The following is a 576,716-nucleotide window of genomic DNA, read 5'->3' as shown; positions in this document are numbered from 1 at the left end:
CTACTCGGGCTTCACAAGCTGCAGTCGGGGCCACTCAGGAGTAATAGACGTCAGGCCCATCAGCAACAGTAGATGGATATTTAAATCCCTGCTCTGTGTCTTAGCCCTGCTTGTCATTAGAGTTCATTCCTGTGTCTCTAACTTTAGCTTGTTGTGTCTCATACGTTAATCTGACTTCTGCCTGTTTATCTGAACATTCTTAGGCCCGTCATTCTGTACTTTGTTGTCTGTTTTGACCCTGTCTTGCATTTGACTTACCCTTTGCTTAGTGTTTTTTTTTGCTTTATTGTACTCTCTAATTTTTGCTTTAGTTACTCACTGTGTAACTGACCTCTCTACTGTTTTTATCTATTTGTTTTGAACACTTCTGATGACCCCTGCACTTAGTCCAGTGCAGGGACCATTACCCAGTTGAGAGTCCGCTTCTTAGAGTGGATTGTCAAGTAGACAGGGACAGAGCACTCTCTCCCGCCCAACACGACATTACCATATTGTTTTCTAGCCATGGTCAATAACATGGTCTTATAAGATATTTACAGAAAAATAACCTTATGACTTGGACCTTTCACATTTGCTTTATGGCATGAAGTGTGTTCTGTGAAAAGATTGTTCTGAAGGATCTGACCTTTTCAAGACTGCTTTATTCAGCTGGAATAAATAAAAGCGTTACAGGGACACATATGGGTACAATCATCAATAAAATAACCTTTGATGTGTAACGTCAGCCTGTGAGTAATATAGACACAACATCTGAAAATTCTCCTTGAAGAGACACAGACCTGCCATATGTATGCAGCGATATGAAAAGTATTTGTCCTTTTGATGTTTATTGTACGTGCCACAATTAAGGGGGTATTCCTGTGAAAAACTATTTTTTTCATATCAACTGGCTCCAGAAAGTCAAACAGATTTGTAAATTACTTGTATTAAAAAAATCTTAATCCTACCAGTACTTATCAGCTGCTGAAGTGGAGTTGTTGTTTTCTGTTTGACAACAGTGCTCTCTGCTGACACCTCTGTCCATGTCAGGAACTGTCCAAAGCAGGAGAGGTTTGCTATGGGGAACTGTCCAGAGCAGCAGCAAATCCCCATAGCAAACCTCTCCTGGTCTGGACAGTTACTGAGACAGACAGAGGTGTCAGCATAGAGCACTGTTGTCAGACAGAAAAGGACAATTTAACTTCAGCAGTTGATAAGTACTGGCAGGATTAAGATTTTTTAATAGAACTAATTTACAAATCTGTTTCACTTTCTGGAGTCAGTTGATATGAAAATTTTAGCTTTTTTTCACCGGAATACCACTTTAATGTTGTAAATCAAATGGCATATTTAAAGAATGGAACTTGTCTTTACTTAAAAATCACTATGATATGCCATACTATAATACATTGTGGTTGCATAACATAGTCAATGGAAATCTAATCTTTGCGACCTCAACGATGAAGTGAAGGATAGGTATCACTGTCCCAAGGTACACTGGCCTATTATATCTAATGTCAATTGCTAGCATTAGAATTGGAGCCTTACCGCTAGAGATTATGGTGCAGCTCAGACCACTGGTTCTTCAGGACTCTCGACATTGTAAATTTTTGCATATCTTTGTAATTTTTGCCACTTGTGTGTTTATTTATGTTTGAATTAGTTGTTTTATCTTATGATGACAAAATTTCAACAAAATATGTTTTTTTTTTAAATTGGAGAATTAGTAGCCTTGAAATAATGTTGTTATCTGATGGTGGTTGAGCATTCAAATTAGTTACAGGTCCTTTTACCTATTATTTAAAGGGATACTCCCGTGGCACCACTCAACTGGTGGCAGAAAGTTAAACAGATTTGTAAATTACTTCTATAAAAAAAATCGTAATCCTTCCAGTACTTAATAGCTGCTGAATACTACAGAGAAAATGGTTTTCTTTTTGGAACAAAGAGCTCTCTGCTGACATCATGACCGCAGTGCTCTCTGCTGACATCTCTGTCCATTTTAAGAACTGTCCAGAGTAGGAGAAAATCCGAAAGCAAATATATGCTGCTCTGGACAGTTCCTAAAATGGACAGAGATGTCAGCAGAGAGCACTGTGGTCATGATGTCAGCAGAGAGCTCTTTGTTCAAAAAGAAAACCATTTCCTCTGTAGTATACAGACCCGAAAAAGTACTGGAAAGATTAAGATTTTTTAATAGAAGTAATTTACAAATCTAAGTCAAATTTATAGTTTTTACCTCAAGCACCTCACCATCTAGGGTGCATTATGATATGTGTGGATTAATAAATAAAAAACAGCATCACTAGTACAAAAATGTTATTGTATATAATTCAATGAAATAAAATATACTACACATGTACAGGCACTAGTACATGTTACGCCTAGCGCTCCGGGTCCCCGCTCCTCCCCGGAGCGCGTACGGCGTCTCTCTCTCCGCAGCGCCCCGGTCGGTCCCGCTGACCGGGAGCGCTGCACTGTCATGGCCGTCGGGGATGCGATTCGCACAGCGGGACGCGCCCGCTCGCGAATCGCATCCCAGGTCACTTACCCGTTCCCGTCCCCTGCTGTCATGTGCTGGCGCGCGCGGCTCCGCTCTCTAGGGCGCGCGCGCGCCAGCTCCCTGAGACTTAAAGGGCCAGTGCACCAATGATTGGTGCCTGGCCCAATTAGCTTAATTGGCTTCCATCTGCTCCCTGCCTTTATCTGACCTCCTCCCATGAACTCCCTTGCCGGATCTTGTTGCCTTGTGCCAGTGAAAGCGTTTTGTGTGTCCAAAGCCTGTGTACCAGTACTTCTGCTATCCACCCTGACTACGAACCTTGCCGCCTGCCCCCGACCTTCTGCTACGTCCGACCTTGCTTCTGTCTACTCCCTTGTACCGCGCCGATCTTCAGCAGCCAGAGAGGTTGAGCCGTTGCTAGTGGATACGACCTGGTCACTACCGCCGCAGCAAGTCCATCCCGCTTTGCGGCGGGCTCTGGTGAAAACCAGTAGTGACTTAGAACCGGTCCACTAGCACGGTCCACGCCAATCCCTCTCTGGCACAGAGGATCCACCTCCTGCCAGCCGGCATCGTGACAGTACATACCCCACTGGGCCCTAGTGGGGTAATAATACTGGATGGATGACTAAAATATAATAAGCGTGTACAGTCCGATAATCCGGCACCTGGTTTGTTAGTCCCGTTACAGAGCAGATGGTTAAAATGCACTTGATAAATATTGCAGAATCAGACTCCAGATAGTCAATAGATTAGATGGTGAAGATAATGGAGGAACATTAATAGTTGTATTTCTTACCGCCTGTAGCCGCCTGGTTCTCACTGGCATGGACCTGTGGAATGCGGCTGTGGAAAGCTCTCCCGTGTAGCCGCAAGATGGTAAATGGCAATTTCACGCTAGATTAGCAACCCCAATGGCAGTGGGGTGCGACGCGATGGTCAAAACCGTTCTTTGCAGCCGCTCTTCCGTGGATAGTTAGAAGGTGACAACGCCGACACTCTGGCAGGAGTGTCAGCACACACGGGAGCGGCGTCCGACGTGGGGAACTGGAGGTGAGATGCCGACAAACAAAGCGGGAGGCTGGAGCTTGGATCCACTACTCAGGGGAAGCGGGAGGCTGGAGACTAGGTTAACTCCTCTGGTGCCGGGGTTAAGTGCGGACACTGGTAATTGGATGCGTACCAGTAGATGGTGTGAATAGTACCAAGTCCTATACGTCTAAGTCCTAGTCCTATAAGTCTTAGGACTTGGCACTATTCACACCATCAACTGGTACGCATCCAATTACCAGTGTCCGCACTTAACCTCGGCACCAGAGGAGTTAACCTAGTCTCCAGCCTCCCGTTTCACCTGAGGAGTCGATCCAAGCTCCAGCCTCCCGCTTTGTTTGTCGGCATCTCACCTCCAGTTCCCCACGTGGGACGCCACTCCCGTGTGTGCTGACACTCCTGCCAGAGTGTTGGCGTTGTCACCTTCTAACTATCCACGGAAGAGCGGCTGCAAGGAGCGGTTTTGACCATCGCGTCGCACCCCACTGCCATCGGGGCTGCTAATCTAACGTAAGGGGACCGGTCATAGCTTTAATTACCTCGCACCTTGTGTTGTGAGCTGCACCTTATTTGAAATTAATTTACAAATCTGTTTAACTTTCTGGCACCAGTTGATTTAAAAAAAAAAAAAGTTTTCATTTAAAGACTATGGAACAAAGTGTACCAAGTAAAATAAATTATATTAAAATGTACATAAAAAGACTCTTTGATGAGAAAGTTTTTCATTTTTAATATTCTTTTAATTTGTTATGAACAACTAAATCTTATATTTGATAATTTTATATCTACCGTATATACTCGAGTATAAGCCGACCCGAGTATAAGCCGAGACCCCTAATTTCAACCCAAAATCCCAGGAAAAGTTATTGACTCGAGTATAAGCCTAGGGTGGGAAATACCTCATCCCCCCCCTGTTATCATCCAGACCAGTCATTAACATCCTCATCATCATCCCCTTGTCATCATCCCACACATCCCCCCTTCATCATCCCCTTATCATCCCACACATCCCCCCTTCATCATCCCCTTATTATCCCACACATCCCCCCTTCATCATCCCCTTATCATCCCACACATCCCCCCTTCATCATCCCCTTATCATCCCGCACATCCCCCCTTCATCATCCCCTTATCATCCCACACCCCCCCCCCCCTTCATCATCCCCACACCCCCCCCTTCATCATCCTCTTCTCATCATTCGCCCTCAGTGGTCTTCAACCTGCGGACCTCCAGAGGTTTCAAAACTACAACTCCCAGCAAGCCCGGGCAGCCATCGGCTGTCCGGGCTTGCTGGGAGTTGTAGTTTTGAAACCTCCGGAGGTCCGCAGGTTGAAGACCACTGCGGCCTTCAACATCATCCAGCCCCCCTCTCACCCCCTTTAGTTCTGAGTACTCACCTCCGCTCGGCGCTGGTCCGGTCCTGCAGGGCTGTCCGGAGAGGAGGTCGTCCGGTGGGGAGGTGGTCCGGGCTGCTATCTTCACCGGGGGCGCCTCTTCTCCGCGCTTCCGGCCCGGAATAGAGCCGTTGCCTTGACAATGACGCAGAATTACGTTGGCAATGAACACACCTCTGCGTCGTTGTCACGGCAACGTGACTATTCTGAGGCCGGGCCCGAAGCGCTTAGAAGAGGCCTCCCCGGTGAAGATAGCAGCCCGGAACCAGTATCCCACCGGACCACCTCCTCACCGGACAGCCCTGCAGGACCGGACCAGCGCCGAGCGGAGGTGAGTACTCAGAACTAAAGGGGGTGAGAGGGGGCTGGATGATGTTGAAGGCCGCAGTGGTCTTCAACCTGCGGACCTCCGGAGGTTTCAAAACTACAACTCCCAGCAAGCCCGGACAGCCGATGGCTGCCCGGGCTTGCTGGGAGTTGTAGTTTTGAAACCTCTGGAGGTCCGCAGGTTGAAGACCACTGCGGGTGGGGGAGTTCACTCGAGTATAAGCCGAGGGGGGTGTTTTCAGCACGAAAAATCGTGCTGAAAACTCGGCCTATACTCGAGTATATACGGTATTTTCTCATGGAATTGTTGAAAAACCTAAAGAAAAGCAAAATGTTCAAAAAGCCACATGTGCCGACTAGATTAATTTCTTCTTACATAATACAAAGCACCTTTTCAGGAATTGTCAGTCTATGCACACAAACTGGTTGATTAGATATCATCTTTCAATTTCTGCCACCTCTTTGCAATGATCCATCATGGCTATGATTGAAAAATTCCAAGACATTTACTCCATCTACATTCTATTACATGCTGCACCCAATCCACCGTGATATTGTTTAGGCTTGAAAATAATTCACCCCCTGTATGGAGTCGGAATGCAACTTTTTTGCGGTAAAACTTTAAATGCCGCATTTAAAAAGAATCTGACTAATTTGCCTTAACTAAACCCCGTATACTGGGTTATAGTACGGGTGAAGAGCTTTAAAAAGAGGGGTCACTTTCTATAATTAGTTAAAGGGGTATTCCAGACAAAAACTTTTTTTATTTATATCAACTGGCTCCAGAAAGTTAAACAGATTTTTAAATTACTTCCATTAAAAAATCTTAATCCTTTCAGTACTTATGAGCTTCTGAAGTTAAGGTTGTTTTTTTCTGTCTAAGTGCTCTCTGATGACACCTGTCTTGGGAAACGCCCAGTTTAGAAGAGGTTTGCTATGGGGATTTGCTTCTAAACTGGGCGTTTCCCGAGACAGGTGTCATCAGAGAGGACTTAGACAGAAAAGAACAACCTTAACTTCAGAAGCTCATAAGTACTGAAAGGATTAAGATTTTTTAATAGAAGTAATTTACAAATCTGTTTAACTTTCTGGAGCCAGTTGTTATATAAAGAAAAGTTTTTTCCCTGGATAACCCCTTTAAGTATGTCTTGTGTTCTGGTCCTTTATCTATGCATGTCTATTGCATTCCTGTGCGCAACGGAGACAGGGAGTCGGCTCCCCCCGCTCTCCTGCCTCATCAATATTTTAGCCCTGGGCCACCCCCTTGATGAATATGCTAACAAACATCTTCACTCTTACATCCTTGATGTGAAAGCTGCCTCACTGAACCCAGAAGTCAGGTGTAGCAAGGAGCAGAGCATGCTCATCCCCACCCCCCCCCCCCCCCTTTCACCACAGATGTGTGAAGAGTGAAGATGTTTGTTAGCATATTCAGCAAGGGAACGCGCATAGATAAATGGCCAGAATACAGAACATACTTAACTAACAAGTGAAAGTCAGCATGAGTCACGTTCATTTCTAAAAAATGGAAAAATATTATGCAAAACGTTGAAGTCACATCCACTGTGATTAGACACTTATTACCTATTGATAAGTTTTATGGGCTAGAATACCCCTTTACCTAAAGAGCTATGGCTGCAGTACAAGGCTATACATTGAGTTTAGTAAGTATTTAGATCAGTATTTTAGCCAAAACTAGGAATGGAACTGACATACAAAACTTTGATGGACAAATTTACAATTAAAAATGTACTTTTTCTGTGTTTTCGACCCACTGCTGATTTTGCCTAAAATACTGACCAAAGTACTAAGTATGCACATAGCCTGATTAAGTATTAATTAGTGGTCCAGGCCAAAACGACAACTATTACCAAGTCACCCATGTCAACAGAATGTCTCCCTTTACAGTTAATATACTGTCAGCACTGCTTGGACAGCCCTTTGACAAGAGAAATTGTAACACTTAGTTCTCTATTTATTCATACATTTCCAGGAAGAATAAAATAGTAATGACACAAGGAAGAGGAAATCATATTCCAGAATTATTATTTTATAGATGATATGTAAGTATTTTCTAAAACAGACAAACCTCTATGTTATTTATTCTACTGTATAGTCCGAAAGGTAATTTAATCTACTATTAGGCCTAACTAACTACTTTATGGGGCAGTGTAATACAGATGGGAAGGGTGGTGCTAGAGAAAGGAGCCTAAATTGTGTGTCTGGCAGTGCCCCAGTCCTGATGGAGAAGAAAAAGGAAAGTGAACAACTCGCATCAGAGAAGATGTCACTTGTAAATTACTACATGTAACTGTAAGTGATCGCCTGTATTGTCTGCAGGGGGTATCTGCCTCTATAGTAAGTGATCACCTGTATTGTCTGCAGGGGGTATCTGCCTCTATAGTAAGTGATCACATGTATTGTCTGCAGATGGTTTCTGCCTCTATATGGTCACTGTATGGGGAAATATAAGTCTTTATGTAATGGATTTTTTCCATAACAGTATAGCAGTGGAACTTGGCCAGGTAGTGCCAGTGTGAAGGTCCCTGTTACTTTTTGGTGTAGTGGCACTAATATGTGAAGTGCAGTTGTGCTGTTACATAAGACTTAAGTATAGTAGGGTTGTTGTGCTGATACTGCTCAGGGCTGACTAGACAAATATCGCCCATCTCCCCCCTAACTTACCCTGTAGAATCAATTTAAATCTACCTTAATAAAAAAGACCTCCAAAATGTATTCAGATGAAAACACTAGACCTCATATTATACCAGACTCCAGTCCAGATACAAAACTTAATTCTGACCACAGAAGAGAGCCAAACATTAATTCAGACAACAGACTAACCTGCAAAAATAATACAGTCCTAGATTGGACCCCTTAAAATTAATCCAGACCCCAGTCCAGACACAAAACTTTAACATCACAGGCCAGACCCAAAAATGTATTTAGACCACAGACCAAACAGCTATACTAATACAGACTGTAGATCAGACATCAAATTAATTCAGACCAAATACCCTGACTCCTACAGTTGATACAGACCCCAGACTCCCAATGTCACATATGGGCAGGGAAAAGCGAAGCCCTGACTCACCCAAAGCCACTGTCCCTATCTATTGCCTAGCCGCCCTAAGTGACAGAGCGACCACCATGAAGACAACCCCTCCCCGCTAAGTGCTGGGGCAGCGTTGTTAAAATAATAAAATACAAAAACTGTAGTAGTCAGGGAACAGCTGGAGACACACAAACTAACAGAGATACACTAAGACACACACACGGTCAAATCAATGTCAGTCTAGCCGAGGTTGGTACCAGGAGATATCAGAGCACTGGAATGCAGAGCAAGAGAAGAGTCAAGGGAAAAGCCAAAGATCAATAAACAAGCAGGTATCCAGTAAACAGGAGGTGTCAGCTAAGGTATAAGCTTTCACAGACAGTCAACTGATCACTGCTCCTAGCTAATATAGGAAGCTGAACACAAATACAAGAGAATCACACCCAGACGACACAGGTGAGCTCCGAGCAGCTCCAGCCCAACTAGAGTCATTTTACTCTTTGTATATGGCAAGAGCCAGACATTACACCTAAATTAATTTGGTCTAAAACAAGAGCAAAATCTCCTTGTAGTCACTGTAACCTTCTGCTCCAGCTTACTCTTGTTATCCAGCCTGATCTTGGATATCACACATGATGATCACTCGTGGACGATCCTCTGTGTTAGCCTAGGGACTATTTTATTACCATTTCTTAACAGATTATCAAAGATTAATATCTATCTATCTATTGAGAGGAAAGCAGCACTCCCAATTTAGTGCATAGGGGATCACCAGCCCAGGTCCCAGTCCAGGATCCAAAAGTACACAATCAAAGAAGAAGGTAGTGGCACTCAAATAGTGAAAAAAGAGGGTCTTTATTCACCCCAACGTGCAGCCCTTTGGGCTGCACGTTGGGGTGAATGAATACCCTCTTTTTTCACTATTTGAGTGCCACTGCCTTCTTCTTTGATTATCTATCTATCTATCTATCTACTTCCTTTATTTCTAAGTCAAGTAATTACAGTTGAGTTCTTATCCTCAGCACTGTGGTTTTGTTCTAGCTTCATGACTGCAGACACAAAATTACCAGAGCACAATTATCTAATTTTCTAAGAGTAAGTGAAAGGATGGAGGGTATAATCACTGAGCTGTAATCATAGACTCTGTGCAAACCATGGCAGCGAAACACTCATTAGGTGAAGGGTCTAAGGCTGCAGTTCACCATTAAACAGCACATCCACAGTATAAGGGTCATTGTGATACAAAAGAGAGAACAAAAACAGTTCTGGATAAACATATATTCTTACACCATCAAGCTTCAAAAAGATTCAACCCAAAATATGGGCTGTAAATAAAGACAATCTCACACACTCATATTAGCCCTACTACACATTTATCGGCTGGCAAGAACTAGTGAAGTCTGTGCCAAGTAATTTACTACCAGTGAAATAAATAGAAAGGAAACACATCAGTGGGGTGTTTTACCATACCAGTCCGGTGTTTTCCCCAACACTTTGTTTGCATGATCTCAATGAAATAATAAAAGTGAAGTTTCACGGATCCTGTACCGCTTTCTCCTAGTTTTTGCACTTTATTGGGATTGACGAACACAGAGGAAAATTAGCCACACAGTTTTTTGTTTGTATGTCATAGGGGTCATTTGAGACATTTGAGTACACATCAGATCATGCAGATGTAGCTGCCACCAACTAGATTAGCAACAACTTTCAAAGAAAGTACCTCTACTTTGTTTTTATGGGTCCTGAGTGGCAATACGTTCTCTGTATGCCTTGCTGCTCACTTACTTACTAATATATTGAATAAGCAGCCATGCTAAGAAAATCACTACTTAAGCAAAGTGGATGTTGATGGGTGAATTCTCTGTTGTTGTTATTTTCTTTGTTGTCAATGAACATGTTCATGAAACCAGTTTAGATGGTGTACGTTTTATGGCATGGTGCATTATACTGGTGGAAGTGGCCATTTGAAAATTGTACACTGTGGTCATAAAGGGAAAGACATGGTCAGCAACAATACTCAGGTAGGCTGTTGCATTTAAAGAGTAGCTCCCACCATCCTTTTTTTTTTTTTCTGTCCCTGCCTATTGCCCATCTATCCCTAACCCCCTCCCTGTCTTAAAAAATTTTTTTTTGAATCTAAGAAATGCCTTTTTGTCAACCTGGTTGTGTGCTCACTTACCAGGTAGACAGGCAGACTTCCCCAGCAGGCGCAACGTCACTGATACCTGCTGGGGAAGCTGACTTCCGCCCTTAGCTCATCTATACAGGGTGCCTCCAGCTGTTTCACCACTACAACTTCCAGCTTGCCCTGACAGCTATTGGCTGTCAGGGCATGCTGGGAGTTGAAGTGGGGAAACAACTGGAGGCAGCCTTTATGGCCATGGCACTACTCCGAACCCCGCTCTCAGTCCCCCCTAAACCCTGCTCTCAGTGTTCCCCCACGAACCCCGCTCTCAGTCTCCCCCCCCCCTAACCCCACTCTCAGTCTCTCCCCCGAACCCTGCTCTCAGTCTCCCCCCCTGAACCCCGCTCCCCGCTTTCAGTCCCCTGAACACCGCTGTCATACCTTAGTGCAGGACAGCAGCAGCGGCGTATATGCCGGGAGGCGGGGCCGGCGTGTGAGGCCAGGGAGCCAATGTGCTCTCAGCGATTGCTCCTGCCTGTCTGATTGACAGGCAGGGAGCGAGTGCAGGCTGAATGAATTAGGACCGAGTGCCCGGCCGGCATCAGTCCGAATTCAAGCGTGACGTCACGCCAGCCTGCAGCCGGCCACTAGGAGGTAGACCCCTAGTGGCCAGTTTAAAAAATTTAAATAAACTATTTTAATGATAAAAAAAAATGAAAGTATATTAGAGATATGTTGTAGGACATAAGTACGTACTACAACATATCAAAAAAAAAGTTTGGTGACAGTGGCCATTTAAACAATATTCAGTACTAAGGGGCCCAAATTTGAAAAAAAAAATTGCTGTTGATACAAGGCAGAATTTTACTTGAAGTAATTTTGTCATAATATGTTACCTATATTGAAGGTGTCACATCATGTTGAATAAAAAAAAAAGGGTTGCCTAGACGTTAGCATTCATATAACAGAGGACACAAAACAGGGCACCTAAATCATGCTAGCTTACCTGTATACCTGAATGAGTCTATGAGGCTGGGTTTAGACAAGCAAAATATAAATGTGCATCTGTATTATGACCAGAACTTCTACCCTGACAGCTGACAGACCTGTAGTCATAAAATGGAAACACAAATGTGTCTATATTACACTAGTGTGAACCTATAGCGTAACTATACTTAATAAGGGTAACTACGGCATATTGATATATCACCTTAAATGTATTTTGTGTTCTAGTTGTTATATTTGTTGAACACTTAAGGTTCACAATTCAGATCTGGCTGATTGATTAGGAAAAGTTAAACAGAATAGCTTTTTATGTACGTGGATTAGGTCAGGTCCTTGAATGGGACTGTGTAAATTCTGTTTCTATTAACTGCAGTTCAAACATGAGCCTGACAGCGGCCATTATCTTTTTGTTCAGATACTGAGTAATAGGCAGAGAAAACAGTGAAATGGTTATGCTGCAAGGGATTTTTTCCCCCTTTATTATATTTATTTTTGACCTAATTTAGAAAGATTTGTTGAAAGTTATAAAATAATTTGTTTTATCTAAACCCATATTTTTTATTTAAATTGATCGTTGTAAAGGCTGATCTTTAATTTTTAACAGACGGCCCAAATAATCAGAAGTTTATTGGCTGAAATAAATATACTTGCTATATAGGGATTATTTTGATTATATTGAGATAAACAGTGGATCCCAAAGTGGATGAGGCAGTTTGAGTAATTTCAAAAGATAGAAACCTTGCTTTAATGATTTGAGAAATGAAGCTAGACAAATAGCCATGAAATCTAGGATAATTCTCTATAAGGGTCTGAATTGTGAGTACATAAACCTTATCATAATCTAAATCCTGTACTCATCCTATATATTTTTGGGTCATCTACTGAAAATAGTAAGATCCTGAAGGCACCTGTTCCTCTTGAAAGGGGTATTTCAGGAAATACATTTTTTATATTCTGCTGGGGACAGGGTTAAATCATTTAAAAAAAAAAAAAAAAGTAATACTTACCTACCCCGGCTCCCATGTCTCCCATTCCAGCAACTGGTTTCCCACTGCTCACCTCTTGTTCCTGCTTCTGAGACAAGACACAAGAGCAAGACCTTCCTGCTCACATAATCATAGGGTACAGTGGAATAGGACAGCATCTGCATCTTGTCTTGGAAGCAAAGAGTATAATCCAGTGAACTTCGTAAGTGACAGGGAGTTATCAGGCTTTGACCAGAACAAAGAGGCTTCAGGTAGGTAGATTCAGTTAAAAAAGCTTTATTCAGCCAAGATGCAACGCGTTTCACTGCGCAGGCGCAGCTTCAGAAATTTTCAAGACTTTTATTTAATAACTTGATTTAAATCTTCTTACAAAGTGGAGCAAAGCTGATAATGGACAAATAGAAGCTATGCTCTTCCATCTGTTCGACACCTTGGACACAAACTTCTGAAACGGGCTTCTAACTGTGAGTTACTACCCTGCTGGGTTTTTTTAAATCATGGACATTGCTTAATACATTGTCTCAGTCCACTGTGTGTTATCCAAATAAGTATTTGGTCAGCCACCAATTGTTCAAGCTCTCCCACTAAAAAAGATGAGAGGCCTGTAATTTTGATCATAGGTATACCTCAACTATGAGAGACATAATGAGAAAAAAAAATCCATAAAATCACATTGTCTGATTTTAAAGAATTTATTTGCAAATTATGGTGGAAAATAAGTATTTGGTCAATAACAAAAGTTCATCTCAATACTTTGTTATAACGCCTTCTGTAAGTCTTCACAAGGTTTTCACACACTGTTACTGGTATTTTGGTCCATTCCTCCATGCAGATCTCCTCTAGAGCAGTGATCTTTTGGGGCTATTCTTGGGAAACACAGACTTTCAACTCCTTCCAAAGGTTTTCCATGGGGTTTAGATCTAGAGACTGGCTAGTCCACTCCAGGACCTTGAAATACTCCTTACAAAGCCACTCCTTTGTTGCCCAGGCGGTGTGTTTGGGATCATTTTCATGCTGAAAGACCCAGCCACGTTTCATCTGCATTGCCCTCCTGATGGAAGGAGGTTTTAACTCAAAATCTCACAATACATTGCCCCATTCATTCTTTCCTTTACATGGATCAGTCGTCCTGGTCCCTTAGCATAAAAGCAGCCCAAAAGCATGATGTTTCCACCCCCATGCTTCACAGTAGGTATGGTGTTCTTTAGATGCAACTCAGCATTCTTTTTCCTCCAAACACGATGAGTTGAGTTTTTACCAAAAAGTTCTACTTTGGTTTCATCTGACCATATGACATTCTCCCAATCCTTTTCTGGGTCAACCAAATGCTCTCTAGTACACTTCAGACGGGCCCGGACATGTACTGGCTTAAGCAGAGGGACATGTCTGGCACTGCATTATTTGAGTCCATGGCTGTGTAGTGTGTTACTGATGGTAGCCTTTGTTACTTAGGTCCCAGCTCTCTGCAGGTTATTCACTAAGTCCCCCCCATGTGGTTCTGGGATTTTTGCTCATTGTTCTTGAGATCATTTTGACACCACGGGGTGAGATCTTGCATGGAACCCCCGATCGAGGAATATTATCAGTGGTCTTGTATGTCTTCCTTTTTCTAATAATTGCTCCCACAGTTGATTTCTTCACACCAAGCTGCTTGCCTATTGCAGATTCAGTCTTCCCAGCCTTGTGAAGATCTATAATTTTGTTTCTGGTGTCCTTCAACAGCTCTTTGGTTTTGGCCATAGTGGAGTTTGGAGTGTGACTGTTTGAGGTTGTGGACAGGTGTCTTTTATACTGATAACAAGTTCAAACAGGTGCCATTAACCCCTTAAGGATGCAGGGCGTATCCATACACCCCCGTTTCCGAGTCCTTAAGGACTCAGGGCATATGGGTATGCCCTGCGTTCTTCTGGCCCCTGCCACTCGGCGGGTAGGGACCGGACCGGGATGCCTGCTGATATTGTTCAGCAGGCATCCCCGCATTTCGCCCAGGGGGGGTCCTGAGGTTCCCCCATATCGGCGATCTGAATTGACCGGTGATTTGCGGCGATTCCGGGTCAATCAGGTCTCACCCTTACACAACAGGAGTGAGGTGGCACAGGTGCCACCTCACGATCATGTGATTGATCGGTCGGAACGACCAACCAATCACGACCCTGCTGGGCGGTGATCAGGACAGCGATCATGGTGACGATTGGGGCCAGCGGGGATCTCCTACCTTTCCCTGGTCCGGCGGGGGTCCCTTCAGGAGCGATGGCATGCTGGGAGTTGTAGTTTTGCAACAGTTGGAGTTCCAACTACAACTCCCAGGATGCCATTTGGTAGTCTGTGCATGCTGGGGGTTGTAGTCATGCAAAAGCTGGAGGCACATTTTTTTCTACGAAAAAGTGTGAATCCAGCTGTTGCATAACTACAACTCCCAACATGCACAGACTACCAAAGGGCATGCAGGAAGTTGTAGCAGTGTGCCTCCAGTTGTTGCAAAACTACAACTCTCAGCATGCCCTTCGGCTGTCAATGCATGCTGATTGTTGCAGTTTTGCAACAGTTGGTGACACATTGGTTGCGAAACAGAGTTTGTTACCTAACTCAGTGTTTTGTAACCAGTGTGCCTCCAGCTGTTGCAAAAATACAACTCCCAGCATGCACTGAGAGACTGTACATGCTGGGAGTTCTAGTTTTGCAACAGCTGGAGGCACACTGGTTGTGAAACACTGATTTAACTAACAAACTCTCAATGTTTTGCAACCAATGTGCCTCCAGCTGTTGCATAACTACAACTCCCAGCATGTATGGTCTGTCAGTGCATGCTGGGAGTTGTAGTTTTGCAACAGCTGAAGGTCCCCCCCCCCCCCCATGTGAATGTACAGGGTACATTCACACGGGTAGGTTTACAGCTAGTTTTCTGCTTCAGATGTTTGAGATACGACAAATATTCCACCGCAGCTCCACTGCATTTAGGTGCACTACTGTGGTAGATGTATACAATGACATTGGCTAATCCCTCAACACTGATGTTAAAATTGAGACATTCGCCAGTGTATCCTTATATTAAGGACACACCAGAGCCCGCACACCAACGCCAAGGTTTCTCAGATGGCACGGGACCTAACGCTAACCTACCTGTGCGTGAAAAGCAAAAACCAGGGGCCAGTGGGCAATTACAGCAGCACTAGGCCGACATGCAGCCTACTCCCAGTTCCCTCCAGCGTGACTGGGCACACATACAATGGGAGGAGGGAGAGAGGCTACTAGCCCCACCCAAGTTGGCTGATATAGGTGCATGGCCTCACAGGTGCAACCCTAATGCTGCCTGGAAAATGTTCAAGACGCATTAACATATGGAGTTTACACACCTCCAAGTATAAATTTTGCCCCATACTTTTAACTTTCACAAGCGGTAAAAGGAAAAAAAAAAGACCCCTAAAATTTGTAACGCAATTTCTCCTGAGTACAGAACTACCCCATATGTGGGTGTAAAGTGTTCTGCGGGCGCACAACATGGCTCAGGAGTGAGAGTGTGCCACGAATATTTGAGGTCTAAATTGATAATTTGCACAGGGGTTGCTGATTTTACAGCGGTTCTGACATAAACACAAAACAATAAATACCCAGATGTGACCCCATTTTGGAAACTACACCCCTCACGGAACATAATAAGGAGTATAGTGAGCCTTAACACCCCACAGGTGTGTGACAAATTTTCGTTAAAGTTGGATGTGAAAATGAAAAAAAAAAGTTTTTCACTAAAATGCTGGTGTTACCCTACATTTTTCATTTTCACAAGCGAGAATGGGAAAAAGCCCCCCAAAATTTGTAACCCCATTTCTTCTGAGTAAGAACATACCCCATATGTGGATGTAAAGTGCTCTGCGGGCAAACTACATTGCTCAGAAGAGAAGGAGCACCATTGGGCTTTTGGAGAGAGAAATTGAAGGCCATGTGTGTTTACAAAGCCCCCATAGTGCCAGAACAATGGACCCCCGCACATGTGACCCCCATTTTGGAAACTACACCCCTCACGTGATGAAATAAGGGGTACAGTGAGCATTTACACCCCACAGGTGTCTGACAGATTTTTTGGAACAGTGGTCCGTGAAAATGAAAAATTAAATTTTTCATTTGCACAGCTCTCTGTTCTAAAGATCTGTCAAATGACAGTGGGATGTAAATGTTCACTGCATCCTTATTCAATTCTGTGAGGGGTGTAGTTTCCAAAATGGTGTCACATGTGGGGGGTCCACTGTTCTGGCACCACGGGGGGGGGGGGGGGGGGGGCTTTGTAAACGCACATGGCCTCCCACTTCTATTCCAACCAAATTCTCTCACCAAAAGCTCAATGGTGCTCCTCCTCTTCCGGGCATTGTAGTTCACCCGCAGAGCACTTTACATCCACATATGGGGTATTTCTCATTTTCACGTCCAACTTTAGCGGAAATTTGTAAAGCACCTATGGGGCGTTAAGGCTCACTGTACACCTTGTTACATTCCTTGAGGGGTGTAGTTTCCAAAATAGTATGCCATGTGTTGTTTTTTTTTTTTGCTGTTATGGCACCATAGGGGCTTCTTAAATGTGACATGCCCCCCAAAAAACCATTTCAGCAAAATTTGCTTTCCAAAAGCCAAATATGACTTCTTCTCTTCTGAGCATTGTAGTGAGCCAGCAGAGCACTTGACGTCCACACATGGGGTATTTCCATACTCAAAAGATATGGGGTTCCAAATTTTGGGTGGCATTTTCTCCTATAACCCCATGTAAAAATTTTAAATTTGGGGGAAAACCGGCATTATAGTGAAAAAAAAATGTATTTACACATCCGACTTTAACGAAAAGTCGTCAACCACCTGTGGGGTGTTAAGGCTCACTGGATCCCTTGTTATGTTCCTTGAGGGGTGTAGTTTCCAAAATAGTATGCCATGTTTTTTTTTTGCTGTTCTGGCACCATAGGGGCCTCCTAAATGGGACAAGCTCCCCAAAAACCATTTCAGAAAAACTCACTCTCCAAAACCCCATTGTCGCTCCTTCCCTTCTGAGCCTTGTAGTGCATCCACAGAGCACTTGATATCCACACTCAAGAGGAATTGGGTTACAAATTTTGGGGGGCTTTTTCTTCTTTTACCCCTTTTAAAATTTCAAAAACTGGGTCTACAAGAACATGCGAGTGTAATAAATAAATATTTTGAATTTTCTCCTTCACCTTGCTGCTATTCCTGTGAAACACCTAAAGGGTTAACACACTTTCTGAATGCCATTTTGTATACTTTGGCGGGTGCAGTTTTTATAATGGGTTCATTTATGGGGTATTTCTAATATGAAGACCACTCAAATCCATTTCAAAACTGAACTGGTCCCTGAAAAATTCAAATTTTGAAAATTTTGTGAAAAATTTGAAAATTTCTGCTGAACTTTGGAGCCCTCTGATGTCTTTCAATAGTAAAAACATGTAAACTTTATGATGCAAATATAAAGTAGACATATTGTATATGTGAATCAATATATAATTTATTTGGAATATCCATTTTCCTTACAAGCAGAGAGCTTCAAAGTTAGAAAAATGCTAAATTTTCATGAAATGTTGGGATTTTTCACCAAGAAAAGATGCAATTATCAACAAAAATTTACCACTATGTTAAAGTAGAATATGTCACAAAAAAGCTATCTCGGAATCAGACTAATCGGTAAAAGCATCCCAGAGTTAATAATGCATAAAGTGACAGTGATCAGAATTGCAAAAAAGGGCTCAGTCCTTAAGGTGAAAAAGGGCTCAGTCCTTAAGGGGTTAAAGGGGTACTCCGGTGGAAAACTATTTCTTTCAAATCAGAAGTCATACATATTTGTAAATTACTTCTATTAAAACAATATCAATCCTTCCAGTACTTATCAGCTGCTGTATTCTCCAGAGAAAGTTTAGTAGTTCTTTTCTGTCTGACCACAGTGCTCTCTATTGACACCTCTGACCATGTCAGGAACTGTCCAGAGTACGAGCAAATCCCCATAGCAAACCTCTCCTGCTCCGGACAGTTCCTGACATGGACAAAGGTGTCAGCATAGAGAACTGTGGTCAGACAGAAAAGAACAACTCAACTTTATCTGTAGCATACAGTATAAGTGGTGAAAGGATTAAGATTTTTATATAGAAGTCATTTACAAATCTGTTTATCTTTCTGGAGCCAGTTGATTTGGATTTTTTTTTGCCACCGGAGTGTGTATTGAGCCTGTGGCACCTCAATACACACTCATTGAATCAGGAATATACAGCAACCATCTCAGCACAGTAGTAGCAACAACACATTTGTTTGACAGGCTCCTGCCTGTACTTTCTGTGGCGCTCTACACTGATAGCGTAGGGTACCATAGAAGGTACAGTCTTGAGTGAGTAGTGGTGTGTATGTAATGCTGCCCATTGCCATATCACACCCACAGGGTGCTGGAAAGCTGCAATACCGAGATGTAGCACCGCCACCTAGTATTTGTGTGTGACTATATCTGTACTCCAGATGTATACCTGTGATAAAGCACTAAGCCACTCTGATATCAGAAAACCACAAGCTACAGGTATGAATACACAATACACAAATTTGTACTTTTGTCTTTGTGATTAGGCTTGGTGCAAGGATTTTTGCCACCCTAGGTGAAAGCAAATTTTGTGCCCATCGGCCCAGCCCTTTGACACGCCCCACCTTTTCATGTAATTTCCTTACTACTGGGGTGACACACTGTAATATACCTACTCTTCATATTATCGCCTTACTACTGGGGTGAAAGGGTCTTGCTGGATGGGCAGGTGCTTTAGATGTTGGCCAACTTTATAGCTGAGGGCAAAGCGACACCCCCATCAAGAGTGCTCTCTAGGTGGCTGCCTATTTTTCCTATAGGCAGAGCTGGCCCTATTTGTGATATCTTAGCAGAAGTTGTTATAAAGATGCTATGTTCTCAATTTTGAAGCAGAAATTTTATTTTGTCTTGAATTACAACAAATACAATACAGTGTGTATTTTGGATGAGTAGTTATGTTATCTGAGCTTTAAAGGTTTGCTTGCTTAATGCATTATGGAACAGTTTCTTATGAAGAAGTATCTGGATGTAAGGTGACTAAACCAACATAGGGGATCTTGTAGTGACCACCCTACAAGAGGAAATGGTGCAGCAAAAACAATACAGTTCACACTGAAGTTTGTTCAAATCCAAGATTCATTTACTACTCAGAGGAAACTGTCCTGACAGATTCAATATTCACACGGTACACAAGCATAGTGATTCTCATAGTGGTAGAGGCTGAACACTTGGTTGTAATGCTGAACACTTAATTAGGCAGCGGGTTGGCTGGTGTTTGTGACTGAGGCATAGCCCTTATGTTGCACTATGGTTTCCCTTATAGTGGCAGCTTTTCATCTTTCGAGGTAAAGGAAGCCCTCCTTCACCTATACCAACTGTTGTTTGTTCTTCCACAGTTCCTTTTCATAGCTACAGCTCGAGCAATTTCCACCAGCTGACAGCCCTGTCTTCACAAAGAGACAGTCCTTGCTCAACAATGACTCCTGCTTTAGAATTTGCGGTGCCATTCTTGCAGCTGTGGCCAAGCATCTCAGCAACCCTCCTGTTTTGTAGGCTCATAGAAAAGGACAGCAGTAACACATGTTTTGCTATATACATGTTTATTCTCTTTGTGTGTATTGGAACTAAACCAAAAAAGGGAGAAAAAAAGCAAATTAGACATAATGTCACACCAAACTCCAAAAATGGGCTGGACAAAATTATTGGCACCCTTTACTTAATATTTGGTTGTACACCTTTGGAAAAAATAACTGAAATCAGTTGCTTCCTATAACCATCAATAAGCTTCTTACACCTCTCAGCCGGAATGTTGGACCACTCTTCCTTTACAAACTGCTCCAGGTCTCTCTTATTGGAAGGGGGTCTTTTCCCAACAACAATTTTAAGATCACTCCCTAGTTGTTCAATGGGATTTAGATCTGGACTCATTGCTGGCCATTTCAGAACTCTCCAATGCTTTGTTCCCATCCATTTCTGGGTGCTTTTCGACGTATGTTTGGGGTCATTGTCCTGCTGGAAGACCCAAGATCTCAGATGCAAACCCAGCTTTCTGACACTGTGCTGTACAGTGCAACCCAAAATCTGTGGGTAATCCTCCGATTTCATGATGCCTTGCTCACATTCAAAGCACCCAGTGCCTTAGGCAGCAAAACAACCCCAAAACATAATTTCACCTCCACCATATTTCACTGTAGGTACTGTGTTCTTTTCTTTGTAAGCCTCATTCCGTTTTTGGTAAACAGTTGAATGATGTGCTTTACCAAAAAGCTCTATCTGTCCATAAGATGTTTTCCCAGAAGGATTTTGGCTTACTCAAGTTCATTTTGGCAAAATGTAGTCTTGCTTTTTTATGTCTCTGTGTCAGCAGTGGGGTCCTCCTGGGTCTCCTGCCATAGCGTTTAATTTAATTCAAATGTCGACGGATAGTTCGCGCTGACACTGATGCTCTCTGAGCCTGCAGGACAGCTTGAGTATCTTTGGAACTTGTTTGGGGCTGCTTATCCACCATCTGAACTATCCTGCGTTGAAACCTTTCATCAATTTTTCTCTTCCGTCCATGCCCAGGGAGATTAGCTACAGTGCCATGGGTTGCAAACTTCTTGATAATGTTGTGCACTGTGGACAAAGGCAAATATAGATCTCTGGTGCAGAAGGACAAAAGTTGATATTTTTCACAAAAGTTGATATTTTTCAAAAATTTGGGTTCTCAAGTCCTCAGACAGTTCTTTTCTCCTCTTTCTGTTGTCCATGCTTAGTGGCACACACAGAAAGACAATGCAAAGACTAAGTGAACTTCTCTCATTTTTATCTGCTTTCAGGTATGATTTTTATTTTGCCCACGCCTGTTACTTGCCCCAGAGTTTAAAGGAGCATCACAATTTTGAAAGGGTGCATTACATGCTTGAAACAATCTTCTTTTTCCACAATTTTGAAAGGGTGCCAATAATTTTGTCCAGCCCATTTTTGGAGTTTGGGGTGACATTATGTCCAATTTGCTTTTTCTTCCTCCCTTTTTTGGTTTAGTTCCAATATACACAAAGGGAATAAACGTGTATAGCAAAACATGTGTTACTGCAATCCTTTTCTGTGAAAAATACTTCATTTTCTAGAAAATTTTTAGGGAAGCTAACATTTATATCCATGACTGTATCTTCACTATTTTGTCTTTTCTTTGTTGTTGGCCATTATTATCAATGCATTTCTCAGGCATACAGAACATTTATATTGTATCAGGTATCTCACCCCACTAACATTTTTTCACAATAGTTTTGGAGCAGGTCACAGCATCAGAAGCGACCGCAAATTTAAGTTCATATCCTGCCGCCAGGACAACAATAAGAGGTAAGCTTTAACTACTAAAAGGGTTCTTTACAGTAAGCACTAATATCACATTTTAGTAGAAGCCTGCTTGAAACCAAATTATATTTTATATTATACTGATTTATAGTAACGTAAAGGGTTACATTTGTTAATATATAATTGTACCACATACACAGATAGATAGATATATGTGATGAGTGCAAATGTACTATACGTAGGTATATCTAGTATATAAAACCTTAAAAACTAAATAGCTTTGGATAACTTACACCCACATACAGTAGATTTGCAGATGTCTGTTATCAAAGGTAGAAGACATCAATTTGCTACATGGCTTTCCTGTGACTCGACATCCACACTGTGTTATACACATGTATTTTCCATTTACGAGTGAACTTACAGGAAGATTAGTTAAAACAAATATTTGGTATGTTCTAATAACAAGACTTTGTAACACATTCTATGTATCACAGGTCTGCAAACACTGTCTCCTATTGAGTGGATATTCCATACCTGGAACTTTAGACCAGTTACAGGCTCACAAGTACACATTTACAAGCACATTTATTGCATCATTAAAATATATTTAAAACAGAGAAGCAATAGGTCTTAATTAAAATGTCTATAGGTCTTAATTAAAAATTTGGTATTGTTTTATTTCTACAGCTCCTCTGCAGACTAGACGACAACATGGTACCAGACAACAATTTATGTGTTGTGTAATCCTGCAGTCATGTAGTCTCATACTTTATCTCTTTTTCCCCTTCTTGTGTTAACGTACTTTTGGTAAAGTACAGACAGAAGCGAATGTGACTCCAGGATCAGGCCCAACTGCACACCACATGACCTGACAATATGGAGAGGCCCTAAACCAGTTGTCTATCCATCACAATGTTGCACAGTGAGATCCTATACTGTTCATTTTTCTTGCTTTCAACACATCAGCTTTAAGAACTTGCCTTGTCACATAATTAATATTATTGATTAGTCAGTGGTTTTAATGTTACAGATGGTGCCGGTATATGCACATTCTCTGTTAATTCTCTAGTTTATCCCAAAGTTGTTCAATGGGGTTAAAGCTAGGGTTCTGTGTCAGCAAGTAAAGATTTTCTACACCAAACTCACACAACCATTCCTTTATGAACCTTGCTTTCTGCACTAGGGGACAGCCATGTTGGAACAGAAAAAGACCTTTACCAGACTGTTCCCACAAAGTTGCATACATACTGTACAATTGTCCAAAATATTTTGGTATCCTCAGGCCTGGCCCTACCATGAGTCCCAGGGGTCAAAATGACACCTTAAAAAGGCAGCACTTTGCCATCTGAGAATTTTTTTTTTTTATGTGCCGCTGAGAAATGAAATGTTAACAGAATAAAGGGCACTACTAACCTAGGCCACTAAACAATACTCTCACAAAAATGGAGGCCACATAGGTAACATTACAAAAAATATAATCTTTATTGAGCAATATATTTAAAAGTTGCTACATAAAATCACAGAAAACATGAAATGGTGATCAGAGAAACACACACTGAAAAGCGTGGTGAGCTTGTTCCAAATGATAAACTAAAGATGTAACACTTTCAGAATATTACAATAATTAGTTCTGTTCCATAGTTGGATCCTCCTATAGAAATAAATGAATAGCTATGCAGCACCAGAATATGTACACTGGAGGTAACAGTGGAACAGGTAGTATATGCAGTACCAGTTATTTAAAGGGGGAAGACTGAAAGTAAAGAACAACATAGATAACAACAAAGGAACCAGTCATTCACCCTATGCAGGAACATCTCACCTACCCCGGTATTTTTGTGTGAGAAATGAAGTGCTTGCGCATGCGGTGTGTCTGGGCACACCCTAATCACTGTGAGTGCAACACACTATGGGGGACTATGTTTTTATATGTCTTTTGATGAACCATAACGAGGAAACGTGTTAAGATGAGTGAAAGATGAGGAGGAGAGCAGCTGGAACCCCTGTATTATATAGTGGGGGAGATATATAGATGACATATTCATTGTATAGTCTCTAACTGGGGATAACTTTAAATCTTTTCATGGTAGCCTTAACTATAATGATTTTGGTTAACATTTTACCAACGGATTTCATCACAATGAGATTCCTTTTCTAGATGTGATGATTAGGCGAGAAGCAGGGGTGGACTGACCGGCCGGTCTGTTAGGACATGCCGGCACCGCTGCTACTGGGGATTTGAGACCCAGGCTGGCTAACACTACCTTTTCAGCTGTATACGCGGCTCACACGCAAACAGCTGAAAATCTCCTCTCAGTATGAGCTGAGAAGAGATGTGGCCTCCACCTCTACACAGCACGTAATGCAGGCACAGATGGAGTCACTCATCAGTGCCTGCACTGCGGAGGCTGAAGAATGCGCAGGTGGAAGAGCTGAGGAGATCGCTGTGTGGGAAAGGTGAGTATCTCTTTTTGTTTTGTCACCATTTTTTATTTCAACTTGGAGGGGAGGGGGCACCCCATTAAACCTGGCTGCCCCCATGTACATGGCTGCCTAACCTGGCCCCACCATATACCTGGCTACCTAACCTGGTCCGCCATATACCTGGCTACCTAACCTGGCCCTCCATATACCGGACTGTCTTACCTGCCTCCCCCCCCACATACCCGGCTGCCTAACCTGGCCCCCCATATACCTACCTGCCTAACCTGTCCCACTAATATCTGGCTGCCTAACCTGGCCCCCCAATATACCTGGCTGCCTAACCTGGCCCCCCTATATACCTGGCTGCCTAACCTGGTCCCCATATACCTGACTACCTAACCACCTAACTACATACCTTGCTGCCTAACTACCTAACTACATACCTGGCTACCTAACTACCTACCTAATCACAAAATAATGACTATATAAAGGGAACCTAAAACATAACTTTTAATGTGCACATTGGATAAAAAATTTACAAAAAGGTATCAAAAATGTGTAAAAAATGAAAAAGATATTTATGAAAAATTAGTAGTCAATGGCGGCCATCAGTGTAGCTGTCATTGCTCTTATAGCAGTGACCATTCTCTGCACAAATGTATTCCTTTAAAGTAGGATAAACACAGTCCATAAGTCCATTGGGTTTACAAATAGTAGTTGTCCAATAGGTAAATGTTCAGTATTTTTGCACTGTACATACATATAAGTTCCTGCGTTATTGCACCTCCGGATTCCTTAGAGTATAGTTAGTAGTAGTATTCATAGTTCTCTGATATAGGAATTATGAATAAGATATCAACTTCCACTATATTTGGTACGCCTGATTCCTCATATAAGATAAACTCAAATGATAATGTATAGCTGATTCGGTTGCTGTTCAGGTATTCAGCTACAGTTCACACTACATCTCCTGATTCACATTCCGTATTCCAAAGGACCGTTCAGTAGCAGTAGGTTTAAACTGTTATAGTCCTAATTCACACATATCAATATGAACTTATGCACACCGTTATTCAGTCTATGATTGAAGATGAATATGTATAGAGTTACCTTACACAAAAACTGCACTGAACTGAGTAAACCTGAATCCATACAGATATTGATTAGAACAGTTCAGGATATGCCTTAATGATAGGGCTATTTGACATATGCACACAATGATCGTGAAGAACCGTATTGATGTATACATAAGTAGCACCTTATATTTAAGCATGCATAGGAATCGCATAATTTGAACAGCGACTAGTAGATATCCATATCAGTCACTGCGGTAATTAGTCCTTCTCTCCATAGACATGCATGTAATATTGCATCATATGCACTGAATCTCAGTGTTTATATAGGATACACTCGATAGATGTATGTAAGTGATTCCAACTTCTAAGATGTCCAGTGATATTTGCATACTTTAGCAATAAGTCATGGTACATTAATTCCTCCAATCATCCTCACAGTGAGGGTTCCTGAAAATGTAGCAGTCTATGCAGCAATATTCTGTAAAGTGCAGAGCAGTGTGGTATGTCTGAAAGAGACCACGCTCAACCATAGGTCCCTGAGGAGATTTCGCAATTGAAACGCGTTGGTCCTTCCATCTATATAGACTTTGAAAATTTGATTATGGAGCCATCAGGGGAGACAGACGTCCACGTCAAATCCATCTATTAAAGACAGCTATGAGATAAGTGCTCCATCTACTTTATCAGTAACTGCTGTACTCTCCACTATGGAATATCTAATCTAAATGTACAGGCACTCCGGAGTAGCCATTATATTAAAAAAACGCCATATAGCGACTTAGCCCATCTTCACACTCAAATCAGACATACCACACTGCTCTGCACTTTACAGAATATTGCTGCATAGACTGCTACATTTTCAGGAACACTCACTGTGAGGATGATTGGAGGAATTAATGTACCATGACTTATTGCTAAAGTAAAATATCACTGGACATCTTAGAAGTTGGAATCACTTACATACATCTATAGAGTGTATCCTATATAAACACTGAGATTCAGTGCATATGATGCAATATTACATGCATGTCTATGGAGAGAAGGACTAATTACCGCAGTGACTGATATGGATATCTACTAGTCGCTGTTCAAATGATGCGATTCCTATGCATGCTTAAATATAAGGAGCTACTTATGTATACATCAATACGGTTCTTCACGATCATTGTGTGCATATGTCAAATAGCCCTATCATTAAGGCATATCCTGAACTGTTCTAATCAATATCTGTATGGATTCAGGTTTACTCAGTTCAGTGCGGTTTTTGTGTAAGGCAACTCTACACATATTCATCTTCAATCATAGACTGAATAACGGTGTGCATAAGTTCATATTGATATGTGTGAATTAGGACTATAACAGTTTAAACCTACTGCTACTGAACGGTCCTCTGGAATACGGAATGTGAATCAGGAGATGTAGTGTGAACTGTAGCTGAATAACTGAACAGCAACTGAATCAGCTATACATTATCATTTGAGTTTATCTTATATGAGGAATCAGGCGTACCAAATATAGTGGAAGTTGATGTCTTATTCATAATTCCTATATCAGAGAACTATGAATACTACTACTAACTATACTCTAAGGAATCTGGAGGTGCAATAACGCAGGAACTTATATGTATGTACAGTGCAAAAATACTGAACATTTACCTATTGGACAACTACTATTTGTAAACCCAATGGACTTATGGACTGTGTTTATCCTACTTTAAAGGAATACATTTGTGAAGAGAATGCTCACTGCTATAAGAGCAATGACAGCTGCACTGATGGTCGCCATTGACTACTAATTTTTCATAAATATCTTTTTCATTTTTTACACATTTTTTATACCTTTTTGTACATTTTTTAGCCAATGTGCACATTAAAAGTTACGTTTTAGGTTCCTTTTATATAGTCATTATTTTGTGATTTATTTACTTTTGAGACCAACACACTATATACTTTTTCAGTAATTATAACTACCTACCTACCTACATGTCTGGCTACCTACTTAACTGGCCAATTACCTACCTACACACCTTCTGAGTGGAGGGAATTTGACAAGACTTCTCTCTGTTTATAAGAAACTCATGATCCTGTAGTGTACAGAAGAGAAGAGAAAGGAGACAATGTATTCTCCCCTCAGTGTTAGAGCTGCTGATAGTACAACCAATAAGGGAACGAGAAAAAATCCTGCACTACACATCACTGCCTCTAAAAGAAACCTGTACTTGTTTCAGGACATTTTCGAGACAAAATCTGGAATACTGAACAACTGACTATGTTGCCATGGTGATTTATTGACTAGCACTGCCGCCTCACAGCCCTGGGACCCCAGGCCCAAACATAACTAAGGACAACATTCACATAAAGTATGTATGCTGTATGGGTCTTTTCTGAGTACTCTAGCCTTCTACCGCACTTCAAGACACACTGATATGTTAAACTGGAATATAGATTCTAGAGATAAGCTAATTTTTTTTAACATTCGATTCGGCCGATTCGCCGAATAAAAAAAAATGTATTCAGTCGGAATTTATTTGCGGCAAATTGCTATTAAAAACAGCTATTTCTGGCCTACAGAATGCCTCAATAGGGGTATAAAACCCTTTGCCTTGCTGTATCACGCATAGGGTGTGTGCTGGGTTAATGAAATAATACTGTTATTCAGTATGACAAGCTCGCTATTAGAATCACTGTCACAGAGCGGCACAATGAAAGAGCCTGGAGGTGGCATTAGTATGAGGAGACCATATATTGGCTGAATGACACAGTGTGGAGGTGGCTTCAGCATAAGGAGACCATACAGTGGCTAAATGACACAGCATGGAGGTGGGGGCAGCATGAGGAGTGTTACGCCTAGCGCTCCGGGTCCCCGCTCCTCCCCGGAGCGCTCACGGCGTCTCTCTCCCTGCAGCGCCCCGGTCAGTCCCGCTGTCCGGGAGCGCTGCACTGTCATGGCCGTCGGGGATGCGATTCGCACAGCGGGACGCGCCCGCTCGCGAATCGCATCCCAGGTCACTTACCCGTCCCGGTCCCCTGCTGTCATGCGCTGGCGCGCGCGGCTCCGCTCTCTAGGGCGCGCGCGCGCCAGCTCTCTGAGACTTAAAGGGCCAGTGCACCAATGATTGGTGCCTGGCCCAATTAGCTTAATTGGCTTCCACCTGCTCCCTGGCTATATCTGCTCTCCTCCCCTGCACTCCCTTGCCGGATCTTGTTGCCTTGTGCCAGTGTAAGCGTTTAGTGTGTCCAAAACCTGTGTACCTGAACTTCTGCTATCCATCTTGACTACGAACCTTGCCGCCTGCCCCGACCTTCTGCTACGTCTGACCTTGCCTCTGCCCAGTCCTTCTGTCCCACGCCTTCTCAGCAGTCAGCGAGGTTGAGCCGTTGCTAGTGGATACGACCTGGTTGCTACTGCCGCAGCAAGACCATCCCGCTTTGCGGCGGGCTCTGGTGAACACCAGTAGCCTCTTAGAACCGGTCCACCAGCACGGTCCACGCCAATCCCTCGCTGACACAGAGGATCCACTACCAGCAAGCCGAATCGTGACAGTAGATCCGGCCATGGATCCCGCTGAGGTGCCGCTGCCAAGTCTCGCTGACCTTACCACGGTGGTTGCTCAGCAATCGCAGCAAATTGCCCAACAAGGACAGCAGCTGTCGCAGTTGACCGCCACGTTACAGCAACTTCTGCCTCTGCTACAGCAGCAACCATCTCCTCCGCCAGCTCCTGCACCACTTCCGCAGCGAGTGGCCGCTCCTAGCCTCCGCTTGTCCCTGCAGGACAAATTTGATGGGGACTCTAGACTCTGCCGTGGATTTTTGTCTCAGTGTTCCCTGCATATGGAGATGTTGTCGGACTTGTTTCCTACAGAACGGTCTAAGGTGGCGTTCGTAGTGAGCCTTCTTTCAGGAAAGGCCTTGTCTTGGGCCACACCGCTCTGGGACCGCAATGATCCTGCCACAGCCACAGTCCAGTCCTTCTTCGCTGAGGTCCGTAGTGTCTTCGAGGAGCCAGCCCGAGCTTCTTCTGCCGAGACTGCCCTGCTGAACCTGGTCCAGGGTAATTCTTCAGTGGGCGAGTACGCCATCCAATTTCGTACTCTTGCTTCCGAATTATCATGGAATAACGAGGCTCTCTGCGCGACCTTTAAAAAAGGCCTATCCAGTCGCATCAAGGATGTGCTGGCCGCACGAGAGATTCCTGCCAACCTGCAAGAACTTATCCATTTGGCCACCCGCATTGACATGCGTTTTTCTGAGAGACATCAGGAGCTCCGCCAGGAAAAAGACTTAGATCTCTGGGCACCTCTCCCACAGCATCCTTTGCAGTCTACGCCTGGGCCTCCCGCCGAGGAGGCCATGCAAGTGGATCGGTCTCGCCTGACCCAGGAAGAGAGGAATCGCCGTAGGGAAGAAAATCTTTGTCTGTACTGTGCCAGTACCGAGCATTTCTTGGTGGATTGCCCTATCCGTCCTCCACGTCTGGGAAACACACGCACGCACCCAGCTCACGTGGGTGTGGCGTCTCTTGGTTCTAAGTCTGCTTCTCCACGTCTCACGGTGCCCGTGCGGATTTCTCCTTCAGCCAACTCCTCCCTCTCAGCCGTGGCCTGCTTGGACTCTGGTGCCTCTGGGAATTTTATTTTGGATTCTTTTGTGAATAAATTCCGCATCCCGGTGACCCGTCTCGTCAAGCCGCTCTACATTTCCGCGGTCAACACTGCCCCGTGTCAGGCTTTGCCCTCTGCCCTCCCTCCCCATTCCCACTCCTGCTGTACTGCCTGCCGTTGAGGAAACCCTCCATTCTTTCCCGGTGTCCTCATCCCAGGGGAGGCAGTTACCGGACAAAGAAAAGGGGAGACCTAAGGGGGGGGTACTGTTACGCCTAGCGCTCTGGGTCCCCGCTCCTCCCCGGAGCGCTCACGGCGTCTCTCTCCCTGCAGCGCCCCGGTCAGTCCCGCTGTCCGGGAGCGCTGCACTGTCATGGCCGTCGGGGATGCGATTCGCACAGCGGGACGCGCCCGCTCGCGAATCGCATCCCAGGTCACTTACCCGTCCCGGTCCCCTGCTGTCATGCGCTGGCGCGCGCGGCTCCGCTCTCTAGGGCGCGCGCGCGCCAGCTCTCTGAGACTTAAAGGGCCAGTGCACCAATGATTGGTGCCTGGCCCAATTAGCTTAATTGGCTTCCACCTGCTCCCTGGCTATATCTGCTCTCCTCCCCTGCACTCCCTTGCCGGATCTTGTTGCCTTGTGCCAGTGTAAGCGTTTAGTGTGTCCAAAGCCTGTGTACCTGAACTTCTGCTATCCATCTTGACTACGAACCTTGCCGCCTGCCCCGACCTTCTGCTACGTCTGACCTTGCCTCTGCCCAGTCCTTCTGTCCCACGCCTTCTCAGCAGTCAGCGAGGTTGAGCCGTTGCTAGTGGATACGACCTGGTTGCTACTGCCGCAGCAAGACCATCCCGCTTTGCGGCGGGCTCTGGTGAACACCAGTAGCCTCTTAGAACCGGTCCACCAGCACGGTCCACGCCAATCCCTCGCTGACACAGAGGATCCACTACCAGCAAGCCGAATCGTGACAGTAGATCCGGCCATGGATCCCGCTGAGGTGCCGCTGCCAAGTCTCGCTGACCTTACCACGGTGGTTGCTCAGCAATCGCAGCAAATTGCCCAACAAGGACAGCAGCTGTCGCAGTTGACCGCCACGTTACAGCAACTTCTGCCTCTGCTACAGCAGCAACCATCTCCTCCGCCAGCTCCTGCACCACCTCCGCAGCGAGTGGCCGCTCCTAGCCTCCGCTTGTCCCTGCAGGACAAATTTGATGGGGACTCTAGACTCTGCCGTGGATTTTTGTCTCAGTGTTCCCTGCATATGGAGATGTTGTCGGACTTGTTTCCTACAGAACGGTCTAAGGTGGCGTTCGTAGTGAGCCTTCTTTCAGGAAAGGCCTTGTCTTGGGCCACACCGCTCTGGGACCGCAATGATCCTGCCACAGCCACAGTCCAGTCCTTCTTCGCTGAGGTCCGTAGTGTCTTCGAGGAGCCAGCCCGAGCTTCTTCTGCCGAGACTGCCCTGCTGAACCTGGTCCAGGGTAATTCTTCAGTGGGCGAGTACGCCATCCAATTTCGTACTCTTGCTTCCGAATTATCATGGAATAACGAGGCTCTCTGCACGACCTTTAAAAAAGGCCTATCCAGTCGCATCAAGGATGTGCTGGCCGCACGAGAGATTCCTGCCAACCTGCAAGAACTTATCCATTTGGCCACCCGCATTGACATGCGTTTTTCTGAGAGACATCAGGAGCTCCGCCAGGAAAAAGACTTAGATCTCTGGGCACCTCTCCCACAGCATCCTTTGCAGTCTACGCCTGGGCCTCCCGCCGAGGAGGCCATGCAAGTGGATCGGTCTCGCCTGACCCAGGAAGAGAGGAATCGCCGTAGGGAAGAAAATCTTTGTCTGTACTGTGCCAGTACCGAGCATTTCTTGGTGGATTGCCCTATCCGTCCTCCACGTCTGGGAAACACACGCACGCACCCAGCTCACGTGGGTGTGGCGTCTCTTGGTTCTAAGTCTGCTTCTCCACGTCTCACGGTGCCCGTGCGGATTTCTCCTTCAGCCAACTCCTCCCTCTCAGCCGTGGCCTGCTTGGACTCTGGTGCCTCTGGGAATTTTATTTTGGAGTCTTTTGTGAATAAATTCCGCATCCCGGTGACCCGTCTCGTCAAGCCGCTCTACATTTCCGCGGTCAACACTGCCCCGTGTCAGGCTTTGCCCTCTACCCTCCCTCCCCATTCCCACTCCTGCTGTACTGCCTGCCGTTGAGGAAACCCTCCATTCTTTCCCGGTGTCCTCATCCCAGGGGAGGCAGTTACCGGACAAAGAAAAGGGGAGACCTAAGGGGGGGGGTACTGTTACGCCTAGCGCTCTGGGTCCCCGCTCCTCCCCGGAGCGCTCACGGCGTCTCTCTCCCTGCAGCGCCTCGGTCAGTCCCGCTGTCCGGGAGCGCTGCACTGTCATGGCCGTCGGGGATGCGATTCGCACAGCGGGACGCGCCCGCTCGCGAATCGCATCCCAGGTCACTTACCCGTCCCGGTCCCCTGCTGTCATGCGCTGGCGCGCGCGGCTCCGCTCTCTAGGGCGCGCGCGCGCCAGCTCTCTGAGGCTTAAAGGGCCAGTGCACCAATGATTGGTGCCTGGCCCAATTAGCTTAATTGGCTTCCACCTGCTCCCTGGCTATATCTGCTCTCCTCCCCTGCACTCCCTTGCCGGATCTTGTTGCCTTGTGCCAGTGTAAGCGTTTAGTGTGTCCAAAGCCTGTGTACCTGAACTTCTGCTATCCATCTTGACTACGAACCTTGCCGCCTGCCCCGACCTTCTGCTACGTCTGACCTTGCCTCTGCCTAGTCCTTCTGTCCCACGCCTTCTCAGCAGTCAGCGAGGTTGAGCCGTTGCTAGTGGATACGACCTGGTTGCTACTGCCGCAGCAAGACCATCCCGCTTTGCGGCGGGCTCTGGTGAACACCAGTAGCCTCTTAGAACCGGTCCACCAGCACGGTCCGCGCCAATCCCTCGCTGACACAGAGGATCCACTACCAGCAAGCCGAATCGTGACAAGGAGACCATATAGTGACTGAATGACACGGCGTGGAGGTGGCGGCAGCATGAGGAGACCATATAGTGCCTAAATGACACAGCGTGGAGGTGGCGGCAGCATGAGGAGACCATATAGTGGCTGAATGACACAGCTTTGAGTTGGTAGCAGTATGAGGAGAACATATAGTGGCAGAATGACACAGCGTGGAGGTGGCGGCAGCATGAGGAGACCATATAGTGGCTAAATGATACAGCCTGGAGTTGGGGCCAGCATGAGGAGACCATATAGTTGCTGAATGACACAGCATGGAGGTGGCGGCAGCATGAGGAGATCATATAATGGCTGAATGACACAGCGTGGAGGTGGTGGCAGCATGAGGAGACCATATAGTGGGTGAATGACACAGCGTAGAGTTGGCAGCAGCATGAGGAAAACAAATAGGGGTTGAACAACACAGCCTGGAGTTGGTGGCAGCATGAGGAGACCATATAGTGGCTGAATGACACAGCCTGGAGTTGGCAGCAGCATATAGTAGCTGAATGACACAGCCTGGAGTTTGCGGCAGTATTAGGAGAACATATAGTGGCTGAATGACACAGCCTGGAGGTGGCGAAAACATGAGGAGACCATATAGTGCCTGAATGACACAGTGTGGAGGTGGCAGCAGCATGAGGAGACCATATAGTGGCTGAATGACACAGCCTGGAGTTGGCGACAGCATGAGGAGGCCATATAGTGGCTGAATGACAAGGCGTGGAGGTGGTGGCAGCATGAGGAGACCATATAGTAGCTGAATGACACAGCCTAGAGTTTGCGGCAGCATGAGGAGAACATATAGTGGCTGAATGACACAGCCTGGAGGTGGCTTGGCATCAGGTGGAGAACTTGGCATCAGATGTGTGGATTCAGGCTGGTGACAGTATCAGGATAGTAGCTGAGGCAGGAAGGCAGAAGAAAATGATCTCTTTTGTAAAAGTGTTAGTGTGCACAAGTAAGTATTGAGGATATGCATTACGTAAAACTAAACTTTTAACTCTGTAACGACGTAGGACGGCTCCCACGATATAACATAGGGTCACGCTGTGACCCAGCATCATATCGGGTCTGTCCCGAGGGCCAACAACGGCTGGGACCTGTGGCTAATAGCAGACATCACCGATCGTGGTGATGCCCGATATTAACGATCAACGTTGAGTGAAACCGAAAGCCTCCCGGCAGCTGTTTGGGCTGTTTGGGACCGCTGCGGTAAAATCGTGGTGTCCCGAACAGCTTGCAGGACATGAGGAGGATCCCTACCCGATCCCTACCTGACTGCTCCATGCCTGAGATCCAGGCAGGAGCAGTCGAACAGCAATAACACTGATCAATGCCATATTAATGCATGGCAGTGATCAGTGTAGGAAATCAGTGTGTGCAATGTTATAGCCCCTCATGGGGGCTGTAACATTGCAAAAAATAAGTGAAAATAAACCACTTAAATGTACGTATGTGGTGCCCGCATGGGAATCCCAGCCCATCACGCACCGCCCTGGTCTTTCTGTTCCCGCAGCACCGACGCGTGTGCCCCCGCCTCCTAGGGCGTGAGCGCCGGAGCTCTTACATATAAAGGGCCAGTACTCATTTGACTAAGTGTTTTCACCTGCACCCTGTCTTTAAGTATTAGCTCCTCCCTTTGCTCCCCGCCGGATCTTTGTTGCCTTGTGCCCTAGAGAAAGCATACTGTGTTCCTGTGTTCCTTATATCTGTGTACCTTATCCTTGTTCCGTTACCTGACCCAGCACCTGTGCCACTTGCCCTGACCTACTGCTTCCTTGACCTCGTCTTGCAAGTTTCCTTTTGTGCTTCGCCACATCCCAGCAATCTGCACTGAACCCCTCATCATGCAAGTAGGGGATTTGCATAAGGAAAAAATTTTGTTTTATGTGCTACCACATTGTACTTCTGAGCTTCTTCTTGGTCATCCTTGGCTTCAACGTCATTCTCCCCAACTTGACTAGAAATCTGGTGAAATCACATGCTGGGGACAATATTGCCAACATCACTGTCTTTTGCCTCCTTTTAGGCCTGCTAATAAAAGCTTCAGAGCCGACGCTCTTTCCAGATCCTCTGATGTCGTAGGATTGGACTCCACGCCAAGGCATAATGTTCCTCCTGTGATATCTTCTGTGCCTGTTAAATTCAGACGTGACCCTAACAGTATGCACTTATGAGGGGAGGACAATGCGCTCCAGTAGGCTTAAAACAGTATTTGTCTACAACACCGGCAGGTGTGTACTTTTGGCTGGCCTTTCACAGTATTTAGGCCCTTAAGACTTTAACATGAACACAATGGTACACCACTTAAATGTACGTATGTGGTATGCACTTATGAGGGGAGGACCATGCACTCCAGTACGCTTAAAACAGTATTTGTCTACAACACCAGCAGGTGTGTACTTTTGCCTGGCCTTTCACAGTATCTGGGCCCTTAAGACTTTAACAGGAAAAAAATGGTGCACCACTTAGATGTATGCACAGGTTTCACCTAATAGAGGACAATATGCTTTTAATGCTCTGCTCAGCCTAACTGGCTGGCTACTATTAGCTTTTCAGTTGTTGTACTACACCCAAAATTGCACACTCTCTCTGCCTCCATTCCCAAGCAGTGCTTCTAGGCTGCATTTGGGCTTGAGGTGAATCGCTGCTATAAAAAAGCTTTTCTGTGCAACATACTGCTCTCTGTCCCTCTCTGCAATAGAACGCTGATGTGACTGGGAGGTGAATCACTGCTGTAAAAATGCTTTTCTGTGCAACACACTGCTCTCTGTCCCTCTCTCTCTCTCTCTCTCTCTCTCTCTTTGTAATAGAACGCTGATGTGACTGTGAGGTGAATTGCTGCTGTAAAAACGCTTTTCTGTGCAACACACACTGCTGTCTGTCCCTCTCTCTCTTTCTCTGCAATAAAAGGCTGAAGTGACTGGCCAATTATGTAGGGCTGTGACATCACAGGGGTAGCTGGCTGCTGATAGGCTGCATGCTGCATGTGATTCAGGGTCATCCTGCCGACCCTTGTTCCCACCTTCCCAGGATTCCTTGCCCCATGTCCTCACATGTGGATCCACCATTTTAAATGCCATGGAGCCTGGACCGCACTAAAAGCAATTTGCGCAATCGAATTGTGTCGATATCAGGAAAAAGCTAATATATTAAACAAATTCTTCTCCACTGTATTCACCGAGGAAAATGAAATGCCAGGTGAAATACAGTGAGATAAGGTAAACTCCCCAATACAGGTCACTTGTCTAACCCAGGAAGGACAGTGCCGCCTACAAAAAATCAAAATAGACAAATCACCAGGTCCAGATGGCATTCACCCCCGTGTTCTAAGGGAATTAAGTAATGTAATAGACAGACCCCTATTTTTAATATTCAGGGACTATATAGTCACAGGGACTGTTCCCCAGGACTGGTGCATGGTAAATGTGGTGACAATTTATTTAAAAAGGGGTCAAAAGGTGACCCCGGGAATTACAGACCTGTTAGTTTAACCTCTGTTGTATGTAAATAGTTTGAGGGTTTTCTAAGGGATGCTATTTTGGATTATCTTGATAAAAATAAATGTATGACTCCATATCAGCATGGCTTTATGAGGGATCGGTCCTGTCAAACTAACCTAATCAGCTTTTATGAGGAGGTGAGCTCCAGATTGGACCAGGGGCAATCGCTGGATGTCGTATACCTGGATTTTTCCAAAGCATTTGATACGGTTCCACATAAAAGGTTGGTGCATAAAATGAGAAGGATCGGGCTGGGGAGAATGTGTGTAAGTGGGTGAGTATAGGAAACAGAGGGTGGTTATTAATGGTACTTATTCTGATTGGGTGTCTGTTACTAGTGGGGTACCACAGGGGTCTTGGGTCCTGTCCTATTTATTATATTCATTAATGACCTTGAAGAGGGGTTGAATAGTAAAGTAGCAATCTTTGCAGATGATACTAAACTCTGTAAAGCAGTAAACACTATAGAGGACAGTGCACTGTTACAAATGGATCTGGATAGGTTGGAGGTTTGGGCTGAGAAGTGACAGATGAGGTTCAACACTGATAAATCTTAGGTAATGCGCATGGGGAAGAAAAATCCCAGCTGGTATTATGTATTAAATGGGAGAACACTTGGGATGCCTGATGTGGAAAAGGACTTGGGAGTTTTAGTTAACAGTAAATTTAGCTGTAGTGAGCAGTGTCGGGCAGCTGCTGCCAAGGCAAATAAAATCATGGGGTGCATCAACAGGGGCATAGATGCCCACGACAAGGAAATAATTCTACCGCTGTACAAATCACTAGTCAGACCACACATAGAATACTGTGTACAGTACTGGGCTCCAGTGTACAAGAAAGATATAGTGGAGCTGGAGAGGGTTCAAAGACGGGCAACCAGGGTAATACGGGGAATGGGAGGACTACAGTACCCAGAAAGATTATCAGAATTAGGGTTATTTAGTTTAGAAAAAAGAAGGCTTAGGGGAGACCTAATAACTATGTATAAATATATCAGGGGAGCGTACAGAGATCTCTCCCATGATCTATTTATACCCAGGACTGTATCCATAACAAGGGGGCATCCTCTATGTCTAGAGGACAGAAGGTTTCTACACCAGCACAGACGGGGGTTCTTTACTGTAAGAGCAGTGAGACTGTGGAATTCTCTGCCTGAGGAGGTGGTCATGGTGAACTCTGTAAAATAATTCAAAAAGGGGCTGGATGCATTTTTGGAGAAGAATAACATTGCTGGTTATGTATACTAGATTTATATGGACAGAACGTAGATCCAGGGATTTATTCTGACTGCCATATTTGGAGGCAGAAAGAAATTGTTCCCTCTAGTATGAGGGTTTTTTGCCTTCCTCTGGATCAACTCAGTAGGGACTCATTAGGGTTATAGGTTGAACTAGATGGACTCTGGTCTTTTTTCCACCTTATGAACGATGTTACTATGTTACTATGATATTCGAATTTGTTGCAAATCACATTTTTCCTGAAATTCGTAATTAATTCAGATTGGTCAAATTCGATTCGCTCATCCCTAATAGATTCCATAAAAATGAAATATACAGTTGCTATATACGGTAAATAAGAAATTATTATATCTAGTAAGAACCTGTTTTGGGAAACAGACTTAGGCCATGGTCCCTCTGAACTACTGAACTCACCCAGTGTCTAAAGGATGTTAGAGACCACACTTAGGCCTGTTGCATAGAAGATTCTCAATGTGAACTCTGTTTAGCATTGGGACCTAATTGTAGGACAGAATCTTTTGTTGCCATGGAAACCCAGTAGAATAACATTTCAGGTTTACATCTGCCATATAAGTGAACTGGGGATGCAAATAGGATATTATCATGGTTATCCCAGTATTCCTCAGTTTACACATCACTGCCAAAAGCAGGGCCGGTTTTAGACTAAGTGTGGCCCTGGGCAAATATGAAAAATGGGGGCCCCCAGATTGTATGACCAAAGATCACTATGTTGCGCCCCCTGAATTGTGCTGCATCTCGGCTAATGCGAGTAAATGAGACTGCGCTGCAAACCACAAATGGCTGTGACTACAACATGAGAAGCATAATAATTCCATTCAGGATGAATTTGTGGCTGTGGTAATGTGACCCCATTTAGTGCAGATCAGCTCAGGTCCCCCCTTTGCAAGAGCGAAGTGCACGGCCACCTGTAGAGCAACAGCAACTTGCAAGAAAACACTTAGAAAAATCCAGCACAAAACGGCATCATAAAATGTATGGTCACAGGAAAACACAGGGTCACAGAAAGTCATACATTAATATGATGCTGTTTTAAGGGTTTAATAAACCACCTAAAGAGCAAGAACTGATTTGTGCTGGATTTCTCTATGTGTGACCACATTTACTTACATTAGTTGAGATTCAGTATAGTTCCCCCCAACATTAGGTTGGCAGTATAGTTCCCCCACATTAGCTTGGCAGTATATTCCCCCACATTAAGTTGGCAGTATAGTTCCCCCACCTTAGGTTGGCAGTATAGTTCCCCCACCTTAGGTTGGCAGTATAGTTCCCCCACCTTAGGTTGGCAGTATAGTGCCCTTTCATTAGGTTGGCAGTTTATGCCCCCCACATTAGGTTGGCAGTTTTGTTCCCCCACATTAGGTTGGCAGAATAGTTCCCCCACAGACATACAGCCTACAACCATATACAGTGTATGGCTGGAGGCTGTATGTCTATGTATTCCCCTGCTTCAGTGCTCCGACCACTGCTCCTCCTGGCTTATAGGCCATAGCAGTAGGTCCCGGGACCGGAGGAGCAGTGGTCGGAGCACTGAAGATGACGTCCCGCTGGCAACTTACCATGCTGGCCAGCAGGCATCCTCCTGCTCGATGCTCCATGCCTCCATTCCTATGGGTGCACGCACGGGATGTCAGTGACGTCCCGGCGTGCGCTATCTCCCGGCGGCCCCTGCGTTTTTAAAGTTAATGCAGGGCTGCCATACTGGGGTGACACACTGTAACATACCTCCTCCTCATGTAATCTCCTTACTACTGGGGTGACACACTGTAACAAACCTACTCCTCATGTAATCTCCTTACTACTGGGGTGACACACTGTAACAAACCTCCTCCTCATGTAATCTCCTTACTACTGGGGTGACACACTGTAACAAACCTCATACACACATCATACATACATCATAGATACACATCTAACACACATACACAGATCATACATACACATAAATCTATCATGCACACATAATATATATACCCACATCATACAAAATCATACATATATACAATACACATCCCCAACCCAAAGCCTCTCCTTACCCCCAGGAGAAGATTGCTGGAGATCGAGCTGGCTGAGGCTGCCTTGCTTCTGTGCCAGGGTCACGTCAGTAGGAGCTCCCAGCAGCCCCTGGCCTCCTCAGCCCTGCAGGGCCGCACATAGTAGAAGTAAAAAAAAAAAAAAGTGCTGGCAGCGATCGCCCAGGCCCCCGAGCAGTGGAGCGCAAGCAGGATGTGAGGGGGATTTACTAGTGGAGCGCTGCCTGCTGCGTTCCTTCGAACATGGTGACGTCTAATAAGTGGAGCGCAAGCAGCGCTCCTCCAGAATTCTCAGGACAGGGGGAGGAGTGTTAGTGCCTTAGGCACTGAATACTGCATTTTGAACAAATCTGCGGTAAAATCGCGGCAAAAAACGTGATTTTGCGCAAAATGGAGTATTGTTAGTAATGCCCTAAAGCTTTTCAGGGGCCCTCTTTTGGATGGGGGCCCTAGGCAATTGCCTAGGATGCCCCGCCCTAAGACGGGCCTGGCCAAAAGAATAATCCATTTTCCTTTATCCGTTGCAATTTAATGTATTTAGTTCTATGAACAAGTTATGCCACAAAATAATTATTTCTTCAAATAATGTTGTCCAATACTCAAGCTGATTTTTGGGGCATTAAGACAGGAGTTCCTGTAAAGCTTGTCTGGACCTAACCCAGTACCTCCATGGACAGAAATACTGGCTTTGTGCATTAAAGCTATACAGGCAGAGCAAGAAGCCAAAATATATTCTCTGTGATGCATGCATTGTAAAAAGGGTCCATAGGATATAAGATGGTTTTGTTGGTATTGGTAGGATGATGGCAACCCCTGTCCATATGCTACATTGAGACATAGGAACATAAAAGAGAAGAGTCTCACTCAAAACTCCTTCTGTAAAGTAGAATATTAAATGGATCGCCATGTATTTGAGTTCAGCCATCGATGCGTTATTTGGATAACCATTCCTTAATAGGTTTTGGCATAAAAAAGGTTTTACACTGTAGTGGGAGTGATTTCAAATATAAAACAAAAAAACTTACCTACCTGCCCCTATCATCTGCAGCTGCCATTCTGATGGCTGCCGTTCCCTGCTGCTCTCCACGTATTCCTGCGTTCAATGAAGTCTTGTCCCTGCAGGAACTGGTCAGCCAATCACTGGTGGAGGTGGGTCACCACAGCAGCCTGTGATTGGCTGAGTGGGCAGTAGCTGCAAGAATAAAACTTCATCAGAAAAGGGAAGAATTGGGAGCAGGACTTGTCAAAATAACAGCTGTGGGAAATAGAGGCAGGTGAGTATGATTTCTATTTTATTTTAAAAATTCACCCCTACACAATTGTAAAATCTTATATATGTCTAGAAAACCACTTTAACACATCAAAATGAGCTATTTGCTGGGGGTGACCAAAGCAGCTCTTATCTGAAAGGGGTTGCACTCAAAGGGACAAATGTCTGTTATGTTGTTGCATTGTCAAGGGACAGTGTTGCTGACATTATCTTGATGTCAGCTTGGTAGGGACTGTAATGGAAGCTTTGTTCAAAGCACTATGGTTGTCTATAAGTGTGTGTTTAGATGCGTGAATCAATTTTCAGTCTTTAGTGAGCATCACTGTCTGTATTCCTAAACCTCCATCTTGATAAAATAACCCCCTGATAATAATGTACAATGTTTTCATGCTTTGCTTGGTTCTGCATAAAGTAACAGAAGCAACATGTCTGGCGCCACATTCAATAGTCCCTCGAGTGATGCCAAATGGGAATATTTGTTCAGGCATAATAAAGCGTTTTATGCTCATTTTGAAACGCCAAACTTTATCTAACATTTATAACTACTTTCTGATAAAAGATAATCCTGCTTTAATGAGTGTAAACAGCTGAAAAACACATAAGAAGTGAAGGAGATCCGAGACTTTATCATTAATGAACAACCTCTATTTGAAACAATTGCTTCTGGCCTGTAGCCATGCAACCCTTATTTATATGTCCTAAGAGACTGGAGCCTACTTCATCCTTGTGTCATGTGTTAGGCAGCACCTGTATCTCCACCATTATCATATCTTATTAAAAGTTAATCTTATGAGGCAGACATAGCCAAAATATGATTACCATCATGTCTCATTTTTATGATGCTGGGATTACCATTCAGACACGTTCATACAGGTTGTAAAATGGTTATGCATTGTATTCTATGTTCCTGCTCATATGCAGGATTATTTGTCTTTCCAATGATACAGCTGAGAGTCATGGGGAAATTCAACCTGAGCAAGCAGGATATTCTTAACAATATAGATCATGTATACTGTAGTGTCCCAGCTGCAATCCGTGTAAAGTTCTCGTGTGACTGCAAAAACCCTTTTCTTTCTACATAAATCTGTGCATGGGTACTGTTATAGATGAGCGAATTTTAGAAAAACTTTGATTCGGCTGATTCGCCAAATTTTCCCCCAAAATGTATTTGGTCCGAATTTATTTGTGGCAAATCGCTATTAAAAACAGCTATTTATGGCCTACAGAGAGCCTCAATAGGGGTGTAGAACATTTTGCCTTGCTGTAACACGCATAGGGTGTGTGCTGGGTTAGTGAAATAATACTATTATTCAGTATGACATGCAGATCAGAGGCGTCGCTATTAGAATCACTGTCGCAGAGCGGCACAATGACAGAGCCTGGAGGTATCATCCGTATGAGGAGACCATATAGGGACTGAATGACCCAGCGTGGAGGTCGCGGCAGCATGAGGAGACCATATAGTGGCTGAATGACACAGAGTGGAGGTGGAAGCTGCATGAGTGTCACGATTCGGCTGGCTGGAGGTGGATCTTCTGTGCCAGAGAGGGATTGGCGTAGACCGTGTCGGTGGACAGGTTCTAAGTTGCTACTGGTTTTCACCAGAGCCCGCCGCAAAGCGGGATGGTGTTGCAGCGGCGGTAGCAACCAGGTCATATCCACCGGCAACGGCTCAACCTCTGTGACTGCTGAGATAAGCGCGGTACAAGGGAGTAGACAAGAGCAAGGTCGGACGTAGCAGAAGGTCAGGGCAGGCAGCAAGGATCATAGTCAGGGGCAACGGCAGGAAGTCTGGAACACAGGCTAGGAACACACAAGGAAACGCTTTCACTGGAACAATGGCAACAAGATCCGGCAAGGGAGTGCAGGGGAAGTGAGGTATAAATAGGGAAGTGCACAGGTGAAGGTACTGATGAAAACCCATGCGCCAATCAGTGGCGCACCGGCCCTTTAAATCGCAAAGACCCGGCGCGCGCGCGCCCTAGGGAGCGGGGACGCGTGCGCCGGGACAGCACAGACGGGGAACGAGTCTGGTAAGCGGGTCAGGATGCGCATCGCGAGCGGGCGCGTCCCGCATCGCGAATCGCATCCCGGCTGGGAACATTATCGCAGCGCACCCGGTCAGCAGGTCTGACCGGGGCACTGCAAATGGGAGAACGCTGTGAGCGCTCCGGGGAGGAGCGGGGATACGGAGCGCTCGGCGTAACAGTACCCCCCCCTTGGGTCTCCCCCTCTTTTTGGAACCTGAGAATTTGAGGATAAGGTTCTTGTCAAGGATGTTGTTCTCAGGTTCCCATGACCTCTCCTCTGGGCCGCAATTCTCCCAATCAACAAGAATTTTTTTTTTACCTCTGACCGTCTTGGATGCCAGAATTTCTTTCACCGAAAAGATGTCAGAGGACCCGGAAACAGGAGTGGGAGCAACAACCTTGGGAGAGAAGCGGTTAAGGATGAGTGGTTTAAGGAGAGAGACATGGAAAGCATTGGGAATACGGAGAGAAGGAGGAAGAAGGAGTTTGTAAGAGACAGGGTTGATTTGGCACTTGATTTTGAAAGGACCAAGATAACGTGGTCCCAGTTTATAACTGGGGACACGAAAGCGGACATACTTGGCGGAGGGCCATACTTTGCCTCCGGGAGAAAAAATGGGGGGAATTCTTCTCTTTCTATCGGCATGTTTCTTCATCTGGGATGAGGCCTGTAGGAGAGAATTTTGAGTCTCTTTCCAGATGGTGGAGAAGTCCCGAGTCACCTCATCAACAGCGGGCAAACCAGAAGGCATTGGAGTGGGAAGGGGGGGAAGAGGGTAACGGCCGTACACCACAAAAAATGGGGATTTAGCGGAAGACTCAGAGACTCTGAAATTGTACGAGAATTCGGCCCATGGTAAAAGATCGGCCCAGTCATCCTGGCGGGAGGAAATAAAATGTCGCAAATAGTCATCCAGAACCTGATTAATTCATTGGATTGGGGATGATAAGAAGACGAGAAGTTTAATTTGATTTTAAGTTGATTACAGAGGGCCCTCCAGAATTTTGACACAAATTGAACGCCTCTATCCGAGACAATATGCATAGGAAGCCCGTGAAGGCGAAAAATGTGTATAAAAAATTGTTTCGCCAACTGAGGCGCAGAAGGAAGACCTGGAAGAGGGATAAAATGTGCCATCTTGGAGAATCGATCAACGACCACCCAAATAACTGTGTTGCCATGGGATAAAGGTAAGTCAGTAATAAAGTCCATACCAATCTGAGACCATGGCCGCTCAGGAACAGGCAGAGGATGGAGGAGACCAGCAGGCTTCTGGCGAGGGGTCTTGTCCCGGGCACAGACTGTACAAGCCCGCACAAAATCAACAACATAAGCTTCCAGGGTAGGCCACCAATAAAATCGAGAGATGAGCTGGATGGATTTTTTGATGCCAGCATGGCCTGCGAGGTGTGAGGAGTGTCCCCACTTGAGAATCCTGAGGCGCTGGCGTGGAGAGACAAAGGTCTTCCCTGGAGGAGTTTGTCTGATGGAAGCTGGAGAAGTGGAGATCAGACAGTCCGGAGGAATAATGTGTTGCGGGGAAGCTTCCACTTCAGAGGCATCCGATGAACGAGAGAGGGCGTCAGCCCTAATGTTCTTGTCAGCAGGGCGAAAATTTATTTCAAAGTTAAAACGGGCAAAGAACAATGACCACCTAGCCTGGCGAGGGTTCAGCCATTGGGCAGACTGAAGATAAGAGAGATTCTTGTGATCAGTGTATATAATAACTGGATATTTGGATCCCTCCAGCAGGTGCCTCCATTCTTCAAGCGCCAATTTTATGGCCAGTAGTTCTCGCTCACCAATGGAGTAGTTTTTCTCCGCCGGAGAGAAGGTCCTAGAAAAGAAACCACAAGTAACAGCATGTCCGGAAGAATTTTTCTGTAGGAGTACTGCTCCAGCTCCCACCGAGGAGGCGTCTACCTCCAGCGAGAAGGGCCTAGATGGATCAGGTCTGGAGAGTACGGGAGCAGAAGAAAAGGCAGTTTTGAGATGATTGAATGCATCTCCGCTTGAGGAGGCCAGGACTTAGGGTTGGCGTTTTTCTTGGTTAGGGCCACGATAGGGGCCACAATAGTGGAAAAATGCGGAATAAATTGTCTGTAATAATTGGCAAACCCCAAAAAACGTTGGATAGCATGGAGTCCGGAGGGGCGTGGCCAATCCAATACGGCTGATAGTTTGTCTGGGTCCATTTGGAGTCCCTGGCCAGAGACTAAGTATCCTAGGAAGGGAAGAGATTGACATTCAAAGAGACATTTTTCCATTTTGGCATATAATTGATTGTCCCCAAAGTCTCTGAAGAACCATGCGGACATGCCGGCGGTGTTCTTCTAGGTTAGCAGAAAAAAATCTAAATATCGTCTAGGTAGACCACAACACAGGTATATAGAAGATCACGAAAAATTTCATTTACAAAGTCTTGGAAGACGGCAGGGGCGTTGCAAAGACCAAAGGGCATAACCAGATATTCAAAGTGTCCATCTCTGGTGTTAAACGTGGTCTTCCACTCGTCCCCCTCCCTGATGCGGATGAGATTATATGCACCTCTTAAGTTCAGCTTGGTAAAGATGTAGGCGCCTCGTAGGCGGTCAAAGAGTTCCGAGATAAGAGGTAGGGGATAGCGTTTTTTTACAGTGATTTTATTAAGTCCGCGGTAATCAATGCAGGAACGTAAGGAGCTGTCTTTTTTGGAAACGAAGAAAAATCCCGCTCCGGCAGGGGAGGAAGACTTGCGGATAAACCCCTTTTTTAAATTCTCTTGGATGTACTCCCACATGGCTTGTGTTTCCGGAGCAGACAGAGGATAGATTCTGCCCCGGGGTGGAGTAGTACCAGGGAGGAGGTCAATAGGACAGTCATAAGGCCTGTGAGGAGGCAAAGTCTCTGCTTGTTTTTTGCAAAAAACATCAGCATAGTCCAGATAGGCCTTGGGGAGACCAGGTATCGGAGGAGCCACAGGGTCTTGACTGACAGTACTGGGAGCAGGCTTAAGACAGTTCTTGTGGCAAGTAGTACCCCAGTTCTTGATCTCCCCGGTGGTCCAATCAAGGGTAGGGGAATGGCGTTGAAGCCACGGTAGTCCAAGAAGAATTTCCGAAGTGCAGTTAGAGAGGACCAGAAATTCAATCTTTTTGTGATGGGGTCCAATGCACATTAAGAGGGGTCCCGTGCGGTAACGCACAGTACAGTCCAATCTTTCATTATTAACAGAGGCGATGTAGAGGGGTCTGGCGAGACTGGTCAACGGGATGTTGAACCTGTTGATGAAAGAGGCCAAAATAAAATTTCCTGCAGATCCGGAATCCAAGAAGGCCACAGCTGAGAAGGAGAAGGTAGAAGAAGAAATCCGCACAGGCACAGTAAGACGTGGAGAAGCAGTGTTCACATCTAGAGCTGTCTCACCTTTGTGCGGAGTTGGAGTGCGTCTTTCCTGACGTGGAGGTCGAATAGGACAATCCTTCAAGAAATGTTCGGTACTGGCACAGTACAGGCAAAGGTTCTCCATGCGGCGTCGTGTCCTCTCTTGAGGTGTCAAGCGAGACCGGTCAACTTGCATAGCCTCCACGGCGTAAGGCACAGGAACGGATTGCAGTGGACCAGAGGAGAGAGGAGCCGGGGAGAGAAACCGCCTCGTGCGAACAAAGTCCATATCCTGACGGAGCTCCTGACGCCTTTCGGAAAAACGCATGTCAATGCGGGTGGCAAGATGAATAAGTTCATGCAGGTTAGCAGGGATTTCTCGTGCGGCCAGCACATCTTTGATGTTACTGGATAGGCCTTTTTTAAAGGTCGCGCAGAGGGCCTCGTTATTCCAGGACAATTCGGAGGCGAGAGTACGGAATTGGATGGCGTACTCGCCAACAGAAGAATTACCCTGAACCAGGTTCAGCAGGGCAGTCTCGGCAGAAGAGGCTCGGGCTGGTTCCTCGAAGACACTTCGAATCTCTGTGAAAAAAGAGTGTACAGAGGCAGTGACATGATCATTGCGGTCCCAGAGCGGTGTGGCCCATGACAGGGCTTTCCCAGACAGAAGGCTAACTACGAAAGCCACCTTTGACCTTTCAGTTGGAAATTGGTCCGACATCATCTCCAAATGCAGGGAACATTGTGAAAGAAAACCACGGCAAAATTTAGAGTCCCCATCAAATTTGTCCGGCAATGATAAACGGAGGCTGGATGCGGCCACTCGCTGCGGAGGAGGTGCAGGAGCTGGCGGAGGAGATGGTTGCTGAAGGTGTGGTAGAAGCTGCTGTAGCATCACGGTCAGTTGAGACAGCTGGTGGCCTTGTTGCGCTATCTGTTGTGACTGCTGGGCGACCACCGTGGTGAGGTCAGCGACAACTGGCAGCGGGACCTCAGCGGGATCCATGGCCGGATCTACTGTCACGATTCGGCTGGCTGGAGGTGGATCCTCTGTGCCAGAGAGGGATTGGCATGGACCGTGTCGGTGGACCGGTCATAAGTTGCTACTGGTTTTCACCAGAGCCCGCCGCAAAGCGGGATGGTCTTGCAGCGGCGGTAGCAACCAGGTCGTATCCACCGGCAACGGCTCAACCTCTCTGACTGCTGAGATAAGCGCGGTATATGGGAGTAGACAAGAGCAAGGTCGGACATAGCAGAAGGTCAGGGCAGGCAGCAAGGATCGTAGTCAGGGGCAACGGCAGGAGGTCTGGAACACAGGCTAGGAACACACAAGGAAACGCTTTCACTGGCACAATGGCAACAAGATCCGGCAAGGGAGTGCAGGGGAAGTGAGGTATAAATAGGGAAGTGCACAGGTGAAGGTACTGATTAAAACCCATGCACCAATCAGTGGCGCAACGGCCCTTTAAACCGCAAAGACCCGGCGCGCGCGCGCCCTAGGGAGCGGGGACGCGCGCGCCGGGACAGCACAGACGGGGAACGAGTCTGGTAAGCGGGTCGGGATGCGCATCGCGAATCACATCCCGGCTGGGAAAATTATCGCAGCGCACCCGGTCAGCAGGTCTAACCGGGGCGCTGCAAATGGGAGAACGCTGTGAGCGCTCTGGGGAGGAGCGGGGACCCGGAGCGCTCGGCTTAACAATGAGGAGACCATATAGTGGCTGAATGATGCAGCCTGGAGTTGGTGGCAGCATGAGGAGACCATATAGTGGCTGAATGACACAGCTTGGAGGTGGCGGCAGCATAAGGAGACCATATAGTGGCTGAATGACACAGCATGGAGTTGGTGGCAGCATGAGGAGACCATATAGTGGCTGATGGATCCAGCGTGGAGGTGGCGGCAGCATGAGGAGACCATATAGTCGCTGAATGACCCAGTGTGGAGATGACAGTAGCATGAGGAGACCATATAGTGAGTGAATGACTCAGTGTGGAGGTGGCAGCATCATGAGGAAAACATATAGTTTCTGAATGACACAGCATGGAGGTGGCAGCAGCATGAGGAGACCATATTGTGGCTAAATGGCACAGCGCGGGGGTGGTGGCAGCATGAGGAGACCATATAGTGGCCGAATGACAGAGCCTAGATTTTGCGGCAGCATGAGGAGACCATATAGTGCCAGAATGACACAGTGTGGAGGTGGCGGCAGCATGAGGAGATCATATAGTTGCTGAATGACCCAGTGTGGAGGTGGCTGCAGCATGAGGAGACCATATAGTGCCTTAATGACACAGCATGGAGGCGGCGGCAGCTTGAGGAGACCATATAGTGGCTGAATGACCCAGCATGAAGGTGGCGGCAGCATGAGGAGACCATATAGTGGCTGAATGACACAGCATGAAGGTGGCAGCAGCATGAGGAGAACATATAGTAGCTGAATGACACAGCCTGGAGTTGGCGGCAGCATGAGGAGACCATATAGTGCCTGAGTGACACAGCATGAAGATGGCGGCAGCATGAGGTGACCATATAGTGGCTGAGTGACACAACATGAAGGTGGCGGCAGCATGAGGTGACCATATAGTGGCTGAATGACACAGCCTGGAGCTGGCAGCAGCATGAGGAGAACATATAGTGGTTGAATGACACAGCGTGAAGGTGGCGGCAGCATGAGGAGAACATATAGTGGCTGAATGACACAGCGTGAAGGTGGCGGCAGCATGAGGAGAACATATAGTGGCTGAATGAAATAGACTGGAGTTGGCAGCAGCATGAGGAGAACATATAGTGGCTGAATGACCCAGCGTGTAGGTGACGGCAGCATGAGGAGACCATATAGTGGCTGAATGATACAGCGTGGAGGTGGTGGCAGCTTGAGGAGACCATATAGTGAGTGAATGACACAGCCTGGAGGTGACAGCAGCATGAGGAGAACATATGGTGGCAGTATGAGACAGCTTAGAGCTGGCATCAGCTTGAGGAGAACATATTGTGGCAGAATGAGCCAGACAGCCTGGAGCTGGCATCAGCACGAGAACATATGGTGGCAGAATGAGACAGCCTGGAGGTGGCAGCAGCTGCATCAGGAGTCCTGAAAGTAAACCAGAGACAGAGTGGTGCAGTGGGTGGCAATACCAGTACCCGGTGACGAAGGTGGGTGAAAAAAGGAGAACTTGCCATTAGATGTGTGGCATCAGGCGAGTGGCAGGATCAGAATAGTAGCTGAGGCAGGTAGGCAGAAGTAAACGGTCTCTTTTCTAAAAGTGTTAGTGTGCACAAGTAAGTATTGAGGATATGCTTTACATAAAATATAACTTTTAATAATATGCTTAGTATAAAATATATGGAGCCCAAAATGTTATTTTTTTTATATAAAAGAAAAAGAAATAAGGAGACATATAGTGGCTGAATGACCCAGTGTGGAGGTGGCAGCAGCATGAGGAGACCATATAGTGCCTGAATGACACAGCGGGGAGGTGGCGGCAGCATGAGACCATATAATGGCTAAATGACACAGCGTGGGGGTGGCGGCAGCTTGAGGAGACCATATAGTGGCTGAATGACACAGGCTAGAGTTGGTGGCAGCATAGTGGCTGAATGACACAGCCTGGAGTTGGCAGCAGCATGAGGAGAACATATAGTGAGTCTATGACACAGCATGGAGGTGGCGGCAGCATGAGGAGACCATATTGTGGCTGATAGACCCAGCGTGGAGGTGGCAGCAACATGAGGAGACAATATGGTGGCTGAATGACACAGCCTGGAGGTGGCGGCAGCATTATGAGAACATATAGTGGCTGAATGACGCAGCCTGGAGTTGGCGGCAGCATGAGGAGACCATATAGTGGCTGAATGACACAGTGTGGAGGTGGCGGCAGCATGAGGAGACCATATAGTGGCTGAATGACACAGCCTTGAGGTGGCGGCAGCATGAGGAGGCCATATAGTTCCTGAATGACAAAGCGTGGAGGCGGCAGCAGTATGAGAAGACCATATAGTGGCTGAATGACACAGTATGGAGGTGGTGGCAGCATGAGGAGACCATATAGTGTCTGAATGACACAGCCCGGTGTTGGTGGCAGCATGAGGAGACCATATAGTGGCCGAATGACACAGCCTAGAGTTTGTGGCAGCATGAGGAGACCATATAGTGGCTGAATGACCCAGCATGGAGGTGGCGGAAGCATGAGGAGACCATATAGTGTCTTCACGGCACAGCGTGGAGGCGGCGGCAGCATGAGGAGACCATATAGTGGCTGAATGACACAGCCTGGAGTTGGTGGCAGCATAGTGGCTGAATGACACAGCCTGGAGTTGGCAGCAGCATGAGGAGAACATATAGTGAGTGTATGACACAGCGTGGAGGTGGCGGCAGCATGAGGAGACCATATTGTGGCTGATAGACCCAGCGTGGAGGTGGCAGCAGCATGAAGAGACAATATGGTGGCTGAATGACGCAACCTGGAGATGGTGGCAGCATGAGGAGAACATATAGTGGCTGAGTGACACAGCGTGTAGGTGGCGGCAGCATGAGGAGAACATATAGTGGCTGAATGACACAGCCTGGAGTTGGCGACAGCATGAGGAGACTATACAGTGGCTAAATGACCCAGCGTGGAGGTGGCTGCAGCATGAGGAGACCATATAGTGGCTGAATGACACAGAGTGGAGGTGGCAGCAGCATGAGGAGAACATATGGTGGCAGTATGAGACAGCTTGGAGCTGGCATCAGCTTGAGGAGAGCATATGGTGGCAGAATGAGACAGCCTGGAGGTGGCAGCAGCAGCATCAGGAGTCCTGAAAGTAAACCGGTGACAGAGTGGTGCAGTGGGTGGCAATACCAGTACCCGGTGATGAAGGTGGGTGAAAAAAGGAGAACTTGCCATCAAATGTGTGGCATCAGGCGAGTGGCAGGATCGTAATGGTAGCTGAGGTAGGTAGCCAGAAGTAAACGGTCTTTTTTGTAAAAGTGTTAGTGCGCACAAGTAAGCATTGAGGAAATGCTTTACATAAAATGTAACTTTTAATAAGAGGGAAATAGGGAGAGGTGCCCTTTTTAGGGCGAGTAACACTTGCCAAGAAGGGAATTAATAATAAAGTTTTTACCCCCACCGGTTACAATGGACCATATATTGTTGCCTTCCACCTTTTAGAGGTCTTTGCATCACATCAATACTTGGTGGTGTAGGTGGCACATGGTGTTTTTTTATTTCAAAAAAATTTGGGGTACATATATTTTATCCTAAGTATATTAATAAAAGTTACGTTTTACGTAATGCATATCCTCAATACTTGTGGTCTGATGCGGAGGAATGTCTTTAAATGGGGAGCAGCGCCTTAAATCTGTTTAGCACTATCCATATTTGTGAAGTGTTGGTGTGGCGCCATGGTCAATCTACTCTGATGTATCAGGCATTGGAGGGTGGAAATCTTGGCTGATCCATGCCTGATTCATCTTCACAAAGGTCAGTCCAGCTTTGATGGCACACTACTAGCCGGCAGGACAGCTTTTCCAGGGCAAACTCTGCTAGTTGGCGGCCACAAAACAAAAGAAGTTCAGCGGATCTTCAAGGTGTGTTGGCATGGTCATGTCAAGGTATTTTAACACCAAGCAAAATATATTGAAAAAATGCATTGCTGAAAATCAACACAATATATAACCGAAAAAACACTGCAGCAACAACACAAATAATGAAAATGTACAAAAAACTTTATTGAAAATCCATAATATAAGACATTAAAAACAATAAGGATTGAGCACAGTGCACATAACAGGATGGATAGCAAGCAGTACAGGCATAAATATTGGTGTATATATAAAAATCCAAGAGCAGACATAAGATAAAGGTATATATAACCTGCAGGGAGTAGCTCCAAGAGTTGAAAAAAGATGAGGATAGGAAACAAATTGGTTACCAATGCAAAGCCATGCACAACTTGCACTTACCCCAACGTAATTTTTGCGCTAGTGCGCTTCGTCAGGGGGCGGGGCTATTCCTAAAAAAAGGTGCTCTATATATATATTTGGGCTAACCAATCATAGAGAGCTGCCATGAGATGGACACCCACACTGGCCAACAAGCGTTGTCCACTCTGATTAAGCCAGATGGCCTAATCACACGTACCTATGTATAATGCAGAACCTCCTCCATAAACGCTGGCATATTGGCGTGTAAAAGCAGAAGTGCCCCATGTCATGTGACCGCAAAGCGTCACATGACCGGAGGTACAGAGAGGGCACATACTCACAGTAAGCGCCTGGGAATTGGCGTGTGAGGGTGGAAGTGACTGCGGCCATGTGACCGCATTACGGAGCGCAGTAGCGAAGCGCAAAACGTACGTTGGGGTAAGTGCAAGTAGTTCATGGCTCTGCATTGATAACCAATTTGCTTCCTATCCTCGTTTTTTTTATTTAATTTTTAAATCTTGGAGCTACTCCCTGCAGGTTGTATATACCTCTATCTTATGTCTGCTCTTGTTGATGTGGTTTATGTATGGATTTTTATATATGCACCAATATTTATGCCTGTACTGCTTGCTATCCATCCAGTTATGGGCACTGAGCTGATTCCTTATTGTTTTTAATGTCTTATATTATGGATTTTCAATAAGGTTTTTTGTACATTTTCATTATTTGTTCTGTTGCTGTAGTGTGTTTTCGGTGATATATCATGTCAAGGTATGCCACCACCTGCTGGTTCAGGTCCTGCTCCAGGTCTACCTGCTGCTGATGAGTTGCTTCACTATGCGGGTGAAGAAAGCTACTCATCAGCGACTGTAGACTTAGGCTGCTCCTGATGGAACTAGTACTGCTCCTGCCACTCCACCCCTCCCCAGCAGCCATGAATTTGAGTGCAGAGGGCCCCCCGAGTCAGACCTGCGAGAGGATGGACGATTGTGCAGATAGACATTGGGCAACTGACTACGTAGGATGTCTCTGTAGTAGGTCAGTTTGTCCTCCCATTTTGTAAAAAAGACCCCCATTTTGTGCCGGTAGCGAGGGTCCAATAAGGTGGAGAGCCAGAAGTCATCACGGTGCCAAATGGTGACAATTCAGCGGTCACTACGCAAGCAAGTGAGCATGCATCATGCCATTTGTGCAATTGAATCGGAGGTACTCCGTGCCTCCATCTCCATTGCATACTGCCACGGTGTGTCTGGGTCCTCTGTCTCACCTTCCTCATAACCCTCTTGCTCGTCTAGCTGCTCCTGATCCTCCTCTCCTGTCAGATGACTAGAAAAACCGCCCATCTCAAAAAACCTAAACTGTGCTCCACTCTGCCCCTCCCCCCTTCTCCAGTTCAGCCCCCATAGGGCTCATGTGGCCGTGAGATGTAGGCGCCACAGTCTCCAGTGCCCTGACCAGCCATTGATTTCAACACGTGTTGTAGTAAATGAAGCAGTGGAATGACGTTGTTCATCCTGTAATCCTGGTGACTGACTAATAATGTGGCTTCCTCAAAGGAGCTGAGCAAACGGCAGGTGTCACATATAAGCTGCCACTGGTTGACTTTGAAGTAACACAGGGGAGTCCCCATATCCGCTTGGATCATCAAGAAATCGGTGATGGCTTTTCTCTGTTCGTATAGTCGGTCCAACATATGGAAGGTGGAATTCAAACATGTTTAAACATTGCAAATCAGACTATGTTGGGGGATACCGTTCTGATGCTGCAGCTCAAGGTGGGTGTGCTTTGCGGTATATGAGTGGCTGAAGTGCATGCAAAGTTTCCTTCTCATTGTTAGGATGTCTTGCAGATGGGGGAACACTTCAGGAACTGCTAGACAACCAGATTGAACACGTGTGCCATGCAGGGTGCATGTCTCAGGCTTCCATGTCGCAGCGCAGACAAGATGTTCTTCCTGTTGTCTGTCACCATGGTTCCCATTTCCAGTGTTCGTGGAGTAAGCCACGATTCTATTTCTTTATGAATGACTTAGCAGTTAGCCTCTCCTGAGTGACTCTGTTCGCCAAGGCAAACCATGTGAACAACAGCATGACACCGCTGTGTCCTGCACACATGGTATGCTGGAGGGGCACTGAGACTTGTCCGTGCAGTGGAGGCTGAGGACATGGTGGAGGATGAGGAGGCGGAGTCACACACTGTCACAGGACCAACGGCCTGAGAGCGTGGAGGCGGAAGTGGTATGACCTGTCCAAGGTGTTGTTGTGGCTGTGCAGGAACCACATCCACCCAGTGGGCTGTAAAGGACGTGTATTATCCTTGACCTTAGTTAAAGTTCCACACGTCGGCGCTGCCGTGCACTTTGGTACACACCTACAGGCTCAAGGACTGGCCCAACTTCTGTTCCACAAAATTGTGCAGGGCTGGTACTGCCTTTTTCGCAAAGAAATGACAGCTTGAGACTCTCCACCTCAGCTCAGCACAAGCCATCAGTTCTCTGAAAGGTGCAGAGTCCACCACATGAGAAGGGAGGGACTGCAGCACCAGCAACTTGGACAGGAGCACTTTCAGTTTCTGCACCGTTGGATGAGTGGGCGCATACTGTTGTCTCTTGGACATGGCTTCACCGATGGATTGCTGGCGGAATGACTGACTCGAAGTAGGAGGAGCAGGAGCATCTGGAGCAACAGAATATGGGTATGACACACAGCTCCCTTCGGCTGAGGTGGTGGAGCCTTGGCTGGCTGAAACAGGGAGCGGCGAGCCAGTGGGTGATGCAGCAGGCTGGACCACCACATCAGAGCCACAGTTCTCCCAGGCAGCTTTATGGTGACGCTGCATGTGTTGACACAAGGCCGTGGTGCCAACATTGGGACCCTGGCCACGTTCACCTTTTTCCGACACATCTTTCATGTGGCCTGGATAACATCCTCCAGATGCTTGATGAAAAACTGCCACACCGCCAAGTTGCTGATTTTCCCACCAACAGTCCGCACTGATTGACTGCTACTGCCGCCAACTCAAGAACCCCTGTTCCACTGCCTCTCAGGAAGGTAGGATGCTGTGAAGAAGGTAGTCTACCCCGGGCACATTTGGCTCCAGACTTTCCACTTCTGCCACCATGCTGACTGCCAACCATGCTACCACCTTGCTGGCTCAGCTGCTGCCTCACCGGCAACCTGCAACTATCTTCTCCTGATGATTATAAAGCCCCTTCTGCACCTGGCTCCCAAGTGAGACCGGCTTCATCACCATCGAGTTGTGTCTGCATGTCACTGATGTCCTCCTCAGGTTCCTCAACAGTGTCTGCTTCAGGAGCCTGAAGGCTCGCAGCACCACCTCCCATGCCACTCTCCTCATCCCTACTTTCCGCCTAGCGGAGGAAGCGATGGATGTCTTCTCCACTTCTTAGCTGGTCAGTAGCTGCTGACTGTCCACTAGATTATCGTCCTCACTAAATAGTGGAGCTGAACTCACAGCATAAGATACTTCTGTGGGGGAGGGAACAGCATAGGACAGAGGCAATGGGAGGAAAGGGACTGCTCCTGGGCCATGCCAACTGAGGGTTGTGTCTAGGGAACCCACCGACTGTTGACTGGGTGTGTCAGATGTCACTTGTGATGAAGTGGATGACCGTGTTAACCAACCGTGGGTTGCTGGTCGAGACATGACTGCTAGATGATACCGGGAGCTCAGGCCTCTCGCTGCGACTCCTGCTGCCACTCACCCCTAGTCTGCTGCGACCTCTGCCAGAAGAATTTAGGCCTCTACCACTCCTCTGTGCACATCCTGGCCTAGTCTGCTGCGACCTCTGCCACTCCTCTGTGCACATCCTGGCACTTCTCTGCCTGACATACTTATACGCTCCAGTACGCTTAAAACAGTATTTGTCTATAACACCAGCAGCTGTGTACCTTTGCCTGGCCATTCACAGTATCTAGGCCATTAAGACTTTAACAGGAACAAAATGGTACACCATTTCGATGTACGCACAGGTTACACTTAATAGAGGACAATATGCTTTTAGTACTCTGCTCACCCTAACTGGCTGGCTACTATTAGCTTTTCAGTTGTTGTTCACACCAGTCACTGTGTACTACACCCAAAATTGCACTCTCTCTCAATCTCACTCCCTTCCCGATCAGTGTATTAAAAGGCTGGATTTGGGCTTGAGGTGAATAGCTGCTGTAAAAAGGCTTTTCTGTGTAACACACACTGCTCTCTGTCCCTCTTGCTCTGCAACAGAACGCTGATGTGACTGGGAGGTGAATCGCTGCTGTAAAAATGCTTTTCTGTGCAACATACACTGCTGTCTCATGCAAAAAGAGACAAGGACCGGCACTACAGGGCTAAGCGGCAGACGCAGCGTGGACAAATGGACACAAAGCTGACACAGACGAGCCTACAACGGAGGTGCTCCGTACAAAACTTGAAGCCACATGGAACAAAAGAAACGAGACAGGAGACGGCACTCACCGCGTTCAGTAGGTTTATTCCATAACGGAGAGGATATTACAGATGGCAGGCGGGGGTGGTGGGTGGAGGGTGGGGAAGCCGGGACGAGCTGGTTTCGTGCGATATACGCACTTCCTCTAGCCGGAATGACGACTGTGTGCGTCACTTCCCTATTCATAGGGGCGGCGCGCACAGTTGCCATGCAACCTGGTGCAAACAAAACAGTCATGTGGTGTAAAAAGGATCACGTGACCAAACAACATGTGACTTAAAATAGCATGAGCAGAAGGTGCGTTACAAACAACATAGGAACTGTGAATCAATGCAAAAGGACTATATTCCTTTCTGTCATTGAGGCCTGGTTTGCTGGTGGCTCCTAATTTGGCTATCCAGCGTGCCTCTTTCTGTAGGAGTATATTACTCCGATCACCGCCATACTTAGGGGGCATCACTCTTTCAAGTTCTGAAAAACTTAATTCAGTGCAGTCTCGATTGTGTGCCGGTCCGGACGGAGCGGACATGCTCCCGGTACCTGGTCTGGAGCTGTCTGGTCGTCTTGCTCACATAAAAAATGCCACAAGGGCAGGTCAGCACGTAAACTACAAATGTAGATCTGCACGTAATTAGCTGGTTGACGCATATGTCAATGCCCTTTATCCTAAGATTTCTACCTGTAGACATGCGGGAGCAGTGAGGACAGGATCTGCAGGCAAAATTTCCTTTTAAATCATTCTTAGTTAGCCAGGAAGACCCAGATGTACTAGGGCCTGTAGTGTTCTTCTTTAATTTATCACCCAATGTCTGATTTTTCCTAAAAGTGATCAAGGGTGGATATTGGGTGATCTCATGCAATTCAGGGTCAGCGTCCACTGTGAACCAATGGCGGCGAATGGCGTTCACCACCTGTTGGTTCATATTGGAATTGGCCATGGAGAAAGTAAATCTCCTGGGAGAAAAATTGTGTTCCCTATTATTATATAATAGAGTAGATCTCTCTAGTGTTTTTACACGATTGAGGGCTTCGTGTATGAGGGTCTGAGGGTATTGGCTTGCTAGGAGCCTTAATTTGAGTTCCTGGGCTTGTGCTTCAAAGGTATCAGGGGTACTATTGATTCTTTTTAATCGCAGAAATTGAGAGTACTGAATACTGTTTTTCACGTGGTGTGGATGGGAGCTGCGAAAACGGAGTAGTGAATTGCGTGCGGTGGGTTTACAGTACCCCTCCGTCCGGAGGGAGTCACCCTCTGCTTTTAACCTAACATCCAAAAAATCCAATTCGCAGCCCCCATACACAGCGGTGAAAAGCATATTTTCTCTATTACTGCTGTTTAGATAGGACACGAATTCAGAGAAGACAGCCTCGGTGGAGTCCCACACGACCAATACATCATTGATGTATCGTACAAAGAGTTTGATGAAGGGAAGAAACTGATTTTTTTCTCAGTCCAATCCGTTTCTTCCCTTCATCAAACTCTTATGGCAGGAAGGTTTTTTGTCTGAGGGATGACAGAGTTTTGGATGAAAGACTTTAGGATGACAGAGTTTTGGATGAGAGACTTTAGGAAGACAAAGGAGGGAGGAGGGACGCTGTTTTGCCTGACGAAGGATGGAGGTACGGTTGACGACTGATGACAATACAAAGTACAATGTGCACACACAGACAGGAGAGAACAAAATAAAACCTAGAACAAGGTAAAAACAGGAGCCAGGCTAAAGGCCTGAGTAGGCTTGAAATAACCCCTCCCTTCTTATTGGCTAGCAACATTAACACCAAGCTGGCCAGAGCAGATATTACATAAATAATATCTCATACTTCAACTGATATCTGTAGCACAACCATGCTGTTGAAACTTTTATCAAGCCATATAACATCTATTACAACAATCTTCGATGCCACATTAGAGCGTGTGATACTGGATATCTACTTTAGTCAGTGAAAAAGACTTTACACATGGATTCTTTTCCCTATCCAGTCATCTATTTCATTTACCAACTTTGAATCGAGCGATGAGACATTATCTTCTTTTCTAAGGATACCGCTACAAGTTCAATACATTGAATCTTTATGAATAGCTTCTAGCTAGGCATCCCTAGTACTTCAGAATGTGTTGCATTTTATGTCTAAAACTGCAAACCCATGGCATGTCTTTATCCTTCACTAGGAAAGGTTATGCGCCAGTGGTCTGCATTCTCTACTGATTCATTTTGTGATGTCATTGCTGCATCACAGTTATTCCCTTGGCAACAATATATCCTCGGGGCTGTGACATTAATAGATGATTCACAGTAGAGATTAGCTCCATCTTTACAGCTATACTATATGGACTGTAAACAATTAATATAGAAAAAGGTGATAAATAATACATTAGGCTGTTATGTCAACAATATAAACATTTCCATATAGGAAATAATGTCTTGTGTGTCATGAGTAATCCTATTAGTTATGTAAAGGATTACTTACTGGCATCAATACAAAAGAACATACTGTAAGATATCCTTTATATATTAATGTAGTCTCTGAGCCAGATAAGCTTGTACCAGAGAACAAATTTCATTGACAGCCCATACAGTGCTTTCCATATGCCTGTTAGGAAAGAGTGGGTTGCCAAGAGGAAATCCTCATAGACATGCTGCAAACACATGCTGGCAGTGTTCAAGTCATACCTGCTACTAAAAATAAATCTAAAATATTGACTTACCTTCAAGTTGTTCAGCAATTTCCTCACTTACATTGAATAATAGAATAATAGAATATCTTAGAAAAATAGAATATCTTGAATAATTATAGAATAGAATTTACATTGAATAATTGAATATAGTTGCCCATAGCGACCAAAAAGCTTGCTTCTTTCATTTTTAAAATGTCCTTTGAAAAATTAAGAAACTGTCTGATTGGTCGCTATGTGCAACTGGTAAAGATTCTGTTCTGCACAGGTTTTGATGAATCTCCCCCTTTATGACTGTAATTTAGACATATGCTATACCTGTGTATGACTGGTCACATTACTTTGTGGTGGGCTGAAATGTGACACATACCTACTGGAGAAAAAAAACTTCTAAACATCCTCATGAGAGATTACGATGTTGATCACCCAGCGCCCCAATGATCAGCTGTTTTCCAGAGCTGCGGTGCCTGCATATACAAAAAACTGAGTCAACAGCAGACAGCTCCGTACAGTACAGTATAGGGGGCTGCTACTACAACCAACTAAAGGGGGCTTTTGCTTTTACTACCTAAAGGGATCTGCTACTACTAGCTAAAAGGGGCTGCTATAACTACTACCTAAAATGGGCTGATTATATATATATATATATATATATATATATATATATACACACATATAATACACAAATATATATATATATATATATATATATAATATATATATATAATATATATATATATATATATATATATACACATTAACTTTTTGCCTTGTTTTTCTTTTTACCCATTATATACCCTATTATACCCAACTATGATTGACATTTGGCCCCTCCCTTTTGCAGCTCTGCCTTTACATAGCCACATCAATGACCAAAAGAGGCTGCTCAGTCTAAAATACCCAGGCCTATTTTTGGTCCCATCTCGGCCGTGATGTATACATTTGGTACTTGTAAATCTAATATAATAAAAACCTGTTAAGCCAGATTCACACTTCATAAAAATGTTTTTGCATATTTTATCTTATGCCGGCTTGTCAGAAATCGGCGGAAAAGGGGCTACTTTCCTGCCGACTACGGACAAAAAAAGTGTGTACAAAGTGTTAACCTGGCCTTATGCAACTTAACAGCACAAACCACATACTGTACATGAAGGTGGTTTATTTTCCCCACAAATGCTTTTATTCTACCCACATGACTCTATAGTATCTTGACTGGATGTAAAGTCTGAGGCAGCTCCTCACTACTGTACTTCAATAAAAAGCGATGATAAAAGCAGTCACGTGAACACAATTTTCTGTACTGTACAATAGAAATCATTTCAGGCTACAGCGTATCTAGTGTGACATTCCAAGCATGTTATCTGAATAGAGAGAGTCCGTACATGCAATTATTTCTACAAGTTGAACACCATTAAGAGAATTGGTCCAGAAAGAAATGCAATTGACAAGACATGAGTCAGAGGGATCCTTTATTCTTACAAGATAAACTCATACATCCTTCACTTGGAAAGTTACAGTTTGTCTTCCTCTGGATCAATAAGTTATTAACCCCTTAAGGACCAGGCCAATTTTCACTGTAAGACCAGAGTGTTTTTTGCACATCTGACCACTTTCACTTTAAGCATTAATAACTCTGGGATGCTTTTACCTATCATTCTGATTCTGAGATTGTTTTTTCGTGACATATTCTTCTTTATGTTATTGGTAAAATTTTGTCGATACTTGCATCGTTTCTTAGTGAAAAATTCCAAAATTTTACGACAAAATTGAACATTTAGCATTTTTCTAACTTTGAAGCTCTCTGCTTGTAAGGAAAATAGACATTCTAAGTAAATTATATTTTGATTCACAAATACAATATATCTACTTTATGTTTGCATCATAAAGTTGACATGTTTTTACTTTTGGAAGACATCAGAGGGCTTCAAAGTTCAGCAGCAATTTTCCAATTTTTCACAACATTTTCAAAATCTGAATTTTTCATAGACCAGTTCAGGTTTGAAGTGGATTTGAAGGGCTTTCTTATTAGAAATACCCCACAAATGACCCCATTATAAAAACTGCACCCCTCAAAGTATTCAAAATGACATTCAGTAAGTGTGTTAACCCTTTAGGTGTTTCACAGGAATAGCAGCAAACTGAAGGAGGAAATTCAAAATCTTCATTTTTTACACTCGCATGTTCTTGTAGACCCAGTTTTTGAATTTTTACAAGGGTTAAAAGGAGAAAAATCTTCTCAAAATGTGTAACCCAATTTCTCTCGAGTAAGGAAATACCTCATATGTGTATGTCAAGTGTTCGGCGGGCGCAGTAGAGGGCTCAGAAGGGAAGGAGCGACAGTGGGATTTTGGAGAGTGAGTTTTTTTTAAATGGTTTTTGGGGGGCATGTCACATTTAGGAAGCCCCTATGGTGCCAGAACCGCAGAAAAAGCCCCACATGGCATACCATTTTGGAAACAACACCCCTCAAGCCACATAACAAGGGGTCCAGTGAGCCTTTAAACCCCACAGATGTTTGACGACTTTTCGTTAAAATCGGATGTGTAAATGAAAAAAAAATTTCAATAAAGTGCAGTTTTCCCCCCCAAATTTACCATTTTTATAAAGGGTAATGGGAGAAAATGCCCCCCCAAATTTGTGACCCCCATCTCTTCTGAGTATGTAAATACCCCATGTTAGGACGTAAAATGCTCTGCGGGCGAACTACAATGCTCAGAAGAGAAGGAGTCACATTTGGCTTTCGGAAAGCAAATTTTGCTGAAATGGTTTTGGGGGGGCATGTCGCATTTAGGAAGCCCCTATGGTGCCAGAACAGCAAAAATACCCACATGACATACTATTTTGGAACCCCTCAAGGAACGTAACAAGGGGTACAGTGAACCTTAACACCTCACAGGTATTTCACAACTTTTTGTTAAAGTTGGATGTGTAAATGAAAAAAAAATTTTCACTAAAATGCTGGTTTTTCCTCAAATTTTACATTTTTACAAGGGGTAATAGGAGAAAATGACCCCCAAAATTTGTAACCCAATTTCTTCCGAGTATGGAAATACCCCATTTGTGGACGTCAAGTGCTCTGCTGGTGCACTACAATGCTCAGAAGAGGAGGCGCGCCATTGAGCTTTTGGAGAGAGAATTTGTTTGGAATGGAAGTCAGGGGCCATGTGCATTTACAAAGCCCCCCATGGTGCCAGAACAGTGGACCCCCCCCCCCCCCCCGCAAATGTGACCCCATTTTGGAAACTACACCCCTCACAGCATTTAATAAGGGGTGCAGTGAGCATTTACACCCCACTGGCATTTGACAGATCTTTTCAACAGTGGGCTGAGCAAATGAAAAATTAAATTTTTCATTTTCACAGACCACTGTTCCAAAAATCTGTCAGACCCCTGTGGGGCGTAAATGCTCACTGTACCCCTTATTACATTACATGAGGGGTGTAGTTTCCAAAATGGGGTCACATGTTTGGGGGTCCACTGTTCTGGTACCAAGGGGGCTTTGTAAACACATGTGGCCTTCAATTCCAGACAAATTTTCTCTTCAAAATCCCAATGGCGCTCCTTCTCTTCTGAGCATTGTAGTGCGCCAGCAGAGGACTTTACATCCACATATGGGGTATGTTCTTACTCAGAAGAAATTTGGCTACAATTTTTGGGGGGCTTTTTTCCTATTTTCCCTTGTGAAAAAGAAACATTTAGGGTAACACCAGCATTTTAGTGAAAAAAAATCATTTTCCCATCCAACTTTAATGAAAATTCTTCAAACACCTGTGGGGTGTTAAGGCTCACTATACCCCTTGTTACATTCTGTGAGGGGTGTAGTTTCCAAAATGGGGTCACATGTCGGTATTAATTTTTTTGCGTTTATGTCAGAACCGCTGTAAAATCAGCCACCCCTGTGCAAATCACCAATTTAGGCCTCAAATATGCATGGTGCGCTTTCACTCCTGAGCCTTGTTGTGCGCCCGCAGAGCATTTTACGCCCACATATGGGGTATTTCCTTACTCAGGAGAAATTGTGTTACACATTTTGGGGATCTTTTGTTCCTTTTACCTCTTGGGAAAATAAAAAGTAAAGGACAACACCAGCATGTTAGTGTAATTTTTTTTTTTTTTTTTACACTAACAGGCTGGTGTAGCCCCCAACTTTTCCTTTTCATAAGGGGTAAAAGGAGAAAAAGCCCCCAAAATATGTAGTGCAATTTCTCCAGAGTACAGAAATACCCCATATGTGGCACTTAACTGTTTCCTTGAAATACGACAGGGCTCCGAAGTGAGAGAGCACCATGCGCATTTGAGGACTAAATTAGGGATTGCATAGGGGTGGACATAGGGGTATTCTACACCAGTGAGTCCCAAACAGGGTGTCTCCAGCTGTTGCTAAACTCCCAGCATGCCTGGACAGTCAGTGGCTGTCCGGAAATGCTGGGAGTTGTTGTTTTGCAACAGCTGGAGGCTGCATTTTGGAAACACTGCTGTACGATAAGTTTTTCCTTTTTATTGGGGGGGGGGGGCAGTGTAAGGGGGTGTATATGTAGTGTTTTACCCTTTATTATGTGTTAGTGTAGTGTTTTTAGGGTACATTCACACTGGCGGCAGTTTACAGTGAGCTTACCACTAGGAGCATGCGTTGCAGCGAAAAATTTACCGCAGCTCATAGTTGAAGCAGGAAACTTACTGCAAACCTGCCCATGTGAATGTACCCTGTACGTTCACATGGGGGGGGGGCAAACCTCCAGCTGTTTCAAAACTACAACTCCCAGCATGCACTGACAGACCGTGCATGCTGGGAGTTGTACTTTTGCAACAGCTGGGGGCACACTGGTTGGAAAACCTTCAGTTAGGTTCTGTTACCTAACTCAGTATTTTCCAACCAGTGTGCCGCCTGCTGTTGCAAAACTACAAATCCCAGCATGTACTGATCGCGGAAGGGCATGCTGGGAGATGTAGTTATGCAACAGCTGGAGGTAAGCAACAACAACTCCCAGCATGCAGAGACAGCTGTTTGCTGTTTGGGCATGCTGAGATTTGCAGTTTTGCAACATTTGTAGGGCTACAATTTAGAGATCTCCAAACTGTGGACCTCCAGCTGTTGCAAAACTACAAATCCCAGCATGCCCAGACAGCAAACTGCTGTTTGGGCATGCTACGAGTTGCAGTTTTGCAACATCTGGAGGGCCACAGTTAGAGATCACTGCCAGTGATATCCAAACTGTGGCCCTCCAGCTGTTGCAAAACTACAAATCCCTGCATGCCCAAACAGCTGTCTGGGCATGCTGGGAGTTGCAGTTTTGCAACATCTGGAGGGTTACAGTTTAGAGACCACTGTATAGTGGTCTCAAACTGTGCCCTCCAGATGTTGCTAGGCAACTTACCGGCTTCCGTCGGATCCAGGGAGCCAGCCGCACGACATCGCCGGACTCCGATCTCCTCCACAGATCGTTGCCCGCAGCCTCACCCTCGGGGTAAGTGGACGTCGGCACCGGTCCTCTGTCGGTTCCCCGTTCTGCCCCGCCTATTGTGGGTGGGCAGAACGGGGAAACCAAAAGTAAAGCCCCCCGCCCCCGATCTGCTATTGGTGGTCGCGTCTAGACCCCCAATAGCAGGGATAGGATGGGTGGCACCCCTGCCACTTCACTCCTATCCCTTCAGGGGGATCATGGGTGTCTTGGACAACCACGATCCCCCTTATTTTCCGGGTCACCGGGTCACCATAGACCCGTATGACCCGGAATAGCCGCAAATCGCAATTGTGAATTCACTTGCGATTTGCGGCGATCGCCGGCATGGCGGGGTCTGATGACCCACCTGGGCATTTGTGCGGGGTGCCTACTGATAGATATCAGCAGTCACCCCGGTCCGGTCCCCGCCCGACACGCGGCAGGGACCAAAATTCACACAGGCATACAGGTACGCCCTTGGTCCTTAAGTACCAGGGAGCAAAGGCGTACCTGTATACCCTTGGTCCTTAAGGGGTTAAAGGGGTATTCAAGGATTTTTTCTATTTGACTATACTACAGGGACTGTAAAGTTAGTGTAGTTCATAATATAGTGTCTGTACCTGTGTGTGACGGTTTTCTCACAATTCTTAAGTGATTTTCACATCAATATTTATTTTTAACAGCATATAAAATGATTGTTGTCTCAGATTTTTCCCAGGTTACAATGCGGCCGAGACCTGACTCACTAGTCAGCTGATGACAGGGAGCCTGTCTGCTTCAATGGGTGGAGGGATCCCCTGGTGGGAGAGAGATCAATCTGCAACTAATGCAACCGCTGGAGGCACCCCGATTAAAAACCACAGGTCTTTTGAATGGATGCAGCTAATTTATGTTTCAATGGGTGTGGTGGCTGATGTGTGGGAGGGAGGAAAATGGAATTATGGGATTTGTAGGCAAAAAAGTAAAACTCAAACAGGAAATACCAGTTCACAAAAAGCTAGCCACAGTGTTATGGTAATCTCATGACATAGCCATTTAGCCCCAAGACAAGTGCAGATCCTTCCTAAGCCAGGTACGTACTAAAATCACCTTATGGTGGATAACCCCTTTAAGAAAAATAAATCTATTTATAGACTATTTAAATAGACATGACTTAATCAGAGATCTGTAGCATGGTGTAAATATTACTATAGACATTTAACCCAATTTTAAAGCCAATTTTGACCTTAAAGGGATACTTCGGTGGAAAACTTTTTTTTTTAAATGAACTGGTGCCAGAAAATTTAACAGATTTCTAAATGACTTCTATTTAAAAATGTTAATCCTTTCAGTACTTATTAGCAGCTGTATGCTACAGAGGAAATTCTTTTCTTTTTGAATTTTTTTGTCTTGTCCACAGTGCTCTCTGTTGACACCTCTGTCCATGTCAGGAACTGTCCAGAGCAGCATAGGTTTGCAATGGGGATTTTCTCCTGCTCTGGATAGTTCCTGATACGGGCATCATGTGTCAGCAGAGAGCACTGTAGACAAGAAAGAGATTCAAAAAGAAGAGAATTGCCTCTGTAGCTTACAGCTGCTAATAAGTGCTGCTAATAAGTAAGTATACTGGATGGGTAAAGATTTTTTAATAGAAGTAATTTACAAATATGTTTAACTTTCTGGTACCAGTTGATTTAAAAACATTAATTTCCACCAGAGTACCCCTTTAAGGACCAGGCCAATTGTAATTTTTTGAGTAGTTTTTTCCTCTTCTCCTTTTAAAATCCCTTACTCTTTTATGCAAGACCAATTTTACTTTTTAGTCACCTCTTTCATTTTACCATAAGATGTACCATGAAGCCAAAAAATGTATATTTGCGGGCAGAAATTTATAAGAAAACTGCAATTTTGCAACTTTTGGGGGAGGGGGTTGTTTTCATTCAGTGCATTTTATGGTAAAAAGGATACATTATCTTTATTCTGTAGGTCAATGCGATTAAAATGATAACCAATTTATATAGTTTTTCTATTATTGTACTACTTAAAAAAAATGCGAACATTGTTTTAACAAAATTCATATGCATAAAATTGTCCTTTTGTGACTGCTGTAACGGATACTGGAAGCCTGTGCTAGCATTTCTCCTGCGGTGTTGCTATCAGTGTGTGAAGAGTGGGAGAAGAGGGTTGCATTGACAATCCAACACAATGGGCAGCACATTGAACACATTTTATAAGTGGTCAGAAACTTGTAAATAACTCATGAAAGAATAAAGTTACGTTAAAACCAAGCACATCATTGTTTTTCTTGTGAAATTCCCAATAAGTTTGATGTGTCACATGACCCTCTTCCTATTGAAAAAACAAAAGTTGGATTCAAAATGGCCGCCATGGTCACCACCCATCTTGAAAAGTTTCCCCCCTCACATATACTAATGTGTCACAAACAGGAAGTTAATATCGCCAACCATTCCCATTTTATTAAGGTGTATCCATATAAATGGCCCACCCTGTATTGTCCAAGCTGAAGGAATCTTCTAAAGAAACACATCGACCTGTTTTGTAGGGTTGTGCACCAAAATGCAGTGCAGTTTGCCAGAATTTAGCGCATTGCGCTACAAATTGTGTCTGCGGCAGAATTTATGATTAAAAAAAACAAAAAAAAAACAACCAACTCTCCATTTTACTGAAAACCTGAAAAAGGGGTGTGACAGTAAGTGGAAAGGGGGTGTGGTCACAGAAAAGGGGCGTGACCCAATATTTTTGAAAAATCGCAACATATATACTACGGTTTCCACAGAAAAAGTGGAAAAAGTGCAAAACGTAGTTAAAAATGAATAGATACCATGGAAAAATATTTGTCGGGAATCAAAGCCAACAAAGAAAACTCCACTCCATTCCACTCAGTAAATCAGGGCCAATAAGATGTGTAGGACTGGAGCCTGGAAATACAGTCACCAGGTACCGGGTGCAGCTGTGGAGAGCTAAACCACAGTAAACAGTCATCATATAGGAAAATTGGAAGAGGTGCAGAACAACTATCACCAATTCACACACTATAGGAAAATAGTAATTCTTTACAGGAGTAATGCTACCAAAAAGCCATACAAATAAAAATACGATATTTTTGGAGGTTTAAATTTTTTTTTTTAACCTCAAATAAATGTCACTAGGACTTTAAAGGGGTACTCCGGTCCTAAGACATCTTATGTCTGAACACGGTGGTCCCGCCACTGGGGATTCTCGATATCTTGCATTCAGCACCCGCCTCGGGGAGCTGCACACCGCGCTGCCAGCTCAAAATCTGCCGTGTGACGACCACAGGGCTGGAGTATTGTGACATCACGACTCCGCCCCCATATGATGTCACGCCCCGCTATGCAAGCCTATAGGAGGGGGCGGGACAGCTACACTTGCATAGCGGGGGTGGGGCGTGACATCACACGGGGGCGGAGTACATTTCCTGGGAGATATGAGGTGAGACAGATATGAAGACAGTATATGAGGTTGCGATATGTGGACAGCATATAAGTATGGGATATGAGGTCAAACGCATATGAGGACGAGATACGAGTTCGGACGGATATGAGGAAAGGATATGCCGTTGGGATATTTGGATTAGTGTTGCTTGTGAATATTCGCAATACGAATTTTATTCGCGAATATCGCATATTCGCGAATTCACGAATATTCACGAATATAGCACTATATATTCGTAATTACGAATATTGTGGTTTTTTTAGTTTTTTTTCAGTACACATCACAGTGATCATCCCTCTCTGCTTCCAGCTTGTGTGGTGTAGAGAAGGCTCTAATACTACTGTGTGAGACTGGCGTGCGCATTTTTGCATATGCGAAAATTTGCATATGCTAATTTTCGGCTATGCGAATTTCCGCATATGCTAATTTGTGTATGCTAATTTTCGCATATGCGAATTTGTGCATATGCGAAAATAAAACGCGAATATTACAAATATGCGAATTTAGCGAATATATCACGAATATTCGTCAATATATTCGCGAATATTCGCAAATTCGAATATGGCCTATGCCGCTCAACACTAATTTGGATGGGATATTGGGTTGGGATGTGAGGATGAGAGTGTCATTGTTTAGGTATTTATAATAAACATGCTCTCTGTCTCCATTTCTGCAGTCCCTACAAGAGCTTGGTTTTGAAATACTTTGAAACAAAAGATGGCTAATGATACTTTCATACTTAAAAGTTTTTGTTATTCCACTTTATTTTACCTAGAGATATATAATTTTTCTTCTAGAAGGCATGCTGTCTATTTGTATTACAGTGATTCTGAATTGTATTAAACATGGGCATCGGACATCTATTACAAGCAGAACAAATATTTAAAAACCAACCATATTCACTTAAACACTGGGAAAAAACCCACGTCTTCCTTCATTTCTTCCTGTGACACTGCTGCCATAGATACAAGATGAGTCATCTACGAAAACGGAGACCAAGGACAAATCTATTAGTAAGTACACCATTTAGGCATTACAAATATTCCAGCTACACAGTGAGATGGATCGGACTGACAAAAATAAATAAAATGATCTTCCCCCAGGGTTATGTGACCTTTCATAGATGATTGGGAAATAATCAATAATAATTTAGAATCATATTATGTTTGAAAGGTTTGTGCATTATGTACATTATGTTATGTATGTTATGTACATACAGTAGGTTTTATTTTTCATGAATGCACCTCGAATATAGAGGTGACCAAACAACTTCTTACACCAAAACTGAATCTAAGACTTAGTGTGTTGATGATCAGGCAACAATTGCTCATGGCCAGAACTATGTTGGCCTATCTGGCGGTTAGCTTTAAAAGGTTTATCCGTGATAAAAAAAAGAGAGCAGATTTCTTCCAAAAACAGCACCACACCCAGGTTGTGTGTTGTATTGAAGCTCAGTTCTATGAAGTGAATAGAGTCAAGTTGTAATACCACACACAACCTGAGGATGGGTCAGCGTTGTTTTTGGAAGAAATTAGCTCTTTTTCAATTCCTGGATATCCCCTTTAATGCATCAGATTTACCCATGATGGGACTGGGACATACTCTGGTGGACTAGTCATTTTAATAAATAAAACTTAACTTCCCCTCTCTGCTCTTATAGAGAAGGCATCAGGGATAGAGAACCCTATTACCAGTGAATGGCCTTCTGTAAAGCCTAAAGGCTTTATTAAAATCAACCAACTTCATTTTTCATTACTGCCAGGCAAGTCCCCCTTACGGACCTTACCTCCCCTCCCTCTCCTGCAGATAATTACAACAACTATTGTAACATGACACTGACATAGAACAGAATTTGGAATGAACAATAGATGAAAGGAAAGAGAATTTTCAGGTTAAAGGGGTACTCCGGTGGGGGGGGATTTAAAATCAACTAGTGGCAGAAAGTTATAAAGATTTGTAAATTACTTCTATTAATAATTCTTACTCCTTCTAGTACTTATCAGTTGCTGTATACTTCAGAGGAAGTTAAGTTGTTCTTTTCTGTCTGACCACAGTGCTCTCTGCTGACACCTCTGTTCATGTTAGGAAATGTGCGGACGAGGACAGGTTTGTTATGGGGAATTGCTCCTACTCTGGACAATTCCTGACTTGGACAGAGGTGTCAGCAGAGAGAACTGTGGATACTATCAGACAGAAAAGAACAACTCAACTTCCTCTGTAGTATACAGCAACTGATAAATACCTATATCCTTGTGCTGGCAGTGTGCTGCTGCATTCTTCTGTTGCTGTATATTTAGCCTTGTATCGTGCACCTGTAGGCCAGGTGCATATAATAGTTTGGTATCAACTAAAGTGCTGGCTGACTTATTCTTTGTCTAGGTTGCTGCTAGGTGATGTATTCAGGTTCCAGTTTACTTCTAAAGCACTAGTGTAACATCTGCTTTAAGGACAGCACCCAAAAAAGCCCTCTTTAGGGCTGAAAGATATTGTGTGTCTTGCAACAGCTGGAGGCACCCTGGTTGGGAGGGAACCGCTGGTTAAAAGGGGTACTCCAGTATAAAACTTAAGTTCCTTCAAGCAACTAACTACTACAGTATTCAAAGGGCTGAAATATATCAGTCCGTGTGTTTTGCAACAACTGGAGGCACCCTGGTTGGGGACCACTGCTTAAAAGGGGAACTCCGTTGGCAAGCTTTTTTGCTCATTGTCACACTAGTGCAAATCACATTTGGTGTGACAGTTGTGCAAATTAAAAAAAAATACCTTTTTTGGCTGTTAAATAAAATCAGTTGTCACTGTCAGTTCACGTCACAGTTGCCATTTTTTTTGCCTGCAGGGCAAATTGTGTCACTCTAGTGCAAATCACATTAGGTGTGACAGTTGTGCAAATAAAAAAAAATACCTTTTTTGGCTGTTACATAAAATCAGTCGTCACTGTCAGTTCACGTCACAGTTACCTTTTTTTGAATGCAGGGCAAATTGTGTCACCCTAGTGCAAATCACATTAGGTGTGACAGTTGTGCAAATTAAAAAAAAAATACCTTTTATGGCTGTTAAATAAAATCAGTCGTCACTGTCCGTTCACATCACAGTTGCCAGTTTTTTGCCTGCAGGGCAAATTGTGTCACCCTAGTGCAAATCACATAAGATGTGACAGTTGTGCAAATTAAGAAAAAAAAACATTTTTTTTTGTCTGTTAAATAAAATCAGTCGTCACTGTCAGTTCACGTCACAATTGCCATTTTTTTCCCTGCAGGGCAAATTGTGTCACCCTAGTGCAAATCACATTAGGTGTGACAGTTGTGCAAATAAAAAATAAAAAAACCTTTTATGGCTGTTAAATAAAATCAGTCGTCACTGTCAGTTCACGTCACAGTTGCCATTTTTTTCCCTGCAGGGCAAATTGCGTCTCCCTAGTGCAAATCACATTAGGTGTAACAGTTGTGCAAATAAAAAAAAATACCCTTTATGGCTGTTAAATAAAATCAGTCGTCACTGTCAGTTCACGTCACAGTTGCCATTTTTTTTTGCCTGCAGGGCAAATTGTGTACCCCTAATGCAAATCACATTTGGTGTGACACTTGTGCAAATTTAAATAAAAAAATGATAGGCAGAGGAAGGCCACCCTGCAGGGGCCATCGTGGTGCTGGGATTCCCTTTGGCCCTAGAATGGCCAGTGTTCAGAGGCCACGTACCCTGAACCCCCAAAGTTCTGAGGACTTAGTTGACTGGCTATCACAAGACACCCAACCTACTACAGCTTCTGCTCGGAACCTTGACGTACCGTCCTTCTCCTCCTCTAGCTTAGCTTCGGGCACCTCTCATGCTATCACTTGTCTGCCTGCCGCCACCACCAACACTAGCACCACAGCAGCTTTACTTGATCCGTCAGAGGAGTTATTTACACATCAGTTCAAAGACATGAGTGATGCGTAACCATTATTGCCACAGGATGTAGTTAACAGGGATATATCTCAGTCAGGCAGCATTATACACATGGACGTACGGTGTGACGATGATGTTGTACCCGCTGCTGCTTCCTTTCTTGAGGTGTCAGATAGCGGTGAAGGTGTTGATGATGACGATGTGTCCGTGGATGCCCCGTGGGTGCCTGCTAGAAGAGAAGAAGAGGGGGAAAGTTCAGATAGTGAGACAGAGAGGAGGAGGAGACAAGTTGGAAGCAGCTGGAGGTCCTTGCAAGGAGCTAGTGGCACAGTCAGACAGCATCAGCACCCGGGGTCAGCCAAACGGGACGCCAATCAACGCATGCTGTTGCCACCACCAGAATGCCGTCATCGCAGAGCTCAGCAGTGTGGCATTTTTTTGTGTGTCTGCCTCTGACAACAGCAAGGCAATTTGCAACCTGTGCCAGAAGAAATTGAGTCGTGGAAAGTCCAACACCCACCTAGGCACAACTGCTTTGCGAAGGCACATGATGTCACATCATAAACGCCTATGGGATCAACACATCAGTACAAGTGGCACACAAAGTCAAAGCCGCCATCCTCCTCCTGGTCCAGCATCTTCAGCCAGGTCAACCACTGCTGCCCTCCTTGCCCCCTCTCAACCATCCGCCTCTCCGTCTCTCGCCTTGAGCAGTTCCTGCTCATCTGCCCACAGTCAGGTGTCTGTCAAGGAGATGTTTGAGAGCAAGAAGACAATGTCTCAAAGTCACCCCCTAGCCCGTAGCTTGACAGCTGGCTTGTTGGAACTGCTAGCCCAAAAGGCAATCCCCAACCTTTACTCCATTGTAGGAGTTGGTGACACCGCCACGACTTGCAGGCAGGCCTGCTGCCACCTCCTCTACTCCTCCTACTCCATCCTCTTCATCACACCGCACCACCGTCCGGCATTATAGATTCTTCTGGACTTTATGAAAATTTAAACTTGAATTTTCGAGAGTACTAACCATTACACAAAGGAACGCTTGTTGCGTGTGATTTTTTTACTTAAATTTTCAAAAGTATAATACAGAGAGGGAAGAACTCTGTTTCTTTATTTGATGAAAAATTTTATTTAGAAAAGAATTTCTTTGTCTGTTTCTCCATCCTGCATTATAGTCTTCTGGACTCTTGGATATGTGCTTGTTCTTATATTTCAGCCGTGTGTACATGCCTAATTTTTCTGGCCTCTGGTGGAGAACTTTTTCTGCTGCTGCAATTTTTCTGGCCGCTGCTTTCATCTTGATTTGATGAAAAAATTTTTTTTGAAAAGGATTTCTCTGTGATTTTCACCGTCCTGCATCATAGAGTCTTTTGGACTTTCTGATTATTTAAACTTGAATTTTTCAGAGTACTAACCATTACACCAAGGAACGCTTGTTGCGTGTGATTTTTAAACTTAAATTTAAAAAAATAAAATACAGAGAGGAATGAACTCTGTTACTTTATTTGATGAAAAATTTTATTTAGAAAATAATTTCTTTGTCTGTTTCTCCGTCCTGCATTATAGAGTCTTCTGGACTCTTGGATATGCGCTTGTTCTTATTTTTCAGCCATGTGTAAATGCCTAATTTTTCTGGCCTCTGGTGCTGCACTTTTTATGCTGCCGCAATTTTTCTGGGCGCTGCTACAGCTGCGGCTGCAACAATACCAAATTTTTTAGCCATGTGTACATGCCTGATTTTTCTGGTACTCTCTGCTGACATTTCTGTCCATTTTAGCAACCGTGCATATGAGATGTATGGTAAGGGTAGCATGGTGGCTCAGAGGTTAGCACTGCTGACTTGCAGCACTGGGGCCTTGGGTTCAAATCTCACTATGTGCTGCCTAATATGGGGGAATCTATGTGCTGCCTAATATGGGGGAATCTATGTGCTGTCTAAAGGGGGGATCTAACTATGTAATGCCTAAAGGGGGCTAAAGCATGTTGTTCCAAACCATAATCCTTTATGGATTAAAACCAGACTCTGCATCAACTATGTAATTTTCTATGGGAGTTTTTCCATGGATCCCACTCCGACACGCCACAGTCCAGGTGTTAGTCCCATTGAAACAACTTTTAAATCACTATTGTGGCCAGAAAGAGTCCCTGTGGGTTTTAACCCCTTAAGGACTCAGCCCATTTTGGCCTTAAGGACTCAGACAATAAAATTTTTACGTTTTCATTTTTTCCTCCTCGCCTTCTAAAAATCATAACTCTTTTATATTTTCATCCACAGACTAGTATGAGGGCTTGTTTTTTGCGCGACCAGTTGTCCTTTGTAATGACATCACTCATTATATCATAAAATGTATGGCGCAACCAAAAAACACTATTTCTGTGGGGAAATTAAAACGAAAAACGCAATTTTGCTAATTTTGGAAGGTTTCGTTTTCACGCCGTACAATTTATGGTACAATTGACATGTGTTCTTTATTCTGAGGGTCAATACGATTAAAATGATAGCCATTATTATATACTTTTATATTATTGTTGCGCTTAAAAAAAATCACAAACTTTCTAACCAAATTAGTACGTTTAAAATCCCTTTATTTTGATGACCTCTAACTTTTTTATTTTTCCGTATAAGCGGCAGTATGGTGGCTCATTTTTTGCGCCATGATCTTTACTTTTTTTTTTATACAACATTTGCATATAAAAAATTTTTAAAACATTTTTTATAATTTTTTTTAATAAAATGTATTAAAAAAGTAGGAATTTTGGACTTTTTTTTTTTTTCCTTCACGCCGCTCACCGTACGGGATCATTAACATTTTATTTTAATAGTTCGGACATTTACACACGCGGCGATACCAAATATGTCTATAAAAATGTTTTTTACGCTTTTTGGAGGTAAAATAGGAAAAAACGGACGTTTTAATTTTTTATTGGGGGAGGGGATTTTTCACTTTTTTTTACTTTTACTTTTACTTTTTTTAAATTTTTTTACACACTTGAATAGTCCCCATAGGTGACTATTCATAGCAATACCATGATTGCTAATACTGATCTGTTCTATGTATAGGACATAGAACAGATCAGTATTATCGGTCATCTTCTGCTCTGGTCTGCTCGATCACAGACCAGAGCAGGAGACGCCGGGAGCCGCACGGAGGAAGGAGAGGGGACCTCCGTGCGGCGTTATGAATGATCGGATCCCCGCAGCAGCGCTGCGGGCGATCCGATCGTTCATTTAAATCGCGCACTGCCGCAGATGCCGGGATCTGTATTGATCACGGCACCTGAGGGGTTAATGGCGGACGCCCGCGAGATCGCGGACGTCGGCCATTGCCGGCGGGTCCCTGGCTTCGATCAGCAGCCGGGATCAGCCGCGCATGACATGGGCATCGCTCTGATGCCCGCGGTTATGCACAGGACGTAAATGTACGTCCTGGTGCGTTAAGTACCACCTCACCAGGAAGTACATTTACGTCCTGTGTCCTTAAGGGGTTAAAATTCGCCTGCTCATTGAAGTCAATGGCGGTTCGCCGGTTCGTGAACTTTTGCGGAAGTTCTCGTTCGCAAACCGAAAATGTTATGTTCGCGACATCACTATTTTCCACCAGAGTACCCCTTTAAGGCAGTGAGTTATCCTGTTCTACATAGTTATACTGTACGTGACAAACTTTATCTGTCTGCAGAAAAGGTATGAGTAAATATACTGCTCTGCAATAGAAAACACTGAACATTAAGCCCCTCCCCATTTGTTATATAGGCACTGTCATTTGAACAAACTTTACATCAAACAATAGTACAAGTGACAGAAATCTGCTGAAAATGTGATATGTAGGGGAAATAATTCTGCTTCTGATGTACACATACAGGGGAACTTATCCCAAAAATTCCTCTAAAGTCACACTTTAAAGGGGTACTTCGGTGGTCAACGTGTTTTTCCGTTTTTGACTTACCCTATTTGTTTAGTTTCATTTCTATTCTTGTTGTTTAGCCTACTCTATTTCCGTTCTTTGTTGTCTTTTTATCACCCACTTTGTTTTCCTATCTTTGCTTCTATTTCCTGTTTCTTGCTGTGCTGAAAACTACAAATCCCAGCATGCTACATGCCTTGCTGGTTTGTGGCGGCTCCTTTTTTGTTTATTTGTTTGTTCTGCCCTTTACCCACCCTACTATTTTCACGGGTCGGCCCCCTTATACAAAGCACACTAATATAATCAGCCTTGGTTGGGATGCACTGTCATACACACACAAAAGAGACTACAACTCCCAGCATGTGTCATTCAGGAGTCTTCAGTCTGTGGTATAACACCAGCATGCTGCCTCTGTAGTCTCCTGGGGGTTGTAGTTCACCACACCTCTGTAGGGCATACACCAGTGTTTCTCAACCAGGGTGCCTCCAGGTGTTGCAAAACTACAACTCCCAGCATGCCCTGACAGCCTTTGGGCATGCTAGGAGTTGTAGTTTTGCAACAGCTGGAGGCACACTGATTGGGAAACACTGGTGTAACATGATGTGTATGCTGAATAGGCTAGAACAGTGTTTCCCAACCAGTGTGCCTCCAGCTGTTGCAAATCTACAACTCCCAGCATGCCCAAAGTCTGTCAGGGCATGCTGGCAGTTGTAGTTTTGCAACAGCTGGAGGCACACTGGTTTGTAAACACTAGCATACACACACACAACAGGGACTACAACTCCCAGCATGTGTCATTCAGGACTCCCCCCTCCCCCTTCCCATAGAGGGGGAGATTTATCAAACCCTGTGCAGAGGAAAACTTGCCCAGTTGCCCATAGCAACCTATCAGCTTGCTGCTTTCATTTTTATGAAGGCCTGTGAAAAATGAAAGAAGTGATCTGATTGGTTGCTATGGGCAACTGGGCAAGTTTTCTTCTGCACAGGTTTTGATAAATCTCCACCACAGAGATCATTCCCAGTATGAGATTTATTCCCCTGCAGTCCATACAACCCCAGCCCATGCACCTTATCATCCTCCCCTCAGATAACACTTATCTTCTCTGTGAGGTCCTTCTCCTGTGCAGACCTGCATCCTTAGAATACAGAGCAGGGGGGAGGGGAGGTGAGGAGCTGTGTACTCAGCTGGATGAGATGAGGGGGTGTGGCTTATTCCTCTCATGCAGACAGAGAAAGAAAAAGCTGTGACATCTTGTCCACAACAGACTCAGAACTGTGGACAACAGTAAAAGAAAACCCTCTGAACTACAGTACTTCCTGCCCAACAAACAGGTAAGAAAAACACATACATACTGCCAAAACATATAACACATGTATATTGCAAAAAAACAAAACTTGCCATTTTTTTCCCTGCAGGGCAAATTGTGTCACCCTAGTGCAAATCAGTGAAATCACATTAGGTGTGACAGTTGTGCAAATAAAAAAAAATAAAACTTTTTTGGCTGTTGAATAAAATCAGTCGTCACTGTTAGTTCACGTCACAGTTGCATTTTTCTTGCCTGCAGGGCAAATTGTGTCACCCTCATGCAAATCACATTACATGTGACAGTTGTGCAAATTTAAAAAAAATACTTTTTTGGGCTGTTAACCCCTGAAGGACCAAGGACGTACCGGTACGTCCTTGGTCCTGCTCTTCTGATATAACGCGGGGTTACACAGTAACCCCGCGTCATATCATGGCGGGCCCGGCGTCATAGTGAAGCCGGGACCCGCCTCTAATAGCGCGCAGCGCCGATCGCGGCGCCGCGCGCTATTAACCCTTTAGCCGCGCGCTCAAAGCTGAGCCGCGCGGCTAAAAGTGAAAGTGAAAGTTCCCGGCTAGCTCAGTCGGGCTGTTCGGGATAGCCGCGGCTAATCGCGGCATCCCGAACAGCTGACAGGACAGCCGGAGGGCCCCTTCCTGCCTCCTCGCTGTCCGATCGCCGAATGACTGCTCAGTGCCTGAGATCCAGGCATGAGCAGTCATGCGGCAGAATCGTTGATCACTGGTTTCTTATGAGAAACCAGTGATCAACATAGAAGATCAGTGTGTGCAGTGTTATAGGTCCCTATGGGACCTATAACACTGCAAAAAAAAAGTGAAAAAAAAAAGTGAATAAAGATCATTTAACTCCTCCCCTATTAAAAGTTTGAATCACCCCCCTTTTCCAATAAAAAAAAAACACAGTGTAAATAAAAATAAAAATAAACATATGTGGTATCACCGCGTGCGGAAATGTCCGAATTATAAAAATATATCATTAATTAAACCGCTCGGTCAATGGCGTGCGCGCAAAAAAATTCCAAAGTCCAAAATAGTGCATTTTTGGTCACTTTTTATATCATTTAAAAATGAATAAAAAGTGATCAATAAGTCCTATCAATGCAAAAATGGTACCTTTAAAAACTTCAGATCACGACGCAAAAAATGAGCCCTCATACCGCCCCATACATGGAAAAATAAAAAAGTTATAGGGGTCAGAAGATGACAATTTTAAACGTATTAATTTTCCTGCATGTAGTTATGATTTTTTCCAGAAGTCCGACAAAATCAAACCTATATAAGCAGGGTATCATTTTAATCGTATGGACCTACAGAATACATATGAGGTGTAATTTTTACCGAAAAATGTACTACGTAGAAACGGAAGCCCCCAAAAGTTACAAAACAGCGGGTTTTTTTCAATTTTGTCGCACAATGATTTTTTTTCCCGCTTCACCATAGATTTTTGGGCAAAATGACTGACGTCATTACAAAGTAGAATTGGTGGCGCAAAAAATAAGCCATCATATGGATTTTTAGGTGTAAATTTGAAAGAGTTATGATTTTTTAAAGGCAAGGAGCAAAAAACGAAAATGCAAAAACGGAAAAACCTCCGGTCCTTAAGGGGTTAAATAAAATCAGTCATCACTGTCATTTCACTTCACATTTGCCATTTTTTTTGCCTGCAGGGCAAATTGTGTCACCCTCGTGCAAATCACATTAGGTGTGACAGTTGTGCAAATTTAAACAAAAAAATGACAGGCAGAGGAAGGCCACCCCGTAGGGGCCGTCGTGGTGCTGGGATTCCCTTTGGCCCTAGAATGGCCAGTGTTCAGAGGCCACGTACCCTGAACCCCCAAAGTTCTGAGGACTTACTTGACTGGCTATCACAAGACACCCAATCTACTACTAAAGATTCCGCTAGGAACCTTGACGCACCGTCCTTCTCCTCCTCTAGCTTAGCTTCGGGCACCTCTCATGCTACCACTTGCCTGCCTGCGGCCACCACCAACACTAGCACAGCAGCAGCTTTACTTGATCCGTCAGAGGAGTTATTTACACATCAGTTTGAAGACATGAGTGATGCGCAACCATTATTGCCAGCTCAGCAGTGTGGCATTTATTTTGTGTGTCTGCCTCTGACAACAGCGAGGCCATTTGCAACCTGTGCCAGAAGAAACTGAGTCGTGGGAAGTCCAACACCCACCTAGGCACAACTGCTTTGCGAAGGCACATGATGTCACATCATGAGCGCCTCTTGAGAAAGGAATCATCCGAAACACGTGTCGAGGTTGTAGGATCATCACTGGGAAGCCGTCAGCATGTCACAATTAGGTATTGTGTTGATTTAAGTTATTGTGTTTTTATGTGCTGACCAAACTAAAACTGCTAGACTGTGTATGGCATTACCGATTACTGTATATATCCCAGTGATATCCTGCTTAGCTTTATGTTGGGGGTTTTTTAAGGGTGGGTCATTTTATGGGTGTTTTTTCTACCTGTTTTTGTATATATAATAAAGAGGAATTTTTTGACTATATCTTTGGGCTAATTTTGTAGGTTATTGATTAAATTATTAGCCGCGTTGGGCTTGTAGGTAATATTTGATAAATCTCCACCACAGAGATCATTCCCAGTATGAGATTTATTCCCCTGCAGTCCATACAACCCCAGCCCATGCACCTTATCATCCTCCCCTCAGATAACACTTATCTTCTCTGTGAGGTCCTTCACCTGTGCAGACCTGCGTCCTTAGAATACAGAGCAGGGGGGAGGGGAGGTGAGGAGCTGTGTACTCAGCTGGATGAGATGAGGGGGTGTGGCTTATTCCTCTCATGCAGACAGAGAAAAAAAAAGCTGTGACATCTTGTCCACAACAGACTCAGAACTGTGGACAACAGTAAAAGAAAACCCTCTGAACTACAGTACTTCCTGCCCAACAAACAGGTAAGAAAAACACATACATACTGCCAAAACATATAACACATGTATATTGCAAAAAAACAAAACTTGCCATTTTTTTCCCTGCAGGGCAAATTGTGTCACCCTAGTGCAAATCAGTGAAATCACATTAGGTGTGACAGTTGTGCAAATAAAAATAAAAAAAACTTTTTTGGCTGTTGAATAAAATCAGTCGTCACTGTTAGTTCACGTCACAGTTGCATTTTTCTTGCCTGCAGGACAAATTGTGTCACCCTCGTGCAAATCACATTACATGTGACAGTTGTGCAAATTTAAAAAAAATACTTTTTTGGGCTGTTAAATAAAATCAGTCATCACTGTCATTTCACTTCACATTTGCCATTTTTTTTGCCTGCAGGGCAAATTGTGTCACCCTCGTGCAAATCACATTAGGTGTGACAGTTGTGCAAATTTAAACAAAAAAATGACAGGCAGAGGAAGGCCACCCCGTAGGGGCCGTCGTGGTGCTGGGATTCCCTTTGGCCCTAGAATGGCCAGTGTTCAGAGGCCACGTACCCTGAACCCCCAAAGTTCTGAGGACTTACTTGACTGACTATCACAAGACACCCAATCTACTACTAAAGATTCCGCTAGGAACCTTGACGCACCGTCCTTCTCCTCCTCTAGCTTAGCTTCAGGCACCTCTCATGCTACCACTTGCCTGCCTGCGGCCACCACCAACACTAGCACAGCAGCAGCTTTACTTGATCCGTCAGAGGAGTTATTTACACATCAGTTTGAAGACATGAGTGATGCGCAACCATTATTGCCAGCTCAGCAGTGTGGCATTTATTTTGTGTGTCTGCCTCTGACAACAGCGAGGCCATTTGCAACCTGTGCCAGAAGAAACTGAGTCGTGGGAAGTCCAACACCCACCTAGGCACAACTGCTTTGCGAAGGCACATGATGTCACATCACAAACGCCTATGGGATCAACACGTCAGTACAAGCAGCACACAAAGTCAAAGCCGCCATCCTCCTCCTGGTCCAGCATCTTCAGCCAGGTCAACCACTGCTGCCCTCCTTGCCCCCTCTCAACCATCCGCCTCTCCGTCTCTCGCCTTGAGCAGTTCCTGCTCATCTGCCCACAGTTAGGTGTCTGTCAAGGAGATGTTTGAGCGCAAGATTCCCCCTAGCCCGGCGTCCGACAGCTGGCTTGTCGGAACTGCTAGCCCGCCAGCTTTTACCATACAAGCTGGTGGAGTCTAAGGCCATTAAAAAAAAATTTTGCCAATGGGACACCGCAGTGGAAGGTACCCGGCAGAATTTTTTTTGCACAAAAGGCAATCCCCAACCTTCACTCCATTGTGCAAAAGGAAATTATGGCATGTCTGGCATGGTCCATCTGACCAGGGGGGCAAGGGTCCATCTGACCACTGATACCTGGTCTGCAAAGCATGATCAGGGCAGGTATATCACCTACTCTGCACATTGGGTAAACCTGGTGACGGCTGCCAAGCATGGAATGCGTGGCTCTGCAGAGGAGTTGGTGACACTGCCACGACTTGCAGGCAGGCCTGCTGCTACCTCCTCTACTCCTCCTACTCCAATCTCTTCCATAACCTCCTTGGCCGAGTCCTCTTCCACTGTTGCATTTTGCTCCACATCACGGCACCTCCCCCCCAGCTCCACAGGTGCTATTCCACATCCCGGATACGGCAGTGTCACGCCATCTTGGGGTTGACTTGCCTCAAAGCGGAGAGTCACACCGCACCACTGTCCTGCATTATAGAGTCTTCTGGACTTTATGATAATTTAAACTTGAATTTTCAAGAATACTAACCATTACACAAAGGAACGCTTGTTGCGTGTGATTTTTTTAACTTAAATTTTCAAAAGTAAAATACAGAGAGGGAAGAACTCTGTTTTTTATTTGATGAAAAATTTTATTTAGAAAATAATTTCTTTGTCTGTTTCTCCATCCTGCATTATAGAGTCTTCTGGACTCTTGGATATGCGCTTGTTCTTATATTTCAGCCATGTGTACATGCCTAATTTTTCTGGCCTCTGGTGCAGCACTTTTTCTGCTGCTGCGATTTTTCTGGCCGCTGCTTTCATCTTGATTTGATGAAAAATTTTATTATGAAAAGGATTTTTCTGTGATTTTTACCGTCCTGCATCATAGAGTCTTCTGCACTTTTGGATATGCACTTGTTCTTATATTTCAGCCATGTGTAAATGTCTAATTTTTCTGGCCTCTGGTGCTGCACTTTTTCTGATGCTGCAATTTTTCTGGCCGCTGCTTTCATCTTGATTTGATGAAAAATTTTATTTTGAAAAGGATTTCTCTGTGATTTTCACCGTCCTGCATTATAGAGTCTTCTGGACTTTCTGATAATTTAAAGTTGAATTTTCCAGAGTACTAACCATTACACCAAGGAACGCTTGTTGCGTGTGATTTTTCAACTAAAATTTTCAAAAATAAAATACTGAGGGGGATGAACTCTGTTTCTTTATTTGATGAAAAATTTTATTTAGAAAATAATTTCTTTGTCTGTTTCTCAGTCCTGCATTATAGAGTCTTCTGGACTCTTGGATATGCGCTTGTTCTTATTTTTCAGCCCTGTGTAGATGCCTAATTTTTCTGGCCTGTGGTGCTGCACTTTTTATGCTGCCGCAATTTTTCTGGGCGCTGCTACAGCTGCGGATGAAGCAATACCAAATTTTTGAGCCATGTGTACATGCCTAATTTTTCTGGTACTCTCTGCAGACATCTCTGTCCATTTTATCAACCGTGCATATTAGATGTATGGTAAGGGTAGCATGGTGGCTCAGAGGTTAGCACTGCTGACTTGCAGCGCTGGGGCCTTGGGTTCAAAGGAGTTCAGTAGGCAGGCGGCAGAGGAGCAAGGTCAAGTCACAAGAGCAGGAGATCTGGTACACGGCAAGGGAATACAATGGAACGCTTTCTCTAGGGCACAAGGCAACAAAGATCCGGCAAAGAACTGAGGAGGGTGGAGGAATTTATAAATAAGCAACAGGTGGTTACACTAATGAGCGTACTGGCCCTTTGAATCTTAAAGCTCCGGCGCGTGCACGCCCTAAGGGACTGGGACACGCGCCGGAGCAGAGAGGCGGAGGCAGGAGAAACACCCGGAGAGTGACGGACTGGGGCTCGCATGTGGGTGCGTCCCGCGATGCGAGTCTCAGCCCCTCGTCGGCAGCAGAAGGTAAGAGGACCATGCGCTCACGGCCAGCTTGTGAGGCCGGAGCGCATAGCGTAACAGAATACGTTTGGTCAGAGATGTCAAAGACTAATGAGCATACTGGCCCTTTAAAATGGTCTGTGATGCATTTAATCTACATTGATTTTATGTATTGTTTTGCCATTTTAGAATGTAGCTGTAAAATAATTACTTTTTGTGGTGCATGAATATAACTGCAGCCAATAAACTATGAATAAAACAATCTATATATCAAACCTTACACAAATCATTTCCATTCATATAAAACTCATTTTAGCTATGCATGCCTACACATATAGATCGCACATGGTTCACATCACATCATAACATTCGATTAAGGCTGCATTCACTAACCGCTATACGGTTCCCGTATGTCTCAAAACCGGACTGAACCGTATACAACTGTGTACAACCGTATATACCTCTGTACGGTTTTAAACTGTTTACAGTTTTAAAACAGTCGTCCGGTTGCATACAGTTTAATAAGTTTTTTTGAAAAAAAAAAGAACGGATACGGTTTTATGTTTGTCCTTAATTAAATGAAGTTATTCTTGTTCTATTACTGGGAAGAACTTTCGGCGTGCACTGCGCATGTGCAAACTGCCAAACCATATTGTGCAATTTGTGCAAACTGGATGGAACCGTACACATAGGCATAGACACATTTTTTTTTTAAAACGTATACGGTTGTATCCGGTTTTGTGTATGGGAAAAAACTAATAAAACCGTAAATGAAGCAAAACTTACACATCCGAATGCTACGCTTGGCATACGGTTTACTATGAAATTTCTATACATACGGTTTGCAATACGGTTCCATAGTTTTTTTTTCACTGAAACCAGATACGGGAACCGTATTACAAAAACGAGATGTGAATGCAGCCTAACAGACAGTAAAATCGAACAAAAACTGATTCCCTGAAATCGCATACAATTGTATTCTAAATAATTGTTTGGCATCTGATTTAAAATTGTATTTAAAAATCGTATGGTAGAAAAGTTGACGTTTTTTCATCCGATTTTTACACTACTTGTACGTAGCAGCAGGAAGAATCTTAAAGTTTCTAGCACTTTTCAGAGTATTTAGAGGCTACTGCACATGTGTAAAAAAAATTGTGTGCGATAAATCTGATGAAATCGCACAGTCACACCATTCAATACGATTACATAGTCCATAATAATCTAAAAATCATACACAATTTCAATCCGATTTTGAATGTGGGCAAAAAAATTGTGGTCGTGCAAAATCGGGTGCGGGTCAAAACTGATAGAGCAGTATTTTAACTAGCAACTCCACTGTACTCTAATGCAGAACTATAGCCAATAAATAAAGACTAGGTTTTAATAGTCCACTCCTGCGGTGCACAGCAGGCGGTAGGAGCTTAGTATTGGGAAAATAAAAACACTCCCTGAGGTGTCAAGCATCGGCAAAGTGCCACATATATAAGTGGCCCAATAAGGGAGATTATAGTTATCCTCATTGGGGTACATCTCCATGTAACATCAGAACCTCCAGGCTCACTATTGTACATATAAATCCGAGCCTTGAGACCAAATTGTATAGTCCCATCCATGACCTTGAGGCACATTTACAAATACCTATGACTACAGTGGAGCTGTGTTTTTAAATATTTTTTGTTCCTCACTTTATACTATATTGTTCACATTAAAAGTTACGTTTTATTAAGTGTGCGACACTTGAAATATAGAGGTCTCTTTTAACCCTTCGTGGTTATTCTGTTGTACAAGTTATTACCTCTGCATGTGTTATTGGGCCGAAAGGTAGTAGTTCTCTGGTCAAAACTGATGCATGTGTTGAATATGATTACTCAAGGGAAGTCAATGGATAAGACTTGGCATAAACTTTTGTACAATTTGAAGGTAAAAAATCATGAGAAAAAGTAGGATGGTAAAATTGTGATGTGAACCCTCCCTTAGAAATTTAAGGTCGGCCCTTAGATACTCCCCAACTGTAATGGTCCATTAATGAGGTGGATCCCTGAGTTTCTCCTGCGTGATCCTCTCTGCTCTGTTGCGCCCAAGTACAAAGTCCTGATTTGAGCATTCAATGTAGATATAATAGCAATAGCATGCACGTCTTGTATATAAATCCAAACTTCTTTATTGTAAAGGCTTTAGACAAACAGGAATACAGCGAGACAGCGACGAAATCTGGACAACGACCGTTTCTCAGCTCTAAGCTGCTTCAACAGGTCCATCAGAAAGGCTTCAGACAAACTGAAATACAGCAAGGGAGCAAAGTTATCTGGACAACGACTGTTTATCAACTCTCCGCTGTTTCGACAGGTCCATCAGAAAGGCTTCAGACAAACAGAACAACCAATTCTCAGCTCTTCGCTGCTTTAACAGGTCCGATGGACCTGCCGAAGCAGTGGAGAGCTGAGAAACGGTCATTGTCCAGATTGCTCCACTCCCTCACTACATATATATATATATTTCTTGTTTGTCTGAAGCCTTTCCGATAAAGAAGTTTGGATTGATATACAAGATGTGAGTGCTATTGCTATTCTATCCACATAAATAGACACTAAAACTTTTTTTGCTCAACTCCTAATAAATATGGACAATTTATAAAGAGTAGATTTCTAATTGGTTCTAAAAATCTTGTTAATATAATTTAATATACATATTCTATAGCCTGTTTACTTTCGAGCTGACATGATGCACTTGTTTTTCTGGTACAGTATGCTGATAGGTTATTTAGCCATACACAATTAAATAAATTAAACTTTAATTTAATAAAGCAAGAAAAAAAATTACTAAAAAAGTAAACACATGGGGACATAAAGCATATTTAAGGCAGATAACAGCAGGTATGCTAGTTACGTTTTCATCCTCTCATGTCTGGAAATGCATCTGCCATTAATTATTTCCATGTTTACTATGTGTGCAGTGCGATTGCTATAGAAAATTCCAGGAAGCATAGCGCTGAAGTCATATTGACCAAATCTAATTAAGTCCTTTTATTTTGCAGGCCAGGGCTGCGAACACGTAATTTGTGCACTATGAATCTTTCCTGTCAACATGTTTTTGTCCGCTGAACATCTTTCAATAGCCCTAATCTAACATGAAAATCATTAGCCGTTTTATGGTGTCATTTACGGGGGATTGAGAAAAAAAAAAAAAAAACATTGGACTGATATTATAGTTTTTAACTTGAATGGCAATGATCCTTAACAATGTCGGTGGCTCATCTAACTCGAAATCAATAGAAGGAGAATGAATGTCCTCTGCTTGCCAGATATGGAACGAACAGGAGATACTGTATGTGTACCCAGAAATTGTCAAAAAAATTTCTTACTACCGTATTTATCGGGGTATACCACGCACCGGCCTATAACACGCACCCTCATTTTACCAAGGATATTTGGGTAAAAAAAGTTTTTTACCCAAATATCCATGATAAAATGAGGGTGCGTGTGTGCGCGTGTATACTACCCCGATATACCCCCAGGAAAGGCAGGGGGAGAGAGGCCGTCGCTGCCCGCTTCTCTACCCCTGCCTTTCCTGGGGTCTAGAGCACTGCTGTCGGCCCTTTTCACCCCCTGGTTATCGGCGCCGCTGCCCGTTCTGTCCCCCTGACTATCGGTCCCGGCGCCGATAACCAGGGGGAGAGAAGCGGCGCCGACAGCCAGGGGGAGAGAAGGAGCAGGTGCACCCATTGCCGGCGCCGCTGCCCCGTTGCCTCCCCCCATCCCCGGTGGCATAATTACCTGAGTCGGGTCCGCGCTGCTGCAGGCCTCCGTCGTGCGTCCCCAGCGTCGTTGCTATGCACGGCGCGGCGCTCTAACGTCATAGCAATGACGCCGGGGACGCACGACGGAGGCCTGGAGCAGCGTGGACCCGACTCAGGTAATTATGCCACCGGGGATGGGGGGAGGCAACGGGGCAGCGGCGCAGGCAATGGGTGCCGCTGCCCCTTCTCTCCCCCTGGCTGTCGGCGCCGATAACCAGGGGGTGAAAAGGGCCGACAGCAGTGCTCTAGACCCCAGGAAAGGCAGGGGGAGAGAAGCGGGCAGCGACGGCCTCTCTCCCCCTGCCTTTCCTGGGGGTGTATCGGCGTATAACACGCACACAGACTTTAGGCTAAAAATTTTAGCCTAAAAAGTGTGTGTTATACGCCGATAAATACGGTATTTAAGCTAACATTTTGGCCCTCATTTACTATTTGTACATCTTTTTTTTTCTCTCTTTTATTTTCCTTTTCCTAGTGAATTTCTTTTGGATTTCAACTCATATTTGTAAATGTGTATTATTTTGGGAAACTTTGCCGGTTTAAATTTATTTAACCTCAGCGTTAAAAGAAAAAAAACACAGCTTGAAAACAATCCAAAAGCAGGTTGAACAATTTCATAAAAAAATCGAATTGTGAAAAAAAAAAAAACGAAAGTAATGGGCACTTTAAAAAATTTTTTTTATAGAAGCAACGGCTATAGTGGAAACTCCAATAGTACATGAGGGCCTTTTTGTTATTTTTTTCATGTTACTGAGGCTTGTTTCAAGCAGGCATATTACAAATGCATTTTTGTATCTATATGGCTGTCGCAGGTCCCAACCTACCTGTGGGTCTAATATATCCTAACTAACAGGTCTATATGTACAATATGGTCAGCACCCTGGTTATACAGTGGGTGCTCAGTGGTCAAGTTGGCTACTCCAAGAATCCAATAAATGGATACACCACTGCAAGGATCCAAGCTTTATAGTTGTACCTTGCTTATAGCTGCATAGGTGCCTGCTAATTTGGTACTGAGGTTATTGCTTTTGTCCAGCAGCTTTTTCTTTGAAGTCATCTATTTATTTGCCAGAGATGCGTGCCCACAGCCTGAAGACTTGTTCTTTGTATTTTCCCCTATGGTTAGCGTGTACGCCAGTAAAGCTCCCAATGTACAGGTTAAATGTGTTCATAGGGGTCTATAGTCAGACAGAGGCTCAAAGGGGCCATTTCATATTCTTTTTAATGTGTATATGTCACATGATGAAAAAAATGCTTCAGGCCTCCTCATTAACTGGTGCTGAGTCTGTGCCTGAGCTTAAAGGGGTTATCCATGAAAAAACTTTTTTTTTATATATCAACTGGCTCCAGAAAGTTAAACAGATTTGTAAATTATTTCTATTAAACAATCTTAATCCTTTCAGTACTTATGAGTTGCTGAAGTTGAGTTGTTCTTTTCTTTCTAAGTGCTCTCTGATGACACCTGTCTAGGGAACTGTCCAGAGTAGAAGCAAATCCCCATAGCAAACTTCTTCTACTCTGTGCAGTTCCCGAGACAAGCAGAGATGTCAGCAGAGAGCACTGTTGCCAGACAGAAAAGAACAACTCAACTTCTGCAGCTGATAATTATTGGAAGGATTAAGATTTTTTAATAGAAGTAATTTACAAATCTGTTTAACTTTCTGGAGCCAGTTGATATTAAAATATATTTTTTTACTGGAATACCCCTTTAAGTCCTATTATTCATCCTATTATGGCTCCTAATTACCTTGTTTATTTGCTCACACTGCATGTACTTCACTGAGGGGGGGGGGGGGGGGTTGTTCACTTAGGCAAGGATGTCACTTGCCCTCACATCTCATGTGGGAACTTCCTCCCACACTCCTCAAAGCTGACAACTGGCTGCTCTGGGCTCTGTGACATGCCCCCGGCTTACAGATCAGGCTGATTGAGAAGCCAGAAGCCTGCCCAGAACCCTACAGCGGCAGGGTCACACTGCCGCTCAGCCTATCACCGGCTGAGGAGGGACTTCGCTGTGGCCGGAGATTGGCTGAGTGCAGTATGACTCACCGACCACCAGCAAGTAGGAAAAGGATCACGGCGGAGGCCGAAGGGGGTTACCGAAGGTACCGGGGGAGCGACAGAAAGGCATGTACCTCTTTATTTTTTTTTACTGCCGGCAGTATGAATAACAATTTTAAAATCCCAGAGTACTGTAAAGTGAATGTCATACATTCAGTATTTGTTGTGACCATCCTTTCCCTTCAAAAAGGCATACATTTTTCTAGGTACACTTGCACAAGGTCCAACCAAGATACAGTAAATGTGTGAACAAACATTTTGTAGGTTTCCAGCAGAAGTTGAAAAATTAGCACACTACCTGAATAGTTCTACCACCAAATGTCAAACACCCTAGCAGTGGGAACAATGTGGAACATGGAGAACTAGGTAGATACATGGCTTCATATATGAACTCCTGAATTAGATACACACTAAAGAAACAATGGAGTCATTTCATTTGGAAGGTAAACAAATATATTTCATTAAATGTAAGGTAAAAAATATACAGTGAGAGAAGAAACACACACGGGGGGGGATGGACAAACAAAGGGCATCACCGTTGCCACACTTGTAAACATAATAAGGTGCAAATTACATAGGTAAGTATGTTGAAATAATAACACAGACCAGTCTTAACAAAGATGAAAGAATAAATACTACACGAATTGGCAGATATCGTGTTTTTGCTGCTATAGAATATGCACTATGCACTTTCACATTTCCTGTGTTCATTCCCTACTTATCATAATCTCACCAAAACAGATTATTTGGCTTTTATATATATTTATTTACCATCTATACTGTTCTTTGTGGTTATATGCTGTGAATTTGTTGTAGATATCATGAAATTCAAGAAATAGCTGGTGCTGTTACTGAGCGCATGTGCCGATCCCCGACGCTGCGGGCTTCTAGGGTCGCTTCTCGCGCTGCCCGTCATGTGACAGGTCATGTGACGGAATCAGCTGAGGCGAGTCCCGGAAGTGGTGAGGCGTTTGGCGGCTCGTGCGTCATGCGCCACAATGGAGACAGACAACTTTATCAGCCACTCAGGTACATGATATTTACTACAAATCATTCATCCTGGTCCCTGATTGGACAGTACTTACATAAATAGTATCTGCACTGAGAGGACGTCACCCCCAGGACGAAGGATATCGCCGAAACGTACGTTGGGGTGGCGTCACTCCTGCTGCACTGGTCATTTTATATCTTATTCAGGTTGTTATTATTTATGCACTTTGTATCTATTCTTTCATCTTTGTTAAGACTGGTCTGTGTTATTATTTCAACATATTTACCTATGTAATTTGCACCTTATTATGTTTACAAGTGTGGCAGCAGTGACGCCCTTTGTTTGTCGTCCCCCCCCCCCCCCAATATATTTTTTAACCTCCCTAATTAAATGACTCCATTGTTTCTTTAGTGTGTAGGTTTCCAGTAGATAATGTACTTTAATAAAGTCTCATCAATACGTTTTTGTTGTTATTTTGCTCCACAATAAAGGTCAGATCTACACAGAAAAAAATAACGGTTCAAATGAATCCTGAGGAACACTAGTCTGGAGAGAAAAAAGCTGAAATCAATACATACATCTTGTATGGAAAAAGGAATTGACACATCAATTTGCAAGTGATAATAAATAGAGACATTGTGCTAAATGTGCAGAAACAAGGATTAGTAACAAGGATATGGTTTATGCACAGGCACAGTCAAGGTTAGCTCATACAGTTCTACATGACAAGTAAGGAATTAGTGGATCCCGGTGTGACGTCATTCATTATCATAATTATCATAATTAGAGATGAGCGGAGTTACAGTAATTCAAATCGTCATGAACCTCGCGGCTCGGCAGTTGCTGACTTAAGCCTGCATAAACTAGTTCATCTTTTAGGTGCTCCGGTGGGCTGGAAAATTTGGATACAGTCCTAGGAGAAAGTCTCCAGCCCAACGAAGCACCTGAAAGCTGAACTATATTATGCAGGCTATAGTCAGCAACCACCGAGCAGCGAGGTTCGTGACGAATCGAATAACTTCGCTCATCTTTAATCGCAATGTAGAACAATCATGGACAATATTTATACCAAAATCACTTAACCTCTTAACAACCGGACCAATTTTATCTTTTCCTTTCTTCCTCCTCGCCTTCTAAGAGCCATAACTCTTATTTTACCATTCACAGAGCCGTATTAGAGCTTGTTTTGTGCAGGACCAATTTAACCATGCTACCTTCCATTTTATCATAAAATTAACGTTAACCCCTTAAGGACCCAGCCAATTTTCACTGTAGGACCCAGCCATTTTTTGAACATCTGACCACTTTCACTTTAAGCATTAATAACTCTGGGATGCTTTTACCTTTCATTCAGGTTCCGAGAGAGTTTTTTCGTGACATATTCTACTTTATGTTAGTGGTAACATTTTGACGATTCTTGCATCGTTTCTTGGTGAAAAATTCCAAAATTTGATGACAAAATTGAAAATGTTGCATTTTTTTAACTTTGAAGCTCTCTGCTTATAAGGAAAATTAATATTCCAAATAAATTATATAATGATTCACATATACAACATGTCTACTTTATGACTGCATCATAAAGTTGAAATGTTTTTACTTTTGGAAGACATCAGAGGGCTTCAAATTATAGCAGCGATTTTCCAATTTTTCACAAAATTTTCAAAATCAAAATTTTTCAGGGACCAATTCTGTTTTGAAGTGGATTTGAAGGGCCTTCTTATTAGAAATACCCCACAAATGACCCCATTATAAAAACTGCACCCCTCAAAGTATTCAAAATGACAATGAAAAGGTTTATTAACCCTTTGGGTGTTTCACAGGAATAGCAGCAAATTGAAGGAGAAAATTAAAAATCTTCATTTTTTACACTCGCATGTTCTTGTAGACCCTGTTTTTGAATTTTTACAAGGGGCAAAAGGAGAGAAATCTGCCTAAAATGTGTAACCCAATTTCTCTCGAGTAAGGAAATACCTCATATGTGTATGTCAAGTGTTTGGTGGGTGCACTAGAGGGCTCAGAAGGGAAGGAGCAACAGTGGGATTTTGGAGAGTGAGTTTTTCTGAAATGGTTTTTGGGGGGCATGTCGCATCTAGGAAGCCCCTATAGTGCCAGGACAGCAAAAAAAAACAAAAAAACGCATGGCATACTATTTTGGAAACTACACCCCTCAAGGAACGTAACAAGGGGTACAGTGAGCCTTAGCAACCCATAGGTGTTTGACGACTTTTCGTTAAAGTTGGATGTGTAAATTATTATTTATTTTTTTTCACTAAAATGCTAGTTTTCCCCAAAATTTACAATTTTTGCAAGGGGTAAAAAGAGAAAATGCCCCCCAAAATTTGTAACCCCATCTCTTCTGAGTATGGAAACACCCCATATGTGGATGTCAAGTGCACTGCGGGCGCACTACAATGCTCAGAAGAGAAGGAGTCACATCTGGCTTTTGCAAAGCAATTTTTCCTGAAATGGTTTTTGGGGGGCATGTCCCATTTAGGAAGCCCCTATGGTGCCAGGACAGCAAAAAAAAAACACATGGCATACTATTTTGGAAACTACACCCCTCAAGGAACGTAACAAGGGGTACAGTGAGCCTTAACACCCCACAGGTGTTTGACGACTTTTCGTTAAAAGTTGGATGTGTAAATTATTTTTTCTTTTTTTTCACTAAAATGCTAGTTTTCCCCCAAATTTTCAATTTTTGCAAGGGGTAATAGGAGAAAATGCCCCCCAAAATTTGTAACCCCATCTCTTCTGAGTATGGAAACACCCCATATGTGGACGTCAAGTGCACTGCGGGCGCACTACAATGCTCAGAAGAGAAGGAGTCACATCTGGCTTTTGCAAAGCAATTTTTCCTGAAATGTTTTTTGGGGGGCATGTCCCATTTAGGAAGCCCCTATGGTGCCAGGACAGCAAAAAAAAACACATGGCATACTATTTTGGAAACTACACTCCTCAAGGAACGTAACAAGGGGTACAGTGAGCCTTAACACCCCACAGGTGTTTGACGACTTTTCATTAAAAGTTGGATGTGTAAATAATTTTTTCTTTTTTTTTCACTAAAATGCTAGTTTTCCCCTAAATTTTCAATTTTTGCAAGGGGTAATAGGAGAAAATGCACTGCGGGCGCACTATAATGCTCAGAAGAGAAGGAGTCATAGTGGGACATAAAATTATAAAACAGGTTATGTTCCCAGAATGATGATCCAAATCATAGCCAAAACTAAAAAATATGCCCACCCCAAACCCTATGCTATCAGAAAGATCAACTCTCCCCATATACCGATTGTAGCCCAGAATACAATCGGGCTTGAGGACAGTTGTTGTGGTACCTCGCACAGGGACAGGTGAGCTGCCGTTACCATGAATAGTGGTCAGCATAAGGACATCCCTCTTATCCTTATACTTGACCAGCAACAGGTTTTCATGGGTAAGGGCACGGGACTCACCCTTGGGAATAGGTGTCTTAACAAAATTTAGAGGGAGGCCTCTCTGGTTTTTCCGCACGGTCCCACAAGCGGACGTCGATCTGGCGGCAAGGGATGTGAACAGAGGGATGCTGGTATAAAAGTTGTCCACGTACACAAGTTAACCCTTATCCAGCAATGGGTGCAAAAGCTCCCAAACTATTTTAACCCTTTGGGTGTTTCACAGGAATAGCAGCAAATTGAAGGAGAAAATTAAAAATCTTCATTTTTTACACTCGCATGTTCTTGTAGACCCTGTTTTTGAATTTTTACAAGGGGTAAAAGGAGAGAAATCTTCCTAAAATGTGTAACCCAATTTTTCTCGAGTAAGGAAATACCTCATATGTGTATGTCAAGTGTTTGGTGGGTGCACTAGAGGGCTCAGAAGGGAAGGAGCGACAGTGGGATTTTGGAGAGTGAGTTTTTCTGAAATGGTTTTGGGGGGGCATGTCGCATCTAGGAAGCCTCTATAGTGCCAGGACAGCAAAAAAAAAAAACGCATGGCATACTATTTTGGAAACTACACCCCTCAAGGAACGTAACAAGGGGTACAGTGAGCCTTAACACCCCACAGGTGTTTGACGACTTTTCGTTAAAAGTTGGATGTGTAAATTATTTTTTCTTTTTTTTCACTAAAATGCTAGTTTTCCCCCAAATTTTCAATTTTTGCAAGGGGTAATAGGAGAAAATGCCCCCCAAAATTTGTAACCCCATCTCTTCTGAGTATGGAAACACCCCATATGTGGACGTCAAGTGCACTGCGGGCGCACTACAATGCTCAGAAGAGAAGGAGTCACATCTGGCTTTTGCAAAGCAATTTTTCCTGAAATGTTTTTTGGGGGGCATGTCCCATTAAGGAAGCCCCTATGGTGCCAGGACAGCAAAAAAAAAACACATGGCATAGTTTTTTGGAAACTAGACTCCGCGAGGAACGTAACAAGGGGTACAGTGAGCCTTAACACCCCACAGGTGTTTGACGACTTTTCATTAAAAGTTGGATGTGTAAAAAAAAAAATTCTTTTTTTCACTAAAATGCTAGTTTTCCCACAAATTTTCAACTTTTGCAAGGGGTAATAGGAGAAAATGCCCCCCAAAATTTGTAACCCCATCTCTTCTGAGTATGGAAACACCCCATATGTGGACGTCAAGTGCACTGCAGGCGCACTACAATGTTTAGAAGAGAAGGAGTCACATTTGCAAATTTTGCTGAAATGGGGGGGGGGGCATGTCCCATTTAGGAAGCCCCTATGGTGCCAGGACCGCAAAAAAAAAAACACATGGCATACTATTTTGGAAACTACACCCCGCAAGGAACGTAACAAGGTGTACAGTGAGCCTTAACCCCCCACAGGTGTTTGATAAATTTTCATTAAGTGGGATGTGAAAAGGAAAAATTTGATTTTTTTTACACTAAAATGCTGGGGTTACCCCAAATTTTTAATTTTCACAAGTGGTAAAAGGAGAAAATGTCATTATAAATTTGTAAGTACATTTTTTTGGAGTAAGGACATAGCTCATGTCTGGGCGTAAACAGCATGCATACCGGTCTCAGAGGTGCCGGAGATCAGTCAGGGTCCTTGAGCTGTGTATTTCTCCTATGGAGCCAGAACAGTGGGACCCCCCCTCAAGGGGCATTACATGGGGTAAATAACTGGGGTACACTAAATAACTAAAATGGGGTACATTGGGATATAAAATTATAAAACAGGCTATGTTCCCATAATGATGATCCAAATCATAGCCAAAACTAAAAAATATGCCCACCCCAAAGCCTATGCTATCAGAAAGATCAACTCCCCCCATATACCGATTGTAGTCCAGAATACAATTGGGCTTGAGGACCGTTGTTGTGGTACCTCGCACAGGGACAGGTGAGCTGCCGTTACCATGAATAGTGGTCAGCATAAGGACATCCCTCTTATCCTTATACTTGACCAGCAACAGGTTTTCATGGGTAAGGGCACGGGACTCACCCTTGGGAATAGGTGTCTTAACAAAATTTAGAGGGAGGCCTCTCTGGTTTTTCCGCACGGTCCCACAAGTGGACGTCGATCTGGCGGCAAGGGATGTGAACAGAGGGATGCTGGTATAAAAGTTGTCCACGTACACAAGTTAACCCTTATCCAGCAATGGGTGCAAAAGCTCCCAAATGATTTTCCCGCTAACACCCAGAGTGGGGGAACAATCTGGGGGTTCAATACGGGAATCTCGTCCCTTATACACTCTAAACTTGAGAGTGTACCCGGAGGTACTCTCACAAAGTTTATAGAGCTTCACGCCATATCGCGCCCGCTTCGAGGGAATATACTGGCGGAAGATGAGTCTCCCCTTAAAACCGATAAGAGACTCATCAACCGAGAGCTCCCTAAGCGGTACGTAGGCCTCCAAAAATTTGGCCCCAAAGTGATCGATGATCGGCCTCACTTTGTAAAGCCGGTCATAGGCGGGATCACTTCGGGGTGGACATGCCGCATTATCTGCATAATGCAGGCATTTCCAAATGGCCTTGAACCGCTTCTGTGTCATGACCTTACTGTAAAGCGGGGTCTGGTATAGGACGCCCCAGCTCCAGTACTGTCTGACACTTGGCTTTTTGACCAGGCCCATATGCAGCAAGAGGCCCCAAAATGTCCTCAAAAAAGAATCCGGGTGGTGGGCGATGAACTGCCTGGCGTACAGATTCGTCTGCTCCACCATCAGATTGACAAAACTGTCACTGAAAAAATAACTGAAATAGTCAATTTCAGTGAATCCAGAATTGTCAATCCGGATTCCGAAGTCGCCAACAAACTCCGCAATCCGTGGCTGATAAGCCTCTGGGGGTCTCCAGACAGGTTCATCGGAAGGGGGCTCCGGTAAACTTGTCTGGGGGGTCGGACTCCTAGTACGAGTGGCATCACCACTCGCACTAGTGCCGGCCACTGAGCCACTATCATGGGGGGTGCTTGGCCTCGCCTGGCGGCATCTCCGCCGCCGTGCAGGGGACCCATAATCAGTACTAGATGATGAGGAGGACGATGAAGAACACAGGAATGTTGGATCTTCATCGTCCTCACTTGCAGATTCGAAGTCGGAGGCAAGAAAAGCATATGCCTCCACTCCCGAAAATGCCCGGCGAGCCATCGCCTTTTTTCTACAGTGGTGATGGGGGGGGGGCGGGCGGTGATGGGGGAGGGGAGGTATGTAAATCACACACCGTTATATGGGGGGGGGGGGGGAAATGCTGCAGCCAAAAATAAAATGGGGGGCCTATGCAGCGCCCTGAACCCCTATTAGGGCCCGGGTCACACTGAAAAACTGCAGAAGACCCTTGGGGACCTATCAGGGGGTCAGGGGGGGGGGGGAAATTTTTTACTTTTTTTTTACTTTTTACCCTACCTTTCCCAGGATTGTATTCTTTCCCTGATCTATGGGGGGCTTCTTTTCTTCTGTGGGGGCTCCGATCTCGGCAGAGGGGGTGTCCCGGTCTTCCTCCAGCAACTCTGACCGCTGACTGAACTCAGCCAGTGGCGGGAGCTGCGGGAAGATGCTTTTAACCCCTCCCCTGCCGGCTGCTATTGGCTGGACGATCGTCCAGCCAATAGCAGCGATCCTGGGGGGGTGACGAAATTGCCACCTCCCCATAGATACAGTGGGTGATAGGGGGTGTATCATACACCCCCGATCACCTTGTATCTCCCGGTCAGCGGGTCACAAGTGACCCGCATCGCCGGAGTAGCCGCAAATCGCATGTGTGAATTCACATGCGATTTGCGGGGATCGCCGACATGGGGGGGTCTGATGACCCCCCTGGGCATTTGCACGGGATGCCTGCTGAACGATTTCAGCAGGCATGCCGATCCGATCTCCGCCGGGCGCACGGCGGGGACCGGAACTGCCCATGACGTAACTGTACATCATGGGTCCTTAAGACCCAGGGTATCGGGACGTAACGTTACGTCATGGGTCCTGAACGGGTTAAAAAAATAAATAAATTGGGCTCTTTCATTTTTAAACAGTGCACTTTATTATAAAACTTATATGTTATCTTTAATCTATGTTTTATACATATTATAAATATTGTGCAATAGCTATTGATGGCAGCATTTAAGGTTTTAGACTGGATAGGATTTCATGGAAAGTTTACTATCTATCTATCTAGTCATACATTCTAACCACTAGACGACGCAGGGTGTAAATGTTCACCCTTACCGACCTAGGACTTATTGCACACTCACTTTATAGGAGGTTAAGGTTGGCTACTAACAGTAGCCAGGACCTCATGGTTAATGATAGGTAGTGGAGGGACAGAGAAGCTGCTCCTGCTGTAATAGGGAAAGCGATAGCTAGGTTGCTGCTAGGTGGTGTATTCAGGGTCCACTTTACTGCTCAAGCACTAGTCTAACATCTGCTTTAAGGACAGCACCCAAAAAAGCCCTTTTTAGGGCTCAAATATCAGTCCGTGTGTCTTGCAACAGCTGGAGGCACCCTGGTTGAGAGGGAACCGCTGGTTAAAAGGGGTACTCTGGTGTAAAACTTAATTTCCTTCAAGCAACTAACTACAGTATTAAAAGGGCTATAAGTTAAGTCCGTGTGTCTTGCAACTGCTGGAGGCACCCTGGTTTGGGACCCCTGCTTAAAAGGGGAACGCCGCTGGCAACCTTTTTTGCTCATTGTCACACTAGTGCAAATCACATTTGGTGTAACAGTTGTTCAAATAAAAAATAAAAAAAACTTTTTTGGCTGTGAAATAAAACCAGTGCTGCCTAAATGGGGGGCTCTAAATATGTGCTGCCTAAAGGGGGCTCTATGTGCTGCCTAAAGGGAGGCTCTAACTATGTGCTGCCTAATATGGGGGAATCTATGTGCTGCCTAAAGGGGGGCTCTTTGTGCTGCCTAAAGGGGGGCTCTAACTATGTGCTGCCTAACATGGGGAATCTATGTGCTGCCTAAAGGGAGGCTCTAACTTTGTGCTGCCTAATATGGGGGAATCTATGTGCTGCCTAAAGGGGGGCTCTAACTATGTGCTGCCTAACATGGGGGAATCTATGTGCTGCCTAAAGGAGGGATCTAACTATGTGATGCCTAAAGGGGGGATCTAACTATGTGCTGCCTAAAGGGGGCCCTATGTGCTGCCTAAAGGGAGGCTCTACCTATGTGCTGCCTAAAGGGGGGCTCTATGTGATACCTAAAGGGGGCTAAAGCACCTTATTCCAAAGAATGTAGGAATAATAGGTGATTTATGCCCTTTATGGATTAAAACCAGACTCTGCATCAACTATGTAATTTTCCATGGGAGTTTTGCCATGGATCCCCCTCCAGCATGCCACAGTCCAGGTATTAGTCCCCTTGAAACAACTTTTAAATCACTATTGTGGCCAGAAAGAGTCCCTCTAGGTTTTAAAATTCGCCTGCCTATTGAAGTCAATGGCGGTTCGCCGGTTCGTGAACATTTGCGGAGGTTCGCGTTCGCCGCTCGCGAACCGAAAATGTTATGTTCGCGACATCACTACTGTCGGATTGACACTGCCTTAATGCCGCCTGGGAGTGCCAGGCTCCATCAGTGGAGCACTGATCTCACTGTTCAATGTTCTGCAATAGCAGTGAATGTAATCTATTGATTGCATGTAAAAGTTCCCTATGGGGACTTAAAAAATTTAGTCTGAAAAAATAAAACATTTTTGTAAAATTATATAAATAACACTTCCCCTAATAAAAAAAATAAAATCACCCTTATTTTCCTTTTTTAGAACTAAATAAATAACTAAACATAATAAACATATTTGGTATCGCTTCAAGTGTAATTGTCAAAACTATTAAAATATGTATGAACGGAGGCAACGTAAAAAATACCAAATACCAAAAATGCTGATTTGGTTGCATCATACATTATATACCAGGAAAATAAGCAATAAAAGAAAAATTGAAATTAAAACTACGATTAAAACTAATCACAGTGCAAAGGAGTACTGCAGTCATAGACACTCATCCCCTAAGTGTTTGATCACAGGAGGTCAGACTGCTGGGACCCGGCATTACTGCGGTTCTGCGTGGCTAATACACGCGTCATCGACCTCACTGAGGTCGACGACACCCCCCACCCCCCTCATACAGCTCTATGGGAGAGGCAGGGATGCACAAGCGCTGCCTCTCTGCCTCTTTCATAGAGATACATAGAGGGGGCAGAGCTGGGGCCCCATACAGAAGACCGCGAGGGGGGGTCCCATAACTTAGACCCCCCGCGATCAGACACTTATCCCCTATAAGTATAAGTGTCTATGGCTGCAGATCTCCTCTAAGCCTACTGATTTTGTTAAGTGTAGAAGTTAAACTTTTTAGTAAAGTAGTACAATAATAGAAAAACTATATATATATTGGGGATATACATTTGTTTTGATCTACAGAAAAAAGACAAAATGTCATTTTTTGCCATAAAGTGCCCTGCGTAAAAAAATGAATCCCCCCTCCCCTCCCAAAAAAAGCTGCAAAAATGCAGTTTTCTTTTCAATTTACCCAAAAATTATATAGATTTTTTTAATTCACTTTACCATTTATGGTATAATAAAAAGTGTCATTACAATTAGAGATGAGCGAATTTTAGAAAAATTTGTCCGATTTGCCGAATTTTCCCCAAAAATTTATTTAGCTCGAATCGCTATTAAAAAACAGCTATTTCTGGGCTACAGAGTGTCTCAATAGGGGTGTAGAACACTATGCCTTGTCGTAACACGCATAGGGAGTGTGTTGTGTTCGTGAAATAATACTGTTCAGTATGACATGCAGATTACAGTCATTGATATTAGATCATATGGTGTCAAAATTGAATAGATTAAAGAGATTTTTTTATGTAATTTATGTTTTATTTAATTTGAATTTATAAAAAAAATTGGAGAACCCATACTGATGAGCATCGAGCTGGCGGTCCGCTGCGAGGCGAGTTACCAGCTGTTCCAACCCCTGCCTCTCAGCGCCCTGTCTTACTCTATGTGGAACTGCAAATGTTTCATTTAATCAGTTATGCTTCATTGTTATCGCTCCAACCTGCTTCATTGGATTCTTGTGGTAATTCCAGAGTTAATATATGACGATGACTAGAGAGGAGTGAATTCTCTAAAATTTATATTCTTCCGATTTGATTCGCTCATCTCTATTGAGGACCCATTGGAGGGCAAGTCTGGTGCCAGCAGCCACAGTAATAGTGTAAAATTTGCTGCAGTCTACAAGTTGCTGCAGTGAAAAAGCTCGAACTTGAATTTTAAAATCGAGCTGGCGGTCCGACGTGAGGCCAGCTACTGCCTGTCCCAGCCCCTGCCTCTCAGCGCACCCCCATGCTCAAGACTGAGTGTCCACTTCAAAAGGGAGGGACTGCAGCCCCAGCAACTTGGACAGGAGCACATTCAGCTTCTGTGCCTTTGCATAAGTGGGCGCATAAGGCTAGTAGTGGCTGCAGTGAAAAAGCTTGTACTTGTATCTTAAAATCGAGCTGGCAGTCCTCAGCCAGGCAAGCTACCACCTGTTCCAGCCCCTTCCTAATCAGTTATGGTTCATTGTTATCGCTCCAATCTGTTTGTTTGGTTTCTTGTCTTTCCACAGGCAATATATTACATCGATGACCATAGTCCCTCAGTCTTGAAAATATGACATATATTTTTTAAAATTTTAATTTAAGATTTTGAATAGATTCACAAGTTTAAAGGGGTATTCCAGGCAAAACATTTTTTTATATATATCAACTGGCTCCGAAAAGTTAAACAGATTTGTAAATTACTTCTATTAAAAAATCTTAATCCTTCCAATAGTTATTAGCTTCTGAAGTTTCTGTCTAACTGCTCAATGATGATGTCACGTCCCGGGAGCTGTGCATGATGGGAGAATGTCCCCATAGGAACTGCACAGCTCCCGGGACGTGAGTCATCAGAGAGCAGTTAGACAGAAAACAACTCAACTTCAGAAGCTAACTACTATTGGAAGGATTAAGATTTTTTTAATAGAAGTAATTTACAAATCTGTTTAACTTTCCGAAGCCAGTTGAAATATAAAAAAAGGTTTTGGCCTGGAATACCCCTTTAACCCCTTAAGGACCAGGCCATTTTACACCTTAGGATCAGAGCGTTTTTTGAACATCTGACCACCGTCACTTTAAACATTAATAACTCTGGAATGCTTTTAGTTATCATTCTGATTCCGAGATTGTTTTTTCGTGACATATTCTACTTTAACATGGTGGAAATTTTTTGTGGTAATTTCCATCCTTTCTTTTTTTTTAAATTTGTTTTATTAAACAGGAAATAAAGATAACAAAACAGTAAAACCAAAACATATGGCTCCGCACAAGCCATGCTTACACACGACAAAATTCCCACGCAGGGGAGGCAATGATATATATCGGGATAAAAGCATAGTACAGCGGTCAGGTGCTGTATAAATAAAACGTAGGAGTGCTCCGTGACATAGTAAAACCAATATATCGTATATATCAGATGGGAATCACTATGGGCACTATCCGCAAGCCACTGCCACTGTCAAAACAAAAAAAGATGGGGGGGGGTGGACGGGGGAGTAAGGAAAACGAAAGAATCAGTTAGCGCAGGATTAAACAAAACAAAAAAAATATAAAGGGGAAGGGGGAAACAGGGAGGGCCAAAGGGGGGAAGGGGAAAGCACTAAAAAGGAAAAATAGAACGAAGAGGGGAAGGAATAGCGGGGGGGATCAAAGGGAGGGTCCCCAGGTAGACAACAATCAACAATTGTCTCAGGGTGGAGTGCGAGGCAGCAATGCGTCCCTAGATGTATAGTAGTCGTGGGCTGTAAACAGAGTATCAGTAGAAGCGCACCACACACCCCACACCTTATCAAACTTTGCTTCGCATTTCCTATGTTTATATACCAAGCGTTCAAATGGTAATACATTGTTTATCAATCTCTTCCACATAGACACATTAGGAGGTCTAGGATCCATCCACCTCAAAGCTATGGCCTTACGGGCCATGAACAGTGATTCTCTTAGCAAAACTCTAGTGAAATAAGGCCAACTGTCTTCATCAATAATACCGAACAGACAAAACAGGGGCATACGAGGGACAGTTCTACCTAATAATAAGGAGAGAAAGGATGTGACCTCCTTCCAAAAATAACACACATAGGGGCAAGACCAAATAAGATGCCAAAAATCTGCCCTGGCAGAGCTACATCTGTGGCACTGGTCACTCTGTGTCCTACCCATTCGATGCAGTCTAATCGGTGTGAGATAGCAACTATGAATAATGTAGAGTTGGGTAATCTTATTATTCGCAGCGGGGGACACCAGTGTGTGAGACGATTGGACCTCCTTCCACTGTTCCTCAGTCAAACCAGGGATATGGGATCTCCAGTATGCTTCCGCAGGGAGAGGTGCCCGAGCATGCTTAATTTCAATAATATGAGCGTAAAGAACAGAAACCAACCCCCCAGGACCTTGAGACCTGATAACTCCTATCAGTGGGTAATCAGAGATTTTAGTGGTGGACGGGGGGAATTGAGTCAATAAGGCATGGCGCAACTGCAGGTATTTATAAAAAGCTGTTCTAGGTAGGTCGAATTTTCCTTGTAACTGGGTGAAGGAAGAAAGAATATTATCCGAGTACAGGTGAGACAATTCTCTAATGCCATGGGATTTCCAAAAGGTCGGGTCTAAGTCAGCTGTCAAGTGCGTCAGATATGGGGCATCCCAAAGCGGAAGGTCAGTCGCTACGTCCGTAAAGTCATGAAGCTTCTTGACCGTCGTCCACACCTGGGAGGCCAGGCGATGTAAAGGTAAGAGTCTACCGCTCCCAGAGGAAGGCCTGTCCAACCAGGCCCTTAAATGGGTCTGATGAGCATAATGGGCAAGGTGGTGTTCCGAGTTGGGTAGTGGCTCCGCCCTGACCCATGAGCGAAGTAGCCTCAATTGTCCAGCCAAGTAGTACGCCTGGAAGTCCGGGAGGGCATAACCCGCCCGGGCCTTCATGCGCTGCAAGGTTACCAACTTCAATTTAGACCGGGAATTGCCAAAGATAAAAGAAGGTAAAAGCGAGTGGAGGGACTTAAAGAAGGACATGGGTACCGGAGTAGCAGCATGCTCCAGAATGTAGAGACATTTAGGCAAAATGATCATTTTGATCAAGTTTATTCGACCTGGGACGGACAGAGGCAAAGTACCCCAGATCTTAAATTTGTCTTTAATCAAGGAGAGGAGTGGGAGGGCGTTTAATGCAAAGTCATTAGACATATCTCTATGGACCAGAATACCCAGATACTTAAACTGTTCGACCACCTGGAGGCCCGCAAAAACAGCGGGCCACCCAGTAGGCCGAAGAGGAAGTAAAAAGGACTTGGACCAGTTAATAACAAGACCAGAGTACACACCAAATCTATCTATCGTAGATATGACTAGAGGGAGTGAGGACCGCGGGTTACTCAAGAACAAGACCATGTCATCAGCATATAAACCAATTCGGTCCTCCCTACCACCATACACTATACCGGAAACATCCCGGTCCTGTCTAATTTGGATAGCCAAGGGCTCCGCCGCAATAGCATACAACAGAGGCGAGAGCGGGCACCCTTGTCTGGTACCCCTCCCAAGACTAAAAAGGGTAGAGCAAATCCCATTAACACATACTTGCGCCCTGGGATTCGTGTAGAGAATACGTATCCAGCGAATGAATTTAGCTCCAAAGCCAAACTTCTGTAGTACTGCCAGGAGATAAGGCCATTCAACTGAATCAAAGGCCTTGGCCGCGTCAAGCGAGGCCAAAGCCCAGTCCTGTTCCAATGCGGACCCCAGTTGCACCGCCGTTTGGACCCTCCTTATATTATCAGTAGTGGATCTGCCCGGTATAAAGCCGGACTGGTCTTCATGAATAATGGTCCGTATACATTTATTCAGGCGCAATGCTAATATCTTTGTGAGTATTTTGTAGTCGATATTCAGCAACGATATTGGTCTGTACGACCCACAATCCAAGGGGTCCTTATCGGGCTTAAGGAGAACCACTATGGTAGCCTCACATAGAGAAGCCGGCAAGGACCCAGACACAAATGCGTTGCTATACATAGACTGCAAACTGCTGGCCACCTGAGGAAGATACTTAATATAGACCTCCAAAGGAAGCCCATCAGGACCCGCGGCTTTGCCCCCAGTCATCCCAGTCACAGCCTCCTCGATGTCGTCAGTCGTAATGTCCCTGTCCAAGTCCTCCCTATCCACGACCGAAAGTCTGGGAAATGTAATCCTCGCCAGGTAGTCCAACAGGTCAGAAGTCGAGTACGTCACTCTAGATCTGTATAGGTCAATGTAAAAGTCAGCAAATCTATCAGCAATACTGGTAGAGTCCAGTAGAACCGTCCCAGCAGAGGATGAAATGCGGAGAATAGGGGGAGCGGCCTTATCCTGTCTCACCAGTTGGGCTAAGAGCTTGCTGGACTGGTTGCCATGCTCGAAGAAGAATTATTTAGAGAAAAACAACTTACGGTTCATTTTCTCATTTAGGTGTTGTAAATATGTCCTACCCATGGCAAGCCAAGCTTCCCTATGAGCGTCTGTAGGATCCTCCGTGTACCTGGCCTCCAATCCAGCACACCGCTCCGCCAGTTCCTCCTCTCTGACTGAGGTTTCCCTCTTCAGATAAGAGATGGATGATCTAAGACAACCTCTCAAGTATGCTTTCAGAGTTTCCCACAGTATACCAGGGTCCGTCTCACAGTCCTGTGTCCCTAGAAATACCTGCAGTTGGTCAGGGATCCTGTCCACCGGATCTAAAAGCTGCAGCCAAAAGGGATGCACCTTCCATCTTCTATGAACAGAAACAGAAGGGACATTAATTGAAAGTAACAGAGGTGAATGGTCATAAATAGCTCTGGTATAGTAATAAATCTCGGACACCACCCCCGCCAAAGCGGAGGACCCATAAGCGTGATCTATACGGGATAGAGAGTTATGCCCTAAGTTATAACAGGAATATACTCTTGCACTTGGGTGTCTAACCCTAAATAAATAAACCCAACCCACCTCGCGCATGAGAGCCGCGAAGGGACTAGGGCCCCCGGAAGGGTTACCCAGTCTCCCCACTTGTCGGTCTATAGACATATTTGGAATCATATTGAAGTCCCCCATACAAAGACATTTAACACCCGGGTACGCTGCTGCAAAGGATATTGCTATGTGGAACACCTCTAGCGTAGCTGGCGGGGGATTATAAATACCAATCAGGATTAAGGGGTCATTATTCACATAGGCGTGAACCAATATAAAACGACCAAAGGGGTCGATCTTGACAGTAACGGGCTCCCATCTAAGGGATCTATGTATCAACAAGGAGACACCCCGTGAGAAGGACGTGTGGCAGGAGTGAGTTCGCCACTGCACCCACGGCCTCCCCAGGAGGTGACACCTGGATGGGACGAGATGCGTCTCTTGTAGACACACTATCTGTGGTTGAAATTTCCGTATATGAGAAAAGACTAGTACCCTCTTTTTAGGGGACCCCAATCCCCTAACATTCCAGGACATCACTCTATAAGCAGCCATCATTAAAACAAACAAAAAAGAGCATTAAACAGAAAGTCAAAAAACCCCCCACCTCCCCTCCCTCCCCGAGGCCACCCCCCACCCCCCCCAGAAGCAACACATACCATACAGTCCCCAGCAAAGAATCATAAGTGCGGCCCAAAACCATTAACCAATTGAAAACCCAAAAATTTAGATACCGTAGCATCCCACAAAAACACATAGTCAAAAATCCAAGTCCAGTACTCAACCAGCTATAACAAGCTCACCATAGTCTGTAGATGTAATATAGGTGACTTCTATATACGGGGGTGAACCCGGGATGTTATTAATAAAGCGGAGACCCCCTCCCACCACCGGGAATGGCTTTAACTACCACCCATTAGGGCCAGGGTACTGTGCGACGGGGAGCAAACATGAAAAAAGGGAATCAGGACTAGCAGGATCACTCATGCCACCATGCGGGGGGAAGCTCCTCTCCTTCTGCGCAGCCATTCCAACACCTCCGCTGGATCAGTGAAGAAAACCACTCGATCTCCATCTTGTACCCGCAGGCGGGCAGGATATGCCATTGAGTACGAAATTTGCAATTCTCGAAGACGCGCTTTCACAGTAGCAAAGGTCGCCCTCTTTTTCTGTAAATCAGCAGAAAAGTCTGGGAAAAAGGATACTTTCACATTATCATAGGTGATGTCCCCTAATTGTCGAGCCTGACGCAGTAATAAATCACGGTCGTTACAGTTCAGGATACGGGCCAAGAACGGCCTAGGAGGGGCCCCAGGTGGTGGAGCCCGGGCCGGGACCCTATGGGCCCTCTCAACTGTAAACGCCACGGAGAATGGGGCATTGGGGAACAACTCACGGAACCACCGCTCAGCAAACATGGCCGGCGCCTGACCTTCAGCCCGCTCAGGTAGTCCAATGATGCGAACATTATTCCTTCGCAGTCTGTTCTCCAGATCATCCTGTTTCTGTTTACACATGGACAGCTGCGATTCCAACGTGGAGATAGTATTCGGCATCGGAGATACCGTATCCTCCAGAGTAGAGACACGGTCCTCGACCTGCACCAACCGTCCTCGTACATTCTGCAGGTCCTGACGCAGCACGCCCACGTCCACCATCACCTCCTCCAGCTTTCCTGTGAGCGTCGTCTGGCAGGACGAGATCGCTTGGAGTAGCTGTTCGGTCACCTGCTTCAAGGTGAGATCCGAGCCGGAGTCTCCGGGGCTTCCGGACTCAGGAGAATCGTCCTCCACATCCTCCGGCTCCTGGGCCGTGCAGGCCGCGCTGCCGGCGCCATCTTGGACAGGGCCCCGTGCAAACTCCTGCAGCTTTTCCACTGCAGATTTATCTTTGTTCCAGTTCTGGTCAGCCTTATTAGTGCGCCCCATGGTTCCGGTGCGTCCAGGTGGTGTCTCGGGAGTCAGGATACTAAACAGGAGAAAGATATCCCAGGTTCGGTGCGGGAGCTACCGCTACATGCGACCGCTCAGACCGCTGCACAAGCCACGCCCCCCAATTTCCATCCTTTCTTGGTGAAAAATCCCAAAAGTTGATGAAAAAATTGAAAATTTAGAATTTTTCTAACTTTGAAGCTCTCTGCTTGTAAGGAAAATGCATATTACAAATACATTTTTTTTATTCACATATACAATATGCCTACCTTATGTTTGCATCATAAAATTGACAAGTTTTTACTTTTGGAAGACATCAGAGGGCTTCAAAGTTCAGCAGCAATTTCCAATTTTTCACAAAATTTTCAAACTCATTATTTTTCAGAGACCAGTTCAGGTTTGAAGTGGATTTGAAGAGTCTTCATATTAGAAATACCCCATAAAATACCCCATTATAAAAACTGCACCCCCAAAGTATTCAAAATGACATTCAGTCAGCGTTTTAACCCTTTAGGTGTTTCACAGGAATAGCAGCAAAGTGAAGGAGAAAATTCACAATCTTCATTTTTTACACTTGCAAGTTCTTGCAGACCCAATTTTTGAATTTTTACAAGGTATAAAAGGAGAAAATTTATACTTGTATATGTAGCCCAATTTCTCTCGAATAAGCACATACCTCATATGTCTATGTAAAGTGTTCGGCGGGCGCAGTAGATGGCTCAGAAGCGAAGGAGCGACAAAGGGATTTTGGAGAGTACGTTTTTCTGAAATAGTTTTTGGGGGGAATGTTGCATTTAGGAAGCCCCTATGGTGCCAAAACAGCAAAAAAAAAAACACATGGCATACCATTTTGGAAACTAGACCCCTTGAGGAATGTAACAAGGAATTAAGTGAGCCTTAATACCCCACAGGTGTTTCACGACTTTTGCATATGTAAAAAAAAAAAAAATGTTTCACTAAAATGTGCGTTTCCCCCCTAAATTTCACATTTTTGCAAGGGTTAATAGCAGAAAATACCCCCCAAAATGTGTAACCCCATTTCTTCTGAGTATGGAAATATACCATGTGTGGAAGTCAAGTGCCCTGCGGTCGAACTACAATGATCAGAAGAGGAGGAGCACCATTGAGCTTTTGAAGAGGGAATTTGTTTGGAATGGTAGTCAGGGGCCATGTGCATTTACAAAGCCCCCCCGTGGTGCCAGAACCGTGGACCCACCCACATGTGACCCCATTTTGGAAACTACACCCCTCACAGAATTTAATAAGGGATGCAGTGAGTATTTACACCCCACTGGCATTTGACAGATCTTTGGAACAGTGGGCTGAGCAAATGAAAAATTAAATTTTTCATTTTCACAGACCACTGTTCCAAAAATCTGTCAGACACCTGTGGGACATAAATGCTCACTGCACCCCTTATTACATTACGTGAGGGGTGTAGTTTCCAAAATGGGGTCACATGTTGGGGGGTTCATTGTTCTGGCACTATGGGGGCTTTGTAAACACACGTGGCCTTCAATTCCGGACACATTTTCTCTTCAAAATCCCAATGGCGCTCCTTCTGTTCTGAGCATTGTAGTTCGCCCGCCGAACACTCTTTACATCCACATTTGGGGTATTTTCTTACTCAGAAGAAATGGGGTTACAAATTTTGGGGGTCTTTTTTCCTATTTTCCCTTGTGAAAATGAAAAATTTAGGGTAACACCAGCATTTTAGTGAAAAAAAAATTTTTTTTTCATTTTCCCATCCAACTTTAACGAAAATTTGTCAAACACCTGTGGGGTGTTAATGCTCACTATACCCCTTGTTACATTCCGTGAGGGGTGTAGTCTCCAAAATGGGGTCACATGTTGGTATTTATTTTTTTGCGTTTATGTCAGAACCGCTGTAAAATCAGCCGCCCCTGTGCAAATCACCAATTTAGGCTTCAAATGTACATAGTGCGCTCTCACTCCTGAGCCTTGTTGTGCGTCCGCAGAGCATTTTACGTCCACATATGGGGTATTTCCGTATTCAGGAGAAATTGCGTTACAAATTTTGGGGGTCTTTTTTTCCTTTTACCTCTTGTGAAAATAAAAAGTAAAGGGCAACACCAGCATGTTAGTGTAAAAAAATTTTTTTTTTATACTAACAGGCTGGTGTAGACCCCAACTTTTCCTTTTCATAAGGGGTAAAAGGAGAAAAAGCCCCCCAAAATTTGTAGTGTCATTTCTCCCGAGTACGGAGATACCCCATATGTGGCCCTAAACTGTTTCCTAGAAATACGACAGGGCCCCGAAGTGAGAGAGCGCCATGCGCATTTGAGGACTAAATTAGGGATTGCATAGGGGTGAACATAGGGGTATTCTACGCCAGTGATTCCCAAACAGGGTGCCTCCAGCTGTTGCTAAACTCCCAGCATGCCTGGACAGTCAGTGGCTGTCCAGAAATGCTGGGAGTTGTTGTTTTGCAACAGCTGGAGGCTCCGTTTTGGAAACACTGCTGTAAAATACTTTTTTAATTTCTATTGGGGGGGGACAGTGTAAGGGGGTGAAAGTTAACCCCCCCGCCCCCGATCTGCTATTGGTGGTCACGTCTAGATTACTAATAGCAGGGATAGGAGGGGTGGCACCTCTGCCACCTCACTCCTATCTCTTCAGGGGGATTGTGGGTGTCTTAGACACCCACGATCCCCCTTATATTCCGGGTCACCGGGTCACCATAGACCCGTAATGACCCGGAATCGCGCAAATCGCAAGTGTGAATTCAAGTGTGAATTCACTTGCGATTTGCGGCGATCGTCGACATGTGGGGGTCCCGGGACCCCCCTCGGCGTTTGCCTGGGACGCCTGCTGAATTATTTCAGCAGGCGTTCAGTTTCGCAACCCGCCCAGCGCGCGGCGGGATGCGAAATTCGCTGGTACGTATGAGTACGTCCCTGGTCCTTAAGACCCAGGGCGCAGGGACGTACTCAGACGTCCGTGGTCCTTAAGGGGTTAATGTCCCGGGTGCTCGAAGCGTTTACTTTGAACTAATACTGTATAACCACAAAAACCCAATATAACAAGCAGTCACATGGCGGCACAATGACAGAGCTAGAGGTGGCAGCAGCCCGATGAGACCATAGGGCCTCACAATAGAAAAGATTAAAGATATTTTTGAAAATTTAAATTGAAGATTTTAGATAGATTAAAATTGTAAAAGTTTAATTTAAGGTGCCAACAGCATAAGGAGACCATATGGTGGCACAATGACACAGCCTGGAGGTGGCAGCAGCATGAAGAGACCGTAATCTGGCACAATGACACCGCCTGGATTTGGCGGCAGCAACAGGAGACCATATAGTGTCAGAACGACCCAGCCTGGAGGTGGCAACAGCCTGACGAGACCATAGGACCTCATAATTGAAAGGATTAAAGAAATATTTTCAAATTTAAATTGAAGATTTTAAATAGATTACCATAAAAAAATGTTGGTAATGTGCCAGCAGCATGAGGAGACCACACAGCAGTACAATGACACAGCCTGGAGGTGGCACCAGCATGAGGAGACCAAAATGTGGCAAAATGACACAGCCTGGAGGTGACAGCCTGACCAGACCAAAGGGCCTCACCATTGAAAAGATTAAAGATATTTTAAAAATTGCATGTGGCCATGTTAACATCCTCCAGATACTTGATGAAAAACTGCCACACCGCAGAGTAGCTGATTTTCCCCCAACAGTCCGCACTGACTGCCGCTGCTGCCGCCGACTGCAGGGACCCCTGTTCCACTACCTCCCAGGCAGGTAGGCTGCCGCGAAGCAGGTGGTCTACCCAAGGCACGTTTGGCTCCAAACTTCCCACTGCTGCCACCATGCTGACTCCCAACCATGCTACCAACTTGCTGGCTCAACTGCTGCCTCACGGGTAACCTGCCACCCTCTTTTCCTTCTGCACCCAGTTCCCAAGTGTGATCGGCTTCATCATCGAGTTGTGTCAGCACATCCCTGATGTCCTCCTCAGGAACCTCAACAATGTGTGCTTCAGGAGCCTGAACACTCCCTACACCACCTACCACGCCACTCTCCTCATCACTACTTGCCCTCCTAGTGAAGGAAGCAGGGGATGTCTCCTCCACTTCTTGGCTGGGAAGTAGCTGCTGACTGTCCTCTAGTAGATCGTCTTGACTAAAAAGTGGAGCTGAACCCACAGCATAGGATACTTCTATGGGGGAGGGAACAGCATAGGACAGTGGCAATTGGAGGACATGGACTGCTCCCGGGCCATGCCAACTGATGGTTGTGTCTGAGGAACCCACCGACTGCTGACTTGGGGTGTCAGATGTCACTTGTGATGAAGTGGATGACAGCAGATGGGTTGCTGGTCGAGACATGACCGCTAGTTGATACCAAGAGCTCAGGCCTCTTGCTGCGACTCCTGCTGCCACTTGCCCCTAGTCTGCTGCGACCTATGCCTGAGCCTGATGAATTTAAGCCTCTGCCACTCCTCTGTGCACATCCTGGCACTCTGCCTGATATACTTAGTGCCTATATAAGGGAGTACAATGCGCTCTACTATGCTTAAAACTGTATTAGTCTAGAACAGAAGCAGGTGTGTACTTTTGGCTTGGCATTCACAGTAACTAGGCCTTTAAGACTTTAACCCCTTAACCACCACGGGCGTAAATGTACATCCTGGTTTGGCAGTACTTCGCGCACCAGGACATACATTTACGTCCTGTGTATGACCGCAAGCATCAGAGCGGTGCTCGCGTCATACACGGCAGTGTATGTAGCAGCCGGGGACCTGCCGGTAATGGCAGAAATCCGCTATCGCCATTAACTCCTCAGATGCCGTGATCAGTAGTGTTGAGCAGCATAGGCCATTTTCGAATTCGCGATATTTTGCGAATATATGAACGAATATTCGTCATATATTCGCTAAATTCGCATATTCGTAATATTCGCGTTATATTTTCGCATGTGCAAAAATTTGCATATACTAAAATTAGCATAAACGAAAATTTGCATGTGCAAAAATTTGCATATGCGGAAATTTCCATAAACAATGAGTACTGTGAGAAAAAAAATATTCGTAATTACGAATATATAGTGCTATATTCGCGAATATTCGCGAATTTGCGAATATGCGATATTCGCGAATAAAATTTGCATTGCGAGTATTCGCGAGCAACACTAGTGATCAGTACAGATCACAGCATCTGCAGCAATGCGCATGTTAAAATAGATGATTGGATCGCCCACAGCGTGCCGCGGGGATCCAAACATCCATAATTGCGGACGGAGGTCCACTCACCTGCCTCCATCCGTCTCCCGGCGTCTCCTGCTCTGTTCTGAGATTGAGCAGACCAGAGCAGAAGATCACCGATAATACTGATCGGTGCTATGTCCTATGCATAGCACTGAACAGTATTAGCAATCAAATGATTGCTATAGATAGTGCCCTTTAGAGACATAAAAAGTGTAAAAAAAAAAAAAGTAGAAAAATTCAAAAATTAAAATTAAAAAGTGAAAAATCCCCTCCCCCAATAAAAATGAAAATTGTTAGTTTTTCCCATTTTACCGCCAAAAAGTGTAATTTTTTAAAATAAAAATATTTGGTATTGCTGCATGCGTAAATGTCAAAACTATCAAAATATAATGTTAATGATCCCATATGATGAACAGCATAAATGTAAAAAATTAAAAATAAAAGTCAAAAAATGCTGCTTTTTTTGTCACATTTTATTCCCAAAAAAATTAATGAAAAAAAATCTAAAAGTTTTGGTATCAATAAAAAGTACAGATGATGGCGCAAAAAATGAGCCTTCATACTGCCCTATATATGGAAAAATGAAAAAGTTATAGGTGGTCAAAATAGGGAGATTTTAGATTATTGATTTTGTACCAAAAGTTTTAGATTTTTTTTAAAGCTGTACAAAAATATAAAAGTATCTAGCCATGGGTATCATTTTAATTGTATTGACCCACAGAATAAAGAACACATGTCATTTTTAACGTAACGTGTACAATGTGAAAACAAAACCCTCCAAAATGTGCAAAATTGTGGTTTTCATTTAAATTTCCTCACTAAAAAAAAAATTCTGGGTTCGCCATACATTTTATGGTAAAATGAGAGGTTTCATTACAAAGTACAATTGGTGACAAGCCCTTTTATTGATCTGTAGATGGAAATATAAAAGAGTTATGGATTTTAGAAGGCGAGGAGAAAAAAACGAAAACACAAAAATAAAATTGGCCTGGTCCTTAAGGTTAAAATGGGCTTGGTCCTTAAGGGGTTAACAGGAACAAAATGGTACATCACGTAGATGTACGTATGTGGTATGCACTTATGAGGGGAGTGCAATGCGCTCCAGTATGCTTAAAACAGTATTTGTCTACAACACCATAAGGTGTGTACTTTTGGCTGGCCTTTCAGAGTATCTAGGCCTTTAAGACTTTAACAGGAACAAAATGGTACACCACTTAGATATACATATGTGGTATGCACTTATGAGGGGATTACAATGCGCTCCACTACGTTTAAAACAGTATCTGTCTACAACACCAGCAGGTGTGTAATTTTGGCTGGCCTTTCACAATATCTAAGTCCTTGAGACTTTAACAGGAACAAAATGGTACACCACTTAGATGTACGCACAGGTTACACTTAATAGAGGAGAACATGCTTTTAGTGCTCTGTTCACCCTAACTGGCTGGCTACTATTAACTTTTCAGTTATTGTACACACCAGTGCTGCAGCACACAGTCGCTGTGTACTACACCCAAAATTGCACTCTCTCTCTCTCTCAATCTCACTACCTTTCCTGTCAGCGGTTCTAGGCTGGGTTTGGGCTTGAGGTGAATCACTGCTGTAATACACCTGCAATTGCACTTTCTCTCTCAATCTCTCTCCCTTCCTTGTCAGTGCTTCTAGGCTGGATTTGGGCTTGAGGTGAATCGCTGCTGTAAAAAAGCTTTTCTGTGCAACACACTGCTCTCTGTCCCTCTCTCTCTCTCTGTAATAGGACGCTGATGTGAGTGGCCGCAAGATGGCTGCCGATTATATAGGGCTATGACATACATGTGATTCAGGATCATCCCGCCGACCCTTGTTCCCGCCTTCCCAGGATTCCTTGCCCCATGTCCTCACATGTGGATCCTCCATTTTAGATGCCCGACCCCTGGAGCCTGGACCGCACTAAATGAAGTTTAATGAAGCGATTTGCGCATTAAAATTGTGGCTATATTAACATTCGTTTCAAATTGAATTTTTCCTGAAATTCATAACGAATTCGGATTCGTCAGGCTCGATTCGCTCATCCCTAATTACAATGTACAATTGGTCCTTACATCCCGACCTCATATTCCAACCCCATATTGTCTATATATCTGTCTGTCTATATATCTGGTCCTCATATCCCAACCTTATATCCCATTTTCATATTCTTCCTCATGTCCCAAAGTCATATCTCACCCCCATATCCCGACCTCATATTTTGTCCTTATATTCCATCCTCATATCCCATACTCAATCCTGACCTCATATCCCATCCTCATATCCGTTCTCATGTCCCAACCCCATTTTAGGGAAGTGTAGCAATGCAGAGACTCACTGCAGAGCTGCGTTCAGCATCTCCTTTCTGCTTAGTTGACATTCATCAAACCTGTAGTAGAAGTAGAAAAACAAAAAAAACGAAGAACAGTGCCTCATGCATTACCCTTGGATGCTAGGGACCCTCAGCTATGGGTCGGTGAGAAGCATATAAAATTCAGTCTAGATGGCCATTTACCGTGTTTAGGTAGAAACTGCGCATATCACCCCTATAAAGGGGTACCAATAGTCATGGAAAAAGCTGCTTAGCACGGTCACAGGGAGGGGGCAACCCAACCTGTTCTAATGCAGTGAACGAAAGGCAAAAGAAGACCATTCAATCATAGGCGCTGCCTTATCCAAATAAATTCCAAGATTAAGCAGTAGATTAAGTCCAAGTAAGGTACTTTATTAAAATAACAAAGATCATAGTAGGCTGGATAATTACCCATTTTGGGGCCTTGTACACCTTTCTCAGATTATCTCTTAGTTGCCATTCAATGACTACTGAATACAGATCCAAAGGAAGGGGCAGGGGACAAGCTTTATGAACAGCCCAGGTCAACTTAAATTGCCAGTATTTTCCATACATTTTTGTAAGGTACACTAAAAATATATATGTATGTTTGGTATGGCACACATTGCCTTCCATACTTTTGAGGACACTGTTACATCAATTGTTTTTTTCTGACAAATTGATAAACCTGCCCTCATTCATTTGAAAACGTGTTCAGAGGGCTTTTGTGCATATTTAAATATAAACAAAAACAACAATGACAACAAAAAAACAGTAAAATACTTTATCGTATACTTATGATCAAACTAAAAAAATATATGTACGTATACCTATCCACAAAATGGAAAGAGATCATTCATATGGTTTTAGTGCCCTCTGGTGGTCATTTTGCATAGCATTGATCAATCTAGCATATTTTTCACATAACAATTTAATAGCCACAAGTAAGATGTAGGAAACTGTAGGTTATATGATGGTATATATGTAACTATTAGTATTAAGACTTAGATGACTTAAAGGGGTTATCCACCAAAAGGTGATATTAGTACTTACCTTACTGACAGTAATGGACATGCTTAGGAAGGATCCGTGCTTGTCTTGGAGCTAAACAGCTATGTTGTGAGATTACCATAACACTGTGACTATCTTTTTTGTGAATTTTCTGTTGGAGTTCCCTCCCTCGAACTACATGTCCCATAATTCCTTGTTTGTAAGTGTGAGGTTATTTTTCTCCCTCCCACACATCAGCCACCCCACCCATTGAAACCTGTGCTCCCTTCAATGCAATAGATCAGTGTTTTCTAACCAGGGTGCCTCCAGCTGTTTCAAACCTACTATTCACTGCAGAATGATCTCCCTCCCACTCAGCGGTCACTCCACCCACTGAAGCAAAGACAGGCTCCCTTTGAACGTCTGACTAGTGATGTAATGTCTCGGGCCGCACTGCAACCTGGGAAAATCTGAGAAAATTTGGTATGTTGTTAAAAATAAACCATGGGCCAAAGATCACAGAAGAATTCAGACCACCATGAAACGCAGGTACAGACACTATATTATGAACTGCACTAACTTTACAGTCCCTGTAGCATAGTCAAATAAAAAAAAATGGAACACTCCAGAAATAGACCTCAGGTTGAAATAGACCTCAGTATTTGTAGATATTCAATAAATATTTGAGTTTTAGAGTTGAGCAAACTAATCAAAAGTTCAGCTTGGCAAGCTTGGTGAACTTTTTGAAAAAGTTTGTTTTGCCACAAACAGGGTCCCTACAAATTGACAATGCAAATAGCCTAAAAACATGTGTAAAACACTGCTTAACCCCTTAAGGACCAGGACCATTTTGGCCTTAAGGACCAAGCCAATTGTTTTTTCGCATTTTTGTTTTTTCCTTCTCGCCTTCTAAAAATCCTGACTCTTTTATAGTTCCATCCACAGACCCATATGAGGGCTTTTTATTTTTGCGTCACCAATGTTACTTTGTAATGACATAACTTGTTTTACCATAAAATGTATGGCGCAACAAAAAAATATTATTTATGTGGGAAAATTTAAAAGAAAACCGCAATTTAGCACATTTTTGAAGGTTTTGTTTTCATGCTGTACACTTTACGGTAAGAATTACATGTTTTCATTATTCTGTGGGTCAATACAATTAAAATTATACCCATGTTATATGCTTTTCTATAATTGTACAGCTTAAAAAAATATATCAAACTATTTTAACAAAAGTATGTTTGAAATTGTCCTATTTTGACCACCTATAACTTTCTAATTTTTCCGTATACGGGGCAGTATGAGGGCTAATTTTTTGCGCCATGATCTGTAGTTTTTCAGTATGACCTTTTCTTATATTATACTTTTTATTAATATAATAAATAAAATGAATAAAATGTGACCAAAAAGCAGCAATTTTGGATTATTTTTTTTTACGTTTACACCATTCACAGTACGGGATCATTAACAATATATTTTGATAGTTCAGACTTTTACGCATGCGTCAATACCAAATATGTTTATAAAAAAAAAATGTATGCTTTTTTGGGGGTAAAATGGAAAAAAACGGATGATTTACATTTGGGGGAAGGGATTTTTCAAATTTTTTTACTTTTTTTTAAACATTTTTTAACACTTTAATAGTCCCCATAGGGGACTATTTATAGCAATCATTTGATTGCTAATACTGTTCAGTGCTATGCATAGGGCATAGCACAGATCAGTGTTATCGGCTATCTTCTGCTCTGGTCTGCCCAATCTCAAACCAGAGCAGAAGACCCCAGGAGACGGACGGAGGCAGGTGAGGGGACCTCCATCCACCATTATGGATGATCCGATCATCCATTTAAAATACCGCACTGACGCAGATGCCGGGATCTGTATTGATCATGGCATCTGAGGGGTTAATGGCAGACATCCGCGCGATCGCGGATGTCTGTCATCACCGGCGGGTCCCTGGCTGCTGATAGCAGCCGGGACCTGCCGCGCATGACGCGAGCAGCGGTCCGGTGCTCGTGGTCATGGCGGAGAGTAAATGTACGTCATGGTACATGGTACATTAAGTACCATCGCACCATGACGTCCATTTACGTCCATTGTCGTTAAGGGGTAAAATGCTCTAAAGCCCTGTATAACTCTGCAGGTAGGGTCACCTAAGAATTAATTTAAGTAGTGGGTGACATGCAGTAACCCATGGTGACTAACAGCTTGTTTAAAAATACACTCCTCTAGCGGATTTTCTATATTTTTTAACAATCAAATAAAGCTGCATAAAGTATTCCTTTTTGTTGGCAGATGCCTGCTGGTATTAAAATGCTCTGTGGGGTATCAGAAGAAGCAATGGCCTTTTCCAAGCATTCCAAAAATTGGTGTGGATTGGTGTGTGCCTCAAAATAGTGAAGAAGAAATTTTGAAATCCTCCCTTTTTGGGAGTTGTAAGTGTCTTAAGAAATCACTTTTGTAAACATTCAAAAGTTGAAAAAATTATCCATATTTTCTTGGAACCATGGCGGGTTGTGTATGTGTAGGCCTGGCTGGTAGTAGCAATACATTCCTTTGGTGATGATTCATGTCAGGTTGGAATAGCTGATGTTAAAACTTTATCATCATGTACTCTAGCGTAAAGATGATGCTGCTGCTTTTGCCCCTTGCAGAGGTAGTGCTAGCAGAGGGAATGGAGCGTTGACTCAACAAGGAGCACAGAGTGGACCCCCTGTTTAGCAGGTCTTTGCTGTTGAAAAACCATAGCAAGCTGGCTGTGAAGCTTGTGACTATAAAATTCAAAATAAAATTTAGCCTCCTTCTTGAAAAAGATACCCCATTCTGGCATTATACGAAGGGTCGAAGAGTGTGGCTATCCAGTACTCATCTCTTTCCTTCATGCACAATACACTTGTCAGTGTCAGCAGGCAGTGGTGGACTAGCTGTAGCTGTAGCCAGCAGACAGCAGGCATTGGTGAACTAGTAGTATCTGTAGCCAGCAAACAGCATGCAGTAGTGAACTAGTGGTAGCTGTGGCCAGCAGACAGCAGGCAGTGGTGAATTAGAGGTAGCTATAGCCAGCAGACAGCATTCATTTGTAGACCAGTGGAGCTGTATCCAGCAGGCATCAGGCAGTGGTGAACCAGTGCTAGCTGTAGCCAGCAGACAGCATGCAATAATGGACTAGTGGTAGCTGTAGCAAGCGGACAGCAGGCATTGGTAAACTTGTGGTTGCTGTAGCCAGCGGACAGCAGGCATTGGTGAACTAGTGGTAGCAGTCAGGACACAACAGTTTATCAAGAAACAGACTAGGGAACATAAAACAGGTATACAGAAAACTGACACACAGACAGATAAAGCAATGTCAGGCAGGCTAGAATCAAAACCAGGATGGAGCAGAGGTACAAACACACACGGCAAAGGCCCTGTCAGTAAACAAGCAATGAGTAAACCTATTCAGAGGTGGAGTACAAAATAAGCAAGACAAAATTATCAAGGTACAGGAATAGTCAGCAAGCAGGCAAACAGGTCAGAACACAGACAAAGACTCCGTTGCTGCATTATTCTGGTTTTCAGATTATGCAAATGAGGTAGCTTGTCAAAAGTGCACCATGACATCTGGCCTGGACCTTTAGAGTAACAGCCCTCCTCCCCTGTGTTGATCCTCCTTGATCAAAAAGCTTCTTCTTCTCTGTGAGGCATATTGGATTCATATCCTCGATACATTGTCACCTAGAGGTCTCAATAGGGACTACTAAATTTTGCAATGTATATGATGCTTGACATTATGTTGTTTTATCTTTATTTTCAGCTCCAGCAGAGAATGACTTGAATACTTATCATAAAGAAAATCCAAGTATAGGGAGATTTTTGTCTGATTGTCGATTTCCGTATGGTATAGATTATGCCTAGTTTAATTATTTCTGTTTTGCAAGCAGTAAGTTACATTGGCTATGTTAGGTGTTAATACGCCCACTTGTTTGTGATGCTATAAGATGTAATTTCCGTTATGTGCACTCAACTATTAAATAAAACAGTGAAAGCTACTCACCGTGTACCGGGACTTCCTTCAATTGTGATCCTCCTCCCCTGTGAAATCTCACGAGTGGAGAGATTTTACTTTATATCGCCTGTCAGGAAGAATTGCGCATTTGCAGCCACAGGTTATATAAAGAAAAACTCTCTGCTCATGAAAAAGAGTTCACAGGGGAGATGGATCAGCACAGAGAAGGAGAGAGTTTACTCTAAAGATGCAGGCCGGACGTCATGGTGTACTCAGGGCCTGGGAACGCCCCGCATGCACCAAACTACTTAATTTGCATAATTTAATCTGAATAATGGAGCAATGGAGCCACACATCGGAACAGGTAAGTACTGTCATGCTAATATACGCCCCACAAATGAATCACTATGTTTAATATGTTTAATAGCATGATGTTGGCCATTTTGTGTATAATCTAAGTAGGCCACAATTCTAAAGTTCTCCTCTAAAAGTGCCAGTCTGGGAGTAGAATATTTGTTGTCTCTTTAGATATTTATGGCTGTTTGGATAAAACAAGAAAAGGGGGGCTAGTTACATTCTCTAGACATTCACACATCTGTGTTAGAGAATCATCCATTGTATTATTATCTTTCCCATAAATTTGATAGTGTTGAAAATGTTTAGTTGGTGACTCTATGTCTGGAGATACCATGTTTTGATTACTTATATGTGTCACACCTATTAACCCCTTCCCGCAGAATGTCATATATAAACGCCGGGTTGTGCAGTGCGTTCGCGCATCCCAGCGTTTATAAATGACATTCAGTTAACCCGGCGATGCGCAGCATCGCACGGGTTAACTGGCAGAAGTCCCGCTGTTTCCAGCAAGGGACAACTTCTGCTTCACCCCCAGGACCATCCATTGATGGTCCTGGTCAGCGATCACTGTGATTGGTCCCTGTCGACCAATCACAGTGATCTGGGGTGAAAGTTCAGATCCCCCGCACTGCCCGCCCCTGGAAGTCGGGCAGAACGGGGGACGATGGCTGCGGGGGCTCGTGGGGACCTGCGGCATAGGGGGGGAACATCAGGGGACCGGCGGCCTTACCTGGCGGGACCGAGGAGCAGCGGCAGGACCGGCCACGTGGACGAGCAGCGACGGGGCCGGCAGGTAAGTATGTGGTCCTCAGAAGCAGCAGTGAAGATCTTCACTGCTGCTTCTAGGAGTCTGAAAACTACAACTGCCAGCATGCCTAGACAGCCTTTGGCTGTCTGGGCATGCTGGGAGTTGTAGTTTTGCAACATCTGGAGGGCCCCAGTTTGGAGACCATTGTATAATGGTCTCCAATCTGTGCTCTTCCAGCTGTTGCAAAACTACAACTCCCAGTATGCACTGACTGTCCAGGCATGCTGGGAGTTTTAGTTCAGCAACATCTGGCCCTTCAGATGTTGCCGAACTACAACTCCCAGCATGCCCTTCAGCTGTCTGGGCATGCTGGGAGTTGTAGTTTTGCAACAACTGGAGACACACTGGTTGGGAAACATTGTCTGTTTCTAACTCAGTGTTTCCTAACCTGTGTGCCTCCAGCTATTGCAAAACTATAACTCCCAGCATGCACTAACAGACCATGCATGCTGGGAGTTGTGGTTTTGCAACAGCTGGTGCATCCCCCCCCCCCCCTGTGAATGTACAGGGTACATTCACATGGGCGAGTCTTTTACAGTGGGTTTCTCGCATCTTGAGATGCAGCAAATTTTGCGCCGGGAAACTCGCTGTAATCCCCCGCCCATGTGACTGTACCCTAAAAACACTACACTACACTAACACAAAATAAAATAAAAAGTTAAAAACACTACATATACACATACCCCTACACAGCCCCCCTCCCCCAATAAGAACGTCCGGTACGCCACTGTTTCCAAAGCAGAGCCTCCAGCTGTTGAAAAACAACAACTCCCAGTATTGCCGGACAACCGTTGACTGTCCACGCATGCTGGGAGTTTTGCAACAGCTGGAGGCACCCTGTTTGGGAATCACTGGCGTAGAATACCCCTATGTCCACCCCTATGCAAATCCCTAATTTAGGCCTCAAATGCGCACGGCGCTCTCACTTTGGAGCCCTGTCGTATTTCAAGGCAACAGTTTAGGGTCACATATGGGGTATCACCGTACTCGGGAGAAATTGCGTTACAAGGTTTGGGGGGCTTTTTCTTCTTTAACCCTTCATGAAAAGGAAATGTTGGGGTCTACACCAGAATGTTAGTGTAAAAAATTTTAAATTTTTACACTAACATGCTGATGTTGCCCTATACTTTACATTTTCACAAGAGGTAAAAGGGAAAAAAAATTGTAATGCAATTTCTCCCGACTACAGAGATACCCCATATGTGAGCGCAAAGTGCTCTGGGGGCGCACAACAAGGCCCAGAAGGGAGAGCGCACCATGTACATTTGAGGTGATTTGCACAGGGGTGGCTGATTGTTACACCGGTTTTGACAAACGCAAAAAAAAAAAAAAACCACATGTGACCCCATTTCGGAAACGACACCCCTCACGGAATGTAATGAGGGGTGCAGTGAGAATTTACCCCCCCACAGGTGTCTGACGGATCTTTGGAACAGTGGTCCGTGAAAATGAAAACTTGTACAGCCCACTGTTCCAAAGATCTGTCAGAGACCAGTGGGGGGCAAATGCTCACTGTACCCCTTGTTATGTTCCTCAAGGGGTCTCGTTTCCAAAATGGTATGCCATGTGTTTTTTTTTTTGCTGTGCTGGCAACATAGGGGCTTCCTAAATACGATATGCCCCCCGAGCAAAATTTGCTCTCAAAAAGCCAAATATGACTCCTTCTCTTCTGAGCATTGTAGTTTGCCCATAGTGCCCTTCAGGTCAACTTATGGGGTACTTCCATACTCAGAAGAGAAGGGGTTACAAATATTGGGGGTATTTCCTGCTATTAACCCTTGCAAAAATGTGAAATTTGGGGGGAAACACACATTTTAGTGGAAAAAAATTTTTTTTTTTACATATGCAAAAGACATAAAACACCTGTGGGATAATAAGGCTCACTTTATTCCTTATTACATTCCTCAAGGGGTCTAGTTTCCAAAATGGTATGGCATGTGTTTTTTTTGCTGTTCTGGCACCATAGGGGCTTCCTAAATGCGACATGCCCCCCGAGCAAAATTTGCTCTCAAAAAGCCAAATATGACTCCTTCTCTTCTGAGCATTGTAGTTCGCCCATAGTGCACTTCAGGTCAACCTATGGGATACCTCCATACTCAGAAGAGAAGGGGTTACAAATATTGGGGGGTATTTCCTGCTATTAACCCTTGGAAAAATGTGAAATTTGGGGGGAAACACACATTTTAGTGAAAAATAAATTTTTTTTTTTTACATATGCAAAAGTGGTGAAACACCTGGCTCACTTTATTCCTTGATAAATAATGAAGTTGAAAATCAACTAGGAACCAGTCCTCAGGGTATATTAGATAGACAGAAAAGAGATGGAAAAAAGAGTGATCCTGGTATACAAAATATTTATTTTATGTTACTAAAACACTGATACTCTCTGTCCCTGCTGGGCCCTAGCATGGGACACAGAAGTCAGTGAAAATGGAAATCAAAAATTAAATTAATAAAATGATTAATAAAATGATAAAACTTGCAACAATAGGTGATGTATGGAATATTCAATAATGCGCTAAAAATAGCAAAGTGCTGTACTGTTCAATAACTGGAAAGATCAACAGTCTTTGTGCTTCCAATAGTTAGATAGTAACACAGTTCAACAAAGTTCCGATGTATCAATCTTTGTTGAACTGTGTTACTATCTAACTATTGGAAGCACAAAGACTGTTGAACTTTCCAGTTATTGAACAGTACAGCACTTTGCTATTTTTAGCGCATTATTGAATATTCCATACATCACCTATTGTTGCAAGTTTTATAATTTTATTAATCATTTTATTAATTTAATTTTTGATTTCCATTTTCACTGACTTCTGTGTCCCATGCTAGGGCCCAGCAGGGACAGAGAGTATCAGTGTTTTAGTAACATAAAATAAATATTTTGTATACCAGGATCACTCTTTTTTCCATCTCTTTTCTGTCTATCTAGTATACCCTGAGGACTGGTTCCTAGTTGATTTTCAACTTCATTATTTATCATTTGTGAGACCTTTGGGTGAAGGTAACGCCAGTTCACCTCGGGTATATGTATTAATGCTAAGTGAGCTACACAGTTTTTTTATCACTTTATTCCTTGTTATGTTCCTCAAGGGGTCTAGTTTCCAAAATGGTATGCCATGTGAGGGTTTTTTGCTGTTCTGGCACCATAGGGGCTTCCTAAATGCAACATGCCCCCCCAAAAACCATTTCAGAAAAACGTACTCTCCAAAATCCCCTTGTCGCTCTTTCCCTTCTGAGCCCTCTACTGCGCCCGCCGAACACTTTACATAGACATATGAGGTATGTGCTTACTCGAGAGAAATCAGGCTACAAATATAAGTATACATTTTCTCCTTTTACCCCTTGTAAAAATTCTAAAATTGGGTCTACAAGAACATGCAAGTGTAAAAAATGAAGATTGTGAATTTTCTCCTTCACTTTGCTTCTATTCCTGTGAAACACCTAAAGGGTTAAAATGATGACTGAATGTCATTTTGAATAATTTGGGGGGTGCGGTTTTTATAATGGGGTCTTTTGTGGGGTATTTCTAATATGAAGACCCTTCAAATCCACTTCAAACCTGAACTGGTCCCTGAAAAATAGTGAGTTTGAAAATTTTGTAAAAAATTGGAAAATTGCTGCTGAACTTTGAAGCCCTCTGGTGTCTTCCAAAAGTAAAAACTCGTCACTTTTATGATGCAGACATAAAGTAGACATATTGTATATGTGAATAAAAAAATTTTTTATTTGTAATATACATTTTCCTTACAAGCAGAGAGCTTCAAAGTTAGAAATATGCAAAATTTTCAAATTTTTCATAAAATTTTAGGATTTTTCACAAGGAAAGGATGCAAGTTACCACAAAAATTTACCACCATGTTAAAGTAGAATATGTCACGAAAAAACAATCTCGGAATCAGAATGATAACTAAAAGCATTCCAGAGTTATTAATGTTTAAAGTGACAGTGGTCAGATGTGCAAAAAACGCTCTGGTCCTTAAGGCCAAAATGGGCTTGGTCCTGAAGGGGTTAAATTATGGCTCCATACGTCAAGTGTGGAATGTTGGTTTAAGACCAGTTATCGACAGTTAACCCTTAATGTTAATGATGCTAATTGCTTATGCAATAGCACCCTCTAGCTTATGAGTAGTTGGAGTTACACCTATAGGAAAGGCTTTATGGGTAATATGCTCAATGCATTCTGGGTAATATAGTGATGTCATAGTCATTACCATATGTACAAGCCCAACCTACATTCATTGGGGAATTCCAATATAAGGAGGTGTGTCTAACTAATTAAAAAGTCTGGTAAACCAGTTGTTAGGTAGACTATGGACGGTACTGAACTGTGCTGTAGGCTGTAGAGAACACACAAAGACACAGGAAAGAGGTCAACCAGGTGGGAAAGCCATGTGAGATTCCAGCAGATGGACTGATCACACGATACCAGACCAATGGCTATCCATGACGATGAGATGGACAGTTCAATTTTCCTAGGACCAGAAGCCAAGTTCTTAAATAGACTTGATAAGAGACACAAAAATGGTATTCCATTTCATTAAGACCAATTTGGATAATGTGGATGCAATTATACCATTTAGATTGGCGAATTAATTAATTAAATTAAATAATTATCTCCATATTGAGATTATAGTTTTAGGATATTGTGAGACTTCATTCTACCTGCAGAAGAATCAAGACTCATAATCTATCAAAGCATGAAATAATTGCTTAGACATATTTATAGAATTCCTACTTGCCAAACTAAGTGTTATAAGTATATTTCCCACACAGGAAACTTGTTCCAATTTCTTCCTCTTAAAATATAGTCTAGCGAGATCATTAAACGCTGCTATTTGTCTTAATGTCTTACCAACATCATGTATAGAAAATAGTCCAAAATGGGGCGGAAGTATATCATAGTTCTTCCATGTTTTATATCTTTAAACGGATTTGCCCATTCTTGGAGTCATGTGCTTTGTAGTTGGTTAGAAGGGGGCGGAGAGAGTATTTAGCATTCCATATTTATATGTCTATGATTAGATATTGCCCACCTTGATATCATAAGGTTTCCTCTGGATGCGCTGTCTTTTTCTCCCACTATTCCCTATGGACCACATAATAGTAAATGGGAGCCGTCGGGACCCGTTGTTGCCTGTTGTGCCCTGTCACAAGAACGGATGTTAGAGGCACAAAAAATAAATAAATAAGAGACTTTAATGGGGCGCAACGGCAGTGTGAAAGGGGCCTAAACCTGCAACAAAATCCAATTGTTGGGGATTTGACTGTGGAGTATGTGCAGGTCTACCAGAAAAATCTCCACTTTACTCGAGTTTAAAATAAAACTTGCAGTGACTGATTTTTTTCCTTCTTTGCATATTAAGTTTCAAAACACTTTATAGGTTGTAAAGAACTGAAAATTGTCATTTGTTGTGTTTGCAGCGTATTTACTGAAATCAAAAGCTATGCCAATCAAACTTTTAACAATATTTTAACCATTTTAACAGGTCACGCTACATTTTAACATAGGACCCCTTATCTGATAGCAGCTTCACACGGCTTGCATCCATTGAACTTGTGAGTTTTTGGACAGTTTCTGCTTGAATTTGTTTGCAAGATGTCAGAATAGCCTCCCAGAGCTGCTGTTTGGATGTAAACTGCCTCCCACCCTCATAGATCTTTTGCATGAGGATGCTTAATAGGTTCTCAATAGGATTGAGGTCAGGGGAGGATGGAGGCCACACCATGACTTTCTCCCCTTTTTATCCCCATAGCAGCCATTGATGCAGAGGTATTCTTTGCAGCATGAGATGGTGCATTGTCATGCATGAAGATGATTTTATTACGGAAAGCATAGTTCTTCCTTCTGTGCCAGGGAATAATGTGGTCAGTCAGAAACGCCAAATATTTTGCAGAGGTCCTCTTTACTCCTTCGGGGACCCTAAAGGGGCCGACCAGCTCTCTTCCCATGATTCCGGCCCAAAACATGACTCCATCACTGCCTTGCTGATGTCGCAGCCTTGTTGAAAGAGGGTGGCCGTCTACCAACCATCCACTACTCCATTTATCTGGACCATCCAGGGTTGTACGGCACTCATCAGTGAACAGGACTGTTTGAAAATTAGTCTTCATGTAAATTTCTCCCTAATGCAGCCATTTCTGTTTGTGAGCATTGGTTAGTGGTGGCCGAATAGAAGGTTTATGCACAGTTGCAAGACTCTGAAGAACTCTACACTTTGATATCCGTGGGACTCCAGAGCCACCAGCAGCTTCAAATATCTGTTTGCTGCAATGTAATGGTATTTTAGCAGCTGCTCTCTTGATCCGTAGCATGGATCTGGCAGAAAACATCCTTAATGTGCCCTTATCTACACAAACCCGTCTGTGCTCTGAATCAGCCACAACTCTCAATAGTGCGATCACCATGCTTAAGTTTTCGTGAAATATCTAATGTTTTCATACCTCGTCCAAGGCATTGAACTATTTCACTCTTTTCGGCAGCAGAGAGATCCCTTTTCTTCCCCATATTGCTTGAAAATGATGCTCTGCTTAATAATGTGGAACACCCACCTTTAGTAGTTTTTCCTTAAATTGGGCTCACCTGGCAATCTAATTATCACAGGTGTCCGAGATTGTTTTCAGTGATCAAAAGAGCCCTGAGACACAATGCCATCCATGAGGTAAACTGCAAAACTAAATATTTAATCTTTGTGACACTTAAATATAATTTGCATAATAATTTGGAACAGGGTGGAGTGCTAGAAGTCTTACACTTAAATGTATGTGTACATTGTATCACAAAAGAGAAGAAGATTACATATACTTTTTTACATAAATGTAAGACTTCTAGTACTACTTCTTGTAATTTTAGCATTTAAGGTTTAAAATATATTAGGTTTTATGAGACTGTTGTAATATCGGCATTGAATGCGGGAGAAAACCACCATGATACTACACCCAGGATTGAAGCCGTCATTTAGGTGTAGGTAGTTCCCGGCCAATTCCACACCCGGAAGTTTTACTTGTTCACCTGTCTGTATGTATATAATAAGGTCTGTCTTTATTTTAAACTATGCACGTCTTGAGAAAGAGCTCAGTCTGAGCTTGAAACACATTGATTTATGCACACCACTGTATGTATGGAAGTTGTAAAATAAACATTGTTTTAATTGTGAGAAGAGCCAAGTCTGGAGAATTTTTTCTGATCCAAAATTCACTGTGAACCTGCTGAAATCCAGAGGAATTCGGGCACTCCAGGGCTGCTGACCCGCTCTTGCATGACACGCTACATTAAATGTTATGCTCTGAGCAGCGGCATGTTTTTCTCCAAGTCGGTGTTAATTTATGTTGTAGCTAGTGAGCTATATTTATTTATTTTGTTTAAAAAGAAAGAAAGAAAAAAGAAAAAGGTGTTTTTTTTGTTTTTTTGTGTATTGCGTTTGTGTGTTTGTGTATTTAAGCTAGGTAAGTTATGTGTGTAGTGAGTTGTGTGTAGTTATATATATATTAAAAAAAAAATCCAAGTCGGAGTTCATTTTTGTTGTTTTGTTGTAGCGTAGTAAGGCTGGGTTCACACCACGATTTCTTAAATACGGTTCCCGTATACGGTTTGGAGGAGGGGGGCGGGGCTTAATTGCGGCGCCCACACTCAGCCGTATTCGGGAACCGTATTTAATACAAGTCTATGAGCCGACCGGAGTGAACCGCAGCCTCCGGTCGGCTTCGTTTTCGGCCGTATGCGGTTTCCCGACCGCAGGCAAAAACGTGGTCGACCACGTTTTTGCCTGCGGTCGGGAAACCTCATACGGCTGAAAACGAAGCCGACCGGAGGCTGCGGTTCACTCCGGTCGGCTCATAGACTTGTATTAAATACGGTTCCCGAATACGGCTGAGTGCGGGCGCCGCAATTAAGCCCCGCCCCCCTCCTCCAAACCGTATACGGGAACCGTATTTAAGAAATCGTGGTGTGAACCCAGCCTAAGCTGTATTTATTTTGTATAAAAAAAAAAAAATGTTTTCCAAGTCGGAGTTCATTTTGTTGAGGTGCTCCCTGCTGACACCTCTGCCCATGTCAGGAACTGTGCAGAGCAGGATAGGTTTGCTATGGGGATTTGTTCCTACTCTGGACAGTTCCTAACAGGAACAAAGGTGTCAGCAGAGAGCACTGTGGTCAGACAGAAAAGAACTACACAACTTCCTCTGTAGTACAGCAGCTGATAAGTACTGGAAGGATTAAGATTTTTATCTAGAAATAATTTAGCTTTCCAGTTGAATTGAAAACATTTGTTTTCACTTGTTTTCCACCAGAGTACCCCTTTAAACAGTTTCAACAAGTGGTATTGTGATGGCAGATGGAAGAAGCTAAGAAGGAGTTTAAGCGTACCTGTCATTTGCAAAAACATTTTTAGATAATGACATAATGGGCCTCATTTACTAAGAGTGTTAGGTTTTTCCTAGTGCGAATTGTTGTTTCAAACTTGCAGGATTCCTCTCTATTTACTATGGGGAAAAGTCGGGAAAATTTTCTGACCAGCTTTTTCTAGGTGGAAATTTCCAGCCATTTATCCACAGGAATTTCTGTGAATTCAATACTAAATAGGTCGGGTTGGGAAACCACTCCCCATTTGGGCCGGCCACGTCCCCATTGCGACTGACTACGCCCCCTTTTCGGCTTTTTACAGTGCAATTTCAGGGTTGTCGGATTTCCCTGGTGCATACTGGCGCAGACATGTCGCAGACACTCTGCGCCAAAATAATCTAACAAAAACTGGTCGGTTTCAGCTTAGTAAATGAGGCCCAATATGTATATTTCTAATAAATGTAAATTTTTGTTGAAAAAATGCTGTCTTGTCCCTGCAGCTATCGCCTGTGTGTCTCTGTGCAGAGACAAAATACAGGTGGGTGCAACACCTGCGCTCCGGCCAGACACACTGACCGTGGACAATCTCTTATCTTGTCCCCGCTGCCGGCGGGGCTAGGATTCGCATCCACGCCCGCATGTGAATCCCAGTCCATCACTCACCTCCCTGGTCTTCCTGTCCTTTCAGCCCTGACACGTATGCCCCTGCCTCCTAGGGTGCACACGCACTGGAGCTCTTACATTTAACCTCTTAAGGACGAGTGCCGTAAATGTACGGCGCTGCTAAGAAGTACTTAGCGCACAGCGCCGTACATTTATGGTGCAGCTTTCCTGGACACGGTGATCGGATGACTGCTGATATCTTTCAGCAGCCATCCTGGCATATCGCCCCCCATGTCGGTGATTGCGGCAAATCGACGGTCAATTCAGACCGGCGATTTGCCGCTATTCCGGGTCAATCGGGTCTCTGGTGACCCGTGACCCGGAAAAAAGGGTGAATGGGGCTGTCCGAGACAGCCCCATTCACCCTTACCCAGCATGGGTGCCGCCTTACGATCACGTGATTGATCGGTCGGAACGACCGACCAATCACGACCCTGCTGGGCGGTGATCGGGATGGCGATAGGAGCAGAGATCGGCGAGGGGTCTCTTACCTGTCCCTGGTCTGGCGGGGGTCCCCTCATGTGCGGTGGCGGCGACAGGAGCAGCAGGATTGGTCCGGGCTGCAGGATACAGCGGCGGCGGTCCCGGCGGCAGGATACAACAGGAGGTAAGGCCTGTTCACCTCCTACTGTTGCTTAGCAACAACTCACAGCATGCACAGCTAAAGGGCATGCTGTGAGTTTTGCAACAGCTGGAGTTCCAACTACAACTCCCAGCATGCCCTTTGGTAGTATGTGCATGCTGGGGGTTGTTGTTATGCAAAAGCTGGAGGCACATTTTTTCTATGAAAAAGTGTGCATTCAGCTGTTGCATAACTACAACTCCCAACATGCACAGACTACCATAGGGCATGCTGGGAGTTGTAGCAGTGTGCCTCCAGCTGTTGCAAAACTACAACTCTCAGCATGCCCTTCGACTGTCAATGCATGCTGATTGTTGCAGTTTTTCAACAGCTGGAGACACATTGGTTGTGAAACCGAGTTTGTTACCTAACTCAGTGTTTTGCAACCAGTGTGCCTCCAGCTGTTGCAAAAATACAACTCCCAGCATTCTCTTCTGAGCATTGTAGTGCACCAGAAGTGAACTTGACGTCCACATATGGGTTATTTCCATACTCAGAAGAGATGGGGTTACACATTTTAGGTGACATTTTCTCCTATAACCCCTTGCAAAAATGTAAAATTTGGGGGAAAACCAGCATTTTAGTGAAAAAATAATTAGTTTACACATCCCACTTTAACGAAAAGTCGTCAAACACCTGTGGGGTGTTAAGGCTCACTGGACCCCTTGTTACGTTCCTTGAGGGGTGTAGTTTCCAAAATAGTATGCTATTTTGTTTATTTTTTTTGCTGTTCTGGCACCATTGGGGCTTCCTAAATGTGAGATGCTCCCCAAAAACCATTTCAGAAAAACTTACTCTCCAAAATTCCATTGTCGCTCCTTCCCTTCTGCGCCTTGTAGTGCACCCACAGAGCACTTGACATCAACCTATGAGGTATTTCCTTACACGAGAGAAATTGGGTTACAAATTTTGCGGGGCTTTTTCTCCTGTTACCCCATGGAAAATTTCAAAAACTGGGTCTACAAGAACACGAGAGTGTAAAAAATTTTGAATTTTCTCCTTAATTTTGCTGCTATCCCTATGAAACGCCTAAAGGGTTGACACACTTTATGAATGTCATTTTGAATACTTTGGGGGGTGAAGTTTTTATAATGGGGTAATTTATGGGGTATTTCTAATATGAAGTCCCTTCAAATCCACTTCAAAACTGAACTGGTCCCTTAAAAATTTCGATTTTGAAAATTTTGTGAAAAATTGGAGAATTGCTGCTGAACTTTGAAGCCCTCTGATGTCTTTAACCCCTTAATGACGCAGCCCATTTTCACCTCTAGGACGAAGCTCTTTTTTGCAAATCTGACAACTGTCAATTTAAACATTAATAACTCTGGAATGCTTTTACTTTTCATTCTGATTCCGAGATTGTTTTTTCGTGACATATTCTACTTTAACATAGTGATAAATTTTTGTGGTAACTTGCATCATTTCTTGGTGAAAAATCCCCAAATTTGATGAAAAAATTGAAAATTTTGCATTTTTCTAACTTTGAAGCTCTCTGCTTGTAAGGAAAATGGATATTCAAAATAAAAAAAATTCTGGTTCACATATACATTATGTCTACTTTATGTTTGCATCATAAAATTTGCATGTTTTTACTTTTGGAACACACCAGAGGGCTTCAAAGTTCAGCAGCAATTTTCAAATTTTTCAAAAATTTTCAAACTCGCTATTTTTCAGGGACCAGTTCAGGTTTGAAGTGGATTTGAAGGGTCTTCATATTAGAAATACCCCATAAATTACCCCATTATGAAAACTGCACCCCCCAAAGTATTCAAAATTACATTCAGTCAGCGTTTTAACCCTTTAGGTGTTTCACAGGAATAGCAGCAAAGTGAAGGAGAAAATTCAAAATCTTCATTTTTTTACACTCGCATGTTCTTGTAGACCCAATTTTTGAATTTTGAAAGCGGTAAAAGGAGAAAATTTTTACATGTATTTGTAACCCAATTTGTCTTGAGTAAGCACATACCTCATATGTGTATGTAAATTGTTCGGCGGGCGCAGTAGAGGGCTCAGAAGCGAGGTTTTGGAGAGAACATTTTTCTGAAATGGTTTTTGGGGGGCATGTCACATTTAGGAAGCCCCTATGGTTCGAGGACAGCAAAAAAAAAACACATGGCATACCATTTTGGAAACTAGACCCCTTGGGGAATGTAACAAGGGGTAAAGTGAACCTTAATACCCCACAGGGGTTTCACGACTTTTGCATATGTAAAAAAAAAAAAAAAAGAATTTACCTAAAATGCTTGGTTTCCCAAAAATTTTACATTTTTACAAAGGGTTAAAGCAGAAAATACCCCCACAAAATTTGAAGCCCAATTTCTCCCGATTCAGAAAACACCCCATATGGGGGTGAAAAGTGCTCTGCTGGTGCACTACAGGTCTCAGAAGAGAAGGAGTCACATTTGGCTTTTTGAGAGCAAATTTTGCTCTGGGGGCATGTCGCATTTAGGAAGCCCCTATGGTGCCAGGACAGCAAAAAAAAAAAAACATATGGCATACCATTTTGGAAACTAGACCCCTTGGGGAACGTAACAGGGGTAAAGTTAACCTTAATACCCCACAGGGGTTTCACGACTTTTGCATATGTAAAAAAAAAAAAAATGACTTAAAATGCTTGGTTTCCCAAAAATTTTACATTTTTAAAAAGGGTAATAGCAGAAAATACCCCCCCAAATTTTGAAGCCCAATTTCTCCCGATTCAGAAAACACCCCATATGGGGATGATAAGTGCTCTGCTGGCGCACTACAGGTCTCAGAAGAGAAGAAGTAAAATTTCAGCAAAATTATTGCTCCTTCCCTTCTGAGACCTGTAGTGCGCCAGCAGAGCACTTATCATCCCCATATGGGGTGTTTTCTGAATCGGGAGAAATTGGGCTTTACATTTTGGGGTCCATTTCCTCCAATTACCCTATGTGAAAAATAAAAATTTGGGGTAACAGCACCATTTTAGTGTTAAAAATCCAATTTTCCTTTTTCACATCCCCCTTCAACGGAAAGTCGTCAAACACCTGTGAGGAGTTAGGGTTCACTACTCCCCTTGTTACGTTCCTTGAGGGGTGTAGTTTCCAAAATGGGGTCACATGTGGGTGGTTTTTGTTTTAGGTTTATGTCTGAAATGCTGCAACTATTGGCCACCCCTGTGCAAATCCCCAATTTAGGCCTCAGGTGCTCTCTAACTCCTGAGCCATGATGTGCACCCGCAGAACACTTTACGGCCACACATGGGGTATTTCTGTATTCAAGAGAAAATGCTTTACAAATTTTGGGGGTCTTTTTCTCCTTTTATCTCTTGTGAAACTTAAAAGTATGGGGGTACACCAACATGTTAGTGTAGAAAATTTCTTTTTTTTTTTTACACTAACATGCATATGTAGCCCACATTCTTTTTTTTTTTAGAGGTAAAAGGAGAAAAAGCCCCCCAAAATTGTGAAGCAATTTCTCCCGAGTATAGAAATACCCCTTATGTGGCCCTAAACTGTTGCCAGGCAAATGCAACAGGGCTCAGGATTGAGAGAGCGCTATGCACATTTGAGGCCTAAATTAGTGATTTGCATAGGGGTGGCTGATAGTTGCAGAGTTTTACTTACATGCGGTGTACCAAAACACCGCAGTTAGTAAACCTTCCCCTATTGAAGTGTTTCCCAACCTGGGTACCTCCAGCTGTTGCCAAACTGTGACTGCCAGCATGTTGGTATTTGTAGTTTTGCAACAGCTGGAGGCAGCCTGGTTGGGAAACACTGCCCTACTTTGTTGATCCAGAGGAAGGCAAAAAAAACTTGAGGCGGATGCCAATTTGCCCCAGGGGGAAAAATTCCTTCCCGACTCCAAATATGGCAATCAGAATTAATCCCTGGATCAACGTTCTTGAGACTTTTTGGAGATTATTACAACCAGGGACTGAAAAGTCCCTATGTTGCCAATGCATCGGAAAAGCGCTGTACATAGCCGTGGTCCCAGGCTCCTGTACAACGTCACCAATGCATTGGAAAAGAACAAAAGAGCTGTACAATGCCGCATGGCTCATGTACAAAGCGCAGATAATTTGGGGAAAGATAAAAATGGGGAAATTTTTAAATTTAGTACTCCATAGACGTGTGATACGCCTTGAAGCATTCCTTGATGCAGAGGCCTGGTTTTTCAGGACAGGTGTCACACTGGAAAGTGGTGTCCTTTCTTCTCCCTTTTTTAAAACAGACACGGCATCTTTTCTGGGACCGTGACAATTTTCCAGTTTGTGGGACCTGTCCTGGAAAATGTTGCCCTGGTACAATACGGGCGCCTTCAGTTCCAGAGATACTTGCACCCGCCTTGTCCTGGTCGCCAAAGATCAGGGCCTTGATTACTACCTCCTGAAAATGAAGGAATGTTCCCCTATTGCCTGCGCTCCGGAATAGTACAAAAGCGTTGTACAATGCTGTCTGGACCATGTACACCGCTACTTTTTTGTACCACTTTTTGGTTTTGCGCATGGCGCTATATGGTTTGAGGACTTGATCTGAGAGATCAACTCCTCCCATATACTGATTGTACCCCAGGACACAATCCGGTTTGAGGACCGGTGTTGTGGTACCTCGTACAGTGACAGGGGTGCTGCCATTACTGTGAATGGTGGTCAGCATAAGGACATCCCTCTTGTCCTTATATCTGACCAGCAATATATTGTCACTAATAAGGGCCCTACTTTCACCCCTAGGGATTGGCGTTTTTATAGGATGTTTTGGAAGGCCTCTCTGATTTTTCCGCACAGTGCCACAAGCAACAGTGGCTCTAGCGGAAAGAGACTTGAAGAGGGGGATGCTTGTATAAGTTATCCACGTATAAGTGGTAACCTTTATCAATCAGTGGGTACATCAGTTCCCACACAATTTTACCGCTTACTCCCAGGATGGGGGGGCATTCTGGGGGTTCAATGTGGGAATCCTTCCCTTCATATACCCTAAATCTGTAAGTGTACCCTGAGGTACTCTCACAGAGCTTGTATAATTTCACGCCATACCTTACGCTTTTACTGGGAATGTACTGGTGGAAATGGAGCCTTCCTTTCAAACTAATAAGGGACTCATCAATGGCGATATATTTTTGGGGGACATAGGCCTCTGCAAATTTAGTGGTAAAATGATCTATGACCGGCCGTATTTTGAACAGGTGGGATCATCTCTAGGTGGACATGTTGCATTATCTGCATAATGCAAACATTTCTGGATAGCTTCAAAGCGATCCCTTTTCATGGCCATACCGTACAGTGGGGTGTTGTAAAGAACATCCCTTCTCCAGTATTGGCGAATGCTAGGTTTTTTCACTAGGCCTATATGCAGAACAAGGCCCCAAAATGTCCGCATCTCATCTGCATTGACAGGGGTCCCTATGTCGGGCCTAGCCAAAAAACTGTTAGGGTTCCGGGTCAAATATTGTTGGGCGTAAAGATTAGTTTGCGCCACCAAAGTCCTCACTGAAAAAACGTAAAAAAGTATATTTCAGTGAGGCCTGTTGTGTCAAATTGGATTCCTGGGTCTCCCACGAACCCAGGAATCCGTGGCTCATAATTGTCCGGAACTGGGGTCCAGACGGGGTCATCTATAAGGGGGACAGGGTCACTAGTATAGAGGACATGGGAACTAGCACTAGGAAGAGGCACACTAGTTTGGGGGGCTACTGGCATTGCCCTGCGGTGCTGCCTTCTAGGGGGCTCATTATCACTGGATGATGAGGGGGAAGACAAAGAAATAAGGAAAGAGGGGTCTTCGTCTTCTCCATCACTCGAGGATTCAGTGTCCGAGGCAACAATGGCATATGCCTCCTCCACCGAATATACCCTCCTAGCCATGGGGGGACGGGGGGGGTGTTAGGGGCGGTTGGGGGCAAATATGTATAAGGGTGTGTGTGTTTTTTACTTTAACTTTATTTCAAAGTGTAGTGTAGTGTTGTGTTTTTTTTTACAGTAACAGTAAAAAACACAAAAAAAAAAAACGCTGATTGCTGATCAGTAAAGTGCTTCACTGATCAGCGCCGGCAAGATGCCGGAATTAAAAAGAAAAATCCAAAAAAACGCAGAATAAAAAAAAAAAAAGCTGATCAGTGAAAGATTACTGATCAGCAATCACGGTCGGCTGCGCAGCACCAAACAGTTGCTGGTGGCACGGACCACAGTCGCAAAAAAAAAAAAAACGCTAAAGGAAAAAATGGGGGGGGGGGGGGGAAACGCTAAAGAAAAAAAGGGAAAAACGCAGAAAAAAGAAAAAAAAAACTACAAAAAAAGCTGATCAGTAATCTTTCACTGATCAGCTTTTTTTGTAGTTTTTTTTTCTTTTTTCTGCGTTTTTCCCTTTTTTTTTTTCTTTAGCATTTCCCCCCCCCCCCCTCCCCATTTTTTTCCTTTAGCGTTTTTTTTTTTTTTTTTTTTTGCGACTGTGGTCCAATCACGGTCGGCTGCGCAGCACCAAAAAGTTGCTGGTGGCACGGACCACAAAAAAAAAAACGCTAAAGGGAAAAAATGGGGGGGAGGGGAAACGCTAAAGAAAAAAATTAAAAAGGGAAACACGCAGAAAAAAGAAAAAAAGAGGGGGAAAAATTGGGGGGGGAAAAACTACACCCCCAAAAAACAGGGGTGAGGCAGCAGCACCCTAAAGTACTGTATGGGTCGGGCAGATACAGGGCGTGAAGCCGTTTTCCCTCCCTAAGCTCTACCTCTCTCCCTGCCTCCTGCTGCAACCTGTCCCTCACCAACGATCGTGGCACACTGCAAGTCCCAGCAAGCCCGCAGCAGGTCGGGGTCCCGTCGCTCCGCTCAGCTCACTGACCCGAACTGAAATGAGTGGGCAGAGCGGAGGGACAGAAATTCATATCCCCCCCCCCCGCTGCAGTGATTGGACGGCAGATCGCGCCACCTCCCTCCTGGACCGCAAGGGTGATTGGCGCTGTGTCATACAGCATCATTAACCCTTATCTTCCGGGTCACCGGGTCTCCAGAGACCCGAATGGCCGGAAGATCGGTGATTCGCCCCCTGGGCGATATGCCGGGATGGCTGCTGTTAGATAACAGCAGCCATCGCGGCCCGATCACCGCTACCGGTGACGCGGAGCTCCCGAAACCTCGCCACGTACATGTACGTCGCCGCGCGCCAAGTGACACTTCGCGGCGCCGTACATCTATGTCGCTCGTCGTGAAGGGGTTAAACAAACACTTACATTGATGCGATCTAAGGTGATACAAGGTTCTCAACTCCAAGTGCAGTTGTGCACCTACGTTGGAGTGGAGGACCTGCACCTATGGATCACAATGTGGTTTCACAACTGTGTTAATGTAAACAATGACATTAGCTAACCCTCAAAACTGATGTAAAATTGAGACATTAGCCAGTATATCCTTATATGAAGGACACACTTGAGCCCGCACACCACGCCAAGGTTTCTCAAATGGTGCGGGTCCTATCAACTAACCTACCTGGCCAAATAAATAAAACCAGGAACCAAATTACGGCAGCCATAGGCCCAACTTGCAGATTGCTCCTCAGTCACCTCCAGTGTGAATCTAAGCACACATACAATGGGAGGGAGTAGACAAGCTACAAGCCCCACCCTGGTTGGTTCATTTATAGCAGGCCTCACAGGGGAAACCCTAATGCTACCCAGCAAGATAAAAGGGTGCATTAGTATAAGCCCTAAGCAAAGACATAGCGGCTTATATTTGCACGAACATGGTTATAGCAGGAAAACTCAACCTCAAGTGCAGTTGTGCACCTTCGCTGTGGCGGAGGTCCTTCACTTGTAAACCGTTGCTAAGGGCGATCCCCAGCAAAAATTGCATACAATGGAGGATGCCTGCAAACGGTCACAAGTACCACAATGGCATCCTGACACCAGATAAATGTGGATGTGGATGCGTTAAACATGACTGACTTTAAACAAACACTTACATTGATGTGATCTAAGGTGATACAAGGTGCTCAACTCCAAGTGCACTTGCAGATTGATCCTCCTCTGATGTCTTCCAAAAGTAAAAACATTATGATGCAAATATAAAGTAGACATATTGTATATGTGAGTCAATATATAATTTATTTGGAATATCCATTTTCCTTACAAGCAGTGAGTTTCAAAGTTAGAAAAATGCTAAATTTTCTAAATTTTCATGAAATTTGAGGATTTTTCACCAAGAAAGGATGCAAGTAACGATGAAAATTTACCACTGTGTTAAAGTAGAACACGTCACGAAAAAACAATCTCGGAATCAGAATAATCGGTAAAAGCATCCCAGAGTTATTAATACATAAAATGATAGTGGTCAGAATTGCAACAAAGTGCTGTGTTCTTAAGGTGAAAAAGGACTCAGTCCTTAAGGGGTTAAAGGGCCAGTACTCATTTAATTAAGTGTTCACTCCTGCACCTTGTCTTTAAGTATCAGCTCCTCCCTTTGTTCCCTGCCAAATCTTTGTTGCCTTTGTGCCCTAGAGAAAGCTACTGTGTTTCTGATATCTTTGTACCTGTTCCTTGTTCCGTTACCTGACCCTGCACCAGTACGGCCTGCCCTGACCTACTGCTTCCTTGACCAAGTGTTGCCAGTTTCCTTTTGGGCCACGCCACATCCCAGCAACCTTTGCGGCGGGCTCTGGTGAAAATCAACGGCACCTTAGACTTTGCTCCCTGGCATGGCTCACATCATCATCTACAAGGGCCCAGAGGATCCCCCACCTGCCGTGACCTGTTACAGTAAGATCCAGCCATTGGGGTGCCTTTGCCAAATGTCTCAGATCTTTCCACCATCGTGACTCAGCAGTCGCAGCAGTTAGCTCGTCAGGCGCAACAACTAAGTTAACTTACAGCCATGGTGCAACAGCTTCTTGCCGCTCAGCAGCAACAACAGCCACAGCAGCAGCCACCTGTTCCTGAGCCTCCTCCTGTGTCTGCAGCTTCTCCTGGGACCAAGCTTTGTTTTTCCTTGCCTTCTAAGTATGATGGAGATTCCAAGCTGTGTAGAGGCTTTGTGACACAGTGTTACAACAGCTCCACTAGTAGTGTGGGGGATGGTAATACAGGTAGGCCAAGACAGTTAGTTGTGGTAGGGGATTCTATAATCAGGAAGACGGATAGAATAATTTGTCACCAAGATCACCTCAACCGAATGGTTTGCTGTCTCCCTGGTGCCAGGGTTCGGTATGTGGTGGAAAGGGTGGACAAATTACTAGGGGGGGCTGGGGATGACCCAGCTGTCGTGGTCCATGTGGGAACCAACGAAAGAATACATGGTAGGTGGAGGTCCTTGAAGAATAATTACAAGGAACTAGGTGCCAAGCTGAAAGGAAGGACCTCTAAGGTTGTGTTCTCTGGAAAACTTCCTGTGCCATGCGCATCGCAGGAAAGACAGCGGGAGCTTAGGGAGTTAAATGCATTGCTTAAGTCGTGGTGTGAGGGGGAAGGGTTTGGCTTTTTAGAGCACTGGGCTGACTTTTCATTGGGGTACAAACTCTATTCTATGGATAGTTTGCACCTGAATGGAAGGGGGTCCGCTGTGCTGGGGGAGAGAATCCTGGAAGGGGTGGCTGAGTATTTAAACTAGGTGAGTGGGGGGAGGATAATAAAGCAAAGAAAGCAGACAGTGGGATGGATAGGTTAGAGAGGGGTCAGGACATAATGGTGGGTGGAGAGGAGTCCTGTGGGGGGAGGTTAAGAGCAGTGGATAAGGAGATCCATGGGTTACAAACCAGCCGTAAAAATAAATGTAGCCCCAAAAATTGTAGTCCCAATAATTCAAAAAATTCCATTAGCCCCAATAACTCAATAACTACAATAAGCCCCATTAACTCAAAAAATACAGTTAGCCCCAATAACTTAAATAACAATGTTAGACCCAATAACGCAAAAAATCCCATTAGCCCCAATAACTTAAATAATAACATTAGACCCAATAACTCAAAAAATCCCATTAGCCCCAATATCTTAAATAGTACAATTAGCCCTTATAACTCAAATAATAACATTAACCCCAATAACTCTGAAAATCCCATTAGTGAGACTATATGTGTAAAACTTAATGGAAATGTAAAGTGTATGTTCACAAATGCCAGAAGCCTAGCAAATAAAATGGGGGAGCTTGAGGCCTTGATACTGGAGGAACATATTGATATAGTTGGGGTCACTGAGACATGGATGGACTCCTCACATGACTGGGCTGTTAATCTGCAGGAGTTTACATTGTTTCGCAAGGATAGAATGAACAGAAAAGGTGGTGGAGTCTGTCTGTATGTAAGAAGTGGTATGAAAGCCAGTGTGAATGATGCCATAGTGTGTGATGATTCTGAGGATGTGGAATCACTGTGGGTAGAATTACAAAAGGAGGGAAATACTGAAAAAATAGTATTTGGTGTAATCTACAGACCCCCTAATATCACTGAAGAGATAGAAGGTCGGCTGTATAAACAAATAGAGAGGGCCGCCCGGGCAGGTACAGTGGTAATAATGCAGATATAGATTGGGGCCGGGGGCTGGCCAAAACTACAAAGGGGAGAAAATTCCAAAATTTATTGCAGGATAATTTTATGGGCCAGTTTGTGGAGGACCCAACAAGAAGTGATGCCTTGTTGGATCTGATCATTTCCAACAACGCAGAGCTGGTTGGTAATGTAACTGTGCGGGAAAACCTTGGTAATAGCGACCACAATATAGTTACTTTTGACTTAAAATGTAGAAAACAAAGACAGACGGGGAAGGCAAAAACATATAACTTTAAAAAGGCAAATTTCCCTGGGCTGAGAGCTGCACTACAGGACATAGACTGGGGGGAGGTGCTCTCAAATACTGATAAAGAAGGTAAATGGGACATCTTTAAATCAACTCTAAATAACTATACAGCTAAATATATACCAAAGGGGAACAAATATAAACGATTAAAACTAAATCCTACATGGCTGACAAATGATGTTAAAAGAGCAATAAACAACAAAAAAATTGCCTTCAAAAAATTCAAATCTGGTGGGTCAGCTATAACATTTAAACAGTACAAGGAGCTTAATAAAATCTGTAAAAATGTAATAAAAACAGCAAAAATTCAAAATGAGAGACAGGTGGCCAAAGAAAGCAAAACTAATCCTAAATATTTTTTTAGATATATAAATACAAAAAAAACAAGGACAGAGCATGTAGGACCCCTTAATAATGATAATGGGGAGGTTGTCACGGGCGATCAAGAGAAGGCGGAGCTACTGAATGGGTTCTTTAGTTCTGTATACACTATGGAAAAAGGAGCTGACATTGGCCAGGTCAGTGCTGGTAACACATCATGTAATGTACTGAACTGGCTTAATATAGAGATGGTACAAGGTAAGTTAAGTAAAGTAAATGTAAGCAAATCTCCAGGGCCGGATGGACTACACCCAAGAGTTCTTAGAGAGGTAAGTTCAGTAATATCTGTACCCTTGTTCATGATATTTAGAGATTCTCTGGTGTCTGGTATTGTGCCAAGGGACTGGCGCAAGGCTTATGTGGTACCAATCTTCAAGAAGGGCTCTAGGTCTTCGCCAGGCAATTATAGACCGGTAAGTCTAACGTGCATTGTGGGTAAATTGTTTGAAGGACTTATAAGGGATTACATACAGGAATACATAGGGGATAATAGTATTATAAGTGATAGCCAGCATGTGTTTACTAAGGACAGAAGTTGTCAAACCAATCTAATTTGCTTTTATGAAGAGGTGAGTAGAAGCCTTGACAGAGGAATGGCTGTGGATATGGTGTTTCTGGATTTTGCCAAAGCGTTTGATACTGTCCCTCACAGACGTCTGACAGGTAAGTTAAGGTCTTTGGGCTAGGAAACTTTAGTTTGTAACTGGATTGAACACTGGCTCATGGATCGTACCCAGAGAGTGGTGGTCAATGATTCGTACTCTGATTGGTCCCCGGTTATTAGTGGTGTACCCCAAGGTTCTGTACTGGGACCGCTGTTGTTTAATTTATTTATCAATGATATAGAGGATGGTATTAACAGCTCTGTTTCTATCTTTGCAGATGACACCAAGCTTTGTAGCACGGTACATTCTATAGAGGATGTGCATAAGTTACAAGATGACTTGGATAGACTAAGTGTCTGGGCATCCACTTGGCAAATGAGGTTCAATGTGGATAAATGTAAAGTTATGCATCTGGGTACTAAGAACATGCATGCGTCGTATGTCTTAGGGGGGATTAAACTGGCACTGGTAGAGAAGGATCTGGGTGTACTTGTAGATCACAGACTACAGAATAGCATGCAATGTCAGGCTGCTGCTTCCAAAGCCGGCGGGATATTGTCATGTATAAAAAGAGGCATGGACTCAAGGGACAGGGACATAATACTCCCCCTTTATAAAGCATTGGTACGGCCTCACCTGGAATATGCTGTTCAATTTTGGTCGCCTGTTCATAAAAGGGACACTGCGGAGTTGGAAAGGGTGCAGAGACGCGCGACTAAACTAAAATGGGGCATGGAACATCTTAGCTATGAGGAGCGATTAAAGGAGTTACAATTGTTTAGTCTTGAGAAGAGAAGTTTAAGGGGGGATATGATAAATGTATATAAGTATATAAATGGCCCATACAAAAAATATGGAGAAAAAAACTGTTCCAGGTTAAACCCCCCCAAAGGACGAGGGGGCACTCCCTCCGTCTGGAGAAGAAAAGGTTTAGTCTAAAGGGGCGACACGCCTTCTCTACCGTGAGGACTGGGAATTTATGGAACGGTCTACTTCAGGAACTGGTCACAACAGGAACAATTAACAGCTTTAAAACAGAGTTAGATACATTACTGGAACAAAATAACATTAATGCTTATGCAGAATTATAAAACTACATCCCTTTCCCTTATCCCCTTACACCCTTCACTTCAATTCCCTGGTTGGACTTGATGGACGTATGTCTTTTTTCAACCATACTAACTATGTAACTATGTAACTATATCCATCTAGAACTCAGGCGGATCTGTTCCCGATGAAGCGTGCTAAAGTGGCCTTTGTGGTGAGTCTACTGTCTGGAAAAGCTTTAGCCTGGGCTACTCCTCTCTGGGATCGTAGAGATCCGGTCTCCTTGAACCTGTCGGCCTTCCTTGCAGAATTCCGCAATGCATTTGAAGAACCCGCACGAGCCTCATCTGCCAAGACGGCTCTTCTGAACTTCTGCCAAGGGAACTCCTCCGTTGGTGACTATGCGGTTCAGTTCCGCACACTTGCCTCTGAACTTGCTTGGAACGACGAGGCCTTGTGTGCTACCTTTAAAAAAGGACTCTCCTCTAGAATCAAGGATGCTCTCGCTGCACAAGATTCTCTGACTAACCTGAGCGAACTTATCCATTTAGCCCCATGAACAGATGTGCGTTTTGCCGAGAGGCAGGAAAAACTTCCTTTGGAAAAAGAACCTGCCCAAACATGGCAATTACCTCGCCTGGCACCAGTGTTCCAATATCCACCTCTACTGTTTTCTTTGCCTCCTGCCGAAGAGGCTATGGGAGTGGACCGTTTTCACTTAACTCAGCAGGAAAGATTACGTTGACGCAATGAGAATTTTTGCCTATATTGTGCCAGTCCGGAGCACTTTGTCAAAGACTGTTCTATACGTCCTCTGCGTCCAGGAGAACGCTCTAATTTTGGACAAGCAGGAGTGGCATCCCTAGATGTGAATATTACCTCTCCTCGCTTGTTTTTTCCTCTGCCAAGACTTCTTTAATCGCTTCTGCATTTTTGGACTACAGTTCTGCTGGCAACTTTATTGGTGACTTCCATGTCCATAAACACTGTCTTCCAGTGAAGCATCTTAGCAAGCCCTATATTTCTTCTGTTAATGGACAAAATCTGAACGGTAAGGTGCAATTCCGCACTGAACCCCACGTCATGCGAGTAGGGGATTTGCATAAGTAAAACATTTAGTTTTATGTGCTACAACATTGTACTTCGGAGCTCCTTCTTGGTCTTCCTTGGCTTCAACGTTATTCTCCACAACTTGTCTGGAAATCTAGTGAAATCACTTGTTGGGGACAATATTGCCAAGATCACTGTCTTGTGCCTCCTCTTAGGACTGCTAAAAAAAAGCTTCAGAGCCGAGACTCTTTCCAGATTCTCTGATGTTGCAGGATTGGACTCCACGCCAAGGCATAATATTCCTCCTGTGATATCTTCTGTGCCTCTTAAACTCAAACATAAAGTCTTGAATTGGGGACAGTCTTCTTTGCCAGTTGGTCACCTTAGAAGATTCCAGAAACCCCTTGGTCTCATGTAGTGGGGAACTTTCTGGATTCCAAAGAAGAGGGGGAGTACTGTAACATCTGCGCTCTGGCCAGACATGCTGGCCATGAGCACTCTCTTGGCTTGTGCCCGCTGCCGGCGGGGCTGAGATTCGCATCACGGGATGCGACCACATGCGAATCCCATCCCGTCACTCACCTCCCTGGTCTTCCTGTCCTTGCAGCTCCGGTGCACGTGCCCCCGCTTCCTAGGGCGCGCGCACCTGAGCTCTAACATTTAAAGGGCCAGTACTCATTTAATGAAGTGTTCACTCCTGCACCTTGTCTTTAAGTATCAGCTCCTCCCCTTGTTCCCTGCCGGATCTTTGTTGCCTTTGTGCCCTAGAGAAAGCTACTGTGTTTTTGTGTTCCTGATATCTGTGTACCTGTTCCTTGTTCTGTTACCTGACCCTGCATCTTTGCCGCCTGCCCTGACCTACTGCTACCTTGACCACGTCTTGTCAGTTTCGTTTTGTGCCACGCCACATCCCAGCAACCTGTCTGGACGAGTCGTGCCAGGTGTAGTGACCTGAGTGCCGCCTGCCTCAGCAAGACCATCCCTCTTTGCGGCGGGCTCTGGTGAAAATCAGCGGCACTTTAGACTCCGCTCCCTGGCAGGCATGGCTCATCCACACAGGCCCAGAGGATTCACCACCTGCCGTAACCTGTTACAGTGAGCAGGAGAAATAGAGCTCTGTGCAGGCTGCTGGCTTCTATGTCAGCCTGCTGTGTGAGCTGGGGATGTGTCACACTGTGCTGTGCACTGAGGCTCTGTAACACGCCACTGGCTCACATAACAGGCTGATTGACAAGCCTGGAGCCTGCACATAGTCCTGTGTGTCTTTTACACTTCCATGATGAGACACTTAATCTTTGCCCCTGATAAAGCCTGATTAGATTTCTTCTTTCATAAAGTAAATAATTCAATTAATGTGTAACTGTAAAATATCATGTATTCTGTGAACGGTTTATATTTTAAAAACTAAAATAAAAATTTGATTAAAAAAATAAATGAAATAAAAGTATTTATATTGTATCAAAGTAGTAAAACCTAAAAAAAAATTACTTGGTATCACTGTAATCAGACTGACCAGAGGCATAAGTCTATATGTTATTTTTTACCATGCAGTGAATGGCATAAATTTAAAAGACAAGTAAAAAGTGGCAAACTCACATTAAATTTTTATTGTTTTTCACAAAAACAATAGGGAACAGAAAAAAAGAGCCTGACACAGGGGTAACACAAAATACAGCAGCACACACACAGTAGCATTTGTAAACGGAACAGAAATTAAAAATAAGCATCTCAGTGTAACTAGAGAAGAGGAGAGCCACCCCCTAGACATTTCTAGTTCAAGGGGTGGTAAGCAGCCAACAGACAAAGAGACCAGACATAGGAAGAAGGGGTACAACAATAAAAGAAGAGAATAAGAGAAACCAGCTGGAAAGAGGGAGAAGCGGGGGCCGTGGATTGGCAGCATTTGGTGGAGAGAAAATCAGTCCAGGTAAACCACAGTACAGCCTGTCTCTCTGACATCACTTTTTCTATTTTCCTGACAAAAATAGTATTAATAAAAGTTAATGATTAAATTATAACGAACCCCAAAATGTACTAAAAAGTACAACTTGTCCCGCAAAACACAAGCCCTGTCAAAAAAAATGAAAAAGTTACACCCATTGAAAGACTATGTTGAAAAAACTGAAATATTGCTTGGAAATTAAGGTTTAGAATGCATCATTGGGAAGAGGTTAAAGGGGTTATCCACCGTAAGGTGATTTTAGTACTGCCAGACAGTAATGGACATGCTTAGAAAGAATCTGTGCTTGTCTTGGGTTTAAATGGCTGTCTTGTGAATTTACCATAATGCTGCTGATTTATTTTTGTGAAATGGATATTTCCTGTTGGAGTTCCCTCCCAACAGCTACAAGACCCAGGATCCCTTGTTTGTAAGTATGAGGTCACTTTTCCCTCCTACACATCATCCACCCCACCCATTGAAGCACACCTGGGACAATTCCCTGCAGCCCTGTGAGATATATCTCCCTCCCACCTAGCAGTCGCTCTATCCTTTAAAGCAGACAGGCTCCCTTTAACCCCTTCCCGCAAATGGACGTATATGAACGTCAACTGCGGGCTTTCGCTGTATGGAGCGCGCACAGCAGGTGAGCGCACATCATACCCGGTGGGTCCCGGTTGCTATCAGCAACCAGATCCCATGGCTAATGCCGAACATTGCCGATTGGGCTGATGTCTGGCATTAACTATTTAGGTGCTCTCCCATGGAGAAGCATTGATCAGTGTATGTAATCTAAATATTGTATGCTATAGTCCCTATGGGGACTAAAAAAAATACATTTAAAAAGTAAATATGCATTAACCCCTTTCCTGATAAAAGTTTTAATCACCCCCCTTTTCCCAAGTAAAAAAAAATTAATAAATACATAAACATGTGTGGTATTGCGTATGCCTAAATTTCCGAACTATTAAAATATAATGTTAGTTAAACCACACGGTCAAAGGTGCAAGCGTTAAAAAAATTCCAAAGTCCAGTAATGCATATTTTTGGTCACTTTATATACTAGAAAAAAATTTATAAAACGCGATCAAACGGTGCAATCAAAATAAAAATGGTCCTGATGAAAACTTCAGATCCTGGCGCAAAAAATTAGACCTTATACATAGAAACATAGAATGTGTCGGCAGATAAGAACCATTTGGCCCATCTAGTCTGCCCAATAATCTGAATCCTATGAATAGTCCCTGGCCCTATCTTATATGAAGGATAGCCATATGCTTATCCCATGCATGCTTAAACTCCTTCACTGTATTTGCAGCGACCACTTCTACAGGAAGGCTATTCCATGCATCCACTACTCGCTCAGTAAAGTAATACTTCCTGATATTACTTTTAAACCTTTGCCCCTCTAATTTAAAACTATGTCCTCTTGTGGTAGTTTTTCTTCTTTTAAATATGCTCTCCTCCTTTACCGTGTTGATTCCCTTTATGTATTTAAAAGTCTCTATCATATCCCCTCAGTCTCTTCTTTCTTCCAAGCTATACATGTTAAGGTCCTTCAACCTTTCCTGGTAAGTTTTATCCTGCAATCCATATACTAGTTTAGTAGCTCTTCTCTGAACTCTCTCTAGAGTATCTATATCCTCTGGAGATATGGCCTCCAGTACTGCGCACAATACTCCAAGGGTCAGAAATAGACAATTTTAAACATACTAATTTTGGTAGTAGAACAGAAGCCAGCGGTAAAAGTAACTTCACCTTTATTTCATCCAGGTTAAAACCTCATCATGGATTAGTCTCAGAAACATCGGTAGTGAGATGAAACTCAGGAAGCGCTCAGCATGACGTGTTTCAGGTCATGTGACCTTTCATCAGATGCATGTTAGGTAGGGGAGAGGTGTGGAATTATATAGGGCTGAACGGAAAAGGTGCGCTGGTTGCAACTGAGGGTTTAACCCTAATAGTTCCAAAGCCCAATCCGCCTGTCCACTGAGAATCATGACTACAGCATGACAATATGTTCCATAATAGAACCATAGAACACAAGTTCAATAATAGAAAGAAACAAAAGCAAAAGAAAAATCTAAGAAAAAGGCATAATGTAACAAATAATAAAATATACTTCTAATAATGCAGAATAATATCTGATCTTATATTGAGACCACACAGCTGGAACGTGTGCAATGAGTAAATCCAAAAAACATCTCTATTATGCAGGATTTTTATACGGTCTCCTCTCCTTTCTGGTAGCTGAATTACCTTGATACCATAAAATTGGAAATCGGAGACATCACCTGAGTGTACAGTTCTAAAATGTTTCGAGACATTGGAGGAATTTGCATGTGCTGTACTATGTACACCTCTCAAGTGTTCCTGGATCCTTTTCTTTAATGACCTTTTTGTACTGTGGATAAAGGAGATATTGCAACTTTTGCAGCACATCCTATACACGACGTATGCAGACTGGCAATTAATTAATTGCTGGATGGCAAAAGTTTAAGAATCAGTCACGTTAATGGTGGTGGTTTTAACCGCATGTTCACATACAACGCACCTCGCTTGACCACTTTTAAAAAAAATCCTCTCAAAAACTACCGAGAGGAATGGACATTAGAACTGCGTGAAGATATATTTTTTTTCCACTGGTGGGAGATGCAATACATTATTTGTGACACCAACCCTTTCTTTTCTCATATTGTTTGGTATGGAAGGTGTGTGGATGACATCATTGTGATTTGGTCATCTTTCATCAATTATGTTATCTCCTAGTGCCCTTCCATCTTTACGCGGTTCTAATGCCCATTCCTCTTGGTTGTCTATGATTGTCTTGGTTGTCATTTTTTTAAATGTGGTCAAGCAAGGTGCGTTGTATGCGGTTAAAACCACCACCATTAACGTGACTGAGTCTAAAACTTTTGCCATTCAATAATTCATTAATTGCCAGTCTGCATACGTTGTGTATAGGATATGTTGCAAAAGTTGCAGTATCTCCTATATCGGCACTACAAAAGGCCATTAAAGAAAAGGATTAAGGAACACGAGAGGTGTACATAGTTCAGCACATGCAAATTCCTCTAATGTCTCAAAACATTTTAGAACTGTACACTCAGGTGACATCTCTGATTTCCAATTTTATGGTATCGAGGTAGTTCATCTACCAAAAAGGGGAGGAGACCAGGGGTCAAGTTCTGGGAAAAAAAGTGCAGGAACTCACCCACGATTTCCGTAGTTCATCTACCAGAAAGGGGAGGAGACCAGGGGTCAAGTTCTGGGGAAAAAAAAGTGCAGGTACTCACCCACGATTTCCACTCAAGGGCCGGTCCTGCAGAACTACTGCTAATGGGAACGGTGTTCCTGTTGTGAAAAAAGTGCAGGAACTTAGTTCCCACACGTTCCTGCAGGACTTGAGGCCTGGAGGAGACCATATAAAAATCCTGCATAATAGGGAAGAGTCTTTTGGATTCACTCATTGCACACGTTCCAGCTATATGGTCTCAATCTAAGATAAGATGTTATTCTGCATTATCCAAAGGATAGGGGATAAGATGTCTGATCGCGGGGTCCCGCCGCTGCAGACGCCCAGGATCTCGGCTGCAGCACCCCGCTGTCATTACTGCACAGAGCAAACTAGCTTTGTGCATAATGACGGGCAATACAGGAGTCAGAGCATCGTGATGGCTACGCCCCTCGTGACGTGAAAGAAACAAAATTATGGTGGGGAGTTACTACAATGGAAACCTATTTGTCTAAAGGATTTATTCAAAGGGGCTTACACCTGAACAAAAATTCCCACCATTAACATCAGCAAACAACTACAAAAGTAATGGAATGATGCTCTGAGTGAATGTTCCTCTAAGCTGATCAACATTCTACTTATATCCGAGAAAGATTCCTTGCTACAAGTCAAATCTAATATAAAAAGAATGAAGGATCTGCTGCCTCCACATGAGGGAACACCTTTGTTGTGTGAACATGACACAAGACTGAAGCAAAACATAGAAAACTCTGAACAAATAATAAAGGACACATAAAAGAGTAAGTTTCAAAGAGACGTGCACGATATGAATATAAAAGTGATGATGACATGATATAAAAAGTGACCAAAAATACGACATTTTGGACTTTTTTTGAATTTTTTTTGCGCGTACGCCATTGACCGTGCGGTTTAATTAACAATATATTTTTTATAGTTCAGACAATTCTGCACGTGGCGATACCACATAAGTTTATTTTATTTTTATTTATACAGTGTTTTGTTTGTTTTTAAATGGGAAATGGGGGTGATTCTTAATTTTATTAGGGAAGGGGATAAATGATCTTTATTATCTTTTTTTTCCACATTTTTTTTTTGCAGTGTTATAGCCCCCTCTAGTGGCTATAGCACTGCACACACTGATCTGGCAATACAAGAATGGTACCGTTAAAAACGTCAGATCACGGCACAAAAGATTAGCCCTCTTACCACCCCATACGCCACAAACTAAAACTCAGCGTCTCCTCCTATGCTCCCAGCTATGAAGTTTTCCCAGTCAAGAACAAGAATTTGATGAGCCGGAGTTGTCTCACAGTTGGTGTTTCGCTGCGTCTCAGGTTCTTATTTGCGACTTTTTGATTTATATTGTTTTTTGCGCAAACATCTTAAAAATATTGCAAAAATATACCAGCCCAGACTTAGCTTAGCTTTTTGGTGGGATGTGTAGAAAGGTTTAAAATTTTTGATAAGCAGGATAAAAATTCTTAAACTTTTGTGCAACGAATGAACCGGAGAAATTGCGGGAAATGTTTACCTGCACAAAATGTATTACCTACTCTGTGCACCTACACATAGCTGTTTTTGAAAGAAACCAACTATGTTTTTTTTTAATACTGGATAACCCCTTTAATGCATCTTTCATTTGTTGAATTCACATCAGAAGCAAAAGTTTCTTCTGCACATTTTTGATATCCACAATATAAAATGAAGTTACGATAAAATTGTGATGTGTTGCAACAGTGCGTATAACAAAAGTCATCAACTAGGAATTGTAATCCCTAACTACATTCAGTGCTAATCTATAACATATTAAAGCTAGGTACTGTTCATAACCTTTCTGCATATTGCCAAGCTGCAGAGCAAACAGCCTTATTGGCTAAAAATAAAACCCTTCCCTTAAGCTGCCTTCCAGAAGGTCTCTGCATAATAAATGAATAATGTATCTCTAGGTGGATTACTGTACAATACATTGTAATCATAGAGCTTCACCGAAACAGGACAACCCTGGGACACTGCCCTGTACAGTCTGACGGCAAGGTAAGAAAAGAATGTAGGTTTGTTTTACTAACACAACATGACTGGTTGCTAAGTGTTATTTAGGTGTAGCAGAGATTTATGTGGAAAATGCAGCAGAGCTGAGTTTGTCAAACCATTCCTAATAACAGAAGTCTGAAAGAAAGCTCTGTCCTCAGCTCTGCTACATCTTAATATGTTCATTCTGTTTGTCTGTATAAATAAATGATTTGCTGATAAGCCTGAACTAGAGTATATTATGCATTAGTTTAGTTTACTGTTGTGCAGGGTCAATTTATCGATCCACATACTAACAGTGGTGCTACCTGCAAGGACATACCTGTACATAGTGCAGATGTAATGTAGTATATGTAAGTTGTTGTCTATTACTGAAACACTTTCAATGACCCCTATTCTGTATAACCGTGGTCTACAAATTCTAGCCTGGAGGGGACAAGCACACAGCACTGTCCAATGAGTAGCGGCCCATCCTTATAGGGGTACTCTGTCCCTAAGACATCTTATCCCCTATCCTGACTGCGGCTGTCCTGCCACTGGAGACCCCCACAATCTGCCGGGTGCCAACCACGGGGTCGGAGTATCGTGGCGTCACGACTCTGCCCCCGTGTGACGTCACACCCCGTCCCCGCTATGCAAGTCTATGGAAGGGGGCATTTCTACTTTGATATTGTTCGGTATTTTCTGCTCAGTCTCAATCAGGTTCACAGACTGGAAAGGGGCATTTCCCAGCAGGCTGTGACATTATCTGAAGCCATACAGGGGAGAACTTCCTCCCTCCCTCTGCTACACACAGCCCAGAGCAGTTCAGTGTGAGATGAGCTATGATTAGCTAAGGCTGCACACACACACCCTTAGCACCCCAGACTGCATTTCCTGATTTTGGACTTCTGCCAGGCCAGCAGGAGTCCAAAGTCTGTGCAAGAGATGGCGGGGGGGGGGGGGGGGGGGAATTATGTGCTCTGGAAAAGTAGAGAGACACCTAGGGGCAGCTTTTTGTTAACACAAATAAAACATAGAAAACTTCATTTTTTTAAAACAAAGTACATAAGAAAGATTTATTTACCATAAGGAGTGCAAAAGCTAAAACATTTTTAATGAGAGTGTCCATTTAATCATGCAGGATGAGGGAGGGGGAGTAAGGACATGTGCTGCTGCAACTCGGTCCCTCTTCTATGACACTTCAGCTGGTAACAAACAGCATAATTTTAGAAGTTTACATATGGCTGTTGGTAATGCTAAAGGTCCTGCCAGTAATATCTCCCTGGCACCTATCAGCCAGGATCTACAACTCTGCTGTTCCTATTATTATCAATTGTACGGTGTCCATTTTAGGACATCTTCAGTCGTCAGCCGTACCTCCGTCCTTCGTCAGGCTAAAACAGCATCCCGCCTCCTCCCTCCGACCAATCTCCGTCAGGCGTCAGCCGCAACTCCCTCCTCCCTCCTTTGTCATCCTTAAGTCTCTCATCCAAAACTCTGTCATCCCTCAGACGAAAAACTGCTGTACATGCTATTCAATGTCGTCTCTGCTATATAGTGCTGTGCAGCGTCGGCTCTGCTATGCCTCTGAGGGAGAATCGTCTGAGGCATGACAGCATTTTGGATGAGGGACTTTCGGGATGGGGGAATTGTGGCTGAAGGATGACTGAGATTGGTGTGAGGGAGGAGGCGGGATGCCGTTTCGCCTGATGGAGGACGGAGTTGCGGCTGACTGACAGCGATTGGTCCGAGGAAGGAGGCAGGATGCTGTTTCACCTGATGGAGGACAGAGGTACGGCTGATGACTGATGATGTCCTAAAATGGACACCGTACAATTGGAGCTTTGCTCTCAATACTGGAGCATAGAAATTTTAAAGTTGAAGCTAGAAGACTTACGGGGCATTAATCTAAAAATAATGCCCTACCAGCACACTGGATTTATGTGGAGGCAGACATGTGCCCATGCTAAAATCTCAACTAGCTCTGAGCTAGTGGAGATTATAACAGCAGTTTACACTGGTTTGCTAGCGTATACTACCATATATTTGGTGAATGGAGGCAACCACATGCCTTTTTGCACCCCCAATCGGAGTTTGCTTAAAAACTGAAGCGTGCTTATAAATTATGTGGATGTTGTATTAATGTGCATAAAGAAGCCAAGGAAAGATGGAAAAATCTCCAAAAAGGCATCAAATTATAGATTAGACATTCTTATAATAAATATGTCAACAAAAGTTAGATTTTATTTCCATCATTTACACTTTCAAAATAACAGAAAACAAAAAATGGCGTCTGCAAAAGTTTGGGCACCCTGCAGAATTTATAGCATGCACTGCCCCATTTGCAAAGCTGAGACCTGCCAGTGTCATGGATTGTTCTCAATCATCATCATCTGGGAAGACCAGGTGATGTCAATCTCAAAGGTTTTAAATGCCCAGACTCATCTGACCTTTCCCCAAGAATCAGCACCATGGGTTCTTCTAAGCAGTTGTCTAGAAATCTGAAACTGAAAATAGTGAATGCTCACAGCTGGAGAAGGCTATAAGAAGATAGCAAACCGTTTTCAGATGTCAATATCCTCTGTTCGGAATGTAATTAAGAAATGGCAGTCATCAGGAACAGTGGAAGTTAAAGCAAGATCTGGAGGACCAAGAAAAATATCAGACAGAACAGCTCGCAGGATTGTGAGAAAAACAATTCAAAACCCACGTTTGACTGCACAATCCCTCCAGAAAGATCTGGCAGACACTGGAGATGTGGTACACTATTCCACTATAAAGAGATACTTGTACAAATATGGTCTTCATGGAAGAGTCAGAAGAAAACCTCTTCTACGTCCTCACCACATAAATCAGCGTTTAAACTTTGAAAATGAACATATAGACAAGCCTGATGCATTTTGGGAACAAGTTTTGTGGAACGATGAGGTCAAAATTGAACTTTTTGGCCAGAAGGAGCAAAGGTACGTTTGGAGAAGAAGGGGAACAGAATTGAATGCTTTGGGGTTGTATTGCAGCCAGTGGCACAAGGAACATCTCATGAGTAGAAGGAAAAATGGATTCAATAAAATTTCAGCAAATTTTGGATGCTAACTTGATGCCATTTGTGAAAAAGCTGAAGTTAAAGAGAGTATGGCTTCTACAAATGGATAATGATCCTAAACACACCTAAAAATCTACGGGGGATTATATCAAGAGGCGTATACTGAAGGTTTTGCCATGGCCTTCACAATCTCCTGACCTCAACATAATTGAAAATATATGGATAGACCTTAAAAGAGCATTGCGTGACAGACAGCCCAGTCATCTCAAAGAACTGGAAGACTTTTGTAAGGAAGAATGGGCAAAGATACCTCAAACAAGAGTTGAAAGACTCTTGGCTGGCTACAAAAAGCGTTTACAAGCTGTGATACTTGCCAAAGGGGGCAGTACAAGATATTAACTGCAGGGTGCCAAACTTTTGCAGACGCCGGTATTTTGAAAGTGTAAATGATGGAAATAAAATCTAAGTTATGTTGACATATTATAAGAATGTCTAATCTGTAATTTGATGCCTTTTGGAGATTTTTCCATCTTTCCTTGGCTTCTTCATGCATATTAATAAAAAATTTTACCTGGGGTGCCCAAACTTTTGATCCCCACTGTATAATCAGATACACACTTTATACACAATATTATTACTACTGATAACCTTCATAAGGAATTAATTGAACTTGTTTGCAGAAAACAGGTGCAATGGTTACATAGTCCATCAAGTTCAACCAGGGAATTAAGGGGTAGGGGTTGACATGACAGCATTGAATGCCAATATATCTCCCCAACAGATGCAGTGGGACAGCCTTCATTTCCAACACCATTCTGCATGGCATGTGTGCCATAGTCTCAGCATGACATGCTGGACCTCCTGTAGTTTATGTGATTTTGTTGCACACTCACCCATTCTATGTTTTTCTGGCATTTTTTGGAAAACTGCCAGTACAGTTTTTGAGGCAAAGCCAGAAGTGTATTCAAAAGGCATGGGGAATATAAAGAAAGGACTTCTACTTTTCCTTCCTACTAGATCTGCTTTTGACTTTTGCACAACAACTGCAGTGGAAGTTAAAAAAAAACTAATAAAAACCCTGTGTTTTCCAACCAGGGTGCCAACAGCTGTTGCAAAACTACAAATCCCAGCATGTGCGGACAGCCAAAGACTGTCCGGGCATGCTGTGTGAAGGAGACCTTAGGTTTGCATCTACAGTATAAAATAAGCTAATAATATATATTACTGCAATAATTTCTCCTTCCAGAATCTATAGCCTTGATGGATAAATATTTGGAGAGCAGCGAAGCATATCTTCAATGAGTCACACACTTATCTGACAATGCAGATATTCTTCACCTGTAACCCGCCCATCTACACCCTCTTCAGTCTATAAAACCTTGTACAGGTTGTTTGTATGGTTAAAGAAAGCGACAGAAAAAGTGCATTTTCATAAACTATCACCTGATGTTGTGAGTCTGTCATACAGCAGTGAATGAAGGTAACTATGGACACATTGGGGGAAATTTATCAAAACCTGTGGAGAGGCAAAGTTGCCCAGTTGCCAATAGCAACCAATCAGATCGCTTCTTTCATTTTTCACAGGCCTTGTTAAGAATGAAAGAAGCAATATGATTGGTTGCTATGGGCAACTTTGCCTCTATAAAGGTTTTGATAAATCTCCCCCATTATGACAAGTCTGAACATGGCTAAATGATTCCATCTATATATCATGTTCAGTGACTCTCTATGAGGTGTCTTGCAGCTCAATTGTGAACTTGGTAAGTTCTGTCAGAATTGGCTTGTTCCATTTAAAATTGGGTGTACCCCTTAAATGAGCACTGTCAGATATGAAAACTTGTTGTCCATCTTGGCAAAACAATAGTTTTTCTAATATACTTCTTTCAAAAATGTTCACATTTTATTAAAGAAAACTGCCTTTTAAAATCCCAGCACTAGGGGTCCCTATACCTCCTGGGACACTGATGAGTCCCACAGCAGCATGAGTGTGTCCAAGGGTCATGGACACGAGATGGCTGATTGACAAGGCTGCATGACAAGGCAACACTGCTGTAACACAGGGTAATTCCATGCCGGTTAACTCAGTGGGCTGTTCGGGATAGCCGCGGCGAAATCGCGGCATCCCAAACAGCTTACAGGACAGCGGGAGGGCCCCTACCTGCCTCCTCGCTGTCCGATCGCCAAATGACTGCTCAGTGCCTGAGATCCAGGCATGAGCAGTCATGCGGCAGAATCATCGATCACTGGTTTCCTATGAGAAACCAGTGATCAATGATAAAGATCAGTGTGTGCAGTGTTATAGGTCCCTATGGGAGCTATAGCACTGCAAAAAAAAAGTGAATAAAGATAATTTAACCCCTCCCCTATTAAAAGTTTGAATCACCCCCCTTTTCCCATAAAAAAAAAACACAGTGTAAATATAAATAAAAATAAACATATATGGTATCACCACGTTCGTAAATGTCCGAATTATAAAAATATATCATTAATTAAACCGCTCGGTCAATGGCGTGCGCGCAAAAAAATTCCAAAGTCCAAAATAGTGCATTTTTGGTCACTTTTTATATAATTTAAGAATGAATAAGTCCGATCAATGCAAAAATGGTACCGTTAAAAACTTCAGATCACGGCGCAAAAGATGAGTCCTCATACCGCCCCATACACGGAAAAATAAAAAAGTTATAGGAGTCAGAAGATGACAATTTTAAACGTATTAATTTTCCTGCATGTAGTTATGATTTTTTCCAGAAGTACGACAAAATCAAACCTATATAAGTAGGGTATCATTTCAATCGTATGGACCTACAGAATAAAGATAAGGTGTCATTTTTACCAAAAATTTACTACGTAGAAACGGAATCCTCCAAAAGTTACAAAACAGCGTTTTTTTTCAATTTTGTCGCACAATGATTTTTTTTCCGTTTCACCGTAGATTTTTGGGCAAAATGACTGATGTCATTACAAAGTAGAATTGTTGGCGAAAAAAATAAGCAATCATATGGATTTCTAGGTGCAAAATTGAAAGAGTTATGATTTTTTTAAAGGCAAGGAGCAAAAAACGAAAATGCAAAAACGGAAAAAACCCGGTCCTTAACCCCTTAAGGACCCAGGACGTACTAGAACGTCCTGGCACCCTGGGCTTTAAGGACCCAGGACGTACTAGTACGTTCTGGTGTTTCTCCGGTCTCTGCCGCGCCCCGGGCAGAGTTCGGAAGCGGATGCCTGCTGAAATCCTTCAGCAAGCATCCAGGGCAAACGCCGAAGGGGGCCATGTAGGCCCTTGCGATCTGCGGCGATACCGGGCTGATCGGGTCTCTGGGACCCGACCGCCCGGTAATTTCGCATGATCCCGGCTGTCACAGACAGCCAGGACCATGCTGGAGCCTAGGAGCGAGGTGGCAAGCCGGCCACCTCCTCCGATCCCCTGCGATCCGTTGGTTAGTTAACCGACCAATCGCAGGGGGGGGGGGTTGCTTCCTCCCGTCCTGCCCGGCCCCTTGAAGTCCGGAGAGGACGGGAGGAAGACCGGAGGAAGCGGCGGGGGACGGGGGAGTGCTGGGGACCGGCCCCGGTACTTACCTCGTCCCTGAAGACCCGGATCCCGGCGATGAAGATGGCGGCGGCAACAAGTGAGTTGATCTTCAGCCGCGGTCGGGCCCTTTACAGCAATGCACGTCGCCGTAAAGCGACATGCATTGCTGTAATGGGACCCTGTAAACTACAACTCCCAGCATGCCCAGACAGCCCTTGGCGTCTGGGCATGCTGGGAGTTGCAGTTTTGCAACATCTGGAGGTCCACAGTTTGGAGACCACTGTGCCCTTCCAGATGTTGCAAAACTACACATCCTCAACATGCCCTTACTGTCCAGGCATGCTGGGAGTTATAGTTCTGTAACATCTGGCCCTTCAGATGTTGCAGAACTCCAACTCCCAGCATGCCTGGACAGTTTTGGCATACTGGGGGTTGTAGTTTTGCAACATCTGGAGGGCTGCAGCTTGGACACCACTACACAGTGGTCCCCAAACTGTTCTCCTCCAGCTGTTACGTAACCACTACTCCCAATATGCCCTTCAGCTGCCTGGGCATGCTGGGAGTTGTGGTTTTGCAACAACTGGAGACACACTGGTTGGGAAACATTGTCTGTTTCCTAACTCAGTGTTTCCCAACCCGTGTGCCTCCAGCTGTTGCAAAACTATAACTGCCAGCATGCACTGATAGACTGTGCATGCTGGGAGTTGTAGTTTTGCACCAGCTGGAGATCCCCCCTCCCTGTGAATGTACAGGGTACATTCACATGGGCAGGGGGCTTACAGTGAGTATCAGGCTGCAAGTTTGCGATGCAGCAAATTTTGCGCGGCAGCTCAAACTCGCAGCGGGAAACTCGCTGTAATCCCCCGCCCATGTTACTGTACCCTAAAAACACTACACTACACTAACACAAAATAAAATGAAGAGTAAAAAACACTACATATACACATACCCCTACACAGCCCCCCTCCCCTCCCCAATAAAAATGAAAAACGTCTGGTACGCCACTGTTTCCAAAATGGAGCCTCCAGCTGTTGCAAAACAACAACTCCCAGTATTGCCGGACAGCCGTTGACTGTCCAAGCATGCTGGGAGTTTTGCAACAGCTGGAGGCACCCTGTTTGGGAATTGCTGGCGTAGAATACCCCTATGTCCACCCCTATGCAAATCCCTAATTCAGGCCTCAAATGCGCATGGCGCTCACACTTTAGGGCCAGATATGGGGTATTGCCGTACTCGGGAGAAATTGCCTAACAAATTTTGGGGGGCTTTTTCTCCTTTCACCCCTTATGAAAAGGGGAAGTTGGGGTCTACACCAGCATGTTGGTGTAAAAAAAAAAAATGTTTACACTAACATGCTGGTGTTGCCCTATACTTTTCATTTTGACAAGAGGTAAAAGGGAAAAAAGCCCCCCAAAATTTGTAACGCAATTTCTCCCGAGTACGGAGATACCCCATATGTGGGCGCAAAGTGCTCTGGGGGCGCACAACAAGGCCCAGAAGGGAGAGTGCACCATGTACATTTGAGGTGATTTGCACAGGGGTGGCTGATTGTTACAGCGGTTTTGACAAACGCAAAAAAAAACAAAAAACTCACATGTGACCCCATTTCGGAAACTACACCCCTCACGGAACGTAATGAGGGGTGCAGTGAGAATTTACCCTCCACTGGTGTCTGACTGATCTTTGGAACAATGGGCTGTGCAAGTAAAAAAATTTGTACAGCCCACTGTTCCAAAGATCTGACAGACACCAGTGGGGGGTAAATGCTCGCTGTACCCCTTGTTACGTTCCTCAAGGGGTCTAGTTTCCAAAATGGTATGCCATGTGGAGGTTATTTTGCTGTCCTGGCACCATAGGGGCTTCCTAAATGTGACATGCCCCCCGAGCAAAATTTGCTCTCAAAAAGCCAAATATGACTCCTTCTCTTCTGAGCATTGTAGTTCGCCCATAGTGCACTTCAGGTCAACTTATGGGGTACCTCCATACTCAGAAGAGATGGGGTTACAAATTTTGGGGGGTATTTTCTGCTATTAACCCTTGCAAAAATGTGAAATTTGGGGGGAAACACATTTTAGTGAAAACATTTTTTTTTTTTTTTTTTTACATATGCAAAAGTCGTGAAACACCTGTGGGGTATTAAGGCTCACTTAATTCCTTGTTACGTTCCTCAAGGGGTCTAGTTTCCAAAATGGTATGGCATGTGGGGGGTTTTAGCTGGCACCATAGGGGCTTCCTAAATGCAACATGCCCCCCAAAAACCATTTCAGAAAAACGTACTCTCCAAAATCCCCTTGTCGCTCCTTCGTTTTTCAGAGCGCTCTACTGCGCCCGCCGAACAATTAACATAGACATATGAGGTATGTGCTTTCTCGAGAGAAATTGGGCTACAAATACAAGTAAAAATGTTCTCCTTTTACCCCTTACAAACATTCAAAAATTGGGTCTACAAGAACATGCGAGTGTAAAAAATGAAGATTTTGAATTTTCTCCTTCACTTTGCTGCTATTCCTGTGAAACACCTAAAGGGTTAACACACTTACTGAATTTCATTTTGTATACTTTGGGGGGTGCAGTTTTTATAATGGGGTCATTTGTGGGGTATTTCTAATAAGAAGACCCTTCAAATCCACTTCAAACCTGAACTGGTCCCTGAAAAATAGTGAGTTTGAAAATTTTGTGAAAAATTGGAAAATTGCTGCTGAACTTTGAAGCCCTCTGGTGTCTTCCAAAAGTAAAAACACATCAATTTTATGATGCAAACATAAAGTAGACATATTGTATATGTGAATAAAATAAATATTTGGAATATCCATTTTCCTTACAAGCAGAAAGCTTCAAAGTTAGAAAAATGCTAAATTTTCAAATTTTTCATAAAATTTTGGGATTTTTCACCAAGAAAGGTTGCAAGTTACCACAAAATTTTACCACTATGTTAAAGTAGAATATGTCACGAAAAAACAATCTCGGAATCAGAATGATAACTAAAAGCATTCCAGAGTTATTAATGTTTAAAGTGACAGTGGTCAGATGTGCAAAAAATGGCCGGGTCCTAAGGTGTAAAATGGCTGGGTCCTTAAGGGGTTAAGGGGTTAAAGAGGTACTCCGGTGGAAAACTTTTTTTTTTTTTATCAACTAGTGCCAGAAAGTTAAACAAATTTGTAAATTACTTCTATTAAAAGCTGCTGAATACTATAGAGGAAATTATTTTCTTTTTGGAACACAGAGCTCTCTGCTGACATCACAAGCACAGTGCTCTCTGCTGACATATCTGTCCATTTTAAGAACTGTCCAGAGGAGGAGAAAATCCCCATAGCAAACATATGCTGCTCTGGACAGTTCCTAATCATATACCACAGCAACCTCACCTGCGCACATCAAGCATTTGGAAAGAAGCAGACCATGTTGAAAGTGGAGGACTAGGGGGGAGTGATTCCTCAGCCCTAGCAAACCATCAAGGATGCAGGGGCTCTTACAACCCAACAGGTAGTGCAACAAACTGTGGAGCATGACCACTCAGTAGACACCACAGTAGGTCAATATTTCACATTACAGCAAACACTATGAGGAAGAAGATAAAATATGGAATTACCCAGCACACTGCTACTAGATAGACAGAATCCATAACAATGCTCCAGGTATGGTAACTACACAAAAGTTGTCTTGCTCAGTTGTTTGCCCAGTCAACCAGCTACAAAAGGTGATTCCAAAGTCTTTAACAATAATGATGTAGTCAAGGAGATCAAGGCTAGAAACAGTACAGATGTAAGCATAATCACCCATTCGTAGGGGACCCCCTTCTACACATACTAGTCTCCTGGCCCCTTATGGGCCTATGCTTGGGGTAAGGGGATACAATCTATTGTTTCCTGTGATCGGTCAAAACTGTTTTGTCAATGACCAGAAACATCTAAGGCTAAGTTCACATCAGGGCTGGTTTTAGGGAGGGGGGCAACCTGGGCAATTGCCCAGGGCCTTATGTCCAAAAGGGCCCCCTGAACTCTAGAGGCACATTACTGCATTTTGCCACCATTTGTGCAAAATCGCTGCAAAAATGCAGCGACTTTATGAAAATTCAGCAGACTACAGTAATGTGAGAGTGGCCCTGTGGGAGCCCAGGCTTCAGAGAGCCCACAGAGCAGAATAGACACTCACACTGTATGGTAAAGGACCTTCCTGATGATGTAATCGCAGGTCCTTTACCATATAGTGTACAAAGAGAAGGAGGTAGCAGGAAATATGTGATAGGGGGTCATAGAGAGCAGTATATATGTGATAGGAGGTCATAGAGAGCAGTATATATGTGATAGGGGGTCATGGGGAGCAGTATATATGTGATAGGGGGTCAGGGGAGCAGTATATCTGTGATAGAGGGTTATAGGGAGACGTATATATGTGATAGGGGGTCATAGGGAGCAGTATATATGTGATAGGGGGTCATAGGGAGCAGTATATATGTGATAGGAGGTCATAGGGAGCAGTGTATATGTGATAGGGGGTCATAGGGAGCAGTATATATGTGAAATACGGGGTCATAAAGAACAGTATATGTGAGATAGGGGACATACGGAGCAGTATATGTGAGATAGGGGTCATACAGAGCAGTATATGTGAGATATGGGGTCATACAGAAAAGTATATATGAGAGAGGGCCATGGGGAGCAATGTGTGGAGGGGGGGGGGGGTCTTTTGGTCCAGTCTGGGGTCTGTACACCAAAGGTCATCAGGGTATGATTTATTTTAATGATTAAAGCGCAACTGCCGCATTAAAATAAGTCAATAACCATCAGCATAGCCTAAGAGCTGATCACCGGTATACTGCAGCCTTCGAGCTGATCAGCGGTATACTGCAGCCTATAAGCTGATCACTGGTATACTGCAGCCTACGAGCTGATCACTGGTATACTGCAGCCTACGAGCTGATCATTGGTATACTCAGCCTACGAGCTGATCACTGGTATACTGCAGCCTACGAGCTGATCACTGGCATACTGCAGCCTACGAGCTGATCACTGATATACTGCAGCCTATGAGCTGATCACTGGTATATTGCAGTCTACGAGCTGATCACTGGTATATTGCAGCCTATGAGCTGATCACTGGTATACTGCAGCCTACGAGCTGATCACTGATATACTGCAGCCTACAAGCTGATCACTTGTATACTGCAGCCTATGAGCTGATCACTGCTATATTGCAGCCTACGAGCTGATCACTAATATACTGCGGCCTACGAGCTGATCACTGGTATATTGCAGTCTACGAACTGATCACTGTTATACGGCAGCCTACGAGCTGATCACTGGTATACTGCAGCCTACGAGGTGATCACTGGTATACTGCAGTCTACGAGCTGATCACTGGTATATTGCAGTCTACGAGCTGATTACTGGTATACTGCAGTCTACAAGCTGATCACTGGTATATTGCAGCCTATGAGCTGATCACTGGTGTAATGCAGCCTACGAGCTGATCACTGGTATACTGCGGCCTACAAGCTGATCACTTGTATACTGCAGCCTATGAGCTGATCACTGCTATATTGCAGCCTACTAGCTGATCACTGATATACTGCAGCCTACGAGCTGATCACTGGTATACTGCAGCCTACGAGGTGATCACTGGTATACTGCAGCCTACGAGCTGATCACTGGTATGATGCAGCCTACAAGCTGATCACTGGTATACTGCAGCCATCTCTCTGTTTTTGCACTTTGTGTCTTCTATGCTGTAAAAATTACTTTTACCCACAGTTGCCAAAAGTCAGAGAGAAGTGGCCAGGGATCTACAATGCCCTGGGGCTGCCAAGCCTTTCTTCTCTGGCGTCACAGCACCGCCCCAGTCTGACTGGCACGCAGCTCTGTTTCTTTCTCAGTTAGTGAGCGTTGCCGGGGCGGTGCTGTGATGTCGGAAAAGAGATTGCAGATCCCTGATCTCTGACTTTTGGCAACTGTAGATAAAAGTCATTTTTACAGCATAGAAGACAGGGAGCGCCAAATCAAATGTATGGCTGCAGTATACCAGTGATCGGCTTGTGCTGTGCTGACAGGTTATTGACCTATTTTTATCTGACAGTTGTGCTTTAAATAAAAAGTATTCACTATGGGGGAGATTTATGAAAGTCTATGTAGAGGATGCTACTCTCATTTTTAAAAAGGCCTCTGATCGGTTGCTATGGGCAACTCCATCACTGATCCTCTGCACAAGTTTTCATAAATCTTGCTCTATATAGCTAAAATTTGGACACAATAATGCATTTGTGTTATGGCCTTCAGCTGAGATGCAGCACAATTCAACATGGTGTTCTTTGGCCACGTGACCCATGGGCCCCATTTTTATTTTTGCCCAGGGCCACACTCAGTCAAAAACCGGCAGGTAGTCCATTGCACAATGGACCCCACCGTAACCAAGGTCCTGATACTGGCCTGGAGAGGGATGGTTTTTCGCCCCTGGATTCTATACATAGATATTTTTACATTTTCAAAAGGCATGCCAAAAAAGACCCAAAAACACAAAATAGGCGGAGGTGTCTAACAGTTAATATACAACTGCCTGTAGTGTATTTTTACATTAGTTAAAACCAAAAATGCTAGTAGTAAACATGTGCTAGCCTTTTATTGTCCTCCTGAAATTCATGTAACCTTACAAGTAAGATAATCCAGAACCTGTCACCACAAGTAAAGCAATTTTTCCACGTAAGATTTTTACTAAAACTTACTTTATATTCTTTCTTGATAAACAAATAACAATACATTGAAACAGTGAAAGACAACACATTACAAGAGACAAAAAAGCTAAACTATACTCTTAGCTTTTTGCATTGTATAGTGTTTGTCATGGTGTCATGGTGGGAAAGTGGACCTTCCTGTTTTTCATGATGGCTTGATGGATTGAGAGAATCTATGATTACATCTTGACATTTTGTCATTTGGTTGCTCAGGGCTACAATGGTCATCCTATTCACGTACACTAAACCCAATACACTGGGTTATAGTGTGGGTGAACAGGAGACCGATGTGGGGTCTCTGACTAAGATATAAACCTGCCTGGTGAATTTGAATATTCATGGGTGCTGGTCACTTGAGCGCTTGTGCCTACTGAGCAGTCACATGACCAGTACCCATAAATATTCAAATTCAAAAAAGAAAGAAAGAAGCGGACCTTCAGAGGGACACCGCTCCGGGCTGAAGGTACGTATCTTAGACCCTGCATTGGTCTCCTGTTCAACTGCACTATAATCCAGTGTATTGGGTTTAGTATGGGTGAATAAGATGACGGTTTTCCTTTAAGGATTTTTCCCCATTTTTACCTAATATTTCTATTAACAGATATAAATCATAAAGGAAATCAGAGTAAGAAAAGAAAATGTATATGTTCTTTCTTTAGCATGTATGGTCATATTCTAGTGCATTTCAATCCAATGTATACAGCTCTAATTAAGTAATATGGTAATTCACATACCTACAAAGCTGTCACATACCTACAGGCCCATATTTATAGCTGGTGCTCTCTCAGGTACTCTACTGAATACACCCCATTAGAGTGACTGCACATGCATCAGCATTTGTTCATTGAGATCTGACACAAAAAAATGCATTATAGACATGTACATTTTGCAGCAGTTCAGACCTATGTGGATTCACCAAAAGGTGGAAAATGAATATCATTTGTTCGGGTAACAGAATGGCAGCATAAGCTACAACAAAAGTTTTATGATTTTTTACTCACTTAATTGCTGCCCCTCAACACTGCTACCCTAGGCAAAGGCCCTTGGGTGCCTAGTGGCACATACAGTGCTGCATACCTATAACAATGTTGGATGTCCCAGTACAGGATATGGTCCCATACAGTACTTAGGCCCTGTCAGGCCCGGAGAGCACCAGCTAACCAGGTGACCTGCAGCTTGACCTATGGGCTCCTTATTCAGCCCCCTTTATAAGAGGGGGAGGTACTACAATCACTCTCTTAGATCCTGAGGTTAAGTTCAGTCCACATGTCTCAGAGTCAGTGTCCAGCACACCTGGAGGCCTCAAGCCTAACCTACAGCCACATGCCAGTAAGTCAAGTCATCTATGTCTGCTGTCACTACTCTCAGGCACGTCAAGTCTATCATAGTCAGCATGGCTGTCCTAAAGTCTGTCAAGTCAATGCAAGTCCCAGCAAGCTGCAAGGTCCCCTTCCTGTTACTGGCCACCTCTCTAGGATCCTGGCCTAGCTGTAAAGACTGTTACCATCTGTCTACCTCAGTAAAGCTACCATTAACCCTGACCTGGCCTTGGACTCTTATTTGCCCTACCTAACTAGGACTAGCGGTACTCCCGTTCAGGTGGCTATCAGGAAAACCATGCCCTGGCTTAACAAACATTTAGGGGTTAATACCCTCTGCCCCTGGGCTACAACATCTGCCCCATACACCTCACCTTCGCACCCCCGTGGCACACCACAAATGTTTGTAACGCTATTTCTCACCAAGAGCTCAAATGAGTTTTTGGTGATAAAACTTGTGCTCTCGATCTTAGACTGGTTATGCATGTACACTGGCTTTTCAATTTACAAAAGAGTTCCATGCTCTTTATTCAAAATATGAAGGTCCCCAAGTACATGTAACCAATAGAGAAAATGAAGAGGGGATGGTCCTACATTTGGAACCCCACAGATCATGAGAATGAAGAATGGTCAGAATGAAGATGATATAGTGCTGGTGCAGCATTGCATTCCTTATGTGTTTTTCTTGCTTTTTAAAAAAAAAAATTTTCATCAATTATCTTTTTATTGGTAATTTCCATATATATAGCAAAGAGGTACAACATCACAATAAAGTCATCAGAACCCCGTAACCAACAAAGCAGGGGTGTAATCAATTCAAAGGTACAGAATTACAAACAGTGTAGGGAAAATAATAGCACCGTAGATATGGAAGGAGGGAAGGGTCTGTCTTCATTTTAAAGGCCAGGTTACGTTTAGAGGAAATCTGGAAATCTGGTGCGGGTAGACTAAGGGCAATGATCGACATGGAAAGGGAGATTTGGATGTTAGTCAACGCTCTTATCACCTCCTCAACCTGCCTCCAGATCGTGGTTATGACCATATATGCGAAATAGAGCCTACCTGAGTCCCACATCTCCAACATAGGTTTGAAGGTGAGAGCTTGTAAGCGAAGGGCCATTCAGGGGTCTTATACCAGTGTGAGGTTTTTCCTGCTTCTTGAATGGGGCTGTGCTGCAGTTCCTTGCAAATGTGGGTGCCTGGGGGCTGTCATGCAGAGAAAAAAAAGTAAACGTTGGTGGTCCGAGAGATCGGACCCCTACCAAACATAAAGTAATGGTATATTAAATCTATAAAGTAAATAAATAGTGGTGGATAATGGAAGTACATGGAAATGCCAACTGATGGCAGATGCCCATTATTTGATTTTGATCTGAGGTTTTGATCTGTTTTTAATAGCAAAAGTTCATGACTGATTCTTGCATCATTGTGGCAAATATTCATAGTTGACAAGCAGGAGCATGCCTCTGTGGTACTGTATTTAATTTCTATGATTATACAATACATTGCCACACAGTTGTTAGCAGTGCTAAAAATGTATCTTGTTGTGTTGTTTTTTTGCTTTTTTGTTTTGTTTTTGTAGCAGCGATGGAACTCTAAGTCATAAAAAAGAGGAGACAGTAAAGCTGCAGGAGATTCTTACAATGCAGAGATCTGGAAACAGAAGACTGTGCTATTGTTATTTCCATAGAGGCTTAAAGGGGTTATCCACCATGAGGTGATTTTAATACATACCTGCTAAACAGTAATGTTTAGAAAGGATTGTGCTTGTCTTGGAGCTAAATTACTGTGTTCTGAGTCCACTATAATGTTGCTGTTATCTTTTTGTGAAATGGCTATTTAATGTCCCAATATTCCTTTATTGTAAGTGTGAGATCACTTTTCTTCTTCCCACACATCAGCCTTCCCACCCATTGAAGCACACCTGGGCTGCCTTCCATGCTGTACTGTAAACAATAGACCAGTGTTTTCTAACCAGGGTGCCTCCAGCTATTGGAAAACTACAATTCCCAGCAGAATGATCTCCCTCCCACCCAACGGTCACTCCACCCATTGAAGCAGACAGGCTCCCCTTCATCACCTGACTAGTGATGTAATGTCTTGGGTTGCACTGCAACCTGTGAAAACCTGAGACAACACTTATTTTGTATGCTTTTAAAAAAAACGTTGGGACAAAGATCAAAAAAGAATTGCAAAACTATCATCAAACACAGACACTATATTATGAACTACACTAACTTTACAGCCCTTGTAGCATAGTCAAATGGAAAAAAAAAATCTTGGAATACCCCTTTAAGTGATGCTTAGAAATCGAGGTCATAGGATTCACATTGCTACCAGTGTCTCCCTCTAATCCAGTGTTTCCAGGGTTGCAAAACTGCAACTCCCAGCATGCCAAAGGATGTCCGGGCAACAGCTGGAGGCACACTGATTGGAAAACATTGTATTAGAGGGAGACACTGGTAGCAATGTGAATCCTGTATTCTGTATTTCCTAGCAGGACTGAAGCCTGAAGGGCTGAAGGGGGGATTGGGCGTGCAGGTTTGCCCATTGATGTATTATGAAGGTGTATAGTGGGAAAACCCTTGTAAAAACCCTTCAGACAGGAGCATGAACAGCTGAGCTCTGCTGCTTTTGAAGCGGAATGAAATTATCTTTAATTCAGTGTACGGAAACAATTATGCTATACAATTGATTTTTGTATCCATTTAAGAGCACTAAAGAATCTCAGAGGAATAAACCTGCTGAAAAGGGTCCAGCTGTCCATCTCTTATACTATGGGATATTAGACCGAGGCTGAATGTGCAACACAATGTAATGTACAGAATAACCTTTTATAGAATACACATTAAAAGCAGATGTATTTTATAGTCTTAAACATCATGGGGGAGATTTATCAAAACCTGTCCAGAGGAAAAGTTCCCCAATTGCCCATAGCAACCAATCAGCTCTCCACTTTCATTTTTAACAAGGCCTCTGCAAAATGAAAAAAGCAATCTGATTGGTTGCTATGGACAACTGGACAACTTTTCCTTTGCACTGGTTTTGATAAATCTCACCCCATGTGTCAATCACTACATATAAAAAGTGTTTTCCTGCTAGAGATGGTAGTCAGATCTGGGATGTTCCTTTTCTGAAGACCAATGGAGGTTCGTATGTGAGTTGCACAAAGGTCTATCTAGATGTGCCAATCACCTTGAAGCCTCGCAAAATTATTATATAGGTGGTATTATACGCCCTCTAGATTAGCTAAAATTTACCCTAATACTTCTGAAGAATGTTGGCGTTGCCACCGCGCGACTGGTACGCTCATGCACATGTGATAGCAATGTTAACCAATACATCCCCATGGGAGAACATAAAGGGTCTATTCACACAGCAGAATTTCTGCATATGGATCCTGCATAGGTTCTGCATGCGGATTACACTTCAAAATTAAAGCCCAATAGACTTCTATGGGATTCACACTTCTGAATTTCTGCATGTGGATTCCGCACCAATTTCACACAAAATCCGCACAAGCAAGAAACCACCCAAATAAACGCGGAAATTCTGCCGTGTGAATAGACCCTCAGTATATTCTGGACAAATTGCTAGGTATTGATACCCCTCGGGGCCCAGTGGTAGCGCTACTTACACTCTCGGTGAATCACTTACTGAAACCCAAGAGGGTAATACTCTTCATGTCCTAATAATAACCAGAACCTCCATTGTACGGAACTGGAAATCAGTGTCCATTCCTGACTTATCTGCTCACGACAGGGCGTGGAGTTTATGCCTTTCTGATTTAAAACTATGTCCTTTTGTGTTAGTTTAACTTCTTTTAACCCCTTAAGGACCGAGCCCTTTTTCACCTTAAGGACCGGAGCGTTTTTTGCAATTCTGACCACTGTCACTTTAAACATTAATAACTCTGAAATGCTTTTAGTTATCATTCTGATTCCGAGATTGTTTTTTCGTGACATATTCTACTTTAACTTAGTGGTAAAATTTTATGGTAACTTGCATCCTTTCTTGGTGAAAAATCACCAAATTTGATGAAAGAAATGAAAATTTTGCATTTTTCTAACTTTGAAGCTCTCTGCTTGTAAGGAAAATGGATATTCAAAATATATTTTTTTTGGGTTCACATATACAATATGTCTACTTTATGTTTGCATCATAAAATTTATGAGTTTTTACTTTTGGAAGACACCAGAGGGCTTCAAAGTTCAGCAGCAATTTTGACATTTTTCACAAAATTTTCAAACTCGCTATTTTTCATGGACCAGTTCACGTTTGAAGTGGATTTGAAGGGTCTTCATATTAGAAATGCCCCATAAAAGACCCCATTATAAAAACTACACCCCCCAAAGTATTCAAAATGACATTCAGTAAGTGTATTAACCCTTTAGGTGTTTCACAGGAATAGCAGCAAAGTGAAGGAGAAAATTCAAAATCTTCATTTTTTACACTCGCATTTTCTTGTAGACCCAATTTTTGAATTTTTGAAAGGGGTAAAGAGGAGAAAATTTTTACTTGTATTTGAAACCCAATTTCTCTCGAGTAAGCACATACCTCATATGTCTATGTTAATTGTTCAGCGGGCACAGTAGAGGGCTCAGAAGGGAAGGAGCGTCAAATGGTTTTTGGGGGGCATGTCACCTTTAGGAAGCCCCTATGGTGCCAGAACAGCAAAAAAACACACATGGCATACCATTTTGGAAACTAGACCCCTCAGGGAACGTAACAAGGGGTAAAGTGAACCTTAATACCCCACAGGTGTTTCACGACTTTAGCATATGTAAAAAAAATTATATTTTTTTTACCTAAAATGCTTGGTTTCCCAAAAATTTTACATTTTTAAAAAGTGTAATAGCAGAAAATACCCCCCAAAATTTGAAACCCAATTTCTCCCGATTCAGAAAACACCCCATATGGGGGTGAAAATTGCTCTGCTGGCGCACTACAGGTCTCAGAAGAGAAGGAGTCACATTTGGCTTTTTGAAAGCAAATTTTGCTCTGGGGGCATGCCGCATTTAGGAAGCCCCTATGGTGCCAGAACAGCAAAAAAAAAACACATGGCATACCATTTTGGAAACTAGACCCCTCGGGGAACGTAACAAGGGGTAATGTGAACCTTAATACCCTACAGGTGTTTCACGACTTTTGCATATGTTAACATTTTTTTTTATTTTTTACCTAATATGCTTGGTTTCCCAAAATGTTAACATTTTTAAAAAGGGTAATAGCAGGAAATACCCCCCAAAATTTGAAGCCCAATTTCTCCCGATTCAGAAAACACCCCATATGGGGGTGAAAAGTGCTCTGCTGGCGCACTACAGGTCTCAGAAGAGAAGGAGTCACATTTGGCTTTTTGAAAGCAAATTTTGCTCTGGGGGCATGCCGCATTTAGGAAGCCCCTATGGTGCCAGAACAGCAAAAAAATAACACATGGCATACCATTTTGGAAACTAGACCCCTCGGGGAACGTAACAAGGGGTAATGTGAACCTTAATACCCTACAGGTGTTTCACGACTTTTGCATATGTGAACATTTTTTATTTTTTTTTACCTAAAATGCTTGGTTTCCCAAAATTTTTACATTTTTAAAAAGGGTAATAGCAGAAAACACCCCACAAAATTTGAAGCCCAATTTCTCCCGATTCAGAAAACACCCCATATGGGGGTGAAAAGTGCTCTGCTGGCGCACTACAGGTCTCAGAAGAGAAGGAGTCACGTTTGGCTTTTTGAAAGCAAATTTTGCTCTGGGGGCATGCCGCATTTAGGAAGCCCCTATGGTGCCAGGACAGCAAAAAAAAAAAACACATGGCATACCATTTTGGAAACTAGACCCCTCGGGGAATGTAACAAGGGGTTAAGTGAACCTTTATACCCCACAGGTGTTTTATGACTTTTGTATATGTAAAAGAAAAAATTTTTTTTTTTACCTAAAATGCTTGTTTTCCCAAAAATTTTACATTTTTAAAAAGGGTAATAGCAAAAAATACCCCACAAAATTTGAAGCCCAATTTCTCCCGAGTACGGCGATACCCCATATGTGGCCCTAAACTGTTGCCTTGAAATACGACAGGGCTCCAAAGTGAGAGTGCCATGCGCATTTGAGGCCTAAATTAGGGATTGCATAGGGGTGGACATAGGGGTATTCTACGCCAGTGATTCCCAAACAGGGGGCCTCCAGCTGTTGTAAAACTCCCAGCATGCCTGGACAGTCAGTGGCTATCTGGCAATACTGGGAGTAGTTGTTTTGCAACAGCTGGAGGCTCCGTTTTGGAAACAGTGACGTACCAGACGTTTTTCATTTTTATTGGGGAGGGGAGGGGGGCTGTGTAGGGGTATGTGTATATGTAGTGTTTTTTACTTTTTATTTTATTGTGTGTTAGTGTACTGTAGTGTTTTTAGGGTACAGTCACACGGGCGGGGGGTTCACAGTAGTTTCTCGCTGGCAGTTTGAGCTGCGACAGAAAATTTGCCGCAGCTCAAACTTGCAGCCGGATACTTACTGTAATCCTCCGCCCATGTGAGTGTACCCTGTACATTCACATTGGGGGGGGAAACATCCAGCTGTTGCAAAACTACAACTCCCAGCATGTACGGTCTATCAGTGCATGCTGGGAGTTGTAGTTTTGCAACAGCTGGAGACACACAGGTTGTGAAACACCGAGTTTGGTAACAAACTCAGTGTTTTGCAACCAGTGTGCCTTCAGCTGTTGCAAAAGCTACAACCCCCAGCATGTACGGACAGCGGAAGGGCATGCTGGGTCTTGTAGTTATGCAACAGCCGGAGGCATACTACATTGGCTGGGGATGCTGGGGATTGTAGTTATGCAACAGCTGGAGACACACTGGTTTACTACTTAACTCAGTGTGCCTTCAGCTGTTGCAAAACTACAACTCTCAGCAGTCACCGACCGACAGCCAACGGGCATGCTGGGAGTTGTAGTTATGCAACCACCAGATGCACCACTACAACTCCCAGCATGCACTTTAGCTGATTGTGCAAGCTGGGAGTTGTAGTTACACAACAGCTGAAGGTACACTTTTACATAGAAAGAATGTGCCTTCAGCTGTTGCAAAACTACAAGTCCCAGCATGCCCATAAGGGCATGCTGGGAGTTGTGGTGGTCTGCCTCCTGCTGTTGCATAACTACAGCTCCCAGCATGCCCTTGTTGCATGCTGGGAGCTGTTGCTAAGCAACAGCAGGAAGCTGTCACTCACCTCCAACGATCCAGCAGCACAGGTCAGTCCCTCGTCGTCGCCGCCGCCGCCGCTGCTCCTGGGGCCCCGATCCCAACAGGGACGCCGGGAATCGGGGTCCCCAGCACCGGGGGTCGTCTTCCCGCACCCGCTCACGTCCTCCGGAAGAGGGGCGGAGCGGGTTGCGGGAGTGACACCCGCAGCAGGCGCCCTGATTGGTCGGTCGGTAATCCGGCCGACGAATCAGGGCGATCGTGAGGTGGCACCAGTGCCACCTCACCCCTGCTGGTAATGGCTGTTCGGGGCCGTCTCTGACGGCCCCGATCAGCCAGTAATTCCGGGTCATCGGGTCACTGGAGACCCGATTGACCCGGAATCTGCCGCAGATCGCTGGACTGAATTGTCCAGCGATCTGCGGCAATCGCCGACATGGGGGGACATAATGACCCCCCTGGGCGATATGCCGGGATGCCTGCTGAACGATTTCAGCAGGCATCCGGCTCCGGCTCCCCTCCGGCTAGCGGTGGGGGCCGGAAATGCTCAGGGCGTATCCATACGCCCTCGGTCCTTAAGGACTTGGAAACGGGGGCGTATGGATACGCCCTATGTCCTTAAGGGGTTAAATATACCCCCCTCCCTTACCGTGTTGATTCCCTTCATGTATTAATCTCTGAACTCTCTCCAATGTATCTATATCCTTCTGGAGATACGGCCTCCAGTACTGCGCACAATACTCCAAGTGAGGTCTCACCAGTGCTCTGTACAGCAGCATAAGCACTTCCCTCTCTACTGCTAATACCTCTCCCCATACACCCATGAGCACTCCCCTCTTTCTACAGCCAATACCTTGCACTTATCCACATTAAATGTCAGTGTCTAGAGTTCTGACCATTCTTCTTGTTTACCTTAATCCTTTGCCATTTGGCATATTCCTCCAGGAACATCAACCCTGTGACGAATCTCTGTGTCATCAGCAAAAAGACACCTAACCATCGAGACCTTCTGCAATATCACTGATAAAGATATTTAACATGATAGGTCCCCAACAAGACTGTTCTGAATATGGTAAATACCAGGGGCTATTAGTTGGCATTTATACCCAATAGTTTACCCAGGGGTAGTTTCCCTTTAAAACTATCATTTACACTGCAAAAACAAAAAAAGACAAAAATGTCACTGTACAATAATGTTTTGCTACATGCCTGGCTTAGGACTGCTCAGAAATATTTGCCTAAGGGCCTGCTCCTCCCATATCTTACTCATTCCTTGGCATGGACAATGGTAATACATAACATAGCAGTTAAGGAAACACTTTGCTAGCTTAGCTCTGAGAAGAAGGTAAGGATATTTTTACTTTTTTTTATATTGCATATTGTGGTTTTCCTTCTCACTTTCACATAAAGCTGATGTTGTATGTTATGCTGTGCTTTTATGGCTGTTTGTGATGTACATTTGTGTTGTGCGGGAGCCTGAATGATCTGCACTTGCCTTCCAGCTTTCACTATGTGAAATGTCATATTGAATAGCTGTGAACTGTTTCTCTGGGAGTAGGTTGCGTGCACAGTGGAGTATAGTTATCAATGGAATTTTATCAGTTTTTTATGCAATTACAATCATAATAATACGTTATGGTTGATAATGAGGCAGAAAGAAGGGGTGTAGCAGTAGCATACAAAACTAGTAGTGAGCTGGAACAGGTAAGACGCAGTGATCAGACCTGTCAGAGCTTAGTAATGGGACTGTTCATGAGCAAAGAAAATAGTAGATATGTTCCAATGTGTTATGAGTTAGGTGAAACATATTTTATTAACTGCAATACAATATACTACAATACAATGTACTGTATAGTATAAAATCTTGTAGGAACTGTGGCTGTGGGGAAGGAGCGTGTACGTTTTTGTCAATGGGAATCAGTGCACGGATAGCTCAATGATAGGCTCACTGTTTGCAAAAAAAAAAAAAAGGCCTTCGACTGCACTCCTCAACATAAGAACATTATAGCCCATTGCAAAGGGCATGATGCCACCACCCATAATTACTCCTTTACAACTTTGTAATGTCATGTGCTGTACTTTACTGCTGAAATATGTTATGATGCCAGTAATTGTGACAATGCTGCCATGCTTGACACTGTATTGTGCTGTCTATGCCAATGGCACTCCCTGGTGCATAGTGCTAGGGAACTGTTGTCTCAACAGTGTCACCATTCCTGTGATAGTTGATGGCACTGTGTACAGTGTTCCTGGATGTCAACCTCCAGAAGGAGGAGACCTCAGTCAGTCTTGCCATTGTTTTGGTGCCCAGCCTATGTAGGGTGTGGGTGCATTGGCACCCCAGGGCAGAATGTGCAGGAGTGATTAAGACCTAAGGTGAGTGAGAGCAGAGGTCAGTGCCTAGTCAGCCCCAAGGAGCAAAGGAGAGAAAGCAGCCAACTCAGTGACTGAAATGTAAGAAAAAGTAGAGCCCCTGAATCCACTGTGGGAGGATGGTGATCCAGAGTGTGTGAGAGCTGAGAGCCCTCAGAGGAGTCACTTATGAGAAGAAAATGTCACAGAGACTATAGATTCACAGGGCGAGATTAACTATCATTGTGTATGCTCTGCAGTACTTTAGACGAGAAAAGTCTCTGAGCGTGGGTCTATTGTCCGTGCAATTTATCAAATGTCACACAGCATTTAGTAAATCTTGCGAATGGACATTATTGTCTATTCTACACAGCACTTTAGACAAGAAAAGTCTCATAAAAGTCTCAGAGCCTGAGACAAATATATCAAAAGTCGCACATAGTACAGTTATTTATTATCACGGACTTCCCGCCACACAGAAAGTATACTATAAAGCGAACATCTCGTATGTCTTCTGTGAGGTGCCGGCTGGTTACACTTGCTTTCGTTCTTAGGTTCTGATTACAATAAATGTAACCTCTCCAAAACATGTTTTTCTTAAAGGGGGTTATCCAGGAAAATGCTTTTTTTATATATATCAACTGGCTCCAAAAAGTTAAACAGATTTGTTAATTACTTCTATTAAAAAATCTTAATCTTTTCAGTACTAATGAGCTGCTGAAGTTGACAAGCAGAGATGTCAGCAGAGAGCACTGTTGCCAGACAGAAAATAACAACTCAACTTCAGCAGCTGATAATTATTGGAAGCATTAAGATTTTTTTAATAGAAGTAATTTACAAATCTGTTTAACTTTCTGGAGCCATTTGACATATATAAAAAAAAGTTTTTTTTCCTGGAACACCCCTTTTAAAGTATTTCTCTATCTATTCTTTAATGTTTATAATTTTTTTTTTTAAACATTCTAAGTTAGCCCCCAACTTTGTTAGTTTAAGTTCAAAAGGACGATCATCCATGTGGTAATCGGCCAGAATCGTAAGCTAGGTTCACACGATGGAAATTCAATTCCAAATTCCGGATAGGAACTTGGCATGGAGATTCCGCTGCAGCAGAGTCACGTTTAGTTCAATAGGACTTTGCTGCTCAGTGCATACGGTGGAATTTCCATGTCAGATCTTTCCCGAACGGAAATGCCTTTGTCTGTGTCTCACAGAATGAATGTGGTCATTCTTTGTGCAGAAGCCGTACTGAATGCATTACTGTCTATGAGACAGTGCAATCCTGTGCGGTCCGAGCGCCGGAAGATTCTGCCAGGACTGTACGGAATGTGCGCTTGGAGATTTTAAAACATAGAAGGAATCGGATTGGTTGCCATGAGAAACTGCACCATGCTTCCACTACATGTTTCCAGAATTCTCCAGAGACAAAATTGCACCATGCGCATGGCGTAAATTCATACTCTTTCTTCGAATCAACTGCAAAAGTGAAATTGGAGCATTAAAATATGTAGAAAACCAAAACAATCAAAAAAAACTGCATCAGACATCTACATGGATAACAAAAATGAATTTTTTTTTTTAAATTAGAGATCATTGGGATTCAACTGTATTATTTTAGAATTTTATATATTATTAGATTAGATTACCCTTCAGATTAAAGCTAAAATGTCATTTGAAACGTAAACTGCCTGTGTCGCATGGTACATCCCAAAAATTTTATAAAATGCTTCTTACTAATGTGGTAATGGTGGGGTGTGTGGTGCAGGGCAGATGTTTTTACCCTATGGGCAGATGGTATGAACCCCTTGTGTTTGTGACGCCAGGGTGTGGTTTAGCCTTAACCACCCGAAGGAATACCGCTGGATCCTGGGCTAGGCACAAGGGCAATGAAGACACCAACGCCAAGTTACGGACAATGGTAGCTTTACTGAGGGTAGACAGTTGTTACAGTCTATGCAGTACAGCCAGGGCCCAAGGAGGTGACCAGTGACACAGAGACCTCACAGGTTTGCTGGGACTTGTAGTGGACAGGAGAATTTAGTGCAGGCGACGCTGGATAGACAGAAGACTTGACTGACAGGACTGTGACTTTAGCTTACTTTGCACTTGACTTGTGGCCGCAGGACTTGACTTATGGTCTCCAATGTTCTGGACACACACACTAAGACGACTTGACTGCACTGGACCTCAGGAACAAGAGAGAGAAGCTATCTCCACCCAGGGTTTATATGGGGGAGACTAGCAGGGAGCCCATAGGTCACCTTTGGGGTCAGCTGGTCACTAGTACCTCCTGGGTAACAATCACATGGTACATTTATTAAAGTCACAACACACAATAAAATGCACAACATATTTACATGGGGAAAACAACTGCAGGGGGCCCTGGGACACTGCCTGACAGGGCAAAAGAGAACAAGGAAACACCATCCCGTACTGGGCCACCAACACTAACTATTTAGATTGGATTTCCGCCAGGTCTGACAATTCAGCGTATTTTCCGTTGATGATACTTTTTTGAGACTTTCCAATAAAAGTCTCAGTTGCTAAATTCCTGACCACTGCATTTCATCCTCTACTGTAGACCACTATACTATTTCTGCGTAGAAGGGCTCTTAAGCAAAAGTTTCATAAAAGTTTCAACTAAAAAGACTGAGACTTTCTGGAGACTTTCTAAACAGTTGATAAATCTCCCCTACAGAGTCTGTAAAAGGGATTGCATGTCTGCATATTGTATTGCTATAAGGGCATCATATGAGCCCCAAATAGGAACACAGTCACAGTAAACCCATGGCATGGACAGGGCCTAGTAGAAACTCAGAGTAGGAAACAGTTTCGTGTGAGTGGAGAAAGCCAGGGAACTAGGGCTCAAGTCCTGCAGGAACTCATGGGAACGGAGTTCCTGAACTTTTTCCACAGCAGGAACACATGTCACATTAGCAGGAGTCCTGCAGGACCAGCCCTTAAAGGGGTATTCTGCCCCTACACATTGTATCCCCTATCCAAAGTATAGGGGATAAGATGTCTGATTGCGGGGGTCCTGCTGCTGGGGACCCCCACGATCTCGACTGCGGAACCCCAGACATCCGTGCCGGATGACTGATGATGTTGGGCTGAGGCTCATGACGTCACAGTAATGCCCCCTCTATACAATTCTATACAATTCTATGGACTTGCATTGAGGGGCCATGACGTCACGAGCCTCTGGCGCTGCACCCAACGCTCTAAACGAATGCTGTGTGCAGCAGGGAGAACGTGGTGGTCTCCAGCAGCGGATAGGGTATAAGATGTCTAGTACCCCACACTTTTTTTCCCAGGACTTGACCCCTGCAGGGAACAAAGCGTGACTACAGAAGACCACACCAGTAAGAGGTATTGATAGGGCACTTCTGTCAGTGTCCTTCTCTTCCATGTAGAGAGAGGTGCCAAAAGATAGCAAAAGTTATCAAAACCTGTGCAGAGGAAGAGTGGTGCAGTTGCCCATAGCAACCAATCAGATTGCTTATTTCCTTTTTTTTTAAAGGCATCTAAAAAAAACAACTGCAATATAATTAGTTGCTATGGGCAACTGCACCACTCTTCCTTTGAACAGGTTTTGATAAATATCCCCCTATGAAACATTTGTGGTGGACTTCCACTCTTAAGAAAAGTTACTGTTCATAGGGCACTCCGGTGGAAAACTATTTTCTTCATATAAACTGGCTACAGAAAGTTAAACAGATTTGTAAATGACTTCTATTAAAAAATGTTAATCCTTACAGCACATATCAGCTTCTGTATACTACAGAGGAAGTAGAGTTGTTCTTTTCTGTCTGACCACAGTGCTCTCTGCTGACACCAGAAAGTTAAACAGATTTGTAAATTACTTTATTAAAAGTAATTTACAAATCTGTTTAACTTTCTGGCACCAGTTGATTTGAAAAAATAAATGTTTTTCCACTGGAGTACCCATTTAAATTGAATTGTGTTCTCTGTTTGTGTTTAATGTTAGATGTGTTCTTCAGCTTTGAAAAACGTATTCCCTATCCACATGATAGGGGATAAATATCTGAGCACAGTGGGTTCGACCGCTGAGACCCCCTGCAATCTCTTGATCGGGGCCTGGTTCTCACCGCTCAACTCAGCAGCCCGCTGCCTTTACCCTGACTCACTTGTGCGGCACAGCAGTGACAGCCCTCTCAGTCAATCACCTAACACTTGTCCCCTATCCTGTTTATATGAGATAAGATTTTCAAAACCAGAGTATCCCTTTAAATTGCAAAAGTCAGTATTGTTATTATTAACACACAATTTTACTTGCATGTAGCTGAGGTTGTTTAAAGGGTTAGTCCAGCATTTTGTAAAAAAAATAAATAAAAATAAAGGGCCCTGATTTATAAAAATGCTTAAAAGAAAAAAAGTTGAGAGATTAAGCCCAAAGCAACCAATCACAGCTCATCTTTTACTTTACCAGAGCTTAGATAGGAACGATAAAATAGGAAAGCTAAACTGTGATTGGTCGCTGTGGGCAAAATCTCTCAATTTTTTCTCTCACACATTTTGATAAATAAGCCCTATAGCAATAAATTTCTATTTGTCCCTGAGATTAGTGGAAAACTTCTATACAGCTTAATCACAAGAACCCAAAACTATGAGAGGGCCAAAATCTTGTACATCAGAAGAGACTACAGAATGTTGCTAAATAACCTAAAGGAGAATAACTAACAATCGTATTGGGCTAGTGGCTCTCATCAAACCTGTCCAGCCACATTATTCAAAGTGTACAATGTTCTGCCTTTAAAAAAAAGAATACTAAAACTATAAACCTGTAACACATCATAAGATATATCTACACAGTGTGTACCTGATATACAGTATTATTCACAAACGTGTGGTTTTGTTTTATTCTATAAACTACTGACAACATTAATCCCCAGTTTCATATAAAAATATTGTCATTTAGAGTATTTACAGATGTGGACAAAATTGTTGGTATTTTTCTGTTAATGACAGAAAACCCCACAATGGTGTCTGAAATAACTTAAAACATTTGACAATAGGGAAATGTTAAACTAAGGTGTGTCCTGGAATTAGCGTCACAGGTGTCTCAAAACTTTTTTATCAGTCAGTTGCCTATTAATAGGGTAAAAAGCAACAATAGGATAATGTATAGCATATCCTATACCTCAGCAGTTCTCCTTCTTGGCATCAATTTCAAAAGAAGAAAAAGTCTTTTAAGAAGTGCCATAAAAACCAATACATTCATTTGTATCTATTAAAAACCACCAGCAAGAAAAGAGTGCCTCCCAAAAAGGTAGTGAGCCAAATGCTCCGACAATAATCCTAAAGTATAACTGAACACTGCTAATGTACCCAACAGGTGGACTTTCAATATGGTCACCAGCAAGGAAATTAACCTACCGTACTCATGCGGCACCCAGCAATGTCCCTGGTGGTAAGACTCATTTCATAAAACAAGGAACAAGAAAAATATCTTAAAGAAATCCTTAATGGTATAAACACTCAACATTTTCCCAACAAGCAAAAACATGTTGAGAGCGGTACAGTAAAGCGCTCCGCTGTAAACTGCCCACGCTCCTTAACAATCTGAGGAAAGGGGACATTACCCCCAAAACTTGCCATTGTACTCTTTTCTTTAATAAGCAAGTGTGCTTCCAGTGCATGAACAATATCTAAGGATCTGGGATCTTTATTATTGGTTTAAGCAGTGTCTGAATAAGAGATTACTTTCTTTTTTCTCTCGCTGCTCCTAGCAGTGCAGAACTGTGTCAACAGCTATACAGCCACAGATACAGCTCGAGCTGGGCAGAAGGTATACATTGGTATACTTTAACCCCATAAGGACGAAGCCCATTTTGACCTTAATGGGGTACTCTGCTGTAAACATCGTATTCCTTATCCAAAGGAGACCCCCCACGATCTCCAGGCCAGCAGTGGCGTCCAGAACACGGAAACTTACAGTTTCCGCGTTCGTGGCATCACGCCACACCCCCTCCATTCATGTCTATGGGAGGGGGTGTGACGGCTAGTACATAGTCATCATGCCTCCTCCCATAGACGTGAATGGAGGGGGCATGGTGGCCGGCATCACCCGTCATCGGGCATGGAGTGGAGTTCGCTCAGTGCACCGAATGACAGGGGTGCTGCAGCAGAGATCCCCAGCGGCGGGACCCGCACAATCTTGTCACCTATCCTTTGGATAGGGGATAAGATGCTCACAGCGGAGTGCCCTTTTAAAGAAGTACTCCACAAATTTTATCAAATGGTGGCAGAAAGTTAAACAGATGTGTACATTTCTTCTATTAAAAAATCATAACCCTTCCAGTACTTATCAGCTGTTGTATGCTTCACAGAAAGTTCTTTTCTTTTTGAATTTCCTTCCTGCCTAACCACCTCTGTCCATCTTAGGAACTGTCCAGAGCAGGAGAGGTTTTCTATGGGGATTTGCTTCTACTCTGGACAGTATAGAATGTATAAAATGATGGTTTACTGTAACCACTTACTGGGCTGAGCGCTATGTGTAATCCAGTACCATTATCCATTACTATGCGGAACGCTAAGCAGGGGCTTAGCGTTAGCCCGAAAAACAGCTAGTGCTAATCCTCAATAATTACCCTGTTACCCACTGCCACAGGTGTATCAGGAAGAGCTGGTACTAACAGACCCAGAGTTCTCGGAAATGGCGCTTCTGGGCCCAGGGAGTAAGAGGTTGGCATTAATTGGGCTGCAGAGAACAAAAAAAGAACAAAAAGTAACAAGCAGCACTTCAGCAATCGCACACTGTGCTGCTTTACTTCTTTATGCTATGGACTAATATACACTGCTCAAAAAAAATAAAGGGAACACAAACAACACAATGTAACAATGTCCAAATCAATCCCACTTCTGTGAAATCACACTGTCCACTCAGGAAGCAACAATGATTGACAATCAATTTCACATGCTGTTGTGCAAATGGAACAGACAACAGGTGGAAATTATAGGCAATTAGCAAGACACCCCAATAAAGAAGTGGTTCTGTAGGTGGTGACCACAGACCACTTCTCAGTTCCTATGCTTCCCGGCTAATGTTTTGGTCACTTTTAAATGCTGGCGGTACTTTCACTCTAGTGGTAGCATGAGACGGAGTCTACAGTCCACACAAGTGACTAAGGTAGTGCAGCTCATCCAGGATGGCATATCAATGCGAGCTGTGGCAAGAAGGTTTGCTGTGTCTGTCAACGTATAGTCCAGAGCATGGAGGCGCTACCAGGAGACAGGCCAGTACATCAGGAGACGTGGAGGAGGCCATAGGAGGGCAACAACACAGCAGCAAGACCGCTACCTCCACCTTTGTGCAATGATGGGCAGAAGAAGCACTGCAAAATGACCTCCAGCAGGCCACAAATGTGTATTTGTCCACTCAAACAGTCAAAAACAAACTCCAGGAGGGTGGTATGAGGGCCCGACATCAACAGGTGGGGGTTGTGCTTACAGCCCAACACCGTGCAGGACGTTTGGCATTTGCCAGAGAACACAAAGATTGGCAAATTCGCTACTGGCGTCCTGTGCTCTTCACAGATGAAAGTAGGTTCACACTGAGCACATGTGACAGATGTGACAGAGTCTGGAGGCACTGTGGAGAACGTTCTGCTGCTTGCAACATCCTCCCGCATGACCGGTTTGGCGGTGGGTCAGTAATGATGTGGGGTGGCATTTATTTGTGGGGCCACGCAGCCCTCCATGTGCTTGCCAGAGGTAGCCTGACTGCCATTGGGTGCCGAGATGAGATCCTCAAACCCCTTGTGAGACCATATGCTGGTGCGGTTGGCCCTGGGTTCCTCCTAATGCAAGACAATGCTAGACCTCATGTGGCTGGAGTGTATCATCAGTTCCTGCAAGAGGAAGGCATTGATGCTATGGACTGGCCCGCCCGTTCCTCAGACCTGAATCCGATTGAGCACATCAGGGACATCATGTCTCGCTCCATCCGCCAAAGCCACGTTGCACCACAGACTGTCCAGGAGTTAGTGGATGCTTTAGTCCAGGTCTGGGAGGACTTCATTCAGGAGACCATCCAGGAGCATGCCCAGGCATTGTAGGAAGGTCATACGGGCACGTGGAGGCCACACACACTACTGGGCCTCATTTTTACTTGTTTTAAGGACATTACATCAAAGTTGGATCAGCCTGCAGTGTGGTTTTCCACTTTGATTTTGAGTGTGACTCCATATCCAGACCTCCATGGGGGGATAAATTTGATTTCCATTGATCATTTTTGTGATTTTGGTGTCAGCACATTCAACTATGTAAAGAAGAAAGTATTTCATGCGATTATTTCATTCATTCAGATCTAGGATGTGTTATCTTAGTGTTCCCTTTATTTTTTGAAGCAGTATATATATTTGTTTTGGGGGGGAGGTGTTCACGCTTTAGTAATGGACTCTGTCTATAACATGGAGTCTAGTACAATTAAAACACAAATTAAAACATTATTTAATTACAAAAAAACTTCCCCCCAGCTTTTGTTTACCTTTTTGTAAAATAAAAAACAAAGAAATGCTGGTTATCGCCATAGTCTATGGCATCTGAAGTAGTCCATCGCATTCATGTACCTGGAACGAAAAGAAAAACACCAAAATGGGGACAGTGGCCATAAAATGCATAAAGGGTCTGTTCACATTTTAGATTTTTATCATGCCATTTTCTAACAAAAAGGCATGTTAAACACGCACAATATGAACAGAGCCTAACTCACCACACGGTTACTCTCTGTCATTTTCCTGTGTAGCTCTGCCTCGGGGCAACACAGGACCAGGCTGGAGCAGTAACGGAGGTGAGTAAGCTGATTTCTGCTCACTGTTTATGGTATATAAATGGCTGTATACTGCATATTCCCCAAGGAGTTCACTGGTGTTTAAAAACATTTTCTTCTGATATTTTTTCAAATGGAAAAATGCCAAAAAAAGTGGAGACCTACTCTGAGTTACAGATATCCCTGGATTGCAGTGACTGCCTCAAAAGGTTGTGCAACACAATATTAACCCCTTAAGGACTATTTTCATTTTTGCACTTTGGTTTTTTTCTCCTCATCTTCTAAAAATCATAACACTTTCAATTTTGCACCTACAGACCCATATAAGGGCTTTTTTTTGGGTCACCAATTGTACTTTGTAACATAATCTGCGGGGAAAAAAAATATTTGTGGGATAAAATGAAAAAAACAAAACACCAATTTGCAATTTTCGGGGGCTTCCGTTTCTACGCAGTGCACTTTTCGGTAAAAATGACACATTATCTTTATTCTGTAGGTCCATACGCTTACAGGGATACCTCATTTATGTAGGTTTTATTTATTTTACTACTTTAAAAAAATTATAACTATATGCACCAAAATTAGTATGTTTAACCCCTTAACGACGAAGGACGTATATTTACGTCCTCCGCCGGCTCCCGCGATATGCCGCAGGGTCACACATATCGGGTCGGTCCCGGCAGACATCAACGGCCGAGACCCGCGGCTAATACAGGACATCACCGATCGCGGTGATGCCCTGTATTAACCCTTCAGACGCGTCGATCAAAGCTGACCGCCGAGTCTGAAGCGAAAGTGAAAGTATCCCGGCTGCTCAGTCGGGCTGTCCCGAACAGCTTACAGGACACCGGGAGGGCCCTTACCTGCTTCCTCGGTGTCCGATCGGCGAATGACTGCTCCGTGCCTGAGATCCAGGCAGGAGCAGTCAAGCGCTGATAACACTGATTACAGGTATGTTAATACATGCCAGTGATCTGTGTAAAAGATCAGTGTGTACTGTGCTATAGGCCCCTATGGGAGCTATAACACTGCAAAAAAAATGGAAAAAAAAAGTGTTAATAAAGGTCATTTAAAACCTTCCCTAATAAAAGTTTAAATCACCCCCCTTTTTCCCATAAAAAAATAAAACAGTGTAAATAAAAATAAACATATGTGGTATCGCCGCGTGCGTAAATGTCCGAACTATAAAAATATATCGTTAATTAAACCGCACGGTCAATGGCGTACACGTAAAAAATTCCAAAGTCCCAAAAAGTGTATTTTTGGTCACTTTTTATACCATTAAAAAATGAATAAAAAGTGATCAAAAAATCCGATCAAAACAAAAATGGTACTGATAAAAACTTCAGATCACGGTGCAAAAAATGAGCCCTCATACCGCCCTGTATGTGGAAAAATAAAAAAGTTATAGGGGTCAGAAGAGAACATTTTTAAACATATAAATTTTCCTGTATGTAGTTATGATTTTTTTTCCAGAAATACGACAAAATGAAACCTATATAAGTAGGGTACCATTTTAACCTTATGGACCTACAGAATAATGATAAGGTGTCATTTTTACTGAAATATGCACTGCGTAGAAACGGAAGCCCCCAAAAGTTACAAAATGGCTTTATTTCTTCGATTTTGTCGCACAATGATTTTTTCTCCGTTTCAATGTGGATTTTTGGGTAAAATGACTAATGTCACTGCAAAGTAGAATTGGTGACACAAAAAAATAAGCCATAATATGGATCTGTAGGTGGAAAATTGAAAGGGTTATGATTTTTAAAAGGTAAGGAGGAAAAAACGAAAATGCAAAAACTGAAAAACCCTGCGTCCTTAAGGGGTTAAAATTGTCATCTTCTGACCGATATAACTTTTTATTTTTCCGCATACAGGGCTATATGAGAGCTCAATTTTTGTGCCGTGGTCTGTAGTCTTTATTGGTACCAGTTTTGTTTTGATGGGACGTTTTGCTTTCTATTAATATTTTTATCGTATATGAAGTGACCAAAAATTCACAATTTTGGATTTTGGTATTTTTTTTTACGTGTACACCATCGACCATGCGGTATAACTAACCTTATATTTTAAAAGTTCGGACATTTAGGCAAGCGGCGGTACCACATATGATTTTTTTTTATTACATTATTTTATTTAAAAAATAATAAAAGGGAGTGATTCAAACTTGTATTTGGGGCTTATTCACATGTATTCTATTTTTTTTAAACACTTTTTACCATGCAATCTTCTGATTGCATACACTGATCACTGCTATGCCATAGCATAGCATTGATCAGTGTTATCAGCGCTCTGCTGCTCCAGCCTGCTGAGCAGGCTTGAAGCAGTAGATTGCAGATCGGACGACCAGGAGGCAGTTGAGGACCCTCCTGTCATTAAGTAAGCTGATCGGGACATCGCAATTCTGTCGCCATAGTCCCGATCAGCTCCTGATTTGCCGGGATAGTTTTACTTTCACTTTAGATGCTGCTATCAACTTTAATTGTGGCATCTAAAGGGTTAATGCCGGGCATCGGCCCGATCAGCGGTGCCCGGCATTAACCCTGGGTCCCGGCTGCTGATAGCAGTTGGGACCCACGGGGTTTAAAACGTTCTCTGATCTTGAGAACGGACACTCTTAAGTACCAGGACGTCAGGGCATACCTGTACACCCTGTGTCTTTAAGGGGTTAAATTCAGGGGAACATTATTTTCGTCCAGGTCAGTTCCATTATTTTGTTTTTCAAGATGATTCTTGTGAACCTCAATTCACAAGCAATGTCTGATTTTCATCATTTAATTTGCAGTAAATATTAATTCAGGATACGTGCACACATACAGGAACCTGCGCAGATTTGATGTGCAGGATTTGTAACTGCAGATTAGAAGCTGTGCTCAGTCATTTAGTTTACATTAAAATCTGCAGCAGAAAATCCTGCACATCAAATCTGTACGTGTGAACGTACCCTCATTATGACTTTTGCCAGTTATTTCAGGGAGCCTTGCGGGTTTTTCTGTCTTTAAACCCTTGAGGACTCATTATTGCACTTTCGTTTTTTCCTCCTCCCATAAGAGGGCTTGTGTTATGTGCCACCAATTGGACATCAATCATTCACCACAAAATCTACAGCCAAAAAAAAATACTTTTTGTGGGGCAAAAAAAATAATTCCATTTTGTAACTTTTGGGGGCTTCCATTCCTACGCAGTGCACTTTTCTGTTAACATTACACATTATCTTTATTCTGTAGGTCCAAATGATTACAATGATATCCAACTTTATAGGTTTTATTTTGTTTTACTTCTTTTAAAATATTACGAAATATTACGAAAATTTTAACCACTGTAACTTTTTTTTTATTTTTCCAAACACGGGGTTGTTTGAGGGCTCATTTTTTGCATTGTAATTTGTAGTTTTTATCGGTACCATTTTTGTTTTAATGGGACTATTGGATCACTTTTTATAATTTTTTAGGGTATACAAAGTGTTTAAAAATACGCAATTGTGGACTTTTTTTTACGTATACGTCATTGACGTGCAGTTTAATTAATGTTATGTTTTTATAGTTCAGACATTTGCGCACGTAGAGCCCTGTAGAGTTTGAAATGTAGCTCTTTGTCTTTATGCAACTTTTCTTAGCATTGCACAATCTGACCTTAGAGTAATTTGCAGGGACATTTACTCTTGGATTGTCAACTATCTTAAATGTTTTCTACTTGTAAATAATCTTTCTCACATTGTTTGGAAATGGCCTAATGCTTCCTAGATTGGTGGCCAGCAACAATGGATTTTATTAGACAAGCTCCTTGTTATCACACACCACCTGATGGGAGTAGTAGTACATGTACTAATTGACAGATGGCCCCGGGTGTCACTTCTGACACCCGTTGCAATCCTCCTGTATAATGTATAGATGCGGGCGGGCTTACAGCCGGCCACTCTTCCATGGTCCAGCCAATCACAACTCTCTGTAGGAAATATGAATAGGTGTATATATGCAGCAGTGCAGAAGAGCGGCCACCTGCATCTATCACACCCCGCTGTGATATTTCCTTAACTGCAGGAACTACTGCTCCCAACATGGAGGCACACTCTGCTACATGCTGGGAGCTGTAGTGCCTGCATTAATAGACAGATCGCAACAGATATCAGAAGTGACAATCGCTGCGATCTGTCTATTAATGTAGGTACTACAGCTCCCAGCATAGAGGTGAGTGTGCTCCATGTTGGGAGCAGTAGTACCTGCAGTTAAGGACAGATTACAGCGGGTGTCAGGAGTGATCGTCCTATCTATTGCAGGGATGCAGAGTGGCTCTATACAGCGCTCGCATCTCTGCACTATACTCTGGCCGGCCAGTTATATGAATAGAAATCACATCACTGATTCATATTTCCCGCTGAGAGCGGTGATTGGCTGCCACCATCCGGCCAATCCCCACTCTGGGTGGAAAATATGAATGAGTGATGTGAATTCTATTCACATCACTGGCCGGCCGGAGTACAGAGCAGAGATGCGAGCGCTGTATAGAGCTGCTCCGCATCTCTGGAATAGATAGGACAATCTCATCGGGTGTCAGTAGTAACACCTAGTGCGATCTATCTATTAGTACAGGTACTACTACTCCCATCATGGAACATTTTTCATTTTCACAGACCACTGTTCCAAAAATCTGTCAGACACCTGTGGGGCGTAAATGCTCACTGCACCCCTTATTACATTACGGGAGGGGTGTAGTTTCCAAAATGGGGTCCATTGTTCTGGCACCATGGGGGCTTTGTAAACGCACATGGTCCCCGACTTCTATTCCAACCAAATTCTCTCTCCAAAAGCCCAATGGCACTCCTTCTCTTATGAGCATTGTAGTTCGCCAGCAGAGCACTTGACGTCCACACATGGGGTATTTCCATACTCAGAAGAAATGGGGTTACAAATTTGGGGGGGCATTTTCTCCTATTACCCCTTGTAAAAATTTAAAATTTGGGGAAAAAACTGTATTTTAGTGAAAAATGTTTTTTTCATTTACACATCCGACTTTAACGAAAAGTCTGCTCCCCTGCCCAACACTGTACTTGGCTGTGATCTGAAGTTCTCTTCACATCACAGATTCATATTTGACGCTGAGAGTTGTGATTGGCCAGATGGTGCCGGCCAATCACAACTCTCAGTGCCAAATGTGAATCTGGCGTTTTTCAGGTGTAAAAAAAAAATGACTGTTGCTTTTGCAAAGGTGGAAACACTTACTGATGATCAATTTATCAAGGGCATTTGAAAAGCAGCATCTGGCTGCTACTTACCCTCTTGATTCCTATGGAGGCAGTAAGGGTATACTTAGGTTTTTACATACTGATTCTGCATTATGGCCTAGCTTTTGTTAAATAAATAATGACACAATGTAATCTGCCGGGTTTTGTTGTTTATTTAAGGTTGTATTCACCTAATTTGAAGCCCTTCCAATGACCAGGATTTTTTTAATATGTCCTGATAGAGAAAACCATAGAATAAAAATGTTTACTTTCTTTTTCTCATGTCTGTATATGACAAATAAAATTTAAATGGCATCATTGTGTAGTTGACCACATATGTGTTTGTTGGACAATGCTGTTAGTATACTCCTTAAAGTGGTACTTGGCCGAAAAACATCTTATCCCCTATCCAAAGGACATGAATGGAGGGGGTGTGGCGTGACATCACGAATGCAGAAGGTCCAAGCTTCTGTGTTCCGGACGCTGCTGCTGGCGGCTCGAAGAATGTGGGGGTCTTATCCCATATACGTTTGGATAGGGGATAAGATGTTTTTTGGTACCTAACCCTTTAACAGAGAACCTATTAGAACAAATTTTACAAACCCCTGGAAGCATTCATCAGGCTCTAAACTTCAGACCTGGGTTGTGGTTCCCATTTTTTGCACTCACAGCATGTAGCAGCAGCAGCAGCCTTGCACTCACTGGAGCTGCAACCACCGATCACCTTGCTGGTGCATATTTTAGGGTTGGGTAAGAAACTCATATAAAGGCCCACACAGCCCTGGGGTTCTGGATTTATGTATGTACATATATTCCCATTCCTATCACATTTTGTGTCACCTTAAGTAACCCCTAGCCCCACCTGTGAGTGTAGCAGAGACTGGAATGTATGCTTAAATATTTACTACTACTTATTTCCTACTTATTTGCTGCATTACAACTGCACTATTGCAAAATGATTGAAATGTGTATGTGCGTTCTTCATTTTCTACAACATTTCTATAGTTTTTATCATCTTGCATAACATTTATTTTCTACAATCTGCGATGATACAAACAAAACACCTTCTACTGTTCTTTATGAAAGCAATTTAGGGCTTGAAAAAATGCCATCTCTCCTTCAGTAGTCTTTCTAACACTGTCCACTAGGTGGGAGCAGAGCAACAAAATGTAAAAAGTGTTCCTTTATGGACAATCCCTTTTCAAAATCATTATGAATGATGTCAAATCTCTACAAAGGTGTTTCTCAACTACTTCCACCTAAGGTCACTCCTTTTTATTCTCGGGGCACCTCAACCAAATTTTCTACAAAAGACAAACTACAATGTATATTTATATCTGTTAGCTATGCAGATTATAGGGCTGTTATATACAGTGATTCACAGATTACGTGTTCTATGATTGGCGTTATTCAATTTCCCTTTTTTCTCCATCTAGCCCAGACCACCATGACTATTTCTTCAAACCACAATTCATCTCTGCAGAACCTGCCAGACAAACATCTTAGGCTCTACAGATTTTCTCCACTTATTGGGAGAGATTTATCGAAACCTGTCCAGAGGAAAAGTTGCCCAGTTGCCCTTAGCAAACAATCAGATTGCCTCTTTCATTTTTAACAAGGATTCTGAAAAATGAAAAAAGCGATCTGATTGGTTGCTATGGGCAACTGGGCAACTTTTCCTCTGGACAGGTTTCGATAAATCTCCCCCATAGAGTCTGTAACAGTAATAATTCATGAAAAGAAAATGATGTCACACATAGTAAAGTGGGTAGGTAGGCGGGTCAGTTGGAGAGGAGCAGGTATGTCCCCCCATTAGGTAATGTTTCTCCAATAGGTAGTTTTCCTCATAGGTGCCCTCATCCCAGTATGCAGTTTCCCTTAATAAGCTGACACCCCCAGTAGGTAGTTCCCCCAGTATGCTGATGTCCCCTGTAGGTAGTTTAGGTAGTTTCCACTTTGCCTTGTTTACTTTAGTAGTTAGTTCACCACCTGTCTAATGGGAGCCCCAGTAGGTAGTTTGTCTCTGTAGGTAGAACCCCCTTGATATAAAAAAAAAAAAAAACATACTTACCTTCTGCTCCCCCAGTCACCGTCATTTTCTGCTCCCACTTCTAGGCTACAGGCAGCCACTAGAGGCTGGTAGCATTGTCACCATTCTTGCCCACTGGAATACCGCACCAACGGACAGGTTTTTATGAAACCCCAGTGTGCCACATAACCTTGGTTGAAACCTCTTTAAAGGGGTACTCCGGAAATGTATTTATTTATTTTTAAATCAACTGATGCCAGAAAGTTAAACAGATTTGTAGTTTACTTCTATTAAAAATTCTTAATCCTTCCAGTACTTCTTAGCGGCTGTATACTAAAGAGGAAATTCTTTTCTTTTGAGATTTCTTTTCTGTTAAGACCACAGTGCTCTCTGCTGACACCTCTGTCCATTTTAGGAACCAGGAGAAAATCCCCATAGCAAACATATGCTGCTCTGGACTGTTTCTTAAATGGACAGTGGTGTCAGCAGAGAGCACTGTGCTCATGACAGAAAAGAAATCCAAAAAGAAAATAATTTCCTCTGTAGTATGCAGCTGCTAATAAGTACTGGAAGGATTAAAACATTTTAATAGAAGTAATTAAAAAATCTGTTTAACTTTCTGGCACCAGATGATTTAAAAAAAAAAAAGTTTTCCACCGAAGTACTCCTTTAAGCCGACCACCCATATTTTCACAAAAAGTGGTCCTTTTTGGGGTAGCCCTCTCAAAGAAAAAAATATACAGAATGGTTGATAAAGTGTCTAATAAAGTCAGCAAATGTGTACAGCACACAAATAATGAGGAAAGAGCCAATAAATCATGTGTAGAATCATTGGTCTCCAGCATGGTGAACCCTCTCAATCCTTCCCATCCCATTCCTGGTCCCCAGCATGTTTCCCTCTCTTTCCTGATCCCTAACATGGCTCCCTATCTCATTTCCGGTCCTGATTATGGCTCCTCACCTATTTCTGGTCCCCAGTATGAACAACCCACTTCTTTTCAGCATATATTCCCCATCTCACTCATGGTCTCCAGTATGGGTCCTCACTCATTCCTGCCCCCCCCCCCCCCCCAATAAAAAAAAAAATAGTAATAATAAGGCTACCCAGCTTGATTCCCCATCATCAGCATGACTCTTCTCCCCAGCAAGTGCGCTTCAACCTCCCCTTCTCTCAAAAAGCCTTCCTCCTATCAAATGACACTTGCTGGTGCAGAAAATGTCCATCTCCTCTTGCTTCCCCACCTCCAGTAATCCAGCACAATGCTCATAGCATCTCTCCCTTGCATGTTTCATGTCCTCATTCTTGCTCCACTTTGCTTATGCAGTGCAGTGCAGATCTGCTGACAGATGATTCAGAGAACATATCATTTCAATGTAGGGTCCTATCAAAGGGGCTTTCACTTAAGCATAAATGAAGACTTAACAAAAACTCATGAACCTGAACTCAGTTTTTGGGCCGTTTAAAAAGCAGACCTAAAGCAAAAAAAATGTCTGCAAACTCATATCTATTGGTATAATTTAACAGCTCAAAAAAGGTCTAAAATACTGTTTGTTAACATATCCTCACCTGTTAGATTTGTTTCTACCACTTAAAATCAGTTCCATTTATCAACATTTTTTTATTTTTTATGGCAACTTATTATGAATGGGACAGTTACAGAAATATTTAGAAGAAATCTGCTACATGTAAATGTGGTGAGGGTGTGATGAGGGCAGAAGAAATTACCCTAGGGGCAGATGGCATTAACCCCTTGTGTTCGTGACGCCAGGGCGTGGTTTAACCTCTTCCCCACCCCAAGGTATACCGCTGGATCCTGGGCTAGGCACGGGGGCAAATAATGACTCCGACGCCAAGTTACGGAACAACGGCAGCTTTACTGAGATACACAGTTGTAACAGTCTTAACAGCTTAGCCCAGCCCAAAGAGGTGACCAGTGACTTCAGAGACTCTAGACCTCGCTGGGACTTGGACAATTTAATGCAGGGCCACACTGACTTGACACAGATTGATCTTGACTGACTTGACTGGGACTGACTAGACGGACTTCACCCCGTTTGTAGCTTACCAGGTTTTGACGTTCACCTGTGGGGTAGTAGACTTGTGGAAGCATGGCTGCGTGGTAGGCTTCAGGCCTCCTCAGGACACCAGACACTCTCTTTCAGGACTTGACCTTGCTGCACTCCGTAGGGAAGGGACTAAGAGATTGAACTAGCTTCACCCAGGGCTTATATGGGGGAGACTCTGGTGGGGTCCCCTAGGTCACTCTGTAGGTCACATGGTCACTGGTACCTTCCTTGTTTACAATACATGACAACAGTATTTAAAGGTATATGACAAGTTATATACATTACATTAGATAACACAAGTTGTAGTGAACTATTTAAGGAATACAGACAAAAGAGAGGCCCAGGGGTCACTGAATAGAGTCTGCCTGACAGGGCAGCAAGGGTACAGGGGTGCAACTCCTGTACTAGGCCACCGCATAAATATACTTGGGGACTATCCCCCAATAACTTATTACTGATCATCAGGATAGGTAATAAGTATCTGATTGGTGGCCTTGATCATGACAATGGGGTCTCTTGTTCCATGTGGAGTGGAGCAGCAATCTTGCATGTACCCTGCTGCTTTGTTCACTTGGGGTACAAGGGACTTTTATGTGCATGATAGTCCCAGTATTTGGGCCATTACTCATCACCAATCCTGTGGATCAGCGATCAGTTATATTTCTGGTATATATATATATATATATATATATATATATATATATATATTAGGGATCGACCGATATCGTTTTTTTAGGGCCAATACCGATAATCGGTGGAGGTTAGGGCCGATAGCCGATAACTTATACCGATATTCCGGTATAAGTTATCGGCTATTTATCCCCCTGCGACACCGCTGCAGATCATTGATTTAAAGCGGGCGCTTTAAATCAATGCACTGCAGTGGCTTTTGCGGTGCCATAGACCGCCGCCGCCACCACCCGCTTCTCTCCCCCTACCTGTCAGGGTGGTCCGGACCATCCATCATTCGTGTAGTGTTCGGTGGCATTCCGGGTGGAGGGTGAACCGGTCCGGGCTGTCCTTCTTCTCCGGGGGTGCTCTTCTCCACTCCGGGCAGGCTCCGGCCTACTAACGCAGCATAGACGCCGTTGCGCAGTGACGCCCGTGCGCAGTGACGCCCGTGCGCATCGATGCACCTGACGTCACGGCGTAGCTGCGTCTATGCAGCGTACTAGGCCGGAGCCTGCCCGGAGTGGAGAAGAGCACCCCCGGAGAAGTAGGACAGCCCGGACCAGTTCACCCTCCACCCGGAATGCCGCCGGACACTACAGGAAGGATGGATGGCCCGGACCATCCCCATTACGGGTAAGTTTAATTTTTTTTATTGACTCGGAGGGTGGGGGAGGGGCCCGACCGGTATAGCGAAATGGGCAAAAATCCATACCGTGGGAGAAAAAAAACGGTATCCGGTTCATACCGCCCAGCACTACGGTGGGGGGTGCGACGCAGTGCGGTGGGTCGGGGGGGTGGTCGCGGTGCGGTGGGTCGGGGGGGCGCCCGCGGTGCGGCGGGGACGGTGCGGGGCATTATCGGCTTATCGGCAAGGTAATTGCCGATACCGATAATGCCGATAATCGGTCAATCCCTAATATATATACTAGCTTAGTACCCGGCGTTTTCCTCCTATCCCGACCTCCTATCCCGACCTCCTATCCCGACCTGTAATATGTGTACCAGGTAGAGATGAGCGAACTTACAGTAAATTCGATTCGTCACGAACTTCTCGGCTCGGCAGTTGATGACTTATCCTGCATAAATTAGTGCAGCTGTCAGGTGCTCCGGTGGGCTGGAAAAGGTGGCTACAGTCCTAGGAAAGAGTCTCCTAGGACTGTATCCACCGTTTCCAGCCCACGGGAGCACCTGAAAGCTGAACTAATTTATGAAGACTAAAGTCATCAACTGCCGAGCCGAGAAGTTCGTGACAAATCAAATTTACTGTAAGTTTGCTCATGTCTAGTACCAGGTATTGAAACATCTCCAGCCGTACGGAAGTTATGTGGGAACATACATTTCCCATTGATTTGCATGGGATTTTAAACAAAAACCCCGACCCTCACAAATGGGGGTAGTTAAGGGTTAAATTAACTATCCTATATTTTAAGTGGACATATAAGTAACATGTGACCAAGTATTATCGAAATATCTCCAGCCGTTTGGAAGTTATGTAGTAACATATATTTCCCATTGAATTGTATGGGACTTTAAACATAAACCCCGCCGCTGGCAAATGGGGGTGAGTAAGGGTTAAATCACCTATCCTATGTTTGTTGTTGACATATAAGTAACATGTGTGCCAAGTTTCATGTTAATATCTTTAGCCGTTTGGACGTGATGCTGGAACATACACACATATATAAATACATACATACATACATACATACACACGTTGAGTTTTATATATTGCAAGCTAAGTACCTCATATTTTCATATCTTCATTTATTGCATTACAGCTGTATAGCTTTTCATGTTCTATCTATATACTCATGTTTCATCTATATCTTTGTGCTAGCAGTGTGCTGCTGTATTCTCCTGCTGCTAGATACAGTATATATATTTGTGGTCGTGGCTAAAATAAATAGGTGTACTTACATGAACATCACGTCAGACTGCCTCCAATACCCCGGACCCTCTGGATCTTATACTGGAAAACCAGGAAAATATGTCATCCTACCTAACAGAACAATTTGCACATACACTGAACTTTACAACAGCAGTTGAAGTGTGCCCAAAACAGCGAACAAGAGCACGCCTATAGAGGGCAAAAGCAAATCTTATAGCAAAACTACAGAGCCAGGTACTTAAACCCATCAGCCAAAATACGTACTTGTACCATTGAGGTTGACCCTACTATAACAGTTGAAATGTGCCAATAACCGCATCTGAGGACATACCTTTAATGGGCAAAAAAAATACGTATGACTTAGGAATGAAACAAGGTTTGGAATTATAAACGCCATTCCAACACTTGAACGCATCAATCAATTATTCTGTATGCTGAAGATATCTAACGTAACAAAAATAACAACCAAATTCTGAGCCTGTGACCCGTGGCATGAAAACCTTTAAACCATGACTTGCCACACCCTGTCGGGTATGACCCCGCTAAGACCAGATCACATGTATCCCTTCCAATGTATCAATATGTACAATAGACTGTTACCTGACCTCAGCAAAAACAAATCAAAATGCCCGCAAAGCACACAAGTTATCCCCCGCACCTTCCAAAGAAGGCAAAAATGTAACGAATAGGTGAATAAGAACCTGTGAAAAGGAAAACAAAATGTGTAAATAAACATAAACACCTGTTCATGAGGTGCATGAAAGTGCTCATGAATAACCACTATGCAGGCAACCATGCAATGCAAATGATGTTTACCTGAAGACTAGCCGATATAGGAATGTGTGACGTGACCACTTTAACGTGACAAGTACAGTGGGGATCAAAAGTTTGGGCACCCCAGGTAAAAATTTGTATTAATGTGCATAAAGAAGCCAAGGAAAGATGAAAAAATCTCCAAAAGGCATCAAATTACAGATTAGACATTCTTATAATATGTCAACAAAAGTTAGATTTTATTTCCATAATTTACACTTTCATAATAACAGAAAACAAAAAAATGGCATCTGCAAAAGTTTGGGCACCCTGCAGAATTTATAGCATGCACTGCCCCCTTTGCAAAGCTGAGACCTGCCAGTGTTATGGATTGTTCTCAGGGCAGAAAGAGAAAGGAGGGGAGGCTCAAGCTAAATGTAAAACATAACACAAAAGGGTGCTATCCGGCTCATAGAACAATAAGCACAATAGAAACCAGACTAAATAGCCATAAAGGATGCACACCCAGTATCATATAATGCAAGAAAATGTTAACTTTATTGTAACACATATGACATAAAGTAAGGAAAAACACTCTAAAAACACTTAAAACCCCTGAGGAAGTCACATCTGTAACGGAACGCGTGGGGCTTCCGTATTGGACATGGGCTGACTGGGACACTTTCCCTCCTTCCTCCATCTGTGGATCGTCCACTGTGTTTGTATATTAGTGTATTGTGTTTTACATCCTTGCACCTGCTTCCCTGAGTAACATTTATTGCATTGTACCATTTATTATTTGGGGGCTGGCATGCACAGTTTGTTGACTGTCCACTACCTTTTTGTCATCCGTGTTTCATTGTTATTCATTTGGTGAGTGATAGGAGGGATCCCTTTCATTTTTCTTCCCATGTCCTGTGGTGACCACCATTGGTCCCACTGTTGTAGTGTGGCTCTTCTGAGCCTTTTTAAGTGTTTTTAGAGTGTTTTTCCTTGCTTTATGTCATATGTGTTACGATAAAGTTTACATTTTCTTGCATTATATGATACTGGGTGTGCATCCTTTATGGCTATTTAGTCTGGTTTCTATTGTGATTATGGATTGTTCTCAATCATCATCTGGGAAGACAGGTGATGTCAATCTCAAAGGTTTTAAATGCCCAGATTCATCTGACCTTGCCCCAACAATCAGCACCATGGGTTCTTCTAAGCAGTTGTCTAGAAATCGCTCACGAAGCTGGAGAAGGCTATAAGAAGATAGCAAAATGTTTTCAGATGTCAATATCCTCTGTTTGGAATGTAATTAAGAAATGGCAGTCATCAGGAACAGTGGAAGTTAAAGCAAGATCTGGAAGCCCAAGAAAAATATCAGACGGAACAGCTCGCAGGATTATGAGAAAACCAATTCAAAACCCACGTTTGACTGCACAATCCCTCCAGAAAGATCTGGCAGACACTGGAGATGTGGTACACTATTCCACTATAAAGAGATACTTGTACAAATATGGTCTTCATGGAAGTGTCATCAGAAGAAAACCTCTTCTACGTCCTCACCACAAAAATCTGCGTTTTAACTTTGCAAATGAACATATAGACAAGCCTGATGCATTTTGGAAACAAGTTCTGTGGACCGATGAGGTTAAAATTTTACTTTTTGGCCGAAATGAGCAAAGGTACGTTTGGAGAAGAAATGGAACAGAGTTTAATGAAAAGAACATCTGTCCAACTGTTAACTTTGGGGATGTATTGCAGCCAGTGGCACAGGGAACATCTCACAAGTAGAAGGAAAAATGGATTCAATAAAATTTCAGCAAATTTTGGATGCTAACTTGATGCCATCTGTGAAAAGCTGAAGTTAAAGAGAGTATGGCTTCTACAAATGGATAATGATCCTAAACACACCTTGAAATCCACGGGGTATTACATCAAGAGGTGTAAACTGAAGGATTTGCCATGGCCTTCACAATCTCCTGACCTCAACAAAATTGAAAATCTATGGATAGACCTTAACCCCTTAAGGACCAATGACGTACCGGTACGTCATTGGTCCTGCTCTTCTGATATAACGCGGGGTTACACAGTAACCCCGCGTCATATCATGGCGGGCCCGGCGTCATAGTGAAGCCGGGACCCGCCTCTAATAGCGCGCAGCGCCGATCGCGGCGCCGCGCGCTATTAACCCTTTAGCCGCGCGCTCAAAGCTGAGCCGCGCGGCTAAAAGTGAAAGTGAAAGTTCCCGGCTAGCTCAGTCGGGCTGTTCGGGATAGCCGCGGCTAATCGCGGCATCCCGAACAGCTGACAGGACAGCGGGAGGGCCCCTTCCTGCCTCCTCGCTGTCCGATCGCCGAATGACTGCTCAGTGCCTGAGATCCAGGCATGAGCAGTCATGCGGCATAATCGTTGATCACTGGTTTCTTATGAGAAACCAGTGATCAACATAGAAGATCAGTGTGTGCAGTGTTATAGGTCCCTATGGGACCTATAACACTGCAAAAAAAAAGTGAAAAAAAAAGTGAATAAAGATCACCCCCCTTTTCCAATAAAAAAAAAAACACAGTGTAAATAAAAATAAAAATAAACATATGTGGTATCACCGCGTGCGGAAATGTCCGAATTATAAAAATATATCATTAATTAAACCGCTCGGTCAATGGCGTGCGCGCAAAAAAATTCCAAAGTCCAAAATAGTGCATTTTTGGTCACTTTTTATATCATTTAAAAATGAATAAAAAGTGATCAATAAGTCCTATCAATGCAAAAATGGTACCGTTAAAAACTTCAGATCACGGCGCAAAAAATGAGCCCTCATACCGCCCCATACACGGAAAAATAAAAAAGTTATAGGGGTCAGAAGATGACAATTTTAAACGTATTAATTTTCCTGCATGTAGTTATGATTTTTTCCAAAAGTCCGACAAAATCAAACCTATATAAGTAGGGTATCATTTTAATCGTATGGACCTACAGAATACATATCAGGTGTCATTTTTACCGAAAAATGTACTACGTAGAAACGGAAGCCCCCAAAAGTTACAAAACAGCGTTTTTTTTTCAATTTTGTCGCACAATGATTTTTTTTCCCGCTTCACCATAGATTTTTGGGCAAAATGACTGACATCATTACAAAGTAGAATTGGTGGCGCAAAAAATAAGCCATCATATGGATTTTTAGGTGTAAATTTGAAAGAGTTATGATTTTTTAAAGGCAAGGAGCAAAAAACGAAAATGCAAAAACGGAAAAACCTCCGGTCCTTAAGGGGTTAAAAGAACAGTGCGTGACAGACAGACCAGAAATCTCAAAGAACTGGAAGACTTTTGTAAGGAAGAATGGGCAAAGATACCTCAAACAAGAATTGAAAGACTCTTGGCTGGCTACAAAAAGCGTTTACAAGCTGTGATACTTGCCAAAGGGGGCAGTACAAGATATTAATTCTGCTGGGTGCCCAAACCTTTGCAGACGCCATTTTTTTGTTTTCTGTTATGTTTTCTGTTAAGTGTAAATGATGGAAATAAAATCTAACTTTTGTTGACATATTATAAGAATGTCTCATCTGTAATTTGATGCCTTTTGGAGATTTTTCCATCTTTACTTGGCTTCTTTATGCACATTAATACTAATTTTTACCTGGGGTGCCCAAACTTTTGATCCTCACTGTATATATATATATATATATATATATATATATATATATTGTTTTTTTTCACCGTAGAATAAATTATGTCATTACAAAGTACAATGGTTGGCAGAAAAAAAAAAAAAAAGAAAACAAGTCCTTCTATGCGTCTGTAGGTGGGAAATTGAGTTATGGCTATTAGTAGGCAAGGAGAGAAAAAATAATAGCAAAAATTAAAAATCACTGCAAAATCGCAGCTGATCTGTAGGGGATTCCACAGTGTGTGTGAACATACTCTTTGAAAGTGATGAGAAGTCGCTCAATAATTTTATTCAAGTTGTGCAATAAGGGTAAAACTGGATCACTGTAGGGTGGCTGTGTATGTACATCAGTGTTTCTCAACCAGGGTTCCTCCAGCTGTTGCAAAACTACAACTCCCAGCATGCCCGGACAGTCGAACGGTGAAACTGGATGACTGTAGGGTGGCTGTGTGTGTATATAAGTGTTTCCCAACAAGGGTGCATCCAGCTGTTGCTAAACTACAACTCCCAGCATGCCCGGACAGCAAAAAACTGTTAGGGCATGCTGGGGGTTGTAGTTTTGCAACAGCTGGAGGCCCCCTGGTTGGGAAACACTGTAGATTGTGTACATTATGTTATCAGCAGGTGAGTGGATCTCTCCGTGACCTGTTAGTTTAGCTGTATATACCTAATCCCCCTAGTAGTGACATTTGACATGCCTGTATACACAAAGCCGAAGTGCCAGTCCCACCAAGGAGTGTTTCCTCCAAGAATGCTGCCCTATCTGTCAGACAGGTCTGCATTCACTCACTGAGGGCAGCCCACAGCCCTGTCACACCCATAACAACACTCAGTTCTGTCCCCCAGTAGGGTATGTTTACATGCACCGTTTTTGGTGCGGTTTTTTTGGCCTGGTGTGGCGGTGTAACCAGGCAGTGCGTAGCCCCTTGGCAGCAGTCACACAAGGAGGGGCCTCGGCCAGGACTGGATCGGAAAAGCTGCTTCACGCACTAGGAAGTCCCTGACATTTCTCTTTTCTGTGTTTCTGCAGCAGTTGTGTGAGGAGCGGACGGAGCCGTGCAGACATGCCCAACAAGGGGAAGAAGCCCGCCGGAGGTGCCAAGGGGGTGAGTGCAGCGCTGGTGGTGGGCACTGAGGACCTGCTGGGCCGTGCCAGGGGAGGGGTGGGGGTATCTACGTGTTGTAGAGTGAGTCCCTACAGTTGTAGGGCACTGCCAGCCAGTACTGGTGCCCACATGCACAAGGTATATATACCTGACCTCAGCCAGGTGCGCCCTCCCTCCCTGGCAGGCAGCCTAACACATGTGAGGGAAGGAGGGAGGGTGAGGAGGAGATGCTGGCAGGGTGTGGTGGTGTCTGCATTCTCCTACTAGAGTTAACCCCAAAACACAACCCTCCTCTTGTCATGAAGCAGAGGGCCGGGCTCTGCCCACATCACTCCCCTCTGCCAGAGGTGCCTGCTCACAACTTCTACAACTTCATCTCAGCAGCAAGACAGCAACTCTAACCATGGCATTTGCAAGCTGGTGGTATGCTACGGTAAATACCTGTGTGTCTGTGCTGGGCATCACTGGGTGCCCGGCTCTGCCTTTCATTGTTGCAGGGAGTTCCCCGAATTCCTTTCTTGTCTCAGGGGGCTCCTTCCTATCAGAGGTTAAAAACTTCCCAGGGAACAGTGTTAGTCAGTATACAGCTGTAATCTCTGTATCATCATCATACTGGTGGCTGGCACCCTGCTTGGCAGAGGCAGCTGGCAGCTTTGTGTTTTGGGCAGGGATTTATTGGCTACACAGACTTTAGTTGGGTTACCACAATGTCCTATTGTGATATGGCATCTAATGACTGCCATTGTGATTGTGATTGTACCTATGTACAAAATCCAAGTTTGGTGATGTCGAGTCACAAGCGACTTTGCCAGCATTGGCCTCAAAGTAAGTTGTGCGCCGCTGTAACCTGCTTGTGATTTCTCTGCGATTTGGCAATTTTTTTGTGTAATAAAGTCGAGTGACATCTGTGTAACTCAGATGTTATTAGCTGTCGCAGGACACATGTTGCCATGAAACCCCAGCCTAAAGGGGTTTTCTGAATTTTACTATTTTATGAGATCAGTTTTTGTTTGGGAGTTGGGATGCGCTGGCCTGTCATTTAGGAAGTAGTGGATTCTCCTGTGTTATCACAGAACACTGAAGAACACTATAGTGTGCCCCTCTCTACTGAGAGGTCTTTGAATTTTGGGGGTTCATGTGGTGACCCCAGCAATCAGCAGAATGGATGAGCTTCCTATGTTAGGGCTTGCGAAAACCTGGAGGCCAGGAAAAACTGACACTCAGGGAAGATTAGGGGACAGTAATGACTGTGACACAGGGGGAAATGAGGGGATACTGATGACTGACACAGGGAAAGATAAGGAAACATTAATGACTGTGGCACAGAGGGAAACAATGGGACACTAATGACTGTGACACAGGGAGATATGAGGGGACACTAATGACTGTGACACAGGGAGATATGAGGGGACACTAATGACTGTGACACAGGGAGAGATGAGGGGACACTAATGACTGTGACACAGGGAAAGATAAGGAAACATTAATGACTGTGGCACAGAGGGAAACAATGGGACACTAATGACTGTGACACAGGGAGATATGAGGGGACACTAATGACTGTGACACAGGAAGTGATGAGGGGACACTAATGATTGTGACACAGGGAGATATGAGGGGACACTAATGACTGTGACACAGGAAGAGATGAGGGTACACTAATGACTGTGACACAGGAAGTGATGAGGGGACACTAATGACTGTGACACAGGGGGAGATGATAGGACACTAATTACTGTGACACAGGAAGAGATGAGGGGACACTAATGACTGTGATACAGGAAGTGATGAGGGGACACTAATGATTGTGACACAGGGGGAGATGATAGGACACTAATTACTGTGACACAGGGAGATATGAGGGGACACTAATGACTGTGATACAGGAAGTGATGAGGGGACACTAATGATTGTGACACAGGGGGAGATGATAGGACACTAATGACTGTGATACAGGAAGTGATGAGGGGACACTAATGACTGTGATACAGGAAGTGATGAGGGGACACTAATGATTGTGACACAGGGGGAGATGATAGGACACTAATGATTGTGACACAGGGAGATATGAGGGGACACTAATTACTGTGACACAGGAAGAGATGAGGGGACACTAATGGTTATGGGAGACGGGACACCAATGATTTCAGGCTAGTAGAGACTGGCTTTAGAGTTTCTCTACACCTGTAGTAGCCACTGTATGTCCCATCTGTGTAGTTTTAGTTCTGTTTACATACATATGTGAATGTATAGGTGACCACATAGATAAGATCTACTTGTGTAACTGTACTTTAGGACTGCTGGTGCTCTGGTGCTTAAAGTACCATTGACATTCCTGCTTCCATGTACACGAGAGGCTTCCTTCTTGATTTTAGTTAGTAACCTGTGGATCATTTCCTTCCAATATTTATCATGAAGATGACCCTCTACTATGCTTTCTGACTGTGTTTTCCCGGAGGCATACATGGATACATACATACACCTCCCACAGATACCTCCGATCGAGGCCACTTATGTCCACCATAGAGTCCAGTGTATTGTGGGGAAATGTAGCATTACCTTTCAAATAAATAGCCTGTTATAGAATGTAATGCTGGGCCTTATAAAGCAGCTCCTCATTCAGGCCCATAGACCCCTATGATGTCTGTATACCCCGATAGGGCCTATGGATATGGGATGTCTTTAAATTTGGTATTTTGCCAATAATCGTTCTTGTAAATGTGAATGTCAGTAATGTAACTTAGGCTTGCTTTACATATGTGCGTTGTCAGTTGTTTACCCCTCTGGCGCTGCAGAACATGCACCTAAGGGAAAATGAATGGGACAGTTCAAAATCATCTGGTGTCTCAGTTTGGATGCCGGATGATTGGACTCACCGGACCGGCACAGACAGGGGAACCCACCTTGCTGCATTCCTCTGTCCGGCAATCACAAACAGTGGACGCTGGATGATACGCAAACAATGCCAACTGGTGCACTTCTGGCATCAGTTGTGGCAGGTTTTGCCTAGTTTTGCCGGATCCTGGATATATGTATCTCTAGCCTTATCTGATCAGATCGATGCATCCTGTCAGCTCAGAAACCCACTAACCCACAAGCCAATCCTGAACCTCAGTGAAGAAGTAACTGCAGTCACATCCGATGCAATAGAATCCTACACCTAAGAACATGGGCAGGTTTCCATATGACCACATTGAGGGTCCAGAGCGACTCATTCTCAGGATTAGGGGAGTCTTAGTTGGTGCAGTTGGCAATATTTACAAAGTGATGATCCATATGGATTTAGGTCATAATGTGGTAGCAAAATGCTACTTCATTCAGTGGATTATCCTATGATACTGTATACGTGGAGGCTTATATTTATCTGGACACTGATGAGGATAACCCAATATTTATAGGGGGTTCCCTGGTAAATTGTAATATGAAAATGTCTAAGCCTGTCTGCTGTTACCTTACTACTATACTATTTGTAGAATTATGGGCATTTTTTGTTTTTTATAAGTTTTTCATACTTGTTCATACAGTCTGTATCTGTAGACAGGATACATGGAATAAGGCCATAGAAATCAAAGTACATATCCTATCCATATAGAGAACATCATGTCAGTCTATTTAAAGTTATACACAGACTTAAGAACCACTTATAGGGACGATTATATTTTATATTAGAGACGATTAATTTTACAATATATAATGAGTAGTGTTCTAATATATACTTATTACCTAAATCACTCCCTGTAGGAGCATAGTCATTCTCACACTATAGAAAAACAGCCAAAAGCAGAGGGTGAAGTTCCTGGGCCTTGATACAAAATCTGTGAAAGGACCAGGACTATGTAAATCGCTTATATGTCCGGGGGGGGGGGGGGGTTGGGGGCTCAGCCACCAGAAACCTCAGTGTTAAACCTCTGCACCCTCTATGGGCATCGGCAGAACAGTCAGATTCTTTGATGTTGGCTCCAGCAAGTACCAACAATACAGTCTTGGAAGGTGGTTCTAAATACATTTCCATTATCTGATAAGAACGCTACTAAATTAAATCTATGTAAATTATGGACTCTGGGAACAGAAAGATTTTGCTGGAAAAATTAGCAAAAAAAACTGCACCTCATAGACTTGGAGCATCGGTCCTCAGTGTAGTCAGGTCTCGGGAATTCATTTAATACTAATGGCCTCCAATGTATAAAGGCCTTATATTCACAGACTCGCCACTTTAATAGGTACACATGTTCAATTGTTTGTTAACCTAAATAGCTAATTGGCCAATCACATGGCAGCAACTAAATGCAATTAGGCATGTAAACATGGTCAAAACAACTTTCTGAAGTTCAAACAGAGCATTAGGATAGGGAAGAAAGGGGATTTAAGTGGCTTTGAACGTGACACGTGATACCGAATACCAAAATTTTTGTGCTGCACGATATGAATTTTAACCCATACCGCAATATCGGTTTGGCCCCTCCCCCTCGGGAATGAATGAATCAGCCCAGCGCTGCACAGTCCCCACATCGGGAAACTAATTCTATGTGACCTGCGAGCGCTATTCTGTCCCCCCCAATTAATTATTAGCCCAGCCCAGCGCTTGCCCCATCAGGGTACTACTCATATGTCACCCGCATGTGCTGCCCTCCTCATCCTGTTTGTTGCGGCCGCCGGCGCTGACAATCTATACCAGTGGTCTCCAACCTGCGGACCTCCAGATGTTGCAAAACTACAACTCCCAGCATGCCCGGACAGCCAACGGCTGTCCGGGCTTGCTGGGAGTTGTAGTTTTGCAACATCTGGAGGTCTGCAGGTTGAAGACCACTGCTCTATACTGTGCGGTATCCCTATACTGTGCTGTATCCCTATGCCCGGGCTGCAAAAAATAAACAAAATAAACTTTATCTTACGTCCCATTGGTCCGGTACCGGCCTCACTTGTTTCCTGGGGACGGGAACGTCAGACAGCCGTCAGCCTATCATCGGCCGCAGCGATGTTCCGCCTCGGTTGGTGATAGGCTGAGCCCACTGTCATGTAAGAAGCCGGTGATAGGCTGACAGCTCTCCGACGTTCCCGTCCCCAGCGTAAGGCCGACGTAGGTATTTTGTTTACCTTTTGCAGCCCGGGCATAGGGTTACCGCACAGTATAGAGTGCCAGCGCCGGCTTCCGCAACAAACAGGACGAGGAGGGCAGCGCTTGCGGGTGATATGTGAGTATTTACCCCGATTGGGATGTGGGCTGATAATTAATATGGGGGGGGGGCGGGGGGGCAGGAAATACCATTATATACCGTGGAACCGCCAAAAGTTTAAAAAATACCGTGATACACACATTTGGTCATACCGCCCAGCCCTAATGTACACATTTTGTAACCAATGTATATTACAAATATACATACAATGGTATTATCTACATTATACAAAAATTCTTCACAAATGGTCCACTTTACCATCTATTGGTAGTAGTATAAAAAGTCTCAGTATAGTTGTAGCCATGGGCCAGTTTCAGGCAAGCATTTTACAGATGCAGGTTTGTCTGCTCATCTAATGACCTGAACTAGAAGCATCATAGATCATGCGCTGCTTTCATTCAGGTCATTATACCTTGGGTTGGTCCTAGACCTGCGTCTATAGTATGACTACATTAACATGTCTGTATTACGCTTGTCTGAATCAAATTAATGACGGCTGTATAAGAAATAATTCTCTTACTCATAGGCTGATTTTTTAATGAGTAGGTAGAAATAAGAATAAAACCATTGTATACATTATACAGCGGTGGAGATAAATCATTGTAAACCATTAAACATAATTATAAAGTTGCTAAACATGATAATCATCTGCTTCATTTTATTAAACTATGCTAAGTTTAGTGTCTTATTTTCTGAACAATATTTTAACCCCTTAAGAACCAAGCCCATTTTCTCCTTAAGGACCAGGCCAATTTTATTTTTGCATTTTTGTTTTTTTTCCTCCTCGCCATCTAAAATCCATAACTTTTATATTTCCATCTACAGACCCATATAAGTGCTTGACCAATTGTACTTTGTAATGAAACCTCTCATTTTACCATAAAATGTACAGCGAACCCAAAAAAATATTTCTTTACGGAGGAAATTTAAATAAAAACCACAATTTTGCACATTTTGGTTTCGTTTTCATACTGTACAAATTACGGTAAAAATGACGTGTTCTTTATTCTGTGGGTCAATAGGATTAAAATGATACCCATGGCTAGATACTTTTATATGTTTGTACCGCTTAAAAAAAAAAAAATCTAAAACTTTTTGTTCAAAATCAGTAATCTAAAATCACCCTATTTTGACCACCTATAACTTTTTCATTTTTCTGTATATAGGGCGGTATGAGGGCTAATTTTTTGTGCCGTCAACTGTACTTTTTATCGATACCACATTTACATATATAAAACTTTTATAAAATTTTTTAATAATTTTTTTAATAAAATGTGACAAAAAGCCATCCATTCATAGTTTGGACATTTACGCACGCTGCAATACCAAATATGTTTATAAAAAAAAATATTTAGGCTTTTTGGGGATAAAATGGGAAAAACTGACAATTTTTATTGGGGGAGGGGATTAATTTTTTTACTTTATATTTTTACATTTTGAAACTTTTTTTTTTACACTTTTTATGTCCCCTTATCTATAGCAATCATTTGATTGCTAATACTGTTAAGTGCTATGCATAGGACATAACACTGATCAGTATTATCGGCTGCTCAATCTCAGATCAGAGCAGAAGATCCGAGGAGACGGACGGAGGCAGGTGAGGGGACCTCCGTCCGCCATTACAGATGATCGGATCGCCGCGGCAGCGCTCATCTATTTTAATATGACACGAGGACCGCTCCGATGCTCGCAGTCATACACAGGACGTAAATGTACGTCCTGGTGCGCGAAGTACCGCCAAACCAGGCCGTACATTTACATCCGTGGTTGTTAAGGAGTTAATGACCAGATTGCTCAGTGTTCCGCACAGGGTTCTTGTGTATGTAGCCTAAACTACAGCCTTATCTGGGCATGCTCACCTGTATCCTTCCCTCAATCAATTGTCTACAACCAAATGTTTAGTCTAAAGGGGCGACACGTCTTCTTTACCGTGAGGACTGTGAATTTATGGAACGGTCTACCTCAGGAACTGGTCACAGCAGGAACAATTAACAGCTTTAAAACAGGGTTAGATACATTCCTGGAACAAAATAACATTAATGCTTATGCAGAATTATAAAACTATATCCCTTTCCCTTATCCCCTTACACCCTTCACTTCAATTCCCTGGTTGGACTTGATGGACGTATGTCTTTTTTCGACCATACTAACTATGTAACTATGTAACCACATATATGTTTGGCTGTATTTCAGATCTGTGTTGCACAGACCAGTAATAAGGCACCAATAGAAATATGTAGTTCTAAACCGTATCCCTGTCCTCACTTACCATAATTCCAAGTCATACAGAGGTTATGTTTGCAATCATGATATGGACGCAAGGGGCCATTGTACGTACCATGTGCATGAGCTCAATTTGTTTTATCTAAGTTTCTGGTCTCAAGAAAATAAAGAATGTTATACTTGTGTTAAGAATTAGACAGTATTGCTAAGTATTGCCTACAAGTTTCTGGCACAGGTATAATAATAATATTTATTTATATAGCGCCAACAAATTCCACAGCACTTTACAGTTTTGAGACAAATATTAGACATTACTATACATACTAAATATTTAAAGAGTACCTGTTAAATAAAACTTTTAATATAGTGTTCCTTGTGTAATTAGCAGACACTTTCCCATTCACTTGCTTTTAAAATTATAAACATAAATATGTTTAAAATGTAATATAAAAAAGCGGCCATTAGGGGACTCTGTTCTGTTCCCTGCCACAATTAATACAGTGAGTTTGGTCTCCTCCCGGCTTGGCAGGAGTCCAAACTCAGGAAGTGTTTCTCTGCACTGAGCTTGATTGACAGCTGCACAGAAAATGAAAGCTGCACAGATTCTCACAGAAAGCTGCACAGACTGAAAGCTGCAGGAGAGCCTCACTGATAGCGACACAGACTGAAACATGCACAGAGCTTGAAGTCTTCTATTCATCACAGCATTGCAACCATGTAAGGGCGGAAGTGGTCCCCCAGCAGGCTTCAAGTGATATAATGCCTGCTGGGAAACGCCCACTTTCTCCTGCTGGGTAATTGCACTATGTGAGCAAGAAGAAAGGTAAGATGCAGAGCTTTTTAAAAGGGCTGGAGGGGTTTTAGAAGTAGTTAGGGAACATAGCCTGAGTTAGTTTAGAACAGTTTATTTGGGGATAGGTACGTGTCATCAATCCACATTTTCTAAACTAACTCAGATTATATTCCCTAACTACTCGTAACACCTCTTCTGCCCTTAAATTTTTTCCTGAGCTTTATAAAGCTCTGTATCTTACCTTTCCCCTTGTGTGAGCTCCCGACAGGAGAAAGTGGGCGTTCCCCAGCAGGCGCGATGTCACTGAAGCCTGCGAGAGCTGTGCCTCACCATGCCCCGCACGCACTTCCTGAGTTTGGTCTCTTGTAGTATACTACGGTTTTCAGTCCGGTCACAAAACCGTATACGGGGCAAAAATGAGACGACCGGAGTCATTATCTGACTCCAGTTGGCTCATTCAAATAAATGAGATGTGGGCCGGGTTTGACTGGGATACAGGAGTGCCCGGCTTTCACATCTCCCAGCCGGATCCAGTGACCGTATAAAAGAATTGTAGTGTGAATGCACCTCAAAGGGGTACTCCGGTGCTTAGACATCTTATCCCCTATCCTTTGGATAGGGGATAAGATGCCTGATCGCGGGAGTCCCGCTGCTGGGGACCCCCGTGATCTTGCACGCGGCTCCCTGTTTATAATCAGTCCCCAGAGCGTGTTCGCTCCGGGTCTGATTACCAGCGACCACAGGGCCGACGGCGTGTGACGTCACACCTCCGCCTCCGTGTGACGTCACACTCCGCCTCTGTGTGACGTCACGCTCCGCCCCTCAATGCAAGCCTATGGGAGGGGGCGTGACAGCAATCAGAATAAGATGTCTAAGCACCGGAGTACCCCTTTAACTGTTTCACTTGCACAGGGAACAGAAGAGAGCCACCTAGTGGCTGTTTTTTCAATAACATTAAAAGCATAAAAGGGTTGAGAATTTTAACAGCAAGTAAATAGCAGAATGACTTATAATTATATATGGAACAATATATTAAAAGATTAGTTTTGGTGACAGGTACTCTTTAACAAAAGGAGTGAGACACCTGCTCAAGAGAGCTTACAGACTATGACGAATCGAGTTAAGACACAAGGTATTCTATAATGGTCCAGCCATGTTTATAAATAGCATAGGTTACATAAAGATGGGTGAATCAGTTAAGAACTAATCTTTGAATGTCTAAAGTGCATAGAGTGTAGGAGGACACCACTGAATAATGGGGAGACCAATCATGCAGTGTTACAGAACTGCATGAAGAGATGAGTCTTTAGGGCACATTCAAAACTGTGGATGTTCAGTATAAGTCTGAGGGTTTTGGGTATTGTATTCCAGAGAACTGGTGGCGCACAAGCAAAGTCCTTGAGATGGGAGTGAGAGGTTTGGATTATAGAAGATGTTTAGTTTAAGATTATTAGCAGAGTGGAGAGAACGTGTAGGATGGTAGACAGAGATGAGGGAGAAGATGTAGGAAGGTGCAGCAGTGGGGAGAGTTATGTGGGTGACACTGAGAAGTTTATAATCTATTTTGGAATGAATAGGTAACCCGTGTAGTGACTGACACAGGGGGAGGAGGGGGGGGGGGGCATCAGTGTAACAGCTGATACTGTGTTTCGCTCTGAAAATAAGACCAGTTCTTATATTAATTTTAGTCACAAAAAACACACTAGGGCTTATTTTCAGGGTAGGGCTTATTTATTTACGGTATGTACATTGAACAACATACATGGACCCCCAACATCAGCCCAGCCCTGCACCCCACATTGGGGGACTAATCGTATGTCACCCACGAGCGCAGCTTCTCTCTCCCCCCCCAGCCAAATATTTATCAGACGCTGCACTGTACTTTGTATTCCTGTGCCAGGCTGCAAATATTAAAAAACAAACTTTAACTTACCTTCGTCCTTCGTTCGCCCGTTGCCTCATGGTCCCTCCGTGGTTCTTGCTGCTTCCTGGGGATGGGAACATCACAGAGCCTTCAGCCTATCACCAGCCGCAGCGATGTCCCACCTCGGCCGATGATAGGCTGAGCCCACTGTCATGTAAGAAGCCGGCTGGCTCCTTACATGACAATGCGCTCAGCCTATCATTGGCCGAGGCGGGACATCGCTGTGGCCTGTGATAGGCTGAAGGCTCTGAGACGTCCCAATACCAGGAAGCAGCAAGAGCAGCAGAGAACAGTGAGGCCGGTTCCTTAGAAACAGGGGAACGGAGGACGAAGGTAAGTTAAAGTTTATTTTTAATATTTGTAGCCCGGGCATTGCCTAGGTCTTATTTTCGGGGTAGGGCTTATATTGCAGCCCACCACAATAATCCAGCAAGGGCTTATTTTCGGGGTAGGGTGTATTTTCGGGGAAACACGGTAAGTAAAGGTCTAACAGAAGAGGAGTCTGGCTTTGGCAGTTAGGATGGACTGGAGAGAGGAGAGTTTAGAGAAGGGAAGACTTAATAGTAAAGAGTTACAATAGTCAAGGTGAGAATGAATCAAAGCAACAAGAGTTTTAGCTGTTTAAACATTAAGAAAAGGGTGAATTATAATGTGAGATTTGCTGCAACAGAGTTTGTCACATATGTAGCGCCATGTGCCCAAGTTACACAATACCAGGGAGGGGTGGCATGACTGAATAAACTCGAGAGTAGACATGTATTTAGAGCTCTCTTACTCTACTACCAACTAAAGTACTTTTCTATGTCATACATTGCTATTGGGACAGACATGAAACCTAAAGCTAAGGCTTCTCTCAAAGCCAGTAGAATGGAGTGTGCATTAGACAAGTGTTAGAGATAAAGGATGACAACAGGTTTGAGGCCTACTGCAAAGGGCAGGGATATTTCACCTCACTATCAGGTGCCCCTCTCTGTAAGTTGACTGGCAAAGCAACATCGCCTTTGCATTTTTATCTGGCTGACAGTCAACATATGTCCAAGAATATCATATACTAAATCAGTTGAACAGGTTAACTATGTAAGATATTACCCACTGATTTATTGTTTTAGGTCCCTATTAGGAAGAGATCTAGGTGGTGACAGGTTATCTTTATAATACCTGCAGGATGGTTTGAGTGTATGAAAATGAATTGGGTCAATCACAAACATGCCTTTATAGACAGATATTGGTTTAAGGGTGCGTTCACATCTGTAGTTCTGCTTTGCCATAGTCATAGGATTGCCAGTCTAACATGACACCAAGGGCACCCAATAGACCCCAGAGGGGTCTGTCATTTTTGTGCATGCTGCACTATTTTTTCAAGCAAATATGGCTAAATCTGCAATGGAGTCCCTGAACAGAGCCGTCACTGCACACTCAGCCAAAGAGCATCTTGTAAAGTAAAGTATGTCATTACGGATGAGAGCGCAATAAATGTTAATAATTTACACAATCTACTACTTCTGACTATGAGTTTAAGGGATGTTTTGTAAATTTATTGTCAGACATATGTGTAAGGTATTTGGTAGATGAGAGTATCATTTACAATCAATGCAAAACTACAACTCCCCAGGTTGCCTGGACAGACTTTGGCCGGTAGAGCTGGGCGGTATGACCAAAAATGTATATCACAGTACTTTTCTAAATTATGGTGGTTTCACGGTATTTGTGGTCGGGGGGGGGGAGGGGGGATTCCTCAGTATAGTATAGTGTCAGGTAGTCAGGGGTCCTCACCATGGTACCCGGGGTCTCGGTCAGGCCGCCCGGTAACTCTCCTCCATGTCTCTGCAGTCCTGCTCGAGTTTCCCGCGCCCGCCCGGAAGTCACGTGCCCACTGGGAGTTGTAGTCCCCTCCCAGCTCCTCACAGTCAGTTCAGTGCGGCTCGGACTACACTTCCCAGAGACGCTGTCTGGCCGGACGTTTCTGTACTCCATCACGCATTGGAGTTGGTTGCTATGGAAATGGTATTGCGGTATGTGAAAAAATTAATATCGTAAGACGAAAACACCGGTATTTATGAATCGGTATACCGCCCAGCTCTACCTATAACTCACCCATACTGTATATGTAGGTATTGTCCCGAACCCCGAGCGCACTTTCGCTCCTTCCTCAGGGGGCTACTGTGTAGAGCCCTGTGCAGGACTGGTTTTTCAATCCCGCTCCAGTTTACTTTTTGACCAAATCTGCCCGCTCCCGCTAAAATGTTTGTCCAATCCAGCCTGCTCCAGCTAACATAGGAATGTAAATAGAGTGCCATGCTCCGTACATACTCCCCATTTCTGTACTTTTTATCGGTACCATTTTTGTTTTAATGGGACTTTTAGATCACTTTTTATAATTTTTTTTTTATGGCATATGAAGTGACCAAAAATACGCAATTTTGGACTTTAGTGGCGATACCACAAACTTTTCTATATATTTTTTTACATTATTTTAGTTAAATAATGGGAAAGGGGGGGGGGGGGTTCAAGATTTTATTAGGGAAGGGGTAAATGGGAAGGAGTTAACAAAAAGTTTAACACTTTTTAATGACACCTTTTTACTTTTTGTTATAGCTCCCATAGGGTATGTGCACACTGCATAGCATTGCACCCTAGGGTCTGTAGAAAACCCTACAGTGCAATGCTCTGCAGTCTGCACATACCCCCCATGTAGTCTGAAGTACAGACTAGGGTACAATGCTCTGCACATACATTGCTATACACATGGGAGGGTATGTGCATACTGCAGAGCATTGCACCCTAAGGTCTGTAGAAGACACTAGGGTGCAATGCTCTGTCTGCAGTCTTCTCTGCACATACCCCCCATGTGTATAGCAGTGCAGAGCAGACTGCAGACACAAATGGGAGGATCGCCGACCGCCGAGGCCACAGCATGGTGCACAGCGAGTGTGTGCTGTAGAAGATTATCATTCTTAACTACTGAAAGGGGCCCGGGCAGTGGCATTGGCGGCTGAATATGGCAGTCCAGGGCAGGCTGAGTGGGAAAAGGAATGGCTGCACTACGGCGGCGGGAGGAGACAATTAGGAGGAGCAGCAGCCCGAGTCTGAGGCTTTGCGGGACCCGCAGGCATAGCGCCTTACCACCCGTGCCCGCCCGCAGCAGCCTCCTGAACGGTATTGCGGTATATGAAAAATTCTTATTGTAAAAAAAAAAAAAACGGTATTCGGTATGAACCGGTATACCACCCAGCACTACTGTCTGGGCATGCTGGGAGTTGTAGTTTTGCAACATGTTTCGATCTGATGTTTGATCGAGGATACTTATAAAAATCTAAAATAGCTAGTCACACTTAGTGTATGTGCTGCGGTTTTACAGTAGCAGCAAAGTGGATTAGATGTAAATAAAAAAACTTGTACACACGCAGCACAAAAATATGCAGATAATCTGTGCAGATTTAAAGTGATACCCCAGCCCTAATTTTTATTGCACAAGAGACTCTGTTCCCCTGTAACTATAAGAGCGTCTCATAGAGTTACATAGAGAAAGGGACTTGGGCAGCAGATCTGCAGCCGCTATAGGTCGCATGTAACTTTTGCTTACATGCGACCTATTTATCAAATAGTCGCACAACCTTGATAAATAAATCGCACCTAAGCAAAACCCGGGACGGGTTACGTAGTCTGTAAAAATTCTTACACAATTATTTTGTGCCTTATTCTATTTTAACACAACATTCATTTTAAAATGTAGTGGGTACACCAGCATGTACGTGTCCTAAAATTAACAAGGTGTGCAGTGTGTATTTTCAACCTTAAAATTAATAGAGTTATTAGTTGTATAATTTATTTTTTCTATAATTAACATTAATGTAGGGGCTTTGTTTCATGATGCAGAACAAGAAACGTTATTAAAGTGGGTTTTAATTTTATTTTCTGCAGATGTATGCACTTTCTGTAAGCCAGGTTGGACCTGGAATACATATGTGACTTGTAAATGGAGATACGACTTTTTTTCTTCAAAAAAAGCGACTATTGCATTTGATAAATACATGACCACTGCAAAGTAAAAAAAAAAATTACTACGTGAGCAGATTTCAGAAATGTGCTTTGGAATAAGCAAACATCTAAAAGTCGCAGCATGTATGGAAAAGTCGCACGTGAGCAAGTACGTGTGCAAAAAATTCTACGATGGAGCCTGAATCTCCTTCATAGCGATTATAGTGCAGTTGTAGACAGTAACCCACAGTTGACATATTCCCTCATTAGAGATATCCTCTTTTCTTTTCCGTTCTGGTTGGGCCATCGTGGTGACTTCTTTTAGCCTTGATCTTTGCAGAATCTTTCAGACAAACATCTTTGGCTCTACACTTTTACAGCACCTTCCCAACCTTAAACTTAGTCTTAAAGAATGAGAGCTTAAGGCTAGGATTACACTTGTTGTTTTTTTTTTTTCTGTGAAAACGCCAAGAAAAACACCAATTCTGCCTCATGGCGTTTTTTGGGCCAAAAAACGCTGCGGCCAGATGTTAGCTGTAAATCAACTAGAAATCGCAAAATTCTTATTCCACTTGGCGTTTTTCACTTTGGCCTTTTTTTTATCCTTTTGGCGTTTTTTCACTCTTTTCTTGCGTTTTTCAAATTGTTGTAATCTCAGCATGTTGAGCCACTGGCGTTTTCTTGTCAAAATCGTGGCATTTTTCTCCATAGAAGTCTATGGGAGTGAAAAAACAACAAGAAAGACGATATGTGGGTTTTAACTTTGACGATTTTGCAGGCGGTTTTTATTCTTTTTTGGACTTAAGCGAACCAAAAAAGTGATGGAGATACCTTTTTTAATAAAATTTCGTAGGGTACCATTAAAAAAATTTAATAAAAAAGATACAGTAGTGAAGGAAAAAATTTTATCTAACGAAATGTATCTTTTTTATTACAACATTTTTATTAATTTTTAAACAGGGATCAATTTATGTGGGCGGGCAGGTACCTAAAAATATAGCCGACAATAATAAGATGTAGTGTGTGTGTTTTTCACTTTATTTTCTTTTTTTTACATTTTTTTTTAGGTAGTACTACTACTCCCAGAATGGAACACACTGTTCCATGATGGGAGTAGTAGTACATGTACTAATTGACAGATCGCCCGTTGCGATCCTCCTGTATAATGTATAGATGCGGTCAGCCGCTCTTCTATGGTCCCCTGCCCTGACGTATATATACACATATTCATATTTCCCGCAGAGAGCTGTGATTGGCCAGATGGTTCCAGCCAATCACAACTCTCTGTTGGAAATTGGAATGTGTATATATACGGCAGTGCAGGGGACCATAGGAGAGCGGCCGGCCTCGCCTATACATTATACAGGGGGGTCACAGAGGGTGTCAGGAGGGATACCCGCTGTGATCTTTCCTTAACTGCAGGTACTACTACTCCCAACATGGAGCACACTCTGCTCAATGCTGGGAGCTGTAGTACCTGCATTAATAGACAGATTGCAGTGAGAGTCAGAAGTTACACTCGCTGCGATCTGTCTATTAATGCAGACTGTTCCATAATGGGAGTAGTAGTACCTGTAGTAATAGACATATCGCCCGGGGTCTCAGTCCTGACACCCGATGCGATCGTCCATTATATTGCAGAGATGCGCCTGTATACAGCGCTCACATCTCTGCACTGTACTCCGGCCAGTGATGTAAATAGAACATATTTCCCACCCAGAGTGGTAATTGGCCGGATGGTTGCAGCCAATCACAGCTCTGAGGGAAATATCAATGAGTGAGTGGGCGGAGTACAGAGCAAAGATGCGAGCGCTGTATACAGTCGCTCTATCTCTGCTATAGACAGGACGTTCACAGCAGGTGTCAGTAGTGACATCCACTGTGATGTGTCCTTAACTGCAGGCACTACTACTCCCATCATGGAACAGTCTGTTCTGCTCAATGCTGGGAGCTGTAGTACCTGCATTAATAGACAGATTGCAGCGAGAGTCAGAAGTTACACTCGCTGCGATCTGTCTATTAATGCAGACTGTTCCATGATGGGAGTAGTAGTACCTGTAGTAATAGACATATCGCCCGGGGTCTCAGTCCTGACACCTGATGCGGTCGTCCATTATATAGAAGAGATGCGCCTGTATACAGCGCTCACATCTCTGCACTGTACTCCGGCCAGTGATGTAAATAAAACATATTTCCCACCCAGAGTGCTGATTGGCCGGATGGTTGCAGCCAATCACAGCTCTGAGGGAAATATCAATGAGTGAGTGGCCGGAGTACAGAGCAGAGATGTGAGCGCTGTATACAGTCGCTCCATCTCTGCTATAGACAGGACGATCACAGCGGGTGTCAGTAGTGACATCCACTGTGATGTGTCCTTAACTGCAGGCACTACTACTCCCATCATGGAACAGTCTGTTCCATGTTGGGAGTAGTAGTACTACCTAAAAAATGTAAAGAAAATAGAGAAAAAAAAGTGAAACACACACACTATTAAAAAAATTATACAAATTTTGTTATAAAATATATTCATTTTGTTTAATACATTTTTTTCCATCACTGCTGAACCCTTTTTTTTTTATACCCAACTTATTTTGGGTACCAAAAAAAATGCCAAAAGGTGCCAAAAAATGCAATTTCCACACAAATGAAAAAACGCCAGAAAAAACGGCAGACGTAGGACATTGCACTGGCGTTTTTTCAGGCGTTTTTCATGTTTTTTTTATCCCAAAAAACGCAGCACAAAAAAAACAAGTAGAAACTTAGCCTAACTCATGCAGCATTAGGATGTTACAATGTATGACCACTGTAAATCCTCTCATCATCTTTTGTAAGTAGAATGTAACAATTCTGTCTACCTGTTTCCCTTATATTCTGTAGCACTAATTTCATAACAACAAGTAGGATCTGGGGTTGTTTGGGGATGGGGACACTCTACTATAATAGGGGACAATGTTGTAACTGCTAGTGAGTTATATCTGGTAAAACTAGTGACGTCTAAGGTGGAGCTCATACATCACTAGTTTTGACCCAGCCCTACAATGTGTCATCAATGGATCCTAAATTCCTGGGTAATTATTGCTAAGCTAGTTTGTCAGCTGATCGCATTGTCGTAGCAGGTTAAACAAAAAAATTTTGTTGGCCGCACATCTCCCTATAAAGCACATTCACATACATCTGACCCGAGTCTAGCCTTGCCAGAGGAAAACTGAGAAAGTAGAATAAAGTTTCTTGTGAGGCCATTGTTGTGTTGTGTAACATCAGATGTGATGACCCCAGGCTGGATATAGAAATGTTGCATAGGTAAGAATGCAAGACAGTTGCACAATGTGCACAACTTTTCCATCGGTTTGTCATCCTCTATATTGGCCAAACATAACTGGTATATGTGAACACACCCTAATTCACTAAAATAAAGAGTTAATTGCTTCTGTTCTAAGCCTGTAGGCCCAAGAGACCTATAGTGTTTAATTATTTCTCAACATATTGTGGGAGTTCACATGCATGGGTAGATCAAAAATTCAATGAGCATTAAGGGATAAAAAATCCTCTCCCATTCCCTTATCCCTTGTTTACTGTACTTGCTTTCTACAGTTTAACACATTTATGGGGTTTTACTTCTATTTAACTTAGATATAAGGCTTCTATTGTGTCGGAATCATTGCAATTTACAATTAAGTCCACCATTTTCAATAAACATACTTTACAAACCTTAAATGGTTACTCCAGCAAAAATGTTTTAATCTTAATATGCCCAGGTTGCCACAATAAAAAAATACATTTCAGCTTACCTCCCTCTGCTCCCCCCACTCCGGTATCACTGTCCCAGTCTCTGCAACTATCCTGTTCTTCTGGAGCCCGACACGCAACACTGCAGCTCAGCTAATTCCCAACAGCAGCAATATTCCACCTCAGCCAGAGATTGGCTATGGGGACCAGAAGGAAGACTTGGGCCAGGGCCTATAACGTCACACTGCCCCTCTGTCTATCAGCGGCAGGATTTTCTGCGGCCGGTGATTAGCTGAGTCTCGGACAACAGAAGCAGGAAGAGGATTGCAGCAGAGACCGGGACAACAATGCTCAAGGCACTGGGGGGCATCTGGAGGTGAGTCGAGGTTTATTTGTGGCAGTCTGGGCATATTACGTTTTTAAAAAATTTGCAGAATAACCCCTTTTAATAGACATATTCTTTCGATATATTTACTATCAGAGGAATGTTAGAAAGCTCAGATTTTTGGGAAAATTTTGCAAAGGAGAATATATGGTTAAAGGGGTACTCCAGTGGAAATTTTTTTTTTATAATCAACTGGTGCCAGAAAGTTAAACAGATTTGTAAATTACTTCTTTTTTAATTGCTTTTCTATCTGACCAGAGTGCTCTCTGCTGACACCTCTGTTCATTTTAGGAACTGTCCAGAGCAGGATAGATTTGCTATGGGCATTTTCTCCTGCTCTGGACAGTTCCTGAAATGGACAGAGGTGTCAGCAGAGAGCGCTGTGGTCAAACAGAATAGAAATTAAAAAAGAAAAGAACTTCCTGTGGAACATACAGCAGCTGATAAGTGCTGGAAGGATTAAGATTTTGTAATAGAAGTAATTTACAAATCTGTTTAACTTTCTGGAACCAGTTGATATAAAAAAAATGTTTTTCACTGGAGTACCCCTTTAAATTAGTGAGGTCCCATATACATCACATTTTGGGGCATCCATTGGACTATACATTGGCTGCACATTCGATAGAATGTCAAAAAGGCATGCAGATGCATAGCATGACGTGCCCATTGACTTTGATAGGCTGATAATTGTCTTATTACCTATGATTTTTGTGGGACAAAAGTGGTAGACCTCTTTACTGCACATTGAGCTCAGCCCAGGTTGCATAGCTTGCCTAGAAAACATTGCTATAAAAGCCAAAGGGTCCCTTCTGAAATGTGCTCACAATTAAAAAATTGTAAACCTACTATCAAAAAAAAACAACAAAAAAACTAAGCAGTTTAAAAAAATATAACATTGGTATTGGTAACTTTCAGTATCTATAATTAAAGAAAAAGTAATTTTATAGGTGGCATACTCCCTTTAAAGAGTACCTGTCATGATCTTGGTAAATGTATTAATCCTCGGAGTTCACTCCCCAATTGTGATAAACTACCACATGCCTTTATTTTTGTTATTTTTCAGTTTTCTGCTATGATATTGTGCTGTATATTCTGCTCAGTCTCAGTCAGCTCTACAGACTGGGAAGATGCGTTACCAAGCAGGTGTGACATCATCTGAAGCCCTGCTGGGGAAAACTTCCTCTCTTAATCTGCTATGCTGCTATGAACACAAAGCCTAGAGCAGTTAAGTGTGTGATTGTCTATCATTGGCTGAGACCGCATACTCACCCCTCAGCTCTGTGCATTGAACTTTTCAGTGTGCTCAGATATGCCTAGCAGCTTATAAGTGGACCAGAAATATCCAGCACAATATTTAGCACTATGCACTGAAGGCATCAAAAACTAAAAAACGCTTGGTCCTTAACCCCTTAAGGACCAAGGGCGTACAGGTACGCCTTTGCTCCCTGGTACTTAAGGACCAAGGGCGTACGCCCGTGGGAATTTCGGTCCCCGCCGCGCGCCGGGCGGGGACCGGGCCGGGGTGACTGCTGATATCTATCAGCAGGCACCCCGCGCAAATGCCCAGGGGGGGTCATTAGACCCCCCCCCATGTCGGCGATCGGCGCAAATCGCAAGTGAATTCACATTTGCGATTTGCGCCCATTACGGGTCATTACGGGTCTATGGTGACCCGGTGACCCGGAATAGAAGGGGGATCGCGGGTGTCCTAGACACCCACGATCCCCCTGTAGCGATAGGAGTGAGGTGGCAGAGGTGCCACCCCTCCTATCTCTGCTATTGGTGGTCTAGACGCGACCACCAATAGCAGATCGGGGGCGTAGGGGTTTACTTTCGGTTTCCCCGTTCTGCCCACCCACAATAGGCGGGGCAGGACGGGGAAACCGACAGGGGCCGGCGGCGAAGATCCACTTACCCATCGGCAACGGCAGCGGGCGACGATCAGCGGCGGCAGCGGGCGACGATCGGCGGAAGAAGAGGACGGCGACGCAGCTTCCTGGATCCAACGGAAGCCAGTGAGTTACTTAGCAACATCTGGAGGGCTACAGTCTGAGACCACTATAGTGGTCTCTAAACTGTAACCCTCCAGATGTTGCAAAACTACAACTCCCAGCATGCCCAGAGAGCTGTTTAGGCTTGCTGGGAGTTGCAGTTTTGCAACAGCTGGAGGTCTACAGTCTGAGACCACTGCAAAGTGATCTCTATACTGTGCACCTCCAGATCTTGCAAAACTACAACTCCCAGCATGCCCACACAGCAGTTTGCTGTCTGGGCATGCTGGGAGTTGTAGTTTTGCAACATCTGGAGGTCCACAGTTTGGAGACCACTGTGCAGTGGTCTCTAAACTATAGCTCTCCAGATGTTGTAAAACTGCAACTCCCAGCATGCCTAAACAGCAAACAGCTGTCTCTGCATGCTGGGAGTTGTAGTTGCGATCCCTCCAGCTGTTGCATAACTACATCTCCCAGCATGCCTTTCGGTGATCAGTACATGCTGGGAGTTGAAGTTTTGCAACAGCTGGAGGCACACTGGTTGGAAAATACTGAGTTAGGTAACAGAACCTAACTGAAGGTTTTCCAACCAGTGTGCCTCCAGCTGTTGCAAACGTACAACTCCCAGCATGCACGGTCAGTCAGTACATGCTGGGAGTTGTAGTTTTGAAACAGCTGGAGGTTTGCCCCCCCCCATGTGAACGTACAGGGTACATTCACACTGGCGGGTTTACAGTAAGTTTTCTGCTTCAAGTATGAGCTGCGGCAAATTTTTCGCTGCAGCGCAAACTCCTAGCGGTAAATTCACTGTAAGCCTTCGCCAGTGTGAACGTACCCTAAAAACACTACACTACACTACATTTACACATAATAAAGGGTAAAACACTACATATACACCCCCTTACACTGTCCCCCCTCCAATAAAAATAAAAAACGTATTGTACGGCAGTGTTTCCAAAACAGAGCCTCCAGCTGTTGCAAAACAACAACTCACAGCATTTCTGGACAGCCACTGACTGTCCAGGCATGCTGGGAGTTTAGCAACAGCTGGAGGCACCCTGTTTGGGAATCACTGGCGTAGAATACCCCTATGTCCACCCCTGTGCAATCCCTAATTTAGTCCTCAAATGCGCATGGCGCTCTCTCACCTCAGAGCCCTGTCGTATTTCAAGGAAACAGTTTAGTGCCACATATGGGGTATCTCCGTACTCGGGAGAAATTGCACTACTAATTTTGGGGGCTTTTTTTCCTTTTACCCCTTATGAAAAAGAAAAGTTGGGGTCTACACCAGCCTGTTAGTGTAAAAAAAATTTTTTTTTTTTACACTAACATGCTGGTGATGCCCCATACTTTTTATTTTCACGTGAGGTAAAAGGAAAAAAAGACCCCCAAAATTTGTCACGCAATTTCTCCTGAGTACGGAAATACCCCATATTTGGGCGTAAAATGCTCTGCGGACGCACAACAAGGCTCAGGAATGAGAGCGCACCATGTACATTTGAGGCCTAAATTGGTGATTTGCACAGGGGTGGCTGATTTTACAGCAGTTCTGACATAAACCCCAAAAAATAAATACCCACATGTGACCCCATTTTGGAAACGACACCCCTCACGGAACGTAACAAGGGGTATAGTGAGCCTGAACACCCCACAGGTGTTTGACAAATTTTCATTAAAGTTGGATGGGAAAATGAAAAAAAAAAATGGTACCAGAACAATGGACCCCCCCATATGTGACCCCATTTTGGAAACTACACCCCTCATGTAATGTAATAAGGAGTACAGTGAGCATTTACGCCCCACAGGTGTCTGACAGATTTTTGGAACAGTGATCCGTGAAAATGAAAAATTAAATTTTCCATTTGCACAGCCCACTGTTCCAAAGATCTGTCAAACGCCAGTGGGGTGTAAATGCTCACTGCACCACTTATTAAATTCTGTGAGGGGTGTAGTTTCCAAAATAGGGTCACATGTGGGGGGGGGGTCCACTGTTCTGGCACCACGGGGGGCTTTGTAAATGCACATGGCCCCTGACTACCATTCCAAACGAATTCTCTTTCCAAAAGCTCAATGGTGCTCCTCCTCTTCTGAGCATTGTAGTTCGCCCGTAGTGCACTTCAGGTCCACTTTTGGGGTACCTCCATACTCAGAAGAGATGGGGTTACAAATTTTGGGGGGGGTATTTTCTGCTATTAACCCTTGCAAAAATGTGAAATTTGGGGGGAAACACACATTTTAGTGAAATTTTTTTAATTTTTTTTACATATGCAAAAGTCGTGAAACCCATGTGGGGTATTAAGGATCACTTTATTCCTTGTTACGTTCCTCAAGGGGTCTAGTTTCCAAAATGGTATGCCATGTGTTTTTTTTTTGCTGTTCTGGCACCATAGGGGCTTCCTAAATGCGACATGCCCCTCGAGCAAAATTTGCTCTCAAAAAGCCAAATACCACTCTTCTGAGCATTGTAGTTCGCCCGTAGTGCACTTCAGGCCAACTTATGGGGTGCCTCCATACTCAGAAGAGATGGGGTTACAAATTTTGGGGGGTATTTTCTGCTATTAACCCTTGCAAAAATGTGAAATTTGGGGGGAAACACACATTTTACTGAAATTTTTTTTAATTTTTTTTACATATGCAAAAGTCGTGAAACACCTGTGGGGTATTAAGGCTCACTTTATTCCTTGTTACGTTCCCCAAGGGGTCTAGTTTACAAAATGGTATGCCATGTGGTTCTTTTTTGCTGTTCTGGCACCATAGGGGCTTCCTAAATGCAACATGCCCCACAAAAAACATTTCTGAAAAACGTACTCTCCAAAATCCCCTTGTCGCTCCTTCGCTTCTGAGCCCTCTACTGCACCCACCGAACAATTTACATAGACATATGAGGTATGTGCTTACTCAAGAGAAATTGGGCTACATATATAAGTATCCATTTTCTCCTTTTACCCCTTGTAAAAATTCAAAAATTGGGTTTACAAGAACATGCGAGTGTAATAAATTAAGATTGTGAATTTTCTCCTTCACTTTGCTGCTATTCCTGTGAAACACCTAAAGGGTTAAAACACTTACTGATTGTCATTTTGAATACTTTGGGGGGTGTAGTTTTTATAATGGGGTCATTTGTGGGGTATTTCTGATATGAAGACCCTTCAAATCCACTTCAAACCTGAACTGGTCCCTGAAAAAAAAGCGAAGTTCAAAATTTTGTGAAAAATTGGAAAATTGCTGCAGAACTTTGAAGCCCTCTGGTGTCTTCCAAAAGTAAAAACATGTCAACTTTATGACGCAAACATAAAGTAGACATATTGGGGGAGATTTATCAAAGGATTTAGACTGTTTTTTCCTGTCTAAATTTGTCGCACAGAAAGTCGCAGTCTAAATATGTGCGACTTTTCTGCGACTTTTGCTCTAGAGGATTTTTAGAACATGATGCATGCAAGTCTATTTTAGACTGAAATGCATTGAAAAATGCATTGGTGCTGAATTTATCAAAAGCGACTTTTCAGCGACAAGTCGCATAGGCTGAAAGTACGCCGACATGTCAGACCATGTTGGAGCAGGTTTAAATATAGACTAAAGCATAGATCATGCAGTCTGTGCACAGAATTTATCAAGAGCTGTGCGCCATTTGATAAATTAGGTGCACAATAGACCAGACTAACCCTCTGTAGTTTGGTCTATATTGATGCGGGACATAGAAAACTTTGATAAATATCCCCCATTGTTTATGTGAATAAAAAAAAAAAATATTTGGAATATCCTTTTTCCTTACAAGCAGAGAGCTTCAAAGTTAGAAAAATGCAAAATTTTCTAATTTTTCATCAAATTTGGGGATTTTTCACCAAGAAAGGATGCAAGTTACCACAAAATTTTACCACTATGTTAAAGTAGAATATGTCACGAAAAAACAATCTCAGAATCAGAATGATAACTAAAAGCATTCCAGAGTTATTAATGTTTAAAGTGACAGTGGTCAGATGTTCAAAAAACGCTCTGATTCTAAGGTGTAAAATGGCCTGGTCCTTAAGAGGTTAAGGGGTTAATCGGCTATGCTGCTATGAACACAAAGCCTAGAGCAGTTCAGTGTTTGATTGTCTGAGACCACATACACACCCCTCAGCTCTGTGCACTGAACTTTACAGTGTACTCAGATCTGCCCAGCAGCTTTCAGGTGGACCAGAAATATCCAGCACAATATTTAGCACTATACACTGAAGGCATCATGACTGTACAGCTGTGTTTCCCAACCAGGGTGCCTCCAATTGTTGCAAAACTACAACTCCTGGCATGCCTGGACAGCCTTTGGCTGTCCAGGCATGCCAAGAATTGTAGTTTTGCAACTGATGGAGGCACCCTGGTTGGGAAACATAGCTGTACAGTCATGATGCCTTCAGTGCATAGTGCTAAATATTGTGCTGGATATTTCTAGCTCAGCTCAAAGGGAAAGGGAGCTGAAATATTCAACTCTATTCACTCTATACACTGCTGAGCTGAGGATCCACCTGCATTTCCTGACTTTTACCTCCACCAGGCTGCTGCAGGAGACAATCTTCTAGCAGGACTGCAGGCAGGACCAGAAGAAGGACACCTAAACTTTTAGGGGTTAATAAAGTTTAAAAATTGTATTAAGAAGTATATCAGAAAAGTAATTCAAATAGGCTGATCTATAATATAGTATATGTCATTGATGGTTACAAGTACCATTTAAAGAGACCACATGTAGGAGACCTTCCACATGGAAAGTCTTCAGCATTTACCATAGCAGTAACGTGGTTGAGATTTAAAACATTTTATACATATACTTTGGAAAAAACACACAAATACACACAAAATGTATGCAGAACTTTATTTTAGCCCCACAGCATGTCCATTTTGTGGTTGGAAATGCCGCAGTTTTATTGCATAAATGTAAAAAATAGACACAAAAAAACTGCAACTGAGGATTTCCAATACACGGATTTTTTTGTAAACATAATAAGCATCATCTCCAAATCTGGGTTTAAGTGCAGCAATGCTGTGGATTTTCCGCTGCAGCATCTCTGCTGCGTGTTACCGTAGCCTAATTCCGTACTAAATTTTTAGTGCATTTCATTTTGTAGTGGTTTCAGTGGGGAATCCTCTTGGTCGTGCAGACTGTGGATTTTCATGCGGTAATTCCACCATCATTCAAAAATGAAAGCAAAAATCACTGCCCAATGGCAAAAACCAAAACAGAAACAATCCCAAGCAGACATTCAGAAGTCTGTTGCGTGACCTGACATTTACAGTTTCATCTTGTTTGGTTGTTATTTTTGGCTTTGAAATAAAAGCCTCAGGATCGGTGCCATACTTAGGTTTACTTAGTCCTACATGGAAGAAGAGGAATTGGGTAAATGTTTCAAGGGGAAAAGTAGCATTTCAAAGGAGTGACTGTGATTATAGGACTCATGTTGCCAGGGCCCAAATGACATTACTGCTGCAGTATTACACCCTGTGGCTTTATATATCTGCCATTCAGAAACTCTGGGAAGGTTGGTATTTCCAAACTCCAGAAGCCTGGAGGAAAGTTTGGAGACTAAAACTAAATGGTGGTCTTGAACCCAACCGTAGATCTCTGTGTAGGAGGTTTCACCATAGATAATAAAAATATTTTTTTATTTTTATATCGCCAACAAATTAGGCAGCACTCTACAAAAATATTAGACATTACAGTAATACACACTGATTATTCTAACAAAAGGAGTGAGGGCCCTGCTTGCAAGAGTTTACAATGTATGAGAAATGGGGTTAAAACAAAAGGCAAGAAGTGCATTGTATATTCAATGGTCTAGACATGTTTTATAAATAGGAGAGATTACATTAAAGGGGTACTCTGGCCCTAAGACATCTTATCCCCTATCCAAAGGATAGGGGATAAAATGCCTGATCCCTGGGGTGCTGCCGCTGGGGACTCCCGCAATCTTTCATACAGCACCCCGCTATCAGCCTCCGGAGCAAACATCGTTCCAGGTCTGACGAATCACGATCATGGGGCTGGAGTATCGTGATGTCATGGCTCCACCCCCGTGTGACGTCACGCTCCGCCCCTCAATGCAAGCCTATGGGAGGGGGCATGGCTGCTGGAGAAAAGTCTTGGAGACAAGAGTGAGAGGTTCGGATTTTAGAAGATGTTAGTTTTAGATGATTAGCAGAGTGTTGGATGATAGACAGGGATGAGGGAGGAGATGTAGGGAGGTGAGCTTTGTGGTTGATACTGGGGAGTTTATAATGTATTTGGAACTTAATAGGTAACCAATGTAGCTACTGACATGTGGGGATGGGGTTCATCAGTGTTATAGCTGGGGTGTAAGAGGAGTCTGGCTGTGGCATTTAGGATGGGCTGGAGAGGGGAGACTGTCATAAAATAATATCAAAGTTGTTTCTGGTTATATGTGTTTATTATACAGTGTATACAGTTAATATGCAGCAAGACCGGAGTGCTTTTTTTTCCTAAGATGTTTTTTTCTGTACAACCTGGTCAGGCATTCCAAGAGATATAGTACAGTATAGAGTGGACCAGCTTAGGCATTGTACAGTAAAACAGTGTTTTGCTTTAAGGCGTGACCCTGGAATAGTAGATAACAGTGGACTTGTGTTTTATTTCAGCACGGTGGTAAGAAACCAGATGGGACATCCAAGCCTACAGATAAGAAAAGCAGTGAAACAGCAGAGGTAAGTCAATATTTTATAACATTATTTGTACTGTCTATAGACTTATTCTTCTAAAGTCGAGAATTAAAGCAGTGTATCAGGAAATTGCTATTTCAGCATCCAAAATACTATTGTTAGCAATGGGAGCCTTCTGATATAGGACTAAAGGAATCTGTGATTCCCTGTGGTTTCTCTGCAAGCTTATCAGTAAACAGTAGTGTATCAACCTGTGTCTGCACTGCCAATGGACCCATTATCGTGTATTATTTGTTGGGGAATGATGCTCAACTATAGTGACATTAGGCTTCAACTTTTTGATCTTGTTATCTCTAAGTACAAAAATTGTACATACATTTTACAGAATCTCTCTTAGGCTGGGATTCCATAAAGGTTTTTGCACTGCGTTTTTTTAGGCTTAAAAATGCCAGAAAAAACACCAGAAAAAATGTCACTGTTTTTCCCTGCCTTTTGGCGTTTTTTCATTTTTTTTTTTTACCTTTGTGTGTAATTTGCCTTTTTGGCCCCTACGGCATTTTTTTTCCAAATTTGTTAGGTACCAAAAAAAAAAAAAGGATGCAAAAATGTAACAAAATGTAAATTTTTTATGACGAAATAAGTGTGTTTCACTTTTATTTTTTCTATCTTTTAAATTTTTTATGTAGTACTACTACTCCCTGCATGGAACAGACTGTTCCGTGTTGGGAGTAGTAGTACCTGTACTACTGGACAGATCGCCCTGTGTTACTCCTGACACCCAATGCAATCGTCAATAATATAGCAGAGATGGGGAGAGGCTCGCACCTCTGCACTATACTCCGGCCAGTGATGTGAATAGAACATCACTCAATTCATCTTTTTTGCCGAGTGTGGGGATTGGCCGGATGGTTGCAGCCAATCACAGATCTCAGAGGGAAATATGAATGAGTGATGTTCTATTCATATCACTGGGCGGAGTATAGTGCAGAGATGCGGAGCGTAGGAGAAAGCCACTCCGCATCTCTGCAATAGAAAGGACGATCACAGCGGATGTCAGGAGTGACACTCGCTGTGATTGTCCTTAACTGCGGGTACTACTTCTCCCAACATGGAGCACACTCCTGACACCCGCTGTGATACTCTTGTATAATGTATAGATGCCTCTGGCCGCTCTTCTATGGTCCCCTGCACTATATATATACACCTATTCATATTTTCCACAGAGAGTTTTGATTGGCTGCAACCATCCGGCCAATCCCTACTCTGGGCGGGAAATATGAATAGGCATGTATTTACAGCGGTGCAGGGGACCATAGAAGAGCAGCCACCTGCATCTATAAATTATACAGAAGGATCGCAACGGACCTGGGGCGTTCTGTCAATTTGTACAGGTACTACTACTCCCATTATGAAACAGTGTGTACCATGCTGTGAGTAGTAGTACTACCTAAAAAAATTAAAATAAAGTGAAAAACACACACTATATTTTTATTATTGTTTGCTAAATTTTTATTGCCCTCCCTGCCCACATAAATTGATCCCTGTTTAAAAATTTATAAAAATGGCATTATAAAAAAGATACATTTTGTTAAATACAATTTTTTCCATCACTACTGTATCTTTTTTTTAATAATTTTAAAAAAGGTATCTCCAAGTCCAAAAAAGAATGAAAACCGCTGGCAAAAACGCCAAAGTTAAAACCAACATGGCGTTTTTCTTGGCATTTTTGCTCTCCCATAGACTTCCATGAGAGGAAAACGCCACGATTTCTGTGCAAAAAACGCCAAACTAGATTTTGTACGGCGTTTTGGAAAGCCAGCCTCTGAGCCCAAAATAGCTGAAAAACAAAAAAAGGATAAAAAAAATGGCAAACTGAAAAACGCCAGGAGGATCTAGCATTTTGCAGTTTACTATTGACTATTGACATGCAGCTAACATCTTGACGCAGCACTTCTTCGCTGGAAAAACGCTGTGCGGCAAAATGGGCGTTTTTTATGGCATTTTTGCTAGAAAATCCTCAGTGGAATTCCAGCCTTACCAGGAAGATGCTGTTTTCAAGATTTTTAGGTGTTTGGTGCTAGTACTTGCAATCCAAGCAGTGGTGTCATACCTGAGGGTCAGACCCAGGCCCGATATGAGCTCAGAGCAAGCAGATCGGTGCTTGTTTACTGTAATGGATTATTTGTGAAGTTTTTTCCACTAAATGTCCCCATACACTTTAGATAAATCAGGCTACCTAACAAATTTCAGCAGCACCAGCCAACTCTTTAGGGTGCATTCCCACATGGCGTATTTTGCTGCGTATTTGCTGCGTATTTGGTGCTGCGTATTTTCCTACCCATTGACTTCAATAGGGAAAATAAAATACACAGCAGCAAATACGCAGCAAATACGCCGTGTGGGAACGTACCCCTAATGTGTATAAGGCCTCCTGACTCTCCCAACAGATGATGTCAGGGGACAGCACGGTTGAACATGTTGTCTATCTGCCAACACTTTTGTTTCTGGAAGATAGGCTGTCATAAAAGCTATCTGGCAGCGGCTTACCTTCCCTCTCCTTATTTACAACACATATACATGAATGAGCACTTTTACATCATTGTGGGCCTTGCATGCCCTGTTTACACAGGAAGATTTGCAACCAACCAATGTTGATTTTTAGTGATTTACGATATCAGCCATCAGCTGCAGATTGTGGGTTCTTTTACATGGGACCATATTTGCCTGAATATGCAGGGGGCACTGGCTCTGCTGCCTGCAGAATCCACCATCAAGCCCTCATGTAATCTTCGAAACAGAAAACCATAATAAAGAAGATATCACAGATTGAGAGTCCTGATATCCCTTCCAGACCTATTTAAGTGAAGAAGAATGCATTTTTTGTGTATTACAGCCATAATTTCTTTACTACATATCTGGATACAACAACAATGAAATGCATAATGAAATTAATTTGGGGGTAATTAAAGGGGTACTCCGCCCCTAGACATCTTATCCCCTATCCAAAGCATAGGGGATCAGATGTCAGATCGTCGGGGGTCCTGCTGCTGGGGATCCCGGGGATCGCTGCTGCGGCACCGCTATCATTACTGCACAGAGTGAGTTCGCTCTGCGTGTAATGACGGGCAATACAGGGGCAGGAGCATAGTTATGTCATGGCTCCGCCCCTCGTGATGTCACGGCCCGCCCCTCAACACAAGTCTATGGGAGGGGGCGTGGCGGTCACCACGCCCCCTGCCATAGACTTGCATTAAGGCGGCGGGCCGTGATGTCACAAGGGGTGGAGCCATGACGTAACGATGCTCCGGCCCCTGTATCGCCCGTCATTACACGCAGAGCGAACTCACTCTGTGCAGTAATGATAGCGGTGCCGCAGCGGCAATCCCGGGGGTCCCCAGCGGCAGGACCCCGGCGATCTGACATCTTTTCCCCTATCCTTTGGATAGGGGATAAGATGTCTAGGGGCGGAGTACCCCTTTAAGGAAGCATTTTAAAGAGGTGCAAATTTGGTGCATTGATGGTTTTGCTAGTTTTTGTCCTGACGTTAACGATTTTGTCCTTTGGTTGTGAATTTGTCATGTGCAACTTTTCTTCGTATGTCGTAAATTTTATTGCAGAGGGCTCCAAATGTCGTAAACCAATACCATTAATCTTTCCACTTACAAAACTTGCTTACAACAACACTACAGAAGTAGAAATCCCACACATACGACAAATTTATCATTCTCTGTGCCACATTTTGATCAATTTGACCCATGTACACATAACTTCAGCATTGAAGGTATAGTTTTACAGCTTGTGTACTAACAAAGGCAATAATAAATCGACTCCATTGTGCTCATGCATCACTACATTAACATATGTGTACTATTAATATCCTGTGTGTGTAATTACCAATGTATATTGTATTCTTACTCTGTGACTTCATGTCAATAAATGCAGGCATTCCAATGTGCTGATGACCTCTGACACAACCAGACCTAAACAGCTTATAGCCTTTTAAATAAATTCTTAGAATTGTGGGTTGAAGGATAAGTAGACAGACTAGATGGATGAATATTAGTTATGGAAGGCAACGACAACACCCCAAATTATGAAAATGTGTATTTGTTACGTGAGGGTTTACAGACTGGTGAAGAAAACAAATTCATTTCTTTATCATTTTGACGTGCTGTTATTTTTTTTTTCCATATTTGAATGTTATAGACTGAGTCTTATCCCAATGATACTGCCTATATTTTTAAGTTAGATGGATCATAGACAACATTTCCACAACTCAGCACAAATTCTGTTCAGCAAAGCTTTCTGAATGGATTTGCAGAATTCTGCCGGAATTTAAGCAGAATTTCTGTGTACTCAGAATACAGAATTCCAAATAAATTTAAGACCCATTGAACTTAATAGGATTTCGCCGGGGAGTCCTTTTAAAAATAAGACTTTTAATTTTGCGGAAAGAGGAATTTCCTAGGTGAAATGCCATCCACTGCAATTCTGCTGTGTGAATGGGATAGTGGAATCCCATTGAAGTGTATGTACAGTAAATTTTGGCGTAAATTCCACAGAGTGAACATGGCCCAAGGCAGTGTGAACACTATTTGTCGTGTTTTTATGTGGTATTTATTATTTTTCGAATGTTTTTATTAAAATGAAAGAAGCAATCTGGTTGCAATGAGCAACTGTACCGCTTTTCCTCTACACAGGTTCCACCCTAATGCTACTTTCACACGGCGGAAAATTAGTGGGTGGACACTCAAATAGCAGGCGCCAGCCTAAGAACGCTCAAGAAATGTGGCGTCTCCGTAGACGGCATTGTATTTCTTTGAGTATTCCGCAAAAATTGACATGTCAGTTCTTTCAGCGGAGGCCAGAATAGGGATTTCCGTGGCAGATGTTTCTGTTGTGTGAACATGGCCTAGATTTTTGGGGTGAAAAAACACTGTGGTAAGATGTTAGTTGAAAGTCAATAGGGATTTATGAAACGCCAAACCCACTTGGTGTTTTCAATAGCATTTTTCTACGATTTCGGGCTCAGTGGCAGTTTTCCAAAATCACAGCATGTTTGGGCAAAAATACTTGCCATTTCTCTCCCATAGAAGTCTATGGGAGCAAAAAAACACCATAAAACCATCATGTGGGTTTAGCATTGGCGTTTTTTTCTGCCATTTTATTTCCCCATTTTTTCAATAGAAACCCTTGAGTCATGTGATAAAAGTATCACATGACTTGTCATGATAACAATGCAGGAGAAAAATGGCAAAGTAAAAAAATGGCAAGACTAAAATGCCACAAAATGAGAGGGCAAAAGTTTTTTTTACTGCTAGAGCACCCCTGGTGTATATAAGAAGAATTTGTATTTGTTTGGTGTAATGGCGCGGCCTGTTTTTGTATTAATGTCACTCTAGTAAATAAATAGTTTTTATGTATACGGTAATTATTATTATATATAACTGAAGCTGTTAGTTAAGCTGGTAATGTATTTTGAGATTTTATGGTTCAATTAACTTAATTGGTCAACTTTGAATTAAATGGTTCATAAAATGGCTGCTGTATCCTTTATATTATTTATAGGTTATCTGGGTAATCGTTTTATTATGTGTTATTTATAGTATAATTTGTATTCCCCTTAAGAACTGGATTTTATGTGAGTATTCCCATCACTCAATCCTACCAGCCATCACGCAGTAACCCAGATGGTAATAATGTACTGCTGCATATTAAGGCCCTGTTCACATGGCGGAATTTCCGAGTAAAATCCTTTACAGCAGAATCTTATTGTTTTCAATAGGATTCTGCTGCACCTTGCACAATTTCCACACATTGCACAATGCACAATGATGCAATTTCCACAGTGGATACATCTGTCAAGGAAATTGCAACTAAAGGGGTACTTCATTGGTGTAAGAAAGTTAAACAGGTTTGTAAATGACTTCTATTTTAAAATCTTCCAGTACTTATCAGCTGCAGAGCACTGTGGTCAGACTGAAAAGAAATTCAAAAAGAAAATAAATTCCTCTAGCACATACAGCAGCTGATAAGTACTGGAAGGATTAAAATTTGTAAATAGAAGTAATTTACAAATCTGTTTTACTTTCTGGCATCCGTTGTTATAAAATAAACTGTTTTCCAGCAGAGTACTCCTTTAACGTGTCAATTCTTTCTGCTGAATCCATTTGGAAATGCATTGCCGTCCATGGAGAAGGCGCATTTCCAAGCGGTCCCAGCGGCTGCATTTACATTCTGGCGCCCACTGCCTGGTAATTTACATTCCGCCATGTGAACATACTCTAATAGATGATGAGTCCTTTATTTCAGAAGCACTTACCAGTAGAGAACATGTCAGCCTTGAGTTCTGATCAGGTGTTACAAGGGTGTTTATAGTCATGTATGTACATCTGGAATGCTGATATTCCTCATTCCAGTTCTGTTTGTAGCTTTTCCGCAGTTATCTTCTAGGATTGTGCAAAACATTGAGAAGACACACCCAAAATGAGCAAGGTACACTTCCCACACCTGTCACATACTAGTCACTGCACAAACACTTTGCTAGTGCAATGGTTTACACCAGTGTTTCCCAACCAGTGTACCTCCAGCAGTTTGCAAAACTACAACTCCCAGCATGCCCAGACAGCCTTTGTAGTTTTGCAATAGCTAAAGGCAAATGGGTTGGAAAACACTGGCTTTCATACTTGTGAAGTACATTCTCTGCATATTCACAACTATAGTGACATAGAGACCCTTCACCATACACACATACCTTTTTAGGTCTGATGGTATAGAGCAGAGCATAGGTCCTTAAAGGGGTATTCCATGAAAAAACTTTTTTTTTTTCATATCAACTGGCTCAAGAAAGTTAAACAGATTTGTAAATTACCTCTATTTAAAAATCTTCATCCATCCAGTACTTATAAGCTTCTGAAGTTGAGTTGTTCTTTTCTGTCTGACAACAGTGCTCTCTGCTGACACCTCTGTCTGTCTCAGGAACTGTCCAGAGCAGGGGAGGTTTGCTATGGGGATTTGCTCCTACTCTGGACAGTTCCTAAAATGGACAGAGGTGTCAGCAGAGATCACTGTGGTCAGACAGAAAGGAAATTCAAAAAGAAAAGAACATCCTCTGGAGCCCACAGAAGCTGGTCAGTACTGGAAGGATTAAGGTTTTAATAGTAATTTACAAATCTGTTTAACTTTCTGGCACCAGTTGATTTAGATTTTTTTTTTCCAGTGGCAAACCCCTTTAACTCAGTCCTCAAGCCCCACCATCAGTCCAAGATTGGAATATGTCCCTTTTCTGTTCTAAGGGCAGGGTCACACACTGTGCATCCACAGCTATTTCACGAAGCAGATGCACTGACGGCAGTCACAGAGGGACTGTAGAGCGAGCTCCTGTCTGCGGCTGAGTAGCTCTGTGTGTCTGCTCGTAGTGGCTAATTTCCCGCTGTAAAAATCCTTTGCTGCGAGCGGACACACAGAGCTACCTGGCAGCATTTGGGAGCTCGCTCTGCAGTCCCTCTGTGACCACCGTCGGCACATCCACAGAGTGAAATATACTGCCGATGTGCCCCGTGTGACCCTTCCCTAATAGAATGGGCCTTGAGGACGGGATTAGGGACTGGTATAAAGGATAGCAAATATTGTGTAATACTTCTCAGAAACAGAGTAGTAGAAATAGAAGGCACCGCAAGTACATATAGTAAGTTAGCAGTAAATGCTTGTCATGCTGTGGTCCCGTTTACTGTGCACTGACACACAATTCTACATAGTAGTTTACCAATACACAGAAGGCCTTGTTTTCATAATTCTGGAGATTTCAGTGTCACACAGCTACAACGCATACAAGTTGTAGAGGTTTGTGGGACGTTGCCAGGCAGCTGTTAGGAAGGCATTGTCCTGATATGTCATTATGAGTCATTCAATAGCTTCGCTCTGAAATCTGTTGTTTTTTTTATGTCTTGCTAGCCTGCCCTCTAGTGATGAAACATGGAAACATAAGGCTAGAAAAAGAACATAGCATGTCAGACTGAGGCTCTGTTCACATCTTGTTTATACCCTGGGAGTTCTCCTGAAGTACACCTCCAAAGCATGGCACTGTAAAGGCATTGTAAAATCAGTAGTCAACTTCCGTCAGCATACTCCACCCCCTGGCATATACTTGCGCCAGGTTACATTTTATCTGTGGTGCCCAGTTTATGTTGCCACTCCCTATGAAGCTTCTCCTGCTACTGCTGCTATTCCAGGGTTTTCCAGTAGGGTGCAGGCTCTGTCTTTTAACCCCTCAAGGACCATGCCATTTTACACCTTAGGACCAGAGCACATCTGACCACTGTCACTTTAAACATTAATAACTCTGGAATGCTTTTAGTTAACATTCTGATTCCGAGTTTGTTTTTTTGTGACATATTTTACTTTAACATGGTGGTAAATTTTTGTGGTAACTTGCATCCTTTCTTGGTGAAAAATCCCAAAATTTGATGAAAAATTAGAAAATTTAGCATTTTTCTAACTTTGAAGTTTTCTGCTTGTAAGGAAAATGGATATTCCAAATAAATGTTTTTTTGATTCACATATACAATATGTCTACTTTATGTTTGCATCATAAAATTGACAAGTTTTTACTTTTGGAATACACCAGATGGCTTCAAAGTTCAGCAGCAATTTTCCAATTTTTCACAAAATTTTCAAACTCACTATTTTTCAGGGACCAGTTCAGGTTTGAAGTGAATTTGAAGGGTCTTCATATTAGAAATACCCCATAAAAGACCCCATTATAAAAACTGCACCCCCCCCAAAGTATTCAAAATGACATTCAGTCAGCGTTTTAACCCTTTAGGTGTTTCACAGGAATAGCAGCAAAGTGAAGGAGAAAATTCACAATCTTCATTTTTTACACTTGCATGTTCTTGTAGACCGAATTTTTTAATTTTTACAAGGTGTAAAAGGAGAAAATGTATACTTGTCTTTGTAGCCCAATTTCTCTCGAGTAAGCACATACCTCATATGTGTATGTAAAGTGTTCGGCGGGCGCAGTAGAGGGCTCAGAAGCGAAGGAGCGACAATGGAATTTTGGAGAGTACATTTTTCTGAAATGGTTTTTGGGGGCATGTTGCATTTAGGAAGCCCCTATGGTGCTTCCTAAAGCATTTTTCACTAAAATGTGTGTTTCCCCCCAAATTTCACATTTTTGCAAGGGTTAATAGCAGAAAATACCCCCCAAAATTTGTAACCCCATCTCTTCTGAGTATGGAGGTACGCCATAAGTTGACCTGAAGTGCACTACGGGCGAATTACAATGCTCAGAAGAGAAGGAGTCATATTTGGCTTTTTGAGAGCAAATTTTGGTCCCCCCAAAATGTCGCATTTAGGAAGCCCCTATGGTGCCAGAACAGCAAAAAACAAACAAACACATGGCATACCATTTTGGAAACTAGACCCCTTGAGGAACGTAACAAGGAATAAATTGAGCCTTAATACCCCACAGGGGTTTCACGACTTTTGCATATGTATGAAAAAAAATATTTTTTTCACTAAAATGTGTGTTTCCCCCCAGATTTCACATTTTTGCAAGGGTTATTAGCAGAAAATACCCCCCAAAATTTGTGACCCCATTTCTTCTGAGTATGGAAATACCCCATGTGTGGACGTCAAGTGCCCTGCGGTCGAACTACAATGCTCAGAAGAGGAGGAGCGCCATTGAGCTTTTGAAGAGTGAATTTGTTTGGAATGGTAGTCAGGGGCCATGTGCATTTACAAAGCCCCCCGTGGTGCCAGAACAGTGGACCCCCCCACATGTGACCCCATTATGGAAACTACACCCCTCACAGAATTTAATAAGGGGTGCAGTGAGTATTTACACTCCACTGGCATTTGACAGATCTTTGGAACAGTGGGCTGAGCAAATGAAAAATAAAATTTTTCATTTTCACAAACCACTGTTCCAAAAATCTGTCAGACACCTGTGGGGTGTAAATGCTCACTGTACCCCTTATTACATTACTTGAGGGGTGTAGTTTCCAAAATGGGGTCACATGTTGTGGGGTCCATTGTTCTGGCCCTATGGGGGCTTTGTAAACACACGTGGCCTTCAATTCCGGACACATTTTCTCTTCAAAATCCCAATGGCGCTCCCTCTCTTCTGAGCATTGTAGTTCGCCCGCCGAGCACTTTACATCCACATTTGTGGTACTTTCTTCCTCAGAAAAAATGGGGTTACAAATTTTGGGGGGCTTTTTTTCCTATTTTCCCTTGTGAAAATGAAAAATTTAGGGTAACACCAGCATTTTAGTGAAAATTTTTTTTTTTTTTCATTTTCCCATCCAACTTTAATGAAAATTTGTCAAACACCTGTGGGGTGTTAAGGCTCACTATACCCCTTGTTACATTCCGTGAGGGGTGTAGTTTCCAAAATGGGGTCATATGTCAGTATTTATTTTTTTGCGTTTATGTCAGAACTGCTGTAAAATTAGCCACCCCTGTGCAAATCACCAATTTAGGCTTCAAATGTACATAGTGCGCTCTCACTCTTGAGCCTTGTTATGCGTCCGCAGATCATTTTACGCCCACATCTGGGGTATTTCCGTACTCAGGAGAAATTACATTACAAATTTTGGGGGCCTTTTTTTCCTTTTACCTCTTGTGAAAATAAAAAGTAAAGGGCAAACCAGCATGTTGGTGTAAAATATTTTTTTTTTTACACTAACAGGCTGGTGTAGACCCCAACTTTTCCTTTTCATAAGGGGTCAAAGGTGAAAAAGCCCCACAAAATTTGTAGTGTAATTTCTCCCGAGTACGGAGATACCCCATATGTGGCCCTAAACTGTTTCCTTTAAATACGACAGGGCTCCGAAGTGAGAGAGCGCCATGCGCATTTTAGGACTAAATTAGGGATTGCATAGGAGTGGACATAGGGGTATTCTACACCAGTGATTCCCAAACAGGGTGCCTCCAGCTGTTGCAAAACTCCCAGCATGCCTGGACAGTCAGTGGCTGTCCAGAAATGCTGGGAGTTGTTGTTTTGCAACAGCTGGAGGCTCCGTTTTGGAAATACTGCCGTACAATACGTTTTACATTTTTATTGGGGGGGGGGGACAGTTTAAGGGGGTGTATATGTAGTGTTTTACCCTTTATTATGTGTTAGTGTAGTGTAGTGTAGTGTTTTTTTAGGGTACATTCACACTGGCAGAGGTTTACAGTGAGTTCCCTGCTAGGAGCTCATACTTGAAGCAGAAAACTGTAAGCCTGCCTGTGTGAATGTACCCTGTACATTCACTTGGGGGGGCAAACCTCCAGCTGTTTCAAAACTACAACTCCCAGCAAGTACTGACAGACATTGCAGGCTGGGAGTTGTACTTTTTCAACAGCTGGAGGCACACTGGTTGGAAAACCTTCAGTTAGGTTCTGTTATCTAACTCAATATTTTCCAACCAGTGTGCCTCCAGCTGTTGCAAAACTACAACTCCCAGCATGTACTGATCACCGAAGGGCATGCTGGGAGATGTAGTTATGCAACAGCTGGAGGGATCGCAACTACAACTCCCAGCATGCTGGGATTTGCAGTTTTGCAACATCTGGAGAGCTACAGTATAGAGACCACTGCAAACTGTGGCCCTCCAGATGCTGCAAAACTACAAATCCCAGCTTGCCCAGACAGCAAACAGCTGTCTGGGCATGCTGGAAGTTGTAGTTTTGCAACATCTGGAGTGCTACAGTATAGAGACCACTATATAGTGGTCTCGGACTGCAGCCCTCCAGTTGTTGCAAGGCAACTTACTGTCTTCCGTCGGATCCAGGGAGCCTGCTGCAAGTCATCGCCGCCCGCCGATCTCCGACACTGATCGTCGCCCGCAGCCTCCACAGATCGGTAAGTGGACTCCGGCGCCGTTCCCCGTCGTTTCGAAAGTTAACCCCCCCGCCCCCGATCTGCTATTGGTGGTCGCGTCTAGACCACCAATAGCAGGGATAGGAGGGGTGGCACCCCTGCCACCTCACAACTATCTCTTCAGGGGGATTGTGGGTGTCTTAGCCACCCGCGATCCCCCTTATATTCCGGGTCACCGGGTCACCATAGACCCGTAATGACCCGGAATCACGCAAATCGCAAGTGGGAATTCACTTGCGATTTGCGCCGATCGCCGACATGGGGGGTCTGATGACCCCCCTGGGCATTTGCGCGGGGTGACTTCTGATTGATATCAGAAGTCACCCCGGTCCGGTCCCCGCCCGGCGCGCGGCGGGATGCAAAATTCCCACGGACGTATGAGTACGTGCCTGGTCCTTAAGACCCAGGGTGCAGGGACATACTCATACGTGCCTGGTCCTTAAGAGGTTAAAGGGCCAGCACATACTCAAATTGAGTCCAACCAATCACCACTTGGCACCACCTCCCATAGACTTGAATAGCGGGGGTGGGGGTGACGTCACACCGGGGCGGAGTCGTGACGATTCTCCGGCCCCGTGGTCGCCACCCGGCTGTTTGTGAGCTGGCACCGTGGAGTGCAGCTCAAACAGGTGGGTGGCAAATACAAGATTGCGGGGGTCCCCAGCAGCGGGACCCCCGCGGTGAGACATCTTATTCTCTATCCTTTGTCTCAGAGTCACATTAAAAGTTTTTATCAGTCAGGGTCTTAGTGCTGAGACCTGTAATAGTATTCAGCTTCAGTGGTGCCTGCCCGGGATAGCGAATTTGCAATATTAGGAAAAACACAGACGAAGTTAGGGATCCTACAACTGATTCCTTCTCCAGCATAGAAAGAATACCTGCTGGAGGTCAATGTCAAGTTTATTTATACAGAAAACAAAGGGAGGTTTTCAATAGCCACTCCCACAGTACAGTTTTAAATGTCACACCCAGGGGCGTACCTAGAGCATTTGGCACCCGGGACGGACCCTTTGTTTGGCAACCCCCACCCGCACCCCCCCTTAATTACACCCCCCCTTCCCCCCCTTTAATTACACCCCCTCTCTCCCCTCGGACTGACAACACTCGGGGCCCTCGGACCAAAAAAAGGCAAGGGGCCCAGCTCGTCAATCTTCTGCCATGCCCCTATTCCACCCAAATCTCACACACAACAAACTAAAATTTATATATGACACCAAAAAGAGAACCATACCACAGAGTACACAGCAAAGTAATATAATATACAAAATCAACTTTATTAATACAATTTAGTAATAAAAAATTTCAAATATTAAAATTGGAAAAAAGAATGAATAGGCACTGGTGAACATACAAAGATGTAGGGAAATGGTAGGGCACAAATACATCAAAATATGCAAATATCAGGAGTAAATGCCACAATAACTGGTAGGATACAAGGGTGCTGCCAACCAAAACTATGCAATAAAGGGTGCCAAACCATACCTACACCTGTACCCCTAAAATTTATATATGTAAGAAACACTTTACCCTTTTCCCCGTAGGTATAGGCAGAGTTAACCCCCCTTTCCCCATAGGTGTAGGTAGAGTTACCCCCCCTTTCCCCATAGGTAAAGGCAGAGTTACCCCCCCCTCTTTCCCATTGGTATAGGCAGAGTTACACCCCCCCCCTCTTCCCCATTGGTATAAGCAGAGTTACCCCACCCCCCTTTCCCCATTGGTATAGGCAGAGTTACCCCACCCCCCTTTCCCCATAGGTAAAGGCAGAGTTACCCCCCCCCCTCCTCTTTCCCATAGGTATAAGCTGGTTCACCCCCCCCCTTTTTTCCATAGGTATACGGAGAGTTACACCCCCCTCTCTTTCCCATAGGTATATGCAGTTACACCCCCCCCCTCTTTCCCATAGCTATATGCAGTTACACCCCCCCTCTTTCCCATAGGTATATGCAGTTACACTCCCCCTCTTTCCCATAGGTATATGCAGTTACACCCCCCCCCTCTTTCCCATAGGTATGTGCAGTTACACCCCCCCCCTCTTTCCCATAGGTATATGCAGTTAGATCCCCCCTCTTTCCCATAGGTATATGCAGAGTTACACCCCCCTCCCTCTCTTTCCCATAGGTATATGCAGTTACACCCCCCTCTTTCCCATAAGTATATGCAGTTACATCCCTCCTCTTTCCCATAGGTGTATGCAGTTACACCCCCCTCTTTCCCATAGGTATATGAAGTTACACCCCCCCCTCTTTCCCATAGGTATATGCAGTTACACCCGTCATCGGCACATGCACTGCGTGCTGCATGGGGGCGGAGGTGATGTCTCCTCTGTGTAAGCTGCAGATGCAGCTCACACAGAGGGGATGCCTTCTCCTGTATTTGCATGTATCGCGCATACAGGAGAAGGCAGCGCTGTCTGCTGGGGATCTGGGACGAGTGTCCCGGATCCTCAGTAGTGGTGGCGGTGGTGGGTCAGTCTGCCCCAGGCACCCCCCTTGTCAGTGGCACCTGGGGCGGGCCGCCCCCCCCCCCCCTTGGTATGCCACTGATCACACCTACCATCACTGTATGTAAGGTCACTCCCACAGTACAGTATCAAATATCACACCTGGTGGAGGTCTCAGAACAGAGTCACTGACCGATCAAAACTTTTGAGATGTCTCTGTGACATGTCAGAATTTTTTTCTTTTAAATGACATGTAAACTGTAAATCATTTCAGTAGTTTTAGCCCGTTGCCTAGGGTTACAAACCTGTAAAAAAAAGTTTAGCTTTCAAATACTGTAGCAAGCTCAGTTGCTGCTATAGGAATTACAGGAAGCTGAGCTTTCTTTCTATAATAAAGCAGATGATGGAACGAAGAACCAATGTGAGAGGCTTAGCACAATATGAAGTGTACAAATATGGGTAGGCTTACATTGGGTTGACACTGCATTTTCTTTTTCCAGCACAGGTATCCTTCACGTATACTGTAGCGGAGAGCAGTGGGTACCATTATTTTTTATGGCCAGACGGAGTCATCTAGTGACTCTATTCATGCTGCTTTCCACTGGTATATGCTATTTTAGCAGGACTCAATAAAGCGGTCTGCTGTCAGGGATAAAAATAATTATAAGAAGAACATAAAATAATAAGATAATACATTGAGGTTTGTTTCCTCATTGAACAGATATAAAAAGGTTTCCAGTTCAGACCTTTCAGCTGAAGACAGTGCGGCCGAGTCCTAACAGCACAGTTCTTAGGAGACTGCACATAGTACTGCCCTCTACTGCTTTAAGTGCCCAACATCTTGTGTTTTTACCATAGTAACCTTATAATTGTTCCCTCTACAGAGCCCATTTAATAGTGTCTTCATCAGTATGCTCTTGGCACCGCCATGTTACCCTGTAAGCTTATATAAAGCTATATATAGTAAGTTTGAAAGCGCCCAAAGCAGTCTGAGCAGGCGACACAACACAAAGTGCCTAAGGTGAAGGAACGTTCTGTGTTTCATGGGTGTGTACAAGCAGTACTGGTGGGACTGCATGATTTGGGAAACTTTTACTGCTTATTTTATGAATAGTCCATAGTGTTATGATTTAAACATAAGAATACCCATACCACATATTTCCATATAAAGCTGTGTTATCTTGGATTAATACGCGTTGCCATATGGCTACATAATACTATTGATGCGGTATAATATTCAGGATTCTCTTTGAGCCTGAAAGGGATATTTGCAGTAATTTATTGCTAACCAGTAGTAATGTTGTAGTAAAGTTGTAGATCTGATATAGTATATATTTTTCACATGAAGTACAGCATTGTGTTGGCACATTTGCACACATACAGGCAGTGTCTGCCTGATGACCTACAGTGATCTACACTACAGCTTTTTATTGCTTTGAGACTTGTAGTCCGATCCTGCACTATTGCAGCACGAGTGAACAAGTGGTTGAAGATCAGAGGTTATTCCGTATATAGTATTGGAGGAAGAAGTGATAACAGTGATAGTTGTGTGTGTGTGTGTGTTTGTGCAGGCTGCAAATACAAAGTTGCCTGGCAGCTGCATGTACAGTAATCTCTTATCAATTGACTTCCATTTCTAAGCACTTAGGTAATAAAGCTGCCTTTCTACTAAAATCCTTCAGTCTGCTAATGGTTACTACAGTGTTTTCCAACCAGGGTGCCTCCAACTGTTGCACAACTACAACTCCCAACATGCCAAAGGCTGCCCGGGCATGCTGGGAGTTGTAGTTTTCCAACAGTTTGAGGCAAACTGGTTGGGAAACACTTAGGGGGTTATTTATCATTGTGTTCTTTTGCATTTTTTTTGGTCTACATTTGCAAATTTTTGTTATTTTTGGCGCTAATTGCAGGTTTTTTTTTGTTTTGTTTTTTTTTTATAGAGAGAGAGAGAGAGAGAGAGAGAGAGAGAGAGAGAGAGAGAGAGAGAGAGAGAGAGAGAGAATAAGAATGTTTAAAGACATAAAAAGTAAAAAAAAATTAAAAACGTGCCAAGGTAAAATAAAGCAGTTGTCCATATGGAACAATGAGATATATTTTTTAAGGTACAAAAAAGAAATGGTACAGATGTAAGAAACAATAAGGTTGTTAATAGAGATGAGCGAATTTTTGAAAAATTCGATTCGGCTGATTCGCCGAATTTTGTGAAAATTCTATGCGAATCGATATTATAAAGTGTGTGTGTGTTTTTGTTTTTTTTACTTATTTTTTCCTTAATTTTTTTTACATTTTTTAGGTAGTACTACTACTCCCAGCATGGAACAGATTGTTCCATGATGGGAGTAGTAGTACCTGTATTAATAGACAGATCACCCTGGGGTTTGACACCCGTTGCGATGATCCTATATAATGTATAGATGCGGGCGGATGGCCGCTCTTCTGCGCGATCCTGCACTATGTTCTGGGATACGTCAAAACCGGTGGTGACCTGGTGGAGTTAGTTGTACTCCGGCTGTTCGGCAAATAAAAAAGAGCCAAACGGATGCAGAAGGAGATGGAGCACAATGGCAATGAGAACCTAGCCACCAGGACAGGTGAGTAAGACGCAAATGCATAATAATAACTATGCTGTAGTACAGATGGCCATAAAAACGTGCATATGATTTGGAATTATTTTTTTTTTTTTGCATTGTCTGATCTTTGGCAGTAAGTACTTTAAAGAGTACCATGATCTTGTTAAACTTTATATTCCTCCCAGTTCACTGCCCCCATCATAATAAACCACCCCCTGCCTTTATTTTTATAATTTTTTAGTTTTCTACCTTGATATTGCTCTGTATTTTCTGCTCAGTCTCAGTCAGATTCACAGACAGGGAAGGGGCGTTACCCAGAAGGCGTTACATCACCTGAAGCCATTCAGGGGAGAACTTCCTCCCTCACTCAGTTCAGTTCCCTCCCTCAGCATTTCCTGATTTTGGACTTCTGCCAGGCCAGCAGGAGTCCAAAGTCTGTGCAAAAGATGGGGGAAATGTGCTCTGGACAAGTAGGGAGACACCTAGTGGGCACCTAATGAGCACCATAAATGTAGTGTGAAAAAAGCCTTATACATATCATCAATAATCTTTCTTCGCGATTTCCTTGGCATTTCTTGCTTCCTGGTGATGTTTGCGAGTTTACAGCATGGACATGGAGTGTAACAGCAGATACAATCTGACAGATACTGCAGCAAATGAGACCCTAATGGGAAAACCTTATTGCACAAGGAAATAATGACTTCTGCTGTTTTGTATAATTTCTTAGGAAAGCTTATTGGGGGAGATTTATCAAAACCTGTGGCGAGGCAAAGTGGCCCAGTTGCTCATAGCAACCAATCAGATCGCTTCTTTCATTCTTTACAAGGCCTGTGAAAAAATGAAAGATGCAAGCTGATTGGTTGCTATGGGCAACTGGGCCACTTTGCCTCGCCACAGGTTTTGATAAATCTCCCCCATAGTGTAGCTAGAAAGTTTTGTAGCTTATTAAAAGTTCAAAGTTTTATATATGCAAAGATCTTTAGTGATAGCATCCAACACTCCTTAAATGGGCACTGTCAGATTCAAAAACTTTTTATACGTTGTACATCTTGGAAAAACATTAACCTTTCTAATATATATCATAGAAATTATGACTAGGGATCCCCATACCACCCAGAACGTAATCCTCTCTAGCTGCAGCATCATCATTGTCCCAGCTGAAGCACTGGCTGGGACTAGCAATCCTCTGTGCTCACTCCTGTCCTATCATGTGCAACATGAAAACAGGGAGGAGGGGGTTAAAGAGAAGACTGCAGTGATTGGATGAGGAGATCCAGCACTTAGGGAGGAAGTTAAGTCATGTAGCGTGAGGACATGGCCCCTTCAGAGCACAGAACCAAGTGAGCAATTAACATAACAATTATATTTACATGATCAAGATTAGGTACTGAGTAACATAAAACTTGTTTGTGGGATATGACAGATATGCTTTACAGCTAATTATTACTTGGAAGTTCCTAAGGAATTCTTAAGTTTTATCTTAAAGCATACTGTAAGTCTCCTGTGAGTAACGCACAGCCGTAATTTAGCAGATTTTTTATGTCCGCAAGACCCTGTTTCTCATCAGTTCTTAAATCTAGAGAGAAGGAGGAAGGCGCCTCATGTGCGGGATCAGTAGATCTTGTTAGTGGGGGTGGGGGACGGTAATTCCCAAACCGCTTACCAAAGTTGGTTGTGCGCCCACACACAACAAGGTAAAGTGCAGAAGAGATGTACAAGAAGGTCCACTGCAGCCCTCCTGGGTAGAAGTAAAATCAAAACCGAATGACCATGGATTCAGGAGTTTGTCAGGCGCAGAGAGGAACCATCAGGAAGCCAAGTAAAATCAATGGATTTATTAAATTTATTTAATAAATCCATAGATTTTACTTGGCTTCCTGATGGTTCCTCTCTGCGCCAGACAAACTCCTGAATCCATGGTCATTCGGTTTTGATTTTATCAGTTCTTAACCCCTTAAGGACCAAGGACGTACCGGTACGTCCTTGGTCCTGCTCTTCTGATATAACGCGGGGTTACACAGTAACCCCGCGTCATATCATGGCGGGCCCGGCGTCATAGTGAAGCCGGGACCCGCCTCTAATAGCGCGCAGCGCCGATCGCGGCGCCGCGCGCTATTAACCCTTTAGCCGCGCGCTCAAAGCTGAGCCGCGCGGCTAAAAGTGAAAGTTCCCGGCTAGCTCAGTCGGGCTGTTCGGGATAGCCGCGGCTAATCGCGGCATCCCGAACAGCTGACAGGACAGCGGGAGGGCCCCTTCCTGCCTCCTCGCTGTCCGATCGCCGAATGACTGCTCAGTGCCTGAGATCCAGGCATGAGCAGTCATCCGGCAGAATCGTTGATCACTGGTTTCTTATGAGAAACCAGTGATCAACATAGAAGATCAGTGTGTGCAGTGTTATAGGTCCCTATGGGACCTATAACACTGCAAAAAAAAAGTGAAAAAAAAAAGTGAATAAAGATCATTTAACTCCTCCCCTATTAAAAGTTTGAATCACCCCCCTTTTCCAATAAAAAAAAAAAACACAGTGTAAATAAAAATAAAAATAAACATATGTGGTATCACCGCGTGCGGAAATGTCCGAATTATAAAAATATATCATTAATTAAACCGCTCGGTCAATGGCGTGCGCGCAAAAAAATTCCAAAGTCCAAAATAGTGCATTTTTGGTCACTTTTTATATCATTTAAAAATGAATAAAAAGTGATCAATAAGTCCTATCAATGCAAAAATGGTACCGTTAAAAACTTCAGATCACGGCGCAAAAAATGAGTGCTCATACCGCCCCATACACGGAAAAATAAAAAAGTTATAGGGGTCAGAAGATGACAATTTTAAACATATTAATTTTCCTGCATGTAGTTATGATTTTTTCCAGAAGTCCGACAAATCAAACCTATACAAGTAGGGTATCATTTTAATCGTATGGACCTACAGAATACATATCAGGTGTCATTTTTACCGAAAAATGTACTACGTAGAAACGGAAGCCCCCAAAAGTTACAAAACAGCGTTTTTTTTTCAATTTTGTCGCACAATGATTTTTTTTCCTGCTTCACCATAGATTTTTGGGCAAAATGACTGATGTCATTACAAAGTAGAATTGGTGGCGCAAAAAATAAGCCATCATATGGATTTTTAGGTGCAAATTTGAAAGAGTTATGATTTTTTAAAGCCAAGGAGCAAAAAACGAAAATGCAAAAACGGAAAAACCTCCGGTCCTTAAGGGGTTAAATAGATTGCAGTGAAACTCTGATGTACAAAAGGTTTATCTTCCATAATACGAACATGAAAAGCTACCACAAAGACCCCCCCCCCCACCCCCACACTCGAGCCCCGTGACAAGCTCTGTAAATAAGCACTATTCTAAGAGATTGGCACTTGTTTACAGGGAGTTTTGGACAAATTCATCACATATGCGGGTGGCACATATTAATACATACTGCCATCTCTTCTGCTTCACTCTCAAGAAGGAAGCAAGGAAATGGGGGGGGGGGGTTTCAGGAGATCTCAAGAAGTCTTCAGTAGGATTTTTGATGTTGCGATTCTAGAGATTAAGTGCAACAAGAATCTTAGTATTTCCCTGTTGTAGTTCATCTTTAACCTGTATCTCCCTAGACTAAATTATTATTTTGTGGCGTACAGTCCGGCTGCAGGTGGCACGTTCCTTCAGCAGTGTCATATATATGGAATTAATTAGTTGTTCTTCATGGAATGCGGACACAATAAAGTTATTTTATTAAAATATCTTTAAAATTAGGGTTGTGTCATCACAGTCAACTAGACCAAGGGCTGCCAACCTTAAAAAGCAGCTTAGCAATAGTGGAGTAGGGGTGAGAGCGCTGACACCAGCACCATTTGCAATAACTAAAGTACTTGTAAGAGCCAAAGATGCTGATAAACTCGTTAGGGCTCGTTCACATGGCCGTCTATCCCCATAAATTTCCTCCCGTTTGCTGTCTGGTTCAAGGATTTTTCTAACGGCTTTCAAATGGTTGTAAAGGTATCCCATTGATTTCAATGGGACTTTTTACAATCCTTTGTCACCTGTTTGTACCCGATTGCTTTCCTTTCCGTTATTTTTTGCAGGAGAAAAGATGGTGTATGTAGTATTTTTTCTCCCGTCAAAAATTACGGAATAGAAACGGATATTATAAATTTAACATTAAAGTCTATGGGTAGCGGATTGAAAACGGTTGAGCCTTTAATGTCTCCGTTTTCACCCGTTTTTTCCAATCCGATATTGATCCGTAATTACTTCTGAGCATGCTTGTTACGCCGAGCGCTCCGGGTCCCTGCTCCTCCCCGGAGCGCTCGCGGCGTTCCTCTCTCTGCAGCGCCCGGGTCAGACCCGCTGACCGGGAGCGCTGCACTGACACTGCCGGCGGGGATGCGATTCACATAGCTGGACGCGCCCGCTCGCGAATCGCATCCCAAGTCACTCAACCGGCCCGGCCCCCGGCTGTAATGTCCTGGCGCGCGCGGTTCCGCTCCTTAGGGCGCGCGCGCGCCAGCTCTCTAAGATTTAAAGGGCCAGTGCACCAATGATTGGTGCCTGGCCCAATCAGCTTAATTAGCTTCCACCTGCTCCCTGGCAATATTACCTCACTTCCCCTGCACTTCCTTGCTGGATCTTGTTGCCTTGTGCCAGTGAAAGCGTTTAGTGTTGTCCAAAGCCTGTGTTCCAGATCTTCTGCTATCCACATTGTTTACGAACCTTGCCGCCTGCCCTGACCTTCTGCTACGTCTGACCTTGCCTCTGCCTAGTCCTTCTGTCCCACGCCTTCTCAGCAGTCAGCGAGGTTGAGCCGTTGCCGGTGGATACGACCTGGTTGCTACCGCCGCAGCAAGACCATCCCGCTTTGCGGCGGGCTCTGGTGAAAACCAGTAGCAACTTAGAACCGGTCCACCGACACGGTCCACGCCAATCCCTCGCTGACACAGAGGATCCACATCCAGCCTGCCGAATCGTGACAATGCTCAGAAGAGGTGTGAGAAACCAGGAAGTAGCCAGACAATAATAAAAATGAAAAATAAATGGATTAAAAACTGATGCAACAGGATGCCACTTAATGGCATCCTTTTGTATCAGTTTGCATCTGTTTGTTAGTATGGTCCATTTAGCAGCAATGACGGGAGAATAGCGGGACGGAAGACAATGGCCATGTGAACCTAGCCTAAGCTATGTTGTATTACATGTTTCATGGAACTAGGTCTTTATATGTGTTTTCTTCAAACTTAAGGTCCACATGTAATGTTGTTAAAACAGTTCTATAATCGCCCTAATTTAAAGACATCAAGGGATTTTAAAAGGTAAAGGCTTCTTTGTCACTATACTGGCACCCCTGTAATGCATTTGCAGGATTACATTATTTTTCTATGGCAGCCAGAGATCTAATAAGAATTGTCTAAGAAATTCTCACTTTGTACCGTTATAAACATACTGTAAGTCTCCTTTAAATTTTGTATTCATAATTTCGGAATTACATTAACCCAGAAAATAAGGTTATAATGTTTTAAAGCCACACAATAAACACCTTTAAAAACTGACTAAAACTGATTACAGAATTGCAGTTTTTTGTTAATGATGATGTCAATGATATGAACCCCATAATGATGCTTATGTAAACTACAAATCATCCTACAAAAGATATAACTTTATACAGCTCTGTTAACTGCAAAACAAAGATAACAAAATAAAGTTATCAAGTTATTAATGGCACACGTTTTAAAACATACTGGCAGAATTGCTGAATTTTTTTCAGTGCCCTCCCAAACTATACCAGTTTATAGGTAACCCCAAAAAAAGAGTTTGTCCCACAAAAAAATAAAAATCCCTCATATGGCTTGGGTCAAGTGACAGAAAAAAAGAAAAAAAGTTTAATTTCATTGTTTCATCTGGAATGAAACAATGAATAAACAAAATGTACTTTTGGTCATTGAGGCTGGTTGCCAAGAGGTTAAATCAGTTGTGTGATGCATTCATTACTATTTGTATGCCTGTTGAGTCATGTCATGCGGCACCATCAGCAGAACCTTCATACTAGAGTAAGGTGCTCATCGGAAGCACTACACTGGTACATGGAGGCTGCAGGGACAGGGTCTGGTTTAGCAAGTTCAGTGTCTGACAGCATGATGACGTTCTTGCTCTATATCAATAATTATTGATGACACATGTTTTACGTGGTAGGTGTGGCAGAGCTTATTTTACTGTATGAAAAAATATATATACATTTGCTCATGAATCTTCTGCTAATCCGGTGAAATTCCATTCTGCAAAAATTGCTGCGGAATTTCTGTGTGCTCAAAACACAGAATTCTGCTGAAATTTAAAGGGGGACACCGTTTGAAACATCTTATCCCTATCCAAAGGATAGGGGATAAGATGTTAGATCGCTGGGCTTGCAGCTTCCGCGTTTGTGATGTCATGCCATGCCCCCTCCATTCATGTCTAGTACATAGCTGTCACGCCTCCTCCCATAGACGTGAATGGAAGGGGCTTGGTTTCTTGCATCGCCAGTCATCAGGCACAGAGTGTGCACCGATTGACAGGCGTGCAGCAGCGGAGATCGTGGGGGTCCATCAGATGTTTTTAGCGGAGAACCCCTTTAAAGTCCTATTGAGTTCAATGGGAATCCACCTTGGAATTCTGCTAAATTTAAAGTCAGGTCTTATATTTTTGAAGAATGCTAAATTTCCACCATGAAAATGTCATTGTGTGAATGGGACAGTGAAATCGCCATTGAACATAATGAGCTTTACCTTGAGCAGAATTTTTTTTAGCGTAAATTCCACCACGTGAACGTAGCCTAAGTGTTTGAACCAAATAAGGCCATATTAGGAAAAGGACTATTCCATGTTAAAACAGTTATCCCCTATCCATAGGGGCAATAATTCTCAGAGGTCTGACCCCCAGCGATCTCCAGAAAGGCACCCAAGTTTTGTTTTGAAAAGGAGAGGTAAATTGCACGCCACTGCTTTATGCATGGTCTATAGCAGTGTTTCCCAACCAGGGTGCTTCCAGCTGTTGAAAATTACAAATCCCAGCATGCCCAGAAAGCCTTTGGTTGTCCGGCAATGCTTGGAGTTGTAGTTTTATTACAGCTGGAAGCACCCTGGTTGTGAAACAACTGATCTATGGAGCTAATGGAGATAAATAGACAATAAATTGAGTTATTGTGCAGTTATGACTCGCTGCTCTCTTCCAAAAGAAGGCTTGGGCTCCCAATTCTTGAAATCGCGAGGGGTCTCAGTGATTGGCACCGCTGCAGTCTGACACTTATCTCCTATCCTAAATTGGATTATAGGGATGTGATTCCTGACAACTACTGTATGAAAAGGTCTGCCACAAAAAATGGCTCATGGCACTTGTATTAAATATTAATATTACATTTTGTAGCATCATTGTTCTGCTTAAAGGGATTTATAAAGCAACTATATCCAGATATTATAATGATTATTAAAATAAATAAAAAACATATGAACTTAATTTAACAAGAAAAACAACTGAATAAACACTACAGACAAATATAGTAAATGCAAATCTCATTGAACTTTAACAACCCAAACAATAACATTTACCTGTAACAACCTATTGTATAACATTATGATATTATGTATGCAATAACTGAACACCACTACTATACAATGTATAAAGCCAGGGCTTCTGGCTCAGTACACTTTTTTTTATTCATCGCAAGGGCACCCACCAATCTGCTATTGATGGTCCTTCCTGTTGATAGGCCATCAATGGTGTTTTCCTGAAAAAAACTGGTAGGGCCCAATCACACTACAGAATTTACACTCAGAATTCTGTTTGCAGCAGCCTCCCATTGTTTTTAATAAGATTCTTCTCCTTTGTGCACACTGCAGAATTTCCAGTGCAGGAATTGATGTCTGCAGGTGTTAGTGCTGATTCCACCAGTGCTTTCTGCACCTGAAACCAGAAATTCTGTAGTGTGCATTGGCCTATAAAGTGTACACAACTTCTAATATATCTGTGATCGGTGGGGGTCTGGCTGCTGTGATCCCCATTGACCACTAGACGTAACAGACAGAAGAGCTTCCCTAAGTAAAATCTGTGAGACTTTCAATCAGACCATTCTCTGTGCGCTCAGTTATCCTTGGAATGCCGAGCAGGAACAAAGTGAGAACACTGAGGTAAATGCTTCTGTCCCTTCCTTCTAGTAATAGGTATCTAGTAATAGCTATGACATGTCAGAAGTTGTTCTAAAGTTTTGATACACTTTAAGTAGGTGTTACATGTCAGAGTAATATTCACATAAATGCATGGACCCAAAGTGTGATGGTAGATCATCCTGAAAACCAATGATAGTCACTGTACCTGTTAGTGGCTACATGTGCTTCTTTCCTAAATGAACGGATCCTTGTTTTAGGCTGTGGTCACACAATTAGGTGTTTAATTACAATTAGTGAATTCAAAGCCAGAAGCAGATCATGAAGGGAGGACACTTAGGCTTGGTTCACATTGCGTTCCTTCCCACATTAATCATATACGTAGGCTTCCTTTGGAAAACAAAACGGGAAGCCGACGTATACTGTTAATGGTAGCAGCGAACCCTGTTCACTTCTATGGTCAAACTGAGTCACCTACTGACCCCGTTCGGGATGTATCCGCGATTTAAAGCAGATAAAAAAAATGGGGGCTGTTTTGCTTTTGAAATTACGCACACATCTCGAAAGGAGTCACTAGGTGACTCAGTTCGGCCATAGATGTGAATGGCCGTATATATCTGATCTGGTCTGACTGATCTCTCCCTATTTGGGTACATGCAGTAGTTATAAAGGGGTTGTCCAATGTAAAACAATAATAATAATAATCTTTTTTTGTCCACAGGATGTGTCTGGTATTGCAGCTCTGCTCCATTGATGTAAATGAGATTGAACTGCAGTACTACACACAACCTGTGGACAGGTGGGGTGCTATTTTATCTAATACTGGACAGATCCTTTAAAAGCTACACCCCAGGTCAATTTCCTCTAGAGTCAATGCATTTTTTTCTGCCGCATTTCTTAAAATCTCATACATATTGCTGCATTTTTACTACATTTTTTTATGCAAATAGACACCATATAGACACCATATAGACTTTAGCCTAGATTTATCAGTCAGTCTGATTTGCCCATTTTTTTCATTTTACCAGAGCTGTGATTGGTTGCTGTGGGCAAAGCCAACACCTTATTGTTTCCTGCACATAAATCTGGGCCTCCATATGGCTATACCCTTATAAGGCTTAAAGGGGCTTCAATGCCCCAGCCAGTCTGCTTGCGGTTGTCTGAGGTAATTGAGAAGCTAGCTATTTTACACAATTTTCATAACTCCCATTGACTTTAATGAAAGGTGATTAAACAGTGTAGCACCTCCTTGTTAAAGGGGTACTCTGGTGAGAAAAATATTTTTAAATTAACTGGCATTGGAAAGTTATACAGATCTTGCCCCTCTGGAGACAGCTGGGCTGGGACAGGTGGGACAGCTCCATCCCTTACAACTGGAACGCTCCCTGGTTCTACTATGGGGATGTTGTCCGATTTGTGAGGGAGCACCAGCTGGAAGGACTGAAACCTGACCTATGGAAGCCGAAGACAATCTACAAGCTCATCCGAGCTAAGGACTTGACTGAGCTGGTTCCGGGACTCCCCGCAGCCACTGCAGAGACAGTTTGGACTAATGTGGCCTCAAAGCGGCTTACCAATGGACACAAGGACTTGTCGTGGATGGCCGTCAAGGGAGGACTCTCTCTCAGGTCGTTCATGCATGCCCGCAACCTGTGCACAACCCGGTACTGCCCCTGGTGCCCCTATGTGGAGGAAACATCTTTGCACGTGTTTTGGCAGTGCCCCTTTGCACAGGGTCTGTTGGACGCCCTGGAACATGAACTCAGAGACTCTGTACCCAGGAACTGCCTATCGTACCATTCGGTGCTTTACGGTCTGTTCCCTGGGACCCACGACGTGGAGGCAATCCAGGAGGCCTGGCGCCTTATGAACTGTTTTAAGGATGCAGTGTGGCTTGCCAGGAACCGCCTCGTGATCAACAGGGAGAACATGTCCGTCCGGGACTGCCGCAGGTTCATTAAGAGCCTGCTCAGAGACTATTCCATCTTGGACAGCCCGGCCGTCGATGAGGAAGAAGAGGAGTGAAGACCCCTCTCCTTCTCCCATGTCTCCTTGAAGATACAGCCCAGCAGTTTGGCCCTGTGATCCGCCCCTCCCCACCCCCACATAGTCGCCCATACCCCCCCACGCCCCCGCCTCACAGCCCATGCCCCTACCCCAATCACAGATTGTATTGTTTTGTTATTGGATCTCTTGTGCTTTTCTATTACAGGATTGAGCGGAGTGTTAGAGTAGCATGATTTGCGATGTATAGCTTAGGGAACCTTTGCTGTGTATTGTACTGTCATGCTTTGTGTGATTGTAATTTATTGTATGGCTTGTAATGACTGAACGGACAATAAAGCTCTTTCAATAAAAAAAAAGTTATACAGATCTTCTGTATGTTCTGGGGGAAGTCCTGTATGTCATTCAAATCAGAAACATTGCTCCTTCCTGCCACCTCTGTCTGTGTCAGGAACTGGCCATAGCCGTAGAACAGGGACTCTGGAACAGTGTTTACTTACCAGGGTGCCTCTAGTTGTTGCAAAACTACAACTCGCAGCATGCCCGGACAGCCATCGGCTGTCCGGGCATGCTGGGAGTTGCTGGGAGTTGTAGTTTTGCAGAAGCTGGAGGCACACTGGGACAATGACAGTTCTGGACATGGGCAGAGGGGGCAGCAGGGAGCAATTGTGTGATTGGAAAGACTACTTCCTACAGCAGCTGATTAGTACTGGAAGGCTTACCTTTTTGTTTAGTTTTTTAGTTTTTTTAATAGAAGTTATTTACAAATTGGTATAACTTTCTGTCACCAATTAATTTGAAAATATAGTTTTCTCCAGAGTACCCCTTAACCCCTTAGGGACCAGGTCATTTTACACCTTAGGACCAGAGCGTTTTTTGCACATCTGACCACTGTCACTTTAAACATTAATAACTCTGGAATGCTTTTAGTTATCATTCTGATTCCGAGATAGTTTTTTCGTGACATATTCTACTTTAACATAGTGGTAAAATTTTGTGGTAACTTGCATCCTTTCTTGGTGAAAAATCCCAAAATTTTATGAAAAATTTGAAAATTTTGCATTTTTCTAACTTTGAAGCACTCTGCTTGTAAGGAAAATGGATATTCCAAAAAAAAAAATATTTTTATTCACATTTCCAATATGTCTACTTTATGTTTGAATCATCAAATTGACATGTTTTTACTTTTGGAAGACACCAGAGGGCTTCAAAGTTCAGCAGCAATTTTCCAATTTTTCACAAAATTTTCAAACTCACTATTTTTCAGGGACCAGTTCAGGTTTGAAGTGGATTTGAAGGGTCTTCATATTAGAAATACCCCACAAATGACCCCATTATAAAAACTGCACCCCCCAAAGTATTCAAAATGACATTCAGTCAGCATTTTAACCCTTTAGGTGTTTCACAGGAATAGCAGCAAAGTGAAGGAGAATATTCACAAGGGGTAAAAGGAGAAAATGTATACTTATATTTGTAGCCCAATTTCTCTCGAGTAAGCACATACCTCATATGTCTATGTAAAGTGTTCGGCGGGTGCAGTAGAGGGCTCAGAAGCGAAGGAGCGACAAGGGGATTATGGAGCGTACGTTTTTCAGAAATGTTTTTTGTGGGGCATGTTGCATTTAGGAACACTAAAATGTGTGTTTCCCCCAAAATTTCACATTTTTGCAAGGGTTAATAGCAGAAAATACCCCCTAAAATTTGTAACCCCATCTCTTCTGAGTATGGAGGTACCCCATAAGTTGGCCTGAAGTGCACTACAGGCGAACTACAATGCTCAGAAGTGATATTTGGCTTTTTGAGAGCAAATTTCGCTCAAGGGGCATGTCGCATTTAGGAAGCCCCTATGGTGCCAGAACAGCAAAAAAAAACACATGGCATACCATTTTGGAAACTAGACCCCTTGAGGAACGTAACAAGGAATAAAGTGAGCCTTAATACCCCACAGGGGTTTCACGACTTTTGCATATGTAAAAAAAATAAAAAATTCACTAATATGTGTGTTTCCCCCCAAATTTCACATTTTTGCAAGGGTTAATAGCAGAAAATACCCCCCAAAATTTGTAACCCCATCTCTTTTGAGTATGGAGGTACCCCATAACTTGGCCTGAAATGCACTACGGGCGAACTACAATGCTCAGAAGAGGAGGAGCGTCATTGAGCTTTTGGAAAGAGAATTCGTTTGGAATGGTAGTCAGGGACCATGTGCATTTACAAAGCCCCCCGTGGTGCCAGAACAGTGGACCACCCCCATGTGACCCTATTTTGGAAACTACACCCCTCACAGAATTTAATAATGGGTGCAGTGAGCATTTACACCCCACTGGCGTTTGACAGGTCTTTGGAACAGTGAGCTGTGCAAATGGAAAATAAAATTTTAAATTTTCACGGATCACTGTTCCAAAAATCTTTCAGACACCTGTGGGGCGTAAATGCTCACTGTACCCCTTATTACATTCGTGAGGGGTGTAGTTTCCAAAATGGGGTCACATGTGGGTATTTTTTTTTTTTGCGTTTATGTCAGAACCGCTGTAAAATCAGCCACCCCTGTGCAAATCACCTATTTAGACCTCAAATGTACATAGTGCACTCTCACTCCTGAGCCTTGTTGTGCGTCCGTAGAACATTTTACGCCCACATCTGGGGTATTTCCGTACTCAGGAGAAATTGCGTTACAAATTTGGAGGTCTTTTTTGCTTTTACTGCTTGTGAAAATAAAAAGTATGGGGCAACACCAGTATGTTAGTGTAAAAAAAAAAAAATATAAATTATACCAACAGGCTGGTATAGACCCCAACTTTTCCTTTTCATAACGGGGTAAAAGGATAAAAAGCCCCCCAAATTTGTAGTGCAATTTCTCCCAAGTACGGAAATACCCCATATGTGGCCCTAAACTGTTTCCATGAAATACGACAGGGCTCTGAAGTGAGAGAGCGCCATGCGCATTTGAGGACTTCATAGGGATTGCATAGGGGTGGACATTGGGGGATTTTATGCCAGTGATTCCCAAACAGGGTGCCTCCAGCTGTTGCTAAACTCCCAGCATGCCTGGACAGTCAGTGGCTGTCCGGAAATGCTGGGAGTTGTTGTTTTGCAACAGCTGGAGGCACCGTTTTGGAAACACTGCCGTACGATACGTTTTTCATTTTTATTGGGGGGGGGGGGGCAGTGTAAGGGGGTGTATATGTAGTGTTTTACTCTTTATTATGTGTCAGTGTAGTGTAGTGTTTTTAGGGTACATTCACACTGGCGGGCGTTTACAGTGAGTTTACCGCTAGGAGTTTGTGCTGCGGCGACAAATTTGCCGCAGCCCAAACTTGAAGCAGAAAACTAACTGTAAAACTGCCTGTGTGAATGTACCCTGTACCTTCACATGGGGGTGGAACCTCCAGCTGTTTCAAAACTACAACTCCCAGTATGTACTGACAGACCGTGCATGCTGGGAGTTGTACTTTTGCAACAGCTGGAGGCACACTGGTTGGAAAACCTTCAGTTACCTAACTCAGTATTTTCCAACCAGTGTGCCTCCAGCTGTTGCATAACTTCAACTCCCAGCATGTACTGATCGCCGAAAGGCATGCTGGGAGATATAGTTATGCAACAGCTGGAGGTACGCAACTACAACTCCCAGCATGCCGAGACAGCTGTTTGCTGTTTGGGCATGCTGGAATTTGCAGTTTTGCAACATCTGGAGAGCTATAGTTTAGAGACCACTGCACAGTGGTCTCCAAACTGTGGACCTCCAGATGTTTGCAAAACTACAAATCCCAGTATGCTCGGACAGCAAACTGCTGGGCATGCTATCAGTTGTAGTTTTGCAAGATCTGGAGGTGCACAGTATAGAGATCACGGTGCAGTGGTCTCAAACTGTAGACCTCAAGCTGTTGCAAAACTGCAAATCCCAGCATGCCTTAAAAGCTCTCTGGGCATGCTGGGAGTTGTAGTTTTGCAACATCTGGAGGGTTACAGTTTAGAGACCACTATAGTGGTCTCAGGCTGTAGCCCTCCAGATGTTGCTAAGTAACTCACCGGCTTCCATAGGATCCAGGGAGCTGCGTCGCCGTTCTCTTCTTCCGCCGATCGTCGCCTGCTGCCGTCGCCGATGGGTGAGTGGACTTTGGCGCTGGTGCCTGTCGGTTTCCCCGTCCTGCCCTGCCTATTGTGGGTGGGCAGAACGGGGAAACCGAAAGTAAAGCCCCCCGCCCCCGATCTGCTATTGGTGGTTGTGTCTAGACCACCAATAGCAGGGATAGGAGGGGTGGCACCTCTGCCACCTCACTCCTATCTCTACAGGGGGATCCTGGGTGTCATGGACAACCGCGATCCCCCTTCTATTCCGGGTCGCCGGGTCACCATAGACCCGTATGACCCGGAATCGGCGCAAATCGAAAGTGTAAATTCACTCGCGATTTGCGCTGATCGCCGACATGGGGGTGGTCTGATGACCCCCCTTGGCATTTGCACGGCATGCCTGCTGAAGGATTTCAGCAGGAATGCCGTTCCGATCTCTGCCCGGCGGGTGGCAGAGACTGCAGAAACACCAGGACGTCAGGGGACGTCCTTGGTCCTTAAGGCACAGGGTGCCAGGACGTCCCCCGACGTCCTTGGTCCTTAAGAGGTTAAAGGGGTACTCCTGTGGAAAAAATGTTTTTTTAAATCAACTGGTTACAGAAAGTTTAACAGATTTATAGATCACTTCTATTAAAAAATCTTAATCCTTCCAGTACTTTATAGGGGCTGTATACTTAAAGGAGTAGTCCGGCGCACACTTTTTTCATTTTAACCTGTCCGGGCTGCAAAATAAAAGAAAACAAACTTTCTCTTACCTGCCAAGAAGCCCCCGGAGCTCCGGTACACTCCGGTACAGGTGTTCGGTCCCCGGGCTGTATTCTTACTTCCTGTTAGCCCGGCACGTCACATGGAGCTTCAGCCTATCACTGGCTGAGGCGGGACATTGCTGCGGCTGTCCATTTTAGGAACTGTCCAGAGTAGGACAAAATCCCCATAGCAAAGATATGCTGCTCTGGACAGTTCCTAAAATGGACAGCAGAGGTCAGCAGAGAGCACTGTGGTCATGACATCAGAGGAAATGCATTTCTTTTTTGGATTTCTCTTAAGTATACAGCCTCTAAAGAGTACTGGAAGGATTAAGATTTTTGAATAGAAGTGATTTACAAATCTGTTTAACTTTCTGGCACCAGTTGATTTAAAAAAATAAAAAAAAAATACCACGGGAGTGCTCCTTTAAAGCATATTGCGTCAAAAAGCCAGCTTGGCTGTGTTTTCCTGTTGACCTCCAGCAGCCATAAGCATGAAGGGAAGTTAAAACAGAGGCTACCATTATGCACTTTGACACTTTGACATACATGCAGTTCTTGGAGCATTTAATAAAACAACCACAAAAAAAAAAAAAAACTAACATGGCCATTGTGACATTACTTTGCACCACTGTCACTATGTGTGAACAGAAGCCTAATATTCTTTGCCCACTTTAGCCTGTAAAGGTTTTTACTTAGCTAATTCCATCTTGTATTTATAGGGCAGCTATTGACACATTTTTTCTGTCTATTATTTGTACTTATTTTTTGTATAGTATACAACCATCCCAGTAACTAAAATGACATATGTTGTTCTGACCTGTTTTACAGAAAAAACATGGAACCACGAGTACAAGTGCAAGCACGAGCGCAGCAGCAGCAGCTAGCAGTAGCAGGGTAAGGAAAGGCTTCTTCATGTTCTTGTGATTTATGATTTTGTATTGTTACTGTTTGTTTTATTTACTATGTTTTTTTTAATGTTTTTTCAAACAATGTGGGGGAGATTTGTCAAAACCTGTCCAGAGTTAAATTTGCTGAGTTGCCCATAGCAACCAATCAGATTGCTTCTTTCATTTTTGAAAAGGCCTCTGGAAAATGAAAGAAGCGGTCTGATTGGTTGCTATGGGCAACTCAGCAACTTTTTCTCTGGACAGGTTTTAATAAAGTTCCCCCTATGCCTCAAGCTGTTGCAAAACTACAACTCCCAGCATGCCCGGACAGCCTTTGACTCCTATTTGATGCGTTAAAGCAGTCTTTCCGAACCAGTGTGCCTCAGACTGTTGCTAAACTACAACTCCCAGCATGCTTGGACAGCCTTTGACTCCTATTTGATGCATTAAAGCAGTCTTTCCCAACCAGTGTGCCTCAGACTGTTGCAAAAGTACAACTCCCAGCATGCCCGGACAGCCTTCGGCTTGCTGGGAGTTGTAGTTTTGTAACAGCTGGAGACACATTGTTTGGAAAACACTGGGGTAAATATCAAGAAAATAGTATTGTGGACAGATAGTGGTGTCCACTGCCTAGTATAGACAACTCCCAAAAATAAACAAGTAGATAAGGAGGGGGGAGAGAAAACTGTATAGGTGCTAATAAAACATAGCTTTTAATAAGTCGTCTAAAACACACTGATTAAACAAAGTGATGTACGAATAGGTGACAAGGCAGGTGTCAGCCCTGTGACCTAAAGATAGACACTAACAAGGCTGTTAAAATTGCATGTAAAGGGATTGTCCCACAGATGCAGTAGCCCAATATAAATTGTATGCTGCTGATAGATAATATAGAAATAGTTGCTAGCTATGCCCAACGCGTTTCAGCACATGGTTACATGTGACCTCATCAGGGGCTAACTGGCGTAGAACAATACAGTTATTGCATATGAGAATTAATATCGGGGTAGCTCGATACAATAGCGACCCCAACAAAGAGCGTGCTGGATGTGGTGCACAATACTCATTTACAGCATATAAATGACAGGACCCGGACGCAACCTGCAAGGAAGCACATAAGAACAATGGTCCTCAGTAAGCATATCATTACCAAAAATAGTAAGGTACCTGTAAAGCAGAAGAGATAGTTACTCACGGTTATGGCGTCTATCTGGGATAAATCCTGACGATGTGTGTATAACCCGCAGTGGCGGGGAGCCTAGCTTCCGTGCCGGCTACTCACACACATGTCAGAGAAGAGCGGCGTCTGACGACTTATCCGCTTCCGGTCTAAGGTGGGCGTGGCCCGGCTAACGACGCCGTCTCCATGCCAGCGCCAAAACAATGGAGAGCGCGTCATCCGTCCCGCTGATCTCGCGGGGCGGTAGCACGGGTATAGTTAACCCTAGCCGACCCGAAGGTAAGTCAGTTACACTGTCCCAAAATAGGACAGGTAGGAAAATTAGCTTTAAATGGCAGCCCAAAACTACACTTTGGATATGTGAATTAGGGTAGGCGAGAGCCTAGCCAGACATTTATACTGAGTCCGATATTAGACATTGAGTAATGTATAACAGGGGAACAGTACATGGATTGGCACATCTAGGTAGTACAGATAGAATAAAATTATGAAATTAGAATATTCATAATAATAATTAATTAAGAGTAAACAAGCTAGAGATCAGAGACCCAGAATTAAACAGAGAAGGATATCGGATAAAAATAATGACCAAAAAGCAGCTCTGGTGGATGAGGGGAGGTAATGAGGGACGATATCCCAAAAATTGGGGTACCAAAAAAGTGTCCGAGGGGTATTGTAGGGGAAGCCCTAGATGGAAGGTGGAGAGGGGTTAGCGGGGGCCTAGTGAGCCTATATAATGCCTAGGCATCCCTAAACTAAGCCCTATGCCTAGGCGGGGTGGCCGCCCTAAAAAGGGCGGTCCCGCTCTGGAACCTAAGCCTAGTGTGCCCTAGTATTCCCTAACTAGGGGGTGTACTAGCTAATTGGCTGACTACAGCCACCCCTAACTACCTAAGAAAACACCCCTAATTAGCATACCCCCACGGACACTTCTAGAGAAAACTCCCATAGCAGAGCAGCTCATTCAGTCCTTTGGGCGTGACAGTTTCTAGATTAAAGATCCAACGTGCTTCACGCTGTAAAAGAAGCTTGTCTAGATCCCCACCTCGAGAAGATGGATTCATCTTTTCAATTCCAAAGAAAGTCATGCCCTTAGTGTCCCCACCATGTATCTCATTCACATGCCTAGCCAGGGCAGTGTCTCTCTTGTTTCTGATGTCACCTATGTGCTCAAGCACCCTACGACGTAATTCTCTGATGGTCTTACCTACGTACATCAGGGCGCACGAGCACACAGCGACATAGACCACTGCCCTGGTACTACAATTGATGAAATCTTTGATCTTAAATAGTTTGTTAGAAATTGTGATGGTAACACTTTCTGTTTTTTTCATAAAGGGACATGCCCGGCAATGACCACATTTGTGAGATCCTGTGATGTTACTTCTGTCTAGCCAGGTGCTAGGGGGGGGAAGAGGGGCAAGATGACTATGCGTGACCATGTCCCCTATACTTTTCCCTTTTCTGTATGTGATTTGTGGGTAATCTCCGACAAAAGTCCTGAGATCTTTATCCATCTGTAATATGCCCCAATGTCGTTGTAATATCTCACGTATGGGGCCTGACATGTTGTCAAAGGTACCAATCACCCTACATAAAGGTGCCGTCTCCGGGTGCTTCTTGGGTACCAATAATTGTTGTCTAGGGGTAGCTTTTGCGTGTTTAAAAGCTGGAATAAGAACCCGGTCCGGGTAACCCCTGTCTCTGAATCTGGATCTCAGATCCCCAGCCTGTCTCAAAAACTCCCTCTCTTGTGTACAGTTCCTCCTGAGGCGGAGATATTGTCCCTTCGGGATACCCCTCTTAAGGGGTCCCGGGTGACAACTCTCCCACCTCAGGAGGCTATTAGTAGCAGTGGCTACTGGGGTAGACACATTCATATACATGGCTTAAAACTAAAATGTTTTGGATCTGCTCCAGTACAGTAAATCAGTTTTTTCCAAACAGTGTTTTTCCAGCTGTTGGAAAAACTACAACTCCCAGCATACCCGTAAAGCCTTTGGCTGTCCGGGCATGCTGGGAGTTATAGTTCTGCAGCAGCTGGAGACGGACTGTTTGGAAAACACTGACATATGCAGAACAACCTATTGCTGTCTGCAGAGGGGCTCTACGTCATCATTGCCTCAGAGGGTTAAGAACTCCCAGCATGCCCGGACAGCCTTTGACTCCTATTTGATGCGTTAAAGCAGTCTTTCCGAACCAGTGTGCCTCAGACTGTTGCTAAACTACAACTCCCAGCATGCCCGGACAGCCTTTGACTCCTATTTGATGCGTTAAAGCAGTCTTTCCCAACCGGTGTGCCTCAGACTGTTGCAAAACTACAACTCCCAGCATGCCCGGACAGCCTTCGGCTGTCTGGGCATGCTGGGAGTTGTAGTTTTGTAACAGCTGGAGACACATTGTTTGGAAAACACTGGGGTAGACACATTCATATACATGGCTTAAAACTAAAATGTTTTGGATCTGCTCCAGTACAGTTTAAATCATTTTTTTCCAAACAGTGTTTTTCCAGCTGTTGGAAAAACTACAACTCCCAGCATACCCGTAAAGCCTTTGGCTGTCCGGGCATGCTGGGAGTTGTAGTTCTGCAGCAGCTGGAGACGGACTGTTTGGAAAACACTGACATATGCAGAACAACCTATTGCTGTCTGCAGAGGGGCTCTACGTCATCATTGCCTCTGAGGGTTAAGCACTCAGGAGGCGTTAGTCACTCCTTTGGGTGGAGATTAAGGTTCTTAATGTTGCAGTTTTGGGATGGCCCTGTCATGTCATGTGTGCGTGAGATTTGGGAAGAGCCTCATACGTAGCAGGCTCGGAGGGGTTTGTCAGCACACTGAAAAGAGATTCTGATGTTGTGGTTGAGTTGCAGTGCAGAATATCAGTGAGGACGCTGGGTTTGCTCATAAGAAATAAGGTACTTTTTTTTTTTTCTCCATGCAGCAGTATAGGTGTATAGCTGTGTAAACAGCTGACATAAGCATACGATGGTGACGTAGCGCTTTTTTTTTTTTTTTTTTTTTTACCCTAGTTCACGGTGATTTTGCCTGAGATGGTCTGAGAAGGTCTTTGCAGAATTTTGTCTGCATGTGATTTGGGATGCAGAGAATTTTATACTCATCTCAGTTGCACAGGAGTTCTAGTGACTGTACTTTTATTTACAGGGTGTGGTGTTATTTGCTTGTGCCTTGTGTGGAGTTTGGAGAAGACTTTGACAAGGGTGACCTATGAGATAAGCAGCATATCGGTGTCACTTCATAGGGTCTGGCATCTAACGGGAAATTAACATAGAGAGTGAAAAAAAAAAGTTCTAGAGATGGTTGATTATTATAAATGAGATTACTTATAGGGGTTTATAGAGAGCATAGCCAAAAATAGATACACGTAAAAGTCATTGGGGGTAAGATTCTTTTTTCTTGCTATAGGAGATAAGCAGCGTAACACATGTTTGGAAACCTCTTGACTCTGTCCTGGACAACCTACTGCTATATCAGGCCTAGACTTTGTGGAAAATGGAAGCTTGTGACCTCCTATATTAGTAGGGTACAGTCACTCTTCCGAGATTAAACTGTGTACTGTGGTGGTATAGATGTATACAGGATCCTGGTGTATGTCATTTACTATCATGTGGCAGAACAAATACTGATGTTCACCTCTGCTCTATTTGTATGCATGTTGTTGTTGTTGTGGTGTGTGTGTGTGTGTGTTTTTTTTTTTTTTGTTTTTTTTTAAAGGCTATGTTTTATACTCTGGCTTATAGCAGAATGTGTTTCAGTTTTGTATATCAGTAGCAAGTAGAATTGTGAAGTGGGCAAACAAAAGAGAAAAAGTCCTGGGATGCTGTCTATTCACTTTATCATCTGCATAGAGTTTGTGTCCTGTTTAAATATTAGGCCCTGTTTTTATGGTTTTTATGACTGATCTAGTTGCTCTTTGATTGTATCCACCATTTCTCCATAGTATGTTTTTTTTTTTTTTTATGACAGAACTTCTTACATACAATATGCTGGTGCTCTAAAAATGAGTAAACAATAATAACAAGAAATGAATGATTATGGGGGAGATTTATCAAAACCTGTGCAGAGGTAGAATGTCGCTTCTTAAATTTTTAAAGAGGTCTGTGAAAAATGAAAGAAGCGATCTGATTGGTTGCTGTGGGCAACTGCACCACTCTTCCTCTACAGAGGTATTGATAAATCTCCCCCATAGTGTGTCCATATATGTTTGTTGTGCTTACTGCTACTTTGCATATGCTGCCAAGCTCTAATATGGAAAGTATGCTAAAGCTGTTCTGCAAATCTGTCTGAAAGGCATCTAGGCACCTATATCATTCATGCCGTTTTATAGTTAATAGTGTACTACTGCTCTGCTGATGGTGGTCACTGGACTTGTCACTTGTCTCATTTCACCTGGTTATACCTGTACAGATCATTGTACTTGGTCAGTGTTGTCCATGACTGACATAAGTTTGTATATAGATCACAGTAAAAGAGGATGAATGGATGTTTGGTTATCGTATCTGGTTGCATACTTACCCATAGCGTGTCTTCTCAGTAGGATCAGTTCTGAGAGATGTATTGATGGGACATGTGTTCATATAGTAGACTTATCTCTATAATGTAATACAATACAGCTATAAAGGCTACATACTGTATGTGCTCTCTCTATGGTGTATACGCCACCAGCTGTGGATTTAGTGACCTGTTAATAGAAGACTATTTTGACAGCTGTATGTAACATTTGATGAATGTAGGGAAGGGCCTTAAATCCCAGGCCAATGTTGAACTCCCTGAGAGAACGCACCCTAAACATATGAATAGAGAAATGTAACAACTAGTAATCTTGAGCTACAGTGCACGACAATGTCCTCTGAATACACGTCCTGTCCACACTGATAGAAAGAGGATCGTCCAAGCTGGACACACACGGACCTGATTTTTTTGGATGATGAAATAATCGAACTGATAAATGGGGTTTATAGAGAACTGGAAAAAGTGCAATGCTCTGCTCTGAAGTGTATGCTCACATACATCTCCTTATTTACCTATTTCTTGTTGCTTTATAGCAACATATTCTGCAGCACTGTACACTATTCCTAATGGGGCTGACAATCAAAGTTCTCTGTCCCTGACTAAGGCTGGGTTCACACTAAGTTTTAAGCAATACGAGACCGTATATGGCTGGGGTGAGTGAAAACCGGGCGCTCTTATATCCCAGCCGCATATGTAATGAATTTCAATGAGCCGACCGTATATGGTTTTCCCACCGGACCTAAAACCATGCTCTACCACGGTTTTAGGTCTGGTTAGAGAACCGTATATTGGGCAAAAATGAGCCGATCAGTGTTGGACTCCGGTGGGCTCATTGAAATACATTACATATGGGCCTGATGCGGCTGTGATACGGGAGCCCACGGTTTTCGCTCCCCCCAGCTGTATACGGTCCCGTATTGCTAAAAACATGATGTGAACCGACCCTTACACAAGTAGTACCCAGAGGAAGCGTTCACAAACATGGAAAGAACATACAAACTCCATGAAGAAGTTTTTCCTGTTAAACCCTTGACCCCAGTGCGGCAAGATGACGACAGTACTGGTTGGCCTCTGTGCCACCTCCTCCAGTGCAGTGGTAGTATATACCACAGTAAACCTCTCGCCACCAAGTTTAAATGTTTAGTTTTTATCCCCAAACCAGGGACTGCTCAGGCAACTCCCTGAATGTTGTACTGCACTCTGTATTTGCATCCACAGGGGTTAGGTCTGTTTACTAAAACTGGCACAACCGTCTGGGTGGACGTACTGCAGCACATGCCATATATCTCACCTTGGTACACAAGTAAAAAGCTTCTTAGTACAAAAACTTTAGTAAGGCTTAGTAAAATCTGTCACATGAAGCATCAATCTAAAATATATAAAAAATAATACTTTTAGGAGGTCTGGCTTCCTTTTGGAATTGTTTTTCCCTCTCACAGATGGTTATTTAGACTGAGATCTGGGAATCTAGAGACCAAGTCAGGACCATGTACACTTTGTCACATTCTACAAACCATTGCTGAATGAGCTTTGGACCCTCATGACTCTATTATGAATTCCCAGTTGCCCATACTTGAATTTTGATAGGTACCAACTAGGGCTGAAACAACTAATTGATTAATCAGCAACTAATCAATTATGAAAATAGTTGTCAACTATTTTCATAATCGGTTGGTCGATTTAGTTGGTCAGCCAATTTCTAAAGTTCACATACATAGCGATTATCACTATGTATATATGCAATTGTGGTCCTCGGCAGCCTGTTTAGTGAAGAGGGGGCCCAGCACACACCATCTTCTGCTTCCTGCAGCTCCAATCAGGAGACCCCGGTTGTCAGGCTCTGTGGTAAAGGCCAGACTCACAATAGTTGCAGAGAGAAGATGCAGGAAGTGGAAGATTATGTGTGCTGGCCCCCTCTTCGCTTAATAGGCCACTGGGGGCACGTAGGATGGACAGCCAGGGAATGTGCTGCCCCTCCTATCTGGCCACAGGTAAGAAACAGAGAGGGGGGTATAACCCTTATAAGGAAAAACATTTTTTATACCTTAAACACACAGAAGATCTTCAGTCCGATCCCCTCCCCTCATTGACTCCTTCCCTAATCTAACTCACAAATTTAGAGATGTTCTGCCCCATTTGTTTAGCCATCATAATTTTGGCTTTTGTCAGATCCTTAGGGCTCTGACACTGGGCAACTAACAGTTGAATTGGTCAGTTTTGCCCTTTGTAATAGACCCAGAAATCATCCAATATACAGGCAAACACATGTAAGCAAATCTGGCAGAACAAAAAATTCCTATAATTAGTCAGCCACACATCCACTGTGTAAGTGAATGATAATGGAACCGCACAATAATCGAGCTGTGTAAAAGGCTCATGATCACCATTCTATGGGATGTGCTCGGATATAGGGGATAGGGTTAACCCATGTAAAAGGACCTTAAACTTGCCTTAGTTTCCTGCTTCTAACTCATGAAATTTGAGGATTGAATGCTCAATTGCTGCCTAGCTTTGATCAGTCGGGGACTTAGTGCTGAGACCCAACCAATCAGTAGAAGAAGCTAGGAGAAGCAAATGCCCAACCCCAGCTCTCAGCGATTTCCGTTCTGCTTCACAGGATGACTCCATAGACTTAGAATGAGGCCCCAGGACAGAGATCGCTGAAAGCTTTTTATTAATGACATGTACACTCTAACTTTATTCTGTTGGTCAGGATAATTACAGTAATACCAAATTTACAAAAAAAACTTATTCTGATCCCTATACTTTTATTTTTTCATCTATTGATCTGTTGGAGTGCTCTATTTTTGGGGTGAATTCATACGTACCTGTGGGTTCTGTTTGCCTTTAATGGGTAGCACACAGCTAATTAGAATTTTAGCTGTGTGAATGTGCCCTTGGGTAGTTGTGACATTTGTGCAGTGGCCAAAAAAAAATTCAATTTCTGTCATTGCATTTTTTTTTTGTTTTCAGCATTTATGTGTGATTGTGTGGGCATAATAATGTTATATTTTAATAGTCCAGACATTGTATTACAATGTACCGTCTTCTCTGCGCAATGCTTTTACAGCCTGCCTAATTAAAGTTGTAAGTACACACTGCAATATTACAGCTGACACCATGCAACATAGGCTTTGCAAATGTAGTCAATCACAGACTCATGTGCTCATGTGATGGGCTAATATGTATGCCATTACATGTCCCATTGATGGAGCAGCAGGATCTGACATGTATGACCAGCACAGTATAAGATCATTTATTGTGTAGCTAGCGGGGGTTTCAGTCTAGCACTTACCCATATACCTCCTGTATGTTACATTTAGCAGACTTGTGTGATATTCTGCTCCAATGTGTCATCAGTCAGGGCCCAGATTAGAACCTGTAATTAAGTTATTTTGGAGAACAGGATCCCACATACTGTTCATTTCACATGGTATTCGCCACATCATAGACATTCAGCATTACAGCAATGATATCTTATTTGCTTATATAGTTTTACCATTCTGCAGTGCTGTCCCTGTTGATTTAAAGGGGTATTCCAGGAAAAAACTTTTTTTTATATCAACTGGCTCCAGAAAGTTAAACAGATTTGTAATTTATAGTTAATACAGAAAGAAGCGAGTAGTGGCACCTAACGGTATATAGAGTGCAAAAAATATATAAATGGAAATATCCAGGAATGTTCATAAATAATCAAGGTTCCTAATACACATGATAGTGGCAGTCCATTGTTAAAACTTGCTCCATGCGTTACGGTGGTGCCAGGACACAGGTAAGTAGTTCACACAATGTATGTAAAAAAGGAATAAGTCCGGCAACTCGCCGTTCATACGCTGACTGCTGCGAGGCTCAAATCATATTCATGAGGCAGAGATCTGTGTGGGAAGCTCAGGAGGCGATTAACCGGTTGATTTTGTGCAAAAGCACTTCGTCCGGCCTCGAGATTTGTAAATTACTTCTATTAAAAAATCTTAATCCTTTCAATAATTATCAGCTGCTGAAGTTGAGTTGTTGTTTTCTGTCTGGCAACAGTGCTCTCTGCTGACATCTCTGCTTGTCTCGGGGACTGCACAGAGTAGAAGAGGTTTGCTATGGGGATTTGCTTCTAAACTGGGCGGTTCCCGAGACAGGTGTCATCAGAGAGCACTTAGACAGAAAAGAACAACTCAACTTCAGCAGCTCATAAGTACTGAAAGGATTAAGATTTTTTAATAGAAGTCATTTACAAATCTGTTTAACTTTCTGGAGCCAGTTGATATATATATAAAAAACCCTGGATAACCCCTTTAAGCTCATCTTTCAGCATATGTTTGAAATGAGAAAGGAACATCCAAACTCCCTGCAGATGTTGCCCTTGGTTGGCTTTCAACCTAGGACCCTGTGCTGCAAGTCAAATGCAAAATGATCCAAAAGTACAAACTAGTTCACTCCGTTCGGGCCACTAAAGTCAATGGTGCTTGTGCTTTTCTGCTCACATTTAAGTCCACATCCCATTTTGACATATTGCCGACTTATACATGTTACAGAGGGCACAAACGTAATCATTAACAGCTTCCAGGTCTACTGATCCCATAAGTAGGCCTGGTAGGGCTGGCATTGTATGGGGATTATGTTTACATCTAAATTTACACTACGTTTGTGATAAGCACTGATATACTGACAGAATGGTATGCCAACCTTTAATGGACCAAACATAGTATAATAATGACTGCATATGGCTCATTTTGGTTGTTATGCTGACGTATATATCACAAACATAGTGTACCGTATTTTTCGCCATATAAGACGCTCCGGCATATAAGACGCACCCAATTTTAAAGGAGGAAAATCTAGAAAAAAAAAAAGATTCTGAACCAAATACAATGTAAAGTATAGGACAGTGATCTTCAATCTGCGGACCTCACAGATGTTGCAAAACTATAACTCCCACCATGCCCGGACAGCCGTTGGCTGTTTGGGCATTCCAGGAGTTGTAGTTTTGCAACATCTGGAGGTCCGCAGGTTGAAGACCACTGGTATAGGAGGTAATACTCACGTGTCCCAGCCGCTCCGGACCCGTCGCCACTCGTCACTGCTGCCCTGGATGTCGCTCCATCGCTGTCGCCGCATCCCTGGGCTCTGGAACGTCTCTGCTGCCCGGTATCTTCGCTCTCCGTCGCCGCCATCACGTCGCTAAGCATGCCGCTCCTATTGGATGACGGGACGGGCAGGGGATCCTGGTACGGAGCAGTCATTCGCCGATCGGACACCGAGGAGGCAGGTAAGGTCCCTCCCGGTGTCATGTAAGCTGTTCGGGACGCCGCGATTTCACCGCAGCGGTCCCGAACAACCCGACTGAGCAGCTGTGTTAGTTTCACATTCGCTTCAGACGCGGCGGTGAGCTTTGATCGCCGCGTCTAAAGGGTTCATACAGGGCATCACCACGATCGGTGATGTCCTGTATTAGCCGCGGGTCCTGGCCGTTGATGGCCGCAGGGACCGCCGCGATATGACAGGGTTTTAATGTGTATTTGCCGTATAAGACGCACCAACTTCCCCCCCCCCCCCCCCCCCCAGTTTTGGGGAAGAAAAAGTGCGTCTTACACGGCGAAAAATACGGTAATTCTTAGATGTGAATATAGGCTAAATCACAACTTTTATTTATCCCCTGCCACTTTCCCAAAAAAAAAAAAAAAATGTAACGCTTTAACCAGGCAGGACATGGGGACAGCAAATCTGCAGCTGCTCATAGCAAACATAAACCTAATCTTCTGTCTTTAGAACAAGCTGCACCAAGTACATAAGAGACCCGCGCCTCCTGATACATTTTGCGTCTTTCAATGACAGATTTCATTGACCACAGATGAAACATCAGTCCTTCTAAATCTCCTCTGGTGCTGTAAGTGTGGTTCATGCATTATATCTGTGGTCTGAGGTAAACACAATGTATATGTCTACACTTCCTTTTCTATTCCCGCCCCTCAGATTACGTAGCAGTCCTGCTCAGTTTTGGCTCCTATTCTGTCTTGCGTAATGTGACATGAAGGGTTCAGAAGGTATTATTTCTGGAGGGCAGGCACAGTTCTGGGTGGGGAGCGTGCGGACATATTTTCAGCAATACATTCCCAGGTGTGGTTCAGCAATTTCAGAACACCAAAACAGTAAGAAACCTTTAATAAAACTCATGTGGGCCCTGCCCTTATGTGCACCCCATACTAATTTGAAATTGTTCAACAAAGTAGTTTCCAGCACTTCAGGTGAGGTAAAATCAGCTCGCTTTATTGTAATTCTGGACATGCAAATACCATCAACATGTACAAGATTAGTTTATACATTTTGGCACAACATCTGATCAACTATTTGTAAGGATTGGATTACACTTGGTTCTTTTTGTAAAATAAATAAATAAAACAGCAAGTGTAATCCCATCTTTACAAATTGATTATTTTTTACATTTTTATTTATCTATTTATTTTGGGGGGGGGTTCAGTTTATGGCACTTTTTTTTTATTTTTAAAAATTATTTTTTTTTTTTTTAGGAAATTTGGGAGTTTCTACTTCAGATAAAAAGCCAGTAACAACGCAATGTGTATTTTAATATTGGTGTTTTTCCCCCCTATTTCTTCAATTGATATCCTTAGGTGATGAAAAAAATCAGATGACTTGTAATGAAAAAAAATGCAGGGGATAAAATGCCAAAGAAAAAAACAGCAATGCTTATATACACTCTAAAATACCCCAAAAAACTGCTTCTATGCAGTGGAAAATAAGGGGGAAGTTTTTTCATATTTATTTTTTCTGCCAAAAAACAAACACCAAACAAAAGTTGTGTGTAATCCCAGCCTCATTGTTATTTGTCTGTCAGTATTATGATAAAGTAAGATGGTGTTACCCCGCTTAAAGTGCTGGAACCTTCTTTGTTGGACATTAGAGATGAGCGAACTTACAGTAAATTTGATTCGTCACAAACTTCTCGGCTCGGCAGTTGATTACTTTTCCTGCATAAATTAGTTCAGCTTTCCGGTGCTCCCGTGGGCTGGAAAAGGTGGATACAGTCCTAGGAGACTCTTTCCTAGGACTGTATCCACCTTTTCCAGCCCACCGGAGCACCTGAAGGCTGAACTAATTTACGCAGGAAAAGTCAGCAACCGCCGAGCCGAGAAGTTCGTGACAAATCGAATTTACTGTAAGTTCACTCATCTCTATTGGACATTAAGGGAGCTAAACGTTAGTGTTGTATACAATTCTAAATTATGATTCACAAGTAGAGATGAGAACTGGCACTCCTATTATATCTTCCCGCCATACAATACAATATGGCCCCAATTGCGGTATGTGCAATACAGCCAGCACTGCTGTAGCCGTGCAAAAAGCCTGTATACAAATGATCCAAGTATACATCAATTAATGAAGAGGAAAGCTGCACTCACCATGTACTTTTCATTTGTGCTTTATTATAGTCCAAACATGGGGATACACACAGAGTGGGTGCTTTCACAGGATGAGCGACATGTTTCACGCACCTAGTGCATCTGGCTCTAATATCTAACCCTACACTATCGCTTCCTTAAATATAACACTCTCTTACACTCACCCAGACAGTGAATGCGGTTCCCGATAAATTATAGTAAGGATATAAGTTTGTAATAAGGGGACTGTACATACCCAAGTCATTTCATCGGGGAGATTATATGGGCAATCTGTCTGGTCACTGTCTGTATCTGATTTGTCTATCAATTTCTTATGTGAATTAATCCGGACAGTAGCTTATAATCTAAAAGTGTGTTTTACATCTACAGAAGACATCTTAACATGGCTTAGTGATATGACTTCGGCCTTTTTAAAGGAAGCCATACAGTCATGAAGACTATTCCGAAGAAACACTACAGCTGTGCACCTACTACAATACAGACCTTTAGGCACTCTGCATGAACCCATGTTGCCTCTGCGAGGCGCTATAGTCACTCTAGACGTACTGTTTCTGCTTGTAGCCACGAGTATCAGTAACATCCCTGACAGATTGGCTCAGCGCCTGTACCGTGAATGCATGCTGCTTCATTTTGCAAGCTATTTTTCTTTACATCAGATTATGGCACAAAACTCTCCCCCGAATGTGGTTCTAACAGAGAATGTGAACTGAAGAGCTAGGTAATGCTTAGAAACTGAAGATGACCTAGATGATAATGGGTTAGAACATAGGAAACTTTAGCACATGTGTACCCTAGGCCCTCTGTGTCCTGTCATATGATACCTCAGTGTGGTTGTGTGCATGAAGTCCAACTCCGTATCAGTACAGTAGTCCCTCAAGTTACAATATTAATTGGTTCTGGGACGACCATTGTATGTTGAAACCATTGTATTTTGAAACCGGAACTCTATGGAAACCTGGTAATTGGTTCTGAAGCCAACAAAATGTCATCCAAAAACAGGAAAAAGTGGGAATTAAAGAAAAATAAGTAGATAACTAATACAGATTAAGCAAGTCCTTACATTTAAAAGTAATAAAGATCTGCTGGGAGCTGTCCGGGCATGCTGGGAGTGGTAGTTTTGCAACAGCTGGGGGCAGCCTGCTTGGGAAACACTGGTCTATGTAGAGGACAGGAGCTTATTCAGGGTCTTGTACAGTACATGCAATGTCCTAAAAAAAATAACATGGAGTCACCCTTACTTGGTGTCCAAAGGAGCAGCTAACCCTGGTACAGGTAAATAGTACAGAACATGTAATACCTCCCTGTACTGTAGGGGGCGCTACCACGCTTCAGTAATACAGGGGTTTTACCAGTGAATGCCCATTCTGATAGGTCGGTTCTTCCGGCCAGTGACACATTTCACAGATCTGGACTGTCTGTAGCATTGTATGTTGAGTCTGGTTTCAACATACAATGGGCTTTTCTGGACCATTGTATGTTGAAACTGTTGTATGTTGAGGCCATTGTAGGTTGAGGGATAACTGTACAAGACAATCCAAAGTATGTGCAGAGTTTAACATGTTAGGCTAGGTTTTCCCTGTTTGTTGAGAGTATACGCGCTGCTGACCAAACTTTGTAGCCCTGTAAAATGAGTATATAGTGAAACCTATTTCACAAGACTACCCAAAATTGCATTGAAAAATTGTCTTCTATTGGGATTTTCTTCTCAGAGAAAATGGTCACTATGCAAAATGTATGGTGGACTGAAAATCTATCACAGTCTGGTCTGGACAAGGGGTTGGCCTTCTGAAGAGGTTTCACTGTATACGTTTCAAAACTGAATGGAGTCACTAGTTGACTACTCATTGGGCCCGCCGACAGTATGCTACAATATACATCATCCCTTTATGAGAAGTTGCTGACATAGACCTTGTATGTATGGGTATCTCCTCTACAAGGATGAACATGTATTAAGAACTAGTGACCCCAGACACTGCTCTGTTTGCTTAGTGATCGTATATAAGTTTATGGAAGTGATATTTGAATGTTTATAGCGCTTTCAGAAGCTTTAAATGGTCTGCTTGTGTCACGATAAAGTGTAATTTTTTTTTATACAAATGAACTTTCCTCTTATTTTGAATCACCAAATACTTCTAAATAGGAGTGGCAAAATCAAAATATGTGAGAGAAAGATAATGCAAAGATAAATAACCTACCACAACAGACATAGAAAGGCCCTTTAGTGTACACACACGAAAAAAAAAAAAAGGAATTAGGTTCTGCATTTTTTTTCTCCCATTCCAAGGAAGAAACACAGCCAAAAACTGTTTTTCCTAGTTATTCGGTTCAATGGAACTAAAGGGAAAAACTGCTCTTAATGGAAACAGTGAATTACACTGCTCAAAAAAATAAAGGGAACACTTAAACAACACAATGTAACTCCAAGTCAATCACACTTCTGTGAAATCACACTGTCCACTCAGGAAGCAACCCTGATTGACAATCAATTTCACATGCTGTTGTGCAAATGGAACAGACAACAGGTGGAAATTATAAGCAATTAGCAAGGAGTGGTTCTGCAGCTGGTGACCACAGACCACTTCTCAGTTCCTATGCTTCCTGGCTGATGTTTTGGTCACTTTTGAATGCTGGTGGTGGTTTCACTCTAGTGGTAGCATGAGACAGAGTCCACAACCCACACAAGTGGCTCAGGTAGTGCAGCTCATCCAGGATGGCACATCAAGAAGGTTTGCTGTGTCTGTCAGCGTAGTGTCCAGAGCATGGAGGCACTACCAGGAGACAGGCCAGTACATCATGAGACGTGGATGAGGCCGTAGGAGGGCAACAACTTAGCATCAGGACCGCTACCTTCGCCTTTGTGCAAGGAGGAGCACTGCCAAAGCCTTGCAAAATTACCTCCAGCAGGCCACAAATGTGCATGTGTCCACTCAAATGGTCAGAAATAGACTCCATGAGGGTGGTATGAGGGCCCGATGTCCACAGGTGGACGTTGTGCTTACAGCCCAGCACCGTGCAAGATGTTTGACATTTGCCAGAGAACACCAAGATTGGCAAATTTGCCACTGACGCCCTGTGCTCTTCACAGATGAAAGCAGGTTCACACTGAGCACATGTAACAGAGTCTGGAGACACCGTGGAGAACGTTCTGCTACCTGCAACATCCTTCAGCATGACCAGCTTGGCGGTGGGTCAGTAATGGTCTGGGGTGGCATTTCTTTGGAGGGGCCGCACAGCCCTCCATGTGCTTGCCAGAGGTAGCCTGACTTCCATTAGGTACCAAGATGAGCTCCTTAGACCCCTTGTGAGACCATATGCTGGTGTGGTTGGCCCTGGGTCCCTTCTAATGCAAGACAATGCTAGACCTCATGTGCCAGGAGTGTGTCAGAAGTTCCTGCAAGAGGAAGGCATTGATGCTATGGACTGGCCGTCCCGTTACCCAGACCTGAATCCGATTGAGCACATCTTGGACATCATGCCTTGTTCCATCCACCAACAGACTGTTGCACCACAGACTGTCCAGAAGTTGGTGGATGCTTTAGTCCAGGTCTGGGAGGACATCCCTCAGGAGACCATCTGCCACCTCATCAGGAGCATTCCCAGGCATTGTAGGGAGGTCATACGGGTACGTGAAGGCCACTCACACTACTGAGCCTCATTTTGATTTTTTTTTTAAGGACATTACATCAAAGTTGGATCAGCCTGTAGTGTGGTTTTTCCACTTTGATTTTGAGTGTGACTCCATATGCAGACCTCCATGGGTTGATAAATTTGATTTCCATTGATCATTTTTGTGTGATTTTGTTGTCAGCACGTTAAACTATGTAAAGACGAAAGTATTTTATACGACTAGTTAATTCATTCAGATATAGGATGTGTTATCTTAGTGTTTCCTTTAGTTTTTTTGAGCAGTGTATTTATTTAACAGCCAACATTTTAGTAAGACAGTTGTTTTTTGAGCAAAACATGGCTACAAAGAGCAGGCATATCTTTTGCAAGGAACAAGAAAACATGACCTTAGACCAGTGTCTCTCAACCTTTTTGGCGAATGTACCCTCAAAGACTGAAAGTATGTCCGCGGGTATCCCTCGCACGGAAGTTATGTGCGAGGGGTACCCACGAACAAAAGGCATGTGCTTACCTTTATACTAATGTGATACTTAATCCCCTTGTGCCATCAATGGAACTGGCTGCTACTTACCCTCTTGATTCCTATGGCGGCAGTAAGGGTAAACTTAAAGGGGTTATCCAGGAATAAAGAAAACAGACCTATTTTCTTTCAAAGACCACTCCTTGTCTGTCTCCACTTTGGGTGTGGTATTACAAATTGGCTCCAGTCACTTCAATGGAGCTAAGCTGCAGAACCACACCCAGCCTGGAGACATACGGGGAGCAGTTTTTCATAGAAAGTAGCTATGTTTTTCTATTCCTGGATAACCCCTTTTGAAATAAAAGCTTGAATCTGGTTGTTATGAGTAACTGCTCCACTATCCTTTGCACAAGGTTTAATCTTGGACATTTGAGAGCTAGACCATTGTTCACCAAACATCTTTGTACTTATACTTGTTTCTGCACTTCTCTTAGCAATTCTAGGAATTGTCACTAGAACTATTTCAATAGAAGCGTGTATCTACATGTAAGGACTACACGGGCATTTTTATATTAGTGTACTTTAGCCTTTCTTTCCTCTGTCATTGAAGACTGTGTGGAAAAGATGACACAACCTAAAACAACAAAGAAAAACCACAAACCGAAGAACATTTAGAACCACTTTTCCTAGTCATACATCATCCCATTACATTTTACATAAGGCTCCTGAGTAACCTGTATTAGGGTCAGTTCACACGTATTTTCTGCTGCATATTTGCTTCAGCAGATTTTTCTGCCTATTGAAGTTGATGAGCAGTAAAATCTGCAGCAGTAAATCCAAAGCAAATCTGCAGCAAAAATACATGTGTGAACTGACCCTTAGGGTACGTTCACACGGGTGAATTTATTTGCAGGTTTCCCGCTGCGTATTTGAAAGGGGATGGGCTCTTCTCGGCTGTCCGCAGCAGATTTTCCGTGGCAGAAATTTACACCGCGGAAAATCCGGCGCAAGCCCCATTGAAGTCAGTAGGGTCTGCGGCGGATTTTTTGCGCAGCTGAAAATCTGCTGCGGACAGCAGAGAAGAGCCCGCCCCTTGTCAAATACGCAGCGGTAAACCTGCATATCTACCAATGTGAACATACCCTACCCTTTTTTGGCAGCAGGTTTTTTTTTTTTTTGTCCAAACCCAACCCCCCCTCCTGCCCCAAGAGAAAATCCCCCAAAAAACTGCCACTGTATTTTCCAGCATTTTTGCAGTTTTTCTGCAAAAAAAAAAAAAAGATGTAAAAATGCCAGAAAAAAAATCACCAATGCAAAACCCACATTGTGTTTTTACTCTCCCATAAACTTATATGGAGAGAAATGCCAAGATTTCAGTGGAAAAAACATCAAAGTCTCAACATGCTACGATTTTTTTATAAACTGCCACTGAGCCCAAAAATTTGTGGAACAATGCCAAGTAGGTATGGAATTCCATAAAACCCTATTGACTTGCAGTTAACATCTGGCTGCAGTTTTTTTTATTTTTTTTAAACAAAAGACTCTTTGAGGCTGTTTGGGTGCATTTGGGTGCATTTCAAAGTAGCAACTGAGCCTTACAGCTAAGTAAATGCATTCTATTATAGTCCACAGTGTGGCCATAGTCACGCAATGGAATTTCCAAGCAGAATTCCACGTAAAAATTCTGCACGTGCATTCCTCTGCAGCACTGATTTCAATGAGCTTCTGCTGTACTGTGCCCACGACGGATGTTTCTGTGGCGGAAATCCTGACTCCAGAATCCACAGAAAGAATAGACATGTCTATGAGACAGCACATTTTCGAGTGGTGCTAGTGCTGGCATGTTCTGCTGGTGCTCTGCTGTCGAGGAAATGTCCACACAGAATTTTTCCGTGCGGACATCCACTCTTGTGAACATAGCCTGTCTCCTAAACCACCCTATAAACAGGCACACAAATCTGCCTAACATAAAGGCTTCTTTAGTTTGGATGAGGAAGGCAAGCCACTTAAAGACACTTCTGACTGTTGCCTATTTCTTGGCAGGTACAAGGGGTCACATATATTGACATGAAGGCCTTTCTTCACATATGCCATTGGAAAACAGCTAGGATTCTACAGTACACATTAGATTGTTGGCAGATCCTATTCTTTCCAAAGCTGTAAGGCTGTATTTGCACATGCAGTTTTTGTAGTTTTTAAAGGGGTACTACCGTGGAAATTTTTTTTTATTTTTTTTTTTAAATAGACTGGTGCCAGAAAGTTAAACAGATTTGTAAATCACTTCTATTAAAAAATCTTAATCCTTTCAGTACTTTTTAGGGGCTGTATACTAAAGAGAAATCCAAAATGAAATGCATTTCCTGTGATGTCATGACCACAGTGCTCTCTGCTGACCTCTGCTGTCCATTTTAGGAACTGTCCAGGGAAGCATATGTTTGCTATGGGGATTTTCTCCAGTTCCTAAAATGGACAGCAGAGGTCAGCAGAGAGCACTGTGATCAGGACATCACAGGAAATGCATTTCTTTTTGGATTTCTCTTTAGTATACAGCCCCTAAAAAGTACTGAAAGGATTAAGATTTTTTAATAGAAGGGATTTACAAATCTGTTTAACTTTCTGGCACCAGTTTATTTAAAAAAAAAAAAGTTTTCCACGGTAGCACCCCTTTAAAGCTGTTTTTGAGCCAGTGAATAAATTGTGCTATTACGTGCTTATCTCCACTCTTCTCCTGATCGCTGGAGGTATCAATACTGACTGGTAAAAACTTTCATAGAGCTTTATGTTAAATGTTTTGAGGTGACATACAGTTTAAGCACCATAGGAACTTTGGTCATGTCCATTATAGTGATTCCAGTTGACTTTTTTTATTTTTTATTTATTTATTTTTTATCAGATTACAGGAAATGTATGTAAATACATTGTAAAATGTTCTTTAGGTTGTTATGACTAAAGTGAGAGTTCCGTATTGTCATCTTATTGTTCAAATGCCTTACTTTTTAAGCAGGAAGGAAGGGAGTCAAGTGTAGAATATAAATTAAGTATATAGCCTATAATCTGCATGTTGTAAATCTGTAGCGTATTACAGTGCCAGTGCACCAATTATTTGGTACATATTTACCTAATGAAATACAGCAGGTTTTACACCTATGCCTATGTGATAGCACCCTCAAGGGTATACCCTAGAGCAGTGGTCTCCAACTTGCGGACCTCCAGATGTTGCAAAACTACAATTCCCAGCATGCCCGGACAGCCGTTGGCTGTCTGGGCATGCTGGGAATTGTAGTTTTGCAACATCTGGAGGTCCGCAAGTTGGAGACTACTGCCCTGGAGCAATGTTTCCCAACCAGGGTGTCTACAGCTGTTGAAAAACTACAGCTCCCAGCATGCCTGGGCATGCTGGGAGATTTAGTGTTGCAACCGCTGGAGTCACCCAGATTGGATATATAAGTAATAGATTTGTAGGGGTATCTACTAACCCATATATGTGATCTCCCAAACTAAATTATAGTAAAGAGGGGGGGGGGGGGGGGAGGTGCATATAAAACTTAGCTTTTAATAATTAAGAGAAATTATGCTTGTGATGCAATAATGTTGTTTGTAGCACTCAGATGAAAAGTGCACAAACCATATGAACGCCAGATATTATCTGCTAAAATGTAACAGATGGGGGGGAAAAAGCTCCCACAATATATACGGTAGATAATGTCCACAACAATACATAGATGCCCGTCCACGGCTATCTATGTTCAAAAAAACTACGCGTTTCGGCACACAGTAACATGTGACCTCCTCAGGGGCTAAACAAGTGGTACATATCTCACAATAGTAAACAATAAAAGTATATGAGCCACCAAGCATTGGGGCTCAAAAGATGGAGTACTTCCTTAACCCAATAGACCGGGTCCACGGTTCTATCAGAAGTATAGTGCGACACGGTTACGGCATCCTAAATGCGAATAGAAAGCTCCAGGGACATGTGTTACCCGCAGTGGCGGGGAGCCGAACTGTTAGCCGGCTGCTCACACATGTCTTACAGTCACCCAGATTGGTAAACATTGCCCTAGAAAGAACACCAGTGGCATTGCCATTACTGAGGAAACTGTGTATGGCATTACATTGGCTGCTACATTACATGCCAACTAATTAAATGATGCTCAGCTTTGTAATGCATGAACTTTCCCTGTGTAGTGCCATATTTTGTGTTTTGCCGTGGAATGTGTTACATGACTAAGGCCCCTTCCACACTGCTGGTATGCTCCGGCAAATTCGTCCGTCAAAGTCCTTTTTTTTTTATTTTTTATAAACTCAAAAAAACGCTGCGGCCAGAAGTTAGCTGTAAGTCGATGAGAAATCGCAAAATTCTTATTCCACTTGGCGTTTTTCAGTTTTGGCATTCTTTAAATCCTTTTTGGCATTTTTTCACTCTTTTTTTTTTTTGGCGTTTTTCAGCTCCTTGGCGGTTTTGCAAAATGACAGCATGTTGAGCCACTGGCGTTTTTTTTCCCTGAAATTGTGGCGTTTTTCTCCCATAGAAGTCTAAGGAAAACGCCATGTGGGTTTTAACTTGGGTGTTTTTTCAGGCGGTTTTTATTTTCTTTTGGACTTTAGCGAGATACCTTTTTTCAATAAAATTTTGTAGGGTACCATTTCAAAAATGATAATAAAAAAGATACAGTAGTGATGGAAAAAATTTTAATTTAGCTTTTTTTATTCCAACATTTTTATTTTTTAAACAGGGATCAATTTATGTGTGCGGGAAGGGACCTAAACATGTAGCCAGCAATAATACAAATGTAGTGTGTGTGTGTGTGTGTGTGTGTGTGTGTGTGCGCTTTTCACTTTATTATTATTTTTTTTTTAGGTAGTACTACTACTCCCAGCATGGAACACACTGTTCCATGATGGGAGTAGTAGTATCTGTACTAATTGACAGATTGCCCATTGCGATCCTCCTGTATAATGTATGGATGCGGCCGGCCACTCTGCTATGGTCCCCTGCACTGCCGAATGTATACACCTATTCATATTTCCCGCAGAGCTGCGATTGGCCAGATGGTTCCAGCCAATCACAACTCTGTGGGAAATATGAATGTGTGTGTATATATATACATGTCAGTGAAGGAAACCATAGAAGAGTGGCCGGCCGCATCTATACATTATACAGGAGGTTCACAGTGGGTGTCAGGAGTGACATCTGCTGTGATCTTTCCTTAAATGCAGGTACTACTACTCCCAACATGGAGCACACTCTGCTCCATGCTGGGAGCTGTAGTACCTGCATTAATAGACAGATTGCAACAGGTGTTAGAAGTTACACTCGCTGCAATCTGTCTATTAATGCAGGTACTACAGCTCCCACCGTTGAGCTGAGTGTGCTCCATGTTGGGAGTAGTAGTACCCGCAGGTAAGAAGAGATCACAGCGGGTGTCACTACTGACAACCGCTGCAATCGTCCTGTCTATAGCAGAGATGCGGAGCGGCTCTATACAGCGCTTGCATCTCTGCTCTATACTCCGGCCGGCCACTTACTCATTCATATTTCCCTCTGAGAGCGGGGATTGGCTGCAACCATCCGGCCAATCACCACTCACCATTTGAATGAATGATGTTCTATTCACATCACTGGCCGGAGTATAGAGCAGAGATGTGAGCGCTGTATAGAGCATCTCCGAGTCTCTGCTATATTATGGACGATCGCATCGGGTGTCACGACTGACACCCGTGGCGATATGTCTATTAGTACAGGCAGGGCCGGTTTTAGGTTTAGCATGGCCCTAGGCAAAATCAAAAGAGGGGCCCCAAAAGTCGTAATAGTGCACTAACCGGATTTGCACATTTTTGGTCACTTTAAATACCATAAAAAATATCTAAAAAGCAATTGAAAAGTCCCATCAAAACAAAAAATGGTACCGATAAAAACTACAAATAAAAGCGCAAAAAAATGACCCTCATACATCCCCATATCCAGAAAAATAATAGTTATAGAGATCAGAATAGTACAATTTTATATTTTTGTATAGCTCCCCCACATTAGGTTGGCAGTACAGTTCCCCCCCCCCCACATTAGGTTGGCAGTACAGTTCCCCCCCCCCCTCCCACATTAGGTTGGCAGTACAGTCCCCCCCCCCCCACATTAGGTTGGCCAGTATAGCTCCGAGCTATTAGCTATTAGCTCCCCACATTAGGTGCAGTATAGTTCCCCCACAGACATACAGCCTTTAGCCATATACAGTGCATGGCTGGAGGCTGTATGTCTGTGTACTGCCCCACTTCAGTGTTCCGACCACCGCTCCTCTGGTCCAGGATCACAATCTACTGCTATGGCCTATAGCCCATAGCAGTAGGTTCCGGGACCGGAGGAGCGGTGGTCGGAACACCGAAGATGATGTGCTGCCAGCTGGCGCCTTACCATGCCGGCCGGCGCGCGTCAGTGACGTCCCTGTGTGCGCTACCTCCCGGCGGCCCCTGCGTTTTTAAAGTTAACGCGGGGGCTGCCGCAGAAAGGTAACCGAGAAAAGAAATTTCGGAATACAGGGATGTCCAGAATGTGACTGGGTCCCCCTGCGGGCTGCTCAGTGGTGGCCGCTGCCCCCCCCCCCCCCTGGGCTTGATTAGGGTGTGCCCAGGCATACCCCGTGCGCACGCCTATGTTGGGCAGCTGGCAGGGGGCCCCCTGGGGGATGGGGGCCCCAGGCAATTGCCTGGTTTGCCCCACCCTAATGCCAGCCCTGAGTACAGGTACTACTACTCCCATCATGGAACACTCTGTTCCATGCTGGGAGTGGTAGTCCTACCTAAAAAATAAAAAATAAATAGAGAAAAAATAAGTTAAACACACACATTATTAAAAATGAATAAAAATGTAGTTATAAAAAATTTCGTTAAATATATTTTATTTTCCATCACTACTGCGTCTTTTCCCCCCCATAGTCTCTAAGCATATCGATCGAAGTGAATGGGGTCTGTTTCTTCTGTAAACAGTATACATTGGCATCCCTTTTTTTTTTTACAAGATGCCAACGGATATGATTAACGAGGACAGTAATTTAGTGTGATCGTAACCGAAAACACTTTTAGGAGGGACTATTCGGATTAATATTTGTGACACAAATCCAGAAGTCTATCCCACATAGCGGAAAAGTATAAATCCAAGATTTGCAAGCCTTCGTGTTTTGAACACACTTCTAGTTTTGGCTTACTAATATGGATCCGAAGTATTACTGTGTAGCCTAGGTGCTTTGAAAACACAGGGCCCGTATACATAAATCTGCATCATCGTATCTCCTGTATGAGCCCATGCAGTCAAATAATAACAGAAACAGCTGTATAAGACCGTGAGGAATACATAGGAAGCCGTGCAGCCTCTGATAGAAACATGACGCCATCTTTACCCAGACTGTTAGATCTGCACTATCATGGGCTTCTGTGTTTTATTCTTGCATCACAGCTTTCATAGACAACAGCAGAGTTCACATTCTTAACCTTCACTTCAGACCAAAGAGAAAAAGCTGTTGAGCGAGGCAAGGGTGTGTCCGCCAGGCCTGGACCTCCTCCCAGCAATCCACATGAGTCACAACTATTGTGTCAGTCGTCAGGCAACACTATAATGTTTTGCATTAGGATTCATCATGCTGAACACTGCATCCTGCAGTTTTATGCTACTGTTTGTAAATACAATTCATTTTCATACTCTTATACCTGCAATGTCCTTGTAATAAGACCATATGTGTTCCAATGTTTGCTACCATATTATCATAGGCATCTGTTGGGCGAACGAGTCTTGAGTATGCCAAAACTGTGTTCTTTATGCATACATTTCATTGGTTTATACTTGGATAACTTTTGCTTTGATTTAGTTGTAGTATACTGGCTGTGCAATTCAGTGTATACCAGAAGCCACAATCCTGTGACCAATCCAGCTATGCCCAATGGACTTCATTGAAAGGGTGCTTTGGATTCAGAAAAATGATTCTTAGAATCAGAAAATATAGGAGGGAAATTTATCATTGGTTTTAGTCTTCATTTCGATTGTATAGTTTTCAGAATTTTTTTTTGCTTGTGCCATTTTGTAGGTATATTTTTCAGAATTTTGGCAACACCAACCTCCAATGTGTTTTCTACAAAACTAACTAGCTAGATGTTCCAGATGTGCTTGCACATAGACACACTGAAAATGTTCCAAAAATTTGCAAATCTACACCACCCCTTTGCAGCTTTCTCTAGTGTAATTGTGAAATTTACCACTCACCGTACCAACTTTTAATACATTTCCCTCATTCAATGCAAAAAAAAAACTAAAAACACAAAGAAAAGCAACTACACACAAGGACCAATGATTAATTACCCCCATAATGTTGTCAGTCTAAATCTTACCAAGTTATTTGGATAATATCTTAAAGCGTACCTATCAGATCCCACTAAAAAAAAAATGTTACTCAGTAACTAATCCTGACCATGTACATCTAATCTTTATGCCTCTATAACCTATATTTATTCTAAAAATACCTTTTCATTATCTCAGTGTTAGAAATCCTCTCGGGAAGGAGGCGTGTCTCTTCCTTGTGGTGGTGGGAGGTGATTGGTGTGTCTGCTCATGCAGCCTTGTTCATGAGTCATCTCTTGTCCATGACTCATGGACAAGCCTGATGCTGCTGCAGGACTGGTTAGTGTCTCAGTAGGTATGGGGACCCTAGTGGTGTGTTTTTCAGGGGCCATCTTCTTTCTTTATTAAATATTCAAGAAATTTTAAACAACCATATTACAAAAGGTCTTTAATTTTCATCAGCAACAATATATAAATGTTTTTGGATCTGACAGTGCCCATTTAATATAACCTTTACTATTGTAACAGCCCACCACTATGATAGTTTATTAAATTATCAGAAACAAAATCATGCAACAAAAAGGTGACACCCTACTTTATGAAATCACCACGGTTGTGCTGAATATTCAGGTAATCCTATGCTGAAATACAGAATCCTGGAATATATGAAACTATGTTTGAGAAATTCTCCAGGGGTAGTTTTACCATAAAGCGAAACGGACAGGCTGTTCACCCGCACTAAACCCAATATACTGGGTTATAGTGCAGGTGAACAGCATTAAAGGAGAACTCAGGCGAAACTAAACCTATCCACAGGATAGGGGATAAGTAGCTGATCTCATGGGGTCCCAGCGCTCTGGGACAGGACCCCAGCTCTTGCAGAGAGGAGCGCGTGTCGTCTATTGGTAGACAGCACGCCCTCCATTCATTTCTGTGAGAGCGACGATGATTCCCGAGTGATGTACTTGGGTCTTTTTGCCACCTGCAGCACACACTCCACACCGAGCACCGGGTCCCGTCCAATTGATCACAGGGGTCCCATCACTCCTTTGGATAGGGGATAAGTTCATTTTTGTCAGATATCCCCTTTAAAATGAATGAATTGGTAAAATATTGCCATAGTTATGTATCTTCATTCTTTTATTTCTATTGTGCAGCTGGGCATAATGGAGATGGGGAGCTGACTCTCTGTGCTCCCCTGCTTCCTCAATATTCCCTGTTCTTCCCACCCCTCTCCTGAATATGTAAAAGTATTTACTCTTATGTCTCTAGCACATAAGAGCAGGTGCTCTAGGGAGTCTGCTCCCTGCCTCCTTGAACTAAGCCACGCAATAAAAAAATTAAAAATGAAGATGAATAACCCTGGCAATACTTCACCAATTCACGTTGGTGACCACTCATTTTTATTCTGTTCTCCTGCATTATAACAGAGTATGTTGTGTTTACTGCGGGCGAACAGTATGTCAGTTTCCCTGTAAGCACATATAGTAACAAGAAATGGGGGATGCAATGTGAAATGAGGGGCATTGTCAGGAGATAAGTGGATTGTTAATGAAATGGGGGGGGGGGGATTTGACCATTTGTTAATTATATCACAATTGCATAGCAAAATCGCAATATTTACCTTTATAATCGCAATATTCCCCAAATCATGCAGCCCTACTGAACACCTAATGGTAAGGTTTTTAGCCTTTATGCCTCACTTATAAGTGACTTATTATTGAGGAGATTTTTTTTGGGAGTAGGGGAACTCCTTTTACTATCAAGCTTTATAACTGCCTGGAATAATATAACAGAACAATACATTGAATGACTGTAGCATGGCCGATAAGCTGCTATCCCACACAACAACTAATCGAGGATTGCTTCAGATCCAGTAAATGTTACATGTGGGTGGTTGTAGGTCAAGCCCAGACTAGAAATATGGTGGCATTTTGCCATGATGGTTGCTCTGTCTGATCACATTTATTATTTATTATTATATAGATTTTTTTTTTCAAAGCTATACAGGACATACATCCTAAAGTTCAATTATTATCCTCAAATAGTATACAAACATGTCCCCAATGCAAAATGCATTAAATTCGTATGCTTTTTTATTTTTATTAACCCGACCCCTACCCCAGCGCAACAATTATAAAAATATTTCATTTATATATTTATTTTAATTACCTCTCTAGCAATCCGAACCATATCCGTCTGAATCTTTTTTCAATATTCCGGCATACATAGATCGCTTTCCCATTTTAACAAAGTACCGTATATACTCGAGTATAAGCCAAGTTTTTCAGCACGATTTTTCGTGCTGAAAACACCCCCCTCGGCTTATACTCGAGTGAACTCTCCACCTGCAGTGGTCTTCAACCTGCGGACCTCCAGAGGTTTCAAAACTACTACTCCCAGCAAGCCCGGGCAGCCATCGGCTGTCCGGGCTTACTGGGAGTTGTAGTTTTGAAACCTCCGGAGGTCCGCAGGTTGAAGACCACTGCGGCCTTCGACATCATCCAGCCCCCTCTCACCCCCCTTTAGTTCTGTACAGTACTCACCTCCGCTCGGCGCTGGTCCAATGCTGCAGGACTGTCCGGAGAGGAGGTGGTCCGGTGGGATAGTGGTTTCGGGCTGCTATCTTCACCGGGGAGGCCTCTTCTAAGCGCTTCGGCCCGGCCCCAGAATAGTCACGTTGCCTTGACAACGACGCAGAGGTACGTTCATTGCCAACGTACTTCTGCGTCATTGTCAAGGCAATGCCTCTATTCCGGGCCCGCAGCGCGGAGAAGAGGCGCCCCCAGTGAAGATAGCAGCCCGGAACCACTATCCCACCGGACGACCTCCTCTCCGGACAGCCCTGCAGCACCGGACCAGCGCCGAGCGGAGGTGAGTACTGTACAGAACTAAAGGGGGGGTGAGAGGAGCTGGATGATGTCGAAGGCCGCAGTGGTCTTCAACCTGCGGACCTCCGGAGGTTTCAAAACTACAACTCCCAGCAAGCCCGGACAGCCGATGGCTGCCCGGGCTTGCTGGGAGTTGTAGTTTTGAAACCTCTGGAGGTCCGCAGGTTGAAGACCACTGAGGGCGGATGATGACAAGAGGATGATGAAGGGGGGGTGGGATGATGACAAGGGGATGATGAAGGGGGGGGGTGTGGGATGATTACAAGGGAATGATGAAGGGGGGTGGGGATGATGACAAGGGGATGATGAAGGGGGGATGTGTGGGATGATGACAAGGGGATGATGACAGGTGATGATGATGAGGGTCTGGATGATGACAGGCGGTGATGATGATGAGGATGTTAATGACGGGTCTGGATGATGACCGGGGGGGATGATGTATTTCCCACCCTAGGCTTATACTCGAGTCAATAACTTTTCCTGGGATTTTGGGTTGAAATTAGGGGTCTCTGCTTATACTCGGGTCGGCTTATACTCGAGTATATACGGTATCAGCTTTACTAATAAATTTCTGGAATGTGGAAGGTTTGACTGCTTTCCAATCCTGGGCTATTACCTTACTTTCAGTGTACAATAAACGAGATACCGCAGTTTTAGAGTTATTTTCCAAACAGAGATCTTTAGTATCACCTACAGGGATCATAGGGAATATCACCTTTATGTCCCTAATTTACTATTGTAAACCTGACATGATTTGTCTGATTGTGTGCCAGATTCTGGCGCATTGCACCAGAGATTATGTCTGCGCCAGAATGTGCGCCAGAATTGAAAAAACCTGACAAACTCTCCATTTTACTGAGAGAACCCGAAAAGTGGGCGTGTCCCCAACATTTTCACAAAAATCCAACATATTTACTAAGGTTTCACAGAAAATGTAGTGGATTTGAGCTAAGGAAAACCCTACAGGTCAGAGCATGTGTGGTAGAAAAAAAAATTTAAGGAATTGTGCAAAATATAGGGAAACCTTACTAAATACTATGGAAAAAAATTGTAGGGAATTAAAACCCACAAAGAAAACTACACTCCATTCTTAGTTAATCGGGGCCTATAAGTCTGTTCAATAACTCTGATAACATGAGTCCAAAACTCCTCTAAATTGGGGCAATTCCAAAGCATATGTAAGAGATTGTCATCCTCTCTTCTAGGACAGGCAGAACTCTATCTTAAACCAATTTTATATAATAATAATATGGGGTTTTGGTAAGTTCTATACAAAATATAAAGTAGAGTTAATATCCCACTCTCTCCCAGGGTCTGTTCAGGTATTGTTTTTAAAACCTCTTCTAATTGATGGTCATCAATATCTAATTCCCTTTGCCATTTTGAAAAGGCGGAGACATAATGCCTTTTTTTTTCCGTTAAAGTTAGTCAATAGCAGTTTATACATTTGAGAAATTAAATCGGAGGTTCGTTTATTAATGATTACCAAATGTAAAGCTACATCACTATCTGTACTGCTAAAGATTTAAATTGGGCCTGTATAGCATATCTCAATTGTAAATACTGATAAAAATATTGACTCTGGATATTATAGTCCACCCTCAAATTCCTCAGATGACATCCAAAAATAGGTCCCTGAGCCATCGAATCCCCGCTCTTTTCCAAAGTCCAAAATCAGATAACTTCCCAATCTCTTTCAATACCAAATTATCCCACAATGGTGTATAAAGTAAATCTTCTCTTCTCTGTTTAATTTTATTCCAGACTTTATGTATCAATTTCATTGTTGGAAAGTTTGGCTTCCTTAAAAAATATCCACCTTCCAGCGAAGAAATAAGCAGTTCACAGGATAAAAACTTCTGAATAATTTTAGCAGTTGAAGTGCCAAGATCATTCCCTGCCCAATTTAGTAGGTGTTGTGAATGAGAAGCTAAAAAATATAGCCATGGATTTGATAATGCTAAACCACTTTCATCTTTAAGACAATATAAAAATTTAATTTTGGCTTTTGACCATTCCAGATTAAATCTCTGAATTGAGTTTAATTCTTTGGAACAGATTTGCATGTAGCCATACCAAAGAATTTTGTAATATATAGAGTACCTGAGGCATGTACGGTAAATCATTTTAATGAGGTTTACATGTCCTACCACCGATAATGGAAGACTTCACCAAGCCAACGTTTTTCCTGTGGAGTCATATTGAATGTCACATATTCAATAATTTGCGGAGAGACTTTTACACCTTAACATTATTTGGTTTACACATTTTATCCTGACTTCTTTATTTTTCTGTATTTTTCCACTTCTCAATCTAACAACATTAAAAATATTTTTTGCCAATTTACACAAATCCCAGATACTTTAAAAAATGATGCATTATCAGTTCTATAGCTGCCCTGTTCGATAGCTGTCTGATCACAATAAGGACGTACAGTAGTCCCTCAAGTTACAATATTAATTGGTTCCAGGACGACCATTGTATGTTGAAACCATCGTATGTTGAGACCATAACTCTATGGAAACCTGGTAATTGGTTCTGAAGCCACCAAAATGTCATCCAAAAATAGGAAAAAGTGAGGATTAAAGATAAATAAGTAGATAACTAATACAGATAAAGCAAATCCTTACAGATAAAAGTAAGAGAGATCTGCTGGGAGCTGTAATCACTGTCTATTTCAGTGATTCCCAAAGAGGGTGCCTCCAGCTGTTGCAAAACTACAACTCCCAGCATGCCCGGACAGCCAAAGGCTGTCCGGGCATGCTGGGAGTTGTAGTTTTGCAACAGCTGAAGGCACCCTCTTTGGGAAACACTGGTCTAAGTAGAGGACAGAAGCTTCTTCAGGGTCCTGTATAGAACACGCAATGTCTAAAGGAGCAGCTAACCCTGGCAGAGGTAAAGAGTACAGAACATGTAATACCCACTGTACTGTAGGGGGCGCTGCTACGCTTCAGTAATACAGGGGTTTTACCAGTGAAATGTCCATTCTGATTGGTCGGTTCTTCCAGCCATTGACACGTTTCGCAGATTCCATAGCATTGTATGTTGAGTCTGGTTTCAAGTTACAATGGTCAGGAAAAGACCATTGTATGTTGAAACTATTGTATGTTGAGGCCATTGTAAGTTGAGGGATCACTGTATTACAGCTCTGTACAATCTCTGACATTATAGGGCCTTAGTTTATTCTGTATGTCTGTGATTTTATACAGGGATATACAAAGCTTGAAGGATTCCCTAGGATCAGAGAGATTCTCCCTAGAAGCACTGTATTCCCAACCATGAGGTTGAGTTGTGGTTGTATTACGGCCCCTATTTATTCACATACTAAATGCATGCTGCTTATACATAAGGATACATTCTACTTAGGGAATTGTGTATGCATTGCTATACTTTTAGTTACAATGGAAATCTGAGTTGTTTTATAAATATACCATCTGCAGACCAAACATGACCACATATCAGATGTTCATGTATGTATCAGATGTGTTTTTTTCCCTCATTTGAATACTTTGTCATTTTTAAGATTCTTATCTCTACTCTGCTGTCAGATATGAGACCAAATAGCTTAAAGGAGATCTGTAGTGCTCTGAACTTTATCCCCTATCCGAAGGATAAGGGATAAGTTTTGGATCACGGGGGGCCCCAGCGCTCGGACCCCTCGCAATCCAAAACTTCATAGGGGATAAAGTTCAGAGCACTACAGATCTCCTTTAAATGGGCACTGCCAGATCCAAAATCTTTTTATAGGTTGTTACAGAAAATTTAAAGACCTTTTGTTATGTTGTTTATTAAATATTTCAAATTTTTTAAGAGAACTGCTCCAGAAAATCCTACCACTAGGGGTCCCCATACCTAATGGGACACTAACCAGTCCTGCAGAAGCATCAGGCTTGTTCATGAGTCATGGACAACAGAGAAGGCTGCATGGGCAGACGCACCAATCACCTCCTGACAGGTAGTCTTTAAAGGGGTACAACGGTGGAAAACTTTTTTTTTTTTTTATTTATTTTTTTATCAACTGATGCCAGAAAGTTAGACAGACCACAGTGCTCTCTGTTGACACCTCTGTCCATTTTTAGGAACTGTCCACAGCAGCATATGTTTGCTATGGGGATTTTATCCTGCTCTGGACAGTTCCTGACATGGACAGAGGTGTGAGAAAAGAAATCCAAAAAGAAAAGAATTTCCTCTGTAGTATACAGCCGCTAATAAATACTGGAAGGATTAAGAATTTTTAACCCCTTAAGGACACACTTTGTGTCCGCTCTTGATCTATAACGCGGGGCCACGGCCTCTAAAAACGTCCGGGACCCGTGGCTAATAGCGCGCGGCATTGATCGCGGTGCCGCGCGCTATTAACCCTTTAGACGCAGCGTTCAAAGTTCTAAAGTGAAAGTGAAAGTATGCCGGTTAGCTCAGTGGGCTGTTCGGGATAGCCGCGGCGAAATCGCAGCATCCCGAACAGCTTACAGGACAGCAGGAGGGTCCCTACCTGCCTCCTCGCTGTCCGATCGCCGAATGACTGCTCAGTGCCTGAGATCCAGGCATGAGCAGTCAAGCGGCTGAATCATTTATCACTGGTTTCCTATGAGAAACCAGTGATCAATGTAAAAGATCAGTGTGTGCAGTGTTATAGGACCCTATGGGAGCTATAACACTGCAAAAAAAAAAAAAAGTGAAAAAAAAAAGTGAATAAAGATCATTTATCCCATAAAATCATTTTCCCATAAAAAAAAACAGTGTAAATAAAAATAAACATATATGGTATCGCCGCGTGCAGAAATGTCCGAATTATAAAAATATATCATTAATTAAACCGCTCGGTCAATGGCGTACACACAAAAAAATTCCAAATTCCAAAATAGTGCTTTTTTGGTCGCTTTTTTATATCATGAAAAAATGAATAAAAAGCGATCAGTAAGTCCTATCAATGCAAAAAATGGTACCGTTAAAAACTTCAGATCACGGCGCAAAAAATGAGCCCTCATACCGCCCCATACGCGGAAAAATAAAAAAGTTATAGGGGTCAGAAGATGACCATTTTAAACGTATAAATTTTCCTGCATGTAGTTATGATTTTTTTCCAGAAGTACGACAAAATCAAACCTATATAAGTAGGGTATCATTTTAATCGTATGGACCTACAGAATAAATATCAAGTGTCATTTTTACCGAAAAATGTACTACGTAGAAACGGAAGCCCCCAAAAGTTATAAAACAGCGTTTTTTTCAATTTTGTCTCACAATGATTTTTTTTTTCCATTTCGCCGTAGATTTTTGGGCAAAAATACTGACGTCATTACAAAGTAGAATTGGTGGCGCAATAAATAAGCAATCATATGGATTTTTAGCTGCAAAAATTTTAAGAGTTATGATTTTTTAAAGGCAAGGAGGAAAAAACGAAAATGCAAAAACGGAAAAACCCTCGGTGCTTAAGGGGTTAATAGAAGTAATTTACTAATCTGTTTAACTTTCTGGTACCAAGTGATAAAAAAAAAAAGTTTTCCACAGGAGTACCCATTAAGCTTTCTTTTTTGCATAAATCAGACATAGAAGCAGGGGGCACATCAGGTATGGGGGATCTGCTCTTCTGTACATTTTTTATTTATTTTTTATTTTTTTAATGCAATTGCAAGTCTATGGGAGGGGACGTGTCTGCCGTCCCCTCCCTAGCCTAGACTTGCATTGAGGGGGCGGGACATGACATCAGGATCCTCTGGCCCCTGCATCGGCAGTCATCTGGCACCGAGTGAAGCTCACTCCGTGCACCAGATTACAGGGGTGCTGCAGGAGAGATCGCGGGGGTTCCCAGCGGCGGGAACCCCCGCGATTAGACATCTTATCCCCTATCCTTTTGGATAGGGGATAAAATGTCTAGGAGCAGAATACCCCTTTAAAGGGAACTGACAAATGAATCAACCTCATTAACCTGAATATACAAGTGGTTAGTGTTGTTGATCCTAAAACAATGTATTCCTTACCCCAATCCGTTCAGCTGTTCCCAAGATAAAACACAATCTTGCAATATGCAAGTGAACTTTGAACTTTATCAGGGGTGGGTTTGAACACTGTCTGCACCTCTGATACTGTCCCTTTGGTCCCATTCATGTGGCCATGTTTAGTAGGAGGAGATGAATAATGATGATCGGGGCAGCCTGAATAAGGGCCCAGGGTACAGAATCAGAGGTGCAGATAGTCTTTAAAACCGCCTTCAGTGCAGTTAGGAGTTAATTTGCATATTGCAAATACGAAGTATAGTAGAAACCCCTTTCCTGCCTGATCATTATAGAGGGGTCCTTCTATACAGAAGACTTCTAAAGGTGTTTGTGTACTGGCCAGCTGTAGCTTCCTGATGGCTGGGATTCCAGGAGTTGGACCAATGCTTATGCCAGTGTTTGGCCAACCAGGGTGCCTCCAGCTGTTGGAAAACTACAACTTCCAGTATGCTGAGAGTTGTAGTTTTGCAACTACTGGGGGCCCAAGATTGAAAAACACTAGCTTAGGCCACTTTCTTAGAGTCTTCATGAGACAACTCCATAAAATTGTATTTACATAAAACTAGAAAACACTATTTATCTGTGTGTTCTGTTGTGGGTGATGCATAAGTTAAGACATTAGAGCAGTGGTTCTTAACCTGGGTTTGATCGAACCCCAGGGGTTTGGCGAGTCGGTCACGGGGGTTCGGCGGGAGAGGTCGCAACAGGACAAGCAAACCAAGCAATTACTTGGGGCCCCGAGCAGAGGCTCTTTCTGCCTAATGTGAGGGGAACACTGCCTGCCTAACGTGGGGGGAACACTGCCTGCCTAACGTGGGGGGAACACTGCCTGCCTAATGTGGGGGGAACACTGCCTGCCTAATGTGGGGGGAACACTGCCTGCCTAATGTGGGGGGAACACTGCCTGCCTAATGTGGGGGGAACACTGCCTGCCTAATGTGGGGGGAACACTGCCTGCCTAATGTGGGGGGAACACTGCCTGCCTAATGTGGGGGGAACACTGCCTGCCTAATGTGGGGGGAACACTGCCTGCCTAACGTGGGGGGAACACTGCCTGCCTAATGTGGGAGAACACTGCCTGCCTAACGTGGGGGGAACACTGCCTGCCTAATGTGGGGGGAACACTGCCTGCCTAACGTGGGGGGAACACTGCCTGCCTAACGTGGGGGGAACACTGCCTGCCTAATGTGGGGGAACACTGCCTGCCTAATGTGGGGGGAACACTGCCTGCCTAATGTGGGGGGAACACTGCCTGCCTAATGTGGGGGAACACTGCCTGCCTAGTGTGGGGGAACACTGCCATTGTTGCGAAAATGACATGAGAGTGGCACTTGCCAAGGTAAAGCTGCGCATTTCTGAACTGGTCTCTGAAAAACAGCAGAAGTCGCACTGATTTGCAGTAAATATTCATTATGTTTTTGTGTGAAAATCATGTTTTCATGGTTTTGTTCTTTGTTCTTAATGGTTTTGTTCATTTTGTGCACCTATGTATAAATATATACTTAAATATATACCTCCTATGTTTTGAATTTGAAAAAATCATATGTTATTTTTCCAATTAAGAGGGGTTTGGTGAATGCGCATATGAAACTGGTGGGGTTCAGTACCTCTAACAAGGTTAAGAACCACTGCATTAGAGCCTTCATGTTTCTTTCTTACTTCTTACTTTTTTTTCTTATTTCTTCTTACTTTTCTGTTCTGCTTTCTGAAAAAGTATAGTTGCAGAAATGGCCGGAATTCTGAAGGCGTCTTATTTACCTAATGACTTTGTTCACTTGTTTTTCTTTAGTTTTCCTACATTTCCTTAGAGGAGCCGTGTAGTTTGTGTTAACTTTTGCTGCAGTGACAGAGACATTAGTCATAAGGTCATCTAAGACTTTTATGTGTGACTGAGTTTTTGGAATGTTTGGTCAGATATTTTCCTTGGCCATTAGGTTAGAAGTATTTATTTGTTGGCGTCGGTGACCTCTAAATGCACCAGTCAGCTGTCTTTTAAAACTTTTCTCATACAAAACCAGTGCTGCTGGCCCTCTACAGGTCTGTGTTTAGATCCTGGGAGCGATGACGTTGCATACTGGCACATGACTTCTAATCACTGGTCTTAGCTGTCATACTGAATAGCATCAGCGCTGATGCCTCTGAGGTACAGAAGTTTTAATTTAATAATGAAAAAAGATATAGGGGGAGATGTATCAAAACATGTGCAGAGAAAAAGTTGCCCATAGCAACCAATCAGATCGCTTCTTTCATTTTTAACAAGGCCTCTGAAAAATGAAAGAAGCGATCTGATTGGTTGCTATGAGCAACTGGGCAACTTTTCCTCTGCACAGGTTTTGATAAATCTCCCCCATATTGTTTTGTACCCAAGATAGAATGTAGGCAAGGGCTTGACAAATTAGTTAAGAATCGAGGAGCCAGCAAAAAAAAAGTAAGAAGCCAGGTTGCAGCACGCCACGTAACCTCACTACTCAGTGAGACATTATGTGACATCATATGATCAATCATTATTGTCCCCTCATCTCCCTCACTGTCATTAATGTCCTATCATCTTCTCCACATGTCAGTCATTACTGTCCCCTCATCTCCCTCTGTGTCACTGTCATTACTGTCCCCTCATCTCTCTCTCTGTCATTACTGTCCTCTCATCTCCCTCTGTGTCACAGTGTCCTCTAAACTTTTAGAGCAATATACAAACTGCTGTACTTGCCTCTGTTCTCATGGCAATTCCCCACTGTTCTTCCTCCGGTGTGCAGCAGCAGATGTCTTCTATTGGCCCTCCAGTGTCACATGACCGCAGCAGCCTCAGGGGTAACATGGCAATCCGTACTCCCAAGTACGGAGAGTCACTTCAGAGGCTGCAGCAGTCACCTGACATCTGCTGCTCCTGTAACACCAGAGCCTTGACCGCAGGCAGAATGGGGGATCCGCGCCGAAACAGAGGCGGAGGTAAGTAAAGGTTTTTTTTTTTTGTTTTTTTGTTTTGTTTTTTAAGCATGAAAACTTCGGAAAGGACTGACTAAAACCTGGGCGACACTTGTGAGCACTATGTGAATGGGATGTGAATGTAGAGAATCTCACGGCGGTGACCATGACATTGGGGGTAGGGGGAGGAGGTGTTGTGAATTGTTTTATACTATCTATATGACTGGGGCAAAAATTAAAGATGGAAGTAAAAAAATGTATTCTAGTAAAGAGTTACTTTGAAGTTATATGCTGTTTAAAGGGGTTATCCAGGGAAAAAACGTTTTGTTATATATCAACTGGCTCCAGAAAGTTAAACAGATTTGTAAATTACTTCTATAAAAAAAATCTTAATCCTTTCAGTACTTATGAGCTTCTGAAGTTAAGGTTGTTCTTTTCTGTCTAAGTGCTCTCTGATGACACCTGTCTTGGGAACCGCCCAGTTTAGAAGCAAATCCCCATAGCAAACTTCTTCTAAACTAGGCGGTTCCCGAGACACGTGTCATCAGAGAGCACTTAGACAGAAAACCACAACCTTAACTTCTGAAGCTCATAAGTACTGAAAGGATTAAGATTTTTTAATAGAAGTCATTTACAAATCTGTTTAACTTTCTGGAGCCAGTTGATATATAAAAAAAAGTTTTTTCCTGGATAACCCCTTTAAGAGCATACTGAGTGTTTGCCTAGTTTTAGTATATTGGATGTTAAAAGTGTTAATGTTTTCTTTTCTTTTTTCTTTTATTTACTATATGTGTTGTAAAAATGTATAAAAATTTCATTAAACAATTATTCAAAAAAAAGTGTTAATGATACAGTAATAATACTCTGGAAACTATTGACTTTTTACACAGTTAATATGGCTTTTAATATTTGATATGTTTTTCTTGTCCTTTAGGTACCATCTTCTCAACAAAGGACTATGAAACCAGCCGATACAAAGGTAAATTGCTTCTATTTGAGGGATACCTAAGAGCAAAGAATCATGTACACAATAAAGGGATGTGCAGTCCATGCGGTTTTCACAGCTGTGCAATATTTGTATAGTATGACCCCCTTTTTTGTTTAGCTTTGGTACCTGTACGCCACTTATTTTGTCCCTGTAGTTTTAATAAGCAATAGGCTGCATGATGTGAAATGCATGCAGTGTACCACAGATGGCTGAGGTTATGTGGCAAGCACAGGTAGAGAAATCTTTGTGTTTTACCTGTCGTGAAACTATGGCCACTTGCTGTATACTGTATTCACTGTTTGCCATTCAGTGGGAACTGTTGTGGCTCCACCATGATGTATACAGGCACTTTAGGATATCTGTCTATTATTACTTGATCTGTTGACCACATGGAAAGTTGGCCTTTACTGATCTGTTCACTTGGTGGTGGTGCTTTGCATTTGAGGAAATGTGGCCCAGAACCAGGTGACTTTGGCTGACTGCAAAAACTGCAAGTGCGCTTATAGAGTGTCTACTGCGCCCCTTGTGAATTCCATAATTTTATTGGCCTCTCCAGGAAAGCTATAATAACTCCTTAAAGGGAGCCCTCAGATGATCTTAGGGTCACAAGAACACTAGTTATACATGGCTGTGTGTATTTGCAAAGTGTTGTGTTACAGAGTATTCAATTTATAGCCTATCAATCCTTCATGCACATGGCCAACCAGGTTATCACAGGTTATCACCAGCCATGCAAATACATTCTCAGCTTTTCTTTGTCAATTTCCTATGACAGAACAGCTGCCAATTCTATGTTCTCTGATGCAGTTCTGGTGCGCATGGCAGAACCATGTGCACTGAGGTACAGAAGCGGATGGAGCCTCTCTGTGCCATTGTATGGTGCTCTGCCATGCTCTGTATGCCAGCATATTAAACAGTTGTGCTTTAACAGGAGAAAAATATTGTATATGGAATAAGTAGAGGGGGTGCATGAGTCTAGCAGGCTATATTGCTTGTGTGTAGGCCTTATACATGTGGTTACAAACTCTATAAAAACTGGGCAGATAAATGGTGAACTGGGCAGATAACTGGTGAACTGGTATTGCTGGGTGAGGGTAAGTGAGGTTTTATTGCATTTACCCAAATTGTCTCCATTGTCTGCCCCCCTGCAAATTGTAAAAAAGATTCTAAAGATATCTGATGCAAACAGGTACCCCCCCCCACCATAAAAAAAAACAATACACTGCACTTGTTGAGCTGGATTCCCTATGATTAATTCTTTGTTATCATCATTTAAAGAGGAACCAGCCCAAAGATGCAATACCCCAATACATAGAAATACATTCATTATAATATCATTATGGTTAGAGCATGCTACATATCTCCTCTATATCCCTATAGCAACATTATATTGTAATAAAGATGCTCAAGCAAAAAACTAAAACAAAAAAATGTTTTTTTCTTTTTGCTTGAGCATCTCTATTACAATATAATGCTGCTATAAGAATAAAGAGGAGATGTGTAGCATGCTCTAACCATAATGATATTATATGTATTTCTATGTATTGGGATATTGCATCTTTGGGCTGGTTCCTCTTTACATGATGATAAAGAGATAATCATAGGGAATCCAGCTCAACAAGTGCAGTGGATTTTTCTCCCAGTGGAAGGAAAGGGGGAGTGACCATATTTACCATACTTGTTAATATTTTTCAATTTATTTGTTTTATCTTGTAACTGTTCATGCCTTGATAAAGGTTATCTACCAAAACACGTCAGATTTTAAAATTTTTATGGCACCTCTATATATTTTTAACATGTATAAATAAAGCTGATATGTTTTAAATAATTTTTCTGAGCCTTGGATTGGAACTGCTGTGGTCCTCCCTATTGGATATCTTCTCTACTCTTATTGAATACCCCCTATATGTATAAATAAGAGTCAACCCCAGATGTATTACCGGCATGTATCAGGTTGGGTCTACATCATGTTTTCCCCCTTCATTTAACTTGCACGGTAGAGCTCCTGGCGTACATGCTACATAATGGTTCATAATGATCAGACAAAAGTGTTGGTCTACTGCAAAAAAATAGCTTTCCTGATATATGGATGACGGATTGCCTATAATGACGGATGTCATTATAGGCAATGGGTCACTGATGGTTAACAGTGGCACCAGTGAACTCTAGACTATAATGGTGTGATGAGGGCAGATGGAATTACCCTAGGGGCAGATGGCATTAACCCCTTGTGTTTGTGATGCCAGGGCATGGTTTAATCTCTACACCACCCAAAGGTATACCGCTGGATTCTGGGCTAGGCACGGGAGCAAATAATGACTCCGATGCCAAGTTACGGAACAACGGCAGCTTTACTGAGTTAGACAGGTGTAACACTCTTAAAGGGGTACTCCTGTGAAAAACTTTTTTTTTTTTTTAAATCAACTGGTGCCAGAAAGTTAAACAGATTTGTAAATTACTTCTATTAAAAAATCTTTACCCTTCCAGTACTTTTTAGCAGCTGTATGCTACAGAGGAAATTATTTTCTTTTTGAATTTATTTTTTGTCTTGTCCACAGGGCTCTCTGCTGACACCTCTGTCTGTGTCAGGAACTGTCCAGAGCAGCAGAGGTTTACAATATGATTTTCTCCTGCTCTGGACAGTTCCTGGTACGGGCATCAGGTGTCACAAGAGGGCACTGTGGACAAGACAAAAAAAAAATAATAATAATAATTTCCTCTGTAGCATACAGCTGCTAAAAAGTACTGGAAGGGTAAAGATTTTTAATAGAAGTAATTTACAAATCTGTTTACCTTCTGGCACCAGTTGATTAAAAAAAAGTTTTCCACCAGAGTACCCCTTTAACAGCTTAGCCTAGGGCTCGCTGGGACTTGTAGTGGACTTGGACAATTTGATGCAGGGCCACACTGACTTGACACAGCATTATCTTGGCTGACTTGACAGGGACTGACTAGACAGACTTCACCCCGCTTGTAGCTTACCAGGTTTAGACATTCACCTGTGGGGTAGTAGACTTTTGAATGCGTGGTAGGCTTCAGACCTCCTTAGGACACTAGACACTCTCTCTCAGGACTTGACCTCACTGTACTCAGCAAAGACTTGGACAAAGAGACTGAACTAGCTTCACCCAGGGTTTATATGGGGGGAGACTCTGAAGGGGTCCCATAGGTACCCTGTAGGTCACTGGTACCTTCCTTGGTTACAACACATGACCACAGTACTTAAAAAGGTACATAACGCTATATACACTTTACATTAATTATCATAGGCATTTAACACTATTCATGGAACATAGATATAGTGGGGGCCCGGGGGTCACTGAATGGAGTCTGCCTGACAGGGCAGCAATGGTACAGGGGTGAAACTCCTGTACTGGGCCACCACAATGGCATCAGACTAAGGTAAATCATATTAGTATGGGTGATGGATGCTAATGTATACATTGGAAACCTTTCCTTGTGTGTGAGCCTGGCCTTATCACTTTACTAAATTTCTTTTTTTCTTTTTAGCCAAAGACCGCACCAAAGACTGAACCAGCCAAATCTACGCAGACAACTGTGGTAAGTAACAGCAACTCTATCCATCCATGAGTATACTAGCTTTGTAATACAGTGAACAGTCCGTGCTGGAAATTATCTGAGCTGTGGCTAACTTTTGGTCTGTACTTTATCTTTCCATTTATTATTTGTGTTTAAATGGGTTTTCTGGGACCTTTTTTATTTTTTTTATTAATGTCATATCCCCAGCATAAGCCTACAATATCTGATCATTGATCAGCTGTTTGCCAAAAGCTCAGCGATTGCAGTACACAGATGCGACACAGACATAGACAGCGCTGTCTAGTGGCCACTCTTAGTTACTGCAGCTCAGCTCCCATTCCCTTAAATAGTAGCTGAGCTACAGTAAGGGCCCTATTACAAGGGGTGACTATTGGCCGAATAGGCCAATAAGGCCCTGTGTCATAGGGCCAGCAATTAGCCAACGGAAAAGCACTCATTTGTCAGCTGATCGGGTCACTTTGACCTGCCAAAAGGTCATTGGTCACACATCCACCCATATAATAGGGGATGTGCAAGCAATGGCTAATAGCAACAAAGGGGGTTTACGAGCAATCCAGTATTCGTCGGTACAGCCCTCCCCACCTAATGCTCTAGCCGTGTAAAAGGCATTGTAAACGTGCTCCGATCTATGAGATCATTGTTTGTTTACTTTAGAGCAGTGGTATCCAACTTGCGGACCTCCAGATGTTGCAAAACTACAACTCCCATCATGCCCGGACAGCCGTTGGCTGTCCGGGCATGCTGGGAGTTGTAGTTTTGCAACATCTGGACGTCCGCAGGTTGAGGACCACTGCTTTAGCGCATTGGGTAATAGGGCACTCACCCATCACAGCCACTACACAATGTATGGAGCTGCTTGCTTCCAGCTCCATATACCCCAACAGATATTGTTGGTCTAATACTGAAGAATATTCTTTATTATACTGACCAATATGAGGACCACAATACACTGTGTACACATAGCCTAACCCCACTGTCTGAAAGTGTATTGTTTATAGCACTAAGGGAGCAAGAAGTAGGGGAGAGAGAGAAATGATATTATGTGTTGCTATGTCCAGTGAGTAGTATAGATTGTTGTTGATAGTGACCCAGTTTTTCACGCATGAATCTCACATCTCTGATGTTAGGACAACATAGAAGCTTAAAAATTACAGAGAGGCCACATGTGTACTTACAGCAGAACATATGAATGAATACAAATACATAGAGCGTTGAACTATAGCATATCATCTAATTTACCTGATCTTATGTATCTGCATTATCTACAGTCTTGGGTGAACCAAAAGAAGGCTATTACATTGATAGCCCTTTCTATCTAGCCCATACTGATCAGTACATCGGACCTCACTGCAGTACCCGGCACAGAAGTCCATATGAGCATGGCTCGTCTTTGTACTCCATCTTGACCAAGCACAGCTCCATTCACATAAAAGGGATGATCAGTAGGACCAGGCATGGCCACAGTCATAAAGATGTCACTATGCCAGAAAAGTTTTTTGCTTCAAAATGTAATTGTGGGTCAACCCCTTTAACATCTCATCTTCCTCTCCAGCCGATACACTACTTTTAGAGATGAGCGAACTTACAGTAAATTCGATTCGTCACGAACTTCTTGGCTCGGCAGTTGATGACTTATCCTGCATAAATTAGTTCAGCTTTCAGGTGTTCCCATGGGCTGGAAATGGTGGAGACAGTCCTAGGAGACTCTTTCCTAGGACTGTATCCACCTTTTCCAGCCCACCGGAGCACCTGAAGCTGAACTAATTTAGGCAGGAAAAGTCATTGTCACGATGCCGGCTGGCAGGTAGTGGATCCTCTGTGCCGGAGAGGGATTGGCGTGGACCGTGCTAGTGGATCGGTTCTAAGTCACTACTGGTTTTCACCAGAGCCCGCCGCAAAGCGGGATGGTCTTGCTGCGGCGGTAGTGACCAGGTCGTATCCACTAGCAACGGCTCACCTCTCTGGCTGCTGAAGATAGGCGCGGTACAAGGGAGTAGACAGAAGCAAGGTCGGACGTAGCAGAAGGTCGGGGCAGGCAGCAAGGATCGTAGTCAGGGGCAACGGCAGGAGGTCTGGAACACAGGCTAGGAACACACAAGGAAACGCTTTCACTGGCACGATGGCAACAAGATCCGACAAGGAAGTGCAGGGGAAGTGAGGTGATATAGGGAAGTGCACAGGTGATCAGACTAATTGGAACCACTGCGCCAATCAGCGGCGCAGTGGCCCTTTAAATCGCAAAGACTCGGCGCGCGCGCGCCCTAAGGAGCGGGGCCGCGCCAGCCGGGACAGGACCGACGGAGAGCGAGTCAGGTACGGGAGCCGGGGTGCGCATCGCGAGCGGGCGCTACCCGCATCGCGAATCGCATCCCGGCTGGAGGCGGTATCGCAGCGCCCCGGGTCAGTGGATCTGACCGGAGCGCTGCAGTGAGGAGAGTGTAGCGAGCGCTCCGGGGAGGAGCGGGGACCCGGAGCGCTCGGCGTAACAGTCATCAACTGCCGAGCCGAGAAGTTCGTGACGAATCGAATTTACTGTAAGTTCGCTAATCTCTAACTACTTTACCTCCCCTACTATCACTTTGCCCCCTTCTGAGACCTCTGGGTTATGGAGACATCAAATGTGCCATATTCGGCAGTCCCCCCCCCCCCCCCCCCCCCCCCCCTCTTACGTTCTCTATGCACTTTGTTCTCTCCTATTTATAAAATATGGCTGGACCGTTATTTACATAAAGCCCTTTCTGCCTTTTTTTTCTCAACCCCATTCCTCATAGACTGTAAGCTCTCTTGTGAAGGGCCCACACTCAGTTTGAATATTTAGTGTGTAATATTGTCATGTCTGAGTCTGATACTTGTCTTTATTTGCACCCTCAAAATTGTAAAGTTCTGCTGAATTTTTTGGGTATATGTAAATTTTATTTATTATTTAACAAGCAATTTTACATAAAAAAATTTTATGTTTTTTCCATTCCCTCAATTTTCACATATTTTGTGAAACAAATGTTTTTCTGACTATGATAAATAATACAAGATCTTATGGCGTAGTCAGACAGTAGGATTGTCTGGTGTAATCTTCCTCAAGGCAGCTCTCAAAGAGCTATGTTTCTTCAGAAATGATACGTGTAAAGGTGTGTTCTGTCTGCAGAAAGTGTCTTATTCATCCGAATCATTTTCTATAATGTAGATGACTCATGTACATGGACCAGACAAGGCAATGGGTGTCTTTTTTTTTTGTAGTTTTCCTCCAGCAATGTGACACACCTGAAACCTCATCTCAAAACTACCATTGGCACAATAGCCGTAAACAAGTAATACTTCCATGTAACTGGGCGATGTAAACTTCCTAGCATAAGTAGCATTTTATCCAGAAATAATTATCATATACATTCATTTTATCTGGAATTAACAATATGCTTATTGTTAATGCTACTATTATTTATAAGACTTTCCAACACTCATCAGACCTCATGAACTTATAAGGGATATTCTCTATTCATATATTAAAAATATAAAAGGAAAATAAAAATCTGCCCCCTTTCACCCTAATCCCCAACTGCACATAGATTAAAATCCAAGTTGGCAAATTATTTCTGTAAGTATATTAGAGGGACATAGTGGCAGATTCCGAATCATTACAGTATGTATGAAATCTGAGGTATTGTATTTGTCCTTATGTGTCTGTACAGTAGTGCGGAAAGATTATCAGAATTTGGGTTATTTAGTTTAGGAAAAAGACAGCTTAGGGGAGACCTAATAACTATGTATAAATATATCAGGGGACAGTACAGAGATCTCTCCCATGATCTATTTATACCCAGGACTGTATCTATAATAAGGGGGCATCCTCTACGTCTAGAGGAAAGAAGGTTTCTACACCAGCACAGATGGGGGTTCTTTACTGTAAGAGCAGTGAGACTGTGGAATTCTCTGCCAGAGAAAGTGGTCATGGTAAAAGCAAAGAGTTAAAAAGGGGCATGATGCATTTTTGGAGGTAATTTTACAGGTTATGGATACTAGATAAATGGGGATAGAATGTTAATCCAGGGATTTATTCTGATTTGTCCTCTGTTTCTGTGATGTATTACAGAAATGTAGAACACATAACCTTAACATGGCACCCTACATGAGGCCTTAATGACAAACTAAAAATCACTAAACTTTATCATTCTGGCCTATATACCTCATGTATGTTTTTCCAGTGAAAAGGAGTATTTCAAATATGACAAATGTTGTTGATCCACACTAAATCACAAGGGTATGTTCACGTGGCAATTTTTTTTTTTCTACTTGGAAAAAAACATTGTGAAATATGCAACATAAATGCCAAGGGTATCCTTGGTTTTCCGCTAAATATTTTCTCTCTTTTGGTTGAATATTTTATTGTAGTTTTTAGCACATTTAATTGGATCAACCAGTGTCTTGGATTACCAACACGTTTTCTGCTATGAATATATGTAGAGTAGAAAAATGATGTCCCTTATTTCAATGTATTTGAAATAGACTGTGGAAAATATATGTGCTGCAATTCAGAGTGAACTATTGCAGGGATTCCCATTGAAAACAATGCTGCCAAATGGGCTCCAAAAGACCCTGCAGTGGGCCCAAGGGCTACCCTTGACTTTCTCAAGATGCTGGTTGGGAAACACTGATATATGGTTTACTGGAGCTACCTTTCAAGCATATACATATAGTACAGTATATGTACAAAATGTTTTCATTGGTTATTGTGTGATTGAAATATTGTCACATATGAATATTTTTTTTTTCAGCCAAAGAGTACTACAACGTCATCAACGGTATCAACAGTAAAACCCAGCACAGAAAAAGTCCCTGCCAAACAAGACTTAAAAGCGGTACCACAGAGGAATAAATCGGACACCACAGTAAGTCTTAATACTGACTATTACTAGTGTGCAAGAGCTATATCTTGAACTGCAACAGTAAAAATAGTGGGAGAAAAAAAAACACAGAAATAACTGGGCTTTTTATGACTCTGATATATACCTCCAACTAATGAATGGCAGATATTACTTTCCAGAGCATGGAGGCGCTACTATGGAGACCCAGCAAAAAACCCAGCAGCAGGACCTCTACTTCCGCCTTTGTGCAAGGAGGAGCACTGCCAGAGCCCTGCAAAATTACCTCCAGCAGGCCACAAATGTGCATGTGTCCACTCAAAGGGTCAGAAATAGACTCCATGAGGGTGGTATGAGGGCCCGACGTCAACAGGTGGGGGTTGTGCTTACAGCCCAACACCGTGCAGGACGTTTGGCATTTGCCAGAGAACACCAAGATTGGCAAATTCGCCACTAGCACCCTGTGCTCTTCACAGATGAAAGCAGGTTCACACTGAGCACATGTGACAGAGTCTGGAGACAGAATGTTCTGCTGCCTGCAACCTCCTCCATCATGACCGGTTTGGTGGTGGGTCAGTAATTGTGTGGGATGGCATTTCTTTTAGGAGCCCCACAGCCCTCCATGTGCTTGCCATAGGTAGCCTGACTGCCATTAGGTACAGAGATGAGATCCTCAGACCCCTTGTGAGACCATATGCTGGTGCAGTTGGCCCTGGGTCCCTCCTAATGCAAGACAATGCTAGACCTCATGTGGCTGGAGTGTGTCAGCATGGGCTCATCAGGAGCATGCCCAGGCAGTGTAGGGAAGTCATACGGGCACTTGGAGACCACACACACTACTGAGCCTCATTTTGACTTGTTTTAAGGACATTACATCAAAGTTGGATCAGCCTGTAGTGTGGTTTTCCACTTTGATTTTGAGTGTGACTCCATATCCAGACCTCCATGGGTTGATAAATTTGATTTCCATTGATAATTTTTGTGTGATTTTGTTGTCAGCACATTCAACTATGTGAAGACTAAAGTATTTCATACGATTAGTTCATTTATTCAGATATAGGATGTGTCATTTTAGTGTTCCCGTTTTATTTTTTTGAGCAGTGTATAAAGCTTCATTCAATTCCAACAACTCCTTCTTGGTGCATTATTTTCTTTTTGTCAGTAAGTGTATTTCTAGTCTGTTTTTCCATTTCTTCTTTTTAGGCTAGGTTTCCACGCTAGTTTTTTTTCTGCCGATTATTGGAATACTGCCACTGCAGTTTGTGAGCCAAAGCCAGAAGTGTATTCAAAAGGAAAAAGAAATATACAGGAAGGACTAATACCTCTCCTTCCTACTGGATCCAATTCTGACTTTGGCTCAAAAACTGAAGTGGCTTATGCAGCTTTCAGTATTGCATTATTTGTATTTACCTCCCTTGGAATTACATCAGAAAATCACAGTATCTAGAGAATGCCCAACACTTGTATTTGTATGCAGCAGGCCCATCTAGTCTTCAACTATTTTTGTTTATAATATGTGGTCTGTAAATTATTTTTATGAAATATTTGCTCCAGCTAGGGAGATGACTCTACATTGATTTTCTTTAGGTAACATCACGTGCTGTAGGTAAAGCAGCTGCTGCCTCTGTTGTTGCCACAAGTAAACCTAAAGATGAGGTGAGTACCACAAATTCTTAATTCATTTTCAACCCTGTCCTTTCTCTTATCAAAATAATAAAAATAAGGTGTCCCAGGAGATATTTTGGTTTCAAAATGGCACAAATTTCAGATCAAACTGATCTCCATTTAAATGGGCACTGTCAGATACAAAAACTTTTGATATGTTGTAAAGCATGCAAAACCAATAAGTTTTGCAATTGCTTTCATTCGAAAATTTTCACTATTTCATACAGAAAGTCAGTCAAACTTGGACACACAGTAGTCCTGCTGTGTCCATGCGTCATCACCTATGTCATGGACACACTTGATTGACACACTTGATTGACAGCTGTGAGCGCAGGGCTCACACCTGGAGGAAAAATCCGCCCACTATCAGCTTGTGTCCCGCTACTGTCAGTGAGGACAAAGTTGTAGTTTTTCTAATGCTAGGGGAGATGTGAGCAGACAGCATACTGAGGGAGGGGGGCGGAGACCTGCACCGTGAGGCCATGCCTCCTCCTTTTGAGAGGAATTCAGACTAGTGAGCTAAATTAAAAGTGTAATCAAATAATAAATAAAGATGCTAGACACACAAAAATTAGATGTACATGGTCAGGATTATGTACTGTGTCATATATAAAAAAAAATGTTTTTTGTTGGATCTGACCGGTACACTTTAAAGCCATTCCCTTTTTCTAGATGTAGATAGAAGTGCAATCTTTGTAACATATAAAATTGTTTAATGTTGTTTTCCACATGACTTTTCCTCACCTGCATTTGTGAGCAGAAGAGTTGTCCTCATCATCACGTTTCAGTAGTGAAGCCTTAGGCCATGTTCACACGTCACAATTTCTGTTCCAGATTTCACATTGGTATGCCGCTGCAGCAGAGTCCCATTGAATTCAACAGGATTCTGCTGCTCTATGCACACTGTGGAATTTCCGTGCCAAATACTCTGTGTGGACATTCCGACGTGTGAACATAGCCTAAGGCTTTCAGCCTGTAACTTCAGACAGTCATATAATAGGACAGGTTTTACATGTTTAAAGTATGCAAAGGGCCTCTGTAAAATTTTTGTCTCTAGATCTCTTCTGAGTTTTCTTAGCTGGTTCTAAGCTGGATTTTTTTACAGCTAGGTTTCTGTAAAAGCAACTCCTATGTAATATATTCCAGGGGGATGCAACAACTACTCTACTTACAGATTAAGGCTACTTTTACATGACCATAATATTGCTACATTTTAGAGTATCTAAAGGAATTTGACAGCTACCCACAGACTCCCGCAGCCAGGGGTACTACTAATCCCACCACTGCGGGTGGCTGTGTTAACTACAATAGAGCTTGTACTACTACCCCCATCATGGAACAGAGTCTGTTCCATGTTGGTGGTAGAAGTACAGGGGCTGAGGGATTGATCGAACCGTTTCTCCCTTTTGAGACTTACTGCGATCATAAGTTATTAAGAAGGGGAGCGGGCGGAATGCCTCTCCGCTCCACAGCGATGTATTTTTCAAAGTCTGCACTTCATATTGAAATACCCCGCCGGGAGCTCTGAATGTTCGTCACAGAGTGGCCATTCACAGCTCATGGCAGAATTTTTTTAATTCTGCAGTGCGGCTAAGGGATTTCACATAAAGCCGGCAGGGGATCGCAGTGCAATGCTGCCTCCTTTTCTGGCAGGAGCCGTCTCTTCTTCTACTGCTCCCATCATGGAACAGACACTGCCCATGATGGGAACAGTAGTAGGAGGAATGGCTCCTGCCGGTAAAGCAGGCAGCATTGTGTAAAATTTTAAAAACCCTGCCAAGAGCTGTGAATGGCTACTCTGTGCCGGCCATTCAGAGCTTCTGGTGGGTTATGTGAATATGAAGTTCAGAGTTTGAAAAATACATCGCTGGGGAGCAGAGAAGCGTTGGAAAATACCACCTGCTCCCCTGGTTAATAACTTATCTTTGCAGCGGGTCTCAGAAGTACATCCCTCAGCCCCTGTATTACTACCCCCAACATAGAACAGGCTCTGTTCTATGATGGGGGTAGTAGTACAAGCGCTACTGTAGTCTTCCCAGCCGCACACAGACTCCTACAGCCAGGGGAACTACTACTCCCATAATGGGAAATAGTCTGTTTCATGATGGGCGTAGTAGTACTCCCGCAGCCCTGCAAGAGTTCCGGGCGGCTGCGGTGTAAACTGTAACAAACAGTACAGAACCGTGCACAAAACCATGGTAGACTAGGGTTTTGTGCATGGGGGAAAAAAGAAAACGCACAAAACTGTACACATGCAAAAACTTACACTGGATAATAATCTAGTTGTCAGTTTTTATATTGTAGGTCAATGTATTCAAATTGAAAACGTATGCTGCAACCAGATAGCAGGATCATTCACATCATGATTTTGTCACTGTTTTTTGATCATTTTTATTTACTTTTTGCTAAACATATGCCAAAAAACTGACAAAACAGTATGCAAATGTGTGCTACAAATTTAAACTGCATACAGTTTTAAATCGTATCCTTTTTGAATTTAGATGTCGGTTGCATCAGTTTTTTCAAAATTAAAACATATGGTTTTTTTGATTAACACTTTCTTGCAATAAAGTTCATATTGTTTATTGAAATTAAAAATAAAGTAGGTGTGGTTTGGCATGTGCAAGAAAACAACATATCCCGAAAACCGAATGCCACCATACACCCATCCATTTTTCATTAACTTCAATGTTAAAAAAAAAAAAAGTATGCAGTTCGTATACGTTTTTTAAACAGGACACAAAACCTTAGTAGACTGCGGTTTTATGTACAGTAAAAGAACGAACAAAAAGCTCATGACCAAAAATGTACACACCCCTATGCTGCTTGTTTATGTTTTTGCATAGATGTCTATGTATACAGTTTTCTATACGGTTGTATATAGTTTTCCTATACCAAACCGTATACAGAAACTGTATAGCAAAATCGTGATGTAGCCTCCCTTTCCCCTTCCACTTCCCCCATATTCTACTGCACCAATAGAAGTCTGGTCCAGGTGTTGCCTACTTTAATATAAAAGCGCAGCATCACTGTTTAGGCTTTGTTCATACATTATTTGAACTCAAGTTTGGGGTGTAAAACGTGTGTTTCACACTATAAAAAAACCATCTTGAATTTAATGCAGTTCAATTCCAAAAAAAAAGAAAACATCTGTCATTTCACATGTTAAAATTTAACGGCTGTTATGATAACCTCTATCAAAAACTAAGTGCAAGGACTTGTTTTAGGCTGTTTATGTTTCCAAAAACAGTTGTGATTTTTTTTTTTTTTTTCCACGATTTCTTTTTTTTTACTGCCCAAAAATATCTGGCTTTGCTGTAGCCCCGCATAATGGAGTGTTAATTGGTCAGCAGCCTCATTAATTAAAAAAAAATCAGAAAAAAAAACCTGTCAAAATGCAAGAAAAACATTAATGTTAGATTCATTTTACAGGTAAAATGATCAGTTTTGTTTACTGTCAAAATGAATATCTTTAACCCCTTAACGACTGAGGACGTAAATGTACGTCCTGGTGAGGTGGTACTTAACGCACCAGGACGTACATTTACGTCCTAAGCATAACCGCAAGCATCGGAGCGATGCCCAGATCATGAGCGGCAGGTCCCGGTTGCTGATCGCAGCCAGGGACCCGCCCGTAATGGCAAACACCCGCGATCCCGTGGATGTCCGCCATTAACCCCTCAGATGCCGTGATCAATACAGATCACGGCATCTGCAGCATCGCGGTCACTTAAATGGATGATCCGATCACCCGCAGCACTGCCGTGGCGATCCGATCATCCAGCACGGCAGACATAGGTCCCCTCACCTGGCTCCGCTGCCTTCCGGGAGTCTTCTGCTCGGATTCAAAGAAGAAGAAGAATCCAGCACTGCAGGTCCAACGCAAGGAAGCTGATTATTGCATATAAACACACGGACACAAAACGTGGATCACAGGTGACGCGTTTGGGCGAACTCTCTCGCCTTAGTCGTACCACACGTTTCTGTGCACTGGGACTAGGAGCGGTGAGCTCGACACTAGTGGAGTGTGTCTTCTGCTCTGATCTGCCTTCCCGCAGACCAGAGCAGAAGATGACCGATAACCCTGATCAGTGCTGTGTCCTATACATAGCACTGAACAGAATTAGCAATCGAATGATTGCTATAAATAGTCCCCTAAGGGGACTATTAAAGTGTCAAAATAAAAGTAAAAAAAGTGTGAAAAACACCCTCCCCCAATAAAAACTTAAATTGTCCCATTTTCCCTATTTCACCCCCAAAAAGTGTTAAAAAATATTTTATATACATTTGGTATTGCTGCGTACATAAATATCTGAACTATTAAAATAAAATGATAATGATACCGTACGGTGAACGGTAACATTTTATTCCCAAAATTTTTTATAAAAAATGGATTAAAAGTTCTATATAAGCAACTATGGTATCAATAAAAAGTACAAAAATGAGCCCTCATACCGCCGCTTATACGGAAAATGAAAAAGTTTTGGTGTTCAAAATAGGGGGATTTTAAACGTACTTATTTGGTTAAAAAGTTTGCGTTTTTTTTTTCTAAGTGCAACAGTAATAGAAAAGTATATTATCATGGGTGTCATTTTAATCGTATTGACCCAAAGAATAAAGAACAAATGTCATTTTTACTGTAAATTGTATGGCGTGAAAACAAAACCTTCCAAAATTAGCAAAATTGCGGTTTTCTTTTTAATTTCACCACACAAATAGTATTTTGGTTGCGCCATACATTTTATGGTAAAGTGAGTGATGGCATTACAACGGACAACTTGTCACGCAAAAAACAAGCCCTCATACTAGTCTGTGGATGAAAATATAAAAAGTTATGATTTTTTTGAAGGCGAGGAGGAAAAAACGAAAACGTTAAAATTATATTGTCTGCGTCCTTAAGGCCCAAATGGGCTGCGTCCTTAAGGGGTTAAGGGTAGGGTCACATGTGCCTTATTTTGCTGCGTATTTGCTGCTGCATATTTTCCTACCCATTAAAGTCAATGGGTAGCAAAATCAGGTGTGTATTTTGCTACCCATTGACTTTAATGGGTAGGAAAATACACAGCATAGTACGGCACATGTGACCCTACCCTAAACAGTAGAGCTGCCAAGGTCAAAAAACATATGAAATAAATGGTTATCCAATATCTGTATGTGAAAGTATATGGGCCCAGTGTACCGTATTTCACTTTGTATGTTGATCTTATGTTAATTGTGGTTTCCAATCTATACAGGTTAAAGAAGAAAAGAAAACTGTGAGCGTTGATCAGATTGCTGCAGTACCAGATACGGTAAATACCCCAAATCCTTCTTCATTAAATGCACAGACATTATTAAAAATAAAACAAAATTTAAACAAAATTCAGATTTAGGGCGCTAAATAGATGTTTACCACATTACTGCTGCTTAATAAAAAAAAAACACTTGCTCCACCTAGTGGCCTGTTTTTAAATATTTTTCAGGAGCAAAAACATTTCTGAAAGTATCCTTTAATGCAGTGTTTCCCAAACAGTGTCTCCAGCTGTTGCAAAACTACAACTTACAGCATGCCTGGACAGCCAACGGCTGTCCGGGCATGCTGGGAGTTGTAGTTTTGGAAAACACTGATTTAATGTAATGAATGTTAATGTAATATGTAATAGTCCATGAAAAGCCTTAGATAGTTCAGACATATTGAGAACTTAATCGGCACTCTGTGGTCTATTTTAAGTATTGATCTGTGTATTATATTATTATATTATTAATTATTATTTTTTTTTTTAAGAGTGGCAAAGACGATGCCTTGGATCTATTAATTGATTCTCTTGGGGGCCCAGAAAATGTGCCAGAGTCTCCCAAATTCACTGGTCCAGAGATTGCTGTACGTATTTATTCAAGGCTTTATTAAATGAAATCTGTCTTTTGTCTGTACTGTATTATATATAGGACAGATTTTATTTTCTGAGGATAATATACAACATTGTCTTATTTAGAAAAGATTTCTCCATAGCTTATCTCTTTCATTTTCTTGGATATTGGTGATGTTTTTCATATGTCATATCATGTGGATATTGTAGTTTTTTTATTATATCTGATTTAATTAAATACCGATTTTAAAGGAGTAGTGCAGTGAGAAATAACTTATCCCCAAAGGATAGGGGATAAGTTATTGATCGCAGGCGGTTGGAGCAATGGTACCCCCCGCGATTTCCTGAACGGGGCCCCGGCAGTCTGCCGAAAGCAGACCCCCGCAGGAAGCCTCGGCCGACATGCCCCCTCTATGTATCTCTATGGGGATAGATGGAGGGGGCATGTCAGCTGCTGTTTCGTTCTGGGTCTGCACACCCCCTTCCAGCAGACTGCCGGGGCCCCGTTCAGGAGATCACATGGGGTCCCAACGTTCTGACCCCGCGACCTTTGGATAGGGGATAAGTTATCTTTCACTACAGAACTCCTTTAACCAACCAAAGCTTCATGTCCCTCTTGTCTATGATTATCATCAGAGTCCTATGGGGCTTTATTTCTCACCCTGGATATCAGGCCTTGTATACTAAAACTTTTAGTAATATTTTATACATGCTTGCTTTTTGCCCTGTGAGGCATATTATTATATAATAACTTTCATTTGCCAGCATGAAGCTCCTGCATATTTCCTAAGCATACACATAGACTAGTTACTAAGGATTAAAGCAGAATCTAAATACTAAAGCACAAAGAATTCAATGACTGTAATGATCTACATGGACTTTGCTGAGAGCACACAGGCATGGAATGTAATGCAGCACAACAGATAACCTTTGACCTGCATGTTCATATTGATAAAGAAGTCTGTTACATCACTTGTTCAGATGTTTCAATAAATGTTTTTTCCTTTTAGGACACCCCAGCCACCTCAGAATATGTGGAAGAGCTGGGAAAGAGAGACAGCACAATCCCTCCAGAATACAGGCACCTGTTGGATGTAAGTTCTGGTTGTGGGGGAAAGCTTTTGGTCAAAATTTGTGAAACGTTTTTTCTAACACAGAAATGTTGTTCCCTTTATTGTAGGGTAAAGGAGACAAACCAGTACTTCCTCCAAAGGAAGCTGAAAAGGTAAATACCTAGGGGCTTCTGTAGGATATGCAATTGGGTCAGCTGTTAGAAAAGATCCGTAATGATTCAAAAATGTAATAACAGGACTACATTAAAGAAAATATACTTAAAGGCTGAGACTAAAAGTCACATTAAAGGCTAAATTCAGCCACTACAAACTGACACATGAACATCCATCCTGGCCCCCTCTTGAATAGACCTCTAAGGCTAGGTTCAGACTACAGAATTTCCGCCTGCAATTCCGTTTTGAAATTGCAGACGGAAATTCCGCTTGATAAAATGTATAGTGTAGTGAATGGGTTTCCGTTCACAAATTCACACTTCGGAATTTGTGAACGGAAAATCCGCTTGGAAATTTCCACCTGAAGAATGGCGTTGCTCTTTCTTCAGGCAGAAATCCGGGGCGGAACACATTGCAATCTATTGGAGACTGCAGTGTCCGCACCGTCCTAGTGCCGACTGATTCAGTCAGCGCTGGCCACACTCGGAATCTCCGGGCGAAAATTTTCTGCCCGGAGATTCCGTAGTCTGAACCTAGACTAACAGTTAGAAACAGAAGAACTAGAGACACGTGAAAAAGCAACTCTTTACAATCAAACTAGGGCCACACAGACACTTTAGGCACAACACATGTTGCACGGCCAAACCTTGCCATTCCACACAGTTCTTGAAAAGGAATGTGCTTGCAAATGGTCTCAACCAGAAATCCACTTTTTTTTCTGTGTGGGACTAAAAAGCATAGTCTGAAGTCATGGCCAAAAGTTTAGAGACTGACATATGACAATTTTGGTCTCCTGCCCCATGCCACAGCTCTCCTCCTGCACGTAGTGGGGGTCAGCACGCACACTCCATTCATCTATGGGAGAGCCAAAGCAATGTACTCGGGTATCTCCAGCTTTCCCATAGAGATACATGGAGAGGGTGTGTGGCTTACCGCTTTGCTCGGTAATCAATACAGCTCCTTGCAGGAGGAGAGCCAGAGCCCCATAAAGGTGATTGTGGGGGGTTCCAGTAACTGGACCCCCCCATGATCTGACACTTATCCACTATACCTTGGCTAGGGGATACATTTTTTTAAGCTGTACTATTCCTTTAAGGACAATGCTGCTTGTAAGATTGCCAAAATCAACCATTTATCAAATCATCAAGAAGTTCAAGGATAGAAATTAAGTTGCTAAGAGAGTTTAGCTATGAGGTTGGTTCAGGGCAGGGCTTGTTCAGGAATGGTAGCAGGAAGGTGTCTGTGAGGCAAAGCCTAGCCTGTTAAAAAGGGCAACAATAAAGCAACTTCTCTCCATGAAAAACTTCAAGGAAAGAGTGAATTTCTGCAGGAAGTACAAGAATTGGACTGCAGATTACTGGGGTAATGTGTGGGGTTGCTTTCGATCCAAGGGAGTGGGCTTGCTCACAATTATGCCCAAGAACACTGCCTTTAAGGAAGACTATCTAAACTTCCTCCAAGAGCAACTTCTTCCAACAAGCCAGAAGCAATTTTGTGATCCTCAATGCTTTTATCAGCATGATGGAGCGCCACGTCACTAGGGAAAAGTAATAAAGTGGCTTTTGATGAGCAAAATATTAAAAAGTTGGGTCCATGGATTATCGATTAAAAATGTAAAAACTTAAATGCTTATATTTGTACTTCAGTATGCCACATCTGACTAAAATATCTAAGAACACTGAAGCCTTAAACTTTGTAAATACCCAAATTTGTCAGTTCTTAAAACTTTTGGAATAGACTGTAGTACTGTGGAAAAAAGCCCAACCTTAGTCACTAGCAGACTAATTCTGGTCCATTGACTTCAGTAAGCATGCCACGTGTCATGCATGTGTCAGCATACCTTTATTGGCATATGGATGTAAACCAGGGATATACAGCCCAAAGGTGAGGTTTGTATTTTTAGGTGTTAGTATAAATGACATTGATGACTGATATTTTCCTTGTGTTTCTGAAGAGCTTGGGAGATGATGATCTTGTTGCAGCATTTTCCTCTGATTTTGTCAGCTCCCCGGCACCTCCTGAAGAAAAGAAGCCTAAACTAGAAGAGGTAATAGCATTTATCTGTATTGGTAAACTAGCTTGTTTGTACTGTCTCATAGTCCTTGTGTTGCTGAAATTTCTACAATGCTACCCTGGGTCCCTGTCACCCCATACGGTGAAGCTGTAGCTACTTCTGTGCAGTGCCATATTGCTGAGATACTTTGGTTCTGCAACACAGCATCTGGGGGAACCTCTCACTTTTTAAAAAACCTGTTTATATAAAGTGGAAGGTATACTGAGGTAGGGCTCCATAGACTTCTATGTGTGCTATATCACAATTATTTACAACATGGTGGCTATACGGTGATGTTCTACAGTAGTATGCATTAGTCCTTTAAGTTTGATGTATTTCTTTGCACAGCAAGTACTTACATTCACAAGTAATGTGATAAATTTTGATTTTTACAAACTCTTATGTATAAATGGACCATTACACTATCTGCAAATATTTTTAGCATTTTCTTTGCCTTTTTAAATAGAATTAGCTAATTCAGTGTAATTATGGTGAATTATGTAATAACTGATCCCTGTGATGGTATAGAGTAAGAAAACACTTTTTATTAACAGATCATTTAAAGTATTTTGTGCCTTACATGCCACAGCATAATATGAACTCAGGGGATTAATTGTAATTATCGTTTAGTTGCAGAAAAAAGATGCAAAACCAACATCCTCGGCACCAGCTGCTCCTGCACAACCCAGTGCTGCGGTAAGGAAATACTCTACATGTAGACAGGGATTCTCCATATACTATTTTTTTAGAAAAAACACTGAGGTGTTTTCCAGCAAACTCTGTCAAGCTGGCTGTGTAGTTATCAACCATCTTCAGCATCTGGCAAAAGTGCAACCTGCAGTAGTGAATGTTGGGCAGCATGCATCTCCATAACTTCAAGATGTACTCTCGGGAGAACACAAGTTAGTGGAGACTGATGATCTGGGCTGTTTTCTGCTGTTTAACTTTGGGACCTGGCATCATGTGGATACTACTTAGACATGTATGAGTTACCTAAACAAGCTACAGACTAAGGGTCTATTCACACGGCAGAATTTCCACTTGCAGAATGTAAATTCTGCCATGTGAATAGCCCCTAAGGGGGACATTTATCATTGTTTGCTTTGGTAAGCAAGCTCTGAAGGCACTTTTTTTGCTTAAGTGCTACATATTTTTCATACTATCACAGGGGGTTAATAAATTTGGAGCACATGAGCAAAACAAGAAACTTTTTTAAAAATCTGCTCACGTATGGGAGTTTTGTACTCCAGATCAGACCTGGAGCAGACTTGAGACTTTTTTTTTTGCCTGTGTGCTTCTTTCACATGTCATAAATTCATGACCACTGCAAAATTTGGTTAGGTAAGGCTGTTTGTAATGTTTTGCTTACCCACAAAAGTCACACAAAAAAGTGTACGAGTAACTTTTTGTGCACCCGAAGCAAAAAAAAGGCTTTACATACCTTGATAAATGTTCCCCCTAGGTTCCTACTTTCATGGTAAAAGTATTCATTGAGAGCCATGGCCTCTTTAACTGGGATAATGCAGCTTGCCAAACTGCAAAAAATAGTTCAGGAATAGTTTGAGAAACATGAGTGCTCCAGAGTGTTGACTTGGCTTCTAAATTCCCCAGATCTCAGTTCAATCCAGTATCTGTGGGATTTGCTGATAAAATAAGTATGATCCATAGAGGTCCCTCCTTGCAACTTACAGGATTTAAAGGATCTGCTGCTGATGTCTTGGTGCCAGATACCACTGGACACTTTCAGATGTCTTGCAGAGTTCATGTCTTCAGCGGCTTTGGTAGAACTGTATAAGACTGGTGGTTTTAATGTTGTAGATGATTGTGGTATATAACTAATAATAAAAATCAAGAGTTAATTTCAGACTGCTGAATCATCCAAAATTCAATAATTACTTGTACTGTACAGATTTTACTGCAGCATTGAAGCATAAATCAGGTGTTGATCAAAATAAATAAGATAAAGAACATGTGCTACTACTATTTTTTGTATTCACTTTTGATGTGGAATGGATCCAAAAAGAGAAGAAGCAGCATCTCTTCATCTTATCTAATTCATGATTATCCATATCTGCTTTTCGCAGAGGAAAAAACAACAAAACTATACTGCGTAAAAACAGCGTAATTGTCTGTCATATGTAATTACAATGCCTAAAACAAATCTTTTTATGTGCATAGGTGCACCAATTACACTGCAAATATCTGTTAGCATTTTATTTGCCTTATGCAGTTTTATTCTTAGTATTTACTTAATAAACCGATTCAGCTAATTTGACATAATTATGGTGAATTATGTAATTGCTGCTCACTGGGTACTGAGGAAGAAAATACTTTTTATTTACAGAACTGTTTTAGTAGTCAGTGGCTTACATATCACAACATATAGTAACAGTTCATAAGGTTGAAAAAAGAAGAGTCCATAAAGTTCAACCTATAACCCTAATGAGTCCCTACTGAGTTGATCCAGGGGAAGGTAAAAATCCCTTCCTGACTCCAAATATGGCAGTCCGAATAAATCTCTGGATCAATGTTCTGTCCCTATAGATCTAGTATCCATAACCTGTAATGTTATTACTCTCCAAAAATCCATCCAGACCCTTTTAAATTCATTTAGAGTTCACCATGACCACCTCCTCAGGCAGAGAATTCCAGTCTCACTGCTCTTACAGTAAAGAATCCCCATCTGTGCTGGTGTAGAAACCTTCTTTCCTCTAGACGTAGAGGATGCCCCCTTGTTATAGATACAGTCCTGGGTATAAATAGATCATGGGAGAGATCTCTGTAAGGTCCCCTGATATATTTATACACAGTTATTAGGTTGCCCCTAAGCCTTTTTTCTAAACTAAATAACCCTAATTCTGATAATCTTTCTGGGCACTGTAGTCCTCCCATTCCCCGTATTACTCTAGTTTCCGGTCTTTGAATCCTCTCTAGCTCCACTATACAATATGCACCCTCAAACTGCTGTTCAAGGATTGCATACATTGTGCAAGATGCACACTGGACTGCCTTTTCCAACATGGAGGCCATACATGGGGATTGCAAAAATTTACAGTAAAAAAAAAACATATTTCAATGAAACTCCCTGAATTTAAAGTCCCTTAATTTTAAGTCCCTCTCACTTGTATACTTCACACTCTTGTATACAGACACACAATCACTAGCTCAAACAATGTTATAGTTACCACCTCTCTCTTCCACTGCCTGGAAGTGAATGCAAAGGGCTCCCTGGCTGCAAACAGCTGCAATTTATCAGCTGCTAATTATTTAACTACTCCACCCACTCTCCACCTGCATTCCTCCCAGGAAGGGATCTGCATGGGATTCAGGGTCATCCAGAGGAAAAAACACTCACAGAAATGCACTCAATGCTCACAATACTTCTTACAGTATCCCCTTCTTTTATAGTTACCAGACACCACCTCTCTTCCACTGCCTGGAAGTGAATTCAGATATGAAGATTAATGCAAATATGAATATTAATTTTAATTATCTTTATGTTGCAGAAAATAGAAGCAAAACCATCATCCTCAGCGCCAGCTGCTCCTTTACAACCCAGCCCTGTGGTAAGGAAATACTCTACACGTAGAGAGGGTTTCTCCATATACTTCTTTGTAGAAGAAACCCTTTACGCTATGTTCACACGGCAGAATGTCTGGGCGGAATTCCCATTTCAATAGGATTTTGCTGCACTGTTCACACAGCAGAATTCCTACGCCAGATGTTTCTGCAGTGGAAATTTTGATTCCAGTGTCTGCAGAAAAAATAGACTTGTCTATTCTTTCTACTGATTCTGCAAGGCAATGCATTGCCACCTATGAGAGGCCGCATTTCCAAGCAGTCCGCCTGCCAGTTAGTCAAATGTGCAAAATAAATGGACTCGTTTTACATTCCGCACCTTTTTTCTCCCGATTTTTCTACCCATGAGTTTCCTGTTACAGATTTTCTGCAGTGGAATCTCTGCAGCCAGGAATCCACTGCAGATTTAAAGAGTATTCCAGGAAAAAAAAAAAAAAATTATATCAACTGGCTCCAGAAAGTTAAACAGATTTGTAAATTACTTCTATTAAAAAATCTTGATCCTTCCAGTAGTTATTAGCTGCTGAAGTTGAATTGTTCTTTTCTGTCTGACAACAGTGCTCTCTGCTGACACCTCTGCTTGTGTCAGGAACCACTGTCCAGAGTAGGAGAAAATCCCCATAGCAAACCTGTAATGCTTCGGACAGTTCCTGAGACAAGCAGAGGTGTCAGCAGAGAGCACTGTTGTCAGAAAGAAAAGAACAACTCAACTTTAGCAGCTAATAACTACTGGAATGATAAAGATTTTTTATAGAAGTAATTTACAAATCTGTTTTACTTTCTGGAGCCAGTTGATATAAAAAACGTTTTTTCAAAAAAAATCCCTTTTAATTCACCTCAATGGGATCTACTGCAGATTTTTCACTGTGGAAATTCCGCTGCAGGAAACCTTTTGGGTAACCCACCTGTGTGAACGTATCCTTATGGCATTTACCAATCTCTGTCAAGCTGGGTGTGTAGCTATCAACCCTTTTCAGCAACTGGCAAGAAAGCAGGCAGTACAGGGCTTGAGAACAATGGAGGATGAATTGGGTTTAGGGCATAGAATACTGGAGTCATGCACTGCCCCTTAAGTCCTTCAATAGTCAGAACAATTCCCTGATGTGTTCCTTTTATATTTTGTTTCTTAGAAACTTACAAACAAGGTATATGAGAGACAGGGAATCTATTAAGAGCAATGGTAAAGTTAAAGGGGTACTCCGGTGGAAAACTTTTTTTTTATTTTTTTTTATGAACTGGTGCCAGAAAGTTAAACAGATTTGTAAATGACTTCTCTTAAAACATTTTAATCCTTCCTGTACTTATCTCTTGAATACTACAGCGGAAATTCTTTTCTTTTTGGAACACAGTGCTCTCTGCTGACATTGTGACCACAGTGCTCTCTGCTGACATCTCTGTCCATTTTAGGAACTGTCCAGAGCAGCATATGTTTTCTATGGGGATTTTCTCCTATTCTGGACAGTTCTTAAAATGGACAGAGATGTCAGCAGAGAGCACTGTGGTCACGATGTCAGCAGAGAACTCTGTGTTCCAAAAAGAAAAGAATTTCCTCTGTAGTATTCAGCAGCTAATAAGTACTAGAAGGATTAAGATTTTTTAATAGAAGTAATATACAAATCTGTTTAACTTTCTGGCACCAGTTGATTAAAAAAAAAAAAAATAAATTCCACTGGAGTACCCTTTCAAAAGAACACTGATGAAAATTCCTCTGACGCTAGTAACCAAAAGTGCATTATATTGGCATGTAAGATGTTCTTTTATACCTATAACCTCTTTAAAATGTATACTCCATGGTTACTTTACTATTAAACTCAGGAAGACATTGCAGCAGTTTCATTAGTCAGCAATAGAATCTCCCGTACAAATGATGTCACAGTTACGGTATTTCTCAATATGAAACCACACCCTGTCTAAATCATAGAAAGGAAGAGAGAGGAATTCTCTTCACAGTCCTATGAAAGCAAAGAAGAGTTCTGCACCCACACACAAATAATAGCAAGTTGTGACAGGCCTAGACCTCTCTAGAACATCATACAGCAGGATTTGTCTTGTATGACAATATTGGAATGGCATGAAATATAGATGGTCAGAAATATGCAGAAAAGTATATAGTAATACACCAGTATATATAACAGAAATCACCTACAGGGATGTATGTTTCGGAAGCAGAAGAAAATGGGCAACTGTACGCCAAATCGTAATGGCTGGATGACAAGGCTGGAGCATCTCCAAAACTGCAGACTAGTCAGTGGAGAATGTGCGATTATCTGGACTTCAGTATATTTTAGGAAACCTTGGGTCCTGGCACATGTGGATGTTATTTTGATACCTTCCACCCACCTTACCATTGTGCAGACAAAGTGGTTCATGGCAATATAATTCCCTAATAACACTGGCCTCTTACACCAGAGTAATATGGCCTGCCATAACATTCCAAAAATTGCTCAGGAATGGTTTGAGGACCTTGACACAGACTTCAAGGGGTATTCTTGGCTTTTAGACTCCCCAGATCTCAGTCTGATCGGCATCTATGGGATGTGCCATCGTATTCATAGAGGTCCGACCTTGCAATGTACAGGATTTAGGCTAAGTTTCTACGTTTGTTTTTATTTTTATTTTTTTCACTCATCTTTGGCCCTTTTCTGCGATTTGGGGCTCAATGACTGTTTTTCAAAATCACAGCATGATGAGATTATGGCATTTTTTTGACAAAATCATTGTGCTTCTCTCCCTTAGAAGTTTATGGGACATAAAACGCCATGTGGGCTTAGCATTAGCGTTTTTGAAAAAAACACCATAAACTGCATATTGGGAGTACAAAATAACAGGGCAGTTTTTGTGGTCGAAAAAGCCAGAAAAAAAAAAACAAGTGAACACTAAGCCTTAAAGGGGTACTCCGGTGGAAAATATATATATTTTTTAAATCAACTGGTTCCAAAAAGTTAAACAGATTTGTAAATGACTTCTATTTAAAATCTTTACCCTTCCAGAACTTTTTAGCTTTGTATGCTACAGAGGAAATTCTTCGGTATCTTTTTGTATTTCTTTTTTGTGTTGTCCACAGTGCTCTCTGCTGACACTTGATGTCCGTATCAGGAACTGTCCAGAGCAGGAGAAAATCCCCATAGCAAACCTATGCTCTTCTGGACAGTTCCTGACACGGACAGAGGTGTCAGTAGTGAGCACTGTGGACAAGACAAAAAACAATTTCCTCTGTAGCATACATCTGCTAAAAAGTACTGGAAGGGTAAAGATTTTTTAATAGAAGTCATTTACAAATCTGTTTAACTTTCTGTAACCAGCTGATTAAAAAAAATGTTTTCCACTGGAGTACCCCTTTAAAGGATCGGATGGTAATATCTTGATGCCTATAGCGGTTTTAATGTTCTTGCCATTTATTGTATATAACTAATGATCCAAAGTTAGGGTTAATTTCAGTTTCCTAAATCCTCTAAATCCAGTGTATTACAGGCACAATGTACTCGTCCCTGTCACATGTAAGTATAATGTCATTCTGCTGCCCCTGTCACCACACAGCTGCTCTCATGTGACTGGCACAGGGCTCTTTGTCACCCTCCAGCTCTGATCTAATTGTATTTTTCTCTTGATAGGCCTTATCAGAAGATGCTTTAGACGAACTATTGGGTACTCTTGAAGGCCCCCCTACATATGAACCAGAGTCTCCCCAATTTACTGGCCCAGAAGTAACAGTAAGATACTTTACCTTTTTTATTGCATTTTAAATGTGTGCCTTCTATTTATTGTAGGCTTGCATTACACGCTATGTTTTCAGCACTTATTTATACACAGCATTTTCTATCACTTGCTAATTATTAGTCAGTACCACTGTGATAGCATGATACATACTGTATTTCTGATCACCTGTCTTGTACTAAGACCTGTGATCTTCTTGCGTTATGTTTTATGTTGTGACTTGTAGCCTGGCTTCCTGTACATTAAATGGAATACTAATTTGAGGCTTTGTGTGCATTGGTTCACAGAAACTTTAAAGGGGTTTTAGACCTACTAAAAGAATTGCATATGTGCAGAGAATAGGTTGGAAAAAAAATAAAAAATAAACCTGTGATAGACTCCAGCACAACGCTGTTTTGGTTCCCCAAATGCTGTAATGATGTTACCATACACTGAGAACATGAGGATGTAGCCCAGTGTTTCCCAACCAGTGTGCCTCCAGCTGTTGCAAAACTAGTTTTGAAACAGCAGAAGGCACATTGGGACATTGGGAAGGCACATTGGGAAACACTGATGTCGCCAGTCTCTGACCTCAATGGTGTCTTCCTGTATGTACTACACATGACCGCTGAGTCCAGTGATTGGTTGCAGAATCACATGTTCAATGTATGGGGACCTCGGCACACCACTTCAGGTGGGGAGCAGAGGTCTGCTGGATGCGTTTGCATTGTTTCTTTAATTTTTTCTTCCATTTCATGCCCATATGCAATTTTCAGAAAAGGGCCAGAAAACTACTTTACTTTAAAGGGGTACTTCGGTGAAAGACATTTTTTTTTTTATAATCAACTGGTGCCAGAAAGTTTAAACAGATTTGTAAATTACTTCTATTAAAAAAAAAAATCTTTATCCTTCCAGTACTTTTTAGCAGCTGTATTCTACAGAGGGAATTCTTTTCTTTTTGAATTTCTTTTTTGTCGTATTCAGTGCTCTCTGCTAACACCTCTGTCCGTGTCAGGAACTGTCCAGAGCAGCATAGGTTTGCTATGGGGATTTTCTCCTTCTCTGGACAGTTCCTGATACAGGCATCAGGTGTCAGCAGAGAGCACTGTGGACAAGACAAAAAAGAAAAGAAAATAATTTCCTCTGTAGCATACAGCTGCTAAAATGCACTGGAAGTGTAAAGATTTTCGTAATAGAAGTTAAATGTTTAACTTTCTGGCACCAGTTGTTTTCCACCGCAGTACCCCTTTAAACTACAGCCAATGCCAGATTACAGCCACAAATGCGTATAGAACTTTAGAGCGCATTAAATAGAGATTCTACAAATCCTGTTTAAGGTATCTTGTATGGATATGTGAGTAGAGGTGTAAAGCTTCAAAGTATAAAACTTGTAGCTACAAAATAAGTGTTTAACTAGTAATATTGAAAGGGAGGTCTGTCGTACAGCAATAGACCAAAAACCTCTTGTTCATTGTTCATCTTGGTTTTTAGCGCAAATAAGAGTGGTGGGTTCACAGAGGTTTACTGTATGCATGCAATTGCAAGAGCTGAAAAACTGTCTAGGGGATGTCATTTGCATGTTGGGTAAAAAAATATTTGTTATCCACATAGAGAATGGTCCTTTACAGTAAGGGCTCAATCCCACTATGGAATTTCTGAGCGAAGATATTCTGCATGGAAATTCTGGTGCAGCAGCCTATCATTATTTTCGGTGGAATTCTGCAGCACTCTGCACAGTAAGGAATTTCTGTGGTGGAAAATTCTGCTGCGGAAATTCAAATTCCAGATCATGTTTATTCTTTCGGTGAAACACGTCAGAAATGCATAATGTTTTATTTAAGAGACTCTGTCACCTCCAACCCCCCCCCCCCCCCCCCCCCGTAAACTAAAGTAATAAATATATTAAAAGATGCTGATTCTGAATCTCTCTAATTTTTATACTGCTCACTTGCATTCTCTTCTCTAGGCCTGCAAACACAGGAGCCTAAGTAGATATCTCCATTATATTTCTGAGCCAAGTTGTCCGCTCTATACATCAGCATGCAGCACGTGCCCCATTTACAGGATTCCAGTGGGGGAATGCAAGGAAATAGAAAGATTGAAAAAAAATTACAGATTTGAAATACGCCACTTTTAACCAATTTACTGAAAACTTTAGTTTATAGGGAGTTGTAAGTGACTCCCTTTCAAAGGTGACAACCAGTATGGTGGCACTTGCCTAATCATTGGGGGGGCGCATCCAAGCCATGACATGTTATTATGGGAAAACCAGAACCCTAATAGTACAGACAATGGAGAGTGACTGCAAACAGACCAAAACTGGGCCAACTGTTTGAGCTGCCTTATATCACATCTGATTGTCATGCAATGGTTAATGGTCCCCTGTGACAGGGTCTGTGTATGTCAGTTTTGCTAGAGCATCTCAGATATATAGTAGATATAAGATACTAGTAATCACACATGGATTTCCTTATGCATTTTAACAGGAGACCATTACAAAAACCTACCTGGAAGAACTTGGTAAGAGGGATTCCACAATCCCCCCAGAATACAGACACCTGCTAGATGTGAGTATACACTGTTTTGACTATATGTTTTAATTAATAATGTCTCTTTGTATGACATATTGAATATTTTATGAAGATTATAGTTACTATTTTGAAAGTATAAATGCTAGAAATCTTTCCTAACAAATGATTTGCAATTTACTGTTGGGTAAACAGCAGTAGCAATACAAATGCCTCCTCTGAGACAGACTCCAAAACTCATTGATAGTGTACCAACCTGTGAGCAGAAAATAGAGAGGTTTTATTTAATGTTTCCATTCACCAACAGCAAGCAGAGATTTTATACGTACAACAGCACTGTATTTTTTTTTTTTTTATAACACTTAGTAAATAATTTATATTTCTAGGGAAAGGACCATGGTAAACCTATACCACCTCCAGCTCAACAACCACCGGTAAGAAATCTACGACCGCATCTGAAGCATTATAATAAGTAATAGAATAGCACAAATAACAATGTCCCCTCATAGTGTATTATTGGAATTCCTGTGTAATATGAAATCCCCAAAGTATCTCCTTGTTCTCACATGAATGGTGCAGTAGTATGCTTATATTCTATAGGCTGGGCATGCAAATGGGGTATATTTATGAAAAGTATTGCAATATAGGAAAGCAGTAACATGCAAAAATATGAAGGCAGTATACACAACATGAAAACTACATTGAGAAAATCATTCTAAATAATAATTTTGCTTCCAATGTTTTTAACTTTTGTCTCTGCAGCCAATGAGCGACACCAGTCTAGTAGATGAATTCTCAAAGGATTTTGAAACCTCCATTTCTCCTGCTGCTGAAACAACTCCTGCTTTTCGAGTGAAGGTGTGTGGTATAAGGTTATTTTGTAAACTACATCCCAAATCCCTATCTCCCAACATTTTTGTCTTTCATGGGATGTTTTAATTTCTGCCACTGCCTGACCAAGCAATATCTATCGACCTCCCAAAGGCTAAGTTTCCACTTGGTTTTTTTCTGGCAGTTTTTAGTGCAGTTTTTGAGCCAAAGTCAGAAGTGGATCCATAAGGGAGGAGAAGTGTAAGTCCTTCCTTTATATGTCCTATTCCTTTTGAATACACTTCTGGCTTTGGCTCAAAAACTGCAGTGGCGGTATTCCAAAAACTGCCAGAAAAAAAACCAAGTGGAAACGTAGCCAAACATGCCTCAAATTCACAAAAAGCTAATATGGCCATGTAAATGTGCTCTGATACAATTGGCTAGGGTGTGAATAGATTGCAGCGAAGGAACAATGACCAATCCTGTTCACAGCAGCAAGAATCTTGTACAGTATTACATAGAATGTGTCAGCAAAAAAGAACCATTCCACCCATCTAGTCTGCCTAATATTCTTAATACTATCTATAGTCCCTGGCCCTAACGTAGGCTATGCTCACATCAGTATTCTCCATCGATTGCCTTTTTTTCTTTTTTGTCCACTGAATTGGTTGGAGCGCAACAGCCATGTCCTATTGACTTTAAATGGGGTCCGTCAGGTTTCTGTTGTGTTGAAGTAGTTAAGCAGAGAAAAAAATTACTGCATGCATTATTTTTTCTCTGCTCAAGTCCCATAGTTTGAATAGACTCAGCCAGTGGAGCCCCTTTGAACAGAGCTCTACACCTCATGCATGCTTAAATTCCTTTGCGGTGTTTGCAACTACCACTTCTGCAGGAAGACAGTTTATGAAATTGATGTATTTTTTAAATCTGTTTCTATTTTCTGATTTTATGTTTTTGTGTTTTATATCTGTACATTACTATGGGGGCATTCATCTTGCTTAAGGTGTTTTTAACAGCATTAAGAAATATGCTTTACAGCAGGACCCATGGGTATAGGCAACAACAGATAGGAGCTGCCCTATTGACCTGAATAGGAAAAGTTACTGGAGAGGCTGAGATATTAACATTACCTGTTGTCTTAACTATCTACTGGTGTCACCTTTTACTGAAATGCTGTATACGTTACTTTTCAGCAGCCTCATCCTCATTGGCACAGACAAAACAGAAGGCAATCCCTGGGCCGGCACTGTGACGTTATGGTCACAGAAGCCTTGGTCTTCCGTGATTGTGACATTGCGCCATGCCCCCTCCATTCATGGCCCCCATAGACATTAAACGAGTATTCTGGCCAAAAACATAAGATGTCTGATTGCCAGGGGCCCGCCGTCACGCCCCCTCCCATAGACATGAATGGAGGGGGCGTGGCATCACATCTCCAGTCCCGGAAACAAAGAGGTTTCCGAGACTGGAGATGCAGCCCCGCATAGAATGTGGGTGCTGCACAGAGATCACGGGGGGTCCCAGCGGTGGGCTCCCGGCTATCAGACATCTTATCCCCTTTGGATAGGGGATAAGATGTATTTGACCGGAATACCCCTTTAATGGAGGGGCCTGACGGCTGTGTTTGACTGGGGTGCTGTGGTAGAGATTGCAGGGGATAACATGTCTAGCAGCGGAGTACCCCTTTAAGTGGTCAAAATGAATACTGCAACATTTTAGGATTATTTTGTAATAGGGATAGCAAAATTGAAAATTAGGGAAAATATCACCTACATTTCTTTAAATCAAGTTTTTATGTTAAACTTTTTTTTAACAATAGTTTAAAAAAATTCTAATGACACATTCGTGTTAAAACAAGTATATTACAGCTTTGTGCTAATTCTAAGTTGTACTTTGCCACAGTCCAGCATTCTTAGACTTCCATGTGTCGTTATTCTGTTCCATCACAAAAGTTGTCAATCAGACATTGTATAAAGCTGGTCATAAACATTCTTCATGTGCTGGCAGAATCCAACAAGAGATGGTTGGCCCACAGGATGTGCATGGGCCCTTCTGACTCACTCCTTATGGCAGATGCCGATGCAACATTGTGTTCTTCAGTCTTCCCTTCTAAACCCATGTATGTTTTAATAAGCTTAGCATGCATGTGTATAGGGCATCTGAAGAGATGGCTGTTGGCCAAATGAGCATTCAACCGACAGCTATCTTATGTATATGGCCAGCTTTACAGAGCTATTCTAGACTAAATCAGAGACCCTTTTGGAAAGCACAAGGAGTGCTTCCACCCCTGTAGTAGGGAGCAATGGGGACTCCATGTACCATTGTATATCCTCTGTGGTTTTCAGTGTTTATTCCACTTTCGTTCACATGTGGGATCAATTAGTATGAAGTGAGGATGTTTCTCTGAATGTCTGTTTTATGCTTAAACCCATATTTTTATCTCCTTTAAGGATTCTGCACAAGATAAACAAGCTAAGTCCGATGTTGTAGTCCCATCAGCAGCAGCATCGGTTCAGTCTGCTGCAGCATCATCTGTTCAGTCTGCCGCAGCACCCTCTGTATGTATATTTCAGGCCAGGTTGTATGTTATGTATTTTTCTTTTGGTAATATTTCCTCTGTTCTATGTAAAACTTAACTAGTTTCTGATGTATAGTTTGTATTAATATGCAGCACACCATGCAACATATTGGGACACATTTATTAAAATTGACATAATTGGAGTAGAAAGCATGCATGTACTTTTCCTGCATGTTCTCCTTGTCCTCAAATTGTCAGCAGATCTGGTGTTTGTGATTGCACCCTAAGGGTAGGGTCACACGAGCCATATTCTGCTGCCTATTTTTTGCATCTGATTTTGCTTCCGATTTACTTCAATTGATAGAAAAATATGCAGCTAAATACGGCATGTGTGACCCTACCCGAAAGGTGTATTTACACTCACCAGATTCACTGTGGATTTGAAGTTGCAGACCCTGAGTTGTAAAATCTGCAGTTGCAGTTGCAATAACTTTATTGACATGCCAATCAAAAATACATTTAAAAAAAAACAGTGTAAAATCCACAGTTACAGATCTGCACATTTTTATTCACATTTTTAAAACTCGGGGAAAAATGAATCTCAGACCGCGTTTTATTTTTTTATAAATTTTTTTTTTTTTTTTATACAGCAAATCTCAACAGTTTTTGTTTTGCAATTATTGGTAGTTTTGTTTTGACAGTTAAAACACACTTTTTAAATGATTCACCTATAAAAAACCACACTGTCATTACCCACTTAGTAAAAATGTAGTGATTCATTGTAAAAATGCAATGCCTTTTTTTTTTTTTTTTTAGCTTTCACTAGAAATAAATTTAAAGTGTCAAGAACTGTGGTCTATTTTGGGGTAAAATGCTTCTAGGGGAGAATACCTTTGCACTATGACATGTAATGGTACATTCTACAAGTTACGTTACTGTGGTGTCATGCCCATTGGCACAGGGAGGAGCCTATTAAGTATGGCTATGTGAATGGTCTTTAGCACTGGTAACTCCATTTAAGTTCATCATCTTATATATAAAATCTGAGTAGGTCAAGTTCTACCAGATTATATTCAGTAATACACCTATCAAGGAAGACTACTTATAATGCTCGGGTGATTGGAATATAGTTTGATCATTTGACAGTTTTTCCACCATCCTAGCTTCTTCATGTGTTACCATATTAGTACTGTTTTTTTCCCACTACATCCAATGCTTGGTAATAAGCATACATTGAATGTATTTACAGGTTGTTTACACCCCAATGCCCTATCTTTTCGGCATCTTTTGAAGTAGATATTTTTTTACTGATGTTTATTGTAATTATTTTGCATATGTTAAATAAAGATATACTTTTTTATTTTGTATATATTTGGGCTCCAGTAGTCTTCATTGACAGGTGTTTAATTTTGGGTTGTTTAACCACTAGCTATGTGACTAACTAATGACTAGGGGATTGCTCTATCAGTGTGGCATAGATCATATGCATTAATGTATTAGGTTTTTAGGATATGGTAAATGTCAATTTATTTTCCTGATTTTCTTTGTGTTCTTTTTGTTTTTCCTTGTCTAGGCCAGTATAGACAGTGCTTTAGATGAATTGATGGGTACTTTAGAAGGGGCGGAGTTCAGTGTCCCAAAATCTCCTGTATACACAGGTCCAGAAGTGACGGTAATTTTGTATATTTTTTATTTAATCGATGGTAGAACATGACAGTATAGAACATGCCTGGATGTTCAATATGATTTCCAAATAAGAAAATCAGGCAATGGATTTATAAAGAGAAATGATCGGTAGAACAATAAGAATTCAGATGGACAGGACTGTTTTTGTACAAGGACTGTTCTACCAGAACCAGGCAGTAGAATATACATCTATTACAGTAGGTGATTTCTGGTGTCCCACTGCTAGGGTCGGGTTCACATGTGGTTGTGTCCGGTTGAGAGGCCCCTGTAAATCAATGTCATCTGCAGGCAATTTGTTATGGCCCCACAGGATTTCATCAAAACAGCAGTAGCTTGTAGCTGAAGTTTATTTGTGAACCGTATTGACTCGCTAGTCATAATGGTTTTAGTTGCATCCTGGCCACATCCAAATGTGTGAACCCGGCCTAGGATTCCAGTGCAATCACCTAAATAAAAACCATCTGCGAAATGCCCATCTTTCTGCAAGACAAGTAATGCATTACATGGTGCCCATTGACAGCATTGTGATATTTTTTCAAATCCTGCTCTAATAGAAGGAAAAAGGACCCTCTTCCTTACTTTCATATACATTTATAGGGCCTATGAAGAAGGGTAATGAAACTGTTAATCCCCCTTTAAATTGTTTACCAATGCTTTTACAAAGCAATAATTATGTGCATCAATTATTTTATAATCCATGATATTTTATGATATTTTCTGTGATATAAACTATCCTTTAACACAAATATCCCCTCTCCAAGACTTTTCTCGTGCTGCGCCATTTCTCTGGAATGCATTTCCTTGATCCCTTAGACTCAGCCACAACATCTACAGTTTCAAACATGTTCATAAGAAACATCTCTTCAAGCAGATCTATAACATTCCCTAATTGGCTTCCACTACTACCAATTTGCCCATTTTGAGACCTCTGGGTCTTGGAGATATCAAAAGCTCCATATTTGGCAGTCTCCCTATACTCTCTATGCACTTTAGACATTCATATTAGTTAGGGACTGGTTCACCCTCCTGTATGTAACCTTTCCTATTTATAAAACATTGCTGGACCAGTGTATCAATAAAGCACTTTAACCCTTTGGTCTCGACCCTATTCCTCGTAGTCTGTAAGCTCTCGCGAGCAGGACCCTCACTCCTCATGTTTGAAACTTTAGTGTGTGATATTTTTATGTCTGATACTTGTCTTTATTTGTACCCCAAAATTGTAAAGTGCTGAGGAATCTGTTTGCGCTATATAAATAAAATGATTATTATTATTACATAGTATAATAATTTTTGTATGTCTGGCTTCTTATATTCTTATATAGGAAATGAGTACAGCTACTTATATTGAGGAGCTTGGGAAAAGAGAAAGTACAATCCCTCCCGCATACAGGAACCTCCTAGATGTAAGTGTAAGCCGATCTCAGTTGATGTATTTTTTCATTGTGTTTGTCAGCTCTTCTTAGCTTTTCTGTGTTATTCAGGGAAAAGCTGATGGACCACCGGTACCCCAAACTCCCGAAGATAAGGTACTATTTATTTATTTTTTCCCAAATTCAGTAATATTAGAAGTCATGATGCTGGTGTGAACAGGGCCTCATTTACATGTTTATATATAATAATCCCTTATAGGTTCACACGGAATGGATCTGCAGAGTATTTTAAGCTGTGGATAGGCAGATGACTGACTCTACAGTGGGCCTCCAGCTGCAATCTGCCGCTATGAGCAGACACAGTGATCTGCGAGTCACCTCGAATATGCACAGTATACTCGCACACATTGCGGCAGCTCTCTGCCTAGCTCAGGGAGCAGGGGGAGCGGCCAGTACACTGCGCATGTGCGTTGACTCGCAGATTACTGTGTGTCTCCTCGTGGCCGTAAATTTCTTATGCGAGCAGGCACAGTTGGAGGCACACTGTAGGGTCTGACATCAGAGGATCCGCAGTGTAAAATACGCTGCGGATGAGTTCTGTGTGATCCATCCTATTACCATTGATTTTACCCTTTATTTCAGGCCATGACTGACAGTGAGTTGGCAGATGCTTTTGATAAAGAGTTTTCATGCCCTGAGCCCCCAGTTGCACAGCAGACCCCTCCTGTCACACCCAAAGTAAGTTTCTATATTTTATATATACAAATATTCCACCAAAGCTCCAATTCCAATCAGTTTGAAATGGATTGTCGTGTTAAAGTTCACAAGTGAAAAATGCCTTTACATTATAAATTCAGAATGCCTTTTTATGTTAATAGTGAAGAAAATTACCTTTTACATCTTAATCATTTTTGCTTTCTTTGTCATTTCAGGAGACTCCTGATGGGAAAAAGTCAGAATCTGAAATTGTAGTAAGCGCCGCCTCCTCCTCTTCTCTCCAAGCTGCTCCTGTCCCTTCTGTAAGTAGCAGCTGCTTTAGACTGGTTATTACTGCTGTACATGCTGGGTCTCATCCTATGCTGGTACTCCCCACAGGTCAAATATCATAAGAGTAGATGAATTGGGCTATTGGCACAGTATTGTTACAGTATTCCAAAAAGCAAAAAATTGGTAGAGACTTGTAGCCTTAAAAGGCACCAGTGGTCAGGGAAAATCAATGAAGGTGATGCAGCACTAAAGTGATCAGAAAGTGATTGTATATTCTAGAAATATGCCAGGGATTGCCCAGCTTAGAAAATCAATTTAAAAAGGGAGCTCCTTTGTTCACTTTGCTCCTGGTCAAGGGGAGAGCAGTTAAAAAGGGCATATCTCGCTCTGGAGGACTAGTACATAGACAGCTCACCAGTGTGACTGGGTGATGTGTAATGTTTAATTTCCCCTGTGGTGGTGTTCTAGGGAAAGATCTTATCAATGGCTCACTCACCACCTATCCCTCCCATAAAAAACTTAGGGGGTCTCTTGTAAAGAATCCCAAGGTAGCCAGAGGCTAACAAAGGAGTCCAAGGTATATTTATCAGTCGCCACCAATTCCTCCATTCTACGCACCTGATTTAAGGTTTCCACAAACTCCGCCGGTGATTTCCAGTGCTGAGGGATAACTTCCCTAGCAGCTCCAAGGAAATGTTTCAGGAGGCCCTTTTTTGCCCAAAAAAGCAATGCACTAAATTTTTAAATGGTCATGCATCAGCCTAGGAAATCCATGCACAAATGTACAGTCTGTCTAAAGCTAGAGCAATCAAACACAGTTTTAGTAAAATGGTGCCTCTGTGCCTGTTTAAAACCTAAAGTAAGTAGGTAGTGTAATTCTACGATACCATACACTAACCTTAGGAGCAGACTGTTCTTAGCAGAGCAACAATAGTATTAAATATTAAATGAGCTTTTGTATAGCGAGAAGCATTCATCACCTGTGTTAATGTTGTTTTGTTGTAGAAAGCACCTGCAGCTAAAGGTGACCCACTTGATGCCCTGGCTGGCACATTGGGCACTAGGAAAGACGACCCAAAAGACAAGCAACCTGGTGTAGATAAAGTTAAGGTAAATTTGTTTGTGAAAAGAAACATTTGTTTGTAAGTCCTATGGAACACATGTATATAGAATTTTGCCATAAGTATTGCGGCACTGTATGCTTGACACTTCTATTTTACAACATTTTAACAAATATGTGATTTAAAGGGGTATTCCAGCCACCTATCCACTAGATTGGTGGGGACCAACTATTATATATGTGACAACACTACATGCTTCTACAGGTCATGAAATAATAAAGGCTTATATAGGTGGAAAAGCCACATATGCAGACCCTCTATTTTGGTACACATTTAGATCTCAGTAATTCAGTATACAGGAGAGCATGCCACCATTCTTCCATCATTTGCCTCTATATAAAATCAATGGGCAATGTGGTACTTTGTATCTGAACAACACACAGTGATGTTGCTTTATTTTAGCTAGTGGATAATGGTTGTATTATCACTTATTGTTTCAGGAAAAAACTGGCAAGGAAAGTAGAGAAAAGCTTGGTGAGGATGAAGAAACCATCCCCCCTGATTACCGACTAAAGGAAGTCAAGGTGAGCAGACTGGTGTTTTATTATTCATTACTTCTATACAGATTCTGTGTCATGTGCACATAGTAATACAGGAGAAAACCCTTACCTAAATAAACCTTACCTAAGAAAACCTATTTTAGGATGTAGCATTGCAAATTTTGTTTCACATAAATGATGTTAGTGATATACAGTCTAAATAATGACCATATCAGCATTGGGTACAGCATTCAGTACATAGGAGGTATACCTGTCAAAATTGGATGCTGATGTCTACTGTAGCACAGTGGCTTCAAACTATGGCTCTCCAGATGTTTCAGAACTACAATTCTCAGCATGTTTGGATAGCCATTGACCATTTAGGCATACTGGGAGTAGTACTTGTGCAAAATCTGGAGGGCCATAGTTTGGAGATCACTGCTGTAGCATTATGACAGTAGGCCCATTGAGTTTAATGGTCTGAATGTAGTCAACAAGTGACTACGTCCAGTCCATTTCCCGAATGTATACCATTGTTTTGTGGAACTTGAAAGCTTGGTCTTCTGCACTTTGGAGTCCCACAAAACTACAGTATATATTTGGGAAATGGGGTGAACTTAGTCACTCATTGACTTCATTTTGTCCATTTAAACTCGATGCACCTGCTCCCAGTATGCAACGGTATACATTGGGCCACCATTTTGGCAAGTTACCGACATATAGCTCCATTATACTGCTGACACAATATGTGAACATAGCCTGATAGACAAGACCTAATGTGTATATTTATATTGTGATATCAGGATAAAGATGGGAAGCCTCTTTTGCCAAAACCTGAGGAAAAACCACAGGTGAGTGTAATTTATGTTCTTCAGTTTACTAACCATAGTCAGATACTATGAACTACTATTCAAATAAGGTACTTTTTTTATAAAAAATAAAAAAATGAAAACATATAAGCATACAAACAATCCCCAACTGCCCCTCTCTTCCCCCGATAGACTGCATTTTTGAAGGACCACTAAAAGTCTACAGATAATATTCAGGGATGTCTTTGGAACATGGAAAACTTTATTGTTCCCTGTTACCAACTATTCTAAATTACATTGTATTCACCAGCACAGTGAATATATATATATTTTCACCCACTCTGATATGGCAACAATCATCTTGAAGCTTAGTGGAGGTCCTAAATGGAATATATAGTGGGGGAGATTTATCATTGCCTTCCTAACATTTTATTGGCTGAAATTTTGCGCAATTTCAAAATAGACAACTTTGGCAAAAGAGATTTGAAATGCAATGCTTTGCTCTTGACTATGCAGTGGACGAGATTTATTAACTGCGTCTTCTTTAAAAAGGTGCAAAAATAATGCACAAACATTTAAAAAAATGCTAATTCATACCACCTCTGCCTTGCCTTAAAGTGACATCCTACATCAAGTTGTGGGATGAAGTCTGTGCACCGTCTTGATAAATTTGGCACACATAAGCCAAAAACAGAGCAAAAAAAAAAAGCTGTGAAGTGGCTGCACACAGACAAATACTGTATTGATAAATCTCCCCCAATATCCTTATAGTCTGACCATTGTAGTGCCTGTTTTAGATTAGATAGCATTGTAGGCAGTTTTGTCTGCAGTAGGCGTATGTTTGTAAATGTTGCTAGGCAGAAGCTTTTGGTCTCTTTCTCTGTCATGAGGCACTTGATACTGTCCTCCATGTGTGCTGCCCTGTAGGATCACGTTTCTGCTCCACTCATATAACAGGCATTAGTTTTACCTTTGTAGTCAAACGGTACAGCTCAGTCCGATTTCTCTTTATTCCATTGTATTGCTATGGCTATGCAGGCGATGAGCGAGGACGAACTACTGGATGCTCTGACAGAAGGGTTTGACACTACACCTGTCCCCTCACAGTGTGCACCATTACAGTCCTCTGCGGTGAGTTTTCTGCATATTACTTTCTGTGTCTTTCTGCCTTATAAATTACACCTGAGATTGGCTTTTACACGGCCTATTAGATCTTACTACAGCAGACCCTCTATTGGCTATATACAAGTCCACCACATCTTTTTTCTTGGGAATACTGTGTAACAATGAAGAACCAAATTCCTGAAGTGCTTCTGCTTTCTGTTATAGAAGGCTCCTGGAAAATCCGGATCTGAAGAAATGGTGTCCTGCTCTAAAGCTTCTGCAGTACAGTCCTCAGCAGCAGCACGCTCCGTCTCTGTAAGTTCTTGAGTCGCTGGATGGGGTGAAGTTTTCTTATTCATGTATTTTGTATAAATAGTAACATTAATTCTATTTTTTTTTAGTGCTCTTATACATATAGTTGAAGGGGTTTTCTTATTTAAACCCCTTAACGACAATAGACATATATTTACATCAATTGCTGACTCCTGCTGTATGAAGCATGGAGCTGAGTGCGCGTCATACCTGGTTGGTCCCGGAACCTATCAGCAACCAAGACCCGCGGCTAAAGCCTGACATGGCCGATCAGGCTGATGTCCGGCATTATCCCTTTAGATGCTACGATCAAACTAAACTAAATTGCAGTGTACTGATCAACTGGGAGGATGTCGGGCGGTCTCTTACCTGGCTGAGCGACCCTGAGCTGATAATCGCACGCTTTCTTGGGCGTATTGCTATATCACAAAAATCATGATTTGATTGCTTTTGCGATATATCGTGCAGCCCTAATAAAGACCATATCAAAAGCATATCAAATTCCCATTTGTGTTCAGATATTCGGACAGCATTTCTGTGTATTTCTGCTTTGCGTTAGGATGTTTCTTTCAAACCTATTTTGTAACTTATAGGAAAAACTGTAGCTCAGATCTGGAAATTATTATCCATTTCAAAAAACATTTTTTGTTGTCCTTATGTGCAGATACCTGATGATGCCCTAGATCTGCTCTCTAGTTCCCTGGGAGAAAGGCAGCCTGATCCAGATGAGAACAAGCCTGTAGTGGACATGGTAAAGGTGAGCACAGCTAGAACACCCCGATCACATGTCTTTACAGCTGCATTTGTACTAAGAACTATGTACTGTATAGTAGCTGTTTTATATATACAAGCTGTCAATCAACTTTCTTTCACTCCACTAGAGCCTTACCAGCCTAATCGCTACATGAGGTCAATACTAAAATTATATAAATGAATATATAATTTTTCTCTTGGACCCAGCATAACATTATGAAGGGGCTTGTATGTCAAGTGTTATTGATGTGTAATATCTGCCCCACATATAGGAGAGAGTAAAAGAAGAGCATATTGATAGGCTTGGAGATCGAGATGACACAATCCCACCTGAGTATAGACACTTGCTGGATGGTAAAGACCAGGTAATCTTCTGTATAGACACATTTTGTGTTGGTGTGTACTATATATTGGTTTATAACGGTCATTCATTGTTCATTTTGGTCTCTACTTACAGGGAAAACCTGCAAAACCAGAAGCAGTAAAACCACAGGTAAGCCAATACCTTTTCTTTTTATTATTGTGGTAATTAAAGAAATTCACTGGGTTTGAAGGTGCCAATACAGATAAGAAAAAATGTAGTTAAATCTGCCAATGTTCTGATGTGTATGAGGCTTCCAACTTTCATTCAATGGCAGATGTCTGATGAAAGGATTGGGCATGTTGGATGGTCCCAAGGGAGAAGCTGCCTGAGGTGTCTGGCAGTGGCTTATTCCCTTCTTTCTATTAAAACAAACATGCAAGCTCAGATTTTACTGAGGGTATTTCTTTCCTGCAAAATTTTGCATCTTTGATATCTCGGTTTGGGACATATTGAAAAAAACTAGTTCTGAAGTGCAGATAGTATCACAAGCAGTTGTTTTTAGAATCCCAGTATTAAGATAAGTGATTTTTATTTTAGACATCATTGGATGATGCCGCAGCTATCGATCTGCTCTCTGGAGGCTTTGCATCTTGTGAAACCAAGGCAACTGACAAAACACAAAACTCTTCACAGGTATAAAGTAATTGTATGCAGAACATATGATATTCTCCTATATCTTTATTATGGAGTGTGGAAATGTTTAAATGCATGAACTGGGTAATTTGTGAACAATAATAATGGGATTGGCTCACCGTAGCCGCAGGAGTTGTCTGAAAATACTAAGGGAACTGTAGACTGTCATATTGCCTGTGGTTTCCCTTCAGGAGACTGCAACCTGTATTAGGGAAATACTATTCTGATACTTCAGTATGGCCTAAAACTAGTTAGATAAACTTTAAATCAAAACAATGAGATTTTTTTCCTATTACAGGACAAGGTTGAGAAAGGTGTCTGCAGTGCTCCAGTATCTAAGGCATCAGGGAAGGTTCCAGAGGCTTCAAAGGTAAAAAGAACATGTAGAAAAGTCTCTGACAATTCAGCAGATCTGATGATCTGGTCTTTGTCATGAGTATAAAATCAATAATCTGTCATACAATATCTTCTGATTGTCTCTGTAATCTGTGACCGATCAGTGGCTGTAATGCCTTCTGATCGCTATAAAAGTGTGGCAGCGGTGCTAGGAAAGAGCTAAGGCATTGCTAAGATTTCTTTGGAGATCAAATGGTTTGGTTTTTATATGGAGTGGCCAACTACACTGATCAGATATCTAATATTATGCCACCAATGTCTGTTCTGTGATAGCCCTTTAAATGGATAACATGATATGGTGGTAAGGTGGGATTGGATCATACGATTGCCACAGAACCTAAGTGCTCCTAAAAAACAAAAATAAAATAGATAAATCTGCTTTCACCTCAAAAATAATTTTTGCAGTTCATAGTACATTTCAACGTGCATAATGCTTTCCGGTCTTTATTTTCCGGTCTGATAATTTCATACAGTCCAGTCTTATTTATTACAGATTACTGGAACTCTACTGCACATTCACTGTTTTAGTACAGGCAGTGTTGAAAGTCTGAACATTTTTTTCATAATCTCATGGGGGAGATTTATCAAAACCTGTCCAGAGGAAAAGTTGCTGAGTTGCCCATAGCAACCACTCAGATTGCTTCTTTCATTTTTGAAAAGGCCTCTAAAAAATGAAAGAAGCGATCTGATTGGTTGCGATGGGCAACTCAGCAACTTTTTCTCTGGACAGGTTTTGCTAAATCTCTCAAATTATCTTTTTATGCCTACATATCGAAACAGGAGGACCACAAGAAACATATGAATGTAAAAAGGCAAAAAGGGAAACATGTTCACGAGCAAATGATTCCTTAAAGGGGTACTCCGGTGGAAAACTTTTTTCTTTTAATGAACTGGTGCCAGAAAGTTAAAGATATTTGTAAATTACTTATATTAAAAAAATCTTAATCCTTCCAGTACTTATTAGCTGCTGAATACTACAGAGGAAATTCTTTTCTTTTTGAACACAGTGCTCTCTGCTGACATCTCTGTCCATTTTAAGAACTGTCCAGAGTAGGAGAAAATCACCATAGCAAACATATGCTGCTCTGGACAGTTCCTAAAATGGACAGAGATGTCAGGAGAGAGCACTGTTCTCGTGATGTCAGCAGAGAGCACGGTGTTCCAAAAAGAAAATAATTTCCTCTGTAGTATTCAGCAGCTAATAAGTACTAGAAGAATTAAGATTTTTTTAATTGAAGTAATTTACAAATCTGTTTAACTTTCTTGCACCAGTTGATTAAGAAAAAAAAAATTCCACCGCAGTACCCCTTTAAATCACTAAATTGTATTTCATATCCAGACCAAACTATCAAAGGGTCCACTGTGGTAATTGCCAACATGCATGTGGCAGTTGGTCTGAGCTACCTTTTATGGGCATGTTTACTTAGATTAATTATTCTGATGCTATCACTGTTAGTGGGTATTTGCCCTGTTACTAGGTTTATACATTCTGGAATAACCTGGGCATTGTACATTGCTATTTTGATGTTTAAAGGAGTATTCTGGGATATGAAACTTATCCCCTATCCTAAGGATTGGAGATACGTTTCAGATCGCAGGGGGTCCGACCGCTGGGGCCCCCCCGCGATTTCTTGCACGGGGCCCTCGGCTCTTTGCCGAAATAGCGTGTTTCGACCACTGCATAACGCGGCAGCTGACACGCCTCCTCAATACACTTCTATGGCAGAGAATGCCAAATGCAGCGCTCCGGCTCTCCCATAAAGATGTATTGAGGGGCTTGGTGGCTGCCGCATCATGCAGTGGTCGGACATGCCCCGTTGCTGCTGACTGCCAGGGTGCAGTACGGGAGCAGTGGTCGCAACCCCCCCCCCCCCCCCCCCCCCGCGATCTGAAACGTGAGATCATAGGTTCCAGCAGTCAGATTCCCCACTCTTATTCACTTAACACTTATCCCAATCCATAGGATAAGGGCTGTCAGTCAGACAGAAGGCTTTGTTGCTGGAAAGTCCTGTCCTCCTATTGGATCTAAGTATATAGCTTCAAAGTCTGTAGACTACATGTGCTGTCACAGTCAGCAGCCTAATCTCTCATCTCTATTGCAGAACCAGGTTGAGAAGGGTTCCTCAGTCCAGAAACCAGAGACATCAGGAAAGGTTGCAGATTCCTCAAAGGTATAAACTATATTTAAGTATTTCGACAAAAGCTTTAAAACAAAGCAGTATATACAGTACCTCTTGGAGGTCACAATTTTTTTTCTATGTATTTCTGGTAATAGAACTAAATCTTAAAAAACATAAAATTATGAGACAAAGAAAAACATTTAGAAACCAGATTAGGGCTCTTTGCATCTGACCTCAATATTTTTATGTAAAATGTCTTTCATAAAACTGGAGACTGAACAATACATCATGATCTCTTTGCACATCATGCCACAGTGAGAAATACCCTGCATATTTTGATATGAGCAGACACACAGGGCTTTCCCCACCACAGCCCTGTGTGTGCAGTAAGATTGGCAGGCTCGCACATCAGTCACGTGGGTGCACTCGGCCCCCCTCCAATCTTTACAGCGCATACAGGTCTCTGTATGTCTGCTCATAGCAAAATGTGCAGTGTATTTCCTGCTATGCAGCGGATTGAAATATGACTTCAATAGGTAGCAAAACCAGCTGCAGAAACTGCAGTGTGAATGTACATTTAAGTGGCATAGTATTTCAGTTTTATATACAGTCATGTTCCTGGGCAGCCTCCTGTAGCCCCATCCAAAACTAGCAGCAGGATTATTGAGCACAGGCTGTCATCATGTAAGTAGTGTGTTTAATATTAAATGTACAGCTGGGAAATCCCACTGTGGTGTCATGTTTAACACTGACATTTCCAGTATCATACAATGGAACATTAAGATGAATATTTTAGCACTGTTCACAATACAGGCCTTATGCATTTATTTATCGCTGCCCTGATCACCTGATGATGCAAAGATACATGTAAATCTCTCTAAGCTTGTGATCCCCATCCTTTTGTAGGTCACGAGCCACTTTTTAAATATAGCAGATGGTGCTAGGCCACACTGAAATGTGAAAGTGAAGAATCCTACTTATATATTCGAAATAAGTGTGTCACACAGTTGCTATGATATCCCTGATGCCACTAAGGCCCTGTTCACACTAGGTTATAGTGTGGGTGAACAGGAGTCCAATGAGGGATCACTTACTTAAATATGTGCCCAGAATATCCTCTGCTAAATTTAGTGAGTTGCGCAGAGGGCGGGGCTTTGCCCACTTAGTTTACATATTCATTGTCTGTGACTCCACTTTACTAGGATGTGGAGTCACAGACCATGACAATAAATATGTAAATTGAGCCGGCGAAGCCCCGTCACTATGCACGATTCACTGAATTTAGCAGAGGATCTTCTGGGGGACATATCTCAGGACCTACTTGACATATTTAAGTGACCCCTTGTTGGACTCCTGTTCACCCACACTATAGCCCAGTGTATAAGGTTTAGTGTGGGAGAACAGGCTGACAGTTTTCCTTTAATGTCAGTAAGCAATATCCCATTCACTACAGCGCAGTGCCAGGATTTATCCAGCGGATTCTGTCAGAAGATTGAACATGTTCAATCTTCCAGCGGAATTCAATTTAGTTTAGGAATTTTCACTACTGAACGTCCGTAGTGTGAACTAAGCAGTATAATCCTATTGAGATAAATGGGACTCTGCTACAAGTGGAATCCACACGGAATTTCTGTAGTGTAATTGGGCCCTTACATTGTATACTGTTAACCCGAGCTGGTTATTCTTATTGACCACCACTTTTGCTGCCAAGTTAATATTCAGGTTACAGATCACTGTGGGTATAAGCACCATGTAAGGGTATTTCTTTATAATGATTTTACGAGACAGAATAAACAAAGGAAGTATGTGACAATTTAAGTCCATAATATATTCATAATAAAATGTATGTATCTCTTTAACACTGTGCTTCTGTCCTTTTTCCAGTCTACAGGTCAAAGCACCTTGGAGAAGCCTGGTGCCCAGAAGATAGGCAAAAGTTAGACCTTTGGTAAGTCATTGTAGTAATAACATTTACAAATTGGTAAGGAAAAAACATGGAATGCTTCATTGTATGCTGTGTTATAGAGAGTCTTCTCCCCTAGTGCCCTGCTTATAGGAGAGAATAAGGCTATGTTCTCACAGGCAGTTTGCTTCAGGCAAAAACGTCATGGATCAGTGACTTTAATCCACATCTTTTATGTGAGGAATTTATAGCAATCATAAATATGCTGTGGATTTCACAATTTGCAGGAAGTTTATTATTTCAGATAGATTTTTTCTAGACCATGTGAGGTACCGTTTTTTATTTGCATGAAGGTGTCCCTGTCACTTTAAAATTCTTAAAAGGTCCTAGACAAATATCAAAAATTTTGGTCGGTCAGGGTCTGAGTGTTTATACCCCACCAATTGTTTGATACAGCAAGGAAAAGTGCTTTGCTGAGCTCTTCTCTCCTTGTCTTACTGCATAGATTTACTTTATAGCCCAGCTTCTGCAGTGAAGAAGGGAGAGAAGTGCTCAGGCAAGTGCTCTTCTCAACCTGAAGTGGCCGTGCCAATCAGCGATCGCGCTGATGTCCACCATTAAACCCCTCAGATGCCTTGATCAATACTGATCATGGCAAATGCGGCATTCCAATCATGACTGATTGGAACACCCACGCGAAGTCCGCGGGGAACCGATCAGGCAAGATGGTGGACAGAGGTCCCCTCACTTGCCTCCGCCACTCACCCAGGGTCTTCTGCTCTGGTCTGCCTTCTACCAGACCAGAGAAGTAGATGGCCGATAATACTGATCAGTGCTATAAATATGCATAGAACAATCTATTGATTTGCTATAAAAAGTCCCCTATAGGGATATAAAAAATTTAAAATAAATGTAAAAAAAAGTCAAAAACATAAAGTGAATAAGCCCCTCCCCCAATAAAAATATAAAACATATTTTTATAAACATATGATATCAGCACATGTGTAAATGTCTGAGCTATCAAAATATGTTAATTATCCCGTACGGTGAACGGCATAAACATTAAAAAAAAAAAGTTCAAAATTGCTGGTTTTTTGTCACATCAAATTCCAAACAAATTCAATATAAATTATTCAAAAGTCACACATACGCAAAAGTGGTATAAATAACAGCTATAGATCACGGCGCAAAAAATGTGCAATGACAAAGCTCTGTATACGGAAAAATTAGAAAGTTATATAGGTAGGAAGACTGGGCAACGCCGGGTACTCAGCAAATATAATATATATATATTTGTGGATGCATACTAGTGGAGCAATACTAGTACCTCCAATGGTTGTTCATTTAGTAAATACTCTCCTCCCCAGGTTAAGTTTGGGGCTTTCCTTTTGGGTCACATCACACATGTATGATACAGCATCAATGACATATAAGGGGGAATTTATCAATGGATTATGTGTAAGTTTTGGCAAAAAAATTGTGCAAGTTTCTGTGCAAAAATTTGCATTTTTCCTGTGTTCTGTGCAAAAATGTCAGAGCTTTGCACAAAAATTTGCTACTTTTTCACATCAGTTTTCTGGGGTGTTAAGCACTGATAAATTCCCATCTGTGTGCTTTCCTGTGACTTGCTCCTGTAATTTTGAAGCGGTACTCCGCTGAAAACATCTTATCCCCTATCCAAAGAATAGGGGATAAGATGTCTAATCGCAGATGTCCTGCCGCTGGAGACCCCTGCAATCTCCGCTGTGGCACCCCTGTCATTGGGTGCACGGAGCAAACTCCACTCCGTGCCCGATGACTGGCGAACACTGCCGCCACGCCCCCTCCATTCATGTTTATGGGAGGAAGTGTGACTGCTAGTACGTAGCCTTTACAGGGGCGTGATGTCACAAACGCGAATGCTCCAAGCTTCCGTGTTCTGGACACCGCCGCTGCCAGCCCAGAGACCATGGGGGTCCCCAGAGGCGGGACCCCCACGATTAGACATCTAATCCACTATCCTTTGGATAGGGGATAAGATGTTTCCAGCAGAGTACCCCTTTAAACAAGAATTGTATATAGTCCTTACTGTTCATACCATGTAGGCTGGTTTTACATGAGCATAGTATAATTTGTGGATCTATGATGCTGTCACTTGTAGTTCAGACTTATGCTCGTAATACATCATAAGTGCTATTATTGGTTTAGGGTAGAATTGCTGCATTGCACAGTGCAGATATGACTTATCCCTGTCTTTTGTGCCTTTTTTCAGATGCAGAGTCAGTCTCCCCTTTATTGATAAAAGGACTGCTTAGAAAGAACAAGGACTGATACAAGCACATGCCTTCCACACTGTATCTTTCCTTAGACCCTGTTGTGTTTATGGAAGCGCTGAATGAGTTATATTTTCCCTTCTATGCAAAATCTGTTTTTCGGTTCTTTCAGGGGCAAAGCTTCTATAGTTGTAATAAATGTCTCATGTAAGTAATACATTAAAGCCTGCACCTTTTGCACATATTTTCCATATAGAATGCGTGAGCTTGAGAACGTGTGAGGTTACTGAGGAACTTGTACATGACTATATCCATAGTGAGATGATAGCATTGGTCATATTCTGTAGGTATTACAGGGGCTTCATTTTGTTTGGTATACAAGTGAAGAACACATCCTCTATGTTTACAAGAACTGTGCAGTTTATACTCGCCAATCCCCTGTTCTTCATGCACATAAAATGTTATGGGGCTTCTTGGCATGGACAGACCTTAAAAAATTTTGCTTAAATAAAAACATATTTTTTCAGGAGATGGTTGCACTGATTCCCAATAAATCTATTTGATACAGATAGTACATAACCTGGTGCAGAGAAATTGATTTTTTTACTTGATGTGTGTTAGCGGAAGAGATATAAGGGCAGTTTTGCTTTAAACTTATAACTGTGGAACACTATCAGAAATAAAGTTTCATGAAAACGTGGTCTTCATCTTGTCATTGTGTTACAGAAGAAGGTTTGTAAATTTTGACAACTCCTTGAATTTAAGTATGAGGTCTAACTGCAGGCAAACCATGCTCCAAAGATCCCTTACAAACAGTGATTCTGACAGCTATTTTTTTTTTAATAAAATACAATAACTGGAATAGCATACTACACTGGTCTACTTTTATTTTATATATATATTTTTTTTTTTACTGACATACAACAGGCCCAACAAAAGAGTACATTCTTTTTGACTCATTCAGGCTAATGAGAAGGAAGACTAAAGTCAGCCAAACTCTGAGGTGTATGGTAACCAACTCTCTACTGATGTCTGGAGAGAAGGGTTCTTCATGTTTGATTTTCACCACCTGATCCTATTGTTCTGGGAGTGATAAAGTGTACCTGCTGTCAACAAAAACTTTACAAAATGTGTATATTTTATAAAATGCTGTCCCTGCAGCTATTGCTCTGTGAGAAGACCAAAATACAGGGAGTGCTGGCGGGACAAACAGGGCTCTGTGCAGGCTTCTGGCTTGTCAATCATCCTGATGAGTGAGCTGGGGAAATGCAGAGAGCCTCAGTGCACAGAGCCCTGCTTGTCATAAGTGTACAGAGCCCCGCTTGTCCTCACTGCACAGAGCCCCGCTTGTCCTCACTGCACAGAGCCCCGCTTGTCCTCACTGCACAGAGTCCTACTTGTCCACCCACACTTCCTGTATTTGGACTCCTCATAGAGCTATACATGCAATAACTGCAGGGACAAAAATATACACATTTTTAACCAATGTCTATTACAAATATACATATAATGGTATTATCTAAATCAAAAAGTTTTTGGTGATGAGGTATACTTTAAGCCACTAAAAGAGCAGTCATGCTGTGGCCCGAATGTTCATGTATATAGAGGGTTAACTGTTGGTCATTCCTTCGGCTAACAATCATTGTAAGTGTATAACCACTTTATTCTAGAGTATATTTGAGTTTATGTAAGGAGCTTTTTCTAAGTAGTAGGGTTAACAAAAGACACATGTCCATCATGTTTAACCAAGGAAGGGATGAGGTAAATGAAGGAACCGGATGTGATCTTATATTTTTACATACACACAGGGGCGGACTGACACCACTCAGGGCCCCCGGACCAAATAAAGCAAGGGCCCCCAGCAAGACTCCACCCCTTGCCCCAACTCTTCCCCGCCCCTATTCCCGCCCAGTATGTGTATGAATATTTGCCATAGAAAGGAATAGGGGGTGCAGTGCGCTTGAAGCTATGGGGTACTTTGAAGGATGGCAATGCCAGTCACCTTAACTACAAAGTGCCTTAAACCACTGAACAACTCCTCCTTTTTGTGCCAACTTAGCTTCAGCCTCCACTCACCTTTAAAGGGGTACTCCGGTGGAAAACTTTATTTTTTATTTTTTTTTAAATCAACTGGTGTCAGAAAGTTAAACAGATTTGTAAATTACTTCTATTAAAAATTCTTAATCCTTCCAGTACCTATTAGCTGCTGTATACTACAGAGGAAATTATCTTCTATTTGGGATTTGTTTCTGTCACGACCACAGTGCTCTCTGCTGAGACCTCTGTCCATTTTGGGAAATGTCCAGAGCAGCATATTTTCTTCTTCTCTAGGATTTTCTCCTGCTCTGGACAGTTCCTAAAATGGACAGAGGTGTCAGCAGAGAGCACTGTGGTCGTGACAGAAAAGAAATCCCAAATAAAAAATAATTTGTTCTGTAGTATACAGCTACTAATACGTACTGGAATTTTAATAGAAGTAATTTTACATATCTGTTTAACTTTCTGGCACCAGTTGATTAAAAAAAAAAATAGTTTTTCACAGGAGTACCTGCCTTTCACCGCTCACTACATGATGGCACAGTCCGATATATAACGCATGTGTCTGACTGTGCCATCATATAGTGAGCGATGAAAGGCAGGTAGAAAATAGCAACTGATCCATTCATAAGCCACACAACTTTACCTTTTTTGCCCCCCTGCTTGGGTGAGGCTGAGGCCTCTTAAATTTATTACAGAAATAGCACAGCAGCACAGAGGATTTCTGGAGGGAACTGTAGTGAGGCAGACTATTTCACATATAACTTATATCTCAGACTGTGCCATCATGTAAGGAGTGGTGAAAGGCAGATAGAAGATACATACAACTATACAATTCATAAGCCACCCACCCACCTGGCCGGGCTAGCTTGTTTATGTATCCATGCAGATGCCGACTGAGAAAGCCGACAAGGAGATCAGGGCACTTCTTCAGCAGAGCTCTGTACACCGAGGACAAGCAGGGCTCTGTACACTGAGGACCACCCCGGCTCTGTACACTGAGGACGACCCGGGCTCTGTACACTGAGGACAGGCAGGGCTCTGTACACTGAGGACAGGCAGGGCTCTGTACACTGAGGACAAGCAGGGCTCTGTGCACTGAGGACAACCAGGGCTCTGTACACTGAGGACAGGCAGGGTTCTGAGGATGGAATGCCCCTTGTCTTTTGAGGGGGTTTTACTTGGAACCTGATTTCTAAAAATTCCCTTTAATTTTTCACCTAAATCCACGCCAATGCCATAGTATATCCTTCCCTTTTCACCTAATTTTATGTCTGTTTTTAACCGTGCTAACTATTCATGAAGATATACTTAAAACTTCGCTTTCTGGCTGTCTACATACCCAATGAAACTTAATAAAGTATGAAAATTTTTGTTTACGTGCAGATGTTGCAAGGACATTCCAAAACTTTCTTGCAGAGTCCTGCACAGACCAGCCAGACATTTTCACTTGTCCTTTATTTAATAAAAGAAAATGCAATTCTGATGATGTTTTTTGTAATAAAAAATAGTTTATAACAGTTGGACTTGTTCTCAATCTAGGGTATACCCTGGCGGTTCAGCATGTAACTGGGGCACACACTCTAGAATGGAAGGTATCCCACATATAATACAATAAGTGCTGGTTTTGCCCTTTTTTTTCTTTTACTCTTGTATCTATAGTGCAGTCACTGGTAAATTGCAGTAAGTAGAAAAGGTATTTATGTGCAAAAAGAGTATAAATAAATAAGGTGATCGATAAAACAACAATAAATGTGTCCAACACAGCGTTTCACATTCTGATCATCTGGGAGACTTCAGTTTTCATCTGTTTCTCGGAGCATACAAACACAGCCAAAGCCACTGCCACTTTGTATGCTCAAACACATGCAAACTGAAGTCTCCCTGATGATTGGAACCTTAAAGTGGTACTCTGCTGCCCCAGCATTTGGAGCGGGCGGCAGGGGTCGTGACATCATGGCCACGCCCCTTGTGATGTCACATCACTCCCCCTCAATGCAAGTATATGGGAGAGGGCGTGGTGGAAGCCACGCCCCCTCCCATAGACTTGCATTGAGGGGCGTGGTATCAAGGGGCATGGGGGCAGAATACCCCTTTAAATGTTGGGCAAACATTTGTTCTTTTAACTTTCAACTTATTTTTGTGCATAAACACTTTGCCAGTCACTACACTTTATCTTGTTGCACTTTAAGGATACTTTAAGTAAGGGATAGGTACCAGTGGCACTGGGGTGTATATAATTTGTCCTCCAGCTTAGTTTAATGTACATTCACTTTACAGCAAACTAGACGCTATAGCAGCTGTTTTATGTCCAACAGTATTCACAAAAATGACATTCATTTGATGTGGGGCCGTGATCCTAGCAAATGGTATATAGGCAATAAGGTCACAAAGGATCATTATTCCACACAATTTTTATTCTGCTCCCACAAGGAGGCCATCACATTGAATACATCCAGCTAAGGATTTCGGTATGCAACATATAGGTCTGTGATCTCCAAACAATTTTTATTCCGCTCCCACAAGGAGGCCATCGCATTGAATACATCCAGCTAAGGATTTCGGTATGCAACATATAGGTCTGTGATCTCCAAACTGTAACCTTCCAAATGTTGCAAAACTACAACTCCCAGCATGCCCAGACAGCCATTGGATGCTGGGTGTTTTAGTTTTGCAACAGCTCTAGGGCCACAGTTTGGAGACCACTAGGTAAACAATTTTGTCTTCCTTTTATTTTGTGTGGTGCTATTATGCACACACTCTAAAATGTATTAAATAGTCTTGGGGCATTTGAAAATTTTTGCAAAGGTTCACATTTCCTAAAATTTCACATCCTTTATGGTTTACTTATTGTGCAAACATATGCAGCATTTTATCCTGTTGGAAAAATTTGTGACTTTTTACCACCAAAAAAAAATAAAAAATTAAAGACAAATGGTAATCCCCCCCCAATAGGCCTTTTACCAGGCTGGTTTCTAAATAGCCGTACCAGTGCTGTTAACCATGTCATCATATGGCATCAAATTAATTTTATATCTATAAACCATTATTCTCTAGCCAGGCTTTAACTATGTCAAAGTTGTTATCCATCCATCTAATGTTTTCCTCCATAGTCTCTCTTGCTTGCTGCACACACCGTAGTTGGGAGCCATTTTCTTTCAATGATTCAAAAAAAGTTGTTACCTAAAAATAAAAAATTGCAAGTGAAGAATTTGATAGGAATCTCACATTCACATCTATCATTATTCATTATGTATAATAAAGATCACTCTCAAAGAAAAATTATTATGAATATTTTCTGTTATGGGTTAACACCATCATATTTAACATAGAACATGTGCCTCTTTATTTAATTTGAGGTTGCATATCTACAAGGGTTTTAGAATAAAAATGTCTGTCTGGGGTAAGGCATGATGTGCTATAGGGAATGAGCACCTTGGTGCCATGTGTATCCTTCTACACTGGAGACTTGTTAGGGGTGGGGTAGGAAAAATGGTCAGTCACCAATATCTGGTGGAGCTGCCCCCATAAGCTGATTTTGGACCCAGTTCCCTTAAAATTACCCGGTGACATCTGATGGAGCTGGATCAATACTGTACAATGACCACTGATGCTATCAAAACCCTTCCTAACTAGTCAACCAAACATGGAACCCCATAGGCATGATCCATCTAGTCCTTTGATCCACTGCATCCTCAGTGCCCAATCACTTCTTTCTTATAAAAATTAGATTTTTCTGAGACTTTTTACCATTCACTCTTGTTTTCTTCTATTCTCTCCCCCTACTCATCTTTTCACTCCCTTTGCCATTTCCTCTGACCCTGCTTGTTGTCTGGCGTTCTACCCTAACTGTTGAACTGGAAAAATACATATTTTGGTACCTCTTCCAGCCATTCCCTAGTAGAGAATAGTCTTGTAACACCGACAGCCATGTCCCCAATCGAACGGGATCCCAACTCAAACCTGAAACACACAAACATCCATTAGAAAAACACATCTTGTATAAAAACAATTTAATGAAGAATCCACATACTTTTGGATGAGTTGATGCCAGTTAGTCTTCACAAAATTCCAAGCCAACAAGTGACCAACTTGGTTCCTGCTCACAGAGGCAACAATATGTGGCAGTTCTTGAGTTTTTATAAGATCTCCTTTCAAAGCCTCATCCATGAGCCTAGGCAGAACAGGAAAACATGTTATATTGACAACATATAGACAGGACAACACTATACTAACAACACTTGTTATACTCTTTTTCTTCCAAAACTGAAAGTTCCCTTGTCTTCTATTTGAAATGAAGCAAGGACAGCTATGAAGAATCTCAACAAATACTAACTAATTACAGTGGGGATCAAAAGTTTGGGCACCCCAGATAAAAATTTGTATTAATGTGCATAATGAAGCCAAGGAAAGATGGAATAATCTCCAAAAGGCATCATATTACAGATTAGACATTCTTATAATATGTCAACAAAAGTTAGATTTTATTTCCATCATTTACACTTTCAAAATAACAGAAAACAAAAAAAATGGCATCTGCAAAAGTTTGGGCACCCTGCAGAATTTATAGCATGCACTTCCCCCTTCTCAATTATCATCTGGGAAGACCAGGTGATGTCAATCTCAAAGGTTTTAAATGCCCACACTCATCTGACCTTGCCCCAACAATCAGAACCATGGGTTCTTCTAAGCAGGTATCTAGAAATCTGAAACTGAAAATAGTTGATGCTCACAAAGCTGGAGAAGGCTATAAGAAGATAGCAAAATGTTTTCAGGTGTCCATATCCTCTGTTCGGAATGTAAATAAGAAATGGCAGACATCAGGAACAGTGGAAGTTAAAGCAAGATCTGGAAGACCAAGAAAAATAGACAGAACAGATCGCAGGATTGTCAAAAACAATTCAAAACCCACGTTTGACTGCACAATCCCTCCAAAAAGATCTGGCAGACACTGGAGTTGTGGTTCACTATTCCACTATAAAGAGATACTTGTACAAATATGGTCTTCATAGAAGAGTTATCAGAAGAAAACCTCTTCTATGTCCTCACCACATAAATCAGCATTTGAACTTTGCAAATGAACATATAGACAAGCCTGATGCATTTTGGAAACAAGTTCTGTGGACCGATGAGGTTAAAATTAAACTTTTTGGCCAGAATGTACAAGATATTAACTCTGCAGGTTGCCCAAACTTTTGAAGACGCCATTTTTTTGTTTTCTGTTATTTTGAAAGTGTAAGTGATGGAAATAAAATCTAACTTTTGTTGACATTATAATAATGTCTAATCTGTAATTTGATACCTTTTGAAGATTTTTTCCATCTTTTCTTGGCTTCTTTATGCACATTAATACAAATTTTTACCTGGGGTGCCCAAACTTTTGATCCCCACTGTACATTGGCATTCAATAGAGTATGCCATGTTTCTATGAAAGTTCTGTATTTTTCATGGTAGGAATAATACAGCAGACTATTGTCATGGTCAAAAATACCAGACAAAAAGCTCCAATGTAAACAGACGCATAGGGGTGTATTGATGAAAGAGATTTTTCCAGTGGATGTTAATATTAAAGGCATTTTCCTATGTTAGGGTATGTTAACACAGCCATTAACCACATGATGCATAAAATGCCCACATTTTAATTAGAAAAAACTATGTGGTTTCACATTAAAAAACCTGTCGTCATCAAACCATATTTTCTAAACTAAATCAGATTATATACCCTAACTACTCCTAACATGCCTCCTGCCCTACATTTTTTCCCCCGAGCTTTAAAAAGCTGTGTATAATACCTTTCCCCTTCTCACATTGTGTGAGCTCACGACAGGAGAAAGTGGGTGTTCCCCAGCAGGCGTGACATTATTGCAACCTGCGAGAGCTGTACCTTGCCATGCCCCGCACGCACTTCCTGAGTTTGGTCTCCTGCCAGGCCGGGAGGAGACCAAACTTACTGTTTGACTTGCGCAGGGAACAGAACAGAGCCACCTAGTGGCCATTTTTTCAATCCCATTAAAAATATATAAAGGTTGGGAATTTTAACAGCATGTAAATAGCAAAGTGTCTTATAATTACATAAGGAACATTATATTAAAAGTTTTGTTTGGCGACAGGTACTCTTTAACAGGAGATGCGGAACCATGTGAATAAGAAGGGGCATATTCCCCCTTTCTCCGTGCAGTTATACTCTGAAGCTCAGGCAAGGTTTTTCCCCCCTGTGAATACATCCGCTGAAATGGGCAGAAATAATGTAGGCAGCTTTGAGACACTAAACCCCAGCTACATAAAGACATGCTGAAGGTGCAGTGTCCCAAACACAGTGACAGGCATGAGCCAGTATTACATAAAAGTGCATTGTTACCACTGCAGTTTGCCTTGATCTTCAGTTAATGTCAGTGCATATTCAATGAGATGCATTTCACCGGTTGCAGCCGTTTTGTATTTTTCAAACAAATAGTTCCAGCCTTCAGATGTCTGAGCACCGACAGTATAAACAGCTAGGACGACATCACGTGGCAAACTGATAAAAAAAAATAAAGGAAGGCCAGTTAAAAACAAGCTGGTATTCTTAGGAAGACATCATTCAATTATATATGCTTGGCATAAATATAGTGGAGAAGATGGCAGTATCTAATCTAATGCCACATGACTTTGGACTGCAATGAAGAAACATTAGATACTTTCAGACACAGTAATGAAAAGGTAACATCTATTTTAGCCTTTACAGAAGCTCTATCAGGGCTGTATAGTCTAATAAACCTGTTTGTATAAAGTAACTAAGGATGGCCTTAAGGGTCTATTCACATGGCAGAATTTCCGCTGGCGGAATTCTGTCTCAAATTAAAGCCCATAGACTTTTATGGGATTCCGCACTCCCATTCACACTTCTTAAAGGGGTTGTGCGCTGCCCTGCAGTTCGGAGCTCCGCTCACAGCGTCCGGAAGTTCATTACTCTGAACGCTGTGTGCGGGCTTCCGTGTTCGAAGCCGCTGGCGTGACGTCATGCCCGGCCCCTTCGTGATGTCTCGCCCGCCCCCTCGTGACGTCACGCCCGCCCCCTCTACCAAAGTCTATGGGAAGGGGGCGTGACAGCGGTCGCGCCCCCTTCCCATAGACATTCGTTGAGGGGGCGGGCGAGACGTCACGAGGGGGCGGGCGAGACGTCACGAAGGGGCAAGGTGTGACGTCACGCTCGGCGGCTGCGAACACGGAAGCCCGCACACAGCGTTCAGAGTAATGAACTTCCGGACGCTGCGAGCGGAGCTCCGAACTGCAGGGCAGCGCACAACCCCTTTAATTTCCACAAGCAGAAATTCAGAAGTGTGAATGAGAGTGCGGAATCCCATAGAAGTCTATGGGCTTTAATTTGAGGCAGAATTCCGCAAGTGGAAATTCTGCCGGGTGAATAGACTCTAATACTATCAAATATGTAGAAACCTTAATGAACCGTTGGATTCCTTCCAGTTGTTAAAATACTCCTGGGCCTTCTGGACACAAGGCTGGTGTTTACGGTAACAAGCGAACATGAGCAGGGAACTGCGGAGCATCCTCTCAGACACTGTGCCATCATCTGTCCATGACTGGGCATCTATGAGGTTGTGGAGAAGGTTTAAGATATAACCCTATGGAGAAGAAAGGATACAATGCAATACAATTCAGCAGACCAGAGCACAGTAATGTTCAATCCAAATAATGCATGATCAACATTTACTTTCATTTGAGCTTCAATCTCCTTCATGTCTCTCTTTTCCATTAGTTTGTATATAGGGACCAGTTCATCTAAACCTTCGAAGACTGGCATGATCTGATCTTCCTTTTTCAGATACATTGTTAAGCTGAGAGCTTTGTCAATTGGTAGGTAACCAATGCTGAGGAGGAAAAAAACAACTGCTATATTACTGTACATATATCATGGAATAGATTGCAGATAACACTGGCAATATACAATTTAATATGGAATTATATGAAAACTTTCTGTTCTCTTAGAAGGTTCATTGTGCAAGTTGTGCAAATCAATTTATGTGGAACCAATTTAGGCTGGTTTCAACATGGCAGGTTTTTGGAAAGCTGCCACTGCAATTTTTGAGCCAAAAGCAGAAGTGTATTCAAAAGTAATAGGAAATATAAAAGGAAAGACATACTTCTTCCTGCTGGATCCACTTCTGGCTTTGCATTAAAAACTGCTATCGCAGTTTTCCAAAAACAGTGGAAATCCAGCCTTTATCTTCTCAAACTTTAATCTAGCCAGAATTGGAAGAGTATTATGGGTTTTCAGACCCTTTAACATTTTTTTCAAATTTTATGTTGAGGCCTTGTGCTAAAATAAAATAAAAAAAATTAAGTTTATTCCAGGAAAAACTAAAAGTTTCTGAGGACATCCGACCCTTAGCTATGACACTTGAAGCATTGGGTAAATTCATAGTTACATAGCTTATAAGTAGAGACAAGCTAATTTTTGAAAAATTCGATTCGGCCAATTCACCGAATTTTCAGGAAAAATTTGGTTCGGTGTGGAGGTGGTGGCAGCATGAGGAGGCCATATAGTGGCTGAATGACACATCCTGGAGTTGGCAGAAGCATGAAGAGACCATATAGTGGCTGAATGATACAATCTGGAATTGGCGGTAGCATGAGGAGACCATATGCAGGGGTACTCAACTGGCAGACCGTAGTCCAGATCCGGACCACGGCCGCCAGTCACCGGACCTCCGGCTGGACCTCCCCTTATTCATTTGTATAGGTGTCTTTAGACAGTGTCAGGGCAGCGGGAGCGCTGCAGCAGAACAACAATTAGCAGCAAGTCTGGGGTTAAAATCACTGCCTATAAGGAGTGCAGGGGGAGCAGCCCTGACTGAGCTATACATTATGCTGCCACAGCAGGTCCATTACCTTCATCCCCAGCGTGGGCTCTTTAAAAATCTGTGCAGTGCCGCACATATCAGGGAATGCTGGGAGCAGAAACACACATCTGCTCCAAGCCCCTGACAGGTCCCTGCGCCTGACCCCACAGATCACCGGCAGTGCACACAGGAGCACAGAAACAGCAGCCTCCGTGCTACCTCAAAAGACCAAGGGGGAAGGTGAGGAGAGGTGAGGAGACCTGTGCATGGTTGGAAGGATGCGGAATGTGTGTGTGAGAGGAGACCATGGATGAATGGATGGATGAATGGGTTGGGGGTTAGGGGGGGGGGTGAGGAGACTGTGGATGGATGGGGAGAGGTGTGAGGAGACCCATGCATGAATGGAAGAATGGGTGTGTATGAGGTGACTGTGAATGGATTCATGGATGGGGGGGGGGGGAGAGGTGACTGGATTAATAGATGGGGGCGAGGTGACTGGATGGATAGATGGATGGATGGGGGGCGTGGTGACTGTGGATGGATGGGGGCGAGGTAACTCTGGATGGATGGATGGGAGGCGAGGTGACTGGATGGATGGGGGTGGCTTAACTGTGGATGGATGGGGGCGAGGTGACTGTGGTGGATGGATGGGGGCAAGGTGACTGTGGATGGATGGGGGGGTGAAGTGACTGTGGATGGATGGATGTGGGGCGAGGTGACTGTGGATGGATGGGGCGAGGTGACTGTGGATGGATGGATTGTGGGCGAGGCGACTGTGGATGCATGGGGGGTGAGGTGACCGGATGGATGGGGGGGGCGAGGTGACTGTAGATGGATGGCGCAACCAAAAAACACTATTTTTGTGGGGAAATTAAGAAGAAAAACGCAATTTTGCTAATTTTGGAAGGTTTTGCTTTCACGCCGTACAATTTACGGTAAAAATTACGTGTTCTTTATTCTGAGGATCAATTCGATTAAAATGATACCCATTATTACATACTTTTATATTATTGTTGTGCTTCAAAAAAATCTCAACATTTTTAACCAAATTAGTACGTTTATAATCCCTTTATTTTGATGACCTATAACTTTTTTATTTTTCCGTATAAGCGGCGGTATGAGGGCTCATTTTTTGCGCCATGATCTGTACTTTTTTTCATACCACATTTGCATATAAAAAACTTTTAATACATTTTTTATAATTTTTTTTAATAAAATGTATTAAAAAAGTAGCAATTTAGGACTTTTTTTTTTACGTTCACGCCGTTCACCGTACGGGATCATTAACATTGTATTTTAATAGTTCGGACATTTACGCACGCGGCGATACCAAATATGTCTATTAAATTCATGTTTTACGCTTTTTGGGGGTAAAATAGGAAAAAACGGACATTTTACTTTTTATTGGGGGAGGGGATTTTTAACTTTTTTTTTACTTTTAATTTTACATTTTTTTATACACTTGAATAGTCCCCATAGGGGACTATTCATAGCAATACCATGATTGCTAATACCGATCTGTTCTATGTATAGGACATAGAACAGATCAGTGTTATCGGCAATCTTCTGCTCTGGTCTGCTCGATCTCAGACCAGAGCAGAAGACACCGGGAGCCGGACAGAGGCAGGTGAGTGGACCTCCGTGCGGCGTTCTGAATGATCAGATCCCTGCAGCAGCGCTGCGGGCGATCAGATCATTCATTGAAATCACGTACTGCCGCAGATGCCGGGATCTGTATTGATCCCGGCATCTGAGGGGTTAATGGCGGACGCCCACTAGATCGCGGGCGTCGGCCATTGCCGGCGGGTACCTGGCTGCGATCAGCAGCCGGGATCAGCCGTGCATGACACAGGCATCGCTCCGATGCCCGCGGTTATGTACAGGACGTAAATGTACGTCCTGGTGCGTTAAGTACCACCGCACCAGGACGTACATTTACGTCCTGTGTCCTTAAGGGGTTAAGATGGCCGCCTCTGTTAGCTTCCTCTAGCTGTCATCTCCTTGTGCTGGAGGGCTGTACAGGACTTTCTTGGAGACCCTCGTCCGTTCCTCCATCAATTCGTGTCAATCTTGGCTTTCTCTGGAGCAACTTATGCTCAAATGATGGGTGTGTCCATCATGATTGAAGGTGTGTCATTTATAAATGTGGGTGTGTTTATCCTAATTGATCATGTGTCTACTATTAATAAATATACAAATATGGTTTATTAAAAGTATATATCTCCTTCTAGTGGGTTGGCTGAATATATATTTAACTTGTGGGTGTATACATTATGTCATGGCTTTATTGTTATCTGATTGGATACTACTAGCTCTACAAATATGGTATTCTCTGAAGTCTCGATGTGACTATTCTCCTGCTACTTATATACTAGAATAGTATATAATGTGTCATGTTGTCTGTCTATAGACATGATATCCTTTGACAACTGGTGAGCACGTGGCATGTACTTAATAACATTGGTTATTATGTGATATTGAAAAATTACATACTTCAGGTCGTGACAGAAAAGAAATCCAAAAAGAAAAGAATTTCCTCTGTATTATACAGCTGCTAATAAGTACTGGAAGGATTAAGATTTTTTAATACAAATAATATACAAATCTGTTTAATTTTCTGGCATCAGTTGATTTAAAAAAAATATATATAAAGTTTTCCACCGGAGTACCCCTTTAACCCGTATCCTTTTAATAGGGGATACATTTTTTCTGCATGATACTTTTCCTTGAATTCATTCTGGGGGCACAGCGGCATCATTAATTCTGGGGACACCGTGGCATCATAGTAACATAGTTCATAAGGTCCATCAAGTTCAACCTATAACCCTCATAAGTCCCTACTGAGTTGATATCGATCGAGAATTCATAACCTGTAATGTTTTTATTCTCCAAAAATGTATCCAGACCCTTTTAAATTCTTTTACAGAGTTCAGCTCTTACAGTAAAGAACCCCCGTCTGTGCTGGTGTAGAAACCTTCTTTCCTCTAGACATAGAAGATGCCCCCTTATTATAGATACAGTCCAGGGTATAAATAGATCATGGGAGAGATCTCTATATGCTCCCCTGATATATTTATACATAGTTATTAGGTCTCCCCTAAGCCTTCTTTTTTCTAAACTAAATAACCCTAATTTTATGGCAGACAGGAGGCTCACATCAAATGCATATTCTTCCTTTAATAAGCTCAATAGCAGAAAGAAACATGCAATGTAAACTTAACATACTGAAGAAAAAATGTGCAGGTCACATAGCAACCCAATGCACCTCCCCCTTCAATCCATCCAATCCCATCACTGGATGCTCCATATAAACTGACTCTGGTCCCGTCTCCTCCTCTTTCTTTCTGCTCAATACACAGATAAGTAATCAGCTCCCGCTTGTTGTGGGGATTTTGCAGTGGGGTGTGGGTTTGCTGTACCCAACTGCTTTCTACAGTTTACTATTCACTATTATATTGTGCCCTTTTTCCCATTTTTGTTTCAGGTAGTCAGACCCTGGGTAGATGCTACATATACTGGGTCTGGCTGCCTATGTCCGTATGTCTATTTCTATAACGGTTATTTCTATCTATCTGCCCTGAGTGGTCTGTCTCTGTCTGGCCACCTTCTCCTGGCCTTTTTCCCTGGGGTTGGCTCGTCTTGGTCTTACCCCTATTCTGGCCAGCGCTCCGCCATTGCGGGTGACATCAGCTTTTTTCCCAGATTCTTACGCCCATCCCTCTTGCGTCCCGACCGCGCTCTCGCGTGCGCATATATATGTGCGTCGCATCAGCACGGCAGATCTCACGAGATCTTCTGTCTCCCCGCAGCTGCGCCCCTGCCGGCAGCCGTACGTTCCCTGCTTCTCTCTCCTATTAGTAGCTTATATAGCGTGGAGAGGCGTTGCAGGCTCCAACGGAGTTCCTGTTTGACGATATACATAGATATATATTTGTATAGTGGCCTGGGTATTAACACAGAGGCCATATTACTGTAGTACTGTACCATTATTGTATCTTATAGTTCTGTATGGTATAATAAAGCACACTCATTTACCTGTTTCTTCTCAGCCTGTGTGCTTGTCCATATACCCACATTCTGTCTAGTCACATTATGTCTGAGGGAAAGATTGACATGACCATGGGGGATGGCCCCATTACTATACATGAACCTGAATTGATGTTAGCTGACCAAGTGCAGCAATTGGTTAACAGGTCAGTGCATTCTGTGTTGGCGTCAGCCATGGCATCTACGAATGAGACAATGTCAAGATCGGTATCCCTGGCTATGTGTCAATCACGCCAGAAGGCGATGGTCAGTCCTGCGGTTCCGCTGACTGTTCTGGTCATACCCACTCAAGCGCCTTGCTTGTATAGACCCGGCAAGTCTGACTGGAAGTGCCATCATTGTTCAGACGATATGACCTCTCCTGTACCCCAGCCTATGGAAGAAGATAGACCAAAAATGTCATTGGGTCCTCTGCCTACGGGCACCAACCCTGTTGCGAATAGCAGACCCTCCACCCGTGAGGACGATAACGCAGTTCGGGCATCATGTTCCACAAAACGGAACAAACCTGACTCCTATGTAGACAAGTCAGAAGAGGAGTCCGTATCGGCAGCTGACATCTCTGACCCTTCCATCTTCAGTAGTGACGGCGAGGATGATTGCGTGGTGGACATTCATGCCCCAGCTGGGTCTTCCTCAATGGCCGATAACCCTTCCCATGCCATACTGGATTCTAAAGGGGTTTAATTCTTCGACCCGGATGCCATTTCGCATCTACGGTCCGGAGATTGCGCTCCGCTGCCGCAAGTGGCCAAATATATTGAGGCATGGCTCAGGAAACCCCTTGACAGGGCGTAATCGTAATAAACTGCGGGCGGAATGCCCCCAGCCCTCCATTGACAACAAAGTGGTGGTGACTCCGGAGCTCGATCCAATCCTGATCAATTTAGTGAAGTCAGGCAAGAACCCCAAAAAAGGGATTGATCGTTCCTTCAAAGCCATTCAGGACAAGTTGTTGGACTTGGTTCCTATGACAAAGATTTTGAACATGGCGGAGCAGGCGGTGACCTCAAGCGAATCGGTGGACGCGGAGGTCCTTAAAGGATGGGCCTTGCGGGCGACCTGTATGCTTGATAATGCCAACACGGCTATGTCGGCTGAACGTCACTGTTCTATTTTGATGCGGTTAAACCCGCAACTAACGCATCTGGTGACGGAGGAACCGGGCCCTTCTGCGGAGGGTCTTCTCTTCAGTGACTCCTTCATAAAAAAACATCATTAAATTTGTTGGTCTATTTTCCAGCCTGGATAAGGCTCAGACCTCTCTGAAGACGACCTTAAATGCTAAGGTTTTCGGCAAGGCCGGAAGGGGTAGGGGTCACCCTTCTGGCCAAGGATCCTCCTATAGACCCTATGGCAGAAGTTCTGTACAGTATGTATACGACAGACCCCAGGTTCATGCAGTCGCAGCACCCCCGGTCGCCACACCCTTTTTTCCTACGCGAGGATGGCCCTGGAGGGCGAGAGGCGGTTCCCGTGGTTTCCCCAGAGCCAGAGAAACAGGTGGGTCAGAGCAATCATGTTGTACAGAATATCCCGATAGGGGGCAGACAGATTTTTTCCCCCCGCTTGGTCCATGATTACTTCAGACCCTTGGGTCTTGCAAGTGGTGGCAGGTTTCAGCATAGAATTTATGACGCCACCTATACAAAATCAGTGACCAAGGATGATTCAATTTTCTGAGTCAGACAAGGATCTGATCCGCTCAGAGATCAAGGATCTATATGCCAAGCATGCCAAAAGTCCAGTACCCATGGGAAAACCAGGGTTTCTCAGCAACATCTTCTTAGTAAAGAAGAAAGATGGAGGTCACAGGCCGGTAGTAAATCTGAGAAATCTAAACGAGTGCGTTTTGTATCGCCACTTCAAAATGGAGGGCATCCATTTACTCAGGGACCTACTGTTGGTTGGCGAAAATACCTACTGATTGGTTGGCGAAAATAGACTTGAAGGATGCGTACCTCATAGTACCAATTCACCCTTCTTTCCGGCGGTATCTACTATTCCTGTGTGAAGGCCAGAAGACGGAGCTCTCCTGTCTCGGGCTTTCCTCCGCCCCCTGGTGCTTCACCAAACTCATGAAGCCAGTTATGGCGGTCCTCAGGAGTCGAGGAGTTTGATTCATAATTTATCTCGACGATATATTAATCATGGCTTGCACGAGACGTCAGGTGTTACTCCACGTGGAGTGGACAACCTCTCTTCTCTTGGAATTTCTCCTCAACGAAAAGAAGTCCTTTCTTATCCCAGCTCAGGAAATGGAGTTCTTAGGGTTCCTGGTGAATACCAGCTTGGCAACTTTGAGTCTGCCACACAAGAAGCTGGTTTTGATTCGGAAGGAGAAAGGGCCTTGTTACAAAACGGTTGGATTCCTTACGTGCCGTTGCTCGAATTGTCAGCCTGTTGTCTGCCTCAATTCAGGCAATTTTTCCGGCACCACTCCGTTATAGGGCACTGCAGCACCTCAAGGCCAAACATTTATCAGAGGGTCTGACTTATTCGGACCTAGTTCCACTGTCACAGGAGGCCCAGGATGAGCTTTTTTGGTGGCACCGTCATGTCCAGGATTGGAATGGGAGGACGATTTTCAATTCCAAACCGGATTTGATTATAGAGTCGGACGCCAGCCTGAGTGGCTGGGGAGCCCGGTGTGGTTCTTCCGCCATGGGGGGAAAAGTGGTCGGAAGCAGATTCTCAGTTGCACCTCAACTGTCTGGAGCTCCTAGCAGGTTCCTTTTCACTCAAAAGCTTCGCTTCCCACAGGTCAGACTGTTGCATCCTGCTTCGCATGGACAGCATCACGGCGGTGCAATACATCAACCGCTTGGGGGGCATGAGGTCGAAGGTTTTGATGGACATGGCGAAAGATTTTTGGCTCTTTTGCCTTCACAAGAGCATAATTCTGAAGGCAGAGTACTTTCCGGGAATATCCAATTCCATTGCGGATTGGAACTCCAGAGTTGGAGACCAGACCCGGAGGCCTTGGCAACAGATGCGTTTCTTCAAGTCTGGCCGCAGAGTACGCAGAATGCGTTCCCACCGTTCGCCATGATCCCCAGGGTTCTTTGGCAAGCGGAGTCGCAGAAATAGACTCTGGTGTTGATCACACCGTGGTGGCCAACTCAGTCTTGGTTTCCCCAGGTTCTGGGGATGGCCATAGATTATTCAAGAATTTGTCCTCTTTTTCCCTCGTTTCTATGGGGTCCTGCAGCGGAGTTGCATCCGTTAGTTCTGTCCGAGCAATTACCTTTGATAGCTTGGCTGATTTCGGGGCGTCAGCATCTGATAGATGTTTTTCACAATCAGCTAGAGACCTCATTTGCAAGGCATGGGCTCCGGGCAATAGATCGGCTTACAGATCAGCCTGGAAATTATGGGTTCATTGGTGCTCACAACGGCAAGTGGATCCCATTCAGGCCCCTATCTCCGGAATTGTGAACTTCCTGTCTGAGGAGTTTGATGCCGGAAAGGCTTATAGGACTATCAATGTTTATAGGTCCGCCATTTCGGCCCAGCATGTTCCAGTGGATGGATTGGCAGTTGGACAACATCCGTTGATATGCAGTCTTTTGAACGGTATTCTGTTTCTGAGCCCGCCTGCCCCTCGGTATCAAGTCACTTGGGACGTGTCTCTTGATCTTCACATGTTTTCTACATGGGAAGATAATGATTAGTTGTCCCTTAAATTATTGTCTTATAAGTTGACAATGTTATTGTGTTTAGTTTCCATTAAGTGCATTTCTGATGTACGTGCTTTGGATATATTGAGGAGACAATTTACTCCTCAGTGGGTTCAGTTCACCATCTTTCGGCGCACGAAGACGCAGCTTTGTACGGTGTTCTATCCGATTTTTCCATCACATCCTAAATTGTGTGTGGTCCGTGTTTAAAATCTTACGAGCGTAGGACGGATTTGTTGCGTTCTTCGCAGTTTTCCCAGCTTCTGGTATCTTTATGTTCTCCTCATTTGCTGTTCTCCTTTCAGACGCTGTCGCAATGGGTGAAGCAGGCTATGGCCTTGGCTAGTATTGATGTCTCGATCTTCAGGGCACATTCTACCAGAAGCGCTATGGCCACTAAGGTGGCCCAATCTGGAGGCTTGCTTTTGGATATTTTGAAATCGGCGGATTGGTCCTCAGAGGATACTTTTAGGAACTTTTAATTTAAACCCGAGTCTCATATTTCAATGGCGGTTCTGTGATACGTTATATGTATTTTCTGTATTGCATTTTGTACTTGCATTTGATACGAGCCTCTTGTCTGCCATAACATTTTGGATTTTCCTAGTATGATGACGGAAAATATAGATTTTTATAAAGACAGGAGGCGAGTATCAGCCCTCCCTGATTCCCATCCCTGTTACGGTTTGCGTTTCTCTTTTTAAGATACTGATGTGGATACCTGGATGGACTGCAGTCTGTATGTTTTGATCATCCTTTAACTCCTGGTCGGAGGCTTCCTGGTGCGACTGGAGGTTGTTAGTTGTTCCATGGTTCGAATGGTTGTTCATCAGTGTTGAGGAGGTCTACAAGCTTCAAGTCATGGTGGATCTCTACTTAGTTTGTTCCCTATTCCGGTTGCTGAATTTTTCAATGTGGCAATCCAAATAAATCCCTGGATCAATGTTCTATCCACATAGTCTAGTATTCATAATAACAATAATTGTATTACAATCTATAATTGTAATATGTTTTTCCAGAAAAACATCCAGGCCCCCCTTGAACTTATTTACTGAGTCACACTTGGCAGCAGCTTTCTGGCACTGATCGCTAATGTTGAGCTCACTGTCAACCAGTACTCCGAAGTCCTTTTCCGTAGAAGTTTTACCTAATGTCTTATTATTTAGCACATAATTGTACATTTTGGTTTTATGGTCCAAGTGCAAAACCTTATATTATCCTCTTAAACTTTGTTTGCCAATTCTTTGCTCAAACCTCCAGCTTCCCTATATGATTGGCCATGATTTGAAAATATGGACCCCTGTATAAATAAGCTCTCACAGCTGCCAATACATTTCAGTAGAAAAACCAAGCCACAAGAAGAACTGCATGTTGAGCTCAGAGAAAAAATTGTTTGAAGACAACAATTATCTTGGAGGTGACCAAGAACGTAATGTTCACCCTCGCTGAGCTTCAAAGATCCTGATGGGAGAAACTTCCAGAAGGTCAAACATTAATGCAGCACTCTACCAATCTGGGTTTTTTGGCAGAGAAGCCAGAACAAAGCTTCTTCCATTACAAACCAGTCTAAAGTTCGCCAAAAAATCCTTATGGATACTCAGACTGTCTGGAAGAAACCAGTCTGCTCATCATCTGCCTAATATCATCCCTACAGCAAAGCATGATGGTGGCAGTATCATGCTGTGGGGGGTGGTTTTCCGTGGATGGGACAGGTCAGGGTTGAGAGAAAGCTGAATGGAGCAAAGAACAGAGATATTCTTTTTTTTATTTAGAATTTCAAAAATAACAACAAAACAATACATAGGAAAAATAACATGTAGCTGGAGATAAAGCCCCAACCACCCCCGGAAAAAGGAGTAAATTTCCCGCAGCACATCACCATTACAGCGGGTACTCGGAGATCCACCCCCAGCTGACACAAAACAAAAAACAAGACACAGACAACACACACACACACACACACACACTCTTGCACACACACTTCCCGGATGATCCCCACCTTCCCTGCAAGAAACGAAGGATCATCTTACCCAGGAGAACTTACACGCTCCGGTGGGACAACCGACTCCCCTATAAGGAGCCAGGGCAGTACAGAGATATTCTTAATGAAAATCTGATCCATAGAGCTCTGGAACCGTATGTCCATGAGTGGCGCAACCAGAGCCCTGACTTGAAGCCGATGAACATCTCTGAAGAGACCTGAAAAAAAACTGCACATCTCATCCATCCTGATAGAGCTTAAAGGGGTACTCCAGTGGAAAACATTTTTATTTTAAATCAACTGGTGCCAGAAAGTTAAACAGATTTGCAAATTACTTCTATTAAAAAATCTTTACCCTTCCAGTATGCTACAGAGGAAATTCTTTTCCTTTTGAATTTCTTTTTTGTCTTGTCCACAGTTCTTTCTGCTGACACCTCTGTCTATGTCAGGAACTGTTCAGAGCAGGAGAAAATCCCCATAGCAAAGCTATGCTGCTCTACACAGTTCCTGACACGGACAGAGGTGTCAGCAGAGAGCACTGTGGACAAGACAAAAAAAAAATTCAGAAAGAAAAGAATTTCCCCTGTAGCATACAGCTGCTAATAAGTACTGAAGAGACTGATATTTTTAATAGAAGTAATTTACAAATCTGTTTAACTTTATGGCACCAGTTCATAAAAAAAATAAAAAAAAATAAAAAAAAAAGGATCTGCAAAGAATGGAAGAAAGTCCCCAAACCCAGATGTTAAAACCTTGTGGCATCACACCCAAGAAGACTGGAGGCTGTAATATCTGCCAAAAGTGCTTCAACAAAGTACTGAGGGTCTGAATACTTATCTCAATGCAATATTTCACTTTTTCCTTTTCAATAAATAAGTAAAAAATTCCAACATTCTGTTTTGACTTATGGGGTAATGAGTGTAGTATGATGGGGAAAACTTTTATATTGGCACATGGCCAAAACATAACAAATGTTTTATTTAAAAAAATATATAAAAAAAAAAAAAATTATGGGTCTGAAGACTCTGAATCCACTGCATGTATATGGTGCACATAGCATTGCCAATAAGGGTATTCCGTGACCCACTTTACCTCACAAGTTGGAAGGCATTGCTGATGAGACTGGCTCGGTCGTTGCTGCTTATAGCCGTGTGATTCTCCTTCAAGAGTTTTATCAAAGAATCCCAGCCGCCTTCTTCATAATGAACAATGTAGTAGCCATTCATTCCCACATTGAACTTGATCCATTCAACTTCTTCTGGCAGGACCAACATATCTGGAATCAACAAATTTAATAGTCCATGTTACTAGATACATCTTTGTATCATGTTTAGAAGATAATGGCACAGCATATTATGAAGACTGGAGCCGATCTGGCCCACTGGATATCTGTTTAATAGTGTCCATGGAAAACACCTACTATCATAACCATTGGATTTGGCTTATTACTCCACTCACCAAGTAAAATATTTAAAATGATTTCTGGTTTTATATAAAGCTTAAAGGGGTATTCCAGCTTTATACATCTTTTCCCCTATCTTTTGGTGCAGCCCCCCGGCATTCTGTGCCGGGCACTAGCTCCGAGACAAGGACTTAACTTCATGGTCACGCCCCCTCCATTCATGTCTATGGGAGGGGGCGTGACAGCCGTCAAGCCCCCTCCCATAGACATGAATGGAGGGGCTGCACCAAGATCGCGGGGGTCCCCAACGGCGGGATCCCTGCAATCATACATCTTATCCCCTATCTATTTTTTGGATAGGGGATAAGATGTATAAAGCCAGAATACCGCTTTAATCATTGAATAGACAAAAATAATTTCAAATCAGCATTTTTAAGGTTTGCAGTCAGGGAATGTCAAAAATCTCTTTAACCCCTTAACGACCACAGATGTATATTTACGTCCTGTGGCCGGCTTCCGATCTGTGAAGCATCATATTTGCGGGGTCCAGGTTACTATCAGAAACCAGGAGTTGATTGTTGATTGTCTAAAATGGGAGAATACACTGCCGGTTAGCTCAGTGGAGCTGTTCGGGATCGCCACTGTGAAATCGCAGCGTCCTGAACAGCTGAGAGGACAGCGAGAGGTGTCTTACCTTCTTCCTGGCTATCTGATCGGCGTTTAATTGCTCCAAGCCTGATATCCAGGCTTGAGCAATCAAGCACAGAAAATACTGATCAATGCATTCCTATGGCAATGCATTGAACAGTGCCTGCAATCAGTGTATGCAATCTACAGCCCTTAGAGGGGGCTATAACACTGCATAAAAAAAGTTTTAAAAAAAAGTAAATAAATGTGTTTTATCGCCTTCCCTAATAAAAATCAGAATCACCCCCGTTTTCCCATTTAAAAAGAAAAGTGTGTAAATAAAAATAAAAACATACATATGTGGTATCGCCACGTGCGTAAATGTCTGAACCATAAAAATATATTGTTAATTAAACCACACGGTCAATGGCGTACGCGCAAAAAAAATTCCAAAGCCCAAAATAGCATATTTTTGGTCACTTTTTATACCATAAAAATTTTTTTTTATAAAAAGCGACCAAAAAGTCCGATCAAAACAAGAATGGTACCAATAAAAACTTCAGATCACGGTGCAAAAAATTAGCCCTCATACTGCCCTGTTCGTGGAAAAATTAAAAAAGCTATGGGGGTCAGGAGATGACAATTTTAAACGTATTAATTTTTATGCATGTAGTTATGATTTTTTCCAGAAGTAACACAAAATCGTTACAAAAACGGACCGGTTTCTTCTTCAGGCATCAAGATGCCTGAAGAAGAAACTTGTCCGATTTCGTAACGTGTAGCATGTTTTAATAAAATAAGTTTTCATCATCATCGGCAGTGCCTATTATCCTTCGTGGAGTTTGGAGTGGTATTGGAATTTATATCTAATGTAAAGGGGATCTTTCTTGTTATCATCAATTGATTAGGGAGAAACGCGTTGGGACTTATGGGACAGATGCGTTTTTTGTTATGTGTTTCACATGAAGGAATTTGTTTGTTGTGGACACTGGTTCTTTGTTTTGTGTATGGGCAGACTGAAATTGTGACCATTGGTTTAACATGGTTTTTGACTCATGCGCAGTAATTTTTCTAGAATTACAGTGTTTTCTGAGATTTCCTTTTGGTATTTGCATACTGTTCTCCTTGTGCGTCAGAGGACTATTTTCATTAACCCCTTAAGGACCAGGCCATTTTACACCTTAGGACCAGAGCGTTTTTTGAACATCTGACCACTGTCACTTTAAGCATTAATAACTCTAAGACGCTTTTACCTATCATTCTGATTCCAAGATTGTTTTTTCGTGACATATTCTACTTTATGTTATTGGTAAAATTTTGTCGATACTTGCATCGTTTCTTAGTGAAAAATTCAAAAATTTGATGAAAAAATTGAAAATTTTGCATTTTTCTAACTTTGAAGCTCTCTGCTTGTAAGGAAAATGGATATTCCAAATATTTTTTTTTTTATTCACATATACAACATGTCCACTTTATGTTTGCATCATAAAATTTACGATTTTTTACTTTTGGAAGACACCAGAGGGCTTCAAAGTTCAGCAGCAATTTTCAAATTTTTCACAAAATTTCCAAAATCACAATTTTTCAGGGACCAGTTCAGGTTTGAAGTGGATTTGAAGGGTCTTCATATTAGAAATACCCCATAAATGACCCCATTATAAAAACTGCACCCCCCAAAGTATTCAAAATGACATTCAGTCAGCGTTTTAACCCTTTAGGTGTTTCACAGGAATAGCAGCAAAGTGAAGGAGAAAATTCACAATCTTCATTTTTTACACTTGCATGTTCTTGTAGACCCAATTTTTGAATTTTTACAAGGGGTAAAAGGAGAAAATGTATACTTATATTTGTAGCCCAATTTCTCTCGAGTAAGCACATACCTCATATGTCTATGTAAAGTGTTCGGCGGGCGCAGTAGAGGGCTCAGAAGCGAAGGAGCGACGAGGGGATTTTGGAGAGTACGTTTTTCTGAAATGGTTTTTGGGGGGCATGTTGCATTTAGGAAGCCCCTATGGTGCCAGAACAGGAAAAAATACCCACATGGCATACCATTTTGGAAACTAGACCCCTTGAGGAACGTAACAAGGAATAAAGTGAGCCTTAATACCCCACAGGTGTTTCACGACTTTTGCATATGTAAAAAAATGTTTAAAAAATTTCACTAAAATGTGTGTTTCCACCCAAATTTCACATGTATGCAAGGGTTAATAGCAGAAAATACCCCCCAAAATTTGTAACCCCATCTCTTCTGAGTATGGAGGTACCCCATAAGTTGACCTGAAGTATACTATGGGCGAACTACAATGCTCAGAAGAGAAGGAGTCATATTTGGCTTTTTGAGAGCAAATTTTGCTCGGGGGCATGTCGCATTTAGGAAGCCCCTATGGTGCCAGGACAGCAAAAAATACCCACATGGCATACCATTTTGGAAACTAGACCCCTTGAGGAACGTAACAAGAAATAAAGTGAGCCTTAATACCCCACAGGGGTTTCACGACTTTTGCATACGTAAAAAAAAATATAAAAATTCACTAAAATGTGTGTTTCCCCCCCAAATTTCACATTTTTGCAAGGGTTAATAGCAGAAAATACCCCCCAAAATTTGTAACTCCATCTCTTCTGAGTATGAAGGTACCCCATAAATTGACCTGAAGCGCACTACGGGCAAACTACAATGCTCAGAAGAGAGGGAGTCATATTTGGCTTTTTGAGAGCAAATTTTGCTCGGGGGGCATGTCGCATTTAGGAAGCCCCTATGGTGCCAGGACAGCAAAATAACCCCCACATGGCATACCATTTTGGAAACTAAACCCCTTGAGGAACGTAACAAGGGGTACAGTGAGCATTTACCCCCCACTGGTGTCTGTCAGATCTTTGGAACAGTGCGCTGTACAAAATTTTTAATTTGCGCAGCCCACTGTTCCAAAGATCTGTCAGACACCAGTGGGGGGTAAATTCTCACTGCACCCCTCATTACATTCCGTGAGGGGTGTAGTTTCCGAAATGGGGTCACATGTGAGGTTTTTTTTTTTTTGCGTTTGTCAAAACCGCTGTAACAATCAGCCACCCCTGTGCAAATCACCTCAAATGTACATGGTGCACTCTCCCTTCTGGGCCTTGTTGTGCGCCCCCAGAGCACTTTACGCCCACATATCGGGTATCTCCGTAGTCGGGAGAAATTGCATTACAAATTGGGGGGCTTTTTTCCCTTTTACCTCTTGTCAAAATGAAAAGTATGGGGCAACACCAGCATGTTAGTGTAAAAAATTTTTTTTTTTACACTAACATGCTGGAGTAGACCCCCAACTTCACCTTTTCATGAGGGGTGAAAGGAGAAAAAGCCCCCCAAAATTTGTAACAATTTCTCCCGAGTACGGCGATACCCCATATGTGACCATATTATGTTGCCTTGAAATACGACAGGGCTCCAAAGTGAGAGCGCCATGCGCATTTGAGGCCTAAATTAGGGACTTGCATAGGGGTGGACATAGGGGTATTCTACGCCAGTGATTCCCAAACAGGGTGCCTCCAGCTGTTGCAAAACTCCCAGCATGCCTGGACAGTCAACGGCTGTCCGGCAATACTGGGAGTTGTTGTTTTGCAACAGCTGGAGGCTCCATTTTGGAAACCGTGGCGTACCAGACGCTTTCATTTTTATTGGGGAGGGGAGGGGGGCTGTGTAGGGGTATATGTATCTGTAGTGTTTTTTTACTTTTTATTTTATTTTGTGTTAGTGTAGTGTAGTGTTTTTAGGGTACAGTCACATGGGCCGGGGATTACAGCGAGTTTGAGCTGCCGCGCAAAATTTGCTGCATCGCAAACTTGCAGCCTGATACTCACTGTAAGCCCCCTGTCCATGTGAATGTATCCTGTACATTCACAGTGGGGGGGGACCTCCAGCTGTTGCAAAACTACAACTCCCAGCATGCACAGTCCATCAGTGCATGCTGGTAGTTAATAGTTTTGCAACAGCTGGAGGCACACGGGTTGGGAAACACTGAGTTAGGAAACAGACAATGTTTCCCAACCAGTGTGCCTCCAGTTGTTGCAAAACCACAACTCCCAGCATTCTCAGGCATGCTGGGAGTAGTAGTTCGGCAACATCTTTAGAGCTAGATGTTGCCGAACTACAACTCCCAGCATGCTTGGAGTTGTAGTTTTGCAACATCTGGAGGACTAGTTTGCAGACCACTAATACAGTGGTTCCCAATCTGTGCCCTTCCAGATGTTGCAAAACTACAACTCCCAGTATGCCAAAACTGTCCAGGCATGCTGGGAGTTGTAGTTCTGCAACATCTGAAGGGCCAGATGTTACAGAACTACAACTCCCAGCATGCCTGGACAGTAAGGGCATGCTGAGGATGTGTAGTTTTGCAACATCTGGAAGGGCACAGTGGTCTCCAAACTGTGGACCTCCAGATGTTGCAAAACTGCAACTCCCAGCATGCCCAGATGCCAAGGGCTGTCAGGGCATGCTGGGAGTTGTAGTTTACAGGGTCCCATTACAGCAATGCATGTCGCTTTACGGCGACGTGCATTGCTGTAAAGGGCCCGACCGCGGCTGAAGATCAACTCACCTGTCGCCGCCGCCGCCAGGATCCGGGTCTTCAGGGACGAGGTAAGTACCGGGGCCGGTCCCCAGCACTCCCCCGTCCCCCGCCGCGTCCTCTGGTCTTCCTCCCGTCCTCTCCGGACTTCAAGGGGCCGGGCAGGACGGGAGGAAGTAACCGCCCCCCCCCCTGCGATTGGTCGGTTAACTAACCGACAGATCGCAGGGGGATCGGAGGAGGTGGCAGGCTTGCCACCTCGCTCCTAGTCTTCAGCATGGTCCTGGCTGTCTGTGACAGCCGGGATCATGCAAAATTACCGGGCGGTCGGGTCCCAGAGACCCGATCAGCCCGGTATCGCCGCAGATCGCAAGGGCGATTTCCCTTGCGATTTGCGGCGATCGCCGACATGGGGGGCCTACATGGCCCCCCTCGGCGTTTGCCCTGGATGCCTGCTGAAGGATTTCAGCAGGCATCCAGTTCCGATCTCTGCCCGGGAGCGGCAGAGACAGGAAAATGCCATGACGTTGTGGAACGTCATTGGTCCTTAAAGCCCAGGGTGCCATGACGTTCCACAACGTCATTGCTCCTTAAGAGGTTAAGGTATATCCAATAAATGTTAAGTCTTAATAAAGCCATATTACTTACACTTCTGCGATGTTCTAGTTTATGTGGCTCTAAAATGATCATATCATAATCTCAATATTATGTGAGATTTGTTTACTTTCTTAGACTGACATAACATTTATAGCAACCAATTAGCAACCATAGCAACCAATTAGTGTTGTGGTGTTTGGTTGCTATGGGCAACAGAGACATTCTTTCCTTTAGACAGCTTCATAAATCTCCCCGTCACCTTTAAATGTATTATGCTTCATGAATCTTGTGTATTGACTGTATATTACCACGTGTTACATACCTTTCTTGGTTTTAAGCAAAAATCTTTGAACTGCATTTGATTTATTGGTGATATATGTCAAAGGAATATGCCATAGCATCCTATAGTAATACAAAAATCAAAGAGAATAACATTAAAACCGCATTTTACAATCTGCTTTTTATGGTAACCTAACAATCTGCTTTCTATAGCCAATACAAGTGTCACAGACGCTGAGATGCCTTGTTCTTTTCTATGGATTCCTCCCACTGGAGCACTGCTCAGTAACAGTCTCTGTTTCTAGAGAGCTGACATGGCAAAAAAAAAAAAAAAAATTAAGACCCTCTTACATGGTCTGACCTCATAGATTGGTCCTCTTGCATAAACCATAAGGGCAGGGCCAATTTTTGCTTTTCTTGTGCCAGAGGTGAAAACTAAAATGGCACCCCCCTGGTCCCCACTGAAAATCTGCAGTGTAACAGTATCAGCAAACTGTACTGTATAACTATACTAGTCATAAAATTACCAAATTATTGAATTCCCAGTCCTGTCATTGCCTTCCCCACCTGCTCCACATCATTGGGTCAGTGGAGCAAATGTGGAGTGGAGTGAAATGGTACAAAATACTGTACAGTGTGTTTTCATATAGAAATGTTCCTGTCAAACTCACCCTGCTGATTCTGCATCTTTGGTGCCTTTCTGATAATGTTCTTGTTGTACATGGACATACTTTCCTTTTACTGTTACAATAACTAATGGAAAACCTTTCTGTAGTGTCCATGTATTCATCATCGACCTTACATCCATGATATTATCATCTGTCCAGTGCTGTTAAAAAACAAATCTAAGATTACAAAAAAATCTATTGAGCAAACATCACAGCCAAATACTAATACACCAGATACACTAATACACTAATACACAACATACACTAATACACAACATACACTAATACACAACATACACCAGATACACTAATGTGGCGAGTGCTATGAACTGATTGTGTGCAGGGTGTAGAAATAAGTTTGTGACGCCAGGGCATGGTTAACCTACACTGTCCGAGGTTGAGATAGTAACATTACAGTCTCTTGTGCAGAGGGATGGGAAGAGTGGAACCTGGGGAGCCCGTCGCCTTGCTGGCAGTTGTAGTTGCTGTTGAACGCAGCTTTAAGATTAATAGTAGCACATGCTGACTTGAAAGACTTTACTTGAAAGACTTTACCCCAAGAGCTTTGCTTACTGCCAGGCTTTGATATTCAACAGCGTGCCTGGGTTTATCCTGAGATTTTGTGTGGCTGTGGAATTTTGTAGTCTTCTTCTCCTTAGGCTTCTCCTCAAGGTATAAGCTCTCCATTCCTTACTCCTGTTACACTCTACAATTAGACTGAACTAGACAGCTCCTCCCCCCTACACTACATAAGGGCTAGATTTGCTCCCCCCCCCCCCCCTCCTTGGGTGTCAGGGGTCATCTGGTCACACAATACCTTAAAAGGTGCAGTGTATAAATTAATACATAACATAACACATCAATATATCACAATATAACAGGTCAGACAAGGGTGCCCAACATATAGACAGCAGGGATGCCAGAGGCAATCTTTAGCTAACAGGACAGCCTTTGGTGCTGGGTAACCACACTGCTACACCAGAGGCACTCATACACCAGAGGCACTAATACACCAGACGCACTCATACACCAGAGGCACTCATACACCAGAGGCACTCATACACCAGAGGCACTCATACACCAGAGGCACTCATACACCAGAGGCACTCATACACCAGAGGCACTCATACACCAGAGGCACTCATACACCAGAGGCACTCATACACCAGAGGCACTCATACACCAGAGGCACTCATACACCAGAGGCACTCATACACCAGAGGCACTCATACACCAGAGGCACTCATACACCAGAGGCACTCATACACCAGAGGCACTCATACACCAGAGGCACTCATACACCAGAGGCACTCATACACCAGAGGCACTCATACCCCAGAGGCACTCATACACCAGAGGCACTCATACACCAGAGGCACTCATACACCAGAGGCACTCATACACCAGAGGCACTCATACCCCAGAGGCACTCATACACCAGAGGCACTCATACACCAGAGGCACTCATACACCAGAGGCACTCATACCCCAGAGGCACTCATACACCAGAGGCACTCATACACCAGACGCACTCATACACCAGAGGCACTCATACACCAGAGGCACTCATACCCCAGAGGCACTCATACACCAGAGGCACTCATACACCAGAGGCACTCATACACCAGAGGCACTCATACACCAGAGGCACTAATACACCAGACGCACTAATACACCAGAGGCACTAATACACCAGAGGCACTAATACACCAGAGGCACTAATACACCAGAGGCACTAATACACCAGAGGCACTCATACACCAGAGGCACTCATACACCAGAGGCACTCATACACCAGAGGCACTAATACACCAGAGGCACTAATACACCAGAGGCACTAATACACCAGAGGCACTCATACACCAGAGGCACTCATACACCAGACGCACTAATACACCAGACGCACTAATACACCAGAGGCACTAATACACCAGACGCACTAATACACCAGAGGCACTAATACACCAGAGGCACTAATACACCAGAGGCACTAATACACCAGACGCACTAATACACCAGACACACTAATACTCTCAGCATGATCTTGTGATATGACGCCATGTTGTATTTTTGCCATTCATTGTGGGTGGGCAGTGGGCTACACAGTAGAGATGTGCTTTAATATGGACATACATGGTAAAAAGGCTTCATGAACATCTGGTTTACGTACTGATTTTTTTTGGCCTTTGCTGCAAAATCCACTTGTCTCCTTATTACCACTGGCGGAGTCTTCTGAAGGACAAATCTGATGGATGGAAGCAAATATTATTAATCATTGTTTGACAAGATAAACGCTATAAAATGAATAACATTTGTTTATATAGCGCCAATAAATTCCACAGCACTTTACAATTTTGATGGTACAAACAAGGACAAGTATCAGACATTACAATATTACACAAGTATTCTGCTCGCCAGAGCTTATAGTTTATGAGCCATGGGGATGAGACAAAGGGCAGAAAGTGCTTTACGTATACAATGGTCCAGCAATGAACTTACATCAGTCATACTGTCCCATAGGTCTTCATTCTTTGCATTACGATAGCTAAAGCGGCGCAAGTAATGTATAATACCGGCTTCAAAACCTTCCGAACCCATGTAGTCTTGCAACATATTTAAAATACAAGCACCCTGCAAAACAGACATAGGAACTGAGGTGTGACGATTCTGTAGTTGAGACATTATAGTAATTTAGTACAATTCATTCATTTCTTTGGCCACATAAATTGTCACCTTTAGAAATATAGGGTGCAGAATGTCCATAAACCTCTGTATTGCACCCTATTGCATGCAGAAATACCAGCTCTCTGCAGTACAGATTAAACTGAGAAATCCTTTCCGAGGGAACATCTCAGCAATATGTAAAATAATATCATACAGGAGGTAGAGAAAAACAAATATTTAAAGGGGTACTCCGCCCTAGACATCTTATCTCCTATCCAAAGGATAGGGGAAAAGATGTCTGATCGCGGGGGTCCCGCCGCTGGAGACCCCCGCGATCTTCCTGCTGCACCTGGCGTTCGTTTAGAGTCGGGTGCAACGCAGAAGGCTCGTGACGTCACAGCCATGCCCCGATAGTGACTTCACGGCCATGCCCCCTCAATGCAAGTCTATGGGAAGGGGCGTGACATTCGTCACGCCCCTTCCCATAGACTTGCATTGAGGGGGCATGGCCGTGACCTCACGAGTGGGACGTGACCGTGACCTCACGAGCCTCCATCCCGCATCGCCAGTAATCCGGCACGGAGTGAAATTCGCTCTGTGCACCAGATGTCTGGGTGTCGCAGCTGAGATCGCGGGGGGGTCCCCAGCGGCCTATCGTTTGGATAGGGGATAAGATGTCTAGGGGCAGAGTACCCCTTTAACGTATAGTTTGCAATGGAATTGGCCTGAAAACCATACAAAGGCATGTCAATTTATTCTAACAACGCATTTACACAATACAGCACAAAGAGCAGGAACGCCATGGGCCTCTATCAAGAAGGCATAGAGAAATGCATGACATAGCTCATTGTGGATCCTATAACATTTAAGGGGCAACTGAAGGGGAAATAAAATAAAAAAATGCATCCAAGCACAACTGGCCCGTTGGATCATTTAACCTGGACTCACAAAAGTGTATCCTGTAGTAAAAGGTTCATCCATTTCTGATGTGTATGATGTACAGTAATACAATATGAAAAAATTATGATGACGTCTATATGTTACCTTATCATAGGACACCTCATCAAACATCTCCATTATCTGTTCAGGATTCTCCACCGGGGTGGACACAGCATGGGAGGAGTTTAAACAGTCCACTTCCATGGCAGCAAAACACTTGTCTAAAAACTTGTCATTCTGCAGAGAAAGAACAGCTCGGTGGAAGCCTCTAAATTTACATTATTGTACCTGAAATTCCACTAAAAGACAACACATTGGGGGAGACTCAAAAAAATCATTCAGCAGGCATCTTGTGGCAATGCAGACCCCCCAATACCAGGTTAATCCGAGCTGATTGGGTCTCTGGTGACCCCATCCCCCGGAAAAGACAGCACCTATCACCCTAAAGGTTAGGAGTGAGGTGGCAGGGATGCCACTTCCTCCTATCCCCTGCCATTTGTTGGTCGCAAGCGACCGACCAATAGCAGATGTTGGTCGGGGAGTTGAAATGTTAGTTCCCCCGCTCTGCCCACCCATGGAAGTCCGGATAGAGCAGGGGGAACCAGTACAGGAGCGATCAGAGGCAGCAGGCAGCAATCAGCGGTGCGGGCACACACTGTGGCCTTTCCAATTTTACAAAACTACAACAGCATGCCCAGGGAGTTGTAGTTTTGCAACAGCTGGAGGTCCACAATTTGGAGACCACTGTATAGTGGTCTGTAAACTGTGGCCCTCCAGATGCTGCAAAACAACAACTCTCAGCATGCCCAGACAGTCCAGGCATGCTGGGAGTTGTAGTTCTTCAACATCTGGACCCTTTTTGCAGTGGCCACACCTATTTTCCATTGTGTTTTTAAAAAAAATGCGCAAAACTCAGCAATTTGAGTGCAAGAATCAAACATTTTGGCCGGAAAAAAATAATTTTGGCGTAAAAAAAAAAAAAGGGCAAGAGCCAATTGAAAATATGGCAAGAGCCAATTGAAAATATGAGAAAAAAAATTCAATACGTAATCATTTAGCACAACGTACAAATACAGCTTTTTTTTAGAGAATCTCCCCCATTTTTTTTTTAACACCGTGAGACAAATACCAAACCACCATGCTGTATGCAGGGCCATAAGTAAAGTTCATGCTGCCCTGCGCACTCACACTAAATACACAACACTACAGTCATTCCACAGCAGTTCTGTCTAAATCCACAGCAAAAACCGCATGAATTACAGAGATATTTTGTTGTAGATTCGGTAGCACTCCCTCCTATACACAGTAGGTGGTGAAATCCCAAATTCACAATATAATGATTGGCTGCCTGTCTATTCTGCAGGTAACATTCATGGCTGTTGCGACCCACGAGGGTTTAACCAAAAGGAGAAATAGATTTTTTTTCTCCAGGCCATAGCATGACGGCAGAATCTACATCAATATTATTAAGCATTTTTGAACTCCGTGAAGTGTTTCCCCCCTCAATACTGATGCCCTAGAAACAGGCCCACAGGTGACTTATGGCCAACACAACCCTGACTATATGTCCTTCATATGGTATTTTCTATATGTACCACGACCCATCGGGGCTCCACATGTTTTTACTGCAAAGCACCACTATTTTAGCATTCACAGTTTTTATAAACATGTTCTGTATAGACTTTCCCGTTATGTCTGTCATGTAGCCACAATCCTGATATAACCAATATATTCTACTTCTTTTATTACATTATTAGGTACAGTTCTCCGATTCTATCCAGTGTGTTTCTGCCCCATAGTTACGAGTCCCTGGTATTCCGGGGGGATAGATCTCAGATAGATCTCAGATGTATTTGTCGGTAGCTATAAATAGCCAAGCACTACAATATACAGTGGGCCAGTCCTTACACTACACTGCCCTTAATCACAGCAGCATTTTCTGGTGACAGATCAACTTCAAATAAATCACAGAAAAATAAACTTACAACTTGCAGCTCTGGATAAGTAACATTGACAGCAATATACTCCATGAACTTGGCAAAACCCTCATTCAGCCACAGATCATTCCACCACTCCATTGTTACCAGGTTTCCAAACCACTGCAAAAAAATTAGAAACATTCACAAGTCACAAAGAATTACAACTAACAAACAAAATAAATCGCACTCACTGTTGGGCTATGTTCACACTACTATTCAGGGCGGCTCTACTCCTTGAGGGCAACGTTTCTAAGGCAATACCAACTTACAGAGATGCTCCATCATAAGCCCATCTGCTTATACGTCACTATTTTTCAAAAATAAAGCCCACTACACATTGTGTACTGACCTATTGTGGCAGCGCCCTCAAGAAGTATGTTATCTTGTAGAATAGTGAAAAAATAGAACGGAATCCAGCTCAAATGCAGATCAAATATGCGCAGCTTTATTTCAACATCACGCCAAAAGCAACAGGTACAAGTCGGAAATGACGCGTTTCGGCCAGGTGCTGGCCTTGACTAAGGCCAGCACCTGGCCGAAACGCGTCATTTCTGACTTGTACCTGTTGCTTTGGGCGTGATGTCGAAATAAAGCTGCGCATATTTGATCTGCTTTTGAGCTGGATTCCGTTCTATTTTTTCATTGTGCTTCAGTGCAAGTCCGCACTTTTCCGTGCTCAATATCCGGACCAGGGGTGAGCTGGCTTTTGCTTTAAAGTTTCTTCTTGTAGAATAGTGCCTCATGTCAGCAACCCTTCAGATCAAGGACTGATTTTAATTCTACCCCAGAATGCTAATTATTTTTTTTTCACCCCCCTTTTACCATAAAAAAAAAGTGCAAATAAAAACAAACATATGTGGTATTGCAGTGTCCGGAAAAGTGCGAATTATAAAAATCTGTCATTAATTAAACTGCACGGTCAATGGCGTACGCGCAAAAAAATTCCAAAATAGCATATTTTTGGTCACTTTTTATATAATGAAAAAATGAATAAAAAGCGATCAAAAAGTCCTATCAATGCAAAAATGGTACCGCTATAAACTTCAGATCACGGCGCAAAAAATGAGCCTTCATACCGCCCCATACGCGGAGAAAAAAAAAAAGTTATAGTAGTTAGGATTTTTTCCAGAAGTACGACAAAATCAAACCTATATAAGTAGGGTATCCTTTTAGTCGTATAGACCAACAGAATAAAGATAAGGTGTAATTTTTCCCGAAAAATGTACTGTGTAGAAAGGAAAGCCCCCTAAATTAGAAAATGGCGTTTTTTTCTTCAATTTTGTCGCACAATTATTTTTTTTCCGTTACGCCGTAGATTTTTGGGTAAAATGAATGATGTTATTACAAAGTAAAATTGGTGGCGCAAACCATAAGCCATTATATGGATATTTAGGTGCAAAATTTAAAGAATTATGATTTTTTAAAGGTAAGGAGGAAAAAACGAAAGTGCAAAAACGGAAAAAAAACCCGGTCCTTGAGGGATTAACAGAACGAAGATCAGGTGTAGGATGATAGACCGAGATGAGGGAGGTGATGTAGAAGGTGCAGCACAGTGGAGAGTTTTGCGAGCGAGAGTGAGGATTCTGTACTGTATTCTGGACACTTTAAGGCTAGGTTTCCACTTTTTTTTTGCAAAAAACGCCAATAAAAACACCCATTGTGTGAAAAAAAGGTGCGGCTGCAAGTGAACAGGGAATTTCCACACAAAGGGAAAAACGCCAGAAAAACGCCAGAAAAAAATGCCAAAATGCCGGGAAATTCTCTGGCAGTATTTCTGGTGATTTTTGTCAAAACAAAAAACTCAGTGGAAACCTAGCCTTAGGCTGGAATCCACTGAGGATTTTCACGCAAAAACATTGCGTCCAGATGTTAGCTGCAAGTCAATAGTAAACTGCAAAATGCCAGATCCACTTGGCGTTTTTCAGTTTGGCGTTTTTTTAATTCTTTGGGCCTTTATCAGCTATTTTGGGCTCAGAGGCTGGTTTTCAAAAATGCCCTCTAAATCCTAGTTTGGAGTTTTTATCCGGAAAATCTTGGCGTTTTCCTCCCATAGAAGTCTATGGAAGTGAGAAAACACCAAAAAAATCGCCATGTGGGTTTTTACTTTGGTGTTTTTGCCGGCAGTTTTTATTCTTCTTTGGACTTTAGCGATCCAAAAAAGCGGTGGAGATACCTTTTTTAATAACATTTCATAGTGTACCATTTAAAAAAAATTATAAAAAAAGATACAGTAGATCATTTATCTTTTTTATAACCAAATTTTTATAAATTTTTAAACAGGGATCAATTTATCTGTGCGGGCAGGGCACAAAAAATTTAGCTGACAATAATAAAAATATAGTGTGTGTGTTTTTCACTTTTAAAAAACATTTTTTTAGGTGGTACTACTACTCCCAGCATGAAACACACTGGTCCATGACGGAAGTAGTAGTACATGTACTAGTTGACAGATCTCCCCGGGTCCATTGCGATCCTTCTGTATAATATATAGATGTGGGCGGCCTCTCTTCTATGGCCCCTGCACTGCTGTATATACACACCTATTCATATCACAGCCAATCACAACTCTCTGCAGGAAATATGAATAGGTGTATATATACGTCAGTGCAGATCATAGAAGAGCCACCGGCCGCATCTATACATTATACAGGAGGATCGCAGTGGGTGTCAGGAGTGACATCCACTGTGATCTTTCCTTAACTGCAGGTACTACAGCTCCCAATATGGAGCACACTCTGCTCCATGCTGGGAGCTGTAGTACCTGAATTAATAGACAGATCGCAACAGGTGTCAGAAGTTACACTCGTTGTGATCTGTTTAATAATGCAGGTACTACAGCTCTCAGCATGGAGCAGAGTGTGCTCCATATTGGGAGCTGTAGTACCTACAGTTAAGGACAGATCACAGCGGGTGTCACTCCTGACACCCAATGCGATCGTCCTATCAATTGCAGAGATGCGGAGAGGCTCACTACAGCTCTTGCATCTCTGCACTATACTCCGGCCAGTGATATGAATAGAACATCACTCATTCATATTTACCTCTGAGACCTGTGATTGGCTGCAACCATCTGGCCAATCCCCACTCTGGGCGGAAAATATGAATAAGTGATGTTCTATTCACATCACTGGCCGGAGTACAGAGCAGAGATGCGAGCGCTGTATAGAGCCGCTCCACATCTCTGCTATATTATGGATGATCACATCGGGTGTCAGGAGTGACAGCCGGGGCGATATGTCTATTAGTACAGATACTACTACTCACATCATGGAACAGTCCATGGTAGGAGTACTACCTAAAAAAATGTAAAAAATTAAAAAAGTAACACATACACACATACGGTACACACACTTTATTAAAAATTTCTAAAAATTTTGTTATAAAAATAAAAATTTTGTTTAAAATTTTTTTTCCCATCCCTACTGCATCCAATTTTTTTTTTTTTGGTACCCAAAAATTGTTGAAAAAAAACGCCAAAGGGGCCAAAAAAGGCAAAATTCCACACAAAGGTAAAAACGACAAAACTCAGGGAAAAACAGTGGCAGTTTTTCTGGCATTTTTAAGCCTAAAAAAACGCATTGCAAAAACCTCAGTGGAATCCTAGCCTCAGTGCGATAGTACCGGGACCCAGGAACTTCATAACCATGTGAATAATGGGAGGCCTATGTATGGCATGACCACCGTTTTCTAGATTTTCTATCGGATCTTGGAAATCTAATTTAAAAATATGGTCAATATAAATAAATAAAGGTGACATACTGGTGCACAATGACAATAGAATATACTGAAATCTGAACTAAAATGAAGTCAATGATTTTTTAACAATAGCATTTATGACGTAATGTAAGTTAAGATTACTCTCTACTGACCTGATGAGCCAACTCGTGAGCAATAACCATTGTAATCCAGAGTTTATAAGAGGCTGTGGATGTCTTAGGATCATACAGCAATGAGGACTCTCTGTAAGTCGTAAGCCCCCAGTTTTCCATTGCACCAGACTGAAAGTCAGGAATTGCCGCAAGATCTAAATAATTAATATAAATAATATACAATATAATCACACACGCAAAAAATGAACACATTCTTTAAAACACCTATCAGTCACTACACCTTGCTTTGGCAAAGGGTACGGTATCCGAAAATATTCTTCATAAAAGTCCAGAAGTTTTACTGCTGCATCTAAGGCATACACAGCTTGTTCTATCTTATGTGGGACAGAATAGACAGAGATCTAGGATAAAAGCACAGAAAACATATTATAGTATTAACCATGGATTCACCTGTATGCACAACCTCCGATAATAGAGGGGCCCAAGTTCAGTGCAGAAAAATCATGCCCAAAAATATCAGAATAAATAAAACTGTCTTGTGGTTAGACACTGGACGGATTACAATACAAAGCAAGTCACCCTGCTAGATGATTTAGAGCAGTATTTTCCAACCAAAGGCTTGTTTGGAGATGTAGTTTTGCAACAGCTGGAGGCACATTGGTTGGAAAACACTGCTTTAGAGTCTATAAAATAGCTTGTCTTAGTGCAGACTGTGCCATTATGTAAAGTGGTAGTATTAATGTACAGTGGTCCCTCAAGTTACAATATTAATTGGTTCCAGGACGACCATTGTATGTTGAGACCATAACTCTATGGAAACCTGGTAATTGGTTCTAAAGCCACCAAAATGTCATCCAAAAATAGGAAAAAGCGAGGAATAAAGAAAAATAAGTAGATAACTAATACAGATAAAGCAAGTCCTTACATATAAAAGTAAGAAAGAGCTGCTGGGAGCTGTAATCACTGTCTATGTAGACGACAGGAGCTTCTTCAGGGTCCTGTATAGTACAGACAGAGTCCTAATAAAGTAAAATGGAGCCACCCTTACCTGGAGCAGCTATCCCTGGCACAGGTAAATAGTACAGAACATGTAGAACCTCCCTGTACTGTAGGATGCGCTACCAGACAGCCAGTCAGTGCATGCACTTCAGTAATACAGGGGTTTTACCAGTGAATGCCCATTCTGATTGGTTGGTTCTTCCGGCCACTGACATGTTTCACAGATCTGGACTGTCCGCAATATTGTATGTTGAGTCTGGTTTCAAGTTACAGTGGTCCAGAAAAGATCATTATATGCTGAAAATATTGTAACCTGAGGCCATTGTAAGTTGAGGGATCACTGTACTAAGGAAACATGGCACACGGTATGTGTATGAAAATGATCTAAACCAGAGCTCCTCAATGTTTTGTACCTTGTGACCCACATTCAATAAAAAATATAGGCAAGAAAGATTAGATGGATAGAAGAATGGAACTGTAAATAGAGTGACATTTAATATACTGGCAATATGGCATCCAAACCAGCAATGGTAATGTTCAGGTGCTAATACAGTGCAGTGGTCTCTCAAGGTATAATTGGTTCCAGGACGACCATTGTATGTAGAAACCATTGTATGTTGAGACCATAACTCTATGGAAACCTGGTAATTTGTACTGAAGCCCCAGAATGTCATAAAAAAAATATATAGCAAAAAGTGAGGAATAAAGAAAAATAAATAGATAACTATTACAGATACAGCAAGTTATTACATATAAAAGAGCTGCTGGGAGTTGTAATCACTGTCTATGTAGAGGACAGGAGCTTCTTCAAGGTCCTGTACAGTACATGCAGTGTCCCAAAAAGTTAAATGGAGCCGCCCCCACATGGTGTCCACTGAAGCAGTTAACTTTGGCAATGATAAAGAGTAGTAGAGAACATGTAATACTTCCTTGTACTGTAGGGGGCGCTACCAGACAGTCAGAACATGCACTTGAGTAATACAGGTGCTTTACCAGTAAAATGCCCATTCTGATTGATCAGATCTTTCAGCCATTGATAAGTTTCACAGTTAAATATCATTTAAAGTTACAATGGTCCAGAAAAGACCATTGTATGTAAAAATATCGTAATCTGAGGCTATTCTAAGTTGGGGGATCACTGATTATGACTTCAATATTGTCAATGGCGGTTGTTGTATCATAAAGGTGCATATAGCTTCTATGGGAGGCACACAACTGGTTGTTTGAAACCATATGTGTATGGGCGCAGACTGTTTTACAATAATATTGCTTCTGAAGACTTTATGTACCACCTCCCTCCTATACTGTGTACTGGGAATTATTATTCTCTTTTGTACTACGGTCTGATTTGTGGGTTGTGCTATATTTCAGGTATCTATAAGCTTGCTCAAACATATAAAATTATGTGATTTCAACTAGAGAAAAACACAGACATGGTCTAACATGCACAATGATCTAATGCTTCTCAGCACCATTTATTAAACTAACAGGTCGTTAGTGTACTTTATGATTAGAGATGAGCGAACTTACAGTAAATTCGATTCGTCACAAACTTCTCGGCTCCGCAGTTGATGACTTATCCTGCATAAATTAGTTCAGTTTTCAGGTGCTCCCGTGGGCTGGAAAAGGTGGATACAGTCCTAGGAGAATCTTTCCTAGGAGACTGTATCCACCTTTTCCAGCCCACCGGAGCACCGGAAAGCTGAACTAATTTATGCAGGATAAGTTATCAACTGCCGAGCCGAGAAGTTTGTGACGAATCGAATTTACTGTAAGTTCGCTCATCTCTATTTATGATCATGAAGTGTAAGCCCGCTAGCCACATCATGGCCACCTGTAAGTAGTGGGTGTCTAACATCCCTAGCATAAAATGGCGCTGCACTGTGCGACAACCACTGCCCCAACACCAGTGCCCACAGGGGGAATATAAAATGATGTCCTTTGTAGGATTATTTTGTGCCACCTCCTCCATAATCACAAAAAAGATTAAAATATGTGGGAAAGAGATAAGGAAATCCAAAAAGAGGTGAAGTCACTATAGGTAAAAAAATAAAAAATAAAAAAAAAGCTAACAGTTTGTGAACCTTTACCTTGACCCCATGACTTGTGACCTGACTGATTGATCTGAAGTCCGAAACAATAAACGCCACAAGATAGGTGCTCATCTTAACCGTGACGTCAAAGTGATCTTCTAAGAGCCCATCACCCACGTGTACAGTCTTCACCTAGAAAAGAAATGATCGCAGAGAGGTGAATGTAGAGCGTATGCATTTTTCTGTGCATTTTTATGAATGACAACTCCCAAAACAGAGGCAGATAGAGAATAAAACTATATTCCCCCCCTGCTCTTTAAAAGGGATATTCCAGGATTGTTTTTCATTTAAACCCTTAATGCAAAGTTATATTCTTCTATTACCTCTGTGGACTTCTTTGTCTCATTTTTATGCACCTATTCCATGTGGCCGGAGACAATATGTCATAAGTCACATGGTCTCCAGAGGGCGTGGCTATGCTCCAATGGGTAAGTGGATAATAGGGTGGAAGGATTCACTGAAGTAATACTATCCACACACTTACTGCAGCATAGACGCCCACTGGAAACCAATTGGCCTATAACATATTGTCTTTGGCCGCATGGAATGCTGGAAAAGGTCAGACACAACAGTAATACAGCACTTCCGGGTGTGGATCTTGTGCATGAAAACAGGACATAGAGGCGCATGGAGGTAATAGAAACATATTACAGTATTATAACTTGGCACCATGGACTCAAAGGCTGAAGAAGAAAAAATCCTGGAATACCCCTTTAATAGCTCAGCACAGAGCACCTCTCTCAAGCCTTTTTATTACAATCCATCAATAATTGTTAAAAGTTAAATGTATGAAATCTCCATCTCTAGAGGTCTTTAGCTCTATATACATGCTGCATCAAAAAGAAAGACATTTAATGTAAATGTAGCTACATCTTATAGGGTATTCTAGCTTTATACATCTTATACCCTATCCAAAGCATAGGGGATAAAATGTATCATCGCAGGGGTCCCGCTGCTGGGGACCCCCACAATCTCGGTGCAGCCCCTGGCATTCTGTGCCGGACACTGCCTCCGAGACGGGGACGTGACATCACACCACACCCCCTAGTGACGTCACACCACACCCCCTCCATTCATTTCTATGGGAGGGGATGTGACATCACTAGGAGGCGTGACCATGACATATAGATGAGTTATAAGATGTATAAAGTCGGAATACCCCTTTAAAAGGTTTAAAATGTTTAATGGAAGAGGATTAGAGGGCACTGTACTTCTGTGTATGCCCATTCTAGTGCATTCTAGTATGCACTTCTAGCATTCACTATTAATATTACATTTGTCCTCTATTTAAAGGGGTACGCCGTCCCTAAGACATCTTATCCCACGCCCCCTCCGATAGACTTGCATTGTGTGGGTGGGGCGTGACGTCACACAAGGGGCGGAGTCATGATGTCACGAAACTCCGGCTCCGTAGTCGTGACCCGACAGACTCCGAAGCTGCAGCGCTGCATGCAGCTCCCAGAGGTGGGTGCTGAATGACAGATTGCGGGGGTCCCCAGCGGCAGGACCCCCGTGATCAGACATCTTATCCCCTATCCTTTGGATAGGGGATAAGATGTCTTAGGGCCGGAGTACCCCTTTAATGTCACCATTTAAGATGCAGTATTTGTGAATTGCTGACATTGTTGGCAGTCATGAGAAAATACTTACTATGGGCATGTTGGACACAGCACTGTGCTTTGCTTCTCTTCGGATTTTAATGGAGAAACTGGCTTTAAATGCAGGTTCATCAAAACATGGGAAGGCCATACGGGCGGCTGTAGGCTCAAACTGGGTCGATGCAAGAACCCTGGCAAAAAGAGATTGCAATGAGAGATACATTTAATCTCACAGTAAAGCAATAAAACTCTTAGTTCAGTTATTTTATTACGGGTGAATTTTATGATATTTAGGACTAAAACAACTAATCTGTCAAATCAATAATAATCAATACTGAAAATCATTGTGAACAATTGCCTATTAGTTGGTCTGCGGGTCGGCAGACCCCTTAATGACCCATGAAGTGTATTTTCGCCATGGGGACATTAAGGGAGTATAGAGAAGGCTTGGAACACAAGCCTTCTTCATACCCTGCAATCACTGATTCCTCCTATTAATACTTTAGACAACGCCATCCTAATGACTGACATTGGTGGTGCGGTGCCCCGAGACCTTTGCTAGGCATGCATAATTAATGGGACAATGCTTTTGATAGAGTCTATCCATACAGTGCAGATCACATGGATCTGTATGAACAATCGAACGACTGTATGACTAGATAAATACTACACCGCTAAAGTATTTGGTCAGAATTAGTAGGTGAGGGCCGCAAGATGACTCAATGGTTCGCACCTTGCAGCACTTGGGTGATGAGTATAAATTCGACAAAGGACAAAATCAACATTTTGCTGATTTTATTTCATTTCTCGAACAATCATAGTAAAACCATAAATAAAACATATTACAGCCCCTATGTGTGTCCTTATCACACTGTTGCTCAATTGAAGGGCTCTACAACTTGAAAAAACACAGCTTAGATTTGTAGATCTCTACAACTTAAAAAAGTAATTTGGCTATTAGAGGAAATGTTATGGAATTCCAAAATTTGCAGTCAGTATTATTTTATCGCCGATACCTGCAAACAAAAGGGCACACACATTGACGTGTTTTATTACAATTTATATTTAAAGGAGTACTCCGGAGCGCTGGTACTTAAAAAACAAGTTTACCGCATCTGATAGCTCTTTCAAAGACCTTTCCAACGATACCTCTTTTGTCAAATTTGGCTCAGCCATTCTCTTGTAATTGCCACCTGTAGCAGTAAGCAGCCATGTCATAAAGACTACATTTCCCATGACTCCCTGCTCCAGCTTCCTGTTAGCTGCTGCTCTCTCCCCCTATTAGGAAATTATAATAAATTATAATAAAGTAAGGCCCACAGCTCCTTCCCTCCTTCCATGTGCCCACTAGCGCTGTGTTTCCCAACCAGGGTGCCTCCAGCTGTTGCGAAACTACAACTCCCAGCATGCCCGGACAGCCTTCGGCTGTCCGGGCATGCTGGGAGTTGTAGTTTTGCAACAACTGGAGGCACCCTGGTTGGGAAACACTGCACTAGCGTGGCGCAGCACTACGCAGCACAGCACTACGCAAATAGCGTAGGCACCCTGGTTGGGAAACACTGCACTAGCGTGGCGCAGCACTACGCAGCACAGCACTACGCAAATAGCGTAGGCACCCTGGTTGGGAAACACTGCACTAGTGTGGCGCAGCACTACGCAGCACAGCACTATGCAAATAGCGTATGCACCCTGGTTGGGAAACACTGCACCAGCGTGGCGCAGCACAGCACTACTCAAATAGCGTAGGCGCAGCACTACGCAAATAGCGTAGGGCTAACGTAGGCAGCGATAGGAGCCTAGCGTTAGCCCTACGCTATTAGCGTAGTACTGCGCATGCGCAGAATAAATTTACTTTGGGGGAGTAGCCGACTCCGGGCGGGGAGGCCGGCACAGCCCTCAGTGACTCATGGGAGCAATGAGTCACCGGGCGAAGATGGCGGCGGATCAAGAAGAAATACAGGTCGAGCGTCATCAGAAGACCCAGCTTCCGGCCGGAGAGAAAAGCGAGGAGAAGACCGGGAAGAAGACCATATGGAAAACGTGAGTATATTAGAATGTTATATAACTTTGCCTCATGCTACAATTCCCCTATAAAAGGTTAGCTTCGGAGTACTCCTTTAAAATTATTGGATCTACTTCATTAATTAGAACCAGGTTTACCTGATCTGCCCATCTGGGGTTCTATAAGAGCCTTTATAAAATCCATGGAAGCTGTCCGAGAGGTTGGCATTGTAGGCAATAAGCAGGGTATAGTTTTCTCCAGCGCTCAGTGGATCAGCAGCTTGAAGTGCAATTTGTTCACTTGCAGGATGTTCCAGAAGGTGTAAATCTTGTTGTACAAGCCCGTTGCCCTTTTTTCTTTCTAAACTTGTCTTGGTTATGATCAGATGTTTACTATGCAGAATGACAGAATTTGTTTGCTGTCTTACAACAATTGTGATCTTGGCAAGGCCAGCAAATGTAAGTGTAGTCAGGTTTGGGTGTATAGATAGGTCATAGTGCAAAGGGGTGACATATTTTGGTAACCTAAGATCTTTCCAGGGAAATGCATCCTTAGAATGGTTTTCAGACGCCTTGGCCACCGAGCAAAATGTCAATAAGAAGCATACAATCCCTGGCCAGAATATACGATTCATTGTTGCCTTTATCTTTAGGAAGCTTGTTTCCAGTCACTATTTGATGGTTTTATACTATAATCTGGAAGAAAAAAAACACAACAGTCACAAAAAGTATAAATACATCTTAACGAAGAAAACAAACAAAATTGCACATATGACTAAAGAAAATTCCCTACACATATACTGTGACTGCCAAAAAGCAGTTTAGAACAACAGTGGTCATGGGCCACCATAGTGATTATAAATGGACAATATCATACACATGGTCATATTACAATTCCATTACACAGCGGTATAAGCAGTTTCTTTGCCACCAATTTCATACATTGAAGTTTTGTCACCTTTAGAAAGAAACATTGCTTCTAGGAGAAAATACCTCCTTACATATGGCAGTGTGATGTCCCAGTACAGGACATGGTCCTGCACTATACCTTTAGGCCCTGTCAGGTTGAGTCCCTCAGTGACCTGGGGGCTCCCCTGCAAGGTATCCCCCTGTTTGTTTTATAAAGGTGTGTATATCACTTTAATGCCTAGACAGGATCCCTGTGTATAGGTAGTGTAAAGGACCTGTGGGAGGTCCCAAGGACCTGTGTAAGTTTGTCACATGTCATGTTATGCAGTCATATGATTCGTTGTTACATGTTCTCCCAGAGAGCACCAGCTAAACCGATAACCCGCAGCTTGACCAATGGGTTTTAGTCCAGCCCCCCCTCCCCAACTATATAAAGGGGCGGCCATTACAATATGTAAAAATTTGATACAAACTAGCAAACTCTCAGTATTATTCCTATACGGGTTTTTAATCTCTGCAAATAAATAATCTTTCCCTTCACTGACAGCAAAATCATATCCTAAAAAAAGAGTAACAGATGAAAATAAACAAATACTTAAAGTTTCTATGTCATGTGAAAAAAATATGACAGGTACACATGGTTTCATTATTTAAGAGTACCTGTCACCAAATAAAACTTTTAATATAGTGTTCCTTGTTTAATTAGCAAACACTTTCCCATTCACTTGCTTTTAAAATTATCAACATAAATATGTTTAAAATGTAATATAAAAACCGGCCACTAGGTGGCTCTGTTCTGTTCCCTGCCACAATTAATACAGTGAGTTTGGTTTCCTCCCAGCCTGGCAGGAGTCCAAACTCAGGAAGTGTTTCTCTGCACTGAGCTTGATTGACAGCTGCACAGCGCCTCAATGAAAGCTGCAAAGAGCCTCACTGAAAGCTGCAAAGAGCCTCACTGAAACATGCACAGAGCTTAAGGTCTTCTATTCATCACAGCACTGCAATGATGTATGGGCGGAAGTTGTCCCCCAGCAGGCTTTAGTGATGTCATGCCTGCTGGGAAACGGTCACTTTCTCCTGCTGGGAGACTGCACAATGTGAGCAAGAAGAACGTTAAGATACACAGCTTTTAAAGCTCGGAAATTTTTTTAAAGGGTGGGAGGGGTGTTAGGAGTGGTTAGGGAACATAGCCTGAGTAAGTTTAGAAAACTTTATTTGGTGACATGTACTCTTTAAATGATTTAGCAATATTTACAGAAAACTCCTCCATAACTGCCACATATGTAGCTTTAGAGTATGTTTACACTATGGAATATCTGCACTCCTAATTCCAATCAGGGACCACCTATGACGTCACCATTGACGGCAATGCAGTTCGCACGTAATTCCGCCACTAATATTCCACAATGTAAATTGGTCCATGGGAGGCTCATTCATACCAATGTTAGGGTTCACACAGCGGAATTCCAAAGTGTGAACATACCCTTAGGCCCTTGCGCCCTGGTACTTAAGGACCAAGGGCGTAAACTTACGCCCTGGCGCTTTCCGGTCCCTGCCGCGCGCCGGGCAGAGATCGGAAGCGGATGCCTGCTGAAATGCTTCAGCAAGCATCCAGGGCAAATGCCGAAGGGGGCCATGTCTGCCCCCCATGTCGGCAATCGCCACAAATCGCGAGGGAAATCGCTTCTGCGATCTGCGGCGATACCGGGCTGATCGGGTCTCTGGGTAATTTTGCCTGATCCCGGTTGTCACAGACAGTCAGGACCATGCTGGAGGCTAGAAGCGAGGTGGCAAGCCTGCCACCTCCTCCTATCCCCTGCGATTCTTCGGTTAGCTAACCGACCAATCGCAGGGGGGGGGGGGGAGTGGTTACCGGAGGACGCGGCGGGGGACGGGGGAGTGCTGGGGCCCGGCCCCGTACTTACCTCGTCCCTAAAGACCAGGATCCCGGCGGCAGAGACGGCAGCAGTGGCGACAGGTGAGTGGATCTTCGGCAGCGGCGCAAGACCTTTGCAGCAGTCCAGACCGTCGTAAAGCGATCTGGACTGATCCATCTGATCCCCTTACACTTCAACTCCCAGCATGCCCAGACAGCCCTTCGCGTCTGGGCATGCTGGGAGTTGCAGTTTTGCAACATCTGGAGGTCCACAGTTGGAGACCACTGTGCCCTTCCAGATGTTGCAAAACTACACATCCTCAGCATGCCCTTACTGTCCAGACATGCTGGGAGTTGTAGTTCTGTAACATCTGGCCCTTCAGATGTTGCAGAACTACAACTCCCAGCATGCCTGGACAGTTTTGGCATACTGGGAGTTGTAGTTTTGCAACATCTGGAAGGGCACAGATTGGGAACCACTGTATTAGTGGTCTGCAAACTGTAGTCCTCCAGATGTTGCAAAACTACAACTCCAAGCAAGCTGAGAGTTGTAGTTCGGCAACATCTGGCTCTAAAGATGTTGCCGAACTACTACTTCCAGCATGCCTGAGAATGTTTGGGAGTAGTGGTTTTGCAACAACTGGAGGCACACTGGTTGGGAAACATTGTCTGTTTCCTAACTCAGTGTTTCCCAACCCGTGTGCCTCCAGCTGTTTCAAAACTATAACTACCAGCATGCACTGATAGACTGTGCATGCTGGGAGTTATAGTTTTGCAACAGCTGGAGGTCCCCCCCCCCCCCCCCGCCCTGTGAATGTACAGGGTACATTCACATGGGCAGGGGGCTTACAGTGAGTATCAGGCTGCAAGTTTCCGATGCAGCAAATTTTGCGCGGCAGCTCAAACTCGCAGCGGGATACTCGCTGTAATCCCCCGCCTGTGTGACTGTACTCTAAAAACACTACACTACACTACACTAACACAAAATAAAATAAAAAGTAAAAAACACTACATATACACATACCCCTACACAGCCCCCTCCCCAATAAAAATGAAAAACGTCTGGTACGCCACTGTTTCCAAAATGGAGCCTCCAGCTGTTGCAAAACAACAACTCCCAGTATTGCCGGACAGCCGTTGACTGTCCAAGCATGCTGGGAGTTTTGCAAAAGCTGGAGGCACCCTGTTTTGGAATCACTGGCGTAGAATACCCCTATATCAACCCCTATGCCAATCCCTAATTCAGGCCTCAAATGCACATGGCGCTCTCACTTTGGAGCCCTGTCGTATTTCAAGGCAACAGTTTAGGGTCACATATGGGGTATCGCCGTACTCGGGAGAAATTGCCTAACAAATTTTGGGGGGCTTTTTCTCCTTTCACCCCTTATGAAAAGGTGAAGTTGGGGTCTACACCAGCATGTTAGTGTAAAAAAAAATTTTTTTTTTACACTAACATGCTTGTGTTGCCCTATACTTTTCATTTTGACAAGAGGTAAAAGGGGAAAAAAGCCCCCCAAAATTTGTAATGCAATTTCTCCCGACTACGGAGATACCCCATATGTGGGTGCAAAGTGCTCTGGGGGCGCACAACAAGGCACAGAAAGGAGAGTGCACCATGTACATTTGAGGTGATTTGCACATGGGTGGCTGATTTTTTTTTTGCGTTTGTCAAAACCGCTTTAACAAACAACCACATGTGACCCCATTTCGGAAACTACACCCCTCATGGAATGTAATGAGGGATGCAGGGAGAATTTACACCCCACTGGTGTCTGACAGATCTTTGGAACAGTGGGCTGTGCAAATTGAAAATGTTGTACAGCCCACTGTTTCAAAGATCTGACAGACACCAGTGGGGGTTAAATGCTCACTGTACCCCTTGTTATGTTCCTCAAGGGGTCTAGATTCCAAGATGGTGTGCCATGTGGGGGTTATTTTGCTGTCCTGGCACCATAGGGGCTTCCTAAATGCGACATGCCCCATGAGCAAAATTTGCTCTCAAAAAGCCAAATATGACTCCTCTTCTGAGCATTGTAGTTCACCCGTAGTGCACTTCAGGTCAACTTATGGGGTACCTCCATACTCAGAAGAGATGGGGTTACAAATTTTGGGGGGTATTTTCTGCTATTAACCCTTGCAAAAATGTGAAATTTAGGGGGGAAACACACATTTTAGTGAAACATTTTTTTTTTTTTTACATATGCAAGAGTCTTGAAACACCTGTGGGGTATTAAGGCTCACTTAATTCCTTGTTACGTTCCTCAAGGGGTCTAGTTTCCAAAATGGTATGCCATGTGTTTTTTTTTTTTTTTTTGCTGTTCTGGCACCATAGGGGCTTCCTAAATGCAACATGCCCCCCAAAAACCATTTCAGAAAAAAGTACTCTCCAAAATCCCCTTGTCGCTCCTTCGCTTCTGAGCCCTCTACTGCGCCCGCCGAACAATTTACATAGGTATATGAGGTATGTGCTTACTCGAGAGAAATTGGGCAACAAATACAAGTATAAATTTTCTCCTTTTACCCCTTGTAAAAATTCAAAAATTGGGTCTACAAGAACATGCAAGTGTAAAAAATGAAGATTGTGAATTTCCTCCTTCACTTTGCTGCTATTCCTGTGAAACACCTAAAGGGTTAAAACGCTGACTGAATGTCATTTTGAATACTTTTGGGGGTGCAGTTTTTATAATGGGGTCTTTTATGGGGTATTTCTAATATGAAGACCCTTCAAATCCACTTCAAACCTGAACTGGTCCCTGAAAAATTGTGAGTTTTAAAATTTTGTGGAAAATTGGAAAATTGCTGCTGAACTTTGAAGCCCTCTGGTGTCTTCCAAAAGTAAAAACTCATAAATGTTATGATGCAAACATAAAGTAGACATATTGGAAATGTGAATACATTTTTTTTTAATTTGGAATATCCATTTTCCTTACAAGCAGAGAGCTTCAAAGCTAGAAAAATGCAAAATTTTCTATTTTTTCCATCACATTTTGGGATTTTTCACCAAGAAAGGATGCAAGTTACCACAAAAATTTACCACCATGTTAAAGTAGAATATGTCACGAAAAAACAATCTCGGAATCAGTATGATAACTAAAAGCATTCCAGAGTTATTAATGTTTGAAGTGACAGTGGTCAGATGTGCAAAAAACGCTCTGGTCCTAAGGTGTAAAATGGCCTGGTCCTTAAGGGGTTAAACGAGAATTCCCATGTTAGATATTTATAGCACATCCTCCATGGCCTTTCTGGTGTGGGTGCAGTGGACAGAAGTGGCTGGAAAATTTGCAGATGAGTGCATGAGATATTGTTCACATATTAACGCCCATACATATTAAATTTGACTTTAATTGCAGTTGCGCAAATGGCATAGCCACACCCAAAGCTTTGTTAACAGAGTAGCTTGTGGTGCTACTTTCAGCTTCCCCTACAACCTCCGGCGGCCGCAAACAGGCCACATCTGCACCATAAGAGATCAGTATTATAATTTCCACATGGGGCCCTTTTGCAGATTTTGCATCGGGGCCCAGAAGATACAAGTTACCCCTCTGATGAAGCATAGAAGGTCGCATTTGTATACTATGTACAGTACAATATCGGAGACATACAAAGGAACAGTAGAGGCCTCATATACCTCTGTCACATCATCTATATATCTAAAACTCAATGTGTGTGTATGTTCCACAAAAACTTCCAAACGGCTAAAGATATTAACATGAAACTTAGCACACGTTACTTATATGTCAACAACAAACATAGGATAGGTGATTTAACCCTTACTCCCCCCCCCCATTTGCCAGGGGCGGGGTTTTTGTTTAAAGTCCCATACAAGTCTATTGGAAATATATGTTACTGCATAACTTCCAAACGACTGGAGATATTTCGATAATACTTGGTCATGTGTTACTTATATGTCAACTTAAAATATAGGATAGTTGATTTAACCCTTAACTACCCCAATTTGTGAGGGTCAGGGTTTTCATTTAAAGTCCCATGCAAATCAATGGGAAATGTATGTTCTCACATAACTTTCGTACGGCTGGACATATTTCAATACCTGGTACACATATTATGGATCGGGATATGAGGATGGGATACAAGGTCGAGATAGGAGGTGGGGATAGGAGGTGGGGATAGGAGGACGCGATAGGAGGACGCGATAGGAGGACGCGATAGGAGGACGGGATAGGTCGAGATAGGAGGACGGGATAGGAGGACGGGATAGGAGGTCAAGATAGGAGGTCAAGATAGGAGGACGGGATAGGAGGACGGGATAGGAGGACGGGAAAGGATGGGATACGAGGTCGGGATACGAGGTCGAGATAGGACGTCGGGATAGGAGGACACGATATGGGGTTGAGATATGACAACAATATATGAGGACGGGATATGAAGTCAAAAGCTTCCTCTGTTGATTTTCCGCCACAACAATGATTAGGAAGGAAAAACCGGGCAACGCCGGGTACAAAATAAAGCCATAATACAGCTAAGTGCACGGGTTGCGGCCATTGTTCACACAGTAATAATGTTATAATAAAACATAATGTTATAATAAAAAGTTACTTCAGCAGTTGTTTGATTCTGCAGCCGAACAGATTGTATTCTACCTAACATACACAATATTGTACTTTATTCCTAGAGAGACAAGAGATAGGTCTATATATGTAACACATGCAGTTTGCAGAGTGCACAAGGTCACAGCCAGACCTGGGGATTTCCATGAGCCCCAATGTGATCTGAAGCAACTGTGAGATAGGAGGACGGCCATCTTAATGTTAATGACAAAAGGCTGTCAGGCATCAACCATTTTATTTCCTGAAAACATCAAACACCGATCAAGAAATGAACTTCCCCTTGAGAATTCTGCAAGCCCCTCAGGTTACACACCCAACAGCGACTCTGAACAAGTATAACAATACAACACAGACATGTAAGATAAGACACATACACTACAACAATGAAATAAACCATAGTACTAAAAAACAGCGAGCTGTGCCATATGCTATTCCCATAATAGGAAAGTACAGCTGCAATGCAATAATGGGCAACACACAATTTACAATACACATAGATGCAGCAGAGCTGGATATGTCAGGGTGTAGACGTATTGAGTTTGTCTTACAACACAAACTGTTATGATCTCAGGATTCGCTGTATATAGATCTGTGAGGGACCCAAATGCAGTATCCTGAGAATGATGCTCACATTCAGCTCAGCTACATCTGTGCACAGGTAACTGGAGGGTTATAAATAATACAGTGAACACATGAAACGAGGAAGAATAAAAGTAAAAGCAGATATGACACAGGAGAGGAAGAAGTTAACAGCTGCTCTAACAGAACATAGTAATAGAAGAAGCCATAGATACTATAGATACACACCAACAGAGGAAGCGCCACCTACTGGAGGAGGCAGAGGGCCTGGTACTTGATGATGTTCAGGTGGTATACATGAAGACGACAATAATGGCCCCTCTTTAACGTCACCACGAGACACTCACAACCCAGCCCATGTGCTTTCACTTTCACTCTACAGCTACTGAATACACAGGAACTGGGGCTGGGCTTCAGTGTGAACCTATGGTAATATAAAGCTATGAACTGTCTATAGCAGTGGTCTTCAAACTGTGGACCTCCAGATGTTGCAAAACTACAACTCTCAGCATGTCAGGTCCCCAAACTGTGGACCTCCAGATGTTGCAAAACTACAACTCCCAGCATGCTGGGAGTTGTAGTTTTGCAACATCAGGAGATCCACGAGTTTGGAGATCATTGATCTATAGTCACTAGTCACAGGCCAACATTTAGGAGTCTCAGGCCAGGGCCAGACTGGGGATAAAAACCAGCCCTGGAAATTATTGCAAACCAGCCCCACAGCATTGTTTCAGCCAATGGCCACCGAGCGCAGGCGCATCACTTTATGTGGCTATACAGTATATACCAGAAGTGCCCCACATTAGCTAGGCAGCAGAAGTTCCCCACATTAGGTGTAGGCAGCAGAGTTCCCCCACAGTAGGTGTAGGCAGCAGAGTTCCCCCACAGTAGGTGTAGGCAGCAGAGTTCCCCCACAGTAGGTGTAGGCAGCAGAGTTCCCCCACAGTAGGTGTAAGCAGCAGAAGTCCCCCACAGTAGGTGTAGGCAGCATGGTTCCCTACAGTAGGTGTAGGCAGCAGAGTTCCCTACAGTAGGTGTAGGCAGCAGAGTTCCACACAGTAGGTGTAGGCAGCAGAGTCCCCCAGATTAGGTGTAGGCAGCAGAGTACCTCCACAGTAGGTGTAGGCAGCAGAGTTCCCTCACAGAAGATGTAGGCAGCAGAGTTCCCCCACAGAAGGTGTAAGCAGCAGAGTTCCCCCACAGTAGGTGTAGGCAGCAGAGTTCACCCTCCAGCCACAGTACCCCCTCCCCTCCAGCAGAGTTCCCCCACATAAGGTGTAGGCAGCAGAGTTTCCCCACATAAGGTGTAGGCAGCAGAGTTCTCCCACAGTAGGTGTAAGCTGCAGAGTCCCCCCTCCAGCCCCAATACCCCCTCCCCTCCAGCTGCAGCAGAGTTCCCCCACTGAAGGTGTAGGCAGCAGGAGTCCCCCACAATAGGTGTAGGCAGCAGAGTTCCCCCACAGTAAGTGTAGGCAGCAGAGTTCTCCCACAGTAGGTGTAGGCAGCAGAGTTCTCCCACACTAGGTGTAGGCAGCAGAGTCCCCCCCCCTCCAGCCCCAACACCCCCCCATTCCCTTCCCTCCCCAGGAGGAAAAGAAAACTGCTCACCTGATTATGTCCCACAGAGCGATCTCCTCTGCAGCAGGGGGCCGCGTATTCTATCCTCCACAGTGCAGGCACCGATGAGTGACGTCATCGGCGCCTGCACTGCATTGGGCAGAGTTCACGTCTGTTCTCTGTGTAGGCTGCAGATGCAACTCACACAGAGAGGAGGCTTTCCACTGCTTTCCGCCTGCTGCTACTGAGGATCTAGGACACTTGTCCCGGATCCCCAGGCAGACACAACTGCTTTCTGCTGTATGTGAGGCTCACACACATGAAAGCAGCACTGTCTGCCTTGGGATCCCGGACGAGTGTCCTGGATCCTCAGTAGCAGCAGTGTGCCCTTTACCTGGCCAGGCTTTCGAACCATGTCCGTCCCATCCCTGGCCACTGCATACAACGTCCTGATACCAGTGTCCGGACCCTGTATGCTGGAGTGAGGCAGGCAGTGGCCGGCTACTTTCCGTATTGGGCAGCAAAGAATGGGCCGGCTGCTGCCGGTCCACAGGGCAGGCGGCCTAACGAGAATTTTCCCAGTATCCCGGTAGGCCAGTTCGGACCTGTCTCATTTATCATATTAACGCATAGGAGTTGCGCAAAAATGTGCGACTTTTTTTAAATGTTGTCTACAGCCAGTTTTATAAAGGCAGGTCTGGGCTGGTGTAGATTTGTGACGAATTGAAGACTTTACGATAAACCTGCAACTTTTTAAAGAAATGATGCACTTAAAGGGGTACTCCAGTACAGAGAATCTTATTCCCTATCCACAGGATAGGGGATAAGTGTCTGATCGTTAGGGGTCCAACCGCTGGGATCCCCCCCTCGCAATCTCCTGCACAGCACCCCAGCTCTCCATGCATGGAGCGACCTCCACTCCGTGTATGGATTACTGTCGACCACAGCACGAACCAGTGGCCGACACCCCCCCTCCATGTAGATATATGGGAGAGCCAGAGATACATCATTCAGACCCCCTGCGATCAGACACTTCTTCACTATCCTGTGGATAGGGGATAAGATGTTCTGTACCGGAGTACTCCTTTAATAATCAGCAACCACTGCAAAATAAAAACTATTAGTGTGTAAAAAGTGATTTAAGTCAAAATTGACTAAGAAAAAGTTGCACACATTTTGCGCAACATTTGTTACATTATAAAAGGCTCTAAACCTGTTCATAAATCCCTAACATTTTCTGCAAACCAATTTAGGCTACGGTTCACATCTGTACCACACACCTCTGACATATACCACAAACCTGCAAACCAAAACAAGACCAATTTGGCTCAATGTAGCATTTGTTTTCATCGTATACATTTGGGTACGATGGCATACATTTTAAACAGTCATATTCCTTTTTTTGTAATTATGTAAAAAAAAAAAAAAAAAAAAAAAAAAAAGATGGAGATTTTCTTTTATCAAATACACACATAGGGGGAGATTTATCAAAACCTGTGTTAAGGAAGAGTGGTGCAGTTGCTTTTTTCATTTATAAAGAGGCCTGTGAAAGTTAAAAGAAGGAATCTGGTTGCTATGGGCAATTGCTCTACTTTTCCTCAGCACAGGTTTAGAAAAATCTCCCCAATAGAGCTACACCACACCATATGTCATTTAAACACTTCTAAGGGTGGGGGTGGGCCAACAGAGAACAGAGGAGTACTATCAGACAGGAGAGAGAACAGAGGAGTACTATCAGACAGGAGAGAGCACAGAGAAGTACTATCAGACAGGAGAGAGCACAGAGGAGTACCATCAGACAGGAGAGAGCACAAGGGGAGTACTATCAGACAGAAGAGCACACAGAGAATTACTATCAGACAGGAGAGAGAACAGAGGAGTACTATCAGACAGGAGAGAGCACAGAGAAGTACTATCAGACAGGAGAGAGCACAGAGGAGTACCATCAGACAGGAGAGAGCACAAGGGGAGTACTATCAGACAGAAGAGCACACAGAGGATTACTATCAGACAGGAGAGAGCATAGAGAAGTACTATCAGACAGGAGAGAGCAAAGAGGAGTACTATCAGACAGGAGTGAGCACAGAGGAGGAGTACTATCAGACGGGAGAGAGCGCAGAGGAGTACTATCAGAGAAGAGAGAGCACAGAGGAGGGCTATCAGAGAGGAGAGAGCAAAGAGGAGTCCTATCAGACAAGAGAGAGCACAGATGAGTACTATCAGACAGGAGAGAGCACAGATGAGTACTATCAGACAGGAGAGAGCACAGAGCAGTACTATCAGACAGGAGAGAGCACAGAGGAGTGCTATCAGACAGGAGAGAGCACAGAGGAGTACTATCAGACAGGAGAGAGCACAGAGGAGTGCTATCAGACAGGAGAGAGCAAAGAGGAGTACTATCAGAGAGGAGAGCCCATTTAATCTTTTCTATATAACATTCTGGCTTCAGTTGCAAAAACCAAGTAGCATTTTGTCCACTAGAGGTCGAAATAAGACTACTCAAGCTTTCCCTTTCAAAACACTGTAGTAACATTAAATGACAACTTCAAAAGTACAGATACATGGCAGAAATGTGGACTAACATGTAAACTTTATTATATCGTTTGTCGAATCCATTGTATGTTGAGGGATCCGTGCAATGTAAAGTATAGGAAGCTGTACTCACCTGTCCCCGTCGCTCCGGACCAGGTCCTCACCGCTCCCGATGCTGTCCCGCTGCTCCGGTGTCTTCTTCGCGATCCTCCGGTGTCTTGCGCATCTTCTGCAGGGTCCGGGCCTCGCTTTCTGGTGACGTTATAACGCTGCTGCGCTGGTGCGGCGTGCGTAGCGACGTAATAACGACGCCGGAAAGCGAGGCCCGGACCCTGGAGAAGATGCGCAAGACACCGGAGGATCGCGAAGTGGACCCGGAGCAGCGGGAATAGGTAAGTGAACCTGCTGGGGCACATTACACTGCTATCCGACAGCAGCTTAAGCATTTTGCGCTGTCGGATAGCAGTTAATGCGATGGCCCCGACATATAAAAGCATTGTATGTCGATGCTGACATCGACATGCGATGGCCTCTGAGAGGCCATCGTATGTCGATTTTATCATATGTCGGGGCCATCGTAGGTCGGGGGGGGTTACTGTGTACATATATCTCAACAGAAGAATGCAGCAGCACACTGCCAGCACAAGGATATAGGTGAAACATGAACATGCAGATAAACCATATAATAGTTTGGTATCAACTAAAGTGCTGGCTGACTTATTCTTTGTCTGTATTACACATACGGGGGAGTGGCTACCTCCATGTTGGCCTTGCACCCCACCCACCTCTATCAGGTGTGTATATACAGTGTCTTGGATGTTCTAGACCCTGCCATGCTTACTGAACTGTTCACACAGAGGCATATTCACAGTGTAGGGTCCGTCCCAATGAGGCCACCTTATCGCGGTGGGACGGTCCAAGCTATTTGCCGGCCGGCGGAGACAAATTTGCGAGCTAAGTGCCTCACTATCTCATAGTTTCACATTTGCATCTATTACACCATAGCTGTATAGCTGTGCAAAAAAAATGTGGATTTATTAGCTCACATAGCAGCAGCTGCTGCTATGTGAGCTAATAAATCCACATTTTTTTGCACCTATTGGAGCAGTGCTGCGCTTTTCTACTGTATATTACAAATATACATATAATATTATCTACATCATATAAAAAAAATTTCAAATGACAGGGAAAAAAATCATTACCATCACCATGGGCGTCCATCACACCAATTAGGGAATACCATCCTTGGAAATACCCTCTGCTCTCTGATTTACATAGGTGCAGTATAGACTCAAACATACCAAGCACAATTAATGTATGCTCAGCAATGTATTAGTGCATAAACTTGTATTTCTGGTTTAGGTATATTGTGTCTCTGAGTTATTCAGCTGGCTAAGAGGCCCCATCCGTTCTCTAGTATATGTGCAGCGTGGAGTATTTCACGCTGGCAACCAGCTCGTAGGACCACAGTATGGGTAACAGAAAAAGGAGCATAGAAAGTTTAAGATGTCTAGGAAAAGACATAATTCACCTTATGCATTGTTATCATTCTGTGATATTTAACTTAAAGGGGTTATCCACCATAAGGTGATTTTAGTACGTACCTGGCAGACAGTAATGGACATACTTAGGAAGGATGTGCGCTTGTCTTGGGGCTAAATGTTATGAGATTACCATAACACTGTGGCTAGCTTTTTGTGAACTGGTATTTCTTGTTTGAGTTTTCTTCTTTTGCCTACAAATCACAAAATTCCATTTTCCTCCCTCCCACACATCAGCCACCCCACCAAATGAAACATAAATGAGCTGCATCCATCAAAAGACCAGTGGTTTTCAATCAGGGTGCCTACAGCTGTTGCATTAGTTGCAGATTGATCTCTCTCCCACCAAGCGATCCCTCCACCCATTGAAGCAGACAGGCTCCCTGTCATCAGCTGACTAGTGAGTCAGGTCTCGGCCGCATTGCAACCTGGGAAAAATCTGAGACAACAGTCATTTTGTATGCTGTTAAAAATAAATATTGGGGTGAAAATCACAGAAGAATTGTGAGAAAACAGTCACACACAGGTACAGACACTATATTATGAACTACACTAACCTTACAGCCCCTGTAGTATAGTCAAATAAAAAAAATTCCTGGAATACCCCTTTAACATTATGTCTATTTGGAGACATTACAATTCCTATGCTTGGACACGGTTATATAATTTATCCCTTTGCTGTGACATCACTTGTGCATTGTGTTTTTCACTTGTATTTTCTTTTATACTGTGACATCACTGGCTTGTTCAGTATGTCTGCACCGTGACACCACTGTTACGTCACTACTGTATTCATGGGGTCTGCACTGTGACATCAGTAAATTCGATTCGTCACAAACTTCTCGGCTCGGCAGTTGATGACTTATCCTGCGTAAATTACTTCAGCCTTCAGGTGCTTCGGTGGGCTGGAAAAGGTGGATACATTCCTAAGAAAGAGTCTCTTAGGACTGTATCCACCTTTTCCAGACCACCGGAGCACCGGAAAGCTGAACTAATTTATGCAGGAAAAGTCATCAACTGCCGAGCCGTGACGAATCGAATTTACTGTAAGTTCGCTCATCTCTAAACACAACCTAACAATATAATAATCAGTGCTCTGTTTCAGTGTTTCCCAACCGGTGTATCTCCAGCTGTTTTAAAAATACAACTCCAAGCCAAAGGCTGTCCGGGCATGCTAGGAGCTGTAGTTTTGCAACAGCTGGAGGCACCCTGGTTGGGAAACCCTGCTCTTGAGCTTTTAATGGCTATAAAAGAATGGCTACATGATTAGCAAAACCAACTCCTGCTCCATTAGTTAAACCTGTCTCCAGTGTTACATTAACCTATACAGTAAACATCTGTCCATATATCTGTACAGCGTACTGTATTGTTAGTGTCAATAAACACGTATTATACATATATCTGTACAGAGGTCCCTTACGTTACAATATTAATTGGTTAAAAGGATGACCATTGCATGTTGTGACCATAATCACCATAAATCACCAGTCAATGAAAACCTGATCATTGGTTCTGAAGCCCCTAATAAAACATAAAGCTTCTTCAGGGTCCCAAGAAAAAGTACTACTGTAGTACTCTGGATCTATTTAAAAGTGATAAAGCACATTTATGATAATTCTGCAACAGACGTAACCTTTTCACTGTTTCAACTTCCTGAAATGTTTCTCCAATGGTCACATCATCGCAGCCCGCGTCGCCTTTTATGGATAAACACGTACAGTACTTGTACTCATAATAACGCTGCTATATCGCAGTAGTATGTTTGACATCCTGTTCGGGGAATAAACAGATTGCATATCACAAATGAATTACTACATGTTATATAATTTTATTATTTACACAATATGTCACCATGTTCCCTGGGCAGAGATCTTGGGAACAGAGGCTGTATGGACACGATGTGTATGGTTTACACACATCTCTGCACTGTGTACACTGACGTCTATTTACACTGGTTAATACAGGACAGATATAAAATTATAGGGAGTGTTTGGTAGCAATGGCTGTTTACTAATACGCTTCTGTCTGTAGCTGATTTAATTATAGATAATAGTAAAAGGTTCCGTGAGGTAACACCACGACTCTTTGGCATGTGCCTCTGTCTAACAATATATGGCACAGGGGCTGTTGGGACCCATAAGCCACCACGGGCCAAATACGACTGCTACTGCAGGATTCCTTATTTTCCAAATGTAAGAAAATATAGGTATGATAACACAAGAAATATATCACAATTTCAAGAGAGTGTGTAAAGTGGCCATTAAAGCTGGATTGGGTGTAATAAAATAAAAATTAATTAAAGCCTGTTGTATCATTGGGACAGGGAAGCTGTTGCTAAAACCAGAAATATAACTATATGAATAAAACCACATAATTACAGAAAGGATTAAACAGTAAATGACCTATTGAGGCCTTTGAGTGTCATCATTTCAAGTAATACAATCCATCTGGCCTTTTGTTCCAATATATTAAAGAGGTACTTCACCCCTAGACACCTTATCCCCTACTGAAAGGATAGGGGATAAGATGTCTGATCGCGGGGATCCTGTAGCTGGGACCCCCACGATCTCTGCGCAGCACCCGGCGTTCATTTAGAACCGTGGGTGAGGGCGGTGGGCATGGTAATGTCACGGATACGCCCCTCGTGATGTCACACCACACCCCCTCAATGCAAATCTATGGGAGGGGGCATGGTGTGATGTCATGAGGAGCGTGGCCGTGATGTCACGACCCCCGCTAAAGCTCCGAGCATTTGGAACAAAATGTTCCTAAGGCTGGGGCAGCGGAGTACCCCTTTAAACATATTACATCTCTCCCATTTCGGGGCTGGGTAAAGGCATTCAATACCTCTTATCTTATATGGGTACTCCGCCCCTAGACATCATTTCCTCCAAAGAAGTTATTTTGAGAAGTTACATGATTGTGATCCCTTTGCATTTAAAGTTCCATTTTGAGAAGTTCCATGATTGTGATCCCTTTGCATTTAAAGTGGTAACCGCCCCTAGACATATTATCCCCTATCCAAAGGATAGGGGACAAGATGTCTGATTGCTGGGGACCCCCGGGATCTCGGCTGCAGCACCCTGCTGTCATTACTGCACAGACCAAACTCGCTCTGTGCATAATGACGGACGAAACAGAGGTTGGAGCATCATGACGTCCCACCTCTTCCCACTCAATACAAGTCTATGGGAGGGGGCGTGGCAGCTGTCACACCCCCTCCCATAGACTTGCATTAAGGGGGCGGGCCATGATGTCATGAGGTGCGGAGCCGTGGCATCACGATGATCCGGCCCCTGTATCACCCTTCATTACGCACAGAGCGAGTTTGCTCTGTGTAGTAATGACAGCAGGGTGCTGCAGACGAGATCGGGGCTGGATCATCGTGATGCCACGGCTCCGCACCTCATGACATCATGGCCCGCCCCCTTAATGCAAGTCTATGGGAGGGGGTGTGACAGCTGCCACGCCCCCTCCCATAGACTTGTATTGAGTGGGCGGAGGTGGGATGTCATGATGCTCCAGCCTCTGTATCGTCCGTCATTATGCACAGAGCGAGTTTGGTCTGTGCAGTAATGATAGCAGGGTGCTGCAGCCGAGATCCCAGGGGTCCCCAGCGATCAGACATCTTATCCCCTATCATTTGGATAGGGGATAATATGTCTAGGGGTGGTTACCACTTTAAATGCAAAGGGATCACAAACATGGAACTTCTCAAAATAGCCTAAACTTCTTTGGAGGAGCTGATGCTTAGCACACATTCACTAAAAAGTCTTCACAGTTGATCTTGAATTTTAAGCCATTCTAGTTAGACCATCGATCTGATTTCTCCATGTTTGAACAGGCCACACATTTTCCACAGGTCAGTCTGTAACCACAGGATCCAAAACACTGTATCAAAAGATTTGTTAAGATACAATGTACTGACTTCTTAATAGAAGATCACAAAGATTTTTTTTGATCTTTGGAAGGCGAATTCTGGATGCTGCACGTGACTCTTGTGGTGTTCCCGGCCACCACAAGATTCATAGGTATATTCAACTCAGGAGTGAATCAGATGCCACAGACTATAAACAAATATTGGCCTATCCTAATGAGCGACACTATCCTTGCAAACAACCTCAAGCAGCATCCAGAATTCGCCTTCCGAATATTAAAAAAACATGTTTGAGATCTTCTGGTAAGAAGTCACTACACTGTATCTAAATGACTAATTACTTTTGGAACCAGTGTTCACAGATGGGGATCATATAGTATTTTTAACTGGAATAGCTCAGAACAATTCAAGATCCCACCAAATAAAATGTGACACTAGGAATGTTGTGTATTTTGCTACATCCCCCCGCCAAAAGATTTTATATCGGTATTACTTAGAGACAATTGTAAAAACGAGTCAAAAAACATGTGCTAAGCATCATATCGGCCAAAGAAGTTGAGGATATACTGTATCTAGTTTACAAACAATTCTGACATATTCTGAGAAGTTCCTTGATTGTGACCCTCCAGACTTAAGGTAAGAGGTATCGAACGAGTTTAGCTATCCAAGAGAGGGAGAGATGTAATTGGTTTAAAAGATGTAATCGGTTTAAGAGGCCAGATCAATTGTATTTTTTGAAACTCTGACACCCAAAGGCCTCAATAAGTCTAACTTTTTATCCTTTCCGTTATTGCGTTTTCTAACTTTTTATTTATTTATAAATTTTTTTTGTTTTACTCACAGAGAATTAGGTGGACAATTTAGAAAATTATTTTCTGTGATTCAATTCTACAGATGGCGCTATTGTAGAATCAGAGACTACTACATGCTAATAATTCCTTCTTTTTTTATTTCTTTGTATGAATATATTGCAGAAGCAATGGCCCAGGGTATTTGCTTTAGGAAAACTTCAGCTTCATACTAAACTGCCCCCTGCTAACCATGTGCAACTTTGTGGATGTACACATTAGATAAGACACACTAAAGCCAAGTGACACTTGGACCCTCTGCTGAAAAAACTATGTGGGATGCATGTGGGTCATGTACTCCAAGGAATTACTCTTCTTTAGCAGAAAATCTTCTATAATCAGAAAACACTATGGGGAGAGATTTATCAAGAGCCATTAAGGCCCTTAAGGACCAAGGACGTACCGGTACGCCCTGGGTCCTTTCCCTTTCTATAACGCAGGGCAACAGCATGGCGGGTCGGGCCCGGGCTCTAACAACGGCCGGGACCCATGGCTAATAGCGCGCGGCAAGGTAAACAAAATTACTACATTTAGGCTTATTTATTTATTTATTTATTTAGCTATCTATAGTAAACTCATTGGGGAAGATTTATTAAAACCTGTCCAGAGGAAAAGTTGCTGAGTTGTCCATAGCAACCAATCAGATCGCTTCTTTCATTTTTCAGAGGCCTTTTAAAAAAATAAAAGAAGTGATCTGATTGGTTGCTATGGGCAACTCAGCAACTATTCCTCTGGACAGGTTTTGATAAATCTCCCCCAGTGTCTTCTAGTAAATTACTGTATATGTCTGCCTGCAAATCTGACTTGATCTGGACTTTTGAACCAAAAGAATGAGCTCAAATGGCTATTACTAAGTCTAAAATCTCTATAAATGTAAACTTACAAGCAGGCTGGAAGGTCTTACTTCGATGAGTCCCCACCAGAGTAGCACGAATGTTTATCTCGGGATCTGCTTTTGTAAATTCCAGAATAGAGGCACCATGCTTTACTTATGGTGGGACTGTCCCCATGTGCAATAATTCTGGATCCATATTTATCCCTTAATCTATTCAGTCTCAGGAGTTAAAGGGTTATTCCATGTTTTATTTTTATTTATTTGACTATATTACAGTGGCTGTAAAGTTAGTGTAGTTCATAATATAGTGTCTGTACCTGCGTTTCATGGTGGTCTCGCAATTCTTATGTGATTTTTGCCCCAAGGTTTATTTTTTACAGCATACAAAATGACTGTGTCAGGTTTTCCCAGGTTGCAATGCGGCCCGAGACATTACATCACTAGTCAGGTGATCAGAGGGAGCATGTCTTTGCTTTAATGATTGGAGCTACTGCTGTGTGGGAGAAAGATAATTCTGTTTTTGCAACAGCTGAAGGCACCCTGGTCAGAAAACACTGGTCTATTGCATTGAAGTCAGAGTAGACTAGCCGACAGCTCACCTTCGCCACCTGCACCTGTGCACGGGCCTGATCAGCAGCGTCCCTGACCACGTGTAAGCAGCAAACAAAGTAGGACGGTCCAGCCCAAGGTAGCAGGTAAAGGCAGTATTATTTTTATTGGGTAGTATTCAGACAGAACATCAGCCGACGCGTTTCGGACCTACACCCGGTCCTTAGTCATGGCATGACTAAGGACCGGGTGTAGGTCCGAAACGCGTCGGCTGATGTTCTGTCTGAATACTACCCAATAAAAATAATACTGCCTTTACCTGCTACCTTGGGCTGGACCGTCCTACTTTGTTTATTGCATTGAAATGTTCACAGGTATGTTTCAATAAGTGGGATGGTTGATGTGTGGGGAGAAAAGTGACCTCACACTTACAAACAAGGAATGATGGCATTTGTAGTTTAAATGGGCACTGTAAGATTCAAAAACTTTTTATATGTTGTACATCTTCGCAAAATATTAACTTTTCTAATATAATGTATAAGAAAATGTGTTTCCTTTCTATAGAAATCATGGCTTATATAATTATGGGTATGTCCAAGCTCAAGCACAGGCATGGACAAAGTCCTGTAAGTAAGGGTGTGCTAGCACTCCTCTGTGCTCTCTCCTATCTGATAGCACTCCTCTGTGCCCTCTCCAGTCTGATAGCACTCCTCTGTGCTCTCTCCTGTCTGATAAGATTCGTCTGTGTTCTATCCTGTCTGATAGGACTCGTCTGCGCTCTCTCCTGTCTGATAGGACCCCTCTGTGATCTTTCCTGTCTGATAGCACTCTTCTGTGCTCTCTCCTGTCTGATAGGGCTCCTCTGCGCTCTTTCCTGTCTGATAGGAGAGAACACAGAAGAGTGCTATCAGACAGGAGAGAGCACAGAGGAGCCCTATCAGACAGGAGAGAGCACAGAGGAGTCCTATAAGACAGGGGAGATCACAGAGGAGTACAGAAGATTGCTAGCCCATCCTCCCTTACTGGACTCTGTGCTTCAGCTTGGACAAAGCCATGATTTCTATAAAAAGGAAATAACATTTTCTTATGAAGTATATTAGAGGGATTAATGTTTTGCCAACATATCAAAGTTTTTGTATCTGACAGTGTCCATTTAAGGGAAGAAACTCCAACAGGAAATCGCCAGTTCACAAAAACATAGCGTTATGGTAATCTCACAACATAGCCATTTAGCTCCAAGACAAGCACGGATCCTTTCTAAGCATGTCCATTACTATCTGGCAGGTACGTACAAAAATCACCTTATGGTGGATAACCTCTTTAACCTTTGTAAACGGACGAAATTCCCCAATACCAGAGATGTCTAGGGGAAATTGTAAGGTTATCTATCTTCCTGGCTGCCAAGATCACCATCACCACGAGCTGGAAAGCTCAATCAATTCCTTTACATTTACTCAGATCCAAGTTGAATTGTATAATGGCCAATGACAAGTTGACTATCCTCACAGTATCTTAAAAACCTTTTAATGCCACATGTCAGCCGTAGAGAACATACTTAGGTGATTCCTTTTCATCTCCTTCTCTTACTTACATTTTTATTTCTTATACATGAAGGGTTCTCCACCCCACTATCCTCCCCTCTTGTATGTCCCTGTCTAGTTACTCTCCTGGAATCTCTCAGAGTTTGTTCATCTTAAAGGACTTGATCATTTGGTTACTGCTGTATACTGGGCAATAATGAGAGGTCTATTTCTCCACCCACATTATTCTTATGGTAGCGGAAGTGATTAACCCGGAAATGATCTGGCCCTTCTTCTCAGAGTAACTGGCTCAGAACTCCTGTATCCCATGTATAAGGGCCCAAATTTATCAAACTGTGTGAGAGAAAAAGAGATTTTCCCACAGCGACCAATCACAGCTCAGCTTTCACTTTACCAGAGCTTGTTAGCTGAGCTGTGATTGGTTCCTGTGGGAAAATCTCTCTATTTTTCTCTCACAGTTTGATAAATCTGGGCCAATGTCTTATGTTTGTATTCTCTTGTTCATGATCCTTTTTGTCCTGTATCCACTTGTTTTTCCATTAGACAACATCTTTGTACTTTAAAATCCTAGTAAAATTATTTGAAAATAAAAATTAGTACACTGAAGTTTGGCAATGGAGCACGATCTAGCACCAAGATGCGCTAATATGATTTTGATTATGATTCTTTTTGTCTATGATACTATGGGGTTTTGTCTATTCAATAAGACTACAAATGCTACAAACTTTCTGCAGCATTTAGTGTTGTTTAAAAAATGTTTTTGAAAACCTGCATGGTTTTATTAGACTAGACTAACCCTTAAAAGTAATAAAAAGGTGATTTTAGTCATCTCACTGTAGATATTATGCCTGAGAGCCCCCTCCATGGTGCTCAGCTATTTGTCACTCTATTCATTTTAGGGGGGAACCAGGGCTGGACATTTTGCTAAGTGCATAAACAGTTACTTCCTCCCTTACTTCTCTTGAGCAGCATAGCACATTACAAACTCATCACTGCTATGCCACAGTGCAGGTGAAAGTGCACTGAACAGGCTTGCACTGTGCAAGGTGCTATCAGTGTAAAGGATATAAACAGAAAAGGGTTTCACTAAGCACTGTTGCTGTTGATATGAGAGGGATACATTGATTTACCTTGCATGGACACAGTGCAGACATTGGGGGAGATTTATCAAAAGATTTAGACTGGTTTTTCTTGTCTAAATTTGTCACACAGAAAGTCGCAGTCTAAATCTGTGCGACTTTTCTGCGACTTTTGCTCTAGAGGATTTTTAGAACATGATGCATGCTAGTCTATTTTAGACTGAAATGCATTGAAAAATGCATTGGTGCTGAATTTATCAAAAGCGACTTTTCAGCGACAAGTCGCATAGGCTGAAAGTACGCCGAAATGTCAGACCATGTTGGAGCAGGTTTAAATATAGACTAAAGCATAGATCATGCAGTCTGTGCACAGAATTTATCAAGAGCCGTGCGCCATTTGATAAATTAGGTGCACAATAGACCAGACTAACCCTCTGTAGTTTGGTCTATATTGATACGGGACATAGACAACTTTGATAAATATCCCCCATTGTGTCCAGATCCTGTAGACATTTACAGATACAGGTACACAGTCTCTCTCTCCATTCCTCCTAGTGGCCAAGGAGGCACTTAGTGGTCAATATGTTGGAGCTATTTTATGGGGGTAAGGTGTAATTTTGGGTAAATCAAGCGATTTAAAAACATGTTAGGAATCACATGGGCTTTCAAATGGAAGGGAGTTTTCAACGGCAACAAAATGATTGTATTGGTCATATCACAAAAGTACTGTAGCTGTACATATGATGTTTGAATGCAAATTTTGGGTAAGTATAAAATTCCTTATGGAGATAAGAATAGTTCAATGTAGGCAATTAAAGAAGGACCTATGCAATATCTCTCCACTCGTACTTCCAGTGTGCCATTTTCATACTTCTTTTGGATCTACATCAGTGTGGTGCTGAGGCTAGCCACTAAGGCAGGCACCTTGCATGTCCTACATGGGGGAGTTGTGCTGCCTGGTGTACAGGTCTAATTGGAAATGGAGGGAAGTTGTTGTAAATACCTTACAATGACTGATATTTTTCCCTTTACTTGTATATTTTAACAAAGACTACAACATACCAGTTGTCATTTGAGTTTAGCGAACTTACAGTAATTGGCTCGTAGTGAACCTTGTAATTGGCTCGTAGTGAACCTTGCAGCTCGGCCCTTGATTACTTTTAGTCTGCAAATATTAGTTAAGCGTTCCAAGGGCTCCAGTTGCCTGGAAAAGGTGGATAAAGTCCTAGGAGACCTAAGACCGTCATCCTGGACTTTTCCAGGCAACAAGAGCCCTTGGAAAGCCAAACTAATTTACGCAGACTAAAGTAATCAAGGGCCGAGCCATGAGGTTCGATACGAGCCAATTTACTGTAAGTTCGCTCAACTCCAGTTGTCATCCTCGGAAAGCTTCTGCTGTAAATTTCTACAAAATGCAATATAAAAATGTGAGGTCATACTCCCACAGCAATGTCAGATCAGGGCAGGAAATCATTTAGTTGAATCAAAGATAAACGAGAATACAGGAAACTGCACATAACTGGATGTATGAGCTTATTAGGAGAATATTGAATTTTCAGAGGTTAGACTAACAGTATATTTCTCTACTGGCAGTGCAAACCTATACATGGTATATCTGTGTATATATTATCTTTAGATCACAGGTTTTGGTTGATGAGGTTATCTTGCCATGCCAACCATTTTCCACATGCCCTGGTTCATAATCCCCTGGCATGTAATGTATGGCTAGCTACGGCCATGTTCCCACACAGTACTGTATTTCGGTCTTACCTTTTAAAAAGCAGCTCATAAAATTGACCATATTTTTATATTAATGAGTTCTATTGAACTAAATGACAACCACTCATTTTAGTGATGTAAAATGAAGTAGGGCCCAGAATATGCCCTGCGCATGTGCGGTGGCACTCCAGGAGGCCATACGTGTTTTAAAGAAAAATGTATTAATTAGTATTTAGTGATATGCTTTATGGCAGGACCTATGGGATAACAATGATTAGTGTAAGAGATCAGTGTGTGCAGTGTTATAGCCCCTAGAGGGGGTTATAACAATGCATAAAAAAAAATTAAAAAAAAGCTAATATAGATCATTTAACCCCCTCCCCTAATAAAACTCCAAATCACCCCCCCCCCTTTTCCCATTTAAAAAATAAATAAAAATGTGTAAATAAGAATAAAAACAAACGTGTGATATCGCCAAGTGCGGAACTGTCTGAATGATAAAAATTTATCATTAGTTAAACCGCACAGTCAATGGCGTACGCGCAAAAAAATTCCAAAGTCCAAAATAGCGTATTTTTTGGTCACTTTTTATACCATAAAAAAAATGTATAAAAAGCAATCAAAATGGTACCAGTAAAAACTTCAGATCTCGGCGCAAATAAAAATTAGCCCTCATACCGCCCTGTACGCGGAAAAATAAAAAAGTTATAGGGGTCAGAAGATGACAATTTGAAAATAAAACCTAAATAAGTACAGGGATGTGGAAATCCTACCGCCTGACACTCAGGACATGTAGTTCCGGGTTCCGGGCAGGTGAATTTTTCATTGATTTAGCCCTGTATCGGGCAAGCAGGGCCGGACCGACCGCAAGTCTGCACCTCACACCGCCACTCGGTGTATGGAGCCAGCTCCTGACTCGACCCCACTCCATACTCGCCGCCCCCCGGCTGATTTCAGTAATAACAATAAACATATTTGGTATTGGCGTGTGCATAATTGACCGAACTATTAAAAAATAAAATTTTATATCCCGTACAGTAAATGAAGTTAACGTAAAAAAAAAATTACATTTTTTTCAATTTCACCTATTAAATAATTTTTTTTTTGTTTCAGAGCATAAGTTAAGGAAAAATGAAAGGTGTCATTACAAAGTATACTTGGCCCGCAAAAAATAAGCGTCATATGGGTCAGTAGGAAAAATAAGAGTTATGGCTATTATAGGACGAGGAAGAAAACACCAAAGTGCAGAAACTAATAAAGACCTTATTTACGTACTATTTCGTTTGAAATTATTTTATCTAGGGACAAGTAGAGGGACAAGTAGATTGTGTTCCGCTTTAGTCCCTTGGACAAGTTTTTTTTTTCCACACCCCTGTAAGTAGGGTATCATTTTAACCCCTTAAGGACTCAGGGTTTTTGCACTTTCGTTTTTTCCTCCTTACCTTTTAAAAATCATAACCCTTTCAATTTTCCACCTAAAAATCCATATTATGGCTTATTTTTTGTGTCACGAATTCTACTTTACAGTGACATTAGTCATTTTACCAAAAAATGCACGGCAAAACTGAAAAAAAATTAATTGTGCGACAAAATCGAAGAAAAAACTCCATTTTGTAACTTTTGGGGGCTTCCGTTTCTACGCAGTGCATATTTCGGTAAAAATTACATCTTATTATTCTGTAGGTCCATACGGTTAAAATGATACCCTACTTATATAGGTTTGATTTTGTCGCACTTCTGGAAAAAATCATAACTACATGCAGGAAAATTTATACGTTTAAAAATGTCATCTTCTGACCCCTATAACTTTTTTATTTTTCCACGTACAGGGCGGTATGAGGACTCACTTTTTGCGCCCTGATCTGAAGTTTTTATCGGTATGATTTTTGTTTTGATCGGACTTTTTGATCACTTTTAATAAATTTTTTAATGGTATAAAAAGTGACCAAAATACGCTTTTTTGGACTTTGGAATTTTTTTGCGCGTACGCCATTGACTGTGCGGTTTAATTAATGATATATTTTTATAGTTTGGACATTTACGCACGTGGCGATACCACATATGTTTTTTTGTTTTTTTTTACACTTATTTTTTTTATGGGAAAAGGGGGGTGATTCAAACTTTTATTAGGGAAGGGGTTAAATGACCTTTATTAACACTTTAAAAAAAAAAAAATTTTGCAGTGTTATAGGTCCCATAGGGACCTATAACACTGCACACACTGATCTTTTACACAGATCACAGGCACAGAGCAGTCATTCGCCGATCGGACACCGAGGAGGCAGGTAAGGGCCCTCCCGGTGTCCTGTCAGCTGTTCGGGACTCCGCGATTTCACCGCGGCGGTCCCGAACAGCCCGACTGAGCAGCCGGGTCACTTTCACTTTCACTTTAGAAGCGGCGGTCAGCTTTGACCGCCGCTTCTAAAGGGTTAATACCGCACATCGGCGTGATCGGCGATGTGTGGTATTAGCCGCGGGTCCCGGCCGTTGATGAGCGCCGGGACCGACGCGATATGATGCGGGATCGCGGCGCGATCCCGCTTCATATCGCGGGAGCCGGCGCAGGACGTAAATATACGTCCTGCGTCGTTATGGGGTTAATTGTATGGACATATAGAATAAAGAGAAGGTGTCATTTTTACCGAAAAATGTAATGCATAGAAAAGGAAGCCCCAAAAAATTACTAAATGGTGTTTTTACTTCAATTTTGTCGCACAATGATTTTTTTTTCCAATTTTGCCATAGATTTTTGGGAAAAATGACTGATGTAATTACAAAGTAGAATTGGTGGCGCAAAAAATAAGCAATCATGGATTTTTAGGTGCAAAATTGAAAGGGTTATGATTTTTAAAAGGTAAGGAGAAAAAACTGAAGTGCAAAAACTGAAAAACACTCGGTCCTTAAGCGGTTAAATAACAGCAATGCTTTAAAAAGCTTCCTGTTGCTTCTGTTAAAAAGATTTATTTTTAAAGATGAACTACAAAAGCAAACAGGACATTTTAACAGGATGCAAAAACATTATGTGAACCCAGTCCTATTTATATAAAAAATAGGCGCCGTCTCAAGAAAATGTGGCAGTGACTGAGGCCATCTTCAATATAGTGCAACATCAGTGCCACACACACCACAAATGTATGTGCGATAATGTACCCAATTTGCTTTTACACAATTTTTTTATATATCTTTTTATATATAAGTTAAAGGGTACCTCTCATCAAAAAAACTTTTGTTATATTATAGATTAATGTATGCAGAATAACTTTACAATTGCATGTTATTAAAAAATATGCTTCTTTCTATTTTATTTTCCACTTTGAAGAAATGACCACTAGGGGTCTCCCTACTAGTCCTAGCAGCAAGCATTTCAGACTCATGCTGGAGTCCTAAACACTACGAGCTGCCAATCTGCTTTGTTCACAAAGGAGAATACTCAGAGCTGCCAGACTGCTTTGTTCACACCCTGTTTGGCTGTGAACAAAGCAGGCTGGCAGCTCTGAGTGTTTAGGACTCCAGCATGAGTCAGAAATGCTTGCTGACAGGACTGATCGGGAAAAATACAATAGAAAGAAGCATATTTTTCATTAACATGCTATTGGAAAGTTATTCAACATTCATTAATCTAAAATATATCAAAAGTTTATTTGATGAGAGGTACCCTTTAAACATATTGGTATACGTCCGGCCACGATTGCGTACTTTCTAACATGTTTTTTCTTTTATGTAGGGATGTTGTAAAATAAGCTAAAAAAAACTATTGTACTAATTTTTTTCCCACATATACACATGTAACCCAATACAATAACATACGTCACTACATGCAATGGGTGCAGAAAAGCAGGTGTGCCGGACTTTTCTATACCGCCAGAAAATCGTTGCCAATTGTAGAGGGGCCAAAACATAGAAAAAAAAGGGATTATGTTTGCTTAAAGGAGTATTCCAGCGCAAAATAATCTATTCCTTATCCAAAAGATAGGGGATAAATTATAGATCGCGGGGGCCCCCCCGGGATCTCCTGGACGGGGCCGCGGCAGTCTGCAGGAAGTGAAGTTTCGTCCCCAGCAGAAAGCCGCGGCAGACATGCCCCCTCCATGTATCTCTATGAGGTACATGGATGGGGCGTGTCAGCTGCCACGGCATTCTGCTGGGTACGGAACTTCACTTCCTGCAGACTGCCGCGGCCCTGTCCAGGAGATCCCGGGGGACCCCAGCCCACGGACCCCCCACGATCTATAACTTATCCCCTATCCGAAGTTATATTGCACTACAGATCTCCTTTAGGCTGGAATTCCACTTGTTTTTTTTGGGGGGGAAAACGCAAAGAAAAATGCCAATTCTGCCGCATGGCGTTTTTTCAGCCAAAAAATGCTGCCGCCAGATGTTAGCTGTAAATCAATGAGAAATCGCTAAATTCTTATTCCACTTGGCGTTTTTCACTTTGGCTTTTTTTTATCCTTTTGGCGTTTTTTCACTTTTTGGGTGTTTTTCAGACCGTTGGTAATCGCAACATGTTGATTCACTGGGGTTTTTTTTGTTAAAATCGTGGAGTTTTACTCCCATAGAAGTCTATGGGAGTGAAAAAATGCCAAGAAAAACGATATGTGGGTTTTAACTTTGGCGTTTTTTCAGGTGGTTTTTATTCATTTTTTGTACTTTAGCGATCCCAAAAAGTGATGGAGATACCTTTTTTAATAAAATTTCGGAGAGTACCATAAAAAATTTTTTATAAAAAAGATACAGTAGTGAAGGAAAAAATTGTATCTAACGAAATGTTTTTTTATTACAAAATTTTTATAAATTTTTAAACAGGGATCAATATATGTGGGCGAGCGGGGACCTAAAAATGTAGCCGACAATAATAAAAATGTAGTGTGTGTTTTTCCCTTTTTTTTCTTTATTTTTTACTTTTTATTAAGGTAGTACTACTACTCCCAGCATAGAACACACTGTTACATGATAGAAGTAGTAGTTCTTGTACTAAGAGATTGCCCATTGCGATCCTCCTGTATAATGTATAGATTCTGCGGCCGCTCTTCTATGGTCCCCTGCACTGCCGTATATATACACCTATTCATATTTCCCGCAGAGAGCTGTGATTGGCCAGAGGGTTCCAGCCAATCACAGCTCTCTGTGGGAATTAGGAATATGTGTATATATACGGCAGGGCAGGGGACCATAGGAGAGCTGCCGCGGCATCAATACATTATAAAGGAGGATCACCGTGGGTGTCAGGAGTGATACCCGCTGTGATCTTTCCTTAAAGGGGTACTCCGGTGAAAACCTTTTTTCTTTTAAATCAACTGGTGGCAGAAAGTTAAACATATTTGTAAATTACTTCTATTAAAAAATCTTAATCCTTCCTGTACTTATTAGCTGCTGAATACTACAGAGGAAATTATTTTCTTTTTGGAATGCTCTCTGATGACATCACGAGCATAGTTCTCTCTGCTGACGTTATTATTATAATAATAATAATAATAACGCTTTATTTATTGTTGTTCTTAGTGGGATTTGAACCCAAGTCCCCAGCACTGCAAGGCAGCAGTGCTAACCACTGAGCCACCATGTTGCCCTTAGCATAAATCTGCTATGCACGGTTGCTAAAATGGACAGAGATGTCAGCAGAGAGCACTGTGCTCGTGATGTCATCAGTGTTCCAAAAAGAAAGGAGTTTCCTCTGTAGCATTCAGCAGCTAATAAGTACTGGAAGGATTAAGATTTTTTAATAGAAGTAATTTACAAATATGTTTAACTTTCTGCCAGCAGTTGATTTAAAAGAAAAAAGGTTTTCACCGGAGTACCCCTTTAACTGCAGGTACTACTACTCCCAACATGGAGCACACTCTGCTCAATGCTGGGAGATGTAGTACCTGCATTAATAGACATATAGCAGCGAGTGTCAGAAGTTACACTCGCTGCAATCTATTAATGCAGATACTACAGCTCCCAGCATGGAGCAGAGTGTGCTCCATGTTGGGAGGAGTAGTGCCTGCAGTTAAGGACACATCACAGTAGATGTCACTACTGACATCCACTGCGATCGTCCTGTCTATAGCAGAGACGGAGCGACTGTATACAGCGCTCGCATCTCTGCTCTGTACTCCGGCCACTCACTCATTGATATTTCCCTCAGAGCTGTGATTGGCTGCAACCATCCGGCCGATCACCACTCTGGGTGGGAAATATGAATGAGTAATGTTCTATTCACATCACTGGCCAGAGTATAGTGCAGAGATGTGAACGCTGTATAGAGCCGCATCTCTGCTATATAATGAACGATCGCATCGGGTGTCAGGACTGAGAACCGGGGCCATATGTCTATTACTACAGGTATTACTACTCCCATCATGGAACAGTCTGTTCCATGCTGGGAGTAGTAGTACTACATAAAAAATTTAAAAAATAGAGAAAAAAAAAGTGAAACACACACTTTAAAAAACATTAATTAAAATTTTGTTATAAAAAATTTAGATTTCGTAAATTTTTTTGCCATCACTACTGCATCCTTTTTATTTATTTATTTATTTTTTTTTTTTGGTACCCAACAAATTTGGGGTATCAAAAAAAAAAAAAAAAAAAAACGCCAAAAGGTGCCAAAAATGCAATTTCCACACAAATGAAAAAACACCAGACGCAGGGCATTGCACTGGGGTTTTTTCAGGCGTTTTTTTCCACCCAAAAAAACAAGTAGAAACTTAGCCTTAATCAAAGCCTGTGGATGCACAGAGAGATACTTATTGGTGACTTTTAAAGGCATCACTTGAAAACTGCTATGGTATACATGTGAACAAGCCCTAAGCAGTGGCACCAAATTCACCAAACAGTTTGCACTACAATGAAATACATAAAGGGATTATCCAGTTCATACAACGGAATTTCCGAGCGTAATTCAGCAGAAACATTCTGCTCCGTTTCAGCAGATTTCCCTTACTTTTAATTGGATTCTGCTGCACCACATCTGTTGTGGAAATCCTGATTCAGGCCATATCAAGTCTTCCGGTGGAACCTGCTCTGAAATACTTTGCAGTCTACAGAGACTATTTACACCAAATATCTGCCTGTATTTTCCGGGTGGACCTTCCACAAATATTTCACTGTGTGAACATAACCTTAGAAAAACAAACTGCACCGCACTTCTCAGGTTGGGTGTGGTTTTGCAGCTCACTTCTATAATAGTGAATCTGATTGGTTGCTATGAACAACTGGTCACCTTTTCCTCTGCACAGGTTTTAATAAATCCTCCCCTGCGTTCCTTCCCCCATTAATGAAATCCTTCAGCATCCTGTCAAAAACAGGATATATAGTGTTAACTAGAGATGAGCGAATTTACAGTAAATTCGATTCGTCACGAACTTCTCGGCTCGGCAGTTGATGACTTATCCTGCATAAATTAGTTCAGCTTTCAGGTGCTCCGGTGGACTGGAAAAGGTGGATAAAGTCCTAGGAAAGAGTCTCCTAGGACTGTATCCACCTTTTCCAGCCCACTGGAGAACCTGAAAGCTGAACTCATTTATGCAGGATAAGTCATCAACTGCTGAGCCGAGAAGTTCGTGACGAATCGAATTTACTATAAATTCGCTCATCTCTAGTGTTAACGGGAGCAGCGGACCCCATTCACTTCACCTAGTGACTCCATTTGGGATGCATCCGTTATTCTAACTGGACTCAAAAATGGGGGGGGGGGGATGTTGCGCTTTTGAAATAGCGCACATAACCTGAAAGGAGTCACTAGATGATCCAGTCCGTCAATAGTTGTGAATGGGGTCCGCTGCTTCCCTTAACAGAATATGTCGGCATACTGTTTTCGGCATAAGGCCAAAGGATACGATTAACGGGGGCAGGAAAGCAAGGGAGGGGGGGGGGGGGGTAGGGGATGTTTACAAAAACAAGTGTTGCTAACAAATACAGTAGAGAAAAAGAACTGCGGGGCACTAACCATAGGCGTTAAAACTTCTTCTTTATTCTTAGTCCGTTATAAAATACGGTGCATACAGATAGGAACGGATGGGCAAGGAGCAAAGTCATCCCTGCTTCTTGTCCGTCCGGTTCTATCTGTATGCACCGTATTTTACAATGAAATACGAATAAAGAAGTTTTAATGCCTATGGTAAGTGCCCAACAGTTCTTTTTCTCTACTGTATTTGCCGGATTGGACTATTGCTTTAGCGGTGAGCACCACCTGGCTGGTGAGCTGTCGGGATCTATTGGGGCATACACTCCTAGGGGCAGTGCTAGTCACCTGCAGTGCCGGGTTGCTTTTTATATGCTATTAAAAACTAGTGTAGTTATTTTTCATGATTTTTTCCATATTTTTTGGGTGGTGGTTTGGTGCCATTGTGTTATCAAAATTATGCTCAGTATTCAAAATAAAACCTTCACTATCAGCGATTGCAACTTACCTGAGTAAAGGCATTTTTTTTATTTTATTTTTTTACCTGTGGCACGTCCCTTTTCCCCCAAGTGTGGTCTGACTATGCGTGGCTATGCACCCAGGTGGACCGCTTTGCGCCAACGTAACGCACCCATGATCAAAAATCACACTTAGTAAATGGCTAACCACTACAAAAAGTCAAAACTGGAAGTGTTCTAAACTACAGCAATTTCTCCTGGACGAAGCCTGAACGTGCCAAAACGCGTGTTGGGGTGACGCTATCCCGGACACTGCTGCTGTCACTAGTCACTTTATTTTGTACTTGCACTTTTTCCTCTGGTCGGTATTCTACCTTGACTCATGTACATAGCAATGTACTATTCTACTGTGTATTTTACTTTTGAACCTGTAATGCAGAGCATGCAGATAGCATTATACATGTAGTTGGGCACTTGCCAAGTTACTATAGGAGAGGACTAGAGATGAGCGAACTTACAGTAAATTCAATTTGTCACGAACTTCTCGGCTCGGCAGTTGATGACTTATCCTGCGTAAATTAGTTCAGCCTTCAGGTGCTCCAGTGGGCTGGAAAAGGTGGATACAGTCCTAGGAAAGAGTCTCCTAGGACTGTATCCACCTTTTCCAGCCCACCGGAGCACCTGAAAGCTGAACTAATTTACGCAGGAAAAGTCATCAACTGCCGAGCCGAGAAGTTTGTGACGAATCAAATTTACTGTAAGTTCGCTCATCTCTAGAGAGGACCATGATCCAGTGAGGCATTAGTCCATATTTTTACTCCTTCTGTACTTCTACTCTTATTGCATGAATTATCATATTTAGTGCGGTTATTGTGGCAGCGTGGCTTCCGGTGTAGCTGTCTTTTTTTATGTGATGTATGTATTCCTCCTTGTTTATGTGAAGTTTTTTTTTTTTTAAGTGATTGAAATAAATATAATATATACAGTGATCCCTGAACTTACAATGGCCTCAACATACAATAGTTTCAACATGTAATGTTTTTTTCTGAACCATTGTAACTTAAAACCAGACTCAACATACAATGCTACAGACAGTCCAGATCTGTGATAACTGTCACAACTGGAGGAACTGACTAATCAGAATGGACATTTTACTGATAAATCACCTCCATTACTGAAGTACAAGCACTGACTGGCTGTCTGGTAGCGCCCCTTACTGTACAGGGAGGAACTACAAGTTCTGTACTACTCCTTACCTGTGCCAGGGTTAGCTGCTCCTTTGGACACCAAGTAAGGGTGGCTCCATTTGGGACACTGTGTGTACTGTACAGGACCCTGAAGAACCATTGTTTCCCAACCAGGGTGCCTCCAGCTGTTGCAAAACTACAACTCCCAGCATGCCCGGACAGCCAACGGCTGTCCGGGCATGCTGGGAGTTGTAGTTTTGCAACAGCTGGAGGCACCCTGGTTGTAAAACACTGAAATAGACAGTGATTTACAGCTCCCAGAAGATCTCTCTTACTTTTATATGTAAGGATTTGCTTAATCTGTATTAGTTATCTACTTATTTTTCTTTATTCCTCCCTTTTTCCTATTTTTGGATGCCATTTTGGTGGCTTCAGAACCAATTACCAGGTTTCCATAGTTATGGTCTCAACATACAATGGTTTCAACATACAATGGTCTTCCTGGAACCAATTAATATTGTAACTTGAGGGACCACTGTATATTATTGCACTATTGAGAGTGGCTCCATTTTTCTCTTTTGGTAGTAGTTGAGAAAGTCGCAAGACATTTGGGCAAAAAGTGCCTGCGCCAAACAACTAGAATAATAAATTTAATAAATTCCCCCCTCCCCCCCAGCATGGACCTAGCCTAAGCCAAGCTTCATGCATAGTCATCCCTGTGTATACTGCCCATCAGTACAGCCTGCAGACAGCTCCCATGGATGATGCCAACTACATGCCCACACTACAATGTGCAGGATACCCACTGCAGCCTTACCTAAAGCTTCCATCCAGTTCAGTGCAGGCTGCCATGTGTGTGTGCAGCCTGGGGGAGTGGTGTATGAGGCTTGTCAGTATGTGTATGGGAGGGGAGACATGATTGCCTGCCTGCCTGCCTGCCAGGGAGGGAAGAGGAAGTGTGCAGCTCAGCCCCCTCCTCCTCCTCCCCTGTCCCAGCACTGACACCAGGGCAGCCTGCACAGCACATGATGGCTCCTCTGTAGCTGCTGCACTCTGTCCACTGCTCTGCTGCTTCAGGGAGAACACAACAGCCAGGATCAGAAGTGACACAACAAGCTCTGCTTTACCATGGACACTGCATCCAGCGGTAAGTAGTCCCTGCTGTCACATGGAGGCACAGGCTTATGTCATCATGTCCCTACCCAGAGGTGACGATTGTTGACAAACATCCCTGTGTAGATAATCATGGCTGCATGCAATAGATCATTGGGGGGGGGACCCCACCATAAAACCCTGGAGGGCCCCCATAATGTGCTGCTGCAGTCATCATGTTGGGTGTATGCAAATACCCAGCAGAAAGTAGCTGTGGGTATAATGCATGCCCTGCCCTGTGCTGGGCTCCTTGTTTTGTTACTTTGCTGGGAGACCTGCTGCTGCCTCCTCTGCCATCTGCAGTCTAAACTATGGAGCAGCTGAAGGTCACAAAGAGCAGTCTACATGTGGGCAGATGCCCCCAAGGAAGAGCCTTTTAGTGTGTGCAGGGACCTTATGCCCACTTATTTACTGGGGCACAATGGGGCTGCAGTGTTTGGTGCTGTCCGCTGCAAGGCAAGGACTGTAAACTGTTAGTATTAGTATTATACATATTGTTATAAATATCTGCAAAACAAATCACAAATAATATAAACACAGGGAGAGCTACTTGTATACTGTTTACTGCAGTGTTTCCAAACCAGGATGCTGCCAGCTATTGCAAAACTACAACTCCCAGCATGCCCGGACAGCCTCCGGCTGTCCGGGCATGCTGGGAGTTGTAGTTTTGCAACAGCTGGAGGCACCCAGGTAGCGCTGCCCATAGTTAGGGTAATTCCTCTTGAATTCTGAATGAATTCACATCTCCTCTGCCCATTGACTATAATGTTTTTTCCGCTGTCCTGTTCTGACGCTGAATTCCGTTTTTTCATTAAGAAAGAGAACATGTTCATTCTTCAAGCAGAATCCGCTAGCAGAAATCAATAGAAGTCAATGGTAAAAAATAAATTTAGCCCGACATCGTTTTCGCACGGAATTTGCGCGGAGAGTGCTGAAAAACCTTTCACTTCTTTCTCCCCCATTTCCGCGTGAATTCTGTGCGAAAAGAAAAAAAATGTCTGCACGTAAATTTTTCGGCGTGAATTCCTCTGGATTTGCTCAGTGTGAACGCACCCTTAGGCAGAACAGGAAGTCTACGACACACAACACTAATGTACTATACCAACAGCAGCCTTTATTACCTTTATGTTATATATAAAGTAGGGATCGACCGATACCGATAATCTGTGGAGGTTAGGGCCGATAACTTATACCGATATTCTGGTATAAGTTATCGGCTATTTATCCCCCCGCGACACCGCTGCAGATCATTGATTTAAAGCGGGCCCTTTAAATCAATGAACTGCAGTGGCTTTTGCGGTGCCATAGACCACCGCCGCCACCCGCTTCTCTCCCCCCCCCCCCTGCCTTTCCGGGAGTCCTCCTGAGTCCTATCACTGCCACCGCCGCCGCACCGCGCCCCCCTACCGCCCCATCGCACCGCCCCGGCCCCATTGCCTCCCCCATCCCCAATTTTATAATTACCTGTTCCAGGGGTCCACTCTACATCTGGCTCCGGTGGCGTCCTCCTGAGCTGTCACTGTGCGCACTGACGGTGACGTCGTGTTGCGTCACGTCACTCGTCATTGCGCACAGCAGGACGCAGCAGGAGCCAGAAGTAGCGTGGACCCCGGGAACAGGTAATTATAAAAACGGGGATGGGGGAGGCAATGGGGCCGGGGCGACGATCCCGGGGGTCCCCAGCAGCGGGATCCCGGCGCTCTGACATCTTATCCCCTATCCTTTGGATAGGGGATAAGATGTCTAGGGAAGGAGTACCCCTTTAAACAGATTTTGTAAATTACTTCTATTAAAAAAATCTTAATCCTTCCAGTCCAGTAGCTGCTGAATACTACAGAGGAAATTATTTTCTTTTTGGAACACAGTGCTCTCTGCTGACATCATGACCACAGTGCTCTCTGCTGACATATCTGTCCATTTCAGGAACTGTCCAGAGCAGCATATGTTTGCTATGGGGATTTTCTCCTACTCTGGACAGTTCTTAAAATGGACAGAGATGTCAGCAGAGAGCACTGTGCTCGTGATGTCAGCAGAGAGCTCTGTGTTCCAAAAAGAAAAGAATTTCTTCTGTAGTATTCAGCAGCTAATAAGTACTGGAAGGATTAAGATTTTTTTTTATAGAAGTAATTTACAAATCTATTTAACTTTCTGGCACCAGTTGATTTAAAAAAAAAAAAAAAAAAAAAAAATTCCCACTGGAGTAACCCTTTTAAGGGTATGTTCACACATTGATAACTCCGCTGCGAGTTTCACTACCTTTCACTTCAATGGGTCCGCCAGTGATTGGCAAATCTGGCGCTATTGGGGTTTACTGCGGACTCATTGAAGTGAAAGGTAACAAAACTTGCAGCGGATAACTCACTGTGGGTTTATTAACATGTAAACGTACCCAAGGATTAGAAAACCAGAGCTGATTTCTTAAAAAGAAAAAAAAGAAAAAACTGCCCCTCACATGTCCTCAGGTTGTGTTTGGTATTACAGCTCGGTTTCATTGAAGTGACTGGAGATGAGTGGTAATACTACACACAACCTGAGAACAGGTGTGGTGCTGTTTTTTGGTAGAAATTAGCTCTGTTTTTTCTCTTCTGGTGTTTTTTAATTTTTTTTTATTAACATGCAGTGGATCCACCAGCTTGCCTGCTTGTTTGTTTTTTTGTGTTTTGCTCTAATGACAGAGCAAATATATGGGGAAAAATAATGCAGATGTGAACATAGCCTTAGAGAACTCATAACCAGGTTGTCATAGACTTATTTCAGGGGCCCCACAAAAAGTAAGTTAAAGGAGTACTCTGGTGAAGAGTATTCCTGCTCCATCCTGCCCGGGCTGCAAAAAAATGAAAATAAACCATCTCTCACCTTCCTGGGTTCCCGCGGAGCGCCACTACAGCTAATCGGTCCTCCGGTCCATCTTCTTCATACTTCCGGGTGTAACGAAGCGTCACATAGCGCTCAGCCTATCGCCGGCCGAGGCAGAACATCGCGGCAGCCGTCGATAGGCTGATCGCCATGTGACGCCCGGAAGTATGAAGAGGGTGGACCGGAGGACCGATCAGCTGTATTGGCGCTCCGCGGGAACCCAGGAAGGTGAAAGATGGTTCATTTTCTTTTTTTTTTTTTTTTTTTGCAGCCCGGGCAGGACGGAGCAGGAATACTCTGCACCAGAGTACTCCTTTAAGTTTAAGACCTGGTTGAGTCATAAGTGTGCCATAGGATCCCAAGAACAATGGGGCAGAGTTATCAAGACCTGTGGAGAGAAAAAGTTGACCAGTTGCCCAAAGCAACCAATCAGATCGCTTCTTTCATTTTTAACAAGGCCTCTGAAAAATGAAAGAAGCGAGCTGATTGGTTGCTATGGGCTCCTGGTCAACTTTTCCTCTGCACAGGTTTTAATTAACCTCCCCTATTAACCTGAAAGAAGATTCTGTGTGAGATGTATCAAAACCTGTCCAGAAAAGTTGACCATAGCAACAAATCACCTCACTTCTTTCATTTTACTGAGGTCTTGTTAAAAATGAAAGAAGTGATCTGATTGGTTGCTATGGGCAACATGGAAACTTTTCTGGAAAGGTTTTGATAAATCTCCCCCTCTGTGTTTAGAATACTTTCTGTGTTTAGAATATTTTCCATATATTTTGGGAGAGATTCATCAAAACCTGTGCTGAGGAAAAGTTGACCAGTTGCCTATAGCAACCAATCAGATTGCTTATTTTATTTTTAAAAAGGCCTCTGCAAAATGAAAGAAGTGATCTGATTGGTTGCTTTGGGCAACTTTTCCTCTGCACAGGTTTTGATTAATCTCCCCCTATGCACACAACGGAATTTCCGAACTCCAGAAGATTTTGGGAGCAGCCCTTAATCCAACAACGCATTTCACTTGGTATTCTGCCGAAAGTATGAACACATAGGGGGAGATGAGGGTTATTATTTATAAATCCTGTGTGTCTGTTATTTACCCCTTGTGTCACAGATATTACTGACACACAGGAGGAAGTTGAGGGGAAAGTTATGACTGTGACAAACAGGTGGAAGATGAGGGGACAGTAATAACTGACACACGGGGGGGGGGGAGATGAGGGGACAGTAATAGCTGACACGCAGGGGGAGAGGAGGGGACAGTAATTGAGACAAGGGGGAGATGAAAGTAATAAATGTGATAGAGAAGGGGGGGGGCAGGAGCTGATGGGACACTAATGACTGTGACACTGAGAGATAGGAGGGCACTAATGACTGATAGAGGGAGAGATGATGGGACACTAATGACAGTGACACTCTGTGTGAAGTGCGGTATCCTGCCTCCTAACTTTTTTTTGACTGCTCATAACACATTTGTTAAGCCCTTATTTAAAGGGGTACTCCGGTGCTTACACATCTTATCCCCTATCCAAAGGATAGGAGATAAGATGCCTTACCGCGGGAGTCCCGCAGCTGGGGACGCCCGTGATCATGCACGCGGCACCCCGTTTGTAGTCAGTCCCCGGGCGTGATAGCTATCATGCCCCCTCCCGTAGGCTTGCATTGAGGGGCGGAGCGTGACATCACACGGGGGCGGAGGCGTGACGTCACACGCTGTCGGCCCTGCGGTCGACCGTAATCAGTACCGGAGCGAACACGCTCCGGGGACTGACTATAAACGGGGTGTCACGTGCATGATCACGGCCGTCCCCAGCTGCGGGACTCCCGCGATCAGGCATCTTATCCCCTATCCTTAGGATAGGGGATAAGATGTGTAAGCACCGGAGAACCCCTTTAAGGAGCTTTTCACAAGGTTCAATGATTGTGTGGCCCTGGCCGCACATACGATCTCTGGATCGTTGTCAGTCAAACATCTTCTGTTTACCCAGGATGTGCGGCCGTCACCAATGATCTTTAGGACCACACAGTGGAACTGTGCTTATGTGACAAACCAGTGTTTATCGGCTGATGGCTGGGGCTTTTATTACACTGGGCAATAATTGTGTTGTCTTCTTTAGGCCATTTTTACGTGCCTGTATTTAGGTCAGTATTTTACATCTGTATGTGTAATCCAAAACCAAGAGTTGGTGCGAAGCACAGAAGAAATGCAAATCTTTCCATTACAGTTTTTTTTCTTTTTGTTGTCTGACTCCTGCTTTTGACTTAGTAATGCTGATACAAGATACCGACTAAAGCTCTGCTGTGTGAACGTGGCCTAAGGCTGTGATCTTTGTTACTACACAATTGGCTTGTAAACAGCTCAGTAAGGAGGTTATTTCTATGGGAAATTGCATTTGTTTCCTGAGCATGTAAAGCCCAAGACGTTTTCACTTTCTGTAAGACTGTTGTCTCCACTGTCTTGAAGAGCTGTAGTGTAAGGAATATTTGCCTTCTTCAGGCTTCTTGCTTGCTCAGTGTTTTTGTTAGGCCCTAAGAGGGTGCAGACATTTTCTTTTATAGATAACGGAAAAGAGATTTTAATTTTATGTCTTAAACTGATCTATAAAAAATAATGAAATATTGTGGCTAGTTGCTATGGGCAACAAGGACAGTTTTAATAACATGAGTCTCGTGCTGCTGTATGGTTGTGTATGAGAGCCCTGTAGGACAGCTTTGTCCCATAGACTTGTAAACAGCTTGTATTACGGTTGCATGCACCTTTGTGTATGACCTACCTTTCTTTTGTATGTGTCATGGAGAATATATGGCGTCATAATTTCGCCAGTTATTATTACAAACCATCAGCAGGATGTTTTCGCCTATTTGTAGGGGACTCCTCAAATGTATACCTTTTAACTTTTACTACAGGTGCAATTAAACATACACAGCCATTTTATATATTGTATACAGCTCTATGGAATAATGCAGTATGAGTAGGTCGGAAGCCAAAATGACACTTCCTTGGCATTTGTATTGTAATAAAGGCCAGGAGCATTCATTGTGAAAAATTCCCAAAGTCTAAGGGCTCTATTACATGTGATGATTATCATCTGAACACTGTGTGTAGTAGGGCAATCGGTCAGCTGACATATGAGCAAACACATGTTGGTCAGCTGATTAATCTGCTTTGACCTGTCAAAAAATCGTTGTCCACTAGTCTGACTGGGGATTGGTATGTGTGGCCAACAGCTGATCAGAGCAAAGGGCCGCATAAATGATCCAGCAATCTGTTGTCTGGCCCTACCAACCCAAAGGGTTGAGTCGTGCAGGGTCAGGCCTTGTAATAGCTCACATGTACATGGGAGGCTTCGTTCAGGGACTCTGTCACAGATTCTGTTCAAATAACCAGACACAAAAATATGGAGTTAGCACAATTTTTTTGTTCAGATAAAACACAGTTAAAGGATGGACACCAGCCGGAATGGGGTCCATCAGGCATAATTAAAGTCAATGGCGGAGATTGATCATATCCTGTGTAGAGTGGTGCAGTTGCCCATAGCACCTTACAGATTGATTCTTTAATTTTGCACAGGCCTCTTTAAAAATAAAAGAAGCAATCTGATTTGCTGTGGGCAACTGCACCATTTTTCCTCTACACAGGCTTTGATAAATCTAGCCCAATGGGATCCATTGGGTTTTGTAATGCAGCGCATCCTCCGGTTCTGGTTTTCTATTTATTCTCCTGCTTCAAGATGGAGCAAACTGAGTTTTAACGCAGATGTGAACAAAGCCTAATGCAGATCAGGAATACTGGATTTGTTCTGTCCTGTATATAATATTTTAGTGGCTTTTAATAACATTGTTTCTATTGAGTTAAGCCGCATTGTCATTGTTATGCTGACGCTTAAGACACATTCACTGTTATGTCTAGTTCATGGAAAATTCAAGATCGATAGCTCCTGTTTGACACTTGGGTATTCCTGTGTTATTATGTACTTGTCCTAGAATTACTTTGGCAAACACATACACTGTACATTACTTGTGTTTACAGAGTATAAATAAAGTCAGAATTTATTATGCTACTTTCTTAATGCAATGCCTATCTATTTTTTTTTTTATGTTAGAAATCCTACCAAATATTAATTCTCTAAAAAGTTGCAGTGTTTCAGGGTATATCATTGGTGGTTGTAATGAGGGATCCTTCCAAAAGTGGTCCAGGCAAGGACAACCAGTGAAGTGGAATCATCGATGAGTGTATGGAGCGAAGGCTAGCCCATCTGATTAAAACTACCCACATTAAAACTACCTTGACACAGTAAGCCTTGTAAATATTTGAGGGACATAGTATAGGTTCTGAATAAATCTATAGGATAGAATATTACCTCTAATAAATATATGCCCACCTGGTGGAATACAGGATTATTATATTCTAAAGAATTATATCAATATCAATAGTAATTGTCAGAGACGATAGTTTGAGGCTGTTCTAGGAAGTCAGTGGTATGTTCTTGAGTGAGAGAAGCATTTTTAGAGTGATCACACTGCATAGGCACAGGGGTAGTGTAGTGCCCAGCATGGGAACCTGTAGCTCACCTGCCCTATCTCCCCCTGAGTCATTGGTTAGAATACTGCTAGAGCAGATCATAATTACTTTATAATTTTTCTGCCTACTATAAGCTTTATATTGTGTCCACTATGGTGGATGGTTGCCAGGTTAACGTTTCACAGGTAATGACATTTTCCCCAAGTCGGGCAGCCCTACTGCCAGTGGTTTCGACTTCGGTATCACGTTTAAATGGGCACTGCCAGATATAAAAACTTTTTATGTGTTGTACATCTTGGCAAAACATTAACCTTCCTAGTATACTTCATAAGAATTGTATTTACTTTTTATAGAAATCATAGCTTGTAAAATCATGGCTTTGTCCAAGCTGAAGCACAGGCATGGACACAGTCTAGCAAGTGAGTGTGGGCTAGCACTCCTCTGTGCTGCTATCAGAGAGGAGAGAGCACAGAGGAGTGCCGTCAGAGAGGAGAGAGCACAGAGGAGTGCCGTCAGAGAGGAGAGAGCACAGAGGAGTGCCGTCAGAGAGGAGAGAGCACAGAGGGGTGCCGTCAGAGAGGAGAGAGCACAGAGGGGTGCCGTCAGAGAGGAGCGAGCACAGAGGGGTGCCGTCAGAGAGGAGCGAGCACAGAGGGGTGCCGTCAGAGAGGAGCGAGCACAGAGGGGTGCCGTCAGAGAGGAGAGAGCACAGAGGGGTGCCGTCAGAGAGGAGAGAGCACAGAGGGGTGCCGTCAGAGAGGAGAGAGCACAGAGGGGTGCCGTCAGAGAGGAGAGAGCACAGAGGGGTGCCGTCAGAGAGGAGAGAGCACAGAGGGGTGCCGTCAGAGAGGAGAGAGCACAGAGGGGTGCCGTCAGAGAGGAGAGAGCACAGAGGGGTGCCGTCAGAGAGGAGAGAGCACAGAGGGGTGCCGTCAGAGAGGAGAGAGCACAGAGGGGTGCCGTCAGAGAGGAGAGAGCACAGAGGGGTGCCGTCAGAGAGGAGAGAGCACAGAGGGGTGCCGTCAGAGAGGAGAGAGCACAGAGGGGTGCCGTCAGAGAGGAGAGAGCACAGAGGGGTGCCGTCAGAGAGGAGAGAGCACAGAGGGGTGCCGTCAGAGAGGAGAGAGCACAGAGGGGTGCCGTCAGAGAGGAGAGAGCACAGAGGGGTGCCGTCAGAGAGGAGAGAGCACAGAGGGGTGCCGTCAGAGAGGAGAGAGCACAGAGGGGTGCCGTCAGAGAGGAGAGAGCACAGAGGGGTGCCGTCAGAGAGGAGAGAGCACAGAGGGGTGCCGTCAGAGAGGAGAGAGCACAGAGGAGCAGTATCAGACAGGAGAGAGCACAGAGGAGCAGTATCAGACAGGCAGACAGGAGAGTGCACAGAGGAGTGCTGTCAGCCAGGAGAGAGAGTCCAGAGGAGTGCTAGCCAGGGATGTGGGAATTGGATCGCCCGACGCCCGGGACATGCAGTTCATGGTGAGTGACGTCATCGCACGTGCCGTGCAGTACGCCGGGATGCTGGCGTCCTGCGCAGCGCTTGCGATGACGTCATTCACCGCACGCACCTCCACTAGGAAGTCCCTGCAGGGAACAGGGAGATGCTGGCCATTTACTGCATGGTCACTGCTGGCCACTGCCTACCACTAGGTTCTAACCTCTGTACTTAGGGCAGTGCATCCCAACCATGGGGCCTCTTGCGTTCGGCTGTCCGGGCATGCTGGAAGTTGTAGATTTGCAACAGCGGGAGGCACCCTGGTTGAAGAACACTGACTTAGGTGGTATAATTGTTTAAATTGGAGCCCTACCTGCTGGGGGTCATATCTATTTAGGTTCCTTTCTACCTACTGGGAAGCCCTACCTAATCATCAGGTAGGGCTCCCCAGTAGGTAGACAGGCCCCCAAATAGATATGACTCCAATCAGTGATGGGTGTCATATCTATCTGGGGGCTGTCTACCTACGTGGGAGCCCTACTTGATGGAGGTCATATCTTTCAGTGGACATGTCTACATATGGGGGAGCGCTACCTAATGGGGGACATATCTATCTGGTGCTCTGTCTGCCTACCCTTCCTACCAACTGGGGGGGGGGGGGGATATCTATCTGGGGAATTATTTACTTACTAGGGGAGCCCTACCTACCTGATGAGGGGACGGACCTGCCTGATAAAGGGACATACCTTCCTGAAGGGGGGGGGGGGGGGCTTCCTACTTAATGGGGCAGACTTGCTTATCAGGGGCCCTATCCACCTAATGGGGTGACATACTGGTCTGCCTATTAAGTTTCTATTAATAAATACCTAATTTACAGACTATTTTATTATTTTATGTACCTGGACAAGTGGATTGTCATGAGGAACAAGTAGACGGTGCTCCGTTTTAGTCCCTTGGACAAGTGTCTATTTAATTTATTTTATTTCCACAAAATCTATTTTATTTCCACACCCCTGGCTAGCCCACCCTCACTTACTGGACTTTGTCCATGCCTGTGCTTCAGCTTGGACAAAGCCATGATTTTATAAGCCATGATTTCTATAAAAAGGAAATAACATTTTCTTACTAAGTATATTAGAAAGGTTAATGTTTTGTCAAGATGTACAACATATAAAACGTTTTTGATTCTGACAGTGCCCATTTAAGTAATGCTGTGATCTTCTTGGCACCACTAGTGTACAACAGCTGAGAAGCCAGATAAAGGGGGGCACATGTGGCTTACAAGCTGCTGGTTGGGAAACACCACTTTAAAACTTCACTCCCAGTGTCCCCATATTTAGAATTATTGTTTAATGATTTTGCCTGGATTGGTCAGACTATTAGATTTCTCAGAGGTAAATGTATACTGTCTGAGGTTTCCTGCCACTATGAAAAAGGAACTCTGTAATGTTTTGCTTGCTCTGAGATCTTATTTTCCGATGTAATGTTTGAGTCTGATCAAAGGAGAAAAAAATCTTGAAATTTGTATATATCTTTTGACCATATTAAAACAGCAGGAGGAGTTCCTGTTTTTACTTGTAAAAGTAGTTGACTACACACATTGTACACTGAGGGAGGGGTAAAATACTTTTCTGTCTCTCAGAAGAAAGCAGAGGTTTACAATGCATTCAGAAAGTCTTCACACCCTTTTGACTTTTTTCTCCATGTTGTTTTCTTGTGACCTTGTTCTAAAATAGAAAAAAAAAAAGTTTCCCCCCCCCATTGTTCTGAACTCAATACCCCCTAATGATAAAGTGAAAAGGAATGTTACAAATCTTTGATTTATTAGAAAAAATAATTTATTAGAAGAAAATAAATAAAAATATTACATGGACATAAGTATTCAGACCCTTTACTCAGTGTTTAGTTGAAGCACCTTTAGCTAAGATTACAGCCTCCAGTATTCTTGGATATGAGGCCACAAGGTTTGCACTCCTGGATTTAGGAATTCTCAGCCATTCTTTTCTATAGATCCTTTCAAGCTCTGTCAGGTTGAATGGGGACTGTCATTAGATGCCATTTTCTAAGTTGGTTAGGAGGCCAGGCTCTTAACTCTTAGTGGAGCAGAATTTTTTAGAATGCTTCTACAATCCTGTATCTGAGCTCTACTGGCAAATTCTGTTTTCAAATTCAGATTGTAGTGTGGTGAGTGCGGATTGATGGGAGGATTTTATTTTCGCACAAGGCCACAAAATGTGGGAAAAAAAAGTAAAAGGGTGTTAAGACTTTCCAAATGCCTTGTTTGTTGTGATGGTCTGGAGTCGTTTCAGCTAAGCTCTGTACTGCATTCTGTTGATTTTGTATATATTACATATATATTTATGCATAATTAGTTCTATATAGTGAGGCAATTGCTAGAATTCTGAGGTGAATTCCATACACAAGAAGTGCATATGCAGATACGGTAACAAATACAGATTTGTGACCGGTGAGGACCCCCATTGGGGTGGCAATTGCCACAAGAGCAGGGATCGAGCAATTGCTTAGCCGCTACATTCATCTGTATGGGACTGAAGAAGATAACAAAGTTCTGCACTTGGTTTTGGCAGTGCACAGTCTTGATCACCGCTCTGTTAAATTGGGGAACTCTGCATCCTGTTCTCTTGATCAATGTGGGTCCTACAGTATCCTGGACAGGTGAGGATAGATGTGATTTAATATTCACTTCCCAACTCCTTTTACTATCCTATTGACTATATTAAAGGGGTATTCCAGGTTTTTTTTTTTATTTGACTATGCTACAGGGGCTGTAAAGTTAGTGTAGTTCATAATATAGTGTCTGCACCTGTGTGTGACGGTTTTCTCACAATTCTTCTGTGATTTTCACTCCAATATTTATTTTTATCAGCATACAAAATGACTGTTGTCTCGGATTTTTCCCAGCTTGCAATGCGGCCGAGACCTGACTCACTAGTCAGCTGATGACAGGGAGCCTGTCTGCTTCAATGGGTGGAGGGATCGCTTGATGAAAGAGGGATCAATCTGCAACAGCTGTAGGCTCCCTGATTGAAAACCACAGGTCTTTTGTTTCAATGGGTAGGTTGGCTGATATTTGGGAGGGAGGAAAATGGAATTGTGGGATTTGTAGTCAAAAAGAGAAAAATCAAACAGGAAATACAAGCTCACAAACAGCTAGCCACAGTGTTATGGTAATCTCACAACATAGCCATTTAGCCCCAAGACAAGCGCAGATCCTTCCTAAGAATGTCCATTACTGTCTGGCAAATACGTACTAAAATCACCTTATGGTGGATAACCCCTTTAAGTTCCTTATGGATACTTATGTACAAACACAATTTTCTATGCATTTGTAACTTGTAGAAAGTTGAAGTTTTAAATGATCTAACTATTAGAGTGAACTTGTGTTGCCCCATGGCATTCTTCAATAACTATTCGTGCTGTTAAAACATGTACCCAAAGTATTTCCTGAGCTTATAAAAAGTCTAGAAGTGATGTTCTTTTTCTTTCCTATATTCCTTTGCCAAATTTAGAGCATCACAGCCCATTTACAAGTTTTATTTCTTTTATGGACCTATTTGTAAGACATTAATTAAAATAGTTGTGAACTGCTTTAAAGGAAATTATGGTGAAATGATTCCTATAACATCCTCCTATTTTTTATACCAACCGTATATATGCCATAGAAGTTAGAGTAGTGGTGGTGTTAGGGTGGCTATAGTGATTTCTGACCCCATATGATCCACAGAAACTAGGGATTTCCTTAACTTTTAACCCCTTAAGGACTCAGCCCATTTTGGCCTTAAGGACTCAGACAATTTAATTTTTACGTTTTCATATTTTCCTCCTCGCCTTCTAAAAATCATAACTCTTTTATATTTTCATCCACAGACTAGTATGAGGGCTTGTTTTTTGCGCGACCAGTTGTCCTTTGTAATGACATCACTCATTATATCATAAAATGTATGGCGCAACCAAAAAACACTATTTTTGTGGGGAAATGAAAACGAAAAACGCAATTTTGCTAATTTTGGAAGGTTTCGTTTTCACACCGTACAATTTATGGTAAAAATGACATGTGTTCTTTATTCTGAGGGTCAATACGATTAAAATGATACCCATTATTATATACTTTTATATTATTGTTGCGCTTAAAAAAAATCACAAACTTTTTAACCAAATTAGTACGTTTATAATCCCTTTATTTTGATGACCTCTAACTTTTTTATTTTTCCGTATAAGTGGCGGTATGGGGGCTCATTTTTTGCGCCATGATCTGTACTTTTTTTTGATACCACATTTGCATATAAAAAACTTTTAATAAATTTTTTATAATTTTTTTTTAATAAAATGTATAAAAAAAGTAGGAATTTTGGACTTTTTTTTTTTTTCTCGTTCACACCGTTCACCGTACGGGATCATTAACATTTTATTTTAATAGTTCGGACATTTACGCACGCGGCGATACCAAATATGTCTATAAAAAATGTTTTTTACGCTTTTTGGGGGTAAAATAGGAAAAAACTGACGTTTTACATTTTTATTGGGGGAGGGGATTTTTCACTTTTTTTAACTTTTACTTTTACATTTTTTTACATTTTTTTTTTACACTTGAATAGTCCCCATAGGGGACTATTCATAGCAATACCATGATTGCTAATACTAATCTGTTCTATGTATAGGACATAGAACAGATCAGTATTATCGGTCATCTCCTGCTCTGGTCTGCTCGATCACAGACCAGAGCAGGAGACGCCGGGAGCCGGACGGAGGAAGGAGAGGGGACCTCCGTCCGGCGTTCTGAATGATCGGATCCCCGCAGCTGCGCTGCGGGCGATCCGATCGTTCATTTAAATCGCGAACTGCCGCAGATGCCGGGATCTGTATTGATCCCGGCACCTGAGGGGTTAATGGCGGACGCCCGCGAGATCGCGGGCGTCAGCCATTGCCGGCGGGTCCCTGGCTGCGATCAGCAGCCGGGATCAGCCGCGCATGACACGGGTATCGCTCCGATGCCCGCGGTTATGCACAGGACGTAAATGTACGTCCTGGTGCGTTAAGTACCACCTCACCAGGACGTACATTTACGTCCTGCGTCCTTAAGGGGTTAAGGAATATGAAATTCTCATCTAATAAAATCCTTTTTTGTCATGTAAATCATAGAAGAGTTTAGTTTTATAGTGTGCAGCAATGCACATTGGCACCTTTTTTATTGTGATGTAGTAGTTCTGTTAGAAGCAGTCTGTATAGTAGGCAGACCATGCACCAACATTTTTTCAATGCATTCATACATGTCCCTTCAGGGGACTTTTCAGGATAATTTGTCATGTGTTTTTATATGAGGAGTAGCACTATTTCTGGCCATTACAGAACTCATATGACATTTTTCAGATTTCTGCTCTTGTTGTTATTTTCAGTTGTTCACAAGCTAGTGGGTGGAGCCTAGTCTGAAAGATATCTCCCATACACTGCAAGCACACAGAAGAGGGGGACCTTCTCCCCTACATCTCTATAGTATACCCGGTTAAGCATCAGCAGCAAGGAGGACATGATAGATCAGTACTGGACAGTGTAAGCTGTAAATTCAGCTCTGTGTTTTATTGTAATGCTGATTACAACACTAGAGTCACAGGTGTTGTTAGGGTGACAGAGGAGCTCCTTCTTTCCACATAGATGTACACCACATAGATGTTGCAGTCACCATTGACTGCGGCCCTTTAAGGTATAAAATAGCCTGGATTGGTGGATCCTCTGATCCTGCTTAATCCAGCACAGGTGACCCATTTGAGGCTTATTCTACAGTGCCATAAAAAGGAGCATGTAATGGAATAAAGAAAAAAAATAGCTGCCTTAAAAAGGCTTATTGGTGGTCTTTTCGAGGTTAAGCCAACGCGTGACTGTAGTTCTATAAGGCAGCGTTTGAAGCGTCGGGGCTTATTCACACTACAGAATTTCCGGGCTGGAGATGTTCCTGGAAGAAATTCTGCAACGGCCACTTTTGAAAATCCTTCATTGCTGGGAACTCGTGGACATGTGCCATCACCACTGACAGCAATGCAGTGCACACTGAATTCCGGTGAAAGAATGAATATGTACATGGAATTTTAAAGGGGTATTCCGGTGGAAAACTATTTATTTATTTTTTTTTTTTTTAAATCAACTGGTGCCAGAAAGTTAAACAGATTTGTAAATGACTTCTATTAAAAAAATCTTAATCCTTCCAGTACTTATTAGCTGCTGAATACTACAGAAGAAATTCTTTTCTTTTTGGAACAGCTCTTTGCTGACATTACGAGCACAATGCTCTCTGCTGACATCTCTGTCCATTTTAAGAACTGTCCAGAGCAGGAGAAAATCTCCATAGCAAAGATATGCTGCTCTGGACAGTTCCTAAAATGTAATTTACAAATCTGTTTAATTTTCTGACACCAGTTGATTTGAAAAAAAAAAAAAAAGTTTTCCACCGGAGTACCCCTTTAAGTTCCTTCCGCCTTCTAATATGACAATCCACTACACCTTTATCTGGGTATTGTAATGCAAAGACTGTGGTGCAATGCTTAGTGATAGGTGTAGAAATAATTCTTAATGTATAAACTGTGTATCCTACAATGCAACACAACAGAACATCTCTTTGGAGGCACTAAACTGAGTGGCCTGTGAGCACAATAGTTCCTTTCATCGTGGTTCTGTGTTTTAGCAGTTTTTGTTTTATTATGTACACCAGAATAGCTCCTGGCACAATGTATTCATATGCCTTATTCACCCAAATTCTGAAAATGAGTCTCCTTATTTTTGTGAACTATATAAAAAGTGAATGTGTTTTTTGAGTCAAAGGTATCCTGCAGTAGTCCGCCTATACAGTAGAATACTTTGGAGCCTTTCATTGGTTAATGCAGAGATGTCCTACCAACATATAACTGTGATAGAAGGCTAAAACACAGTGTGAACAGTGTCAGCCATGAATGTTATTAGAGAGCCCATTTATATAATCTGTAGAGGAGAACATTACATGTAAATGATATTCAAAAGTGAAGCTTCACTTCCAGATATTCTGCATCTAAAGTCTGCGATGCCACCATTATATTCTCACTGCTTAGCAAACTGACTCATCTAAGGCAAATACATTTATTTTCTGCTGGTTGCTAGGAGATGATGACTTTTGGCACTCCACTTTTCCTGGATGCCTTGTATGGCACCGGCCCAGCTTGCTTACCGTACAGAACACAAAATCTGAGAGATCTGAATTTGAGCTATTTCCATGATCCAGAAATGTAGTAAATATCAGAGTATTGCTGGGGCATTGTGCGCCTGGGTCAAGTTTAACCTAATTTCCTGAAATGGGCATTTCCTGCAATCTGGTTGTGGAAGAAAAGACAATTGTTCAGCTGGTGTGCTATGGTTTCCCATACTAAATATTGTGTGATGGTCAGGATAACTCGCTCTGCTCTACAGGTTCTCTATCTTGTGTTCTGAGAACCACAGGCTGTGTTTGGCGTTTAGGATTTCAGGGGAACATGTAATTGCGTATTCTGATAGATTTCATATACATTTAGTGTCAGTCACACATCCCACGGCTTTCCAGATGCTGAAATGAAAACCAACGTGCATAAGATTCTCATAGTATTTTAAGAATCCATGGATAGGGATGAGAGAAACTCTCTTGGTGCCCAAGGCAGGAGATCCACCATATTTACCCCATCCTTAGTCCTGGACTTGCAGCATACTAGTTGTAGGAAAATCAGCCATTTAATTGCCCATGCCCTATGTAATAAACATCAATCCCTAACTTAACCTTCTTATTTGTGATACCTACTGCTATATACATATATGTACAGTGGGGCAAAAAAGTATTTAGTCAGCCATTGTGCACGTTCTCCCACTTAAAAAGATTAGAGAGGCCTGTAATTTTCATCATAGGTATACCTCAACTATGAGACATAATGAGAAAAAAAATCCATAAAATTACAAAGAATTTAATAGCAAATTATGGTTAAAAATAAGTATTTGGTCACCTACAAACAAACAAGATTTCTGGCTCTCACAGACCTGTAACTTCTTCTTTCAGAGTCTCCCCTGTCCTCCACTCGATACCTGTATTAATAGCACCTGTTTGAACTTATCAGTATGAAAGGCATCTGTCCACAACATAAAACAGTCACACTCTAAACTCCACTATGGCCAAGACCAAAGAGCTGTCAAAGGACACCAGAAACAAAATTATAGACCTGCACCAGGTTGGGAAGACTGAATCTGCAATAGGCAAGCAGCTTTGTGTGAAGAAATAAACTGTGGGAGCAATTATTAGAAAATGGAAGACATACAAGACCACTAATAATCTCCCTTGATCTGGGGCTCCATGCAAGATCTCACCCCGTGGTGTCAAAATGATCACAAGAAAGGTGAGCAAAAATCCCAGAACCACTAGTGAATGACCTGCAGAGAGCTGGGACCAAAGTAGCAAAGGCTATCATCAGTAATACACTATGCCACCAGGGACTTAAATCATGCAGTGCCAGACGTGTCGTCCTTCTTAAGCCAGTACATGTCCGGGCCTGTCTGAAGTTTGCTAGAGAGCATTTGGATGATTTAGAAGAGTGTTGGGAGAATGCCCTATAGTCAGATGAAACCAAAGTAGAACTTTTTGGTGAAAACTCAACTCGTCGTGTTTAGAGGAGAAAGAATGCTGAGTTGTATCCAAAGAACACCATACCTACTCTGAAGCATGGGGGTGGAAACATCATGCTTTGGGGCTGTTTTTCTGCTAAGGGACCAGGACGACTGATCCGTGTAAAGAAAAGAATGAATGGGGCCATGTATTGTGAGATTTTGAGTTAAAACCTCCTTCCATTAGCAAGGGCATTGAAGATAAAACGTGGCTGGGTCTTTCAGCATGACAATGATCCCAAACACCCCGTCCGTGCAAAAAAGAAGTGGTTTCGTAAGTAGCATTTCAAGGTCCTGAAGTGGCCTAGCCAGTCTCTAGATCTCAAACCCATAGAAAACCTTTTGGAGGAAGTTGAAAGTCTGTGTTGCCCAGCAACAGCCCCAAAACATCACTGCTCTAGAGGAGAGCTGCATGAAGGAATGGGCCAAAATACCAGCAACAGTGTGTGAAAACCTTGTGAAGACATTTGAACTCATTGCCATTGTCATTGCCAACAAAGGGTATATAACAAAGTATTGAGATGAACTTTTGTTATTGACCAAATACTTATTTTCCACCATAATTTGCTAATACATTCTTAAAAAATCAGACAATGTGATTTTATGGATATGTCTCTCATAGTTGAGGTATACCTATGATGAACATTACAGGCCTCTCTCATCTTTTTAAGTGGGAGAACTTGCACAATTGGTGGCTCACTAAATACTTTTCTTCCCCCATTGTATATGGCTTCTGACACTCTATCAACTGATTCTTTTCAGTAAATCTGGTCCTGGTGGATTGCATCATATTTAGACCTTGTGTATACAGTGCAGATAATTTTGGTAACTGTACTACAGCATATCTTTTTATATGCCCTGTGCAGGTTTGGCCCACCGCAGTCAGCAAAGTTTCTGTGCATTGTATGTCTGTTGTGTATGGTCTTTTTTAAACAGTTACTATCAGTAATAAAATTTATCAAGACATGTCCAAAGTTTTTTTTTTTTTTTTTTTTTTTTTAAGCATTGGGTCTCAGTCCTGAGAGCCACTGCAGTAGTAAGTTTTATAAGATTAGGGAAGTTTGCGGCATAAGGCAGCTCTCTCCCTCGCTGTCAATCAAATCTGATTTCTTCACTATAGGAGTTTTATGCAGCCAAAATGTCAAATCTGGCAGCCAGCAGGGGGTGGAGCGTGTTACTGCACACTTCTCTGGCTTATAACTAGAGATCGCAGTGAGATTCGATTCGTTCAAAACTTTTAACATGTCTGGAAACATGTAAAAAAAAAAAAAATTCTTTTTTTAAATGCTACCTTTCAGATTCCCAATTTTTTTTGTTACTTTTAAGCGTAACTAATCCTGATCTTTTTATGTGTCTAGCACCTATATTTCTCTCACAAATACCTTCCAGCTCTTGCTCATTTGGTTTGTCTTTATTTGCTTTGGAGGAGGCATGTCTGTCTCTTGTCCTCACTCTGCATGACCTATTATCCTCCCTGAGTCTGCTGTGCTGGTTCTCTTCATCCAATCACTTCCGGCTGCTCTGTAACCTCCCCCCCCCCCCCTTTTTTTTCTGTTTTCATGCTGTAGTCTGATAGGACAGGACTCCACACAGTGTGCTAGTCCTGCCCTCACTTACTGTACTTTGTCCCGGCCTGTGCTTCACCTTGGACAAAGATGATGCTTCAGCCAGCCAGAATTATGCTCTGGATGGTATAGCGAACCCTAGAGTTTTTATTTTATTTAATTTTTTCAAATCATGGCTAATAAAAAAATGTTTTCTTACAAAGTAAATTGGAAAGGTTAATGCTTTGGCAAGATGTAAAATATAACATTAACCCTTCAGGTGTCATGATCAATATTAATCATGGCATCTGAAGTATCTGTGGGACTTATCAGACCATCCATAGCTCAATCGTGGCAGTCTGATCAGTAAAAATGGCTGCTAGAGCTCTACTTGCCAGCTCCTGGACAACTCCCGCCATCTTTTCCTCCAGAGAAGTAGATTGCAGATAGTACTGATCAGTGCTTTGCCAATGCATAGCATGGATTAATAATAGCAATCAAAAGATCGCTATAAATACCGTAGTTGCATATGGGCATGTTAAAATTTTAAAATAGCACTTCTGGTTCCGGCAGCATGCAGTGAGGACGCACCTTGGATCGGCTCCTTTCTCCACAGGTGATTTTCAGCTTTCTACACCCGCATTCTCATCCTGGTTGACCCCCAGCTGATCGTAGGATGCATGGGCCGGTATCCTTTGCGAATGGATGGTAAAAATCACCAGCAGAAAGATGGGGGACAGTCTCCAGCTCAATGCATTAGGACTAACATGGTGCCTTCTCCTGCCTCTAGTCATACATCCTCACCTGCTTGCTCTGATTATGACCAAGGTGAAGGGGAGACAAAACATGTCCTGTCTGGCATAAACTATGCTTTGCTGGTGGTTTTTAAAAATAAATCCCACCGGCGTTTACTTCATTTCTGTAAAGTGACTCTTCCCCCGTCTCTTCGGCATATCCCTTCTCTACAAGGTGGAACGGGCACATCGGTATGGTGCAGACCTCTGCCCAGCGAGAGAAGATGTGTCTTTCTGGAATTAGCCCACCAATCCAGGCCACTACAAGTTATCTAGATATTTGGATTTCGACAACAAGGTGGCTTATCCAGGTTCACTCTCTCTGTGTTTTATCCTTTCTTTGTATTCCTAATATTCTCTTTTTTGTTCCTCTATTTTACTTCACCTTAATATGAGGATTGTTTCTTGGAATGTGAAACGTCTCCGATCACCCCAAAAGAGAGGTATGGTTTTACGACATTTAAACGCTTATCACCCAACATTGTACTATTGCAGGAGACACATTTAGACGAGATTGATTTCTTTAACGTGCGTGGGAAGGGTAGAGGGGTCCCTGGTAGTGGAGCAGAAAGCTGGGGATTTGATCCTCTTTTACAATGCCCAGGAGTTTTGGGTTTGTAGCCTTAGGGTTAAGACAGCCTCAGAGAACATTTTTTCTTTGTAATGTTTATTGGCCCAACATGGGGGGGCCACCCTTCTGAGGGCTCTGACTTAGCATCTTAATGCTTCCTCTTTTGTACATAAGGTAGTGGCACAAGACTTTAACTTGGTTATGGAGGTTCAGGAAGACAGGGATGGGGGGACAGGACGGGAGGCTATGCTGGGCAGGAATAGGGACATGCTGCTAGCTCCAGGGACGGCTAATCTGCAACTAAGGGATGGGTGGCGCTATCTTTACCCTGATGCTAGGGACTACAGCTATAATACGCACGCCCAGGATTCATGGTCACGACTGGATTATTGCTTCCTTTCTCCCTCTGTCTTGTCTAGGATACAGCAGTTATCTGTAGAGGCTCTAGTTGTGTCTGACCACGCTCCTATTCTCCTGCAACTTCTCCATGATTCTATTCCAAAAGGCGCAGAACCTGTGGCGATTCCCAGCAAGTTTGGCAAAGGATGAGCAGTTTCAGACATTGCTGAATGGGTGGTGACTAGAATATTACCAAGACAATGGAGAGCAGAGTTCTACGCCCTCGTTGTTCTGGGACACTGCAAAGGGGGTTCTGAGAGGCAAAATAATAGTGTACACTTCGTCGCTGAAGAAGACCATAGTGACTCAGATAGCCAAGTTAGGAGAGAAACTTTGTTTGGCCTACACAGCCTTTACGGAATGCTCCTCCAAGGCCAATAAACAGACCTGGGTGGTGGCTAAGTCAACCTTCGAGGTCTGGCTTGAACGGAGGGACAGCCTCACGTGCTCTTATTTTGATGCACAACTTTTCAGGTTTGGGAACAAACCGGAGAGGCTAAGGGTTTGCCAAGGGACAGTTGTGCCTAGTCATATTCCTGTGTTGAATGATGGGAGGGATTGCTCCCAAGCGGATCCTAAATGCATTTACAAGGTGTTAAGGGAGTATTTTAATACTTTGTACTCGGAGAATACCCCTTCTGGGCAGTCAGTAGTTGACTGGCTAAAGAGGGCTGACCTACCCACCCTTATGGAAGATGAGAAGCTCTCAATGCTCGTGTTTCCCACAAAGAATTAGATGCAGTTGTTACAGCCCTGGCCCCACACAAAGCCCCAGGACCTGATGGTTTCACCTAGGACTTCTATAAAATTTTGAGATCTGAGGTTGCCCCGGTCCTTCTACCTCTTTACAACTCTTATCTGGGTGGGGTGCCTTGATACTGGGCGTTATGTATACAGCGTATATAAGAGTATTGCCCAAGCTGAGTAAAGACCTTCAAGCTCCTGATGGCTGCCGGAAGATATCTCTGATAAACGTAGACTTTAAAATCAATTACTCCCAAGACTGATCTCACCTGCATAGTTGGGTTTTGTGCAGGGTAGATCAGCTGTGGCGAATTTGAGGAAAGTAATAGGTTCAGCTTCGTCCACAGGCACATATGGCCCCGGCCATATTGACTGGATGCTGAAAAGGCTTTTGACAATGTGGGCTGCAGTTGGCTCTGGAGACTTTTGGAGAAAATGGGCTTTGGTGGTCCCTTCTTTAGTTATCTTCAATCTCTCTATGCATGCGTCCCAATGGGTTAGGATCCACATGTCGGGGTTCCTTTCATCTCCTTTAATACCTCAGAAAGGTATTAGGCAGGGTTCCCCTTGGCCCCCCCCCCCCTATTGTTCAATCTAGCCATGGAGCCTCTTTCTTGGGTACTAGCCAAGGAGCCTGGTATTAAAGGGGTAGCAGTGGGTAGATTTTCGGTGAAACATGCTTTGTTTTCTGATGACTTGCTTTTTGTTTCTTGCTTAACTGTGGAGGGGCCTGGAGGTGGTTATGCATCTTCTCACTGACTTTGGGAGGGTTTCTGTGTTTAAGATTTTAGGGGGACATTCATCAGAGGCTTTATGCTGACCTTCTCCAGTGGAACTCGTTGCCTCTATCTTTCCTGGCCAGGTACCATTTACTTAAGATGCTTGGTTTCTCTAGACTGCTGTACCCTATGCAAACATTGCCCCAGCTGTTAACCCATAAAGATGTTTCTGCCCTAAACTCTGCTTTCACGAAATTTCTGTGGGCACATAAAAGGCCACGCATAGCCTCGTGCAAATTGATGTTGCCTAGATTCAAGGGGGGCTTGAACTTCTCTGATTTCCGCCATTACAACCTGGCATGCCTCTACCTTCACTGTACAGATTGGCTTAAGGACACTAGTCCCTGGAATCTGCCATAGTCTTTGGTTGCTCTCCTACATACCAAACATTCAGCCTTTCCACCGAAGGTGAAAGGTAGTCATCTGTTGAAGGACACTGTTGTGGCGTGAAAGGCATGCCGGGTTGTCATGGACTTGCCATTTTTGGTCTGTAAACATTTACCGCTGTGGTCCATCCTGAATTTCTGGTAGGTAGGGAAAATAGGTTGTACATCCTTTGAAGGGAGGCAGGGATTTCTCCTAGGAAATACCTTTTTTTCATCTGACTGAACCCCGCTATCTGGCATTTCCAGAAGCACGGGAGACTTATGGTTTGGGGGAGGGACAATTCTTACAGTATAGGCAACTCATAGCCTTTCTCTGACCCGAACTGTCAGACCTTTCAAGGGAAAGTAGACCGACCTCGTTTGACTCTATAATCTCCTCTGATTCTTCCTATCATTCTCTGTCTTTTCTATACAGTCATCTCACTAGGAAGGGGAGTGGGGAGGTGGCCACCTCATTATTCCACTATTGGGAGGAGAAATTGGGAAAGGAGTCACCGACTTTTCCCGTGCTTGAGGGATGGGCAAAAATCTGTATGGCTGTCATTTGGGAGACATGGAGGCAGACTTAATTTAAGATAATGCACCACGCCATCTACGGCTTAAAGGGGTACTCCGGTGCTTAGACATCCTATCCCCTATCCAAAGGATAGGGGATAAGATGCCTGATTGCGGGAATCCCGCCGCTGGGGACCCCCGGGATCATGCACGCGGCACCCCGTTTGTAATCAGTCCCCGGAGCGTGTTCGCTCCGGGACTGATTACCGGCGACTACAGGGCGGGTGGCGTGTGAAGTCACGCCAATGCCCCCGTGTGATGTCACGCTCCGCCCCTCAATGCAAGCCTAGGGAGGGGGCGTGATAGCTGTCACGCCCCCTCCCGTAGGCTTGCATTGAGGGGCTTAGCGTGACCTCACACGGGGGCATGACGCACTTCCGAGCCCGCCCATTGTGTGACAATAGCGAATGAAAATTCGCTATTGTTACACTGATCCTCCTCCTGGCCAATCAGTGAGCGGGTCCTCCCACTTCCTGATTGGCTGAAAGGCAAACCTAAGTGCCTGAAGAATTCACTCAGGTCCGCTCATACTGTTACTGTACTTACATCTACCTGCAGCAGTTTATAACGAGACTTCCTTGCGGGGATGCGCGCGATTCGTGACGTCATCGCATACGCAGCTCAGGACGTCGGGACGCTGACGTCCCGTGCGGCGCCTGTGATGACGTCGCCTATCGCGCGCATCCCTGCAAGGAAGTCTCGTTATAGACTGCTGCAGGTAGATGTAAGTACAGTAACAGTGTGAGCAGACCTGTGTGAATTCAGTGTGAGATAAACTTGCCTAATATGAGGACCTGCCCGATCACCAGGGGCAAAACTATATTCTTAGGGGGCATAATTGTTTAAATACCGGGGTAATATCTATCTGAGGGCCTGTATAAACCTATTGGGAAACCCTACCTGATCATCAGGTAGGGCTCCCCAGTAGGTAGACATGCCCCCAGATAGATATGACCCCCATCAGTGATGGGGATCATATTTATCTGGGGGCATGTCTACCTACTGCGGAGCCCTACCTGATGGGGGTCATATCTATCTGGGGGCCTGTCTTCATATGGGGGAGCCCTACCTGATGGGGGTCATATCTATCTGGGGGCCTGTCTTCATATGGGGAAGCCCTACCTGATGGGGGTCATATCTATCTGGGGCTTTGTCCGCCTACTGGGGGAGCCCACCCTTTCTATCAACTGGGGGCACATATGTATCTGGGACCTTATTTACTAGGGGAATCCTACCTTCCTACCTGATAAAGGGACATATCTTCCTGAAGTGGGGGCTACCGACTTAATATGGGAACTTTTTAGGGGCCCTATCTAGCTAATGAGGTCTAGAGAGAAGGAGGAAGGCGCCTCATGTGCGGGATCAGCAGATCTTGTTAGTGGGGGTGGGGGACGGTAATTCCCAAACCGCTTAACAAAGTTGGTTGTGCGCCCACATACAACAAGGTAAAGTGCAGAAGAAATATAAAAGAAGGTCCACTGCAGCCCTCCTGGGTAGAAGTAAAATCAAAACCGAATGACCATGGATTGCCAGACAAACTCCTGAATCCATGGTCATTCGGTTTTGATTTTAGCTAATGAGGTGACATGTTTAACTATTTAACAAAGGAGACCTACTTAATTAACAAGCGGGCCACTGAAAAATTATCAAACGTTTACCGGTCTGCGGCGATAAAAAGGTTGGGGAGCACTGCTCTACGGTAGGGGTAGGGTGATTGATCTTTGTACTACAGGTTTTCTTTATGGTATTTTGGGATTGGTTGGATGTGGTCGTGGAGACCTTCTTTTACTGTTTCCTTCTTTCTTCTTGTCTTCTGACTATCCTGAAGTGGGGAACCTGGATGAGGGGTGGGGTCATGGTGGGGCTTTGTTCTATGTATTTGTTTGGCTTCATTTGTACTGGATAATTACTGTGTATGCTGCTTATAACATAACATATTTTTCTGTGAAAAATGAGAATAAGTACCTCTCTCAAAAAGTTTTAATAAAAAAGTTCTGCTTTTGGTCACATCATTTCTCAAAAACTTAAAATTAAAAGTGGTTAAAAAGTCACATATACAGAAAAGTGGAACCGATAAAAACTACAGATCACAGTGCAAAAAATGAGCCCTCATACAGCCCCGTATACGGAAAAGTGAGAAAGTTTTATAGGTGGTCAGAATAGGGTGATTCTTTAACATACTTATTTTGTTTAAAAAATAGTACAAATATAGAAAAGTATGTAAAAATTGTATCATTTTAATCATATTGACCCACAGAATAAAAAAATAAAAAAAATGTCAGATTTACTATAAAGTGAACTTTACGAAACATTGCAAAATTGTGGTTTTCCTATCAATTTCCTCACACAAATATAATTTTTTTTGTATCGCCATACATTTTATGGTAAAATGAAAGGTTTCATTACAAAGTAAAATTGGTCGCGCAAAAAACAAGCTTTTATATGGATCTGTAGATGGGAAAAATAAGAGGTGTGGCTCTTAAAATGCAAGGAGGAAAAAATCAGACATCTTATTCCCGATCCTCTTCAAAGGGGTACTCCCTTGGAATTTTTTTTTTCTTTTTTTGGGGTCTGTATACTACTGAGGAAATGGTTTTCTTTTTGGAACACAGAGCTCTCTGCTGACATCATGACCACAGTGCTCTCTGCTGATATCTCTGTCCATTTTAGGAACTGTCCAGAGCAGCATATGTTTGCTATGGGCATTTTCTCCTACTCTGGACAGTTCTTAAAATGGACAGAGGTGTCAGCAGAGAGCACTGTGGTCATGATGTCAGCAGAGAGCTGTGTGTTCCAAAAAGAAAACCATTTCCTCTGTAGTATTCAGCAGCTAATAAGTACTGGAAGGATTAAGATTTTTTAATAGAAGTAATTTACAAATCTGTTTAACTTTCTGGCACCAGTTGATTAAAAAAAAAAAAAAAAAGTTTTCCACCGGAGTACTCCTTTAACCCCTTAAGGACTGAGCCCTTTTTCACCTTAAGGACTCGCCCATTTTTTGCAATTCTGACCACTGTCACTTTAAACATTAATAACTCTGGAATGCTTTTAGTTATCATTCTGATTCCGAGATTGTTTTTTCGTGACATATTCTACTTTAACTTAGTGGTAAAATTTTGTGGTAACTTGCATCCTTTCTTGGTGAAAAATCCCAAAATTGGATGAAAAATTTGAAAATTTTTAACTTTGAAGCTCTCTGCTTGTAAGGAAAATGGATATTCCAAATATTTTTTTTTATTCACATATACAATATGTCTACTTTATGTTTGCATCATAAAATTTACGTGTTTTTACTTTTGGAAGACATCAGAGGGCTTCAAAGTTCAGCAGCAATTTTCCAATTTTTCACAAAATTTTGAAACTCGATATTTTTCAGGGACCAGTTCAGGTTTGAAGTGGATTTGAAGGGTCTTCATATTAGAAATACCCCATAAATTACCCCATTATAAAAACTGCACCCCCCAAAGTATTCAAAATGACATTCAGTCAGCGTTTTAACCCTTTAGGTGTTTCACATAAATAGCAGCAAAGTGAAGGAGAAAATTCACAATCTTCATTTTTTTACACTCACATGTTTTTGTAGACCCAATTTTTGAATTTTTGCAAGGGGTGAAAAGGAGAAAATTTTTACTTCTATTTGAAACCCAATTTCTCTCAAGTAAGCACATACCTCATATGTCTATGTTAATTGTTCGGCGGGCGCAGTAGAAGGCTCAGAAGGGAAGGAGCGACAAATGGTTTTTGGGGGGCATGTCACCTTTAGGAAGCCCCTATGGTGCCAGAACAGCAAAAAACCCCACATGGCATACCATTTTGGTTTCCCAAAAGTTTTACGTTTTTTAAAAGGGTAATAGCAGAAAATACTGCCCAAAATTTGAAGCCCAATTTCTCCCGATTCAGAAAACACCCCATATGGGGGTGAAAAGTGCTCTGCTGGCGCATTACAGGTCTCAGAAGAGAATGAGTCACATTTGGCTTTTTTGAAGGAAATTTTGCTCTGGGGGCATGCCGCATTTAGGAAGCCCTTATGGTACCAGAACAGCAAAAAAAAAAAAAAAAACACATGGCATACTATTTTGGAAACTCAGGGAACGTAACAAGGGGTTAAGTGAACCTTAATACCCCACAGGTGTTTCATGACTTTTGCATATGTAAAAATTATTTTTTTTTTTTTACTTAAAATGCTTCTTTTCCCAAACATTTAACATTTTTAAAAAGGGTAAAAGCAGAAAATACCCCCCAAAATTGGTAACCCAATTTCTCCCGAGTACGGCGATACCCCATATGTGACCCTAAACTGTTGCCTTGAAATGCGACAGGGCTCCAAAGTGAGAGCGCCATGCGCATATGAGGCCTAAATTAGGGATTGCATAGGGGTGGACAGAGGGGTATTCTACGCCAGTGATTCCCAAATAGGGTGCCTCCAGCTGTTGTAAAACTCCCAGCATGCCTGGACAGTCAGTGGCTGTCTGGTAATACTGGGAGTAGTTGTCTTGCAACAGCTGGAGGCTCCGTTCTGGAAACCATGGCGTGGGAGGGGGGCTGTGTAGGGGTATGTGTATATGTAGTGTTTTTTACTTTTTATTTTATTTTGTGTTAGTGTAGTGTAGTGTTTTTAGGGTACAGTCGCACGGGCAGGGGTTCACAGTAGTTTCTCGCTGGCAGTTTGAGCTACGGCAGAAAATTTGCTGCAGCTCAAACTTGCAGCCGGATGTGAGTGTACCGCCCATGTGAGTGTACCCTGTACATTCACATTGGGGGGGGGGGAACATCCAGCTGTTGCAAAACTACAACTCCCAGCATGTACGGTCTATCAGTGCATGCTGGGAGTTGTAGTTTTGCAACAGCTGGAGGCACACTGTTGTGAAACACAGAGTTTGGTAACAACCAGTGTGCCTTCAGCTGTTGCAAAAGCTACAACCCCCAGCATGTACGGACAGCGGAAGGGCATGCTGGGTCTTGTAGTTATGCAACAGCTGGAGGCATACTACTTTGGATAGGGATGCTGGGGATTGTAGTTATGCAACAGCTGGAGACACACTGGTTTGCTACTTAACTCAGTGTGCCTTCAGCTGTTGCAAAACTACAACTCTCAGCAGTCACCGACAGCCAACGGGCATGCTGGGAGTTGTAGTTATGCAACCAGCAGATGCACCACTACAACTCCCAGCATGCACTTTAGCTGTTTGTGCAAGCTGGGAGTTGTAGTTACACAACAGCTGAAGGTACACTTTTCCATAGAAAAAATGTGCCTCCAGCTGTTGCAAAACTATAAGTTCCAGCATGCCCATAAGGGCATGCTGGGAGTTGTGGTGGTCTGCCTCCTGCTGTAACTACAGCTCCCAGTATGCCCTTTTTGCATGCTGGGAGCTGTTGCTAAGCAACAGCAGGAGGCTGTCACTCACCTCCAACGATCCACGCCGCATCAGGTCAGTCCCTCGTCGTCGTTGCCACCGCCGCTGCTCCTGGGGCCCCCGATCCCAACATTGACGCCGGGGATCGGGGTCCCCAGCTCCCGGGGTGCACGTCCCGCACCCGCCCACGTCCTCCGGAAGAGGGGGCGGAGCGGGTTGTGGGAGTGACACCCGCAGTAGGCGCCCTGATTGGTTGGCCGGGAAACCGGACGACGAATCAAGGCGATCGTGAGGTGGCACCAGTGCCACCTCACCCCTGCTGGCTATGGCTGTTTGGGGCCGTCAGAGACGAACAGCCTGTAATTCCGGGTCACTGGAGACCCGATTGACCCGGAATCTGCCGCAGATCGCTGGACTGAATTGTCCAGCGATCTGCGGCCATCGCCGACATGGGGGGGTCATCATGACCCCCCTGGGCGATATGCCCCGATGCCTGCTGAACGATTTCAGCAGGCATCGGGCACCGACTCCCCTCCAGCTAGCGGTGGGGGGCCGGGATTTGACAGGTCGTACTCAAACGTCCTGAGTCCTTAAGGACTCGGAAAAGGGTCCGTTTGAGTACGTCCTGCGTCCTTAAGGGGTTAAGGCTGTTCACAGCTGTCAAAATTCTGGACGTTATTTTGCCCAGTATCATACAGACACCATACCAGAAGCCTAAAGGACTTCATTAGAATCAAAATAGATACAGGCTTCCATAAACAGCACCTGTATGTCGTCCCATTGCAGGGACATAGGAAGCCTGTATCACCATACAGTGGGGCAAAAAAGTATTTAGTCAGCCACCAATTGTGCAAGTTCTATGAGGGATATGATGAGAAAAAAAATCCATAAAATCACATTGTCAGGTTTTTAAAGAATTTATTTGCAAATTATGGTGGAAAATAAGTATTTGGTCACCTACAAACAAGCAAGACTTCTGGCTTCTTTAAGAGTCTCCTCTGTCCTCCACTCGTTACCTGTATTAATGGCACCTGTTTGAACTTATCAGTATAAAAGACACCTGTGCACAACCTCAAACAGTCACACTCTAAACTCCACTATGGCCAAGACCAAAGCTGTCGAAGGACACCAGAAAAAAAATTGTAGACCTGCACCAGGCTGGGGAAGACTAAATCTGCAATAGACAAGCAGCTTGGTGTGAAGAAATTAAACTGTGGGAACAATTATTAGAAAATGGAAGACCACTGATAATCTCCTTCGATCTGGGGCTCCACACAAGATCTCACTCCATGGTGTCAAAATGATCACAAAAACGGTGAGCAAAAATCCCAGAACCACATGGGGGGACCTAGTGAATGACCTGCAGAGAGCTGGGACCAAAGTAACAGAGACTACCATCAGTAACACACTATGCCGCCAGGGGCTCAAATCATGTAGTGCCAGATGTGTCCCCCTGCTTAAGCCAGTATATGTCTGGGCCCGTCTGAAGTTTGCTATAGAGCATTTGGATGATCCAGAAGAGTATTGGGAGAATGTCCTATAGTCAGATGAAACCAAAGTAGAACTTTTTGGTAAAAACTCAACTGGTCGTGTTTGGAGTAGAAAGAATGCTGAGTTGCATCCAAAGAACACAATGCCTACTGTGAAGCATGGGAGTGGAAACATCATGCTTTGGGCCTGTTATTCAGCAAAGGGACAAGGACAACTGATCTACGTAAAGGAAAGAATGAATGGGGCCATATATCGTGAGATTTTGAGTTAAAACCTCCTTCCATCAGCAAGGGCATTAAAGATGAAACGTAGCTGGGTGTTTTAGCATGTCAATGATCCCAAACATACCACCCGGGCAATGAAGGAGTGGCTTTGTAATAAACATTTCAAGGTCCTGAAGTGGCCTAGCCAGTCTCCAGATCTCAACCCCATAGAAAACCTTAGGAGGAAGTTGAAAGTCTGTGTTGCCTACCGGCAGCCCCAAAGCATCACTGCTCTTGAGGAGATCTGCATGGAGGATGGGGCCAAAATACCAGCAACAGTGTGTAAAAACCTTGTGATGACTTACAGAAAACGTTTGACCTCTGTCATTGCCAACAAAGGGTATATAACAAAGTGTTGAGAAGAACTTTTGTTATTGATCAAATGCTTATTTTACAACATAATTTGCAAAAAAAAAAATAATTTTTAAATCAGACAATGTGATTTTTATGGATTTTTTTTTCTCATTCTGTCTCTCATAGTTAAAGGGTAGCTCCCACCATCCTTTTATTTATTTATTTTTTCTGTCCCTGTCTATTGCCCATCTCTCCCTAACCCCCTCCCTGCTTTAAAAAATGCCTATTTGTCTGCCTGGTAGTGTGCTCACTACCAGGCAGACTTCCCCAGTAGGCAGATGTCACTGATGCTTGCTGGGGGGGTGACTTCTGCCCTTAGTTCATCTACACAGGGTGCCTCCAGCTGTTTCACCACTACAACTCCCAGCTTGCCCTGACATCTATAGGCTATCAGGGCATGCTGGGAGTTGTAGTGGTGGAACAGCTGGAGGCACCCTGTGCAGACCGCTCCCCCCCCCCCCAGAACAATACATTTGTTATGGCCGCGGCACTAATCATACACCACTGCACAATTGACAGCTTGCCTTGTGCTTGGATTTTTCTTTTTGTGTTTCCTGTTGTAAACCAATATCCACATCCTCAGCTTCCACCTAATTTCCTATATTCTTATATTTGGATTCATCAGTCTGAATGGTAATTATAGTTGTTAGGAAGCTATTTAATACAACATTTTAAAGATTTTTCCCCCCTTTGCTATGAGGAAGTTGTAGTCAGGCTGTAATCAATAGAGAATTTGGCAGCCTTCAGTCTTCTTTAGTATGATGCAGCATGGATTTCACACCTGGGTTTGGTTATTTTCTCCCACTCTTCTCTGCAGATCTTCTCAGGCTCTGTTAGGTTGGATGGGAACCATCGGTGGAAGCCATTTTCAGGTCTCCCCAAAAATGTTTGACTAGGTTTAAGTCAGTTCTCAGGTTGGGCCACTAAAGGACATTCACAGAGTTGTCCCTAAGCCACTCCTGTGTTGTCTTGGCTGTGTGCTTCGGGCTATTAGGGGAGTTCTTTTATGCTATTCTGTGTTTTTAAATGGGCACTGTCAGACCTTAAAAACTTTTTATATGTTGTTTATGAACAATTTTAAAGAACTTTTGTAATATGATTGTTTAATTTTTTTTTTTATATTTATTAAAGAAAACGTCCTCTGAAAATCCCACCACTAGGGGGTCCCCATACCTACTGGGACACTAACCAGTCCGGCAGCAGCATCAGCTTGTCCATGAGTCATGGACAAGAGATGACTCATGGACAAGGCTGCATGAGCAGACACACCAATCACCTCCCACCACCACAAGGAAGAGACACACTTCCTTCCCCTGAGAGGTTTTCTATAACTGTGAACTAATAAAAAGAGGGATTTTTTTTTAATAATAAATATGTGATAGAGGCATAAAAACTAGATGTACATGGTCAGGATTAGGTACTGAGTAACTTTTTTTTTTGTAGAATCTGACTGGTACAATTTCAGTGAAACTGATATCCTGTTCACCCACACTAAACCCAATACAATGGATTATAGTGCGAATGAACAGCATTAAAAAGGGGGGTTTCTAACCTAATTTTGTCCAGCAGATTATCCTTCCCAGTGGCGGCATTGCTATGCGCAATGAAGACAGATAGCTGGCTTGCCTTGCTCCCCTGCCTCCTCAATATGCAGCTATGCTCGCTCCTTATTCCTCATGTCCTAGTGATGTGTGGGTAAAGAAATTGAATATTCATCAGATGGGCAGGCATAGCACTGCATATTGAGGAGGCAGGGGAGCTCACCCTGAATTGACCATAGGTGACTCCAATCAAGTAGAAAGTAGAACTGGCACTACTAACAGTTAAGTCCTGAGCAATACCAGTGAAACAAAAGGTGTGACATCAGCAACGTAGCAGCACTGGTGTGGCGGTGCATTAAAGCCTAATAATAATAACAGAATAAGTCACGTGGTGAGTGCAGCTTATTCTTCCCTTCAATACATGACTCCAATCAAGGTGTAGAAACATCTCAAAGATGATCAAGAGAAATGGGAGGAGCCAGAGCTAAATTTTAAGTGCAATAGGAAAGGGTCTGAATACTAATGTCCATGCTAAATTTTTGTTATTAATCTTTAATACATTTACCAAAAATGTTTACATTGATAATAAAGTGAGTGGGATACTGTGATTTGACTGCTGAATATGAGACCTGCACATAGTAGATGGTGATCTGTAATAAGAGTCTGCGTTGGCTATAAGGCTGGAGTCTTTTTGTCAGTAATGTCACTAACATAATGTTTCCTTATTACAACTTCCCCAGTAAACACTGTAGGACATTAAATCCATGTCTGAAGGTCATTGCAATGACAGGCCCCAGCACAGACATGAATTTTATGTTCCTAGGCACAGTTCCAGCATCACTAGTACTAGCTAAGTCTTGTATGGTCATCTCTATCCCTCTGTATCATGCAGGGATATCTTGTAACCATTTGTTTTCTACGTGTTTTCCCTATTTACAGTTGTTAATTTTTCTTTCTTTATCTTGCTGCAGGACTGTGAGTAGTGTTTCTTACAACTAACTCATTGTTTATTAGTGTTATTATAAGGTTGTATAAATATCTTGTTCACCTTGGCAGAGAAGATAATGCTGTGGATTTTGGTTTAATCATTGTTTTTGTAAGGTACCTACAGGTCCAGCCCTTAAAGGGATTGTGACACAATTAAAAAATCTTTTGTTTTTTATTTAGTCAATGTGCCCAAAATGTGTAATAAAACCAAAACAAATGCCTTTACTTACCGGAGGCTATGCTGGAGAGAGGGAAATATCAGCGCTACATCACAATCCTGCTCAGCCACTGGCTGAGACGGAACACTGCTGATGCCAGTGATCAATAATATAACTCTTAATGTGTACCTGTTATTTCAGGGTGAGTTTCCCTGTATGTGTACATTTGTAGCGCTATTTCTGGCCATTATATAACTTGCATATAGCATATTTTAGCAGATTTCTGCTCTACATGCTTCATCCATAATTTTCAGTTCTCCCAGAGATGGTGGGTGTAGAGATGAGCGAACTTACAGTAAATTTGATTCGTCACGAACTTCTCTGCTTGGCAATTGATGACTTATCCTGCATTAATTAGTTCAGCTTTCCGGTGCTCCCGTGGGCTGGAAAAGGTGGATACAGTCCTAGGAGACTCTTTCCTAGGACTGTATCCACCTTTTCCAGCCCACTGGAGCACCTGAAAGCTGAACTAATTTATGCAGGAAAAGTAATCAACTGCCGAGCCGAGATGTTTGTGACCAATCGAATTTACTGTAAGTTCGCTCATCTCTAGGTGGGTGGCCTATGGTAGTTCCTATACACTACATGTACAAAGGAGGGTAACCTGTAATTCTATGTCTGACTGGGAGGCATGATAAAGAAGCAGTGAGCAGTCTAAACCATTATTTCCCAACCACTGTGCCTCCAGCTGTTGCAAAATTAGTACTCCCAGTATGCCCAGACAGCCAAAGTTTTGCAACAGCTGGAGGAGCAATGGCTGCGAAACACTGGTTTAAATCGAGTAATTGTCTCTAAGGTTACATATCTTCCCTATTGCTTACAGACTTGTCTCTATTGTCTCTTTCTGTTTTTTTGCAGCCTTTGTAAGTTCACAGACATTTCCCCATCCCATCTCCCTCCTCCATAGACTTGAATTGCTTGTAATATGATCCCTGACAGAGCTATAAGGCGATCCCCGAGCAGACGAGGACAAAACTATGGTGTTTTTCAAAGAGACAGCCAGTCTATCAAGAGGGGGAGTTTGATAACAGACAAAAAAGCCATTTTTGTCTAATTAGATCTATTACAAAGTTTCTTATATTCACCTGTACTACCAAAGATCCAATGACCCAAAGTGGAAGTATTATAGATCACTACAATGCTTTTAGTTTGCCTTGCTTGGCAAAGAGGTGTGACTTAATAGAAAAAGGTGTGGCTGTGTCTAAAGGGACACTCCAGAGAACTGACCTTATCAGACACTTTTATCCTATTATACATGTCTGGTAAATTCAGCTCCCTGGAGTGCCCCTTTAACTCTGCTCCAAAAATTGTACCAAAAAAAATTGTTCTAATCTTTAGGAAGTGTAAAAGATGTGCCAGATCTATTCAAGTGCCTGATTCACTATGATAAATCTGGTGCACTCCTAGACTTCCAGATCTAAATTTACACGGTCTAAGAATTAGACAGGTTTACTAAATCTGGGCCAGTGACTTCAGCAAGCAACTTGTAATGCCAAAAGTGAATGTTCAACAGCTGTTGTGGCCCCTCTCCTCCTGCAGAATAGTCACTTAGATCAGTTGCACTGAATCTTCTGTTACTTACATTTTAACACTTTTTTTTTTTACATTGATTTGAATTAATTGACATTAATTTGAGTGACTCAGGATTTTTGGAGTGTGGGACACACTGTGCAGCATTTATCTGTTCTTAATATTCCGGCAGTGTTTATTCATGTGGGACAATCGCACATGATAGCCTCATTTTATTTGAAATGTTTTCAGGGTCTGATCTCAACAAAAAAAAATAAAAAATTACCAGTGATGATCGGGCAACAAAGGCATCTCTCCCTATTACATTTAAGTGTATTGCATTTATCTTTTTGCATGAAATTTTAAATCAGCTGGAAGCCAATAAATTGTGTAAAATAAGGGACCTCCTAAAGGCCAATTTTTGGCAAAAATTAGTTTGATCTCATTTTCTCTCTCGTTATTAGTATTGGAATCAATAATAAAATAATTCCTAAAATCCCCATTTTTCCAATCTTTAATATTCTGGGGCAGTTTTTTGGAATACTTAGGTCACTGTGTTTTTTTGCTCTTCACTTTTTCTTTTAACCCCTTAGGGACTCAGCCCATTTTCACCTTAAAGGGGTTATTCACCATGAGGTGATATTAAGAGTCAAACAAAGATGCTTTATTGATAGGCTTACAGATAACATGTAAGGAAAAGCATTGAAATAATGAAAAGGAACCAACGGCCCAATTAAGCCTTAAACAAAGTAACAATTGGTACAAGTGATGCATTAGACAGTAACAACACGATGATAAGCAGCACAAAATCATAGTGGCAGGAAAAAGTATAAGGTGTTTGACGGCTGGTCATCCCCGACAATAAACAATAGAGTCCCTCCCACCCCTCAACACGGAGATCAATAAAGCGAGAAACTGCAGCGGACGTTAGGACAATGGGCTGAAGATAACCACGGTTCCCACAAACGATCAAAGGAGGACACAGCATCATCTCTAATAGCAGATAACTTTTCGTTGAGCATAATGAGGTTAACTCTATCCACTACCTTCTCAAAGTCTAAGGAGGGTTTTTTCCATTGCGATGCTATATAAATTCTAGTAGCCATCAAGATAAATTGAGCTAGACGAAAGTGACCAAAGGTCATTCTCCGTGGCTTAGTACCAAGCAAGCAAAAAGCCGGGGTACGTGACACATAAGTACCCAAAAGGGAGCCTAAAATATCTAATAGTCATCCAAAGGCCCACCACCACCGGACAACCCCACCATATACGATACATGGTCCCCCTTTGACCACACCCACGGAAACATAGTGGGGAAACATCGGGGTAAATCGAGTGAAGTCGCGAGGGAACCATGTATACACGGTGCAGCACCTTCAACGCTGTCTCCATCAATGACACTTGCCAACTCCCCTTCCCCAAAACCACACAACCCTCCCTCCATTGAGGCAAAGACGAGGTGTGATGCAGGTCTGCTTCCCACGCTAACATGAAGGGCAGTTTCTGATCAGGAGAGGGATCATTAATATGAGCATACACTAGGGAGAGGAGCCCGACATCCATGGGTCTATAGAGAATGAAAGCTTCATACATAGTAGGGTGTAGTGTTGTCGTGTTACCCAGAACAGTACGATAATAGGAAAATATCTGGTGGGCTCTAAAGGATTCACCATCAGGCATGTCATATCTTCGTTTGAGAGACGTTAATGTGTACATCAAATGATGGTCAAAAAAGTCATAGAGTCGTAGTAGTTTATTATCAATCCACCAGTGGAAAAGGGAGGGAGTAAGACCAGGTAAAAAAAGAGGGTTGCAAAGAAAAGGAGTCAGAGGAGAAGCGAAGGATTGCAAGCGGAATTTGAAGCGAACCAGACGCCAGAGAGACAACGGGTAAAGGGCAATCTGTGCCGACGTAGGGACCAGCGTAGCTATAGGGCTCGAGGTCCACATCAAGGATGCATAGGAATAAGGGGACAACAAGGAGTCCTCCAGTCTCGTCCAGCGAGGTGCTCTATCCAGAGCATTCACCAGCGCCAGCTGAGCCAATCGTGCAGCATAATAGTACTTAAGAAAATCAGGCACCGACAAGCCACCCGACTTCCTATTATAGTGCATGATTCGCCTGGAAATACGTGGTCGTTCGTTCGACCAAATATAATTAAAGGAGTCCCTTTGCAAAGCAAGCAAATCACGCTTTGCTACAGGTATAGGCAGTGTTCTAAACAAATACAACAACTTAGGTAAAACTACCATTTTTATCACGTTCACCCTACCCAACCAAGAAATGTAAGGATAATTCCACTTGGCCAGATCAGATCTAATAGATTTATAAAGAGGAACAAAGTTAGCGCTATACAATGATGAAATGGATGGGGTAAGTTTCACGCCCAAATAGGGCAAACCTGCATTAGTGTTTTTAAAGTGAAATGTACTTTCAATGGTGTGTTGCAAGGACTCCGAGATATTACAATACATAATTTCAGATTTAGTAACGTTGACCCTCAACCCCGACTGCAGAGCAAAGGAGTCCAGCACCTTAAAAAGATTGGGGAGGGAAATGAGGGGGTTTGTAAGGGTTAGCAATAAATCGTCAGCGAACAAGTTCACTTTATATTCTGAAGATCCAATAGTGGTACCCGAAATATCAGGATGATCTCTAATCATTTGTGCCAGTGATTCCATAATTAATGCAAAAAAGGCTGGGGACAGGGGGCAGCCCTGACGAGTACCCCAGCCTATAGAAATCGGACGGGGAGAGGTAGATGGCAACTTTAGATATGCAGTCGGAGTGGAGTACAGAAGGTGTAGAAGAGAAACAAATGGGCCAGCAAAGCCAAACTTGTGTAAAGTGGCGAACAAAAAAGGCCACGATACACAATCAAAAGCCTTCTCTATATCCAAGGCGACTACAATGAGAGGGGTTGTGGTAGTCCCCGCCCACTGTATTTGGTCAATGACTTTCCTAACATTATCTGGTGCTTGGCGGCCAGGGATAAATCCTACATGGTCTTGATGTACCAGGGTAGGAATATGGGCATTTAATCTTTTTGCTAATAAAGATGTCAGGAGCTTCGCATCAACATTTAACAACGATATTGGGCGATAATTGGCAGTATTTAAATTATCCCGGTTCGGTTTAGGGATAACTGTAATGAGTGCATCTAGAAATTCAGATGGGATAGTAGTCTGTATGCGAAGCGAATTGAAAAATGTGAGTAAATGAGGGAGTATCAATGGTGCAAATTTTTTGAAGTATGCTGCCGTCAGGCCATCAGGCCCAGGGGCCTTACCAGACTTCAATCGGGCAATGGCATCCGCTATTTCCTCTACTGTAAAAGGAGCGTTTAAAGACTCCCTGGCGTCTGGTGTCAACGACGGTAAAGTAATTAAAGAGAAGAAGTCAGTAAGGGAGGAGGAAAGAGCGGGGGAAGAAGAGGGCGTTGCATATAGATTAGAGTAATAGGTATGGAAGGCTGTGTAAATCTTATCGGGGTGAGAAGATAGGAGACCCGGTCGGAGCTGCAAGCTATGTACTCTATTAAAAGAGGAGGTTTTTTTGAGCATTGCCGCCAGTAATTTGTCTGGTTTGTTAGCTAACCTGTAATAGGTCGCTTTTGTCCAACGGACAGCTTTCTCAACCCTGGTAGATAGAAGTGCATCCATCTGCAAGCGGGTCTCCTTAATGGAATGAGAAAGGTAAAGAGATGGGTCCTGTTGATGAGCATACGTCAGTCTCTGTAATCTACATTCCAAAGCTATTTGGGTAGCAGTTCGGTCTCGAATCAGTCCACTAGCTGGGGATATGATACGGCCTCTCATATATGATTTATGGGTTAACCACACCCATACTGGGGAAGACTCTGGGATTGTGTTGGTATCAAAAAAAGGTTTCAGGTCAGTATCTAGTTGTTGGTATACCCTCGGCATGGTCAGCAATGCTTCATTCAAGTGCCATCTAAACGGATATGTAAAGGAAGGCATCAAGTTAAAAGCAGCTAACACCATATCATGAACTGACCACACCGAGGGAACATGACGTGCATACAACATCTGAGGTAACATGCGGGTAAGGACCAATATCCAGTCTATCCTGGTATAGTGACCATGTGCAGGCGAGTAATATGAGTAACCCCTAGATACCCTGTTATGTTCTCTCCAACTACCCAGACCCCGACCTACGAAAAGGGGCTAAATTAGATCTATCTAGTTTGCCATTAACTATCATGTTAAAATCTCCGGCCCAAATCAGTATATCGTACAACAGTGTCTCAAGAAGTGAACAAAATCGGGAAAAAAAACCAAGAGGGGAGTCCGTTGGAGCGTAAGAGTTAACAATACATAAGGATTTGTCATACAATGTACCCAACAGTATCAGGTATCTTCCCTCACCATCCACCAACTCCCTCCGTACCGTGAAGGGGAAAGAGTTATGAAACAAGGTCGTGAAAGACGAAAGACATTTAGTCGTGAAAGACGAACAATGATGTCTAGAATACAATCTGTGTAGGTGTGACGGTTTAGAGGTGAGCGTAAAATGGGTTTCCTGGATACATAATATGTCAGGATGTAATTTTACGTAATCAATAAAGGCCTTACTACGTTTACCTCGGGCGTTGAAGCCCCGCACGTTATGTGAGAGAACCTTAGCCATAACACCAAACCAGAGGAGACATGCCATCATACATTCCAAACCCAATAATCAGTACCCAGAGATGGATAGGGAGACCAGCCATCAGCACCAATTGCAGCTGCTTGCCGCCAAAAAACAGAATTGCATCGTACCTATAGGAACAGAAAACAAAAAACAAACAAACATAAAAGAATAAAGGAAAACAAAAAAACGTCCAAATCACAGGAAAGGCGAACGGCCTTATCAAGTCGCCCAGCATTCTTCCTATGTCCCACGAAGGGATGATGGGGTGCAGTAGTCTGAACCACGATCTAGCCTCGCCATGGAAAAATAGTAGAAATCAATAACAGCAGGGATGGGGGGCGTAGAAGGAGAACAAAAGTCCCGGCTCACAAACTGTAGAGAGGCAACAGCTTAGCGTCCATTCAGCAAACAACTGTATAAAAAATTGAGAATCCATGACAATCAAGTAGCAGGGTCCTCTCGCAAAGGTTCTCTCTCTCTACGTTTCTCTCTCCCCACAGTAGACCATTCTCTGTGCACCCGTCCAGGTCTTTGAGGTAGAGGTGGAGTATCCACCAAAGTTATGCGGGCATGTGAAAGAATTTCTTTGGCTTCCAGCACAGTATGGACATTGTGCGTGCGACCACTAGCCTGAAATATTAAGGAAAATGGGAACCCCCACCGGTATCGTATGCCTTCTTTTTGCAATGTAAGGGTAATGGGGTGGAATTCCCTGCGCCTAGCTAGGGTGGAGGGGGCCAGATCCGAAAAAATGCGCACAGATGGAGGGACCCCAGGTAACGCTGGGATGTTTCTGGCCGCCTGCAGGATGGTGTCTCTCACCTCAGGATAATGTAGTTTAAGTATTATGTCCCTCGGATAGTCGGGGTTCTTGGGCCTGGTCAGGGCTCTATGTATGCGGTCGAAGCGCAATAGTTCCGGTTCCAGCTGCGGGGCCAATGCGTAGAAGAGGGAAGAGATCGCCTTAGAAAAGTCAGTCACCTCCTCCGGGAGACCTCGGATCCGTAAGTTAGCGCGGCGTGAACGGTGCTCCAAGTCCTCAAGTTTCAGCTCGAGGGCCTGTAGTTGCGCAGTGTGATCCTCCAGGTCATGGCGATCAGTTTCAATGGCGTCGGCCAGGTCGTCAATCTGCGCCTCAGAGTCAGCTACTCTCTGCCCCAAGTCTTTCAGCTGGGAGGACAGGTCTGCCACCGTCTTAGACAATTCAGTTTGAAAGAGGAGCTTTATGTTCCGGAACATCGAGTTAGGCGACAGGTCTGTAGGGCCTTGCGACTCCTCCTCTGAGAGCTCCGCTGGAGAGCTACAGCGAGGCTCCGCCATCTTGGAGCGTCGGCTTGTCCTGAAGATATCAGGTATAGACTGCGAGAGCCGTTGCGAATTCTGCCTTTTTGTGCCCTTCTGGGATTGCGGCATATTCCCCCACCCGGCAGGGTAAGTTCTAACTCAGAGGAGCCCGATATGGGCGCTTAGAGAGGCTGTAAAGTCGCGGTCAGCACGGAGCTCACACTACATGCGTCCTCTCGCGTGAGCTGCGCGCATGTGCCCTCCCATAAGGTGATTTTAATACTTCCCTGGCAGACAGTAATGGACATGCTTAGGGAGGATCTGCACTTGTCTTGGGGCTAAATGGTGTGAGATTACCATAATACTGTGGCTAGCTTTTTATGAACTGGTATTTCCTGTTAGAATTTCCTTCTTTGCATACAAATCCCAGAATTCCATTTTCCTCCCTCCCACACATCAGCCACCCCACCCATTGAAACATAAATGAGCTGCATCCATTCAAAAGACCTGTGGTTTTCAATCAGGGTGCCTACAGCTGTTGAATTAGTTGCAGATTGATCTCTCTCCCACCAAGCGATCCCTCCACCCATTGAAGCAGACAGGCTCCCTGTCATTAGCTGACTAGTGAGTCAGGTCTCGGCTGCATTTAAACCTGGGAAAAATCTGAGACAACAGTCATTTTGTATGCTGTTAAAGAGAAATATTGGGGTGAAAAATCACAGAAGAATTGTGAGAAAACCGTCACACACAGGTACAGACACTATATTATGAACTACAGTAACTTTACAGCCCCTGTAGTATAGTAAAATAAAAATAAAAATTTTATGGAATACACCTTTAACCCCCTTAAGGATTCAGGGTTTTTCTGTTTTTGCACTTTCGTTTTTCCTGCTTACCTTTAAAAAATCTTAATTCTTTAAATTTTTCACCTAAAAATCCATATGATGGCTTATTTTTTGCGCCACCAATTCTACTTTGTAAAGAAATCAGTCATTTTACCCAAAAATCTGCGGCGAAATGGAAAAAAATAAACAATTGTGCGACAAAATTGAAGAAAAAATTCCATTTTGTAAATTTTGGGGGCTTCAGTTTCTACGAAGTCCATTTTTCGGTAAAATGACACCTTTTCTTTATTCTGTAGGTCCATACGATTAAAATTATACCCTTTTTATATAGGTTTGATTTTGTCGTACTTCTGGAAAAATCATAACTACATGCAGGAAAATGTATACGTTTTAAAATTGTCATTTCTGACCCCTATAACTTTTTTTTATTTTTCTGTGTACGGGGCGATATGAGGGCTCATTTTTTTGCCGTGATCTGAAGTTTTTAGCTGTACCATTTTTGTATTGATCGAACTTTTTGATCGCTTTTTATTCGTTTTTTTTCATGGTATGAAAAGTTAACAAAAATACACTATTTTGGACATTGGAATTTTTGTTGCGCGCAAGCCATTGACTGTGTGGTTTAGTTAACAATATATTTTTATAATTCAGACATTTCCGCACGCGATGATACCACATATGTTTACTTTTATTTACATAGTTTTTTTTTTTAAATGGGAAAAGGGGGATGATTCAAACTTTTATTAGGGAAGGGGTTAAATGATCTTTTTTTAACTTTTTTTTTTTTGCAATGTTATAGCTCCCATAGGGGGCTATAACACTGCACACACTGATCTTTTACATTGATCAATGGTTTCTCATAGGAAACCATTGATGAATGATTCTACCGCCTGACTGCTCATGCCTGGATCTCAGGCACTGAGCAGTCATTCGGCGATCAGACATGCAGGAAGCAGGTAGGGACCCTCCTTGTTTGTTTGAGCTGTTTGGGACGCCACAATTTCGCCACAGCGGTCCCGAACAGCTGACTGAGCTAGCTGGGACTACTTTACTTTCACTTTAGACGCGGCGATCAACTTTGAAAACCGCGTCTAAAGGGTTAATAGCGCGCGGCACCGCGATCAGGGCCGCGCGCTATTAGCCACGGGTCCTGGCTGTTGTTAGAGGCTGGGCCCGACCTGCTATGACAGAAAGGGAGCGGACTCGGGGCATACAGGTACACCCTGAGTCCTTTTTTGCAATTCTGACAACTGTCACTTTATGCATCAATAACTCTGGGATGCTTTCACCGTTTATTCTTATTCAGAGAGAGTTTTCTTTTCCTGACACATTCTACTTTAACATAGTGGTATATTTTCGATGTTACTTGCATCCTTTTTTGGTGAAAAATCCCCAAATTTCATGAAAATTTAGAAAATTTAGCATTTTTCTAATTTTGAAACTCTCTGCTTGTAAGGAAAATTGACATTCCAAATAAATTATATATTTATTCACAAATACAATGGGGGATATTTATCAAAGGATTTAGACTGGTTTTTCCTCTCTAAATTTGTCACACAGAAAGTAGCAGTCTAAATATGTGCGACTTTTCTGCAACTTTTGCTTTAGAGGATCTTTAGAACATGATGCATTCTAGTCTATTTTAGATGGAAAAATGCATTGGTGCTGAATTTATCAAAAGCAACTTTTCAGCGACAAGTCGCATCGGCTGAAACTACGCCGAAATGTCAGTCCATGCTGGAGCAGGTTTAAATATAGTCTAATGCATAGATCCCGAAGTCCGTGAGCAGAATTTATCAAGAGCCGTGTGACTTTTGAAAAATTAGGCGCACAATAGACCGGCCTAAGCCTCTGTAGTTTGGTTTATATTGATGCGGGACATAGACAACTTTGATAAATCTCCCTCAATATGTCTACTTTATGTTTGCACTGTTGGCATCATAAAGTTGACATGTTTTTACTTTTTGAAGACATTAGAGGGCTTCACAGTATAGCAGCAATTTTCAAAATTTTTACGAAAAATTTAAAATCTGAATTTTTCAGGGACCAGTTAAGTTTGAAGTGGATTTGAGGGGCCTTTCTAGAAATCGCCATAAATGACCCCATTATAGAAAATGCACCCCACAAAGTATTAAAAATTACATCCAGAAAGTTTAACCCTTTAGGTGTTCCACAGGAATAGTAGCAAGGTGAAGGAGAAATTTCAAAATCTTAATAATTTTTCACACTCGCATGCTGTTGTAGAGCAATTTTTTGCATTTTTACAAGGGGTAAAAGGGGAGAAATCCCCCCCCCCCCCCCCCCCCGAAAAAAAAAAAAAGTAAGGAGATACCTCATATGGGGATGTAAAGTGTTCTGCGGTTGCAGTAGAGGGCTCAGAAGGGAAGGTAGCGACAATAGGATTTTGGAGAGTGAATTTAGCTGAAATGGTTTTTGGGGGGCTTGTCACATTTAGAAAGCCCCTATGGTGCCAGAACATCAAAAAAAAATTTTTTAAAAAACACTTGGCAAACTATTTTGGAAACTACATCCCTCAAGGTACGTAACAAGGGGTATAGTGAGCCTTTACACCTCACAGATGTTTGACGACTTTTCGTTAAAGTTGAATGTGTAAATTAAATTATTTTTTCAATAAAATGCAGGTTTTTCCCCAAATTTTACATTTTTCAAGGGGTAATAGGAGAAAATGCCCCCCAAAATTTGTAACACCAAGTATGGAAATACCCCATATGTGGGTGTAAAGTGCTTTTCTGGCGCACTACAATGCTCAAAGGAGAATGAGTGCCATTAAGCTTTTGGAGAGAGAATTTGGTTGGAATAGAAGTTGGGGGCCATGTGCGTTTACAAAGCCCCCTCCCACGTGACCCCATTTTGGAAACTACACCCCTCACAGAATTTTATAAGGGGTGCAGTGAGCATTTACACCCCACTGGCGTTTGACAGATCTTTGGAACAGTGGGCTGTGCAAATGAAAAATACAATTTTTCATTTCCACGGACCACTGTTCCAAAAATCTGTCAGACACCTGTGGGGCGTAAATGCTCACTGTGCAAACTGCTGTGTGAGCATGCTGGGAGCTGTAGTTTTGCAAGATCTAGAGGGCCACACTTAAGAGACCACTGCACAGTGATCTCCAAACTGTACCCCTCTAAATCTTGCAAAACTAAAAATCCCAGCGTGCCCAAACAGCAAACGGCTGTCTGGGCATGCTGGGAGTTGTAGTTTTGCAACATCTGGAGGTTTACAGATTAGAGACCACTCTATAATTGTCTCCAAACTGTGGCCCTCCAATTGTTGCCTACATTGCCGGGTCAGTTGCAGGATCGCCGCCGAACGCAGAGGAGCTGCCCGCCACCGATCGCCACCCACTATAGGTAGGGGACCTCCGCTGCCGCTCCTAGCACAGTTCCCCCGCTCTGCCCAGACTACCATGGGTGGGCATAGCGGGGGAAGCGAACTTTAACCCCCCCCCCTACCCCCGATCTGCTATTGACCAATAGCAGGGTTAGGAGGGGTGGCACCCCTGCCACCTCACTCCTATACCTTCAGGGGACAGCCCCGATCCCCCTTATTTTCCGAGTCACCGGAGACCTGTATGACCCGAAATCGCTGCAGATCGCCGGTCTGAACTGACCCCCCCAGGCGTTAGCATGGGATGCCTGCTGAACAATTTCAGCAGGCATCCCAGTCCGGTCCCCGCCCAGCGAGCGGCGGGGAACGGAATTCCCACGGGTATACAGGTATGCCCTGTGTCCTTAAGGGGTTAAAGCATCTGAAAGAGTAGGTTGAAGATAACCTTTATCCTTCATTCAGTATTTTTGATTGATCCAAAAATTCTCTATTACTAATGCAAACTTTCCTTAGTCACAGATATAGGCAGTACTTCTCTGAAAACATTTGATCCCTTATACAATGGATAGGAGATAATGTCTTATCGTGCCGATTCCACCTCTGAGGACCCCCGCAATCTGCGGGCCGGCAGTGGCGGCATCCGGAACATGGAAGCTTGGAGCTTCCGCGCTTGTGACATCATGCCACACCCCCTCCATTCATGCCTCCTCTCATAAACATGAATGGAAGGGCGTGGCGGCCGTGTTCTCCAGTCATCGAGCATGGAGCGGAGTTTGCTCCATGCACCTAATGACAGGAGTGCTGTAGCAGAGATCGCGGAAGGTCCCTCTGCTGGATAGGGGATAAGATGTTTTCAGCAGAGTACCCCTTTAAGGCAAAGTTTTCAACCATTTAGGATAGTTATAGCTCTGAAAAAAAAAAGTGACACTTATAGTTTTGGAGAAAGTGTGTGTGCTGATTAACCCGTACAGGACCTAGGGCGTATGGATACGCCTTCTGTACCTGGGTCTTAAGGACCCAGCGCGTACCTGTACGCCCGTGGGAATTTCGGTCCCCGCCGGGCGGGGACCGGGCCGGGGTGACTGCTGATATCGATCAGCAGACACCCCGTGCAAATGCCCAGGGGGGTCATCAGACCCCCCCCCCATGTCGGCAATCGGCGCAAATCGCAAGTGAATTCACACTTGCGATTTGCGCCGATTTCGGGTCTATGGTGACCCGGTGACCCGGAATATAAGGGGGATCGCGGTTGTCTAAGACACCCACGATCCCCCTGTAGCGATAGGAGTGAGGTGGCAGAGGTGCCACCCCTCCTATCTCTGCTATTGGTGGTCTAGACGCGATCACCAATAGCAGATCGGGGGCGGGGGGGTTTACTTTCATTTTCCCCGTTCTGCCCACCCACAATAGGCGGGGCAGGACGGGGAAATGACGGGGACCGAACGCCGAAGATCCACTTACCCGTCGGTGGAAGCTGCGGGACCGGATCGGCGGCAGTGATCGGCGCGGGCGGCGATGTCGTGCGGCAGAAAAGGACGGCTCCCTGGATCCGACGGAAGCCGGTAAGTTGCCTAGCAACATCTAGAGGGCTACAGTCTGAGACTGTAGCCCTCCAGATGTTGCAAAACTACAACTCCCAGCATGCCCAGACAGCTGCTGGGCATGGTGGGAGATGCAGTTTTGCAACAGCTGGACGTCTACAGTTTAGAGACCACTGCACAGTGATCTCTATACTGTAGCACTCTAGATCTTGCAAAACTACAACTCCCAGCATGCCCACATAGCTGTTTGCTGTCTGTGCATGCTGGAATTTTGTAGTTTTGCAACATATGGAGGTCCACAGTTTGGAGATCACAGTGCAGTGGTCTCTATCTATAGCCCTCCAGATGTTGCAAAACTGCAAATCCCAGCATGCCGAAACAGCTGTCTCGGCATGCTGGGAGTTGTAGTTGCGATCCCTCCAGCTGTTGCATAACTAGATCTCCCAGCATGCCCTTCGGCGATCAGTACATGCTGGGAGTTGTAGTTTTGCAACAGCTATAAGCACACTGGTTGGAAAATACTGAGTTAGGTAACAGAACCTAACTGAAGGTTTTCCAACCAGTGTGCCTCCAGCTGTTGCAAAACTACAACTCCCAGCATGCATGGTCTGTCAGTACATGCTGGGAGTTGTAGTTTTGAAACAGCTGGAGGTTTGCCCCCCCCCATGTGAACGTACAAGGTACATTCACACGGGCGGGTTTACAGCAAGTTTCCTGCTTCAAGTATGAGCTGCGGCAAATATTTCGCTGCAGCGCAAATTCCTAACGGGAAACTCACCGTAACCCGCCAGTGCGAATGTACCTTAAAAACACTACACTACACGAACACCTAATAAAGAGTAAAACACTACATATACACCCCCTTACACTGCCCCCCGCCCCCCCCCCAATAAAGATGAAAAACGTATTGTACGGCAGTGTTTCCAAAACGGAGCCTCCAGCTGTTGCAAAACAACAACTCCCAGCATTTCCGGACATCCACTGACTGTCCAGGCATGCTGGGAGTTTAGCAACAGCTGGAGACACCCTGTTTGGGAATCACTGGCATAGAATACCCCTATGTCCACCCCAATGCAATCCCTAATTTAGTCCTGAAATGCGCATGATGCACTCACTTCAGAGCCCTGTCGTATTTCAAGGAAACAGTTTAGGGCCACATATGGGGTATCTCCGTAATCGGGAGAAATTGCGTTACAAATTTTGGGGGGCTGTTTTTTCTTTAACCCCTTATGAAAAGGAAAAGTTGGGGGCTACACCAGCCTGTCAGTGTAAAAAAAATTAAAATTTTACACGAACATGCTGGTGTTGTCCTTTACTTTTTATTTTCACAAGTGTTAAAAGGAAAAAAAGCCCCCCAAAATTTGTAACGCAATTTCTCCTGAGTACAGAAATACCCCATATGTGGCCGTAAAATGCTCTGCGGGCGCACAACAAGGCTCAAGAGTGAGAGCGCACTATGTACATTTGAGGCCTACATTGGTGATGTGCACAGGGGTGGCTGATTACCCACATGTGATCCCATTTTGGAAACTACACCCCTCACGGAAAGTAACAAGGGGTATAGTGAGCCTTAACACCCCACAGTTGTTTGACGAATTTGGATGGAAAAATGAAAAAAAAAAAAATTTTCACAAAAATGCTGGTGTTACCCAAAATTTTTCATTTTCACAAGGAAACATAGGGAAAAAAAACCTCAAAATTTGTAACCCCATTTTTTCTGAGTAAGAGCATACCCCATATGTGGATGTAAAGTGCTTGGCGGGCGAACTACAATGCTCAGAAGAGAAGGAGCGCCATTGGGATTGTGTGTGTTTACAAAGCCCCCATAGAGTCAGAACAATGGCCCTCCAGATGGAACATGTCTGTTCCATGATGGGAGTAGTAGTCCCGGCTGTGGGAGTCTGTAGGCAGAGGTGTAAAAATGGCCATGACAGATGTTTATAATGGGTCTTAATGGATGAATATGCCTGTTATTTTGACAGATTTTATTCAGCTGTTAGCACCCATTATTTCATCCGTTATTATATGTCTGTTTTTACACAGAAAGTGGATGTTTAATAACGGATGAATGCTCATAGTGTGAAAGGAGCCTTATACTTAAAGGGGTACTCCGCCCCTAGACATCTTATCCCCTTTCCAAAGGATAGGGGAAAAGATGTCAGATCGCCGGGGTCCCGCTGCTGGGGACCCCGGGGATCGCTGCTGCAGCACCCCGCTATCATTACTGAGCAGAGAGAGATCGCTCTGCACGTAATGACGGGCAATACAGGGGCCGGAGCATCGTTATGTCACGGCTCCACCCCTCGTGACGTCACGTCACGGCTCGCCCCCGTCAATACAAGTCTATGAGAGGGGCCATAGACTTGCATTAAGGGGACGGGCCGTGATGTCATGAGGGGCGGAGCCGTAAAGTAACGCTGCTCCGGCCCCTGTATCGCCCGTCATTACGCACAGAGCAAATTCGCTCTGTGCTGTAATGATGGCGGGGTGCCGCAGCGGCGATCCCCGGGGTCCCCAGCAGCGGGACCCCGGCGATCTGACATCTTATTCCCTATCCTTTGGATAGGGGATAAGATGCCTGGGGCGGAGTACCCCTTTAACGCTATGTTCACACTCCGTAATATTGAAACAATAAAAAACAGCTGTAAAAGTTTTTTTTTTTTTTTTTTAATCTAATAATGTGTTCTAATAAAGGAGTTGTCCGAGCAAAACTCTTTTAAAACTCTGGTCAGAGTGGTTGTAAGTTAAAAAAAGAACATAATTCCAACATTGAAAATACATCCATATTTATTTCTCAATGTGTACACTAACATTACTAGATTAAAAGAAAGTTTGGCCATGTTTTGTTTTGATTTTAACATTGGTTCTTCTTAGTCCAGAGCTTTCGATGGTGTAGAATTATTGCAATACTAACGTTTCCACATTAACATCCATTTTAAAGCCGGAGCAGCTGTCTCTGTCTATCTGTTCACACTGGACTCTAAATCATCCTCGGACCAACAGATGACGTAAATAGTTTGTTTCCTTTCATTTATTGATGGCTGTACAGAATGTACACTTCTGTGTGACATAAGAGAAATACTTGATGGCTAGCAATCTGTCGATGTTACTGTTACTTAAAGATTGTTGTGCAGGATTTGAAGCTGCAGATTTGATGCTGTGATCAGCCAGTTAGTTTACATTGACCTCTACAGCATAAAACCTGTGCAGGATACTACTTGTGCATCCTTAAAGGAGTAGTCCAGTGGTGACTCAGTGGTTTACAACTTCTCCCCTATCTTAAGGATAGGGGATAAGTTGCAGATCGTGGGGGGTCCGACCCCTGGGGCCCCCCGCGATCTCCTGTACGGAGCCCCGACAGCCCGCGGGAAGGGGGCGTGTCGACCTCCGCATGAATCGGTGGCCGACACGCCCCCTCCATACAACTCTATGGCAGAGCCGAAGCGCTGCCTTCGGCAATCTCCGGCTCTGCCATTGAGATGTATTGAGGGGGCGTGTCGGCCGCCGCCTCGTGCGGGGGTCGACACCCGCTATCTCGGCGGAGAGCCGGGGCCCCGTACAGAGAGATCGCGGGGGGCCCCAGCGGTCGGACCCCCCGCGATCTCAAACTTATAAATTTTTCACCACTGGACTACCCCTTTAAGAAGTGTCAGATTTTGGGTTTGTGGCCAGGTTTTTCATCTTGGCCTTGGTTTAACCAAAGGGCCGTAGCCAACCACAGCCATAAACAAAAGTGATGCTGATTCTAGAAGAAAGCTGCTTTTCTAATCCAATAAATCCCCTAAAATGGGTTACTCCGCCCCTAGACATCCAAAGGATAAATGTCTGATCGCAGGGGTCACACCGCTGGGACCCCCCGCGATCTCTGTGCAGCATCCAGAGTTCTATACAGTATGTTTAGAAGGCTGGGTTCCCGCAACTGGGGTTGTGATGTCACGCCCCCTTGTGACGTCACGCCTCCCCCTCCATTAATGTCTATGGGAGGGGCCACCACGCTCCCTCCTTTAGACATGAATGGATGGGGCATGGCGTGATGTCACAATCAAGCATTTTAAACATACTCCCGGGTGCTGCACGGCGATTGCGGGGGATCCCAGGGACACCCATGATCAGACATCTTATTCCCTATTCTTGGATAGGGGACAAGATGTCTAGAGGTGGAGAACCCCTTTAATAACTATATTAATACTGTGAAACTGTGTTAAATTTCAAAAACTTCTGATCAAATTGTAAAGGAGTTTTCTTTTAATAGAATTAGGAAATACTTTTATTTAAAAAAAATATATATATATAAAAATGATTCATTAGTTTCTGTTTCTTCTTATAGATCAGGCTCAGTTGCCTAGAAATATGATAGAGAACAGTATGTTTGAGGAAGAACCGGATGTGGTTGACCTTGCTAAGGAACCTAACTTAAATCCCCTGGAGTCTGAAGAAGTCGAATATGAACCACGAAGCTCTCGCCTGCTGGTGCGTGGCTTAGGAGAACACGAGATGGATGATGATGAAGAAGATTATGAATCTTCGGCAAAACTTTTGGGCATGTCATTCATGAACAGAAGTTCAGGTCTTCGAAACAATGCAGGGAACTATAGACAGGTTCAGGAGGGACTTTGTCCAGTTCCATCGGCAAGAACTGTGATTGTGAGCGTGGTACTTGTTGTGATTTTAGTTTCTATAGTTACAGTCATTTATTTGCTTCCAAAGTGTACATTTACCAAAGAAGGCTGCCATAAGAAAACTCATCCAATGAAGATGATATACCCTATTGCTATGAACGGAGAACTCTTCCCATGGACTAAAAGTAGACTTCCAAGCTACATTAAACCATTGGCATATGACATTACTCTTTATCCCAATCTTACCACAATGGAGTTTTCTGGCAAAGTTAATATTAGGCTCAGTATTGTTGGGGACACAAAGACAATTGTACTTCATAGCTCAGGTCTTCAAGACATACAAGCAAATGCCACTTTACCAGGTGGTAACGTTCTTAGCCTTGCTGTTTTGGAATATCCATCTTTCGAGATGATTGCTATGGTTTTGCCTGATACATTGATGAAAGGAACAGAATGCCTGCTTACCATTGAATATCATTCAAACTTTTCAAGTTCTTACTATGGATTTTACAAAATGTCATATTCTGATGAAAATAAAAAAAGGTAACTATAAATTTAAATTTAATGCTGTGCTTTTTTAAAAGCTCTATCACTATGCAATTGAAGCAGTCAGTGAGTCAGCCGGCCAACATCAGGTTTACTTTTTTTAGGGCAACCCAGTTAGGGAGCTAAAAGTAAGGGGTCCAACAGTGTCATGTCTTTGGGGCCTGAGACAGTGGCTGGGAAGAATATTCAGGTTATATAACATTAATGATAAAACATGTGGTACTACAATAGAAATACCTTACTGAATGGTATCTGCAATCTGTATGTGTTGCTTTGATTTTTGTTAAAGTGTCCCTGTCATTTTAAAAAACTTTGACATGTCACACAGACACTCCAAAAGTTTTGACTGGACAAGTTCTGGGTGTTTAGGCCCCCACTGATCGTTACGGTAGATAGATCTGGGAAAAGTGCGTAGCTGAGTGCTTCTCTCCTCAGCTTGCTGCCCTCCTCACCTTACTGCACGACACTAACCCCATGGACTTACAATGTAGCCTGTCTCCTGCAGACTATACCCCCTTTTTTACATAAATATTTTGCTATTAAGCAGAGTAGCAAATTTAAAGTGAACCTGTTGTTTCAAAAGATTTTTACAAACCTGCATGGTTTGGTTAGATCACCCTTTAGAGGGGTGACTAGGTGAGAGTCCTCTCCATGGTGCACAGCTATGTGTCTCATTCTCTTCATTCCAAAGGCAAGGCCAGAGCTGGGCTGTTTGCCATTAGTACACATACAAGGACTTCCTTTCCCTTACTTCTCTGGCAATGAAAACACATACATACTCCTCTCTACTATGCCATAACATAAAGCTGGAGAAAATGCACTTGATTGGACAGGAACAATTCTGGACTGATGCTTTACACAGTACAGTACTAGATTGTATGTGGAGGGAGAAGGGTTGGCAACTTGCTATGTGAGCAAAAAGGAAAGAAACAGTAGTAGAAGGATTGCAGTAATAAATCGCTTACACTAAGCACTTATATGCTACTGTTGTTGCTGCTGAGAAGGTAAAAGAGGGGGAGATTATACTGCGGCATTGTGGACATAGAGTAGTAGGTATACTTGTATTTACACAGGAGACCACTGCCCTGAGCTTTATAGCTGGTTAGCAACTAGAGGGAAGCCTTGATTTAACTTTGAGGAATAGTGTGGATAATCTTCAGTAGGCAGACAGACTCAGCTTGCAGGTGCACGGCTCAGGCTCCAACCCTTTCCTGTAAACCACACCCCACTTCCTGTAATTTTGTCTGATCTAGCGATTACTAGAGACAGATTTCTCCATGGGCAGTGGATAGCAGTGGCCATAACTTTAGAGCTGTTTTATTCTAGTAAGGAGTTATTTTTGGTAAATGTTAAAGTTTTTTGAAGGACAGTGGTTATTTAAGCATGTCATGGTTTGAGTGAGCATTGTAGACCTTTATTCCCCTTTTTATAGCTATTTTGAGGAAGAGGAAGGACATGCACCCATACACGTGATTTACTGCACTAGTGGCAATCGGTTTTCAAAAAATGCTGTGTGATCATTTAAAATTGGTTGGAATCTCTTTTTAAATGACACTACCTCTTATCAGATAGATTCCATAATCTTAAATGGTTTTGGGAGTGCATTATGCTAATGTTTACTCTTGTGTCTCCTAACAGGGTGTGGCTTGCAGCTACACAGTTTGAGCCCCTCGCAGCAAGAAAAGCTTTTCCCTGCTTTGATGAACCGGCATTTAAATCCACATTCCGACTAAAGATCAAAAGAAGTGAAGAACATATTGCTCTATCAAACATGCCGAAGGTATTCTGGTTTCTCTTGTTCTGGTGTGCAATTATAAGGAATGGGCGTACTGTACTTAACAGTTTATAGACCAGACCTGAATGACCAGATAAATTGTTCAGTCATTTGCCTTTCCATTTCTGTAGCTCACAGACTTCTGTTAGAGTAAAAATGATGGGCCTTTTGCACAGGGGAATTATTACATGACCATTCTAATTATTATCCATGTAAATGACCAAGTGATCAGTCTACAAATGATTAAACGAATGTTCATCCTCTGATCGATGGGATTGCCTGGCCCTATAAATCATTGTTTGCCAGAAGAAAGTCTTCCCATGTAAACAGGTGATGTCCTGCGGACAATCATGTATGTAAACTGCTGCATGTATCAGCTAGTGAACATTGATCCATGTAAAGACTCCTTTTCTACTAGATCAGTGATTGTATCGGGCAGTGGTGGGCCCATCTAAAAAAAGGACTGCCCAGATTTCTAAACATACAGTTCTGGGGTCCTTTTCTAGCTCCCAGCAGAGTATTTCCCAGTCTTTGATCAGTTCTATGGGAAACCTAGTGACCCGACTTAAGCGGGGAGTAATCATTCTGAGATTGGGGACCACAGTCTTCAATGGGTTAAATGGCTGAGTTCAGAGTTTCTCTGATCCTGGCCATAGACTGGAGTCTGCTATAAGAACTAGACCTGTTGTAAACAAGTGTCGCAACGGTAGTGTGAATGTAGCCTTAGCTGAGCTGCTGTGCTTTTTGGTATGAAATTTCCTATGTTAGGTCACTGTCCAACTTTTTCAGCTTTGTCTAAACCACATTCTCTTTTTAGAGCAACACAACAGTACTCCCAGATGGTCTTCTCCTTGATGAATTTGAAACCAGTGTAAAAATGAGCACCTATCTGGTTGCTATTATAGTGTCTGATATGAAAAATGTAACTGCGGATGTGAATGGGACATTGGTAAGTTTAAGGCAATTGACACAATGCAGTATACAACATTTAAAGTGAATGTGTCTGCTCATATTCATGATATGAGCTGTAGACTTTATCAGATAGGTGATAGGTGACCGTATCAGTCGTACCTTTAATGGGTTTACCACAACTTATAAAATGATGATTTTCTCCCTGGGCTCAAGTGTCAAGAAACTTTGCCTTCTGGCTCCCCCCTCCTTGTCCTGGATTATTGACTTGACATACAGGGTACCAATTCCTGCGGCCCTTAAGCATATTTGCCCCGCCTCCTTGACACTTGAGCCCAGGGAGAAAATCTTAAAGGGTACCTCTCATCAAATAAACTTTTGATATATTTTAGATTAATGAATGTTGAATAACTTTCCAATAGCATGTTAATGAAAAATATGCTTCTTTCTATTGTATTTTTCCCGATCAGTCCTGTCAACAAGCATTTCTGACTCATGCTGGAGTCCTAAACACTCAGAGCTGCCAGCCTGCTTTGTTCACAGCCAAACAGGGTGTGAACAAAGCAGGCTGGCAGCTCTGAGTGTTCTCCTTTGTGAACAAAGCAGACTGGCAGCTTGTAGTGTTTAGGACTCCAGCATGAGTCTGAAATGCTTGCTGCCAGGACTGGTAGGGAGACCCCTAGTGGTCATTTCTTCAAAGTGGAAATTAAATAGAAAGAAGCATATTTTTTAATAACATGAAATTGTAAAGTTATTCTGCATACATTAATCTATAATATATCAAAAGTTTTTTTGATGAAAGGTACCCTTTAATTTCATAAGTTGTGGCAAACCCATCAACACTATCAAAATTATGTTTGATATCGACATCCTGTCGCCTATCTAAAGGTGTCTGTAGCGCATCCTTAATATAAACTGACAGATACATTTTTAATCCCTCTGTACTTATAATGCAGTACTAGACTGGGCAAGAATAGTGCAAAAAAAAAAAAGATATAAACAACTAATACTGCCATACAGAGAGTAATCTCTGTTTCCGTTGACTAACATTATAAAATACCAACTTTATTACATTATAAAAAAAGAAACACAATGCAAAGTATACATTTTACTGGACACAATATCACAGACTACTACGCTATGATATACAGCAAAAAAAAGTAATGAAATGGAAACTGGTAAAAAGTAGAGAAACAAAAAGTCAATGTTTCCGTATACGTTTCTATTTGGATAAAACATGTATGTTAAACACAAAATTCAGTGTGAACCAAGACTGGGTAGAGAACATGTGTATTACTGTACTTTAAACGGGTACTCCGCCTATAGTCATCTTAATACGATAAGATGTCTGATTACTGGGGGTCCGGACGCTGGAACCTCCTACGAGCTTCCGTTTGGAGCTTCCGTGTTCATGACCTCATGCCATGCCCCCTCCATTCATGTCTATGGGAGGGGCATGGCGGCTAGTACATAGCAGTCATGCTTCCCCCTTTAGACATGAATGGAGGGGGCGTGACAGCTGCGGACGCCATCATCCGGCATGGAGTGGAGTTTGCTTAGTGCATCGAATGACTGGGGTGCCGCTCTGGAGATCACAGGGGTTCCCAGCAGCCGGACCCCACGATCAGACATCTTATCGATGAATAGGAACCAGACACCTCCACTCTCATAAGAGGGGTTGTCTCGAGCCAGATGCATATAATGTTATGCCAGATATGCATGGCTGGGAAGATCTAAGGCTATATAATCGGTATTTTGGACTCAAAAATCAAGATAAGTAAAAAATTCCCCCATTGAATGCCACTGAATTCAATTGAAAAACATATGTGAGTTCAAATGTAGTTTAATTTTACAGTTGTAATTAAAGGAGATCCTCAGCCATAGACACTTATCCCCTAACCACATGATAGGGGATAAGTGTCCTGTATGGGACCCCGGCTCTGTCGTGGCTCTCCCTTGCAGGAGGAGTGTTGGCCGCAGCATGATGCCACAGCCAACACGGCCCTCCATGTATCTCTATGGGAGAGGTGGAGAAGTGTTTGTGCATCCCGCTTCTCCCATAGAGCTGTATGGAGTGAGGTCGACGACATGTGCATTAGCCGCGGTAATGCCGGGTTCCCGTACGGGGGACTGCGAATAGGGAATAAGTGTCTATTGTTGCAGTACTCCTTTAAATGAGCTGTAAAATTTTATTTGTGGGACTTGTTTAAGGCTGTTTCTAAAATAAATGGCTGTTTGCAGCCCAAAAAAGACCCTAAAAATTTGAGACTCGTTTTTTTTGTAATACAAACAATGTTAAGCTTTAAAATACAGTCAGTGCACATATCCATAATGTTTAGAATGTTTTATGCTTAGATCCACTTGATTGTACAAACTAACACATTTCTTTTATTAACAGGTATCTGTCTATGCTATACCACAGAAAATTGACCAAGCGCAGTATGCACTTCATGCTTCCATTACATTACTTGAATTTTTTTCGGAATACTTCAGAATTAAATATCCACTTGGAAAATTAGGTTTGTACTTCTATTTAGAGAAGATTTTGTGTAAATGTATAATACAGGAGGATGAAGCAGAATAGCAATATGTGGACATAATTTTATGTTATAGATAAGTCCCTCTTGGGCACTTTATACGGTGGAGGCCTGCATCCTTTTTAGTCTGTGATATGTTTTTAATAGTTTAAGATGGGGTGACCAATCATCTCTGTTTTCCTGGAACAGTCCAGTATTAAGGACACTGTCCTTGGACATATTCTGTCCCCGGCAGTGTCCCCAGATCCACATTCGCTCCCCAGAACAGCACTGTGGACATTATCTCTGTACTCTTCAGGGATAGTGTGCAAACAGTGATGTCACAGTACAGGAATAATACGCACAGTGATGTTACAGTATAGAGATAATACACAGTGATGTCACAGTACATGGATAATACGCACAGTGGTGTCACATAACAGGGATACAGTGATGTCACAATACAGGAATAATACGCACAGTGATGTCACAGTATAGGGATAATACGCACAGTGGTGTCACAGTACAGGGATACAGTGATGTCACAGTATAGAGATAATACACATAGTGATGTCACAGTACAGGGATAATACGCACAGTGGTGTCACAGTATAGGGATAATACGCACAGTGGTGTCACAGTACAGGGATAATACACAGTGATGTCACAGTACAGGGATAATATGCACAGTGGTGTCACAGTATAGGGATAATACGCACAGTGATGTCACAGTACAGGGATAATACGCACAGTGGTGTCACAGTACAGGGATACAGTGATGTCACAGTATAGGGATAATACGCACAGTGATGTCACAGTATAGGGATAATACGCACAGTGATGTCACAGTATAGGGATAATATGCACAGTGATGTCACAGTAGAGGGATAATACGCACAGTGATGTCACAGTATAGGGATAATATGCACAGTGGTGTCACAGTACAGGGATACAGTGATGTTACAGTATAGATATAATACACACAGTGATGTCACAGTACAGAGATAATACGCACAGTGATGTCACAGTATAGGGATAATACGCACAGTGATGTCACAGTACAGGGATAATACGCACAGTGATGTCACTGTATAGGGATAATATGCACAGTGATGTCACAGTAGAGGGATAATACGCACAGTGATGTCACAGTATAGGGATAATATGCACAGTGGTGTCACAGTACAGGGATACAGTGATGTTACAGTATAGATATAATACACACAGTGATGTCACAGTACAGAGATAATACGCACAGTGATGTCACAGTATAGGGATAATACGCACAGTGATGTCACAGTACAGGGATAATACGCACAGTGCTTTATGTCATTAGCAATACTCTTGCTCACTGCTCTTCTCCACTGCCTGGGCAATTGGTACCTGCCCCCCTTCAGACTCCTTCAGGTTCAGTCTGTCCCAGGCAGCAGAGAGTATTGCCAGGAAAGATGTATGCCCTTAGCTGGTGCTGATTTTACAAGCTTTAGATTATAATGTAGAAGATAGTAGTATTTATTGCTGACATAAGATGATATTTGTTCCCAAGGCAATTACTTTGCTGACGTGCACAGTACAGGAATGAAACATCTTTCTGTATCTTCAATAAACATCATCTTCTAATCTGGATTCTATAATTTATGGAATCTTAAAGGGGTATTCCAAATAAATTTTTTTTTCTCTATTTAGGTGTATAAAAAAGTATTTAGGCGACATGAGGCACTGTGTGTAGGAGTCGTGAGGCACAGTACATAGATGATATGGGAGACGTGAGGGTTTCTAACAGATGGCCACAGGATGTCAGGTATTAGGTCGGATTTGGACCACACACTATGGAGGAGAGGAGGAAGGGGAGGAGCATTCAGGCCTTTTCACTTCTGTAGCTCTGCTCCTCCTCCTCTCCGTCTACAAACAGTATATACAGGCATGTCGGGCAGTGGACGGGGATTCCCTGTTCCCCTCACACCTATCCTGTTCATCCTCAGTTCCTCTTAACTGCTGGGCATAATTTCAGCTACAGCAGCACAGGGGCAGCAGACCTGGTCACAATTGCGACCCCCTATAGCTACGTCATGGAACCTAGTGACAGATTTTCTTTTAAGCCATGTTCGTGCCACTCCATCCACATCCAGGCAACGGGCCTCTGTTCTTGTAATTGGTGGTCAGACCCCACCTAAAAACTAGATATCCCCTATCCTGTGTATAAGAGATTCATTTTAATATTGGGATAATCCATTTAAAGCTTAAAGGGGTACTCCACTGGCTAAATGTTCCTAACACAGCTGGAACACTGGCCAGTGGAGTACCCCTTTAAAGTGACTTGGTACTTTGGTGGTTAGGCAATTGACACTGACGTGATAAAATAAAGATCTATATAGTTCACTTTTTAGCCCAGGATTTCTGAATCTAAATATATTTCTAAAAATGGAACACAGATAATATTGAGTATAATAGTTGAAAAATGATCATCAAGTGGCACAGATAGGAATGCACGCTGAATTAATAACCCCTCGCAGTCCTCATATTAATCCCATGTTGTAATGCTGTAGCACTCCAGGCCATACTCCTATGTTTATTTCCTGAATTACATTCATTCATTTGCATCTCATTTACATCAAGCTTAATTCTTGCACGTTATCTCGTGATGAGTTGCTTGTTCTCTGTATCATTTTTTGGGCGTTCTCTTACTTTGTGCCGTCAGGTGAAAACACTTGAAAGGCTTATAGAATCAAACTCTGTATGTTTGATGATATGAAGCCATGATTGATATTCCTACTCAAGGGGATCTCAAGATGATGAGCAGAGATAGGCGAGAGACGTTTATCAGATTTTGGTGTCATCTGTGTGACATTACAAAACATTCTGTTGCTTTCAGGCAAACATACTTTTAATGCTGTTTTATGGTTTAGAAATGAGAACACTTGAAAGCTGCCAAATCCGTAAAAATGATTGGCCGCAAGCCACCATTCTGTTATCAGTCTGTGACTGGGCAGGGAGCAGAGATACCCTGTTGTTTTAACTATGGTGGGGGGAGGTTCATATGTGCGCCTCTCGTACATTTTTCCATGACTACAGAAGTACAATATATTGTTTAATTAAATATTTTGTACTGAGGGAACACATTTAGATGTGTGCCCTAAAATATTTCATCTATTGTAATAGGGATGTAAGAAAAAATCGATTCTCGCGATAATCACAATTTTTTCATTTGCCGATATTGAATCGATTCAAAATATTTTTGAATCAATTCTTTTAGGGATGTGGAATTTTTATCTCCTGACGCCCGGAACAGCATGTCCTGGGCATCAGGAGATAAAAGTTCCACATTTGTGGAGCCGGGCAGGCCGGATCTGACACGGCGTCGCTCTGGGTGTATGGAGCGGGCTCCGACTCGTGCCCGCTCCGTACTATACGACCCCCGGCTGATTTCAGTAGCCGGGGGCCGCCGCTAATAGCCAGCATGCGGCGATCGCCGCGGCTGGCTATTAAAGGAGTACTCCGGTGCTCACTTTTCTCATGTTATCCCGTCCGGGCTGCAAAATAAAAGAAAACGCACTTTATCCTACCTGCCAACGAGCCACCGGAGCTCCGGTACAGGTGTTTGGTCCCGGGGCTGTACTCTTCTTACTTCCTGTTAGCCGAGCACGTCACACGGAGCTTCAGCCTATCACTGGCAGCGATGTCCCGCCTCTGCTGGTGATAGGCTGAAGCTCCGTGTGACGTGCCGGGCTAACAGGAAGTAAGAAGAGTACAGCCCGGGGACCGAACACCTGTACCGGAGCTCCAGGGGCTCGTTGGCAGGTAAGATAAAGTGCGTTTTCTTTTATTTTGCAGCCCGGACGGGATAAAATGAGAAAAATGAGCATCGGACTACTAGATCGCCGCTGTCAAAGCTGACAGCGGCGTCTATTGGGATCTATGAATGCTCCCAGGTGGGCGATGTATCGGGATATATCGTGATGTATCGTCACCTAGACGGTATCGCGATATATCGGGATATATCGAATCGCCACACTGGTATCGCGATTCGAATCGTATCGCCAAATTCTTGGCGATTCACACCCCTATATTGTAATAATAACAACTAATAATTTAACCACAATAAAAGAGGGGCCAAGTGGTATGTGATGGTTAACCTCCTGCATGCTGTAACTTTGTTACCCTTCTTTGATGATAAACTCAATAAGGCTTTACTTATCTGATGCACTGTAAACTTGATGGTAGCAATAACATATATAGAATACACTATCACAGTTGTCAAGTAAAGCTACTGTTTCCATTATAAGAATATGTAACCATGTAGGAGATAGGCTAAAGACTTTCCCAATTAACTTCAATAGAAAAGTCCTAATCTGCATAGTATCCACCACATGTGAGCCCTGACAGTTGCAAACGTGTGGTTCTGATGTGGTAATGGTTTATTACCTCAATATTTTTCCAGTGCCATTGTTATAATGCATAGTAACACAGAATATGTCTGCAGATAAGAACCATTTGGCCCATCTAGTCTGCCCAATGATCTAAATCCTATGAATAGTCCCTGGCCCTGTCTTATATGAAGGGTAGCCTTATGCCTATCCCATGCATGTTTAAACTCCTTCACTGTATTTCTAGCTACCACTTCTGCAGGAAGGCTATTCCATGCATCCACTACTTCCTGATATTACTTTACCTTTGCCCCTCTAATATAAAACTATGTCCTCTTGTGGTAGTTTTTCTTCTTTTAAATATGCTCTCCCTCCTTTACCATTTTGATTCCCTTTATGTATTTAAAAGTCTCTATCATATCCCCTGTCTCTTCTTTCTTCCAAGCTATACATGTTAAGGTCCTTTAACCTTTTCTGGTAAGTTTTATCCTGCAATCCATGTACTAGTTTAGTAGCTCTTCTCTGAACTCTCTCTAGAGTATCTATATCCTTTTGGAGATACGGCCTCCAGTACTGCGCTCAATACTCCAAGTGAGGTCTCACCAGTGTTCTGTACAGCGGCATGAGCACTTCTCTCTTTCTACTGCTTATACCTTTCCCTATGACCCAAGGATTCTGCTGGCATTTCCTGCTGCTTTTTGACAATGTCTGCTTACCTTTGTCTTCTAAAATAATGACCCCTAAATCCCTTTCTTCAGAAACTGAGGTCAGGACTGTAGCAAATATTCTATATTCTTCTTGGATCTTTACACCCAAGGTGCATTATCTTGCATTTATCCACATTAAAGGGGTACTCCGGTGGAAAACTTTTTTTTTTTTTTAAATCAACTGGTGCCAGAAAGTTAAACTGATTTGTAAATTACTTCTCTGCTGACATCACTAGCACAGTGCTCTCTGCTGACATCTCTGTCCATTTCAAGAACTGTCCAGAGTATGAGAAAATCCTCATAGCAAACATATGCTGCTCTGGACAGTTCCTAAAATGGAGATGTCAGCAGAGAGCACTGTGCTCGTGATGTCAGCAGAGAGCTCTGTGTTCTAAAAAGAAAATAATTTCCTCTGTAGTATTCAGCAGCTAATAAGTACTGGAAGGATTACGTTTTTTAATAGAAGTAATTTACAAATCTGTTTAACTTTCTGTCACCAGTTGATTAAGATTTTTTTTTTTTCCCACCGACGCATCCCTTTAAATATCAGTTGCCAGAGTTCTGACCAATCCTCTAGTTTACCTAAATCCCTTCACATATGGTGTATCCCTCCAGGAGCATCAACCCTGGTGCAAATCTTTGTGTCATCAGCAAACAGAAATAATGCTCATGTGGGAAATTAATTTCATCCTTTTAAAAATTTCACATACAATAAATTGTATTTAAAAACCCACCACCCTTAAATCATGCCCCCATTTTAGCCCCAAAAAATGTTTAAACAATTGCAAAAAAGATTGCATAAATACCTAATAAATGTGTCTAAAAATCGACATAATACACCAAAAAATAACACTACTAAAGGAACAATACCAGCAATATTTACTTAGATGACACTGGTGGTCCACATATATGCCTAGCTTTCTTTAGGCTGAACCGCAGGGGTAAAGTCCGTCACTATCAATGCCATTTCTGTCATTGTTTTCCACAGCCCCAGCTCACCCCCAGATCGGTCAGCCACAATTTTGCTATCCATAGCAAACCCCACTGTTCCATTGGCAGCTTTTCACAGAGGCCAGGAGTCACTTCTTGTCACTTTCCTGATGCTGTACACTTGAGCTTAGCACAGTGTCAACATACATTAACAGCCCCATTATTGTGGGAAAAGATGTTGTCTATTTTTTTTTTTTGAAAGCTTACGGATTTGGCCACCAACCAGTCATGTAGTGGCTCCCCATGATAGCGCCAGACGCAGCAGAGGTGGTTAAGGTGTTTATTAACAGAGCAGGTACTGTGACAACAGCTAGCTAAGATGGCTACAGGTGCAGGCTGGAACAAGCTGCAAACAGTCAGGAATGGTGGTAGACAGTCCGAGTCAATAACAGGAGAGACATGCCAGATTCCAGGGGATGAGACAAAGGAAAAGTTCAGAATACAAACAGGATCAGGAACACAGGATCAACAAACAAGCTAAGCCGACAGACTTCAGGTCAGGCAACAGAGCCCTTAGCAGTACAGGATAAACAACCATGCTGAGGCATCAGGCAACAGGTGTGACTTCTTTATATAGAGAGTACCTTGCAGGGATTGGAGGAACAATCCATTCCATGCCAGTGCTTGTTTGCCGCTCCTAGTGGACAGAGTGGAAACAGCAAGAAGCACACCAGAGCAGGAAGACCAGGAAACACAGAAAACGTAGCCTGACGCTGGTAAGGCCGGGTTCACACTTGAAAAGTTCCAGACAGAAAAAAGAAATTAGTCTGTGCTCGGACCATGCAGACATTGCAGTCCCCATAGATGGCAATGTCTGGGAAGTAGATAAGGGAACATTGAGCAAATTCAATGTTCTGGCAGAATTTTTTTTTTGCAGAATTCCAATTGAACATACCGTAGTGTGAACCCGGCCTAAGACTCAGGACACATGGTACGCTGATGGTTATCAATCAGCAGCACTATATGTTATCATTTTTTATCATGTATTTCTTACAAAGTTAAGTTTTTCTACTTATGAGCATTCATATTTTTTTTTATTATGACTTGTCATATTCTATAGACCTAGTGGCTATACCAGACATTCAAGCAGGAGCAATGGAAAACTGGGGTCTGCTTACATTCCGGGAGACCACACTTCTTTACAAAGAGAACTCCTCATCACTTATGGATAAGCAGCTGATCACTCAAGTCATCGCTCATGAGCTGGCCCATCAGGTACACTTATGTTAGACTTAATATGGTGCTGGATGGAAGTTTTATGAAGTTGAAAATAAATAGTCTGAGAATTGCAAGGCCCCTGTCTGAATTTGTCACTAAATTCATGCTGCCCTATCTGCCGGCAGAGGGTTAGGGGCTGTAGCTGTTAAAATGGACTTAAGGCCAACCCAAATAAATACCTAGTGGCATTTTTTTTACACAAAGTACATTAGAAAGATGTTTTATATACCATAAGGAGTGCAATAGCAAAAATTAGTTTTTTTTAACAAATCATCTTACAATGAAATCAAGCATTGGAATTCAACTAATTCCACAAATAAAATAAATCAATAACTATTCCCCGCCTCCCAGATCCCCCACCCCAATTCTAAACTCCCATACCCAAGAGGGAAAAAGGTGGCGGAGAAGGAAGGTGAGAGAGAGCACAAGAGCACAAAGGAAAAATAAAGATAGAAAAGATAAGGAGAGAAAAAAAAATTTGAAAATTTGAAGTATAGATTCGGCCTGTTCTTCATATGTCTTTTGTCTCTACTTCCCCATACGTACCGCTAGTTTACTAGCCTTCCTGTGTTGTTAGACTATCCATAAATTGATGCCATTTCCCCCATACGCTCAAAAATTTTGGGAGTTGATACTGGGCTGCTGCTATAGACTGTTCCATGAGATAGTTTGTATTAGTTTTGATTAGTTTTGATGAGTGCCCCTTTAATATTAATACTGGAGTGGATAACCCCACCCATCACCTCATATTCACTCCCATTATTAAAATTAAGTTCACAACCATCTGACCGATACCCTTAGTTGTCAGACAACCTGTAAACCCTTATATCTCGGGAACAGGTAGGCATATCAAGAAACTGTAAAAAGGTGTACAGGGCACCCTAAGCTATTTAACGATAATGCAATCTTATGTTTTGAGGGTTGGCCACTTGTCCTCTTTAAGCAGATAACTATATATGTACAAGCTCTGTGTGATTCCAAAGATCTCAGACCCCACACCGACCAAAATATCTGACCTGTGGCTATCACATGTCAGAAGTTTTTAAAAGTAATAGCTACCCTTTCAACATGGGTCATGGCCATTATAAATCTCTTTCACACAATTGTATTACTGGGTTTGACCAAAATTATTGAATGTGCTGTGAAAGTGTTCCATTTTTATCATGCTGAGGAGCTCACAGGGCTGAAATGTGAAAGGAGTATTCTTATGTGATTTTGTCTGGACAAGCCAGTCGAATAAAGTAAATAGAAGTGTTGGATTCTAAAGTCTATTTTGTTCTAGTGACTTTAGGGGTCCAGTGTTTAGACCTCCACCAGTCTAACACAAAATATATCTATTATCCTACCTATATCCTACCATTCTCAATGCTTTTGTCTCGTAGTGGTTTGGAAACCTTGTGACCATGGAGTGGTGGAATGATCTATGGCTAAATGAAGGCTTCGCAACATACATGGAGTACTTTGCTTTGCAGTCAAAGTTTCAAGACCTGAATGCCGTGAGTAACACAGAATCTCTTAATGTTGTGTACATCTTATCATTGCTGTGATTCTCTGGGGATAACAATTGCATTGTAGGAATTCTGAAAAGGGGAGTGTGGGTTCACATGGCTTGGCAAAGATGTAAAAACTAATATATAAGAAGTATACTGAAATTAGAGTTGTGGCTTTGTTTTCATAGATCTATAACTTATTCCCTATCCTTTGGATAAGGGGTAATTTTTTTTTCACTACAGTACTCCTTGAAAAACAAATACAAAATAATTCTCTACGCCCCCCCCCCCTTCTCCCTCACCCCACCACCACCAAGAACATTTATTGTTACTCAGACATCTTCCAGCAGCTGTTGGATTCTCCAGAGGAAAAAGGGGAGCCTCTTCTTCAAAATATCAGATTGTGGCAACACCACAGGTGGAAGGAAGGTAGAGTTAACTTTTTCATGACGCAAGGACACCGTTAACCTACACAGTCCAAGGATGAGATAGCTTCGCCTGGCCCAAGCGAGGGGACAAGGATGACACCGATGCAAGGTTACGAATAACTATCTTTACTGTTGCAGGAATTAGTAAATCTGTGACAGTGCAGACTTTGGTGCAGAGTGTAACTCTAGGAGCCTTTCGCCTTGCTGAGACTTGTAGTGGGTGGAACTGCAGATTAGTGATTATGGCAGCCCACACTGGATTTAGAGACTTTGTGCTGACTGACTAAAGACTATGTTTCTCCCCGAAGACTCAGGGCTTACTGCCAGGCTTTGACTTTCACATATGTGCTGAGGTTTTCCTGAGATTGGTGTGGCTGCAGACTTTAGGCTCTTTTATTCAGATCTCCTCACTCTGTTCCTCAATTCTTCAACTCCGAGACTCCTCTCACACTTAACTCTACTTCAGCTCACACTGAGCTCTGCACTAGAACTGCACACAACACCAGACTCCTCCCAACTAAACAACTCCTCGCCCCCCACACTACATAAAGGCCAATGTTGGAGTGCACCCATTGGGGCATCAGGGTCACCGGGTCACTCTGGAGCATTTCCTTAAGGGTACAGTACATCATTTAACACAACATAACACAGGAATACAACACAGTATAATGAATTACACAACGGAGCAGTGGGCCCAACACAGGGATGTCTTAGGCAATCTTTAGCCTACAGGACAGCATTTAGTGCTGAGACACAACAAGATTATTTAGGAGGAAAGATTGTTGCTCTCTAAGGGGAGCTATGTCTGTTCTGGGATTTGTGACCTCATGCATTCCAGCAGTACCAGGGAATCAAGCTTACTTTAGACTACTGCAAAAATGATTCTGTCCTATGTAACCGACAACAATATCAATCTACTTTCTTGTCTAAAAATCCCTAAGCTGATGGTTGTCCACATGAAACCTGAGAAAGAAGAATCCTTTGTTATCCTCATCCAAAAATCACAAACCACAAAGATGCAAGTCTTCTGGGTTGGGGGACCCAAGTGAGTTCAAATTTCTTTCAGGGACCTTGTTCACCACAGACAAAAATAAATAAATAAGAAATGCGCTCCTCCAACTAGAGAGAACTAAGAGCACTCAGGAGTGTCTAGAGATTTTTCATATCTGGATCCTATCAGGCAATGTCACTATGGTCGCCCATCTGAGATATCAAAGGAGCTCTAAGAATCTTGGCTACATTAGTATTGACTAGGTACTGGAAGAAGAAGGAGATTCCAAGAATGATAGTGGTACCTGATGCCATAAGTCATAGCTTCCGATTGGAAGAAATGATGGCAATATGGGGAGGTACAACAAAGCCTTCTATACCCTTGGATACAATATGATAAAACTTACCATTCTTTAGAAGGGATAGTGGTCTTTTCCCGTATATAACTAATGATTATTGTATCTGTGAAATGTTTTGGGCATATGCACACTTTATGATCTGGTATAAAGCACCGTACAATAATGTTGTAGTATATGAATTCAAATTCCTCTTCTAGTTTCTTAAACTCGTATGTTCACCATGTTGGTGATATATAATTCTATACTGATTTTGTAACCTATATGTGGCAGATATCTACTAAATTATTTTCCTATGCATTGATCATGATGCCACATTTGTATAATGATACTTGTAATGCTTTGAAAGCCTTAATAAAAACATTTTGAAGAAAAAAAAAGGGGATCTCAAAGAAGTCTTTAGTCTTAAGAATCTTTCCTCAAGGATCTTCAGCTAGGCTAAGAAGAACATTTTATCCCTCTCAACTACTTACCTCAATGGCATAGAAAACGTATTGGCAAACTTTTACAGCCATCACAGGGTGGATCTGGGAGGCTGGTGTCTAAAGGAAGAGGTCTTTTAGATGATATCTTGCCACTGGGTAATCCCAAAAGTCAACCATTTTCCACCAAAAATAACTGGGAAGTGATTACATTCTTTTCTCTGAACCCTCAAGATCACCCTCTGATGGTTCCATCTGTCATATTCCTTTCCATCAACCCCCTTCCTTCCACGTATTTATCAGAAGATTCTAGCAGGAAAAACCAAGGTCCTTCTCATAGCCCCATATTGACCCAGACAAGCCTGGTTTAACCTTCTAGAACAGCTAGCATGGATTCCCCATACATCTACCAATATCTCAAGATCTACTTTATCAAGGGAAGATAGTTCATCCAGACCGTCACAATCTATAACTATCTGCATGGATTTAAAGAGGCCATTCTATTAAAAAAAAAGGACTGTCTAAGGAGGTGATCAATTCTAAAGAAGAGTTGCAAACTGGTCACCAATGCCATATATTAAAAAATCTGGAAGATGGTTTTTAACATGAAAATGAATAGGAATTGGGTGGCTACACACTATGAGAATGAACGCTGTTTACACCGTGGTACTGAGTTACACCCTACCCAAAAGGTACCAAGGAAATCAAAAATAAGTGGAACCAGCCTTCTAGTGTGGACAGGAATTAAATTGTTCTGAATGTAGGGTTTAAAAAATGCTTAAAATTTTTTTTCAAAACTTTTTTGAAGAAAAACTGAGGATGCAGCTCGTTCTCTGTCAATAAATGTATATTTTATTAGAAATGATTGAATAGATTTATAAAATAAAGCATATACAATCTGAGCAGGACCCTTGCTACAGATTCAGATGGGTAATATCACAATAAAACATATAATAAAATGCAATGAATATGCTGTTTAGTGAATGTAATCTGCCGCTTTTCTGAACTTAAAAAACTTTTTTATATATATATATATATATATATATATATATATATATATATATATATATCAACTGGCTCCAGAAAGTTAAACAGATTTGTAAATTACTTCTATAAAAAAAAATCTTAATCCTTTCAGTACTTATGAGCTGCTGAAGCTGAGTTGTTCTTTTCTGTCTAAGTGCTCTCTGATGATACGTGTCTCGGGAATTGTCCAGAGTAGACGCAAATCCCCATAGCAAACCTCTTCTACTCTGTGCAGTTCCCGAGACAAGCAGAGATGTCAGCAGTGAGCACTGTTGCCAGCCAGAAAAGAATAACTCCACTTCAGCAGCTGATAATTATTATTATTGGAAGGATTAAGATTTTTTAATAGAAGTAATTTAAATTTATAAATCTGTTTACATTTCTGGAGCCAGTTGATTTATATATATATATATATATATATATATATATATATATATATATATATATATAACAAGTTTTTTTTCCTGGAATACCCCTTTAAATCCAAATGGTAATTCTGGTACTAGGATCGTAACATAGGATGTATATATGTCATTAAAACCTGTATATTTACAATATAAAGGCGTCTTTAAAGGAAAAATAGTATCTTTTGATAGTGCCGAATGCTGATTTGGAACAGTTTATGGCCGTCTGTTAGTACTACCGCACAAGCAATTTGAGATAGGAATAAATACAGTTGGAAAGAAAATCGTTATGACAAACTACTCATCTGTAACAGTTATGCCCCACAGGTTGGCACGGGCTGCTCCTGGCCTAAAGTTGTCTTTTACCTGTAGTCCCAAAGTAGAGATCATAGCTGTATACGGGTGAAGTGAAGCTCGTAGCTGTAAGAAGATAACGATGAGAAGCGCTGTTTGTGTGGTACAGCGTGCAGGTGCTGGCTCCCTTGGCTGCTCTGTGTCATGGACCGGCGTCCGGCTCAGGATGGTGGTAGTTGAGTAGCACAGGTAGTGTTGGCAAACCTGATCAGAGAGCTATCCTCGTGCAGCAGTTAGGCGTATAAACACACAATGTGGTGGTCCTAGGTTGCGGGGACTGGGGCACTTGTGAGGAGCTGATCATAAGAATTTGCAGAAGCAGTAGGGTGGCAACGGTAGTTAGTAGATTGCGTGGGTATCTTCAGATGCGTTTCGGGGGAGTCCCCCTTTATCAATCGCTGTATGTGACTGAATGGGGTATGGCAGGCTTTTATAGTGTGCCATTTTGATTGGTAACCATTTGTCAGTGGAACACTTATTTCACAGGATCAGGGGTTGTGCATTGGAAGTTAAATAAAGAAATAAAAAACAAACAAAGCAAAACATATGCATACGTACATATAGTAGCTTCCATTAATAGCTAAAATACATTCGAAAAATAATGAAATTAAAATAGAATATAAAGTTTAAAAGAGAATATACCAGCTAAAACCTAATTTTCGCAATAAGGACTAATGGTAATGTCCCCAGTAAAAGAGCAATACATATGGATATGTGTGTCACAATGGTGTATGATGAATGTATATCATACATGCATAACCTGGATAAGTGATACTAATCTTGATGTGTTGATGTTCATATAGGGAAGTGCATGTCAGAATAGAAAAATAAATGGAATATAGATTATTGAAAATGAATATAATATGGTAGATTAGGATGGACATGGGGAAAAATGAGCATATCAATAAAATTATGAAAATAAATATAAATAAAAATAGAATAAATTGAGATGAAAAATTTAAAAAAGATAAATAAAAATAAAATATAAATAAAGTTGCGGTAAGAAAAATGGACATCTGCGGATAACTGATAGTGAGACTTGCTAGAAGGAAAGTCCTGTGTGTTAGGTATTGGACGGGGAACAGATCAGAGCCCAACAGGAGTTCTAAAGGAATCCAAATAACTCCAACTCTGAATTCAGACCTTTGGGTTCCACATTGGTGGAAACCTTTGATGGATAGCAAAGTATCGTTTCTTTATGTGTGTGAATTTTGTATGGTTGGAGCAACTCAGACCTAAATTCGGGGCTTTAGTGTATATGATTTTTCGGGACAGGTGGTATGATATGATGTAATGATTTATCTTGATGTAAAAGGTGCTAATTGTTGTGGATGGTTGTTTCAGCTTTCTTATGTGCGTTATTATAGGGTAATATGAGGCAAATCTTGTTATCAGTGTGATCTTTGATTTTTGGGGTGTCTTCGAAATATGAAGATCTCTCTTGTTGTGAAATCTTGGACATTGCATTCTGGAGGATTCTATGTGGATAACAAACTCTTCTTGAAATTTGGTAGTGAGGTCTTGTGCTTCAAATATGAATTGCACAGTTTCAGTGCAATTCCTGGGTAAATGACAACTGGAAAATAATATAAAACCGTTTTGTGGAAGTGGGCTTGTGGAATGTACTACATGCAGGTTTTCCTGAGGAACTGGAGATGGTGAGGTCTAAGAATTCTATCTGGGAATAATCAGTGGATGATGTAAATTTGAGGTTGTGGTAATTTGTGTTTAAATTTTGGATGAAAGCGACTAGTTCTATGGGCGATTTGTCCCAGAGGAGTATGAGATCATCAATGTAGCGCCGCAATTGGACCAAACCGGCGCCTAGGTGGGGAGTCATGGTAGACTCCTCCCATGCTGACATAAATAGGTTGTAAATCACTTGTCGAGGAAAACTGATGTATAAATCCTCAATATATATATATATATATATATATATATATATGATAAAAATGCCCTTAATGATAATTTAGTAGACAACCAACACTCTCAAAATCATTGATTAGGCCTAAGTTATAAAGCACAGTTGAGTGAGTCAAAACTGATTATGATAACAATCCAACGTATGAGCGGAGTTCATTCAGTATATATGATACATGTCGAATGATGCGTCCCCTATATTATACATATGACGCCGGCCTAATCCAGAGTACGGCCAAATTGAGGTGGATATAACTCTGTATTAACCCCATGTATTAGCCGCAAAAAACTGCACATCAAGAGTAGTGAAGTAGTCCCAGAATTGTTTCAGCAGGACTATATAGATACACTTTAGATGACCTCCAAGAACAGGTAAAATTCAAGACCAGGACTCCCAATTAGAAATCAATGCACTCCTAGACCTACAATCAGTCCATCATGGTCAGTACAATAGCGGTTCCCTTTCTATGTGATGGTTGCTGTGGTAAGTGATGATGGTTGCACAATAGTAGGCGTGTCAAAGATGTGACAACAATAAAGGGAAAAAGAAGGGACGATAAAGTTCCCAATCTTCGGCTCAATGGCCTTCCCTGGTTTGGCAGCTCAGACGCGTGGACCCACGATAACGTGTGTGACTAGGTAGGTTTAGACTAGGTAGGGTCTTCCAAGGAGTAGGGGTTCACCTGTATCCTATACCCCGTCCCTTCCTGATCAATGATCTGTGCACATTGTCGGATCAAGAGACATAATTCTGTATTGTCAGTGAATCCTTTTATGTCTATATGTATTTATGTTTTCAATAAAGATTAAAATTTTATAACTTAGGCCTAATCAATGATTTTGAGAGTGTTGGTCATAAATAGGTTGGCATAACTAGACACAAATCTGGTTCCCATGGTGGTGCCTGTCTGCTGTAAATAATAATTGGGATGCCATGTCAGGTTTTCAGTAATGTTCATTATCTGGGTTGTATCTTTTAAATAGTGGGGTAGTTCTGAACGTATGGTTGCAGGAATTGGTCAATGTATTGTGATAAGTTGGATGTGATTGAACCTATGCCACAGACTATTGGGCAGCCGGGGAGGTTAGTTGGGTCTTTGTGGATCTTGAGGACTGTGTAATACATGGGGATTCTCTCTTGTTTTCCTACCAGAAATTTTTTTTTTTTTTCGGTAAGTATCCCAATTTTGGATGCCTCATTACATAATTGTGTGAGTTCTGCACTATATTGGTTCGTGGGGTCTTTTGGGAGTAGCAGGTAAGTCTTTGTGTCTGTAGTTGTGTAAGGCACTCTTTGTTATATTGATCTGTGTCGAGTATCCCGATACCCCCGCCTTCGTCTGCTGGACGTATTGTGATACCTTTGTCCTGCTGGAGCTGTTGTATAGCCTGTCTTTCTTTCTGTGTAAGATTGAATTTGTTAATTGTTGTGGGATTGAGTCTCCGGATGTCATTTAAGAAATGTATTTATTTAAAAAAATATATTTTAAACCCTGTATTCAGACTAATTAAATTCCTGTCCACACCTAGAAGGCTGATTCCACTGATTTGTGCTAGTTCCATAGACCTAGTTCCAGGGCAACCCAGTGTCCCTAGGATTTTAAACTTTCTTCAGTCAGGCCTTTGTAAAGGTTTAATACCAAGTATTGTGACATTCCAGATTTCTGCCATGTATAACTATGATTTAGCTAATCAGAGGTGGATTAACATGAGAGCAGCCTAATCTCTGAGGATTGTATTAGACTAAATACTCATCCGACCTGCTGCCTTTTTTCTTGTTAGAATCCTAGAAAAGTTACTGAAGAAAGATTTAATTCCATAGATGTCCGGACAGCTGTCTTTCTTTTACATTGAGATCACCAAGTCCTGGATAATATAGAAGATAATATAGATATGTTGTTCCAGGAGATAAACAAGGGTAGTTGATATGCTACTGGTGGTGCTGTCACACAGAGTAAATGTGGACTCTTTAAAGGGGTACTCCGGTGAAAAATATTTTTTTCAAATCATGTGGGCCATAAAGTTAAACAGATTTGTAACTTACCTCTATAAAAAAAATCTTATTCCTTCCAGTAGTTATCAGATGCTGTATACTCCAGATAAAGTTAAGTAGTTCTTTTCTGTCTGACCATAGTGCTCTCTGCTGACACCTCTCTCCATGTCAGGAACTGTCCCGAGTAGGAGAGGTTTGCTATGGATATTTTCTCCTGCTCTGGACAGTTCCTGACATGTACAGAGGTGTCAGCAGAGAGCACTGTGGTCAGACTGAAATGAACAACTCAACTTCCTCTGGAGCATACAGCAGCTGATAAATACTGGAAGGATTAAAGGGGTTCTCCGGTGCTTAGACATCGTATCCTTTGGATAGGGGATAAGATGCCTGATCGCGGGAGTCCTGCCGCTGGGGACCCCCGTGATCTTGCACGCGGCACCCCGTTTGTAATCAGTCCCTGGAGCGTGTTCGCTCCGGGTCTGATTACTGTCGATCACGGGGCCTGCGGCGTGTGACGTTGCGCCTCCACCCCCGTGTGACTTCACGCTCCGCCCCTCAATGCAAGTCTATGCAAAGCTATCACGCCCCCTCCTGTAGGCTTGCATTGAGGGGCGGAGCGTGGCGTCACACGGGGGCGGAGGCGTGACGTCACAGGCCGTCGGCCCTGTGGTCGCCGGTAATCAGACCCGGAGCGAACACCCTATGGGCACTGATGACAAACGGGGTGCCGCGTGCAAGATCACGGGGGTCCCCAGCAGCGGGACTCCCGCGATCAGGCATCTTATCCCCTATCCTTTGGATAGGGGATAAGATGTCTAAGCACTGGAGAACCCCTTTAAGATTTATTAATAGAAGTCATTTACAAATCTGTTTAACTTTCTGGAAACAGTTGATATGACATTTTTTTTTTTCCACTCGAGTACCCCTTTATATCCTCCATGGCCACTCCTATTTAACCCCTTTTATCATTTGTATATAGATTTATATATTTGTGTACAGTTTTATTATAGTTGTGAAAGGAAGGGAAGAAACTCATGGTGGCACTGTCATGGAGGGTTCAGGGAAAAGGACATACTAGTAAGACTAATCCCAGTTTTTTGCTCACACAATAGTCTTGTCTGTTACTGGACAATGCCTCGCATTATGTGCCTTATAGGTTATTATGGCAGAACATATCTTTTTGTAGGCAGAATTCCTCCACTGGGGATCACCATCTCGATTAGTCAGGAGGGTAGGCAGTCGTTCTACTCACAGCTCTGATGACATTGGACATGTTCATGAAATACAAGATCATTTTGACTGAATATCAGGTTTTAATATGTTATCAAAAAGACCACAAGATGGCACTAAAGCATTTCTTGTGAGATCGTTCATTCCGTCTCCTACTATGTATGTCTGTGTTTATAGGTGTAGAAGTCATTGCTCAGTAATGAGGTAGCGACATGTTCCGAACAGTCCAGTCTGACTTATCCCAGGGATGCTGTATAGCCAGGGTCTCAAACTGTGGCCCTCCAGATGTTGCAAAACTTCAACTCCCAGCATGCCAACGGCTGTCCAGGCATGCTGGGAGTTGAAGTTTTGCAACATCTGGAGGACAACAGTTTGAAACCACTGCTGTAAAGGATTAGGATCTGAAAATGACTGGAACCAGCCCATGTCTATGTAAAAAGCCTAATTGGCTGCATTTGTGGGAGTGGCGTGGGGTATATAAACTCCCCTCTCCCTCAGGTAGGGGCGCATGACTCGTGGGCGGTATTTCTCTTGCAGGATACTGTGTTAGGGCGTACGTCTCGGAGGTGTCAGTTGTTTGCAGTGGGTTGCAGTTATTTCGTGTTTCGTGTTTCAGGTCGGTAAGTATCACTCCTGCCGCAGGCCCAGGCCCCTGTACCGGTTACCCGCCTGCCACCTGCTCGCTGCCGCTCTGGGGGAGCGCTGCTCCTGCGGGTCGCGCGGCCCGTCCTCTCCTGCCGGCTGTCAGCACTCGCTCGGCTGGCCGGGGGGGGGGGGAACGGGTTGTTGGGCCCTGCACTACGGCGTTCTCCCCGGTGTTGCGCTTCCGGGTGTGGGTGGGGGACCTCCCTGGTTCAGCCGCGCCGCCGCCGCTCGTCGGCCCGGCCGCTCCGTCCGGGCCTGGTGCCCCGCTTCCACGCCATCTCCTGCCTCGTGCGCTGGCTGGGCGGGGCTTCTGGCCCGGGGGGGGGGGGCGGGGTTCTGTGACGGCATCGTCCGGCGCCGCGGCGCTGCCGCTGCTCAGCCGTAGGACGCTGCCGCTGACGGCCTCCACACAAACGGCCCTGGCCATAGGGGAGGGGTTTCCCAGGACCCGCAATACAGTCCCGCTCCCCTTCGCCGCTCGGCTGGGGGGGGGGGGGGGTCGATTCGGTTTCAGTTAGAGCCACGCACGGAGGCCACAGCTTCCCTCCAGTGGCACGTAGGCCCTACTAATCACGCCGGATTTCTCCAGGGAGCAGCGACTCTTTTCCCACCACTGCTCCAGCACCCCCCCTCCCCCCCCCCCCCCCGTTTTCACATACAATGGGTGGGCACATGGCAGGAGTCGCCAGGCCCAGCAGGTCCTGGTTGCCAGGGGGAGGGGGTGTCAAGGGAGCGGGGTTGGGAGCTGCTTGTCACCACTACGGCACGGAACTTGTTTGCTTGATGTCACTGTATGCATATATTTAGCTTGACGGCCGGTGGCTCGTCAACGTTGGCAGTCACGGTCAGTCAGGGTGCTTCCTGCCTCATCACGTTTTGCTTGCTCCACAGGGTACCAGGTGGTCGGATTGTGTCCGTATTCCCGTATACATCTCATACAGCTTTCAGTTGAGGTACTTACAGAATCAATATTAGAGAGGGGAACCGTATGTTCTCCCCCCGTCTATCACTCCATACTCATCCCGTACATTTACGCAGTCACGAGCACTCCCACCACCGGTTAGGACGCTGCTACTGACACGTCTTCAGAGCCACGTGCGTCACCACACTCACGTCAATCGGCCCCAGCCTGACTCAATTTCAGTTGGGGCTTGACGACATGGTTATTTCTGACTCTTCTTCAGAACGACTCGACATCACTCATAGGCAGAGGATCACCTGCGTCTGACTCATCTTCAGTGGGGTCCTCTGCGTATGCTGTTCTGACTCTTCTTCAGCGCAACAGCATACATTTAGCCTCAGTTTCAGTATCACACTTTCCTCCATCACGCCTTTTCGGTCGGTCACATTCATGTGTAATTAATCTTTTCCTTTAAAATATCCACAGCCGGAAGCCATTACCGTGCGGTCAGTACTCCCGGTGTTGGAAGCTTTTCAGGAAATTCAGCAGGTCAGTTCCCTCCTGTAGCCAGGAGAACGAAAAAAAAAAAAAAAAAAACCTGTGTACAGAGAGTATATATACATATATAGGGAGGGTATATATATATATATATTTTCTTTTTCACTAGTCATTTTTTATTGTTCTCTTTTCCTCTTATTCTTGCCGGCACCCTTCTATGGCCCGGACAGGTTGTCAGCAGCATGTCTCAGCCAACGGATATCGAGGAGGCACTCTCGGTTCCTGAGACTCCTGCCAGGGCCTCGGACCGAGGCAGCTTGCCCTCGTACAGGTCCTGGACCATCCCCAGGCTAATGGAAGAGTTGAGAAGGAGGGGTGTCCCCTTTCCGGCCTCAGCTAGGAAGGGCGAGTTATTCAACTTGCTGAAAGCTGACCAAGCCCCCCGGGGTAGCCAGGCTGCGGCCCAGGATCAAGTTTCAAGCGCCTCCTTGTCTCAGCTTCACACGATGATGACTGAGGTGCTTACGACGGTGTCAGGTTTCAAGGCTAGGCTAGACCTAATGGAACTCTCCAGGAGCGACGTAGCAGTCCCGACCGCAGCGTCGCCCACGGCTTCTACCTCTCAGGCCACGCCTTCAGGTATGCCACATCCTCCACCGATCATCACGCCCGCACATTTCATCCCGGCAGCCATAAAAAAGGACATCCTTGAGGGAAAAGAGGTCAACCTCGCCTCTCTGCTAATTGCCACCACGGACGTACATGATACCAAAACCGTTGCCTGCGGGGAGCTGGCGGTCACGTTCAAAAGCAAGGACGCTAGGCTCAGCAGGAAGTTGAGTGTCACTGAGTTTGTGCTGGCATTTGGACTATTCAGGGACGTACTCTGTTCAGTCAGCCCTGGCCGCAGAGAGGAGTTGGACCTGTACTTACACAGGGTTGTGCAGATGGCGTACAAGTACGGGGGTACCACGTTCTACGAGTACCACAAGTCTTTTTCAGCAAAAGCAGCAGCCGCATACGCGCAGTTCGGCTACGTCACCAACTGGGGGTCCATAGACACGGAGCTATACTGCGAACATTTCGCGGGTCTGAAAGCCCCCTCCTGCACCGCATGCGGGGTGACCACGCATTCCTCCAGCTGGTGCCCGCAGGTCAGCAACCCAGGGGAACCCAGCACCAGTAGGAGCCTGAACGCCTTCACCCCTCCAGCTCCAAGGAACGTGGCCGCCCTAGATAGGCTCGGTAGACCAGTGAGGTACCTGGGCAAGACCCAGATCTGCAATAACTTCAATCTTTCCTCCTGCGTGTACAGCAATTGCAGACTACTACATGTGTGTTTCATTTGTTTCAGGGCTCACCCCAGCTCTATCTGCTCCCAGAAGGGCCCTCAGGCATGACTAGGCGTGGTACAGGTCCAGGTCCTCGCCCAGGTCCTAGCTGGTCATCCTGAGCCCGACTGGGTGAGATGGCTGGTGGCGGGTTTCTGCGATGGGTTCCACACAGGTTTGGTCGCTTTGCCGCAAAGCACGCATGAATGTGGTAACCTGTCGTCAGCCCTTTCTGAGCCAGAGATCGTGTCCGGGCTAATCCAGCAGGAACTGGCAAAAGGTTTCATGATAGGTCCCTTTGATGTGCCCCCTTTTCCATGTTGGAGAGTCAGCCCTCTGGGGCTTGCCACAGGCAAATTTTCCAATAAAAGAAGATTAATCTATGACCTCTCAGCGCCTTATTCCTCCATCATTCCCAGCATCAATGCTTTAATCCCCTCCGACGAGTTCTCCATGAAATATGCTACTATTGACCGAGCCATACAGATCATCCTACAGTCAGGGAGAAACACTTGGTTGTCCAAAGCGGACATAACGGACGCTTTCAAACTACTCCCGATCAGACAAGACCTCTGGCAATGGCACGGTGTCAGGTGGCTGGACAAGTATTATTTCGCAGTTAAGCTCACATTCGGGGCAAAGAGCAGCCCCTGGCTCTTTGACCAACTAGCCACAGCACTGCATTGGGCACTCCAGAACGTGGCTGACTGCCAGCACGTCATACATTACCTGGATGACTTCTTACTACTCGAACATCCTAGTCTCGCTCCTCTCAACCTCACTTCACTACTGTCTCTGTTCAAGGAAATCGGGGTCCCAGTGGCACCTCACAAGACGGAGGGCCCCGTCAGGCAACTGGTGTTCTTGGGCGTCATCCTAGACACTGTAAACATGCAGGCTAGGCTTCCCCAGGAGAAACTAGTCAGAACCCGGGAGATGATACACAACCTATCCAGGAGTCGCACAGTAACCAGGGTCGAACTCCAGAGCCTCCTGGGCATGATGGCTTTCGCTATGAGGATCATCCCGCAGGGGAGAGCCTTCATATCCAGACTTTTGGACCTTCTCCCTTCAGTATCGGGTCAGAGGCAGGTCATCCACATCAACAATGAGGCGATGGCTGACCTACTCATGTGGGATCACTTCTTGGAGAGCTGGAACGGTGTCTCTTTCTTCGTTCCCCCTTTATCAGACTGGTCCCCGACTATAGTGTCCGATGCCTCATCGGTTGGCTTCGCAGCCATTTTCGGGAACAAATGGTTAGCCGGCCCCTGGCCAGCTGAGATCCGCAACATTCCTGACTTCACAGTAACTTCAGCCCTGTTTGAAACATTTCCCATCGTAGCCGCCGCTGCTGTCTGGGGAAACTCCTGGGCTAACTCCACAGTTCGATTTCTGTGCGATAATTCCGCTACGGTCGACATTCTCAACAGAGGACGCTCTAGGTCCCCCCACATAATGCGCTTTGTCAGGAGGTTCATTCTGTTGTCTCTCCAGCACAATTTCCATTTTTTGATCGAGCACATAGAAGGTAGGAAGAACTTGGCGGCTGATGCACTCTCTCGGGCTAAATTCGGTGTGTTTTTTCAGGTACAACCAGACGCAGACCGGGTCGGAGTCCCGGTGCCTCCGTTCCAACAACTGCTAACGGACTAGCCAGATACGTCTCCATTGCCAACACTCTAATCAAGAAGTCTTTAGCTCCCAGCACGATCCGGGCTTATGATACCGCTTTGGCGATTTTCTCCTCCTTCATGCAGGGCTTAGGGCTTTCCCCCACAATCACTTTACACTCTGCCCTAGCTTTTGTTGGTTTTTGCCATTCTTCTTTACACTTATCCCAGAACACCATCAAACTTCACTTAACAGGTCTTCAACACCACAGGTCACTCTCGCACCCTCACGCCTCTTCTCTACTCTCTGCTCATCCGATCAAAGCAGCACTCAAGGGCATTTCAGTCTTGTCGCACCCCAAATCTCTTTCTCGCGCTCCGGTCACGGGGGATCTTTTCCGGGCCATGTCTTCCTTACTGGACACGCACCCTTTTGGCTTTCACCTCAGCACGGTCATCAAAGCTGCCATACACCTTGCTTTTTACGGCTTCCTTAGACCGGGGGAGTTCACGCGCACTGGCTGCCGAGCACCCGGGCCGACCCTGAGCCAGCTATCATCCAACAGGCTAGGTTTCACTTTCACCCTTCCGTCCACCAAAACCTGCAGATGGGGAGCATCCATCAGATATTTCCCCACCTCACATCAGTGGTGCCCAGTCTCGTCTCTCACCGACCTCCTCTCAATGCTGTCCGGGCAAGCAGCGGACAGTCCGCTCCTCCCGGTGGCTGGGCATGCTCTGTCTTCCTCCCAGTTTACCAGATACGTCCGCTCCCTAGTCACCATGCTAGGTCATGATCCCGCTGTCATCTCAGGACACTCATTCAGGATCGGAGCGGCCTCCGCAGCCTCCAAACATGATGTCCCAGCTCACATCATTAAGAAGCTAGGCCGCTGGAACTCCAGCTGTTTTGACCGGTACATTCCGGATCCCTCTACCGAAATGGCTAATGTGTTTAAAGTGTTGGCGTTGTGATACAAATAAAATAGAGTTACACCCTACTCTTGACTCTTTGCCCTCTATAGGCGTGCCCTCGGTCGCGGTTATTGGGCACACCTCATCCGCTGTTTGTATTTCTTAAATTCTGTACTAGGTCTACCGAGGTTCCAAGGCTCAGAACGGTAAGTACTCTTGTTCTCCTTTTTCGTATACTTGCTCGTTCGGCCTTTCGAGCCATGACCACAAGTAAAAAGCCTAATTGGCTGCATTTGTGGGAGTGGCGTGGGGTATATAAACTCCCCTCTCCCTCAGGTAGGGGCGCATGACTCGTGGGCGTCACCCACCCAACCCTCCCTTTTTTCTATCATAATCCATACATAGGGCATGCCCTCTATAGGCGTGCCCTCGGTCGCGGTTATTGGGCACACCTCATCCGCTGTTTGTATTTCTTAAATTCTGTACTAGGTCTACCGGGGTTCCAAGGCTCAGGACGGTAAGTACTCTTGTTCTCCTTTTTCGTATACTTGCTCGTTCGGCCTTTCGAGCCATGACCACAAATATAACTCTTGCAGTCTTTCTGAATCTGCCATAGGGGAAACAGCTGCCATGAGGGGATAAACTTGATCCGCCGCAATGCCGTACTGTCCAAATGTCCGTCCACAGGTAACAAAAATCCCAGGACGTGCCAAGAAATCACTTACTTTTATTAATGGGACAGATCAGTGTATGCAGTATATAAATAACTTCTATATGGTAGATTTCAGGTAAACCATTGTTTTGAGGGGACAGAAAGATATACAGTATGTAGTAGGGATCGACCGATTATCGGTTTGGCCGATATTATCGGCCGATATTCATGATTTTGGGCATTATCGGTATCGGCAATTACCTTGCAGATAATCCGATAATGCCCCGCGCCGCAACACCCACCACACCGCGACCTGTACGGCGTACAAAAATGAGTAATAAAATATAAATATAATAGGAGCACGCGCTGGGAAATAGCTGAGAAGAATGACAATAGATACATTTATATTTAGATAGATTTATCTATTGTCATTCTTCTCAGCTATTTCCCAGCGCGTGCTCCTATTATATTTAGATTTGTAAATTACTTCTATTAAAAAAAATCTTAATCCTTCCAGTACTTATCAGCTGCTGAATACTACAGAGGAAATTCTTTTCTTTTTCGAACACAGAGCTCTCTGCTGAATCACGAGCACAGTGCTCTCTGCTGACATCTCTTGGAAGAAAGACGAGACAGAAGGGATGTGATAGAAACTTTTAAATACATAAAGAGAATCAACACGGTAAAGGAGGAGAGCATATTTAAAAGAAGAAAGAAAAACTACACAAGAGGACATCGTTTTATATTAGTGGGGCAAAGGTTTCTGCAGTAATATGAGGAATATTATTTTACTGGGAGAGTAGTGGATGCATGGAATAGCCTTCCTGCAGAAGTGGTCGCTGCAAATACAGTGAAGGAGTTTAAACATGTATGGTATGGGGTAGACATAAGGCTATCCTTCATAAAAGAAAGGGACAAAGACTATTTATAGTATTCAGAATATTGGGCAGACTGGCTGGGTCTCACTACAGTTCCACTTAAACAGGCCTCAGGCTAAGGCTCAAAGGGGCGGTGGAAAACACATTTTTTTTTTAAATCAACTGATGCCAAAAAGTTAAACAGATTTGTGAATTAATTTTATGTAAAAATCTTAATCCTTCCAATAAATATCAGCTGCTGTATGCTTCACAGGAAGTTCTTTTCTTTTTGAATTTATTTTCTGTCTGACCACAGTGCTCTCTGCTGACACCTCTGTCCATATTAGGAACTGTCCAGAGTAGGAGCAAATCCCCAGCACTGGACAATTCTAGACATGGACAGAGGTGTCAGCAGAGAGCACTGTGGTCAGACTAGAAAGAACTACACAACTTTCTCTGGAGCATACAGCATCTGATAAGTACTGGAAGGATTACGACTTTTAAATGAAGTAATTTACAAATCTGTTTAACTTTCTGGCACCAGTTGATTAGAAAAAAAAATGCTTTCTTGGGGAGTACCCCTTTAACTACAACTTCAGCTCCGGGATGTCAGCCCAGGTGAGTTAATTAATGGAAGTTGTAAAATAATATATCAAGTCTTGCATTTATTCTTTGCCAGTATCGCAAATAGACCAAAGGTATTCTATTAAATGTTAAAGGGGTACTCCACTGGCCAGCTTGGAACTAGCTTGTCATGATCCCTCCCATAGGCATTGATGGGGCTTGGCCGTGACATCACGAGGAAGCGTGGCCGACCCCCCGCAACGCGAAAACAGCATTCGGAATATTTTGTTCCACAATGGCTAGTGGAGTACCCCTTTAACAGGGCCTTACTTACATCATGCATTCGCGATTAAAACAGCTCATGCAAATGACCTTATGATAGCCTTGATGATGAGCTGTATATATGGTGTCAAGGAAGGGAACAAACCCCGTTGTAAAAGGTCAAAAAAGCTTTTCCCAAATCCTTTTCTTAAAGCCGTAATATGGCCCTCTGCATGAACAGTGTTGCTGATTGCAAAATATTGGAACGTGCAACGTGCTGGATATTAACAAATGTTGCTCAAATCAAACAGTTAACATTTTTACCCCACGGAAATTGACCTGTGGTGTGGATTTATAAATGTGCATCATGTCAGTATTTGCTGTGGAAAGCGTAAATTATTCTTTATTATTGGCAATCAGGTGCTTGAATTGGAGAGACCAGCTGGAAATTCCTGTAAGGCTATGTGCACAAACCCTAAAAAAGGCTATGGTCTCTAACCCTAAAAAAAATCTTTGGGGGACATTTATCATCCCTGAATTTGGCAGAAAAGGCAAAAAGTCCCATCATTTTTGCACAACTTTTTGCCAGTTTGCGTAGCTTTTGCCAAATGAGCCAGGGCTTGCGGTGAAGGGGCGTGGTTTTGCACAAAGGGTGCATGGTCACTCAATTTGATCCCAGTTTTTACCTGCTAGCACACAAGAATTGTATTAGAAATCTCTGCCGGTCATGCGCCTGGAATGTGCCCCTCTTGATAGAGCCAATGTATTCCTGCACTGGTGGGGGATTGATTTAGACTAGCATGTGAAATGCCGGTCTTGATAAATCTCCCCCATGATCTCCAAAGGTGCCCATATACATTCAATAGATTTTGGCTGGATTTCTACAGTGTATGGGTTTTACCAGACACTTCACCAGGGGGAAAAGGATCAGACATGATGGATTGTAGCCCAATCCCTTGTATGTTGGATGATGAGCCATTTTCGGGTGTGTCTGGAAATTTCTTGTCTCCTTCTCATTTTAAAGACTATACAGGTTTGGCCAAGCATGCACATGTAACGGAAGTCTAGAGGAATAGCTGTCTTCCAAGTGTTCTAGCTTTATTTATATTGCAGGCATTAGCTGGTACCTGGTGTTGTGGAAATGTAGGTACGAGACACAATCACCAGCCGCTAATTATACTAACGAGGAAGAGTAATCAAACAATCATTCCTGATTCTGCTCATAATCTATATGTGCTGTATGCGGCAGGTGAGTGCCTCCATATTCACACCGTGTTCTATTGAAGCAGATGCTTCCTGGAGATCCCGCCATCTATTAATTAGGGGAAATAGAAGCATAAACCTACATCAAAAGACGATGGTAATCAATAATTCAGTATCGTGCTGTATGATTAATCTGTCGTCTTTTCCATGTCCTTGATATTAATTCCACCCCGTGTCTTTGGAGAGGGAAGGAGATAAAAGCTCTTTGCTGTCATCTCGCTGACACTTTTGAACAGTCAGCAGGATCTGTAAATATTACTTCTAGATCAAATGTGACTTCTCCGAGTCTTGCATGGTCGGCAGTTTTCTGAAGAAGTTACCTATTAGCGCTAATCTAACTAATGACACTGATGGTGGGCATAGAATATTCTGTGTGCATTACAATGGTTACAAGTCTTTGTTCTGGGATGATCTCTCTGTACCCGTTTTGCAATTAATTGTTCTGTAAGGATTACATTATTAGGTGACTTTACTTTGTTACCCCTCATGCACTATGTTTGTTGTCCAAAGCATGTGGGGCACGTTGAAGTTAGGTTGGATTCTCCTACTGTGTTTTTCTCCCATGTTTACAGTGAATGTTTGGAACTGCTCCAACATACGGATTTATTAAAACCTGTGGAGAGGAAATGTTGCCCAGTTGCCCATAGCAACCAATCAGATCACTTGTTTCATTTTTAACAAGGCCTCTGCAAAATGAAAGAAGTGATCTGATTGGTTGCTATGGGAAAGTTTTCCTTTACACAGGTTTTGATAAATCTCCCCCTAAATGTCTCCATAGGGTGGAATACGCTACAGAAATCCAAGGCTACCCTGCTGCATTTTTTTCTGAACAGACAAATTTACTGTATGTTCATACCTTTAGGCCACTTTGTGTGGATATTTCATTGTCAGAACCAATAAGTCAATTGCTAACTGAACTGTGTTTTATGAGTTATGAAGGTCAACCATTACTGTTACCGTATATACTCAAGTATAAGCCGAGCTTTTCAGCACAATTTTTCGTGCTGAAAACGCCTCCCTCAGCCGGTGGGGAGGATTAGTCGTTGCAGGCTGTCCATTTTCACCGGGGGGGCCTCTTCTCCGCGCTTCGGGCCAGGGCCCGGAATAGTGACGTTGCCTTGATGACGACGCACAGGGACATTCATGCGCAACGTCCCTGTGCGGCGTCATCAAGGCAACGTCACTAGTCCGGGCCCGAAGCGCGGAGAAGAGGCCCCCCCCCGGTGAAAATGGACAGCCCGCAATGACTAACCATCCCCACTGGACTGTCCCTGCAGCATAGATGGCCCGGACCAGCTCACCCTAACTTCCCGCCGAGGGGAGGTGAGTACGAAACAAAAAATCCGGGCATGCTGGGAGTTGTAGTATTGCAACATCTGGAGGCCCGCAGGTTGAAGACCACTGATGAAGGGATTGACAGGCGGTGATGATGAAGGGGGGGGGGGGATGATGATGAAGGCTGCAGTGGTCTTCAACCTGCGGACCTCCAGAGGTTTCAAAACTACAACTCCCAGCATGACTGGACAGTCGATGGCTGTCCGGGCATGCTGGGAGTTGTAGTTTTGCAACATCTGGAGGTCCGCAGGTTGAAGACCACTGATGAAGGGATTGACGGGGTGAGGATGAAGGGGGGGAGATGATGACGGGGGTCTGGATGATTAAATAGGGGGGATGATGTATTTCCCACCCTAGGCTTATAGTCGAGTCAATAACTTTTCCTGGGTAAAATTAGGGGCCTCGGCTTATATTTGGGTCGGCTTATACTCTTTGGTGAGTGGTCACTTATTCCTTGTTGCTTGTTCCATGCGTTGTATTTGCTTGTATTGATGCATTGTCCTGCTTCTATTTGCCTCTAGGATGATAACTTCCTGAAAGCGCGCTGTGATGCCTTGGAAAAGGACTCATTACAGACGACACATCCTATATCTACCGATGTGCAGTCTCCAGAGCAAATAGAGGAAATATTTGATGAACTTTCTTATATCAAGGTTTGTAATATTCTTCTCCCTATTCTTAAGGCTACCTGTCGCCATCAAAATGCTATCTAATCTGTCAGCATCATGTATATCTTTTGGGGGAAAAAACTTGTCAATTATTGATGAAAATCTCTTATCTTTCCGTGCTTAGGAGTCCAGTGGGCGGTCCCTTCATTAAGTGACACTGTCCATAGGACTCCTAGGAACAGGAGAAGCAGGGATTTAAATCAATAAGTTGCACACTGAATATTTTACCACAAAGATATATATCAATGTGCTTGTCTCTCCCTGCTCTATAACATAATGCTGATAGATTAGATAGTATTTTCATAGTAAATGCTTCCTATTAAGCCTCTGTTGACAGTTCATTTATTGTATACTCTAAAAAAAAAAAAAAAAAAAAAAAAAAAAAATATAAAAAGTATATGCCGAAGGTATCCATAGTCTACAGTGGCCCACACTTTGTTAAAATATTGTTCGTCTGGTTATACTCATGCTTTCCTACACAAGGATACTCCATAAAATAAAATAAATAAAAAACGTGGTATACAGATAGCGGGAGCTAACAGCAGACCTTTGCAAAGCTAGATGTAAAATAAATGTAAATTGTCCAGCAGGGGGCAGCAGCATACAGGTATATACTATTCATTTGTCTCTTCTATATGAAAGTGCATGTGTATTTCTATATACATATGTGTTTATTATTAATATATAAAAATATATGGTAACTTATACATGTAGGATGCTACATGAATAAGTTTTTTTTTAACAATTGAAATGCCAGAATAACCTGTCTATATTAGTTTGGGATGTCAGGATGTAATACCTCAGGCCAGCGAAGCAGCTGTAGAATATTCTGCAGCAGCAGCATGGCAAGTGCATTGTATTCCTGCAGATGTGACATCTCATCCCACACGATCACTCGTCATCATACAGCCGCTGCCTTGCAGCGGTGCATGTAGTCACATGACTTTGATGGAGTCGCTTTACCAATACATTTTTATCTCTGTAGATCAGTGGTCCCCAAACTGTGGCCCTCCAGATGTTGCAAAACTACAATTCCCAGCATGCCTGGACAGCCGTTGGCTGTCCAGGCATGCTGGGAGTTGTAGTTTTGCAACATCTGGAGGGCCACAGTTTGGGGACCACTGCTGTAGATCTATACACATTATTATATTTTACTAATGTGCCCTTTATTAGTATATTTATTTATTTATTAGGGCCCTCTGCTCACTGGATTCCATTTTCTTTTTTCTATAGGGCTCTTCTATTCTCCAGATGCTGAATGCTTTTCTCTCAAAAGAAGTCTTCCATGAATGTATTGTTAAGTATTTGCAAGATCATAAATATGAAACCACAAAGAGTGATGGCTTATGGGACAGCATGAACCTGGTAGGTGTCTTGCAGTATTTTAGTTACTATACCTTACAAATAAAATGTCTCCGTCCAGTACACTTTGAAATTGCTTAGTTATTCCAGCTATAGATAATAGTTGTTCCCGTTGCTGACTGAAGTCTTTATGAAAAATAAATAATTACATTAAAAGGAATAATGTTATATTGGGTTTTCGTAGTCTGGGCAGAATGAAGCTGGAGTTATTACAGAGCAGAATAGTAAGCAGGGATCTGTAAGCAAGATCCTATCCATCCAACTTTCCACACCCATTTAACTGTTTAGCCATGCGTTTCTAGTAATCATAACAGATGCATAAACAACATAGTGCTATAAGAAAGGATATTCTAGAATTGCTATTTTATGGGTAATACATGTATTTATTAAAACAGACAGGCCACAGGTCCCCTTTAAGTAACATATCATGAATATTCGTCTCTGGTTTAATAGTTTTTTTATTAGGAGTTTTAAAGTACAAGTTAATATAATAAACATAAAACAAACAAACAAAACTGGCACGTAAGATATATCTCCTATGTACTCATCGTGAAGCAATGTATATAGTACATTGAGTAAGGATTCCAAGGTAAGGTAAGTAATTAATACAAATATATAAAATGCACAATATTTAAAACAAGTACACTAATACTAGAGTATGTGTACATAATACATTTGTTTAATTTCATTCATCAGATCAAGTAATTGAAACAACAAATTAAAAATAATAAGTAAAATGGTTTTGGAAGAAATTTTTATCTAACATTTGGACTCAAACATGGTGTAGTGGTGGTGCCCTGTTTCTGGGGTGCAGCTTCTGTTTACTTCAATGGAGAGCTGAGCTGTAGGAACCCAGCACCACCACACACAATGTATGGAGCCAAGGCTTCTGCCCCTGTACATTGTTTACATTCTGGTGCCATGACTTTGCAGCTGATCGGTAAAGATGCTAGGTGTCAGCACTCTGCTGGTCAGCCATCCTTTCGATAGGCCATTAATGGATTTTCCCTGGAAAACTACTTAATACAGTCATGGCCGTAAATGTTGGCACCCCTGAAATTTTTCTAGAAAATAAAGTATTTCTCACAGAAAAGGATTGCAGTAACACATGTTTTGTTATACACAGGTTTATTCCCTTTGTGTGTATTGGAACTAAACCAAAAAAGGGAGGAAAAAATTGGACATAATGTCACATCAAACTCCAGAAATGGGCTGGAGAAAATTATTGGCACCCTTTCAAAATTGTGGAAAAATAAGATTTTTTTAAGCATGTGATGCTCCTTTAAACTCACCTGGAGCAAGTAAGAGGTGTGGCCAATAGAAGAATCACACCTGAAAGAAGATAAAAAGGAGAAAAGTTCACTTAGTCTTTGCATTGTGTGTCTGTGTGTGCCACACTAAGCATGGACAACAGAAAGAGGAGAAGAGAACTCTGAGGACTTAAGAACCAAATCTCAAGGTTACAAGTCCATCTCCAGAGATCTAGATTTGCCTTTGTTCACAGTGCGCAACATTATCAAGAAACTTGTAACCCATGTCACTGTAGCTAATCTCCCTGAGCATGGACGGAAGAGAAAAAATTATGAAAGGTGTCAATGCAGGATAGTCCGGATGGTGGATAAGCAGCCCCAAACAAGTTCCAAAGATATTCATGCTGTCCTGCAGTCTCGGGGAGCATCAGTGTCAGCGCAAACTATCCTTCGACATTTAAATGAAATTAAAAGCTATGGCAGGAGACCTAGGAGGACCCCACTGCTGACACAGAGACATAAAAAAGCAAAGCTACATTTTTGCCAAAATGAACTTGAGTAAGCCAAAATCCTTCTGGGAAAAAGTCTTGTGGACAGATGAGACCAAGATAGAGCTTTTTGGTAAAGCACATCATTCTACTTTTTACTGAAAACGGAATGAGGCCTACAAAGAAAAGAACACAGTACCTACAGTGAAACATGGTGGAGGTTCAATTATGTTTTGGGGTTGTTTAGCTGACTCTGGCACTGGGTGCCTTGAACATGTGCAAGGCATCATGAAATCTGAGGATTACCAGCGGATTTTGGGTCGCGCTGTACAGCCCAGTGTCAGAAAGCTGGGTTTGCATCCAAGATCTTGGTTCTTCCAGCAGGACAATGGCCCCAAACATACGTCAAATAGCAACAAAGCGCTGGACAGTTCTGAAGTGGCCAGCAATGAGTCCAGATCTAAATCCCATTGAACACATGTGGAGAGATATTAAAATTGCTATTGGGAAAAGGCGCCCTTCCAATAAGAGAGACCTGGAGCCATTTGCAAAGGAAGAGTGGTCCAACATTCCGGCTGAGAGGTGTAAGAAGCTTATTGATATAGGAAGCGACTGATTTCAGTTATTTTTTCCAAAGGGTGTGTAACCAAATAATAAGTTAAGGGTGCCAATAATTTTGTCCAGACCATTTTTGGAGTTTGATTTGACATTATGTCCAATTTGCTTTTCTTCCTCCCTTTTTTGGTTTAGTTCCAATACACACAAAGGGAATAAACATGTGTATAGCAAAACGTGTTACTGCAATCCTTTTCTGTGAGAAATACTTAATTTGCCTGAAAAAAATTCAGGGGTGCCAACGTTTACAGCCATGACTGTATGTCCTTTTTACAGAATTTATTTAGCGTCTACTTTTTATATTAGGTTTTTTATCCTTCATTAGTACATGGAAATGCTCATGTTTCATTTGGACTGTCACTATGTTCACTCTGCATTAAATTATTAAGAAAAGAAATGCTGATTTATACTGTGGCGTCCGTGGTGGAGCCTAACCATCTCTGTGTATATTTAATTAATATGTACATCTATTTCAGTTTTCTCTGGTTATTAATGGCCGGCCCAAAAGTCAGGAAGTAAGTTGATTAAAAAAAGGGTTCATAGAGAGTTTACCGAATTATATCCAACAATAAATTTATGATTCCTTGAGTCTTCATTTTGAAAATTACTAATAAAGGTTGCAAGAAACGACCTAAGTACTATGGTTCTTTTTGGCAAATAGAATAATGTAGGACCAATGTAATGAGGACTGATATTGTGTAGAGCCATTATTTAACAGGGCTATCAGATTTTCTGTATATGTTGTCATTTATGACAGTAGACCAACATTTCACTCTTCAGGTCACTAAATCTAATCCAGATGTGAAGAACATGATGAAGACCTGGACTCAGCAAGCTGGATATCCTCTGGTGACTGTTCAAAAGAAAGGGAAGGAGGTTTTTGTGAGTCAGGAGCGATTCCTACGAACTGTAAATTCCGGCAATGCAACAGGGAATTCTAGGTGTGTGTTTTATTTATGATTTTTTCCAAAAAGTGATTTTTGTTTTGTTGAAGTGAATATTAAAAACACTTGATGACTGAAAAAATGAGTTAGGCATGAGTACATTCATTTCTCCTGTAATCCAGATTTGGGCACCTAGGCATCTCTATATCAAGTACCTAAAGCAGCATACCATATCTCGAAAGTTTAGGCATTTTCTGTATTGTGAAAATCATTCATTCCCCTAGGTGTGAGCTTGGTTGAAGACCACCGAACTTTAAGGAACTTCACCAAACTTTATTGAGCTTAAAAGTTACTGGTTTATGAATGGCTGCAACTCAAATTTGTGGGCTTAGGATGACTTTGTCAATTAATTTTTAATAAAAAATAAAAAAAAATACTTTTATCTTAAAGTAAAAAATAAAAAACTTTTGACATATCATTTTTTGGTCTGAGACTGTTGCTAAAAACACCACTGATCAGTGGGGAGAAGCACTCAGCTAAGTGCTTCCCTCCCCCCCCCGTCTCTGAAGATGAGACCTATAGTTAGTCTATGGCATCTTGTCTTGCAGCAAGCAACAAAAGTTCTTATCTGAATGCCCCCTGCTTATTCTAGTGATCGGTGGAGGTCTGAACACTTACCCCCAACTGATCAAAACGTTTAGCATTTCCCTATGACAGTAACACTTTAAGTTTCTGTTTGGTAAAATTGCTTAAGATTTAAGATTTTTTATAAAGTATGCAATTCTTTACAATATATAATTCAGTAGTACGCACATAGCTGCATGTGGCCCACTGATCCTCATACTGGTCGTCTCTTCCAGAGCAGAAAAAAATAACAGGTTAAAAACGGCTCTAAATTAGCGGCTTTAAATTTACCATTGAAGTCTATGGCAAACGGATGAGCCTTTAATGTCATCCGTTTGCCCCCAGTTTATACTAACTGTTATTTCTTCTGAGCATGCTCAGAAGAGGTGAAATCAGCAGACTCCTGCGATGTATCGTGTGTTTTAAACTTTTCTTTTTTAAATCCCCCGTGGGGTGCCCTGAATGGCTGGTACCGAGGAGCCATTCAGGGCTCTCAGCAGGGTTTTTAAAATGAACATTGTGAGTGGCAGCGGGGGTCATATCTATATTAAAAGCGCTGTGGGCAAGATATATAGCTCTGCAGGGGGGGCAGACCTATAGTCTATATATCTAGCCCCCCAGGGCATTTATAATATGCCCCCTGCAGCGCATTAATAGAGATATGACCCCTGCCAGCGCATATATATATATATATATGTATATATATATATGTATATATATATGTATATACCCCCACCAGCACATTAATAAAGACATGCCCCCCGCCAGCGCATTATATATACTTTTCACATATAGCACTGCGGTGGCATATTAGGACAAATGCGCCGGCGGGGGTATATATACCCCCGCTGGCGCATTTGTCATAATATGCCACCGCAGCGCTATATGTGAAAAGTATATCTATCAGCAGTGTATAGTGCCAGCTGCCGGCGTCCCGATACTTTTCATTCATAGCACTTTGGCGGCATATGTATATAGTTGCGCTGGGAGGGGGGGCAGATAACGCTATATGTCTGCCTCCCCCAGCGCATCTATATACATATGGCGCCGCAGCGCTATGAATGAAAAGTATTTATATCAGCAGCATCGGGCCACCGGCTGCTGGCACTATGCGCTGCTGATAGAAATACTTTTCACGTATAGCGCTGTGGTGGCATATTATGACAAATGCGCCGGCAGGGGGTACAAATGTATATAATTGCGCTGACGGGGGTCATATTTTATTAATGCGCTGCGGGGGGAACATTATAAATGCGCTGGGGGGGGGGGGGGGCTAGATATATAGGCTATATGTCCCCCCCCCCCCCCTGCAGTGCTATATAACTTTACCCCACAGAGCTTTTAATATAGATATGGCCCCCCGCTGCCACTCACAAGGTTCATTTTAAAAACCCTGCTGAGAGCCCTGAATGGCTTCTCGGTAGCGGCCATTCAGGGCTCCCCGCGGGGGATTTAAAAATGAAAGTTAAAACACACAATACATCGCAGGGGAGTGCAGCATGCCGCCCTCTCCCCTGCTTAATAACTTCGAATCGCATTAGGTCTCAGAAGTGAGACCCAGTGTGATTAATCCCTCAGCCCCTGTACTACAACCCCCAGCATGGAACAGACTCTGTTCCATGATGGGGGGTAGTAGTACAATCACTAATGTAGTCTCCCCAGCCACCCGCAGACTCCCGCAGCCAGGAACTACTATTCCCATCATTAAAACAAGTCTGTTCCATGATGGGACTAGTAGTAGTCCTGGCTGCAGGAGTCTGTAGGTGGCTGACTTTTCATACTAACGGATGAAAAACTGATGCAAACGGATGCCACAGAATGGCATCAGTTTGCATCCGTTAGTAGTATTGTCCGTTTGGGAGGCAGTTATGGGAGAAAAACAAGACGGAAGTAAACGGCTGTGTGAACCTAGCCTTAGTGGCATAGTGTATTGTAATAATGGAAAAATTATACTGCATATCTGGTGTCATATGGGATCCAAGTTCCTTCCTATATTCTTGACAAAGGGTGACAAAGGTGACAATGGAGTTATTTCCTTTAGTCACAGTTCAATATTCTTCATTCTTCATGATAGTGATTATTGTGTATGTGTTATAGATGAAATCCATGCTTATCACTTTTTTTTTTTATTAGCACCCTGTGGCATGTGCCTCTCACTTATACATTCGGACCCTGTGAAGGATCTACGTGTTATAATGCCTCCCTACTCAGTCAGAAACAAGGTAAGTAATGCCATTATGGAAAAAAAATTGTTTTTCTCTCATGTTACATACATCTTCATCTTTCTAGTACATATAAAGTTATAAAGTATTTGAACCAAAAATTTAACAATGGCCAAGTACTAGTAAGGGTATGTTCACACTGCGGAATTCTGTGAGCGGAATTCCGCGCAGTGAACATTCCCATCAGCGTGAACGTGTCTTCCGCGAGACTGTCTGCTGCTGAAATTGTTCCGCGCAAAGAAAGAACATGATTATTCTTTGCACGGAAGTCGACGAGCACTGCATAGCTGTCAATGGTGACGGCGCAGTGCCACACAGTCCTATCGCTAAAGTATTTTTGGCTGCGGCCGCCAGACGGAATCTCCGCTCGCTGAGATTCTGTAATGTGAACATACACTAAGCCAAAAGTTGTATTTTAGCAAAACTGGTTGTAACCACAAAACACCAAACACAAATAGCCTATGATATACTATAGAGATCTAACTTTTTATATTTTTATTTTTGTTACAAATTTTCTAGTCTTTACATTCCATTGATGGATTTAAGTAGGAAGAATGATTCTTAACTTATTGGCAAGACTGCAAATCCGCCTTCAAATGTTCTCTTTGCTCTCTGTCTCATACTTGTTATTTAGACACCCACACAGATCTCTGTCTATATCTGTATACCAATTCACTAACTATTCATTTTTCTCTTCTACAGTAAATGTTAACCACTGTAGCAAAAAAAAAAATGTTTCCGGTCCTCATATAGCCATTCTACATGGATCAGTTTTTGTGTTTCAACTGATCACAACTGGTGCCAAAACTGATGCTAAATTGTATTTGTTATCATCATCCCTTTTCTAATAAAAAGCTTCATAGCCAGATAGGAAATCATCTCCTGTAGCATTTTCCTGTCAGCTTCTGGCCAGGTCTGGCATTTTATGTGACACACCTGATACCAGGAACAATCACATTGACAATAAATGAATTGGTCCTTGTACCAGTTTTCCTCTGGCATTTTACTTTCATTCTTGAAGGAAACATTGCTGTAACACCAGATTGGAAATGGCTCTAAAACTAGAACTAGAAGTTACAATAATAATCCTTTATTTATAAAGTGCACACACAGATTCCGTGGCACTGAACACTCACATTGTTCCCTGTCCCCATTGGGGCTTACAATCTAAATTCACCTATCAGTATGTTTTGGAGTGTGGGAGAAAGGCAGAGAAAAGCCACACAAACATGAGGAGAACATTCAAACTCTTAAAGGTGTTGTGCGCTGCTCTGGCTTTCTGAGCTCCTCACGCAGCGTCCGGAAGTTCATTACTCCGAACGCTGTGTGCGGGCTTCCGTGTTCGCGGCCGCCGGGCGTGACGTCACGCCCGGCCCACTCGTGACGTCACGCCCATCCCCTCTACCAAAGTCTATGGGAAGGTGGCATGACAGCGGTCGCGCCCCCTTCCCATAGACTTTGGTAGAGGGGGCGGCCGCGAACACGGAAGCCCGCACACAGCGTTCGGAGTAATGAACTTCCAGACGCTGCGTGCGGAGCTCCGAAAGCCAGGGCAGCGCACAACCCCTTTAAAGGGGTACTCCAGGTTTATACATCTTATCCCCTATCCAAAGGACAGCGGATAAGATGTATGATTGCAGGGGTCCCGCCGCTGGGGACCCCCGTGATCTCTGTGCAGCCCCCGGCATTCTGTGCCCGGCTCATGTCTTCAGGAGGGGGCCTGACAGCCGTCGCGCCCTCTCCCATAGACCGGATGGAGGGGCGTGGTGTGACGTCACTAGAGGGCGTGACAGTCATGACCCCGTCTCGTAAGCAGTGCCTGACACAGAATGCCGGGGACTGCACAGAGATCGTGGGGGTCCCCAGCAGCAGGACCCCTGCGATCATACATGTTATCCCCTATCCTTTTGGGAATAAGAGGGAATAAGATGTATAAACCCAGAATTCTCCTTTAAGAGGTCTTGTTCTTGGTGGGATTTGAACCTAGGACCTCAGCGCAAGGCAACATCGTTAAGGAACTCAGCGCAAGGCAACATCGTTAAGGAACTCAGCGCAAGGCAACATCGTTAACCACTGAGCCACTGTGACCCTTCAAATGTAGTACACGTTCTGCAAAGCAGTCTGTGCACACACAAGTTATGTAATTGATTTTGAAGCTCTGTAATAAAAATGTTTATGTCTGTGCGACCACTTATATCAGAACTTTTGAGATGTTACAGAACAATATTCCATTCCGAGGAAAGAAAATATATGCTTTAAGATAACCTTCTGTTTTCACTTTAGATAAAATTATTTTGCCAAGCGAGCCTTCCTGGGTGAAGTTTAACGTGAAGATGGCGGGATACTACATTGTGGATTATGGTCAGAATGGTTGGGACGCTCTTATTAGTCAACTCCGTAACAATCACACTGTCTTCGCTGCCAGTGATCGAGCAAACCTGATCCATGACATATTTGTCCTTTCGGGGTAAATTACAGAATATTTTTTTTCTCATCATTTCCTTTTTTTTTGTCAGTGCATAAAGTCAGCTTTAATATAGTGAGCCTGTCATTTTTTTCTTTAACCCCAAGATAAGGAATGATTTATTGTCTGACTGTAGATGTATTTTGTGCTCTCCCTCCCGCTGCCTGCAGTATGTTTTATTGGAATGTTGTTTGTGTTTCATACTGGACAGGAAATATTCCCTGACCTCAGACTTGCTCTGGATGTTTCAGCATACGGCTGATTTATTGACATTGCTAAGTGAACAAATCTCAGCATCTTGTGGTTTTTTGCTATGTACACATTTTGACTAACGCAAATTGGGATTCGCATCACTTGCTACTTTTTAAATAAATTCCCTGTTCAGCAAAGCAGCCACAGTTTAGACAAACACTGTAGCTTTTATACCAGTTTTACACATTCAGGGAAGTAAGATATTACTAAAAACAACAAGAAAAGTGCAGTATAGAGATTAAAGATATAAAAAAGTAATTATTGTTTGCTTTTCATATCAGATGCCTGCATATAGCAGAGACAGGCACTTACTATACTGAATTAGAATTAGTATATCAGTTGTCTGGAAACTTGACAGACTGGCCGTATACACGTTTAAAGACGTATTCAAGGATATATTTTTTTTCATAAGCCTTTGAGCCCACAATTTTAATGTATAATGCTGTGTAATGCAGATGTGGACAGAATTGTTGGTACCCTTCCATTAAAGGGGTATTCTGGCTTTATACATTTTATCCCCTATCCAAAGTATAGGAGATAAGATGTATGATCTCAGGGGGCCTTCTGCAGGGGACCCCTGCGATCTCGGTGCAGCCCCCAACATTCTGTGCCAGGCACTGCCTCCGGGGCGGGTACCTGATGTCATGGCCACACCCCCTAGTGATGTCACACCACACCCCCTGCATTCATGTCTATGGGAGGGGGCTAAAAATTAAATTATAAAAATCAGACATTATTTTTGAATTATTGTTCAACAGAATCATTTTGAAAAACAAAACAATGGAACTGACCTGGACAAAAAAAGATTGTACCCTGCCAAAAATGCTCCAGTTTTGTCTCATTTGTCCATTGGACATGCCACAAAGCTTCTGGAAGAAAGGGGGTGATTTAATTTTTTATTTTGGAAAAGGTTAATTTATATAGGTAAAAAAGAACACTTGGCACAAAGGAATATGCAAGTGGCACTACTGTCATAAGACCATAGTAAAAAGGCAACACAAAATGGAGGATAAACTCTGTGTACTCAAGGGGAATACAGCTTTTAGGGTAGTGCTCTCATAAAGGCAGTATGTAGCAATAACAATCAAAAGTAGGAGAAATGGGCATTCACCCTGTATATAATAAACAGCCTGTTGCCTGAAGGACCATGGCGGATGCCTGGTCTGATTTGGCCTGCGTCTAACGGAGCATTTGTAAAATTATGGAATAAAAGCTACGTTTTATACAGGGTGAGTGCCCATTTCTCCTATTTTTGATTGTTAATTTATATATAGGGCTTCAGGAGTTTTTTTTTTACACTTTATTATTCCCCCTAAGGGACTTGTATGAGCATAAAAAGTGCTACTAGCCAGCCACAGCGGTAGCCGAATGTCTGCTATTAGCGGTAGCTCCCAGCTAATGAAAACAGCCAAGGGGTCCCTAGCTATGGAGCCCACTCCATACACCCTTAGTGGAACCGTGACAGATTAGATCGGTCATGGGTTGCGAAGCGTTAAGACTTTTTAGAATGTGTATTATTCACAGCCCCTAAGTCGGTGGTTAGAATATTTCTATATGTAAAATTACAAAAAAAAATAATTAAAAATGTATAACATGCTAAGTGAAAAGGATGACTTGACTTCAAAAGAATAATGACGACACTATGGACCAAACATGACTGGCAAATGTATTATGATGTGGCCTTACTGTGGACGCCATGTAAACAGAGAGGACTGGGTAAACAGGAAAGAATAAATAAGTTATATGGTGTAGAGTTTTTTTATCTTTCCATTTTTTGTCCACCTAAGCCATTACAATTTTTTTTTCTAGTAATGGGAATCTGTCAGTTTTTTGTTGCTCTGTCTGCAGGTAGCATATAGTAGTGATGGATCTCCATCTGGGCTTGTTGTGTGTAATCTATATTTGGCACTGTTTGTTTATTCTGCCATCTCCCAATTTATTGATGTACCATTATGCATTTGTTTGTGGTTCTCCTTGATTTACCATAAAGCAGTGATGGAGACCCTGATACAGGCGCCCTTACTTTGTGCTTGTTTTCTTGCCATAATTATAGTAATATTACTGTTTATTAGCACACATGCGCTCTTTGGACAGCTCATGCATGTCAGGGTAATGTGATGCATTTGTATGTTTATTCACTGGGTAACTAATCGTATTGTCACTTTTTTTAATTATTATTTTTTATATAACCAGTGTTGGAAAGATCACGCTGTCCAAGGCATTTGACCTCCTTGCTTATCTTGTGAATGAAACGGACAATGCGCCCATCAGACAGGTGCTTCATCAGACCCACATCATCCAGAGTCTCCTAGCTAAGCAAGGTTATAATTTTCTAGCAGTGCAATTGGAGGTGAGTTTATTTTATAATTCGTTTTTTTCCTGATATTGTTTTTTTGGTATCTAAAGTATACCATCCCTTCAGATCAAGTCCTTATTCTCTTTCCCTCATTATGTAAATCTTTTCTAAACACCTGTGGCCTTCTTGACTTCTGTATTTGGCAATCCACTTGACTTGTGGAATACATTGACTCTTGTAACAAGAGTTCATTGTGAATATATATAAATCTCCACAATGCACCTGTGCTGCCTCAATGGTTTCCAGAGGCTGTAGCTTTGGAAAATCCTCTTGTGTTATAGGTGCTGCTTGAAAATAAGATCATCGCAGGGTTTCCACCTGCAAGGGGATGGGATATGCAGAAAACCCACACACAGCACCCCTAATAGGGAAATTGAAAGCATTGCATATACCCATTTATATGTCTGTAATGCTAAAATGTGCAAGGTCCTCTATAGCAGTGTTTCTCAAGCGCGGTCCTCAAGTACCGCGCTTAAGAAATTTTTCTGGATTTCCTTAGTCTTTTACAGGTGATATGATTATGGTCAGTGAATCAGGCATCACCACAGTCATGTCACCTGTGAAAGACTAAGGAAATTCTGAAAGCATGACCTGTTGTGGGTACTTGAGGACCGCTCTTGAGAAACACTGTTCTATAGCAGTACATCTCACACTGTGAGGTGGGCTCTTAAATGATGAGGTGCCCTAGTTGTTGGGGAGTCCCATCTTGGACTAATTTTTGACAAAAATAGTTATATTTGGCGTAGTTTTACCAGTCTCTGAATTATTAACGGACTCCTTTCATGTTTATTTTAATGTTCTCCTGAGCTTAGAAGACCCATACTATAAATAAAAAATAAATAAAAGCTATAGATATGTTTGAATAGCACTTTTTTCCTTGCTTTATACTTATTATGGTGCAAAAACATTTTCTCCATAGGCAATAGCTGCAGGAACAGCCTTCTTGCACCCAAAAATCTAAAAAAAAATAAAAGCAATGTATATTACAAATATACATATAATGGTATTATCTACATCATGGGTGTCAAACATGCGGCCCACGATGAATATCTTTGCGGCCCGGCAAAGATATTCATCGGTCTGGTCAGGGCCGGACCATCATTGGTGCTCCTTGAGCGCCTGCCCTGGGCCCGTGCCCGCAGGGGGCCCCCGTCACATTCGGGGCATCCCTGTTACCTCCCCAGTTACCTCTCTGCGGCCCCGCGTTAACTTTAAAAACGCAGGGACCACCGGGAGGTAGCGCACTCAAGGACATCACTGACGTCCCGATGTGTGTGCCCATAGGAGCAGTGAGGAGGACGCGCGGGTATGGTAAGTCACCACTCACCAGCACGTCATCTTCGGTGTTCCGACCACCGCTCCTCTGGTCCCGGGACCTACTGCTATGGCAGAGGAGCGGTGGTCGGAACACTTAATTGGGGCAGTAAACAGGCATACAGCCTGCAGCCATACACTGTATATGGCTGAAGGCTGTATGTCTGTGGGGGAACTGTACTGCACCTAATGTGGGGGAACTATACTGCATGTAATGTGGGGGAACTATACTGCCAACCTAATGTGGGGAACTATACTGCCAACCTAATGTGGGGAACTATACTGCCAACCTAATGTGGGGAACTATACTGCCAACCTAATGTGGGGAACTATACTGCCAACCTAATGTGGGGAACTATACTGCCAACCTAATGTGGGGAACTATACTGCCAATCTAATGTGGGGGAACTGTACTGCACCTAATGTGGGGGAACTGTACTGCACCTAATGTGGGGGAACTGTACTGCACCTAATGTGGGGGAACTGTACTGCACCTAATGTGGGGGAGCTATACGGCACCTAATGTGGGGGAGCTATACTGCACCTAATGTGGGGGAACTGTACTGCACAGTCTTGTGCAGGGGGGGGCATGGAGTGTTGTACAAAGGGGGCATGGGGTCTTGTGCAAAGGGGGCATGAAGTGTTGTACAAAAGGGGCATGGGGTCTTGTGAAGGGGGTCATGAGGTGTTGTGCAAAGGGGGAATGGGGTCTTGTGCAGTGGGGCATGGGTTGTTGTGCAAAGGGGACATGGGGTGTTGTGCAGGGAGGGCTTTTTTTATTTATTTATTTATTTATTTTTATGCGGCCCACATAAACTTAAACCTTGCTTTTTTGACGCATGTTAGCCTTTGAGTTTGACATGCTTGATCTACATTATATAAAAAGTTTTTGCAAACAGGTACACTTTAGAGAGAGAATTGCAAAGTAGCATTTGTAAAATGGGATTTCTAAGCCAGACCATCCTTTTAAACATTACCACCATAACAGTAAGTGCACATTTGAAGGAAATACATTGGGAAATTGTATAGCTTTTCATTATACTGTAAATAACTTTTAATTTTTGAATCTGTTATACCTTTTTAGCAATACCAATACCAGGTTTTACACAGTTGTAATAAGGCCGCAGATCTCTGCCTGACTGTGGATCTGGTGACCCGAACTAACATCAATGAGATCTATGATGTTGTAAGTCCATGTTCTTGGACCTGCGATCCAGCCTAGATTTGCTCCTGTGCCGTACCTACATGAAACCAACCTATTGGTGTGTTCTTGAATTTGGATATATCAATTTATTGACTTATATTTTATATTATAGCGGCGCATCTTTGACCTTTTAAGCAAGCAAATTAAGAAACAGGAGTGGACCGATGATGGGACAGTGTCTGAACAGGAACTAAGATCATTACTCTTAGATTTAGCATGTAAGCATGGTGATGCCAACTGCATTGACAATGCTACTAAGCTGTTCAATAACTGGCGAAACAATGGAACACGGTAAGATCCTAAAGCTCATGTGTATGCATGTGTCACAAAATTGCTTATTTTCTATATGAATCAGAATACTAACTTAATGGTCATTCATTAGGACCTAAAGATATGTATTTCCGTTAAAATTAAATTTTACTTGAATTGGGGAACCAAAGTAAGAATCAAAGAGATTGCAGAATTCACGTAAGGAATCCCCTTTCATACAATTTTGGAAAAAGTGGTTAAAGTACCAATCTCAGACAGGATTCAAGTGCCCTAAGCTGGCCAAATATGTTAATTTCATTATTTTTTTAATGCTTTTTTTATTTATTTATTTTAAATGTAAAATAGTAAAAAGAGGCGATTCAAATTTTTATTGGAGTAGGGGCTGTCTTTTATTTTTTATTTTACAATTCTATGTCCCCATAGGGGACTATTTAGAGCAATCATCAGATTCTAGATACTGATCAGTGCTATGCTTATGCATCACACTGATCAGTATTATTGGCAATCTTCTGCTCTGGTCTGCCTTCCAGCAGAAGACCCCAAGATGACAGCTGGAGCAGGTCCCCTCCATTCACCATCTTGGAGGATCGGATCCCTGATTCACTCACTGCAACGGGTGATCTGATCATCCATTAAAATGCCTGCATTGTTGCAAATGCTGTGATCTGTATTGATGATCACAGCAAATGAGGAGTTAATGGCAGATATGAACGTGATCAATGATGTTCGCCGTTACCGGCAGTCCCTTGCTGCTCGCATCATGTACAGGACGTAAATGTACGTCCTGGTGCGTTAAATGCGCCCCTAGACATCTTACCCGTATCCAAAGGATAGGAGGTAAGATGCCTGATCGCGGGGGTCCCGTCACTTGGAACCCCTGCGATCTCTCCTGCAGCACCCCGTGTCATCTGCTGCATGGTGCGAATTTTGCTCCGTACCTGATGATGGGCGATACAGGGGCCGGAGTATTGTGACGTCATGGCCCCGACCCCTCAATGCAAGACTATGGGAGGGGGTGTGGCGGCTGTCATCAGGCACAGAGCCAAGTTCGCTCCATGCAGCAGATGACACTTGGTGCTGCAGGAGAGATCACGGGGGGTTCCCAGCGGCGGGACCCCCACGATCACACATCTTATCTCCTATCCTTTGAATAGGGGATAAAATGTCTGTTAAGGGCAGAGTACCCCATTAAGTCCCATTGCATCGGGATGTAAATTTACGTCCATTGCCCTTAAGGGGTTAATCAACTCCAGGTTCACTAAATAGCTGCCATAGAAAAGAAAATGGCCTGCCATGTGTACAATACTTACTTGAGGTTGCCACCAAATAACATCTGACTCAAGTCCATGCCTAACAGTGCCCTGTGCACACGTAATGGCATGTTTTATACTGCATGACTTATCTCTAGTACCTGAGGATGCAGATATGCCATTCAGGAACATAGAAAATGCCATTCAGGAGCATAGCAGTGTGTGATGGTAAGACTCTGTGATGATTAATGGGGTACTACGGTGCTATACATCTTATCCCCTATCAAAAGGATAGGGCATAAGATGTTAGATTGTGGTGATCCCACCACTGGGGACCCCCGCGATCTCTCCTGCAGCTCTGTGGCTCACGACGGGCAGTGCAGGCGACGGAGTATTGTGATGTCATGACTCCGCCCCCTCCTGCCGTCATGACACGCCCCCTCAATGCAAATCTATGGGAGGGGTCGTGGTGGCAGTCATGCCCCCTCCCATAGACTTGTATTGAGGGGATGGGGCACGACGTCACTAGGGGGCGGAGCCGTGACATCACAATACTCCGTCCCCTGCACTGCCCATCATCAGCCACAGAGCGATCCTCGCTCTGTGCAGCTGAAAAACGGGGGTGCTGCATGTGAGATCACGGGGGTCCCCAGCGGTGGGATCCCCACGATCTAACATCTTATCCCCTATCCTTTTTTGATCTTGGTCTGACTCTCACTGGCTCCTGAATAGCACATGATCTGCTTAGTAGAGGGACCACATGGCAGCCATTACTAGCCCAGAATGTTAGTGGGAATGGACGGAATTGGACACGTTGTGGAAGCAGGTGGGAGTGGAACATAGACTTAGCGGGAGTGGGCAGTAATGGTCAGAAATTTATCGGGAGAGATTAAAAAAAACAGTCCCACGCAGGGCTCTACAATGTTGTGTATAATATACAGCAGGATGTTAATGGTTGTGCTGGAAACGCAAAAAGGTTATCCAGTATCTAAAAAATGATCCCCTATCTGATCACAGGGACCACCCGCGATCTCCTGCCTGGCGCCCCGGCTTTATGCATAAATGGACTGTGTCAACCCAAGGTAAGCTGTGGCCGATATTCCCCCTCCATGCATCTCTATAGCAGAGTCGAAGATACCCAAACGCTGTATCTCTGGCTCTCCCATAGAGATACATGGAGGGGACATGTCAGCCACAGCTTTGTGCCGTGGTTTACATGCCTCCATTCACGAGGAGAGCAGGGCGCTGTGCAAGAGATCGCGGATGGTCTCAGTGGTGGGACACCCCTTTGGGATCTGACACTTATAAGTTTTTAGATACTGGATAACCTCTAACATTCACTATATGTTTTTACATATCTTTTTTTTTTTTAATACCATGCATAATCTCAGCGATCATGTTTGTCTCCTTAGTCTCCCGACAGCTGTCAAGAAAGTTGTGTTTAAAGTTGGAGCCCACACAGATGATGGATGGGCACATCTATACAGTATGTACTCTGCATCATTGTCCGAAGCAGAGAAGATCAAAATGCTGGAGGGGCTTGCCAGCACAGATAGTGGCAAAAAATTACAGTGGTAAGTATTATATGAACTCCTTTCCACGTTTTATCCTAAAGAGTTTATCCAGGAATAGAAAAACACAGCTCATTTCTTCCAAAAACAGGCCACGTCTGTCCCCAGGTTGTGTGTGGTATTACGCATATACAAAAAATGGAGTTATTTACAAGGACATTTTTTTTACATATATAAATCTTTATTAAACACTATGAATTTAAAAAGTAGGAAGGCCATAAAAACGTCTATACAGAAATACATACTGACATTATAGATTGCTGAATGTACTGTAAGACTAAGTCCCAAGGTAGACAGTACACATAACATATGCAGTCAACAGTATAAAGCATGATACATTACCACAAGATAACAAGACAGGCATCAGAGTCCATCCAGTAAAACAGGGTATTTAAATAACAGGCGTCCAATGAAATCACAGAGTTTGTAATTAGATTATCCCCCCTCACCTGAGAGCACAGTCACATCGGCGCGCTTGCTGCAATCACTCAATTGATGAATGTGAATAGCAGCTAAGTTTGGAAATAAAGTGCAATGTGCATATTGGTGACTGATTAGTAATCTAAATGTTCCTTTATTTACCTTGTCAGACGCGTTTTGAGGTTTCTTACTGTTGTGCGGTAATAACTCAATTATGAATTATGGTCATAAAAATTATTAATTATGAAAAATGATTAAAATTATTAAAAATATCAAAATGATGACCTGGTGAATTGTAGACAGAGCCAATCAATACAATCCACATAAGAGTTCGCCTATTTCCTCAGATAACAACAAGTTCTTTTTATTATGGGATGACATTAACGCTTCAGAATGTAGTTTTGCAATATACTATAATACACAGGTATTATAAAAGTATGCAGATTTATTGGTTATAAGATTATAAACATGAGTACCGTATATACTCAAGTATAAGCCGACCCGAGTATAAGCCGAGACCCCTAATTTCAACCCAAAATCCCAGGAAAAGTTATTGACTCGAGTATAAGCCTAGGGTGGGAAATACATCATCCCCCCCTGTCATCATCCAGACCCGTCATTAACATCCTCATCATCATCACCGCCTGTCATCATCCAGACCCTCATCATCATCACCTTTCATCATCCCCTTGTCATCATCCCACACATCCCCCCTTCATCATCCCCTTGTCATCATCCCCACCCCCCTTCATCATCCCACACCCCCCCTTCATCAATCTCTTGTCATCATCCCACACCCCCCCTTCATCATCCTCTTGTCATCATCCGCCCTCAGTGGTCTTCAACCTGCGGACCTCCAGAGGTTTCAAAACTACAACTCGCCATCGGCTGTCCGGGCTTGCTGGGAGTTGTAGTTTTGAAACCTCCGGAGGTCCGCAGGTTGAAGACCACTGCGGCCTTCGACATCATCCAGCCCCCTCTCACCCCCCTTTAGTTCTGTACAGTACTCGCCTCCGCTCGGCGCTGGTCCGGTGCTGCAGGGCTGTCCGGTGAGTAGGTCGTCCGGTGGGATAGTGGTTCCGGGCTGCTATCTTCACTGGGGGCGCCTCTGCTCCGCGCTGCGGGCCCAGAATAGAGGCGTTGCCTTGACAATGACGCAGAAGTACGTTGGCAATGAACTTACCTCTGCGTCGTTGTCAAGGCAACGTGACTATTCTGGGGCCGGGCCGAAGCGCTTAGAAGAGGCGCCCCCGGTGAAGATAGCAGCCCGGAACCACTATCCCACCGGACCACCTCCTCTCCGGACAGTCCTGCAGCACCGGACCATCGCCGAGCAGAGGCGAGTACTGTACAGAACTAAAGGGGGTGAAAGGGGGCTGGATGATGTCGAAGGCCGCAGTGGTCTTCAACCTGTGGACCTCCGGAGGTTTCAAAACTACAACTCCCAGCAAGCCCGGACAGCCGATGGCTGCCCGGGCTTGCTGGGAGTTGTAGTTTTGAAACCTCTGGAGGTCCGCAGGTTGAAGACCACTGCGGGTGGAGAGTTCACGCGAGTATAAGCCGAGGGGGGTGTTTTCAGCACTAAAAATCGTGCTGAAAAACTCGGCTTATACTCGAGTATATACGGTAATAAACACAATGATATATGCAAATGAATATCAATTAGATATATTTGTAAACATTACAAGCTTGTTAATATACTACATATAATAGAACAATACATGTGAGTAATAAGTAACTTGTTACAATAAAACAAAAGCTACTAGGTTAGGAATATCATATAAGGAAAAGGTTACATATCATTCTATTCAGAGGAACCTCATGATATTAAGATGGGCAATCATAGACATCTCAATATGGAATGCTAAATACAGTCAGCCCCCTTCTAACCAACTACAGATCACATGATTCCAGGAATGGGCAAATCAGTTTAAGGAAATAAACATGGAAGAACTATGATATACTTCCACCCCATTCTGGACTATTTTCTATACATGATCTTGGTAATACATTAAGACAAATAGCAGAGTTTTATGATCTCGCTAGACTATATTTTAGGAGGAAGAACTTATAACAAGTTTTCTGTGTGAGAAATATATTTATAACACTTAGCTTGGCGAGTATGAATTCTATCAATGTCTAAGCAATTATTTAATGCTTTGATAGATTATGAGTCTTGATTCTTCTGCAGGTAGAATGAAGTCTCACAATATCCTAAAACTATAATCTCAATATGGAGATAATTAATTATTTAGACACAAAATGGCCGACATCATGCTATTAAACATATTAAACATAGTGATTCATTTTTGGGGCCTACAAAAATTATGACATTACCTCTTTTTCAATGACCACAGCAGTTATACACACATAAATTGCAGAGTGTTATGTATAGATAGAAATGGGCGTTAGAATCATCAGCCGGTGCGTATCTAAAAAGGTGTCATAGATATGCGCTGTAGTAGTGCTACTAGCTGACGTGTGTCAATAAACATGTCAGCAGACCTATTTGTGGTTCATTCATAAAAAATCATAAGTAAATTTATTTCTAAAAGCAGTCGTAAAATACTTGAATCTTCATATTAACCTTCCATACAAGCTGTTTATGGGAAACTTTCTCACAGATATTATGTTCTTGTTTGCGCACGTGTAGGCCACTGGTGAAGAAGTGTTTCCCTAAACAGGGGGACTGCAACACTGCAACTCAGTGCAGTATATAGCTTCTTAGTAGTATTGAATGGATTGCTAGAGTCCATATGAATTGGTTTTATGTGTTGTATAGGTGGGTCATATTTGTTATATATTTGTGATTTGTTGGCATACATAGGTATATATAAGTACAGGTATATAGAAATATAGGTATATATAGGGTATGTAGAAGTATACAATTTGGATTTAAATTATCTTAAATTAATTAATTGTTAAAAATAAAATACTTAGAGTTATGATATGACATTATGTTTCAAGAACTTATGTGTCACATTAAAGCGGTGTCCGCTCATGCGGTTTTTTAGTGTTTGAGACGTCTGCCCGATATACTGTAAATGACATCCACACTCCATAAGTTATATTTCGAATGTTGAGTTACAATCCAGTTTGTTCTTAATTCTAAAGGTTTCTCCAGTTTGATTGCTAATAAATGTTTTGGCTCCATAGTTTATGTTCTTACATAGTTTACAGCCATTCTCATTATTCCTAGTATTCTCATTATCCGTTCTTGTTTATCCGGTCTTCTTCTCGCCGGGTTGGTCTGGTCCTTGTGGACCTTGGGTAGATGGTAAAAAGTAGATGTTTTTGGACTTTTTCTTTTTTAGTGAGCACTCCTTTTGAGTATACATGGTCTATCATCTGAAAGCATTCTTTCTGATACAATTTGATGAGGTCTTCTGGAAGTGGGATGTAATATTCTGGGTCGGAAATAATGCGGTACGCCTCATACATCGGGCGGTCCTGAATAACCACACCGCCCCCTTTGTCAGCACTCCATATTACAATAGCTCTATTTTCCACCAGAGATTTTATGGCTTTCTCTTGTTTAGTTGTCAGGTTTCTTTTGGGTTTGTATGTTCCTATTGTGTTATTGTTGATGTTCCGGAATTCTTCTGATATTAGTGCACAAAATTATTCAAAAAAAGGTCCCTTATGGTGAATGGGATAGAACGTTGATTGTGGTTTCAGGTTTGTATGGATGGGTGGAGGGTCTAAGTTTATACTCTGGTTGTCTTCTATGTTGGGCACTGTTGTATTAATTGTTTTGTTTATGCAAAAAGTCTTGTTAATGATAATTTTCTTACATATTTGTTGAGATTCACAAATAGTTTGAATTTGTCTATCTTTCCATTAGCACAGAACGATAGTCTTTTACTTAGGACGTCTCATTCATTCCCTTCCAGAACGTGGCTGGACAGATTAAAAATCTTCAATAGCGCTTTTTGTTCTTTTTGGTTCTTGGGTTGCTGTTTGCATTTCTTTCTCTTTCCTTGGCATCCCCATTTTGTTCTTCTTCTGGTGCTTTTCTTTTCATTCTGGCTGGACTGTAACAGTTCGTAATAAATTTTGTGACCATATCAGCTCGTGCTTGGTGCGTTGGAGTGGCAGTCATATGAGTGGGAAGTTCTAAAAAAATGAGAGGTTCTGGTGGAACTCTCTGTGTGGTTTCTTTCTGTAGGGTGTGATCTTGAATCTGGGGAGTCTCTGGATCTTCTGGCACGCTCCGTGGGGTGTCATATACCATGATACATGACAAGTTGAATGGCATTTGTAATGGTGACGTGGGGATTGTCTGAACATTCCCATTATGGGATTCTTTGTTCCCCTGTGAGAGATCTGGAAATTGTGTTGGAGGTAAAGCTAGAGAGGTACATTCCCTCACCTGCATAAGTAAAATTTTCAGGTTGCTCGTCTTCAGTGGGTTGGAAATTTCTTGTTCTTCTATGGTCGTTTCCCCTCCTAGGTCCTGTTGGTTATTCTTGAATTCCTTTTGTTCCTGGTTAGGAGATGGTCCTCTTTTTTCCAAAAGGCTGTGATTCTGTTTTTTCTTCGTGCATGTTGCTCCTTCCCTTATTCGCTGTGAGTTTTTTTGATATTCGTGTGTATTCACCGGTAATCCTAGTGCTTCTTGCCTGTGTTCTTGCCTGTGTGGTGGGAGGAAAAACTCTTCCATTATTTGGAAAGGTCTAAGGGAGTTATTTTTCTTACCTTGTGTGTCTGTATATCCTTGGAGGTCCTGGGGGTGATGCTTTAGTATCCCTTTTTTATCCTGGAGAATGTGCATGTTGGTGAATGACCTCCCATGGTTTTGTCCTGCTGGGGGTGTATGTCCCGAACCCCCCTGTTCTGCTCTTCAGTTTTTTTCTTGTATGGTTGTATTTTTTGTCTCTACTGTTCTAAGTTCTTTGTTTGTTATTTTCTTCGCGAATTTGATGTTTTTTGTTTCATAGTCCGTTTGGTCTCTTTCAAATGTATTCGTTTTTTTTCTCTAGGGTTTCTTTCTCTGTATTTAGTATGCACATAGTTAGTAATCTGTCCATCCTTGTGAAATCACGGCCACTTTTATATGGTTGGAGAGTAGATGTTAGTTCATTGATCCTCCCGTTCAAGTATTTGCATAGCTCTTCCCTCTTCTCACAAAGGACATTCATAATTTCTATTGAGAACCTGTGCATTAGATCCTCCCGTTTTTTCACAAATTCCTCGTCATTTTTGAAATCTGCCTCTTGTCTCAGGCGGAAACCTCTTGGTATAGTGTTTCACTGTAAGTGGATTCTCATAAATTTAAGGTCCAGGTGGTGTTGGACTTTATTTTTCAAGAGTTTTTCCAGATTAAGGAAAATACATGGTAAATCTATCTCTTATTCGTCTCGATTTCGGGGTTTTCCGGGTGTCCCTTGGTTCTGGTCTCCGAGATGATATTTTTAATAGATAGTTCTACTAGGGGCACTTTTGATGCCGTTGTCTGAAATTCCTGCCGTACGAGATGCTCAATGTCTGTTGGACGGACTGTCAGTCACACCTTTGATGGTAGTCCATGGTGTCTGTGATTTAGAGTCTTTGTCCTTTCAGGGTCTACTAGTCTGTGGTCCGACATGCAATTATACTGTAGATAGGAAAAAAATCAGTACAGAGCTTCCCATTGGGCAGTATGTTTGATACTATTGGTATTCAAGGTGAGTAGTGTTGAAAACCACTCACCTTATTAGGTTGTGCTTGGCACACAGCAACTTTAAAAGCCTTTTAGCATATTGGGGTAAAAGTGCAGCCGTCGGGATTTTTCGAGTGGATGCTCTTCTCACTCGATGGGTAGACACTCAGATATAGCAGTGGAAAAAATCTCCGAATGATCGGCGCCAACCGTTTTGCATAGAAAAACTTCAAAGTAGACTGCTTAGTAATCCAAATGTTCCCTTGTCAGAAGCGTTTCAAGGTTTCTTACCTCTTTTTCAATGACCACAGCAGTTATACACACATACATTGCAGAGTGTTATATATAGATAGAAATGGGTGCCAGAATCAGCAGCCGGTGTGTATCTAAAAAGGTGTCATAGATATGCGCTGTAGTAGCGCTACTAGCTGATGTCTATAAACAGGTCAGCAGACCTATTTGTGGATCATTCATAAAAAATCATCAGTAATTTTATTTCTATAAGCAGTCTTAAAATTCTTGAATCTTCATATAAACCTTCCATACAAGCTAGCTTGATAGTATGGCTTAATGAGATTGATCGGGACATACATGCGCTGTTTATGGGAAACTTTCTCACAGTTATCATGTTGCTGTTTGTGCATGTGTAGACCACTGGTGAAGAGGTGTTTCACTAAACAGGGGGACTGCAGCACTGCAACGCAGCGTGGTATATAGCTTCTTAGTAGTATTGAATGGATCGCTGTTGAAGAGGTGTTTTCCTCAGCAGAGGAACTGCAGCGCTGCAAACCAGCACGGTATGTAAGTGGTTAATAGTATTGCGCTAGTGATATTAATAGTGTTGCGCTGGTGATGTTACATGCGATATTAATCGATATCATGCCCATATATAGGGGGTTGTGAGAGGAGCGCTATCAGTTATAGATTGATTATGAGGAAAATATTATTTCAAATGGCTAAAATATTAATATTGAATAAAATTAAGCTGTGGCCTATTCTATTTCGTGCCTAGTTGTTATAGTATATATGTTCATACTTATGAACAAATCACAAATATATAACAAATATGACCCACCTATACAACACATAAAAACAATTCATATGGACTCTCTCAATCATCTAAAAAAATATATACCATGGACCCAGTAATCCATAGAGCCTATAATATTCTTTTAAACATGAACATATATACTATAACAAATAGGCACGAAATAGAATATACCACAGCTTAATTTTATAACATTTTATTCAATATTAATACTTTTACCAAGAACAGATTTTTTTAGTTATTCACACAGATTATTTAGCCATTTGAAATAATATGTGCCTCATAATCAATCGCTCCTCTCACAACCCCCTATATATGCGCACGATACCGGCTGTAACATCACCAGCGCAACACCAGCAATGCTATTAACCACCTACATACCGCGCTGGTTTGCAGCGCTGCAGTCCCTGTGCTGAGGAAAACACCTTCAACAGCGATCCACTTAATACTACTAAGAAGCTATATACCACGCTGAGTTGCAGTGCCGCAGTCCCCCTGTTTAGGGAAACGCCTCTTCACCAGTCGTCTACACGTGCGCAAACAGCAACATGATAACTGTGAGAACGTTTCCCATAAACAGCGAATGTATGACCCGATCAGTCTCACTAAACCATACTATCAAGCTAGCTTGTATGGAAGGTTTTATATGAAGATTTAAGTATTTTAAGACTGCTTTTAGAAATAAAATTACTGATGATTTTTTATGGATGAACATCAAATAGGTCTGCTGACGTGTTTATTGACACACGTCAGCTAGTAGCGCTACTACAGCGCATATCTATGACACCTTTTTAGATACGCACCGGCTGCTGATTCTGGCGCCCATTTCTATATATAACACTCTGCAATGCATGTGTGTATAACTGCTGTGGTCATTGAAAAAGAGGTCAGAAACCTCGAAACGCATCTCACAAGGCAAATAAAGGAACATTTGGATTACTAATCAGTAGACTTTGAAGTTTGTCCATTCAAAACGGTTGGCGCTGATAATTCGGAGATTTTTTCCACTGCTATATATGAGTGTCTACCCATCGAGTGTGAAGAGCATCCACTCGAAAAATCCAGACGGCTGCACCGTTACCCCAATACTCTAAAAGGCTTTTAAGGTTGCTGTGTGTCAAACACAACCTAATAAGGTGAGGGGTTTTTCAACACTACTCACCTTGAATACCAATAGTATCAAACATACTGCCCAATGGTAAGCTCTGTCTTTTTCCCTATCTACAGTATAAGAATCCAAAAATGTTATATTGCTTATTTTTTTTATATATATAAACTTTTCCACACTAGAGGAATCTCAGTTTTGGGATGCTGATAGTTTAGTATGGTGCTGAATTTATAGGGATCTTGCAGAATTTATTAAATTTTTGGCATGCATGGAAACATGAAATTATATAGTGTTACACAGAATCCCTTTATAGCTCTGTGTGTGCGTATCAAGCTTATTACATTATCTTCTTTGCCAGTAAAAGTATCAAGTGGACTTCATTGCATTTTTGTAGTGTAAATATTTAAACACAATGAAGACCAGATGTTATGCAATTTGTAGGAAATTAATGATGTCATGTTTCATCAAGTTGTCTTCACCATCCACAGTGTGTGTTCTAGTGCAGAAAGCGTTTACGTGCAACACTGTTTTATCATCAGTATTTCACATGTAATTATACTCTGTAAAGTCAATTTATTGAATCTTATATGTGTTGCACATTTAAAAATTAAATATTCTCTATGTCATGTGCTAATAATAATAAATTTATTGGGGTTTAATCAAACCCTTTTTTTTTTTCTGGTGTACATACTGTACCCTACAGGTTCCAATAGGGAGATATGGCCTTAGCTTATGAACTCCAAAAAAGAAGCAGCACTCCACACATCCAGATTTAAGAATAAAAAAACTTTTGAATTTATTTACCCATCCGGCAATACAGCTACATTTCTGCTCAACAATAGAACCTTTCTCAAGCATGGTGCATGGTGCACATCAATACATATTTATAGGTCCTCACTCCCACACCTCCATCAATAATGGCTGCAAACTTTTTTTTTTTTTTTTGGAGTTTGACGGCTGTCATTTTGACGGGGCGCAACTGGCAACAACGGGTCCCGATGGACCCCATTATAGTCATTTGGGTCTGCCGGGCGCTGCTGTTTTCAGAGAGAATTGTGTGAGAAAAAGACAGTGCACTATTTTTTCTCCTGCTATTCTCCCTGGCGGTCCTGATGCCCGTCACACTACCGTGTCATAACGGTAGTGTGAAAGGGGCCTAAAATTGGTTACGGCACCCTCCAGAACACAAGAAACCGAAGCCATTGCATTTTATCACATGAATGAAAGTAGAAATACTACTGTTTATGTACTATCTGGATTGGATCGGCCATTCATGTAGATGTGTGCCTTATTTATAACAAAATAAATGTGTTACACATAGACAGTGGTTGAAAGGTTATTATCATGATGTTTATCAGTTTGGATTATATATCCAATTCTTTACGTGCATATTAGCACTTATTAGGTCTGGGGTGATGACTGTGTTGTGATTTGGGTCGAGTGTCATGATGAAGAGTGGTGCAAGTGGTGTGAATACGAACCACGAGTCCTTATAGAGATTGGCGGTTAAGGTCTGACCAAGTGTACCACTGTACCTGGGTATCGCACATACTGTTAGGTACTTGTGTCATCCAGGTACACCTTATTCTTTTGGACTTGTTTGTATGGTAATTTGTGATGAGGGTGTGATGAGGGCAGATTTTGTTACCCTAGGGGCAGATGGCATTAACCCCTTGTATTTGTGACGCCAGGCCGCGGTTTAACCTCTTCTCCACCCGAAGGTATACCGCTGGATCCTGGGCTAGGCACGGGGCAAATAATGACTCAGACTCCAAGTTACGGAACAATGGCAGCTTTACTAAGGTAGACAGGTGTAATAGTCTTGACTGCTCAGTTAGGCCCAATGAGGTTAAAAGTGACTTCAGAGACTCTAGGGCTTGCTGGGACTTATAGTGTATTTGGACAATTTGCTGCGGGCCCACGCTGACTTGATAAAGACTGATCTTGACTAAACTGACTTCACACTTCACCCCGTATGTAGCTTACCAGGATTTGACGTTCACCTGTGGGGTATCGGATTTGTGGAAGCGTGACTACGTGGTAGGCTTTAGGCCTCCTCAGGACACCAGACACACTCTCTCAGGACTTGACCTTGCTGCACTCAGTAGGGAACTACGCAAGAGACTGAACTAGCTCCTCCCAGGGTTTTTATGGGGGAGACTCTGGAGGGGCCCCATAGGTCACTCTATTGGTCACATAGTCACTGGTACCTTCCTTGGTTACAACACATGACAACAGTATTTAAAGGCACATAACAAAATATGCATATTACATTAGATCTCATGGGTGCTTATTAACTATTTAGGGAACATAGGTTAAAAGGGGAGCCCAGAGGTCACTGAAATAGAGTCCACCTGACAGGGCAGCAATAGTACAGGGGTGCAACTCCTGCACTGGGCAACCACAAATTCATGAATGGAGCCTTAACCCCAAGACCTCAGGACTCCTGATAACACGAGAGATTGCACATCGAATAGTGCAATTACTTAGAGTATCTGTCACCAAACTAAACTTTTAATATAGTGTTCATTGTGTAATTATGAGACACTTTGCTAGTTACTTGCTGTTAAAATTCTCAACCTTTATATGTTTAAAAAAAAAAAAAGTATTTAGTCAGCCACCAATTGTGCCATTTCTCCCACTTAAAAAGATGAGAGAGGCATGTAATTTTCCTCATAGGTATACTTCAACTACGAGAGACATAATGAGAAAAAAAAAATCAATAAAATCACAATGTCTGATTATTAAAGAATTTATTTGCAAATTATGGTGGAAAATAAGTATTTGGTCAATAACTAACAAAAGTTCATCTCAATACTCTCAATACTGTTGCTGGTATTTTGACTCATTCCTCCATGCAGATCTCCTCTAGAGCAGTGATGTTTTGGGGCTGTCGCTGGGCAACATGGACTTTCATGGGGTTTTCTATGGGGTTGTGATCTGGAGACTGGCTAGGCCACTTCAGGACCTTGAAATGCTTATTACGAAACCAATCCTTTTGTTGCCCAGGCAGTGTGTTTGGGACCATTGTCCTGCTGAAAGATCCAGCCATGTTTCATCTTCAATGCCATTGCTGATGGAAGGAGGTTTTCACTCAAAATCTCACAATACCTGGCCCTATTCATTCTTTCCTTTAAACAGATCAGTCGTCCTGGTCTCTTTGCAGAAACACAGCCACAAAGCATGATGTTTCTACCCCCATGCTTCACATTAGGTATGGTGTTCTTTGGATACAACTCAGCATTCTTTCTCCTCCAAACACAACTAGTTGAGTTTTTACCAAAAAGTTCTACTTTGGTTTCATCTGACCATATGACATTCTCCCAATCCTCTTCTGGATCATCCAAATGCTTTCTAGCAAACTTCAGACGGGCCAGGACATGTACTGGCTTAAGCAGGGGGACACGTCTGGATCTGCATGATTTGAGTCCCTGGCAGCGTAGTGTGTTACTGATGGCAGCCTTTGTTACTTTGGTCCCAGCTCTCTTCAGGTCATTCACTAGGTCCCCCTGTGTGGTTCTGGGATTTTTGCTCACCGTTCTTTTGATCATTTTGACACCACGTGGTGAGATCTTGCGTGGAGCCCAAGAACAAGGGAGATTATCAGTGGTCTTGTATTTCTTCCATTTTCTAATAATTGCTCCCACAATTGATTTCTTCACACCAAGATGCTTGCCTGTTGCAGATTCAGTCAGCCTGATGTAGGTCTACAATTTTGTTTCTGGTGTCCTTTGACACTGTTTGATGTTGTGGACAGTTGTCTTTTATACTGATAACAACAAGTTCAAACAGGTGCCATTAATACAGGTAATGAGTGGAGGACAGAGGAGACTCTGAAAGAAGAAGTTACAGGTCTGTGAGAGCCAGAAATCTTGCTTGTTTGTAGGTGACCAAATACTCAGATGAAAATTAAAGGCCTCTATAGTCTTTTTAAGTGGAAGAACTTGCGCAATTGGTGGCTGACCAAATACTTTTTTGCCCCACTGTAATTGTAAAAACAGCCACTAGTTGGCTCGGTTCTGTTCCCTGTTCAAGTCAAAGAGTTAGTTTGGTCTCCTCCAGGCCTGGCAGGAGACCAAACTCAGGAAGTGCATGCAGGACATGGCGAGGCACAACTCTCGCAGGCTTCAGTGACGTTGCGCTTGCTGGGGAACACCCACTTTCTCTTGCCGGGAGCTCACACAATGTGAGCAAGGGGAAAAGTATGATACAGAGCTTTTTAAAGCTCAGAATTTTTTTTAAGGCAGGAGGGGTGTTAGGAGTAGTTAGGGAATATAATCTGGACTAGTTTAGAAAATATGGTAAGTATTTGATTTTGATATAATTTAATGTTCATATACCAATCTTAGCAATATCGTATATACAGCTACCCTATATATGGTCCATTAGGCAATTGAGATACGTTCCATGCATAGCCTTTTCCTGTGTTACGTAATGTGTTCTATGTAGTTTCTTATTATGTCCCTTTTCTCATATGGCGCTGACTGTTTCTCAGTCTGTGCTACGTGAGGGTGCCCTGACTGACGCACATAATTTACAGCTTTTACCTTTCCTGCTGTTGCCGGCAGACACATGCACACACAGTGGGTCTTTGACATGCCTCTTTGACCCTTGCATGCATAGCCTGTCCACCCTATGATGATGACTCTGTTCCAGACTTGCACAGTGTGTTCATTTACAAACAGTGGTATAGCTGTCTCTCTCTCCGTGTGTTACAGTTTAGAAATGTAATCTTGTGTTTTCTTTCTTTTGAGTGCCACCCCCAGTTTGTTATTATGTATATTGCACATAACACATTGGGTAGAGATACTCATTGTATCATGATGTATACATACTTGATAGGTATGTCTGTAAAGGTCACTTTTGATCACATATATATGTATACTTTCGTGTAACATATTTACATATATCACACCCCCTTACTCACTAGAGGTGTGGAAGTGAGGACCAATAAATATTTATTGATGTGCACTGTGCACAAGGCATCAGAAGGGTTGTATTGTTGAGCAGAAACGTAGCTGTATTGCCAGATGGGTGAATAAATAAACATTTTTTTTATCTTAAATCTACATCTGTGGAGTACCGATTTCTCCATGGGGTACAATTGTCTTAATTCTGGACTAAAGGCCAGGTCCTGAAGCTGAGCACCCCATTGGATTGATTGTCGACTACAAGTCCCAGCACAGTACCCTTCCAGTTGTATATTGTTGAATGGGCCTTAGCTTAAATTTTTTTTTTTTTGCGCTTGCCCATCTGAACCCATGTAGGCCGGTAACATACAGGGGGTCAGAAGAAACCAGCTGTATGGCCCTCTCACCTTTATTTATTTGGATATTCTGGATACAATTTCAACCAGGTCTCTTAATAAATTTGGCTGTCTGTGGGCCACAGATTGAAATCTATGCTTCCTGTGAGCTGCCGTAGATTTCGAGGTAACCTATAATTTGAAAATGCAGTCTGAAAGAAGAACAGGAGGAGATGAGCAGATGACTATTTAGTCTTCCGCAAAAAGTTCCAGGATACCTGGTAATTTCATTCATACAAATCTCTGCTTGTTCTATACTAAGTAATCCAAAACAAGCAGAGCAGTGATTGTCATCTACCGTTATATTCATCTTTATACAAAGATAGCTGTCAATCACTGAGTAGGGTTGCCCACTTGACTACTTAGCTGAAAATGAGCAGAGGATTACATGAACTAATGACACATTATCCAAGAACTTTTTTTTTTTTTACAAATCTGTTTAGCTCCAGCTGTTTTCAGCTACAATTACACCTGTTTCTGCCATTATTCATTGTAAATGTGCCTTTCTGCTAAGCCCAGCCCACTTTCTGAAGTGGTGAGCACCGGGTAAAACCACAAAAATGTACAAATTTTGTACACTAGAAAACAACAGTGCAAGCGAAATTCCCTATCAAGTACTGTAACATATTACAGAGCAGTCAGTATATCCACCCATAAGTAGGTTCAGAATAGTGTTTAAGCTGTATTATTTATTCCATTCCCATTAACATGCAACGTTTTGGCAAAGTATTTTTTTATTTTTTTTTTAAAGCATAAGGATGTGCCAAAACATTGCATGTTAATGGCGAACAAATAAAGAATACATGTAGCAATAACAGAAAAGTTGGAGAAAAATAAATTGGCACTGGACACACTACTGCTATTTTCTATGGATTATTGGTAACGGGACGTACTAAAACCGGACAGAAGTACGGTAGGTGCTGGACAAGTATCAAGAGAACTCCAAATACAATCACTACCAAAGAAGAAGAAGAACGGAGCACTCACCCGGTTTTTGTCCTGAATGTGCAGCTGATCACAGATGGGATAGACGTCTTCGTCAGGGAGGCGGTGGAGGGAACGGGGGGAGCTCAGATGCCGGCCACGGACCATATCACGCCAAACAGCGCTTCGTCAGGCCGTGATACGGTCCGGTAATCAGCTGCACATTCATGACAAAAACCGGGTGAGTGCTCCGTTCTTCTTTTTTTTTGGTAGTGATTGTAAATAAAGAATACAGTTTATACACTGTTCTGAGCCTTCTTGCTTACTGTGAACATGGATGTACTGTTTTTAATTGGATTCTGAACTGGTTGTCTGGATGGTCACTTTTTTCACGTACTGAATTGTACCATTTGGCACCTATGTCAGCAATACAATACCCCTGAGTGAATCTGTTCCAACGTGCTGCACTGATTGGTTGTAATTGATCACAGGTATTTTAATATGGAAGCATGCATGCTGATTGGTTGGATTTTCTGGCATATGACCTCGACTACCTATTAGCATTATCTGAAGCACAATAAGTTGTATGTGGTCAAAAGAAAGGCACTTGTAATTTTAAAATGTTATAACCTGAGACCATTGTAATCTGAAGCACCATTCAATCCAAGAAAGCATAAAAATAGAATGTCGCATACATTTTTAAAATATAAGGCTTGTTAGCACATTTTTTATGCTATTTTTTTATAACTTTTTTTTTGTTATGAAGATACAGATAAAAAAAATGTATTTTACCAAATATAAAAACAGTTTTCCCCTCACAATATCTCAACCTCAACCTATACTTCTGTGACGTGTGGGAGAAAGAATTGGAGGAGCACTATTTCCAGTTTTTCCTGTTTGCAGTGTATGGTAGGCATCATGGCAGCTCACTGTGGAGCTGAGCTCAGGGAAAACTGACATATACATACAGAACCTACAGAAGGGTAAACTGCTGGCAAATTCAGGATACCATTAAGTCGTTTAATTGTCAGATCTAGTGCTATTCCACAAATGCTCATACAATTAACCTCCATTCTCGTAATCAGTGGTGGCCCAAGCGGTCAGACTCCTACCAAAAACCTGGTTATCCCCAATCTAATGGATAAGGAATGATTTTTAATCTTGAGATAACCCCTTTAGTAGACTATTTAGAAGAAATTCATCTCTTAATGTATAAACTATGCATAAATGATTTTTATTTTTACTCTGTATACCAGGTTGATGTCAGACAGTCTTCATGGAGACGGTATAAGGTCACAGGACTTTCCCATTGTTATCCATTTTATCAGTAAGAACGTTCCCGGGTTTCTGCTGGCTTGGGATTTTGTAAAGCAAAATTGGGATGAAATTACTCAGAAGTAAGTATAAAGTAGGCTGTTGCAAAGATGGTGGAGAAGCAATTCCTTTGCTTCGTAGTATAATATAATATTTAATATCAGAGGAGAGATGTGATGATACAGATGTGCAAGATATACTTGTCAAATTGTGATGCTAGGGCACAGTTAACCTACACTGTTCGAGTTGGAGACAGCTTCTCCTGGGCCAGGCACAGGGAAATAAACACACTGATCCCAGGTTACAGATGACTGTCTTTTTTACTGAGCCAGGAGCAGATAGTACAATACTCATGTAACCCGTGGGAGCCCTGTGGCCTTGCTGGGACTTGCTATTAGATATGACAGACTTGAGACTTAGAGATATCCCATGCTGACTAGAGTTCTTTTAAGGTCCAATTTACTGACACCACTAGGGTATGAACTCACCAACTCTTGTGCAGGGAACACTTGCAGAATGGCGGGGCTGATTTCATAAGAGGTTTTCTTTAGGCCTCCCTTGAAATCACCTCACAATTCTTCCGAATCCTTTCCACACTGCAGCTCACATGGAACTCTGCATACAGCAGAAAATTAAATTTGGGGTTCCCATTGGGCAATCAGGGTCACATAAGTACTCTGCATCATACGTCCTTACATACATCCTGAACATTCCTTAAAGGTACAGTGCAACATAATATAAATTAAAAGAACAAATGTTACAATGAATATTACAGCGTCACCTGAGCAGCAGGGCCTAGTTCAGGCACCTGTATCAATGTTTACCTGACAGGATGCACTCCATTCCTGGAACACCAGAGACACTGAAAGAGTGAATGACCCAACAACCAGTTAATATCATCTTATTTTCAAGGGCTGAAGTAGCACAGTGGCATAACTATAATACATTGGGATAGCTACAATACATACAGTAGTGACTATTCCCATATTGTTTCTGGTGTCTAAGGGGCCAAAAGCCCCTCGTGGCCCACCTATCCGTGCAAGGCTGAGCAGGAGAAGTGAGGGACGATTAATTTTATTGCAGACACTAATACAAAGACATAGAAACGTCTTTGAGAAAATGTCTTCTATGCATAATATATGGTTGACTGAAAATCCGTCACCCGAAAGCTGGTCACTATAAGGGGGTGGTCTTTTTAAAGATGTGGAGAGGTTTCTCTATATGGGAGTGTCTCAAGAGCCTTAGGATATCTAGTGTAAAAAGGGAAACTGTAAAATTAGTATTTCTACATATAGAACACCATTCCACCAATTCATTATATATATATATATATATATATATATATATATATATATATATATATATATATATATAAAGCTAAATGTGTGAATGTTCCAGCATGACATCCAAACGGCTAAATATATTAACATGAAACTTGGCACACATGTTACTTATGTTACCAAAAGGAAGGTGTGGCTATCTCTTAACCAATGTTGTATGGTCAACAAAGGATATAAATGCCAAAAGAGAGACCAAACAACCACAATGTTAGTAACAAAGGGTGAACAAACTTTATTAAAGACACAATATATAAAAACAAATACAAAAAACAGATACCACAAAGACTCAGGAAGAAGAGATGAGGTAGAGGATATTCAAACAAACAAAAGGTATTGGGGGAAATTTATCAAAACCTGTCCAGAGGAAAAGTTGCCCATAGCAACCAATCAGATCGCTTCTTTCATTTTGCAGAGGCCTTGTTAAAAATGAAAGAAGGAAGTTGATTGGTTGCTATGGGCAACTGGGCAACATTTCCTCTGGGGCAGGTTTTGATAAATCTCCCCCATTGTCTCCAGCATACACCTGCATCAAGGGATGAAGCAAAATACAGCAAATACAATTCAATACAGTACAGATTAGAGTAAAAGTACAAGGTAGCAGTATATGACCAGGGCACATATAGAGCTCCTCTCACCTCAAACCCCGAACGCGTTTTTGCATATATTTGCTTCGTCAGGGGGCGTCTAATGTATATCTAATGCATATCATTCCTGATAGCCTAGCCTGCACCTTTATTCCTGTCTACAAGTGTCTAACAATTGAATGAATATCCTCTACCTCATCTCTTCTTCCTGAGTCTTTGTGGTACCTGTCAATTTACATGTTTTTTTATATGTTTTATATATTGTGTCTTTAATAAAGTTTGTACACATGTTACTTATGTCAACAACAAACACAGGATAGGTTATTTAACCCTTACACCCCCATTTACCAGGGTCGAGTTTTTGTTTAAAGTCCCAAACAACTCTATGGGAAATATATGTTCCAGCATAACTTCCAAACGGCTGGAGATATTTCGATAATACTTGGTCACATGTTACTTATATGTCCACTTAAAATATAGAATAGTTAATTTAACCCTTAACTACCCCCATTTGTGAGGTTCAGGTTTTGGTTTAAAGTCCCATGCAAATCAATGGGAAATGTATGTTCCCACATAACTTCCGTACGGCTGGAGATATTTCAATAATACCTGGCACACTTATTACTTATATGTAAAATAAAAAGATATCATGGTTACATTAACCCTTACCCTTATATAAAAGATGGGTTTTTGTTTTAAGTCCCATAAGTATATGGGACTTCTAGTACCTTACTCCACAAGCTCCGCTCTGCATCTCCTGGTGAATCAATCCGGCTTGCAAGCCACACCCCATCTTACAAAGATGGGTCGGGATATGGGGATGGGATATGGGGTCGGGCTATGAGGTCGGGATATGAGGTCAGGATATGAGGTAAAGTGCAATAAACATGGAAGTCTGCTGGAGCGACGCCACCCCAATGCACGTTTCCGGATGTCCTTTGTCCTGGGGGACGAAGGACATCCCGAAACGTGCGTTGGGGTGCCGTCGCTCCAGCAGACTTCCATGTTTATTGCACTTTACTATTGGGTATGTATGTATGTATTCCTCATGTGAGCTTTCTTTGTACCATTTATCGGAGGAATCCATGGTCCCTGTGATTTATAGAGTACATATACAAGTGGATACTTACCTGTTATATGCTAAACTTCCATTGATGTGAGTCTGTTCTGGAATGACGCCTATAGTCCACTTAGTGGAAATTTTGTATTCCCCTGAATTAAATACTGTATTTTAACATTCATTTTAGTTTATATCAATAAAATTATATATTTTATTTTTGTAACAAGTGTCTCAAATCTCGTCTTTTGGATATAGTTTTGTGTAGGAGTACACAATAGGTTTCATGCTATTATGCACATGCTGATAATATTTGGTATATATCTATTTTGTTGTTGTAGTAGTCTCTTTAGTTCATGTACAGTATATGGTCAAAGATTTTCCAATAATAGATAATGGTTTTCTTCTTAGATTCCTTCCTGGCTCATTTCCTATACAATCCATTGTGACCCGGACTACTGCTCATTTTGGCACAGAGGTTTATTTAAATGAGGTTAGTTTTTACCTTTTAAATACCTTTGTCTAAACATTAATTGTATATGACCTATTTTCTCAGTTGTGTGTCTGTCTATGACTGTAGGATTGTGATGAATTTAGTGTAACGGGGGAACACATAGCAGTGACCACAAGCATTGTTTGAGTGTTCATTGTTTGAGTGTGCCTCAACCAATCAAAACTTCTGACATGTCTCTAAAAGTTTATTTACATTTTTATTTATTTATTTATTTATGTTTTAATTACAGTACCACAATTTTTTGCTGCAGCCTTTTTAGTGTGGCCGGCTTATACTCCTGCTGGACATGAGATACATTCATACTTTTTTGTTTTTTTTTTATAGGTGATTAACTTCTTCAATTCTACTAAGGGTAAAAGCAAAGACATGTGGTGCGTGAAAGAGTCCATCGAAACCATCAAACTGAACATCCAGTGGCTCAACAAAAACCGTGACAAACTTGCCTGGTTGTAGCTCACCCCAACAAAATTAGTGTCGGGTGACACACTTACAGGCCACTAAAAGCACAGCTCGTGTCATACGTCCTGCAATGTTGTGTGGACTTCTGGAAGGGTTCTTGATAGCTCAGGGCTAAAAAATAAATTCTTTTGTATGTTTGACTGTTTGTATGAAGAGAGAGACTGTATTTATTACAGAGTTGTGAGAATCACAAAGTTGCTACCCTGTACCGCACTGTGCCAAGAGTGGCTTCCATGGTAAAGCAGTTTCTACGACCACTGTGCTTCACCTGCTTGGAGGGTCTATGTGGCGCGTCCAACAGCACAAATTCTGTGGAATTCTAGACTATCTGCATAATAAATACAGCCATATTCACAATGGAGAATGGGATTTGTTACTGGACAGGAACTTCTCTTATGGTTTCTTACGTTTTAACACTGGACAAACTGTTTGAAAAAGATTCTAAGAATATGTTAAAAGAATCCAGCTGCCTTTCCCCCCTCAGGTTTTGCATTTAGCTTGTGAAAAAAAAAAAGCTGCAAGGTCGTTCATGCCGAATCACTGCTGACCAGAATGATCTTTTTTATACAGAGTGGTCACGTATGTTTGTTTGCAGATTTAAAAAAAATGTAACGCAATAGAGAATGTGAATTTCTCAGACTAGTAGTAGGCAATATAAATGACTGACTGTTTTCATGACTGTCTGCTGAGATGCACTATGTTTTATACCTGGCTTGTGTTTTCTGATATTGCACTCTCCTGACCTGACATAAAGGGGTACTCTGGAGGGAAAAAAAAAATTAGCAACTGGTGCCAGCAAGTTATACAGATTTGTAAATTACTTGTATATAAAAAAAAAATCTTAATTCTTTCAGTACTTATCAGCTGCTGTATTCTCCACAGTAAATTATGTAGTTCTTTCCAGTCTGACCATAGCACACGCTGCTGCCAACTCTGTCCATGTCAGGAACTGTCCAAAGCAGAAGCTATCTCCATAGGGAACCTCTCCTGCTCTGGACAGTTCCTCACACAGACAGAGGCTTCAGCAGAGAGCGCTGTGGTCGTACTGGAAAGAACTTCACAACTTCCTCTAGTATACAGCAGCTGATATGTACTAGAAGGATTAAGAGTTCTAAATAGAAATAACATACAAATCTATGTAAAGTTCTGGCATCATTTGAATCAAAAACAGAGTACCCCTTTAATGTACATGCTAATTGAATAAGTCCCACGCTACTTGTATGATATCACTTACTTGGGAAGAAGTGCCGCAGTATGTATCGATGTCAGTAAAGGGAAATCAAATTGTTTATTATTAAATGACCTTTTCAAATGGCAATTTGGCAGCTTTTCTATTATTTAAAGTGCAGGTTGTGCTATGGATTAATTCCTCATTCTAGGTAAATCAACATGCGATATGTGTAAATGTGTGAAAGATGGCGCCACCAGACTTTTGGAACAATTTGCACAGTTTGTACATGTACAAATAACACTTGAAGTCTAAAAGGGGGAAAAAATTGCCCCCATATGCATAATTTCTGATGGATGCCTTTTTGTGCAGTTTTTCATCAACACCTAGGGGAGATTTACATTTTTAAACAAGTCTCTAAAAAATAAAAGTTCGAATCTGACCGGTTGCTATGGACAACTGCTCCACATTTCCTCTGTATTCCCCCCCCCCCAATAATGTAAGAACAAATGCATTGATATTGCTCTTTATTTTCTGCTCAGTCTCACTCAGATTCACAGACTGGGAAGAGGCTTTACCCAGCAGGTGTGACATCATCTGAAGCCATACAGGGGAGAACTTCCTCCCTCACTCTGCTACACACAGCCCAGAGCAGTTTAGTGTGATATGAGCTATGATTGTCTAAGGCTGCACACACACCCCTCAGCACTCCAAACTGCATTTCCTTATTTTGGACTTCTGCCAGGCCAACAGGAGTCCAAAGTCTGTGCAGATGGAGGGAAATGTGCTCTGGACAAGTAGAGAGACACTTAGTGGCAGCTTTTTTAAACACAAATAAAACATAGAAAACTTCATTTTTTTAAACAAAATGCATTTTTTTTATTTACCATAAGAAGTGCAACAGCAACATTACAAAAAACAGCAACACATTTTTTAATCCTTAAAGGGTGGCTCCCACCATCCTTTTTTTTATTTTTTTATTTTTTCCCATCCCTGCCTATTACCCATCTATCCCTAACCCCCTCCCTGACGTAATTTTTTTTACTATATTAAAAATGCCTTTTTGTATGCCTGGTAGTGTGCTCACTTACCAGGCAGACTTCCCCAGCAGGCGCGAGGTCACTGATGCCTGCTGGGGGGGCTGACTTCCGCCCTTAGCTCATCTATACAGGGTGCCTCCAGCTATTTCACCACTACAACTCCCAGCTTGCCCTGACATCTATTGGCTGTCAGGGCATGCTGGGAGTTGTAGTGGTGAAACAGCTGGAGGCAGCCTGTGTTGAAAACAATAAGTTAGGGCCATGGCCGCAGCACTGCCCCGTTCCCTCCCATGTTGAAAACCCTGAACCCTGCTCTCCCCCAACCCCTGTGTTGAAAACCCCGAACCCCGCTATCCCCAAGACATACCCTAGTGCAGAGTCCAGAGGCAGCAGTAGTGGCTCGGGACTGGCATGTGAGGCCAGTGAGCCAATGCACTCTCAGCGCTCGCTCCCACCTGTCTGACAGGCAGGAAGCGAGCGCAGGCTGAATGAATTAGGACCGATTACCCGGCCGGCATCGGTCCGAATTCAAGTGTGATGTCACGCCAGCCTGCAGCCGGCGATTAGGAGGGAGACCCCTAGTGGCCATTTTCAAAATTAAAATAAACTATTTTAATAAAAAAACTATTAATGGATCTATATTAGGGATATGTTGTAGTACATAAGTACTACAACATATCAAAAAAAAAGTTTGGTGACAGTGCTCATTTAAAGGCGTACTCAACTGAAAAGTATCTTCAGTCCGTTGTGCCCAGGCTGCAAAAAAAAAACAAAAAAAACTTTAACTCACCTTCCTCTGTTCCCCCGTAGCGCCGCTGCAGCTGTTCGATCCTCCGGTCTTCCTTTTTCTGTGTGCACGGATCATCACCCTGCGCTCAGCCTATCCCCAACCGCAGCAATGTCCCGCCTTGAGCGGTGATAGGCTGATCGCAGTGTGATGATCTGTGCACAGAGAAGAAGGAAGAAGACCGGACCAGAGGATCTAACAGCTCTAGCGGCACTATGGGGGAATGGAGGAAGGTGAGTTAAAGTTTTTCCTTTTTTTTTTTTGCAGCCCAGGCACAACGTACTGAAGATACTTTTCAGTAGACTACTCCTTTAAACGAAAAATGGAACAAAAACTGAAATTAAAATACCCCTTTAAGCAGCCAAGCAGCAAGATCTGCAAAAGTAACTTTTGCCCAGAACTGGACTTTCCTCCCATCGCTCCGCCTTGGCCGGTGATAGACTGAGCAGCAGTGTGACATTGGGCCCCGGCACCAGGAAGAAGACTGGGGCTGAATATGTCACATTGCCAATGCTGCAGCCAGTGTCGTAGTGTGATGGGTCGACCACAAGAAGCAGGAAGAGGAACGCACCAGAGGATGGGAGCGGGATCCTGGAGAAACAACCTTAGGTAAGTCCAGTTTATTTTATCAAATGCGGGCATTCTGGGCAAGGTTTTTTTAAGTACTCTTTTTGGAAAAAGGTTTCTCAACCCTTTGCATACTTACCCTTTATGCAATACTGACTATGCCCCTCCTCTTCATGACATGGTCAAAAAGAGACGGAGCATGGACGGCAATAAAATTATGCCCCCACCTGCAAACACCCATGACTGGCCTGCTGTACTAAATGAAAGGGAAAAACTTAAAATTAGAGCAGCTTAAGTATAGACATTTGCATTGCTATGGCTTTATCTGTAATGTGTGAACAGCCTCCCACCGTTTTCTGGTGGCCATTGGGAGTGCCAGCAGTCAGACCCCTAGCAGTCACACCATGATGACAACCATGCAAGTTTATAGTGTTATAACTCCTTTAAAGGGGTACTCCAGGGGTACTTTTTTAAATCAACCGGTGCCAGAAAGTTAAACAGATTTGTAAATTACTTCTGTTAAAAAATCTTAACCCTTCCAGTACTTCTCAGCTGCTGTATACTACAGAAGAAGTTCTTTTCTTTTTACATTTCTTTTCTGTCTGTCCACAGTACTCGCTGTTGACACCTTTGTCTGTCTCAGGAATTGTCCAGAGCAGGAGAGGTTTTCTATGGGGATTTGCTTCTACTCTGGACAGTTCCTGAGACAGACAGAGGTGTCAGCAGAGAGCACTGTGGTCAGACAGAAAATACATTTAAAAAGAAAAGAACTTCCTGTGGAGCAAACAGCAGCTGATAAGTACTGGAAGGGTTACGATTTTTTAATAGAAGTAATTTACAAATCTGTTTAACTTTTTGGCACCAGTTGATTAAAAAAAATAAATAAAATAATAATAGTTTTTCACCTGAGTACCCCTTTAAGTGTGAGGATCCGGACTAACCATTTTATGTGTGATCTTAAAGAGTCTTAATATCCATAGCTTCCTGTGTTCTAGAGTCTGTTTGTTTGCAGGTCAGAATGTAACGTCCTGAAAGTGATATTGCTATATTAGATGCATATGGTGTATTAGTCTGGCACGGGAACAAGTATAGATCACATAAAGTAATTTTATGGTGCATTTAGAATGGCCATGGAGATGTTTGTACGTTTCTAGAGCAGGTGTCTTTACCCCTGGGTGCTGCACATACATCTGCTTACTGGAGAGTGGTTTTCAGGGCCGGCTTATATGTTTAGTTTAGGATTTTAATGAACCAGTGAAAATAAATGAATACAATGGCTGCGCGCCACTAACATTTGTGGCTCCTTAGTGCTGATGAGGAGTCGTCATATTTAGGGTATGTTTCTCTTCTGATCTGAGACAGTCCTTACTAAGTGAAGTTATGAGGCATTGACTAGTAAGTAGCTACAGGATTTACACTTACTCAGTTGTATGACTTCTAGATATAAAGGGTGGTCTTGGCAAACCACTGTCTTTTGCAGGTGAATAATCCTAATTTTAAATGTTAAAATGTCCTGTGTAACCAGTATTTTTTAAGAAAACATGAGTGAGATCTGTTATACCACTACTGCTTTACAGACAGCATTGACTTATAATGGGGTCTAGAGGGTCCCTTATGTTTTCTGTTGTTTCATAATAATAAATAACATTGCATGCTGCATTGTTTTATTCTGTGAAATATGATTGAATCGGCAACAAAGGCTCCAAAAGAAGCCTCCAACATAGATCTGAACACAGCCTAAAGTTACCTTCACATATATGTTAATTAAAGGGCTACTCTGCCCTAGACATCTTATTCCCTATCCAAAGGATAGGGGATAAGATGTCTGATCGCGGGGGTCCCACCGCTGGGGTCTTCCTGCTGCATCTGGCGTACGTTTAGAGCATCGGCTGCAGCGCCGGGGAACTTGTGACATCACGGTCTCGCCCAGCTCGTGATGTCACGGCCACGCCCTCTCAAATGCAAGTCTATGGGAGGGGGCATGATGGCCGTCACACCCCCTTCCATATACTAGCATTGTGATGTCACGAGCGGGGCGTGAACGTGATATCACGAGTCCCTCGGCGCTGCACCCGATGCTCTAAACTAACGCCAGATGCAGCAGGGAGACCCCAGCGGCGGGACCCCTGTGATCAGACATCTTGCTCCTTATTGCCAGTCATCCGTACACTGAATTGTGCCACAGCCGAGATTGCTGGGGTCCATAGCGGCGGAACCCCCGCGATTAGGCATCTTATCCCCTATCCTTTGGATAGGGGATAAGATGTCTAGTGGCGGAGTACCCCTATAAGACCCTCTGTTGAGATTGCCATTGAAGCTGGGGGCTTAACAAAAGTCTCCAGGTCTGCTATGTACATGAGCCTATTCTTCATGCCTAAGGCAGGGTTTATTAGTCTGGCAATGTCAGTATAAGGGCCTATTACTAGTGCCAATGAACAGTGTAAATGAGTGTCAATCTTGTAGATCAGCAGTTGTTTACAGAGCATATTACAAGGCTTGACCATCATGGCGAGAAGGCTGCACAAATATTATATATTACTAGCTGAGTACCCGGCGTTGCCCGTTTTTTCCTTCCTAATCCTTGTTGGGGAGGAAAATAAACAAAGGAGGAAGCTTTTGACTTCATATCCCATCCTCCTATATTGTTGTCATATCCCAACCCCATATCCTGACCACCGATCCGGACCTCCTATCCTGACCTCCTATCCTGACCTCCTATTCTGACCTCCTATCCTGACCTCCTATCCTGACCTCCTATCTCGTCCTCCTATCCCGTCCTCCTATCCCGTCCTCCTATCCCGTCCTCCTATCCCGTCCTCCTATCCCGTCCTCCTATCCCGACCTCCTATCCCGACCTCCTATCCCGACCTCCTATCCCGACCTCCTATCCCGACCTCCTATCCCGACCTCCTATCCCGGCCTCCTATCCCGGCCTCCTATCCCGGCCTCCTATCCCGTCCTCCTATCTCGTCCTCCTATCTCGTCCTCGTATCTTTTCCTCCTATCTCGTCCTCCTATCTCGTCCTCCTATCCCGACCTCCTATCCCGACCTCCTATCCCGACCTCCTATCCCGACCTCCTATCCCGACCTCCTATCCTGACCTCCTATCCTGACCACCTATCTCGACCTCCTATCCAGTCCATCTATCCCAACCTCCTATCCTGACCTTCTATCCCGACCCATAATATGTGTACTAGGTATTGAAATATCTCCAGCCATACGAAAGTTATGTGGGAACATACATTTCCCATTGATTTGCATGGGACTTTAAACAAAAACCCAGACCCTGGCAAATGGGGATGAGTAAGGGTTAAATCACCTATCCTATGTTTGTTGTTGACATATAAGTAACATGTGTGCCAAGTTTCATGTTAATGTTTTTAGCCGTTTGGGCGTGATGCTGGAACATACACATACACACATGTTGAGTTTTATATATATATAGATTTGTGCTTCCCTCTGCATCCATCATTCCTCAGTAGCACATCACCTATTACACTGCGAGATGTGTGGCGGACAAAAAATACTTCGGCCACATTGTGACTTTTACCGCAAGAGGTTGTAACGCCAAAGATTGCTATGTCACGCTGCATTTTGTGAAAATGGTCACATTGTAGCACATACATTACACAGGTGCCAGAAATCCATTTGGGGAGGGGGGGGTCACTCGTCCTCCCAAAAACAGAGAAGCTTAAATCATGCACTACAAAATATTACTGATTAGATCTACAAGTAATACAAATCAAACGCTCATGGAGCTCTGCTGACAGTTAGGGGTTTTCCATGTTTAACAAAAGAAAAGAAAATGTTGAAAAAAGCTTGAAACACAGTAAAATAACAAACATGATATCAGCTCCTAAAGTAAGACAAGAGAGCTAACCGGAAGCTGAACAGGGGATCAGTGCAGGATTGGAAGGGAAGGTAAGTAATAGTATGTTATCTTAATGCATTTGAGGCCTTTTTTTTTAATTTTTTTATTTTATTTTTTTTAGCCATAGAAAAAATTACCCCTTAAAGAAAAAAAAAAACAATGGATCTTGCATTGACACAAAAACAAACTAGTTTTATTTTTAAGTGTTTTTTTAATGCAAAAGTAGTAAATCATTAAAAAAGACACTGCTCCTCTATTGACTCACGCAATCCCAAAATAATAATAATAATTTTATTTATATAGCGCCTACAGATTCCGCAGCGCTTACTTGCTATGCCTGTGTATGTAGTAGCTTCTGTAGCTTCTGGGCTCACAAGACTTCAGATTGCTGAGCAGTGATGTCGGTGGTGCCTGGGCTGTCAGTTTGCCGGAGTAGGAGTGATTACAGCCCGACTACTTCAGGATCCCACAAGTCCCGGTGACTACTTGCGCCGCATTTACCATACGGCACAGGTGACTTAAAAACGTATTTTCTCCTCTGTCGCTGATGGCCTGAAGGACATTAGGATATGGTGCGTAAGCTTAGCCTATATAACATTTTGCCAATGGTTATGTAGGGTCAAATCTGATGAAAGGTCCCTTTTAAGAGCTGTAAAATGTATATTATTTACCTTAGATAGTTGGTAACATTTCTCCTTACATTCGCTTTTCAGATATGTGGTTTAAGACATGGAATGTATAAACAGTAGAATTCTCCTTACCAGTGTAAGCATCTTGTGTGTTTATCTCTTGTAGAGTACATCGACCTTTAGTCAAGAATGTGACTTGTTTTGCAGTATATCTTCCAATTTTTTTTTTGTACTTGATCTACAAGCGGTTTTGTGAGAAAATACATTTTTACATTGCATCAGCAGTATTTCACATCTGCTGTCAGTGTAAAGTGTCCGCTTTAGAGAGAAATACTGTATGTTCAGATTATACCATACGCGGTGTACAAAACATAAGGAGAACTTTATACTATATACTCCTTTCTTTCACTTTAGCAAAACTATACACTGCTTCTTTTCAACAGAGTGTAATTGTCAAGGTACAGTATAGGAAAAAAGTATTTGATCCCTTGCTAATTTTATACATTTGCCCAATGAAAAAAAAAATTATCGGTCAGTTTTTCTAGTTTATTTGAACAATGAGAGACAGAATTACAGCAAAAAAAAACTAACAGAAAAACACATTTCCAATTGATTTGCATTTTACTCCTTTAGTATTGGATCCCTTATGAATTAGCAAGGATTCTTGCTTCCAGGTGTCTTTTATATAGGTCACGAGCTGAGATATGGAGCACTCTCTTAAATTGTGGGATTGTTGCCTGTATAAAAGAAGCCTGTCAACAGAAGCAATCAGTCAGATTCCAAACTTTCCATGGCCAAGACCAAAGAGATGTCCTAGGATGCCGGGGACAAGATTGTAGACCTACGCAATGCTGGAATGGGCTACAAGATCATCACCCAGGAGCTGGGTGGGAAGTTTACAACAGTTGGTGCGATTATTCGCAGTTGAAAACAAAAAAAAAATGTGTTTTTCTTCCTCAGTCGAAGCTGGGGGATGTTAGGACTGGCGGGGTGATGCCCCCCATCACCCCGCCAGCCCTAACACCCCCCCAGCCCCCCCTCCCCCAGCTCCGACTGAGGAAGAAAAACTATTTTTTTATTTTATTTCAATTGCGAATAATATGTGCAAAATCTCACCTTGTGTAGTTTATGTGATCATGAGGACAGTGAGCAATCAGCCCAGAACTACTTAGAAGGATCTTGTCAGTCATCTCAAGAAGGCACCTGGGACCATAGTCACTAAGAAAACAATTGCTAATACACTACGCCGGGAAGGACTAATATCCTGCAGCACCTGCAAGGTCCCCCTGATTAAGAAAACACATCTACAGGCCCATTTGAAGTCTGCCACTGACCATCTGAATGACTCAAAGAAGAACTGGGGGAAATTGTTGTGGTCAGATGAGACCAAATCAAGCTCTTTAGCACCAACTCAATGCTATGTTTGGAGGAGTAGGAATTCTGTCTATGATCCTAACATGGAGATTCAAAAATTTGTCTTGGGAGTATTTTTCTGCTAACTGGACGGGACCACTTCATCATATCAAAAAGATGATGGATGGGACCAGGCACCATCAAACCTCGGGTAAGAACTTCCCATAGCCAGGGCCGGGGATGGGTATTCCAGCATGACCAAAAACACACAGCCAAGGCAACAAAGGGGTGGCTCATGAAGAAGCCCCTTAAGATCCTGGAGTGGCATAGCCAGTCTTCAGACCATAACCCCCATAGAAAAAGGAGCAAACCTTAAAGACTTGAAGAGGATCTGAAAAGAGAAATGTGTGCAAACCTGGTGGTCAAGTGCAAGAAACATTTGACTTCTGTGATTGCAAACAGGGGTTTTGCCACCAAGTACTAAGTCATCTTTTACAAAGCGGTTAAATACTTATTTGTAAAATGCAAAGTTGCTGAATTTGTGTTATGCTGTCTCTCACTATTCAAATAAACCTACCAATAAAATTATAGACTGATCATTTCTTTGTTAGTGAGCAAAATTATGAGGGAAGCAAATGATTTTTTCTTCATTGTACAGTATCAAAATCATTAACCAGTTCATGACCCTGGGAATTCTAATGGTTGTGATGAGTTGAGGATTACCTTAGAATAGTTTAATGCATACACCAACGTCTAATGTGTATTAGGGCCCTCCAACTTGGTTCTGTCCAGTCTATTGTGGCTCTATTTACACTTAGTTTGACTTTATTGGAGAGTTATATCAATAGAGAAGAATGTGTAATAGGTGGTTTCACCAGACCAAACGCCTTTGAAAGTCTCTGCTATTATTTTTCCCTAAAATTCATTCCAGTCTTATACTTTTATTGGAGTGTTCAACATGGCTAATGTAAACCTTATGAGGCATAACTGAAATACCATCAATCTAAGGAAATGTCATTCATTACCGCATCGGTTACGTTCAACCTTTTGAAGTCGGATTTGTCCTTTTGGGCACGACCACCATTCTTCACACTTGACATTGATTTTGCTGAGAGCATATAAATGTCACAGCTTCGTGGTGTACTCCACTTCTCCAGTGACAGAAACCATCATGAACACAAGCTTAATATCAAACACAATGCCTGACTGAACCGGACAAGTTTCCTTCTGCCACACCAACCCCAACACTTCCCCCTTGGATCCCCAGCCTTCTCTGATTTCCTCAACTAAAACAGAATGGTTTGGAATTAATTTATGTCTATAACACTTGGTGAAACATTACTAATGGTTACCACATGAACTTCAATATCCCTTGTTGTTTTCTTTGGCTAATATTTCCGCAACAGATTATCCTTGTATACAGGAATGCCAGAGTTATCACTGTAACTCTTTGTTGAGTTAAAGATGGAATGTCAAGCCAGATACAAATAATGCAAAAATAACAATATAAATGACTTTCCTGAAAAAATCTTCTAGTTTTTAGTAGTCAGCAATAAATAAAATGAATATTGAATTTGTCAGACTTCTGAGCATTTGGCAGAATCATGTTAAAGGGTTGTTCCCATCAGAAATGTTATGGTATAACCATATGAAATTCCATAAATGTCTGATAGATGCTGTCCCCACCTCTGGGACCCTTACCTATTTACCCCGCGATCTTGGCTGCGGCACCCCAGACATCCGGTGCACGGAGCGAACTTCGCTCCATGCCGGATGACTGGTGGGTGGAGGCTCGTGACGTCACGGTCACGCCCCACTTGTGACATCACGGCCATGCTCCCTCAATGCAAATCTATGACTTGCATTGAGGGGGCATGGCCGTGAGGTCACAAGCCTCCGATACGCTCCGACACTGCACCCGACGCTCTAAACGAATGCTGGGTGCAGCAGGGAGATCGCGAGGTCCCCAGCGGCTGGACCCCGCGATCAGACATATTATCCCATATCCTTTTGATGTCTAGGGGCGGAGTACCCCTTTAAGCAAATTTGCAAACCCTTTAGGCATTTCAAAGAAATTAAAATAAAATGGAGATAAAATGATGAGAAAATGTTATGTTTTGTAAATGTAGAATTTTTATCCACTTTTACTATAACACAGCAGGTGGTAACAGGAAGACACAACATAATATTTATTTCCTTGATTCTGTAGTGTTAAATACCACATATTTAGCCATAGTTTGCTGTTTGCATAACTCAGAAGTGAAACATCATGTGGATTTATTTGCCTCCGTTTTATTAAGATTTTTTTTTTTTATTCATCTAAGAGTTTGTTCAGACAGAAAATTTAAGATGCAGAATAGTCTCGCCCAAAATCTGTGTTGGCAGGAACTATTTTTACAGCAGGTGCTATTTGACTTTTTTAAGCTTAGATTTTCTGGAAAGACTTTCAGGCGCCATATTTTTTTCTGAGCCTTCCAATTGTAAGTAAAAAAAAACAAGGAGTTGCCTCATTTTGGAAACCATGCCTCTCAAAGCATTTATAAAGGGGGGGGGGAAGTACGTAATTTGACCCCATGGGGACTAGAGACACCCTATACATTGTTAAGCGGTTAATTCTGTGTATGGAATTGCCATATATGTGGATGGAATCTGCTGGAATTGGGCAATTTCAAAATTAAAGGAATGCCATTGGGCTTTTGGAGCACAGATTTATTATAATTGCTTTTGGGGTGCTATGTTACTTTCGCGGAGTCTCTGACATACTAGTATAGTGTTTTTGACGCTGCAGTGTTTTGCTAATCCTATACAACCACCTCAATACCTATAAAACTTACATATCTTCACTTACATATAGTATGTAATATCAAATTAGAGTTCTTAATGCCCTTTTTCTTTACAATATTTACTTAAAAGTATATATTCCACTTATTCTCCAGAGACTCTATACTAGAAGGCATTTCCTATATTTCCTGCACAATATGTCAAGATTACAACTTTACAGGACAGGCTCATCAGTTGGGATCTGACTCCTGACACGATCATAAGAACAGAGGAGATAGTCGTGCTTGCACACCGCAGCAACGAGCTGTACTTGGTTATTTTACGGAAACCCCTTGAAGTTTGAAAGAAGCCAAAAAGCACATTCTTCACTGCTGCTCAAACAGGGACACTCGAGACCCCTGTTTTTATGATCGGTAGGGGTCCCAGCATTCGGACCCCTTCTAATCAAACACTTATCCTGTGGATTGGTGATATGTTATAATCTTCTTGGGATAACCCCTTACATACATTTAACAATACAAAACAGCACAGGTTTGCTCCTTTTTGACTTTGTAGAGAGCTCAGTGGTCTCTTCCTATATTTCTGACTTCATAGACCATATGTATGTAATAAAAATAAACTCTCTCTAAACCATTAACCCTGCTGTTTCTTCTGCCCTGATCTCTGTTTGTTACGTAACACCCAGTGTGATAGATGAGTAACCTAAATAAACAAACAAATGAATCATAAAAAATGAAATTCCTAAATGTACCATATAAATCTGGATCATAGGAGGAATTATGACTGGAATTGTGAAATACAACACAGAACAAATATACAAAAAGCAGATTTCCCTGATGGCTATTCTGTGCATAGGAGCTGCTTTACAGGTCAGCTTAAAAGGACGACAAAATACTTTGATAGCATTCCAGAAATGTAAATACTATTATAAATGTTTATGTATCCTACACGAGGAGCTAAAGCAGAACTGGCCTATATTGCTTGCAGCGTTACTGGTTTCCTGACTCTCTGGAAAGAGGAAATTGGATGTCATTGTGAGTCAATGATCATCGTATTATAGATGGTCCATGCAGAACACTGAGAAGTGACTCTATCTCTAGTATTGTGACATTTGGGTAAATTGTCCTGACACATGTAAAAATAAGCACAATCCTAATGAAAAATTGTTTTGTCAGCATCACTGGGAGATGCGAGTCCTGAGCCATGAACGTTCTTGTCAAATGAGCTTTTAGCTTGAAATGTCAATTGATGTTGTCATTTTGTGGTTTAAGGAACCTATTACTGACCCCGAACAATTCAGAATTATTTTTTTTTGTTTAGAATATATTCATATTGTCATATACTAGGTGTAAGATTAGTTTGGTTGTTTTATGATAAGTAATAGATCACTTTTTTAACTTAATAAATGTTTATTAAATGGGCACTCATTAAAACACATTTTTCTATTGCACTCCTTATGGTAAATAAAAAATATTTCTAATATACTTTGTTTCAAATTTTTTTTAGTTTTCTATGTTTTATTTGTGCTTAAAAAAAGCTCAAGAGCACATTTTCCCCATCTCATACACAGACTTTGGACCGAAGCCCAAACACAGGACGTGCAGCTGAGGGGTGTGTCCAACCAACAGCCTATGGCAGTTAAGTGAGAGAGGAGCTATGATTGGATGAGGATGCCCCCCCCCCTTCAGCACTCCAGGCTGCACTTTCTGTGTTTGTGCTTCGGTCCAAAGTCTGTGTATTAGGGTACGTTCACACCCGCGGATTTACAGCGTATTTTACGCTGCAAATCCGCTGATGAAGGCCCGCTCTATGCTGGCTTTACAAGTGCCTGCTCGTAGCGGTAATACGCCGCTCCCAGCAGGCACACTGCGATGTGCGAGTCGCAGTATACTCGCACATAGAGGTAGCTCTCTGCCTAGCTCAGAGTAGGTAGAGCGGCCGCAATGTGCGAGTAAGCTGCGCACATCGCTGCACTGTGACTGCTCGTAGCGGCGTATTGCCGCTACCAGCAGGCACATATAAAACCAGCATGCAGCTGGGCCTTCACCAGCGGATCCACAGCTAAATATGCTGCAAAAAATCCGCGCGTGTGAACGTACCCTAAGATGGAGGAAAATGTGCTCTTGAGCTTTTTTAAGCACAAATAAAACATCGAAAACTTAATTTTTTTTTTAAACAAAGTATATTAGAAATTTTTTGTTTACCATACGGAGTGCAATAGCAAAAATGTTTTTAACCCCTTAAGGACTTAACTATTTTATATTTTCATCCACAGACTAGTATGAGGGCTTGTTTTTTGCATGACCAGTTGTCCATTGTAATGTTATCACTCACTTTACCATTAAACGTATGGCACAACAAAAAAATACTATTTGTGTGGGGAAAGTAAAAAGAAAACCGCAATTTAGCAAATTTTGGAAGGTTTTGTTTTCACAACGTACAATTTACAGTAAAAATCACGTGTTCTTTATTCTTTGGGTCAATACGATTAAAATGATACCCATTATAACATACTTTTCTATTACTTTCGTAAACTTTTTAAAATCCCCCTATTTTGAAGACCTATAACTTTTTTGCGGCGGTATGCGGGCTAATTTTTTGCGCCGTGATCTGTACTTTTTATAGATACCATATTTGCGTATATAAAACTTTTAATACATTTTTTATAAATTCATTTGGGAATAAAATGTTATAAAAAATGCAGCAATTTTGGCCTTTTTTTTTTTACGTTAACGCCGTTCACCGTACAATATCATTAACATTATATTTTAATTGTTCGGATATTTACGCATGCGGCAATACCAAATATGTGTATTACATTTTTTTTTTTTTTTTAACACTTTTTGGGGGTGAAATAGGGATAATGGGACAATTTATGTTTTGATTAGGGAGGGGTTTTTCAATTTTTTTTTAACTTTTTTAACTTATATGTTTACACTTTAATAGTCCCCATAGGGAACTATTTATAGCAATCATTCAATTGCTATTACTGTTCAGTGCTATGCATAGGACATAGCACTGATCAGTGTTATTGTTGATCTTCTGCTCTGGTCTGCTTGATCTCAGACCAGAGCAGAAAACCAGTGGAAGGCAGTGGAGGCCGGTGAGGGGACCTCAGTCTGCCGTTCTGGATGATCGGATCGCCGTGGCAGCGCTGTGGGCAATCCGATCATCCATTTTAGTGACGGCAATGCTGCAGATGCCGTGATCTGTATTGATCACGGCATCTGAGGGGTTAATGGTGGACATGCGCGTAATCACAGATGTCGGCCCTTACCGGCCATTACTATCAGCAGCCGGGACCTGCCGTGCATGACCCGAGCATTGCTCCGATGCTCGCGTTTATGAATAGGACGTAAATGTACGTCTTGGTGCGTTAAGTACCAGCTAACCAGGATGTACATTTACGTCCTGCATTGTTAAGGGGTTAATGAAAGTTACCCTTTAAGAATGGGGGATTTTCCTAGTCTTGATGATGGAAAATATAGATTTTACACCTTAGGACCAGAGCCTTTTTGGAACATCTGACCACCATAACTTTAAGCATTAATGACTCTAAAATGCTTTTATCGAATATTCTGATTCTGAGAAAGTTTTTTCGTGACACATTCTACTTTATTTTGGTGGTAAATTTTCGACGTTATTTGCATCCTTTTTTTGTGAAAAATTCCAAAATTTCATGAAAATTTTGAAAATTTAGCATTTTTCTAACTTTGAAGCTGTCTGCTTGTAAGGAAAATGGATATTCCAAATAAATTTTATTTTTATTCACAAATACAATATGTCTACTTTATGTTGGCATCATAAAATGGACATACTTTAACTTTTTGAAAAAATTAGAGGGCTTCAAAGTAGAGCAGCAATTTTCAAAAATGTCATGAAAATTGCAAAATCTGAAGGGACAGATGTTACAGAAATACAACTCCCAGCATGCCTGGGCAGTCTAGGCATGCTGAGACTTGTAGTTTGGCAACATCTGGAGGGCTACACTTTGGGCACCACTGTAACAGTGGTCCCCAAACTGTGACCCTCCAGATGTTGCAAAACTACAACTCCCAGCATGCCCAGACAGCCTTTGGCTGTCTGGGCATGCTGGGAGTTGCAGTTCGGCCTTCCTAGTGGTTGCCACAGTAAAAATCACTTTACTTTCAGTTTCATTTCTCCCCCCCACTGTCGATTCCCTACCTGAGCCGGGATCTCCGGTGAATATCTGCGATGATGGCCGGGCCCCATGAGTCTTCTCCTCCAGGTACCGGCCTCCATGTTCTCCCCCGTTCTGCCTGACATCCAGGGGTGGGCAGAACGCAGGGTTTCCATGGTAAACCACCGTCCTGCTCTGCCATTGGTCAGAATCCGTTCTGACCAATGGCAGGGGATGGGACGAGATCGCAGCATTGCGACCTCACTCCTACCCTGCAGGATGCTGGGGCCTGTCACTGACAGGTCCGAGCATCCCTATTTTCTGGGTGATCGGGTCACCAGAGACCTGATCAGCCCGGAATAGGAGAAAATCGCATGTCTGAATTGACATGTGATTTTCTGCGATCGCCGACATGCGGGGGTCCCGGGACCCTCCCTAGGCATTTGCACGGCATGCCTGCTGAACGATTTCAGCAGGCAAGCCATTCTGATCTCTGCCCGGCACGCAGCAGGGACCGGAAAATGCCATGACATCCTGGGACGTCATTGGTCCTTAAGGCCCAGGGTGCCATGACGTCCCAGGACGTCATTGGTCCTTAAGTGGTTAATGACAGGAGGTGAATATTATGCTAATTCTTCTTTACTAACTCATGTAGCAGTAATCAAAGGGTTAACAGAAAAAAGATACGGTGCAGAAAACTTAGTGTAATAATACGTACAATACATAGCAACAGCCAATCATATTAGAGTAACGTATAACAAATTATATAGTCCCAAATGGAACATCCTCTTCTTTGTAGCGACGTTAGAAATCCAGGATCAAAGTTCAAAAATAGAAATGTGAATTGAAGAAACGAAACTTGACAACAAAGAATCTATCAAAAAGACAGATGAAGAGATGATGATCAAACTTCCATGCCGAGAGGTTACTCTCAAAAAGAAAAAACAATAATGATAAAATAGGGATGGGATATAGGGAGGGATAATATTGGCCTCCTGTCTTTTAAATAGATCAAGACTAGGAAAATCCCCAATTTTATTACAAGACGGAGGCTCATATTATGCACATTCAAAGCTGTAATAAACATTAAAGGGGTACTGCGGCCCTAAGACATCTTATCCCCTATCCAAAGTATAGGGGATAAAATGTCTGATCGTGGGGGGACCCCTGCAATCTAGCATGCAGCACTCACCTGTGATCACTGCAGGAAGCACTGGAGGCTCCAAGTCTTATGCCTCCCGACCAAGGGGATGGAGTATCGTGATGTCACGACTCCGCCCCATGTGACATCACGCCCCACTCCCTCAATGCCAGTCTATGGGAGGGGGCGTGACGGATGGGTGAGGCAACTGAGTTTGATAAGGAAGAGTAATGAATTCTATTTGATCAGGCGTCTGTTGTAATCCTGGACCAAACTCGGAAACATTTTTTGAGTCGGCCTCCTAGAGGAATGTGGGAAAATGATGAAAACCTTAGACTTACCTGAACTAAGTGTGGATTTGGAGAATCCTTGTTGGCCTCTGGCTCTCCATGGTCTGTATGGGAAGAAAAGAGTTTGTTGGGAGGATCCCGAGGATTGTGGAGGTTTAGAAGGTTTAGGATTCTTCCCCGATTTCATCATGTACTTGACAAGAGTTGGATCAATTTCGGGGGTCAAATTAGTGATGTCAGGTAATGTAGATCTAGGGCATTCTGCACAAAGTTTATTGCGTGCCATTTTATCAAGAGGCTTTTTAAGTCAGGCCTGCAAGTATTTAGCCACATTAGGGTGAGGCACCCATTCCCTCAATTCCCATCAATAAAATAACACAAAATAATAAATATAATAAATATCATATATATATATATGTATATAATATATACAATATATTATATCACTGAAAGGAGAAAAAACTGCAATGACTTGTCTCATGAAATGAGCAGCAAAGAAGAGGATGTTTCAGTTGGGACTATATCATTTATTAATATGATTGGCTGTTGCTATGCATTGTATGCATGACTACACTAAGTTTTCTGCACCGTACTTTTTTCTGTTAACCCTTTGTTTGCTGCTACATGAGTTAGTAAAGAAGAATTAGAATAATTTGAGCCTCCGTCTTGTAATAAAATTTTAAATTTTTTTGTAACATAAAACTGTAAAGTCTCTTTCAAGCAGGAAGGAGTTTCTAGATAAAATGTCCAAGCTTTCTTGTATAGAAAAAGGGACAGCCACCAAAACTCAAATTTGCCATTATAGGGTATTTATTGCAAATTGATGGGGGGAAACTTGCTTTTTTTTTTTATTTTAGCACAAGGCCTCAACATAACAAAATGTAAAAATATAATAATAATTAAACCTGGTTGTCGTTTTTTGGGAGGGAGGGGGGGGGGGGGGGAGGAATTAGGGGATTGGCAAGTTGTCACCCATAAATTGGTTGTTTAATGGATTTAAAAACAGCCAAAAATTCATTGTGTGAACATGGCCTAACAAAAAAAATAAAAAATACATATCTCAGCAGGTCTAGAAGGTCTGCAGCTGTCAGTCAATACTAGAATTTGTAGTTCTCTAATACAGAGGCAGGGGGGATTGTATTACATGTGTTCTACTGTACAGTACCTGCAGAGGCATCTCTAGACTTTATTAGGCCTTAGGCAAAACTTGTAGGCAAGTGTTTTGGGAAGAAAAGTTGGAGAATTGGGTGCTGATGCTACTTCCCCTCCATTAAGTAGAGGCCCCTGTAGGTAGGTACTCCGGTAGGAAATTCATGCAGTATTTGGTTCACAGGTAGGGAATTCCCTCAGTAGGTAGGTTCACAGGTAGATAATCCCCCACTAGGTAGGCAAAACAGGTAGGGAATACCCCAAGTACATACCTAGTACATACCTCCAACCCCCTCGACCCCCTCTGCTTCCATGCCAAGGTCTCTTCATCCTCCTGTCTTGGCTCCTGAAATGGCACAAGACTTGAAGTGTAGGCACAGGGCAACGCTGCAGCCGCCACTCACAGCGATCAATACTGCAACACGTGGTCCAGACAGACTGCTTAGGGTCTCTGCCGAGCTGCCTTCACATGCCAACAGTTGCTCCCTGGGGGAAAACACCCAGCTCCTCATGCCAAACTCCAAAATCCAGCTAGCATTCACACAGTGTGCTCCCTCACCACCATCCCCTCAGGGGACCTGTTCCTGATGCTCTTATCATGGTGACAGGTAAGTCCACTGCTACTGGAGGGGGAGCATCAAAATAGCAACAGAATAAGAGGAGCAGAAATCCCCCCCTCCATGCTCATAAACAACGGGAGACATCAGCTGACCCAGTACAATACTTATTTTACTTTCTTAGAGGGAGGAGTTAGGCAGCCACTAGAGCCTTAGGCGGCCACCTAACTCGCCTGATGGTAGACTCGCCTCTGAGTACCTGTTTGGACCTGAGGGCTACCAGTGGGACTGCTGGAGCACTAGCTGTAGGGATGCACAACCCTGCTAGAACTAACAAATTGTAAAGCTGCACTGCAGCCTCTAGTAACTGTAACTAGAGTTACAGTAAGTGGTCAGGGGCTCAGCAGGACACACAGATTGTAATGCTGCAGGCTGGAGAGGAGGAGGTGGAGGGTCCCAGGGAAGGAGGAGGCTGCTGACCGGACAGAGAGATATGGGGAGATTTATTAAAACCTGTCCAGAGGAAACGTTGCAGAGTTGCCCATAGCAACCAATCAGATTTCTGCTTTCATTTTTCAGAGGCTTTTTCAAAAATGAAAGAAGCAATCTAATTGGTTTCTATGGGCAACTCAACAACTTTTCCTCTGGACAGGTTTTGACAAATCTCTCCCTGTGTCTCTACTACACATTGTATGCAGCAAAGCACAACAATGGGGCGATAAAGCCCAGCCGAAAAGCTGCTTCTGTACAGTGATAACCCTGACAGAGTAAAGTGAGAAGCATCGTAACCGGATGCTGTATTCAACTTACAATGTGCTCTGAGAGGTCATCGTATGTTGACTCAGTCATATGTCAGAGGATCACTGCAGAGACATTTCCTGAATCAAGGCATTTTCTAGGTGACCCTTCCCATTGATAATAAATCTAAGGCAGAGAACTGTGCTCCTCATTTATCTCACCTATCTCGGCCATCTCCACAGTGGGATGGAATCTGCAGAGCGAGAGGTATGTATGCTAGGCTTGGTTTCTTGTGCCCATGGTTGGCTGCTGCAACATGATGTAGGCACTGTGATGACATCTTTATCATCTCATGCTGCCTGCATCTTGAATGAAGGCACTAATTGGCAGTTAAAGGGATCCTAGGACTTTAGTGCACCCAGCAGGGCCTGTTAAGGCACTTTCACTGAAGATGTGGACTTGTGTTGGCATCCCACTTCTCTCCTGTTCTCCAAACCATCTGCTATTTTAAAACCAGAAGCCAAAAACGCATAGAGATTTTTGCAGGTTTTGTTAAAGGGATTGTCCAGGGAGGAACTTTTACAATTATGTGTGGCCAGGGTGGGGTAAAAGCTATGAGAAACATGTAGTTACCTGTTCAAAACCCTCACTGCCATTCTGACCGTGACCAGTTTTACTGCACAATTAGTGGCTGCAATGGTGACTGAGCAATATTGGCTGAGTGGGCACTTCCTTGTGTTGACAGGGGATGGGGGAAGGTGAGTGCATTTGTTTTATGGTTTTTACCACTTCCTGGCCATATTTAGTAGTAAAAGTTATTCCCTTTCAGTACAAGGATCACTATATAAAATAGCACAGAATGAGCTCCTCCTAATGGTGACAGTAAGCCGACAGTTGTATAAGTGGCGTAGAGATATGGGGGGGGGGGGGGGGTATTTATCAATTTTGCTTGTTGACAGTTTCTTTTTACCCTTTTTTTTTCACTTTGGTTTTCGTGGACATGGACCAAATTTATCATTTGGTGCAAGTTGTTAGTAATTTTGGCCCAAATGTTGAAATCAGCTGTTCACAGCGCCTTTTACACAGAACTTACCGCCACAGAGGACGCGTATTTTACCCTGTAGAGCAGCCATTTCGGAGCCCCTCCTGCAGTATATCAGCAAGCGACATGAGTTATTTTCTTTTGTGGGGTTTATAGCCACCATGTGAAATGGATTTTATTTTCAACTTGGGTAGTTATTTTTTTTTTTTTTTTTTACTTTAGTGCTTACCTTTCCTGAACCTGTGTGGCCATGTCCAATGCTGGCTCAACGGAGGGTGAAGGTTCCTCAGAGACAACTATGTCGCAGGATAGTATTGAGCAGCCCCGGAGGCGTCGCTGCTTTCACCAAAAAAAATGTAAATGTATTTTGATGCCTTTACATTTTCTGACATTGCTATGTGTGTTTTCAATGTGCAAAATTTCTTGGCCGTGAATTGCGCCAAAAAAAAACCTAAAGGCACAAAATTGCGCCAAAGATCGATTGGCGCAAATGATGAAATACTGACTAAAGTTAAAATCACACACAGGACCGTGTGATTTTGAGAAAGTTGTAAAAATGACAGTGGAGAAAATGCGCCAAACTTTGGCGCAAAAAGACACTGCGCCAAAGTATTGTGCCAAAGTTACATGAAAAAAAGCACATAAATCCTTTGATAAATACCCCCCTATAGAGCTGTATTGGAAGTTTTATCAATGGGTAAATGTCAGTTGTCTGTTGTAAATACATTGAAAGAACTGGTGTTCAATGTAGGTGTTGGTGCGGCTTTGGAGTTGTATTGATAGCAACTTTTCTTTCTTTCTTTTTTTTTAATTTTTTTTATGTTTGCCTTTTTTTTTTTCTACTTGGCCTTTTTAACCTAAGCCAGATTCATACTGTTACATATTGCACAGGTAAGAAATACTGGCATACCATTCACGAGAGTTTACCTATAAAAACTGTTTTACTATTACGGTGAATGAGCATCAACTCAAATCATTAGATTTTATTGTGCTCATACTGGGATATTACGTTTTTCTATGGTGCCCTATGATTTCTGTGTACGCCCTGAACTGAAAAAGTTATATTTTTAGTTTGAAAAGAAGCAGTTTGGTTTTTAAAGGGCTGAAGAGTATGGTGTACAACCTGTAAAGCATGGCATAGGGCAGTGGTCTCCAACCTGCGGACCTCCAGATGTTGCAAAACTACAACTCCCAGCATGCCCGGACAGCCAACGGCTGTCCGGGCATGCTGGGAGTTGAAGTTTTGCAACATCTGGAGGTCCGCAGGTTGGAGACCACTGGCATAGGGTATAGAGGGGGTAATCTTATCTACAGTATCTTATAGGAAAACATCACTCCTATAAATGGAGTGATATTGTTATGATGAAATGTAATGTCATGTCATTAAAGGGGTACTCCCGTGGAAAACTTTTTTTTATTTAATCAACTGGTGCCAGCAAGTTAAACAGATTTGTACATCATTTCTATTATTTTTTTTTTTAATCCTTCCAGTACTTTTTAGGGGCTGTATACTAAAGAGAAATCCAAAAAAGAAATTCATTTCCTCTGATGTCATGACCACAGTGCTCTCTGCTGACCTCTGCTGTCCATTTTAGGAACTGTCAAGAGCAGGAAAAAATCCCCATAGCAAACATGTGCTGCTCTGGACAGTTCCTAAAATGGACAGCAGAGGTCAGCAGAGAGCACTGTGGTCATGACATCAGAGGAAATGCATTTCTTTTTTGGATTTCTCTTTAGTATACAGCCCCTAAAAAGTACTGGAAGGATTAGGATTTTTTAATAGAAGTGATTTACAAATCTGTTTAACTTTCTGGCACCAGTTGATAAAAAAAAAAAAAAAAAAAAAAAAAGTTTTCCACGGGAGTACCCCTTTAAGTCTTTCACCGGAATGGTTACTATGGATAACAGCTCTTTTGTTCTACTATTGCAGTGGTTTTCATAAATAAATTAAATTATGTGTGAATTTTAGATGATGGTTGATTAATAATGTAACATTGTCCAACGTCAATATAAATTAAGCGTAAATAAAAAGATCATATGAGTAAAAGAAAAACAAAATGGAACACTCATGTATAATGAATGTGATTTAGGAAAGTATCCCTTATAAAGAAGAGGCTACTTGTATATTCCTGATTTTTAGCTTTGCCCTACCACCTTTTTGCTAGAAGTAAACGACTAATGACTTATTCACACAGTAGTATTATAGCTATTTACAAGCTGTGAGTTGTATGCAGGGGAATATACACGATTTTCAGGCTAGGGTTACTCAGTGACTTGGGTCACGCAGCCATAGATAGCTGTGACATTCTCCTTGGATCATGCGGCATCACAACTAATGTAGGTAAATGGGCTTATGTTGCAAACTGCAAGTGGCCATGACTGTGAGCAGGAGTCCATCCTGGAAGGATTTCTGGCAATTTGTAGGTCACGGTTGTGGCCTCTTCCTTTCATAAACTGCAATGCTGCACCACTTAGGAAGCATGAAGCATTGCAGCCTTTGGTCCTGTGACCTGTGTCACAGCCAAAATCGCCATGTAGCCTTAAAGCTTACCTGTCAGATCTCACAAAAATGAAGCATAAAAATGTTACTCAGAACCTAATCTAATTTCTATGTCTCTATCGCCTATATTTATTGTAAAAATTCCTGTTCATTATCCCACAGTGTTAGAAGTCCTCTATATGGGGAAGGGTGTGTGTCCCTCTCTTGTGGTGGTGGGAGGTGATTGATGTATCTGCTCAGGCAGCCTTGTTCACAATTCATCTGTTGTCCATGACTCATGGACCTACCTGATGGTGCTGCAGGACTGGTTAGTGTCCCAGTAG

At 42.8% G+C, this 576,716-nt stretch overlaps 3 protein-coding genes across 19 annotated transcripts; 2 read left to right on the top strand and 1 right to left on the bottom strand.

Annotated features, from left to right (window-relative positions):
* Positions 1–152,040: 152,040 nt before the first annotated feature.
* On the top strand, positions 152,041–349,610 carry CAST (calpastatin). 11 transcript variants are annotated; one of them, XM_056537592.1, is made up of 38 exons: positions 152,041–152,083; positions 202,327–202,402; positions 229,221–229,286; positions 261,906–261,971; positions 300,236–300,280; positions 303,800–303,850; positions 308,617–308,730; positions 310,291–310,359; positions 315,603–315,659; positions 316,133–316,228; positions 317,225–317,308; positions 317,395–317,439; positions 319,395–319,487; positions 320,124–320,189; positions 323,000–323,059; positions 326,684–326,782; positions 329,252–329,332; positions 329,680–329,727; positions 330,056–330,151; positions 332,554–332,661; positions 334,195–334,293; positions 335,630–335,710; positions 335,789–335,833; positions 336,320–336,415; positions 336,610–336,696; positions 337,670–337,774; positions 338,226–338,309; positions 339,068–339,115; positions 340,112–340,204; positions 340,403–340,492; positions 341,154–341,246; positions 341,515–341,607; positions 341,700–341,735; positions 342,144–342,239; positions 342,538–342,609; positions 344,738–344,806; positions 346,640–346,703; positions 348,910–349,610. In XM_056537592.1, the coding sequence occupies exons 2-37, from the start codon at positions 202,361–202,363 to the stop codon at positions 346,694–346,696; spliced, it is 2,730 nt and encodes a 909-aa protein (XP_056393567.1). In that variant the 5' UTR covers positions 152,041–152,083; positions 202,327–202,360; the 3' UTR covers positions 346,697–346,703; positions 348,910–349,610. The 11 variants fall into 11 exon arrangements, with proteins under 11 accessions (XP_056393567.1, XP_056393548.1, XP_056393545.1 ...); XM_056537573.1 differs by lacking the exon at positions 152,041–152,083 and adding an exon at positions 156,744–156,862; XM_056537570.1 differs by lacking the exon at positions 152,041–152,083 and adding an exon at positions 168,375–168,394.
* A 2,788-nt stretch (positions 349,611–352,398) lies between these two features.
* ERAP1 (endoplasmic reticulum aminopeptidase 1) lies at positions 352,399–498,284 on the bottom strand. 5 transcript variants are annotated; one of them, XM_056537567.1, is made up of 19 exons: positions 498,165–498,284; positions 393,875–394,411; positions 391,767–391,905; positions 390,114–390,248; positions 387,305–387,425; positions 387,064–387,218; positions 383,201–383,314; positions 381,321–381,452; positions 380,112–380,243; positions 379,783–379,857; positions 377,616–377,773; positions 376,988–377,067; positions 370,585–370,768; positions 358,656–358,812; positions 358,382–358,566; positions 357,306–357,464; positions 354,981–355,121; positions 354,829–354,910; positions 352,399–354,130 (listed from the first exon to the last, which is right to left on the bottom strand). In XM_056537567.1, the coding sequence occupies exons 2-19, from the start codon at positions 394,348–394,350 to the stop codon at positions 353,984–353,986; spliced, it is 2,772 nt and encodes a 923-aa protein (XP_056393542.1). In that variant the 5' UTR covers positions 394,351–394,411; positions 498,165–498,284; the 3' UTR covers positions 352,399–353,983. The 5 variants fall into 5 exon arrangements, with proteins under 5 accessions (XP_056393542.1, XP_056393540.1, XP_056393541.1 ...); XM_056537565.1 differs by lacking the exon at positions 498,165–498,284 and adding an exon at positions 428,076–428,199; XM_056537566.1 differs by lacking the exon at positions 498,165–498,284 and adding an exon at positions 414,978–415,243.
* LNPEP (leucyl and cystinyl aminopeptidase) lies at positions 428,240–553,987 on the top strand. 3 transcript variants are annotated; one of them, XM_056537562.1, is made up of 18 exons: positions 428,240–428,405; positions 479,367–480,201; positions 481,843–481,984; positions 482,796–482,927; positions 485,286–485,406; positions 492,525–492,679; positions 494,065–494,178; positions 514,652–514,783; positions 516,032–516,163; positions 519,294–519,454; positions 522,155–522,243; positions 524,527–524,710; positions 527,153–527,309; positions 529,946–530,124; positions 532,766–532,927; positions 548,627–548,767; positions 552,077–552,158; positions 552,504–553,987. In XM_056537562.1, exons 1-18 carry the CDS (start codon positions 428,387–428,389, stop codon positions 552,630–552,632), a joined length of 3,066 nt encoding a protein of 1,021 aa, XP_056393537.1. In that variant the 5' UTR covers positions 428,240–428,386; the 3' UTR covers positions 552,633–553,987. The 3 variants fall into 3 exon arrangements, with proteins under 3 accessions (XP_056393537.1, XP_056393536.1, XP_056393538.1); XM_056537561.1 differs by lacking the exon at positions 428,240–428,405 and adding an exon at positions 431,476–431,494; XM_056537563.1 differs by lacking the exon at positions 428,240–428,405 and adding an exon at positions 432,281–432,301.
* Positions 553,988–576,716: the final 22,729 nt, after the last annotated feature.

The sequence above is a fragment of the Hyla sarda genome, chromosome 1 (assembly GCF_029499605.1).
Source record: "Hyla sarda isolate aHylSar1 chromosome 1, aHylSar1.hap1, whole genome shotgun sequence".
NCBI classification, from domain to species: Eukaryota; Metazoa; Chordata; class Amphibia; order Anura; family Hylidae; genus Hyla; species Hyla sarda.
The sequence above is the reverse complement of the archived record's forward strand: the minus strand, read 5'-3'. Positions and strand labels throughout refer to the sequence as shown.

What these genes read in the sequence shown, in the direction of transcription:
- CAST (XM_056537569.1), top strand. Translation starts at nt 201,838, where the DNA reads ATGCTGGGGGTTGTAGTTTTGCAACAGCTGGAGGCCCCCTGGTTGGGA. An exon ending in ACACAGGTCCAGAAGTGACG is followed by an intron (nt 334,294 to 335,629) that starts GTAATTTTGTAT and finishes ATTCTTATATAG; the next exon opens with GAAATGAGTACAGCTACTTA. An exon ending in AAACACAAAACTCTTCACAG is followed by an intron (nt 342,240 to 342,537) that starts GTATAAAGTAAT and finishes TTCCTATTACAG; the next exon opens with GACAAGGTTGAGAAAGGTGT.
- ERAP1 (XM_056537567.1), bottom strand. Translation starts at nt 394,350, where the DNA reads ATGAATCGTATATTCTGGCCAGGGATTGTATGCTTCTTATTGACATTT. An exon ending in CTGTGTCCAACATGCCCATA is followed by an intron (nt 390,249 to 391,766) that starts GTAAGTATTTTC and finishes TTTCTTTTCTAG; the next exon opens with GTGAAGACTGTACACGTGGG. An exon ending in ATGAGGTGTCCTATGATAAG is followed by an intron (nt 380,244 to 381,320) that starts GTAACATATAGA and finishes TCTGTTTTGCAG; the next exon opens with GGTGCTTGTATTTTAAATAT.
- LNPEP (XM_056537562.1), top strand. An exon ending in CGGATGTGAATGGGACATTG is followed by an intron (nt 482,928 to 485,285) that starts GTAAGTTTAAGG and finishes TTTTATTAACAG; the next exon opens with GTATCTGTCTATGCTATACC. An exon ending in AGTGGCAAAAAATTACAGTG is followed by an intron (nt 532,928 to 548,626) that starts GTAAGTATTATA and finishes TCTGTATACCAG; the next exon opens with GTTGATGTCAGACAGTCTTC.